This window comes from Rousettus aegyptiacus, unplaced genomic scaffold (genome assembly GCF_014176215.1).
Source record: "Rousettus aegyptiacus isolate mRouAeg1 unplaced genomic scaffold, mRouAeg1.p scaffold_m13_p_2, whole genome shotgun sequence".
Lineage (NCBI taxonomy): Eukaryota > Metazoa > Chordata > Mammalia > Chiroptera > Pteropodidae > Rousettus > Rousettus aegyptiacus.
In genome coordinates, this window is record NW_023416295.1 from 42,093,096 (window position 1) to 42,664,391 (window position 571,296).

The following is a 571,296-nucleotide window of genomic DNA, read 5'->3' on the forward strand; positions in this document are numbered from 1 at the left end:
AATGTAGTTTGTTCCTATTTTGTTCAAGAACACAGGTTTTGCTTTGTTTCGTTTTGTTTGTTGTTTTGTTTTTAAATGCAGATAAACAAGAGAACCATTTCTGACCACATGAGAATTGAAGCTAGGGGGAAACACTTTAGTGTCTGGCCTCAGATTTTGAGTCTAGAGAACACTTTGCTTGATCACTGAGGCAAATGTTCTTGACCTTTGTATCCAGGCTATGACTGGAACACATTGGAAAAACAAAAGTAAACCTTGTGACTTGGACCACGCTTGTTTTTAACATTCTTTTCTGCCTCACTAATAACTAGGACCTAGCCCCATATTGAAATACCATACAACCAAAACTAAAGAACTTTCTCTGTAAATTAACTAATACTTTTAAAATGAGACCTGAATATTTCATTACACAGGTTGAATTTGACAGTCAAGTGCTTTTACCTCTTCAACTTTGAATGAAATATTTTTAGATTAAAAATCTTTAAACTTAAAACACAAGTAATAAGTAAAAATGCTCTGATCAACCAAAATTGTATTTTCTACCATAACCATGAATAAATTTAAATATTTTTCTAAGCTAGGGTTTTAAAGGAGCACTAACAAATCAGAGAAAAAAGGTACTTGAGTATAGATTTTTAATATAAAATTATGAGTCTAGAAATAATTTAGATTAGAATTTTAATATTTGAGTGGATAAAATATTTCACAAAAATTGCCTTTCTAGTATGAGGTTTAGTTCTCTAAACATATCTTGCACATATCTTTCAGTGAGTATCAACTGTTTTTGTTGACCTAGTGTCCCTCTTTCCCCTTTTCCTGGTAATTCCCTAACTCCTTTGGAGGAAAAGTCTCATGATGGAAGCTTCTAGTTATGATATTCAACTCTCAACTGTCCCCCACCCACCCCAGGCCAGCCTTGTTCTACTGGCCTCAGTGATTGAACATTCGTGTATCCCCAACATGTCGGCCACCCCTAATATTTTTCTACATGAGCTCTCCATAAGCTGGAGCGTGTACACACCCACTGTTACCTATGGCTCCCCTTGTAGTGAAACACACTGGTTTGCTGCTATTGGACAGAGTGAAGATGAATCAGAAAGAAACAGGTTTGCAAGAAGGGACTGAGAAAGAAGCTTGGGTTTCTGATGTCTCCAGAAATGCAGTTCTTCCTTCAATGTGCTTCAACTACTTAAGTATTATTGCAGAAAATCCACAGCATTGTTCCAAAAAACCCATCATCCATTTACCCCAAACCAGTTCAGACTGGCTTTGGTACTTGTAACCAAAGAGTTCTGACTCAGGATCGTCTATTTAAGCATATACTGTATTGTCATTTAATAGTGCTTAGGGGAATAAAAATTGGCATAGCCAGTTTATTGTATTCTATTACGTAATGTATTGTATATTGCCAGATCATCTAAAATAATTTGCCTGAATAATTTGCTTTAACTTGACCTACTTTATTATTCTCTATCATAAAGCTTATATTAAGAGTGACAGTAAATTGATTGCTGAAGTTACAGCTCTTTCTTTAGTCTGAAATTTTACTTAGTTTTCTATTTTCTAGAATAATTTTAAGCACTATTCATGTTTAAGAGATAAGTTTGTGCTATGCCTAAATTTTGTACCATATCTATTTATACACATACAGATGATACTGCAAATATTCAAATACTTTCAGCTTATATCAACTAGTAGCCAGGAGACCTGGATTCTGGTCTTCGATGTTTTGTGAACTAAACAAAAACACCCTCTCGAGCTGGTTATGTCACTTAACTCCTCTGGGTCACAGGGAAATAAGGGTGTTGGAATAGATAGGGTGTGTTCCAGTATTAAAATCCTATGATTCACAACTATAAAAAAAAGTTAGTTTTGTTAGGGAAAAGCTTTGCTGGTTTTATTGGAAAAAAAAAAAAATCAAACACTGGTTTTTCACTCTTCCCTTTGGCCTGTTTACCAAAAACATTTTGTGAAAGTGTGATTGGGGAAAACAAACAAATAAAAAAAAAAAAAAAAAAAATCCAAACTACCTGACACATGTGAATGCAAACAATGTTGGCCTTGGAAAAGCTCTGTTATCTAAAGGACTCTAAATACATTGGCCTACACATTTAACTAATAAGTGATAAAAAACAACAGCAACAAAATAAAACCCAAAACCCCAAACAACAACAAAAACTGCAAAACAAACAAAAACCCTTAAAACTGTTATTTATGTAATTTCAGAACCATGAAAGTATATTTTTAAAAAATACCAGGTCTTTTTAACTGCTTCGGTGAAAGAGAAGATTTTCGACCTTGGAATTAAAATGTAAAATATAAAAACTGATAAACTGAGTACTGAAAGTAAATAAAATTATTAAGCATTTTTCTTAAAAATTCAATAATGTATTAAATGTACATTGCTAAAATAAATGCTCTACACCTTAAATTTTAAAGTATAGTACTTTGACAATCTTTCAGAAATTGATTTTGAAATGTTAAAGAAATAACTGCAAATTTCCATTTTTATTTTGCTCCTTAAGGTAAAAATGAAGAACACCAGCCCAGTGCTACAGTTTTGGCACCGCCATCTCACAGCTTTGTGAGTGTGGCATGTTAGGCAATTTTGGTTGCAGGATACAGAAACTCAAACATGTGACCTCAGGGAATAGGGTGTTTCCTGTTCCTTTGGTGTGTAAAGAATACATATGCAAATTAGAAAAACTGAAATCTCAGCTGTACTGTCAGGCTTCCCAGGAATAACAGAAATGTTGAATGATCAAGTGTCCTAGGAAGACAGGAATGCAAATTGAGTTTGGCTTTGTGAAACACAGAATTTGAAGAGTGTTCAGAACCTAAGTCATCAGCAGGAGTTGTGGATCTTTTCTTTAGAGCACAGATTCTCATCCTGTTGGAACATACCAATCGCCTGCGGAGTGTTTTAAAAATACAAATACTAAGACCCCATCGGCAAAGATTCTTGTTTCACATATCTGGGGAAGCACCTGGATCACTGTTTTTTCAAAATCTCTTAGCTAGATTCTGAATGCCCTGCTCTATGCATTGCCTGATTTTGCTATTTTCTCGGTATCTGTTTAGTGAGTAGCTCACTATCAGTTGGCTTCCTCGGTTTCTACTATATGTCTTTCTTGACCACAAATTCACTGCCTCATCTCCTTCAAGCTTCAAATGTCACCTTCGTAGTGAAGCCTTTGTGTTCCTATTATTATATATCATACCCCACACCCTGACACTTTCTAGTCTCCTTCCCTGCATGATATTTATCCAACACTTGTCACCTTCTAATATATTATTTGATTTATTTATTATTTATTGCCTGTCCCATCCACCAAAATACAGCACATATTTTTGTCCATACTGTATCCCCCCAGCACCTAAACCAGAGAAGATGCTTAATAGTTGTTGAATGAATGAGTGAATGAATGTGTGAATGGACGTTTTCTGCTTAGTTATTGGCTGAAATCAACATTTGCTCACTGGTGATCTGTCAGGGCCCTTCTTGCCAATGGCCACTTCCTTCTGTGCCTCCTTTTGGATTCAGCTTCCCCAATTAATTGTCTGATCGGACCAACTTTTTTGGACTAAGTTTTTTCCCCAGGTCATTTTTGAATGGGTATGACTTGGATGTTTATAGGTCAGGTGCCCACTCAGAGGTAATCAAAAGCGATTCTGAGATTATACAGCACAGAAGAGTACTGCCTGGGGCCACCTCTTCAGAAGGGGCTATGGGTAAGTAGTTTCTCCAAGAAGCCAATTTTGGTACGGAGTGTTCAGTAAATTACCTAACCCTGCAGAGCTTCAGTAAAATGGCATTACAATACCTGTCTGTCTTAGCTCAGCAAGTTCTTTAGAATTTTAGGGAAGAATGTATGGGAAACACATACATTGTATAAGGTGTTTTCAATATCAACTTATTATAAAAATAAAACAAGATGAATGTGAGAAGTTATATAATTGTAGATGACATTTAAACATGACATTTAATAAAAAGCCTAGGGAAAGTTGTAGGAGAGAAACTAGGAATTTAGGAACATGTTGCTTTAAGCACCTTTGGGATTCCTTCCCCCACCCTGAATGTTTTTTAAATGTTATTCTAATTTCTATTTGGCAGGGGCTCCTGGTACATAGCTTCCAAAATGCTATTTAAGAAGAGTAAATGCAAAGATTTGCATTCGGTCTCCACAACCAAACTATACAAATACAGGTTGAAGGAGGTAGGATTATATATATATATATATATATATATATATATATATATATATATATATATATATATATCTGTTATATATATCTTAAAAAAGATAAAAAGATTTGGGAGTATTTTTGTTTTTTAGGCAAAAACATGATGTTTATGAACAATGTGGGCTGATAGAAAAATATTAATGTGATATCGAACTGAATTTTGAAATTATCACCCTAGGAATGCAAAAAATTGTACTTCTCTACTCCTTTCTTTATACTTGGAATACTGGAGTCAGTTCCAGATGTCACATTTGAAGAGACACTAGGGTATGGTTAGATGAGAATGCGTGGAGGCAACAGATGGGGCATGTGAGTGAAGGGCGGTGCAAGAAGGCACGTGTTATGGTTGCTGACTTCAAATGTTTAAAAGGCTATTTATGGAAGGGCAATTAGTACTAGATTGAGAGTCACTGGGCACTTTAATGGACATTCTATTCATATTTATAATGATGATTTAAGGTCCTGTTATTATTATTATTTTCCTATTTTAGAGCTGAGCAAATTCATACTTGGAGCTGTTTTATAAACAGTCCAAGGTCATACAGCCAGGAAGTTATAGACCACATCACTGTGGAGTTTAAGTCCAGTGGTGTTTCTACCAATACCATAGTTGCCTACCAAATTTAAAGGGAGATACATTTTAGTTCAATGTACAGACTAGCAGGACTGTTCAATGATGATGAATACCATTGTGAGGTAGTGAATGGTTCCCTATCACTCACAGTGCAAGCATATGCTGGACAGCTATTTTGCCAGGATCTGGTTGTCCCCTCAATTTATACATATATAAAGATATGCTTACCCTATTAACAAAATTTTAAAAATGCATGCTAATCATAGAGCAAAGGAACACCAGAAATGAAGCCTAGTGAATTTAAATGATTGAACCATGTTCATTCCACAGTTATTGGAAAATTGAGCAACCAAACTATGATTTACAGTCTGTTTTTTTGCTAGAGCAGTTACCCTTATCTGATAACCGGGCAATACAGTGTGTAACTAGAGGGTGTGGAAAGAGGAAGGGCAGAGATGTTTTGTGAATTACTGTAACTATTTGGCATGCTCTTGCTTTATTAAAACAAACAAAGAATGTGAGAGGTAGTAGGAGAGGGTTTAAAATGATAAGTAGAGAATGTCACCTAGTAAAGGAGAACAGAATATTGTGGAAGGTTAGCGCAGGTAGGGACCATGGATTGTACTGCATTTCCCTCTTGCTGAATAGATGCTCAAAATCTATTTCTTGCAGTGCATCAATACTTCGACAAATATTTAAAGATAACTTTCTTAGTGCTGAGCAGTGTGCTCTGTCTGGGAGCCAAAAATGAAGACAAGAATCTCCATCTTTTTAAGGATTACAGTCTAGTAAGAAAAGACCATCAAGCAAAGCAATGAAAAAAAGGAAAGTGGAGATTATCATAGAGAACAGATAAAAGGTTCTATGAAAACAGAAAGGAAAGAGTAGTTAATTCAGCGTTAAGTGTGTAAGGTGAGAATATGGGTGTGGTGAAAGGAGGAGATGCTAGGGAAGATTCCAAAGAGCAAATGATGCATTATCTTTATTATCTTGAAGGATAGTAGGAGATCACCTGGTTAAATGAGGGGTGGATTTCAGATGGGGAAAGATACATAAAGGCACAGAGACAGAGCCTGTTGAATCTGTGCGTAACACGTGGTGGGAGTTGGACCCAGAGCTGAAGAGGTCTAGGAATCAGATCACAAATGGCCTTGTATATCATGGTAACTAACTTGATCCTGATTGTCCAGGTGGAGAATCTTTGAGGGATTTTAAAGAGGGAGTTTCTGTATTTTTGAAGCATTCTCTGGCAGTCATATTAGAAGCAAAAGTGAAATCAGAAAAGCTTGCCCTAAAGAGTGGCAAAAAGGTTGAAATAGTGGAAACAAATTACTAGTCACAGAATTAAGAGGAAGAATTCATCCGTAAGATTTTAAGTCAAGAGAGGACTTTAGTTGCTTGCCTAGTTGTTGGGATGGCAAGATTTTATCAATGGAATTAGCTGATATTAAGTGAGTGGCAGAGTGAGTAATAGGAAGGCCTCAAATTGGGACCACATGGCTGCCCTGTTTATGTGCATTAGCTGATGACTCTTTTGAACTGAATTTGGGAAATAACATAAAAATGATTTGGCAATAAAACTAGAAGAATGAAAACCTAAAGTCAGTACATTTGGAGAAAAATAACTAGGTCTGGAAGTAGGCATTGCCAGAGGGCCATTCGTGGGTAAATTTTGGACTGTCCAATGGCAGTATCCTCCAAGAAAATAAAATGACCTGACTCCAGCCCTTTCTCACTATAACCCATTCCCCTCGATCTGTCTTCATCCTTTAGCCACGCCACAGACTTGGGGAGACCCATCTTGGGGATTTTCTCGCGGTGGGTTCTTTGGGCAAAGGAATCCCAAAAAAGTGAGAATGACAGAATTTTGAAAAATTGAAGACCATATCCTCGAACCTAAATAATTCAGGACGAGAACAGAAAACAAATGCCAATGTTTAAAGTAGATGGGTCCTTCCTTAAGCCTACGCTCTCGACTCTAGGTCCAGTGCTCCTACCGTTACTACGCGCTGCCCGCCAGCTCAGTGTTTCGCAGCTCGGCGCGTGGTGCGGACCGCGTGGTCCGCTGGGGTGCATCGGGGGCCCCCTCCTCGCCCCGCCCCCGACCCCCAGCCCCGCAGGGACTCCCGCCCCGCCCTCTTCCCGTGCCGGTCGGGGTCTCTGCGCAGCCGCTACCCCGGCGCGTGCGGGGTCGCGGGGACGCGGGTCCGGCCGCGGGTACCCGGAGGTCGCCGGGCCGCCCGCGCCACCTCCCCCTTCTTGACGCACGCAGGGGCCGGGACGCGATTTGCCGCGAGTGACTGGAGCCGCTGCCGCCGCCTCCCGGGCCCGCTCCGCCCCCAGCCAGCCTTCTCCCGCCTCGCCCTCCGCCTCTGCCCGCGTCTCTCTGGCTTCCCCGCGTCCTCCCCACCTCCCCGGAGCAGCCGGTCGACAGCGCCAGCGCCAGTGCCAGCGGGGTGAGTGCGGCCACCCGGCGGCCTGGGCGGCCCGAGCGGGTGGAGCGCGCAGGCCCCGCGGCTGGGCGGCGAGCGCGCGCGGGCGCCGGGCCCGGCTTTCTTCCCCGGGCGGGGCGCGCGGCTTGCGGGAGTGGGGGGGCGTCCCCGCCCCGCCGACCCTGCCGCAGCCCCCGCTGTCTCCGCCGCAGACAAAGCGCCGGAGGTGGGAAGCCCCGCGGGCGGTCTCTCCTCCGCCCCGCCTGCCGGGTGCGGCCGCGGCCCGCACTGCCGGGGCCGCTCGTGTCTTCGCGTCTGAGTGCCCTTCTTCATTTCTGGGTGAAAGGGTCCTGAATTGTGCAACAGGTTTAGGCATTAATCCTTATTTTCCGGCGGATCTCGCCCTCCCAAGGCGTGCGGGGACCAGATGTGGCTCCCGGCTCCCGGGCGAGTGCCCGCGTCCAGCGCCCGCGGCTGGCTCCTTTGTGTGTGGCCAGTGACCAGCCCTGCGCAGTGGGTGGGGGACGCTGGCCCGAGGCCCCTGGGCTGCGCGGAGGCTCCTGGACACTCCCTCGCAGAGTGGGGCTTGGCTTCCGCCGGCCTGCAGCGTGTTAACATCCCTCCAACCTTTGGAGGAGTCACAAAGAGAATGGAGAGAGGGTTGGCTAGGATCTCTGGTTATATATTTATTTTTTATATGTTGGGTAGACTCATAGTAGAAAAGAGCCGCAGATTGGTCGGCTCTTGAGGGTGCGGGTGGGATTTCACCCTTGGATACACGGTTTGGACTTGGTGCTGTTGTGACAGCTCCCCTGCTTCTCATGGTGCTTTGACATCTTTCTTTCAACGCAGACATCCCCGGAGAAGTTGGAAGTGCTGTTAAGGGAGTAACTTGATAGCAGCTGTTTGACAGGTCACCCCTTTCGTCACATTTTGTCTGTGCCAGGTATACCCACCATGCATCCTAGCAGAGGTTGGCAAACATTCAAATTAAAATTGCCACTCAAAATACCCATTTATTTGAAAATATTAATCCATATGGTTTTCTTTGACTTGATAAACCTTTTTTCCTTAGGTGTGAGAAACTTTTTTTCTCCCCACAAGGAAGAATACATAATAAAGAACAGTTTATCTTTGTTTACATACTTTGGGTCATGCTTACCTAGCTGGTTTCTATTTTAGTATAACAATACTAAATAGAAGGAAAATATCTTCATTTCACTTTGAGCAATAAAATACTTCTTTGTTCTAGAACCAGGAAGCTTTTATACATGATACTTTGTGTGGACAAAAGTTGGTGACTGTCTTTACCCCATGACCAAATATGTGAAAACACTCCCTAAGGACTTAGCATTATACAGCTCTATAGATTGTTTTTGTATCCCAAATTCCATAAAATCATTTTGCTCTATATTCAGGTAATCTAGATTAAATATAACCTTAAAAATTGGGTTTACTCTATCAATTCTCCCACATTAGGGAATTAATTGATTGCATGTAAGGAGTTTACCTGGCATTTTAACCCTCACGAATAATGGAAGGAATCATTGATGGATGAGATTAGAACCTGGTGCTAGACCTAAGAGTCTGACAGCATAACAGCAGAATGCAGAACATGTAAAGTAGTAGAGGTTGCAAAATTCTTCTACTTGGGTTTTAGTTGTTTGACAGGCATATGTGAAAACTGAATGTCCGCTAATTTAAAAAGTAGAAAATATTACATTTGACCTATTTTTTTATGTACTTTATAAGACTCCTTGAAGCTCTTTCTACTCCCTAAAAACACACTTGATATTAATAAGGACTTTTCTTTTGAAGAAGTAAAATTATACAAATTAATATATTCTGTAGAAAGTTTCTCTGGCATAATTAGTAGTTTGACTTCATTCAGAATACCATTCATCATCTGTGTAGCATCTTACTTCAAAGAGTTCAAAGCTGTTAGAAGCAACAGGAACAACTTCTTGAGAAAAGTAGGATATTCACTGATAAAAAGTCACAGAAACTTAAATTTCTATTATAGTGTTTTTGTGTTGAGATATAACTCATGTACTATAGAACCCACTCTTTTAAGGTGTACGATTCCTTGGTTTTATCATATTCACAGGGTAGGGCACACATTATCTCTAATTCAAGAACATTTTCATTATCCTGAAAAGAAACCCCCAAACCTATTAGCTGTCATTCCCATTCCCCATTCCCTGCATGTGACAGCCACTAATCTGCTTTTTGCCTCTATGGATTTGCCTTTTCTGGACATTTCATATAAATGGAATCATATAATATGTGGTTCTTTGTGTCTTTCACTTAGCATGATATTGTCAGGATCCTTCCATATTATGCATGTATTAATACTTCATTCCTTTTTATGGCTGGATAATATTCCATTGTATGGATATACCACATTTTCACTTTTTGACTATTTTGAGTAATGCTGCCATGGACACTCTTTTACAAGTTTTTGAAGTTTGTGTGTGGACATGTTTTCAGTACTCTTGGGTGTATACTTAGATGTGGAATTGCTGGATCATATGGTAGCTGTTTAACTTCTTGAGGATCTGTCAAGCTGTTTTCCATAGCTGCTGAACCATTTTATATTTCCACCAGCACAGTATGGGGGTTCCATTTTATCCAAAACGTGTTAATGTTGCCTTTTAGATGATAACCATTCTAATGGGTGTGAAGTGATACCTCATTGTGGTTCATTTCTGTTTTCTGAATGGCTGATAATGTTGAGCATCTTTTCATGTTCTTATTGGCCATTTGTATATCTCGTTTGGAAAAATGTCTTTTTAATTTATAATAGTTTCTAAGTTTATGTTTTTACATGAATTTTTTTATTTAGTCTTTGAAATAATCTTGCAAGCTAGATTTATTCCTATTTTACTGTTAGGAAACTAAGGTGCCAAGAGGTTAAATAATTTGCTCATATTTTAACCTTACAGAGTTAGAGTCAGGGTCTGAATGTAAACTTAGGTCTTCTAACTCTCCTTCCTGCATTCTTTCTGTTTCATGAGGCATACAGAAGTTAAATTGTGTTTGCACTTTTGCTTGGCTAATTGTTGACAAAGTGGGTATGCAAAATTCTCAGCTTTTCAGAGGGTAGGTAGAGTTCATATGTTATTTATTCATTTTTGTGTGTCGATTGTCCAGCACAGTGCCTGACACGTAGCAGGGACTATAATCTTTGTAAATGAATAAAAACCAATATATTTTTTTAATTGCAAAAACAAACAAACAAACGAAAAACAATAAAAATTATCTGGTACTCTTTTTTAGGATAAAAGCAGTTCAGATTCCAGAAAAATATTTCTTATCTCTGGCATATGATGTAAAAAATAAAAAATGATAAAAGTAAGAACATAAAACTCAACACTATATCTTTCAGAAGGAAGTAAGTATTACTCCATCTTGGGTTTAGAACAAGTACCTGGTGGCATTAGTGCATATTGTACTCTCAGTGCCCACACATAGGAGTTGTAACTCAAGTGTTTGTTAAATAAATGAATGCCTAATAAATAAATAAAAGAATTAGTTTTTACTATAACAAGTAGAGGAGATACAGCAAATTAATATATAGGCCCTGCTTTTCATTTATTTGATGTATTGATTGTCAAGCATGATACGTTAATTGTAAAAATTCAAACAATATGTGGGTATGGAGAATCAAAGCTAAACATCTCTCTTTACTTCATGTCCCCTTTCTTTTACTCCAGGACCACCCCAATCCCAGGTAACCATTATTAACAGTTTGGGATTTATATATCCAAACCTGTATCTTACATTTATGTGTACATATGTACAAATATGCGTTTATATATCCAACCATACACAAGTGTGTAGTCACAATGGTTTTTCTTTTGCATATGGGATCATACTATACCTATCCCTTTGTTTTTTCTTATATGTTAAGACTCTTGCTTCTATAGTCAGAAAAGATAAACATAATATTCATGTTTCCTTTTTGTTTGCTTTTCTTGCCTGGTGTCTGTGTCAAGTTTAAGCCAGCCTCTAAAAATGAATTCGAAAACTCTACGTATTTTCTCTGTGTTCTGAAATAGTTAAAAATGTCTGTCCTATAAACATTTATTAGAAATCACCTGACAACCATGGGGGAAGGAAGAGATCTGAGACAACCTTTCTAATTTTTTTCCTGTTTTTATTGTTCTATCAAGTTTTAGCTCTTATTTTTTATTACATTTTGGCAAAGGAATCCTACGCACACATTTTTTTCTGCCCTGATGGGTAAGAAAACAAAAGCAAGTGATTAAATGAATCAATGAATGCAGGAATATATGCATTTTTCTCTTAGATCCAGGGTAAATTCCTACATTATCTAGTTGTATAACTTCAGCAAGTTACTTACCCTCTTCAAACTTCTGTTTTCTTATCTGTAATGGTAATCCCTACCTCACAGGAGGCTTGAAAATATTAAATAAGATGTGAGGCATTATATGAAAAAATCTCAGTAGTTGCATCTAATACAAATGAAAAAAATGATAATATTAAACTGTAACATGCCATTTAAATGTAAATTTGTCACCATAGTTACTACAAATTGTTTTAGCCTAACAACAAATTTAAGGAGAAAGGAGGGTAGTACTACAGGTATAATAAATTGGAAGGATCTATAAAAATTTCCAGGCCATTTAAAATTTAATTTCGGTAGACAGAGATCTCTAAATACTTGCATGCTTTCGAGGCAGGAAAGTAGGGAAGAGTACTGGAGTAAACAGATCTGGATTAATCTTACGTTGTCACTTATTAGCCTTATAACTTTGGACAAGTTAATTTCTCTCTGTAAAATGGGAGAAATATATCTACCTTATTGAGTAGTTATGGAAAAAGAGATTGGTATATAGTTGGTATATAGTGTGTGGCATCTAATAGGTGTTCAAATTCTTAGTTGTCCCCCCCCCCCCCCCCCGCCGCCCTTTACATGTAATGAGTGCCTAACAGTGATGAGCTTGAGGTGTTGGGTTCTGCTATTTTAAGGCTGTGTGGTGATTTGGAAAGAACATGAGACTCCAAGTCAGAGTTTTAGCCTGTGTATTAGCACTAGCTAGTGGCCTTGGACAAGTTACCCGCTCAGTTCCTTCTGTTTCCTATGAGCCAAAAAAAAGCAAGAGAACTAACACTTATTGAGGATCTATTTTATATGCATTTACTAGGCAATTTTACAAATCCTACCTCATTTAATACTCCCAATAATCCTGTTAGAGATGATTGTTATTTTCCATTTTAATAGATGAAGAAACAAAGGTGCCAGTCCTGTTCATGTTCTTTCATTCATTACAACTATCCACTCCCAGGTATGATAGGGGATACCAAAATGAGAATTCTGCAAACTGAAATGCTAGGTGTATTAAAAAACTAAACCAATGTTAGATGATTTACAGTAATAAAATACAAATAGAGGGTTATTAATTTGTCCTAATGCTTATGTAGTAATTTAAATTTTTTAATACTCATGTTGCTCATAACTGCTTTACTTAAATTTATTAAGCTTCCTTATATATTGGATTTGACCAGGTAAAGGTAAGGGGATAGGTGGTGGTCATCAAGGGAAATATAAGCTTGTTTGATGGGTAGGTGGGTGTGGGTGTGGGTGTGGGTGTGTAAGCAAGAGTTTCCATAGTTTGGCATTTACAGAAACTATAGACTCGGAAGGAAGTAGGCAAAATCTGCATTATAATTCATTATTTACTAGCCTACTTGCAGAGTTATTTAAAACATGAACCTGCCTTTGTCAGCTGGTTTGTAAAGGGATATTGATTATATTTTTGAAAGACAGTAATATTGTCTTTCTTTTAATAGAAGTTGCCTAAGATTTTGTTATGGGTTGGTTTATTTGATCAAATTTGGTGATATCTGGCATTTTTGAATACCTTGTGCTAGGGATGTGCAAAACCAAAAAATGTTTTGGGGACATCACAGATTAAGTTGTGATTCAGTAATAGTATAGAAGGTTTAGAAATTCTCTCTATTGAGGCTTCAATTATTTTTATTGTGTGTAGTGGGAGTTAGAATTCCTATGCTTAGGTTAGAGAATTTTTATCAGAGTGACTTGAATTTCACTATGTAAATTCTCACTGATATGGAATGCCTTTTTTTTTTTTCCTCCTCAGAATTTGAAACGTCATGAGCTATATGTAAGAGGTAGAAAACATGGTTCTTGTCTTCAAAGAGTTTATATTAAGGAGGCAGCAAAGGAAGAAACCAAGTAAAAGGACATAGAGGGTTCTTGAAGCTAATGTCTCTGCTCTTTGTAAAGTCAATTTAGCTGCTCTGGGCTTTGGTAAGATACCATCGGTGTCTCCTGATAGATACTGTTAGAAACAACCCAGTCCTTTGAGAACTGGCAGTTGTGTATGTTTTCTATCTTGTTCATTCTATAGTGTTCTCTTTGCTTTATATAAATTACTACTTGGTCTAAGTACCAAATATAGTTCCTCTTCTGAGTACTCTGCTCTTTATCTCTTGGATTGTGGACTGGGTTTTCTTTTTTTTGATGGCTACTAGAAAGCCAGAGGCAGATTTATGGCCCACCTCAGAGCAGACATTTTTTTAGGCACAATTTCTGGTGTCTTCTCTATTCCTTTGCTTTTATTTTTTAAATTTATTAACTTTTTATGGTTAATGTATTCTTAAAAGTCTCATTAGTCTTTTTCATAACAAAATAGGGGTATATGTAAATAAATACACATGTAATCTGTGGAGGAACATATCGAGGCAACCAGATTAATATAGTAGAGACTATAGTGGCATATTGGTTTATTTCATGGGCCAGCTTTGATAATGCTGGTGGTATGGAATATTGCAATACAAAGTAGTTGGAGGCATCACGTGAATTTAGTGGGAAAGGCTACTGTGATCACTGAGCAATGTTGTTGTTATGGATATAGGAGTCTTAATGGCCCATATTTGCCATCCTTGTTATACACAAAACATACAGGATGCTGAGTAGCACAATGGGTGTGCGGTGTTTTAAGTTTAGAGTTAGATTTTCTGGAGCGATGTGGATTTGGGAAACAAGCTGTAACTAACTTACTGGAGCTGACAGGTTGGTTCAGATAGAATAAAATGTCTGCAGTGCATTAAGGAGAAATGAAGCCGGTGGAAAAATTCAGGAAGTGGGTGTGGGAAGCCTTCTTCCATGATCCCATCCAGAACACCACATCGCATTTAGTTGTTTCCTTAATCTCCTCTGACAGTTTTTCAGTTTCATCTGATTTTTTATGATCTTGACAGTTTTGAGGAGTCCTGGTGAGACAGAATGTAGAATGTCTTTCAACTTGGGTTGTCTGATGTTTTCCTTATGATTAGTATGGGGCGATGGATTTTTAGAAAAAAATACACAAAGCCAAGTTGTTTTGTCATGTCATGTGAGGGAGTGCCTGATATTTACATGGCATCACTGGTGATATTAACTTTGATCACTTAGTTAAAGTAGTGTTTGCCATACTTCTCCACTGTAAAGTTACTATTTTCCCCTTTTCATATTTTATTTTTAAAAGTGATTTGCTAAATTCAGCTTGTCCTTAAAATGGGAGGAGAAATTATAAAAGCTTTTCTTTTTAAAAATATTTCTTTAGATGGATGTACCATATATTTTATTAAATGGTTTAGTGTATTGTAACAATTAAAGAAGCAGGCTCTGGAGCTGCACTGCCCAGGTTAAAATTTTGGCTGCACACTAGTTATGTGATCTCAGGATGCTTTTACTTGGCCTCTTAGTTCTCTACCTGTTCATGGTGGGTGTTAATAGTAACTACCTTATAGGATTTATTGTGTAAAGTACTTAGAACAGTGTATGACACTATGTAAGTGCTAGATCGGTGTTTGCTATTGTTGTTGTTGTTATTATGATTTTGTCCTTACGATAATGCTGCAGTGAATTTTTTTTTTTTTTTCACACACACTGGTGGGGTAGTGGGTATACAATAAGATAAATTCCTAGAAATGGGTACTTGCTTTTGCTGTTTTGACAGATATTGCCAAATTTTCCTCCCATTAGAATTTGTACCATATTGCTTATCCACCAGAGATATATAATATCTGTGTTCTTATATCCATGTTACCAAATTATTTGATCTTTGCCAGTTGATTGATGCATGTCTCTTATTATGAATTAACCTGAGCATCTTTTCATTGAGTCATTTAAGAGTTTAGATTTTGATTCTGCTTGTCGTGAAGCAATTGTTGCTTCATTAGCTGGGAAGTGGTACAGAATGTTTGGGGGAATAATTATGGTAACTAGATAAGGAATAATTTAGACCTGGGAAAGATGAAGTAGTACTATAGTTGCAAAATGGACAGTCTGAGAAGTGGCACACTAAGTCGCTGGCCTCTCGTCTGATGTGACAGTGTGGTATCTTGGTAATTTTTTTTTTTTTTTTAAGTTTGAAGAGGAATCATCATCCTACATTTGCAGCCAGCAATGAATGAAGCTGCAGGAGTAGAAGTTAGAAGGAAAGATTATAAAGTAAAACTGAAAATTAATCTGATCCATCTTTTATGATATGCATGTTTATTATGTTGTGTAATAATCAGGCAGAAATCAAAAGCAGTGCACATATATAAATGTAATTAACTTTAAATTCCAATTTTAGAAATTTTCTTTCCCATTGAATTTTCCAGTATGTACGATCGTTGCCAGTTGGTAGTTTTGTTCTGATAGCATTAAATTGCCCCTCTCCAACCCTCCCTTCCCAACTACACCGTAAATAAAAAACAAAAGTGCTGAATCTTACTTTATAGCAGCTGGATGGGGCTGTTAGTGGAGGTGATGTTCCTTTGCTCTTTCTGTTTCAGTTCCATTTTTGAGGGAGTTCATGAGTATAACCTCAGCACTCATAAATTATATATGCACCCTTCCTCCCAGGCATTCGTGATTCCTTTACACACCACAGGCAACAAGATCTCTGGGGCATGAGAACAGATTGTTGGGGGTTGGCGAGAAAGAGGAGATACAAAATGATCATTCTGAAAGAAGGAAAGAAATATAAAACCAGGAAAAGGAAGTAGACATCATGAAGATGGAATCTGGATCTTTGGAATTTGAGATTCTTAGCTTCCGAATAATTAAAAGAGTGAAGAAGAAGGCAAAGGAGAGCTCAAGCAACCTACCTGATAACTCTTGATCCAGCTTCCCCAGATTTGGTATCAGTAGTACTAAAGCAATTTTCCAAGTAGACTCAGCAAAATAAAAAGCAAAGCTCTTCCACCCTTAGTCAACCCAAAAGGTGAACATTTCTCCTAGCTGCCTTAAACTACAAGTAAAGTCTGTTAACAGACTAAGTGCAGTTCTTGTTTCCGTCCTTTTCTGGGTTTTGTTTTGTTTTTGTTTTGTTTTGTTTTGTTTTGGCCTACAGCACCTGGTCTTCCTAGGAGATCTCCCATCCAGGTATTAATCAGGCCTACCCTGCTTAGCTTCCAAGATCAGATGAGATCAGGCGTGTTTAGGGTGGCATGGCCGCAAATTGTACTTTTCTGTTTTGATAGGTAAAAATAGAAGGCAGTGGCTTCTTGAGGGCAGAAGGTACACAGGAGGCCCTGGAAGTGGTAGAGAACTTAGAAGGCAGGAAGAAGGGAAACTTAGAGGCAGCTGAGAAGACAAACATGGATTTTTACAATTTTCACCAAATCCTGATTGTCTTTACTCACAGACGAATAAAAGCTCTATTCCATATATTTACTTCTATAGGACAGGCGCAAACCAGGCATACATCTTGAGTCCTGGGGAGATGGAAGCTACTACTACAACTTTGTAATTTAGAATTTGTATCCAGTTTACTTCCAGAATACCTAAGCACTCCAAGATCAGAAATGGGTAGAGGACTCAAGGGCGGGCAAATTAAACAGATGACTTCACTTGGACTACAGTTTAAGTCTATCTTAAACATATAATCTCTGTTAAAATGCCATTTGAGTTAACCTTTTATACATTGTGAGAATATTTAAGCCTATCAGTTACTTGTCCCTTAGTGTGAACAGATAATTATTGCTTTTTTCCTTAATACTGCACTGAGATCAAATACTAAGGAAATAAGAATGTTGGTAGAAGAGGAGAGATAATTTTATAATTTACATCTTTTGTGCAGGATTATGCTGAACATTGGTTAACTTTGGGTAACATTTAAGAATTGAGTCTGGTTTGCAGAGAACGCAGCATTTTATGAAAATAATATTTCTTTAGGCAACTTAAAATTACTAAGTCCAAGAGTATTCTTTCAAAGATTTATTTTAATTATCTATTGATTTTTTACAAGGTAGTTGCAGGAACAGTGTAGATAATACAACATCCTGTTATATATAGTTCATTTAAACTAGTTTTTTTTAAATTAATAGTATTAATTTGACTATTTTTTGTCAAGTACTGAAATGCATACATAATAAGAATATAGTATATTAACTGCTTATGAGAAATAACTTTGCTATTGGAGAAGAGAAATAAGACATTGGTAGTGATTAGTAAATATGAAGCTCTTGAATGTTTTGTGCTAAAGTTGGTAGACATTTGGCATCTAAGTAGTGTGTTTAACTTAAGAGTTTGACAGGGTTCTTAGTTTCAATAATAAAAGTGGTTAGGGCTAAGGAAAGAGGGCAAGTTAGAGGAAGAGGAAGAAAAAAAAGATCAGTTAATAGAGAATGTAGAGAGAAAAAGGATCAAGGACAAGAATTCAATTAATGTTTGTGAGAACAAAGCCTTTCCTCTGAGGAAGAAGAAATAAGGTGCTCTAGTTCTTTCTCTATTTTAGGGACACTTTATTCAATTCGATTTGTTGCATATGACCTCTCTAAGCAAAATCAAAGAATTTTAGAATGACTCTGACTTTTTTCCTACAGTTAGACACCTAGTGATGTTTCTGGTTTCATATGGATACTGGCGTGACTGAGGGACATACTTCAAAAGAGCTAGTACTTTCTATTATAAATTTAATTTTAATGAATGATGGCGAGAACTTTATTGGATTATTGTCTAATTACTTGTCAGTTTTTTTTTTTATAAGTGCAGTGTGTACTGGAAGTATAATGCTTTATTTAATACATATTTTTATGGAATCTCAGAATTTTGAAGGAATTTAATTAACAGTCATCGGGTTTTAATGGATAACCAAGAGAAGGTGTTGGTTTTCATTTCACCAACAGTTTTCTCAGGACTTAGTATTATCATTATACTTATGGAATCATTTCAGAATTTGTGTACCGTAGCTATACTTCTGTCCTCTAGCAGGAGATAAAGGTGTCAGCTCCCACAGACTCTTGTCTCTGGTGAGCAGGGGTGGGAGAAGTCGCTGTGCTCCCAGACTTTGAGAGATTTGCAGTTACACTTCATGCTACTGAAAGTAGGCCTGTGGCTGTATTTGGCACACATGTTTGATAACTAGTGCTTACTCTGGAAAATAATCACTTTCCTTCTTCCTAAAGAAAATAAACTAAATCCTTGTAAAATCTACTACTTAAAATATCTTCAAACTAATTCAGTTGTACTTGGCACTTGTAGGGACAGGGCAGACATATAATACAAAATAAAATTGACATAGTCCCCAACTTTCTGGAGTGTATACTTTTAATAGATGCTGAAGATTATGCTTGGAAATATAGGCAAGTTTGGAAACGTGTGGGAAGAACCAGATAAGGATCGGAACGTGCTGAGGCCCCAAAAAAGTCTCTGAGACAGAATGATCATCAGAAAGCCATTAGAAAAACCAGGAGGGTGAGGTATCACAGACAACAACAGTGCTCATTTTTATAGTTAGGACTTTGCATATTTGTGTGTGATTGCATTTCTTCATGGAAGCTTTCACATGCCATTAATAATTTAAGGTTCTTTCTCTTAAGATTACAAAGTAATTTCATTATCCTTGTATATATTAGAAAGGAGGGCACATGTAACATTTGTAAATTTTCCTTTAAACTTCTTTCTGATAGAATATATGATTGGCTTCGTTTTAGATTAAGAAAATAAGATTGCACAATAATTAGATTTTTTTTATAGAATTTTGTTTAAATCAGAAATTACTGCTTTTAAAGCACTTTGACCAAAAAGATGGTTCTCTTCTTTAATTTTTATTTTTTATTGTTTTTTTAGTTACACTTGACATTCAATATTTTATATTAGTTTCAGTTGTACAGCATAATAATTAGACGCTTATATGATTTAAGAAGTAAATGCCCCGATTAATCTAGTACCTACCTGGCACCATACATAGTTATTACAGTATTATTGACTATATTCCCTATGCTGTGGTTTATATCCCTGTGACTATTTTCTAACTACCAATCGTCCTTTTTAATCACTTCACCTTTTTCACCCAATTCCTTCTACACGCCCCCTCTGCCCCCAAGCTGGCAACCCTCAGTTTGTTCTTTGTAGATATGAACCTGTTTCTGTTTTGTTTTTTGTTTATATCATTCTTCAGATTCCACATATAAGGGAAATCATATGGTATTTGTCTTTCTCTGATTTATTTTACTTAGCATAATACCCTTTAGGTCCATCTATGTTGTTGCAAATGGTAAGATTTCATTCTTTTTTATGGCTGAGTAATATTCTATTATATGTATGTATATATGTGTGCATGTGCGTTTTTGTGTATAATCTTTTTTCAGTTATCTATTGATGGACACTTAGGCTGCTTCTATATTTTGGCTATTGTAAATAATGCTGCAGTGAACATAGGGCCGCATATATCTTTTCGAATTAGTGTTTTGGATTTCTTTGAGTAAATACCCAGAGGTGAAATTGCTGGGTCACAAGTTAGTTCTATTTTTAATTTTTTGAGGAACCTCCAGAGTGTTTTCTATGGTGACTGCACCAATTTGTAATCCCACCAACAATATAGGAGGATTCCCTTTTCTTCACATCCTTGTCAACACTCATTTTTAGATTAATTGATAGCTGTTCTGACAAGTGTAAGGTGATATCTCACTGTTGTTTTAATTTGCATTTCTATGGTGATTAATAACATTGAGCATCTTTTCATATGTCTGTTTGCCATCTATATGTCCTCTTTGGAGAAATGTTTGTTTAGGTTCTTTGCCCATTTTTTAATTGGATTGGTTTTTTTTTTGGTGTTAAGTTGTATAAATTCTTTATAAATTTTTGATGTTAACGCCTTACTGTATGTATCATTGTGAATATCTTCTTCCAGTCAGTAGGTTGTCTTTTTGTTTTCTTGATGGTTTCCTTTGCTGTGCAAAAAACTTTTTAGTTTGATGTAGTCTCATTTGTTTATTTTTTCTTTTGTTTCCCTTGCCCAAGGTGATACATCAGCAAAAACATTACTAAGAGCAATGCCAGGGTTTTTAGGAGTTTTATGGTTTGGGTCTTACATTTAAGTCTTTAATACATTTCAAGTTTGTTCTTGTATATGGTGTAAAACGGTGGTCATTTCATTTTTTTTTTTTTTCATGTGTCTGTCCAGTTTTCCCACTACCATTTATTGAATAGACTGGCTTTCCTCTCTTGTATATTCTTGCCTCCTTTGTTATAGGTTAATCGTCCATATAGGTGTGGGTTTATTTCTGGGCTCTCTATTTTGTTCTATTGGCTTTGTGTCTTTTTATGTCACTACCATGCCCTTTTGATTGCTATAGCCTTATAGTATAGATTTATATCAGGTATTATGATACTTCCAACTTTGCTCTTCTTTCTCAAGATTGCTTTGGCTATTCGAGATCTTTTGTGGTCCCATATACATTTTAGGATTATTTGTTTTAGTTCCATGCAAAATGTCATTTGTATTTTAATAGGGATTGCATTGAATCTGTAGGTTGCTTTGGGTTGTATGGGCATTTTAACAATGTTAATTCTTCTTACTCACGAGCATGGTATATGTTTCCATTTATTTGTATTTTCTTCAGTTTCTTTAGTGCCTTTTAATTTTCCAAGTACAGGTCTTTTACCTCCTTGGTTAAATGTCTTCCTAGGTATTTTTTTTTTTTTTGATGCAATTGTAAATGGGATTGTCTTTTTATCTCTCTTTCCAATAGTTCATTATTGGTATGTAAATATGCAACCAATTTTTGAATTTTAATTTGTATCCTGCTACTTCACTGAGTTCATTCATTAATTTTAGTAGTTTTTTGGTGGAATCTTTAGGATTTTCTCTCTCTATATATTATGTCATCTACAAAAAATGACAGTTTTACTTTTCCTTTCCAATTTAGATGGCTTTTGTTTCTTTTTCTTGTTCGCTTGCTGAGCCTAGAACCTCTAGTACTATGTTGAATAAAAGTGGTGAAAGGTGGGCATCCTTATCTTGTTCCTGATCATAAGGAAAACGCTTTTAGCTTTTCCCCCTGAGTATGATGTTAGCAGCGGTTTAGTCATATATGGCCTTTCTTATTTTGTGGTATGTTCCCTTTATTCCCACTTTGCTCAGAGTTTTTTTTTTTTATTATCATAAATGGACACTAGATTTTGTCAAATGTTTATTCTGCATCTATTAATATGATCATATGATTTTTATCCTTCATTTTGTTTATGTTGTATGTCATGTTAATTGATTTGTGGATATCGACCAAACCTTGCGAAAAAAGATGATGCTTGTACTTATATATTATAGAGTAAAACTACTTTTAATTTTTTATTATTTCATTTACATAAATTTATCTTAGTTACTGTTCATGATTTTAAAAGCCTATAAACAAGGCGTTCTAAATGACCAAACTACAGAGAATGAAAATTAAAAAACTATATCAGATTATTCATTTTCCAAAGATGAGTGGGAAAACAAGTAAGTCCGGGGCTTGTTTTAACTTATATTAAGTATGTAAAAGTACATATCATCTCCCTGTGAAATGTTTATTAATTTAAAAATTACTTGCTTATTTTCTTAGGTTTTACTTTTTAACACATAGATGAAAACTTCATTAATGTGTTTTACCCTTGACTATATGCTCATATAGCCTTGTGTGTATATATGTGTAATTATTCAAGTTAATAAACATTATTTGAGGTTCTGTTACAGTAAACAAAATAATATTGGGTTCCTTCTGTCAACGAATCCTCATTCACCTTAGAATCAGAAATAGTTATACTATATGATAAGTATAGTAGAGATAAAATAGCCGAACTAAGGAGGGAGACAATGGTTGCTCATTCTAACATAGAGTGTTGTGTCAAGGAAGGTTCCACAGAGAAGACGAAGCTAAGATAAGGTTTAAAGAAAAAATAGGATTTTTTTTTTTTTGACTAGATAGATAAGCAGATGGCAGCATATGCCAGAGTACAAATAATGAAATAGCATTACAGGTTCAGAGAACTGCAGTTGATTTTTTGCTGATGAGAACATGAAGTGGAGAGAGAGGCAGAGGCATGATCAAGAAAAAACTTCAGTCGTTTAGAAGAGTCGGCATTGGAGGACTGTTCAAGATTTTTGAGTAGTGAGATGGTTAATTTTGCAAGAGCCCAATGTCAGGAAATCTTTCAGGGGTTATACAATAATTGAGGCAATAGTGCTGAAGAAGAGGAGAGTGTCAGCAGGTTCCTTGGCATTCGTATAGAGGGTATAGGAAGAGCATGACTTTAAACGTCTCTCCTAGGTTTTTGGCTTTGGTTTTTATAACGTGGGTGGGTGCATGCACATGTGTTGGGAAATAATGTAGGAAATCTTATTATCAAGTGCTACTGTAATTTTACCAGATTTCAAAATTTTGAAATAATTTCAGACTTACAGAAAAGTTATAAACATAATTCAGAGAATTCTCATACTCTTCACCCCAGACTTCCCAAATGTTAACTTTTGACCACATTTACTTTTCATAAAACAATAGATATTTTTTTCCTGAACCATTTGAGAATAATTTGCAGACATTATAGTCTTTTGTCCCTAAGTACTTAAGTGTGCATTTCCCTCCAAACAAGCATATTTTCTTATATAACTACAGTACAATCTTCAAAGTCAGAAAATTGACATTGCTATAATACTGTATTGTCTTAATTCAAATTTTGCTAAATTTCCTAATGTCCTTTTGAGTAAGTGATAAACTTTTTTTTCTTGGTATGGGATCTAATCTAGGATAATGTGTTACTTTTACTTGTCATACCTCTTTAGTCTTCTTTAATCTGGAGCACTTCCTTTTTCTTTGTGCCTTGTGATATGACATTTTGGGATAATACAGTTCACTTATTTTGTAGAAATATTGCACTATTTGGGTTTGACCGATGTTTCCTCCTGATTAGATTCAGGTTATGCATTTTTGGCTGGAATACTACAGAAATGTATCAGTGTATCATATCTGGAGGACCATGCTATTGACGTTCCATTACTGGTGATGTAAATATTATCACTTGGTTATGGTGATGTCCTCTAGGTTTTCCTTTTGTAAAATTACTTTTCTTTTTCTCTTTGTAATTAGTAAGTATCTTTTGGGAAAATACTTTGAGACTCTCTATCTAATTCCTTACAAAATTTTTACCACAATTACTAACATACTGTAATAATTCTTATATCATCCTATGTCCTTTTGACATGTACTCATAAATCATTATATTTTGGCAACAAGATGTTCAGGAATTATCGTTTATTTTCCCTGCCCAGCCTTGGAATCTGCCAGTTTTTCAACGAGCCTTGATTCTTTTTAGTGGGAATAGAAATCAAGATCTAGGCATGTATACTCATTGCTACTGAGAGGTCATTGAATTTAGGCCCTTTTATTAGTCAAGGTTCTCCAAAGACACAAAGCTGATAGAATTTATGTTTAAGGAGATTTAGCATAAGGAATTGGCTCATGTGGTTATGGAGGCTGGCAAGTCCAGTCCTTAGGGTGGGCTGGAGGCAGGAGACCCAGGGAAAATTGATGTTCCAGCTTGAAGGACATGAGGCTGGAATAGCTGATGCTTCAGATTAAGTTTGAAGGCAGTCTACTGGAGAACTCTTTTATTAGGGAAGAGTCATTCTTTTTGTTCTATTCAGGCCTTCAACTGATTAGATGAGGCCCACCTACAGTATACAGAACAATCTGCTTCACTCTAGTGATTAAAATGTTAATTTCATTCAAAAAACATTCTTGCAGAAACATTCAGAATAATGTTTAATCAAATATCTTGGCACTCTAGCCTAGTCAAGTTGACACAATTCACCATCGAATCCTTCTCAGTGGACAGAGCTAGGGTACACATACACACACATCTTATATGTATTAAAAGCTATGATTGAGTACATATTAATTTTTCTTATTCTAACCATCATTACGAGTTCATTGTGCTCTCCCTCTCCTCTTTCCATTTTTGTAACACCCTTCTTTAACAGTGAGAAGTTTGGCTCCTATTAGTCACAGTTTGCTTATTTCTTTGCTGAGTCCTAGAATACACAGAAAGTCCTAGAATACACAAAAAGTATAGTAATTCAGAATTGCAAATCCTTAACACTTAAAAAAAAACATTTATTGGAATTCAGTATTTATTTTGGATTTTTTTTTTTTTTTTTTTTTTGCTTATGGCCTGAATGTAATAAAAATACTGTGTTTAAAGGTTAGTTTTCCTCTCCTCCTGCACCCATTTAAAATGCCATTAGAGACACATTTTTCAGTTTGATTTCTATTTTAGGTTTTTTTAGGTTTTTCCCCCCTCTCGTAATTATTGATCTTGTTATAATCTTTGACTATGTGAAACATTAACATGATTCCAAAAGTCAGAACTACACAGAAAGCTCTACTCGGAGAAATGCTACTCATCCCTTCCATTTCTTTTATTCTTTTTCCAATCCCCCATATTTTCCACCCATTCCCGCTACTTCCTATAGGCAATTATTCTAGTTAGTTTCTCATTTATCTTTATTTTTCTGCACAAAATGAACAGGTAAATGTATATATTTTTATTTTCTCTCTTTATTACACACACAAAAATTCCTTTGCACTTTGCTTTTCCCATTTACTTCATAGATCATCTTCATTCATTTTTACAGCTGCATAGTACTCCATTGGGTGGCTATACCAATTCTTTATTCAACTATTCCCTTAGTATGGGCATACAAGTTATTTCCAATTGTATTTTCTCATTAAAGTTTTACTACAATTAATAATCATAGATTATTATATTGTTGAAAGTGTATCTTCCCCCTTTTCTATGTATTTCTTATTTTGTATATTTGTGCTTTCTTTTTTTTCTTTATCAACCTTGATCACTTTCTTAAGTAAAAAAATAAGATTTTTGGTTTATGAATTAGATACATATTAACATTCTCCATTAATTTTTTAATCTATTCTCTCTTGTGTTTTCTTAATTTGTTCTTAATTAGAAACTTATTTTTATTATTTATATAAATGTTCAAAGTTACAGATTTTTTTCTTTTTAGTGCATTAAATGTACCATTTTAATATTTTTTAGAGAATTACTTTTGATTTTTATTTTTTGTTTTACTCAAGTTGTTTAATATAAAAAGTTTTAAAATTTTGAGGTTGTATGCTGTTTTTTTTTAATTTTGTTTGTAATGTCTACTTTTATTAGAATTGTGATTGAGGTTTGTATTATTTCTACTTCATGAAATATGCTGTTGCTTTCTTTATGACTTATATGATCACTTTTTGAGGGGTCAGTATTCACGTCCACTTGAGAAGGAGGTTTAGTTTTATTATCAGTGTATAATGTTTGACTTATACCTGTAAGATCTACTTAATGTTATGTAAGTTGTTTATATTTATAGTTATTCTTATATTCAGTTAAGTTCGTGTGTGTTAGTCGTACATGTTATTACAGTTGTTTTCCTGTGTCTTTGTAGTTTCTGCTTTTTAAAAGTAGTTGTGTTACTTTATACCTAGATATTCTTAACTGTTATAACTTCATTGTATATTTTAGCCTTTAACATTAAACACTTTCTCTTTGTCACTTTCAGTGCTTTCTTGACTTTAATTCTGTAGTATTGGGATCACTGTTGTTGCTTGTATTGTTTCTTTTTACTTGATATGTATTTACCAATCCCTTTATTTTTAGCCTTTTTGATTTACTTTGTTTCAGGTTATCCCTTGCACACATTTGGTTAGGTTATTTTTATGAGCCATATTAAAAATCATTTTTAATGACTCAAATTTGATCTCAATTCTGTCATATTTATGTTGTAAATACTATGTGGATTAAGTTATATTTCTGTTTCTTTACGATGTTTTTATTTAAAAATTCTTTGAGTATTTTGAATTTCTTTTTGTTGTTTGTATAGCAGTTAGTTGTATACTTAGGCCTTTTCAAATGGCCTCATTCCTTGTTTTCTTATTTAACTTTCTAATTTATGTTCCCTTTTTAATGTTGTACTTTCATTCTTACCTATTGTTTTTTCAACTGTCAATGAGTTTATTCTGTGTTTTCTGTTTCACTCTCTTTTCCCGTTTTTTTAGTTGCGTCATATCTACTTTGTCTTCATGCTTTAACTACAACTTTGTCTTGGTTTTTTAGTTTGACAATTAAGTATGTTAAATCCTCACAATCAGTCCTTTGCTGAAGTTTCCCAGATCAATTTTTGGTACGGTTCTTAAGAAATGCTCATGGGTACAATTTTCCAAGTTCGTATATTTAGTTTTTCTATATCCTCTATACTGGAAGGACAGCTTGGCCGGAAATCTATCCTTTGTTCATGCTTTTTTTTCTTTTTTTTCCTTATTTACAATGTGACCTTACTTTATGTTTCTTTTCTTCTTTCTTCCTTTCTTCTTTCTTTCTTGCGTCCTTTCTTTGTTTCTTTTTTTTTTTGTTTCTTTGTTTCTTTCTTCCTTTCTTTTTTCCTGGCATCATCTGATGCCAGTGTTAATTTTCTTGTCTGTGTACGTTTTTTGATCATTTTGCTTTGAATTCCTGGTTTTATTTTCCCTTTTATCTTTAAAGTCTAGTAGTTTTACTGAGGTGTGTCTTAGAGTTTATCGTAGTAGGTCAATTTCCCCTACTACCTGGTGGATTCTTTGATGTATAGAATTGGGTCTTTTACTTCTGAAAAGTTTTCTTGGATTATAGTTTTAAATATTAGTTTAGTCTAATGTATTTTTTCAGGGACTCTATGCATAATTATGTCTCCTTTGTTTAGCTTTAAAATCTATTTTTACTTCATTATCTCAGTTTTATTCTCTTAGTTCTTTTACTGTTTCCTTCAATACCTCTTATTAAGTTCTTATTTGAATTTATTCTTGACCACCTTGAATTTTAGTTTTCAATTTTGATATGATTTTATCTTTTTCTTTTATTTTTTACCTGACTTAAGTCACTTCTTTCATTTCTCTTTACTTTTGTCCATTCTGTTTTTAGGTTTTAAATTTCTGATCCAGAGTGTTTTTTTTTTTCTTTTTTTATCCTAAATGCTTGTTTAAAGAGATAAAGTTCAGTTTGGAATTTTTATTAAGTTTTCTATTTTGTTGTTGTTTTGGGGAGTACTTTTGATCATCTTCATTTTTTATAGTAGTTTTATATAGATTGAGATTGTTTATGCCTCATCATTTTTGTGAGCAGCATTGATGTTTTAGGGGATCTTAGGAGAATTCTAATTCGAGTCCACTTCTCTCTTCCTGTAGCAAAGTATAATTTGTTGGATGTCTTTATTTCTTCTTATGGGAAAAAGGATTGTGTGTCTCAATTTGCTTCAATGGTTGATACATATCAAAGTAGCTTCCTGAGAGGTGGAGGGATCATAAGAAAGAGGTTCAGGAAGGGCGATTGCCTTAGGTCTAGTCTCTTAATTTTAAGCATTGAAACCAATATAATGAGCTTCAGCTAAAAGAGGGATTTAATGAAAGAATTCTGGCGGATCACCCTATACAGAATGACACCCTCTTAAAACTCTGAAACTAGGGCGAGAGGTGAAGCAATGTGTTTAAGGTTTCAGCGGCTTCACAAACAGTGCAGAAGTCATTAAAAGCAGGAAATGCTGCTGAGGTGCCTCCTACCTCACTGGTATGCTTTGTACAAGAGGCGGTGGTCGCTTCAGGAAAGCCCTTTTAAACTTATATTAGTTTTGTGTAGACAATCACCATAGTTTTTCATTAAAAAATTGATTTTTCATGTTACATATTCCTACAGAAAACTATTTTTTCTAACCACTCTTGCCACAGTCTCACTTCTAGAATATAGTATTAGTTGATGAAAAAAATGATATTGCCTCAATTATTAAAAATACTGGCTAGAAAAAACTTATTTTTGACTGTCCGAAGGAATCCTGGAATTACCTCTGTGGTTGTTTTGTGGATTCTGCAGATCAGATAATCTGTCAGTTGAGATGTGGGTGCTAAAGTGAGGAGAAATCTAAATATTGCAAGAAGCAACTAGTAGCTGAAAGTATTTATAGCTATTAAAGTAAGAAAGCAAGGTGGAGGATGGGGTCATGGTGAATATTATAATAAAAGTGAAGTAATTTCAAAAAATGAAAATGTTCATGTTAAATAGAAACTTTTTCCAATGAAAACTCAGTCTATAAAGGTAGTTAGGTTAAATAAATCATTTCTAAAAACCAAAAGTTAAGAGTTGTCTCAGCATAAGGAAGGCTTTATAAAGTGCCTCTCTTCATTCATGATCTTGATGGGCCAGGTCCCAAGATCTTTCAGTAAAGGTCCCTGCACTATGTAATTTAATATTCTTTTCAGAGTAATGCATGCTCTATTCATAGTGCTTTGTCAAGTTTAAAATTATCTATGCTTGTTTTTCTCTTACTTTTTCTCCTGATTCCTAAATATTCTGCCAGCGGCACCTAAATTAAAAGCTGGCCAGGATCATAAGAAGGGAATTTATTCAACAAATAATTTATTATGCATTCATCATGTGCCAATTGTTGTCCCAGGGAAACAAATAGATGTATTCAAGTGACTAAGCCAACACCTACTTTAATTTCAGAAATTAATTTTTTACCTCTATTGACTAGATAGGTAAAATAGTCATTAAATTTGGAACATGCTCTTAAGTGTTAAATGTGTTAAATGCAAAACCTTTGGATTCTCTTTTGTGGGTCAAACAATATGATAATTCATTCTTCTCCTAAGAGAGCTGCCTGGTCTTCTGACCAACCACTACTCTTCACACATCATAGTGAATGCATATTGCAGATATGAATTTTTGCTTGCCTTAGTTATCTAATCACTTAAAGAGTAGAATATGGTGATAGTGATACAGAGTGAGAGGAAGGCTGCTGAGAAAATGACTCCAGTCACAAAGTGAGAAAGACCTAATAGACAGGGAACAAAAGTCTCTAGTGCCAACAAAGCAGTAAAGACAGGCATTCTACTTGCCTGTCTCTTTTTATCTTCAATTATTGCATTTGTCAGAATTGGCCCCCACCTTCTTGTCCTCAGCAGTCTACATGGGGATCAATACTCAGTTCTCTTTCATAAAGAACTTTAGAATATGATGATGAATATGTGAATATTTTAAAATTATGTATAGTCTATTGTCTCTTTTTGATTTTGAAATAAAGAAACTATTGCTAAGTGCAAAAAAAAAACAAGGGTTGTAGCTTCCTCTTTTACAGTGTTAGTGTTTAAAGATTGCCTTAATTTTATCATGGATGTTTTCAAACATACGAAAGCAGAGAGAATAGTAAAATGAACCACTGTTTACCTATCATAAACTTTGAACAGTTATTAATACATGGCCATGTATATCTCCCATCCCTTTATTGATCAAGTCCCAGCCATATTTTGTTTGTAAATATTAAAGTATGTGTCATTAAAAGATAAGGGAATCTTTAACAAACAACTGTAATGTCATATCTAAAAAAATGAACAATTCTTTCTATTAGATTTTAAAGACCTTTATTATTTATATTATAATAAAAGCTACTACATAAACAAGAGCATGAGAAGTAGTATAAATTACATCTTGGACTCAGCCTTAGGTTTAAATGCCAGTTTTGCTGCCTATAAGCTGTATGACCTTGGACAGGTTAACGTCTCTTCATCTCACTATCCTGTTTCCTCAGCTGTTAAATGGTAACTATAATTCTAACCTCATGGGATTGTTGTGAATTATAAATGAAACAATGCACATGAAGAGGTTAGGATGCTGCTTTATGTACTTTATGCATAGAGCATTCTGAATAATGTTAGTTGTTATTTTTATTTGAAAGTGTAAGCAAATAGATACCTAGTTTGAAATTCCGCTTTAAGCAGATAACTAATTTCCACCTTTTACTGTAGTACAGGTGATGTTTCAGTGATTTGCATACAACAATCCTCCAAGGTTTTGAGTTTTAGGGAATTCACAACAGTCTTGGTATTGTTTTAATTCAAAGGCACATTAATAACTTTCTCAGAAGCAAATTTGATTTGTTTTAAATGATGTTTTTATGTGTGTTGGTGTGAAAACTGTGAGATACCCTACGAGATTTATTTATAAGTCTCCCTGCTGGTTGAAAATAAAGAGCAAATCTGAGTTGCCCTTGCAGTACCAGTTTATTTAGCATTTGGGTGTCTGTGAACATAAAAATTGTATCAACATTGTTGCTTATACTTGCCTGCCTTCCCCCTCCCTAATACATTTAATCTTTTTTTTTTTTTTTTTTTTTTTTTTTTTATCATTTTATCCCATCCTGGATGTACAATGTTGAAAGAAATTTGTCTTTGCAGCTGAAGTTCTTTCAAAGCAGCGTGTTCTAATTATAGTGTAAGTCAGGGGGATAAACTGCTCAGCATATGCAGTTCATTTTACAGACTTTCTGGAACATATTGCTTACATATTTTTAGTTTTTATTTTTTAATATTTAAAGTACACATCATTTTTATCCAGATTTTTCTGGTTCACAAAATGGCCAATTCTGTTGTTTCTATTTTAAATTATTTTTGACAGCTTTATTAAGGTAAAAATTACACGCCATAAGAGTCACCCATTTTAAGTGTACGATTTAGTGATTTTTAGTAGATTTACAGAACCATCACCACAGTTTCATTTTACATTTCCATCAGCCCAAAAAAGTTCCTTGTGCTCAATACTAGTCATTCCCTATACCTCTACCCCCAGCCCTAGACAACCACTAACTTACTCTCTGTTTCTATGAATTTGCCCATCCTGGATATTTCATATAAATGGAATTATATAATATGTGACTTTTGTATCTGGCTTCTTTATTTAGCATAATCTTTTAAGATTCATCTGTGTATCCGTACTTAATTTTTTTTAATTACCAAATAGTATTCCATTATATGAATATGTACCATGTTTTGTTTATCCATTCAGAATTGATGGACATTTGGTTGTTTTCATCTTGAGTGTTATGAATAATACTGTGAACATTTGTGTTTGTGGGGACATATTTTTAATTAAAAAATTACCAACATGTATGAAATAATGGTTTTCTGTTATTCATGTGTTTTTAATTTTGATTTGTTTGTATGACAATATAATATAGTAGAGAGAAGCATTGTGCAGGGTTTTAGGAGTCTGGGTTTCATGTTGTTACCTGCTGTGCCAACCTTAGGAGGGCCTCTAGATACCAGTTTCTGTTGTAGATTGAATGTTTGTGTCCCCCCAGAATTGTGTTGAAAACTCATCCACGACATGATGGTACTTGGAGGTGGGGCCTTGGGAGGAGATTAGTGTTATTATAATAGGGACCCCAGAGAGTTCCCTTGCCCCTTCCACATGTAGCAGATGGCCCTCCGTAAATCAGGAAGTGGGCTCTCGCCAGACACTGAATCTCCCTGTGCCTTGATCTTGGACTTCCCAGACTCCAGAACTGTGACAAATTTCTGTTACTTGTAAGCTACCCATTCTATGGTATTTTTGTTATAGCAGCCCAAACAGATGAAGATAGGTTCCTTATCAATAAAACGAAAAAGTAGGAGTAGATCAATGGTCTCCAACCTTTATGGCACCAGAGACTGGTGCTCTTTGAGAATATAATGCCTGACTATCTGAAGTGGAGCTGAGGCTATGATGCTAGCGCTGGGGAGTGGCTGCAAATCAGATGGAGCTTTGCTAGCTCGCCTGCCACTCACCTCCTGCTGTGCAGCCCAGTCCCTAGCAGACCAAGGACCAGTACCAGGCCGTGGCCCTGGGATTGGGGACCCCTGAAGAATATGCTCTCTGTGGTTCCAAGTCTGTGATTTATAAATCTGTTCATTTCTGTAGTAATTTCTATGTTAATTACTTAACTTCTCTGTCCTCAATTTTCTCATCAGAAAAAAATGAGGATATTAATAGAATTGTATGTTGTTCTGAAGTGAAATAATATTTTTGGATCATAAAACAACTGCCAGGATGTGCTAAGTTACTTTTAATAAGGTTGTAACCATTTTAGTGTGTTAGATCAAGAAGGCTTTATTTAGTGGGAATGCTTTGGCTGTGGCCTCAGTGGAGAATCAGTGGTAGTAAATCAGAAATTAATGGTGGAAGTAAATTTAGCTGCTAATAATAGATGCCATTTATTGAGTGCTTACCATCCAGGGACATACCAAACACTACATACATTAGCTCACGTAATCCTCAGTCCTATGAGTTAGTTTCAGTGATCATGCCCATAAAAGAAATAAAAAGAATTACCCAAACCGCCTAGCTAGTAAGCGGCTGCCTTGGGATCACACCTTGGCTCCAAGGCCATGATCTTTAGTGCTGCACTAAACTGCCTTTCAAGGAGAAGGACTCTTTGGAACAGAATCCTGTAGAGGTCTTCAGTGGGGGAGGTCTTTGCTTGGGAAGGATAGCTATTATTGTTAGCAGTCCTTATGAGGGATGACAGAGTTGATTATTCTGTAGTTTTCCATATGTATTTTATATTACTTTGTTCCATGTGAGAGTGAAGTGACATTTCACAGTAGAGTGGCATTTAAGTTACCGAATAAGTTAAAGGATTTCAGTATGTTCAGTATTGTTTTTGTGGTTTTACCTAAAAAAATGTTCACCGTACATTTTTTTTTTTTTTAACTGGACTTCTAGTCTGATGGAAAATAACTCTTTCACATGTTCCACTGGCTTCTTTCTGCCTGGGTAGTACTATAATCATTTCTGCTTCTTGAACAGTTTTCTATCTACTGAGTAACTTAAGTTTTTTTTTTTTTAACTTTTTTGTACTGTTTTCCACTTTTTCCAGTGTGTGTTTGGTATGTACAAATATTTACGTTATATAAAGAAAAACACTTCATAGTGCCAGAATTTCAATTCATGTTTTATATATATATTATTTCATTTGAACAAAAGTATTCTGTGAATGTGTGGTTTCCGACTTATAAACAGTTGAATTACTAATCAATTTGTGTGACAGTTATTTGGAATTAGGAACTCGATAATACAGTCTGAACCTATGTTAAATCCATTAGACTGTTATGTCTGGAATATTGGATTTAGTCTGTGATCAACTCAACAGAATGCATATATATGTCTTTGCCAAGGTGAGAGAAAGAACATTTCTTTCTGGGATAAAGGTCAGGAGAGAAAAGCTTTGGTGATGACTCAGAGAAGCTCTGGGATAACGAGGACAGGAGACACCTAAGGCAGGTAAAGAAGGACTGAGACAGAGAAATTAGAGCATGCTTTTACATAGTTGTTACGACTGGCCTTGCTTTCTCCTCTGTTAATGGAAGACCTACCCAGCCAGGTGAACTCAGTGGACACACTTGTTCCCTTGGAGAAAGAAGTAGTCCAGTCTTCTTGGAACTCAGTGCAAGACTCAAATGCCAAAGCCATGCAGGTAGAGAGCTCACAGATGAGGATACAGGTATCTTTGCCTTCCTGGAATTCCACAAGCCTGATTCCCTTTTCCTTTTTTGGTGAAGAATCTGCTAAACTCCTGAGGATTTATCAATAAAGCAACCCAGACAAGAAGAGCCAAAGATTTGAAAAATTCATATAGTTGAAGGATTTTTGAAGCTGGACCTTTGAAAATGGAGGTTTACAGCTGCTAAGGGTTTGGCAGAATAGCTAGAAGGGTGAGGAAGTCCTTAAAATGAACTGACTTCCCCCTGTTTCTGACTTGTAAACAACAGTGTCTGTGGCTCCTGCCGAGAAGGAGTATGGCAAGAGGGGTAGTTGATTATTTTGTAGTTTTTGAAAAGGATTTTTAAGTGGTTGTCTGTCATTACTATTAGCAGATGTTTGAAGTTTTGAATTTTAAATGCAATATTAGACTTTTAATGTCCTACTGGACTCCCTAATATAGATTTTTTTTTCAAGATTATTGATACTTTCATAGAAAACTCAAAATCTTTTTCTTTCCCTTTCCTTCTTCCCTTTCTTCTTTCCCTCCCTCACTGAGTAAACTAAGTCCCGATCCGTCCATAAAAATTGTATTATAAAGTGATACTTTAGCTTTTAATTTTATTTAGAGGAATTCAAATGTTTTGGATAGCTCTATATTCTAGTGAAAGTTAACCATTATTTTATCATTTTCATTTAAAATATGTCCACAAGTATTGTTAATCTTTCATTTAGAACTGTCGAATTGTAAAACCAGATTACTGGCACCTACCATAACAAAAAATTACACAAATTTTTAACTGTTGATCTGCTTTAGTAGTGTATTATCCTGAAGTTAGGTAGTGTTTTCTGTGTAATTTTATGTATGGATATATAGAGTGACGAACCCAGTTAGGAACTAATGAATCCTGTGTTTAATATGTATGCTCATTTGTTTTAATCTCAGAGATTGCTCTTCATAACAACAGTTGAAGCTATTTCTAATCTGAATTTTTAAAAATTAATTTTAATTCTTTAATTTCACCACATATTTGAGCCCTTTTACCCCATCTGCCTCTAATCTGAATTTAAGGACAGTATTTCTTCTGAAAATATAAGGCTAAGGAGCCCACATTCTGATTTTGTTCATTGTCATTATGTGTTTACATGATGTAGACTTTTTAGAAATGATTTAGTTAGTCCTAGGCTCTCCTAATGGATTTTCACTGATGGTTGTAAATGCTCTTTGAAGAACCTAACTAAATTTTCCAAATAAACTTGTTGATTTATACTTGCTGAGAGAGGACTTCCAGTGTACACACTCATATCATCAATTACAATCTCTTGTGAATTGTAATTTGCCCAGTCTTGATTAAAAGGCCTGCAATTCTCTTTTCTTGCTGCTCAACATATCCTCTGCTTCCCATTGATAGTACTCATTGCTGTTCATCTTACCACCAAAATGGACCTGCCTTTCTCTAGCATCCAGCTATTTATGTAGCTGCTCCATCTGTGTGAGGCTGTCCCACTACAAAGAAGAGGAGCTTTTTTAAAGGAAAAACATGCATATGTGGTCCTGTGATTGCATCTTAAGGCATGACATCCAGGCAGTTATGACAGTGTTAGGATTCCTAGGGTAAGTGTTTTGCTTTACTGTTGGTTTCACATGTTTGTTCATGTGTTCATTTAGCCATGTATTAGATAGTTTTTGAACACCACATACATCCACACCTACCCTTGCTTCGATCTAGTAGGTTCTTAATATAGATTTTATAAATGAGAAAATGAATGAATGAATAAATACAAAGATAAATAAGACTTGGTCTCTGCTTTTGGAGAGATAAGATAATTTAACTACTTGGTTGCTCCAAGTTTCCTCTTTTTAACTGCAAGATCTTGGGAAGGGTGTTAAAGGAGATGGGTACAAATACTACTGGAAACCTAGTCTCCCCATATTTTTAGTTCTCAATTCATCATCCCTAACTCTAAAAGGGGCCTGTTTTAGGTAGGATTTATTTTGCACCTAGGAATGATATTAATTTACTTTGGTGCTGCTTGTTTTTGGTTGGAGGTAACATGCAGTCATGGCTGCACATTTTTCTTTATAGTCACCAGTTTCCAAGGCACCTCATTTGCAATAAATTCTAGCTTTCTGCCTCTCTTATATTTAATAAATTGTGACTTAAAATAAGCCATTTTAAATGACCACATATGAAATATAACATGTTATTGTTAAGCATGTTATGAATTGTTTAATTCTTCCATTTCTTAGCCTGTGTCACTTGGCAATTTTTTAAAAAATGTCTTTTCCTTGCCAGTGTTCATTAATTCATATCAAGTAAATGTGTGTCATTGGCTTCATTCCTTGTTTGTGAATCTATTTCACTTAAATATATTTAAAGTTGAATAAGCTTGTGAAGAATAATGATCTATATCTATCTCATTGGAGCAGAGCATGAGCTGGTACCTTTGTGTAATTTAACATTTAATTGCAGTGATAGTAGTAGATAGTTATATCTTGCAAGATTTTTCCGTGTGTGTGTGTGTGTGTGTGTGTGTGTGTGTACATTATTTTAACTACTATTTATGGGATATATAAGATGACCAGAGATAGAGAAATATTTTTTTTTTGGTTGTGCTAATGTTTGAAAAATCTAAAACAACTTTTGAAAAACTGAATTTAATTGGAACTACGGGTACAGTAATCACTTTTCATTATCTGTCTCTTTTATAACAACAGTGAAAGAGATTGATGGAAAGGAGGTTTGAGAAGGGAGGGAGATATAAAGAGTAAACATTATAGCTTTCATGTTTTGACTGCTTCTCATTTTATCCATCAATTCATTTGATCTTGGCCCACACACCCCAAAACCTCTATTTCTGGTTGCTTTAAATTACATTTTCATCACTTTCAAGATATTCTTTAAAAAGCTGTTAGATCAAAAAAGAAAAAAAAGCAATTTCGTATTTTGCTGTATAATGCAGTTTAGTATGCTAAGGTGGTTCTGAAATGAAGTGTTTGAACAAAGCCTTTATTTCTCAGGAAGCAGAGATAAAATGTAAGATACCTTCTGGATATCATAGTTTGCCAGGATAAATCTAGACCAGAGACTGAAACCATCTCCCCTTTTTGCTTTAAGTATATGGAGAACACAGTATGAAAAATTTGGCATTTGGCATAAAATCAGGAACCTGACTTGCAAAGCTTAGATAACACAGGACTCCAGGGGTCCGCTGCAGCTATCATTTCGTATGCTTTTATATGGGGTCTTAGGATTCCAGATGTTCTTTTCTCTTGGGTGCTGGTTAGTTGGGTTTTATGTGGCAAGGCTTAAAACCTCAGTGTATTGATGACATTTTCATTCAGAATAAATGGCAACAGACTTTTAAAAAAGAAGTTTTAAAATGACCTCAGAGACTATCTACTAAATTCTCAATTGCGATTTTGCTTCCTTTACAAATCAAGTTTCTCCATTGACTAAAAGAAAACTCTGTCGTAACTAACTTAAGCAGAAAAGGGATTTATTGAAAGGATGATGTATAACTCACAGGACTGATGAGAAAGATAGAGAAATAAGCACAGAAAATAAGGAACCAAAGGCAGTTGAAATTTTGTCTGTGCTCATACCAAAAGAAAAGTCTGGTAAGGAAGCCAGTTCTGTTTTTGTGATTTAAGTTGTTCCTGATCTGCATTACTCCTTCAAGGTTGAAATTCCTTTGTGGGAGCATCTCATTGATAGCTTAGATCAGCGATTCTCTTGTTTCTCGCTTTCAGGGGTCTGCGAGGTCAAAACTACTTTTATAATGATGATTAGGTATTACTAGCCCTTTTCACTGTGTTGACATTTGCACTGATAATTCAGAAGAAATGGTGGATGGAAGTGCTGGTGCCTTAGCATGAATTAAGGCAATGGCATGTGTACACACACACACACGCACACGCACACACACACACACACGTATTCTCTAGATATTTTAATTTTGCATATAGTCTAGAGCTCTATCTTGTCATAAGATATCACTGGATATCTTCTGAGCTGTTTTTTTTTGGTAATCTGAGAGTGCAATGTGAGAACATTGTTACTGGACTCAGGTTGCTTGGGAAAAAACCCTAATTTTCCCACTTACTAGCTCTGAGATGTTGGGCAATGATTAACCTCTCTAAGTTACAGTTAACTCCTCTGTAAAAGGGGAATAAATAGTAGTGCTTAGGTTATAGGCACGTTGTAAGGATTAAATAAGTTAATACAAGTAAATCATTCAGAACAATGCATGGTTTGTAGTAAACAGTAATGTTTTCATAATCATTATCATTATAAAAGTTTCAAATTTGGCCTCTGATGAGCTGGTCACAGGAGAAGGGATCACAGATGTGAATCTGAGCTCTTTGGTTCTTATAGAGCTGATAACAAACTCATCAGGTCAAGATATTGATCTGGAAACTTGAAGTGCTGCTGATTTTAGATTAAAAATGTAAAATGTGAGCTTTTCCCTCATACTTCCTACTGAGTGTGAAGTATGTTCTATATTAGCCTGGGCTGATAGAGAACAAAAATGAATAATAAATTATAAACAGATATTCAAGGATAAAACTTTACGTGAATATATATATCGTATTTAGTTTGACATTGTGTGTTCTTTGTAAATAGGAACAAATAGTGGTCCTTTTTTTTTTTTTAGTTGTATACAGAAAAGTTGTAAAATAGTTTACTTCTTTAAGTAGTCTTACTTATTTAGTCATTATCTGACATATTAAGACTACATTTTTTTTTTTAAGTCTACTTTTTTTTCAGGGCAGAGATGTGACTTGATAGCACATGGCCTTAAATGGGATAGGTTTATAGTAGGAGTTTATTTAGAGTCATATTCTCTACTAGAGAATTATTTGCAAGAGCATATGCTTTCTTGTGACTGTAGTTAACATAGTTAAATTAACACCATTTTGCATATTTGCAGGTTGCTGAGAGAGTAGGTCTTAAAACTCATAACAAGGAAAAAAAAATTTTTGTAACTACGTAGGTGACAGATATTAATAAGACTTACTGTAGTGATCACTTTGAACTATATACAAATATCAAATAAATATATTGTACACCTGAAACTAATGTTATATGTCAGTTATATCTCAAAAAAAAAGAAAAAAAAAGAGGAAGTTGTTTTAAAAGAGAGTATGCTTTCAGTGAATGCAATGCAATTTCATGGTGGACTCCAAGGAACTGCCACTATATATTACGATGGTGGGTGGGTGTGAAGTGGGACGGGAATGAGGGATAAAATATCATGGAGAATACTTTCTCAGACATGAAACTACATATAGGTGGTTAATATAATTCAACGCTTGATTTTCTTTTGTTTTAAAGGTCCTGCTCTCCTCGAAATCCTGTTTTGACAGTATACAGGGCTTACCAAGGCTCCAGATGCCTGCCATGCTAAAGCTCCCTGTAATGGGAAACTGTCTTCCCCTTATCCTTTGCTGTATGGATAGGCCCATTTTGTATTTAGCCATAACTCCTGGCTATGGCAGAGTGGACACTAGAAAACTAAACGAAGAACATAGAATTATGGCTTGGTACAAAAAAGATCAACTGGTCTAATATTTTTTCCCTAGAGAATTAAAAAATACAAAATGTGGAGAGTTGGAGTCAGTTAACAGTGAGGGTAAAAACCTAAACAATCTTTTAAGAAATATCTTGAGGTCAGCAAGAGGAAAAGATGTGTTACCATGTATTGTGGAGAAGCAAAAATAAGAGGAATCAGAGAAAGCCATTTAATAGTGGAACTGAAAGAATCAGATATTTGGAATTAAGCTGTATAAGTAATGAGAGCAAAAGAGGAAAGATTTCCTGTTTGATTGATTCATTCCTTTATTTCACAAATAGTTTATTGAGTTACTGCTATGTACCAGGCACTGTTCTAGCCCTAAGAGTATTGCTCTGAAAAACAGTCAAGCCAGTGATTCTCAGCTGGCTGTGCTTTTGCCTGCCAGAGGATGTTTGACAATGTTTAGAGACATTTTGGTTGTCACAACTGGAAAGGAGGGAGGGCTCTTAGTATTTTAGTGGACAGAACCAGAGTTGCTTCTAGATAGTATACAGTGCATAGGACAGCTCCTTACGGAAAAGAATAATCCAACTCAAAATGTTTGTAATGCTGAGATTAAGCACTGGTATAAGTCATCATAAATTTGTATTTCATACACTAATTATCTTTGAGTTGACATTTAACATTTAATTTTCATTGTTTTCAGAAGTGAAAAAGTTGACTGGAGTGAAATGGAGGCCTCAGTAATATTACCCATTCTGAAGAAAAAACTAGCCTTCCTTTCAGGTATATTTTCTTCTTAACATTGGAAGCGTTTGATATATAAACTTGTTTAAACTTTTTTCTTTCATAAGTTTGAAAAAAATGCATTTTATCTTTCTTTGAAGGTTTTGTTTCAAAGATATTTCTGACACACCTTTAATCAGAATGGATAGCTATGTGAGCCAACTCAGTCACTATGTTTCTTGACAGGCCAATTTTTATTCTGTTCTATAATTTGATTAAATGACCTCTCCAAGGTAGTGTATTTCCAAAGTATTTTTCAAAATGCCTATTTGCCCACAATGTTGCCAAGAGTAAATATTATTCTTTTATAATCTTGATCACTGACATTTTTGCATCCTTATGACATCTCTGCAGCATTCGACACTGTTGACCATACCTATCTTGAAAGTCTTTTTCTTCTTGACTTGTGTTGTGTTCATACTGGTGATATTTTATTGTCTATTAGGGAAAGCTGAGGGAATGAGGATAAATGTGGTTCTGAATGTGAGAGCCTGTCCCCTGAATACAATTACAGTCCATCAGAATGCTGCAGTTCATATATGATAACCTTTTTTTCAGATTTTGTTGAATGCAGAGGTAAGGCATAGTGTTTTGTTTTGTTTTGTTTTGTTTTTTTATTTTTGAGGAATAAATGAAACATCTCTTAGGAATAAATCTTTGAGGAATAAATGAAACATCCACCCCACTTGACTTTCTATATAGACTGGTAATTATTTTAACCAATAATTTTCAAAATTTTTATTAATAGAAGAAAACTTTTCAAGTCAACAAAAGCATTCAGGGGATATAGAGTGAACAATATAGGTACAGTCGATTTTTAAAATATAAAACCTGTATTGGAAAAAAAATCATGCAGTCGAAGTCACTATTTATTAAGTTGAGTCATTTGAAATTGCCACTTACTGAGGTCAAAGTGGTCGAATATCAGTAATTTACATATTTAACCTAATAAAAGGAGATCATATGTGATTGATACATTACAAATTGCATTAATATCACTTACAGAAGTCATATTTTTCACTTCACCCCTTTTAGATCATATAGAATTGTTTTCTTTAGTATTTGCTGGTTTTTAAGCTTCTAAAATTGCCATCAATGTCACTTGGGTCAGAAGATGGGCTTCACTGTGTAGATTTACACAGTCATGTAGGGAACTTTCAAACAGGCTATGTGTGTATGAAATTATCAGTTACGTTTTAATGTGTATGGAAAATTGCAGAGGGCTTAAACATACGTGAAACGTGAGTGTGTTGCACTGCCTGGCTTTCAGACTTCTGTATACAGGTCCCATACTCTCTCCTCAGCTGGGCAGGGCTCTCATGAACAAAGAACGCTTATCTGACCTTTGTGAGTTAACTCAGATCCTTCCTTGAATGCCCTTTTTACTTGGTTTATAAGTTCTAGTCATTTTACTTATGTCTTAGCCTTTTTTAGGAAACATTAGACATATTTTTCATAGGTCTTATCATTTTCTCCATATTCTTAATCCCTTTTTATAATATTTTCTGTAATACAACTTAGCAAAAACCTAACATGTTTCATGTTATTTCTTATGGCTTAAAGCTATTCTTCTTAGGCTGATTGGAAATTTATTTAATTTTACTTATATATTTTTATTGTGGTAGGCATACAATAGGTATTTAATGAATTGATTACATTAAGAAGAAGACTTAATGGAAGAAAAGAAAATGATAATTGCTATGTTTAAGTGAAGATTTCATGGGTGAATTTTTTACTCTTTTTTTCTAAATATATAATTTTCCTATAGTACTGGAAACATTTACAGTATAGAAAATAAACAGCCATAGATAGTTTTTATTGACGTCTTAAACTTATAATTGTTTTAGTAACACTGGGTCCAAATATTTATTATTCATTTAGTGCTTTAATGTCTATTACATGTTAAATTTAGTAATTTTTTCTTAATAGGTGGAAAGGACAGACGAAGTGGCCTCATTCTGACAATTCCATTATGCTTGGAACAGACAAATATGGATGAGCTGAGTGTCACCTTAGACTACCTGCTCAGCATTCCAAGGTGACTCTAAAGGTGTCTTTTCTTAAATCTCAGTATGTTTTCATTCACTTACTAATGATTCCTGCTATTACTAAAGTATAATTTGCTATTTTATCTGCTTTTATTAGCAATGAAATTAACACCAGAATCAGTAATTTATGATACCACAGCAGATAAAATACTTATGTTATGCTCTTGATGCACTGAATGATATGATACATATTTCCAAAATGTATGTATTGTTAACTTTCAAGGAACACTGCATCTATATATCATGCAGCTTCAGAAAACTCAGAGAAGTGAATTCAGCAGAAAGCATTTTTTATTTAGTTAGCTATTTCACTATATAGATAAACAGTTGTACGTTTTAATGTATCGAGTGAAGGCTATTAGGAGTTTAAAACATTTTTATTTTAAAAAATGCAAAAAAAAGTTTTTTAATTCAGAGTTCCTTAGATTTTTAATTTTTCAGTTTTTTGGGTGAAAACAAAACTTTTCTATTTGCCCAAGCCTGCCCACCACTTCAACAACAACCACATCAAGCCCCCTCCCCAGCTTCCTCTCCCATATGTGATGTTTGGGGGCTGACGTCTAATGTGTACATCTTCCCAAAACAATTGGATCAGAATGTCTGGAGGCGGACCCCCAGGCATTAGAATTTTGGAAAAAAATCAGTTATTCTTTATTCTATAGAAATCTAACCTGTACAGACGTTACCTTTCCATTTTTCTCAAGTTTTGATTTTTTTTTTAATTTAAATTTGGATTTTAAGTCAGTTCTTAACTGTAGAAAAACTCATTTATGTTACAGAATAGATATCAGAATGTGGAGGGTTAATAACTTGCCAAAAATCACAGGGGCATTAAGGTTGTAAGTCTTTAGTCACTCAGTAAATAAGTGAGATTCTTCAGTGAACTTCTCATTGTTCTAGATGCTGAGAAAATACAGGAACAAAGCAGACTCAGTCCCTGCTCTTATGGGCCTTATTCCCTAATGAGCAAATGAATATTACAAGTAAATACACAGTATTTTAGATATTCTTGAGTGCTATGAAAATAGCATGAAAAGAGTTTAGAGAGGGATGAGTTGGGGAGGGGGTATGCGGTAATATTTTATAAAATAATAAGATAATACTTTACAGATATGATTGAAGTGAGGGGTAGGCCCTACAGATATTTGATGAAAGAGCATTTAAGAAAAAGCATTTAAGCCAAAGGGAACAGTGAGTGCAAAGGCCCTGAGGCGGGAGCACGCTCAGCGTGCTGTGGGATTAGCAAAGAGGCTGGTGTGGCTGGAGCAGTTTAAAAGAGGGACAGAGTGCTGGGAGAGTGATCAGAGAGAGAGGATGGAGTCAGATCATAGAGAACCTTGTAGGCCAAGGTAAGGGATTCAGTTCTGAATGAGAAGGAAAGCCGTTCTTGTACTCTGACTGTGGGAGTGATTCGATTATGTCATTGAACATTTTTAAAGGCCCTCTTGGCAGCTAGAAGCTGCCAAGATATTAGTAGAATGATATTATTGCTTAATGGAAACATCTTATTTAATGAAGATAAGTTGTAAACAAGTAATTATAATAAAAGCATAAGTGAAATTAGTGCCATTATGTAAGTGTAAGCAGAGCTCTGTGAGTGGAAGAGGAGGATCCCTTAGCTATAATCAAAGAAGTTAGTGAAGAGCTACAGAATAGTGAATCCAGGAAATCCACCTGCAGTCTCTTCCTAGTCAAAGGGAGTGAGTTTGTTAAGGAGCCTCTCTTCTTTTAATACCTGTTTTAACTCAGTCACCTTACCCTTGAAAGGCTCTTAACAGAGTAAGAACATGGAGGCAGGGTTTTAATAGATTTTTTTTTTATTATTCTTAAAATATAATTATACACATGTTAATAGTGTATAGGAATTTATTAATATAGCACTTCAGCTCCTCCAGCATGCCCTTTATAAAGGACGTAACATGTTTCCAAATTAAATATGTCATTAAAAAGCAGTTTAAACTTCACTTGTAGGAATGAAGTAAAAAAAAATAAAACTAATTCTTTCAAGTAGTTGAAAGATCACTTGGTCTTGCATTTTCAAATAGTATCTTTGGATTGTGTATATTTTCATTATCTATCTTAGTAAAATGTTAGAAAGTATGATTAAGGGTGTTTTTAAGTACCCAAAAAGATAAATTTACAGTATTTTATACCCTTAAGATCACTGCAGGTGGTATTTGCAAGCTTCATTACTTTCTTTGTCTTAATATATAGATTAATTTAGAGTGTGCTTTGAAATATAAATGGTTTGTGTAAAACTTATTGAACAAAATGGTGTGTAATTTGTACTTCAAACATGCAGATGCCAGTGACAAGAAAGTAACAAATATGGAGATGACACTCTTTTCTTTGCTCTAGTCCCAACCTAGAAGGCCCTCCACTGGCAGCTCAATGTCTTAGCTCTTCTGCCTGCAAATTCCCATAATGCCCTAAAGGCCCCTGAGTCTCTTCCACCTATTTGAAGACTACTCAGTAGCCAACTACTCTGTCTAGGCTGGTTTCTCTTGAGCTTTATCCCCTCTAAGTCATAGTGGTCTTCCTGGATGTCTTATTAGTGGGGAACTCCAGGAATTTCTTCCTTACCTGATCCCACAACCATCAATTAAATGTCAGATTTGCTTCCCACAGATCATTTCTGTTGCTAATCCAGAAATGATCATTATATTGCCTCATTTTTTTTTTCCCCTAAAGAATACTTAGTGGGTCTTTTGTTATGTAATACACACTTAGAACACATCAACATTTTTATCTTGATATAATTCACACACCATAAATATCACCTTTAAAGGTGTACAGTTCAGTGGTTTTTACTATATTCACGAGGTTGTGTGACCATCACACTCTCCAATTCCAGAACATTTTCATCAGTCCAGAAAGAAACCCTATACCCATTAGCAGTCACCTTTCCTTCTCCCTGACTTCCAGCCCATGGCAGCCACTAATCTGCTTTCTGTTTCTGTGCATTTGCTCATTCTGAACATTTCGTATAAGTGGAATCATATAATATGTGGGCTTTTGTGTCTGGCTTCTTTGACGTAGCATAATATTTTCAAGGTTTATTCATGTTATAGCATGTATCAGTACTTTATTTTTATGGTCGACTAATGTTCCATTGTATGGATTACCACATTTTGTTTTTCTATGTATTGGCTCATGACATTTGGGTTGTTTCTACTTTTGGCTATGGTGAATTATGCTGCTGAGAAAATTTGTGTGCACATTTTTTATATGGACATAGGGTTCAGTTTGCCTCACCTCGAACACTTCTCTCATTTTTTTCGGAAGCTCAGTTTTTGTCCCTGTCTGCAGAAGTGCTTGTTCATCCAGATCTTTAGCAATATCATTCTCATTCTTATTTCTCAATAGAATTGAACATCACTTCTCCAAGAACCCTCTTGAGAGGCTGATGTAGATTCTTGGAGGGCAAGGGAAAGTTAGTAGAATCCCCTAGGCTGTTGGATTTAAATCTCAGGACAGGGGCGGCTATTTACCTTTCGCATAATGTATGCATTGGGAGAACTTTGAATTGGGAGAGGTTTCATCACCAAATCCTTGCTCTGCTAAGCAGCGTTGTAGTTTCTTCTACTGTCTTGGAGCGATATTTGTAACAAGTTTATTTTATAAATAAACCAATAATAATAAAGCTATGTAATTTTGGTCTCCAGAATGGCGTTTTTTCATATAGTTGTTGTATTTTACTAAGGTAGGCTTCTGGGAACTCTTTAGTTGATATTTGAGTAATTGGATTTAATATATAGCAATAACACATTTTCCAACACTTGAGATAATATTTTGCTGGTAGAGTGACTGAGAATGTGAAAGTGAGAGCAGATGTGGGTCAGACAGGGTGTATTTAAGCTATGAATTATTATGTATACCAAATGCTACCTCTTTTCATTAAATTTCTCCAAAAGAGCACAAGCCCATTTCCAGTGGTTTAATAATGGCTTACTTTATTTTCTACTTGTTTTATTCTATTACTTTACAAACTTTAACCTTATACATCTGGCAGAAAGAAGAGACAAGAAGTACTCATGCACTTGGCAGTCATTAGTTACATACTTCACTGTGATCCCATTTTACAGGTGAAGACATTGAGAGACTAGTGGGACTATGTGAATGTTGCTTTGATATTTTCTTTTTTTAAGACATTGTCTTTCCATACATTTAGAGTAACTTTCTTGCCAGATTAACTTGTAAATTCTCAGTATTTCCTGAATTGAGAAAAGTAAATTGCTTGAGAACACTGAACAGATACTCTGCTGAATTTTATTTATTGACAATGTAAACCGGACTTAAGTAAGATTAATACTGCTCTGTGTATGATTAAGATATAAATTTTATTTAGGATTATAAAAAATAAAATATGAAGCTTGTTTTAATGTTTTGTAGTTTTGTTTCATTTCAGTGAAAAGTGTAAAGCTAGAGGATTTACCGTCATTGTGGATGGCAGAAAATCACAGTGGAACGTGGTGAAAACAGTAGTCTTAATGCTACAGGTAATTTTATTTTTTGCTATTAGGAAATGGCTTTATTTTACAGCAACAGATAAGATGATAATGGTAAATATATTTCATTTATTGGACTGTGCCCAAGTTTCTCAGCAGTGACTGAGCTCTGAAGTGCACAGCTCACTATTGGATTGATACATTAATTCAGTTCTTGTAGGTTTGACTTTGAGTAGTAAACTAAAATTCAGGCCTCTTTTAAAGGTTTGTAAATGATTGAAAATAATGTCATATTTAAATAATTTAAGCAAATAGGCCACCGTATCTAAAAGTGTGAGGGCAGACGTCATCAGGCTCACCTGGGAACTTTGGCAGGCTGTAGTATCTGCATCATCCCCGCTCTGCGGCATTCTGATGCAGCAGGTGGGGAGTAGGACCGGGTGAGTCTAGTCTGAAAACACTTCTCAAGCAGTTTTGATAGGTCTCTCCCTTTTGATCTCCTCTTTCCTCCCAAAAGCACCAGGATGTAGGATGGTCTTATTATTTATCTCTAACACAGAAGAAATTTCCCTAACAGCCATTTCCCTGAGGACTTTAGCAGTTCACAAATTAGCATTTAATAAACAGCTGGAATTACCTAGTCCCTTATCTGATTCTAGTCTTGTGTTTTACATTTCCTTGTGTTCCTTACAGAATATTTCTGTAATCCATTGGATATAATAGGTACTTAGTAAACATTTGTTAGTATAAAGGTATTGAGGATATTATGATCTGAAATGGAAAAATAAAACGTTTGAGCGATCGAAAGGGGATAGATTTCTCCCATCTACCTGGATTTCCTTAGAAGGGCTTCTAGAGAAGACAAAAGTTAAAATGAGTTAAATGAAAGAAATTATATAATTTAAATGAAAGAAAATGAAAAGGACATTCCTGGCAGGGACACCGGCTTAGCGGTAGCTCGTAATGAAGCAAATATGCTGAAGGGAGTTGATGACAGGCCAGTTTAGGGGATGTAAAAGTTTGCAGTTACATGGGATAGTGAACATTTAGTTAAGTAAATACCAGTGATCTTGAAAGAAAGATTAAGAATGGGGTGAACGATTAAAGAGGTACAAATCAGTAGTTGATAGATGGTCATGGGGATGGGGAGCCCAGCATAAGGAATGCAGTTAGCATTAATGTAATGGCTAGGTGGAGCCAGAGGAGAGAAAGAAAGAACAATTAGGGGGATTGTTTTATAAACCACATAAATGTCTAACCAATGTACCGTATACTTGAAACTAATAAAACTGAATAAAAAGAAAAGAAAATGGGTTATAGAATCAGAATGTCTGTTAAATTCCAGTCATGCCAATTAATATCAATAATTAATTTTTAAAAAGCCAAATAGGGAAAAATAAACGTGAGACATGTGAAATAGGCCTTCTTAAAAAGGAAAATGGCCAAGTTTTATTTATAAGCAAATTATAATCCTTGGTTGTGTGTGTGTGTGTGTGTGTGTGTGTGTGTGTGTATTTAGAACCCTACACATATCTTAAAACTCTTGTTCATCTTTGAATTCACCATACTGTAATTTTTTTGTCCATGGTAAAAATTCAGTAAATATTTGCTGAATTAAAAAAAAATTGAATTTTAAATGAATTTGAAAATAATTGGTAGCTGCTTTAGGGTTTTGTGGAAAGGAATATAATTAAAAATTTTTAATTATAAATAGGGAGAATGACTGAATGTTTTATCTTTTATTTGGGTAATTAGGAAAAGGAATTCAAGGGGTGGGAACTGGTAATTTATTATTTGTTTTAGTGCTTAATAGGGTTTGGGCACTATACTAAGCTTGCCGTATAAATTATCACATCTAATTTTATCATTACAACCTTGGGAAGCAGGTTCTGTTATTCCCAAAAGTCAACCGAGGCTCAAGGATTTTAAATAATGTAGGTTCTTCTAGGGAACCTGGGAAAGAGCCACAGTTGGAACTGTGCATGGCATAAGTCCCAGTCTTGGCTTTATTCTTTGTAAAGTATATAATTTACCAGTGGGATGTATCTGAGGTGGTCCTCGAATTACCTACCCATTACCTCATTCTTAACTGTTTGGCCTAAGCCTTCATCATTAGAAACACTTGTTTGGATTGAAAAGGACAGACATATCCTCCCAAGGAACATTTTTTAAGGGAGCACAGATTGGTGTCCCATAATAACTTTTTTCTGTCAAATATATTCCCAGCACTTTTATATTCCAAACCCTGAAGATTAACTCTTCTCTGTAAAAGTTGTTAAAATAACTATTAGGTAAGAAATCCATTAATTATGACCTTGTGTTCTTCCTTTCATCCTGTCATTCAACTGTGTCACAGATGAGCTGTTTGGGACTTGCTGTTTGAACTGGACTTTGATCAGTGGCAGTTTTGAAGAACAATCAATGGATGATTTAATCCCCTCTTGCGATTTCTTTTCTGATAGGTATTTTAACAACTTTTGGATTTATTAATAGTTAACATTTTCAGAAGTTGCAATGGCCTGTTGTTTACTCCTAGTCAAACAGTTTCTATATAAAAAGTCATTTATTGCTTTTATTTCAAAAGGTACTGGTACCAGTTGATTGGGAGCCCAGAGCTTAGTGTTGGCTCTGCATATAACTAATACTCTTTAAAATGGATGGCTTGGCTTCTCGTTTCTCGTAGCTTTAGTATTTAATGATTTTGAAAAGATAATCTTTCACAAGTCAATATATGTATAAACTTCAATCTACTCTAAACTTCCCAGCCCCTGTGATAAAGGTTTTGATACCATTGACTTTATTTTACTTAACTTATTCACAGTCCAGTCATTGCAGGGGAGTCTAGATGTGTGACATACCCAATGACATGTTTGAATAGAAAGGTTTTCTTTTTTTCCCTCACTAGTAATAATAATTATTATAATAATCATATAATTAGTTGTTATTAGGGTGGTCAGGGAAGGTCTCTGAAGAGGAAACATTTGAGTAGAATCCTAAATAAACTGAGGGCACGCTCTTAGTTTAGGGCAAAGAACATTCCAGACAGAAGAAACATCAGAGGCAAAGCCCTGAAGTGGAAACAGACTTGTTACATTCAAGGAACAGCAAGAAGGTCAGCAAAGCTGTGGAAGAGGAGTGAGCTAAGAGGGGACAGCGCTAATCTTTGACAAATACAACTTCACATTACTTGGCTTTCTAGTCCTTGGTTTGAATTTTATTCCGAGCATAAGAAAACATGAAGCAGTGAGACCTGTTAAGAGGGTATTTCGAAAGGTTGACCAGTTTGGGATATTAGCAGTGCAGGTAGTAGAACGAAACAGGTTTAAGATATTTTTTATTGTGTTTGTCAAAGGTTAGCTTTGTCCTCTTCTTCAAGTTAATAATCATGCAGGATCTTGGCTTCTTTGTATAATGGCCGTTAAGAAACTTGTTTTGTGAGAAGATTGACTTTGCATTATTTGAAGAATTTCTCCCAAATGATTGTGTTAGCAAATTTTTTTTTCATATGGAAAACCAAGTTTAATAATTTTTCAACTAAAAAGATGTCCAGTTTAATATACATATTGTATATTACATATATCTGTTAGTTTGAGTAAAACAAAAATAACTCACATGTGCTGTCTATATTACATTATTTATTTGAAATCTTTTCTGAATCAGCTTGTCTTTCAAGTATTTCTTTATTCATATATGTTTTGAAGTTTGGAATATTTCTTCTTTATTATTTTAATTATTTTCCAAAAGTCTATTAATTTTATTCAGCCTAATTACAAATATCTGGTAATTTATATCTTTAATAAATTGTTCATCTTACATGTATAATTTGTAATTATTTTTCTGTATTTTGTAGAATGTTGTTCCCGCTGAGGTGTCCCTTGTCTGTGTGGTGAAGCCAGATGAATTCTGGGATAAGAAAGTAACACATTTTTGTTTTTGGAAAGAAAAGGATAGACTTGGCTTTGAGGTAAATATACTCTATTAAACAAAAATAGGAGAAGTATGTTATATTTTTAAAGATAGAATTTTTCTGTTATTTTATTTGTTCAGCTTTGGATACTAAGCAATGTTTATGCAATGCTTAATCAGTGCCTAAGCAATGGTTAGTTTATAGTCGGCATTCAGATATTTAAGATATTTAATGTTATGATTCTTTGTTAACTCCTTTGAATAAATAGAAACTTTTTATTCAAAATATTCTGTTGCATTACCAAGATGACATTTCACTAATACTAAGAAATCCTAGACATTTTGAAATTGAAGCCAGAACGTATTTTATATGATATGTCATGATTAGTTTTTAGAGTCCGGTTTAGTTTTGATACATGAACACCATTATCCTTCTTTTCTATTGACATTATTCTCTCCCTCTGACACTTTTCTTATGCGAAAGTACATCTTATTGGGATCAAAAAGAAGGCCTAAAATGGAATATAAATTTAAACAATTCTGTCATATTTCCTCTTCCACAGTCAGTTAATACCAGCTTCCCAGTAGGAGAGTTGATAGATACTAAACTTTACACTTGTTAAATGAAACATGGGAGCATTGCAGGATACAAAGTCCAACACTTATCCTGTAGACTATAGAGCCTTGGAATACTTACAGGAGTCAGACAATTAAGGCTCATTTTGTACCTTTTTCAGTAAATGTGAGTGTGTTTTTTAGTCAGGAGGAAAGGTCTCCAAGACGTCTTAGCTAAAACAGTTTAAGAAAGCCTAGTTAATTCTTAAATGAAGTAGCTTGAAATGTCTTAAAAATGTGTGATTCCCCCCCCCCACTAAAAAAAAAGTTAAGCTGTAATTTACATGCAATAAAATTCATCCATTTTAGTGTAAAATTCTGACAAACACAAACAGGTGTATAACCACCATAACAATCTAGAAAACTAAGAAATATCTCATTGCTCCAAAAATTTTCTCATGCTCCTTTGTAGTCAACTCTTCCTTCCATCTTTAGGCCCTAACAACTGCTGATCTGTTTTTTTGTCCTTATAGTTTTGCCTTTTCTAGAATGTCATATAAGTGTAATGATATAGTATATAGCCTTTTTAATCTGTGTTTTTCATATGTGCATTTTCATTTGAGATTCATTCATGTTGTTGCATGGATTGGTAGTTCTTTCTTATTACAGTGTTCCATTATGTAGGTGTACCACAGTGTCTGGTTTAGTTTTGATACATGAATGAGTCATATAGTAAGTGTATATTTAACTTTATAAGACACTTCCAAAGTGGAATTTCAAAGCGGCTTTATAATATTGCATTCCCACCAGCAAAATATGAACGTTTCATCCTTGTCAGTGTTTAGTATTGTCAGTTTGTTTTGTTTGTTTCATTTTGTTTTAAATTGTAGTTACTCTTGTGGATGTATAGAAGTGTATCATTGTGGTTTTAACTTGCATTTCACTAAAGACTAATAATGTGAGTATATTTTCAAGTGTTTGCCAACCACGTTCCTTCTTTGGTGGTGTCTCTTTAACTTTTTTGCCCATTTTAAAAAAATAAATAAGACCTTTGTTTTCTCGATATTAAATTTTGAGAGGTCCTTTATGTATTTGGTTAGAAATCTTTCATGAGATGTAATTTGCAGGTATTACATTCTCAGTCTGTTTGCTTTTCATTATCTTAACAGCATTTTTTCAAGTTTTTAACTTTGATGAAATCTAACTTAATTTTTTTCTTTGTGAGTAAAGCTTTTTGTGTCATAGCTTAGAAATCTTTGCTAGCCCAATGTCACAAAGATTTCTCACATTTTTACATATTGCATTTAGAGTTCTGATCTGTTTGAGTTAATGGTTGTGTATAAAGTTATGGTCTGACAATATATACTTTATGACTTTGGTTATTTTTAATTTGTTAATTTTTTTTAAAATTTTTATTATTTAATTTTTAATTTTTATTATTAGTTTCAACTGTACAGTAATGGGTTAGACATTTATATAGTTTATGATATGATACCCCCGATTGCTCTTTCTTTCCTCGGGCTCTATGCCATTAGTAAAGATCTATGTACCCCTGTGTTCATGGCAGCACAGTTTACAATAGCCAAGATTTGGAAGCATCCTAAATGCCCATCAACAGATGATCGGATAAAGAATTTATTGTTCATATATACAATGGAATATTACTCAGCCATTAGACAAAATGAAATCTCCTACCATTTGCAATGACATGGGAGGACCTAGAAGTTATGCAGAATGATATGTCAGAGAAAGATAAATACCATATGATTTCACTTATATGCAGAATCTAAGGAACAACAACAACAACAACAAAAACAAACTAATCAAAAATAAACTGACAAATATAAAGGTTTGGATTTTGACTCAGTATCTGATCTGCCTAGTTGATTTCCTTGTGCATGTGAGAAGAACATTTGTCCTGCTATTGTGGATAGATTGATCTGTAACTGTCAAGATGGTTCATAGTGTTGTTCACATTGGTGTTTGGTTTTTTTCTGTGTGTGTATGTGTGGATGTGATTGTGTGTTTCAGTTTGGGTATTTTCAGTTGATCTCTTTTCAAGTTAACTGTTTCCTTGGCTGTGTTGAGTTTGTGGATGAGGCATAAACTCCCTTCATCTTTGTTAACAATGTTTTTCGTTTGTAGCATTTCTATTTGATTCTTTCTCTGCTGAATTTCCCCATCTCTTCTTGCATATTGTCTTGCACTTTTTCTATGAGAACCTTTAGCGTATGTTAAAATAATCTTAAATTCCCTACATGATAGTTCTGAATCTGGGTCTGCCTTATTTTGGTTATGTTGTTGGCTTTGTTTCTTGACAGTGGATTATCTCCTTCTTGCTTTTTATGTGCCTGGTTATTTTGATTTGGATGTTGGACATCTTGTTTAGGACAGTAAAGACTAAGATAAAACATTTTCTGCCTGCACATGGCCCTTGTCTTTTGCAAGGCTTTCAGTGGGGTAGGGGAAGGATTGCTTAGTCTAGCCAGGAATTGAGTTGACTTTCGCTTTGTTGCTGTTGAAGATGAAGCCTGGTTTGCCAGAAGGGTTTGTTTTTATAATAGGAGTCTCACCCTCAGCTATAGGTCTTTTCTTTGCACCCATGCCTCAGAGGTCTCTCTTGTGCTGTTGACTCTCTCTCAGCAGTAGACTGTTGTTACTTGTTATTCATTGTTTGTCAGAGGGACATTCTCTGTTGTTTTGATTAAGCCTCAGTCCTAGGCAGGCCCTGTAACTGTGATTCCGGGGGGTAAGGCCCTGTTAGGATGTTTTCCCTTCCCCAGCTTCAGGAAGTCTATGATAATCTGGGCCCATAATAAATTCCTGCCCACACTAGGAGAGAGGATTGTTCCTTTCCATTCCTCCAGCTGCAGTGAGCCTTTACTCGTACTCTAAGGTCATTAGAGTTTGCTATCTTTTCCTCAGCCCCTGGAGATTTTTGTTTTCTTGGCTGTATAGCACCTTCATGCCTTTCCAATAGTGACTTCTCTTCCCTTCCCTTAGGCCTATACCGTGAAAGAGGCTGTTTCTAAATTTCTTTTCCTACTTACTCCCACATCTTTCTCTTGAGTCCCTCAGAGGTCTAAGGAAAGAGCCTGCAAGTGAATTTTAATTCTTCTGTCTTCTCCTTCCAAGGGGTTCTATAACTTTCATATTAGCACACATTTGTCCTTTAGCAATTCATTAAAAACTTTAGCTGAATTCTTATCTGGCTTGTATCATGTCTGGCTTTCCCCTCCCAGGTTAAGCAAGTGCTCCAACTCCATCTGTTCGTAAAGGCACTGGTCTTTCCTTAGGTTTCAGGTTAATCATTTTTCCTGTGAACCTGACTTGGATAGATTCAAGAAAAGTTTTGATTTTTCAGATTAACTTGCGCTCTTTTGTTGTTCTTGTAATAGTTGGAGCAATGTGATGTCCATCTTTTTTACATGCTAAACAGAAGCCAGGTGTTTTGTTTTTCACTCTTATGTTGCAGCTTTGTCATTGGTTGACTTGCCTGTGATGTAGACAGAGTGGAAGGGAGTCTGTCAGCATGTAGGGTAAGGCAGCCCTGGATTGCATTAAGAAAGGTGTTATCCTGATAATTGAATGGGAAATGCCTCCTAGGGAAGAGAAGCAGAAGTGTAGCAAGGAAGGAAGGTAAAAGCTGAAAGCAGGAGGCCTGAGTGTTGCCATAGTGAGTACTTGGGACAGGGAGGTCAGTTATGCCTGCCAGGGACATGGAGGAGATGTTGCTACTAGAGAATGCAAAGTGGTTCAGAAACTAAAGCTGTGAGCACTGAGTAGGGGAGAGGATCCCTTTTGTGAGGAGTCTGTCATATCCTGCTTAAGCATAGTTGTCTGCTCAAAAGTGCTATGCCCAATTGGGTGTGATGCTGTATGACTTAACAGTGAGGTAATAGGTTCCATACTGGAGGATAAAATAGAAAATGGAATTTCTATCTGCCTTGACCTGATGTCATATATTGATGTTTTAAAATTCAAGTGTTAAAGCTTGTTCTATCAATATATTTTATTTTAGACATTGAAGAGATTCACCTAAGAATATTTTCCCAAGTAAATAAACACTAGATACTTACTAAAAGCCCAATGAGATAAAAGTAATATATACTGCCAAACACATCCAAATTTAAGGGGCAGTTCAGCAGCAGCCATTAAATGATACTTAGAGCCGTATATATAATTTAATTCAATACAGATTCTTGTTTAATTAATATTTTCTTTGGTATTATTTTCGATCATTTGGTCTGTTGTAATGAAGCCTGTGGTTTTATATATATTCTAAATATTTTTTACAAGTATAACTTTGTTGTGAGTACTGGTGTTTCCGTAAGCAAGAGTATGTGTTTTATTTTACAGAATTATCCATAACAAAGATCTGTTACCAGCTGTCCACATGGTCATTAAATAAACACCCAGTACTCTTTTTATTTATTTACTTTTTATATTGTTGACTATATTTTCTATCTTGTCATTTACATCCCTGTGACAATTTTGTAACTACCAATATGTACTTTTTACACCTGTCACCATTTTCACCTCCTTCTCCAGCCTCCCTCCCATCTGACAACCATGTTTGTTCTCCGTATCTGTAAGTCTGTGTCTGTTTTTTTTTTTGGTTTCTTTGTTTGGTTTTTTATTTTGTTCTATAGATTCCACATAAAGTGAAATCATATGATATTTATCTTTCTCTGACATTTCACTTAACATAGTACCCTCTAGATCCATCCAATTTGTCTCAAGTAGTAAGATTTCATTCGTTTTTATGGCTGAGTAATATTCCATTGTATATATGTACCACATCTTTATCCAGTCATCTATTGATGGGCACGTAGATTGCTTCCATATTTTGGCTATTGTTAATAATGCTGCAGTGAACATAGCGTCGCATGTATCCTTTTGAATTAGTGTTTTGGATTTTTTTGGATAAATACCCAGAAGTGGAATTCCTGGGTCATAAGGTAGTTCTATTTTTAATTTTTTAAGGAACTTCTAAACTGTTTTCCAAAGTGGCTGTACCAATTTGTAATCCCCACTTGTGCTTCATTCTTTCTTGGACAACACTCTGGGATCTGCGGGCCCCAGGCAGGCTGTGGCAGGCCTCAGTGAGCTCAGTGTGCTGAGTCTTTCGCTGAGTGGCCCCAGGCTTGATGCTTGCACCCAACCTGAATCTGCATTAACCTGGTGAACACCATTCCCCCTTCTCTGGTGACTTCCTGAGACTCGAGTAGTTGTTTTAGTGACTCTCTGTTCCTACAAGATTTCACTTTTTTTTTTCTCATCATCCTTCCTACATTTTTTCTTTTAGATGACGTTCTTCCTGCTCACTAATGTTTTTCACCAGCTATTGAATATTTATCTCTCATTAGCCACCTAAATATTTATTCATGTGTTCTTCCTGTCTCTGAAATGGATACCTACATGCTTAGTTTTTTGTTTTTTTTTTTTTTTTTTTTTTTGGCAATTCAGATATTCAAGTACTTTCTACCCTTTACAGCATTTACCTTGTGGTTTCAATAGATTTGCTGGTGAGGTGATAGCACCTACCTAATGACAAGATCAAAATTGAGCTTGTACTGGCAATGGTCTTTTCCTCAAATTGGGAGACTAATGATCAAAAGGATCTTCACTTTCTCGTTCTTATTGTCATTCACGAGAATGAAAGTGTTATTTACTAGTAATAATCAGCCACTGTTCTAAATTGTTTTATTCTCTTATTTCTTATTACTGCATCTGATCCTATTCATTTTTGAGACCACACTAATGTTAGGATCCAGGACCAAAAACTGCTTTCATGTTCCTCTGTCAGTAACACCTCTGGCTCCATCTATTCTTCTTTCCAGTTTCTGCAGAGTTTTTTCTCTTAGAAAAATATTCGCCAATAAACAGACACAAGCAGACATAAACACTGAAGTGGTATGTGTATGAACACATGTACATATGTGAATCTGTACTGTACTAAGCACACAAAGATATACACTGATATTTTAATTCCAAATCTTGCACATATTCTTAGCATAAGTAAAATAAAAAGAACATCTGAGTGCCTACAGAGTGAAAGGTCCACCATTAATGTCTTTGGGACTATTTTGTTAAAAATGGATAAATGTTCTAGTTACAGTTGGAAGAGTAGGAATAAAGGAGAAACAAGTTTTGAGTCTTTTCTGTATGATTCCAGATTAAAGTAAAGCTTCACAAATGTAATGATTAAAAACCACATGATAAGTATCTTGCTCTTTAAGTTTGTTGAAAAATGATGTGTGCTATTTAATAAAACATTTTGGTTAATTATTTAATTTGTCTCATCTTAAATCTCTAACATATATAAAATAAAAGAAAAAAACATTTATGGAGGGCTTACTATTAAGAAAATTTCATGATGTTTATTTTTTTTGAAAGACTTGGCAGAAGTGATCTTTTCTTCCTTTTTGTAATGTACTCTTAAATATATTTGGTGAGTGAATGTACCATTTACATTTAAGTTGGTTTTAAGAAAAAACTTTAAAGAGAAATATTCAAATACATATAAACTTTTGCCACATATAACTGAGAAACTGCCATTTTTCTCTTTGGCTTATTAAACTTGAAATCTGTCACCAATGGTTTTATGTATTTAAGAACTACAAAATGTAGAAAGGTGTGGTGTGGGGGGGTGCGTGTGTGTGTGCATGTGTGCATATAGTGAGATTAACCAGAGTGTGCAGAAAGTGACAAGTACTCTTCATTAGGCAAGACAGGTCATATATTAGAGAGACCGGCTCATATCATGTATTTATTTATTATTTATATTTGAATTTATTGAGGTAATATTGGTTAATAAAATTATATAGGTTTCAAGTGTATAATTCATTAGTACATCATCTGTATATAGTATTCTGTGTTCACTACCCAAAGTCACATCTCTTTCCACCGCCATATGTTCGACCCCATTTACCTTTATCTACTTTCCCTCCTTCCCTCTTTCCCTCTGGTAACCACTAAATTGTCTATGTCTATGAGATTTTGTCTATCTTATTCATTTGTTGCTTTCAGTTTTATATCCCACATATGAGTGAAACCATATGGTTCTCAACTTTTTCTGTCTGATTTATTTCGCTTAGCATGATAATCTCAGGATCAATCCATATTGTTGCAAATGACAGTATTTCATTTTTTCTTATGGCTGAATAATATTTCATCGTATATAGGTGCCATATCTTTATCCAGTCATCTACCAAAGGATACTTCGATTGTTTCCACGTCTTGGCCACCATGAATAATGCTGCAATGAACATTGGGGTGCACACATCTTTATGCATAATGTTTTTCAAATATTTGGGGTAGATACTCAGAAGAGGGATTGCTGGGTCGTACAGTAATTCTATTTTGAGGGACCACAATAGTGTTTTTCATGGTGGCTATACCAGTTTACATTCCCACCAGCAGAGTTTGAGGGTTCCTTTCTTCCCACAACCTCTCTAACACTTGTTGTCACTTATCTTGTCGGTAATAGCCAAGAATGGTCCATATTAAATGTATAGAATGACAGCTCATCAGAATTATTGTCCTCTTGGAGCTTAAAGTGGCATCATTGAAAATTTAATGGAGCCTCCTTCTTTGACAGATTGAGGAAATAAGCTAGGAGTGAATTCCTTTAGGAATTTTTAGAAATAAAATACTTTAGAAATAAAATACTTTAAAATTTTTTTAGAAATAAAATTCTTTGACGAGTATTTTATTTCTTCATAGAATAAATTCATAGTTCTTACTTTCACTGTTAGTATGCATCCAGTTAATAGATTGCTCAACATTTTTGTAGAAAGGAATAGTCCCTCCCTAGGATCTGATTGTGTTTAATCTGTCTAGTGTGGAAGTATTTGCCTCCATCCTGAAAGGAATAATGGCAGGTTAAATGGTTACTATGGCTTAACTCCACTTACTCTTTAATGTTTAACATCATGCCTCTTTCTAAGAACTAGTCTAAGGAAGTTGCTTTGGAGCGAGAGGATAAAATAAAGCCTTCTGTGACAAGTTTTTCACTGAGAGAAAATCATGTTTTTGTATTCTGTTTATTTTAAATTGACTTCCATTTTTGCCTTAACAGGAAAATAGTGAAATGGAGATATGCTAAACTCCTCATACTAAAGATAAGATTAAATTGCCATTTAAAATAGATAGGTATAATGTAGTTTGCTGCTGCTAAACTAACCAAAAATGTAATTTGATGTTGTATTTCTTATTTTTTTAAATGGAAAAAGGAGGCACGGAAGCCCTTAGCTTTCCTGTCATTACCACCTCCAGATTTTTTTTGTTCTTCCTCTAGCCTCCTTGCATGATGCCTCAAAAGAGGTACCCTTTCTTCAGTCTGAGATTGAGATCTCATGGTGCCCCTTTGTAAGTAGTTCTCTTCTTCTTATGATTCTTTTGTTTTTAGTTTTTTAAATATAGTGTTTAGTACATTAGACCTCCAGTTCTAACTCTGCACCTTACTAGCCCTGAGACCTCTAGCAAATCCTGAGAATAGTGTTTAGTAAAAATGTGTATGTGTTCCCGAAGGTTAATTACAAAGCAAATACTTGAGTACCCACCAACCAACCTAAGAACCCAAATATCTGTACCTTGAAATAAATTTGAGTACGCCTCTCTGATCCCATTCACCAGCCTTAACACCTAAATTATTTGTGTTTATCCATCCTCTGTTTATATTCTCATTCTGTAAGTGTATTAAAAACTTAAATGTGAAAGGCAAAATAGGAAGTGTTTATCTTTTATTCTTCTATCTGTAGACATCATTTAGGGATATTCTAAAATAATACATTTTCATTTATTTTCGAGTTTTATAAAAATGGTATAATAATTTTAGACTTCAATGATTTATTTTTTCCCTTTCATTATATGTCTAAGATTCATGCGTATTCTTTAGTAGGTATAGTTAATTTATTCTCACTGCTGAATATTATTCTGTTGTGTGAATAAAAACAATATACTTATTCTGTTGATAGACATTTGGGTTGTTTCCATTCTTTTACCATTATGAGTGATGCTCTGTATACATTCCTGTATATGTCTCCTGATAAACATGTATAAGATTTTCTCTGCATAATATACAGTCATAGGTTATAACAGTGTTCAAGATAATGCCAAACTGTTTTCCAGAGAGTCATTCTAATTTGTATATCTACATGCACTGTACGAGAATTTCCATTGCTCCACATCCTTGCTATGACTTGATATCAGCTAACCCTTGATATTTGCAAGTCATTATGATCTTTTCTTTTTTCAAATTGTCCTTGGTATCAGTATTATTCTAGTCTCATAAAATGAGCTAGGAGCGTCTACTACATTCTATTTTTTTTTTCTTTTTAAATGAAGTTTCTTAGACTGTCAAGCCCAGCAAGTAGCTTATTGATCAGCAGGACGAATGCAATGCTTTTATGAGAGGCCACCTAGGCTCTGAGGCGCTGTTCTCAGGATTTGCTAGAGGTCTCAGGGCTAGTAAGGTGCAGAGTTAGAACTGGAGGTCTAATGTACTTTGCACCATTACACATAAGCTTTCACAACATAATTAGTTAATAAAAAATTAACTAATGAAAATTTCTGAAAATTTCTTGTTTGATTTTTAAAACTCATTTGTAGACTGGCTGGACCTGGTATTTTTTTTCTGGGAAGATTTTTTTTTTTTAATTTATATTTATTTTGGTGTTTAAATATTTTTATTATAAAGAATTATGGACACATAAAAAAAGTAAACAGTATTATAATTAACTCTGGGTATCACTATACCCACTTTCAATAACCATTAACCCATGGTCTTACCTACATCATCCTTACCCCTGTCCACTTTCCTAAAGGAAGATTAGGGGTTTTATGGTGAAAGGAATTAAAGACATTTCAGTTTATCTGCAAATAAGTATTTTATTGTGTCTCTAAAAAATATAACCCAATACCAACATCATACCTTAAAAGGAACAGTTTATTAATATTTTAGCCAGTTGGTTCAAATTTATAATTATCTGGTAAATGCTGTTAAAGAATTCGGTTATATGTAAAAATATATATATAGAGATAGATAATATTTTAGAATTTCATAAATACATATATAAATTAATGCCCACTCACAGATTGATTGATTTATTTATATCAGGATTCAAATAATGGCCATACATTGTGATGGTTGAAATGCCTTTCTAAATGGGTAGGGTTTTAAAATATTAAGTTTTCAGATTTGATTAATAATTTCTAGTTTAATTTCATTTGGTGATAGAAAGTTATGTTTATCCCTTTGCAAGTTTATCCCTTTGCAATGTACCAAGACTTACTTTATGGCCTGATACACAGTCAAGTTTGTAAATACTTCATGATTGCTTGAAAAGAATATGGACTTCTCTTATTATTGGTTGTGGGATTCTGTATTAGTCCATTAAATGAAGCTTTTTAATCTTAATTTCTCTCTCTTTCTTACCCATTTTTCTTTTCTCGAAGAGACCAGGTTTCTTGTCCTGTGGAGTTTTTCATTATAGCGAGTATCTCTGTGGTATAGCTTAACATATTCTGCTTTCATGAATCTGTATTTTCATAAATTGATAGTAGGATTTAGACAATTGATTAGATTCCAATTTCATTTTCCTTTTCCAAGGCTGTTTATTAGTGACGATGTGTTGCTTGATCATGAGCCTCGTAATACTTGTCTTCTTTTTTATGATGTTAGTTTCACTTGATGTTCAATAACAAGGTCCCTTAGTTTATTAAAGATTTAAAATGATGATGATCAAGTTCTATTATTATTTCTTCATTTACTAGCTAGAATACTTCTATAATGAGAAACCTACCCTCATTCATTATTTATTTACCCAGTGATAGTTTGTGTATGAAAAGTTAAATAAATGTCTATTTCTCTTTATTTCCTATTTTGAATAAAGTAAATTTATTTCCCAGCATAGTCCAAAGGTGATCATTTCTTTTCTAAAATCAGTATGAGCTCATCAAATTGAATATATTTCATGTTTCAAAATACGGCATTCATTATTCTTATTGGTATGCAAATGGTTACATCTCTGGCCTGTGGAAGTCTTTTGGCACAGCTCTAGTAGTCTTTGATAGCTTTCTTGATACCTAGAGAAGATGTTCCAAGCTTATCTTGTATTCTACCCCAAGACCTGGAATTGGCCATTTCTCCAAAGAGCCTTGATTCCTTTTAGTGAGAAATGGTATTTGGAAATAAAAATGTGGATACTAGAAGTGTGCATTTCTACAGAATTGGTCTTTATTTCTAAACTTTTTAGTAGACAGAACGGGAAATTTTATGTTTGTGAGTGTGTTTTTATTTAAATGAAATATATTGTGAGTTTAAATTGATACTTCCAATTCAAATTGAAAACCATAAGGGTAACTTTTTTCCTCTCACATCTTTCTTCCCAAGAATTACATTTTCTCAAGGACATCAGTGATGGGAGAATTAAAATATCTCATATTAATCATTTGCTTTCTTCATCATCAAGTAAACTCAGAATAGTAATACTAAAACTACCAGTAGCAGTATGATTACTGAAAATGGAAATAATCTAGTAATTCATTTCACTTCATTACTTATAAGTGTTCTATTTTTTTCTGTTTTGATAAATTACTTTTTTATAGCAGTTCGTCTGTTCTAAATTTGCATAATTATTTGCACAAAATTGTCCTGTGTCCATATTATCTTTTAAATCACTGCAGTCAGTGTAACCATTTTCTTTACATACTTACTATTATTTATTTATACCTTTCTTCTTGCTTTATCTTATCAGAAATTTTTTGATTTCATTTTAGTCTTTTTAAGGAACTCTTTTAGTTTTATTAATAATTTCTTTTTTAAAAAAAATTTATTTTGTTTTCCCCCACTACTGACCCCCATCTGCTTAGGTAGGTCATGGAGCTCACTATTCACCAGGCTTTATTTTCTAATATAAACATCTAAGGCTCTTAATTTCCATTTAATGTATTATCAATTGCAGTTTGTTATAAACTCTATGATAGGATCGTTTTTCTCTGATAGTTTTCTGAACTTTTGATACCATGTTTTTACAACATTTTTCTCCTATTTTCTCATTTTAGCAAAGCAGTTTATAGTCTTGATAATTTGTTCTCATTGTTTACATTATAACTTTGTATGTACTAAGGAGGTGCCTAGTTTTACATTTTGGTTGTGTTTCTGAATTTTTTCTTCATTCTTTCCTTGGTAGTTCTTCCATAAGTCCTTCACATGTATATATCTTTTAAATTAGATGTTCTTCACAACAGTCGAGATACAGAAACATTTCATTATCCACCAAAATTTGCTCATGCCACTTTATAGTCACTCCTTCCATCATTTCTCTATGGTACTTGTCTTTTTTTTTCAAGTGAATTCGTTTCTCTGTGACCTCAGCCCTCTGAGGAATTCCAGAGAAGTTATAATTTTGTACATTATCTGGCCTTTCTTTTTAGGGTTTTGGGAATGGTACTCTTCAGTACTCTCTTAGGTGATTCTATAATTTTTATTTGAAGTCTTTTAAAGTTTAGAGTTAAAAGATCATCATGTTAATATGTAATTTTCAAGTTTATGAATTCTCTGACTTTCTCCCCACTTTTTAGTTCTAATTTTCAAATTAGATATTAGTAGTTGTTATCCTAAGTTTTACTCTACTATTACAGGACATATTTCGTTAATGTATAATCAAAGGAGTGTTAGAGAAACTTAAAAGTGTGTAATTATTTTTCATATTAATCAAGCTTGATTTTTATTTCTTTGGAGCTTTTAACAAATTACAATAAACGATAGACTTGTTAACACCTTATTACAGGGTGTAATACAAAGAACATAATAAAGTGTACTTTTTTTGATTGCCAGATTTATTATTCACTTGTACTTATCATTTTAGTGTACCTAGGTAATTTTAAGACCATATAAAAATTCTTTGTTGAATTCATCATTATATTAAAGGAACTGATTTTTATTACCAAGAAATTATTAATATTGTTAAAAACTTGAAAATATTTCAACTGAGCTGCTAGTGTCTCTCATTTTTTAATGAGTTATTATAAATAGTTTATGATAACATTTCTCAGCAGACATCCACAATTTATTGATTTTAAACATTAAATAAATGGTAATACAGCATCATGTTTGAAACAGTATTGAATAATTTAACCTAATTTTACCTCCTTGTTACTTTTATGGACATAAAAAATGGCTTCTGAATGATTCTTTTCTTTTTACCTTTATAGGTGATTTTAGTATCTGCCAATAAATTGACTCGTTATATAGAACCATGCCAATTAACAGAAGATTTTGGTGGAAGTCTCACCTATGATCACATGGACTGGTTAAATAAGAGACTGGTTGGTATATTACAATGAGATAACATATTATTCCATTCCAATGAGATATATTTTGATAACTTTATCATTTTAATCAAATGTAGATTTTTTTTAACCAAAATGAAGAAATATATTGTACAACACATGATAGCGTATTTGAAGGCAAATACTTGAGTCAGATTCACAAGGGTTACCTGTTATTGTTGTCGTTAGTAGCAGTATTACTAGTCAAGGTTGTAAATCTTTTAAGTAGAATAAAATGTATCTTCTTTGTCAGGCCAGACCAATGAAATCTGGGGATGAAAAGAACAAATTTTAGATTAACTGAGTTTATATTATGTGATTTCTATGGAAGAATACTGAACTTTTGGGTATTTCAAAATAGAAAACCAATTCTGTTTCCCCCATACTTGAACAATATCAGACAAATGAATGTCCACTTATTTTAAGTGGACTTGTCCAAATCCCTTTTTAGACATATCTTAAGAATTCATGTTAAAATTATGGATAATTTATTTTTATGCTACACGTTTGTTTGTAAAATGATTTAACCATTACATGCAACCGGTATAGACTGGTAATAGTATAACATGTTCTATAACTGGAATTAGAGGATTAAAGCTAGTCTAACTAATGTTAAAACTGTTATTGGTGCAGATGTTCTCAAGGAAACGGGAATAAAAATAAATGTGTTGATTGAGGAATAAAAATAATTTCTTAATATATGTAAATTTTAAAAATTTCTTATCCATTGAAACTATTCGTTGTTTTAGGGAGTAGTTTTGTCTTTTCTCTTGTATACGTTGTGCCCCGATGTTTGAATTGTACTAAATGACATCCAGAGAGGGAAAGGGAATATACCTGGCTAATTTAAATTTCTCTTAACTGAAACTCCTTTTTTGCAGTTTTAATTTTTAAGATTCTTTTTAATATGTTAATATTATCTCATAGGTTTTTGAGAAGTTTACAAAGGAATCTACGTCATTATTAGATGAACTTGCTTTGATTAACAATGGAAGTGATAAAGGAAATCAAGAGAAAGAAAGGTAGGTGGCCAGTGTCATGCAATGATTAATCTGGTAAAAGAGACCTCTATTGTTAATGTGCGCTAAAAGAACTAAGGTAAGCAAGTTTCCAGTCAATAAAAATTGACATACAAAATGTGAATTAAATTTATTTTTTTAATTTGCGAAAGTTTGATTTACGTGTAAAATTTATTGATTTGAGTCAGTTTTTTTTTTTTAACAAAAGACTTTTGATGAATAGTAAGTAATATACTTTTTTCTGACACTAAAAATGTATTTGCAAAGACGTGTTTTCAACGTGAAACAATTTTCTAACTTTTTAGAGTTCTGTTTATTTGTAAACGATATGAAAAAGGTCGCAGCTTAAAATGAAATTAATATAACCTATTTAAATACATTACACTTAAATGCCTAGCTGGTAGAACTCCTGTGTTCTGGTAATATGTGATATTCATGAGTTCGACTTGGGGAATATAGTATTTTATGACAATGGATGAAATACCTGCTCAGTTGTATTATCTAAACGTAATTAGCTGGATTAATCATTTTAACAGATCTTCTTAGAATTCCACAACCTTAACAGTTTTTATTTTCCTATCGGTAGGCCATGTTCCTCTCCCCAGGTAAAAAGCACTTTAGGATGCAGGTTAACTCTTTCTGGTTTCAATAGCAAAGTAGTCACTAGAACAGTAATTTTTCATTAGGAAATTTGAAAGAATCAACACTCATCCTTATCTATCTCTTTTGAATCTGACCTTAAAAATGCTATGGAACCTTGATAAAATTCATCTTGTAATTCCATGAATCCAAATAAAGTCACATACCAGTTGATTGAGGTAAGGTAAGAGGGATGTAAGACACCAAATCTTGATTAAAACAGAGTAAAAAAATGTGAAAACAAATGATTTGAATGTAAAGCCAGTTAAAATTACAACAAATGTGTAGGAACATTACTATTCTGTAGATGCATTATAAAAAGGTGAAATGTAAACATTTTACATCTATGTAAATATATGAGTGTGTGTATGTAGATATCACACACATTCTTATGCAATGGCTTAGGAATTAGAAGTGTCACATGAGTTACCTAACAAAAATTAGCTGAACTTCTCGCTTTTTGAGAAGTCCAGCAGAATAATTTTGATGGTTCTTAAAGTCCTTTTCCTCAGGAAAGACGTGCTAAGAGGGCGTCTGTGGAAAATGTGTTTATGGTCATAGCATTGAATGTTGTTTACTGTGTTTCCTCTCTGAGAATGACTATAGATGTTTATAGAGTACATGTTCTGATAAAGTATTTCAGTAAAGAAACTTGTTTCCTTAGAACTTCTTGTATTTACATCCCTTTTTCTCTGCCTAATACTACCTTATTTAGTGTTTTGGGAAACATTTTGGGAAATATTGGTTTGCCTGACTATATGGAGTGCTGAACAAAATCTTGTATTTGCCATTACCTCCCCAAGGAAATCAAATGACTTAGTCTCAAAAACCCAAAATTTTCATCACTGGCCTTATGTCAGCCCTCAGAAAGTATCTAAGGCTATACAAGAAGAGGTTAAGGCCTTGATCAGTTGACAAAAGTGTTAAGATACGTAGCAAGACTCTTAGTTACAGTTGCAAGGTCCTAGGCTTTGTTTTGCCATGTACTCTACCTTTTCTTCATCTTCTACTTCCCAAATGTGTTTAAGAAAATAAAGCCATAGTCCATCTCAAATGAAACATAATTAGGGCAAAACATGCAACTCTAGACACACATATACCAACTTACCAGAGAGAATATTTGCAGCTCAAGAGGGATAGCTGCATGCATTTTTATGGTAACATTTCTGTCTTATTATATAGTTATAAATTTTATTTTGAAACAAATATCCATTGAAAAATAACCAAAATGAATTCCTTTGATATATTTGAAATAATGTCATAATTAATAGCGAACTGATTTTTAAGTAATATATTTTTGGAATTATCGCATAGATATTTCTGTGGGTGCTAATACTTAATTATCTCTAATGTGTTTCCTAATATTTAAGAGAATTTAGCATGGTAGAACAGTATGCTTCAGATTTTCATACTTTTGTGCACCTATTTTAATATGTTTGTATAAAGGATTTTCTTAAGTTATATGGATAGAACTATAGCTTTTAAAGTTATTCTTTTGGTGTTCGCCAGGTCTGTGGATTTAAACTTTCTTCCATCTGTTGATCCTGAAACAGTTCTTCAGACAGGTAAGGTGGAAAAACATATTTATTATTAATTATCCAATAAATCAATCATATTTTGATTGATACACGAGGTAAACATTGGTTGAGCACGTACAGCAGGTCGTTGAATAACGTCATTTTGTTCAACATTGTTTTGATGTAACACTGATGAGATGCCATAGTAGCAACTAAACTCTTGTTTATATCAATTAGCTTGTGGTAAAATCGATGTGCATTGTATATCATTTTGCTTAAAGTCACAGAACCTATTGATGCATTAAATGAAGACCTATTGTATTATGTGGGAGAAACTAGGGGAAATTTTTCAGACTGCTTTTTGGTTTAACCTAAGTGTGTTAATATAGGCTACAATATTAAAAAATATTAATAATGATAAATAGTTAATAATGATAAATAGAAACACAAATTTCTATTTTATTGGGGTGCTATAAGGATTCTTGAATATTCATTATGTTCTAGTGTTATACTTTTATGTATTTTCATATCTCATTTTCCTAACAAGCCTTTGATATAATTAGTATTATTTTCTCTATTTTGTACTTCAGAAAGCCAAAGCTTAAAAATATTAAAAAATCTTACTGAAGATCAAGTAACTGTTAAGCTTTATCCTCATAGCACTAAAAACATATCTAAATCTAAAGCTCTAGCTGTACTGTTTTACAGTCATGTAAACACTTAGCACCTTGCAGTGGCCTTGCGCATAGTATGTGCTCAGTGCGCATGCTTTGTATGTTCCAACCTTAATGTCTCTAGTATTGGTTTCACACTTTATAGCAGAACTCAGTGAAATTCTTTTAAATGAAAATACCTAAATTTATTTCTTATATATTTTTCTAATAATAGCTCATAATTTTAATCCTACTATGTACCAGGCACACTATTCTAAGCACTTTATATATGGTAACTCATTTATCCTTGAACAACCCAGTGAAGTATAGGTACTATTATCATCCTAGTTTTAAGGTATAGAAATTGAGGCATGAAAAAGCGAAGTAACTTAGCAGGTTATACAACTAGTAAAGCTAGAGTTGGGACTTGAACTAAGACAGTTTGGTTTCAAGGCATGGTCTTTAAAATATGCGGTGCTGCTTCTCCAGTGGAAATGGTATCCACAAGGGAAACAAGTGTCAAAGCAGAAAAAAGTAAATGTATTCTGATCTTGATGGCTTTTATGAGTTTTTATATATATGTAAATATGTAAAAATGTGCTTATATGTATAAGTAGATAAGACTTTTCATAAGTTTTTAGAATAATTGTTCTTGCAATTATAAAATGTAAGAAGAGTAAAGAAATTCTGAATGTCTTCGTTGTATTTATTTACTTGTCCTAAATTTTTTAATATGCTATAGGTCTTATTTGGAGAACAAAGAAATAATTGTAATCTCTGAATGGTTAGAAGGTATAGTAGACTGTCAGTTAAAAATATTGCTCTAGATTTAAAACTTAATTCCATGTTTATATTTAACATTTTCAAAGGTTATTTAGCTATGGAATTAAGAAGCATTTATAATTTATATTTTAAAATTAACTTTATATGCCACTAAGTTCTTTTTGTATGCTATTGACTCTTAAAGTAGAGATCAAAAGAATTTAAAATGGAGGAATTTAGAACAATCTTGAATATTTTTTAAAAATTGGGAAATACTTCAAAATTATAATAAATTTCTATTTCTGAATATTAAAAGCCTTTTAAATGTAAAATACTTTTCAAAGTAAATATGAAGAGAATTTAAATATCCGCATATTTTTGGCCCCTAAATAATAATTAGAATAATATTATTCTTGAAAAAAACTGTAATTTATTTACTTTTAAAATAGTTAATATACTTACAGCTTTAGATATTCCACATTCTGCAATTTCAATTTTTCATTAATGAGTGAATTTTCTACATGAGTTTGTTGTAATAAAATAGCATTGGATGCAATTCTTTGGCCCCTCATTATTTATAATTAATATATTGTATAGATTCCTATAGAGATTATTTAAGTATTACTTTGTACAGTGACAAAGACTTTCTGCTAACACGTGTTACACGGCTCTTTTCTTTTTTAGGTGCTATAATTAAATGTATGGGTTAATACTGAAATCATAACATATTGCTTATATCATTGCCATCAGACAGAGCATACTGATTAATACCATCAAACAGAAATTCCAGAGTGTATTGTGTTCTACAGGGCAAGAGGTTGGGTTGGCACAGTATCCTGAGTGGTGACTCCACCAGTAAGAAGAATGTGATAGGTAGATAGATAGGTAAATAAATGAGTAGATAAATATACTATATATATTTACTGTATATTATAGCATTTAGTATATGTATTTATGATATATGATATGGCATATATACTGTATAGTATTTCTGTGTATGTGTATCTATATGGGCAGTTTTTAATTTATTTTCATATACATTTAAAAATTGCATTTCAATATTTATGACTTGGTGGGTAGGTAAATAGATTCTAAAACTAAGGGGCTAGAATTGAGAAGATTAAAAGTAAAAATGATATTTTTTAAGGCTATTAACTATTAATTATAAGTATTTTTCTTTTGTAAAGGGCATGAATTGTTATCCGAATTACAGCAGCGTCGATTTAATGGCTCGGATGGAGGGGTCTCATGGTCTCCTATGGATGATGAACTACTTGCACAGCCACAGGTTATGAAATTATTAGATTCACTGCGAGAGCAGTATACCCGTTACCAGGAAGTTTGTAGGCAACGTAGTAAGCGTACACAGTTAGAAGAGATTCAGCAGAAGGTGATGCAGGTAGGTGTCTTGTTTGAATATATTGAGCTTTTTTTAAATTACGAAAGTTGTTTTTTTTTTATTTATAGTTTCTATTCTGTGACTGATTTTATACTAAGCTTTATACTATATACTATATAGAGAACCTTAGACATGTTAAACTAGGCTCTAAAACTATTTTAATTATGTGTATTTTTACAGATAGCACTTGTATTAAGATATTTTTTCTGCAGTGATGACATTAAACTTTCAGCTCACTATCAGAACGAACTTCAAAAATAACTAGTAGTTAGAAACATATCTGTGGTCTATCTTTACAATAAATAACATTTTATTGTTGATATATGATTTATTTCTCATAATTTGATAGCTTTTTGTTAATTTAGGCATTATGAAGAACTTTTCTATCTTAGCAAAATGATAAAATAGAAGTAATAGATAAGTAGTTATAATATTAAATTGTATTTTATGAAACAAATAGGAAGCTTTAAATATATTTAGTACTTATGAATTTTAGTTCCTTTTACAATTGATCTTTTTTTAATTTTATTTCATTAGTTTGAAGTATACAGTGCATTGGTTTTATTAGTTTTAAGTATACAGACATTTCTATAGCTTATGAAACGATCCCCTGGATAACTCTTTCTCTCCTCTGGCTCTGCACCTAGTCATTACATTACCACTGACTGCATTCCCTATGCTGTGCTTCTCACAACCATGATCATCTTTCAACTACTAATTTGTACTTCTTTAACTCTTTAACTCTTTCTCCCACTCCCCCAGCCTTCTAGCCCCATTCCCCTCTGGCCATCACCAGATTGTCCTCTATATTTGTGAATGTGTTTCCATTCAGTTGATTTTTATAAGAAAAGTAGGCTAAAAATACTAAAAATCAATACAAAAGAAGACATTTCTGTTATTTAGACTGCATTCTCTATTTTCATCTATTGAATTAAGAAATAAATCTTAAAATATTTTACTTAAAAATCCACATTAGGAATGTTTTTATTATTCGTTAATTATATAAGTATTTTACTAAGTACTTATGTGTAGAAGACATTGTGCTAGGTTTTATATAGGACATAAAGGTAGACTTGGCTTTTGCCATCATTAAATTTAAGAGGAGAGAGTGTTACTGAAGGACATTACTGAAATGCTGTAGGCATTTATGGGAGGCATTATTCCTCTCGCTGCAGGTAATCTAGGAAGATTGAGTGGAGGAAGTAGCACTTCGGTTTATCCTCAAAGAATGTGTATGATTTCCCAAGCACGTTCTTTAGGTTTTGAAAGGAGAATGGGTATTTCGAGGAGAAGAAAGAACAGCTTGAAAAAATAATAGCAGCATGAAATCCCAAGCTTTGCTGAAGAAAAAGGGAGCAGGACCAGTAAGGCACCATGCAAAATTTTGGGCTTTTGAGTAATTAGCAGCATGGTCAGCGAGCATGATAATCTCAATTCCTCCACTTATTTGCAGTGTGATCATCTTCATGTTATTCACCTTCCTGAGCCTCAATCTGACTTCCTTTTTCTTTTTTCCCTTCTTCCCTTTCTTTCCCTCTACTTTTGAAAGGTTTGTTAAAAGAATCCAGCACTCAATTAATGGTAGCTATTATATTTATTTCCATTGAGCTAGACTAGTCTAGAAGTCTAGTTCAGTTGTTGGCATAATTTTTCTGTAAAGGGCCAAATAGTAAATGTTTAGGCCTTGTGGACCCTAGCGTTTTTCTTGCAGCTGTGGCTATTTAATCTGCTATTGTAATGCATAGACATTATGTAAATGAAGGTGTGCGGAGGTGCTCCAATAAAATTTAATTTACAAAAAAAAGTGGTGGTCCACAATTGGCATGCAGGCTATATAGTTTGCTGACTTCTGACCAGAGCATCAGGATGTCATGGGTAAAAAGGCTTGAAATGAAGGAAGGAGCTAGATTATGGAAGAATTTGAATTCCTGACAGAAGGATTTAAGCTTTACATATGATAACCATATGTAAGCTGGAGATTTCTGAGTGTACATTAATTATAAATAACTTTTCCTATGTATTATATTCATAAATTAAAGATAGCTTGTATTAAACCCAGGTAAGCTTTAGCTAAGTAGCTTGAGAGTGTAATAGTCCTCCCTTGTCCTTGAGGGGTGCATTCCAAGGCCCCCAGGGGATACCTGAAATTGCTAATAGTATTGAACCTTATATATACTATATCTTTTCTTATAAATACATACCTTTTCACTTAAAGGAAGCACTTTATAACTTCTCTTAGGTATATCCGAAAAGCCAGCATCACTACTCTTGTATACTTTGTGACCATTATTATGTAAAGTAAGAGTTACTTGATCACAAGCACTATGATACCATTACAGTCAGTCTCAAAACAGAGAAGGCTATTAAGTGATTAATGGGTGGCTAATGCATATAGCCTGAATAAGCTGGACAGAGGAATGATTCACATCCTGGGTGGGGCACGGAAGGATGGCATGAGATTTCATCACATTATATAGAATAGCACATATTTTAAAATTTATGACTTGTTTATTTCTGGAATTTTTTATTTGAAAGTTTTGGACTACTGTAGTTTCAGGTAACTGAAACTATGGATAAGTGGGGTGCTACTATATCTTTGAAAACCAAGGTTATGGAATAACAGTGGGATACAAGTCACCAGCTCATGTGGGTTTATCCTCTTCTGTCACTTGCAAGTTATTTAACCCTGGGAATGAACTGTAACTTCTCAGTGCCCTACCTTCCTCCTCAGTAAACTTAGGATGATGATGATGATGATGATGATGATGATGATGATGATATGTACTTAATAAGGTTATCGCAAGGATTAAAGAAAATTTTTATGAAATGTTTAGTGTTTGTCACATAATGAGTTTTTTATTGGTATCTGTTACTTGCTGCCATTCAAAAAATGAATGTTTACTTTAGTGTGACATTGTACTAGGTAGAATATAATGGTGAGTAAAACAGACAAATTTCCCACCTTGATGGTACATAGTTGACCTCACACGCTTCCAGATACTCTCTCATAGTCTTTAGAAATCTGCCAGGTCGAGAAAGAATGGTGGATAGTTACATGCATTTTTGGCCTCTGCAAATATTTATCATGGTAGATTTTAAGAGTATGTCTCCAAGGTTATACATAAAGATGTAACCATTTGAGGGGTCACACTGGTATGAGTTGGTCCTGGAACTGTTTTTGCAGTAAGTTAATATTGATATTGACTGAGGAAGATATCCTGATTGAAATTAAATTTTATAGCCTGGTTTGGCAAACCACTGTCATTAATGTGTTTAAATAAACTTGTGTACTGGAGCATCAACCTCAATTTGTATCACTTATTAGAAATAATCATATATTTACGCTGTCTATATTACTGATGTTTTATACTAAGAAATTACTTTCAGCACACATTAAAACTATGTGCACTTGACTATGCAGGGTTTTTATTTTATTTTTATTTTTTTGCACTGAGATGCCTTTGCTTTGTTTAAACATTATTTTTAAATTTATGTTTCTTTGAAAGTTCCATGTGAATAAATGGTTTCTTCTAGCTATCATGATTTATGGTAGCCTGCTACTTTTGTTTCTAGACTATTCTGAAAGCAAAGTTTAAATATTTAAATAATATTGTCATAGGTTTTTAAAAATAATATAAAACACAATTAAATATTTTTGAGATGCTTTCATTTCACCCTTATTTTAGAATTTAGATATTTTTTAGTAAATAATTATATTAATGGTTTAAAATACTTAAAAGCCATTTTACATGTTTTTATATCCATATTTGTAAAACATAGTAATAAATGAGAAGTGATTAAATCCCAAAAGAGGAAATGGAAAATTGTTTCAAAGTGTTTACATAAGCCTCCTTAAAACTTACTCTTTTTATTTCCATTTTTAAAAATGTTCAATAAAGCAGTTCAGGGACTTCTTTAAGAAATCCAGGAACTTCTTTAAGAAATCCTTGCTATAAAAGACAGATGGTGAGATAAACTTTATAAAGAGTGTATAGACAGAAGGAGCTAGGCATTTTCTTCAGAAAACGTGAAGAAAACAAAGAGGCTAACAATTACTGGTATTATCTACTGGCATAGTAATCCTGACAACATCCCGTACGGTAGGTAGCATTAACACCATTTTAAAAATGACAGGCTAAAGTCTTTCATCTAGTAGGAAAAGAACCAGAATGCAGACTTACTAGTGTGAGCAGAACCAGAATTCAGAATTCAGACTCATGCCTGGAGCTTTCTCCAGACCCAACTGCTCATCTGTCTCTTTCAAAAAGAGTGATACTTTTCACAGGCTAACAGAGAGAAACAGCATCCTAGTACCCTACCTCCAAAGATAGCTCATACAAAACATCAAAGCAGAAAAAGTAGAGACATTGAGGAACAAAGCATTGCATTCTAGAGAGCACCTGTCAAGAGGGGTTCGCAGATGAAATCAGGAATCTAAAAACATTTTAGCAAAGAAAGCTGTAGCACTGAAGCCTGTTCCAGCTCATTAAAAATACTACTTAGACTTTTTTGTTTTTGTTTTTAAGTTTTTACTCTCGAGTCTTAAACCTTATAAAGAGAAGGCAGAAGCTAAAAATATTTTAATACTTAATACTAGAATATAAATGAGCAAAGAACATGAAGAGATAAATCACAAAAGATCATACATTCTTAGTAAGCAAATATTTGCAATGTATTCAGTCTCACTGTATTTAAAAATATACCTGAAAGTATTTCTATTTTTTAATTGACAAATTTTTTAAAAGCTATAGTCATGTTAGTATATGTATACTAACAACCATTAACATTACATCATCATTGGACCCAAGATTGAAAGTCTTTCCTAGGAAAACAATACAAAATTAGAGAAAAAATGCTATATAATAACTTCTATATTTATATAAAGCACACATATTCATATTTGTGTATGTTCCTCATAGAATTCCTTAGAATTGATAGAAATTAGAACATTCTGCATGCTCAAAAATAGTCTTAAAAGCAGATATCATAGTTATTTGAGGTAGTACATTAGTTACTTACTTAGCTCTTAATCAGGGCAGTTGGTTTGGGTTGGTTGGTTGGACAGCTATGAGGGAGGGAGGGAGGCAAGGGCAGGCAAGGAGGTCGGCCTTCTTAAAATAGAGGTTTGCAATCATTACAAATTATAACTGTAGCCACACAGAAAATCATTATAGTATTATAATGTAATGTAAGTGAAAAACACAGGATGAAAATTACTTGTACTTCATAAGAATTAGCTGTAGTACTTAAATCTGAAGTAACACGTAAACAGTATACATGTGAAAAAAGAAATATGCATAATTTTTTCCTATGATGTGGTGTTTTATATAATTGTAAAAAATTACATGAGCTGTTAGATTTTAAAATGAATGTACTTTAGCCTGGTAGTAACAGAAATGTACTGTGGGTGTGTGATACTCTGTTATAAAGTTCTAAGGTAAGCCTAACTCTCTCCCGGGTCTGTATGTTGCAGAGACACCTTCATTCACTTTTTGGGAGCTATCTGAACATTTAGATTTAGGGCATAATTATGTCTCTGTTCTTGAATTCCTTTGTCTCATTTAGTAACATGTAAAGCTTGAGGATATTATTTTTTCTGTTAAAATTACTTCACTGTGTCTATGTAGTTTCAGAGTTTATATGCTTGTGGTTCAAGAGTTAACAAAACACTTTCTTCTTCTGCATGAGAATTGGATATTTAATTAACTGTCTAGCTCTGTTCCCTTGAAAACCTGATAAAAATTGGAATGGCCACTATATTTAGGCAGCATTGCTTATAATAAAACATTATTCTGGATCTGGATTGAGAAAACTATTAAGACTTGATGGAAGACTTAACTTTGGGCATCCTTGAGTTCAGTGACTTTTATAATGGGCATACCCCATGTTGGATATGAGGTTTCTATGCCAGTATGTCTCCTATATCTGTCCGATTTGGGTCTCATCTCCTTACACTTGAACTGTTGCACTTCTTCAGGAACTTGGCAGAAGAGAAGTACTTGTTGCTGTTCTGGCAAACTAGTCCCCACCCTACATCCTTCTGCATGGACTGGTGTCATTAGGATTTTAGATGATGTCACGGGTCTGAATATATAATTACTCTTGGGAGGATCCCCAGAAGGTATTGCAGTACTAGAATTCTACAGTCAGTTTTTAATTTTCTTTTCAAAGTGAGAAAATAGTTATTTAATTCATTCAGTTTTATCAGTGCTTTGGGAAGGATATTAGACAGGACACAATTTTTAGTTCCTGTTTTTCAGTAATGGATTATGTTACCTTGGGCAAGTCACCTAATCTCTCTGAAACTCAGTTTTCTTAAATGTTTGATAAGAAATTTGATCAATGACATTTCTGATGCCGCTTCCAACTCTAAATCCCATAGTTCTCTGATTTTCTTATCTTTCTAAGTAAATTTTTAATCCTCTTTTTTCATGGGAGCATTCCAGATTTCTTTTAGCCTGGCAGATGATCAGGTAGATGAATGCCTAAGGTCCTATAGTGTACATTACTTCAACTTTAGGTTTTGGAAAAGTTGCCATATTATAGATGCATAGTTTTAAAAGAAACATTTGTTGCCCATGCAATAGAATTTTAAGTTAAAAAAATCTTTTTTCAGTTACGTTTGACAGTCAATATTATATTAGTTTCACATGTACAGCATAGTGGTTAGACACATATAGTTTATGAAATGATCTTCCTAATAAGGCTAATACCCTCCTGACATCATGTTTAGTTATTACAGTATTATCGACTGTATTTTCTATTCTGTACTTTACTGTGACTATTTCTTAACTGCCAATTTGTACTTCTTAATCCCTGCACCTTTATTACCCAGCCGCCAACGCCCCTATCATCTGGCAACCATCAGTCTGTTCTCTGTATCTTTGAATCTGTTTTTGTTCCATTGGTTTATTTATTTCTAGGGTCCACACGTAAATGAAATCATACAGTATTTGTCTTTTTCTGTTTGACTTATTTCACTTAACATAATACCGTCTTTAGCAGTCCCCAACCTTTTTGGTACCAGGGACCGGTGCTCCTATAAGAATCTAATGCCTGATGCTCTGAGGTGGAGCTGAAGTAGTGCTAGCTCTGGAGAGCAGCTGCAAATATAGATGAAACTTTGCTTACTCACCACCCACCTCCTACTGTGAGGCTTGGTTCCTAACAGGCCAAAGATCACTATGATCATAGCCTGGGTGTTGGAGACCTCTGCTCTAGGTCCATCTATGTTGTCACAAATAATAAGATTTCATTATTTTTTATGGCTGAGTAATATTCAATGGTATATATGTATCACATCTTTATCCAGTTGTCTACCGATGGGCACTTAAGTTGCTTCCATATCTTGGCTATTGTAAATAACACTGCAGTGACCATAAGGTTGCATATATCTTTTAGAATTAGTGTTTCATTTTGTTTGGGTTTTGGATAAATACTCAGAAATGGAATTGCTGGGTTATAACGTTCTATTTTTAATTTTTTGAAGACTCTCCAAGCTGTTTTCCATAGTGGCTGCACCACTTTATAGTCCCACCAACAGTGCACAAGGGTTCTCTTTTCTCCACAGCTTTGCCCACACTTGTTCATGGATTTAGTGATGATAATCATTCTGAGAGGTGTGAGGTGATATCTCATTGTGGTTTTAATTTGCATTTCTCTGATGGTTAGTAATATTGAGCATCCTTTCATATGTCTGTTGGCCATCCATGTGTCCTCTTTGGAGAAATGCCTATTCAGACCTTCTGTCCGTTTTTTAACTGGATTGTTTGTTTTTTTTTTTTTTTTGGTGTTGAGTTGTATGAATTCTTTCTAAATTTGGATATTAACCCCTTACCAGATGTATCATTGGTAAATATCTCCCATTCAGTAGGTTTTCTTTTGGTTTTGTTGATGATTTCCTTTGCCACGCAAAACCTTTTTAGTTTGATATAGTCCAATTTGTTTATTTTTTTTCTTTTGTTCCCCTTACCCTAGGAGATATATCAGAAAAAATATTACCAAGAGCAATGTCAGAGAATTTAGTGCCTGTGTTTTCTTCTAGGAGTTTTATGGTTTGGGATCTTACACTTAAGTCTTTAATACATTTTTAGTTTATTCTTATATATGAATTTAATAAAGTTAAAATAAAAATATTCCACCTTCGAGAGGAGAAAACCAATTAGAATGAAAATTTGAAAAGCTTTGATTATTTTAGAATTTCATTTCAACTTCCACTTACAGGTCGTGAACTGGCTTGAAGGACCTGGATCAGAACAACTGAGAGCCCAGTGGGGGATTGGAGACTCCATCCGGGCTTCCCAGGCCCTGCAGCAAAAGCACGAGGAGATTGAGAGCCAACACAGTGTGAGAGGCTTTTTTCCCTCTGCAAGTTACAGTGCTCTTCTTCATGTGCATCGTTAGTAGCATATGTGGCGCTAAGTAGCTGTGAACTTTGATATAGGACATAGAATATAGTATGTTTAATATTTAGAGACCTTTATAAAGTACATTTTGACCACTTGGTACATTTTCATCAGAAGTTTGGTTTTGGTTTTGTCTCTAGTACAGTTTAATTACATATTTTTATAGAAACAAAATTTATGGGAAAATTTAAAAACTACAGTGACAGAAGAAAGAGTGATAGTACAAAAATAAAACCTTCATCTGTAATCCCTGAGACAGAAACGGCGTTTCTTAAGTCCTCAAAGGGAATCATCTCTGCTTTATTGGGAATGTATAATACAGTTAATTGCCTGAGAGTAATTCTGGAATCATTGTATTAAATACAGCTGATGGAGAGTGAGCGCAAAGAGTACAGGATATCTTTTCATTCTTTCTGCATTTAGAGGTTCACATTTGTAACTGCGAAGGGGATGTGAAATCACAGTTAACAAAATTTGGAAATTAATCTATAGGCAGGTTTTAGGTAATAATTGTTCAAAAGGATTTAATATTTAACATCTTGTTACGTGGAGGAGACTAATAGATATTAATATTAAGCTCTTGCTGTGTTATAGTTAACTCTTCATTATTGAGATGATGATCATCTAGTTTGTGGATCTTTTAGTTCACCCTTTTTCTCCCCCAAGTCATGTTACTTACTATGTTAATTTTAAATAGATAAACTAGGAAATTGGAAAAATAAAACTTGACTTCATTAATTTTTGTCTCCTTAGATTATATGTCTTAAAATTTTGATCAGTTTATACACACACATACAGTATTCAGCCTTACACATAAATAGGTAATAAATGGAGCCAGCCCCACTCCAAACGCAACTCTAAATGATCAGAGTATACTCTGATTGGATTTATGTATTAAGTGAAAAAAAAAAAACCCATGTGTCCAGGGGGGAATATAATAGACATCTTGACCTCTAGGATCTGAACGCACAACAATGGGGAACAGTATTTTAAAAAATTGATCATTAATAATGTTAAACTCTGGGCCCGGATGAGATTTAAAGATCATCTTAACATTATATTTCTGTAATTATTTTCTTTCTCGATTAGCTTTCCTAGTCGAAGTGGAAATTAAACATTAATAAATAAATAGATAAATAGGTGTTAAAAATAAAAACAAAACCCCCCCAAAAAATTAAAAGGTGGGTAGTATTAGTGAATATTATTTTAACTAAGTGCAATTAAGGAATAAATATCTACTATGGTTTTCTCAGTAAGAAATTTTATTTGTTGACCATGAATCATTTGCCCTTTATTAGAGATATGATTTAACAACACCTGACATAATAATGTTTAATATATACCTTTTTGTTTAGTTTCCTTATATTGTTTACAATATTCCCCAAGTCAGCTTTAATGATCAGCAAGATTGGAAGATAAAATACATACTGTACCCTAGAGGGATTATAATCTAGTTGAGGGAATAATACGTAAGCAAGAGGTATCACAAGATTTGGAATTTTCTAAAGATGGTATATAGATTGTCTTTGTAGTATTCCTAATTAGTACTTGTAAGAAGCTTAAAAATGAAATTCCATAATTGAAAAGCTATATTTTCTACTTTCCACAGGTTCTAACATAGTGGTATTTTTCTTTTCATGCTAAAATTATATTGCATAACTTGTATTTAACTTATTACCTCTGTTCATGAGGTTCTAATATTTTTATTATCTTGGTACTTTTTAAATAACAATGCTGTTGATAATTTTATAGATGATGATTTATTTGAACCCCGTGGTTTGTTTCTGGAGCATGTTACTATAGAATTACTATATTTTACAATTTGATCCTCCTTTTTAGTTCTTAAAAACAATATTTGCTGTAGAATATTCTAGACTTCATCTAGAGCAGGAGTCCCCAAACCCTGGGCCGTGGACCAGTATGGGTTTATGGCCTGTTAGGAACTGAGCTGCGCAGCAGGAGGTGAGCAGCAGGCAAGCAAGCGAAGCTTCATCTGTATTTGCGGCTGCTCCCCAGCGTTAGCATCACAGCCTCAGCTCCACTTCCCATCATCAGGCATTAGATTCTCATTGGATGGAGCACTGGTCCCTGGTGCCAAAAATTTGGGGACCGCTGAAGAGGATGAAGTTATGAAAGTATCCAAAACTACCTTAAATAAAGATACATGACACATGGGGATCCTAAAGACAGAATTTATCTGTATTATTTTTAAATAATTTGGGGACCACTGAAAAGGATGAAGTTATGAAAGTATCCAAAACTACCTTAAATAAAGACACATGAGGATCCTAAAGACAGAATTTATCTGTATTATTTTTAAAAGATATCAAGGAGAATAAATGTACTTAGAAGTTGGATTATATATATGTGTATATAGATATATATAATATATATATAAAATCTCACAAAATTTGATTGCATACACATTGTAAAGAAATTCACAAAAGAAGTATAACTACATATACAAAAAAATGTACATCGAAAAGTACATTTTGTATTGCATATAATATGGATGAAATTATGGATGGTATATATAGAGATTCCTGTGTTTAGATGTTTGTTTTTGTATTTTTACTATATAAGGTTTTAAAATTAACTAAAAGAAACGAATTGTTTATGGGTGATCTTTTCCATTTGCTTTAGTTTACTTACAATGTAAATCAGTATAAAATTCCAGAACTTTTGAATTGAAAAACATCTTATAGATTATTCTAATACTAATCACCTTATTTTATACATGAAGAAACTGGGAGATTACATGTTTTAATTAGTGGGTAGCTGGACAAAGGTTAAAATATTAATCTCTCGATATTCAAATGAGATTCTCTCTCACTCTATTTCTGTCTCGCCACTCTTCCTCCCTCTCCCCCTCTCTCCCTCTCTCCTTTTCTTTCCCCCTCTCTCTTAGAGAAAGTTACTAAATTTCATGGACTTCCTTAAGGTCTAGCATTTTTTAATTCTTATACTGTTAATACCTGAGGACTTTTGCACATACTTTGATGTCTGCATCCATAATCATGGTGCCCAAAGAAAAGAAATATTGATGGCTTATCATGGATCTCATTTTTCTGAATGACATAATATCTGGGATTTGTTTGAAAATTGGGAGGTAGGGCAGATTAGATGGAACAGATTGGCCATGAGATGATAATTATTGAAGATGGATGGTTCATAGGGATTCATTTTACAGTTCACCCTTGGGCAGTGAAGGGGTTAGGGGCACGGAACCGCTCCTATGCTTTGCAGTCTAAAATCTGCATATAACTTTTGACTCCTCTAGAATCGAACCACTAATAGCCAACTGTTGACTGGAAGCCTTACCAATGACATAGAGTCGTTTAAGTTATAATTTGAATATGCATTATATACTGTGTTCTTACCATAAAGTAAGCTAGAGAAAAGATGTTATTAAGAAAATCATAAAGAAGAGAAAATACATATACAATATTTATTGGGAAAAAGAGTGTATAGGCGGACCAACCCATGCATTTTAAACCTGTGTCATTCAAGCGTCCTTGGTACTGTTCTTTCCACTTTTGAACAGATTTAAAATTTTCCATTCTAAAAGGTTTAAAAAAAGAGAATTGCACCATTTTAACCAATAGGTGGCACTGCACTGTCACCTTGAAAATAGGTTGATGCCGTGTATTAGCTTATGATGTTTAAGATATTCTAATATTTTATTAAAAGCTTTCTTTTTGTAAATAAAAGTCAGTACTTTAAAAAGTGTTGGAATTGTTCTAGTCTCATGAAATTATGACAAATTTCTAGTGCATTACTTGCCTAATAATAGAATTTGAAGAAACTTTAAACATACCGTTTTATCTTAAAGCACTCTGTCAAGTATTACGTTTTAGATTCTTCATAAAAGCATAATTCAGAAATAAAGCTAAAATATATCCACATTTATTAGCCAAGAATTGATTTATATTTTTAAAAATCACTAGCTGTTACATGGAGAGTAGGGAGTAGGGACAAACAATGAAATAGGAAGACAGGAGGCTAGTAGAATGGAGGCAGTAGAAGTAATGAGAAGTTGTCAGATTCATGGATTAAGCCAGCAAGACTTGCTCTTGGGAGAAGATTCAGATGTTTGGTCTTGGTGACTAGTATTAAGATGGGAAGGACTGGAAGAGAAGCAGGTTGGGAGGCCAGAAAATCAGTATCTTTGGGGACACTTTAAATTTTAGATGTCGAAAAGTTATCTGAATGAAAATGGCTAGTAGGCAATTGGGTATTAGTAACTAAGGTTCAGGACAGGGGTCAGGGTTGAGGGTATTAATTAATTTGGGAATTATAATCCTATAGATAATTTCATCTAGTCATTTAAAGGCATTGCACCAGATGAAATTATCCAAGCGCAAGAAGTATTGATTTAGAAGCAAAAAGCCTTTGGAAAATTGAACCCTGGGTCACTCCTAAATTTAGAAGGCAAGAAGAGGAAGGAGAGCCAGCAGGGGAGGCCAAAGGGGAGCTGTCTCAGGAAATGAGAAAAAGACATTTCAAGGAGGAGGAATTGGTCATCTTTGTCACATGTGCCTGTGAGGTCCAGTAAGATAATGGCTGAGAATTTGACAAAAGTGGTTTTATATAAGTAGGAAGGGCAAAACCTAATCAGAATAGATTAAAAAGAGAATAGGAAATAAAGATAAAATGAGTGAAGAGAACTTCTTAAGGGAGGTTGGTTGGGTTTTTTACTGAGGTTTAATGTATATATAGTCAAATACACATATCTTAATTGTTTTGTTTTTTAATATAAAATACTATATATTTGTATGCTAATGGAAATAATCTAGTTGCAAAGGAAGAATTGATGATAGGAAAGAGGGAAAAAGTAATTGCAAGAGCAAAGCCTTGTACAGGTGACCAAGATTAGCACATAAGACGCAAGTTGCTGACTTTAGAAGCAGGGACAGTTTATCTAATATTATAATAGGGAGAGCGAAGCATAGCACTACAAAAGCAGGGAACTTAATAGATTTGTTGGTGAGATGCCAGAGCTCTCTTCTGGTTGCCTTCTAGTGAATTAAAGTTAGGTTTTTGAGAGTAAAGAGGTGAAAAGGAAGTTGGAGATTTAAGAAGTGGAAAAAAAAAAGGTAATCATGAGAATGGGAAAGTGAATTGACTAGAGAATTGTAATAGGAACAGTAAAGGCCCATTTGGGATTATTCAGTCATAACTTTTAAAAGACACCTATCCACATAGTTTTATTTATTTAGCCACATTCAACTACTCTGGTGTAGGTACAGTAGGCAAAGAAAGCAGGTCTGAGGTTGATAAATAAATCTGATGAAAGGAAGGAGAGAAGGATGTGGGCATGAGTTGTGCCCTGGGAGGTGATCATAGCCTCTGTTTGATTAAGGGTAGAAGTGAGGACTCCTTAGTGCTGGGCAGTAAAACATGCTGAGGTGAATGTATCGGGGGACCCCATGGGGTTGTAGGAGTAAGCATACTAAAGGATGTGAATTGGAGACTCAAGAATCACTGAGATTCTTGAAATTGAGATTTAGGGAGCTCTTTAGTAGTTTATAATAATGACAGGATTGTATGCCCATTGGAGTGGGTAGCTAAGATGAGGTGAGGACAGGATAGTTGGAAACGAGGAAGTCAAGGAACTGAGAGTTCGGTATTGGGTAGATGTCCACATGCTGGCTGTCAATAAGAAGATTGGCATCAAGAGGAAGCCAGTGACCTTGCTAACCTCCTTGGATGTGGGCATGCAAAAGGAAAGGTTGGAAAGATGGAATCTGACGGCATGCACTTCAAAGGAGATGTGGTTTTTGAGAGAATTAGGAGAAGGAATGATCTTGGAAATACTAATGAGGAATGGGCAGCCCTTCGCTTCTTCCCCCACCTCCAGGCTTGTGGTATGTCAGCTATGGAAACAAAAGCAGGAGGGCTGCAGGGCTAACTGCTTTCTCTGAGGGTGGACAGGTTTCACGTAAAGCACGAAAAGAGAAGGGAACATTTAGAGGCCGGGATGATGCTATAGGAGATTTTGCTATTGGCAGGAATGCGTTCCAGGGATTGCAGTGGAAAGATTTAAGAGTTGGGCTCTTTGTGTCCTCAATTTGAATAATTTTGCTTAAGAAAATTCTCATGTAACTCTGTGTTACTTATTATATCTGGAGAAATTATAAAATATAATGTAATTCTCCAGCAACTGATTTTATCCTGAATTTACTTTACAATGTCTCTATCATAGGAATGGTTTGCAGTATATGTGGAGCTTAATCAGCAAATTGCAGCACTTTTAAATGCCGGAGATGAGGAAGATCTTGTGGAACTGAAGTCGCTGCAGCAACAGCTCAGTGATGTTTGTTACCGACAGGCCAGTCAGCTGGAATTTAGGCAAAATCTCTTACAAGCGGCTCTTGAATTTCATGGTGTTGCTCAAGATGTAAGTGTGTGCTGTGTTTTTCTTTTCTTCAAATTATCTGAACACTTATCTGCACATAATTTTTGCAGGTTTGCATGTCTCCTAATTATTTTTCTGGAACAATAAAATAATGTACTGGTGGGGGAAATGAGATAAAATTCTTTGATTTTTAAAAATTTTTAAACAATCTGCATGCAACTAAACCTTTTTTTTTCTTTTGTCGAAATAGTGTCCAAAACTAATAGATATATTTTATTTTGATCGTTTCTCAACGTTTATGCTATATAACATACATCGAAATGGAAGTTTCAATACTTTTTTACATTCTGCTAACCTGGATATATTTGTCTTCCTGGTGCATGCGTTTGTGTGTTCTGTCTTTAAGATAACATGTATTCTAATGATTCGTTCTTGTCTTTTAACAGCATAGTCTTTTTCAAGTATAATTGTGATAACCTCATTAGATATAAACCTCATTAATCATTAAACACTTTAGATGCTGATTACATCAGGGTTATCTCTTTGGTGTCCCTCTGCTTTAGTTGTCTCAGCAGTTGGATGGCTTATTAGGGATGTTGTGCGTAGATGTAGCACCAGCTGATGGAGCATCGATTCAGCAGACTTTAAAACTGCTTGAAGAGAAGCTGAAAAGTGTTGGTAAGCAGATTTTAAAAATGCTGAAACATAAGGGTTCTTTTTAAAAATATATTACTGCCATGGTTAAACAAGTCAACTTATACCGAACTACTTATAATTATTAACAGGAAACACTGGAAAAATTAGTGTAAACATGGTTTTATTCCCCTGAAAGGCATAATTTATGATAAAATGTTTATTTTTCATTGTTGGCCAGTTATTCTTCCTTCACTGGGCAGTTAGCCTTTCTTGTTTACCCAGCTATATCTACAGGTGCTATGTCTTGCATATACTATGAACAGTTATTTATAGTGCATGCATAAACTGTAATTAGCTGTGAAGTGTTCTGTGATAAACCCTGTATGCCCAAAACTGTGTTTTATGCAATGATTTTTGTTGTTGCTATATCCTAACCTTGTGAAAAAATAGTTGGTTTGTTTCTGCGCATTTGTTTTTCCAAACTAGGAATATTGCCAAGATCAGTATTTTTTAAGGGGGAATGGAGCAATTTCATTAAGCTAGTTTTCTCACTTGACATCAAGACCTTTTAAAATTTAGTAAAGTAGGAAATACAGTGACTTTCCCTAAGTCACAACTAGAGAGGTAGTTGTAAAAATGGGAAGCGGGTGTGGATCAAGTGAGACAGGAGAGCAAAGGGGAATTGAGAAGAGGAAGCAGAAACCTAAGAGATTGAATAGGAAATGGTGATATGAACTTGAATAAAATTAATTATTGAAAAGAACTTGAAGAAATGGGTTTGAAAAATCATGTTTGTATTGGCATTTTACTTGCTTGCAGCCTTTGTTATTTTAGCACATGATACTCATAACACATTTAATATTTAACATGCCAAATGAAATTTATTTCAAAATGCCAGAAGTTTTTCTGAGCCACACTATTTCTTAAAAAAAGAAAAAATGTTACTGTATACTATTTAATTTGAAGTACTTAAACATATCCTCAGTGTTGCTTCACATTGGGTATAAGCTTGGGTAGTGTCTAAACCCAAATGTTCAGTGTTTCCTAACATTGCTTGTTATGAAGTCTTTCAACTCATACATTTTTTTGAACAAAATATTTGCCTCATTATGGACTACATAAAAGCAGAAAGGAAAAAAATTAGAAAAATCTTACTCATCAAAATAGAAATTCTCACACTTTCTTCCTGCTTTCAGTTTTGAAAAGTAATTATTACTTATGGAAATTCACCTTTTAGAAATTCTTTTTAAGGAGAATTTGGCATGAATGGGAACTCTAGTTAGAGCCACATGTAATGGGGTTTTATTGCTTGAAATGTCCAGAGGATTCCATTCCAAGGTAATTTAAGGCACAAAGCTGCTATTACTTGGAATCTGCTGAGAGGGCTTACTTGAGGGAGGGAAAGCACCTCCATTGTTTAAGAGGTTAAATCTAGTAACTTTTGTTTTAGATGTAGGATTGCAAGGTTTGCGTGAAAAAGGTCAAGGTCTTCTGGATCAGATCTCCAATCAGGCATCCTGGGCCTACGGAAAGGATGTAACCATTGAAAATAAAGAAAATGTGGACCACATACAAGGAGTGATGGAAGATATGCAGCTTAGGAAACAAAGGCAAAGTTTGACTGTTAATGTTAATTTTTGCTAAGACAACATAATGCTAATTAAAATGAAAAGTTATATAATGTATATTTTTCATTCAAACTCAGTTCTTATCTGTTATATAGTAGGCATGTAGTAAGTTTTTGGTGAATGTAATAATTATTGTATATAATTATACTAACAAATAATGACTGTTCAATTAATGGGTACCTTCTCCCTTTTTTGCACACTTAGAAATTTTAGGGTTATCAGCAAAATCTACAGAAACTCTCCTCCTGCATCACAGAGAAAATAGTCATCAGGCAGAAATTCCTTCTCCCCTCATATCTGCAAGTTTATCCATTTCATTCATTCTCATCACGAAGGACGATATAGCTCTGCTATCATCAAAGCCGATCCTTCCATGTGCCATCATGTCTCCTCACTCCATCCGCTCCTATTCCCTGTTCTGACCTCTGTCTCTCAGTTAAATGCTTAAATCGCTCCCATTTCTAAAAATTAAACAATTGCACACATACATAAACCTTCCTTTTCAGCTCTTTCTTTGTTTCTAGCCCTAGATCTCTCTTCCTTGACAGCTAAGTCATTTGAAGGTCTAATGTCTCATACTACTTCCTCACTACCTCTAATTTACTTTTCAACCCTCCTCAATCTGTCTCTTACTCTCACCATTATACTGAATTTGGTCTTACTGATGTCACCAGTGACTTTGTAATCGCCATATGTAATAAACACTTATCTTGCTCAAAATCCAGGAATACTTTTAGTCCTGACCTTGCTTGACCACTCTGAATAGCATTAGATACAGGTGAATTTTTGTTTATTCTTGATATTCCCTGACCACCTTCTCTTCTTTGAAGACACCTTCATGATACTCCTTCTAGCCCTCTGCTTCTTCTTCACTGTTTTCCTGTCCTCTAGCTATTGTCACTGCTTCCGGGGTTTGTTCTGTGAAGCCAAATTCTCTTCTCACTCTACGTGTTCTCCCTGGGCAGTCTCACTACTTTAATGACTTAAAAAAAAAAAAAAAATCATGATTGAGTAATTATGGCTCTGACACAAACCCCTCTCCTGTGCTCTAGGCACATAATTCCCCTTGCCTACTGAGTATTTCCACCTGGATGCCCTGTGCACTCCTTAAATCTAATATGTCCAGATTGGAACCATTCCCCCGCAAACTATTCCCTTTCTAAGTTAAAGTTACCACCAGCTACCAAACTTGGGATTTATCCTAAAGTCCTTATTCTTCCTAATCCCCACAGCCTAGTCAGATGTCCAGGTTCTGTTATGTTGGAATCCTGAGCATTTCTTTGTTCAGGATTTCATCTCTTATTTACCTCTGGTCTTACTCATCACTAGTCTGTTGTACAGGCGAGTAATCTTTGTAAAGTCCACACCTAATTATATAGTTTCCTTATATAAAACCCCTCTCAATGACTTCCTATTTTCTCAGATGATGTTCAGTCTCCTTGGAATAGTGTAGGAGACTGTAATCCGATTCTGCATAGTCTAAGTCTCATCTCTTATAACTTTCCCACGGAACCACACATTTGCTTTCATCTTCCTAAATGTGTCATGCCGTTTTGTGCAGCCATGACTTAGACTACTTCTTTCCTCATTATCTGCCTAGTGTATTCCTTCTTATTCTTCAAGACTCAGGGATAATTATCTTCGGAAGTCTTCTTAGATTTCTAAAGCAAATTAGTCACTTGTTCCTCCCACTCCCATAAATCCTTTACATAGCTTTACAATAACATCACATTGTTTATTTAACCATCCATCTTCCAAGTTGTGACCATCTTAATAGTGGAGACCATGTTCTATTTTTTCCAAGCACATTATTCAATACCTGACAATATGTGTTGAATACATGTATATTATCTTCATCATTAAGGTATCTTATATTGTTTTTGAGTTTCAGATTTTAAAAATAATTTTCATCATCACTTCCCTTCAGTCTCTTGTAGAATTACTTTAACCAATTGGCATTTTGACAGTATGCTATGGGCTTTTACTGAGGGCATCCTTATAAAAATAGCCTTGCGAGAGTGACGTCTGATTGTTATTAAGCTGCCTTTAAGAACATCAACTGTAGTGGAGTCCAGTGCCTCCTGGTTAACTCATTGTTGGTACTGGACTACACTGAGATTCCTCCTTCCCACTTAAAATACATGGAATTGCATGAGAATGAAGGGAATACATCAGAGCTGAGTTAGGTTGAGTCACTTTAAAAGTTTAATCTGTATATTATCCAGGCAGATAATAGTAGTATTAAAAAATACTCTCAATTGTGTTCCTCTACACCTAGAGATCAATAGCTTTTTTTCTTCTTAAGAATATAGATGGTGTTTTTATTTTTTTTGTTCGAAATTAGATATTACTTGAGTAATTTAACATAATGAGAAGTGTTCATCTTTTTAATTTCCTTGAATGTCATCCTCTAAATTAGTGTTTGAGAAACTGCATTGTTATCTTTGAAGCTTGTTTAATGATAATTAGCAGTGGAGATTTCTTTGGGTTTTAGTGTACTATTGCGTTTATGCTTTGCTTCAGTACTTTTCAGAATCCATGCTGTTCTCGAGAGGGTTTGTGATTCAGTATCATTCAGGTATTTTGAGGTTTAATGTGATATAGATGTAGATATCCTTAAAATTTTTACAAATCGATACAAAATAGTTAGTCTCCATAGTGTAGGACTAAGTATTTTAGCATGCTGTAAAATGGGTACCAGATGATGATGATATAGTAGTTATCCATAAAACCAAAATAACGTCCTAATTTGTTTGGGTTTATTAGATGTGAAGACATGGTAGATGTGCGGAGGTTAAAGATGCTTCAGATGGTACAGTTGTTTAAATGTGAAGAAGATGCTGCCCAGGTAAGGATCAATCAGTCAGGTACATTATAATAGTCATTTTTTCTTAGAACATTAATTTTACCTAACTGTAAGCAAAAGTGTACTTTTCATGGTCATAAGAAAGTAACATTAAGTCAGATTATAGTTTAGTGAAATAGTGAAGTTTTGTGTTCCCAGTTATCTTACTGGTCTCATTTGACTTCTCAATGAAATCATCTATTGAGCTAGCAATTGGGATTATTTATTATTTATTATTATTGACTTGTTTTCAGTATATATCCCAGGATAAAGATTGGATAGCACATTGCTTTTTAATGCACAAGAGGGGTTTTCAACTAAACAATTTGCTATCTCTGTGCAGTTATCATCAGAGAACATCATTTCAGCTCGACGTAGAAGAAATTTATGATCTTAAATTGTAACCTAGGTCCGTAATAAGATGCCAATACATGATATTCTATTAATGTAAATGTTGCGATATAACTTAGAGTGCATCTCTTTAATAGGTCTTATCTTTAAATTTTAAAGCTTTTGAGGGAGAAGAGAGGTCATTCATCATGTAGATCGACATTGAATGAAATAAGCTATTAGGAACTTAGGTTATAACTAATGGATTAATTAATCAAATAATGTCATCTTTTTATAAATATGATGTTTTGATAAATAAAGACCTATGAGTCACTGTTATTTGTTTTTATTTAGGCAGTAGAATGGCTAAGCGAACTTCTGGATGCTCTGCTTAAGACCCACATCAGATTGGGCGATGATGCTCAGGAAACGAAAGTTTTACTGGAAAAGCATAGAAAATTTGTTGATGTTGCACAGGTGCAGAACTGGTTATCTTCCTTTTCTACAAGCTCAGTGTTTGAATAGCTTTCTGCATGATTATAATGTAACTTAACCCTCCAAGTCCAAGAAGGTTAGTTATGCTATTCCAGAAGTATCACAGAACTAAGAAAATGTCAGCTGGTGCATCAAAACTAGCCTGCATACTCTTGAGAGAGTTTATGTTTCCCTGAATACAGGTTCTGTATGCTCCTTCTGATTTATGTTATATGTTGTGGCATATTTTTAAGGCAGTTCAACTATCCATCCACAAAAGTCAATATGAAATAAATGTTAATATTAGTAAATTAGAAACCCCAGTTCCTGTATCTCACAGAGATTTTTTTTGGTTGTGAAAAGTATCTTAATTGATTTCCTTAATAATTGAGTTTAGTGTAACAGTTGTGGTTTCCTGTCTGGAATATAAAGTGCCTGTTTTTACTCACTTGTCTTGATTAATGAGCGAACAGACTTCTTTTTTTTTTTTTTTTTTTTGCCCATGGAATTGAGCAGAGCGAGATGAGCAGGGGAGACAAGATTAAGAAACTTACTGAAAACTAAAAGTATTACTTCCCCTTCATTCTTTATGCATGCAGATAATTTGTAGTAATAAGTGCCAGTAGAGTCATTCAGTATTGGTTTCTAGTAGTGTCACTTATTTCCAACCACACTTCTCCACCCCTCTTTTCAGAGTTCCTTTATTATAATTTCATGTTCACTTTTCCTTTCAGAGCACTTACGACTATGGAAGACAGTTGCTGCAGGCCACAGTCGTGTTGTGCCAGTCTTTGCGCTGCACTTCTCGATCATCTGGGGATACACTTCCTCGACTGAACAGAGTATGGAAACAATTTACAATAGCATCTGAAGAGAGAGTGCATAGGCTGGAAATGGCTATTGCATTTCACTCAAATGCCGAAAAGGTTCGCTTTTTAAAAAGTGTAGTAACAATAGTATTTATTGCATGTGTTTAAAATGTGTTCATTTTAATAATATTATTATGTGGTTACTATGTTTTTTAAAAAAAATTATATTCCATTGTTCAAAGTTTGTGTGGATATATTATCTTAGTTCAAATCAAATTCTCTTAGTAATTTATGTCAGCGGTGGAATATTGTGATTGGAGGAATTCAAAACCATCCGGGAGCCTTCTCTCTGCAGTGTCTCTTCTCCAAAGCTGACACCCAGAATGTGCTGTCCATTCTTTAGGATGTTGCGACTCCCATCTCATTCATTGTGCTAGGAAAAGAAACTCTGCTTCGGTAACAACTTGCTAATTGTCATAAAATTTTTAAAAGAACACTTTTTAACTTTATAATGTTTAAAGTAGAGACTGTCCAACTGAAATGAGAATAAGGATAAAAATTAAAACCTTTTTCTATATGTTATCTTTTAAGATTAATTCTAGACTTTATGATTTAATGAATTAATTAGTCCCAGAAACCAAAAATGAAAGAACTGTGCAGTGTTTTGGGGCCAGTTTTCAATGGAACTTTTTTTCTTAATTCAGCACAGTGAAAATTTATAGCACCCAAACCTTACATTTTCTTTCTGAAGAAGAGCTCTATTATGTAGTTAACTTTGTTTTGATCTCTTACAATGAAAGTTTATATGTAGGGATGTTCAGTACAATTTAAGATATGAGAAACCTGAGTGGTAAATTTGATAGCTTTGTCTGTAGAACAGAAGAGACGTTGCCAGGAACCTCAGGAATTAAGCATTTTCTCTTTGTGTTAGGCAGTGCATCTGTTGGGGAATGTTCACAGTAAACTCTCTGAGCTAGTCACTGAAGTCCACTGATCAGTGTTTTATTTTAAAATTGGCCTAATGATTATGAATAAAAGTATGCAAAATGGCTTAACTTGTTTACTGATTATTTTAATGAAAAAACTTTTGAAATATAATATTAACATAGAGTACAGATTATAAATATTCTATTTTCTCAGTGAACGCACCTGTGTAATGAGTGCAATATTTAAACAACAGTGTTACCAGTACCTGAGACATTCTTCAAGTCCCTTTTAGTCACACAACTCCCTTCTATCCAGGGGTGACCACTGGCCCTATTTCTAACACCACTGAAAACTTAGGATATTGCTTTTTAAAGATATCTGCAAAGACATTTTAAAATCTAGACCCCTTTAAGAGATCATATAAGAAATTAATGTGATGATAGTTTTTTAATTGACAATTAACATTTCTATTTTTTCTACTACATGGCCCTTACCATGCTTATAATAAACTTCATTTAAGGTTATTTTGTTATGCAAACCTATGTAAAGCCTTCTTTTACCAGATATTATTTTCCACTTGACTATGTTCTGTTTTATACCAGTAAGCATAAATGTAACAACCATGATTGAGAAAATAAGTTGAATCTAGAATTTTAGAATATAATGATATTCTTTATAAGCAATGCTGAAATAAACATGATTGGATTAAGTAAAATGTAATACAAAAAAATTGTAAAAACAAGTATTTCTTTTCTACTCTTTCCCCCAGTTTTGTGGTTTTCTTCTTATAGTTAAATTTAAATGGTAATAGTTAAGGGAAAAAATATCAAGGGCAGTAGAACTTACTGTATTTCAATTATAAAACCCTCTCAGTTTACATCAGTTAGTTAGCAGATCAGTTTTTAAAATAACTATAAAAATTGTAACTAGGTCATCATATCAGTTATGTGCTTGTACTTCGATTATGTGTTATATATTTACATATGTTTTTTCATTTTTGAAGTCTGTAAGCTCCTGTAGGTCGAAATCTATCTATACTCATTCACATCCTGTAGCTGCTAAATAAACATGTAATAAATACTAAATAAATAGTTACTTAATGAATGAAAGAATACTTCATAAGCAGAGTTTGAACTTACTTTCCAAATAGTTGTCCAGTATTATTTTGTTCTTAGAAATCACTGTAGACCTTTTCATACTCAAATTATGTATTATTAGTAGGGATTATGTATTACATTTTGTTTGACTTTCTTGAGCCAATTTTGCTAATAATAGGTTAATTTTGTACGGTGGTATACATGAAGAGGCTAAGAACAAAATGAAAACACCTCCAATCTATTAACATTTGTGTGAGCTTGATTCCCTTTCTATGTCTTTTGATTGATGTTGCCCTTTTAATTGTTGCAGATTTTGCAAGACTGTCCAGAAGAGCCTGAAGCTATTAATGATGAGGAACAATTTGATGAAATTGAAGCAGTTGGGAAATCTCTTTTGGATAGATTAACTGTTCCTGTAGTTTATCCTGATGGGTATGGTGCATATTCTTATAATTTTGTCTTTTCATCTGTGAGGTCTTATAGTGAAATCGTCGAGAGGAAAATCTCTTTTTTTTAAAGCCAAGTCAGTTAGCTTTGGTCCACATTTTCAGTTACTACAGTAAATTGGTTTAAAATGAAAAGAAATCCATACTCGGCTGTTATCAAACTCGGTTGATACTTGCTGCCATCAAATGTGTTGCTTCTTGACTGCTTGTAGAAAAAAGATCATTGCATAAGCAGAGTTCCTGAGTTCTAGCCTTGGCTATGATGACAGAGAGTAGAGTGACTTTGGTCATGACTTTGGGTATCATTGAGGAGAAGGGTGGGGACTAATGTTTAGTGAGCTCAATATATGCCAAGCACCAGGTTGAACATTTTGCCTGCATTACTTTTGACTAAACAGCACCAGGCCAGTGTGATTATCTCTGATTTACAGATAAAGAAACTGAGGCTCAGAAGGATTAAGTGAGGAGCTCAGGATTTCACAGCTTCTAAGTGGAATTAGGATATAATCTCAGTTTTGTCTGTCTCTTTTCACTGGCCTACGTGGAGTTCTGATTCTTTAATTTGTAAAATTACGGGGTCTTGATTCCCATGTTTCTTTCCATTTTAAATAGTCAATGATAAAAATATGAAACAATTTAATGCGAATAAATGAGCCAGTAAATGAATCAAAACAAACTTTATCCCTTAGGATCTAGACCTTCTCAGTGGAAGCAATTTAGAGGTAATTCGGAGAATTTTTAATTCAAACGATAGAGAAACCAAAGCATTGACTACATCTATCCTTACATTTTAGGGTAGTATACTAGTAAGGATTGTGGATTCTAACTAGATATCGTGTGTTTAAATCTCAGCTCTATCACTTACTAGCTGTGACACCATGGGCAAGCTACTTAATATTTCCTGTACCTCAATTTCCTCATCTAAAAATAGGGATATACTTTTCATACCTCCTCAGGTCATAGGGCAGGGGAGTTATATCACCTAAATATACATAAACTACTTACAGCAAGTCTAACACATAGTAAGTGCTAGTACTACCGTGTCATGAACATCAAATGATTATTTGGAATTGACATTGAGAAGATAATTTTTATTCTCTTGGATATCATTCATAGTTTAATATAGAGATAATCTCTCATTGTCTAAACTTGAGTAATCGGAAGTAGCCTAAAATTATGTTATACTTCTGCAATGTATAAAAGAATCAGAATTTATAAATTCAACTAGTAACAGTGTTAGCGGGGTGCTTCTAATGGTCCATTCTAGAACCTCACCATTCAAACCCTTATTTCTGTGTCTCATAGTCAGTTGTCAAACAGTGAGTGTCCTGTTCTACTCAGGTCAGTCTGGGAACATCTGTTCCTGATGGGTTTTTTTTTTTCCCATGACGTTTTTGCTTGAACTTCTCCTCCTCCTTTTCCTAGTCCTTTTTAGATTAAAGAATAAGTTAGTGCAGTCTGTTCAAATTTCTCAACTACCACCTTTAATATTTGGAATTATTTTATGTGATATTCTATTTAGTCATGAAAAGTTTGTTTGACAGTAAGATTATTCAGATTTATATTTTGTAACATTCTAGAAAAATACAAAAAATGGATGGTCTTTCTGGATTCACTGCTTGAAGACCTAGGTTCAGTTTTTTTTTTTTTTTTATTGCATGAACTTAGTTAAGCTATTTAATTTTCTAGACTTAGTTTTCTGATCTAAAGAATGAAGAGCTTACCAGGTAATTTTCAAGAACTCTTCTACCACTAAAAGATTCTGTGACTCTGAACACAGTATCTTTGCAGGTATAATAAAATTAAATAATTATATCTATTAATGTCCCAAATGATGCCTTAACATTAAGTAGATATTTTACTTGCCAGATATATTAGAAAATTGGTGTACATAGTTCCCAGCAATGAAGCACATGCAGAGATTTTATATTTGTATGGACCCCAAGCTGAAAAACAGAGTATCTTCAATGTTTTATTGTTTCATTTATTGTCGCATAGCTTGACTGCATTCTTGGTTTATTGAGATTATTATCATAAGTACAAATGATATGACATTTATAACTGTAATGTTTTTCTCAACATGTCTTAATATATCTTATGCCATTTTAAAAATTGGTTTTCCCACTGAATTAGTACTCACAGATAAACAGTATGGCCTACAAATGAACTAGTGTCATCCCACAGAGATAAGTTTTATGATAATTTTGCATTTGCTATGGTCAATAGATTTATCTGATTGGGGTTTTTCTGTTTGTTTTGATTTTTAGAACTGAGCAATATTTTGGGAGTCCAAGTGACATGGCTTCTACTGCAGAACACATCAGAGACAGGATGAAACTAGTTAGTCTCAAAAGACAACAGCTGAGACATCCCGAAATGATGACCACAGAGAGCTAATAGCTACCAGCTTCCCTCAGATCTGCGTTCATAATAATTCCGCATGTCATCGGCATACTACCACATTAGCCACAATACATTAAGATACATTTCACAGCCAAGATAAGCCTCATTTCTTATTACACATTTCTCTCTACATGTTAACACCTTGCAACTACCAAGGCATAATTATTTAACATGCTTTGAGACCATAGACTCCAAGTATCTTAAAAGAAGGAACTGTAAACATTGCACTGAAACCTTGCTTTAAAGCTTTACCTGACCTGTCAGTTTGTAGATGAACAACTGATAATAAGTTTTGAATGGTGCTAATAAGAGTTTAGGAATTCTCTATATAAAAAATGGTTGCCCTTTCTCCCCAGGTGATGTAGTAAATTTAGACTGTAGTTAAATGGTTATTAGTAAATAGTGGTGTCCCTACAATTTTACTTTGTAATTCTTTTCAAATTTGATTATTTTTATTGTGTCAGTATAAAGAAAACTTCAGATCTTTATCATATTCATTGAAAGACATTTTCCTATTTGTATTGATAATGTATTAAAAGTTGTTTGTGCTTAATAAAAGGCTTTTAAATATTTAATTTGGTGATTATATCCTATTTCCAAACATGAGTGCCTTATTAAAAAGGGCATTCTTAGGATTGTAAAGATAGTTTAATATTTCTTTTTTCAACTTGGTTGCATGTGTTTTAGCCAGAAAATTCATATGTAAGCATGTGTATATAACAACAGCATGTTTTATCATGAAAAAAATAATTGTGAAGAACAATTTAGAACTTTAAGAACTTATGAATAATGGAGTACTATTTCTAATTTTTCTCTTCAACTTGAACAATATTATCCAAATTATAAACTACCCTAGAGATACTTTGTCTTTGGAGGAGAAGGGCTGGGAAAGAAGACATATGTATTTACTTAAGTATAATCCTTTATATCAGAGTAATTTTTCTAGAACTAAAGTAGCAATTGTTAATAAAATTTAATTTCTCCTGATAGACTAGAAGCAAAATTCTGACACAGTTTATTAACAACTGTACAACTCTTTTAGAAATAAAATTTATAAAGTGCTAATGCTTTTAAGTTTATATTAAGTTTAAATGGTAAAAATAACATAATTTAATTTTTGTGTTGATTTTTATTCCAGAAAATGTTTTTGAAAAGGATTAAAAATAACTTTTTAGTCTGTGATCAATATAAAATATGCAAATAATTGTATGCTGGTTCCTTTTCATCATCTTCAAAAATGCTCATGTATCCTCCCTCCAATGTAAAAAACTCCCTCTGTACCTGCTGGTTTTCAGGCCTTCATCACTGCCAGACTTACTGGAGAAACCGACATTCACTGCCCCTACATCCTCACTGCTCACTGCTCAGCACCTTGCAGTCTGGTTTTACATAGCCCTGCAGTGAAATTGTTCTGAGTGGACTCCCAGTTATTGAATTGGATGATTTTTTTTTCTCATTCTGCATTTTTTATCCTTCTCTGTCTCTAACATTTACACCATTTAGCAACATTTCCTAGACAGTGTCTCCTCCCTTGAAGATGTCATCCTCTGCCATAGCTGTGAGTGTAGTCACATCATTCTTATTTAAGATACATCTACAGGAATGTGCTCTCTCAGATTCTGTCTTCAGAATGCTTCAGACTCTCATCCTTATAGGGAGTTCTGTTTTATCTCAATGTCCTATTTGACGTATCTGGTCCAAAATTCTAGACTTACACTTTCAACTACTTATTCGATATTTCAAACTAGATGAAGTTATATTTTCACCTTTCTCCTCTTAGAGCAGGCTTTTTTCCTAGTCATACATGCCAGGAAATCCAAGAGCAGCGTTCTTGTTTTGTGCTCCCACCGCTTCTGAGAACATCCAGGAAGTTCTTTCTATATTTGATAATTCTCTCAGTCTTTTAGGGCTTAATTTCTATGAATATAAACTTTTGTGATTCTTCATTTCAGTCTTCATGATGGTGCTAACCACATGCCACAGTTGTTTATGTCATTACCTGATTATAAGCTCTTTCAAGGGAAAGCATCTTTTGAGGCTTCTATTCCCAGACCTTTGCTTATGCGCAATATTTGCTTAGTTCCTCTGTATGGGAATGGTCTTTCATAGGCATTAGTAATAATTCCTCTTATATTGCAGTCTGAGGTGGGTTTTAAATATATTTCCTAAAGTTAGGACTAACTGGTGAGCGAATCTACTCATAGGGAAGTCATTTGCTATTTTAGGTGTTTCGATATTAGCTAATTTAGATATTTAGTTAAATCTCTATTTCTTCTACTGAATTTCAGAGTACTTAGAATGTTTTTATTAAGACTTTGCTAGAAAGGGATGAATTCTAAGTAATGAGACACTTAGTTCTACCATCAACTCAGCTACTTACAAATAAGTTAATTTTTATATGCCTTAAGCTATCCTGCCTACAGCAAAAGTAAAATAAAGCAGCTTCTGAAAGTGATTATTTGTAATTGGAGTATTTCAGATGAAGCTGAATAAATATGGTTGCTTTTCATTTGAAAATTTGCTGCTACTTTCTATATGTATATCTGAATATACACATACAGTTATGAATGAAAATCCAACAATGCCCTAATATGATTTTTTATAGACTCATAGTTCATTTAGAGCAGATGTGAAGGAGATGACTGCAGTCTGTTTGAAATCATAGCTTTTTGCACGTGATAAGTTAATGTTGACCAGCAAATGGAGAAAGAACCATCATTTCTAATTGGTGTATACCACAACTTTCCATGTTACTTTAGCCTATCTCAGGGAATTACTGAAGTGTTAATTGGCCTAGTTTTGTTTTGGTTTTGGGTTGGGTTTTTTTTCCTTATTATGTATTTATTCCAGTGTAAATTCGGCATATGTTAGCAGTTTTGGCATCTCTTCACACATGTAGAGTTATGATGCAAACATGGTAACTTTATTTCAGATGGAACTGGCTTTATTTCCAGTCCTTGTTCTTGGTGACCTTACTCTGCTACTGTAACTCGTTGGCAATGTGGGCGAAACTGCACCGCCTGCCAGGTAGGACGTTGATGGAGGTCTATGCTTCATGGCTGTGTCAAGGATTGAATACCCCTCTCACTTTATAGGCATTTAAATTGGCCAGTGTTCTCAAATGGTACCTAGTATTAATGTGTTTGTTGTTAGTTTCATTGCCCCATCAGTTGACATATGGTGGGCCATTTAGTTTGTTATTTTTATTATAGTTGGTGGCATACTGCTTAATATGAACATGACCATTACATTTTTGATAGTGCTGAGGAAACCATATTCTCTGATCTAAGCCCATTGTAACCAAGTGTGTGGTTGTGAGGTTAGATGAACCTATCCATGTACAGTCTTAATTTTGGAGAAAGAATTCAGTTCTTTACTACACTGTTAGTTTGTTGCCAGAGAGATTGGATATTACTGTGTACTTTCTCCATCCTCACAGGACCATCGTGAAATAAAAACTCCTAAAAACTAAATATACTATGATTGCTAAAGTCTTCCATATCTTGTGGTACAGGAAACTAACATCAGTAAATATCGATAACAAGATTTGCATGATTGGGGATATATTTGCTTAAACCCCCAAAGGAAAATTTTTCTAGGATTAAAAAGATGGGCCGGAACATACCTGAACAGTTACTCTAATTAGTAGACTCACCTGTGTTAACTTTTAGTTCAGTTGGGAGTGGAAAATACTCTTCTGGTATGTAGGACAACAAACATACTTCATTTGATTAGGCAAAATGAAATACAGATTTAACATCTGACATTATTTGACTTCAGTATGTGCTACTGAAAAGTCTAGGTTTAGCTAAGAAGCGCAAATAATGGCAAGAATAGTAGAGAAAAGATCATAAAGGCTAAAATAATAACTAGTGAGTATAATGGCAAGAGTTTGGAATTCAAAAACCTGACTTCAAAATCTGGCTTTCCATTTACCGACCTTGGTTAAAAATCACTAAACTGCTGTAGGTCTGTAAAAAGAGAAATCATATCAAGAATAAAATATTACCATGTTTAAAGTTACATTGAAAACTAAAGTGTTAAACAAAATGGAAGATGTTATTACTGTAATTATCTTTTCAGACTATAAAATGAGCATTTTTAAATTTTGCTCACCTCATGACAAGCACAGGATTGTAGGGGAAATAGCACATAGTTATGCTCACCTCCCTAAGCTCCATTTCCTCTACATTCAGAATTAGGTACTGAAAATACTAAAGGTGGAGTCGGTGAGCTCATCAGTAAGTAAGAAGGCTTTTAAATCTGACAAATAAACTCTCTTTATGGCAGGGTGGTAGGTAGACCAGCAAGATGGAAGACAAGTGCAACGTGTCATCTACTTTGAGGCTGACAGGACATGACACAATTCCATTAATAAGTAAGTAAGAAAGTAAGTAAAAGTCATACTTAGAGTGGATCTTAGCACCAGCCTGTTAAGATATTTATAAAGTATCCCAATAATGAGGTTCAAAAAAAAAAAAAAAAAAAACGATGAGGCCACCCTTAGTGGTGTTATGATTAGAGAAGATCCGTCTTGGTAAACTTGGGCAATGATAATAACAAAAAGGCCGATCCTGAAATAAAGATTGATAGAACTAAGGATGTTCCACGAGATAGCATACAGGGGAATGTTTAAGACTGAAAAAGGTTTAGAGATAAGATGCTTAATAACATGATTGTGCTATTTTAAAGCAAGCATAGAAACTTGACCACCCTAGTCCAAGTACATCAAGAAAAAGCAGAGCCTGTACTAGAACACGAAGAATTTAGAGAGCAAAGCAAAGCCAGAATGATGACTAAATATTTTGATAGCAGTGAGGAAATTTTTTAAATAATCAAGATTAGTTTTGTTTAGAGAACTCTTAGGGTGCAGTATATATAATGATACAGGAATTCTTAACAGATAACTAAAAATAGTTACCAACTGCTAGGTAAGAGCAATGTTATTTATTTACTAATGGGTTTTTAGGCATGTGGAAAACTTATTTCTGACAATAAGCTATTGAAGTCTGAAGCCATTCTTAGTCTCAGTGAGTCACCTTAGTAGTATTTACAAGTGAAAGGCCATCTTTTTAGGGTGTCCCCAGATGTGTTCCTCATAGAGACAAGAGATTCAGATGTCCTTCCATTCAGAGCATCGGGGCTAGTTCGCCTCTCATCATGTTTTGGGTTGATACATCTTTGTTTTTATAGTTTACCCTGCTTTTTCAGTGTAGAAATAGGGGAAAAACTTGTGTGCTTCATGTTTTTCTTAAGAGTATTCCTTCATCTTAGTTTTCATGTTAGTCTGTCTATACAGGCAACAAATTTGCTCAGAATATACAATCGGTATATGTATTGCATTTTTTAAACGTGTGAGGGGATCGAAATATCACTTTGACCATTTTGGGCCAGCATAGATTTGAGAACTGATTGCTCACCTCACACTCAGGAATGTCCTTTCACAAGCTCTTAAGTTTTTAAATTAACACTGATTCAAAGAATTTAATGGTTATATTACCGTGGAATCAATAATGAAATTCTCAGCAGCATTATTTGGTAAGTGTTAACATCCTGGATTTTTTTCCCCCAACAGTTTATTATAAAAATTTTCAAACATTTAAAAAAGTTAAAATTTTACAGTGTACTCACCACTCAAAGCTATTTAGTGTTAACTATGCTTGCATTATCACATATTTATTCATCATTTCATCAATTCAGATTATTTTTGATGCATTTTAAGTTGCAGACATCTGTATACTTAGTATTGAATACTTCAGCACACATATCACTAACTAGAGTTCAAAGTTTGTTTATACTTTAGGTATAAAATTAGCATACAATGAAATGCATAAATCTGAAGTGTGCCTCCACTGAATTTGCAAATACATACAAATGCTATTGAATACAAAATGTCAGTAGAAAATTCCCACATGGCCCTTTCTAGTCTATCCTTTTCCCCACCCTACTCCCCCAAAGGCAACCACTGTTCTTTTTTCTACCATAAATCAAATTTGTCTGTCCTAGATCTCTGTAAATAGAATCATACAGCATATAATCTTTCTAGAAATACCATGTTTTAGAGATTTATTCATGTTGTTGTGGGTTTTAGTGGTTCATTCCTTTTCGTTGCAGAGTAGTAGTCCATTGTATGGCTATCGTGCCCTTTATTTATCCATTTTCCTATTTATGAATACCTAGGTTGTTCCCAGTATTGGTGATTATAAATAAAGCTGCTATGATTGTTGTTAATTTAAGTCTCATGTGAACATGGGCTTTCATTTCTCTTGGGTAAATATCTAAGGGTTAGAATTTCTGTGTCATAGGGTAGTTTTAAAAGAAACTGCCATACCTTTCCCAACGTGGTTGTACTGTGTCTTGGGTTTTTACTATATTTTAGATGTGTAGAAAGGTGTAAACTATTTTTATGATCCATATTTGAAATGTTAGAAGTGAGTTGGAATAGAAATGACATTGTTCATGGTTGGCAGTTGGTGTTATTTGAGGGAAGCAAATACCTGTCTGCCCAAAACAGCTCCCCAAGGATTTCCTGTACCAGGAATTTTAGCATTAGCTTCACTCTGAAAGATTAAAGCATTTATCCAAGCATTTTGATATATTAGCTAGAAGAAAAAGCACTGAGTTGTTTATCTTACTACCTTTTGCCACCCATTTTTAGTAGATAAAGTAAGACTGATACTTGAATAGAAAAGATTATTTCTGTTCAATGAGAGCAGAAAGGGTAGTTTAAAAAAAAAAAGAAAGAAAGAAGAAAAAATACATATACTACTAGTCAGTCCCAGGCACAGCAAAGTGAGAGAGTACCGTCTGGATGGGGAAGTCCCTCAAATAGTGGTCAAGAAACCAGAAAACTGGGAAGAATTCTACCTCACAGTTGCGCATAGGGGATAGCTATGTTTTTGCAGGACATTTTATCATTTACAAATCATATTTTCAATGTTTTCTTTTTATTCAGTACCACCCAGCTACAGTTATTTCACACCCTAGTTACTTTATTATCTACTGTGTTTTACTCTTCTCATCTGTTCTATTACATATAGCAGTTACCTGTATAAGCCTGTAAAATTATATTTATTTCCAGTGCACATGTTCAAAGGTATTTATGTATGGTTCATCTAATTTTTGGTATTCAACTTTTAAGGGCTGGGATATTTGGCTTCTACTGTAAATCCTTATAATGTTCTATACTTTGTAAATGCAATAAAAATGTTAAAAACTATAATGGCAGCAGATTTTGATATGTATTTATTTGATACGTTATCACTTTGGATAATAAGTTTGGTTTCCATTAATAAAGGTGGTTCATAAAGTCTAGGGAGAAATAAGTCATACTGGTCTCTAACATGCTCTAATGAATTCTGCATCTTTGAATCTTCAAATTATCTTTTGTAAAACTTTTGATTTTTACTAACAATATTTTCTAAAATCTTTGATTAAAACAAAAATGTAACTTCTTTATTCTGAAATGATCTGTAATCTTAGAAGATGGGTTAAATACCTTTTGCTTTGTGCTTCTCCTTCCTTCTCCGACAACTTCTCAATCCCACCTTCCTACAGACTTGGCACAGAAATTTAGGGCTCTAAGTCCTACATTGTCAGAAATTATTAGGTTCTCATCATAATAGGTAGTGGTTAAATTTCTTTTGTTCCTACCAAGAAGTCTTTTTTTGGGAGACTTAAAAGGTAAATGTGTGCTTGAGGCTGGAGGAAGCATATCGGAACAAAATTAATTATATTTAAAACAACAAGTAATTATATTATAAATAATAGCTCCAGAATGGCTACCGGGAATTTAGAATTTCTTAATTCGGAAATAGACAAGCTTTATACATTTGAACCTTTTAGGGGGCTTTTTCTTAAGGAATACAAGTCTGATAATACGAGAAAAATGGACAAGACTACAGGTTTGCTTTATGAGGGTCCATACTCTAAATATAAAAACACCATCTCTTGCCAAGACTCTCCTCTAAATGCAGATGTGTTTAGAAGGGACCATACTTTAAGTCAGTATCAACTAACACAGGTTAAGAGACAGCCCTCTAGTTGGGACTGCTTACCCAGGTAAGGGAAGGCGTTCATGGCACTGAGGCAAGGAGCCCATGGTAGGTTGTGTACATCTGGCAGAGGAGACCAGGAGGGAACAGAAGAGTGTGAGGGCACAAACACAGAACTCTACCTTGCAATTATTCCTGAACTGGTCTGTGTTTAATCTGCAAAATGTGCTAATCCAAATGTAGTTAGGAGATGGAATTCTGAGAAGAGGTTTTCAATAAAATGTGCACTTTTCATCTCTTGAGTGTGCTTTCTGAATTAAAGAGCTTCCTTCTAGTTCTTGATCTCAAAGTTTTGTTTTTAAAGAAGTGAATTTGATTCCATCCTTGGGTTTGATTGAAATGTCCCTTTGCTTCTGCCATGTTACTTAGTTAAGACTAACCCATCCGTGGATGCCAGTGGTGAGAAGGGATTATCACATTGCAGTAATAACTCAAATTTCTTGTTTAACCATATTTGTTTACAAGTTCTACCATCTATCTGACCTGGCTTGTTTGGTTCATACAACCAAATCTACCTGTGATCTATGAGTGATTGATGATACAGCCAAATCACTCTTCCGTCCTGTCCATGTACCTAACAACCAAGGTAGGCAAAAGTGGTTCTGAAAATAGGAAAAATCTCCTGAACAACCAATCAGTCAAAGAGGAAATCAAAGGGAAATAAAAAAAAAATCCTAAAACCAATGAAAATGGAAGCACGACATACCAAAATCTATAGGATATTACAAAAGCAGTTCTAACAAGGATGTTTATTACAGTAAATGCCTAGACTAAGAAAAAGAAAGATCTCAAAAAATCAACCTAATTTTATACTTTATGGGGCAAATAAAGAAAAAGTAAACTAAGCCCAAAGTTAAGAGGAGAAAGGAAATAGCAAAAATCAGAGCAGAAATAAATGAAAACTAGAAAAAAAAAAACAATAGAAAAGATTAACAAAACACAAATCTTCAGCTAGGCTAAGAAAATAAGAAAGAGGACTCAGTCAGAAACAAAAGAGGACATATCACCACTGATACCACATAAATAATATCATAGAGACTACTATGAACAATTTTTGCCAACAAAGTGAATAATCTAGAAGAAACGGATAAACTCTTAAGAGACATAGAACCTACCAAGACAATCATGAGGAAATAGAAAATCCGAATGGTCTAATAACAAATAAGGAGATTGGGTCGATAATTAAAAAACTTCCCAAAAGTAAACGTTCAGGACCAGATGCTGTCATTGATAAACACTACCAAACATTTAAAGAATTAACACCAATCCTCAAATTCTTCCAAAAGATTAAGGAGGGGGGGACATTTCCAAGCTCATTTTATAATTACTCTGATGCTACAGCTAGATAATGACACTGTAAGAAAACTAGTCTAATATTCCTGATGAATATAGAGGCAAAAATTCCCAACAAAATATTAGCCAACCAAATTCAACAGCACATTAAAAGGATCATACATTGTGATCAAGCATGATTTATTTCTGGGATGCAAGGATAATTTACATATGCAAATCAGCAAATGGCATACACCATATTAATAGAAGGAAAGGCAAAAATCATGATCTATCTCAACAGATAGTGAAAAATCATTTGACAAATATAACATCTTTAAAAGATAAAAAATCAACAAATTTGGTATAGAAGGAACATACCTCAACATAATAATGATCATGTATGACAGGCCCACAGCTAATATCATAATGGTAGAATGAGAGTTTTTACTCTAATAGGAACAAGACAACGGTGCCCACTCTCACCACATAGTATTGGAAGTCCTAGTCAGAGCAATCTCTTTATCCTTTCATGATAAAAAATAGTAAAGATATCCAAATCAGAAAAAAGTAAAATTGTCTTTGTAGATGATAGGATCTTATATAGAAGCACCCTAAAGACTCCAAAAAACTGTTAGAACTAATCAATAAATGCAAAAAAGTTGCAGGATATAAAATCAGCATGCAAAAATAAGTTGCGTTTCTATACAGCAACAAAATATTTGAAAAGGAAAATTTTATTCACAATATCAAAAACAACAAAACACAGGAATAAATTTAACCAAGGGGTGAAAGATCTGTACATTGAAAACTATAAGACTTTGATGAAAGAAATTGAAGACACAAACATATCCATTGTTTATGGATTGAAAGAATTGTTAAAATGTTCATACAACCCAAAGCCATCTATAGATTCCATGTAATCCCCATTCAAGGCGTTTTTCACAAAAATAGAAAAAAACTAAAAAAAATTGTATAACCCCAAAAGACCCCAAATAGTCAAAATAATCCTGGAGAAGGAACAAAGCTGAAAGCGTCACACTTCTTCATTGCAAAATGTACCATATAGCTATAGTAAACAAAACAATATGGTACTGTCATAGAACCAATGGAACAGAATTGAGAGCCCAGACATAAACGGCTGAATATGGTCAACTAAAACATGATAAGAAAGCTAAGAAGACTCATTGGGGTAAAGATAGTTTCTCCAACAAACAGTGCTGGGAAAATGATAACCACATGCAGAAAAATGAGATTGAATCGTTGTGTTATCCTACTCACAAAAATTAACTGATAATGGACTAAAGACCTGAAACCATAGAACTCCTAGAAGAAAATTTAGGGAAAAAGCCCCTTGACATTGGTCTTGGTGGTGATTTTTAGATATAGCACCAAAACAAGCAATGAAAGCAAAAATCAGTAAGTGGGATTACATCAAACTAAAAAGTTTCTGTATAGCAAAAGAAACAACAAAATCAAAATGCAACTTATGAAATGAAAGAAAACATTTGCAAAGCATATATCTGATAAGTAGTTAATATCTAAAGTTTATAAAGAACTTATACAAATAGCAAAAAAAAAAAAAAATTCAATTAAAAAATAGGCAGAGAACTGAATAAACATTTCTCCAAAGAAGACACAGGTGAACAACAGATACATGAAAAGATACTCAACATTACTGATCAGCAGGGAAATGCAAATCAAAACCACATTGAGATATAAGCTTACACCTGTTTGATTGGCTATCATCAAAGACAAAGATAACAAGTGTTGCAGAGGATGTGGCAAAAAAGGATTCTTTGTACACCACTGGTGGGAATGTAAGTTGATGTAGCCACCATGGAAAATGATATGGAGTTTCCTCAAATAATAAAAAATAGAACTAGCAAATGATGCGGCAATCACATTCTGGGTATATATCCAAAGGAAATGAAAACAGGATCTTGAAGAAATAACTGCATTCCCATATTTATTGCAGCATTATTCACAATTGCCAAGATATAGAAACAACCAAATGTCTGTCAATGGATGAGTGTATAAAAAAAAGAGGTGATATTTGCATGAAAAAGGATACAAATTATATAAATATGTGATATATGTACATATAAAGATGTATACACACAATGGAATATTATTCAGCCATGAGAAAAAAGGAAATCCATACGTGACAATATGGATGGACCTTGAGGGCAATATGCTAAATGAAATAAGTCATACAGAGAAAGACAAATACTACATGACATCACTTATATTTGGAATCTAAGAAGAGCCAAACTAGTAGAAATAGAGAATAAAATGGTGGTTACCAGGTGGTTACTGGGAGATGGGGGCAAGGGTACAAACTTCTAATTAGAAGATGAATAAGTTCTAGGGATCTAATGTGTAACATGGTAATTATAGTGAAGAATATTATATGCATGAAAGTTCTTAAGAGAGTAAATCTTAAGTATTCTCATTGCAAAAAAGTGGTAATTATGTGTTGTGATAGAGGTGCTAGTTAATGCTACAGCGATAATCATTTTGCAGTATATAAGTGGGTCAAATCAACACATCGTACACCTTAAACTTATACAATGTATATGTCAATTACATAACAATAAAGGTGGAAAACTAAATAAAGAAAATACCAATATTCTAAGTCTAAAAGTTTGTGATACTTCAAAGTATCTTCAGATATCTCTTTGGGAATTTCAATGTTTTTTTAAAACACCTACTTTAAAAGCCTACTTAATATTACAACACAATTCAGTCCCTGATATGCCATTAGCAATCCAGTGAAAAATGGCAAATAAAGATGGCTTGAGTGTTTACCATATTGATAAATTTCAAAATTAATGCTAAATATAGCTATTTTCTTTCCTCATTTTTTTTCTAAAATACCAGTGAGATATGTAGAAAAATGAAAATTCAAGGAAATCACATATCTTAATTATTTTTATTTATATTTATCTGTGTAAGGGATGGGGGAATTGGGAACATAGAATTAGGAACCTGAGAAATTAAAAGTACATAAAATAGAATTTAAACAGATGTTTCATGTTTATAGGAAAAATGAATATCGAAACATAATTCATACAAATGGCTCTACAAGTCACTAAACGGTCTTATAGTGAATGTTACTAGAAGAATCGATTTCCATTCTTTTATGTGATAACTTCAGAATAATGTGATTTTATTTTTTATTTGTTGAGGTAACATTGTTTAATAAAATCATGTTTCAAGTGTACAATTCAGAAATATGTCATATGTGTGTTGCATTGTGTGTTCACCACCCAAAGTTAAATTTCCTTCCATCACCATATATTTGACCCCCTCTACTCCTATCCACCTCCCCAATTCCCCCTTTCCTCTGTTAACCACTAAATTATTACCTGTGTCCATGAGTATCTGCTTGTTTTTTATGTTTGTTGCTTTCAGTTTTATATGCCATAAGTGAAATCATATGGTTCTCAACTTTTTCTATCTGACTTACTTCACTTAGCATGATAATCTCAAGATCCATCCATGTTGTTACAAATGGTAGTATTTCATCTTTTCTTATGGCTGAGTAAGATTACATTGTGTATACATATCATGTCTTCTTTAGCCAGTCATCTGCTGAAGGATACTTTAGTTGTTTTCATGTCTTGGCCACCTTGAATAATGCTGTTATGAACATCAGGGTGCATATATCTTTGCAGATAAATGTTTTCAGGGCTTATGGGGTAGATAGCCACAAGAAGGATTGCTGACTCATACGGTAATTCTATTCTTAATTTTCCGAGGAACTTCCATACTGTTTTCCATAGTGGCTATACCAATTTACATTCTCACCAGCAGTATATTAGGATTCCTTTTTCCCTACAACCTCTCCAATATTTGTTATAACTTGTCCTGTTGATGATAGCCAGGTGTGAGGTAGTATCTCATTGTGGTTTTGATTTGCATTTTCCTAATGGCTAGTGAAGTTGAGCATCTTTCATATGTCAGTTGGTCATTTGTATGTCTCCTTGGGAGAAATGTCTATTCAGGTCCTCTGCCCATTTTCTGATTGGACTGATTGTTTCTTCTTGTTTAGTTGTATGAGTTCTTTTATATTTTGGATATTAGGCCTCTCCTATTTAGATGGTTGCCTCTTTGTCTTGTTAATGGCTTCTTTTGCTATGCAGAAGCTTTTTAGTTTGATATAGTCCCATTCATTTATTTTTGCTTTTACATCCCTTGCCTTTGAGGTCAAATTTATAAAATCCTTTCTAAATCCAAGATCTATGAGTTTGGTACCTATGTTTTCTTCTATGTTATTTATTGTTTTGGGTCTTATATTCAGGTCTTTGATCCATTTTGAGTTATTTTCGGTGTATGGTTACAGATATCAGTCTAGTTTCATTCTTTTGCATGTGGCTTTCCAATTTTCCCAGCATCATTTATTAGAGAGGATTTTCTTACTCTGCTGTAAGTTTTTGGTTCCTTTCTCGAACATATGTGCCTATACTGATTTCATTTTAACCACAACAAGAAATGGGAAGAACGATGACACAAACCCAAAGCAGTTTTTTTTAAAATGTTAATTTACATCCATGTATAAAACTTTCGTATTTTCATTGCTCATATTGACTTGAGAAATTCTTTAGGAGGGTTCTTCTCATTTCCAGGACATTTTGGCTTGGTATATTTCCTACGTTATAAAGCTTTCTTGTCAGAACTCTTCATGTGTATTTTATCTTTAGTTTCTAGGTGGGGAAAACAGAACAGCTTTGCAGTGTTGGACTTCTGCTGTTGCTTTTTAAGGGTGCGTGGTATACTATTCTGACTTCAAGGACTCTGTCCAGGAAGTACTCAAACATGGACTAGCTGAGTGACAAGTATGTATAGATATCTGTATAATTTTTTATCTTACATTAGAGTAGAAGAGTTTAGTCCCTGTGGAATCGGAGCAGGAGACTAAGAGAGAAGTAGCTGGGTTCTTGATCCACTCTCTTTATGAACTTAAATAAGCCACTGAATTTCTCTTGCCTCAATTCTCCAACTCGTATGACAGAAATAACAGTCCTGCTCTGACTGGAGTTCAAAGTTGTCGAGAGGCCTAACCAGAATAAATGGTTACAAATTTTACAGCTCTAAGGGGATTTAATGAGGATGATTTTGATAAAGAAATTGGGGCCAGTGCACGGTGGGTGATCTGCAGACATTTGTTGTGAGGCTATCAGCTTACCCTGATAGCAGGATTGATGGCAGCGACATGCCTGAAGCAGAATCTAAACCTCAAGTAAATTGACTTTGCTTTTGAAGTCCTTGCTTTATGAGGAAGGAATTCGTGATAGGAAACCAGTCGGCTTATGGTGGTGTGAGTTGTGTAGGGTGGGGCACAAATGATCTGCTAGTTTTGTTTCCATTTTTGATTTCCAGGTTTCTGTGAGTTTCTCTCATCTTGTTTCCTGTTTTTCCTGAAAGCCTGAGTATATGAATATCTTTTTTCCTGCAGGTGTTAGTAACTTCTTTTATCCTTCCGGACATTCTCAGCAATCATTGCCTTTCATGTGGGTTCCATGATTTGGGTGAGTGATATATTAAGAAACGAAGTTTCCCAAAGCGAGGGACTTCTGTGTATGAACATTGATGTGAGGTGTTCTTATCTGGAACGATGATGCAGATATCTAAATCTATACAGAAAATTTTTAGAAACAGTTAAGCTTTAAAAAATATAATCTGTGGTTGAATTCTGTAAAACATGGTTTTGTCATTAAACTAATGCCAATAAACTGTCAGTAAATCATGAAACATCACTTGCAAACAACTGAGAAAACTATCATAACACTATTTAGGAGTCTTAAAACACATAATATATATCTGCACACATATGTTTATTATTATACAAATATATACATATGTATTAACTTTTTTATGTCTTAGTGTTTCTGAATAAAACCTTGTATGTATATATATTTTTTAACTTTTTTCAACTTTTTACATAATTTTTGCTTAGAATCCATGCATATTATCTTCCTGTTTAGGGTGTCTGATTTTTATGTCCTTGAGTTTCATATTATTTTTTCTTCTTTGACAAAAATTATAGCTGCTTAGAGAGGTGACCACTCAGCCTCAGTGTCACTGCTGGCCTCCCTAGCAACTGGAACTAAGGCTGCTCTGGAGGCCTCCCTGGGGAGTCCTCTGGGATGGAAGTTCTCAGCCTCAGCTGGAGTTTAGCAACAGTAAAGAAAAAGAAAGAAAATGTAATTTTCCAAAGTCAAGTTGACTAAGACTCCTGTCTTCTCATACGATCACCCTCCCTTCTGAAGGGTAACTCTCAGGACACTTCATTATGTTAAGAGGAATTATATCGGGATGAGAACTCTGCTATGTTGAGCCTAAGTGCACAGCTCAACACAAGTAGGAAAACTTATGAGTTAACATTTAAAAAATAAACTTTGCCCATGAAAGCTCTGCAGTGATTTTTAAAAAATATTTTCCAGCTTGAGGTATCATGTGTATTTCTCCCATTCAGAAAACTTTCCCAAATCAATAATTGCTACGTTTACTGTTTAACATCTACACATATAATTGGTAGTTTTTCAAATAATACATTGCTCTAGAGAATTTTCAAGAAAAGATGTACATAATAATTATGCAAGTGTTAATATCATTTCTTGCATCATTTTTGGTAAAAACATTGCTTAAAATTATAATAAATACAGCCACCTTTGATCTTTGACCAAGCTAAGTATTCTTTGAACTTGCCCACATTTTTTTTTATGTTGGTTTGTTTTGGTTTGTTTTGATTTGAACTGAAATTTTGCTGGATATAGAAGTCATTCGTTAATAATTATTCTTGCATGTCTTATGGAGAACCTAAGGGCTTATATGTCATTAAATGAGTTTAACTGTAAGGAAATCTATGGAACTCCACGGAGTTCTTTTAACAACGTTAGGTCAAATGATGTCATTCCTTGGATAACAACCCTCCCATAATGCCCCATCTTATTCAGAATAGAATTCAAGTCTTTACGTTGCCTTAAGAGGAGGATTACCACCTAATTTACTATCCAAAAGAGATGATTTTGAAAATGAAAGGGGCCTTAAAAGTAACTATGCCAGGGCTACAGGTGAAAATCATGCTTGTTCCAAGCAAACCAGACATAGATGCAACTACCTAGAAGACTTTACATGAACTAGCACCACTGCCTCACAGACTCTGAATATCTTGCTCTTTTCAACTTAATCCCCAAATCTCATCTATTCAGGAGAGCCTGACTCTTTCCTAAAATAATATCCTTCTCCTCCTTCACTTTGTCTTCCTTACTCTGCCTTATTTTTCTTCATAACATTTATTACATCCCAACATAATTACATATGTACTTTTTGTTTTTTTCCTAATTGATTATGTTTCCCCTACCAGAAGACAAGCTCCATCAGTGGATAGACTTTTTTTTTTTTTAATTGCTGTTTGCCTGGGATCTAGAAAAGTCCCTGACACTTAGTAGGCATTTAATCATACTTGGTGAATGAACAAATGAATACACGCATAGAAGAAGAAGTTGATAGCTAGAATGGAGACTGTTCTAAGAGGAAAGAGCAGTTTCCATTTACTTATGGATGACAATTAAGTGAGAATGCTCATAAAATAAGGGAGAATGCTTGTACTCTACAAGGTTAATAAACTTCATTGGCAAATGAATGTCTTCACTAAGATCAGAGAGGTGCCAGGAGGAATATCACATAATATAAAGAATGAGTTAAGGAAAATTTTAGCTACAGTATATGGTAAAGACAGTATTTTAGAAATGATGGCTCGCCGAAATGTTTTTACTATCTGATCATAATGAGATAATTTCCTCCCTGGTGATGCATATTTTATGTCTTTCTAACATATTTAATCCACTTGGGTGGCCTACTATGTGTTTTAATTCAACTTAATTTAAAAATTTTATTTCAAATTTTGTGGCAGTTACTAGATCTAGGAAATCCTTTAACAGATGTTGTTGTCTTAGAAATAATAATATATAACTGTTAGTATACCACCTATATGTCAAGTATTATTTTAAGTGTTTTACAAATTTTATTTTATTTAATCCTCAAAAAAAAAACCCTATATGATATTGATATTCCCATTATGCACAATTTGCAACCAGGAAACTGAGGCACAGATACATTAAGGCAATTTGGTTTCAGAGCCCCTAACCCATTGCCATTACCATATCGTGTGATTTATTTGTCGCTGTTATTTTATAATCATTTTCAGTTTATGATTTCTGTTAGTTCTGTATTCCACTAGAAAAACCCTAAAAGTATTTCCTGTTTTCTTTCGCAAATTCTAAATGTAACTTTTTGGATTCAATCTATTCTAACTACTTCTAGTTGTTTTTCCCTTAGCTTTTATTACAGTATTTTTTTCTTGGTTATTTATTTTATTGTTTATGATCTATCTTTTCTCACTGGAATGCCACCTTTTTAAGGATAGGGAATTCACTCACTTCTATAGCCCCAAACAATGTGTAAGTGCCTGGTTTGTAGCAAATGCTAAATAACTATTGGTTGCATAAATAAATAATGAATGAGTTGTATGAAAACTATCTTTTTTTCTATATAGCTAATGTAATTCAATTAGTCAGCCAATATTTATTAGCACCAGTTCTGTACTAATAAATGCCTAGTTCTGTGTCCCATGTACAGCATTCGCTAAATGCCAGGTCATCTTAAGCACTTTATGTGAAGCAACTCTTTTAGTCTCTACAATGACCCTATGAAGTGGTCTCCAAAGATCAAAAACAAAAACAAAAAAACAAACATTGAGACATGGCTCCTTTATATAAAGAGCTTAAATCTAGTTAAGAAATAATACTAATGGAAGTGAAATAATTAGGAAATAATATGAGCTTACGATACCAGAATATAATTAGTAAATTTTGAGTTACAATTAAATTTTGAAGAGATGTGTAAGTAGGTATTTCAACTTTTAAAAGGAGTTGATACTTTATCTTAAGCAAAGGAAGGAATTTAGATAAATAAAGGGAAGAAAGCAATGATATTCCTGAATAGAAATGAATTAAAGTAAAGAACAAGGATGATCATTGCAGCCTGGGAATAATGGTATCTGCCATTGAGCAGGTAGGAGGGGCCAGATCATAGATAGCTTTGAAACCAGGCAAAAAAAGTTGGGTCAGAGGTGACAGGAATCAGTGAATCACTGTGTGTGTGTGTGTGTGTGTGTGTGTGAGAGAGAGAGAGAGAGAGAGAGAGAGAGAGATTTATAAAGTCAGGAAAATAGGTCTTTCCAGTCTTATTATGTGGATTAAATGCAAAAAAGAATAAAAAGCACCTATTCCGGTTCCTGGCATGAAATTAGCTGTCACTAAATGGTAGCTATTATTATTATTGCTGGTAATTGCAGAGAAAGTTTTGCCTTGAATTTTTAATATGGATAAATAGGCTCATTTGGATTATTTATATCAGGTCTATCTTATTTTTTTTTATAAAGTTGAACACAGTTTAATCGATAATATTGAGTAGGTCAAACATGAGCAGACCACACATTTACTCCATTATGTTGTTTTAATGGCATAACTACAGACAGATCTAAAAAATAATCATATGATAAACTTTTCATACTACTCGTTACCTATATTTCATTAAAATGTACTACTTACCACTGTGGAAAACAGTGCATTATATCCTCATAAATGAAAAATAGAATTATATCATCCAGTGATTCCAATTCTGGGTATATACCTGAAGGAATTGAAGGCAGAATCTCAAAGAGATCATTTGTACACCCATGTTCAAAGCAGCATTATTAACAATAGCTACAACATGGAAGCAGCCCAAGTGTCCATCGATGGATAAATAAGTAAGCAAAATGTGTACACACACACACACACATACACACACACACACACACAATGGAATATTATTCACCTTTAAAAAGGCAGGAAATTCTGATGTATGTTACTACATGGATGAACCTTGAGGACATTATGTTAAGAGAAATAAGCCAGTCGCAAAAAGGCAAATACTCTATGATTCTATTTATGAGATACTTAGGGTAGCCAAAATCACAGAAACAGAAAGTAGAAGGGTCATTTCCAGGGGCTGGGGAAGGGGTGAATGAGGAGTTGTTTAATGGGTGTACCGTTTCAGTTTTACAAGAATAAAAGAGTTATGGAGATCGATGATAGTGATTGTTATGCAATATTATGAATGTATATAATATCATGAACTGCACATTTAAAATACTTAAGATGGTAATTTGTTTTGTTATGTGTATTCTATAATAATAAAAAAAAAATGAGAAGAAAAAGTGCTGTTTGCAACTCAACAGAATCTAGTTATAGCATTTTGATTCCCCATGGAGGATATTCAGCTGGTATAAAAACAGGCATTTCCCAGAGGATTAAACAGAGAAGACATAATAACCTCTGCAAGAGCCTCTATATGAGACTTTTGTAAGGTTTTCTGATTTGTTTTGTTCTGGGAGACTCTTTGTTATTGTTGTTAAGATAGGGAAGGCAGAGTTTAAACAAGCTGTAACTTAAAAAGCTTTAAAAAAAAATCCATTTGTTTACAGTATACTGATTTCTTTAGTCCTGTATATTTTATACCAACTATTCTCTAAACTGCTTATCAGAGTTAATAATTCAATTTGTAATTAAATATTATGCTAGATCCAGAACATAGACCAATGTCTAAATGAGTTTGATGTGGATAGAGAAGTCTGATCAACAGCTTCCGTAGGGGGAGGACTGAAAAGTTGAAAAGGAAAAAAAAAAAAAAACAGTAAGAGAAGGAGTGAAAAAGTGATTCAAGTCTTTCGAATATTTTAAAGCCATAAATTTGAATTAGAAAAAAAAAATTAGACGGAAAGTACTTAAATTCATGCTCTATCTAATTAACAGAACGAAAGGTCATCTATGCTCAAAAAAATACCATCTTTGCTGCTAAGGAGCTGGATTAATCTTCGAAGAAAATCTTAAAATATTTCTAATTCCCTTTGCCCTTCAACATTGGAACTAATCAGGTTTTCACCCATATATTCTCTCCTTTCCATCTCTCTTCTCTTTTTCCCTTTGTGTGAGCCTTCAGTCTCACAAATTCCACTCTGCCCTCCACACCCTTTACACAATCATCAGTCTTAAGTGGGGCTCTGTGGACATAGCCACTCTTTCCCTAGTCATGATCTTTGTAGCCAACTGCTAAAAGTTCCCTTTTCCTGAGGACCTTCATGCAATTTATGATAGGAACAGAGTTTCTAACAATAGGATTAACTTCGGGTGAAAGTACACTGTGTATTTTGGGTGTGGGTCACTGTTTGCTGTTCTGATTGGCAATGTACACAATAACTTAAGCAGTGCTCCTTTGAACATTTTAGTTTTGGGTGTGGATATCATGTGGCAAAGTTGTCAACTCTTGGCCTTTCTTGAGGGCAATTAGCTGAAAACTGGTTTCATTCAGTTTGTTTTGATTTGTTTGGACCAACTATTTGCTCAAGCAGAAAGAGCCTGCCTGCAAAATTGAGACACCCTCAACAAAGAAGTTGAGTTGGTTCTCAGCTCGCTCTTCATCCCTCCTGTAAAATGATACCATTTATAATACCTTCTATATCATGGTGTCTCTTGACATCTGCCCTTCTGAACTTGCTTCAAATCCTCCTTTCGTGGCATCAGGTAAAGTTTGTGGAGCCCAAGAACTGGGATCCAGGCACGGTTTCCTCTCGCTGGAACAGTAGACAGTTGCTGAGCGTGGGTACCTTGATCATGACTACGTAATTGCGGAGTAGCCATGACATGCTCTGGTGAACAAAAATAATTGCTGAACACCAAAGTACATGTAAAAGCACTTTTCTCCCTTGGCTCAAGAATGTTATCATGAACTTTAGCAAAACAAAGCAGTAGTGTTTAGTCTTCGAAATATTGGCCCTGAACCTAAAGGTGCTTTTAAATTGAGCTAAGGGTTTAAACAGCTAGTGGACTCATTTAACTCTGTTTATTGCTATTGCCTCCATTCTGGCTTTGTCTCAGAGATTTCTCATACTTTCAACAGCACTGGAGTCAGTATCTCTGATGTGTTTGCATCTGACCTCTGGCCTATACTTTAGTGTTATTTTCAGCTGTTCTTTGACAGGGAATCCAACAGCTGCTGTTTAATACCACAGACAACTTGTGACATACACTGAGTTTCTAGTAATAGGGTTAATCAGCCTGTATTAGGCACTGATTTGAAGCTGTCTATAATTTTCCTGCACAAAGCATCAGGGGAGAATAAAAACCAAACCTGAAATACGATATTACAGGGTTTTTTTGTTTGTTTGCTTTTTTACTTGTAGAAAAATATACATAGTGTTAATCTATAAACAAACAAACCAAAAAAAAAAAAATTTCTTGCTGCAATTAAAAGGTAACAGCAAACTATTACTTCTTAGTACTTGTGATAACTGAATTTAAAAATTCTGTTTAATGGAGTATAATAGTCATAAAGAAATCCTGAAATGGTAGATATTTATTTGATAAATGTTCACTGAAATATTTTTTAAATGTCCCTAAGAAATCTGAGGCTCTGAGAAAATGTGACCATTCCATATAAACTTCATTTGACAAAAGGCAGTAAGTTTTAGAAAAGCAAATGAGTCTAAAAATGTATTTCAAGGAATTTTGTGGCTTAGTCCCCAAATACCGAAACTTATTTTTAAAGTACATTTTAGAAGTTTTTCTTTGCATAAAAAAAAGACTTCAAAAATCTTGAAAAGATTTATATCTGGGTCAATGACTATCTGTTTTCAAAGTCCACCATAGCTGTATATATTCAATGGCAAAACTAATTTGAGTTGTCAGGTTGTAATTTTTTTTTTTTTCCTATCACACATCAGCTGATAGGCAGAGCGCTAGAAACTGCTCTTCACATTTAAGATAATGGCAAAAATAATAGGCTCTTAGTGTTACCATACTAGGGGTGTGGCGATTCTCTCCAGTTCTCTCCTCTCTCTCTCTCATGATAAACTCAATGGGGTTGTCTATTTTTAACCTCCTGTTCTTTCCTTTTGGCAGAGTAATCAGTGCGAGCTGAGCTCTTCCCCTGAATGAATCCAAGTAACCCCGGTGGTTGCCTTCTGAAATGACCAGCAGACACACATCTGTACGGAGGCTGCCCAAAGTATAAACTCTGATTCTAAAGCACCATGTCCAGCCAAGGAAGTCTGGGAGTGGAGTTTTCTACAACGACAGTCAGTTCAGTAGCCGTACAGGCTGGGGACTCTAAAATTGTTATAGCTGTCATAAAGGTAAGCTAACAACTTTCTCTTTTCTATGTGGCTGTGGGCTTCTTGCTGAGGGTAGGTAATTTTAAAGAACATTCCACATAATCAGTAGTACATGGCATGTAGAAGATAACACAGTGAGTACATCATATTACTTTCGTAAAGTGGCAGCTAAGAGAAACCTCTGTTAAGTTTCGACCACTTACTACAGTTTCTCTTTTATTTAGCAGAAAACATCTACGGCAGCTTTGTTTAAAAAAAAAAAAAGAAAAAAAATATCATATACTTTCAATTTGATTTTTAAAGGCAAGGCATTCAAGATTACAAGTTCATAATTGCCAGGCTGAAGAGTCAAGTGGACCTATGAAATATTTGTGATTTTTGAGAGTGAATGTGATGGAGGAGGGAAGAGGAAGATCTTAACAGATAAGGGGTGGTGTCGTTTTGAGCATGATGGAGCACAGAGAGCATCTTATTAGGTGCCCTCCTGAGCACTGGTTTTCATGATAAAAGCACTAGTTAATCCTTGTCACATTGTTGGAGGAACGAAGACCCTGCCAGGAAAGATACAAAGGGCATATGTCAATTTGCTCTTAACCGCAGGAAGTCGAAGCCACTTGGGGTTTATGTTTTACGATGTGTTTTATGTCAAATAGTTTGCCCATTTGCAAAGATGTTCACACGTCTTTAGATTGAAGAAGACATCCATGATTTTATTTCCCATGAAAGTATCCAACAAAACCCCCTGAAGCCTGTGCTTGGATTTAGACAATTCACTGCCTAAGGAATTCAGTGTTTAACGAAGGGAATCCAGCAAACAAGCTGGTACTCACCAGTCAGTTACTTCCAGGCTTAATTGAATGACTTTCCTGGCCTTTTGTTAGAACACGGGCAACTGGGCCTGCTTAATTTCACTTAATTCTGTCAATTTTATGTTAATGTGAAAATTATAACAGGAAAGCAGCACTTGACATTGAGCAAGACGATTTACTCTACAAGCACTGAATACAAAGTGTTCCTAGCGAGGCCATTTCCCAGAGCTGTTGAAACTTGGTCCCACATAAACAGGACCTCTGCTGATTCCCTCGCCCTCTCATTTTTTTCAAAGGCAGTGAGTGGACTTGGAAAAAAGCCTGAAGCAGAAGTAGCAAAAATTGAAAATTTGCGTGTGATTTTATGATGCTTTGAGTATCTGCAAATTTTGGCAGGGAGGGAAAAGAGGCAAGCTCACTGTTTTTAAAAAAAGTTAACTTTTTCCCCCCCTCAAACACGAAATATTTCTTAGAGCAGGATGAGGAGTAATACATATGGAATAAATTATAGGAGAATCAGGGGTGAATTGACAGTAAAAAGAAAAATCTCTAAAATTGCACTGGAAACTTATTTTAACTGAAGTGTGTTTCTAAGACTGTTCCCTCTGTTTCCCCTCCTCAACTTCTGAACTCACTGCCATCCCATATAAAATATTCAAAGCTCACAGTCCACTTTAAAGGAATAGAAGTGCCTCTTGTTTCCTAATGTTCTCGGGACACTAATTAGAATAGACATACTTGTTCTCATTTCTCTTCAGCAATTCATTTACCCACGTGCATGTGCCTGTTAGTGGTTCATCTTGTTTAATCAATTGTTGCTTCTTAGAAAAGCAGTTCTTCAGAAAATGCAGTGATCAGTTATGTTTTGGAGCAGTGGAGTCCTGAGTGTGGAAAATAAGTTGGCTGCTCTCAAATGGCAGTTATTACACACATCTAATTTGATTGACATTTGCCTACATACTTCATTGACTACTCAACAGCAAAAATCGGAAAATGTTATATTTTAACTTTAAAATGAGATACAAATCAATTGTTTCATCTGCTTTTTGTTCTTTCTGGTTGAGCCAGTGAGGTCAATGTAAAGACACTGTTCAGCCTAAAGTTTGTTTCCTACTTGCCTGAATGGAATTTCACTATTTTTATGAAATTCAGTATTGTAAGTGAAAGAATGTACAATTACTTGAATTACTTTGTAACTTTGTAATATTCAATAATACATAATCTATTGTGTGTGCTCCTCATTAGGGAATTTTAGATTTAAATCTAATATGCCAAGAAAAAATAATTTACCTCAAGAATTAAAAAAAGAAAAGGCAGATCATGGATTTATATTAGACCTAGATTTATTTTTCATTTTATTAAGATCCATCTCTATGGAAAAACTCAAGTGTTCGTAGTGTAACTGGAAACTAAAAAAAAAAAAAAAAGCAAGGGAAGAAAAATAAGGGTGAAGGGGAAGAAACAAGAGGACCTGAAAGTGCTTTTCATTTCATTTTTATTTTTAGTGTGGCAAGTGGATACAACTTCAGCTGGCTGAATCACAGCCCAATATTCTAGAAATTGGTAGCAGTCAAGATGAAACCAAAAAACTTCTTCATGATCATGAACTCCTTTTGGCAAAGCTCAAGGTAAGAAAGATATTAAGACATGACACAGATAGAAAACTAAAAAGAAAAAGCTATTTCTTATACTTGCTCTTGATTCCCCTGTTGTCACTGGGCTATGGCTATTTCAACATAGTTCCAGATAGATAATGGAAAAGCACTATAGTTATGTAGGAGCAAACATCAACATTGGAGAGAAATAACAAGATTTTTAAAAACTTTCTCTAATATGATAGAAAATAGAGTGATAATATTTTTACTGTGGAGAAATAAGTTTTTTGTTTTTTTTTTTCCTGGCTGCCTCAGTGGAAAAAAAATTTTATTTTTCCATTTTATGCATCATATTGTTAAGTCACAACAGGTCCAAACTTTCTATTGTTAATGATACCTTCTGGCAAGAATAATATAGAGGTTTTTTATTCCCTCTGTCAAGCTATTAATATCTGATTTTGTGTTTAATATTGAGTTCTTGAAACCAAATAATACTTTTATTAAAATCAGAGTTATTTTTCCATATATGTGTGGTTAGTTAAGAATCTAAAAATAACATTGGCTTATGATTACTAAGGTATCTAATCAGGGCCAACTACATAATTTATGGTGTCTAGTGCAAAATGAAAATGTGGGCTCTCTTTTCAAAAAGCAGGAAAAAGTTTTTTCTTGACCGGTCATGGTGTTTGTTTTTAATCTGCTATGATGTTTAACTCCTAGGCATGAGGATGTGTGTGAGGTGAATGCAGAACCTCAGGTCCTAGGCCTCAGCCATGGCTCTGTCCACAGGGTGTGGGCTTGAATTCAGCCCTTCCTGACCTGTGTCCTGACTCCTGCCAGTGCAGATGACAGAGGTTACTGAGTAGCGACAGGGAAGCAGAAAGGATCGCAAAGAGACTATCCCCAGGAGGCAGGACCACACACACAATGGGGCTCCAGTCCTCCAGTACTTCTTCTGTTGTCCCAATGGACTTCACTTGTAAAACACAAACTCAAAGATAAAATTATTAAGAATTTTAAGACAGTGACAGGTAAAACATTAAACCCCAAGTGGTTTCCCCTTCTGAGAATGGAGCCCTGTGATACAGCCAGCCCTGTGAGGATAACCCTCACAGGCAAATGAATGTCTCCACTAAAGTCAAAAAGGTTTAAATAGGGGCTGCCGTGGCTAGATGTTCCGTGTTTTCAGTACTTTAATATTTCTGGTTTCTTTGAACATCTTAGCTGGAATTCATACTTGCTTCCAAGATTTAGAGGCAGATCCGATTTGCATCTGATTTATACTAACAGTGGTTTTCTGATTGGACAATATTAAAAGTAATTGGGTAAATCAGACTGAGAAATTGAAAAAGAATTAGTACTGATGTACGGGGTCATTAGAATCCAAAATTTATTCCCTTGTTTAGACAGCTTGCTCTGGGCAAGGAGCTCTGGGCTGTCTTTCAAGGTAGAAATCCCTGGCCACCAGTAATTTCTTCATGCATCTAAAAAGAAAAAGAAAAACAAACAAACACATTATAATGTGAAAGAGCATTGAGCCAAGAATTAGAAGACCTATGTTTTAGCACTAATTATGCCATTTACTAGTGTAATTGAACTAACAACTCAAGGCCTTGCTGCTACACAAAAAGCTCAGTTCCATGAATTGTGGAAACCCACTGGGCTTCCTTGCAATTCTTGCCCATCCCCAGAGGTTTACTTTCTCATGATCTCCTGCATCTCTAGTTCCTTCACGTGCACCTGCCAAACTGTTTCTGAAGTTAATCTGGACTTCAAACTACATCCCATCCTTTCTCATGTTTCCACTAACAGTCGGTGCCCAGCCAGCATTTTTAGGTCCACTGATGAACCATGGGAGATGAGGAAGCTCACAGTAATTTGGGTCTCTCAAGCCACCTTTTTTCCCCCACCTATTTCCTGTCCAGGTCCAGCACTCCAGGGAGATTGATTTCTGAGGTAGTGCAATTCAGCTCTCCTTAAAAACTCTACTCAAATTTGCATACCTAAATCAACCCAGGAGCTCAACTGGAAAAGGATTTTTCAGTTAACAAGATCCATTTTCAAAAAGTATTTGTTGTTCTAGATTCTAAAGTCTTATTGTCCTTGGAGGCCAGTCTTCTGGCTATTGACTAGCCTTCTGGACTTCAGTCTTTTTATCTTTAAAATGAGGGAAGAGGATGAATCAAAGCTTCACATCTATTGTAGATCCTTCCATAATGTGCCATGGGATTGTGAGCCCATGAGGTCTCTTAGTAAAAAAGGCTTTTGGCTTCTCATAGGCTTCTACCCATGACCTACCTCTTAATGTCCAGCATCTCCCATACCCTCCCTCACACTACCTGCTTCTATGAACCCAGCCACCCCCTCGAGAAATTTTTAGTCCATCATCTTCCAATGTTATTGAATTTTTAAAAATCAAGGAGTCTGAAATCTGCTCCAGATTTGCTGACAAAAGACTTTTCAAAATAACAAAAATATGAACGTGAATTACATTTTGCAAGTGGATAGATTACTAATTCAACTAATTTACTAGTAATTGTGTTGTCAGGGAGGCACAACCTTAACCTGTGGCAGAAAATTGTTGAATCCAAGTTAGTTTTAGAATAAACTTTTCGAAAGACAGGGACATTCCAAGTCCAAAAAGCCAGTAATATTTAACATTTAATATTCATTCCAGTCCTTTTCTTATGTAGAGAGCCCTACGATTTGTTCTAATTATAATGAAAAATACAGTTAGGAGTGTTAAGAGGGTGTAGAAATTCAGTGCTGAGTCCACTCTGATTTGAGCAATGCAGTTAGCCTCTCTGGTCTCAGGTTCTGTATTTGAAAATTTATGATAATAACAGTTACCCTCAAACTCCTAAAAGGAAATTTGGGGGAGAAATGCAGTGATGTATAAAAGTGCCTGCTGCCTTTTTAAAAAAGTGGTATAATTGTTCTGTTAATAATTAATATAACAGAATAATTTGGATGTTTAATTTGATAGAAAAACTATTTTCTGCCTTCCATTGAAAATCATCTTAAATCCTAGTAACTTAAAGTAAAGGGGAAAATTCTGGAAGTACAGAATTATGAGTGTTTCTAGTGTTGGTGATGATTATACCCTGCAGATCTTATTTCCCTTTCAGTGGTATAATTAATTCCAGTGGAGTGTCCAGAGTAAACAATAATTCCCTATTTTCAGTGGGGAAAACATAATCCTGTGGAAAAAGCATTCACTCCCCAAAGGCACCTTAATTCCCAAACCATACTCGAATTATTTACAATGAGAAAGGAGACATTTACGGAAAGAGAAGAGGGAGATTAAGCCAAATGAAGATCTGACTGTGGCCACTATGAGTTTATGTCCTCAGGTGGTTCAGGAGGGAAAGAGGAGGAGTTGGAGACACTTTAGGGATGTTGCTGAGAATGTTCTTCCCTTCAGCATCTGACTTGCAACTAACTACATTGCTACTGTCCAGAGGAATGACAACTATAAGAACCAAGAAACACTTTGACCACTGGCTCCTATACTTGTAGATATAGGAATATGTACATATATAGGTATGTATTTGTAGATATTTATAGCATTCAGTGAAGAACGACCCTTTAGAGTATAAAATACTAAAATCTTTCACCTCTGACTTGACTCACAAAATTACTGGTTCTCTGATTCTGACTAAATCTCTGACCCAATTCAGTGAGTACTTCTTTTTGTCCTATTTCCATTAGCTAGAATTGAATAATCAAAATATATTGGCAGTAAAGCTAAAAGTCTTATTAAAATTTACCTTAAATAAGGAATATTGTGGTTTTCTGCTATGAACTGGATTATTTACTAAGAATGCATTTTTAATTTTTTTATTGTGCTAAAATACATATAAGATTTTACATTTCAACCATTTTTAAGTGTATGATTAATTATATTCACAATGTTGTGCAGCCATCATCACTATCTATTTACCAGACTTTTTCATCACCTCAAACAGAAACTCTGTACCTATTAAGCAATGACTCCTAGTCCTTTGTTCTCTGGTAACCTCTGAGGCACTTTCTACCTTTATGGATTTGTTTATCTTAAGTACCTCAGGTAAATGGAATCACATAATATTTGTCTTTTTGTGTCTGGCTTATTTCACTTAGCATATGACTTCAAGGTTCATGCATGTTATAGCATAGATCAGAACTTCATTTCTTTCTATGAATAAATAATATTCCCATGTATGGATGGATATACCACATTTGATTTATTCATTCATATGTCAATATCTATTGTAGATAATACTACGATAAACATTGGCATACAAAATATCTGTTTGAGTACCTGGTTTTTATTTTTATTTTTTGTATATATACCTAGGGATAGAATTGCTGGGTCATATGGCATTTCTATGCTTAACTTTTTGAGGAAACACCAAAATGTTTTTCAGAGCAGCTGTATCAAATTAAGTTCCCACCAGCAATATATAAGATACAAGTGGTCGAATTCCTCCACATCCATGCCAAAACTTGTTTTCTATTTTTTTTTATTATAACCATCCTACGAAGTATGAAGTAGTATCTCTTGGTGGTTTTGATTTGTATTTCCCTAATAACTAATGATGTTAGGCATATTTTTATGAACTTATTGGACAATCGTATATCTTCCTTGAAGAAATGTGTCTATTCAAGCCTTTTGCTCAGTTTTAAATTGGGTGTTTTTTTTTGTTGTTGTTGTAGAGTTATAGGAGTTCCTTATATATTCTGGATATTAATTTCTTATCAGATGTAGGATTAACAGATATTTTCTCCCATTCTGTAGGTTCTTTTTACTTTCTTAATAATGCCCCTTAAGAATATATTTTAATAAAGTACAGCAGTGTGACTTGAATTTACATGTTAGAGAAAATTTTATAGCATGCATATTGTGAATGAGATGGAACCCTTTAGGACAGTATTAGAAGACTACCCTATTTTACATTACCTGTGTCATAGGAGGTAATGAATCTGAATCTGAATTTCAGATTCAGATTCATTACCTGCTATTAATCTGAATTTCCATGTGATACAGTCATGAATCTTAGAAAAAAGATTTTAAAGAGGATAGGAGACCAGAAGTTCTTACACAAGTGATCAAGGAAAAGAAGAGTATAAGCCAGCTTTGAGATTCCCAATGGTTGCCATAGCATTGATGTTATTGTTATCCTGGGAGGAGAAGTCTGGGATGCTGACTGCATGCACCAGAGTTCTCAGTCTGATGACTTTTTCAAGGCCCAGAAAGCTAGGCAGTTAGGACACCAATGAGAGGAAATAATATGAAAATGAACAGTCTCCACTTGGAACAGTTAGATGAAGGAAGGCCTAAGGAGGTAGTTCTGATGCTGGCTGGCATAGGAATCACCTGGCTGCCTAAGAAGAAAACATGAGACTCCATATATCCAAGCCCTGAGCCTGAAGAGTCAAGGGAAGGCTTGGAGAACTGTATATCTAAAAAAAATTTTTTTTCTTTCAGTAATTCCGATCTAAATAAGGAATAAGAAGCTCTGGCCTAAATCAGAAAAAAAACAAAAACAAAACAAAACAAAAACAATTACTATTAAATAATTACATTAAAAAAGTTGAACAGAGGTACCATCATGGGATTGGAAGAGGGGCCAATGAAAGGTTAGGGGCAAAAATTTTTAAGGTTTCATCACAAAAGTTTAGGGAAAAGGAAATTTCAAGACAGAAGTATTAAATGGTCTTGGAAGCAGCAGTGTGTTTAAGGATCTGCCTTTAGATTTGACAGTGAGGAAGTTATTGCTCTTTGAAATCTTTCTGGAATGTGCTCTGTTATACTATTGACCACATCTTCTTCTGAGTCCCCACTGTAACTCATAGCCTATCTGCATTTCCTATAGTGTCTGTCTCAGGGAAACCCATGTATGTTTCATTTTTGTTGTCTTCATTAGAATGCAAACATGTTTCTATCCCTGGGGCTTAGCACTGTGCTTGGATTATATGTTCAAAAAACTTTTGTAGAACAAATGAATGAATGAATACATATATCCATTGCATAACTACAGGAATCTTTTTTTTTTTTTATCTCTATAGTAAAAAAAGAATCATATAAAAAAGGACTGTGGGTAAAGAAACAAAATAATGATGATTTAATGGTGTTAACATACCTCACTCTTCTTGCTCACAAAGGTTCTGAGGCTTTTAAGAAGACTTAATTATTAATGTACAGAACATTTGGGCTCCTAAAAGAACATGGTGGAACTGATAAGTTATGCACACTATTAGTCTTTCTGATTTGTGTCATTGTTCTTTTAACTGAGCCTGAGGATGAGTTTCTGAGTGAATTATTGATATCTTCATTTCGGAATGCTAAGTCCTCCTTCCCTGGGAAGTGTGCCCTGAGCTGCGTGGCCCCATCTCTCTCCATTTGGTTACACTAGACTTCTCAATCAGGACCTTATTTTATGAGTACAGTCTCACACTCTAATATGGTACTTATTCAAGTGCAGCCTATTTAATGTGTTTAAAATGTGACTTTTGAGTATTTACACCAGAATCATCTTAGGTACCTTTTAAAAGGAGCTCTCTAGAGCTCTACTAGATAATAAGACTGTGGATAAGGCAAGGACGATGCACACTTGTCAGCTGTAGCTCTAACGGGCTCTTCCACATCAGTTAGTGTTGCTTTTAACATTGGTTTGCTTAATTTTTTCACATATGTACCCATTTCTCCTAAGAATGTAAGCTTGGCTCTGGACAGAGCCATGTTGGCACATTTTAAGTCATTATCAGAATAATTTTTATCTAAATTAATTGTAAGAGTTTTTGAGTCTAAAACTCTAAACAGTGGACTTTTAATGAGTGCTTGCTATGTGTCAACCACTTTTTAAAACTTAATATTTAATATCAAATATTAAAAATAGTTAAACATTTTAAATGTATTAATTTATTTAATACATTAATACATTAAACTAACCATGTGAGGTAAATTTTATGAGAGACAATGCACCTTAGTAGTTGAGCCTATAAATTCTGCCTGCCTGGATATGAATCCCAGTGTGCTGCTTAGATATGTAGTTCTTGGAAAGTTACTCCTTCTCTCTGTCTCAGTTTCTTTACCTGTAAAATGGGGTAATAATAGTATGTACCTCATAAGGTGGATGTGAGAATTCAATGAGTTAAAACATTTAAAGAATTTAGAACAAAGCTTCATACAGAGTGTATTGAATGATCGTTCACTACTATTATTTTTAATACCCATTTTACAAATTAGGAAACAAATGTGCACATAAGTTATTTGCCAAACAGCTGGGAAGTCGTGGAGCTGGGACTCCACCTCCAGTGGTGTGCCTCTGCCGTACTGTGCTTAGTATGCTGCATGCCCTTTGACCAGTAAGTGCATTGTAAGATCCCACTCATGCAGGAGAGTTACCAGGATGGTAAAAGCCCCTTCTTAGCTGACTGAAAAGGACCACTCAACAATTTCTTATCACTGTTACAGCCATGAATCTTACAAGATTTTCAGGAACCAGGTCTCAGCAGCTTCAGGGGAGCGCTGCTCTACCAGGATAGATTCTATGTCTACTGTGTTCCTAGCTCTATGTTTGGCCCTGAGGGGTGGGGAGACACCAAAGAAATATGAGAGACATTTTTGGCCTCCAGAAATTTATAATGTATAATAACATAGAGAAAAATGACCCACAGAGCAATTAAATAACAATGAAATCACAGCATCAAGCCACTAGACGATTAATTAAGTCCACAGCTGAAAGACTGATAATGAAAGTACTAGAGGCAAGTTAAGGGGAAAAGAGAAATTAATTTAGCTGGAGTTGTTTCATGGAGAAGGTGGAATTTAAGGTCAACCTGGAAGTCAGAAGTAGTTGTCTCTTTCCTCTACTTTGGCTTCCCCCTGTGAACAAATGTTATTTTAATACACGTATTTGTTTACCTTTCTGTTTGGTACAAAAACTTCCCAATGTTTTAGCTTTCATCAAGTCTTAGGTAATATGTCATTCTCTTTATTGTTTTATTGTTTATTTTATTTTATTTCATTTTATTTTATTCAAGTATAGTTCTCCAGTAAAACACACAATGGCATTCTTGATAAGCCTCTAGGACCTGTTTTTTCAGTCGCATAAAAGATGACAGAACATTGAGGGAAAGGTAGTAAAATCTAAATAAATCCCAGGGTACAGACAACTCTCTCAAACAATAGAAAGCACAGTAAATAATATAACCCATGCACTCACAGATTATTTCTAATTACATTATTTATTTTATTTATATGCTCATTCACAGAGCAGACATGGAAATTATTTATATGTAAATACCTAAGAAGGGAAAAGTAAGAAAAGATTTATGAAAAATAATTTCATAGAGCTTTTTGAGTACATTTAATAAAAGTGTTTTTAAATACCATCATTCAGCAGGTCTATACAGAAGGAACCTTGTTTGAACAATTGTTTTGCAATAAAAGATTTTACTGATTTTACTACCATTTAATTATAAAGGGACTAAGTTGTAACTTTGAAAGGTAAAGGTCATTCTGGCATTTCCATTATGAAGGAATTTTATGGTCCATTAATAAATGGCTCTGGTTTGAAAAGTGACCAAAAAAAAAAAAGTTAATTTTTTAATCCAATTTGACTAATTTAATGCAAAGCCTGAATTTTTCAAGTTGGTTTTCTTAATTTTCTTTTTCTATCATTGCTTATGTTACTGGTATTTCCTAGCAACAACATAACCCATCTGATATTTTGCTAACTTGGTTTTAGCACGGGAATGCCTCAAAGTTAAAGAGTTGACACAAAAATTCTTAATTAGGTGTGGGCTGTGGTCTAGCTGTCAGTACAACTCTATTTCCACTCAGAACAGCTGTGGCCTTCAGGATTTCAGCAGCCTATTAGCTGTAGCTTCTTTTGCAAACTGGAAACCAACCAGAAATATAGTTCTGATATTTGTGTGCCAGTTTGGATTAAGGGCAGCTCATACAAACAGGGCAGGGTAATAACACTGTCCAACAGGCACGTGCAGTTAGGTTTTCATAGCCAGGATTAAGTGGTGGCGTGTTTCTCTTGCATCAGAAAATACTTTAAGCCAGAGAGCCATTTTGCTTTCATACTGTATGTCTAAACTAAAAATTAAATTAAGTATGATTTACAGAGGAGGGCATAACCTACACTGATAGTAATATAAAGTGTAAAATGCCCAAAAAAGTAATATGTAATTTCCAAAGTATTTATTGTTTTACAATTATGTTAACGTTTTGGTTACTTACCATTAGTAATGACGATGGTGCTAATAGCTATTTTTATGGAAGACTGAATAGTGGCTTGGCAGTGTGCTCAGCAGTTTACACACATCATCTCACTTTGTCCTTATGAAAATGTTATGAGGAAAACCTCCTTAATATGCCCATTTTCGAGATGTGAAAAATGAGATTCAGAGTAGTTTGTAAGGCCAGAGTCAGTAAGTGCAGAACTTGCTGATGATGTGATTTCGGATGATATTTAGATGGAACATTTGCCCTCACATAGCCATGACTTTCCCATCCAGGCAGTTGCTGATGCCCGGCATTCTCTTAAAGAATAATTCTTTCAAATAATCATTAAATTGTTCTTCTTTCAAATATAAATAGTGGTATAAGCCTCTTTCCATGCTGCTACATTTTGCTCATGGGACCCATTCTGCTCATACTCTACCTCCCTTGACCCTCAAAGCTTTCTTGTCCTTGGTTGATACCTAAGCTGGTTGCTCTTTAAATGTGTGGGATTGGAGATGACAATTTGAATATTTTTTACGGAAATAAAGCCTTAAGTTAAAATAGATATACTCTGCCAATAGAGTTATCAGTATTAGCTAACAAAATGTGGAAAATATTAATATTTATCATGAATATCAGGGTTTTCCTTACATTCCTGAAATCATACCATATATTAGCTTATTCCATCGACATTTATGGCTAACTCTAGCTGCCATCAGGAAACTTTGCAGCCTGTACAAATATAACAAGCATTGAATGTAACTGGGCTGTACTGGTGAAATATTTTCATAAAATATCTATATAACAACTAGGTTAGAATAATTACATAGCATGCCTATTTACTTTAGACACTGATTTCATATATACCATCTCATATTTGCTTGCATAGTAAGGACCAGTACAATATGGACTGTTCTTTGCAGGTGAGGAAACTGAATCTTAAAGAGTTCTGTTTTTTGTTTTTACATTCCCATGGTCTATTTATTTTACAACTGTAAATTTATAACTTTGACCTCCTTCACCCATTTCACCCACCCTCCAACCCTGCCTCTGGCAACCATCAGTCTATTCTCAGAGAGGTTCGATGACTCACTCAGAGCTGGTAACTGGCTGAACTGGGCCTCTCACTCTGATTAAAATTTAGTTCATCATGATTTTTTCACTATGCTGTATCCTGAGGCCTCCTGGCACAAGATGAGCACTAATGCTTCATCCTATCTAGAAGTATACACCTGATTCCATGAAAAGTGCTGTCACATCACAGCCAACAATGGGGATGCCTTGGTCCCCAATGGGGGAAGTGTAACTTAAGTCTAGTTTTGTGCCAGCATGGAGGATTCGGGTACGGAAAGCCTTAGGTCCTCTGGTGACAGTGCTGGATTGGCCCAGAGGAGCACTGTGGCACGTGGCAGGTGATGTCATATAACTCACATACAGGGCTAAGGAAGAAATTAGTTAAAATGATACTTTTAGATCTTAGCTCCAAAGCTCGTTATATGGGTTAGTGAGAGAACAATATATACCCTTGTATTGAAACATTCAAATGCTTTCTCTGAAAGTCTTTGGATTCTAAGTGATAGTAATAATAAGTCTTTATTGCTAATGAACACAAGGTTATTTTCTCACGTCTTATCTATTTAAATGATCTTCCCATCACTGTGAAAAAGACTAAGAGCTATACTGGTGTATTTGAACTATATTGTTTCAAATTTTAAAGTTGAAACAATATTAATTATCATTATTTTAAAATACAATAGAACTTTATATTTTTAAAATTATTTTTGTTTTACAGTGTCAAGTTACATACTTTAAAGCATTTTTTGTTTGCTTAGAACTTACAAAAGCAACAGTTAGAGTAACTGTGTGTCTGCCATTATTTGGGTAAATAAAATAAAAGATCAAATGGAAAGGAAGATCAAAATATGTCTTGGTATGATTCTTATAATTCTCATGATCATGATCAGAATTGAGACTATGAGTATAATATCACCTATTATCATAAATTATTACCTACATATAGTAAAGCAATGGATCTACTGTCTTGTCTCATTCACCAGATTTTTACTGAATACAATATGTACGTAAGCATTGATCTAAGTTCTTGGGATTCGACAGTGAGAAAAACAGACAAAAGTCAATGCCCTTTTTTTTGAAATTTACAGTCTAGGAGAGGAAGGCAGATAACATACAAGTAACAAGAAAAGTAACTATTGGGCAACAATATAGACTCAGATGCAAAGGAGAATCCCAATATATGCTCATTGTCATTGAGTTCCTTCCAGTTTAATGTAGTTACAAGATTTTATTTTTTAATTTTGAAACTATTTTTAGATCATAGGAGGTTGCAAATTTAGTTCAAAAAGACCTGTGTACCCTTTCACTCAGTTTCTTCCAATGATTACAACATATTCGATTATAGTGTGATATAAAAACCAAGAATATGATACTGGTGCAATGTATGCGCATAGCTCTATACCATTTTATTACACATGTAGATTAGTGCACCACCTCTGTAGTCAGTATACAGAAGACTCCCACGCTCACCACTAATAACTCCCTCTGTTACTGCTGTATGTTAAAATGTATTCCCCTCCCACGCAGTCCCTAATCCCTCACAACTGCAAATCCGTTTTTCATCACTGTAAATGGAAACACACAATTTTGACTTTTAAAGTTGACTTTTTTCTCTCAGCTGAATGTCGTTGAGAGCCATCTGAGTTGTTGTGTCAATAGTTAATTCCTCCATACTATAAATATACCACAGTTTGTTTAACCATTCACCCACTGAGGCGCATTTTATTTGTTTCCACATTTTTGCTCTTATAAATAAAGCTGCCATGAAGTTCATTTACAGACTTTTCTGTGGACATAAGTTTTCAATTCTCTGAGACAGATACAATTTACAATTGCTTAGTATTGTAGTAGCTCTATGTTTATTTTTATAAGAAAGTGCCGGACTGTTTTCCACAGTGGAAATATACCATTCCAAAGTGTAATGTACCATTATATTCCTATCAGCAATGTTGAGAGATTCAGTTTCTCTGCATCCTTACTAGCATTTGGTAGTATCATTTGTTTTTATTTTAGCTCTTCTCTTGAGTGTGTGCTACAATATTAATTATTAAAGTATAGTCTCCTGCTAGAGAATTAATTTTACTTTTAATCTGAAGTAGGGTATGAAGTAAAGAATAGAAAGAGAAAGAAAAGATGTGAGAGTTTATGAGTAGCTTTACCTGAACTCTATTAAAAGCTTCTCTGTATAAAATAAATTTTATATAGTTAAACTGGAATTATTGACATAAGAAAAAGGAATGTGTGATATTTAACAATATACATGTACAGTAGTGAGGCCCTGGTGTTAATGTCTTTATATTGAATAAGCCTTTCTCATTATTAATTATTATTTTTTTAAATATGAAGATGATTTGCTTACCAATAATCTAAACCATGAATAAATTGTATTGATTCCTGGAGTCTCTAGGGAGACCTATCAAAATGATAGAAATATTTGGGAAGTATATTAAATATTTGGATTTGTATTAAGTATTAGGATCCACAGAGACTTTTATTTTATAATGATAAGTAGACAGAAGCATATAAATTTGTAACATTGGCTTGGTGGACAGTTATATTTTTGAATCACTAATAATAACAATAGTAGTAGTAGTAGTAGTAGTAGTAGTAGTAGTTAACAATGACAAAGCGCAATGATCTGAACTTGGAACTGTGGGAGGCCAAAGGGAAAGGGAATTGTCTGACTCTTGGGAACTTATAATCTACTGGAAACTGGATCTTTATTTTTTAAAATTTAGTTTTAAGGAATTGTTATTTGAAAAAAAATTAATGACCCACTTCTCAGAATATAAATTTTAAAACACTGATTTGACTTTTTTTTGCAACTTACCCTTTAGAGTAACTTCATCTCAAACAAATTTAAAAAGAAAATATTACACTGTTCTAAAGGAATGCAAAATAGGATTTGATAGTCCTTGTTCCCACCTAATTGATAATCTACCTAATTTAAAACTTGCTAATTCATAATTGTATTATACCGTGAAATGTAACATCAAAGTTAGAAAGGTGGAACTAAATGACAAATGAGTCCAGAGGAAGGAGGAATTGTTTTTTGGCTGGAGAGCACAGAGGGTTTTATGGAGGAGGCAGTACTGGAACTGGAGTTGAAGGCTAACAGATTTTGGATAACAGAAACAAAAGTGTAAAGTATTCTAGTTAAAAAGAGCAGCGAAAGTCAAAACAAATTCATAATGTTATGTGGCAGAGACTGAACGTAATAGAACTTAACTATGTACTAGACTCAAAAGTTTCTAGAATTTTTATACTTTGCTTTCAAATATCCTAAGTTAATTGTCTTCAGTCTACTGGTAAAACTAAGATTATTTCTGTGAACTAGAGACTCTACCTGTATCCCACAGTCTGTGTTACAGACGGTCTCTGCAGTGGCAGGAAAACATATGCAGGATATACTACATATATTTGCTCTTTTAGAAAATTGCTATTTAGGGGACCATTTAATGCTCCACTGAAGAGAAAATCTATAATCCTTTTTGTGCTCCGCATGGCAGTTGAGGCAGTGTAATGTCCATAAAATATGCTATACTTAAAACCAGCAATTTAAAATCTACACTTAAAAAGACAGTGCATTTTTCAAGTACCACAGAATATCCTCGGTTTCCTATTCTGTTAGAACCCAAAGGGAAAGTAGTGCCTTTTAGCATCTCTTTAAATAACCAGCTTTATGATGTTTACCAGAGTGTCTTTTTCTCAGATCCAATTCCAAAATACTTTCCTGAGTTTAATGACTAACCAAGTGGGAGAGGAAAACTTAAATTAAACTGGCCTTGACTGAGTCCTGAGGCAAGCCATTTTTTATGGATGGCTCATCTTAGAAGCTCCATATCTCATTGTCAACATAAAGTCTGCTTACACTGTAAACTGGGCATTCCATTTTGTTCTGTTTAACAACTAGCTTAAGAAAAACATGTTATTACTGCTACTGTCAATTAATCTAAGTGTTTTATTTGGTGACTGCCCTGAGGCTTCTTCAATCTGAAAATGGATTTTTTAATTCTGAAAATGTCTTTTTACCCCCAAAGGACAAGAAATCAATTTTTTTCTTTAGACTTTGAAAATAGATTGAACTATTTTTTTTTTTTTTGTACCTCAGATAGTGTCTAATTTTTCTTTGTGATATTTTGTGTAACCCATTGCCACTTTCATCAAATTTAAAAATGGCACCAAGGCGAAGGGAGGGCTTTACTACACGCTAAAGCATGTGGCAAGGGTTGAGAGTCTAAAAAAGAGCTTAAGTCTATAGAAGACTTGAGAGGTGGGGGACCCAGTGTATTTAACTCCTCAGGGACAGAAAGGAGGGATTACCACCCACCTCACAACAAAAGCATTTTTCTCCCAAATTAAGCATAAGTAGGAAGTGGAAGCTCATTTGTAAAATGGGTTTTTTTTTTAATTTACAAAGGAATGATGTGCCTCTTTAGCACAGCTAACACTGTCAAAAGATAGAACTAGAGTTATTTTTTAAAAGGTCAACTATTATTCAAATACTAATCCAGAAAGTAAGATGTGGGGGAAAGTTGAAGCAATAGGCCACTGGTACACACTTACTTTTGTTATAATTATTAAAAATTTCAAAATATCTGGATAATATTGAAAGTTTAGTAATTATATGTATTTCTGCTGTGTGAAAATTGAAATTCCAAATGAACTGACACATTTTTATGCACATGTAAAATCTCCCCAAGGTCAAAAAGAACCTCCAAATTCTTGAAACATGGAGACTGACATGGGGAATATATTTTATACCCAAGGTTTGCCTGCGAGCCAAACTTCACCATTTGTAGTACCTTCCACCCTTTAGAAACACAGAGCATCAGCAAGTTATAAGTCCAGCGTGCTCAAGTCCTGACCTTCCGCTGTGATGTCAACCCCCACCCTCTAACCTCAGCCAGAATTTTACCTGTCTTCTACTAGATAAAAGTTAACTCATGCATTAACAGATATCCAGGTGTTAATGTGCCATTTCTTCCACTCACTGCTTTATTCAATAGTTAGTGAAAGCAGGTGCTGGATTACATAAGGGCAATACAAAGATGAGTAGGAGGACATGGTTCCTGTATTCAAGAAGCTTATATGAAGGGTAATTTATTTAACTTTGCATTTTGAAATTTTCAAAACTACAGAAATCCTCCACCTATTTACTAATTTACTAATTGTTAACATTGTTCTATATTGGCTTTCTCTTTCCCATTATATAGGGGTGTGTGTGTGTGTGTGTGTGTGTGCGTGTGTGTGTGTATCTCAGACATCTGAGGATGGATATTTAAACAAATCAGCCTAATATGTTTAGAGGGGCTTCAGCAAAAACACATAAAAATTTCGTCGTACTTTAAAAAATATGTAGTTATAGGGAAAAAGAAGAGTATAGGAAGGAATCAGGTAATTTTTTTTCTGAGATTATTTGCCAGATATATAAGAGTCATAGACAACTTGAGCAATAGGGAAACATATACCAAGGCCCTACGATCAACCCAATGTGGAGCATTCGGAGAGCAGAGAATAGTTTTGTATGGTTGGACCATGGGCTAGGGAGAAGGGGATTGAGAGAAGTGTCATAAGAAAGACGGGGTGGACAGGTGAGCAGTGACCAGATTGTGGAAGACCAGGTATACCACAGAAAGGAGGTTTCTCTTTATCTTATGGTTAATGAATAATCACTGACAAGTGTTAGGCAAGGAATGGCCTGATTTGTGCACTGTCATTGGAACTTTATGGAGGCATTGCCTAAGTTAAAAGAACTACTTTAAAGGAGCAATATTTAGATATCCTGACAAGCCTAGAAACAGAAATATTGTGGAAACTGATAGATTTTTATAAACCCTAATACTCATCTATGGATAGATGTTCTATTTTCCATCCCCCGAAGAATGGATGTGTGGAAAGGTACATCTAAAATATAGTTATGCATCAGACTCAAATGAGGAGTATTTTGGGAGGGGGACGCTGAGTTACTTTTTATGCACATAGGAAGCTTTTACATACCCCTTGGTTACATGTAAAAAATCAACCTGGAAGAAAGACAGAAGAGATGCTTGCCACTTTTTTAATGACCAAAAAAGACCACCTTTGAGAAGAGATCATCTAATGGTGTTACAAGCAACCCACTGAGCCCTACCATTGAAAGTGAATCTGGACGGACTAATTCTCAAACAACTCTATTTTGATTTTGTTTTTGTTTTTGTTTTATTGTATTTTATTATTAGTTTCAGGTATATAATACATTGTTTAGGCACTTATATAGTTTATAAAACGATCCTCCTAATTGCTCTGTCTCTCCTCTGGCTCAAGTGAGGAGTATTTTAAGAAACAGAGATTTCTGTTTCTTTTACTCTACATCTATTGAGTCAGAATCCTCTGAAGTGCTACTCAGAAACCTGCATTTTCCAAAATCTCCCCAACGTGGCCCTGGTGCAGTTAGTTTACTGCCTGAGGTTTGGGAGCACTGAGCTATAGAGGGAGGACAGGGAGGATTCAACTGCAGAGGTCTTTGCAAAGGGCTCAGAACCAGTCAGTGCACAGAACAGCTCTAATGAATGCTATGGGAATACATTTACCACATCGGTCTGCAATGTTCAAGTTGCCATGTCATGTGCCTTTTGTGTCTTTGGAAAGTGTCACAAAGTCAGGCACAAGGTCGGGGCTCCACAAATATCTGAAAAATGAATAAGCATTGCTTAACTCTAATATTAGCAAAGGAGATGACTAGCAATAAGGTTGTGTATCTTTGGATAAAATACTCTAAAAATACCGATTTATTAAAATAAATGTTATAGATAGCCTAAAGCACAGCTATTTACTCAGACTTTTCAGTAATTCTGTAATTTAAAAAAAAAATCAAGATAGGCATTTTGATAAAATATCTGCTTTAAAGAAGATAACGGAATATAGGACATGACATCAGTCACCTTGTGAACACTGCCGCATTGAGACTTTGTGGGCTAAACTAAGAAAATGTATTCCCTGTTCTTCTTCTGAATCCATTATCATCATTGTGTGATTGTGACAGATAATCCAAGTGATGACAGGTGGAGATAATAATGAGAGTTAATTCAGAGATATATTAAATAATGGAGACAGGAAAAATCATTTAAAACTAAACTTGACAGCCATCCATGATGTTTATTTCAAAAGTGTTTTGAAATAAATGTTATGAAACATTTTATCTTCTTACTTGGTAGAAGTTGAGATAATGTTAGTCATAATCATTAGTTGACATTTTATTATAGATGTCAAAACCAAGATTCTTGTTAGACATTAAAATGTTTTTTCTTTTATTTCTGACCCTTAAATACCTAAAGTAAAAGTCTTATTTAGACATTGTGAATATGAGGAGCAGCTGAATGGGCATTCAGAAAGTGGATGCTGAGGAAAAGAACTGATCTTCACTCTGTTCAAAACCCATACTCCAGAGTAGTATGCCTTTTAAAGTAGCTAAATAATGATGTTCACCAGAGGGTTGTTTTGCTAGCCCTCAACTAAAAAGTGGGTGATTTTAAGATTTTAATTTGTTTCATATACTTATTAAGTAAGTTCAGTTTGGGGAAGCCATGAAAATGTAAACTAAATCTCTGAACGTGTTTGTGTTTGTAAGTAGAAAAATTAGGCATGACTCCATCCTGGAACACAGTAAGTTATCTAGGCTCTGTCTCTCTGTCTCTTGGATAAGTTCTCTATACGTAGCTGGTAAGATGGCCAATTAGTTACATCAGGCTCACATCCTACCAACTTGGTAACACTGGTGAAAAGTCTTTACAGATAGCTCCAGCAGAAAAGACTCTGGGAGAATGAGATTTTCCAGGCTGGGATCTTTTCTGTCCCTGAATTAATCACATTTTTATCCTTGAACCAATCAACCAACCCATAAGTGAGATGAGTAACTCTTATAGGCTAATCCAATGGATGAGGAAACAGGCTGACTCTTCCCAAAGTCACAGGTCATGGATTTCTCATACTGAAGGAGGGTTCTGTTGACAGAGAAGAAAAGGACTGTTCTATTGGCGAAAAGAAAAGAAAAAAACCACCATAATGCCTTAAATTTCCCATTTAGCATTTGTATCTAGGAAAGGAAGAAAAAGCATAGTTTTCAATGGCAAAAACGAATTATATCCTATCGAAGAGAGAGAAAAAAATCATTTCTTCAACAATATAAACACTGGCTTTATTTCAGTAAAGACTTGGATAGGAAAAGCCTCTCACCAACTCCAATTTTAATCTTTAACCCTTATATGAAATGTAGTAGAAAATAAAGTTATTAAACATTTCACATACAAAGTTTCTAGATTTCAGCTACTCCTTGTGTCTGCAAGTGGTAGGTACTCAATAAGTGTTCAGTAAATTAATGATTATTGTAACATAGAACCACAGAATTCAATGAGATTTTAGAAATCATCCAGTTAATCTTTAAATGGAAGTGGACACCCCTTACAATATCCTCAGAGTGCTAATTGAACCATTATTTGAACACTTTCATATGGAAACCACCACTGTTTTCCTCTCAAAGGGTTTGTTTGCCATATACAAACATAAACCCATAAAAGCTGATAACATTGAACAAAGAAGCATTTATATTGTTGATTTAATTTCTTTTTCTTTTCTCTCCCCATACACTCCCATGATTGTAAGATGCAAATAACAAATTACTATTGAGTGATATCTCAAGTAATATTATATGCCAGTGAAACTCAAATGAATAAGCTGGCTTTCATTCAGAGAAATTTGGGGAGAATCTGGTCAAGGAATTTATTGAGGAGAGACAGAGAAGGAGCCCATGGGGTATTATGGCCCCTCGTGAGTGGACTTAGAGCTACCCAAGAGGAAGGCTGCAGTAATAGCTGTACTGGGTGGTTGATACCTGGGCTAATAGCTAGAGTGGCTGCCTTGTGGCTGCTAGAGGTATATCTTCACTGGGGTTACAAAGAAGAGAGAAATGAGGTGCTACCTCATCTGGAAGGTAGGAAGGTATGACAGAGAGGTAGCTTATATTAAGAAATACACACACTATTGAAGCAGGAGTAGAGATGTGAAGCACATGCCCCATACCTCTAGTTTGGGACTGGTATTTGTTACTTCTGGTAACAAAGTTTCTTTAGAATGCAATGAGTTTGTTCATTGCAATATTAATTTTTGTTATTTATTCATAGATAAATGACATCTTTGGATTAACTTAATCTTGTTCTATTTTTGGCATGAATAGGATACCTGAAAATAGTCTCCGAATTTTGGTAAATTTGGTAATTTCAAAACTTTCAAGTAGCCAAAAAGAAATTTTGCAGCTTTTGAGACTAAATTTATATCATTTATTTTATTATTTTTTTGACTTAGTATTTTTTTATTTTTTTTTTTTTACTTTGTATTTTAGATTACCTGAGATGAGGTGTCATGCCAAGAAAACTTCAGAAAATTGATATTCAGATCTTATCTGTAGAGTAGAAATTTCAGATGACATTTTCATTCTGAGTCTGGAATATAATAATTAAAAACAAAAATGCTTGGCAGTAGAATTAGACTCAGATAGACAGTAAACGAAAGTATTTATTGATTCAAAGATTATTATATTTATAGGAAAACACACAGTTCACCTATCAGTAAATGGCTCTAATTCTTTAAAGTTGGTCATAATTATGTATTGTACTATCAGTCTGAAACAAATTTATTAGGACAATTATTAGCATTAGAAGAAGATGACTATAAACATTGATTTAGAATTATTTTATATCAGCATTGGCAATGTTGTTGCAATAAGGGCAGAATATGTTTATTTTCATGGTTACTTTGTTTTAGTGAAAGATTCCTAGAGATACATAAGAAGGAATACGTGCCTATCTTCTTAGTCATTAATATGGTCCTCAGTCCAAGGAAACTGGAAATCCCAGAATTCCTTTCTTACTTAAGCATGGATTTCAGAAGCTAATGGACCATATTTAATAACAGCTTGATTTATCACAAAGCCCAAAATGCCATGTTGAACTTTATACAACATAGACTTTTGTCAAGTTTACTTTATTTCTGCATTCAGTTTTAAATAGTGAATGTTTATACCATCTCATCAGTATATATGATACAATTAATTCCTCACATATGAAAATTAGTTATTTTCAAGTAATAACGAGTGTTAGAGAGGATGTGGAGAAAAAGAAACCGTCCTACACTGCTGGAGGGGCTACAAATTGGTACAGTCACTATGAAAAACAGTATGGAAGTTTCTCAAAAAACTTAATATTGATCTACCATATGATCCAGTAATCCTTCTACTGGATATTTACCCCAAAGACTTAAAAAATCATATCCAAAAAGATATTTGCATACCAATGTTCATAGCAGCATTATTCACAGTGGCCAGGACATGGAAACAACCAAAGTGTCCTACGATAGATGATTGGTTAAAGAAACTGTGGTACATGTATATAATGGAATATTACTCAGCCATAAGAAGAGATGAAATACTGCCATTTGCAACAACGTGGATGAACCTCGAGATAATTATGCTAAGTGAAATAAACCAGGCAGAAAAAGTTGAAAATCACATGATATCACTTACATGTGGGATATAAACCTAAAAGCAACAAATGAGCATGACAAACAAACAGAGACTCATAGACATGGACTATAGACTAGTGGTTAACAGAGGACTATAGAGTAGTGGTTACTAGTGGGGTTGGGGAGGAGGGGGGAGGTAGACAGGGTAAAGAGGGTCAAATATAGGGGGATAGGGGAAGGGTGAAGTGGGTAAAGGAGATCTAATATATGATAGTTGAAGGAAACTAGACTTTGGATGGTAAACACACAATAGAATATGCAAATGTTAAATGATAATGTACATCTGAAAATTATATAATTGTATTAATGTTACCCCAATAAACTTAATTTAAAAAAATTAGTCATTTTATCAGTGTAAGATTAAGAACAAAATGAGTGATTGAGAATTTTTCTGAAAGAACAATTTTTAAAATATATGTATATATGTTCCTTAAAAGCGAACTGTTATTCAAACTCAGATTAAATTCTTTTTGAACTTCGATCATATCCAAAATTATTATTATAAACTATAGTGATTGGTATGTCACTTAATCACTTCAAATCAGAAATAGCTTTTTGTTTCCCTCTTAAGGGATGTGTCACTTAGTTTATTCCTACTAGGATCTTAATATGTTCTCCATCCAGTGGCTTTATGAATACAAAATAATAATACTAGCAAAAAAGTACACATAGTATAATTAAAATAATAACTAACATTTACTGAATGTTTACTGCATATCAAACACTGTACTATGAGTTTACATGGATTATTTCTCTTAATCTTCATGAAACCTTAAGAGGTAGGTATTATTACTTTCCTTTTATAATAGGCTGAGACTTAATGAGAAAATTAACTTGTAAAATGTGTGGAGTCAGAATATGGCCCCCAAATTCTGTGTCTAAATCACTATATTATATTGTATACTATATATCACAAAGGAAACATTATTATTATTTTGTAATGTGACCACAAGGCAAGTTTATTTCCACCATTGGAAAAATACCTCAATGTGCATGATTTTTTGAGGGCTAGAAAATATCATCTTTATACTTGAAAGACAGGACATTACTTCAAAATTTTCTTCATGTGCAAATTTTGTTTCCTCTCTATGAAAAGAAAAATTTTTAATTGTATCCAGATATGTTAAAATAGGTGAAAAATATCAATGTAATTTGGTCCATAAACAAGCACTGAGCAAAAGAAATATTAATTTAATTTTCCAGATTGGCTGAATGCATTTATCAAATTACCTGAGTGATTGCTCAACTGTTCCCTTATGTTTCCTGGCAGCACATGCTTTATTATGATTCCACAAGAAGAATATCAAATACTCTGTGTGTTTGTGAGATGTATCATTTTGATGTGTTTGTCACTCTTCCTGGGAGCTCCCCCTCATCAGTTGCACTGTGCTCTCCGATCTCAACCTTCTTCCATCCAACCCTGGAATGACCTGCATCTTACTGGCTCTTTAGTCCCACCATTTCTTCCTTTGTTTCTGAAGTTTCCAGATTTCCAGGGGTTTTGCTATGCAGCACACATCTCTCTTCTTTCTACTTCCTCCCCTGATCTTTTCAGTTCAACTCTGTGATTTTTTTCCTACCTGAAATGGCTACCCTCTTTCTAACTTCCACAAATGGTGCAACCACAAAGACGAAACGGTGTAAAGGGTTTCTTGTCTGTCAGAACGTATTGATCACACAGCTTGTTGGCATAGAGCATCTCTTGTTTGTTCTCTCTGAAGCTGCATGTCAGCAAGTTAGGCAACCCCAGTCCCCACTTACACCCCCATTTCCTCTATTAAATGTTTCTCAAACTGTGCTTTCCACATCCCTGGGACTTCAGAGATGTATTCTGAGATACATGAATACCTAAAATAATTTGAAATGTTTGACGATTATCTTAAAATATTTAGTGTAAGTTGCCAAATTTCAATGCTTACACTTGAGTTTCTTTCATTTCATTGGTGCCAGTAAAGTGGCAGTGTGACTTTTTTGGTGTTTTCTCAACCCAAGAGTACACAAACTTGTTCTTGAAATTACTGAGTTCTTAAGATTGAGAAATAATGCTCTACAATGTTGGCAATAGGCCTGGGCAAATGAGGAATCACTCAGGCCTGGCTTCTCACTCCTTAGATATGTATTATGCACAGCAAGGATCCCCAACCTCCCCTCCCCCATCCCTGGACTGTGGACCAGTACAGGTTAGTGGCATGTTAGGAACTGGACCACATAACAGAAGATGAGCAGCTGGTGAGCCAGCAAAGGTTCATCTGTATTTGCAACAACTCTCCAGCACTAGCATTACCACCCCAGCTCCACCTCAGATCATCAGGCATTAGATTCTCATAGGAGCTCTGGTCCCTCGTGCCAAAAGGTTGGGGACCTCTGGTGTTCAGTACTTCCTGTGAATCTCACACTCTGCTATGCTCTGGGAATTTGAAAAGTCCCTGTCCTCAGGAGCTAGTGGAGAAGTCAGATCTGTAAAAAGACTATTTTAATGCCACCCACAGTGCTCAAGGTCTCCATATTCTCCACATCCTTCCTTACACTTGTTACTTGTTGACTTTTGATGATAGCCATTCTGACATATGTGAGGTGATATCTCACTGTGTTTTACTTGCATTTGTTTAGTGATGCTGAGCATCTTTTTGTGTGTCTGTTGGCCATCTGTGTTGTAATTTACAACAACATGGGTGGACCTGGAAGGTATTCTGTGAAATAAGTCAGACAGAGAAAGACAAATACTGTATGATTTTACTTACATGTGGTATCTAAAAAATAGGGCCTAGAAAATGTGGGATGTTCAATCATTCTAATTTCAGGAATTTATTTTATGGAAATAAGAAAGATCCACAAAGATCTACATGCAAGGATAAAAGTCAAATGAAGTGAGAATTGTTAGAATTGACTCAACGTAATGTTAGTTATGATAGTTAAAAATGGAAACAAAATTTAACGGTATTTAACAATAGGGGAATTCTTAAATTATGATGTCTCATCAATGGGATATTAGCCAATAAAAATAATATTTCTACAAAATTATAAAAAAGATTTATAACATAGTGTTTATCAGAAAAATGACACATAACTTTCTATAACAGAGGTCAGCAAACTTTTTCTGGTAAATGGTCAGAAGGCAAATCTTAGGTTTTCTGGGTCATATTACTTTGTGAGTTGCAACTATTCAAACTCTGCTGTCGTCGTGTGAAAGCAGCCATGGACAGTACATATACAAATGGGCGTTTTCCCAATAAAAATTTATGAACACTGATTTTTGAATTTTGTATAACTTCCATGTGTTATGAAATAGTATTTGTAAAATTTTTGTTTTTAATAACTTAATGTTAACATATAATGTGAAAAAATGTAAAACCAATTCTTAGTTTGCAGACTATACAAAAATAGATGACAGGCTTTGGACAGTGGACTATAATTTGCTGACTCTGATCTAGATAATATCATTTTAAGTGTGTGAGTATCTAAAACCATATGAATATTAATGCGGTTATCTCTGGGCAGTGGGACTTTTTAGGTAATTTTTATTTTTTATAATTTTTAAAATTTTCTCAACTTTTAATATGAAATTACATTATTTTCATAATCAGAAAAATTTAAAAAACTCATTTTAATAATTGTTATGATAGTGAAAAGCACTTTAGAGGGCAAATACCCCAAACCCATGGAGGATGAGGGTGAAGGAAGGCTTACTAAAAACGTCAACTCCTGAACAGTGTATTGAAGGATGATGAAGAGTTATTCAGGCATAGGTGAGTCACAGGAGGGAGCGGGAAGAGTGGGAGACAAGAAAGGGGAGCATTTAGGCTAAAACATAAAAATTAGGTGGTAGGAGTGACAAGGAACCACAAGAATTTCAGAAGGCTGGAGAGCAATGTGAGGGAATGAGCAGAGAGAAGATTACAAAAGGAATAAACTACTGAGGGTCTTACTTGCTATGCTTGAACTTTGAATTTTATCTTAAAATCTATTAAAAGATTATTGAGTTGCTAAGTGACATGATCATATTTCTAATACTGAAAGATCTACATGGGAGCAGAGCTGAGAATGGAATGGGTAGGGGTGAACTTGGAGGTAGGAGAACTTCAGAGGCTGTTGTGGGAATTCAGGTAAGAAGTGATGAGAAACTAAACCAAGATAAAGGGAGGAAGGAGAAGGTTTGAATGATATGTCGGAAGTTGACTCAATAGACTTTTGTTACTAAGTGGATCTTGGAGTTGAAGGAGATGTGGAAGAGAGAAAAATAAAGATTGTCTTCCATGTTTCTGCTCCTGGAAGTCAAGTGAGTTGGAGATTCAGTGGAGAAGATGATGTGATCAGTTTTAGATGTTTTGAGTTTGAGGTAGTTGTTGGATGTTTGGATGAAGATTTTTCAGGAGAGTTAAAAAGTCAAGAGAAATGAATTCTATACATAGTAGTTGTAGTAGTTTCAGTAGTTATGAGCCTTTATGTATTCACTTGGAAAGAGTTATTGAACAATGATTCTTGCTCTGTCTTCTTCACCCTGCCCCCCACCCCCATGGATTAAATGGAGACAAAAATCTTATCAAAACTCATGGCTCATTGTGATCATCCATTTAAACTTTGGTGTCACTTACTCTTTGGCCTTAGGATCACATCAGAATTTCTGGAAGAAGTTGAGTAGAGTTTGAAAAAGTCACACAAATGATTTGGATATAGTAACCCAAGCCTCATCTCTGACATGTAATTGTTAAGAAGAAAAGAGCAAAGACCATGGTCTCTTGGAACACCTAGATGTTGAAAAATGGGCAGAGAAAGTAAACCCATAAAGGAAAGACAAAGCACAGAAGGAAAATCAGAGTGCACTAGTAGCCAATGAAAGAAAAAATTTAAAGAGCATAAAGAAGTGATGAAACGAGGATGGTGGGCATTGATAAGTGTTGAGGTCATCGTGGACCTATACAAAAATCTTTCAGTAGGATGATGGGGATGGAAGCTGTTCAGGCATGAGTTGGGAAGTGGATGAGTATGAAGAATAAGCTGAAGCTTCGAAGGAAGGAAAACAATACAATCATAACTAGGTGCCCCCCTAGCCAATCTTTCAGGTTTATGAGCATGATTCATACCATTTGATTAGAGATGATTAAAAAATTCTTGCTGAATGAGTGAGAGCATGGGTGAGTGAATACATTCTTGAATAACTTTAGGTTCCATTAGATGTTATCTTCTCTGAACCATAAGAGTCATTGAAAGTATTATTGTGTTGTATTCGAACAAGTGACAGTTCGGTTTTAGTTTTAATGGAGGACAAAGTACGTCCTTTCTATCGAAGCAAAATACTTTCCATGGATCCCTGTTGACTGAGAATGTTGTAAGTACTGTGGAGATCATATAAATTTTTTAACTATAAAGCACTATGCAAATATTATTTTACATCGCAGTATTATTTTTGCATTTATAAATAAGACATGCAAAAATGAGGTTTCTCCCCTTTTGGGTGTGTCTTCAGATACTAATTTTTCTTTTTACCTCATGGTTTTTGATAGTCTTCAAACTGGAAGAGCTTCTCTCCATTTAGATAAGAAGGCCATCTATAGCCAACAGCAACCGAGAGAGGCAATTTGTACAGATAGAGTGGAGCAGCAGGCTCACTTCAACTGTTCAAAATTATATCCTCAGGGTTGCCTGGTTTTAATTTCCATAGTACAAGTACTTTTAAAAGAATTTTTCAGGTCTAACTAAGTAGTGAGAGAGAAGACTTACAGGGTGTTGTCATGGCTTTTTCCACAGTTGGAAAGCTGGAGGTATAGCAGTCTGGGGAATGAGGAGGCACATTTTGGTCTGGTTCAAGGAAACTTTTTAAATAACTGTTGAAGAGTTTGCTCCATAAGTAATGGAGTACTACTACTCTTGAATGGGTGCTGTGTTGTAGTTATGTTAGAGAGGCTTCTAACATAACATAGCATAACATATAAGAGAAAGTGAAAGAAACTTCTTAGACCTCATCTACACATTCTCACACAAACATTTACTGAGCTCCTATTATGTGCAGAGCAGTCAATGTTTCTCAGTAGGGCCGCTGTTTGGTGGGACCATTCTTTGTCAGACCCCTCCCCTACAAACCACACAAACACACTGTGACAACGAAAAATGCCTCGACATGTTTTCAGACAATCCTTTGGGACTGTCTGAAAACCAGTGATAAGTGCTGGAGTTATAAATATAAATAAAACAGAACTTAGGTCTCTTCTGTCTCCTTTGTAGATTTGGAATCATTATTGATAGCATGCATGGGCCATTATGCCCTCTAGCTCTCTCCATTAGTATATTACTTGTGTTTGTGTTTCTGGCTACCTAACTGATACATCTTGCTCCTTGAGGGGAAGCAAGGAAAAAGAGGTAATCTCTTGAGGGCTTAGCAATGGGCATTAAAATAGAACACTATTTCCTCAGTGCTGGCAGCATATGAGTGAGCACCAGAATCAGGAGGGAAGGCCTGACCAATAGGGTGATATGATGCATGGGCAAACATAGCAAGTTGGAGAACCCTAAAAGAACTAAAAGCCTTCCTACTAACTTTACCAAAGCTGAAGGCATATCACAGAAACCTCAGTGTTATGCATCTAAACATCTTAATGGTGGATTTTGGCTTTGAGTTCAGATCATGCTCCATTTCAGGAATCTCACAGAAATGTACTCCGACTGGTCATTATTCTGAGATTTTGTATCACCTGATAAAAATATTCCCATTCTATGAATCCTGCCCAGTTCCCTCTGTTTGAGTGCCTCTGCCTTCCAGTATTTCAGATGGTGTTTGATAAGCCCTGGGGAACATTGGCCTATACTTGGCCCCTGATCCCAGCACCCCAGGAGTGATATAAAATTACAAGAGAATTTGGAGCAGATAGTTTTCTGCCGATCCTCAAAGCAGAATGTCTACTGGCTTTCTTGGAGAAAATCTCAAGTGCAACTTGTACCAAATTAAACCAGAGAGTTCTGCAAGAATGTTCTGGCCTTGGAATTCCAGTGACTAGAACATTTTGTAGTTCATACTGAAGGTTATGGGAGAATCCCAAGGAAATAGTGGGAACCATAATTGTAGTCCTTCAAGCTGCTTGCCCCTAAAACCTCTGCATCACTGATTTATAAAGTCACTTTCGTGGGAAAAGGACAGTATTAAGAGGAACTAAATTATATGTACATAATAAGGTTAGAAGAGTTCTATGTAAACAACACTTCCAAAAACAACCTTATTAGCTATAGAAATAGCCAACTTTCATATTTATCTTATCAAGTCTGAGAAATATCAGTAAAAATGTAAGTATTCAGTCGCTTTGCACCAGAGCGAGTTCATGGCCTGTTACTTCTTATTCTCTTCTGCGTCTCCACCATGGAGTTATGAAGTTCTCCTAGTTTCAGTTCTTACTACAGTCTTTGTCATACAAGTGAGATATTTTAAAATTTAAAACTCCTAATATAAATTTTTCTTCTCCTTACATATTCTTGAACTAACACCCATCATAAATAGAAATTGAGGTCAAATTATTCCATTTTAATGACAAAAAAGTATAATATGAAAAACATGCACAATAGTTAACCAGCCCTTAAAATAATCTAAAGCTCGTCACACAAGAAGGAAATGCCCAGATAGTATGTTCTCAAATAGCGAGATAAGAGAGTATATACATTTGATCTTACTTTCTTGTCAATTTAGACAGTGATTTGTCTTGTTTAGCCTAAATACCAAGAGAATAGAGCTGTCTCTGAAGGATTGGTTCATCGGCACATTAAACCCAATCTACCTGAGAGGTTTTTGGATTAGCTGTGAAATTATCAAGCTCTGGTATAGATATTTTGTTTTGTTGCATTAAGAATTATATTTTCCTTTCTTATTAAGCATGAGAGAAACATGGATGTATAATGAGGAACAAATGATTTTAAATTTGTGAATGTAATCAAATTTTATTTCTTACATTCCATGTGGGCTTCATGGTAATTACCATTCAGTTTTACATTTTAGGATCCAAGCTGAAGGAGCAGCCCTTTCTATGAAAAAGAGAAATGGTGGAATCATTCCTTGGTACTTAAAACTTTTGTTCAGTAGTGACACACAAAACTCCTGTTTACATAAGTTTAAGGAAGGAAAGAACTGTTCTAGGATTGTAATTGGAGATAACTCAGGTCCACTGTTCCAGTACAGCAATGGCACGTTTTTTGATGAAGATAGTTTTTGTTTGCTTTTTTGATGTTTTTAGATGGGTGGACCATTGAAGCTTTCTACTCTGCTATTTTTATTGACATCTATCAGATATTTTTATATTTCATTTGGCTTTTCAATGATCCAACTTGTAAAAAATCAATTCTTATGTTTTTTGCTAATTTCTTAATTTCGATTTGTACTTAATCAATTATTGCCCTTTAATTTTTGTTTTATTTTATTATTTTTGTATAATATTAGATTTAAATGTTTAATCTACTTTAAAAATAAAGTTGAGTAATGCTATGAATTTAATCAGAGCTTAAAGTTAGCTATATGTTAAGTTTTTAAACATGGTAGCCTTATTATTACTTTGTTCAAAACTGTCTATAATTATAGTTTTAATTCACCATTGGATCTAGGAATTATTTTTTTAAATGTTACCTTAAATTTTCTAAGAGATTTATTTTATTACCTAGAACTTTGTCATTTATTTCTACTTTTATTTCATTGTGATCTGACTGGGTATATACTGTAAATATTCTAATACCGTAAGTACAAAGGTTAATGAGTGTCTTATCTTTACTGTGGATTGCACTATTTCTCAGTATAAAATCATGTTGTTTTAATCTCAATGACTTTAGTTTTGATTTCTAATTTGTCTGAGATTAATATTGCTAGTCCTCCTTAGTTTTGTTTGTATTTGCCTAATATATTTCTTCTCTTCGTTTTCAAAAGTTATGCTTTTTCAGTTAAGGGATGACTCTAGCAAACAGAAAATAGTTGATTAGTTTACTTACTCTGATATTTGTCTTTTAATTGAAAAAAAAAACTCAGCCACTTTTTTTGGTATTAAATGATATTTAATCATATTTCTATTATTATGTTTTGTTCTTTTACGTTTATCCTGATATATGTGCTGCTACTTCTTTATCTGTTATATTTTGCTTAATATCATTTTAGTCCTATGTTTTGAAACTCATTCATATTTTTTTTGGTCTATTATGTTTTTAAAATTGTGCCTCTATTTTTGTGTCAACTTCTCCCTTCTATGCCCAAATCAGACAATTCTGTAATCACCCACATTTTGTTCAAACAATCTGTAATGTCGGTTACAGATACTCTCCTTTTTACATTATAAAAATTCTCTTTCAAGAACTTATCCTTAATATATACATTAAGCTTCACAAGTATATTAACAATAACAATTATTTAGAATAGTTAAGCTTTTATTAGGTTCATTTCTCTTTTTCTTTACCGCTCTCTTCTGGATGTGTTCAAATTAGTATTTTTCTTTTTTTGAAATGTGACGTTAACATGATATTCTATACCTCCCGGAATGTAGATGTGTACCTTTGATAAACCTCTAGCATTTGAACAATATTTAAATGTGAATGCCTTTGAGCCCAGCCATGCTCCCTAGTTTACCACAATCTCTGCTGCTCCCTCCTGCCTGTTGGATGTGCCTTCCTGCATAACAGTTTGTGTTTTTAAATTCTCTTCTAGACCTTTTAGACCACATACAGTTTCAAATTTCTAAGCATTTTAAGTGTGACCCTGTGCTCTTAACATCGAGCAACACTCTGTCTTACACCTTTTTTTTCCTTGGACTTAGGCCATGGAAGATCAGGTCTGGGAACTCTTGCAGGAAGCAGACAAGACAGCTGAAGAGAACAAGGATCAGAGTCAGGTCTATGACGCCATGGCCAATACCTTGGGCGAAGCATGGGCAGCCCTGGTCTCCATGCTTGAAAGAAGAAGGGAGCTCCTCAAGCTGACCTCTGAATTTTTTGAAAGCGCCTTGGAGGTTTGTGTTTAAAAAAAATTTCTCCCTTCTCCACATCAGAGCAAATGAATAGCACTCATGAAAATGTTTTATTTCTGCAAATAGATGTTGCAATTGGTTCAAAAAATGGCATAAAAATGAAGGTATATACAATACATTTAATTTTTGATTGTCAAAAACTAAAATTGTTAATATTTTTAATGTAGACTTTAAAAAAAACAAATACAGTTCATTAAAATTAAGTAAAATAGTAAGTAAAAATGGAAACTTTTACTCATAAGTCATTATGATATATTTCCCTCTGTAGAAGATAGTAATATAATTACTAAATCAAACAATTACTCCTGATTATAAGATTTCTAGGAAATGTTAGTCTAGAGTGTTCTTATTGCCTACAAGTTCTGCTGTTTATGAAAAGGCAATTGCAGGATTATCCATTAGAATGTTTCCATTTTACAAAGTATAGCATGGCATTTTATAAATTACTTTCCTAAGGCTGGTAGTTGAATTTCTATAGTTTGAACTCATTAACCTGTAAAAGAAGGAAAAAGTTCTGGTCTAAGAAGGTCATTTCCTTTTACGATTTTTCTTAAAATCTGCAATTTTTCGAGGTCCCCAATTTCAAAATGTGACACTCAAAGAACATTATCAAAAGAAGTGGTATATTTAGTATAAGACAGTTGTTGGAAATTTCACTTTTAACTTCTCTGTCAAGTGGAAATACATTCATTTTGACATGAAAGCACTGTTTCATTACGATAAAGCACTAGCTTTGAAAAATGTGACATTTCCAAACTGAAAATTTGGGACTTAAATTCAAGATAATGAAAGAAAGAAGACTAGTAATAGAACATAAAAATTGGGGTAGACGATCTCATGCATCCTGAGCTCGTTTGAAAGTAAAAGGGAGGAGCAAAAACCTTACTGCAATTTTCAAGGTTTGTTTTCCACAATTTGAACGCTGAAGTCCAACTCACAATTCATTTTACTATAACATTGGGAAAAAGTTCTACACATAGTTTTCTATCCTGAAAAGAAATAAACCAGGTGAAATACACCTATGGAGGTCAAATTATATATATGTTTGATTTATTATATCTTAGTCAGAGGGGTATAAGTATCAACTATCATTGAAATATAGCTCATCTGAGTATAGCAAATTATCTTTTTTCAAACATTAGGCTCAATGTTTGTTTCTCACTGTGTCACTGTATAGTAGCATTCGTGTGAGCCGATTTTTTCTATGAGTAATTAATTACTTCCAGATACTACATGAAATAAAAGGAAGTACTAAGTCAACCTATAAATCAACCCAAAGCTCTGATTCCTGGTGATATGACTGTTTCTTGTATTACTTTATTTCCAATTTTGTGGACCAGTTTATACTTAGCAAAGGCAAACTCCTACATGATCTTCCCTGTCCTTTATGTATGCCCAAACAATTTTCATTAGTGATTTTAAAAAAAGAGATGAGAGCAAAATTAAGAAGAGAGTATTTTATTTAATTTTATTATTAGTTTCAAGTATACAGTATGTTGGTTAGACATTTATATAGTTTATAAAATGATCTACCTAATTGCTCTTTCTCTCCTCTGGCTCTCTACCTAGCCATTACATTAGCTAATTGCAATTTGTACTTCTGTAACCCTTCACCTCATTCTCCCAGACACCAAATCCCCTCCCCTATGGCCGTCACCAAATTGTTCTTTATTTTTTTGACTCTGTATAGTGTTTTTGATTAGTTTTTTTGTTTGTTTCTTAGATTCAGCATATAAGTGAAATCATACGGTATTTATAAAGAATTAATACAACTCAACAACAAAAAAAAACAAACAATCCAATTAAAAAAGAGGATTTTTAAAAAAATATCTCCCATCACCATTTCTATCTTGTACAAACTACAGAAAGAAGAAAAGTGGAGAAAAGAAAATATCCATAAAAGTTAACAGTACTTTAGGGAAGCTTTTTCTCAGTAAAATTTTTTGTTTGTTGATTTATTATTTTTAAAATTTCAAATAAGCTGAAATATAGATATCCAGTGACTCCAAAAATTTTGTAATGTTATACAGGAAAAAAAAAGCCACCTACAGGATTTTATTATTTTCTTTTTCTTTGAAGGTTCTGCTTAAAGAATGTCTTTAATATCAGCTATTAGAAATGGAATGAATTAGAGGTGTAAATGATGTGTATCCCTTAGTGAACTGTGTTCATGCAGTAGTTTTTTGGAAATACAAAATCACTTCTTATTGCATAGTTGGGAATTATTACAGGACAGCTTCTGGCTCATAGACTTAGCCATCAGAAAGCTTTTTCTCTTCTTAAACACGATACATCAATTTAGAAATGCTGTCCCTTAGTGACAATGGTGGATGTCCACCAGGTTGTTCTAACAGGATGATGGAGGCCTTCTCTGCATTTCCAAGGAAGATATGCTCATCAGTCTCTCTTTCATCATTTCATGACATTTATACCTGTATTTTATATGGCTATAGTAATAATCATAACAGTTTAGTTTGTTAATCAAATAGTTATATAAAAATATTAAAAATCACTAAATTAAAAAAAATAATAGTATGGAACAATCTTGAAAAAGAAGACAAGCACTGTGATAAACTTTTGTCTTTCTCACTAATAATTTGCCTTTATGAGCTTATTCTATACTTGATCCAAAGGTGAATGTTTTGATTAAAATGTACTTATAAACTATAATAATTACCTTTGAATCAGTGTTAAAGCAAATCAGCTATTTGTCTACTACTGTGGATATACTGTACTAGCATAACCAAATATGGTTTGCCCTTTTCTAAAATTTGTTTCTAAGATTATTCCTCTGAGAATTTTAATGTCAATTTAATCACTTCTCTTTTATACCTTCTCCATGGAGAAACACAGAGAGACTCATAATATTTCTTACCATTTATGGTTTCAAATTGCTATTCTTTTTTTTTTTCATGAAACAGGAGTTTTCCATTTTTCATTCTTGCTGCATCAAATATGTTCATTTATATAAATAACATAAAATTATTGATAAAAATGAAAACAAAATTATAAATTTAAAAACTAAACTTTACCTTTATCCATATCTAATCCCATTTCTTCTCATAAATGTAACTCTTTGGTGTGTATCTTCTCAGACCACTTTCTGTATAAGTGCACACACACACACAAATATGTAGTAGAAGAAATGGGATTACACATTGCTTCTTAGCCTTTTGGCTATAATCAAGTGTAAAATGGGATTAGACTATGTATTATTCTGAACTTTCATTTTTAGTTCTAGGTCTAATCATAGAGGAAAAAAGCTATATTTTAACCTTGTCTCTAAATGAGTTCTTAAGTTAAATTTACTTATAATTACGTAGGTCACTGGTTAGTCAAATTTCTCATGGTTTCTCCTAGCAAACTTTCTGGTAATTCTTTGACAAACTGCCTTAGAATGTTAAAAATGTCTGTATTGATCACAATAGAACACAAAATTTTTAGTTGAAAATTTTAATAGACATCTGAACAGTAAACAAGTTGGTTCGTTTCAGTATACATGGTATATTTCCAGGTATGAAAGGAATGCAAAAGAATGAAAAGAAAATTTTTACCTTACTGCTTTGTAAATTGACTACATGCCAATACACCCCCTCATGCAAACGCCCTAAACCAGTACACAAACACACAAACACCTACAGAGTCAGCTAGGCCATTAATTCATGCAAAACATCTACAAATAACTAAAAGTGCATGTTGATTTTTATTTTTTAATTGTTTTTTTTTTCCTGTATTTCTGTTGTAGTTTGCTATTAAAATAGATCAAGCTGAAGATTTCCTCCAGAATACTCAGGAGTTTGAGAGTACTGAGTCCTTAAAATCACTTCTTCAGCTTCATGAACATCATACCAAAGGCAAGAAATTTATTTATTCATCGCATAAGTTTTTAAAAATTTTAAAGGATGGTAATGTGAGAATGTACGTGTATGACAGTATATTTTTAATTTCTTGGTTTATAGATACATTAACTTTTTTCAAGAAAGATTAAAGAAAACTTTTTTTTTTTTTTGGTCATCTTCTACAAGAAGTAGTTATAAATGGTTCTGAGGAGATGGTAGAGGAACAGCGTCTGGGAGATAACGATAACTCAGAGTTATTCAATCTGCTAGATTTTAGTTCCTGAGGACATGGGCCATTTCTGCCATGTTCATCCATGTAGCCTCAGCATCTCACAGGTGCTAGCACATAGTAGATTCCCAAGAAATACTTCTTGGTTGAATAAATGGTTGAAATCAGTGAATGTTTCTTAAGGTCAGAAAGAGAAGAGAAGGTCAGACTGTAAACAACAGCTCTGGATAAGGAAAATCTCTTTCACTATTGCAGTTTAAAAAAAAAAAAAAAAAGGAGTGAACTTTTTCCAAATAAAAAAAATCTAATAAAAAATCTATACAAAAAGATTTTCGACTCCTTATGAACAACTATAAAGGGTCTAATTGTTAACAATTTGTATGCTAGGCCTTTTCCACCAGAATTTGGGGCAAGCAGCACTAGAGTAGGGAAGGCATTTGTGAAGTTGTAACTATTTACTATAATCTTTTTATGTGGAAGCAGTTTAGATAAATAGATAGCAACAACACTTCTTTTCTTCCTAATGTGGTTTTCTAATTATTAATGCTAAATAGAACTGAGGATGAGTGGATGGTTTGCTGAATTCATTTGTCACAGTTCTAATTCAGCTTCTAGCTCTTCCAACCTGCTACTGCTAGACAAGGGCAAAAGATGTTTTTAAAGCCACAAAAAGATTTTGCATTTATAGCACCTTCCAAAGACCCTAGATAATAAATTATTGCTTTTCACAAACTCAAAGATTAAATGACTCAGTCTTTCCTGTGTAAATTTTTGAGATCCTACCCCATATATACATTAAGTTTAACTGATTGTTATTCTATAGGACCTATCACTAACAGGGATTATAAACGGCATTAAAAATACCAGCATTAAAGCAGCAGCCTGCCGATTTTTATACAACAGCAACAATCTAGCTGGATCCAAAGAGGGTAAACAAAATCATGTGACATTCCTCTTAGGATCCTGGATCTGCGGCACAGGAAGCCAGTTCACACAGGGCACATGCTGCCTTGCTTGGAGGCCTTAGACTGCAATGCCCCGGCATTTAGCGGACAGTGGGACCAATGTCCTGACTTTCATTGATACAGTCTTCTGGGGTCCACCAGGCCTCCTCTTAATCTGAAGAACTGGATATAAAAATGCTAGCCAAAGACAGGAAGCATACTTTTGTGATGACACAATATTATTCCATTCTAATGGCATATTTATCGTGACATTTTTGTGTCCCTCTATGTAACACTTGAATCACAGGGATTACAGGGACTCTGGCCAGGATATCTGCTTCCCAATTCATATGTCCAATAGTGGCTTAAAATGGGAGTTGGTAAAATTTATTAACCAACTAATTCAGTGGGACATGATTAAGATCAGCTGATTTTCAATTAAGGACTCATATCTGTCTTAGCCTGTTCAGACCATTATAAGAAAATACCACAGACTGGGTGACTTATACACAACACAAATTTATTTCTCACAGTTATGGAGGCTGGAAATCTGAGATCATGGTGCCAGCATGGTTGGGTGAGGGCCCTCTTCCAAGTCACAGACTTCTCATTGTGTCCTCACATGACAGAAAGGGCGAGGGAGGGCTGTGAGGTCTCTTTTATAAGAACACTAATTCTATTCATGAGGGCTCCACCCTCAGGACCTAGTCACCTCTCAAAGCCTCCACTTCCTAATACCATCTCATTGGGCATTATTAGAATTTCAACATATGAATTTTAGGAGGATGCAAACATTCAGACCACAGCAATATCTATTATCTTTAAATTTAAGGAAATAAAATACATCTATAACTTATTTATTTTGTTACTAGAAGTTTGTACCTCTAAATCTCCTTCGCCTATTTTTGCCATCCCTATCCCCTACCCCTGCTCTGGTACCACCAGTTTGTTTCCTGTATCTATGAAGTTGTTTTCATTTTGATTTTTAGATTTCACCTATAAGTATAATCAAATGGTATTTTTTTTCTTTATATAACTTATTTTACTTAACATAATACCTACTAGGTCAATCCATATTCTCTCGAATGGCAAAATTTCATTCTTTCTTATGGTTGAATAATATTTCATTGTGTATACACTACAACTTCTTTATCCATTCATCTGTAATGGACATTTAGGTCACTTCTACATCTTGGCTATTGTAAATGTACCACATAGGGAATATAGTCAATAATATTGTAGTAATTTCATATGGTGACAAATGATAACTAGACATTATGATGATCATTTTGTAATGTATATAAATACCAAATCACTATGATGTACACTCAAAACTAATAGGATATTGTACACCAATTATACTTAAATGAAAAGTGCAGCTAGCAATTCTAATACCATTCTCAGATGTTCATCAGTGAGTAGCACAAAATGCCAATGTTAGGATGGCAATGCTTCCAATAATGTTAACTGGAAAAATTGTAATCAAACTTATCCTAATATTCACTTTATTTCAATTAGCTTCACCTATGCTCGGTTCTTATTCAGTAATGCTAATGCTGCATTGTATGTAAGATACTTATTCTGTAATATGGTGCAAGTCAGAACCAGGATAAATGGATTGGATTTTCTGCCCTCTGGAATATTACAGAATAAGTTTGTTCTCTCAATCACATGATAGTTCTTCAAATAGTTGAAGACTAACATGTCTTCTCCAGTCTTCTCTCCTATGGATAAAAAATGCCTAGATAGGTAAGGTGCTTTCTAGAAAACATAGTTTTGAGACTATTTATCAGCCTGGTTGCCCTCGATTCAATAACCTGTAATTAAACAACATTTTCTGAACCAATGCCAGAGGAGAAACCCAGAGTCATGTATCAGGGAAGTAAAGGCCCTTGTCCTCAGGAAGCCTACAATTTGGTGAGACAATGTACACATTTACTAATGGGTTAGTTCCCTCTGTGCTTCTTGTAAGTCCTTCTGTTACAGCACCTAGCACACTAGGTAGTAATAATTTATTTTCTTATTTATCTCTATCATTAGATTATGAGACTCCGGAGGGCAAGGATTAGTACATCTCTAAATCTTCAAGACTTAGAATAGCATCCAACCCAAAGTATGTTTGTTGAGTGTTATTTGTATTTAATTCCAATGTAAGACATGATAGAATGATGCAAACTTGAACAATAAACAAAGTATCGCAGGAACATTAAGGAGGAAAAAATTCGCTTTAAGTTCTGGAGGATCACAGGTACTCACCCTTCAGTTTTCCAATGACCTTTTTAAAATAAATGTGATACCTAAGAAGCTTCCTTGCAGAAACAATTGTATTAACACTTTTTTGTTCTTAAATGTAATATATACTCTAAACATAGCTGAGATGTAGATTTATGGGGTCCATTATACTGTTCTCTCTACTTTTGTATGTATTTAAAAACGTCCATTGAAATTCAGAAACATCATCTCACTGAGAAACATTTGTAATGTTTAAAAATGTATTGGGAAGAAATATCACTTATGGTCTTAATGCCAAGACTGTGACTTTGATACTTTTTAGTTAACACTCATTTGTTTAACAAGATATAATTTCACTTAACTTGTGTACATCCCTCATTTATACAACTTGACTTTGTTATTTATACTTAATAATTATAACAAAACATAAAGTATTAGTATAAAACATACTTTAATACTTTTAGATATAATAATCAAAACAATTAAACAATGAAAATGTATTAAATATCTACAAGCCTCACATCACAAGTTATTATATCAGTAAGTACAGTTTTGCATATGTAAAAAATACAGTCTTTAACATAAATGCACTATAGAGATTTTGTATTTCTTGAAGGTTATGATATATTGAGATAGATTACCCTTATGGAAATATACATCGCTTTGTATGATGAACTGACAGACTAAATAGTTAGGAAACATAAACAGTGAAAAAGTAAGATATAAGAAAATGACAGAGAAGAAACAAAAGAACTGATGAAGGGAAGTGGGGGAAAATTTATCCATTTTAATACCCACTGTAGTAGCAGTAACAAACTGATTTTGACGTGGTTACATTTTACAAGCTAACTTTGGCTCCAGAGGCTGCATTCCGCTGTGTTAGTGGTTATACTATCTTGGCAGACGGCGACAAAAAAAAAACAAAAACAGAAAAAGATTGCAAGTGGAAATTTTGGCTAATTACACATATTTTGTAGGGAACAGAACAGGTTGGTCTGTTCACTGTCAGTCTGCAATACCCTCAGCACCTAAAGTTGTACTTCCTCTCTCGTTTGAAAAATCTAGGGTGTAAGAGCTAGTTGTGAAAAGGAAGAAAAAAGATACTATGTGGAAACTCTGCCACCTGCTCATACTTTCCATGCATGCCTGTGTGTGTGTGTGTGTGTAACTGTCCACAATATTATAACAAGTTTTTCAATGCAAAAGCTATATATGTATATGTATATATGTATATACAGTATATGCAAATATTTATTCTTATTATAAATATTTATACTTATGGAGAATTAGTCATAGTGATTATTACATTAAGTCTATACAAATTAAAACCCTTCAGTTTGATAGGCAAGGACTTCTGTAACTTGTTTTTTCTTTGTTTGTGCAGTTGCTTCTTTCACTTCCACAAAAGAACTTGTTCTAGGAAGACGGGCTTTTTTTCTGCCCTCACACTTTCCCATCTTGTTTACATTCACTCCCATTTCTTTGTTTAAGAGATTTACTCTAATTTTGATGTTCTCCCTGACTTTTTCTATTTTCTATTTGAATTATCCCATCCTCTGCCCTTGTTCAAATCTGTAGTTGTTTTTGTTGTTTATTTCTTGCATCATTGACATCCAATCAACTTGCCCAGTACACACAATCACATCTTCCTCACTCTGAGCAGATGACATCATTTAATACCTTAATTAGACAGATCTAGGGAATGTGGCATACACACTTCAAATTCTTTCCTTCTTACCTCAAAATGTCTCTTTACAGTATCTTCACGTATTTCATTCTCTCAGCACTCTAGTTGTCAGTTAAAAGAGACAACTGGTCCAACTACCACAGCTTAATCATTGCTGTCTAGTTTACTGCCAAATGTTAGAATGCTAAAGTAGTGTGCCATGGTATAGTGGATGTGGTTAGCCCATTTCTTGTAGTGTGATGTTTGGTAAGGAACTTACCCATAGATGTTCTTCACAGTTCTCATACTAAAAATAAAAAGCAGTATAGTCAACCCTATTGATAGCCTTATCTTTTTCTTTTCTAACAACAAATGTTTCAAAGATTGTCCTGTCTTGTTGACTTTACTTCATCACCACCTTCCCATTCTCATCCCGGTAACTTGGCTTCTGTTTCCAACACTTACCCTTCACAAAGCCCCAAATCTTTTCAACATCTCCTTTTTACATCTCTGGAGGACTGCTGTTCTCTATCATCAACAGTTCTCCTAATTCTTCCCCCTCTTTTGAGACATTTGTTCTCATCCGCAAAAATTATTGAACATCTCTCCTGGGCCAGTCACTATGCTAAGTCATTGTCCCTATCCTCATATTGCATTGGGGCCTAACAGTAAAGACATTAATCAACTAACCCAACCCAACACATAAATATAAAACTATAGCCATGATAAGAAAACTGTGAATGAGGGGAACACTGTGCTATGGGAACACTTAGGAGGATTTGATCCTGTCTGATTTATCTTTTGAGGAACTGACAGTTGTCTGAGTTCTGAAGTATGAGTAGAATAAAGGTGGACAATGGAAGAGTTGAGGAGAATGGTATCTTTGGCAGAGGGCACAGAGAAAAGTTCTGGGGCAGGGGGAGTATAGTATGTGTGAGGTTTTTTAAGAAAATGGGATGAAGGGGACAGAGAGTAAGACAATCTGAAAGGGAAGCTGGAGATCAGATCATGCCTGACCTGAAATCATGGTAAAAGGTCTGGTTCTAAAGCAATGGGAAGCCATTGTGTGTGTGTGTGTGTGTGTGTGTGTGTGTGTGTGTGTGTGTGTGTGTGTGATAGTATATTTAGAAAAGATCTCTCTGGCTAATATATGAAGAATGGATAAATGTATTAGAGAGGGGATACAGTTAAGAGGTGACAGTACAAGTTGAGGTAACAGATGATGCTTTCTGCAGTGGGGATGAGAAAAGTAGATGGATATAGGAGATAGAGGGTGAAGTTGATTGGTCTTGATAGTGGTAGGATTAGGGAGAAGGATGTGCTGCGGATGACTCCCGGGTTTCTGGCTTGTGGAGAGTGGATAGTTCTTCAACTGCTCCTTCAAATGATCCACAGGTGTGGTTGCTCCTCAACGTGCTGTTCTCAATTCTGCCTTTTATACTCTTTCCCTTGGTGATCCTTCAGCTCTCATGCTTAAACTCCCATTTCTACGTTAACCCAAACCACAATGCTATTTACTCCACAGAGCACAAGCTGGTAGCCCATTTGGCAGAAAGACATGTTTTGCTTATCCTTCAGTGTTTTTTAATTAAAAAAATACAAATGACAAACATTAAAAATCAGAAGTGTTCACATAAAAATTTAAATTTATAATTTTTTTAAAAATTGGAAGCTCCGTCAACTATAAACCCATATTCTCTCTTGTCAGCAGGTGGTCAGAACTGGCTGACAGCTATTCCTGTTAGACTGAACATGCATTTTCCACTTTGCTGTAGTCCCTGGCATCTGGGCCCCTGACTATCACATCTATTGAGTTTTTGTTTGGCCACTACAGGCATTAGCCTTTAAATTTCAGATTTAGTCAATCACCTCAGGATGTAGAACACTCCGAGGAGAGTAGGAACCTTAATCAGCATCACACGACTAAAAACAAACTGAACTAGTACTCAAATCTAACAGACTTTCTACTCCCTCTACTGAATTATGCTACCACTGAAATTCAGCATCCTGTAATTTGGCAGTTAGTGCTATAGCAATTGTTAGACTGAGGTATTTGACCTGTTGTGTTGTAGGCATTTTACATTTATATGTTTGAATTTCTTATTTTAGTGTGAAGGTTGTATATACTTTAAATTATATGAAGAGACAAAATATTGCTAAATAAAAGCTTGCTCATATAACTATTCATTTTTCTTTCTAATTTTCTTGTAGAACTCTTAGAACGATCTCTAGCCCTTTTAAACAAAAGTCAACAACTCACTGACTTCATAGAAAAATTCAAGTGTGATGGACCTAATGTAATTCCCAAGCTGATTCAGGGAGCTCATAATAGCTGTCTGAAGATCGACAGTCTTCTTGAACTTCTACAGGACAGGAGACGGCAGCTAGACAAGTATCTGAAGCAACAGCGACAAGAATTAAGTCAGGTTCTACAGATTTGTCAGTGGGACCAGCAAGAAAATCAGGTAACCCAAAGGGGCATTGATGATGTCCTAACTTCAGTTAATGAAGCTTGTTTATTAGGTGGACTAGCTATTTCCTGGAATGGTTTCTCAGTTGTCATGGTCAAATTCTTTGGTCTTTGGTTCAAACTACTGTATGGTTTTTTCCTAAGCAAGTAATATAAAAACAAAAATTTTTGTTTCCTCTCATTACAATATTGATTTTATAAATGGGAGAACACCCACTAACAGTTTTGAAAATGATTATTGTTCTGTTGTTGGATTCTCTCGCTTCCTACAGGTCACTACTTTTAGGAATGTTTCAATAAAATTATGAAATGTTAACTACAATTTTCTTGAAAGTTGGAGAGGCACGATGGTGCTAAATTTTACTAGATTGCTGCTAATGTCAGTGAAATAGTCTGTCGGCACAAAATGGAGATAAATGTTCTTAGATGAGTGGTCTGGTGCCAATGACCTTGGCCTGTGGCTGGATGCTCAGTGGGTAGAGGGCTTTGGGATGGGAGGATGGTGATGTGTTTGCAAGATTATTAGAGCTCATTACCCAGACTGCAGGCACAGCTCTGATCAGTTGTTGGTATGCTTGCCGTGTATTCCTTCTGTCCCAATCACTTGAAGGTAAGAGTGGGTAGAACTCTCTTTACAAATCCCCAACTCAAATAGATAGCATATTTATTGCAATATTTCTTACTTCCCCAATTCCATGCTTAAATCTATATGGATTAAGTGGTGGGAATATTTTCAGGGAGAAATGATGTAGAAGAATGTCTCCTAGTCTGGATACATAGGAAAAGGGTCTTTTATGTTTTAAATCATTGCTCTGATCCAAATTGGAAGTACAGATGTACAACAAGGAGCAAATATGTGCCCTGGAGAGATTAGCACTTATTTCAAGCTGAAAAAATTAGGACTTAAATGATGATTAACCTTGCAACTAATATTTACTGAGTAACTACTATGTACAGATCCTATTATAAGAGCTGGGAACATACAACATAAAAGACAAAGTCCTTTTCCTCTAGGAATTTTCCCTCTGGTGCAGTTTCTCAGCTATTGACATTTGGTGCTAGGTAATTCCTTTTAGAAGACTGTCCTTTGCATTCTAGGATGTTGAGCAACATCCCTGATGCCAATTGTGACAACCAAAAATGCCTACAGACATTGACAAATGTCCCCTGGAAAGTGGCAAAATTATTCTCAAATGAGAACCACTGTTGTAGTGTGATGAGAAAGACATATAATAAACAAATGAACAATGATACATGCTATAATGAAAATTAAATAGGGCAATGAAATTTGACTTGTTGGTCTACTTTTAATGAGAGAAGGAATTAGAGAAGGCTTCTCTGAGGAGGTGGCATAAAACAGACACCTTCATTTATATAGTCTGCTTGCATTTTGGTTGCCTCCCTCTCCGACTCACTATACATTTTCCAAGCCACCTCCACTTTAAGCTCTTTGCCTTGACTACTGCCAGCTAATATCCAGTTTCTGTTGTGCCGTGCCTCCCAACTCTCACCCCCTCCCTAATTCAGCTCTCCCCCGACTTCATTTTCACATGCTCATTACCCAGAGTACTATTAACCAATACTGATGATTCTGGCATAACAAAGGAGAATTAATGCTTAGGACAAGAGTCAACTGAAAATGATTTATCAATCAACGATTTCCAAAGTTACTTGTCCTCCATATCATATGTGGGTCCATTATGGCCCTGTCTCTCTTTGTCTTTCTCTTCTAATTCTCCCTGATCTGACACCATGTTCCCAGAGCTGCTATCTCCTTAAAGAAACCTTATCCTATATCTTTTCATTTAGTTCATAATCTCAAACACTTCCCTCTAGAGCTTCCAAAAACACACTAAAAACGCCTCACACTTTATCATACAGGATAGTTTATAGTGGCAAACTTATCTGTAGTTTCACATTCTACGGTTTCAGTTACCTGCAGTCAACTGCAGTCCAAAATTGTTAAATTAAAAATTCTAAAATTAATAATTCACAAGTATTAAATTGTGTGCTATTCTGAATAGCATGATGAAATCTCACACCATTCAACCCTGGACACGAATCATCCCTTTGTCCAGCATATCCACACTTTATTCACTATGCACCTGTTAGTTAGTGACCGTCTCAGTTATCAGATCAACTGTCACAATATGAAAGTGCTTATGTTCAGGTAACCCTTATTTTACTTAATAATGGCTCCAAAGCTCAAGGCTAGTGATGCCAGCAACTTGAATATACTGTAAAATGCTTCCTTTAAGTGAAAAGGTGAAAGATTTTGACTTAAGGCATTTTATCATCTCATATGTCTTCACGTATGAGAAGGGCGAATATAGTACAATGAGCCATTTTGAGAGAGACCACATTCACATAACTTTTATTACAAGATAGGAGGAAGGAAGGAGGGAAGATAGATCGATCACATAAAGATTCAAAATGCACATTACAACACAGTCACATACTTAAAGAAAAACTAGATATCTTGCCAACCCTGGAAACAGATGTCTTGATAATAATTAAAGTAAATTATTGCCGAAGGTTTCTGACATGGTGAGTTCTGTGACTTTTGGGGCATCATCTTTTTGCGGAGGTATGTGCCTTTTTTGGGGAGGTGATTTTTTAACATAGACTTTCCTTTTTAGAATAGTTTTGGATTCACAGCAAACTGAACAAAAAGTACAAACATGCATACCCTCCTGCACTATCGACATTCTGTACTAGAGTGGTACATTTATTATAATTGATAAACCTATATGGCACATCATTATCACCTAAAGTTTGTAGTTTACATTAGGCTTCACATTTGGTGTTGTACATTCTATGTGTTTAAAAAATGTGTAATGACATGTACCTACCATTGTAGTACATAGAATAATTTCACTTCTTTAAGAATCCTCTGTGCTCTGCCTAGTCATCTCTTTCTTCCCCTAATCCTTGGCAACCACTTATCTTTCACCATCTCCATAGTTTGAGTGTTCCAGAATATCATATAATTGAAATGATATAATATGCAGCATTTTCATATTGGCTTATTTTGCTTAATAATATGCATTTAAAATTACTTTGTGTTTTTTTATGGCTTGATTGCTCATTACTTTTGAGCACTGAATAGTATTCCATTTTTTTCGATATACCACAGTTTATTCATTCACCTACTGAAGGACATCTCAGTTCCTTCTAAGTTTTGGCAGTTATGGTTAGAAATGCTGTAAGCATCCATATGCAGGTTTTTGTGTAGATACAAGTTTTTAATTCATTTGAGTAAATGCCAAGGAACACAATTGCTATATTATATGTGGTACAAATATGTTTATAAGAAACTGACAAACTGTCTCCCTAAGTGGCTGTACCATTTTGCATTCCCACCAGCAATGAATGAGAGTTCCTGTTGCTCCTCATCCTCACCAGCATTTGGTGTTGTCAGTGTCTTGGACTTTGGTTGATAGGTGTGTAGTAGTATCTCATTGTTATGTTAATAAGTCTCATTTTTAAGTTGGGAATAATACCACTTAACCCAGAGAGTTGTTGGAAGGATTAAATGCAATAACATGTGTAAAGCATGTAGCACGATGCCTATCATTTTAAGAGGTACTTAATAAATATTAGTTTTCTTGTTAAGCCTTACAAATTAGAAATTCTTTCTTATCCAGCCCATATCCTTTCCCCTGGGTTTAGCATTACTGCTGTTGTGATATGTGTTATGGTCTCCTCATACTTTTTACTTGTCAGAGGCTGCTGTAGGTATAGTAAGGCTTTAAGAATGTACATCTGTGGTTAAAAGAACTAGGCTTTCATTTAGCCTTCATTCCTAATAGTTTTAAATCAAAATCAATTTAATAATAATAATGATAAGTATTAATTTTAATAAAATTGGTCAATTAATAAGTTAATCATTTATTTAAATTTAAATTTTAAGTTCTTAATTTTAAAGCACCCCATGTTACATTTTATCTTAATAAAACCAGTGACAGCAGCTAGAGTCACGAATAAAGTAACTATTGTCTCTGTGTGCTTGTAAGACCACAGATCTTGGAGAGAGAGACTCTTGGCTATGTTCAAATCCTGTTCCACCACTTACCAGCTGAGTATCTGATCAATTATTTAACCTCCTCGAGGCTCAATTTTCTGTAAAATGTATATGTTTACTTGATGTACTTACCTCAAAGTGTTAAGATTATCAAGTGAGTTGTTCTGTGTGAAGTGCTTAGAATGTTACCTGGCACATAGTAACTACTATATTATTATTAGCAATTTTTGTCATCATGTCTGAAAAGGACAGTGAAGGCCCAAAACATTGCATACTCCCCCATTTGTACCTCCTTTCACTATCATGCTCAAGTGAAGACAGGTCTTGCATTAAAGGCTTATTTATTATTTATTTATTTTGAGTTCATAAGGTATGGTCAAATAAAAGTCACTTTTGTAATCTTAGCCATACTTGTTCAATGGACACTCAATTAATAGTTCAAAACACAAAGATAGTTTTGTTTTTGTTTTTGTTTATGACTTAATAATGCTCGAATGAGCGTTTAAAAAGTAGGTGAGATCACTATCCATACAGATAATTGTTATTAGCATTTGGCATACTGTCACCTTTTAGACCTCTCTACAAGCATAAGCATAGTCATAGGCTCACACATTTATTAAGAAGCAACCAAACAAGCAAACAAAAACTAATGTAATTAATTTATGCATATTATTATATTACCTGATTTTTATTAAATTGAACAAATCATACACATATTTTTCTCACAAAAGTTCAGTAGATTATTTTAATGGGTATATGATCTTTCACCATTTGAATGTAGCACAATTTAAACAATATCGTATTGATAAGAAAGTAGAGTCTCTTCAGTTTCTTAATCTTATAAACAATTATTAATGCTTACCATGTTGATAATTATGTGAGCAAAGAGAAATTTAAAAATTCAGGTAGGTACAAGCATAATTATCTCGCCTAAGTTCTTAAATTTTTTCCGAATCATTTATTTTAAAGTTTTATTGATAATGCAATGGTGAAGAATAGCAGCAGGGACACAAAATTGGGTGTGGCTCTGTTAGAAATTTGGGTTCGGCAGCAATCATGTTCAAGGATGATCTACCTGATAAACCTAGAACGTTGTAGAACCATGAGTTGATACAAAGGCACATACTTATTGAAGGGCAAATATTTTTTTATCGGTTCTGCACTTATTTTAAGGGAATATAGGAGCTGTCAAACCTTACATTAATAGAATACTAGTTTTTTCAACCATTTTAACAACTTAAGAGTTAGAAAACTAAGTGGAGAATTAGAGCAAAAATTACTGATGAATAATAATGTGATTGAGTATCTGATACTTCAAATCTCAAAAGGGCCATTTAAACAATGTATTTAGTGCTTCTCTATTTCTAAGTTCTTATGGCCTAATGCTTTTGAATTATAATAGTTCAGCTAGTTCTACTTTGGAAAAAAAATTGTGTTACCAGAATAATGGCAATTTAAGATTTACATCAAACATAGGGGAAAAAAAAAGAAAACCTCATACTTTTCTATCTTAATGGAGATATGATAGTTTGATAAACATAATAAAAAACATATCCTTGCTTTTTAGATGTAAAAATGTGTACTTGTTTTACATTAAAAATAAGCAGCTGACCATTTTTCTTTCCAACTACAATGGCAGCATCTCATTTTGTAGATAATCTGCTGCTTCATTAATGAAAATCAGAAGCAGCTTGAAGTATTTTGTGCATAATTAATTATCTTGGCAAGAAGATTTATGAATGTAATTTTTCTCAATTGCTCCAATCAGGCCTAAGTGAGACAAACAGATAAGTTAAAACTAAGCTATTCATGGTCTCTCTGTACAAGACAGTGTCAAGGACATCGAGTAGTAGTAAGTAAGACATGAGGGTAGATAATCTCCTTTTAGTACCCACATCACATATACTTGTAAGGTATACATCACTGAGGGGGGAAAAGTGGTAATAGAATTCACATTTGGAAGGATTTATAATTTGAGTACTATGTATATCATAATCGTGTAACCATGTGTAATCATGTTCCTTGTTAATAGGCAATAAAAATGATGCTAGAGATGATGCATATAAGCACAACCTCAGAACAACTATCTTGTACCTGGCAGGCAGTGCTAAAATGTTGCCTGCACACATGTGCACTTGTATGTTCTCCTTTATAATGCTTCTTTCTAACTGGGATTTTGAGCTTGAATGGTTGACCAGCTTAAATTAATATGAAATAACATAAATGTGCTTAGCCTAGTGGCTAACACATAATAAGAGTTTTTTTTTTTTAATCTTACTTTAAATATAGCTTTTTAACATTGGCTGGAATAAGAACAAAATAAAAGTTGAATTATCTTAGCGATACTGGTATTCAATAATTCAGCCTAATAATAGACATGTATGTCTTTCTAACCACTCAGATTAAAATTTATCACATGATTTTATTTTAGCACATAATCTGTCTCTATAATTCACTCTAAGGCATGTCAGAATATATGCAAAGTATATTAAGGTGTTTGTAGAAGCATGTGATTTTTCAATAGAAACCCCTTCTAATTCGAATGTGTGCTAACCACCATTGCTTTCAATGACACTATATATTAGAGGTCATAAAAGAGGGACTCTGGTGCAGATGATGTAGGTATCAGTCCCAGCTTTTATGTTTACTACCTATGTGATTTGAGGCAAGTTACTTGACCTCTGTGTCTTAGTTATCTTTTCTGTATACTGGCGATAATAATAGTAGCTATCCATTTGTTGTGTAATAAACAACATTAGATATGTAAAACGACCTTATATGTAAAGCTTGGCATATGGTTAGTAAGTGCTCAGTAAATGTTCAAATGCTCACCATATTACTCCATATGTTGGTGGTCACTTTCTGAGCTTTACTAGATAATCATCAGCACATAAAATCCTACATATTTGCAAGATCCCACACCAATTCTCTAATTGATTAGATAATCATAGCTTTCTAAAATGTGATTTGGAGGATAAATAAATGCTATTTCATAGCTTGGTATCCAGCTGAGTTTATTCAAAATCGGTCAACTTTTTATTTAAGATAAAGTTAAAAATCAGTTTTTCTCTCCCTAACTTTCTCTGCTCTTTAGCTATTTTTAAAGCTCATTTATAGTTATTATAGTTTATTACATTTTTAAGTTGGATTGATGGGTGAACAGCACTTTACTTAGGCATAATTATCAAAGCCCCCACGTCAGTTGATAGGAGGGTTGGGGGACACACACTGTAACTAAATTACATTCTCATCAGTGATAGGACTGATGACAAAGCCGTTTGATACAGTGGTCTCTGGGAAAGGCTCTGCATCACTCCAACCTTCATACCTTTCCATTGTATCAGTCAGCTGTTGCTACTTGAGCTATCTGCTAAGCCCTGTGTATCTCTTTTCACTGCTCCAAGCTCTTTTCCTTGCCGGCCCCTGATGCTAGAGACTGTTGGCTTTCCTTTTCTCCTCAATACTGCTGCCAGCCCAAACTGCCCAGGGATAGGGAGTCATTCCCTCCTCTACTCCCATTCTCACAGTCCTCAGAGACAAGCGGAAGGGCCCTATTAATTTTAATGCTTTTTAACAGAGACTCATAGGCAAACAGTAAATGGCACACTTTGGAAATGTTAAAACATTCTTTAAAATTAAGCAGTTATTTATCTTCTCGATATGATTGTTTCTGAATCTCACTTTTTTCCAACAACCAAGTTTTAGACTAGAGCTTCAATGTAAAATCCATTAGGCTCCTTGACCTAGTATTTGGGATGGTAATGTGAAAATGTCAAACTTTGGTCCTACTCCTAAGTAGCCCTGTAATCTCAACCAATCAATGTCTGTTTGTCTGTCTGTCTGTCTCTCTCTCTCTCTCTCACTGTCCTCACACACATACACAATGAATATAACTGGCTCCAGATCACTTAGGGTAGATCCTTAAGTTATATTGGGAAAACCATGCCTTAGATATCTTTGGAGGAAATACACATTGTCACTGGTCTTTGTTTCTTGAAAAAAAAAAAAAAAGAAAAGAAAGAAAAATGTATCTCCTATTGCTGGGAGGATTCATTCGCAATGAGTCAGAGGTAATGCTAAAAATAAAATTTAGGTCCAGAGACATTCACTGTACTAATTTTATTCATTGGACTAAACAGCTTTCATTAAGAATGTGGAAATAAAGAGCCTACCTAACCACAAACAAGGCTTGAGAGCAATGTTGGGAAGGAAAGCAGTTCTTAGTGACATTTTTCTTATAATATAAATGTTGAAAGAGAAATATGTTAACAAGTCAGAATAATTAAAACACATAAAATTATGATTTCTGACAGGGAGCTGCTTATAAAGTAACAAATTTTGCCTCATGACAAACAACATATATTAGCTTTCCTATTATCCATAAAAGAGAATACTAGGATTCGGTAATTTATTGAGGAATATTAATATCTACCAGTCGACTTCAGTAATGCATGGAGGGCTTCCAATTTCCATGAAAGAAAATTTTCAACATTGTCCTCTTGGTATCTCTGAGATGGAGTCCAAATAATAAGCCACTAATTAGATCAGTTCCAAAACGTATGTAAAAACAAACAAAAAAATGAACAAACAATAAAAAACAAGAACAAAAAACCCCCAACCAATCCACATTTTGTTAGTAATTCTTCTTTTTCGTCCCCTACTCTAAGTCCTCAGGTATAAATATCAGAGACTTGGCTTTAGTGCCTCTTCTCCTAATATACAATATCATCTAGTGGAGAAAATGAATATTTGAAGTCTCATTATTGCCTCATTAAATGCAGGTACATTTAACTGCAGTGCCTGATGCAAAATAATGACAACTGCTTTCCCTACAGTAAAAAAGAAAAAGAAAAAATCTCATGGGAGCAAAAATGGTTGTTGTAATACTAACATACCTTCAAAATCAAAGTAGACATAAGAACTGTCACCTGTGGCCATCGATTATATTTGAAAACATCTCTGTATATGTGTGCGTTTTTGGTAACTGGAAGAGAGACTATCAAAAAGTCTTTGGTTAAAGAAGATCAATAACTCATGTTTTTCCTCCTTATCGAAGTTTTTTTGTTGTTGTTTTTTGTTTTTGTTTGTTTTTTAGTCTCTAGTAGTAGCTGGTCATTTGGCAAGAACTGTTCTACATATGAAAAAGAAAATGAAAATAATTTGAAGAGATTTTCATCTTCCCTTAAGTATTTCTGTTAAGGTGGCTTGAATTGCTCATTGATAGCTCACCTCCTCCAATATAGTTTTGAGAATTAAAAAGATAAGATCTCCGATGGTAAAACAAATTGCAGAAAAAAGACATGGTGGTTTATGGCCATCTGTTATATCACTTCGGGCTGCAGCAGAAGTTCACCTTCTTCCACCTGAGTCGTTTATCCTTGATCGTCAGAAAGCATTTTCTGTGTATTTCATATGTTTCCTATGTTTAGGTTCTGTCTTTGGCATGAATCATTTGGAACCTAGAATTCTCAGTCTGTGCTTGCTGTCGTCTCTGCCCACAGCAGGCCTCTCTCTTTGAGGCACACCTTCTGACAGGCTTAACCCACACATCTGTTCCCCTCTCTAACATCCATTGTGCCTCCCGTGGTTGTACACTAGGCCGATTTCCATGTTACAACTAATTTCTGTAACTATAATGTTGCATTTTAGGTTTTATCTGAGGACTGTTCCTAAACATACCCTAATAAGAACCTTTCATTTCTCTTTTCTGGAACCTTTTGTTCCACATGAATTCTGACTGGCATTTCTGCCTCCAATGGTGGGACTTTTTCCTACTGATTGTGTGACCTTAGGCTAGTTGCTTAACTTGTTTAGGTCTCAGTTTTCTCATCTATTGAAAAGTAAATCTCTCCATCATAGGGGGTGTGCAAATATTGGATGAGGTGACTTGTAACCTGCCTAGAGTAGTACCTGACACCTCTCTATGAAGGCTGAGTTTGTTCATTTTACTTTCTTTGTTCTTATCTCCCAGCGGGGGGTCTAAGTGAGGATGGGTTTTTCATTAAGCAAAAACTAGTCTTTCCTTGCCCAAAGCCAGTAGTGCTCTCTTCCAACCTTCCCACTCCAATACCTTCCTGCATCAACCCTCCTTTTTGCATCTTCAGTTCCTTGGGCCTGTAAAAAATGTTTGTCTCAATTAACCAAATGAAGAAAAGAAAAAGGTGAAGAGAAGCCACTTTGTTATCTCTGCTTTTCTTAAAGTTATCTGATTTCTCCTTTATTTAACCAATGAACTTCTTCAAAAGAGTCATTAGTTCTATTTTAGCATCCCACACCCAGTGGTCCACAGATGCTTACCAACCAATACTTCATCCCATCATTCTTTTGACTAAATTATTTTATACTGCTTTTAATTAAAACTCAGTCTTTAGAAATACAAATAAGGATATCCTTGAATTGAAGAACCATCCCATAAAAATATAATGCAAGCCACATATGTGATTTTAAATGTTCTAGTAGCCACATTAATAAAAGTGAAAAAGAAACATTAAAAAAATAAAAAGCCTCATAAAAAGCGAAAAGCAATAATATATTTTGTTTAATACAACATATCTAAAATAGTATTTCAATATTTAATCAATACTAACATTCTTAATGAGATATTTACATTGTTTTTTAATATTAAGTCTATGAAATCCGCTTTGTATTTTATACTTAGAGTACATCTCAATTTGGACTTGTCACATTCTAAGTACTCGGTAGCCATATGTTAGTGGCTATCGTATAAGACAGTGCAGGTCTATACTATTTGGCTGAGTTTTCCTGGCACCGCTGTTTATAACGTCCAAGACAGGTCTTGGTTTTCATTGAACACCCTTGATTGCTTCTTTGCATCTTTGCTGATTTTCCTTCTCTTTCTCTCTCTCTTCCTTTACCTTATGACAGCTATTCTCCCTCCCCTCCATAAAAAAATCAGCCCCATTTTTTCTCTACTTTAGTTCTATCTCCTCTGAGCACATAGAATATCATGTCAAACCAGTGGAATGACCATGAACACAATGCTTAGGTCAAGCTGAAAGGTAGGAACTGGGAGGAAAGGAAAAATATTATCATTTTCCTCTGAAACTATCATTGCTCAGACCCATTTCCAGCACATACTCTAAATGCTTTTTGTACTTCTTTACTTTCTATAGCCCACCCTTAATCCTTGGCTCATGTTTTCTTCCTTTTGCAGGGACCATGTTCTACAGAATGTCCTGATGTGTCATTTACTGTACTTATCACTTAGGCTTTTGGACAGCAGCTGATATAAATTAAATGCTTATAAAAAGTGCTCTTAGAATGCAGCTGTCTGCAGTAGCTACTCACAGGATGCAATGACTGATTTACTAGGTGGCAGAGTATTATGGTTGACATGTTCTCAGTTATTTAGGGTGTCTTGCTTTTACATCAGAAGAACTCAGAGCCTATTCTGTGTGCATCCATCCCGCAGCACACGCAGTAAATCAGATCTGAGAGGCTGCTCATGTGTGTGAATGTCTCATAATAAGATGTAACACCCCCATGACAAACTACTTTTGAGTTTTATGCCAACTTGTTTTTATGTTTCTTCCCACAGTGCATTTTGTAGTAAAAAGGTATAGACCTAGAGAGGGAACTTGCTTAACAGGCAGATACGTGATCAGGATAAATGGAATGCCACCATAGATCTTTAACTGCATTCTCTCATAGGGAATTGTACTACCATGCAGAAATAGTATCCTTTGGAGGTTGAAATAGTATTTGCCAAATCTAAGGATGAGGTCATTAGATACCTTTTAAAAATCAAAACAAGTCATTCTTTCCCTGCTTTCATCACCACTGGCATGTGCTAGATGACAAATCTTTGACTCAGGAAACTAAATAGTGTTATCTGAGAGTTCAGGCTTCTCACCTGTTTTTAGAGATTAGTGAACACCTGTTTGAACCCATTTTTTGTTCACTCAGATTCTATATTAGCTTTCTCTATTAAAACATTCTTGAGATTTCTGAGTTCTTCTCACTTTAGCTAAGAGTAAATAAAACCTACCCCCAGTACTCACAGTGCTCTCTTAAAGTTAGTTATTTATGATCCATTTTTCTTTGATGAAACCTTTAAATCATTCCTCCAGAGGTGTTTTTATATGGGCTTACTGTATCTTTTGTGAGAAATTATTTTTATAAAATTAAATAAATGAATAAATTTTATAGCTTTTGATAAAATACTCTCCTTGTGTTCTAACATGCACATTATGCATATCAAATAATTCTAATACCAGAAAACCATATCATCTTTAAGTAATTGTAAATATATGAACAGGATTCTTTAGATATGGGGACTCGCTAACAGATTGCCAAATATTCTGAAGATAAGGAGGGATACGTCACATGAAAACTGTGGCAGGGCCATCGTTACTCTTTTCTTGCACTGATGGCAGCTTAAAATGATGATTAACGGAGATTGCCAATTAGCAGAAAGCTGGAAAGGCCTCTTACACCAGAATACTATCTGTTTCATGCTAGAAAATTCTAAGCATTGGTCTTAAAATCAGTTTTGTGATATCAGCCCTATAATGGTAATGGAATGTCTTATTCCAGGTAACCCCTCATTCAAATTCTGCGTGGTGTGTGGATATGGTGGCAGTGTGTGGGGGGGGGGGGGCGGGGAGGGGGAGTGTACATTTGTTGTGTGGAGCTTCAGGACCAAACTAGCTTTCTCCTTGACCACCTGCTTCAAATATTTCTCCAAGTTATAGGAGTTCAAAGAAATCTCGGGACCGTTGTAGGCAAGACAACCTAGGTGAAAAAGACATAGTACATAGTGTTTGGGCAATGCCTACCATTTTGAATGGGCTGCTGGGGTTAATTTTTCAGGTTTGAAGTGACTCCCACTGATGACCAAGGCTGTAACACTTTAGGTTACCTAAGGATGGCAACAGGACACAGTGCAAAGATCATGGACTTTGAACTAATGTAGGTTTGGGGGCAAATCCTGGTTCTACCCCTTCTGTATGTGCCTGGATAAGCTGTTTAATCTCTCTTCATCTCTACAATGATAATACCATATTGCTGTAGAGCTGTTGAGAGAAATTGAGATGATGTCCAAAAAGCAACTAGCAAAGAGTCTAGCATGTAATGGGCTCTTAGGAATCAGTAGATATGATCTGATCATGAGGATAACACTGTATAGGATTTAAGAGTAAAAATCTAAGTCTCTTTCCTTAATTTGGATAAGGAATCTGCATCCAGGGACCCCATGTCGACTTATGTTATAATTTTAAAATGTGCTGTTTCTTTTGAGTCCTTTGCTATTTGTTTTAACACTATGTAAGGCACGTATTGTAAATCAAGTCTAAATGAATGTGAGTCATGCCCTTAGCCATTTACAATGTCAACAGAATTTTAATAACTTCTTCATTAATTTTATGAATATTGATTTTCAGCAATTGCAGCAAACTATTTTTGCATTGTCTTTTTATAGTAGAAATTCTACAGGTGCTCTTTAATATCTTCATGTGAGTCTCTGTAACTATACGATTCATAGTCTTATACAGGAAAGATTTGTATTCTAAATCCATGCATGATTTACAGACTGCATGGGAATCTATTTTGGTTCTTCTTTGTTGGGAGATTTTGAATTATTTTCTTCATGCCATGTAATCTGAACTGATATATTGCTTTCATGCTTTTCAGGGATTATTTTGTTTTTTCTCTTAAGCACGTAGAGGTTGAATGGAAAAAAAAAAAACCCAATCATAATTTTTTAATAAATGAGATGAGCTTATATGAAGAGAAATTGAAGTAGTTTAAGTTTTAAAAATTAAGAAAATATTTCTGAACTATTACTCATTTATTCTAATCATTTGAAATTTGATCTCTCTTTGTTGCTTTTTATCTAGGTTACTTGTTGGTTTCAGAAAACCATAAGAGATTTACGAGAGCAGAGTCTGGGTTCATCACTTTCAGACAATGAAGAACTAATTCGTAAGCATGAAGAACTAAAAATAAAAGCAAAGGTAAGAGATACATTAAACAATTGAAAAATGCGTGGACTGTCCTTAAATATGCATCTATATGTAATTTAGAGGCTTACTAAAAACTCTCTTTGAATAACCCACTATTTACATAGAAAAAATCTGATAGCATTAGCTAATACCAATGCCTATTGACTGTGCTTCTAGAATAATAAGGACCGAAACAACAGCTTCTACAAAAATAATAGCTATGTTTTTGAGTAGTTGCTGTGTATCAGACACTGCAGTAAGAAATGCATTATCTAAGTTATCACAAAACGCCTTAGGAGTAGGTATTATTTTCCTCATTTTATGGATCAAAACAAATAAACTAAAAACAGAAACTTGGAGATGCAAGGTAAGTTTACCACTGTAATATATCCTGTTAGTGGCAGAGTTGGAATTTGACTACAGGTCTTACCTAACTCCAAGGCCCAAGTTCTTAAGCACTATACTCTGCTAACTTTCTAAAAAAAAAAAATGTTTTTCTATACTGAGGTCTCATTATGCTATCACTTCTATGATTTCCAGGTATAGTTTACTGTTTCCATTTATATTTCCCTCGTTCCTTAACTTGCTTCACATTCCTTAGTTTTGCAAAACATAATGGCTACCAGCCAGGCAACCTCTTGTAGTTGTGTGACTGCGCAAAATGGAACCATGAGGTGCTGAAAGCAAGAGGAACAGAGCATCCGCGCAGCAGTACTCCCCTCTCCATGTGTCTTGTTATTTGGAAATTGACTCATTTGTGCATGTGGAGTTTATAATTACTGTCCAAAGTTCTTTAGAGATGCCTCATTTTGATTTGTCAGAAGACTAAAAGTCCATTTGTAGTAGATTGAGTGGAAACAATAAATACTTTAATCAATATCAAGGCTTTGAGAAACTTCTACTATTAATATCTTGGGTGGCTGATAGTTTTAGGTATAGCTAAGTCATGAAGTTCTGGAAAACAATGGGCCAACACCACTAGACAATGATTGGGAACACAGAAGACAAATCGTATAAATAATACATGTTTGGGAGGATAGGGTACGGGAGGCAGTAGATTGCATTTATCTAGACTGAAATCTCTTCATAGGGATCACAATACTTCTGTTTGTTTTTTGCTTCTCTTTGAACATTGCAGGACACATAGGTATTCAAAGTGTTTACTTTGAATATTTGCTTACCTGATAAAGATGCGGTTACACAGACTGTTGTGATTGATGATATTTTAAGTTCTTTAAAATTTTCAGCATTTGGTTTTTCTGTTTAGGAATTTTTTTAAATTGAAATTACACAATTTATTCTGGGTATGCCGAACTGAAATTTTATCAGTGAAAATTCTACCGAATCTCTAAATGCTAAGCACAAGAGATAATCTGAATTATGTAGGATGGTTGCTGCTTTTAAAGCAAACAAAAATGGTATATTTACATAATTTAGGCATATATTGGGGTTTTAGTCACTGTAACTGTAGACTTATGGTTTCTCATAGCCTCGAGGACTGTTTGGAGTAGAATATTTGTTAACATAACCTTTGTTTTAGTAGGACATAGTTTTCATCATAGTTTACAGTTTGCATTTGTAGCTCCAATGTGCAAAAGAAAAAACATAGATCTTCTGTCCATCATTATTCCTATGCTGCAGGCAAAAGAGGTTTAAGAAATAAATTTTTAATAATATATATTTTATTATGCAAAGTACATTATAAAAAACTGAACTATAAGAAAAATAAAAGGAAAATAAAAATGAATCCTTAAACACAATGATAACCATCATTAAGATAATCAATATTAATATTTTTGTGCGCTCTCGTTCACTTTCCATACATAACCCTAGAAAAACATAGCATTAGAGTTATGCTTTTTTCATTTATAACTTTATCAGAAATATTTTTCTGTTTAACATAATATCCTTTAGCTGTAAAATCCTTTATTATATGGATGAATTCTTATTATAATATTATACATTTTGATTATCTATAGAAGCTAAACAATATATATATCCAAGCAAATATTAAAAAGGGGTATAAATTCCTGATAAACACCATTATGTTCCAGACAAGTCAACTGCTTCCTTTCAGGGCCCTGAGCCACTCAGGAACCAGTTACAGATCTCATGAAGAACCTGTGTATTAAGGGTACTCAAATAAGTCATTTTTGAGCTGAACTGGTTTGGCAGCTAAGGCAGAGTAAATTATTTCTTTATGTCATCCCTGAGAACAAATTTATTTTCTTAAAAAAGGGTATTCATTTGCTTTGCTGGGAGTTCCTTGAAGCAGTCTTTATGGTGTAAGACTTTCCATCTAAACCATGGATTTGTCTATGGAACCCTAGTCACAATACTTTCTTTAAAGATTACCAAAATATTGAATAACTATTTAGATTGGGTCAACCAAAAAGAGATGGATACTCAAACACAACTTGTTGATAAAAAGGTTTTAAGATATTTGCCATCAATTCAGGACACTAAATACTCCATGGCAGGATAATTGGTTATTTAAGGCAGCAGGGGTCCCTGGATCATTTGGGTTGAGAGAGACCTCATCGGTGTAAATATTCTCTTCTGGGATGATCCAGGATGGCTTCTCAGAAGAATGAGGTTTGAGCAGACAGATAGGATATGAGCAATTGGTTAAAGGTCCTAGCAGTGTTTAACCAGAGAAAAGGGACTGATAGGAATTGCTTCAGAAGTAACACTTAATCCACAGCCACTCCATAAGAAAGAAATGCTAACAATGCACAATCATTATAGGGAAGGAAACTTCCACAGCTTGGGAAATATAAGAGATTCCTGAGGCTGTGGAAGGTGGGCCTAGGTGACCTCAAAACTCTCTTTAAGTTTCAGAATCTGTGAAGAAGACAGGATTTAGATTATAATATAAGTTGTGCTTGTTATATTTAAAGCAACATGAGTATAAAAAACATCTTTTTAGAGCTGACCAAACGAGTGGAACGAGACTGGGGACATAGCAACATTTCTTAAAAGTGGAGACGGCATCTCACTCGTCTTAGTATTCCCAGAACCTCGAACGGTGCCTAGTATAAAAAGGATGTTTGATTCATATCTGTTTATTAAGCTCTTTTAACTATAAAGAAGGAAAAAAACATTCCTGTAGTTTATTTCTGTGATTCTCTGGTGGCTTTAGATAACTTAGCTGTCTTTTACCTATCTATTCATTCATTATCTTTATTTACTTATTTAAAAAAAAAATGTGGCCCTCAGAGTAGAGTTACACAACCTCTTTAATTCATTATAAATCTTGATTTTTATTATGTCTCTTTTCATTCTCTATCTCCCTCACATTCCCATCCTCACAGGCATTCACTCTAATGGGTTTTATATATGTCTTTAGACATATTCCCATTCCTAAAATGTATACAGAGTTACATGTTTTCAATTTGCATAAATGGTATTAAGACATAGATCTCATTGTGTTTCTTCCTACGACACTACTTACATCTAGTTTATATAGTTCTTTCTTGTTCATTATGGTAATATCTAGATGCAGTATAACTTTGGAAAGTTCTACTATGTAGACATTGATATTCTACTTCTATACTTCATAATTTTAACTGCCTTCAATTTCTTGATCTCTTCCTAGTACCTGATCTTTTGGTTCACTGATTCTTCTATTGAACTTCTATTCAGCCCTCCTGTTGAGTTCTTTACTTTGACTATTACATGTTTCATGCCCAATCCCTCACATCGATTCTTTTTTATAACTGTTTTTCCCTCCGCCTTTCTAATGTCCTTCTTTATATCTTAAGGTATACTTTATTTCTATATTAAACTTTGTGTCTGTCTAGTATATTAATGCTACTTCCTCTAATTTAGATTATTTTAGTGTGAGATTTATGTTCATCAGATGTTATTTTTCCCTGTGATTAATATTCCCTTGGTATACCAGCAGTTGTGACTGGTAAATCATGGGAGGTATGAAAGCCAGTGCCCTAACTTTTCCCTTTCTGGATGAATTGGTGGGGGGATAGGGTGCTCCTGAATGCAGAGAGCATCTATTGTTACAATTATGGTTCAACCATTCCTGGTTTGCCTCTCTACCTCAGACACATACACAGCAAGGGAGAGAACCTCCCGCAGATTAGATTCTGAACCCTGACTTTGTTCCAAGATCCATTTTCCTGGGTTATATTTGATCAAGCTTACATGATAGAAAGTTTGAGAGGGCATACTAAGATACAGGGCAGATCGCTTACTTCTCATATATTAGCTCTCTACTGGTAAGATGCTAGGGTTATCCTGAAGTTGTTTCTCCCTCCCCTCTGGCTTGTACTGGACTGGGCTATTACTTTTTATTTTGAAAAGGTACATTGACAAATAATGATGACGCAAGTGGGGAGAGAAAGCATCACACCCAAAAAGGTCTTTCCTGGCTTATCTCCTGTCTACTGCATTTAACCTTATTCTATTCCAGATGGCCAGTGCCCCTGACACTGAGGCCCAACCACCTTTTTGCTCCTCAAGGAAGGTTCACTTATCTAGAAACTTTACTCTCGTTTTATTGTTCTTTATAGAAAGGAATGGGTACATAATTTGTGGAGCCCAGTGCAAAATGGAAATGTAGAGATTTTCTTTAAAAATTATTGAGATTTTAATATAGCAACAGCAGCACATTAAACTCAGCACAGGGCCCTTCCAAACAGAGGGTCCTAATGTGACGGCACGGGTCAGTGGCCCATGAAGCTGGTCCTATTTACATCATTGAGATTTCTAGAAGGACCTCCTTTTGCTGGTTAAACATTTTCTATAGCTACTTTTACTAATCTCTTTCCACCTAGCAAGTACTCTAAAATTAAAAATCATAATTCTATAATAAATTTCATCTATATGGGGGGGAAAAAACAGTTTGAAATTTTAGCTACGTTACTCACTATGAAGTCTTGGGTACACTTGACCCTCACCTGTATGGAGGAACCAGCCATGTTCCTCAATTAGAGTTTCCTCATTGAAAACCCAATTAGAAAATATTTGTGAAAACATACACATTTTAATAGTGACTCTAAAAAATACTGTTTCCTTTCCCATCCATGATGTAAATGTTCAAAGAGTTTTCATCTGTGGTTTTTCAAAAAATCTCATTTCTTGCTGTTTGAGAAGGGTTTTATTTTTATATGCCCTTATACAGTAAGCGGAATATTACATTTTGGATTTTTATTTGGGTATCGATATGAGGAGAATAAGGGGGAATGTTCCTTTCAAATGAGATTCGACATAGAAAGAAGGACTCAAGCTGGGGATTCATTAGTGAAACTCTTATAAATAATCTGGTAATGCAGGGAAAGTAGGTGTTTCTGCTTCCCGCAGCTAAATCAAATAGCAAGAACAGTTCTGTGTTGCCTGTTCATCTACTCAGTAAATTCTTTCTAAATAAACTTTGAAAATGCTTATATCATTTTTTACTGAAATGCATTCAAATAAGAAATATGGTAACTTAATAAATGTCTCTTAATAAATGTAATACCTTATTCAGAATGTGTTGAAATAATTGAACTAAAGTATTTTTAACATAACTTTTGACTATGAGTCATTGTATTAAATTTTACTTTTTTTACTAAATATGAAAAATTTATTTCCTTTTACATATGTAACAGATAAAGAAATAGCAGACATAGATGATTATAAACCACCCTTTGGTTAAGAACCTTAAATACTCTTAGATTTTATCATGTGTCAGTTTGATGCCCCAAGGCTTGAATTTAACCTTTGGAGCTCAGAGTCAACTGTAGAATATATTAAAGTAATATGTAAACAAATGGTTTCATATTATCTCATTTGAGGAGAAATAATCAATCCTTCTTCCACACATCAGAAATAAAGTTCATATAAGTGCCTTTAGGAATCAACTTTTACTTCTTTTGGGAGACGTACTTTTCCTCTTCTAATTGGAGTCCAGTGATTGGGGGCCTACAAATTAACTCACAATAAGCATTAACAGGAATAAAGACAAGCTTTATTTTCACATACATGGGAGCTCTCAGTAATGGAAAACTTGTGGAATAGCCCAAGATAAAGGTTTATATATATATATCAACTTAATGAAACGGGGAGTTTTAGGGCCTCAATGGGAGAATATGGAAGGTTCTGTCAGATGTTTTATTGCTAATGGAATGGGCACTCTATCTCTTTCCTGGCTGGAAGTTCCCCAGAGGGAGGGTTTATGAATGCTGACTTTTCACTTCCTGGTACTCAGGGTCAGTCTTCTTTCAATCAGGAAACTACCTGGGGAGTGGATAAATAGCAGCTGTATTTTCAGGAGATACTGCTTAAGTTTAGGTAATATTTCTTTCTGTGATAACTGATTGTTCAGATGTTTTCAGTTTAAATTAATTTTTTATACCATCATGGTGTGCTCTTAATCCCTTCACTTTCTTAGCTTCAGTCCTTGGTTAAGTTCAGGCCCTTTTTAGCTGGTGCACACTGGAATCATCTGGGGCTTTGTAAAAATACTGGAATCTGTATCTCATCTCATGTTCAGAGATTCTGTGTGGTTTCGGACATCAGGATTTTTTTTTTTTTTAATTCACTGACAATCTTAAACTGTTAACATTTTAATAAAACACACAAAAAATTCTGATTTCCTGCTCCTTCTAAAAAATACTAGAACATCTGTCAATATCAGGCTCACTTTTCCATGTAGACAAAGCAGCCCCTGGCTAGAGCTCAGTGACAGTGATTTCCTTTAGAAAAGGCATGTGCATTCCAGTTTGCCACAGTTCCCACCATTCTTTATCAACTACCTCCCCTCCTACCTCTGCTCTACTTATTTACAAATGTACTGGCCCCTGTAACCATTTGGATTTGAGATGTGATAAGCAATAAGGTATCATCCAAATGTAGTAGTATCTTAAACTGATTTGCATTTTAGAAGGTTACCTTGGAAGCAGTGTGAATGATAAGAAAAGGAGGGAGTGATATTAAAGGCAGGAAAGTCACTTAGAAAACTATTGCAGTTTGAATGAGAGTGACTTTAGGTGAGGCATGATGTCTTTTGAGATGGTGGTAATTAATCCCCCTTTTAATGGCTTAAAGGCAATTTATGGCCTTGTTATTCAGAGCTGGGTCCTAAAAGTCAGTAGCAGAAGCATCTGGGAGTCTAAAGAATGAAGAATCTCAGACTCTACCCACCAAACCTGTTGGGTCAGAATCTGAAGTTTAACCCAGAAAATTTAAATCGACACTACAGTTTAAGAGCCACTGACTTAGAGGTCTTTCCCATATTTTTCATGTATGTCCATATTCTTAATTTTATAGATGAATATATAAAGACTTTATAAGCTATATATACATAGTTTGAGTAATAATAATCTTTGAAGTTCTGGGACAGAAGCAAGTTGAAAATAGTGTATAGAAACGTCATCTCCAGTGTTTTAATATAGGAGGATTCACATTCCTCAGATTCAAGATTAAAACCATCATCCATGATTCATCATCTAATACGATTTTCCAAGTCATTGAAAATATTTTCCAGTTGTTGCTGAGTGGTTTCATAAATTGGATTTATGATCTTGGCTTCAAATTCCTTCAGATAATATTATTTAGAGATCTTAAAAAATACCAACACTTAGGTCCCATGGAATCTTTATTCTGAGGAATAAGTCATTTAAAGCTACAAAATATTTGTAACTGTGAGATAGAAAAGTAAAGCAGACTCTCTTACAAGTTTATTTGAATAATTTAAATGCATAATTATCGTCGGAACCACTACAAGAAAGTAGCTCTTTAAAAATGTTTATCATTTTATTTTTCTGATTATATAATACATCCCAATTTTGGAAAAATTAGAAAATACATAAAACTAAAGAAAATTAAAATCACTCATGGTACATGGGTGTGTAAGGTAATGGGAAGGAAATATAAAGCACGTAATATTGAGTGTTTTAAAATATATGTGTATATATACATTATATGTGTGTTTAAATATAAATTTGTGTATTTATTGTTTTGTAGTGTGATTATTCCAATCAGCATTATATCATAAGCATTTCTCCATTCAAATGCATATTTTAAATATTTTAAAAATGATACATATTATTAAACTCTGTAAATATATCAGACATTATTTGAGGCAGCAATTCATAGTATCTCAGGATATGGCAGTGGAGTGAATGGTTCACTCCCAGGACCTGGAGTTAAATCTCTGCATCTCTGCTTACTCCTGATGCACCTGTGGGCAAATTTATTATATATCTGAACCTGGATTCTCTCCTTTGTGAAAGAGGGTATTAATTGTATCTAATTCATACGGTTGTTAATAATTTATGTTATGGATTAATTGTGTTCTCATATCACATTACTTAACACAATGCCTTGCACAACATAATACGAAATTATTCTTTTAAATTGTGGTAAAACAAATATAACATAAAGTTTACCTTTAGTGACTTTTTAGTATATGTATAATGTTGTATAATTTCCACCATTATCTAATTCCAGAACATTTTCATGACCTGAAAAAGACCATAGCCGTTAAACAGTCAATCCATTCCTCTCTCAATCTCAGCCCCTGACAACCACTAATCCGTTTTTTGTTCTCTATGGATTTACCTATTCCAAATATGTCAATATGACTTTTTTCACTTAGCATGTTTTCAAGGTTCATCTATGTTGTAGCATATGTCAGTATATTATTCCTTTTTATGGCTGAAAATATATTCCATTGTGTGAATATACCACATTTTGTTTATCTAGTCATCAGTTAATGGGCATCTGGGTCATTTCCACCTTTGGGCTATTGTGAATATTGTTGGTTTGAACATTCACATTGAAATTTTTGTTTGAAAACATTTTTAATTTTTTTAAGTACATACCTAGGAATGAAATTGCTGGGTCATATGATATTTCTATGTTTAATTCATTAAGGAATTACTATACTGTTCTCTACAGCAGCTACACCATTTTATGCTTTCACCAGCAAGGTACAAGCATTCCAATTTATTCACATCCTTGACAAAAACTTATTTATAACCATTTTAGTGTGTGTGTGTGTGCTATATCACTGTGATTTTTCATTTGCATTTCCCAAATAACTAATAGCTAATAACTAATAATGTCAAAGATTTTTTTTCACGTGCTAGGTGGCCATTTGAATATCTTCCTTGAAAAAATATCTATTAAAGCTGTTTGCCTATAGTATCTTTTGATGAACAAGTCTTTAATTTTGATGAAGACCAGTTTACCAGTTTTTAATTTTGTTGCTTGTGCTTTTGCTGTCATATCTATGAAACCATTGTCAAATCCAAGGTAATGAAGATTTATTCGTATGTTTTTTTCTAAGAATCTTATTGCTTTAGCTCTTATATTTATATTTTTGCTCTATTAATGAAGTATAGGTCTAACTTCATTCTTTCACATATGGATATCTAATTGTCCCTGCACAATTTGTTGAAGAGTCTTTTCTTTTCCCATTGAATGGTCTTGGCACCCTTATTGAGAATAATCAACAACATACACAAGGATCTATTTCTGGACTCTCACTTCTATATCATTTATCTATTCTTATATTCTTATATATTCTATATATCTATTCTTATGCCTCTACTACATTGTTTTGATTACTGTACTTTTTGTAGTAAATTTTGAAATCTGAAAGTGTGCTTTCTCTAACTTTGTTCTTTTCCAAGATTGTTTGGCTATTTGGGTTCCCTTGCAATTTGACAAATTAGGATAAACTCCATTTCTTCAAAAAAAGGCCATTGAGATTCTAATAAGGGTTGAATTATGTCTGTAGATGACTTTGAGGAGTATCGTCATCTTAACAATATTAAATTTTTTATTCATAATCACAGGATGTCTTTCCATTTATTTAGGTCTTCTTTAATTTTTTCAATAATGTTTATAATTTTCAGTGCATGGGTTTTACACCTCTTTGATTAAATGTATTCCTAAGTATTTTACTATTTTTGATGTTATTGTAAATGAAATTGTTTTCTTAATTTCCTTTTCAGATTGCAAATCTATAGAAACACAACTGATTTTTGTTTATCGGCCTTGTACCCTGCAACTCTGCTAAATTGTTATTGGCTCAAATAGTTTTTTTTTTCCTGTTTTTGAGGAGTTCTTTAGCATTTTCTTTATATAATATCATATCTGAAAATTTCCCTGTCCATATTTATTTGTCTCTGGCTTGTCTGTCTAATTGTGAAAAGTTATTCTTTCAGTGAATTCTAGACAAGAGCTTTTTAACCTATGGTGCATTCATGAATTACTTGGGGATCTTAAAACGCAGATACTGAATCATCAGGTCTGAGGTAGGGCCTGAGTGTCTGCATTTTAACAAACTTTAATGTAATGTTTGTGCTGTTGGCTTTGGGACCATCGTTTGGGTAACAAAGGTTATAAAGGAAAAAAGTTCAGAAGAACGAAAGAAAGTTAAACGATGGAGTTGATATATTGAGTCTTTATAAGAACTTGGAAGATTTAAGTCTAAATAAAGCTTTGAGTCTCTTAAGGTGTGGACATGATTGTCTGAGTTTAGAACTTGATTTCTTTTAATTCTTTGCATTTATTCCTAGACCCATTACTCAGGTAATTGAAGATCAAAAAACAAGTATTAAATTTTTCTTATTTTTTCTTTTTAATAATAGAAATATTTCCTCAGAAATAGTTACACAAACTACTTAGTACAAAAGGAGCTACTTATAGATCTTTTGAGTGTTTCAGGGAGTGCATAGTAGTATCCAGAGTTCTTATAATAATTTTTGAGTTACCGAAATATTTTTTAAGTGCTTCACAAGTATTGTTGAGCTATTTTCTTATTGCAATACATATTAACCTGTATAAAGAAACCAGCTATTCTGCTACTTGAACTTCTATTACACTCTCAAATTTCTTCACTGAAGGTATGTCAAAAACGTCCACTTTAAAACATTACTACAGTAAATCAGCTCACATCATCTCTGATGTTTATAAAGAAAACCTATAAAATGAAGCACAGTTTGTTTCTTTGACAATGCTTCATCTAATTAAAAAAATAAAGTGGAATCTGAATCTGAAATATCTCAAGGCAGAAATTAAGTGAATCTCCAAACAGTAAAGACACCTACATTAGTTCATTTCAATTCCTGTCTTCATTTTAGTGAATCATTTGTTTTACTTGTCTGATTTTTTAATGAACTTCCCAATTAAAAACAGATGTAATTTTTCACAGAACATAAATTAGAAACAATTCCATTACTAACAGGCAAAATATGTATAAATAGTATTGAATTCTCCTGCAAGCATCAGGGAAAAGCTACAAAATAATGCCATTTTCCATTGGTAACCCTAATTTGTGGCTTAATCTAAAGGTTAGTAAACCATATGCTTTCACTTCCAAGAGAAATTTGATTTAAAAAGTCCTTCAGAAAAATTTATGCCCGTCTAAGAAAGTGATGAGTTAAGAAAGCAAATAAAGAATGTTGTACTTTATGATCACTAGGTTTAAAACTACCTGCTGTCACTTTGCGTACAGAATCTTCACCAGCTCATTAAGTTTTAATGCTTAGAAAAAAATTTCTCTGTTTTTTTAGTCATGATTTCACAAAAATTCTTCACACATAATCTCCTTCTCCTCCTCTCTTCCTTCTTCTCCTCCTCCTCCTCCTCCTGTCACTTGTCAGCCCTGAAATAAAAGCATGACACTTTATAGCTACTATTATTACAACTCAAGGTAATATTGCTATCATAATAGTCCTGGTGAAATTGAATCTACTTGAAGTGGGCACCTGAGAAGGCATTTTCTTATGGCTTTACATAGCCACCCCCTAAATCCCTACGACCTTCCTGTGCTACTTCTATACCTATTTAGTGACATTCTACGCTGTAGCCTTAGAGTCCCTTGATGTTTTCTACTCCGAAGGCCTTCACTTTAGCTTCCCACTCTTATGGCCACTCTTGGTCCATGGCATCACTCCACACTGCTGTCATCACACCTGCCTTTCCTTTCATCTTTTTTCTGTTCAGCATGGATCAAAGCTATTTGTGAGTAAACTGTCATTCATTTTCTCAGTTTTTTTTCTACTTCTAAAGAAGATTAAACAGTTAGAATAATTTTTCTGATTATATCTATTCAAAAAGTAATCAATCTATTATCAGTTAGCCTTACAAATTTCTTTCTCTATCATCTCTTAATTCTCTGTTCCATTCCCCATAACAACCAGTCCAAAATGTTCATGTTTTTTTTAGAAATTCTCAACCAGGCCTTAATCTCAGGGCCACTTACTCATACAAAGTGAAATGGCTTGACTCTTTTTTTTCTCTGCCTTTTTTTCATTCTTCTCACATTTACTTTCAATCCCCCCCACTTTTTTTTTTTTTTTTTACAAATTTAAGCCTTTATTCACTTTTCTAAATTTCACCCTTCCCATCTCTTTATTTTGTCGCTTTTCATTCTTCATATCTCACTTTTTTTAGTTACCCTCTCTTTTTCCTTCAATTACAGTTTAGTCTTTCACAAAATCGAAAACAAAAAGTTTTGCTGCTCAACCCTTAAGACACTATTCCATCCTTTTCTTGATTAGTATAATGGATTGAATTGTGTCCTCCAATGTTCATATGCTGAAGTCCTAACCTCTGAGAATGCGATCTTATTTGGAAATAGGGTTAATTGCAGGTGTAATTAGTTAACATGAGGTCATTAGGGTGGGCCCTAATTAAATATGACTTTTAAAAAGTGGAGATTTGAACCGAGGCAGACACACGTAAAGGGAAGATGATGCAAAAAAGACACAGAGAGAAGATGACCATCTGCAAAGCCAGAAGAGCGGCCTGGAGTTGGTCCTTCTCTCATAGCCCTCAGAACGAGCCACTTTGACACTTTGATTTCAAACTTCTAAACTCCAGACCGTGACAGAGTAAAAATTTCTGTTATGCAGGCTATCCAGTTGGTGATATTTTGTTAAAACAGCCCTAGGGAACTACTTCATTTTTTTTTTGCCTCTTTGGCTTCTCTCTGCTCACCCACCCCCAAGTCCTTTATTGCATTATAAGAAGCTGCTCTTTCTCAAGTAACTGATGACTTGAAGCCCTCTGTGCATTTGGGCTCTGAGACACCGCTTTCTCTAGTTCTCTCATCTTCGGAATGCCTCCTACACCTCTCTCAATGGCATCTCTTCCTCCGTTTTCTCTCTGTGTATAATGCTTGACCTTTGTCTCTTTTCTCATTTCATACATTCTTCAAATGGAGTTATCTGAACCCATGATGACAATATTACTTTTATTTCGATGATTTCTAGACTTTTTAAAAAATTTCCAACCATATATCTTTTCTCAACTCCAGCCTTTTTAGAAATTCTTATTGAAGATTTACTCATAGATTTTTTATGAGCACCTTTAACTCAACTAAAATCATTACTTTTCCCTCAAACCTTCCCCTGTTTTCTTTCTTGGCTAAAGACACTGCAGTCCTTCAGCCTCAGGTTAGAGATACTTCAAGTCTTCATTCTTTCTTACCCTCACTTTGATCACCTCTCAGTTTTAGTTCATTCTTACCTCTTTATCTCTTTCTCATCTTCTCTAGGACCACCACTTTAGCATGGGTTCTCAAAATCTTTGACCGAAGCTAGTACAATTACATTGTGTAGTCATATGAATCTGAGCCTCCAAACTATAATATTTACATAAAATATTGTTTGTTTGTTTTTCAAATATTTTTCCTTTTAATCAAAATAAGCCTTATTCTGAGCTTTCGTCCTCTAACTGGTGAGACATTTAATCTCCACTGTTATTTCAGTCCTCTTCCCCCAGTGTTTTGCGAGTGTTGCTTGGCCCATACAGCACCAGAGCACTGAGGAAGACACTCTGGTCATTAGTTCACTCTGGTTTCCTCTGAAACAATCTTTGTCTCCTCCTGTTTGGACACTGCAGTTTCAGCACCTCTGCTGCTTCCACGCCCGTTCGGGGTCCCAGGCTGGCCTTACTGCCAGTCTCCCTTGAAGGAACACAGAGCCATCTCCATAGACTACCACACTTAATACTACATACAACTTCCTTGCTGCATGGGACCCTACTCTGCTTGTCTTTATTCTACAGCTTTATCACCTTCTAGCAAACTAGATAATTTATTGATTTATCATGTCTACTACTGAAAAACAGAATAAAATACATGGTACGCCACCAGTATCACTAACACTGGAGCTCCCCTTAACCCACTAATATATTCACTGGCCTAAATACTTGTTTAGAATGCTTGGCATAGAATAGGGCTCCTCAATAAATACTTGTTGATTAAATGAACAAATGACTACCTAAAAGTTTTTGTTAGTCTTACAAATGGGATATTTGTTAGGAAATATAATTGATATTGTTGTTATATAGGAATGTTATCAATTTTTCTTATCCTGCAACTTTGATGAACTCTTTATTGATTTCAATTATTCTTCTAGATATTCTTGGTTTTTATATGTAGAAAATCATACATCTAAAAATAATGGCAATAATATTTCATCCTTTCTATTTCTAATACATTTATTTGTTTAGTCAAATTAGACCTTCAGTAACATGAAGACTAGTAGCACCAATAGTGGCCATCTTTGTGTTGTTCTTGACTTTAATAGAATACTTAAAATGCTTTATCATTAAGTATGATGTTTCTCTAGTTTTTTGTTTTGTTTTGTTTTTTACATCTATTTTTTGTCACATTTTTGATTTTTAAAAAATTATGAAAGAACATTGAATTTTATTAATCTTTTTTCTGTATCTACCGAGATTATCATGGTTTTTTCTCTTTTATTTTGTTTATTTGGCTAATTATATTTCTTTGTCAATATTTTATATTTACTTTTTCATGGTTTAAAAAATTTAAAGTGCATAGGCCTGTAATAAAAAAAAAAAAATTCTTTTTTGTCTCTATTGCCACCTACCTGATTCCCAGTCCATCAAGCCAAATATAATCACTGTTTATAGTTTCTTAGTACCTGCTTAGTGTATTTGTGTTATATGAACAAGTACAACTATTTATTCTTATTTCGTTTTTTTTTTTTTTACCTCATTGGTGGCCTACTAAGCTCACCATTCTGCATCTTGTATCTTTTACTTGGTTGTCTTTCCATATTACTATATAGGCAGTTTTCTCATTCTTTTGTAATTGCTGCTAAGTATTCCATTGTATGAATATATTTATTTAAACTTATTGACTTTTTCAATTGTTTTCAAATATTGAGTTTTTTATTTTCTCTGTTTAATAAGATTTTTTCTTAACTTTTTATAATTATTTATTATTAAGTTTATTAACTACTTTTCCTTAAATTCATATTTTAAAGCTCCACAGCAAATTTGAAAGAATAGTACATTGAATGTCCATATCCACTTCACCAATTGTTAAAATTTTTTAATATTTCCTTTCTATATCTCTTTGTGTATTTACACATATGTACTTTTTCCTGAATCATTTAAAAATAAGTGGTAAACATCATGTATTTCATCCTAAGAATTTCAACACATATCTTAATAATAAGGGTGTTTTCTTCCATTACTATAACCCAATTAATATACTCAGTAAATCTAACATTGACACAATAATATTTTCTGTTATATAGTTCATTTTCAAATGTCTTCAAGTTGTCTCAAATTGAGGATAATGCATTGCATGTGATTGTCATGTATGTTTTTTAGTAAGACTCTCCTGGGTTGGTTTGTGTAATAATTCATTTTTCTATATATTTCTCTTTTTCTTATGTGGGCTTTTCATTCTCCAGCTGTAAGTACAGGCTTGTCTCTCCATTTTGTCCTTAGTTCTCTTCTATTCTTGTTCACCACACTTCCCTTTAGTGAGCGGTGTTTTGTCTTCAAAAACTCTCTCTAAAGAAAGTTATTCACAAATCCGTCTTCAGTCCTGGCCATTCTTATCTGATTCTGACCAGCTTTCTTTTAAACATTTGCCCATGGACTGACCGTTCACTCTCCGCCCCAACTCTGCTCCTCTTTTGCCTAGGTTACTCCTATCCATTTGTTTTACGGTCAGCTCAGATATCACTTACAATAATAAACTTTTATTAATTTTTTCAAATTAGATAGTTCCTGCTCTCTTAAGATTCAGAATCAGCCTCCATGTCTCTCTCCTTATCTAGGTGCTCTGGCTCGGGCTGTCCCTTCTGCTTGGATCACCCCGTTGCCTTCTCCTCAGTCCCACACTATACTCACCAGTTGAAACTCCTACCCATACTTAAAATCCTAGAAGAGGGCTTCCTAGATGCCCCATTCAGAATGGGGCACTTGTTTTGTTTTTTATTTGAGCTTACAGTGGTCTCTTTTGTATTGCTTAGGTGTTCTTAAAAAGTGCTAAATGCTGCTTTTTAGATTGTATCACATTCAGTGTAGGAGAGTCATAAACTGCCAAATTATTGAGTATGGAATAAGAGCACTGTGTATATATATAGTGGTCAGCTAAAAACCAGCACCTGTAAAAAGGGAGATGAGTTGAAGAGTTCTAGCTTTACTGGATTTTAATAGAAGACAAGTAATTTTTTCCACATCATTATAAGTAAAGTTGTTTTCTATAATATAGTATGTAAGAATTATAAATATGGTTATAAAAAGTTTGGAAGGAAAATTAAAGATAACCATATAAGTATATGTTTGGGAAAGCAAAACCTAATCAGTTTTATATTTTCTTCCAGCTTAAAACAAAACAAAACAAAACAACCTCTTCGCTTCCTTTTTGAGAACGGTTCCTTTGTCTGACACAATAATGTGAAGAAAGTACAAAGTAGAAAGAAATGCTTTGGTTTCTTTATGAATTAAGACTAATAATATCCAATACTGCACCAGTGCTGTTTTAAATTCATGATGGATTGGTGTATTAATCATTTAAGAATATAAAGATTTTGTTTATTTGCCATTGTAAGAAAACAAGACCCTTATATATGCTGCCTACAAGAAACTCACTTTAGATCAAAAGATACACACAGAAGGAAAAACATTTTTCATGAAAAGGAAACAAACAAAAAAATTAAGGTAGCAATATTTATACCAGACAAAATAGAATTTAAAACAAAGATTGTAACAAGAGACAAAGAAGAACCCAGTAATCCCATTTCTGGGTATTTTTTTGAACACAATACTTCTTAAATGAAGTAATTTGTAAAACAAATTAAATTATAGATTTTGGAGTCATTAATACAATAATATAATTTTTACAGTCAAATTTGTTGAAAAATTTAAGGTTAAAATTAAACTTATATAATTACCCCTCCCCCCCCCCCCCCATTTATTGGTATGATTACGCAGAAACTTTTCTAGGTCTATTGTTACCTATTCATTAACTATTTTAGAATATTCTAGTCTTGTAGTTCTAAAATTTGACTGATCATAGGTATTATTATTTATTCCTAAATTCAAATAATATGCTTTAGACATTTAAAAATACATATTCTTCCACCCTACCAATAATAATTATGATTTGGTAGATATAAAGTAGATGTGTGAATATGTGTTTTAAAAAAATTCCCAGGAGATATGGATAGGCAGATTTAGGAGTCATTATCCTAGTCTGTATCCGATGTTCCTTGTCGTTAAATATATATGGATCTCCCCCACCTTCTCAGCTTAATCTATTTCATTTAGGGAAATCTTTACAATAAGTAAACATCAAAACCTAACAATTTTTTCACAGTTGATTTATATGTTGAGCTACTGAAGATATCTCTAACAGATTCTCTAAAAAATTAAAAAGTAAGTCCTCTGGGATCATGTAGTCAGCCAGTGGCACAATCTGACTGTAGACAGATTGTACTAGATGAAAATAATTTGGCCAGCTAGACTTCTATTAATTCTGATTAAAAATGGAAACAGCAAACTCCTCAAATATGGGTCTGCTTCTTACTTAATCAACTTGAAGAAAATGTGATTAACAGGAACAAGAAATCTAAGAAAAACAAGGACAAGATGCTAAATAAAAAATAATGGTTCTTGGAAAACACAAATCTTGAGAAAATTTCTCCCATGTGATTAAATTTTTATCTAAACTCTATGTTGAACTAAGGAAGAAAAAAGTAAATACATTGCTGCTCCTATCATTATTTTGAAGACTTGCTTATGAGTGTAGTTTGTTATCATTTTATTTGATTTTAAAAATTTATTCTGCCACACATTCATTTACATCAGTATTAGCAGCAAGCATTCTGATCTGTGTAGCTGCTACAAGCTCCACTTGTTGGCCAAGCACTGAACAAAGTAAGGGAAACAAGAAACTTCCAAGCCTTTTTATTTTCTGTGACTTAGAATATTTTAATGGACTGAGGAAAAAAAAATAAAAAACAGAAATTATTACTCAAAATTACTTTAGTGATATATGTCATTTTTACTACAGACCATCAGTCCCAATCTCAATAGGGTTAATTTATGGAAACTACAGCTATAAAAACCCAAATTTTGATAGGGCCTAAAATTCAGGAATTTGAAGTACAGCCAATTTACCATTGAATTTACAGATGATTCACTAGAGAAACAGAAGCATATGTAGAGTGGTAGTTGCTGTCATTGCACTGCAGGAAAGTAAGACTCAGAAAACCAAAATGCTCTGCTTGAGACCACTTAGGTAGTTTGCAATAAAAAGTGTACTTCTAGCTCCAGTTCTCTGCTCTCACTCACAAGCTGTCCCTGATTCAGTAGCTATGATTCTCTGACTTCTGGCTGGGAAGCAAAACACCTTGCTTCTTTCATCTCTAGGTGACACACAAAATCATAATTTTTCCTGTTTGCAATCTGTGCCTTTGCCAAAATGCATCACAGTGAGAGCAAAGTTCAGATGGCCCAAGGGCACTGAACTCTGCTCTCCTGCGAGAGTGGGATGAGACCCATCTTTCCAGTATGACCCTTGCTTTTGTATAAGTTGAGGTAGAAATGCTCAGGAAAGGAGCATTAGAGGAACTTGGCCTGGTTTGTAATCTAACTCAGGATAGTCAGTTTTAGCTATTCAAAGGGTCACTGCCACTCTTCAAAAGCGTAAACATTTCTACAAAAAGTTCCTGCTCAAAATATACTTTTAAACACTGTCTGATTAAAACTGTCAGGTAAATTTTGTTTGTACCATCTGTTCCTACAATCACATAAAATTTTATGGTTTTGTGTCGATGAGTTAATTCTCCTGGATGCTGAACTAAATAGGACTGTAAACTTAGAATATGAACAAGAAATTGGTTGTATCTTATGATATATCCCAGGAAATAGCCATGCCATGGGAACTATACATGAACTAGACACATGTTCTGCCTGATATGATTTTGGTCAATAATCTCTACCACTGGTATTTTCATAGTAGTTTACAAATATATTCATATGCTCCCATTTAAATGTCACATTCTGAAGTCAAGTTTATAATGGAAAAAATTTGCCACATGGTGTTGAATCATTAAATCTCATCTACAGAGAAATTCTCTTGGAAAAAAAACTTACCGAACATATTGTGATTCTATTGTTTCTTTTCTACTGTAGTACTAATATTTTTAGTTTTTGAATCTACTTGCTGGATAATTTTTATGCCAATCCATAAATCCATAACTTTATCTGAACCTGGGACTAAAAAAAAAAGAAAAGAAAAAATCATTTTCACTTTCTTGTCTATCAGGCCTAATCCTCTTGAAAGTAGCCTTTCAATCAAGGGATCCAAGAGAAGCTCAATTTCCTCAGCAAATGGAATACCGAAATGTACAGTTTAAAAAGGTTACTACTGTGAGTGAAAAAAGAAAATAATAGAGTGACCTGTAGAGACACCCCAAGCCCAGGAACACACAGTGCCACACGTCTTTATTGGGGCAGAGATATTCACATATCCCTGTCAAACTGAAAAGCCAAGGAAATGGCAAGCTTTGGCTTTCTGCTGATGGGGACAAGTACTGGAAATATTTTATTGCAAAGTGACTGAAACTCAGTCAGAGGTTTAACACTTAACAGGCAGGCAGCAATGGCTTAGAGAAAACCGATCAGGACTTTTACCATGGGGTTCCTCTGGCCTTGATGACAATGACGACGAAAATTTTTAAATGGTTTGATGGATTCAAAGGAGTCTGGAAAGTTTTATCTTAAAAATATAATAGTGGAAGTGTCCCCTAAAAACTGATGGGGGAAATACATCATCAGAATGATATAGAAATGCATCAGAAACTGCCTATAGATTGCCCAAAGAAAACAGAAACAATTTTTCTTAGAAGATTGAATAGAAATTTGGAATAGACTCAGCTTCATTTAATACTCACAGAGTTCATGTGAAATGTAATTAAGAAGACTGGGGATGGAAAATAAGAAAAGATAAGAGGCACAAAATGGTCCTTTATAGTTTTCTTGGAAGGTCACAGCTCACTTTTTATAGCACAATGTGAAGCACAAGGTTAAAGTGGGTTTGCAAAGACTTGGCTCTACTCCAGAAGTCACTCTTTAATGTTGTTTGCAAAATTCATACTAAAGGCAGATTTATGAACATTGTTAGAGGACAGATATTTCTCAACTTATTCATGGAAAAGAGCTTTATTATTTTAGTACAGTTGCTAAGCAAAATTAAACTTGAATTTGAGCTATAAATTTTCAATTATATCTTCATTAGCATTGTGTTTATTTAGAAACAATGAGGCTTCTGATTTTAAATCAGAAAATCCCAGGGTCACGTAAGACTTTTATCATTTCCAAGGCCTTATCCGGACCTCATGGAAGTTATACCTCTGGAATTTTAAGCTATTATGTTTAATGCTTTCTGAGGTTTAAAAAACACTATCACCTTTATAAAGAACTAAGGCTGGCATACTGGATGAGAGAGCATATTTTGAGGTCAAACTACCTGAGTTTGAATTCTGATTCTTTCACTTACTGGGGTTGAGACCTTGGGAAAGTTTCCCCTGAGCCTTAGTTACCTCATCTGTAAATGAGGATAATAATAAGTCTTACCTTACAGGGTGTGCGTGGTACAGATTAAATGAGACAATACATGTGAAGCATTTAGCACAGTGCTGGCATATAGAAAGAAAAGTCAATGCTTACTGTCTTGCAGAGTTAAGACCTCACTCTAGAACTTAGTATTGTCTAGGCTGAGCACATAGAGGGCAGTCATCTATTTCTCCATATCCTAATATTGTCTCCATTTTCCTTCACTCTAGCTTTCTAGGCCTTCCCCAGGTTCTCCATATTTCTTAAGTGGATTCCTCTATGAGCACAAAAGGTTCTGGTCAATGTCAAAGTTTTTGAAACAATTACCTGCTTTATTCTGCCATCACACATTCACCACCTCTTCACCTGAGTATGCTGAGGGTTAATACCCCACAAATTTGAACAGAGAGAAAACGAGAGAATGGACAGAAAAGAGAGGAAATGGACAGATTGAGGGATTGGAAGGACAGGGACACAATAAGAAAGGAAAGAAACAGAAAGACTTTGTGGGAGCTGGTGAACCAGCAGGTGATTCAGCTGCTCTCACTTCACAGCATTGGGAGCAGCCTTAGTTCTCTGAAACATTAGCAAACAAATGGTTTCTTGGTTAAAAAAAAAAGTGTTCAGAACATTTCACACTACATTTTCCCTCTAGAAGTCTCAATGCACATGAATATATTAAAGATTTAAGAAATACTGTGGTAAAAAACCTGCTTTATTTTGTTTATCCCAAAATACGGATTAATACATAATACTGATCAATACCATTTGGAGAATTCTTCCATTATTGTTATTTTAGAACTGGGAAACAAGAATACCCATAAATTAAGAATGAATTTGAGGGGTACTTATGAACCATGATAAAACTGATGGGAAGAAAAGTGGGACTAACATTTAGTAAGTGCCTATAATGTATACCAGAAGTGTGCTAACTGCTTTAAAAGTATTTACTCTTTCTCAGTAAGGTTAAGATAATGATTTTTAAATGAGAGGGATATTTACAGTGCTTTATGAAAGACATCATGGCACATACTAGCTGTCCTTAAGTGCAGACAAAATAACTCATTAATTAATGAAGGATCTCAAGAACTCACATGTTCATAATAATAATGCTTTTCACTCACTGAGAAATTTGGAGATTTTGAAATAATTCTACCCTCAGTTTCCTGGAACGTAGCATTATATACATACCTGTGTACTAGTCCTGATTCTGCTACTTGTTGTATAGGTAACCTTGAGTAACATAATCCTCTCAGTGTATGTAAATACTAGAAAAATTACAATATCTAACCTGAGTTTGTGAGGTTTTACTTAAAAGCCATAGGTTTGTAACAAGTACTAAAAAAAAAAATGCCAATCTTTTAATCCACTGTCCTTGCTCTTGCATCTATTGATAAAAAATATTTTTCTCTGGCACAAATACTAGAACAGGTTCTATGGAGTCTGTAAAGTAATATGTACAATTTCTACTTTAAATTTCCACTAATTAGTATTTAAATATTACCATATGGTGTATATGTGTTGGTAGCACTACCATATAATTAATAATACAAGTATATATGAAAATTATATAAAATAAGAGTATATGTATTTATTGTTAAAGGAAAGTACTAAATTTTATTCTTTATTTATATTCCCCAAGACATCTATTCTAGCCTAGTGCTAGGTACATAGTATTTAGTATGTCTTGTGAAATGAATAGAAATAGCAGCGGTAAATTACACTAAAATTATACTTATTTTATCCAATATAATATAACGAATGTAACCCAATAATAGGAGACAAGCCAGGATGGAGTTAGATTGCAATTTCTGAAATTCGGTGCTAAATTTCTGATGCTTTATAAACAATCTCTGCTACAGCTGAGAAAGGAGCCAGAAAATTCACTAATAAGTCTGTCATGTTAGAGATAAAAATTATTTTATGAAATTGAATCTGGCTTCAGTTCTTTTGCAAGAAATTTTGAATTTCCCTTCAAATAAATTGAATATTAATGTTTGGTTCACACCAACTCTTCTCTCTTCACTACCTACCATTTGTCATCCTCATGCAACAAAAAATAAAAAGCTACCTCTTTTCCTTTTTTGAAATGTTTGTTTAACTTTAAGAGTGAAGCATTTTGAGGTGAAACTGGGGTCAGGAAGGAGAGAATATGGCACAATAAGCTATTAATTTTGTGGAGAATAACAGCTCTTCAGTTTAATTTTAAGTGTAGGCAGATATAAAACAACAGCCATAAAATATCAGATTTCCTTTCCTTTCTTGTACACATTTGCCCACATTGGCAGTGTGACTGAATTGTGGGAGACAGTTTTATACTTACATGAGTAAAAATAAGCCAAAACGAGTTAGAGATTGCACACTGCCGTTGACTGTATTTTGGGTATGCTTATAGGTTGTGTTAATGAAAAAAGAAGTGACTTATATTAAAGGTAATGAGACACACATCAATCACACATCCCAACCAGTCTGCCCCTTTCTCCTGTCATCTCTCCCTTTTTAGCCTCTTTTCTGTTCTGTGTTTATCTCTTTTTTATCTACATCTTGGTACTCAAACCTGGAATGTAGCATTTACTCCTTCATGATTTGAAAATATAATGACAGATTTCTGATATACTTGACACATCTAAAAGTTCTCTGAATCTTATCAGAGATTACAAAAAGAGGAGGATATGTCGAATAAACTGAAGAGAGTGATCTCTTATAGGAATGGAATTCTGCTGTTGATACACTGAAGAGCGAGGCACTTGAGATTCTGCTATCCAAGGACTATGTGGAGAAAGGACATCTACAGCTCTCTAACCAGAAACTGAATCGGCTTCAAGAAGAATTGGGTCAGCTCCTCGTGGAAAGGAAAATCTGGTTGAAAAAGGCAAATGACTTTTTTAACAGTGCTAACAAGGTCAGTGTGAGATGAAGTTGGTAATTTTGAGTAAACAGGGAATACCGGTAAGAGACCTATTACTTAAAGAGGCTGAGCACGTAATAGAAATCGAGATTTCATGTGGAGTTTCAAAATTGATGGCAGCAAAGAAGAGGTTTTAAAATATATTTCTACTATGGCCATTGTTTGGTTCTCCAAACTAAGAGACTCGATACTTTGACATGTAAAGGGTCACTTAAAAAGAAATGAGGGTTTTATCTTAGAGCTGTCATCAGTCTCTTTGAGGAAGGAGCTCGTGCCTACCATTGTAGTGTTTCTCACAGAGGAAAGGAATTATTATAAAATATACCAAGGGTGGAGGGAGGAAACACCTTGAAACCTTTACCAAAAAGTCTTTCTCTTTTTTTAATCCTTTTTCATTTACTAGGTAAAAATCCATGAATATTGTAAACCTTCTGCATATGGACCATAAGGCTAGAAATAGAATATTAACCTGACTTCCCAGCCTTGGTCTTACCTTTTTAAGTCAACCAAAAGGAAATCTCACTTTAGGTCAGCTCCAGGTCTTTTTGAGTTGGAAAATTATTCTGCTTCTCCTGGTTGAGTCATTTAATATTGATTGTAGTAGGGTGCTCCTGCTGTATGCTCATGTCACTTGAGTGGGGCTTAGCATTTGAGGCTGGTGACTTTATCTGAAAGTTTTTTCCACCTTTTGCAATTTAATAATATCTTCAAACAGTTTTATTGGAATTGTTTAATACTTTAAGTCTCACTGATATTTTTAAAACTGAAAAATCTGGAAGAAAATGAATGAGGAACCCCCAGAAGATAGGTACAACATGATTTAAAGTCACGACTTCAATACTCTAAATACAATGTCTGGTATATATATCAATATAGTTACTTAATTTCGAACTTCTTTACTAGTAGGAATTTTTTTAAAGGATAAATAATAAAATTCCAAAATAGAGGAGCTAGAGTTATGGTAATATATATATATATATATATATATATATATATATATATATATATAATTTATCACTAAATTATTTGTTGCTTAGGATTTCTTTGTTTTAAGAGAAGGAACAAACATAGCATATTACTGGAGCCATTGACCTAGGTAGATGGTAGGTGCTAGTAAAGTTTCTCTCTGAAGAAGAGACTTTTTAAATTATATTACACCCTCATTCTACAAAATGAGTAGGCCATGCCCATCGATTAATGCTGTTTCTAAAGGAAATAGTTAAAGAAACTTGCTACAGTTTATAGTTTTGCACAATGTAGAGGTTTTGTGAGTGAGTGTGAGTGAGTGTGTGTGTGTGTGTGTGTGTGTGTGTGTGTCCCCTTCTCTCTCATTTTCACTCTCTGGCTCTCGCTTTTTCTGCTTTCATTATTTGTTACCTTGCCAGGGAGATTTTTCTTCTAATATTATTCCTGGGCTTGAAGGAGAAGGAATGATATCTTTTGCAGCAGTAATTTTTTAAAATGAAGAACAAAGTGATTTCTTTTTCAAACTTATATTCTAATTAAGATCTGATCCTGAAAACTCATGTTTCTTAACTCCAAAGACTTAATTTCTAGATCCCCCGTTTCATCATTTGTATGCAATTCAAATTATAAGAAGTTCACTTGGGATTTATGTATACTACAGCATTCTCTATAGCCAAGTGTACTTAGAAAGATATAGAATTCTTTCTCTCTTTTCTAAGTTTTAAGGAAATAATTTTCAAGTCCACATCTAAGAATTCAGTGTGAAAGATGATGGATATTTTACCACAACAAAAATAGAGTTTAGAGAGTGAACATTTAATCCTGACTCTTGAAATTAATTATTTACCATATTATTAAGAAGCAGTAAATGATGAAATAATATAGTGAGTAAATTCATTTAAATTAAAGAAGGAAACTTGGTGTTTTGTTTCTTTGTCTTTGACTTATATCGTGGAATCTTCAAATTCTCACTACTTAATCCAATTTTTGGCATAACACCAATAATAATCCTAGTTAAAATAAAGCACTAGATTTAAAACATTCATATAAATTCAAAATCTCTTAAAATATTTTTTTTCTAGCCTGAAAGTTCTGTTTACACTACTGAAGGATAATTCTCAGTTTACATCATCAGTTTATCTCCGAAGAACTGAATTGTCTTTTTGAAAATTCCCTTTGCTATGCCTTGAGTGCACGGGGTTCTTCTAATTGAAGAACCTTCTAGATGAAGTCATGCTAACTACAACCGTGAGGGGTCTGAGATCTTACCCAAATTAACTTGTCGCAGATTCGTGGATGCTCACAGAAGACACATGACTTCTGAATCAACTTTGAAAGGCTTTATGACTCACGGCAAAAGCAGTAACAAAAGTATCACATCAGTTCCCCAGTTTCCAGGGGGTGATACAGATAGGCCCATGTAGGTGACTGCACCCACTGAAAGTTGTGTTCGGGAGAAGAATCCTGAACTTGGGGAACTGGCTGTTTTAAAGCAAGCAGTAAGCAAGCCCACTCTGTCTCAGAGAAAGACATTTGTTCCTTAACCCTGAAGGTTGCTGACTGCAAACCCAACACTGGGAAATGACCCAGATACAGAGGCTCAGGGTCAGGCATTGTTGGAATGCCAGTGAGGGGTAGGAGCACTAAAAACTTTCTCAATATAAGCGCATCTGGATGTGAGCACTATAAAAGAAAGAGGAAGTATGTGCTTTTAAAAAAGATACTTACCCTGAAAACCAATTCCACTCTTGATAAGTGGAATTCTTTTTAGCAAACGACTTCTCATTACAAATTTATTAAAGCTAGGTCAATATTCTTCCTCAGTTTCTGTGTCAAATGCCAGTGTGGAAACTATGGGTAATATATAAATAACTGAATGCGGCTACTTGAGTGTTCAGTAAAAAGCAAAATACATGATTTTAAAAATAACCTTTTACTTGTTTTGAATTTTGTTAAAATAAAAAGAAATAAAAGTCATAATCTCATCTGCAGGATTGACTGTTGTTAGTAGGCTATCCATATCATATATATTTCTTTTTCATTCAGATTTTTTATCATATGTTTCTGGTATTTTTGTTGCAATCATCTGGAAGTCTCTCTTTTCTCCCTTTCCTTTTATTTTTATTTGTTCCTCTCTCTACCAATTCTAAATAGGTTTATTTTTACTTATTTACTCAAAAAAAGTCACAATAATTCATTTTGCTGAATAGTATGATGAATTCATGAAAAATACCCTTTTTCTTTATTGATTCATTTACTTAATAAATAACAATCAACTACTGTGTGTCAGGCACTGTTCTAAATGCTGGGGGCATAGTAGAGATCAAAACATATAAAAAATCTGTAAGCCATATTTCCAATTTATGAAATTTAATAAAATATAATTATCACTAATTGTTCACATTTATAACAGTGTCCACTGCCTTTGATTGACTTTTAATACTGCTCAGTGCTGCTGACTATCTGAGGCTCAAAACTCTATTTCTTACCCAGAGAGGGTCTATAACCTTTGGCTTGAAGTGTGGAGGTGTGTACCTGGAGTGAGCAGTAGCTGGCAATGTTAGCACACCGGACCTTGAGAGTATTACTTTTCATAAGTCAGCCAATAGATTCAAGTGAAGATTGCACCATATGACTCAATTTTAGTTATCTACTGTGTTTGGGGAACCCATTTGCTAAATCAGTTAGCAACAAATACAAGTGGGAGTTGATTGTCAACTTCGGATGACAGGTGATTGGAGAAGAGTTTCTCTAATTACCAGATGTTGCTAAGAGTTATGAGGACATGGCATAAAATATGAACATAGCGCCTCTCATAGTAACTCATATTGATTCTCCCCCATATTTTCATTTTTCATGATTATGTATTATCTTATTCATTATATTTTAAGCATGGTCACAAAAAAAAAGAAGCTCTGGTTAATATATGTTGGTTACCCAAAATTTATTTATTATGGTTTAGGAAATGTGGTTGGAATCAAACAGAGGTAAATATATATAACATATTTCAAGAGCAGATCAGTGTGAGCCTGTGTTTATATGACAACGATGATTGAACTTAAAACTATAAAACATGGCTGATGAGTCATGAAGTTTTATGTCCCATGCTTTCCATTCCCAGGCACATGATGTCATTGGGGAAATCAAGCAGAGGAGAGAATCCAAATCTATGTGGTCTGGTCCTTAGGTGGTCAGCCTAAAAGCAAAGGTGAAGCAAAAGCTAGGGCAGCCAGGGAAGCACACCAAAAGCAGTTTGAAATGTATGGCTGTCCATGGCTTCTACTGCTTCTGCCATCGCTTCTGAAAAGTTAATGTCTTTTTAAAAAGATAATGTTGCTTTTTCAAGAAGTTTACAGTGATGCAAAAAAGGTTATAATGCCTACAGCAATGTCATGGTTTCAGATAAAAACAAATTAATTAAGCATGGAGTTTGGTACATTTTTTTTCATTTATATATACATGATTCTACCTTTTTCAAAATAGATACATCTGCAGGATTGACTGTTGTTAGTAGGCTATCCATATCATATATATTCCCAGATGTGGGAAATAAATAATTTAAACAGTACAGTTGTATAGGTTGAAAGAAGAAACTTGTCCAAGTAGAAGACCTAAAAAATATTATCCGGAAGGAATTGGAGATGACATAAATGTATTAAAAATATTAAGCTAATTATCATTAAACATCAAGAAAGTATGATTACTTTCAGTTTCACAATTCTTAAGCAGCCTGTCTGAGATTTCTCATTTCCAGAACAACTTCTATTTCTCTTCAAAAAATGTAAAGCAACTTGCTTTCATTCCCTCCTGTGTTCCACATTTGTATTCAGCTAGTGTGTTGTATATCTGTTGTCATGCATCACATGATGGCTGAGCTAAAGTCATAAAAGATCCAACCTTTGCTTTCAAGACCCTGTCAGTTTAGTTTAGAGGAGAGACAAGGAAACAGAAATGTTGTGTGCTGGTCCAGGGAAGAAGTGTCAAGGAAGTCTTCTCTAGAGGATGTGACCACTGAGCTAAATTAAAATGGCTGAGGCGAGAAGGGATTGGGATAGAGCTAGATGGTACAAAGTCATGTCATATTTGAAGAACCTTGGGTAATTCATTTTACCAAGAGTGTAGGGTGTTAGCTCAGAGTGATAGGAGACAAAAGTGGTAAGAAGCAAGCAGGGGTCAGGAAGGGTCTTGAATGGCATGCTAAGAAGTTTGTGTTGAATGCTGAACATGCTAGACACTAAGAATTTGAAGAAGTTGTGATGAGGCAAACCTCATATAAAAGCAGATGATGTCTTAATTTACTCTCTACCTATACTCCCTCTGAGATAATGGTTTAGAAACCTTTGGTTTTAGAGCTCTAGGACAAGTTAAAAATTACAGCAAATAAAATATGGTTAAACTAGCAGTATCAAATAATTTAAAAATATTAATAGAAACAATTATCGAAATCAAGGGATACCTGAGCCCACAACTCAATCCATATTTATAATCCAGACACTCAGATTTTATTATCACTCACTCATGAGTTTCTTTCATAATAAAGCTATCAATTCACTTTTAAGTCTTGAGTGTATTAATTGGTTTCCCTTGCATGCATGATTTCAGGCTATTGTATCTCTCCATTGGCAGTAATCGTATTCTCCCTTGTATTATATGTATTTGGGGATATATTTATTTTCCTTTGCCAAATTAAAATTCCTGAGGGTATTCACTGGGACACCTAAAACAGTGCCTTATAGGTAGGAGATGCTCAAAGATTATTTGAATGATTAAAAGCAATGAAACCATGGGGTCTCAAGGCCAAGTACATTGCATTGATCATAAGAGATTATATTGATTGAAGGTAATTGGGATGAAATCATTTTGAAAAAGGAGAGCTTCATTTCTTTAATATATAAGGAACACAAATTTCAAGCTCAATCTCTCTGTCATATTTGAGGAGAGTAGTATTGTACTCTTGAGAGAGAGATTATGTCTTAATCATATTTGTATGCCACCTAGTGTTCAAAAAATTTGTTAAATGAATGAATAAATGCCTGGCCATGTGACAAATCAATTTACATTTTGAACTTGAGTTCTCTCTTTTCTAAAATAGGTCTAACAATACTTATCTACTTCAGGGCATATCATTCAATAATAAAAGTTCTTATGATTGATGAAAAATGTACTTAATCATTTCAGGGTAGAGTTGGCGTATTAATAAATAAATGGAATTGTAGCATATTAAGTGAAAACTTAGAAATGTTTGCTAGCATGACACTTTTCTGAAATAGCATAGTGGATTTTGGAGCCAGGCTGATTTTGAAGATTAGACATTTATTAGCTCTATGACCTTGGGCAGTTACTTACTTAACTTCCCTGTGCATCTGGCGTTTTCATCAGTAAAATAGGAATATATGTACCTCCAGAGTCATCACGCTATCTAAATGAATTAGTACAGGACTAGTGCATGGAACAGCTGAGCATTCACTAAGTTCTAGCCATTATTTTATCATTATGTATGTATTTAGCACTGGACTAGCTGCTCTAACATGACTTAAATGCTTTTATTCATTTTCATATCTCCAGCATGTAGCAGAATACATGCTCCATAGATTTCAATAAATATTTGTTGAATAAATGAAAAAAATAAATGCTTTGCTCATTGTAAATGGACATTTTCCAAGTTAATATTCCCACAATCATTCCAAAACCATTTAGGTCAGTTTAGATAAAAGAAATCAGAAATTATAAATGTGACTGGCTTATAAAATTCTACTCGTGGGCCAAATTTACCTTTTTCTGAGATGGACTTACCTTAGAGAAAGTAAGAGGTGGTTAATACATAAATTGCCGTTATTCCTTATCAACGAAATGCTTCAGATAATGCTATTTTCAATCGCAAACTCCTTCTTTTCCAATGTTTTTTTCAGCTTTTCAAATTGTGAAGCAAAAATCTGCTTTAAGTAGTCATGATTTTAAACACCTCCCATTAACGTCACGGATCTATCTTGTTACACACAACATAGAGTTCTGGGGCTCAGTAGCAACAACGTTGGAGAGGCAAGGAGTAAGCCAAAGCACCAATAGGGGGCAAATAAACAGGAGGCTGAAAAATGGCATTCCTCTCTTGCTCTTGGCCATGGCATTGAGGCAGGACCTGAATTAAAAATCATCTCGCCATACTGAGAGCCACCAGAAGTTATTCCAGGCGATGTTTAGGAAAGAACACTGAACCTTTCTGTCTTTACAAAATCAGAACCCAGAGGATATCTAAACCTCCCCAGATAGTGGAATCCGGTGTTCTAATTAAAAGCTGAGTTGGGTTTGTGTCCTCGGTAATTATAAGGGTTCCAACCCAACTCATTCTTTGGCCTTGGGACTCGTGGAAGAAAATTTTCAAGGTTCTGCAGTGTTTTTTTTTTGTTTCGTTTTGTTTTGTTTTAATGTTGATTGTCTTCAAATTAGTCAAGCAGCAAACAATATTACTTATTAAACATATTTATGAAACAGCATGATATAAAAATTATCCTGGATGACTTGTGGTTCTTTCTTAATTTACTAATCTCATAGATGTTTTAAAAAGAATAAAATGTGCCGTGTCTTGATACTATCTCTATTTGATCTGGTGCAGTCTGCTTTGGATCTTGTACTTAATAAAGGAAAAAAGATAGATTTTTATTACATCTGAAAAAATAAAACTCAAGCAACTCCTTAGTCTTTTCCAAACCAAGGCCAAAAAGAGCTTATTTATCTCGTTATGTGCCTAAGAACTGAGTGGTATTGTATAAAATACTTAGGAAAGAAGAGCTTGAAACTAGAGGGAGAAAATATACTTGCACCTGTATCCTTTTTTCCTAATCCAGTGATAAATCTCTTATTTGACCAGCACATACTTGAAGAAAGAGGAGTAAGTGAAGAGAAAAACTAAAGGTGAAATATTAATTCCAAAGGAGGTTATGTGGGGGTCACAGTGTTCTTGCCAGAAATAAGCTGTCCTGTACTGTGTGTGTGCAACAAAGAGATTCCTTGCACGCCGGATCTAGTCTATCAGGTTCCTTATAGATATGGTAAATAGAAAAACACTCAGTTCTATTTGGGGAGTAGATTAAGTGAGAGCAATGACACTTAGATCACCTCTGGAATTAGCACATGGATTCTTCATCAGCTTCTACATGGGAAAAGAGAAATGAGCTTTGCATGTGATGCAGATGATCACAGACAGTATAATCTTCTTGAAAGAGGCCTCCCCTTAAAATTAAGACATGTAACTATTTCTGTGTTTATAGATTATTCCCATTAGGTTTCGGTAGAATTAAGGATAAGGAATAAACTGTCTTACAGCATCCAGCCTATTTTACCTATAGTAGATATTTTGCAAATATATTTATTGAACTAAAGAAGGAATAAAAACACTCATCTCCATTCTACTGCCATCACTCCACTAAGTGTGATACACAGAGCAGTTCATAAGTAAATGCCTTCCGGACACTTGGAACTTTCTGAGAAAAAAACTCTGGAAGAAAATTTGGCTTTTTTCTAAATTGTGAATTATCTTGGCCCTTGATACAGTACTTTCTCCTTCTAGTGAATGTTTAGTCCTTCAGTTTAGTTCCAGACTATTAGGAAATAATACTTTTAGGATAACATTCAGGAATGGCATGAATCAGATCACCCATGCATTTAATGTACACACGGCTTTAGAATATAACTTCTATGAAGATGAGACCAAGGCTGCCTGAGAATGTGAGAGAGTAGCAGCTGTTCCACAGGACCACAAGAGGAAAAAGCCATGCGGGATGAATGACAGGCAGCAGGTGGCCATGCTTTTTAGTGATTTTTCAAAGAGGTGACCCATCCATCAAGATTTAGAGTAATAGCCAGCAAATATTTTCTAAGTATCACTACATGTGCACCATCATACCCTAGTTACGTTCATATTTTTTTTGTCTTTAATTCTCAAAGTAACAGCAAACATGATATGCATTAAGGCTATAATGGCTTAATATTAAAACAGAGTGGAGTTAAACTTGCAGGCAAGAAAAAGTGCTTTGGAATTCTCTGTCTTTCCCCCATTCACACTAAGGACTTAAGAATTATCTTAAAGGAAGAAAGAAGTGAATGCCCTGACATCTACTATCTCCTTATAGATTTTCCCTTTATTTCTTCCTTTTGTCTAGTTCAGTGGCTCTCAATCCTAAATGTGAATATGTATTACTATAAGCACTAATCTACATATATTAAACTTCAAGTGTGACTTAAGAGAGTTTATGATAACTTTGAATAAAACAGATTTTTGCTTTAGGCATTAACTTTACAACTAACCCTTAATTAACAAGAGACTCAACTTTATTCAAAATAAGCAATAAAAATTTAAAATATAAAATGAAATTCCAGAAACAGTGGTTATTGCCAAGTAACATTTCAATGTGTTATGGAAAGATCAAGAGAGTAATTCAAATCATCTTTCCTAACATCAGCATCTTGGCTCCGTTGCCAACAGCAGGGGGGAAAAAAAGGATTAGGTAAGAGAGATTTCTTCAGATTCAAAGTTTCTTTAATAATGCTATGTTTCTTTTAGAGTTGCATATAGCGTAAGAGTAATCACTCAAACTTTCTCTGTATTTCTTACCTGTACAAAAGAAAGGCAGACACTTATTTACCAAAAGTAAGTTTTAAAACCCCACCTTTTCCACCTATAATTAACAGGCTTTTTGAAAATGTCTCTTCTTTCTTAAGTCTTCCATAGTTATTCTCTGCCACATGGTGCCACAGCCAGTGGTTTAAGAGCAGGGCCCTCTAGGACAGACAAATAGAGTCAAATACTAAATCTGCCACATAGAAGTATCACTTTGTGTAATTTATTCAACCTCTAGTTTCCCCAGTCATGCGATAGGGATGATTTCTTGCCAGGACTGTGAAGAACAATATGCTTAAAACTCAGCAGACATTCAAAAATATTTATGGACTGATGAAAAGTAATCATGAAGCAGATAGTATAGAAGGAGCACATAGTCCTCATTAAACTGTAGTTGTTATTATTACTTCCTATCAGCTACTAGATAAATGGGAATGATTTTGTTTTAAACATTCTAAGTAAACAGAAAGAGCAGATTCAGGAGATATGAGGACATTCATGGGAGAATAGAATATCAACATAAAGGCAGTAAGACAATATTTGAGAGATTTCATTTGTAAATTTGAATTTTTCCAGTTCCAATTCTCCCACTAAAACTCACTCCCTAAGATGTGAGGTAAGATGTGTAAAAGCATAAGTGCTTTTACACAGCTCCACAGCCGTATCCTTTACATTTGGCTTAAACTGTATTCCTTCAACATAAACTCAGTCTTGCTCCTCTGGTCTCTCTCAGGCCTCAGTGGTCCTAGACTCACAAGACCACTTGTTCTCACTGCTCATGAATCTTCTGTGCGGTCTTCCTATTCTGTTTGGCCCCTGCCAGTCTCACCAGTTTCCAACTTAGCAACCCAGGAAGGGTGGACTTCAAGGCCCCATCTGACAATGGCACTGTCAAGCTCATTAGGACCGTTCTCCAGAATGGTATGGAGCATCCTATCCTGTAAGGTGGCTTCTTCCAATAGCACCAAAAGGCAATATGGCAAGAACTTCCTTGACATTCAGCTTTTCTTTAAACTTGCCTAACTCATCTCTTGCTCTCCAGACCCAAGTTCAGAGGGAGACCTATGGAGATCATTGTATTCTGCTTCCCCGCCCCTCCCCCCTCACATTACGAAAGTCTTCTATTACGGTCTTTTTATCATATACTCCTCCATCTTAAAGCCAGCTAAGCATTAAGGACAAAAAGGATAGCTCCTCTTTACTCTATGTTAATTCTGTAAATTTAATCCCTCATGCTTGATTGTTGATCTGCTAAAAAAGGAATAAAATAAATAATTCAAAAATCTCTCAAGACAATATCTTGATTTGTAATGATATGTTTTTGTGCATAATCTTATTTGCATGTTGGAAGCTAAATATTACCTTGGTCTTGGTCTTTGTACTGCTTCATAACTAAATTCTAATCTTCTCTGTAGAGAGATAGATGACTTGGGTAGAGTAGGCAGGAGGTCTTCTACTTGGAAAGGCAAGACCAAAAACATATTAGTAATTTCTTAAATATGCTCCTCCAGTGTTTTAGGTTGAAAGTGCAATTTATTTGGAAATTTCCTTTTAAGAATATTACAGAGACATGCAGGTTATGAAAGTCTGCAAAATATTTTTAAAATATCGCATCCATTATTTGCGTTCGGTAAAGAATATCCAAACAATAAACCTGGCCCTCCAAATTCTAAATAGTTATAACCTTTTGTATAGATACTTTCTCAATTTTAAGGATTTTAGTGATTTTATAGTGTTGATACTTAACTAGCTATGATCAGTTTTCCTAAATGGAACTTTAGAACTATACAGCTGTTTTTCAATACTAAATTTGTTGTTTTTGGTTTTGATTAAACTAATAAATCGAACAGGCTGGTTTAATCTCTAGTATTCTATGTACACATTGATGTAGATTTTAAACTAGAAAGCAGAAAATGAAAGTATGTTTTCTTTGGCAGGCATTTGATGTACTTGGAAGAGTTGAAGCTTACCTTAAGCTCCTTAAATCAGAGGGTTTAAGTCTGCCTGTCTTGGCTGCGAGGCATGAGGAATTACACAGAGAAATTAAAGACTGCACAGCTGATGCTTTGCAAAAGGGACAAGGCTTAATCAGCCAAGCAGACTCCTGCAGGTGAGTCAAGTCTATTTCTTCCTCAGTGTAACAAGCTTTTTCACAGTTTCCATAACCTGTTAAAAAATAAGTTGCATGATTTTTTTTCTGCTTCTGATGCTTTGCTACATTATGATATGGCTTAAAAGGATCTACTAAATTTTGGTCAACAGTGAGTCTGAACACAGTATTGCTCATTCAGAATGAGATCATATTCTGAGCCTGAGGACCTGAAGATGATAAAGCTTACTTTGTTTGAGTTTCTGAGGAGAGGGAAAGGACAAAGGAAGAAACAGAGCTTTAGTTCTCAATACTTTTCATATCCTAGCACCTCCATGGGTTTCTTTCCTTTTAATTCATGAGCTTGGAATGCACCCTGTTTCTTTTTTCTTTTCTGGGAAAAATAGTGTATCAGAATTCCCTTTCATTTATGACCTTGGTGGATCACCAAGCAAAAACTTCAAATAAAATATGAAATTTCCAATAATAATCATAATAATAGCTCATATTTATTGAGAGCCTACCATGCAGCAGGCCCTGTGCTAAGAGCTTTGGGAGCATCATCTTATTAATCCTCACAGCAACTCTACAAGGCATATGCTATTAATGCTCTCCTTGTATAAGTAACTGAAACACAGAGAGGTTAAGTAACTTGCAAAAGCTTACACAGCCAGTTGATGGCAGATCCAGAAACTGAATGCATGTGCACATCCTCTAAACCCCATGCTCTTCACCAGTATATTCAGGCCGGTCATCCTTATGAGTACATTTGGTGAGTGTATCAGTGTGAGCTTAAAGTTGGGTGGGAATGAAGAGAGAGAGGGACTTTGAGAACCAGAAAGAGAATGTAATGGGAAAGCATGAGAAAGAACGGGAATTGGAAGACAAAAGACAGAGCAGATGGTAGAACAGATATTGGCTAGGAAGAAATGAAGGCAGGGCTTACATTTGAACAGAAAAAGACAAAAAGATTTGTGTAAATGGATTAAGCCCAGTTTTTATCTTCTATGTCCACAATCTCCTTGAACTCAAAGACATTCAATTTGAGGAACAATGAAATAGGTGGAATGTGGTAAAATTATTTTATCTTTGTTTTTGTTCTGTTCTACCTTAGATGTAATTAAAAGTATAGATTTGGTAAGTTAGAGTTTAGGAAATTTTCCTTCCAGAAGACAGTCTGCATCTGGACAGAGATGTTTAACCAGGGTTTGTGATAGTTGCTACTGTACCAAGCAAAGCCAAGATCAGAAATAATCCAAGATCAGTAGACAAAAAGCTGAGGCTACGAGAAGGGAGAATGTATCTCCCCTTTGAAAAATGATCAATAACTACCGTAGCTACTATAGTAAAGTTTTACCACAGTATAGTTTCTTTACTTTAGCTCCAAGCTATGTATCAAGTAATGGCATGCCCATTTGGCTCCAGGAGCCCCCATGTGCCCATATCTGGCCCCAAAGTGTGGTACAAGAGCTCCTTCCTCTTTCCCCTGCTAAAGTGTAGTCTTCCAGAATGTATAAATGTCTTGGACAGTGCAAAGATATCCTATAGGGTGGCACGGACATTTTCGGTGCCTGGACTCAGGATATGTGTTGGATACTGATCTGAGTCATGTGATGACTGGATTTAGTAGTGAGGTCACCAGTTGTAACTGGGGAATGAACGGTCACATGTCAGTTTAGCGAATGGATCTCAAAGCACAGATAGATGTTATTTTTGTGTTCACGCTACCCTTGCTTGTAGTGCTTTTTCTGCCCTTAGGCAGTTTCCTGAGTGGTAGATCAGGAGGTCAGCCAAAGCCCCCTCCCTAGGTCTCTGAAGGTCTGTCTCTGGTACACTGCCCCAGAAATTCTAGGAATTTTGGCCTTCCCAGAATCTGATCTCTGTCCCTTCAATTCAATAAGACCTCCAGCCTCTATTTGGGTTCCACTTCCCTGAGCTTTGATCTAGGAATTCCTTTCCAGGCAATAAGCTGATGCATCTGCAGGCTCACTTTATTGTTTCCCTTCTCTCAGGTAGCACTGTCCTGTGCTGTCGTTCAATATCTAAGAACCATTGTTTCATACATTCAGTTGTTTAAGGCATGAGGGTAAACCCAGTTCCTGCTTCCTGGCCAGAAACTGAAATTCTCTATTCAGTTTTGATACTTAACCCCTAGAGTTGGGAAGCCGGTCACAATTTATTACTGTTAAATTTTATACTGTTTATTCTAAGCAATAATGCTTTATTTTCAATACTTAAACATAAGGGAAGTGCTTTAATTTTATAGTACATTCTGTCTTCTGGATATTAGTGACTATTTCTGGCCATCCACTTTATAATGGCTGGCATTTTTATTTACTTAGCTAGTTTCATTCTTTTTGCATCTTCGCTCTTTTTAGTCTTAATTTTCTCGTTCAATTTATATCTCTATCTATATGTTCTTTTTCAAAGAGGCACCTGCAGTTCTATTCTTTAGGCCGTAGACTAAGCCTTAATAGAAAAAGCAATAGTTAGGGACCATTTTAAGAAACTTTAATTAATGGTTAGGTAGCTGAATTTTAAAGAAAATTAGTAGTACGGTTTCTGTCAAAATCTTAGATATGAGCTTTTTTTAGTAAGCCCAAGATGTTTGGTTGTCCTGAGATTTCACAGTATTTTACATCAATGCTATTTCCATTTTTGTAGGAGGAACTGAAGGTGAGGAAAAGTTGTTACTTGGCAAAGGACATTTTTAATTCAGAAGGTAGATATAAAATAAAAATCCATTAAAACTGAATTGAGATGCATCAGAATCTCAGTTGCAAACTAACCACACATAGCTACTGACCTCAATCCCATGCATTGGTTTGAGACTTGCTTCTGTTCCTTGTCTAATTAACTATGTATCTGTTCGATGACCCAAGTCACCATCACAGGAAAGAAGCAGAACCTAAGAAATTTTCAAGCCAACTACTAGAGTAAAGTGGAGTTTAAAATGATGGCAAAGGAAATAAATGTAAATTTCAATAGAGAAAAATACACATTACTAAACATTGCAATGACTTCTTAGATTTCTGAATGATAGCCACAATACTAGGACATAAATCACTGAGGTTCCTAGAACCGGACATTTGAGAAATGGTGTGGATAAGAAACATAAGACTTAGTGTCAAAACAATGTCATGACATTTAAACTTAACTTCTGTGAACCTCAGTTTCCTTATCTGTAGAATGGAGATATATGTTTCACAAAGGTTTTGTTTTGTTTTGCTTTGTTTGTTTTGTTTTAATAAGATGAGATAATACTACTCGTGGCACAGAGTGCCCAATAAACAACTGGTTGACTTATGTTTTCTATCTTCTATACAAAGCGTTTTAAAAGGTACATACTGAGGCACGTCGTTGTTTCAAATGTTTACAGTAGAGTCAACTGCACCAAATCATACTCATTTTCACTAACTGGGGAAGGTTATGTTTGAAATAGGACATATAAACATTTATCTTAAGGTAATAAAAAGCTGAATTTAGTATTGAGACAGGTAGGAATTTCAGAGACACTTAGATCTGATTTTTTTTTTCTTTTAGTCAAAAAAATAGGACTTTGGTGGTTCACATTTATCTGAGATAAAGACGCCAAGTAAATCTGAGACCTTTGTCATTATTCTTCTATAATTACTACCTTATTACAAATAGGTCCACACTGTTTTCTTATCCTGGAATCAAATACCTTTGAAGTTGGAGCAGTCTCACAAAATAAATAGTTATTTAAATGTTTCCTTGCCTCTTCTATTTCCTCTCTATAACTGGGTGATAATTCTGAGTCTTTAAATAGTTTATTATCTTTTCAGAGTATCACTGTCAATCTAAATACACTTTAATTTAAAAGGCATTTTAGTACATTTATTTGCACTTAGCTACCATGCAAGTTACCTATAATAGTATGTGATAACAGTCAAATTTAGACTTACAGGGAACTTGAAAGCTCCTGGCTTTGGACCCTCTTCATCTCTCCCTAGCCCTTGCTTGGCATCACTTTTGAGCACAGAGTCTAAAGATAGAACAAAGGTGGTCTGCTATTTGGCAGAATTCTGCATTTATTAAGCCACAGGATGCTATCGGTGACTGGAAGTGCTGGATCAGAGACCTTGTGAGGGTGAAATTTTCATAATTGGATAAAAATGAGGGACCTCTTTTTTTTTTTCTTTTTTTTAGTCAGTGTAGCTACTAATTCAAAACTCAAAGACATGCAAACAGCCAGCAAAACCAAGCCACCTTGTGAAGTATTCATTTACCTTCTTATATTTACTAAAATTAACTTAAGATTTATAAGTAAATTTGCTTCAGTATTGACTCAATTTCTATTCCTGCATAAGAGACTACACTATTTTTCATCCTACATTGTTGCGGTGAATTTAAGCTGTCAACATAAGAAACATTCAGATCAGTAGAGAATTTTTATGAGTTAATTTGAGTCAAATTGATGACATATGCTGAGGACCAACATCTCAAATGCTCCTGGAGAGTAACAGTTTACAGGTCCTTTTATGCATTTGGAATTAAGGAAGGAACATAAAGAAGATTATATGAATATGGGAGAAAGCAAGGCAAGGATTGTATTGCAGATTGGTTAAGATTATGGGTTCTCCTTGAGGGTGTTTATGTCTAAGAACAAGGGATATGAAAGGGTGCTTACACTTTAGAAAGAGGGGTCTGAAAAGAGGCAGTTCAAAGGTGCGTTAACCTAGATGTACAGAAACAATGGACAGGGTTTGCTTAAGGCAAAGATAAACCTTTTACTTAGGAGTTAGTTAGGAGCCTGGAGCATGACTATCCACCATGACCTGCCCAGTTAGGAATTTATGATCAGCTCATCCTGTGAGGTTACTTTCCATAGAACCCCTTTTCTGTCCACAAAGTGTAAACGATACTTCATCCTGATTGAATATTTTGCTCTGGTATAACTTTAAGTGTTGTCTTTTGTGATCTAACACATTACTTTTTTTAATGTCAATTTTTCTCATTTTTATATTTTACAGAGAAATAAAAACAGAAGTTAATAGAGATTTTGCATTCTCTTCCCATAATTTTCATTTATGTTGGTTACCACTACTTCCCTCAGTTAATATTATGGATAATTATGAACTTAGACACAACATGGTCTATTTATTTATTTCAAAAAAATCTTATTGAGTATCTTTTATGAATAAGGTACTCCTTAAGCATAGTAGGATAGGCAAAGTGTCTGCCCTCATGTTGCTTATATTCTGATGAGAAGAAGCAGTCAAATAACAAATCAATAAATAAGATACTCTTAAATAGTAATGAGTTCTATGAAAAAATATAAACATGAAATGGAATAAAAAATGACTGTGGGGAGAAAACCATTTTAGATGTTGTAGTCAGGAAAAGATTTTTTTAGGAGAAGAAACTACTATGTGAATAGCTGGTAGATGAGTGGAACAGGCAGAGTAAAGGTGTAACAGCAAAAGTGTAACAGGAAGAAAGACAATGTGGTTTGAGGGAAAGATGACAGGCAGGTAGGTCATAGGACAGGATCAAAGAATTAGGTGAAGTTAGACTGTTCAAATGGTAATTACTACTTGTCACCTGGTATGAGGAGGTAGAATACTTGAATGCAGGTCTGAACTGCTGTGTTAGGTTGCTAATTCTCTGTCTACTCCTTTTATTCAACTTTAATCAATAACAAGCAGCCTGGCCACATAGTGAACATGGATTCTTTTTTAATTCTAATGTGCTTAAAATGTACTCCATCTATCCTCTAGTCTCACTTTACCTAAAAGTTTTTCTTTCTTTCACTTTACTTAAAAAATTATTAAATGTACATACAAACATTTTATATAACATACCAGCACCAAGCTTTAAAAACAGGCAAAGATATAGAAACCTGGCCTCAAATCTCCAAAACCTTACTAACAGTCAGTCAGGGAATGACATCAAGGGAGTGTGCTCTAGGTATGAGGAAGCCATGAAGACAGCGGATGTTTAGGCCACCTTTTCAGAGTAAAGAGTCACATTCCCAAGCTTCCGTGATCAGGATAGGACAAGTGAAGGAGTGAGATTTGAGAGGGCCATTGTTGAATCTGATAATCTAAGATGGCTGATGGGTCTATATCCTCTAGCCGGGATGAACAGAATCAACACATGCCACACAATACTTTTTGAATTCCTTTGTATTTGTGAGCTCTGTCCCATGGCTTCACTTTTTGTTCTGTGATATTCTGAATCATTCCTTAGTTGTATGATTTGTGACAATATCATCTCCTCATTGAGATGATGATACAGCCTTATAGGTCTGAAAGCATACAAGAAACCTCTTTTATGTTCCTCATCTTAGAATTTACATAGTAGGAGATTTGTTTTGAAATGTTAAGGGACATGGTGTGACATTAAAAGAAAGCTTCTATCATGGTAAAAATATTTTTAAAGATCTTAAGTGGAAAACACACAAAAACAATCCCCACCCTGCAACAAAACAAAACAAAACAAAGAAACAAAAAGTGAAAATTTTTTTGCCTAAAAGTCATCTACAGTTGCATTTTATAAGAATTCTACCAAGCATTTAAGGACTTAAAAATAGCTGTTTGGAAAAAAAAAAAAAAAAAAAAAAAGTCTGATGATGCATTTGGATGGTAAATGTCAGATACTGAAATTTAGGAAATTGCAAAGTTGAGTTCTTATGACAGTGTTAACTCAGCCACTTTCCAAATATTTTCATGTCTATATTAAGTTGTTCTTTTCAGAGGTTGAGTAAATGTCATAACTGCAATCTGGGCCTTTTAACATTGTCAAGGCTTTTGTAATTCTGAAACTCTTAGTATGGAAGGTACCCAAAGTTCACACTTTCCATTAAATCTGGGAATAACTAGCTTAGGTTCTTACAGAATATCTAGAAGTCCCTCATTACAATATGAATTCATTCATGTATAATGCTGATAATATAATGTGAAGTAGCAAGCATCTCAGAGTAAGAGGATCTGAACTGCAGAGTCTACAGAGGAAGCCTGACTAAAAGGGTAGAAGAGAAATCTGACTTGGGTGACTACCGAGGAGTTCCCCTAGATTAGAGGGTTTATTGAGGAAAGGACACAGAAAAAAAGAGAGAAAAAAATATTAGTGGACATATTCATAAATAAAATACTCATCACAGTTGTGTTTCTAATAGTGCAAATCTGAAAAATACCTAAATATTCCCAGAAAATAGGTAAATGTTTTAATATTTTAAGGACAAGCACGTAATGGAATATTCTAAGCCCATATCAAAAAAGTGTTTTTGAGGAATATTTAAAGACCGAGAATATCCTCACAATATAATGCAGAGTGAGTAAAAATCAGATCCAAGTTGCATATATGGCATCATACTAACTTGGAAGGGGAGAGGGAAGAAAGGACTGCAAAAATAAAAACTTTTTGGAAGGAAATTCATTAAAATGTATTTTTATATTTTCTGAATGATCTCAAATGAGAATGTTTTCCTGTTTAGTTCTTGCTGTGCTCTTTTTATCTGAGAATTTATATTATCAATCATGGAAAAGTTTTAGAATTTATCCCTTTAAATATTGATTTTCAGTTGTGTCTCCTCTTCTCCTATAATTCCCAGTAAAATGTTGGAGCCACTGAGTCTGTCTTTCGGGTCTCTGAACTGTCTTCCATATTTTTAATTCCTTTAGCTCTTCGTGTTATATTCTCAGCAAGTCCTTCGGACTAATTTCCTCTTTTGTTAATTTTTCTTTTGTTTTCGTTCATTGATTTTTTTTTAGTTTTCATAACTATACTTTTTCATTTCTAGAATTTCTAACTCATTATTTTATATTCAATTTTGTTTTAATTTCTGACTATTTTTGTCTCAGAGTATCTTGTTCTTTTATTATGGGCTTTGGATTTTCCCTTATCTCTGATTATCTCAGACATATTTATGATAGTCATTTTCAGATTGCTTTACTTAATTTCACTTCAGATAGAGTACATTTATGTCTTGATTTTTAGTATCTTAGGATTTATTTTCCTCATGTGTTTTGAAATTTTAGATTGTACTCTTATCTGGAATGGAAGATTTTTGGGGAGCAGGGGAGCTTTATTTTTCTTGTTTTGTTCTTTCCTCTTTGTTCTTTTGTCCTTAACAATCTTGCAATGACTTCTGCCTGAACTCAAAGGGTCTCCAGTCCAGAACCAGTCTCCTGTTGTTTGATCAGGTTCACATTAGCTCTCATGGAGATACAGTGACTTTCAGAGAGGCAGCCAGAAAATAAGGTAGGGGATGGGGTGTGGTTCCTGACCTCCCTGCTGTGTCTGATTCCTTGGCCCCAGCAGCACTTAGCTATAGTATTTTCAGCTTTCTTTTACAAGAAGGGAGAACCCCATCCCTGTTACTTATTTCAGGTAGACTTCAAGCTATGGTACCCTTCATATTATCTCTGCAGTTCCATAGAAATGAAACTTGTGGCTGTCTCTGCATGCATCTGCACCAGAATCCAGGCTCTGTAGCTTCAGCCTCACTAACTACTTTCTATGTCTTCATTGTTATGTATATATTAAAGACGTGCGTGTGTGTGTGTGCGTGCACGCTCTTTGTTTGGTAGGGTGCGTATATATTTGTTTGGTAGGGAGGGATTCTCGATGTGTATAATTTAAGTCAGAAAAATATTGTAACAGCATACATTTCACTTCTAAAGTACAAACGGTACTTTTTCATAGTAGAGATGAAAACTAGAAAATGACTATTGTTTTTTATAAAATAGAGAAGATCATAAACATGAAGGGACATTGTTTAGGTCCTGTCAAAAGAAGCAGCAAGCTAAAGATAAGATATATATATATTTTTCCATTTTCAAAGTATAAATTCCCCATGGACAAAAAGAAAAGTATGATCAGTTGATTCCTTCCAATGAGATAGAGTAAGCTGTCAAGTGCTTGCCATCTGGTTCAGCTCCTAATCCAGATGGGCTGCCAATAGTAATTTATGAAAGGTTTGAAAGCAACTTGCTGTTCTCCAGAAAGAACCATTAGAACACGTTAACATTGGGATTTGCTTCCCTCCCCCAGCCTCAATTTGTGACAGATGCAAAGATCGGGCAACCGCTTCTATATGGCAAATGGAGCACTCTGTTTTTGAGCCAGAAGTCAATATGTATCTGCACTTTGGGGGGGAAAATGAATCATTTTCTTCCCCCTTCCTTCCCCTCTACTGACTTGATGAACAAGGGAAAAAATGATCCCATGATGGAGTTTCTAACAAATGTCTGAAGAAACCTTCATAGTCTGTCATTTCTAAGTATCTGTGATGGTTGGAAAAGTCAAAGTCAACATCAAGGACAATATGGTGAACCTCACACTCACACTACAGACAGGTACCATCTAATCCATTCTTATAGAGAAAGCCCAAAGGTCAATAAGTATTTCCAATGAAATTACGGAGCCACAGATTCTTAGACCTAGATGTCTAGTCTACAGTGAGACTCTCTCCCACCTAATCAGGCAACATATGAGCAGTGTGGCTTCAGAATCAGAACAAAATGACAAGACATGTCTTTCAACAAGTCTTTGTTACTCATTCTTAGTTCTTGTCTCATCATTTATTTAATATGATTATGAAGTAATGGGACTCATTTCTGGATGACTGATGGAAATCTACTAATTTATTTTCAGTTCATGTAAAAATTGCTGACAGAGAGTGAGGTCATATTTTCCCTTTGATCAAACCATCTGTTTTACAGGCTCTGAGAAAATTGCCAATATGCATGTTATACATGTTTTAAAATGTTCTGGATTATTCAAAAGAAAAGTCTGGAATCAGCGTATAAAGTTTCTAACTGAAAATGATGGCATCGAGGAGGGTTGTAACCTGTAGGTTAGGTTTTCACTAAGAACGAATGGAGAGGAAGTGACATAGGGTTGGGAGTGTGACAGATATATTCCAGTTGGGAATCAGAGAGAGGAGAGAGAATGCCAGAGCAGACAGAGATGCTCTAGCTGAGGGCATAGAGGAAAATAGGAGCTAGCTAGAATAAGCAAGATCATAGAAAACTTCTCATTCTGAGGAAGGAGTCCAAGTGACGAGAGTGGAGAACACAGTGGACAGGCAACAACACACAGAGGAACAAAGCAATTTAGTCTTTCTCTCTAAGGCTAGGAGGGAAGTGTCAGCCCACCTAACTGTAAGTGTTAAAACATCAAAGAATAAATTGCGCAGTCTTTGGATGGCCTAAAACTTCTATAAATGGGCAAAGGGCAAAGTCATCATTTTTTGAAAACTGCTGCAAACTGTAACTAGTGCCATTTTATACTATAGCTGTGCATGTGTCCTTCTCGTTCCTTAAATGTCTCCCCCACCCCTTAAAATTGATCAAAGTGTATTTTATTTAATTTGAAAATAGTCATTAATTTCCTACTTACAAAGCTATTGTCTCAGAGCTGTAGAGATACGTGAATAAAAGAATGCTGTCCTTTCCTTTTAAAGAATTTATCATGTAATTGATATTCACAAGACACAAATCACCGCAACATGAGACTGACTCCCAGATCATTGAAAAATCAAAAATGAATAGCCCTTTCAAAGACAGAAAGAGAGATAGGACCTATTTGGTTGGTTGTGATTAATCTAAATTAAAATCATAAGTTGCCAAAGAGCGGTGTTTTTGTAGAAAGAATAATTGTTTTGGTTTTGTTTCCCTATTTCCTTTCTCTGGGCTGGTACTGTGCCCCTCTAGTGGCCACTTTGAAAACTACAGACAGATTGTATTACCTAGAAGCCAGCCAGTTTCAAAAGAGCATGCTAGCCAGGCTTATCCTGTTTCCATCAACTCCAGGGAAAGTGAAATTTTAGAGAAAGAATAGCCCCACCTCCTGTCATGTGTTACAGAACCGGGAAAGGTATTATGAGGTGATAAAGAGTATGGACTCTGAGATCAGATGAACAGGTACAAATCCCAGCTCTGCCTCTTAACTGTGCCCTGGGCAAGTTACTGAGCTTTTCTGTTCCTCAGTTTGCTCATCTAAAAAATGGAGATAACAATTGTACCCAGAACACAAGGTAGTTATGAAAATTAGAAAAGAGACAAGTTAAAACATTAAAAATGGTGACTTGTCATAGAAAGTGCTCAATAATTGTTCTTAGAAAATATTTACCCATTTACTTCTATAAACTGTTCTCTATGCTGTCTTTCCACAATGCTTATTCACTTTTTCTTTTTTGTCTTTCTCATGCCAGATTTGCATATTCTATAGAAAACTTGGAACCTATAAGACATAGGACAACTGGACTTTGAAGTACCTTTTTAGCATATAATATCTCAAAGTCTAAAACCTAGTTAAAATATGATGAGTATTACCAATATAATGCCTTTATAGAATTTGTACACTTAATCATCATAAGAATTATTTCTATAACTGTCCTGATTTCTTGATTTTACTCTTAATTGTCTTTGAGTTATTAAAATACAAAACTAATTGTTTTAAATATAATGTCTATAGAACAAACATAATGTGTCAGGAATAAGATTTTCCCCCAATTAAACTTCTCTGAGAATCCAGTGGTACCCACAGGACACACTTGAATCCCATGCTTATTTGACTAGATTTTCAAGCTGCCTGAGAACTCTCACCTCTGCAGCAGCCTCATTGTCATTCCTGTGAAGTTACTTTAACGCTCCATCCTTTGGGATCTTGCCCTCATTTCATTACTAATTAAATTCATTTTTACAGAGTCACAAATTAATTATTTGAGGTAAAACTACTGAATTTGTACCTCATTCCAACACTTTTTTTTGCTCTTGGTAATTAAATTTAAGAGTTATCGTGTTAGTCATTATTAGTATTAGAAGGAAATGACTGACAGGAAATTAAAGTCTTCAACTTCTTACATTGTAGGAGAAGCTCTGTCTTAGGAATAGTTTGAAAAATTTTGAAGTGCTCATTTCATCAGTAATGTTCTTTTATAGGCTTGCATTGCCAGTAGGCCTAAGTTGTAAATGGTTAGGAAACTTGCTAAATCTAGCTTTAAACTGGAGCAAATGGGATCCAACTCTAAGTTCATTTGTTGTTTTAAAAGCATTTTCCTTTTATGAGCTCTCTTGTCATTTTCCTTTTCACCATAAGGCCAGCACAGGTGAAAAATGACAGTATGAGTCTTGGTTTCTTTTTTATGAACAAGTAGTACGTTAGATTCCTAATTGTTGGTGACAACTTGGTTTTCATCTAATGAATGCAGCCTTGAGCATTCATAATTGTTGAGAACAAGGTTCTTAGCATTATACCAATATTTGACCCTATTGGGTTAGTAATGTTTCATTAATTGGCAGATCCACATTTCTATTCAAAGAGCATCTTTAGATAAATGAAGCTTTTAAATAACACCCCCAGGAAAACTCTTTTCAAACACACTGTGTTTTTTCCCATAAGGTTCTCAAAATAACTTAGAGAAATATTAAAAAGTAAACCTTTAGAAAAGAAGATTAGACATGGTTGCAAAACCCATAACTCATCTTTTCCCTCAGGACTGACTGACTTAAACAAAAGAACATAATTTGGTTTTTCTCTCTGCTGTACCATGACTATAGCTACTTAACTTCTATTATCCTAAAGCCTGAAGCATGATGACTTTTATCAACTCAGACCTCTCATGAAAGAGCAGATCCATTTACCTTGTTCCTGGGGCTTCTACGTGGAGGTGGACTGGACTAATATTTGGCTTATTTCATCCAGTTCTCAGGTGATCGGTATCCATGAGATGATGGGATGCATTCAGAGACGAGTGAATCATCTGACCCAACAGTGTTCAGCACACAAGGAATTTGCTCTTAAGAAACAACAACTAACGGCTTCAGTGGAAGGCTACTTACAGAAGGTAGTTTCATAAAATGCATCCTCCTTAAGCTACTATTTAATTGAACTCCTTATTTGGTGATAACCGTATGGGGCAACTGCAGCATGTGGGCCCGGGGGAGAACGAAGGCATGCTCCTGAGGCTTCTCTTACATTCGTGTTAGGTTTCATAATTGAACAGAACAGAATTGTAACTCACTATTGCTCATCATCATCCCTTCCCCAGGTTGCCAGCACTTGATATATAATCCTACCTGCCACTCAGCCCTGAACATGTATACGCAAAGGCATTCCTCGCTTTCTGTAGAACTGCATTATCTGAACCATGTGCATATTGTGACAGTGTCCTTGATTTGCATGGTTTTGTGTATCTTTTCAATATGCACAAATTTGTTAACATGGTGCCATACAATACAAGGACAGCAAATGTGTCAATACCAAAAAATGATGAGTTTTATTGAACTAGGCCAGTGCAAAGGACATGCTCATTCTGAATGCAAGCGCACATATAAAGGTCCTCTCAACAGAGTGAATACATGATATGGGAAAATTTTATCTCTTGTTTTCAAAGAGGAATAAATTCAGGCAGCTACCATTTTAATAAATAAAAAATTACTTACCTGTAGCAGGACAGATAGCAAAAACTAGTACTATCTCAAGGACATTAACGTCAATAAACCTTGTTACATAGGATGGGTCTTAGATTTTCATTTGATGCAACAGGTTTCTAAGCCTGATTTACACATGCAGAATTAGTAAACTTCACAGGAGAGATCGTTAAATAGCTATGTTCTATCTAAATAGCCTCTCTGCCTGTTATTGATACAGAAACGGGAATTTGAGCCTTGTTCTGATGCTTGTGTCCAGGGAGGCTCCAAATGTGGTGGCAGCTGTAGTGCCACGTTTCCTAGAGCTTGAGACTCAAGCTAACTTTCTGGTGGTGGTGAACACAGTGGGAACTCAGACAGCTGTTGCTATTGTCTTACCTCCAATTCAGAGACAATATGAGGCTGGGAAGTATGAACTATAGTTAGAGCCCCAGAATGAAGGCAGTAACTTGAATGGAATGGAACCTTTAAAGGTCACTTTATTCATTGATTCATGTGTACCAAAGATACACGTGTCTTCTATATTTATCAATTAAATTGCCTGGGTGTGTTTCTGTGTTTTATTACCACATGTACAAAATTTGGTGCTGCCCCAAGGTCCCCAGGCCTAAAAATAGCATCTCTTAAGTGATCTAGTGCCCATACTCTGCACTTCTACTTCAAAATGTGCCTGTAAATTTAGCCCCATTTAACTTACAGTGAATGATTATGATTTAAATAATCAGATAAATTAATCTCTGTTGATATGTTGGCAAGTACATTATCGTTTCTAGGTAACGTAGATAATAAGTTCTTAAAGAATGTGGATGATTGCTTATGTCTCGTTGCTGTTAAAAAAAAGAAATGTCTCTAAACACATACCCACTGTGAGTCAGTAGTATTACCTCATATAGAGAGCAGTGTTCGTAATTTAAATTTAAAATTCTGAAACATTTAAAACTATTTTTAGATTCAAATTGGTATATAAAATATAACGAGAATTAGAGAGTAATATTTATCTTCTCTATACATAGGCATACATATCTGCAAATACATATTACTAAGGCCACAATATATTCTTTATTCCTAAAGGTGGAAATGTCAATTCAGAAAATCAGTCCAGTACTTTCCAATGCAATGGATGTTGGTTCCAGCCTTTCTGATTCAGAGAAGATTTTAAGTAAATATTTGGAATTAGATATCCGAGCTAAGGTAAACAAAATAAGAATTGTTATTATAATTGTGATTTTGTAAAGATGATTTCTTTATATTTAGTAGCTGTAAAACTTAATCCTAGCTCTCTTGAGTGTTGCGATTCTAAATTAATATTGTGGCAAATAATAATTTAACAACTCCTACTTGTGTGTATCTAAATTATTTATATTTATATGTGCATTTATTAGGGGATTAGAGCTCACTGAAACTCAACATTCAAGCCTGGTATTTAACAGTCATTTGACTCCTTTTCTTGGCCTGGGAGATGTTAGCAACTTTTTTTGGGGGGGGGGCGGTGCCAGAGGAGACAGGGAGAGCGCTTCTCTAAAACTATTTGTGACTTTCTGCTAGAGTAAGTTACAGAAGAAAATTACCAGAAGAAACATGCATCGATGCAAGGTACTTGGAAGTAAATAAAAAAACAATGTTTGTACATCAAAACTTCAGAGACAAAATGCCCCTCTTCTGTCTGACACCTTCTCTAGGTCTCTTTTACCCCTTTCACATGGGACTTGGGTTCAAATATTCCTGCTAGCAACTCCAAACCTGCCTTGAGTCTCAGCCTGCTTCCGCAGGTGTTCAGTAAAATGAGTAGAGTGTCCTCTGGCTCTCCCAGGTCTGCAGGCAATGGCCTTGCCTTCGCATCAGTTCTCAGCAGAAGAGCCTCCTTTACAGATATGCCCTACCCCCAAACTCACAGATAAACAGATTTTTTTAATGGAGTGCTTTTTATTTACTATTTAAAATATTTAAAATAAAACAAATGTCTGAATTCAATTTCATTTTTTTTATTTTAAAAATTTGAGAAGGAGAAACTCCCTATTTTCCTTCTTCCCAGAGAACTGTCTGGAAGCAGCACTCTTAAATGAAAATTACTTTCATTCAGCGAGTACTTGGGAAGCATATTAAACAAATGTAGGGAAGCCATCCCTTTTTGCTGCAGATGAGAATGAAGCTCTTCTTTCGTTTTTGCTTGATTCCTAGCTTGATCTCACATGAAATTTTGTGCAGTTCTTTCATATGGCAGTCATGTATGTAATGACTACCATACCTACTCTTCCATTTAGTCAGTAGTTAGATTTCATGTGCCAGAAATTGCACTCAAAAGAAAATATAGGAGAACTACCTTATGCAAGTCAAATACACTGTCTCTTAGGCTATCTAGACTTAATATGCAACGTTTCCCTGGAACTTGTTTAAAAACCCTTCTACATAGAGATTTAAATAAGGCTGCATAATTTTATAACTTAAAAAATGAATAAACAGTTTCTATAAGCTTTCCACCTCATATATAGCAAAAAAAAATTAGTTTAAGAATTTGTGAGCGCTATTGTTAATCTTAAAAAGCAATTCTAATATATAATTATTTTATTTGTTGTTTAAAACATTTCTGCCATTTTGTTTAACCACCCTTCCTACCAAATTTTTTTCCATTTGTGACACAGAAAATAGTATGCTAAATAAAAAGTGTAGCTGATAAGAATGAAAGAATTTGAGATGGTTTTTACTTTGAGATCTTTTTTTAAAAAATTTTTAAAGTTGTGCCTTATTGAGGAGACTCGTGGTATAAGTTCAATTAATAATCATAATACATGGATGTACAGAAGGCAATGAAATGTGAATGTTCATGATTCCCCGTTAGCTTCTGACCCCTTGTGTTTTGCTTTTGTAGGAAATAGCACATGAATTAGAATTAGCTGCAAATCTTATGAAAGAGGAAAATGAACTTGAATCTGATGAAGTGGCATCGCTTTCTTCTAAAGCTAAATGGCTAGCAGAAAAATTAAGCATACTTGGCCAAAGGATCAGCTCCAGGTCACAAGTCCTTCAAACTTATGTGGCATTTCTAAAGCTATCGGAGGAGGTATGATACCTATGTGCTAGCCGCATCAGCAAAGTGGCCTCTGCCCATCTTCCTGCTTTCTATGGGGTTGGGAGCCCTGGCAGGTCATTCCATATCTTCTACCCCAGTGTATGTGCTCACTTATAGATCCTTTATTCACCAACATACTATACAAGGACTAAAAGAGTAAGTTGTTTTACTAAAACATAATGCAATTTTTGTGTGTAGATATATACACCAAAAAACCAAAGTGATTGTGTTTAAACACTTTTTACTATGGCCTATAAATATTTACGCTATTCTAAAAGTAGGACAAAATTATTTAAAATAAGTCATCTTCTAAGCCCTGGATCTCTTTGAATACCTAAGCAATTCAGGGATTCATTTAAAGTACACAGAATCAGAAATTAGGGCCTTTGGGGTCCATTCTCAAATCTGTATTGTTTGATGCCTTTTAAAAAATTACCTCAGAGAGCTTCTTCTGATGTGCTATTTTTATGAGGTTGTGTTAGACAACCTATAAAATTCTCTCTAGTAGACTAGGATTTCATCTCTCAAAGGTCCCAATGCCTTGAAGATGATGTCAGTTATTATAAAAGTGCTAGAGTCCCACTTCATTTAATTCTGGTCTCACCCAGATGCATGCAGCTCACGACACTCCTTTCAAGGAGGCAGGCACTGTTTAGTGGGAAGTAGAGCCAGCAAAGTCACTCAGGGGTAAAACCAACCAAATAAAGTTAGGTAGCATGCTAGATCTCCATTTTCTCACTCCCTTCCCACTCTCCCAACACTCTCAGCCTTACTCTCGCCACCATCATCTGACCTACCCCAATTGCCTCTGTCATCTCTCATTCTGTAATATTCTGAATTCTTGCCCCTCAGGAGGGAGGCCATGTCCAGTCCCTGGAAACCTCAGGGAACCACCACTGCCTCTTTTTCTACACCTTCACTTCACCTTTTCTCATTTCTGGCCCCAAACTCTCATGGTTTGGCAGAGGTATTACAACTGACAGAATTATCTTGTTGATGAACATTTTTATTCAGAACTTGAAATGGTGGATGGAAAAGGTACAAAGAAGGTACAAAGAGTGCTTGTTTTCTGTGTCTTCATTGCTAAAAATGTACCTCCTTAGCTTCTAGTTTAGTAACTACTTGTATGACCCACTTTAGCCTCTGGGACCAGGAGCTTTGGTTTAGGGCTGAAATTTTAGCTTTGTAAACCCTGTCTCAGAAGAACCTTATGTCCTTTCAACTTCCCAGCTTTCATTCTCTGGCAGAAACTTCTGTCCTTCGAACCTTGTCAGTGCTCTCAGTGTGTCACTTCCTACCCCCTTTTCCTTTTTTCCTCACCACCTCCTGGTTACTCATTTGCATTCCATTCTCCATGCCCTCAACTTCCTGCCTTCCACCCTGACTAACCCTGCCAATTCCCAATACTAGATCAATCCAACACTTTTGTTTACTCAGCTTTTCTTTCCAAGCTTCCAGATGCTCCTGCAGAAAATTATACAATTGTTCTGAGTGGCACTGTTACAAATTTATGGATTTCTGCCTCAGCTGGGTCTCCCATATGCTCCTTTGTTAGAGCCCATTCAGTAGTGATTCTCAAACATCTTGCCCCGGTTTCCTTTCTTTAAGCTCAGCTGATGCCCTTACTTCCAATGTGACTGAAAACAAACAAACAAAAAAATGAAGCCATTGAGGCTAACTTACTTGACTTCCAAACCAATTGACACCCGTCCTCCACTGTCACCAATAAAGTGAAGTCCCTACTCCTGTCCAGAACTAAGCAGAAATCAATCCTTCCCTGTATGCTCCCACATCCTTCAAAATCTAGCTCCAGCAACCTCCTCTAATTTTTCAGATTTGCTTTTTCCATTGCTTCCTCTCCTTTGATTATGCCCAAATAGTCTTGTCCTCTACATGCTCATCCTTCCTGGTGCTCATTCGTGGCAGTTTAAACCTTTTCAATATCACAGTCTGCTATCTCTTCACTCCACTGAAAATATTCTTATAAGCTATTTACTGTTTGACAAATGAAATGGTGTATTTTCAGTCTTCACCTTGCTTAATCTATCTGCCACATTCATTTAATCCAGTTATTCTTACTTCCTTTGGTTTAAAAATAATTATTGAGGTATAATTTATATAACATAGAATTCACCTATTTCAGAGTACGATAATTTTTAGTATACTTTTAAAGTTGTGCAACCACCATTGTACTCTAGTTTTAGTATATTTCCATCAACCCAAAAGGAACCCTTGTGCACATTTTTAGTCAATCCTGGTTTTTACTCCAACCTCAGGAAAGCTCTCTGCTTTCTATCTATAGATTTGCCTTATTTGGGCATTTCACATAAATGGAATCATTTTGTCTACTTCTTTATCTGTTCCTTCTCCCTTTCCCTAATTCATTTCTCTGTTTCTATGGTATGGTAAGTCCATAATCCTTGCCTCTACTCTTTCTTTTGTGCATTCTACACTCTTTTCCTACAAAAATTACACACATTCCCGCCTATGGTTTCAGTTCACCAATAACTCAGAAATGGTCCCTCAGACCCAACACCTTTAAGCTCTAGACCAGTGCTTTCAATTTTCAGTCATACTAATTACCTGTGTATCCTGTGGGCTCCTATAATGCAGCAAAATACAACTGGTTATCTTTCCTTCAAATGTTTTCCTTCTGTATTTTGGTGGTGGGTTATTAACCCCACCATCTTTCAGAAGTCCTGTGTAGAAGCTTCAAAGTCTTTTCCAAGCTCTCCCTCAATGTGCACTTATTTTGTACTTCTTATTAATGGAGTGCTTCTTATTCCTGATTTCATTTAATCCTTACAACACCTCTATGTTCGTTACTATTATCCCCCTTTTACAAACAAAGGAGAGTGAGGCTCTGAGAAGTTACGTATGCAAGATTAAGCAACTAATAAACATTAAAGCTGATGTTTAATCCTCAATCTCCTCCCTTTTGCTTTTTCCTTTTTGAAAGGCCATGATATTGTGTCCTTCTATAGAGACGACCTAGAAGATTTCTGAATTCCCCTTTCTCTTCATTTGCACCATCCTTTCCTCTGTTCAGGTCCTCGTCTCTTGTCAAGTTTAAAGAAGTCATCTAAGCCTGTTCTGTTTGCCTCCTTTAATTTTCTCCTTCACTCCTTCTTTCAAAAAATGGTCAATCTAAAGCAAATCTAATAATATTACCTCCTGAAACTCAATTAATTTGACAAATATAATTTGTGAAGGAAGGTACAAATAACTTTCACTAAAAATGGATAAAGTATTAAAGTTTATCATTAATTCACTTTAAAAATAAGTTAGTATAGATTCCAAGGAATTCCTACAATTATATCATTCTTATTTGCATTCAAGGAGGCTTTTTCGAACAGTTAGAAAAAGAGGATGAATTAAAGTTTATGTTTTGAGAATTGCACATAACTGACAGCCAATCATATTGATACCTCAACCTGTAGTACATAGTCCTGTTGAAGTACTCATGGTTGTCATGCTGGTTCTGAGTTACTGTGATAGCTATAAGTTGTTTCAAACTAATGGGAATCTGTCACATCATGTTGGTTACAGTAGAAAACAAGTTAAAACCTGCTGGTGGGTTTTATTCCAGCATAATTATCCTTCTCATCTCTTCCTCCTACTCAGCTTGTGCAACCTGAACTTCACCCACACAATCAGATCATTTATCATACTCTCAACCAGCCAGTGGTGTCACACTAGTGCCTTCACATATGCTATTCCTCCCACCTCACACTGGACAATTCTGAAAGACACAAATCAATGTCATCTCCTTTGGGAAGTCCTCTGTTTATTTGATGTAGATTTGGTGATCTCTTCCCAATGTGCCCAAAACATTGTGTGTACACTTGTCCTTGTGTTGCAATAATTTACTTTTAGTTATCTTTCTTCCAGAACTATTTTGGAAACCCAAGAAAATAAATACTTAATTCTTACCAGGGAATTTTAGAGGACTCCATGAAGGAGGTAGATTTTTAACTAGCTCATGAAGGATGAGTAGGAGAAAAGATTGAGAAAAGATCATTCTGGGCTAAGGAAACAAGTCTCAACAAAACAAGTCTATGAATAAATAGAAAATGAGAAATGAGGAAGGAGCTTCTATTTCTAAGCACTATTTGCATGCTCTCCTATTAAGTTCATTTAAATTAATAATGTTGTTAAAATATTTAAAACACAGTGACTAACCAGTGCCTGAAATGTCTCACTTTGTTTAGATTGCTTTTGGTAGTTATGAACTCTTTGAGTCTTGTCCTATTGGTTATTAAGTATTGTTCAAAATGCATAAAAACCTTGTGTCAAAATTTTTCTACTATTTCTACATCAGCCAATTACATGTTCATTTATACTATTATAGGCATATTTGATTTTATGTAAGCTCTGTTCGAAGAGGATGATTGAAAATAATTTAGTCCTGCTTACATTGGTTAGCAAATGAAAAAAATATAATTCTAAGGAGGTAAATTAATGTATCTCAGTAAGATTAGTTCATTGTACAGAAAATAGTAATTATTTGTATACTTGTTCTGGCTTATCACTGATTAGAAGCAAATTGTGATTTACTAATAATTTTACACTGACTTACATTTTTTTTCTGATTTATATTCCTTGATAGTGTATGTGTGTGTGTGTGTGTGTGTATACACATATATATATTTTTTTTTTTTTCTTCTGAATTATAAAACTCAGCTTTAAATGGAAACACACTGGCACTTGACATAAATTGCCCCCAATTGCAAAACATGCATATGTATAATACATAAATATGATTTTGGCTATAGTAGGTAGGTATTATAGATAATAAACGTGTCAGCTCAATTTACTACCCAGTGATCGTCCTGTCTGTCAACAACCAAATATATATTTACAACTTTTTGGTAAATTGACAATATTAAATAATCACTTAAAGAATTCTGAAACGTAGTTTCCACTTGATTTTTATATAGGCCTTTGGGGGAGAGGATTTAGTGTCGTTTTTAAGTGTCCTCGACTTTCATTTATACTTTTTATTTTTAGGTAAAGGAGCACTATCAGAGCCTAAAGGAGTTTTACCAAGATGAAAACCTGCATAAGGAAGAGGATCCTGCTGAAGCCAAGCATTGGTCTGACTCAGTTGAGAAGCAGTGGCAGCTCTTTTTAAAGAGAAGCTTTTTAACCCAAGACCTTGGGCTTGAGTTCCTTAATTTAATAAATATGGTGAGAATAACATTGAGTCATAACTTTTGCAATGATTACTTGTCAAAGTCAAAATTATAAATTCAAAAGTTCAACTATTAATCAATCAGCAGTGTAGATTTAGAAAGTTCTTTTTAGATTTATTTAACCTAGAAGAGTCCTGAAGCCCAGCATTTATATGTTTATTTAGTCCTAGACTTCTTGTCAGTTTAAAACACGGAGGTTATTTTGACTAGTAAGAAGAAAGGGGGACTACAATCCAAGTGCATTTTTATTATTACATGGAAGTTCACCCAAACATTCCAAGCTATGTTGACATAATGCAACAAGAGCCTTACAAAATGTCCAGGGGCTGAAGACAATGTCTAGAATGAATCTTCATTTTGAAGAATTTCTTACTATAGATCTTTTTATAGTAAAGTTCTGTTATATTTAGAAATTTTGTCCACTTAATTGTCCACTTATATCTGTAAAATAGTCTAGAATACTTATATCAACCTCTGACCCTTATAAAGTTCTCTATAGAATTCTTAAAAGATGGCTAATCTACCTCTCCATCAATATTTCAAGTGTCTTCCTAATGAAACTGCTCATTTCATTGTTAAAAACACCGGCTCTTAGGAAAAAAAAAAATTAATGTTAAGTCAAATATGTCCTCACTTCTGGTTCTAACGTTCTAGAACCAGAGCATTCTAACAAGGCAGGGAAAAGTATTCATATTTTATTCCTCTTACATGTGAAAGTTCTTCAAACATTGAAAATGGTTTCTATATCTAATCTGATTCATTTCTGCAGCTAACATATGAAAACTCTTTCTATTATTTATGAGATAGCTTCATTTCTCTCTCTCTAGCCCAATCCTCCCTCCCAGAATTTTCAGTGGTTTGTCAAAATCATTCATAAAATGTAACCAAAAAGCAAAGTGCAACTTTAACACAGAGAACAACAAAGTGGACATCATTCTTTACTAATGAGATCTAAGATTATATGCATTTTTAGCCATGACTTCACTCTGCTGATTCATATTAAGCTTTAATTGAAATGCTGATACATTTTTACTGTAATTTCTGCCAAGCTAGGTCTCTCTCATCTAATATCTGTGTCAACTATTTATCTTTTACATATAAATGTGGGTCTTTATATTCCTGCTTAATGTCATTTTGTTAACTTCACCCATAATTCTATTTTGTCAAACAAATTTTGGACCTGCTATCTACTGTATCGGCCCTCATTCCTGGGTTTAATTCTATACATTGATAAGGACATCTTCTATGGCTACAATTGGACAATTAATAAAAGTGTCTAAGAGGAATGTCAACATCCTAAGCCATTAAGCAATTAGTTAATTAACCAGTTTTTTCAACAATCATAAATGCTCCAAGTGGTACTTTAATTTAACCATGATTTCACAACTTTTTTTCTTAAGTCTATAATTGGAGACACTGCTCAAAGGGAGGTCTGTTTACCTAGTAACCTATGAATTACATACATATAATTTGACAGAAATCAGGTAGACTCCTAGTGATAAAGGAATTCTTTCCGAAGTGATCACAAATGCTTGATTAATGATGAACTTATTGCACCGGTTTTCATTGTAAAGCTTTCTCATCTGTAAATTATGTAGCCCATCCTTTCCCCCCTTTTGAAAGTCAAAGCATTTTTCTTTCTCTAATTTTCTGGCCCTTCTCCTATTTTCTGTAGATTTGCAAAGATAACTGACATCTGCAATTTTCTCAGTACTCTGAAATGTGATTAATCTCAGTCTGGAGCCTGAATTCATTTGGGAAAGTTAGGTTCTGTCTAACTACCCTGAGCTACTTTGAGCTGCAATCTTTTCTTTATCTGCTTTGTTTCAACCTTTGTTTTTTGAAAACCATTCTTATTAAATCTATGTGGAAACAAAATGTACATTAAATAGTTCTAATTTACTTAATACTACTTTTAAGCATATAAGGAAACTTGCTAAGCAATTTGCCCATGTATTTATGTTATACAGGAGCTTATTGTAAAAAATAATTAAGTTATTTTTCATTTGGAATATTTATAACTTGTATTATCTACATCTATGTATGTGTGTATCTATGTATCTAATTTATCTTTTACATTTTTACTTTATTCAGTATATATTATTCCATCTCTTGATTGTGTACTTCTCTAACTTACACTCGTAAGGAAATTCAAATATTTGCAAATTACATTTTTTGTCTATTTTTTATTACTAATTTCATTTCAGAATTTTTATTTTTCATTTCTGAAACTTCCAGTTGGCTCTTTTTTTTATTAGATTTCAGTTTCTGATGAAATTCTATTTCTCATCCTCTCTTTTTCCACTTTTGCTATACTTATTTGATCATATTAATCATCGGCATTTTAAAGCATGTGTCAGCTAATTCCTATATCTGGATCTGAAGTTATTTTAATTGTCTACTTTTTCTCTTAGTTTCCAGTCATGTAGTCAGTCCCGTCTTGGCAAGACTAATGAATATTTATCAAATGTCAGTCATTATGTATAAAAACTCCATACTTTACCCCAAGGTCTTTACCACTGTCATAGGATAAATTCCTCCTTGTTAATAAGAATTAAAGTCCACATAATAGTTAACTTTATTGGTTCAGCAGTATTTTGAAATAAGATATTATCAGTAAAGCAAGTAAAACACATTTTTTTATTCCCTTCATATCTTTTGGATCATTAGACTTTTAAACAAACATTAATGTTGAGGTGTGGTCACCAGTTTGGTTGTTAAGAAAGAAGTCCAGCTGGCATTTTCCACTAACTATTCTGCTCTTGATTGGGTTGCCACAGCTCATATTTTCAAGCGTGAAAATGAAATCTTTTAGTTCACCTAAAAATCATCAGGACTGGAGAAGCTGATTTAAGTGAGAAATCTGGCATATATCTTGATAAAAGCACTAATTTACTAATTTATAGTGATGAATACCAAGAATGATATCTGGGATACCGTCTTCCTATTATCAAGGTACCTATAAAGCAAAACATCAGAAGATCATTGTGATGGAATCTAAACAGAAAATGGAAAGTTTAATGCCATATTAGACCAGGTTATGGCAATTTTTTCAAGAGCTCACACAGAAGCAGAATGAATAGTGAGATTACCAACTAAACCTTGGGCAAATTATTTAATCTTCCCGAATGGTCAAAATACTTAAATCTGCCTAATACATAATCACTCTTTTTGGATCCTGCTAGCTAGACATCAACAAATCCTGCTATAGCTCTCCCTTTTCCAGACCTCACTCAGATCATCATACTCTCTCTGCTGATTGTAGTTGTCATTGGCATGCTGCAATTTCCATGTTTATGTTAAATTATATTTTACCTTTTGATTAATAGTTTCTTAATAATATGTGAAAGACACCCTAAATTTATTTACGGCAGAGATAAAAATTATGATTTAGGGTGGATCCTGATGAACTTTTCTAATACCTTTCAATATATATATAATCTTCTTAATCATAATTACAGAATATGTCATTTTATTCCTACATCCCCAAAGTCATGGGAGGAATCTCATTTAGAACCTGCAACTAATTGACATTTTATAATGTCAAAGTTAATATAAAATATAGATATACAATATTAATGTGATTTAAAATAATTTAAAAACAAGATAGCCTATTATTTAAAATATCCTATTACATATTTATGATATTGTCTTCAGACTACAATTTAAAAGGTCCCTTTTAGATACTTAGTTGTCATTGTCATTATAGAAATCTATATGTACATTTGCTCTTTAGAAATTCAAGAATTTATTGATAAAGGCTGGCCATCAAACTAGAAACTATTGTTTTGCCAGACAAATATTCTACATTTTTTGATGTTTACACATAAAATAGCACAAAGTCTTACTTTTTACCTCTCTTATCCTCCTACTTCCAACTGATTTTTTCTTTGTGTAAAACCATTGTTTAAAGGATTTCAAATTAGACATATAGAGGTTCAGAAAGGAAGTTTTGAATATAGATATTGTGCTTTTGGTGCATGATAGAAATACAAATATAAAGCTATATAGATGAACATTTTAGTTTCCACAAAGAGGAACTTGAGGAACTGCTCACCAAGGAAACTGGTTGTAATACATACAATGGGCTGGTTTAAAAAAAGGGGGGGGGGGGCGGCGCCCAGAACAATCTGCCCTGTCATAGTCCCTGATCCTGAGATTTTGACATCTGCTATTGCATGTGTTAAAAATGAAAGGTAGAATACACTTTAAAACTTATGCATTAAACTCTTGACTTAATATTTCTGGATCCCATTGCTCGTTCAATCACCCCCTCAAGCTGCAGGAAATAACCAGACAGTAGCAGGGGACTCAAATACCACTGGGGTCTTGAAGAACCCAGGACTGATGTTTGAGCATGGAACATGGGTTCTTAGAGCCTAGCTGTTCATCTGCACAGGCATTTCTGATTTATTTTCGTATCAGAACCATGCTCCGCTTTGGTTGTGATCTGTTTTGGTTTCCTCCTAGAATATTAAATGCAAAATGTTGTATTTCTTCGGAAAGAAAAGCCATTATATGGATTGTTAATTTAACAGGCAAAAGAGAATGAAATATTAAGTGTGAAAAATAAAGTCCACATTATGGAGAACACTATGGAAAGCCAAAAGGCAGAAAGGGAAGAACTCAGCCTCCTTCGGATGGCACGGCAACTTGAAGCCACTGCAAGCAAGCCTGTGAAACAGCAGTGGGGCGCATTCAAAGAGCAACTTAGAAAGGTGAGGGAATATGCAATGGGTATTATTCAGTCTCATAAAGAATGGGTCCCCAACCCCCGGGCCGCGGACCAGTACCTCTCCCTGGCCTATTAGGAACTGGGCCACACAGCAGGAAGTGAGTGGTGGGAGAGCGAGTGAAGCTTCATTTGTATTTGCAGCCCCTCCCCAGCACTAGCATTACCCCCTCAGCTCCACCTCAGATCATCAGGCATTAGATTCGCATAGGAGCACCAGGCCCTGGGGCCAAAACGGTTGGGGACCACTATTACTAAGGAATGAAATTCTAACACATGGTACAACATGAAAGATTCTCGAAAACATTATGCTGAGTGAAATAAGCCAGATACAAAAGAATAAATATTATGATTCCACTTACATGAAGTACTTGGAGTCGTCAAATTCATAGAGAAAGCAGAATAGAGGTTATCAGGGGCTGAGGGGAGAGGAAAATGGGAATTAGCATTTAATGGGTACAGAGTTACAGTTAGAGATGACAACAAAATTCTGGAGATGAATGATGATGATGGTTTCCCACCAATATGAATATACTGGCACCACTGAGCTGCACACTTAAACATGATTCAAATGCTAAAACTTATTATACTTATTTTACCACAAAAAACTGGAAAAGGTAAAGGAAGCTCAATGGACTTTTGTTCATTAGTGGTTTAGAACCATGAGGTCACTTGAGGTGATGAGTGTTTTTATGGGGATTGAAAAGTTTGATAACATACCATGTCATCACTGGAATGATTATAACATATTTACTAGTGGTGCAAGGAAAATATACACCTAACCATCCAATGTTTATTTCAGACTACTCACAACTTAAAACTTCTTCAGGAAGCACTTATGTCTGTGACTGCACTTGACCTTGGAGGGAGCCTCCAGACCATTTTAGGTCTACGGAAAAAATGGAATGCAATGAAGCCTCAGTTCCAGGTGAAGAAACAAACCGATGAACTTGGGTGAAAGGAAAAGCATTTTTAACTGCTTGGTTGCAATTTACCTAATTAATTTTAGCAGACTAGTGAATTACCATTTTTTAAACTAAAATATTGCTTGTCTAAAAATCCACTTATAAAAACACGGTTTTTACACTGTTTTTCTGCACCATTATGCATTAGATGATAAATATTAGGGCTGCAAAATGTTCTTAAAGTAGTCTTAGATTATTTTAATTTACATTAAATTATTGCCTTATCAATGTTTTCATCATATATATTCATTCTAATCACTTTCTTAAGGAGTATAGACATGCTTTTAGATCAAATCATCTCAGAATAAGGATGAGCACCCTCTGACACAAAGGCTCTGTTGCCCTCAGCCACCCCAGAAATGACCACCGTGATGTCACTGTTCCCACTGATTGGCACTCCAGGTTCATACCACCCTCCCAGGAATTTTGCTGTGTTCTCCTATTTTCCCTTTCAGAAAGCCCTCAGGATATGAAAGATAAAACTATGAGTCATGTTCCAAGTCCCCGACTGCTAATGCATCCCATACTCCCCACTTTTTGCTACTCCTAAATTTGACACCACTGACAAAAATGGTTGCTAGTCTTGTTATCCTCCTGCCCAGATTCTTGTTCTTTACAGGAAAGTTAAGGTATCTGTGTTTCTGTTTGTCACTACTTTGTAAGTGTTGGCTTTAAAGAATTCAGAATCAGAAAACTGAAGATTCTTTTATGGATTATTTAACTTAGGTTCCTTTGAGACAAACCAATATAATATATAATCACCCCACCCAGCCCCCAACACAAAGCACACAACATTATAGTCCCCAGTGAACTCTTTCCTCCAAACTCGTAGAAAATTTAATCAGCCTACATGTTAGGCTTATTGAGATACCCTATGCTTATTTGCATTTCATGTGTGCTCATGTGCGTGTTCCCATACAAATGTGTGAGTATGTGCATGTGTAAAATCCTCTAAATTAGGGACCGTATAGCTTCCTTTAGCCCTGTCACTGTGATGTGCATATATTTGATGCCCACATGCTTGGTTTTCAGTAGCTTCCTCTTTGAGTTGTCCACCCTTTGCAAGTTTTACCTTAGGATCTGGATTGCTATGAGGGGTTTCTGAGTAGTACTAGATAAAAGAGAAGACGGTTTATCCCTCCCTACATGTGGTAGCTATTTGTGGGTTCTGAGATGACCACTTTTAAATAAAAAATATAGCTACTGTTATGCTCAGCTGTGGTTCATTCTGATCATTCTTTTATCACAGAGGAAAAGCAATACGCTTGTCTTTTCTTGGTGTTCTTACCATACCACCTGATTCTAGTCTATATTAAATATCAGAGATGATCAAGGCTTTATAAAATATCTGAAATACCATTACTTAATAGATGACTAGAATATTTTGTGTGCTATACAAATATATGATTTTGCATTTTACCACCTAATTTTGAGGTACTTTTTTTGCATTGCTTATAATCAAAATTTTTTTTTTCTGAGAATATAGGAATGAACTAATGTATCCTTAGTATTAAGCAGAATGCCTGGATTTGCAGAGGTGGAGGCGAGGCTCCTAACAAGTTTTTGTTAAATGAGAGAATGATTGATTACTTACATCTTCACATAGTCAGTTGTAAAGTTGAAAGCTCTAAAAGCTGGAATTTTTTTTTACTGATTTCAACATTTTAGCAACTGAATGATGAGGTTCAGTACATTATAAAAGAATCAGAAGAGCTAAGTGGCAAAGGTGTCCCTGTGAAAGAGAAGTCTCAACAGCTGAAGGACCTCATTCATCTCCATCAAAAACAGAAAGAGAAAATCCGAGACTACGAGGACATCCTGTACAAGACAGTTCAGTTCCACCAAGTCAGGGAAGAGGTATGACTTGTCATAGATAACTGGAAGACACAAAGTTTTAAACTATGAAATTAAATATAAATTATTATATAATAAATAAAAGTCAAATTGCTTATTAGAAATTTTCCACAATCTGGCCTTAAAGTTTTCTCTCACTCTACCTCTATCCTCCCTTATATTTTAGCCAAACAGCTCTTTTTGGTCCCTCAAAGATGCCCCGTACATTCCTAACACCTTGACTCTCAGGCTGCCATTACCACAGGTCCTTTTCTCCATCCTCTGCAGTCTAGACCCTGTCCCTCCTTCCAACAATCCTACCTTCTTAATTTCTAGAACTCTCATTGTTTATTCCACACATCTGTTATTTTAGCAGATTGATTCTTAGTTACTCACCCCTTAACTTAACCATAAGCTCTTTGAGAGAAGAAAACAAATTCTTTTTTTTTTTTTTTTTTGTATCTCAAGTACCTAAAATCATAGAGTACTCAGTAAAAATTCAGATATTAGCTTCTATTAACAGAAAATGGAGATGTATTGATATCCCTTTAAAATGGCCTCTGAATTTACTCAGATCATAGACTTAGATCTCTCTTAAGTTTTAGATTATGACCAAAAAGTGTTTATTTATTTATTTAATAGAACTGACAACATTAGCCCTTCAATATTACCCTATTCATTTGTAGTATTACAACTCTTATTTGGCCATAACATTGATCATTATAGATGGGCTTGGTGGCATTTTGTCCAGCTAATAAAATATGTTAAAGGAAATAGGCTTCCAAAAAATCTGTCTTTATAAAAATATGAAACTCAGGTTAATTGTTAATGCCTTATATTCCAGCTGGAACATCTCTTCAAATCAAGAGGACTGGAGTTTCTGGAACAACCAAAGGAACTGGATCATGCTCACGATATCCAGGTTCATCTCAGTCACTCTCTGGAAAAGCAGGCACATATAGACCATCTGCACAGATTGGCCCTTTCCCTGGGAGTGAACATCATCTCATCAGTGCAGCGGCCTGTAAGCAACTTAGAACACCATCCTTCATACCTAATTATAGTGGGAGTTGGGCTATAATAGGGAAGAAACCAGGCAGATTGCCTAGTACATGTTAAATTAAAAGATACATTAAACCATTCCCTGTAACAAAAGAAAAACATTTTAAGGAAAAAAAACCAAACCCGAAAATCTGATTATAAAAGTCTTATTTGATACATCTATTCTCGTGCTAATTAAAAATTGTAGAGATGTGTTGTCTAATACAGCAGTGAATTTTTCACATTTCAAATGTGCCTGATGCAGCTAAGGAACTAAACTTTTAATTTTATATAATTTTAAATGAAAATTGACACTCAGCGTAGTTATTGGAAAACTTTTAAGTATGTTGAGAACAACTTGAATATGGAAATCTACATTTTAAACTATAAATTCTATGAAATTTAAATACGGTTAAAGTATTTCTGATAGAAATTTAGTAACAATTGAGATGCACTATAAACATAAAATACACGCCAGATTAGCATTAAAAAAAAAAACCTTGTTAATTTTTAAAATATTTTCTTACATGGTAAAAATTTGATATTTGGACATATTTGATTAAACTATATTATAAAAAATAATTTCACCTGTTTCTTTTTTAATTTTTAATGTGACTACTAGAAATTTTAGAATTATTAATGTGGCTCATGCTTTATATCTTGAAAAATACAGCTTAAGCATTTCAAATCTGCAAAGTATCCCAGAGATCATCTATCCCAAGACACTCATTTTACAGATGAAGAATTAGAGGCCCAGCAAAGCTGCTTTTTCCATAAAAAGCCAAAATGAAAGAACCTCTTGGTAGAGAACAAAGGCTCTTGGTACTGGTCATTGGATCTGCGTTATTCCACTGAAATGACCTTAACAAAGGAGTCTAAAACAGAAGGAAGTAATTCCAGATCAAATTTTCATAAATAACACATTTGGACTCTGATTTAAAATATATATATATCCTTCTCCAAATTCCTAATTTGAGGGGAGAAGTGATCCTGTTTATGCTATCCAATATGTATAACATTAATAAAATCATAATGGCCAATTTTATTTTAAAGTCTATTTAAAATATCCAGTAAACTATGTGGAATGCACTGAACCTAAAGTATTTTTCATTGAAAGACATAGAAATACAAAATACCTGTCACCATTAATAGAATATATTTTTTCTAAGAAGGAGCGTTCTTTTTAAAGAGCTTTATTTTATTAGTAAATTTAAATAGAAAAAAAAAACCTAAGACCTCTCGCTTTGCACAAGTAATGTAAATTGTTCTCCAATTGTGTCTGGGCTTGGCCTCAGCAGCACTCTTCTGAGCAGAGACTGGAGGACTTGCATAATGAACCTGAGGTTCAGACCAAGTTGACAGGAAAATTATAGTGAAGAAGCTGAATTTTTCTAATGCATATTTTATGCCTTTTGAAGTAAAAATTATACCTTATAATGAATGGTATCTCTGAGGAGTCGAATGTGATGAGCAGATCTTCAAAACTGAAGTTTCAAGATTGGAAATACAACAGTTTGCCTCTCCCATCATGTTGGGTGTCTGGCTTCTTTCCGAAATCATTATATTCAAATGTGCTTAAGGTAAAAAAAAAAAAAAAAAAAAAATCAGGAGCCTGTTGCTTTAAATGTCATTTATGAATTTCATAATGCGGGTAAATAGCATATTTGTCTCATTGCTGTTTCGCCTGTTTCCTTTGTCACTTTCACTTCTCTTTCATTTTTAGAACTGCTCTAATGTGTCTGCAAAGAGCCTGCAGCAACAGCTGGACATCCTTGATGGGGAGAGAATGAAGTGGCACACAAAAGCCAGGGAGTATGAGCGGACCCTGACGTGCAGTATGGAGTACTGTACCACGAGGGATGAGATAAACGAGGTTGGTGCCATGAATGACACATTGCCAAAAGCCTCTCTGAACCTAAATTGTGTGTCTAAATGTCTATGCATGTGCACATGCACACACATGCGAGACTCAGACTTATTTTTCACCCTTGACCTTTAGTCCACAGAGCAATGGCCTCAAGGATCAGAAAGTTTGAGTAAACTTCAAGCTCCCAAATTTGTTGAAGTCAGCGCATTGTCAATGCATCGAAAAACCTAGAGAGTAGTATTGCTGTTTATCATATGCTTTTTTTCTCCCCCCCACTCAAACCCTTATAGTAGTCATGTACTTGAGTGATTATAGCCTGTCAGGACAGAAAGGGTGACAGTGTCCCTTTGCAGCCAGCAACAGCCTGCTGAGATTCTATTTAAGTACCACTGACTCACAGTGAAGGGATGCTAAGGACCAGGCTTTTTGCCTTAGAGGCCTAGACACATACTGGGCTACAACCATTACCTTCCCATAGTCAAACTTTCCTTTCAAATGCATACCTGTTCAGGATAGCAAGGGTCCCAATTCTTGACTAGGAATTGACAGTAGCACACAAGGTACCATAATTCCAGATTCATCCTCACTTAGAGCACACTGTTTCTGAGTCCATCAGTCACAAATCTATTAGGAAAGAGGGTAGGAGGAGAAGGAAGTGGTAAACCTTCGTGAATGTTCTGTTAATAACCAATTCACACAATGCCCAACACATGCCAAATATTGTCAAACATTAGAGCATGCATTAAAGTTTGAGTAACTAAACTTAAACATGGTCTTGCTCTGAAGTGTCCTTTCCTGCAGGTCACACTTTCATAGACCACAGCCAAGAACAGGAGGGAAGAATGGCTAGGAGGAAGCAAGAGAAGAGAGCAGACGATGCCACTTGGATCCCATTCAATAGGAGGGAAGCACAAACTAACATCAGCAGCAATTTTTATTTTAGCAATGAGCTGCAGGACTGTAGAGTTTCTGCTCAGAGTCTGTGTTCCAGGGAATCATTCTGGGCTAGAGATTCATTAAGGGGTTAAATCCATAGCATAACGTGCTTTCTAGGTAGTAGAATGGCCTCTTCTGGTTCCTGTACTGCAGCTAACAACTCTTTAGTCATGTCTTGGTAAGGAAAACATCTTAAGAAGAACATTATTCTCTCCAATACTACAAAATGTAGATTCCCAGGCATGAAAACAATTCGTTTACTATCTTCCCCAGTGTTATATTCTTTCCTCCTCCTCCTTCTCCCTCTTCTTATTTTCTTCTTCTTATTTTGTAAACTTTTGTCTTGCTGAAAATCTCTCTGCTGGCCGTGCTGTTCAGCTGTTTCCTGAGACCACAAGTGGAGCAGGCTAAGGCTTATTCCCAGGCCCCTGTGGCTTGGTTTCCATCTCCCTGAAGTTCTATGGCATTTATGGAGTTGGGTCTCCCTGTTCAGGCCCTTCCCACAGTGGTTCTATTTACGGGGGCTGCCTCGTGATGAGCCTATGCTGGGAGCCAGCCTCAGTGACAACAGATGACCTTTCTAGTCATAGTAGGGATGCCCCAGGATTGTCTGTACCAAAACAGGAATGAGCAACCAGATATATAAGGATTTGATTTAGAAATCAGATCTCACTTTAACATGATCTTAAGTATTAAAAGCTATTCTTCCCATTTGCTTCTACTTCAACTAATCTTTGATGTAGGTTACAGTTTCATATTTAAAGGATCTTTGAACTCTTTGGTCTTTTTCCCCTTTCCCGTCTTGTAAAGATTACAGCAGGCATGTCACAGTGTAGATCTATGTCCTGGACTTTCCAACCATGAGCCTAAATGGGAAAATAATCAGAAGGAATATTTTCAGTGACCTTTAGTAAAATAAAGATATGTGTGTTCTAGTTTGTAATGTAAACATCAGATCACAAACAGGTGGCCAGATTCCAAGTGGTGATAATATTTGACACCTAGACATTTTTGTTATTTTTATCATCATTAATATTTGGTATAGATACTTAAAACATTATGTAAAATTAAAAGCAATATCTTATACTACTTTTTTTCTGGATAAAAATATAAAACCAGATGCCCATCAGGGATCTAGACAAAACATAGCATTTGTTTTTTTTTTTTTATCTTGATTTGAAAACACATTATTTTGTTTGTAATGTGCTAAGAGAGCATCCTAGAAGGTCACAGACTCTGAGTTGAAATATATTTTGGAGAATGTCTAGTTCAACATCTCCATTTTCAGATAAGAAAACTGAGGTGTATACGATTTTTATTTGAGCAATGTGAAACAGGACTGCAGAGTCTCTGCTCATAGTGTTTCAGAGATTCAGCTTTGGGCCAGAGGCTAATTAACTGGCCACAAACATACTTGTCACTTGCTAAACTCAGAGTTCACCATTCACTTGAATTTAGTCTGTTCACCCACTGCATGATCTGATGTTAAATGTGTCCTTTTTCTATGTTTTCCTCTTCTACCTTTATTTTCTAGCATATGTGTTATAAGCTGTTTACATGATCTGATATAAGAGCACAGTTTATTTGGTTATTTCGAAATTACTTTCTCGATGTTGGCATAACTAATTTACATGGTTTAAACTACACTAAAGGTCCTTAGAAAAGCACTCGGTACCTAAAGGCAAAACAAAGTGAGATATTCTAAGTATGACTTTTTTTTAATATGATGGGATAATTTCTTAACGACAAAGAACCATACTTTTTTTGCCCTGATTATTTTTAGGTAAAATATTATTTTTTCTAATTTTGTACACTATATAATATGGAGAACTGAGAAATCTTATTTTCTCCATGTTTATCTACTAGAAAACATGGCCTTTGGACTCCCATATTTTCTGGAGGTTTTTTTTTTTTTTTTTTCTCACCCATTTCACACAAAGATACATTTATATGTGTGAATGTTGAATTTCACTATGTATCTTCTTGCCTGGCAATATAAATAAGTTGTTAATACACAAAGCATTACGGACATTATCTGCCATATTGCATGACAGAACATCATTACTCATTCTTTACACATCTTCATTTAGAAATGTAATAAGTTAATATTGAGCACGTTTTCTTCTTGCAATCTGACAAAAAAAATTACCTTTGCATTTACATGATGTTAATGGAAATTTGTAACTTGAGTCTCATTATGGGTCACAATTACTTTGCTGAAAAGAATAATATGACAGAATTGGGTTGGTATCCATTTTCTCAAAATAAATTTGTAAACAGAAGCTTTCATATAATTATATTACTTTAGCCTGAAGTTTTTATACTATAGCAACATCTTACCCAGCAGGAAAGAAATATATATATATTCCACATATCAGAGTGTGTGTTCTAATCACACAAATTCTTTTGTGAATTTGGACAAGTCATTCATCTGAGTTCCAGAGATACAGGGCACATTAGAAGCAGTAAATTAGAATAGGGGAATGGTACAGCTATATACGCATATACGACTATTAAATTAAACCTCCTGACATTGTATGATGCTTTGCCATTAACAAAACGACCATGGACAGTCACCAACTAGCAAGAAAGGAAGCAGAGAAAGGGTACAGAGGTCAAAACACCTGATGGGGGAAGCACCATGGTATAGTACAGGTAATTATTATTATTTTCCAGATTGATAACCCTAAATTATCATTTTAAGAAAAGAACTAAATTATTGTCATTTAACATAAATCACTGTGGCTACTGTTGTGCTGAGCCATAGTATGTAAAAGTCCTCAGGAAACAGAGTCTTAGGCAAATTAAAGCCCATGGGATTTCAGTCACAGTCACTCATTATCAGGCCCCACTGTGGGTTCATTCAATAGTATATATAAGAGAATAGTAATGATTATAATTTGTTCTGAAAATGTCCATCCCATAGAGTTCAATTATGTTAAAAGTTTGGTGTTTTACATCTGCAAAATGACTCTTCTTCCTAAAACTATAGATAACTGAAGTGTACAATCATAGTTATCATGTTCAGAAAATAAAACTTAAATATATTATGAACAAGCAAAAATTGCAGAGTGGATAAAATAGGTACTACTGAGACAAGCTGCCACCTACAATTTAAAAAGGAGCAGTTGTCTTTTCCTTCCACGGTGCCCCACTTTCTGCTGCTACAAGACTGGCCTTAAGCACAGGAAGACAGCAGTGCAGTTGCCAAATGGAAGGAGGGCAAGAAAGTCTTGTCCTGAAATCTCTCCAGCACTGAGGCCTAATGTTCCACCATTAATCATTGTAACAAATCATTCCAGTTAAACTGAGTCTTTGGGTCCCTTCCTTTCAAATGTAAACATCCCTGGGAGGTGATAACATCACAACTTTCTCTTAGTGAAAATGAACATCAAACAGAGATCTTTTTATCTGGAGTGAACACAATGGTGGGCAAGAAATAAAGCTCGTGAAGTGAACATTAAGAGAAATGAACTACTCGTTTCATTTTTTGCTTCTGACCAAATACGTGCCGTAGTTCTAAAGAAAGCCTTTTGTTTTAAATGCATTTCTTTAATTTTAAAATGTCCCATGCCCTTCACATATTTAAATTGGCCTTGCCAGCAATAGACTCACAAATAATTCATTCTTGTGCCAAAGCTGCCTTAACCAGCTTCATCAAGGACTAAGAATAGCAAGCAAGCCTCCTGTCGCCAGCCTCTTTCCCTTTTGCTTATTCTCAAAGAAGTTTTGTTTATTCTTAACCCTGAGAGAGGCTACCACTTCCCGGAAAACTTGGTGAGGATGCTCATTCTGCTAGTTACAAAAGAACTACAGTATTAAAGTCTTAATGTTTTTTTTTTTCTAATTATAGCTATATTAACTTAGTCTGCTTATTCCATAACAAATATGGAGGAGCCGAGCAAGTGGAAAAATAGGAAAATCAAACTATTCACTGAGGGAAAAAAAAGCTTTCTCCTGATTTTTTTTTTAACGCTTTCAGAAGTTTTACGAATATGAATTATAACGACATTTAAAGATTTCTAATAGGATAAACTTTATCTTGCCCCAAGCTTTGGGTATTTTTTTGGCCTATGTGCCCCAGTGGAGCAGTTGGCTTAACCATCGTCAACATTCCCCATTGTTGACAAGCTAACTAAAGTTAGAAACAGCTGCATGAACAACGATACCACAGCTAAGCAACCATGGCACTCAGTTCTTTTAAAAATATGATCACAAGTTATGCGAGGATTAGATGGGAAGTTAAGTTTTCATATTGAAATGTGCAGGTAAGAAAATTAAGTGTGGCTAGATTTTTCTGAATATCTGGTTGCTAAAGGTAGTTCATGCATGCTGCCTTCCACTTGTGTCTGCAGCGGTCCCAAATTTGAGCTTGGGAAGGCATGGGATTTAAGATGGATTTCCAGTGGGACCAAAAGAGAAAAGTGCCAGCAACTTCCTCAGAGGATCTCATGTATCAGAAAGAAGCGGGTCCCTTTTTGTATACCCATAGCGCCATGAACATTCTTTGTCTTTATGAATCATCTTTTGTGAAAGTGCATACAGTTTGAAGCAAATAGAAATAAAAGTGCACTCACCACTTATCAGTCTTACATTTGTTAATCCAAAATAGACTTAAAATTTCATGATTTAGAAATAAGGGCTTAAGGTTCAACCTTTCTCCATTCATTACGTGGTTTTCAAATAGATGTTGATCTTTCGCATCTAAACAAGCAGATGTAACACAGTAGATGTTAGGCTGATGACTGAAGTTTATAATATATATCATGTTCTAGCAAGGGAAAAAATATGTAATATTTTATTTTTTTAATCAATAAATATAGGAAATGTTATGTCCCTCTTTGTTTCATTTTTAATTTTAATTTTATTATAAACAGAAATTTTATTTATTGTGGTAAAATACACATAACATAAATTTTACCATCTTAATCATTTTAAGGGTACAAATCAGTGATATTATGTACATTTACATTATTATACAATCATCACCACTATTCATTTTCAGAACTTTTTCATTATCTTAATCAGAAACTCTACTCATTAAACACTAACTTCCCGCTGAGAACATGTTTTTTAAAGATATGAGGGTCTATGATTTCCTTCAATGTAGTGATTATTATGCCCATAGTTACAGACTTTGACTTCATAGAAAACAGTTCCTTCCCAAGTTTTATATGAATAATACAGGATATAGTCTCTTTATAGAGTCTTTTTAATCTCATAAAGTTTACCTCATCTGGCTTTTCCCACTAAAATCAAGCACATGCATATTAAAACACCAAATATGAGAGAATTCAAATACTAATTATCTCATAAATATATTAACTGAATGTGATCTTTTAAACATTTTTCTGTTCTGATAGAGAAATAATTTCAAATATTGATGCTATAATTCTTTCTACTCTTTTAGAATGTAACTGATTTATCAATTTAAATGTTTAGCGTGATCTCTGTGCTTAGTTGGTAGCTTAAAACAAATGTTCAACACTTTATTTGCCACATAAAATAAACATCTCTGATTAAGTATTGGTGCATCAGGTGCAAAAATTGCATCAGTATAGTAATTTTTATGTATACAAGTCTGCTAGGGCTTTATGGATAATTGGCTCCAAGAAGTGTTAAAAATAAAGTTAAGATTTTGTTTTTACAATATGCAGAATTCAAAATAAACATTTTGAGAAAGAAAGCGTTTTCTAAGGTGGGCGTGTTTTCTGCATTACAAATTTAAAATCTAGCAGATGCACAGCCTTTATTCTCTCTCAAATAATTTATTTTCTGTCATTGAAAATAATTTTAATGTTTTTCTGACTTTTCTTACCATAGTTTATCAACCATGACATTGTTCATTCTTGATGTTAAATGCTCCCATATAATCTGAGAAGGTTTAAGTTTTCTCCGTCCTTCTTTTTGCTGGTAATATAAGGAGAGAATGGCCTGTCAATGTGTTATTCTTTTTGAATATAGAGAAGGGCACAGAAGTGGTGTGTTCAATGGAACAGGACTGCTTAAAAGTTTGGTTCACTGGTAAATCTGAACTATTTGTTCTTGAGACTCTCATAACTTAAGCCCTGTTCTCAATGTTTAGCCATGTACTTTGTTATACACACATTAGCTTCATATCATCGATAACAACTGTCATTTTACTTTTCCATTTTTGATGGACCTCTGAAGTTAATGGCGTATACCTAAGAATTAAAAACCTTCTGGAAACTGTTCACAAAAAATAATTTTTAGCTAGAATTGGGCAAAAAAGTTCTTTTCCTACTAAATCCCATAATGAGTTTCCTCTTCTACCCTACTAATATCCTAGGTAGTCTAAATGTCATAATTTCATTGACCTCTGCAGCATGAACAGCTTCTTGGAGCCTTAATAATGTATACGTGATGGCTGTTAGAGAACATTGGGAGTTGGGACAAATATTAGCACACGGGGAACAGAATAAATGGAAAAATTTATATTAAATAAGTAGAAATTAAAAAAATAAGAGTTGTTGAAAGTCTATGATATATTAAAAAAAAACTTTATTGAGTGGAAGCCAAAAAATATTCTATAACTGGAATCCTAATTATAAGTTACAATTCAAAAAGTACTAAGAACAATTTATAATTATGTATATTTTGGGTCTATGTTTAAATTCACATTATATGTTCATTTAGCAGACTTGTTTTCTATTGAAATCACTCTAGATACATTTTAAAGATTATGGATATTTTGAAATGTTTAAATATTTTGATTTATTACAAGTGAATATTTTTAAGGAAATCACCTTTCTTTTTATTGACCTGTAGCTCAAAGAATCATTCAAAGATACCAAAAAGAAATTCAACAACTTGAAGTTTAATTACAGTAAGAAAAATGAAAAGGCTCGGAATCTGAAGGCTCTTAAATATCAAATTCAACAAGTTGATATGTATGCTGAAAAAATACAGGTAACAAGAAAGAGAGAGAGAGAGACAGAGAGAGAAAGAGTGCATGTATATGTTTGCATATACTACAACAATTATTGCAAAATCATTTACATTTCAATTCTAGATGCCTAATCTTGGGCATTTTAATGCATTGGGACTGAAAAATGTGTTTTTCATTTTTAGAACAATTGGGTTCTTCATGTAACATATGTAATAAATTGATTTATCTCTTGAAGGCTGCTCCAGAATGGTTTGCCAAACCTATCTAGCTTCTTTGCTTCTATTCTTCCCATCAACACACACACACACAAGCACACACATATACACATTCATGCACACATACATACACCTTTTGCACGCTTCTCTTCCTTTCCTTGCACTCGCTTCTGTTGGGAGTTTTCTCCAATGTTGTTATAGCCCCTTTTACCTACCTCAATTATCACATGTGCTGGGCAGATTATTTAAATGCCTTTCCCAGGAAACATTGAACTTACTGAAGACAATAAAGTATATGATTTTATGATTATCGTCTTATTTTTTTAATCATAGTATCATTCTCAAAATCTGGAACAGACTCTGATGTAGAAAAAATTTTGTTTGTTTGCTAAATGCTGAATCAATATACTACCTGGAAGGAAACCCATTCTTTCCAAAATACATTTGTAATAATTATGATTTTAATACTTTAATGGAAGAAGCTACAAATTTTTTTCCAAGTTTTTCTCCAATATTGAATCATTTGCTAGCCTTTTAAATAAAAATTGAACTTTATTTTAAAAACTTTTTTTTGGCATAGGCTTTGAAGAGGAAAATGGAAAAAGTTGAGATTAAAGCTTCTGATTCTTTCTTAAATTATCCAAATAATAAAGTTAATGTGCTTTTGGAAGCCATGAAGGATTTGCAAAAACATGTGGATGAGTTTGACAAAGTTGTAACAGATTACAAGAAGAATTTGGACCTGACTGAGCATCTCCAGGAGATGATAGAAGAGGTATTCTCTTCTTGTGATGCTATCCATGTTATAATGTTGTTTAAGAAAATTATGCCGCTACTTTAAAACAATGCTGCATTGACTATTATTGTCATTAAATCCATGTACTGTGCTCCTTTTCATGATTAATTCCTTAGGATAATTTCTAAAGCATAATTGCCAGACCAAAGGGGATGAATGTTATAAGGTTTTGATTATATTGTCCAATTGTTCTTTGGAAAGATTTTACTAATTTACTCTTATCAGGAACATGTAAGAATTTCTCATTTCTTCATAACCTCATCAATTCAGGATATTTAACCATCATGGAATAGTGTTCACTACTTGATATTTGTTTAAAATACTGAAAATGACTTATTTACTTCACAGAATTTGGAAATGTTTAGAAAAAAATGGTGATACTAGGATTTTTCAGGTACAGAATTGTTATTGATATTCTTTTTGTTTTTTATCAAGAAGATAAATGATAGTGTACACTTAAAATATATGAAATTTGACAAGTTAAATTTATTATTTGCACACTGTGTGGAAGAAACTCTAACTAAAGTTTTTAGTGTTCTTTGTTGCCCATTATTCTGAGACACCAACAATCTCTCTTTACCACTAATGTAGTAAAGTTTTTAGATTTAACATATTAAGAAGAATTGAGATGATCACTCTTACATATATGATATATAGGTTTGCTGTTACTACGTGACATTTATTTAAAGCCAGCTTCTTACAGAGTCATGTGTTTCTATTTCTCACTCAGCGTTAAGTGTTTGTGGCCTTGGTCAGACATGTTCCCTCCATCACAGTTATTTATTTTTAGTGAGAAACTGTCTCAATTCTCCACAGTGCTTTGAAAATATAATTGAATGTCTTTTATTTTAAAAAGGTCAAATGCTGTTCTTCAGATGATAGTTCCTCAATCCATTGACTAAAACTCACTCTAAAAGAGAATTCATCTGAGTGTTAATCATGCAATACTTTATCCATGTATTGTGAATGATTTCAATTAATTTGGCTGGATTTTTGTATGTTTGGACTTTTTTCTTTCTTTTTAGCTGATATTTGGTGCATACCCTTTAGTGCATACCCTTTTTTAAAATACTACCTATTCTTAAAAGTATGCAACATTCTCCTTAGGAATTACGCTTCAGGCAAATCTAAGAAGAGAGGAAATGAAATGAATTTCCATATTTTTACTTTCTTATCTGACTCTAATATCCAGGTGCAAAGTATATGATCATATTTTGATATTTTCTATATAAAGGTTTAGAGATTTCAAACTAATATAAATGTAAAGTTTGAGGAAATTGAAATTTAATGCTTCATTGGCCAAAATGAAGAACTTTAGAAGGATGGTGTCTCTTTAACCTATGCTTTGTCCCATTTTAATTTAGTGCCATTTTTGGTGTGAAGATGCAAGTGCCACAGTTATAAGGGTTGGAAAATATTCCACAGAGTGCAAGACAAAGGAAGCTGTGGAAATTCTCCACCAGCAGTTCAATAAGTTTATTACGCCCTCAGTGCCTCAGCAAGAGGAAAGGATTCAGGAGATCAGTGACCTTGCTCAACGATTATACGGTAGGTCTCTTTTAAGATGTCCAATGATTCACCATTAAACAAACCTATACAGAACCTAATTCAGCAGAATGAAGAGCATGGCAAACCCTCAGAGCCCTCACTACATCTACTTAAATGCTCCAGATAAGAGCTCATAACCAGCAAAAGTAAACAATAGAGAACTGCGGAAGAACCTCTGTCTGCAAGAGATGAATTGAAGCCTGTGGATTTTTAACTACTATGTGTAAATCCTCCTTCTCTAACCTCTTTCTCCCCCATTCCTTTTAATCATTTTCAAGATATTAAAACTATAACAATACTCAGCTTATCAAGACCAAAAATCTAATTTTTACTAGAGTGATTTCTTGAAAAACATACAAAACTCCCATAATACTTTAAATAAGTATAGAACTAAGACCAAACTCTACAGCCCTCTCATTTCTATCAGGGTTATAGTTCATAGACATAAGAAGGAGCTAGAAAATTTTCCCTTGCCTTCTTTTTGTTTGTGGAATAAATAAGAGAGCTTGAATCATCATCTCATGAGCTCTGCTTTCTTCTTTATGACTGGAAAAAAATAACACACTTGTCAGCTGTATTATCTGAGAAGTTTTTCTATCTAAAAGAGGCTCCCATTTAAGAAGCCCCTGAGTGATAACAGTCCTTGAGGGCACTGAGGAATGAGTTTCTTGAATTCCCTGATATTGTTAACTATGAGACCAAGACTTATTCCCAGTGACCAGGTAAATACAGCCCAGAAAGAAGATAGCAACTAGTGGTACAAAAAGCTTCATTTGGCTGCCCAAATGAGTTTTTTCTCTTATAACATGAAGCGCTATCCACAGATAGCCATAACAATTTTGTAGAACAATATATACTGTGCTACCTAATATTAAATTGAGAATGAATTACTAATTATTGTCCAAAGGAAAGGTGTGGAAACATAGTAAAATATAGATTGAAAAATTAGTGAAAACTAATGTGATGCAGCATGCTTACCACGATCATTGTATAAATTTCACTAAAAAATTTTGGAGGGATTCTATTCTCATGAGATGGTATATGTTTTCCTCTATTATTATATTTTTCACACTGTAGCATAATTGCCTGTTTATTTGTCTGATATCTCTACTGACCAGAAGCTCCTTGAGGGCAAGGACAGTATTTTCATTACTGTATTAAAGTGTCTATTCAATTTCAGGACACAGTAAGTATTCACGAAGACCCCATAAAAATTTCATTTCCTCCCCATTCTGCACAATCTTGTGTCCTGCTTTGTTTTGTATTCCTTCCTGGCCTTTGCTACCAGCTGACAAATTGTATAGCTACTTGTTCATTTCTTGCCTTTCCTCACCAGAGTGTAAGCTCCATAAGAAAAGGGATTTTGCCTATTAGTTCGCTGCTTTGTGGTGCATACTAAGTACTTAACAAGCATTTGATGAATAAATGAATCATTGAATGAATAAATGAATGGCACAAGTCTATCTTTTCAGTATAGAATCTATGCATTTTTTAAATTTTTCATCAAGTAAGCTAATTTGAGAATATTATATCGACTCTTGCCGGCTACCCAAGCATTATTAAACTCAGAATTTTAATGAAAACAATTTATCTCAAACATTTTTTGAATACCTGTTAGGTACTAGGATCTGTGATTGACATAAAGACAAATAAGACTTAGTTCCTTTATTCTAGGATCTACAGTCTAGCCATAGAACACACGATATGGTAAAGGCAGTGAGAAATATATAAATGTATGTTTCAGTCTGCTTGGGCCACCATAACAAAATACTAGACAAGATGGCTGAAACAGCAGAAATTTATATCCTCCCAATTCTGGAAGCTAGACATCTAAGATCAAGGTGCCGACAGGTTTGGTTTCTCCCGAGGCCTCTATCCTTGGCTTACGGATGGCCACCATCTTGCTGTCTCATCACAGGGTTGTCCCTCTGTGCACAGGCACCACTGGTTTCTCTCTCTTCTTATAAGAGCACCAATCTTATTGGATTAGAGCCCCACCCTAACAACATTTTTTTAACTTAGTCTGCAGTTTGAAAATCTTATCTCCAAAAATGGTAACATTCTGAGATACTGGGATTAGGACTTCAGCATATGCATTTTGAGAGGGACACAATTCAGCCTAACACATAACAATGTGCTATACAGTTTAGCCTACATGGTGTATTTCAGTAGTCGAGGTTCACATCCCTGGTTCTCCAGTTATTGTCTGGGTTACTCGAAGGTCATTTGAGCCTTAGGTTCCTCATTTGTAAAACACAATGGAACCTTCCTGGGGAGGATTACATTAGATAATGTACATAAAATGTCTGTGCACTCACTACGTGATAAATATTTTTATTACTATTCCAGTAGGAGAAGATAAAATCCACTTGGGAAAGATTAAAAATTTTTTCACAAAGATACTATCATTTGAAGTAGATCTTAAAAGGAAGGTAAGATTTTAATAGCAGAAATAGGAAGTCAGGAAAGGGCATTCTTACTATGGCAAAGAATACTTGGTGGCTGTGGAGATTTTGAGGGAAGAATTGCTTGTCCAGTAAGGCCAGAGATTAAATATATGAGAGAATTAGGATGATATACATTTGACAGAGGCAAATTGAAACCGTATTAAAGAGGTTCTTTAATGTATAGTTTTCTAGGTAGAAAAGAACTACTGAATATTCTAAACTAGAGAAAACTGATTAGAATAAAGCTTTTAGAAAATTAATATAGCAACTTATTTAGGTTACATAAAAGTGACATGATGCAGCAAGTGTAATCTTTTTTCTAGAATACCTGGTTTAAAAAAAATGCTTTTATTTATTTATCTGTTCAGCAAGTATTTGTTAAGCACTTACTATCTACCAGCCCTTACACTGGACACTGGAGAGATAAATTAATGCCTGTTTTTTGTTTGTTTGTTTGTTTGTTTTGTTTTGTTTTTTGTTTTTTCCTGCCAGGGATTTGACTTTTAAAAATAGTTTTACTTGGTAATAACTATGTATAGCGCCAGGTGGTTACTAGACTAATCAGGGGGATCACTTCATAAATTATAGAAATGTCTAACCACTATCTTGTACACCTAAAACTAATATAAAATATTAAATATTAACCATAATTGAAAAAGAAAATACTAAAAAAAATTTCTTTTAAATGTCTTTAAAAGTAATTTTATTTATTCTTCTCCCAGGTTTTGAAGAAGGGCAGAAATATGCTGAGAAAACAGTAGCAAAACACAAAGAGGTTCTCGAATCTATTACTGAATTATGTGGCTCTCTCACAGAGCTTGAAGAAAAGCTGGAGGTAATGTTGGCTTCCCAGAATATATATTTTTATGTGATATAAATAAAAATGTGTTGATCAAGTATTTTCTGGTGCAAAAATGTTCCAAAGGACATTCTCAAGGGACATAATGTGAACATTTGTTTCACAGCTTTCTAACATAATTATCTGGGTGTTTCTGATAATTAATTCTGTTTCTTTTCCATCACTGCAGAGAAAAACATTGCTGAGAATGAAGGCTAGACACAATTAAGATGTCTCGTTTACATTTTCATGGATCATATTCTAAAGGATAAATGTGTGCCATTAAAATCAAAGGAAAGTCTGTATTAAGTAGCCTATGTTTTGGTTCATAGATAATGAATGTAAGGTTTTTATTCCTCCAAATTGTGACCCCAGAGAAAATAAATCTAATCTTCAGGTATTAGATTCATTGAACATTTAACTTCATGGAAATAGTAATGTAATCATTAACATCGTTCCTGGAATAAAAATTGATGCTAAAATATAGAGAAAATATATTTAAGTCATGTCTAGGCAAAATCCAATTGAAAGAGATATATATATAGTTTTGTCTATGTCATGTCAAAACCTGCATTCATAAGTGCTGTTTTTATAACCGGCTGAAAGAACTGGTTATTTTGAATGGAGAAAATGACAAAATAATTAAGAGCACAGGCTCTAGAGTAAGATGCAGCTGCTTAAAAATGCCGACTCTCTAGATTATTGGATTTGTGATTTGGGGTAAATTATTTAATCTCTGTGAGTCTCAGTTTCCTGATCTATAAAATAGAAGAACCTAGCTCCAGGGTGAAGACTTCTATGATTATTGTCATTGTTACTACTGAGACATAATGGTGCTCTTACAGTACAGAGCAGAATTATTATTTCCAGCAACCATTTTTTCTCTATGAATTTCCATTTCATAAACTTAAATACCCATTTCATTCAAAATAATTTGTTAACATTTTAATTCAACAAAATTATATTTTTTTCTTTGATTAAGAATCTAGACTTTTTCCATTTTTTTACCATTTAAATAACATTACAACAAACATTTTCATGCATACAGCTTTTTCTTTCTTTTATATTATTGCCTATGCATAAATTCTCCAAAGCAGATTCGGGTAAATAGGTATGAAATTGTTAATGTTTATCGATACCCACACATATATATTATATAAATTGTTAATGTTTCTAATGTATATTTTTATATTGCTTTTTATAAATCTTTATCATTATAATGCCACCAGTAATGTATGAATATGCCATATAGCTTATATCATCTTTTCAACATTTATCATTTCTTCCCCATCTCTACCCCACCTCCTGAGGATCTGTGTCTTCTGACTTTCGACACACAGTTTGCAAATCTCTGACTCTTTGCTGTCCAACATCTACAACAGCCCTCCCATTTATGAATCTTCAAGTAAGATTCACTTAATAAAATCTATTCTCTTAAAGTTATCTCTATTTCCAGCCTTTAACTTTCATGGCTGTTCTTCCTGGAAGTTGTTTCATTCCTCCTTCACACTTCCTCATTTCCCATTCCTTTTACACTTCCTGTAGTCAGTCTCCTTCTCATTCCCAACCCATCATTGGGATTCTCTTTTGCACTGGTCAGGGGCCTCCTAACTATACACTCTGGCTAGATTACATTTCCTAAATACAATTCTACTAGTGTCACTTTTACATTCAAAACGCTTCACTACAAACTCTTTATTGTTTACCAAATAAAGTTCAGATTCAAGCCGTTTCAATGTTCTGAGGCTTCTACAGTCATCATGGGTTTGTTCCTGTCTACTACCCCCATGTTCCCAGGTTTCCTGCTTCTAAACCTTTACTTCAAACACATGATCTTTTATCTCTGCTTATCTAAATCTTGCTCTCTCTCAAAGCCAAATTCTAATACTGCCTTCTCCACAACTCCTTCCTTAGGTGTTTCACCCCTTGTCTGATCTCCTAGAGCACTTGTGTTCTTTCCTATCATAGCATCATATATTACCATCTCACCCCGCCCACTTGATTATATTTGAGGAAATCCTATAGCTCTCTTCAGTTCAGCATCCCACATGTTCAACACAATACTTTGCCTAAAGCAGGTTCTCCTTTTGCAGTAAAAACTTATGGGATTGGTACAAAAAAGAATTATTCAGTAGCTCAAAAAAGTTTGATTTGGGTGGGTATAAAAATGAGGAAGGGCCTCTCTGGCAAGAAAAATAAGCATCAGCATTGTCCTTATGAGTTACAGCCTGAACAAAAGGTCATCAGAGAATGCTTACTAACACTTGACAGGGGTTTGCATAATAAGCATAAATGTCTAGCTCTTATGTTTTTAAGGCTGATGCCATGGCTCTCTTTTGCAGGGGTCATTAAAAATAATAGGCCCCGGATTCCCTGTCAACACTGAAATAGTGATAATGATCCTTTCTATTTATTATAGCAATTTGAGATTTACAAAGGATTTTCATAGATAGATAGATAGATAGATAGATAGATAGATAGATAGATAGATAGTTATTAGATACATATAATCGCCAACATGTATATATCAGTGATTTCCAAATAACCTTGTGGTGGGAACAAGGCAAACATTTTTTGTTTGTTTCAGAGGCAAAGTTCAAAGAGTATAAAAGTGCTTTGTTTAGGCTCCCACGGTTAGTAGTAGTGGATCTGGAATTCAGATTTAGATATATTCAAAATCTAATCTTCTTTCCACAGCAGCTGCCATTTTGGTATCAAGAGTGACTTATCCAGTGATACAAATCAGTTTAGTTTTAGAATTAAAACTAAAATCTGAATATCCCCAGAAATGAGTTCCCCAAATCCTCTGAGTCAGTGTAGAATGTGTACCTTGAGGAGCATGCCTGTTTTCTTAATGCTCACCTTATCTTCTAATGACCACATTCCGGGCGGAATAGAGAATCTTTTGTTGTAGCATAATCATCATCCTGAACTGGTCTCTTGTCACTTGGCATACCTGTGGCTTCTTTCACCTTCACAAAATCTTCTCTGCCCTCACACTAGCCCCCCAGTAGTTAGCAAACCCCCTCTACCTCCATGACCAAAATGGAGCCCCATGAAATGTTGGAACAAAATATCTTCACTCACATGAAGCATCCTTTATTTTCAATTGTGTGTGAGTGTGTGTGTGTGTGTGTGTGTGTGTGTGTTTTATCATAGTGATATTTCCTTCCTCTTTTCATGAGTCTCCCAAACATTTTGCTTGTGTAAATTCTCTGAATTTTCTACTTTGTTCTCCATCAAAGATCTTTAGTCATTTCTGCCTCATTGCTGCTTTCCCAGGTACTCCTATTGGTATAAGCTGCCATGCACAATGATTTCTTTCTCTAGAGACCACTCCTGTAGGTGGATCCTATTGTAACAATGTATTTTTTTCTGCTGGGCCTTTGAACAACCAAATTTTTTTTTAGTCAAAGGAGTGAAGTATGAAGGGAACCATGAGTGTGAAGGGATAATTTTATAAATCAATCACAGGAGTACATCAGTCTCTTGTGAATACATTTACTGAAAGGTTGCAAGTGGCCTATGTTTTCCTCCAAGTAGTTATTGTATGGCGCTGTTCCTCCAACTTTCCTGTCTTAAGCTCTCACTAACTATTACTTTGTACAGCAGGGAGACGTTTTGAAAATGAATCTGAATTCAGAAGACTTCCACAATGACTGCATTGACCTACTGAATGAACCGGTGAGAAATAAGCAGACGAAATCCAATGAAAAAATGAATAAGGTAAAGAAAACTATGAAACTCAACTATTCACTACTTTTGTTTTGAGGCTAGAATCATTGTGCATTGCAAAAGAAAAAAAAGATGAATTGAAGCCTTCTTATATATCTGTATCGAATCTCCCCATGTAAAGGCAATGTGAGTATCCTCATTCCTTTTCTACCACTTACTTAGTCCTTCTGCCATATGATATTTTCTTCTGAGCCCCTCCTACTAAATACTGGAACCATACCATGTCACAGTGACTTTGTGACAGCCGTTCAAACACCATACTGTCTCCCCAAACGGCTTCTATCTCTCCTATTTGTATCTGCCTTTCGCATAGTCTTTTTATAATCAGTTCCAACTTCAGATTTCACTTCTCCCTCTTTATCATACCACCGAGCTATGATTTGGTCGTTCCCATAGAATCTTTACTTTTAAGGTATTTCCATGCACTAAAATATAGAATCCAACAAAAATATAGATACTAAAGTATTTAGAAAAATGTTCAAATTACTTTAAAGCCTATGCATTACAGATAAATTAAGCATGCAGCAAAAACTTTAAATACTCAAAAATGCAAATGTGTTATGATATCAAAAGCATTATTTAAATCATTTCAATATGGATTTTTGGTATAAGTTACGCACTATTCAAAACTACTAGACTATACTTAGCTCTTGACTTCTTCCTTTGCCAGTTACCTTCCCCCTCTTTTTTTTCCTCTCCCAAGGAATCGAAAGAACAAGCAGAATCAACATTCTCAACTGACATAAATTAATAGAATATACTTTTTGTGACTTGAGACTTTAAAAAAAAAAAAAAAAAACCTCTTCCTTGTTTTATAGTTACCTCATGGAGAAATAGTTATCTTTTCTTAAAGTCAGTATAATTCGTAGAGCTTCATTTTAGGTCCTTTTTAGGTTAAATATATGCAAAGATCTAGTTCAATTATATAAGCACCTGGCAGCAAGAACAATTAAGCAAGCTGCCTTTTTGTGGGATGACCTTGATGACAGTGAGGTACTTAAACCCGGGTTCTTCCCTGAGGCAAAAGAAAGCTGCCACACCTCAGCATCTTGATGGACCTTCATCTCATATCATGTGGTCATTGGTGACTCTGACTGATCTAAATCAAAATTTTTCAACCTCAGCACTATTGGCATTTTGACCCAGAGAATTTTTTGTCGTGGGGGACTGTCCAGTGCAATGTGGGATGTTGAGCAGAATGTACGGCCTCTACTCACTAGATGCCAGTAGCAGCCACCCTGTCCAGTCATGACAACCAAAAAATGTCTATAAAATTGCTAAATACTCCCCGGGGAGCAAAGTCACCCTCTATTGAGACCGACTAGTTGAAATAATAAAGAATAACATTAAGTGGGTCACATCGTCTTGACTATGTTTCTAAGAGACACTAAACCCAAATTATTTTTTTAATTCTGCACATTTTTTACATTGTCATCCATGCACATTTACTAAGGTTAGAAGTTATTGCTACCAAAACAAACTGACTCATTTATACTTAGTAAAAAGGGGTTTTCCTACTTTTATTTATTTTTTTAATAGGTTATTTTATAGGTCAAATATAATGATTCCCACAAAAACCATGTGGGCAGATAATGAGAAACACCATGTAAAAAGCTTGTCTGGGAATTGCTTAGTTCAATTCTGACATCCTTAAATAAAGTTGATCTTCCTCGGAAAATGATTTAAATAAGCAAGAACAATTCCACAAAACTATTACAACAACGTATTAATCACAGAATTTTCTCCTGGAGATAACAAAGTGCTTCTCATTTTTCTAACCCAAAATTGCAGCAGGTAGAATTAGTCAATTCAGTAAATGCCATGCTCATTGCACTGCTAACAGATTAGTGATGATGTTTTATGCCCAAAGTGAGGTCCATAGCTAAATTCTCAGGAGTACGTGAACACTCCTAAGGTTAAATGGAGGCAGAGAGTATTAAGAGACTCACCAAATTCACTAACTATTCGGTAGAAGATGAAGGCTTGCGATGCCAGCTATTAGAGATACAGAATCTTATCACTAGAAGGGATTTAACAATCATCTGATCAAATCTCATTTTACAGTTGAGGAAATTGAAGCCAAAAGAGAATAAATATTATGCCCTCGAAAAATTACAGAAAGCACTGTCAGAACTGGGCAGGCAGCCCAGATCTCCTGAATTTCAGCTGTATAACTTGTTCTACAAGACCAAAGGGACTCTCCAAGGAACTGCTGCATATAAATAAGCTGTTTTGTAATGATACTGTAAATTCTCATGCCAAACCTTTCCCCTCTTTGCATTCATCTGTTTATGTGATGATTAACAAAACAATGGCGTGGAAGTATTTTTAAACCAAACAATTTTGTAGAGTGCTCTTATCAGACCAGGTGAAGACAGTCCCTGGGACCTTCTCCTCTAATCCTGATCACTTGGTAGGTCAGGGTGGGGGGTGGAAGGAAGGCAGGAGGAGATATTGCTTTGGAAAAAATTAGGGAAAAGACAAAGTATTCTGCTTCACCTTTCTGTTCTCTTTTACCTTGTCCACTCCATGTGACCAAAGGTACAAAGTAACTCCTAGTTTGCCCAAAGCCTCTTCCAAATTCCCAGAAATGCCTTTCATAGACCAAGACCTATGTTCAATATCTTCCTACTTACCTTCATTTAATTTTCTTTATCCCAAGATAAGACTATTTACTGAGATATTTTGGAAGGTAAAGTCTTGTGGCATTCCTTTAAATTTACCACATAGATGGCTCCTCACTCTGTGTACTTTGAGGATTGGTGCTATACACTTAGTTTGATGGCTGTAGAGCATTATTATGTTCTCTCTTCTAAACACTCTATTGTTTGCCTACAAGGTGATGATTATAAATCCAAGTGATTATCTTCATCAGTGGAAAGTTCAGAAATCTGGACCGAGATAAGATTTGAGGCTATAAATTTAGGGTTAATTAAAATTTAACTGATCGCTAGATATAAAAGTGGGTGAGATCTTTGCAAGGAGAAGCATATAGAGAAAATTATGGAACTTAAAGACAAGATCACACATTATTCATATATTTAGAAGGTGAGAAAAGAAAAAGGAATCAACAAAAAAGTCAAAGAGCAAACAAGGCTATAAGAGAAACACATTGAGAGTGAGTTGTGATTTTGTGAATTACAGTTAGATCATAGTTTCCCAGCCATTTTGCCAGAATCCATCAAATTGATGCCTTATCTGCACAGAGATATATAGATTTATCTACCTTTTTCTAGAAACACACACATACACATTTTTTTCTACTGATAGCAAAAATGGTTTCATGGTGGGGGAATGTGAAAAAATAGTTGTTATATGTGAATGTTAGTGAACCATTTTCATAAAGGACAACTAGTAGACCTAGTAAAGTATAGCTCAGTGGGCTTTAAAAGGAGTTTCTTATAACATTCTATAATGACTTAAAAACTGAAAGCTGATTTACATTTGAGAAGAAAAGCAGAAATGTCAAAAGCCAAAATGGATCTACGCAAAAAAAAACTTGTATTAAATTCACCTTACTTTGCTTTCTGAGATGATTATTTAATAGGTAATTCTAGGTTAGTGACATAGGCAAAATTTATTATTGTCATTAGGAAGTCATTTGATAACCATACTCCTGATATCTCTCTTAAGGTAAAGGGAGAAGTATGAACCGAATGAGAGTTTGGTCTGGTTATAATTGTACCTAAGAGTGTTAAGTAGTTCATCAATGTCAACCTAGAAGATAGTTTTCCTTTTGAGGGGAGACATCTGGCTTTGTCCTAAATTCTGCAGCGTTCAGCATTCTTAGTGGTATTAATGGACAGAGGAAATGAGAAATTTTGGTTGATTAAAACTCAGTATGAATCAACAGTCCCATGTGATTCTCATAAAAACAAAAAAACTAACACAATCACTTTAGTAAAAACATGGCATATATAGAACAAAGAGATGATGGTTCGACTAATTACTTCCCTTTTGGAAAGTAAACAAATCCTGAAAATAAACACGGTTATGGGAAAACATTAATAAGTTGAAAAGTATCTAAAAAATTTTTGAGAAAATTCTCTTCCTCTTACTGTTAGTAGAAGTCATCTGGCATTTTCTGTGGAAAATATTTTTCTACTTTAGAAATTATAGGGAGAATTATAGAGAATAAAAAGTAATATTCTCGAATTTTCTTTTTGAGTGTGATATCATCTGAAAATGAGACACAGGAGTCAGAAATTAATAACCAGTAAAAACCGTACTAGAGGATATGCCATAGATGTATCTAGTGGGTTTCTCAAAACTTCATCTCTGATTTAGATGGACTTGTCTACTCAGCAGCAAGGGTACATAGCTAGCTAACCACAGGCACCTCTGCACGGGTTTTTTACTTTATTGTCAGTATGAATGCACCTATTTGATAGAAGGAAGTCCAAAAGAAAGGGTATCAAAGAGACAGAACTGACCATGCTCAGTCTCTTCTTCCAAACCCATAATTAGATAAGTCAGTTTCACCTCAGGAAGGAGTGAATTGTGGAGAGACTAGCCTGGACTTTTATCCAAGTTTCTCTCCTAAGCTTTGTGACAAATTTCAGACAAGTTTAAAACACTATTATTCTTTAGAAAGGCATAGGTTACCCAAAGTCAGTAAGGAGCTGTCTGTCCCTGTACGACCCTTGGACCAACAAATGTCCTTGCTTTCCTGTGAAGCGGCTTGTAGCCCAGTAGGAGAAGGACCTCCCAGAAGGTGACCAGGATGATGAAAGATCCAGGAGACAATCCATGGAGAAGAGAGGGATTAGTACAAAGAAAGAGATTGAGAGGTTAGGACCAGTTCTCCAAATAGTCAAAGGGCCGCTGTAAGAGGGGAGCAGGTAGACACCTTCTCTGTTACTCCAGGAGGCCAGTTCAGATCATTGGTGGGTACCAAGGGGAGCAGACCTTTGCTAAATATAGGAAGATACTCTTAACACAAGTAAAGCATAAAAGTATTTTCAAAGAAAGCACCCTTTCAGAAAAAGTGTTCAAATAGAGGCTGCCAGAATGTCAGAGGAGATTTTTAAACTAAAAAGGAAGTTGGGTCAAAGTCCCTATGAAAAGGAAAATAAATATTCTACTTTCAAGAAGAGATCAAAAGTAAGGCAAAACTAAGCTGTAGCAGGGAAAACCAAATGATGGAGAGGGGCATTCCTACTACATATGTATTTATTTAATAATTTTTTTAAATGAGAGGTACTTTTAAAAACTCTGGCTTATAGAATGAGAATTTAAACTTCTATCAAATGGGTAAGTGAACCACTTTCTCTAAGCCGTGTTTATGCTTTCTCTGAAAATAAGTCATATCTGTGGGATAGTAGAAGGAGCATTGTTTTATTTTTACTTCTAATCCTCAACCTAAAAACACATTTATTTCTCAAAAATCACTTTTAAAGTATGTCAGGAGCCAGACTATGTGCTGAAACAAAGAACTCAAAGTCCAGGCAAAATATAGCTTTCTTATGTGGAATCAATAGCAATTGGACAAAGACCAGGGATTGTTAATTAAGCAAAAATGCAACCTAAATGCTGGGGAAAGGCAAGGAAATAAGTAAATGTAAAACAAGCAGGTCAGGATAGATGAGATCCCTTTCAGCCTCTATGCTCTTTTGAGTCTATGCCAGAGGGTATATTTGAGCCTCTTCTTAAACCAGAGATGGACATGGATTACTGGAGAGAAATACTAGAATAGTGTTAGCATGAGGCGATGTACTGCTATTCAGTCTCCTAGCAGGACCTACACTCCACATGGGACGGAAAGATAAGTGGCAGGCATTGTTCTATTATATCTTGGTGTGTTCTTTCGTGAAAGATCATAACGTCATTTTCCATTAATACCTCCATACCCCACTAGACTATCATCTTTGTGAGGGTAGAGACCGTATTTACTTTTACTCACCGTTTTCTCTCTCCAATGCCTAGTACCTGGTATGTAATAGGCGCCCAGAAGATATTTTTCAATGCAAGAATGAAATTAAGGGGTTTTAAGAAAATAAAACCAATGATTTAAAAATGGCTTCTCTATATGAAGTACCTAGAGTTGTCAAATTCATAGAGACAGGAAAGAGAATAGAGAATTCATGTTTAGAGGGTACAGAGTTTCACTTTAGAAAGATGAAAAAGTGTTGGAGATGATTAGTGGTGATAGGTGCACAACAATGTGAATGTACTTACTGCCACTTATCTGTACACTTAAAAATGGTTAAAATGGTAAATTTTATGCTATCTATATTTTACCACAATAAAACATAAAATAAAAAAGAATAACTTTCTGGAAAAGGAGAGGGGTAACTCTAGTAGATTCTGAGGGATCACCTAATGAGGGAACCTCTAATTTTTTTTATTTTTAGGTTTAAAATTTTTTAATTTCCTTAAATTTATTCAAGTGATATTGGTTAATAAAATTACATAGGTTTTGAATGTGCATTTAAGAACTGTGTTCACCTGAAGTATAGACAAATAAACCAAAGTAGAATTTGCTGGTGGAAGGAGACTCCTCACATAATGATTTGAAAAGACATTTATCCAATCCAACCCTTCATTAGAGGTGATAACTAGAACTGTCGCTCTTCCATTTTCACAAGGTCTATCACATTTCACTCAGAGACTGGAGGTCAGTTTACTGACTCCTTAGTCATGAGATGAGCCTGTGCCCAGGTTAAATAGACAAATGGTTTCAAGTTCTATAATTTTTGAGCCAGGGCCCCAAGCTTTAAATCATCGTAGCGCTTTTCTCAAGTTGTTTTTCAAGCTGAGTTTGAGACCTGGAAAAAGAAAACTCAGTGACTAACTCAAAGCTTTGGCTTTTTTGTTTGAAGAAGCAGGAGCATGTAGCAGATTATTTGGCCGTCAATGGAACAGGAAAGGGTCGGCTTCCACAGGACCTGAAGCAGCTGTCCTCTGGCAAAGTGGGTGGCGTCCAAGGCCTGCTCCAGCCTACAGACATGCTTTTACGAGAAGAACATGAGTGCATCTCACCTGATGACATCTCCTTGCCTCCACTCCCAGGAAGCCCTGATTCCCCCCTCATACTATCTGACATGGAGGTGGAAGAGCATGCCAGCCCCTCCCTCAGCCTTCACATAAGCAGCTACAGGATGCAGATGGGGGCCAGCCATCCAGGGGAGGCCCAGGAATGTGGCCTTCCACCACCTGCTGCTTTTGCTGATACCTGCGATGATAAGAGAGAAATGTTTTCAAGTCACTTTGAGAGGCCTTACCCTCAGTCCAAAGCTGAGCACCCATCGAGCTCCAGAGGGTTTCTGGAAAAGAGTACTGCCATCTGCGAAATCAGTGCTGAACATCCAGAGAGCATGTCGAGTGAAATGCATGAGAGAGCTTTACAGCAGCACCTGCAGGCTCAGGAAAGTTTGCTAGAAACACAGGAGAAAATGCATGTTGATAATAATGTCACTAAAACCCAAAATAGGCTGCATGTTTCCCAGGATGCATACTCGGGTCTCAGGTTTCAATCAGGCCCCAGCCTGGCCTATCAGAGGCAAATAGTTTCTCAAGAAGAGATTAAAAGTACATCAGCAGAAAACAGCATGGTCAGCCTAGCTGGCCAGGCACCTAATTTCTCCAGGCTCCTGTCTAATGTGACAGTTGTGGAAGGATCTCCAGTGACTTTGGAAGTTGAAGTAACAGGATTTCCAGAGCCTACACTGACATGGTGGGTAGCCTATAATGACAAGCCATAAAGAGAAACAAACTGAATACTGAGCAAATCATTCATGTGCCCTAACTTAAAAGTTTAGGCATAGCTGATTAATATTCTGCGACACTGCAACTCTGCATGACTCAACCTCACATCAAACCCCCAAATCTCATTTTAGTAGCAGCATGACTAATACCCTGAAGAAAAAAAAAGTAACCATATAAAAAAATAATTTAACAAACTCCAAAACACTGCAACTTAGTTGTGTTATTCTTTTTGTTTTCGTATCAGTTTAACATTCCACATTTCAAAAGATAGTGGGTTGAAATTCTTTTCTATTATTTATTTTTACATAAGCATGAAATTTTCTTGGTTTAGCATCCCTATTCAATTAAAAAAACATAAGAATTTGGGTGTTTCCCTTTTGTTTCATTTATCTATCTCTTTTCTCTTCCCAACATGCTACTTTTACAGTATTTGTTTATTTCGCTGACATTTCTTTTTATAAATTTCTTCAATGTGAGAGATGGAATAAAAATATTTCTTTCACAGTTACTCCCAGTGACAGGTAATAAACCCATTTTTGAAAGGTGGTATAGTAACTGAGCTGTGAACAATATGATTTCACTCTGGAAACATTATTTTTTAGCCTATTTGTTTTGATAAAATACACTGCAGAATATAGGTTTTGAATCACCTACTGTTGTTATAAAAGCAATTCTGACTTTCTTGGGTTACTTTTAAACATATAGAAAATTTTCATTTTAAGTAGATCTATTTGAGGACAGTTTTAAATTTGTGGAAATGGGTTTATACTTTTAAATTAAGATAAGTAAAATAGCATTATTTATCATAATGTTTTAGTAGATGTTAAAATAGCAGTTTAAATTATTGTGTATGCCCATTGATGATACACGCAGTGTGAATTGGTTAGCTAAAGAACCTGTGAGAAAACCTGTTTCTCAGATTATTAACAGAAACTTCATTTGTGCAAAGTGCTGCCATTTATGCTTTTTATTTTTTTGTTGTTGTTTTTACCATTGCATGTTTTTTATAGATCAGGAATTTTATATTTATGAATTTAAAAGATATTTAATTCATTATTAAATATCAGTTCACCCCAAAGAAAAATGTTGTCTGAAGTATTTTTTGTTTTTGTTCACATAGCCAATGACTTGGTTAGTAAATATTATTGAAAATCTATTATAACTATAATATTGAAGAACTATTGTGAAAAAAATATCTTGCCTTCAGATTTAAAATGTTGCTCAATTAACAACTGGCAAGCTATCAGGGAATCATACATTTGTAGGACGTTCATAAAAATGCAAAATTATCATTTGGGCAATGGGAACAGACAATGATTCAAGTCTGTCATCACTTGTGTAGTAGAATGTGGATATAAATAAATAAACTAGAATCTAGGATACATAAAATAAACAAATTATTTGCTTTATAAAAAGGTGCAGCTGAGTGTTCATGTTCATAGGAAACTTAGAAACATGTCATTAATGGTAATATTCCAATTGCATAAATGGTTTTTATAATTAGAAATCATTTTCTTCTAATGAAATTAATTCACAAAAATTAAATGAACTCATTTCTCCAGGAAATGCTGTATAACTATCTTCCTCTAAAACAGCAAATAAGTATTCTTGTGTGACTCTTACGGGATGACTATAATGGGGCAGATGAGTCTCACTCCAATACAAATTCCAGTAGTCACAAGCCGCTGTCCCATAGCAGCCGAAAGAATGATGCAGGCCAAATAGGAGGGTGCCATTTCATAGTCTAGATAATTGCTGTGAGCAATTGGAGGCCCTGTGTGACCAGATGGTCTGGTTTTTTTAAGAGTAGTTGGATATCTGAATTTTCATGTGCAATATTCCAATTGTTAAATGCTGTCAGAAAATTCAGTTTTTTAAAAAACATGGTCAGAGCCAATCCAGCACTTCTCCGTCCACCACCCGCCAACCTCTGCTTGGGGGATAAACAACCCCATTGGAATCTGTGGTGGCCGCAAAGTTCCTCACACTAGAGAATATTGTAGTGGTAATGGGCCTCTTTGTCATGGCTTTTACAAATTGGATATGATGTGAATAATATCCAATTATTGAAACACTGATCCTGATTTTAAAAACTGACTCTCTGCTTCAGGTACAAGAAGGGCCAGAAATTGTCTGCAGATGGACACTTACAGGTTTTACACAAGGAGACAAGACATTCAGTGTTCATTCCGAAGGTATGCGGGGCAGATGCAGGCCTCTATGTGGCTCGGGCCCAAAACTCTAGTGGCATTCTCTCTTCCAATGTCATCCTCCATGTGACAGGTAACTGCAGGCCGCCAATCACAAGAATAAACTGGATAACACTGTGTGTCGTTTATGTTAGTGTGTCCCTAATGTACTGGCTGCTCACACAGTAACTGTGGAATTGGCATTCATGGACATTATTCTCACAACCCTAAAGGACAATACAATTGTTTATTTTCCTGCATCTCCCATAAAGCATCCCTTACCAAGTGTACCTCCATCCCGGCCATATTGCTTGTAGGCTAATAGCACTGTTTGGTGAAATAACTCAGTTTTCTTTAGTACTTTAGTCTGTTTGAAGAGCTTGGTAAATTATATTATGCCACATTTTTGTATTCTAGAAAGAGATGTGTTTAACATAAAACAAGTAAAATTGTGCTATTTATTCCCTCCTAATTTAGGAGCATGCAGATTAAGGCTCACAGCATAGAGATGTGAGTCAAACTTCAAATCCAATTGTTTGAAAATTTATTTTTAATTGCAGTCATAAACATCTTTGTAGATAACTGTAGAAATATTGAACTGAAGTAGTAATTTTTATTATTGCATTAAGTGTCTTTAATTTTTGTGTCTCATGTCTTGTTTTCATTTACTGAAATACATTCTACATAGTTTCAACATGGCCTACATTCCTGAGTCTGAGGATGCCGCTGCAAATAATCACTCCTCGTGTTGCTCTCATGGGTTTGGCATTGGGGAGTAGATGTGTCCCTCAACTTTATATGGAGTTTTAAACTTCTATCAGCTATGTATGTCGTAGAGCAAGATGGAACACAGGCCATGAATATGGACTGACATTATTCCTGTCATTCTGTTGACATGTTTTGGGCAGCCATGCATATAAAACTTCAACCAATTTCTTCTGCTTCTAATCTTGACTCTGTTGCTAACCATTTTTGCAGCATATAGTAAGGCATCTCAGTGCCTCAATTTCCCATTTGAAAAATGATTCATCATCTACCTCGGGCAAGTGAGAGTTTTCATTTCGAGCCCTATAAAGCTCTGGAAAATGAAAAGCATGCTATAAAGGCTAAGGGTAATTATATTGTTTAATGTAACCTGTCATAACACTGCCTCCTGCCCCCATGTCTCTTTCAGATGTTGTTTCTTTAGAATATTAAAATTAAAGGAGTGGTGTTAGTATATAACCTCCAATTATTTCCATGTGAGAAAATGATGTTTTATGAATTAGAACTTAAATTTCTGATTTCTTAAGATGACATCCTTTTCAAAGACTTGAAATTAAACTCAGGAGGGTACATTTAGTATGATTTAGGAGGAAAAGTGTATCATAAAGCGATATAAGATGGATTCCATCCTTTTTTATAATTGTCACTGTAATAGTATAGATGTTTTATGCCTTTCTGAAATATATTATTCAGAAAAGATTATCTTTCTGACTCCTTTTTAAAATAAATATGAATAAAGAGAAGCATTTGTTCATTAGGTTTTAAGCATAGTCATGAATTGCTAGGGTAAAAGTCTTTAGTTGAAAGAATAATTTATTATAGTTGTTCTGATGAAGAGAAGGAATTAATTATGTTGCTGTAAGACCGTCTACAAATAATAAAAATATTTAAATGTAATATATTCAAGTTGATATTAAAAAATTACTGAATGTTATCTGAAGGCGTAAAATCTGGTTGCATAAAAATCTGGCATATTTTTTCATGTGCTACATATTTAATTTAATTAAAATATTAAATCTCTTATTTTGCTTTCATACTTTGACAGCTTACATATACAGCATCCTAGAGAATTGATACTTTCTTAACTGTCCTATCCTTTTTTTCCAGTTTCAAGTATTTTGCATATTTTGCCTAACTGCTATTCCCATGTTGAAGCTAAAGAGTGAGACTTATTCATGTCCAAAGAGAGCAGGCAGGGTGAGGACAAATTCTTATCCACCTTCTATCTCTTTCTTGTTGGTTTAGTGAGATCTCCTTTCCCATTTTCCCACCGGCTTGGTTGAATTTTCGGTATGGGGTTGTTAGGGCATGGGAATTGCTGGTTTGTTTTACCCGTTACATGCCAGTTAATGTTAATCCTTTAGGGAATAGGGTGGGATATACATATATTCACGGTATATGAATGAATAAGGCTTATAAAGCCCGTGATATATTTATGTATATATTAAATGTAAGAATATGAATATATATACAGAGATATATATGTACATACATACATAGATGTTTTTCTTGGTGGAAAACATTATGCTGATATTCAATATATCAGGTAGCTATCTGTGTATCTATCAGTGTCTATCTGTCTGTCTATCCATCCATCCATCCATCCATCCACCAACCTATCTACCTATCTACGTATTTTTTCTGGGCTATCAGTTGACAATCTAGTAATTCCCACAGCAGTGAAGAATAATTCACCAATCTCTTGTTCTTCTGGTCATATTTTATTTTCAAAGTATGGTTTTCCTTTTTGCTATGATTTCCATCTTGATCAAATAATTCCCCTTATGAAAGTATGAAGTAAAATTATTGGTTAAAAAGGAAAAAAAAAAAACCAGGAAATTCAGATGATGATTCTATTCTAAGGTATATGCATGGTTTACATCCACTTACTCATAGTGAAAATTATGTACAGTAATGTAAAAACACTTTAACAAGACAATGAAAATGAAAAGAAGGATTAAAGAGAGCGTATACTTGACACCTTAAGGAATGCAACACGAAATGTGTGTTGAGCTTTCTGTAAGGCAAAATCCCTGCATTTTCCAGTTCTGATTTTCTAATGAAAGGATGTATTAAACATTTGGTGGTAAAGTTTTTTCTCACACTGAATTCCAGGAGAAATTTGCTATATAAGCCCTTACATTTGAATTCTGCATATTTTATAATATCTAAAATGTCTGAAAAAAGAAGCAGGAAAAATTTAGCTACTTCAGTTAATAATGTTAAAATACTTCAGTACTTTACAATACTTAGAGCACTTCAGGAACCTTCTAATTGCATCACTTAAGTTTAAATTCTTTCAAGTAGTATACAAGGCTCTTTAGTACCTGCCTCCCCTTCCCAGCTTCTGTTCCATCCCATCCGATCACCCCATAGAGCAAGATTTAACTTTAGATTTTTCATGCTCTTTCTTGTCTCCAGTCCTTTCTTCCCAGAACTCCCTTACTATAGTCTCACTCTATCTGCATGCAGGTTAACTCTTGCTTTTTTTTTCACCAGTTCCATTTAAGACATGGTATCCTCCAAGGAAGGCTTCTGACCCATCAAGTTGAGTGTAGATGTCCCTGCTATATGTGCTGTGAGCAACAAAGCTGCCCATGTCATGTCTCTTGATACACAGCATCAAAATTACATGTTTGAGTGTCTGTCTCCTCTGGCTAAAGTGTGAGATCCTTATTGGCAGGATCTTGACAGCCCTGTTTGTCATTATACTCCCAGCAGTTAAGACGTAGTCACACTTAGTAGTATATTTCTTGAGTTATTGTCAGAGGTAAACAAAGATAAATTAGCTTGTTTTCTTCTTTTTCTTCTTCTTCTTTTTTTTTTTTTTTTTTGAGAGAGAGAGAGAGAGAGAGTAAGGGAGATGGGGGGATGTAAAAAGAGAAGGATGTATTTGTTACCTGATTATTCTTCTTACTATTAACATTAGCCAGTCAGATTCTATCTGTGAAGTACATATAAAACACTTTCACCTAATCTACAAAACTTAAGTGAGAACCTTCCAGATCCTCTGGCTTAGACTCTGATTGAAAATTTAAACTTAAAGACAGAGCTGGCTCTAGTGGTCAAAATAATATTGAGGAGACAAGAGGCAAAATCCAGGACTATTGTTCCAACATTTTAAAGCAGATGTAATTACGCATAAATCATCTTCAGGTGTAAGCGGAGAAGCGGGTGTCTCCACTCTCAGTGACTAACTGCCAAAACCAGAATTTATGTACTTCTTTTGAAAAATACACAAATTATCAATATTTTATTGTAGCTGGGGTTCAGTAATCTGTTTGCAAACAGATCTTATTTGAAACCAGCATTTTGTTCATACATGTAAATATTTTAAAAACCCAAATCCAAGAACTTAGATAATTTGAATTCCCAATGAAAGAAGGAAAGGATATTGCATCTGATTCCGCTTGTTTTTATTCATGACTGTTCCTTACTAAAAAATGCCATCTGAAGCTTTTTGACATTCCTGTCATACATACAATATTTTAAGAGTGTCCACGAAATGAGTTAGTTGAAACAAAATACCTCCTCCTAGGATACTCTGTTATTGTGCTTGTCAGTGCAAATACCAAAGCATGACAGACTGTTTTCCATTTATAATAAGCAGAATCTGGAGCTATATCAGAGAGCCAGCCAAAAGGTTTGCATTCACTAAGTGAAAGTGTCCTGCTTAAAGCAACAACAATTTCTTTTCTCTGCTCTAACCACACGAGATGAGATTTGAATGTTATCAACTGTGTAAAAATTCAACTTCAGAGGGAAAGCACAAAGCTACTAATCTGCCCTTTACTCGTGATTTCCCACGCCACTGTTTCTGGTAGTGAGAATGTGACATCGTGAACCATCTAAGCGGCAATGGTGACGTCTAGATGAACAGTTTCCTCCAGATGAACAGTTTTGGATTCTGGAGCTAGAGTGTTTGGCCAGGTGGCTCTTCCTTTCCTTCAACAGTGATTTCCTCCTTTTTACAAAATTACAGGATTTTTCTCTCCTCAAAGTAGGAGGATTTATGTTTTTTTTTTCCTTTTATCAAGGAAGGTGTGAAAATCCTTTTTATACCATAAAATTTATACCCTATCCTCCTTAAAGGACAAGGGAACAGAAAGACCTGTATGGACAAGAATGTTTGGATGCATATATTTTCATCTAGCACAATAAAAAATTTGGTGAAATTGAAACAGTTTAACTATAGAGTAGCTAGAAAACATTAATCCAGCCTGATTTTTCTTTAAACCAGAACAATAATAGTTATGTAATTTGAAGTTTTCAATTTGTATTCAAATGGCTCCTGCTATGGCTTTTTTTCCCATTTAGTATCCATTTAAATCAATACTTATGAAATAACAGCTCCAGAGCTAGCTAATGAAATAAACTTTTCCTTTTGTCATTCAACAGCTGTTCTCTTCCAAGCACTTTATTGATTCAAACAACTACAAAGTGGTATTTTTATCTTAACATTGACATTAAAAAGTATTTAATGAAATCCTTTGAAAATAAGAATTCAAAACAGGAGGTATAAAGAAACATGCTTGACTCACGACAGAGACTCTTATCCGTATTATTCTAATGATGCCAAAAAGCCCCCTTTCTGTATAAGTATTGTGCAAACCCACACACAAGCAAGCTATTGACAAACAGAAGAGTTGAAAATGCAGATGAAGCAGGAAACCAGTTACCTGGCAGAGTTAGAAAGGTTCAAATGCCTACCTGCTCCAAAGTGTCTTCTCTAGCCGTCATCACCATGACTTGCCTCAGTGGCTTGCTTTTGATTCAAGTTAATGCAGCTCCAGAAGATGTCTTTTTAAATGCATATTTATTCATTTCTGTTGTTCATAAGGGAGTGGTAGAATTACTTGTCAAGTCCTGGTCTGGGTTAAGGCGGTCTCTACTCCACACTGGGAAAAAAAAAAAAAAAAAGATTCATGTAAGTAAATGGGATATGTGGGAATCTAAAAGATTTGGATCATATACTGTGTTCCACTAAGTGTTGGGAAATGTAGGACAGGAAGGGAAAAAAAGCCAAACATCAAGGTAAGAAAACTGAGTGTTAGGTTTGGGTTTCATCCTTCCTCTCAGTGTGAATATTCTATAGATTCAGGAAATATATGTGTATGTGGGGAGTAAATATAAATGTATGTGGGGAGCCCTCTGAAAGGACGTTAGAGGCCACAATAATGTGTCTACATGACATTTTTTGTTACCCAATTAGAGGGCTGCCCTGGGTTTAACAGGGTGTCAGATTGTTCCTTAGATCCAGAGATGGTGTTCTAAAAGAAGGCCATGACAGATAAGGAGACACAGAAGACACATGAGAAAAGGCCATGTGACAAAGGAAGCAGAGACTGAGGTTAAACAGCTGCTGCTGGCCACAAAGCTCCAGTGACTGACTACAACCACCAGAAGCGAGAAGAGGCAATGAAGATTCTTCCCTAGAAACTTCAGAGACTCTCATTCAACATTGTACTGGAAGTCCTAGATCGTGAATAAGACAAGAAAAAGAAATGAAAGTTACATAAATTGGAAAAGAAGAAATAAAACTATATTTACACATCGCATGATTTTTCTATGTAGAAAATCCCAAAAAAATCTACCAAAAATTCTTGGAATTAGTAAGGGAATATAGCGAGTTCACCAAAAGCAGAATGCTTACAATGATTTCATCCAGGAGAAAGGCAGGGAGTTGGCAATTAATAAATCACAGTGAATCAGACATCTTCAGAAACCAAGGCAAAGGCAAGCAACATGAATTTGTCCCTTTTCTATAAATTGGTTATAGACATCATGAATATTTATAATCTAGTTGCAGTATCTCGTACTTGATTTTTCTTGCAGCTTCCTGTGATATATTGGGGGAGTTTTGAAAGAGGTAAATTATTTGAAGGCAACAGTGCTCATCAGAGCAAGGAAATAGTTGATGTGGAATATATTCGAATTTGGTCATTTGCCAACCGTTATCATCATCAACAGACCAAGAGAGAAAACATAGAAAGACGTTGTAATTATAGCACTGTAGAGCTGAGCTTCTCTAACAATAATATATTCATATTTGAAGAAAAAGAGTCCTTTTGGTCTCTTATGTCAAGTCCAGAGTGGTGATTTATCAGATGGTACTCTGCTACACTGCAAGAACTAATGTCTTGCTCAAGGATAAATACTTTCCTACCAGCAAGGATGAGTTCATGCTGCCCAGTATATTTCCCAGATTTTTTGGTAGAAACTAGAGCTGAAAAATGTCAGCTATTGTATTATATTTTTAAAAGTAATCAGTTTCATAAAGTCACCTCTTGGACTTTAGACAGAATTGAAAGACAGTCTAAAAATGATCGCTTTGACACTTTATTTGACTGGAAGCTTTTCAATGAAATTAATCATTTTGCATTTTCTAAATGTTAACTATAAGTGCTTCATTTCCATTTTCTTGAATGTAATTTTTGTTTGTATGTATGTCATTTGTTCAAAATAGAATGACATTGTACTTCGTCACTTAAGAGAAAACTAACTGATGTATTACAAAAGCCAAGTACTAAACTTATATTTAATCAAAGACTTTGTAAATATAATTTTATAAATAGTGGAGCACTGTTAAGACTCATAATAACTTATAAGTGGATATGTAAGCAAAGTATTCATTGTAGTTTTTGTTCAAATTTATGGAAGCATATTATATAATTGCACAAATATTCATTTTCTATTGCAATTAAAAATGGATCATGAACACCATAAAGAATGACTTCATACACATGTGTGACCAATGATCACACTCTAGGGTACAGAGGCTGGTTTTCTTGGCATGAGTCCCATTCTTCAACGCTATGACTTTAACCACCACAGGTCAAAATTCAGTCAGTTAAAGGGATGGTGCTATCTCACAGAGAACCTCAGAACTAGGAAAATCTATATGTTTTTTTTAAATATGAGAAATTGTTGGTTGGTTTAATCACAATTACGCAACACAGCATATCACATGTCATTAATATCATTACGAATTAATAAAAACTAGTTCAAGAGTTTTGAATCTTGGTGATACATGGGTGTATACCTGTTTCTCAGAATGAGTTCTTATCTGTATAAATTAGGTAATTTGTACAATGTCCAGGTGATGTATGATGTAATCGGGTTAGGAAAACACCTCAGGTTAATGGTACCAGCACCATGAGCAACTGATGGCAAAGAGTTAATAAAGAAGTAGATTTTTCTTATTTTAACAGTAGTATAATGCAGACATACAGTTATGTGTGCGCTATAAGATAAGATACTCAGCAAGAATCCAGTATTTAACCTATAATTAAAAACCAGTATATTTCAAACATGATTCTCAGACAGCTGATAAAAAGGGGGAAATACCATTTAGATATACATACACATATGTCAACTCCAAATATAAATCCATTTAAATCTCTCATAGATAGCAATCTGAAAAGAGTTATTTATAAATAGAATTTAGAGGTTACTTTTACTTAGAGTAGCAATATCATAAATCATGCTTGAGAAGCAGCTGTTGATTTTTAATCCATTGGCTATTTAAATTTTCTATATGAAATACTAAATGTGGGTCCTTGAAGACAAGCTTTTCTAAAAGCTTATTTTTCAGGATTATTAAAATATATCTGATTACAGCAAGAATAAATGTTTTATGTGTTCATTTAAAATGAGTACCTTGGTATTTAAATTATACAGCATTGACTATATACATTAAGGAAATAAATTATAAGAAAGATTCACTTTCATTTTAATTTTTTAACGATGAGTATGACTTTATATGTCTAACCTAGAATTGCCATTTGGAGATAAAATAGATGAGATAAAACTCAACTTCTCTACTGATGTTGTTCTGAGAAACCTAGAAGTATCCAAATCTGTTTTTAATTGGGTAAATAGGCTTTTTTGTTGAGGTTGTCAACAAAAAAAGTTGAATGAAATCTTTATAGAACATTCATTAAAATAGTGAGACACTGGTTTTATAAAATATATCATGCATTTGAGCCTGTTTTAATTTTGCATTCATATAGAAATAAGCATTTATTTTAAAGATGTGGGCTATTCTGTATTACTCCTCTTAAGTGTAACTATTTTGAGGAGTTGAAAACCTAAATTCTAATCCTAGCTCTTCTACGGAAGAGCTCTGAGGATTTAGGCAATTAAAATCTATGACCCCGTGTTCCTTGCCTATGAATGAAGGTACAAATTAAACTATCTCTAAAAGTGTTTCCAACTCTCTCTGATCTCTAAGGGATATTAAATACACAAGTGCATTCTTGGTTTCTCATTATAACAGGCAGATGATATTACCAAGCACTTAGTATTTGGGGGCCAAATGATCAAACAGCCTGCCAGGTTTTAGAATAAAATTTAAAGAAAATTTCCTGAGAAGCAGAAGGCAGATAAGAACTTTCTTCACTGGTGACAGTACACTCCTTGGCAGTCATAAAAATGTTCTCTTTATTCAACAGAGAAGAAAATATAACTATAGGACCCTAAATAGAGTCAGCTAACAACTTGGTATATCCAAACACAATTAGGCTCTTATCGAGCCCCAAAAGTCCCAGCCTCCAGTCCTTTAATGCAGAAGTGCTATCGGCAGTCTATGACTCAGTTAAATGATAAAATAACGGAGAATATAGCACATAGTAGTTGATGAAAAATCATTAGGAAAGAAATTCAACATAGATCTTGTCATTCTCTAGAGAAATGCAATCAAGTTGAACATTCTTTTGGTGTGGAATAGTGCAAAAATGCATATTGGCATGATAGAACATGAAAGTCATTTTGACAGGTATAGTCTGTAGAATCCTAAAGACTTTCATAGACATACGAACTTATAAGACTGTAGAACTCTAAACAGTAATATCAGTGTGTCCACCCACACATACTAGCCTTAAGGAAAAGCTCAATACCAGTTTCAGGCAACCGAAAAATTTTAGCCTTTATTATATTAAAATAAGTCAAATTATTTTTCTATTATAATCTTTTTTGAAATAAGCTTTTACATATGTCTAATACTTTCTGGATGATTAGTATAAATTAATGTTTTCTTTAAAAAATATTCTTTGATTTCACTTTGATCTACTTTAGCTCATTCTCACAGAGAAACAACAGTGCTTAAGTAACTTTTAAAAATGTCTTCTTATTGCAGCAGAGTAATTACAAATAGAACATAGTTCATAATTTCCTTCTAAGTTGAATTTGCCTGGATAAAAATATTTTTAGTGCCCAACATATTTAGATATCATTTTTTTTTGTATTTTAAATTTTCATAGGAAAAGATTGTATGTTTAGATAAGAATACGTATCTAAAAGAAAAATATGATTTTGCAAAACTAAATTCTGGTTTTCAGACTGAAGACATTCTTGAAAGAGAAATGATCTGAGCCTTGTCTGAGCAACCACAAACCTTCCCGACCCCTACCCCCAATTCTAAACACACACACACACACACACACACACACACACACACACACACACACACATACATCAATTCTCCACCAGCGTGACCAAACCAAGGAAAATGAGAGGCAGGAACAGTTATACAAGTCAGAGCTAAATAAGGAGAGTAAAAATAGTATCTTAAGCTTTTAGAATCACCAATTTTCAAAGTGAGCCAGAGGACAGGGGAACAGCTATATTTTCAAACAGAAATAACTACATCTTTCTAATCAGCTACCCTATGATAGAATTGTAGTAAACCATGATTTAATGTTCTATTATTTATCAGAAAACAAGGGAAAGTATCATTGGTGTGCTTTACTTGGTGAGTGTGCTTACTAAATGTCTGCAGTAAGTAAATTTCACTTTTGTCCTTTGATATAATAGAATGCTTTAAAAATTTTTCAACTTCTTTGTACATTGAGCTGTTTTATATAGAAACTGAATTTTGCTTGGGTTTTGGGAAGAGCATTCCATAGAATATCTATATAAAGTACTTAGTGAAGTTATTCAAAGATGAGGAAAATGTGGTTTTCATGGTATATTCCCCTGAGGCAGGATTTCTCAACCATGGCACTGTAACATTTGAGGCCAGATAAATCTTTGTTGTGGGGAGCTGACCTGTGCATTGTAGGATGTTCAGCAGCATTTGTGGTCTCAACCCACTCCCTCATTAGCACCCCTACCCTCAGTTGTGACAACCCAAAATGTCTACAGGTATTGCCAAACATCCACTGACAGAAAATCGTCGCTGGTTGGGAATCACTGCTCTGAAGACACAAGTTTGTACAGGATTGTTCAGGATCAAACACTGCTGTTTTGTTCGATAAAATTTAGAAAATAAAGTCCAGCAATTAATGGGATCTTCATAAGCAATTTTACTGTTGATTTATTATTTAACCTTTTCCTTTACCAGTTTTTTTTTTTTAATGGATTAGAACTATCCCGGGTAGATTACTAAGTAGTTTTAGTTGAACAAATTTGTTATAAGAACCAGATTCTCAACACACCACCCCCAGTGTAATAACAATGATGATGTTCAATCCAATATATTACATAGAAGCTCACAAAATTCATCATATTGGAGTGTACATTCTCCTGGATTTTGATAAGAAAAGATGTAAACGATATTATATTTTGGTAAAGAGGCTCTAGGTACATTTGCAGTCAAAGACTCCATGAGTAGTTCTAAATGTTATCCACTTCAAATCTGTTTAAATCCTAGCTATGATACAGTCTCTAAGTATTGGCTTTTAACTCCAGAAACCCTTACTCTGACAGATCCCCCATAGGGCATGGTGTGAACAAGTTCCTCCTCCTGTCATGTTAATTCTCTCCCCTTTATATATAAGGAAAGTAGAATCTAACATGATGAAGAGTCTTGAGATAAAGCCATCTTTTTAGATTTTGTTTTTATTTTTGTTTTCTTTTTTTCTTTTCAGTCAGGAAAAACTATTGGTGGTTGCTAGATGTTAGGGGATAGTGAAATTGCAATAAAAAGAAAATTGACATTGTTTATAAGTAATTCTGAAAATGAACACCTCTAAATATTCCATATCAGCAATCTCAAATATCTTTTTTATTCAGTGCCAGACAAAATTTCGACATTCCTAGAAACTGTTGGACCTGCTCGCAAACCAGAAGGAGATTTGATTCCATATGCATAGTGTTACTTGGTTCAAAGATGACTTCCAAGTGACACTTGGAGGTGCTGAAGTACGTCATGCAGTTTTGCCTTATTGTTTTTCCTCACTCGTATTTCCTGTCTTGTGGAGGTAACCATATTTTTAAGCGCAAACCTTTAAATGTAGAATTACCCACAGCCCATGTAAATATCATATACTTTATTGTTCTTTTAAGTTTTAGATCTACCACACCAAAATAATAACTACATTAGACATTTCTAATCCACATATATAACATTATGAGGAGCCGAAAGTTCTCATTTCAGATTTCTCTTAAGCCAGACTTTAATCACATCCAAGGAAGCTAGTATATGAAAACCATCCATTTATCTAGGGAATAAGCCTGATCTACCATCCAGGAGCCACATCCAAAGCTGTTTTTTTCCCCTCATTCTCTTATTGTGACATACACTCTAATTACCCCAAAGTATCTTTTTTATTATGGTCAAAAATGGCTAGGAATACACTCCTATTCGAATGATTAAAATTTAAAACACTGACAACACCAAATGCTGACAAAGATGTGGAACAACAGGAACTCTTAATCACTGCTGGTGGGAATGTAAAATGGTACAGCTACTTTGGATGATGGTTTGGCAGTTTCTTAAAAAACTGAATCTATAATCCAGTAATCAACACTCCTTACCTAAAATACCTTTGGATATGAAAACTTATATCCACACAAAAATTTGCACCCATTTATAATCATTAAAACTTAGAATCAACCAAAATGTACTTTAATAGGTAAATGGTTAAACAAACTGAGTTACATCCAGACAGTGGAATATTTTTCAGTAACAAAAAGAAATGAAGTACCAAGCCACAAAAAGGGACAGAGAAAACAAATGCATACTGTTAAGTGAACAAAGTCAATCTTTGTATAACTCTACTTATATGACATTCTGGAAAGATGAAAGTAAGGAAACAATAAGAAAAAAATCAATTATTAGCAGGAGTTTGAGAGAAGGGAGGGATGACTAGATGACAGAGGAATTTTAAGGTAGTGAATTAAACTATTGTGGGTATTGTAATGGTGGATATATGTCATTATACATCTGTCAAAATCCAAAGACTATACAACACTAAGGGTGAACCCTACTGTTAGATATGGACTTTAGTTAATAAACTATCAATATTGGCTTATTAATCATGACAAATGTACTACACTTATGCAAGATATTAATAATAGGGGAAACACGGTGCATAGGGGAAGACAATGTACAGAAATTCAATGCTTGGAGCTCAATATATCTACAAACCTAAAGTTACTTTAAAAAAATAAAGTCTGTTAATGTTTTTAAATATATCTGAAAAGGAAACCTCTAATTTCTGAAGTGATTAAAAAGTAAAATCTAATCAAAGTGTGGTGCTTAGCCACAAAATGGGGTAAGTAATTTTTTTAATATTTATTATTTTTCAGTTAACATACAATAGTATGTTAGTTTCCAGTGTACAACATTGTGATTGGACATTTATATAACTTACAAAGTGGTCATCTCGATAAATCTAGTACCCATCTGAAACTGTACATAGTTACTACAATATTATTGGCTATATTCCTTATGAATATTTTACATCCCCATGACTATTTTGTAACTACCAATTTATACTTCTTAATCCCTTCCCCTTTTTCATCTATCTACCAACCCCACTCCCATCTGGTAGCCTTCAAAATGATCTTTGTACCTGAGTTTGTTTTTGTTTTTATTTGTTTATTTGGTTCTTTAGATTCCACATGTAAGTGAAATCATGTCATTTGTCTTTCTCTCTGACATACTCCTCTTGGCAAAATAACCTTTATGTCCATTCATGTTGTTGCAGATGGCAAGATTTTATTCATTTATGCATTCATTCATTCATTTATATTTTTATGACTGAGTAATATTTTATTGTATATGTGTACCACTTCTTTTTCCATTCATCTATTGGTGGACACCAAAGATTGCTCCATATCTTGGCTATTGTCAATAATGCTACAATGGACATATGGATGCACATGTCTTTTCAAAGTAGTATTTTGAGTTTCTTCAAATAAATACCCAGAAGGGGGATTACTGGGACCTTCTTTGTCTTTTGTTTTAAAATCTGATGTAAGTATTTCTACACCAGATTTTTTTTTCATTTCTATTTTTGTGCAATACTTTTTTCCATCCCTTTACTTTCAGTCTGTGTGTGTCCTTTGATCTAAAGTGAGTCTCTTACAGTCAGCATATGTAAGGGTCTTGTTTTCTTATCCATTTAGCCCCCCTATCTTTTGATTAGAGAATTTAATTCTTTTTCACTTGAAGTACTTGTAGATAGATATGTAGTTGTTGCCATTTTATTATTCATATTTTTAATACATTTTTTTTTTTTCTTAAAGAACCCCCTCTAACATTTCCTATAATACTGGCTTGGCAGTGATGAACTCCTTTAGCTTTTTCTGTCCCGGAAGCTATTTATCTGTTCTTTGATTCTAAAAGATAGTTTTCTGGGTAGAGTAATTTTGGTTGTACGTCCTCCCTTTTCATCACTTTGAATATTTTGTGCCAATCGCTTCAGACTTGCAAAGTGTCTATTGAGAAATCAGCTGACAGCCTTATGGCCACTTCCTTGTAGGCAACTGTTTTTCTCTTGCTGCTTTTAAGATTTTCTCTTCATCTTTAATCTTTGGCATTTTAATAATGATGTGTCTTGGTGTGGGCCTCTTTGTATTCATCTTGTTTGGGGCATCCCAAGATTCCTGCAGTTGTATGTCTATTTCCTTCACCAGGATAGAGAAATTTTCTGTCATTTCTTCAAATAGGTTTTCAGTTTCTTGCTCTCTTTTCTCCTTCTGGTACCCCCATCATGCAACTGTTGTTACACCTGATGTTATTCCAGAGGCCCCTTAAATTATTCTTATTTTTTTGGATTATTTTTCTTGTTGCTGTTCTGATTGGGTATCCTTCACTACTCCATCTTCTAAATTGTTGATTCAATTCTTCACTTCATCCAATCTTTTGATTCTCTCTAATGTACTCTTCATCTCAAATATTGTATTCTTCATTTCTTTCTTGTTCCCTTTTATGTTTTTCATCTTCATTTTAATGTTTTCTGTCTCTTTGCTAAAGTTTTCACTAAGTTCATCTACTCTTTCCCTGATCACTAAGCATCCTTATAAACAGTGTTTTGAACTCTGCATCTGGTAGATTGCTTGTCTCCATTTTGTTGGTTCCTTTTTGGAGGCTTTGTTCTGTTCTTTCATGTAGCACATATTTCTTTGTTGCCTCATTTTGGCTGCTTCCTATGTTTGTTCCTATGTATTAGGTAGAATTCCTAAGTCTCACTGTCTTAGTAGAGTGGCTTCATGTAGTATGTGTTCTGTGGGGTCCAGTGACATAATCTTCCCTTGTCAGTTGAATCATGTGCTCAAAGTGTGTCCCTCATGTGGGTTGTGTGTCCTCTCCTGTTGCCAGGTTGCTGTTTACACATCAATGGATGGGATTGACCCTTGAGCTGTTTGGTTATGAGGACTGGACATTGAGGGGCTGACCCTACAGAGCAAGATTAACTTTAGCAGGGTTCTGATGTCTGCCCAGTCTGCTCTTTGGGTGTGTGAAGTAATTAAGTTTTAAGCATCCTTTAGGTAATAAAGAAATCTATTTTAAGAAAAAAATATTATTGCAGGTTCCAAGAATTTGGGTTGTATTATTTTTAATACTTTACTACTTAAATTCGTGCAAATATTAAACTAAATATAAATTCTTTATGTTTATGGAACTAGAAAACAAAAAAAACTACAAAATGAAAATAGAACAAAACCAATAAAATTATGTTTATTAGCATTCACTAATATGACAGATAAGTTGCTGAAACTAATCACTGCTTAAAATGTAAATATGGTTTTACAACAAGCTATAAGGGAAGCCAAATTATCATTCAAAATGTTGTTCATTGAGCTTGGAGTTAGAGGGATAAGTTTGAATTCATGATCATTAGGCTCAGATAGCCTAATGTGCTTAATTTTTACAATATGGCGGAGGTCCAGTAAACATGTGGGCCTTTCAGAGTGTGCTCTGCCTGCTGCCTTTCAGATGGTGCTCAAAAGAATTGGGAGAGCCAATACTTGTCTTGTTAGCTCCTTTTTATGCAGTGCTATCTGAACAGAATGTTCATAACTTATTTGAACAGTCTTTCCTTTCCTTGTATTCGACTCTAACCTGAAAGCCAATCTGTGTCATTAAAGTAACTGAAAATCTATGTACCGCCAGGAACAGTCTAATCTTTAGAGAACAAAACTTTTTCCCTTATTTTTGAGTGCTGATGTCTGCTTATGTGTTAACCCTTAAGCAGATTGTTAGCCCCACACCCACTCCACTCGGTGTGAATGGAGGTCTTTAGTCAGCCAGCACTTTTTCAACCATTTCTCACTTAGTATTAAAAGCCAAATTTCAATGTTAATTTCCTAGAATCAGTAGCAAGTATGAAGTTTCCTGTGAGGTAGTATGCCCCTGACATTTTTGACATCTAATATGGGATGTGAGCTAAATACCTGAAGTAAATATGAATATACTCAAAGTAAATGTAAATGGTGATTTTTTACTCTTCTCTGGGAAGAATTGGTAGATGTCTCCATTTTGAACTGAAAGAATCCTCCAACTACCATTCTATTTGTTTCCTCTCCTTTGTAAAAAAAAAAAAAAAAAAAAAAAAAAAAAAAAAAAAAAACATGTCAGGCCAGATAAGCATGTGTATTGTTATAGAATAAATATTAGGCTTTGCCCATGGTATGGTGATGATAGGAAATAGAGTTTCACCTTGTCTATTGACAATAGAAGAGAACCAACTCTACAGAGAAGAAATCTGGAGAGGACAAGACACAAAGCATAGCTATAGGGATAGAGTATTGGAATGGAAAAGAAGAAGTGAAGGTCATTGAGACCCGAAACACTTGAATGTGTGGCTAAGGTTTGGAAAAGACCATTCAAGTACCAAAAATAACCAGAACAGCTTCCACACTGCATACTATGCTATGAAACAAAAAGGCTAAATATTATGATAGTGTATCTAAAACCATTTGTAAAATTAGAAAATGAAATGAACACTTAGAAAAATCTCATTAATAAAGAACAAAATAAAGAAAAGGGAATACTTTCTATGAATAATTGAGTATTCCTATTTTACAGAGAAGAAACCAAGCTTCAGTGATTAATCCAAGGTCATTCTGCCAATAACAGTACATTTGAGATTTTCTCTAAAGTCTGTCTGATTCAGAAACTGTGTTGTCTGTCATTTCCCTCTACTGTTGTCACACATGGATATTGGAGTCCCTCAGGGTGACAGCAGGGCTTATAGAAGTGGTGCTGATACTGATGTCATCAGTGATTGTTGAAGAATGATCTCTGGAGGAGGACAGAAATTGGTAGTTAAGAACCTTAGCTTTAAAAGAAGAGCAGACTGTGTACATGAGAAGAAAAAAAAAGAGTAAATGTCTAGAAGTGGTAATGGGAAACCAGAGAAATTCGGCCCTTGGCTGCGTGGACATTATGCAGTTTGCAATAGGAGAGGCTGCAAGGGAAGCAGCTCCCTATAGAAAGACTGCATTTCAGCTAAGGCAAGGAGGCGACAGGAGCACTGAAAAGACCCATTATGTGGAATGTTTGTTCAAGGAAGAATGGCGGTTCCAGAGGGAAGGTAAAGTTCAAGGGAGCCAGACCAATAGCAAAGAAAAGTTTTTTCAGAAGGCTCATTACCTGCCCCAACTGTTTTATTTATGCAGATGATGTTCATAACTAGTTTCACTCAGTGTTTGAATTTTTTGGCTATTTATGAAAATAAATACATAAGTAACTACTTCAGCATACTAGGCCTCCTTCCGGTCATGTTTCTCCTGCATTTGTGTGATTTCCCTTGGTTAGATCTTTTCAGTCTTTGGTCACTTTCATCCACAGAATATCAGTTTAAGGAGGTATCTTTTATGAGGAAAGTTTTTCATTTGTTATTTGCTTTATTTTTTATTAACTAGTTTTATTTTATTTTTTTATTTTGTCACTGGTTTTGGATACATTACTGTAATAATTGATTAGCTTGTTTAAAAAAAATGAAACATATGTGCTCATGGTTAAAATTCAAACACTACAGACAGGTATATAAGGTAAAAATTATGTTTTTTATCCTTGCATTGAGACAGCTAAACCCGCCTATCTAAATAAAATCATTTTTAACAGTTTTTTTCTGTATTATTCTAAAGTTTACTATGAATTTGTATTAAATAAATATCTAAAGTGTGTCTTCTCTCTATTAGAGCACTATACCAGGAATCAGGGATTTAAAGGCCAATGAAACAGATTTTATTGCTATTACAGAATTTATAGCCTATTGGGAGAATCAGGCAATAATTAAGAAAACAGCAAAACATACAAACAGCAACAAGTAAATAATAACAATGACTGAAACAGCTGTGATCAAGAATAATAGGCACCATAAATCATTCTGCAATTTGCTTTTCACCGACTGTCATGGCCATCTTTCTGGGGCAATATATCAGTTTAACTCATTATCTTTAATTGCCAAATGCTATTCGTATCATGATTATACCATAAAATATTCAATATTCCTCTCTTGATTGACATTAGGGCTGTTTCCAAAATTTTCCCACTTCAAACAATGCTAAAATAAACAACTTTATACTTGTACCTCTGCTCAGAGGCCCCCAACCTTTTGGCACCAGAGACCAGTGCTCCTATGAGAATCTAATGCCTGATGATCTGAAGTGGAGCTGAGGCGATGATGCCAGCACTGGGGAGTGGCTGCTAGTACAGATGAAGCTTCATTTGCCCACCTGCCACTAACCTGCTGTGCAGCCTGGTTCCTAACAGGCCACAGACTGGTACCAGTCTGCAGCCCAGGCCTTGGGGACCCCTGTTTTAAGGCATTTGACCCTTTACTGACATATCCATGCAAATATTTCTCTCAGTCTTTTGAATTTGAATAGGGTAGATTGTGTCATCAAAAATTATTTACTTGGTGAATTGTTCAGTCTTATGGCATCTGAGTTTCCAGTGTTGCTTAAATTATTCTCTCCCACATGTGAGGTTCCACAAATATTTTCCTATATATTGTTATAATATTTTATTATGTTCTTTTTACTTTTAGATATTTAATCCATTTTGGATTTATTTTACAGGGTATGAGGTGCTTTCTTCTGAATAAATATCCAATTATACCAGCACCATTATAAATTAAATCATTATTGACTAATTCCTCAGATTTGCTTTAATCTCTTTCTGGACACTCTAGTCTATTTAATAATTTAATAATATTACTGCGCCAATAGCTTATAGTTATGATACTATAGTTTTCTGGTGAAGCAAGTTCCCTTTCACTATTATTATTTTTTAAGAGTTGCCTAATAGTCTATTGTAGTAACATAAATACTACCTATTGGAAGACGTATAAGTTGTTTCCAGTTTATATATCCTATTACATATTCCTAAAACAAGTGGTTTTTTCATTATTTAATGTAATTCTGTATTGCACAATTGGAGAACAAAAAACACACATTAATGTATCTCTGGTCTGCTATAGGCTCACTTATTAGTAGATGACACCAGCACCCAGCTATATTTATGATTTAAATTCACACCTCCCCAAAATTAACTGCCATGACTCTATAGAGTTATAATGTGCCAAACCCACAAATGTTACATCTCTCAATATCAAGGAACTACTATGTGAACAATTTACACCCTACTCTATTTATTTTATCAGTATGCTCAGCTTTCTAAACCTCAGAACTTTAAAGATCAAATTCTTAAACTGACTAATCCCTTGAATTTCTTTTTTCTAATGGTAATTCCTGCTCTTACCCACTGCCAAATATTATCCCCTAAAGTCTTAGAAACAGAGGTATGAGACAGTCAACTTGGCTAGACTGGTTCTAACAATGACACATGACATGGCTTCATCTTCAAGCCCATCTCTGTCATGAACTCATGAAAAATGATGCGTAGTTATTGCTTTTAGCCTTCTCATGTAGCAGTAAATTCTGACACTGAGGGGGATGGTTGCGTTTCATCCTGACCCTCCCCAGAGTGTTTGCCCTTTTTACAAAGAGAAGATCCATTCAATGTCTCTAAGGACTAACTTTCATTATTATTCTACAATCCAAGAGCACAATTATCGGACTGAAAGTGGATTTTCTTACAAAAATATAATTTTGCTGGTAAGTATAAAGTACCGATTGTTGTTAATGACAGTGAAAAAAGGTAAAAATCTTTATATTACAATAGGGAATGTAAACTTTGTTTCAGATTTTCAAAGATAATGTTAATCACCTCTCGATCAACTGCTTGGAACCCCAGGAGCTTTAGCCAGAGTGCTCTTTACTTTCAGTTTTAATTCCCATTAAAAGAATGCCTGAGAGAGGTGATAGTTATCAAAGATCATTTTAATGCTATAAATTCTCCCTGTGGATCAGGAACTAGAGCCCCCACTCCCATTCTATGTCTTCTTAAACTTGGACTATATTTCCTTAGCCCTTCACTGAGGTGCATATAGTGAGTTGCCTTTTATTTTTATGTGCTCAACTTTTGTTAAAAAGTTCTACCAAAAATATCAGCATATAAATTAGACCACTAATTCTTCTAAAGGTACATTTTTAAACTCTTTATGTTCTGTATATCATTGAGTTCCCCCCTTCTGTAAAGTTATACATGTTAGATAATTAAAATTCAGTGTTAGAAAAATTTTTCTTCAAGGAATTGGTATACTTCCCTGTCTATATTGAGAATAATGCCTCTCTCCAGAAAGCTTGCCATCACACTAAAAATCAACTGTAACAAATATAGTGGCCTTCTTGACTTGAGAACTTATGTTATTCTTTAACATGGTTTTAGTTTTCTACTTTGTCTGAAACTTTATATTTTCTCTGAAACTTTATTTTCATATTTTATGTACTTTCGCCGAAATATCTCAATTCTTTTTTTTTTCATACTTGGAGGAATTTTATTAGCATTAAAAAGAAATTAAAAACAAATACCTAATAACTAACGTGTACAAGGTCAAGAAAATATCCCCCATAATGGTTTCCATTGAAATATTTCCACAGTATTAAAAACACCCAACTCAGGAAGGGGCACAGCTTAAAAGATGCAGCTCCCATTAACTCGATTTTTCCATAGAATGAAATGAAAACAGACAGCCCAAGTTATCCTCTCCATGATGAGATTTGCTTTTGCTTCACTTTCTACTGCTCTCCTCCATCTCTGAATTTCTTAGCAGTTAGTGCTTCTGTCCATCATTTTGGCTCTTACCTTTCATTATCTCTCCTTGCTTTGTTACATAGCTCTCTTGCCTTTGCATCTAATATCTAAGTGAAGTTACATTTTCTGTATTCTCCATAGTTCTTGGTACATAGAAGTCACTCAAAAATTACCTGAAAAGGAAATCAAGGAGAGAAGAAAAGGGGTGGAAGGAGAAGGAAAGCAAAAGAAGTCTGAACTTAGTGTTAAAAATACATGTCACTTATAGGGGAGAAGGGGTAAAGAAGAAGTCTATTGGAGATACTGGAGATTGAAAAAATTACCTAACAATGAAGGTAAATTGTTTGCCTTGGTTTAGCTTGAGAGAGAATGCTATTATGATCTTCATACAAATAGGTCAATCATAGTTGGGGCAGAAAGCACATGCAACTCAAAAGCATAACTGAAGAGAGTTTAGTGAAGAGACTACTACAAGGTGTGAGCAGGTTCATGAAAACTAACAGGAGACGGTGTAAAGCCCTGAGAATAGCAACAGTACAAAGTTCTAGTTAAAAATGTAGAAAAGGAGCAGTTACCAAAACCCAAAGAGAGTACCTGTAGGAAAGGGGTCCTTAACAGGAACGTGGCTATAAGTAGAAGAAAAACAATGCTAAACTAGAGCCAGGCAAGGAGGGAGCCAAAGGAATAAATATCCCAAACTCTTTCCCACCAGCACTCCCCACTGGCTGAGCCTTATCAGAAGCCAGAGGACAAAGGAGGACCCCTCTATGGATCGGCCTCCCAGGGGCACAGAATATAATGGAAGGGAGTGAATAGTGAGCAGAGGGCAACCAGAGAATCTCCAGTACGGTCCTACACTTTGCTTTCACAGTAAGGGCTTCCTTCAAAAGAATTTTATATTTATAGTTAGGTGAGGGGATACAGAGGATGAGGGACAATATTTGGCTAGAAATTTGAAATACATAGGATAAAACACAGATTAAAAGGCCTAAATTTCTTCAACAGACACATAATATATTCAGAATTCCATATAGACATAAACAATCATTTAAGGCTCAAAGAGTCTTTCGAATATTTCAAAGCTTACCTTTGTTTTTTGAGACTGGTCATTTTTAGGTTTTTGTCCTACACTGGCTTTCTTACTTTTGGAGGATTCATTCCTTAACATATCAACCATATTAAAATATACCCATCGAAAATGCAATCGACTAATTGACATGTCTTATTTTGTGGGCATTTGATTAGCATCTATTATTTTTCGTTTTTGTAGATTTCTTTTGTATTTCAGAGCAAATTATTTTTCAGCCCCAAACACATTTTTGACCCTGGAAGAGTCTTTAATCCCTAGGCTCTGTGCCTGCAGTGATTACCAGATAAAATCAGCTCGACTGGCTCCCCTCAGTGTGTGCAACGCTGATTATTTGACGACATCACCTCCAGGGAACTCTCCTAGTGGTTGGATTTGATCTGGTTCATGTTTTCCTGTCCCAAGATTCCATAAACCCAGATTATTCCTTCTTTGAGACTGCAGTAATTCTTGGACTTCACTGTAATTCCATGTATAAACATCATGTCACCTTCAGAGGTCCTTCAAGGAAGGACATGACATGTGTTCCTATGAACTCGCTTTCAGACTTTTCAGAGATTTCTTAGAAAACACTACCCCAAATATTCAGCAGAGTAGTTAGATAATTAATCAAATCAATATTACTAAGCATAGAAATGATTTTCTTTTGCATCACACTTGGCAGCAGCAAACAAACTAAATGTCCACCATATGTCAGATTCTCACTGTCCTGGGCACTGTTATGTTTATTGTGTCATTTAATCATCCCAACAACCCTTCGATGTGGATATTATAATCCCTAATTTACAACTGACAAATCTGGGACTCAGATACAAGGGTCTGTCTAAGCCCATGAGAGGTAGAAGCAAAGTTCCATGTGTCCTTGGAGTCTGTGCTACCAAGAAATTTGACTTTAACTTTTTGATCTTTTTTCTCTTGGTAAACATCATACATGTCTAAAATAGTTTTTTTTTCTATTAATGTAGAATTAAATGTGCTAGTGACGATTAGTACACCTGTAAATTATTGCAGAAACAATTAATTTGATCTTACTACCAAAGCAATTGCAACAGAAAGAAGTAAAAATAGGACAAAGGGACTTCTTAAATTTTAAGCAGCACTTTCTTGCCTCCCATGTCCCCAGTGAAGCTATGCTTGCCTTTATAATTTAGGGAACACAGATGATTATCCATTAGAATGGATTGTTTGGGTCAGCACATTCTTCCCTGTGTATTTCATGAATTCATTGTTCTTCTCTGTATAAAAAATAGCTCAGTGATAAGCCTATATTTCATTTTGAAATATTTTATTAGTGGATGGGACTTTGCAGATATTATATTACTAGATATTACTGTATTACTGTGCTTACTAAAATGCAAACTCCTTAAGGGCCAAGGTTTCTGTCTTTTGTGTGCATTACTATAAACTCAGTGCCTGAACTAAGTTTAACACAGTAAGAATGCATAAAAAATTTTTTAATAAATTGTAAGACACATAAATTTTACTCTTCTTTCTCAGAAAGGACTCTTGCATTAGCCTTAAAAACTGTACCCATTTCTAAAATAGCTCCAGTATGTCCTTCCCTTTGGTAAATGGTTTGTGTAGTATAAACAAAATCTAACAACAACAACTGTGCGGATGGAGTTACTGCCTGAGTTTTACATATATTCTAGTGTAGGTCTCAGTCATAGATTACTGAGAATTTACTAGAAGTTTATGTGGACCACATTTCTAAAAGTGAAAGAACCATATTGGCCACCACTTTGGCCACCACTGTCTAGCCATCTTCTAGCACAATCCCATGTCAATAGGTGATAACACAATCTAGAATCATAATTTAGCACAGTGTTCAACACTGAGCATATGCTTAATGCTGAAAAGGAGAATCACACCATGGATTCCAAAACTAAGCAGGCCTTATATTTGAATTATCAGCTGTTTTGGATTATCTATGGGACTCCTCCCACTGTTAGGATGGTAAATTAAGATCTTACTGCATCAGCAAACTTCCCAAATCTTGGTAATATTTGGTTTCCACTGGGCTAGATTACCATTTCCAATGATGGCACACTCATTTTAAAACTAATTCTTTACCATGTTATCCTATATTGTCCATTATTATTTACTAATCCAATAATACAGCCTATTTCCAAAGTAGTATATTAGTTACTTACTAACTCCTTCCTTCCTTTCTTCCTTCCTTCCTTCCTTCCTGCCTGCCTGTCTCCTTTCTTCTCTCCTTCTTTTTTTCTTCCTGTCTTAACTCTGAATGCCATATAAGGATATAAATGCCAAAAGACAAGGATCTTAACAATACTACAACGTCTAGAAATGTCCAAGAACAGTACCTAGACAAGCAACTTAGGAAGACAGATATTTGACCTTATCACGTCCATTAAAATGGTCCATTGCCCTGGCTCTCGTGTTGTACCAGGTCACGATGATACTAGTTCAAGAGTCTATTCACTCATTCCCTCTAGTTCCCATAAGATTAAAGTGGTTTGACCTTGGTTCCAACAAATGCAACAAGGCATTAATTTATTTCACATTTGGCCAAATGAATCTAAACACACACACACACACACACACACACACACACACACACACACACCATACATCACATGTACACACACGCACAAATACACACACGAACACATCTTAAATAAATAGCCAATTGGTAACACTTCGAATCAGAATGATCATACAAAATTTGTCATATGATATGACTGGCAGGTTGCTTATAACAGGAGTCTCTAATTGGGAATAATTTTTAAGATATATACCATGAAACTAGTTATGTTCGAATAAAGGAGATCACATGGGATGTGGCAGATAGAGTCTACGGGTAGAAAAATGATGTTACCAATACAGATATCACTGCTTAAGTAAAGGAAACAAGTGTTCAAATAAATACATGGCATCATCTTGTCTATATAACTGAACTACATCAGTCATCTAGTATATTTTAGCTCTGTTAAATGTTAATTAATTAATCGTTATACAAATAATTGCAAATTATAAAATACTCAGGAAGTTGAAAAGTCTAATGCATGACCAAGTTCTTCCACAACAGGGAGCATTTTTATTACAGGCATAAATAAATTTAACTTAAATTTAAAATTTTTAGGCTGTTTTATTAAGAAAAGTTTCTTTTCATTATCAACAAGACAAGTTTCTTCCCTCTAAGTGAAGTCTTACAAATCTCTCAGTTGAACTGTTATAAAGATCTTTTAGTATGTTCTTTTGTATTTGAAATATCTCTTGCTTGAAATTAAATTCAGTCCTAAAATAGCAACTATATCATCTTCTAACCACTTCCTATTAGTAACAGCAAATTCCAGAGATTAGCAAAGCAGCCTTCATGTGCCTGGATAAAGAATCCTATAGATAGTTTAAGTGCAAGACTTGGCTACTCATCAGTGCATGTATATTTGTAAATATTTATGCCACACACACAAAAAAATGAAATCTGACAAAAGTGAAATCATTATATTGTATAGAGTAAATCTAAGCAGAGATTTTATCTGGCCTTTCAACAGTATTTTTTGCAGGGCTGCATTAACACTTAGCTCATTAACAGTAGCATAACTCTTCCCAAAGTAAGAGTGGATTCTGGAGAATGTTGATAGTACAAAAGAGCTCTCTGCAATGCTAAGGTTTACAGCCACTGATTCTTCAAAGAAGGTGAGGTCTTATGTATGTATGAGATAAACTCCCTCATCTGCTGTCATGATTGACAGGTCCATTTGGTTGGTTTTATGGGAGAAGGGGACAGAAATGGGGCCTGACTCATAGGACAGAGACCTAAGATTTGGGGCTATTTTATGACTGCCCACAAGTCTTCTATTGTCACAAATTCTCCTCAGACCTGTGTTTTCAGATTTTAACATGAGAAACAAATGCTCTTCTGTAAGCCTCAAAGCGGTTATTCTTTAAATACAGTTCTATTTCCTTGGTAAAGCCTCTTTTGAAGTGCTAAATTTAGCACTGCCAATCAGAAGAACAGGTGGTATGTGACACGACCAAATAGGTCCCTCTTCCATCATGCTTTCCTAAGAGAACCAATCACCCAGGGCTCTGCCCTAAGGATGTGGGACTGTCAGCAGATCTGGCAAATATAAGGGCAGGGCCAGACCCTGGTTCTTGAGCAGTCGCGCATTCCCAGCCTCGCCTCGGGTGTAGGGATTGCACAGAAAAGCAAAACTACACAGTCCTGACTGTGTAGTTTTGTTTTTAAGTTTAGAGGCTCACCAATTCATGTCAGAGATGGTCGAACAAACCAACTCTAGATAGGACGTCGTTTCAGCAAGCAACCTTGGGCTTAGTCCCACCCTTTTTGGGCACTCTTGAGAAATCAGGTGAGCAGCATTTTTTTTTTTTTTTTAACAGTCGAATCCCTTGCAGATCGATTTCTAGTTCCTGCTTATCTTTATGCTACTGTCTATGTGGAGGTGTTTGCATAACTACACGTTGCTGGTGCCAATCTATTATTTAAATTTGCTTGTTAAATTCTGTTTTAAAGTATATGGCTATTTTTCTTTATGAAGTGTAATGCTTTAACAGGTCAGCACAGTTAATGATTCACACTGCTTAAATGTACCTAATATTCTAAAAGTGTTAAAGTGAGGTCCAAAATGGTGATTGAAATGTTTGCTTCTTTTATAGACTCTTTTTGCCTGTCCAAAATGTTCAAGGTTATACTACTCAGTGATAAGTGAGACACACCAGGAATAGCTCTGATAAATGCATGTGGTATCAGCTACACCCTGATGACTTTTTAAGGGAATCAACTGCTGAGCTATCAGTTGCAGGACAGTGACAGAACACTTGCTTGCTGTCAGTCAATGCTGGAGAGTTTATTTTGGGAGCATGACATTTTAGATGCATACTTTCTGTCCTAATTAGACAAAGGCCTCTGAAGAGCAAGTGCTAAAGCAACAAATTTTACCTAGACAATAAAAGACTAAGTTAAGCCAACTAATTGCAATATATTTTTTAGAAATTTGGGGGACAAATCTGTACGATTATTTTCTAGAATACTCAGAATTTCATTATGTATTTCAGTTTAACTGACAATCAAATTATGTGATTTGAGATAAATGTTGATGCTAAGAAGAGTAAGAAATAATGTCTTATAGACTTTCTATTTCTAAGTACACTTCGATTTCCCATCTGGCTGGAATTAGGCTACTGATTGCCAATGATCATAAATGCATAGATCTGTAATACATACATGGTGTAAAAGGATACATCTTTTAGAAGATGCATTAGTTTGTAAACGGAAAAAATTAGACACAAAAAGTCATTTGTCCTGAAGGTATGCTACGATAAAGAGTTTTTGACAAAAGTTTCACAAAAAAAACTTTTGTATATTATTTGAATTTTCCAAATATAAATTTTATTGTCTCAGAATTCTGGTTTCATTTTCTTTCAACTAAGTTACAATAAGGTACAGAATTAGCACTAGAAAGATTATCGCTCCAAAACCTTTTAATGAACAGAGAATTTTATGAAAAGTAGTAGTGAAGATATTGACAATTGAGAATCTGCTTTTATATCAGGATAGTGGAATAGTCACATTAAATAATAAGGTACTTATGCATCAGAATATTCTTCACACAATCTCTCTGAAACTGATAGACAAAGTACTAACTGCAAATTTCATATTTATTTTTTTGATTTTGAATATTTATGTAATGAAAACATAGATCTTTTCACTTTATCTACATTTCATGCTAGCCTTCCATTTTTAAGAGTTCATACATTGTTCCTTATTAAGAACTCGAGTCAGCATTATTTTTCAGATCTACAATAAATTTTGACCTACTTACTTAAATTTAAATTTTCCTGAATATTTGCTTCAGCAGTAGCAACATTTATTGAGCAGTTACATTATGAAAAAATATTAAGAAATAGAAAGCACTGAATGCTTTCTATAAAAGGTTTGCGTATTTGACAAGACTTGCCAGAACTTTTCAAGTTAGGAAAAAAGGAATTGTGAAATTCAAATTTTTAGTTTCAGTGACTTTTTAAGGAATCACCCAGATTACTTAGAGTAAAAATACCTGAATCTATGTTGACTTTATAAATATAGATATGGTGAGTGAAAAATATTGGGAGGAAAGAAATATTTTTTAATAATTGTATCTCAAACATTGAATTGATGCAAAGATTCATTTTACACTTCCACACATCTCTTTTATTACTCTTATCCCCCCACCTCAGCTACCCACCTTACTCCGGCTTGCCTTTTCTCCAACTCTAACCCAGATACCAACTTTGACAAACCTGAATTTCCTTCTTTGACCACTAGTGTGCATTCTTTGTTCTGCTTACTTAAGTTGTTTTTCCTTTTGCCTTACACTTGCTACTCCGTTAGCCTTCAAGTAAACTCAGAGGCCAACTGTTCAAAATCAATCTACAAAGGAGAAGGCCTGCCCATCACGCTAGGCCCACAGATGATCTATGGAGCCAATCTGTTTGGAAGATGTGTTTCTTTGTCATTACAAAGTAGCTCCAGCGTAGCCCTTAGCTGTAGCATTCTAATTTATTTTTTCTTCTTTTTCAGAGTGCCTGAAAAGATGACCACTCAAGCGCCGACGTTTAAGCAGCCGTTACAAAGCGTTGTGGTACTGGAGGGTAGTGCCGCAACCTTTGAGGCTCACGTTAGTGGTAAGCGCACACAAGACCACTCTGCTTCTTTGCCTCCTCCCCAATAAACTAACTTTGCTGTAGGACTTAATGTCACGTTTAAGCCCTACTTTCACTTTGTAAAAGTGGTCGAACTCTATGGAAGGGTCATTATAAGGATATACTATTCCACGGTGTACTGACACAATCTGACAATATAATGGCTGGAAAATGTTTTATTCATATTTATAATTCCAAAATGCAAAATAATTAGCATTGGATTAAAATTACTGTCAGAATCGGCTGTTAAGTAGAACGAGATTTGGTCATTCTATTTTTGGGTTCAGCTGCAGAGCCAGACTAGAAGCCAAGAATTTAAGCTTAATAGGGGCCAGCACAGAACTGCTGAGCAGGTAGCCTGGGGCTGACCCTCCTCTATGCCTAAGCCTCTATTGTTTATATGGAAAATAACAATAGAACTGACTTTTCTCAGAAGTAGAACTTTCATTAATGAGCTAGCTTCCAGTGATTTTATTCTTTTATTTTCAGTCATTATTAAGTGAATCTAGTGAATAAAAGATTTTCAAACCGTTTTGAAATGATAACAAAAAATATATGCCACTCTGGTCTATATATTAAAGAGAAACAAATTATGACCCTATAATTTTATTTAAAAGGACATTCTTCTGTTTCTTTTTATCCTTCTTTTTCTTCATAGCTCGGTTTAGAAATGGTTCCATAAAATGCATAACTTCTGGGGCCTATCATCTTGTAAAAAAAATGGGGTTAATCTACAAACTATATTGTGTAAATAATCTCAAAATTATTGGATCAGTATTGTCTCTTTCTGCAGTATCATAACTGGTCATATAAAATTATATGGATTAACTGAAAATTATGCTTGATCTACCTCTATAAGCACATTGTCCATCTTTTTTCATTTTATGACTTACAATAAAGATATAAAGTAAGTTTTCCATTTTTCTTCTCTTTTCTTTGGTTTTCTATTTTATGTACCAATCTTACACATAACTGGATAACATTTTATTTTATATTGCACAAGTATATAATCATTCGTCATTTTCTATTGTATATGTATATAGACACCAGTTTAATTCTTCTCGTGCATGATATACTCTGACAGATCCAAATAATTCACTGATTTATCTTGTAAGGCTCAGTAACTTCCGAACTGAGCAGAACACATATGGATTTAGTGGGAATTTTGCGTGCTTGTGGAGCAGTGAAATCTGACTTCTTTATAGCTTCTTGTTCCTTCACACTATGTGCTAGTAAATTCTTAGAAAAACACTACTGAACATACTTAATACCCATGAATTAATCAAATAAACTATTCCCTTGGCCACAGTAGGAGATTGGCTAATGTAAGGACAACAAAATAAACTTTCTTTTGGTTACCTTCACCTCTTGAGTTGAAGAGTAGATCACCAGTTTTCATCCCAGTGCGAAATAAACCATGCTCTGAATTTACCTCATGTTTTCTGACTGCACAGAGTTTTAACATACTTAAAACATCAAACCACGTACATGTAGTTCTTAGCTCCACAGTTGATCATGGGAGAAGAGAACTCGGCTTTTCTACCAGCAAAACCATGGTGTTCTAAAAGACTAGATTTGGCTTTGTCTCTTATTATGTGAGAACCTATCTCTCCATGGTATGGCATTTCTATTGATTGCACATTTGAAAGGCAAGCAAGTACAAGAAGACAGTATCCCTGAAAGCACAGAGGGAGAGAGAGATGAACGTGTCCTCTTGTGCTTGTTAGGCGGAACTTTTAGGTACCTTCACTGCTTTTGCTATTCACTTCTTTTTGAAGAGGACAACAGTCACTTTTTTATTTCAAAGTTTCCTTGGCTCTTCACTTCTGTAAATCCCTTTCATAATTTGAATGATGCCTATTAAATTGCTCTTAGCAGGAGGGCAAGAGATGGAAATTCTAGTCCTCTGTGTGCCCCTGATAGCCAAGGGATGTTGGAAAAATCATTGAGCCTCTTTGGGCCCGTTTCCTCCCATGCAAAATGAAGGTGCTGGCCTTTACATGAACCCACAAACCTTCCTAATGGTCTGAAAATTTATACTTTTATTGTGGGACTGTCAAGTTTTCACTGTAATTAAGTAGCCTTACACTCTGGATAGCTTTTGCAGGTTAGGACAAGGCAGTGAACATAATAGGACAGTGCCGAGGACTTTGCCATGCCCCATTCTAACATAGAGATGAATTGTCTTTGTGCTCCAGGTTTCCCAGTTCCTGAGGTGAGCTGGTTTAGGGATGGCCAGGTGATTTCCACTTCCACTCTGCCCGGCGTGCAGATCTCCTTTAGCGATGGCCGCGCTAGACTGACGATCCCCGCCGTGACTAAAGCCAACAGTGGAAGATACTCCCTGAGAGCCACCAATGGATCTGGACAAGCGACTAGTACTGCTGAGCTTCTCGTGACAGGTAGGCTGGAAGGGATCTGCCTGTCTTCTGACCCCCACACACCAGAGGGTATCTCCAGGACATGGAGAAGGGGATCCACAAAAAGCTATGAGCACAAGCAGATGCCCCTGGAGTCTAGAGACAGGCACACTGGAGGCCAAATTGATAGCAAAGTTGTTTGCCTTTAGAATTTAATTTTTCTTTCAAAATACAACCCAAGAGTAGTTAAGAATAAGTTCCTCTACACACATATAAAACACACAAAAGTGTATTAGGGTAATATTAAAAATTATTTTTCTGAGCAAGTATAACTGCTTGGAGCTTTGTTTATAAACCTATTAAAGAAATATGTATATCTCTAGGAATTCACACTTTTAACAAACACCTAAGTGATTCTGCCACAAATGATCCACAAACAACCCATTTCAGAAACATTAGTCGAGGCCATAAAGTTTAATAATCTTCATTTACTTTAAATTTCTAAAAGTATTTCACAGTAAGTATGCACAGAAAAAGGCAAATACTTCTTTATGATTCAAATGGAAGAATCCTTAGAAAACTTTTCCCTGGAAAAGTTATCACCAATCTTCATGGCTTTTGTCATTTTCTCCATCCTTTACTTTCTGGTAAGACACTGATACACACAAAATTGTATTTCTTTACTCATTACGTAACAATATCTTTCAAAACTATATAATGTTATATATACTTATCCAATAGACTATGCCTTTAGCATTGTTCAAGTACATGGCTATAATTGACCTAAACAGAAGGCACATCAGGTAACATCGGGTACAAATATTAACATATATTCAACAAGGTTGACAGCATCTGGTGTTGTTTATTATTCAAAAACATGTCAAACTTAATCCCATTCACCCTTCACATTTATCTCATAAAAAATTTCTTTCAACATAATTAACCATAAAAATCCCCTTTCCACAGCATAACGAACATTAAATCATGTCATTGTTTGGATTCACATTTTAAATGCAAGTAAATATTTGGGTTATTTGAATAGTGATCAAGTTGGAAAGATTTAGGGTTTTTTGTAATTAAATTAAAATTTAATGATTCTGTAAGTCACAGGAGCACCCATCACACCAAGTATTGAAATTCATTTAATGCAACTTACTGAAATATGAAAAGTTATCTTAACATATTAATACAGTGTTAGATGTGAGGTTGGGAGAAAGTGCCAGACAGATTCTCTAGAAATGTTATAACAAGACCCAGGCTTTCTCTTTAATTTTTTTTTTTTTTAATATGGTGGTCTAGAAATGCTAAACAAAACAATGCAAGTAAAATAAAATATGGCGACAGGATTCCCTTCTGTCATCTCCTGGCTCCATTCTTGCTGTCATCTGCTGGATGAGCTGGGTTCAAGGACAGTCAAGGATGTTAGGTTCAGGGAGTCAGCGTCTGGTTTTTAGAATCAGAGCTGTGATTGTTTAAAAATAACCTGTTGGGAGCGCCCTGGCTGACAGTCCTGATTTTCTCCTCCGCCTACAGCGGAGACAGCACCACCTAACTTCGCTCAACGACTGCAGAGCATGACCGTGAGACAAGGAAGCCAAGTGCGACTCCAAGTGAGAGTGACTGGAATCCCTACACCTGTGGTGAAGTTCTACCGGGATGGAGCTGAAATCCAGAGCTCCCTTGATTTTCAAATTTCACAAGAAGGCGACCTCTACAGCTTACTGATTGCAGAAGCATACCCCGAAGACTCCGGAACCTATTCAGTAAATGCCACTAATAGCGTTGGAAGAGCTACTTCAACTGCTGAATTGCTGGTTCAAGGTACATGCCAGGGGTTTAGGAACAGGGAGAGGGAAGGGCTTATTTAGGACAAAGTGAGTCCCGGGTACACTTGCCTTTCCTCTGAGGACTGGTGATGCTATGAGCTGAAATCAAAGCTGGCTTTTTAAAACCCTGAAAAAGAAAAGTCTCTGGGATTCTAGGCAGAAGGTCACAATCATTTAAGCAATCTGTGGTTATCCGCCCGATTAGAAATTAGAAAGTATTTTAATTGCCAACTACGTTTTCAAGTTATTGACAAATAATGGACTTTCTGGGGAAAAAAAATGGTTCTAAATAAATTTTTATCTAGTAATGATAAATTTTCTATTTTTAAACCTAATTTACATTCATACAAAATCCAAAACTTTCTGCATTTTCCTCTATTGGGACCTAAAAGATTTTATTGACTTTGCAATCAGAATTAACATAATTCCTTTAAAAATGAGACATTATATCCACTCCTAAATGCTTATCTTTCCCTTCCTACAGGTGAAGAAGTAGTGCCCGCTAAAAAGACAAAGACAATTGTTTCGACTGCTCAGATATCAGAAACAAGACAAACCCGAATTGAAAAGGTATTTTTTTATACTGTCAGTTTTCAAGTCTTTCAGATTATTGCCTCACCAACTTCTTCCTCAACACGGGCTTTGTTTTTATTTTTTACAGAAGATAGAAGCCCACTTTGATGCCAGATCAATTGCAACAGTTGAGATGGTCATAGATGGTGCCGCTGGGCAACAGCTGCCGCATAAAACACCTCCCAGGATACCTCCTAAGCCAAAGTCGAGGTCTCCCACACCACCATCCATTACTGCCAAAGCACAGTTGGCTCGACAGCAGTCCCCATCGCCAATAAGACACTCCCCTTCCCCGGTCAGACACGTCCGCGCACCCACCCCATCTCCCGTCAGGTAAAGCCTTATAAAAGAGATTTGGTCATCATATATATTTGAATTGGGTTTCATCCAACAAGAAGAGCAATAGATTAACCAATAAAAAATGTAGCATGTGATCAAGGAGGTAAATCAAAAAGGTACTGAATATGATTTTCACGATTTCTCACTGTCCACAGGTAAATTTGAGAACTTTACTAACTCTAATTCTGAATTTTTATTTGTATATCATTTAATAAACATTGGCTTTAGGGGCCAAGAAAATGCACAGTGAAATGAGAACACCACAGAATTGGTTGGAAGCTCTACATTCAATCAACTTGATCACTTGCTACCAATATGATTTAGAAAAACAATTAAAATAATTAGTCACTAGCATATAATGACCACCTTATTTTAGACATTTAATTGGCACTCTATTTACATTGTTTTATTAAATTTTCACAAAAACTTCTAAGAATTATTATTCCTAATTTTATATATAGGTGACTGAAGCAAAAGAAGTTAAATAATTTGCTTAAGGTCTTAGTTGTGTCATTTGTAAATTAAGGAGAATCACAATAAGAATGATCTCAAGGTGTGTTGTGAGAATTTAATGAGATAATTAGTTGAAAGTACCTTGTAATAGAAAATAATCATACATATTTTTATATTCTGATAAAAAGTAAAATCTTCTAAATATTTTGCATATACTTGTGTTATTTTATCTAAAAATAAAATGGATTTCCATGCTTGGTTAATATAGAGATATTTAGAAAATAAGCATATATCATCAGGGCTCAGAAATTATAAAATCAAGTGTAAATAATCCATAGCAGATTTAAAACTTTGGGATTTGGCTTAACATATTGAAGTTTTTAATATGGTGAGCTAAAAAATGTGCAAACTTTGGAGCAAACAAAAAAGTGTTTCTTGATCAATTTAAATCAATTTTTAAAATATAGAGAAAGTTCCCCTACTAAGAAAAATTTTAAAAGAAGAATGTTAAGTGGACAGTTGATCTAAAAAATATTCAAACTTATTGTGAAGTTACTATAATTAAAACAATATGGTATCGGTAAATGGATAAAAAAATACATCAGGGGAACAGAACAGAGTCCAGAAGTAAATTCAAGTACCCAGGAAATTTAATTTTTAATCAAAATGAACTTTAAGTTCAGTGAGGATAGGATATTTTACTCAATAAAGAATGCTGGCCCAATTAGCTATCAATTTGGAAGAAAATAAATATTAACCATTTACAAAATAAATCTCAGCTTGACTAAAGAACTAACTTAAAAAATAAAAACCAAAACAATGAAAAAAAAAATTGGGGCAGAATTTATGGAGGAGAGCCCTTCAAAATAGATCTACAGATTCAACTCTATAAAAATAAAAAGCTTATGTATGACAAAAGCAAGGTCATGGCTAAACTAAACAGGCATCTGTGAAAACATTTTAAAGGTGTCTCTTTCTCAAGATATATCATTGCCTCTGTCATAAAAGTGTTATAACAAATATACAATGACTACAATGTGGACACTACAAACCTAGACACAGTGCATAATCTACACAACTCTATAAATTGATGCTGGGTAAAATCCCATAAAAAAGCAGAATGCAATCAGTAGATCTGGGGGAAATGTTTGTAACATTATAACAAAGAATAAACCAAATGTTTCGAAAAGCTTCCACAAATTAATTTTAAAGGAAAAAACAAGCAACACACACACAAATGGCAGAAGACAAACATTTCACACAAGAGGCAATGCAAATGTCCAATAAATATATGAAAAAAAAAAAAGCCATTTTCCAATCTTTATTATATCGTTCACTTAATTAAAAATTAAACACGTATTGGCAAACACTAAAATGAAGTCTTGAACAAAATCCTCAGTTTTAAAAATATATTTAGCTAACAAATATAAAAAATACTCTGAGTCAGGCTAACCCCACGTCTGCACACCATGAAATCACAAGACAGGCCAAATGTGATTTCTGGGGGAGATAACTACCCCACCATATTTTAAATTTAAGTCTAAGAGTCATTTAGAATTACAGAGGTTCCCTAATTCCATGGACCATGTTGACTGTCTTAACAGTTCTGAGAGTTCATTAATAATAATCCTAATTACATAGCCCCCAAGTTTGCTTTAAAATAATTAAGAAATAAAAATACCAATTTGTAGAGAAAATAAAAGTTATCCAAGATAGGTTACTTCCTAAAATGTCTCATGGTTTAACCTTGATTTTTGTTGTAGAGTAAGGCAAACATATTTCATTGAATAAGGTGCATTGTATCTAGCTGTGACCAGGTGATTATTTTTTATTGTAAGAGCAGAAATAAGCACTTTCCCTAAATGACTCAAATTACATTGATTTTCACAGTTATGGGCCTATCTGCAACCTGCTGCTAAAAACTCAAGTCATGCTAATCATGTCTTTAACTCTTTTTGAATTAAACCTGCTTTACTAGGTACAACAAGAAAAAGGCACAGGTTGAAACTTGAAAGTACATGTCACTTTGCTTTTTTTCAATTGGTGTAGACCTTATATTATTCTAAGCTGGTCTTTATTATATTTCCAAGGCAGTCACTTTCAAAATATAGACATGTTCCCCTAGTCTCTGCTTAGTTTACTAGAACTTCATTTAAAAAATGTAAATTAATTTTTGCCAGAAAAAAAAACCCTTTGTCAAGAAAATGATTAATGAAATATCATTTCTTCAGGAAACTGGTTAATATTATAATATACCATTAAGTTACTCTGTAATTTAAAGCAGATTATCAACCGTACCTTGAGAATTAATTAGAATAATTGGTTCACTTATGATCAGCATAAGTTAAATACCCTACGTAGTACCAGAATACTATTATAAACATTTTCCTATAAGCAGTAAATACAATGATAAAGCAATACTGCCACCTAGAGGGAAAAATGTAATACACCTATTGATTAAGAATTAAATTATGTAAAACCATCTTAAAATTTTGACCAAACTCTAGAATTATTGCTATGGATCAAGAAGTCTTCTTGTCTATAAATGCCAAGATTTAGCAGCCAGATTCTTCGGCTATGCTATTGAGCTTTGAACATACATAAAAAGCAAGAAAACTATTTTGGAGGAAGCCACTTTATCAATTTAATTAAAAAATCAAGAGTCCTTAGATTTCAAATTAACCAGTTACCAGTGTAACTACAAGGGTACAATAAGGGTGAGGGTAAACAAATATTGAGAAAGTTTAAAAGAGCAATCCACAACACGTTGACAGTTACAGCAGTTTCCAAAGTGCATTGCACAGCCCACACCCAAAAAAGTTCTGCCAAAACATCCTCCTAGCCTGGAGATTCACAAGGCATTGTGAGGTCCCACAGGATAATTAAAAAGATTTAATTTGTTTCGCCTAGAGTTGCACAAACATTTTGATTGCAGAAACCTTTCTTCATTCAACACCCATTTGATACCTCCTCTCCCCCTAGAATTGGAAGTACAGAGAAATGTAAAGTTATGATTACTATTTTTGCTGTGGCCTTTCTTGAGCCGTATTTCAAGGAAACACTTGTTGCTGCCTTCACTTTTTAAAATGTGAGATGGTGAGGCAGGGCACAAAATTCTCTAGATTAGAATTAAGTCCGATTCTCGAGTTACAGAAGGTGAGAATAAGTCTTACTGAAATTTAAAACAAATTACTTTCAAGAACATTCTTTGCCTTCGAATAGGTTATCGGGGCACACATTTTAAAACTGTGCATTAAATTAAACACTTCCGGATTTTCCTTCCATTGTTCAAATCTGATGGCCCGGAGATAAGTTCCTTGTCTTGGGTTCGTGACCTCTGCCGTTTGGTTTTCAGGTCTGTGTCTCCAGCGGGCAGGATCTCCACGTCCACGTCCCCCATCAGATCTGTTAAGTCTCCACTGCTCACGCGTAAGACTCAGACAGCCGCCATGGTCTCAGGCCCGGAAGTGCCTCCCCCTTGGAAGCAAGAGGGCTATGTGGCCTCATCTGAGGCTGAGATGAGAGAAACTACGGTGACAAGCGCTACTCAGATCAGAACAGAAGAAAGATGGGAAGGGAGATATGGGGTCCAGGAGCAAATGACCATCAGCGGAGCTGCAGGCGCTGCCGCCAGCAAGTCGGCGAGCGCTACCTTCGCTGCAGGAGCTGTCGCTACTGGTGCTACAGAGGTACTGCCAGAGCTGTTTTGTTTCATTTTCCTTCCTTTCACGTTCTGGTTTTTCCCACCAGAATCCTATGATAAAACTCAGGGTGTATAGGTTGTACATATAGACATAAGAATATAACAGAAACTGAAAACCAAATTTGTTTCCTGCTTTGTTAAAACATTTTTAATTAGGACAAAGGCTCTTATCTGTGAGGTTTTTATAAAATATAGGTTTTAACGATCCATACCATATCTCTTTCAGCAATGACGAATGGTTACACACATGTATATTTTATTCTAGGTAAATAAGTGCTGTGTTTTTGTATTTTCTACTGGATATGCCATTTTTAAAAGTTATGTACTTGGTCACTTCTAATCCAGGTGAAACAAGAAACTGACAAAAGTGCAGCTGTTGCGACCGTTGTTGCTGCCGTTGATATGGCCAGAGTGAGAGAACCAGTTATCAGCGCTGTAGAGCAGACTGCTCAGAGGACAACCACGACTGCTACGCACATCCAACCTGCTCAAGAACAGGTATGCGTTAGTCCCACCAGGTTGGGCTTTGTGCGCAGAGACCTCGCAATGATCCAATGCTCAATTTGTTTTGAGGACAGTCCTGAGCCTGACATGGCCCAGACTTTTAGGACTTTCTGAGCAAAAGGTGGTCTGAGACACCAAAGGCTTTCAAGATATAAAAACCATCAGTGTACCTAGGCTACGTCAAGTAGGTGGGCAGGCGAGTTAACTATCAGAAAGTCAATATAGGAGCTCAGACAAGGTATTCAAAGTACTAAGTGCCCCTGGGTCCACACAGCATAGGGCAGCAGAGGAAGTTAGCTACACAAGGCAGGTGTGTGTGTGTGCGTGTGTGTTCAGCACTGTAGTTCTAGACCAGTCCATCCAAACAGAGCTCAGGCACTCCAAGAGCCAGACATAGAAACCATTATTTCAGGGCAGACATTGCTTTTCTCTAAGCTTCCCCTAAAGACCTTTGCTTTTACTTTCCTCAAAATAAATCTGACACTTGATCCATGGCTGAAATGTGTTATAAATCCAGGATAATTTCCCACCTCATATTTGAGTAGATTTTCTGTTATGGTTTAAAATCACTCTAAGCTTTCCTCCTTACTCTCTCTTGAGTGACATTTACGTCTTTATCCTGATTTATTATTGTAACTTTTTATGTAAGGTGCATTAAAGTATTTCCTCCCTTTCTTGTATGAAAATCAGATGAGAAAAGAGGCAGAGAAGACTGCTATAACTAAGGTAGTAGTGGCTGCCGATAAAGCCAAGGAACAAGAATTGAAATCAAGAACCAGAGAAGTAATTACAACAAAACAAGAGCAGGTGCACGTAACTCACGAACAGGTAAAATAGTTTTCGATGTAAAATTATTGTTGTTGTTACCTATGTCAACACATATAATAATGTTTACTGTGAAGGGTATTGTTTCTTGGGCAACACAACTGTTATCACACTAATAAAATCCCTTTATATCTGTATTCCTGGGTTCTGGATACTAAAGTCCCTTAGAGTTGACAAATTCTTCCCTTGTGTAGACGAAGATATATCTGTAGACAAAGGTATGTCTGTGAACACACACTGGGTGTAGAAACGGGTCTCATCTACATTGACCTAGGGACGCACTACCTAAATATGTGACTGCAAGGGAGGTAAAACCGGAATGAGAAATTGATGCTAAGGTAGGAATAGGGAAGAGTGGAAAAGAACACTGGGCACACGTTGCTTTGAAAATAGCTTAATAACTGATTCCTGACTCTTTGGGAGAACACTCAGATATAGATCTGAGTGGGATGTACAGCACAACCTTCTTAGGTCAGATGATTAGAAAAAGTAAAAAGGGCAGCCCATAATTGTAGGAATTCAGGGACAGATTAGATAAGGCCAGTAGGTAGGGCTGTTGGCCAGTGGAAACAATTGTCAGCTGAGTGGTTTGAGAGGATGAACTTCCAAGTTTCTTTCAACCCTGAGATGCTTAATTTTAGTGATGATGCCTGAGAATAGCAGAGAGGCAAACGGGGAGATCTTCGCCCCAGCCCCCACCCCAACACATACCCCTTTGACATCCAGATCCAATGCAGTATTCTTCAGGGAGTTAAGGAACTGGAAAACATTTTGTCTGGGATATATACAAAACTTTTCTCCCCATGTCTTAACTTTAGAAAAGTAAGTCTCGATATTTCCAAACAATTATAATATTTAGGAAATTTTTCAAAGCAAAAATATTGTATAAATGCAGATTTTTAATTGTTCATACTTGATTTCTCATATAAAAAAAGGATAAGGCCAATTTCTCCTAAGGCCTTCCATTTTAATATCCTATGCTCTAAGATCACCTTTAGATGACAAAGGTAGCATGGGGTAATATTGCCGTATATCTATTTATAAAAATTGGATGTCTTTTCCAGGGAAGATGGCAACCGTCTGATTCAAAGCAAATACTGTTGAATCCCACTTTTTTCACCCTAAGCAGCTTAAGTTATGGTTTAGACAGAAAAAAATAGCATGGTCATGTTAATGAAAATGAGATGCTTTATTTTATTTAGTGATATCTTCAGAAAAAGGATTTTACTTCTTCAAATTCCTATTTGTTGCATTTAATAAAGATTATGTCACTTCCATTAGAGAGCAGGTGACAATAAGGTTTTGTTTTTATCATTGATTTCAGATAAGAAAAGAAACTGAAAAAGCATATGTACCAAAAGTAGTAATTTCCACAACGAAAGCCAAAGAGCAAGAAACTAGAATTTCTGGAGAAGTTACTACAAAGCAAGAACAAAAACAAGTAACTCAAGAAACAGTAAGTCCAATTTTGTAAATACCTTGTAGTTCATTGGCAGCTGCATGTATCCTATAATCAAAACCTTAAAATGGAAGAGTCTTTCGTGTATGTTCTTTTGTCATTTCTCTGTGTCTAGTATTGAAACTCTTCCATGTTCTCATTGCACAATTTTCTACTCAATCGATCAGTTTGGGGGAGATTTTCTTTTAGAACAGTTTGGGACACATCTATGACATTTCTAGAACATACTTAAATAGAAGGTAGCTCTCACGCCAGTCCAGTTACCCACTGGTACAGTTTTTTCATGCATAGCCTGAGCCCTCAGTCACTTAGGTTGCAACACACAAACTACGTAGTTGTAAGACACGTGCGTGCGTGCACATACACACCAGTCATGAACACTCCAACTAAATATCAAGAGAAAGTGAGGAAATGCTGGGTATCAGGGGAGACCAGTACTTCTTCAGGAAAGTACCCTAATTAGTGATAAACAGTGGCCTAGAAGTGTTTTCTGTGTTTGTGCCTTAGAGAGATGTGAGAACATCCTTCAGTGTCACTAAAATCCCCTTCTTGCCCATATGTGAAATCAAACCTTAAAGTGCCAAAAAAGAGGCATATATTTTGAATTCTTTCATATCAGGGGAATGAAGGGGGGTGGGAGAGGCACCGTGTTCACTTTCCTGATCTCAAGCTCTTTGCTAATCCCAGATCTACTTTTTTTAAAAAAGTCCACCTAAGAAAACTGTATACTTGAAAGGCTAGTCAGTGGCTGTTGGATGAATTTCCCTCTCCTTATAGTGAGAGACTTTGAATGCACAAGAATTCTACTTGGCATAATCAAGGACATAGAAATCCCTCTTGCCATTGCAGTACTGGTGACTATAGTTTTCCAGCCATTTGCCCTTGGCCACTCACTGGATTCCATAACATGTCACCATGTCTCAAAGATTAGACTTTTTCAGTCCTAGGACAGTTCACTAAGGAGCAAATGGGCCATAAAGAAGCCCATTCCTCAGGAAAACCAAAGTCTTGATCTTAAATACAAGTGTAGGCCCTTAAAATGGAAATGTGATATTTTCTCTTCACCACTAAGCTTTCTGTATTCTCCTGAGTGTTACAAGGATATCTTGACATTTCTTTTGTGCCTTTTGAAACTCAAATCTTTATTTTACTCTGAAAATCAGATGAGACAGGAAGCTGAGACAACTGCTGCATCCATGGTGGTAGTTGCCACTGCAAAGCCCACAAAACAAGAAACAATTTGGGGAGCTCAAGAAGAAATTACCATACAAGATCAAATGCACATAACTCATGAAAAGGTGACGACTTACTGCCAGTGTGAAATTCACTTTTGTATCATTTCATTTGCGAGCCACCTACATTTTCATCATGGGTTTTAATCATCACTTTTTCACTTCTTCTTATAACTCAAATAGAAGAACTTCAAAACCTCTCGAGAGCTTTTTGCCACCTATCTAGCTTTCACTGCCACTTTTCATTCCTAACCTTCAGATTTTCTTTGGATTGATACTAATATAATATTATAATTCACCATAATACCTTCCTATTGAAGCAGACTCCAGTGTACAAATATTATGTGAGAAAGAGAAATGCATCCTTTATTCTTTTATTGCTAATCACACTTTTTTTATTCTAGACTGAGCTTTTTACTGATATTTTCATTTATGAAGCAGTATGGATTATCACAACGACTCAAATGATATATTTAAGTGTGATTATAATGTCTTGACCAGAAAGAAATTGTGCTTCCTTTCTCAGTTTTGTCTTAAGTTTCTTCTATTAGAGGCTGTATGGAATTTAATGACTGTTTTCTCATTTTTTTTACCATATGACCAGATAATGAAAGAAACTAGGAAAACAGTAGTACCTAGAGTCATAGTGGCCACACCCAAAGTCAAAGAACAAGATTTAGTGTCAAGAAGTAGAGAAGGCATCACTACCAAAAGAGAGCAAGTTCAAATAACTCAGGAAAAGGTGAATACTGATATGTGAGATGAGAAAAGTTCACCTTTAAACTGACTTCTAGTAAATCATTAACTATGATGTGGTATGAATTATTAATCTGTATTTTCCTTTCTGAATCCCAAACTAAAAGAAAATGGTAAACGTGTGACTGCTTACCCTCCACTTTATCTGCATATTTGATTTTCATCCATCTGTAACATTTATAATTCACTTTATTCATCATTGTTTTTTGCATGAAGATTAGCATTTTTTAGCCTGATTTAAAAAAAAACATAAATGGAAGCATCTAGAGTTTTTCTTTTATAGCTAACATTTTTAAGTTTTGTGATTCCTCGTCAGTGTGTGCAAACATTGTCAAGTGAAAGTTAACTTCTCTTGTGTATTTAACCCTGAATAACTTCATCTTGCATCTCCACTGGCAGTGGGGGGGAACGGGTCATACCATGTGTGTCTGAAGTCCTGTGAAATTTAAACCTTCATTTTACTGTAATAATCAGATGAGAAAGGAAGCTGAGAAAACTGCCTTGTCTACAATAGCAGTTGCTACTGCTAAAGCCAAAGAACAAGAAACAATACTGAGAACTAGAGAAGGAATGGCTGCTAGACAAGAACAAGTCCAAGTTACTCATGGAAAGGTGACTATTGCAAGTGTGAAATCCTAATTATAACACCTTCATGACAAATTTTAGAATTTCTTATGTATGAGACACTATTAACCTATTTATATTTTAAATGATTAAACAATTAGAAAGTAAAAAGTCAAATTATTTATTATTGTTAATATTATTATGTAATCCTTTCCCCACTGATCTTTTCACCATTGTTTTCCATTTTTTATTATTAACATCTAGAAATTCTCCAGAAGTTGATGATTAAAAATGCATGCAGGCTAATTTTAATATACTCCATGAACATTAAATATACAAATGTAAACAATAAACCAAACTGACAAGAAAGTGTCTGTTTTGAGGGGGGCATTAAACTCAGTATATTATGTTAAAGATTATAGGCTTATTTCAGGAAATTACCTATAATTTTCTTCATGTGTAACATTATCTTTTTCCCCCTGTAAATATGAGATGAGAAAAGAAGCTGAGAAAATTAGTGCCTGCTGTAATAGTTCCCACTAAAGCTAACCAAGATACAATATTAAAATCTATAAAAGGAATTATCCAACCAGAATAAATACACATATGCCATGAAAAGGTTATTCGTAGCTATGAAATTTCCATATTTCATATTATCTTATTTCCTGTGACTTTATCATCTACCCCAAATGAGCTATTTACCTAATTTTATTCTTAATTACTTATACAGTGTTTGGAAATTAGCAACGAAAGTTTTTCAATTTTTTTAGCACCATGGTTGAGCCCTGTCTGTATTTCTCTGTGTTGTTTCTCTCTCTACCTTTCTAGTTTTTCTTTTTTCTAAGACATGATTTAAGATCAACTTTTTAAACACTTACCCAAGTCTAGTACTGAATGGCATATCAGCCTTTCAGAAGTCTTATCAATGAGAGTAATTCATACTTCATGAATGATTATATTTGAATTTTTATTTGTTCTGAATCACATACATAAATTTGATTATCTTATTTTTGTTGTTAAAAATTAGCTAAGAATGGAAACTGAAAAAATGCCTATACCCAAAGTAATAGTTACTACTGCAAAACCTACTGAACCAGCCACCCTGCCAAGGACTAGAGAAGGATTTGCTATTAAGCAAGAACAAATACATCTTATTCGTGAGGAGTTGAAAACTGATGCTGTGGAGGTGAAAACCATTGTTTCATCCCATTTCATCATCTGTCATAGCTTTTCATTTGTCATGAGTCATTGTGCTCCTGATGTTCCATTTAATTGTTTAACTGATCAACAAAACATTAAAGAGACTGTTAAATTCAGTCCAGTTCCTCCAGTGGAAGTTAGCAATTCTAGTTGTGAAAAGCGAGATTAAATAATACTTTTCTTTGTGTCTCCTAAATTAATTATCAGCATTTAACTGTATGAGTTTGGGTCTCCTTGTCCAGCTTTTATTCTTGGCTTGCCTAGGTTCCAGAAACATGAGGAATGTTAGAGTTCACTAAGAAATAAAAGCAGCTACCAGTACAGAGTATGCATTTTTAGTCATCCATCAAACAGTATAAGTATATGAATTTGATATATACATTAATGCAGGAAAAAAGTATACAAATGCTTCCCCGATTTAAAATATTCTACTGTAATTAAGACTCTTTCTTGTGTAAGTTTTAAATTAAGAGCAAGGTCTGTGTATTTCAGTTGGCAAATGACAATATCTTTGAACCTGAGTGTCTCATTGTTAAAATAAAACTAAAACTTAACCTTACTACCTCATAGATTGGTTGAAAGTTTTGAATGAGATATAATGTAAATGCAAACACTCTACAAGAAAACTTCTATATATAGAGATATATAAAATATATGAGATAATGCATAGTATACGATATTAATAAGGTAATTTATACATTATGTAATATATATAATCTGTGAAGATGTTAACATGTTTTTAAAATCTGTAAAATTAAAGTCAACTAATAGCCTATATGGTTTAAAAAACAAAGAAACAAATAAACAGATGAACATACTTAACTCACCTAAGCCTCACATATATTTTACAGTTTCTTCTCAAATGCAATCTGAAGATGGCATTTGGAATTCTTCAAGGCAGATTAATTAGGTGGTGGCTTCTTAGAAGGAAGCACTGGATAAAGTGCATGATCACTAAAAGCTCAATTCCATCTCAAAAAACCCTTCATTTTTATCTTAAATAGTTCAGATAATAATTTTAACAGATATACAGGTAGAATTCTTGAAAAATATTTCAGATGCAATCTAGATCCTATTATCAGAAGAAAAGCAAACTGGACATAAATAAAATATTCCAGCATTACTTTTAAAGAGCACTGATGGATATGGCAATTAGATTTTTTCAATATACTCTTTCCAAGTATTAAATAGAATCATAATTTGTAAGCCACATCAGCTGATTTGCTTTCTTTAAAAGAAAACTCCTTTGCAAAATATGTTCCCATTTATGTTAACCGGATTCATGGAAATGAGAAAACATTTCTGTTTTCTTCTTCCTTTTAACTCCCAGTAATCATGACAGTAAATTGAACTTCACTGTGAAAGTTTGTTCTCTTGAATCCAAATATAATAACGCTTTTTCACTTTAATCACAGCATCTTCGTTTATGTTTCAAGAGCAACATTTTCTAATAGATTATGAAATTCTTATCCCTAGGGAATCACAAGTAAATTAATCTGCCTCATTGTATGTTCATGAGCTTTCATGTCGTCTCGGATTTGCATGTAACTATACAACTTAGTAGCAACTGATTCTTCTTAATGGGTTTACGATGGTGTTTTAGTAGATTTTTATCATCGTTGTCATTGTGTCAACATAAGACTAAATGATCAAGAAGATAATAAAAATAATCAATGAGGATAACCACCTTCAAAGTTCTGATTTCCCAAGTGCTAATTGACTGCCCCATACATAATCTTAGAAAAACTCAAAATCTTCTTAGTATTTTATATACATGGTGTGCTGTCCTATGTTGTATGTTTGTGATTTGATGTCTAGTTTAAATAAACAAATGTATATAGAGTGTATCTAACTAGATACACTAACTAGATGTCCACACATCATAATAATCAATGAAACATTAAGGTCCTAAATGCATCCACGAGTTATATTTCTGGAGACATTAATATGGCTATATAATATGGGTGCCATCTGACTATCATGCCTTTAGGCATTTGTCTGTTCTTGATGACTATCTTAGGAGATGCCCCAACCTGACTTTGATATTGCTATGTATTAATTCTGGAAATCTTGTCTCCAGGTGGACGTTGGGAAAAAGGCGGAAGCTGTAGCAACAGTTGTTGCTGCAGTAGACCAGGCCCGAGTCAGGGAGCCCAGAGAACCCGGGCATCTTGAAGAATCATATGCTCAGCAGGCCACGTTAGAATATGGATATAAGGAGCATGTTTCCGCCACAAAGGTAGTTGAGCATCCCCAGCGTCCAGCCTCAGAACCCCAGGTTGTCCCTAAAGCGGTCAAGCCTAGAGTGATCCAAGCTCCTTCCGAGACTCATATCACAACTACTGATCAAATGGGAATGCATGTATCATCACAGGTGAGTCTGCACCTACTGATATTTCACCCTTTTCATGGGAAAGCAAGTTTAACTGCTGTAGTCATCTGGTGAACAGTGGTATCACTGAGTTTCATTTCAATGCAGATTCAGAAAACTACAGATCTAACAACTGAAAGATTAGTCCATGTGGATAAACGCCCCCGTACAGCAAGCCCTCATTTTACTGTTTCAAAAATTTCTGTTCCTAAGACAGAACATGGATATGAGGTAAGAAGTTATAGAGCATGACAAAGAAATGTTTAGCTCAAAAAAATAAGTAAGGTGTGATGTGGAGTATCTTGGCACAAACCAGTGTAGACTTTTTTTTAGTAATGTCTATAGGTATTCATGGTGGACTCAGAGCCCCTCAAATTTGGTTTCCCTGCAGGGTGAGCCTAGAGTAGCAGGTAGTTATCTTACCCCTCTGCAGAGACACAAATTCATGCATCCTTCTCTTTGTTCCACATTTTGTAAAAGGTAATATATTACACAGTTTACTTTCCCTTGTGCTATGAGACATTTCAGAGTAACTTAATCAAGGATGTATATCAATACTAAAGACAGACACTGAGAAATTCTATATTTATATACTCAATATAGCAAGATGGAGAAGTGTTGTTCTGTGGAGGTCAGGTTGGACTGTGGAGTCAAACAGCCCTGAATTAGTGTCCTAGCTCTGCCTTTATTAGCTCTGTCATCAGGGGCAAGTTAATGCTTATAAAAACCTTAGCAAGTTGGCAGCACATAATAACCCTCAATATTCATCACTATTATTTTGATTATGCACATCCAAGACATAGAATCCAAACCTTGTATGCCTTCAAAGAACTGTAGATTACATTTAATACCTTTATTTGGGATAGTCCTAATTTACTATTGAAACCAAATAATCATAGACAACAACAGAAAGAAAAAAACAGAAAGGAATCCTTTAAATTATTTTTCTGAATGTCTCCATTTTCGCATTTCAAACAGATTTGTGGCTGAAACCTAAATGTGCTATTTTAAAGTAGTTCTTGGAATTTTTCAAGTATTTTAGTAATTTCTCAATTTTGAATTTCTCACTGTAATATTTTCAAGTGCAGTATTCATTGGGATGGTTAAATAAAATTCATGACTGAGCTTTCGGAGACCCTCAGTCCCTTTATGATGAGAGTATAAAATAAGGAGTTCTTAATACAACTCTTTAAAAAATATATTTTCAACATATTTTACAAAGTGGCAGGAATGACAATGAGCTTTAGAACTGGCTTATCTCTGACATTTCACTAACTCTAAGAGTAATAATGAAACATTTACAAAAAAAACAGACCACATAGAAAATAGACTCAGACTCACCATGGGAATGCTAGTGGCGATGCACTTCTAAATGATGACTCAAACGACAGTTAAGTGACTTTATTTTCTAACTTTGTTTCCATTTAGGCATCAATAGCCGGTAGTGCTATTGCTACATTACAAAAAGAGTTGTCAGCCACATCCTCTGCTCAGAAGATCACCAAATCAGTGAAGGCACCTACTGTGAAGCCTGCTGAGACGAGAGTGAGAGCAGAGCCCACCCCCTCACCCCAATTCCCCTTCACTGACACAACAGAGACTTACAGGAGTCAAGCTGGCATTGAAGTGAAAAAGGAAGTAGGGGTGAGCATCACTGGTAGCACGGTCCGTGAAGAGCGCTTCGAAGTACTTCATGGGCGAGAGACCAAGGTTGGTCACTGGATTGTACTCCATTGTTTGATCCCTCCCTATCAATCAGGTCCAGGTGTTCCACAGTTTGTACTACAGAAGTAGTCATCCAAGCATCTTGCCCTTCTCTTTTACTATACTCAAACTTAATTTTAGCTTGTCAGAGCTCTTTTTCTCAAATTATTTTCTAATTTTGCATGTGTGAAAAGTTTATGAAATTTCCCCTAATTTCATGGGTATTTTGTAACATCCTTTGTAAAATTCGTAGGTAACAGAAACAGCAAGAGTACCTGCACCTGTTGAAGTCCCTGTTACTCCACCAACTTTGGTCTCGGTGAGTGAAAAGGTTGATTGTGTTGGACCATATGCATATCTGGTACAAATAGTTTTAATATGCGCAAAGATCAGTTTCTTAAACTGGAAAATGGCATTAGGAGTTTACAAATGCTAATTTTAAAACCATGTACTATTTGGCAAAGAAAACAGGAATTCTATGTGACAACCGTCAGTCATATAGTCAACAGATTTAGTGAGTTTCTATTATGTCTAAGGCCTTATTGAAAAGAATATGGAGATACATAAAGACAAATTCAGCTCTCTGAAGTCTTTGCCTTATTATCAGAAATTATACATAAAAAAGAAAGGTAAAAATATAGAAAGTGATAAGCACCTCAACAGAGGGAGAATCCAGAGAAAGCATAGATTACTTCCAATTGGTGATAGCATGGAAAGCTTTGTTGAAGAGGTAGCGTTTGCTACTGAGCCTTCAAGCTTTGTTAAGTTTTGAATATGTGAGCATCACGAGGGTACAGAGTTGCCCCATTATATCTTATTAAAAGAGTTCCACCTTACCAACTAGAAAACGCCTTGCATTTATCTCAACTTTGGGATATTCCAAATTCCAAAGAAGTCTTGATACGAGTATTTCCAGAGTACTAATTTGAAGAAAAAAAAAATTTATGGAAATTAAAATATACAAGTTCAAACCACCACATTTGCTATAACATATGGAGATGATAAATAAATACGCACATATACCATTACTATATTCTTTTTCTTCTCTCTTCAGGGCTTAAAAAATGTGACTGTTATAGAAGGTGAATCCGTCACCTTGGAGTGCCACATTTCTGGCTACCCATCACCAAAAGTGACTTGGTACAGGGAAGACTACCAAATAGAAAGTTCCATTGATTTCCAGATAACTTTCCAGAGTGGAATCGCTCGTCTTATGATTCGCGAAGCCTTTGCAGAAGACAGCGGGCGATTTACTTGCAGTGCTGTGAACGAGGCTGGGACCGTCAGCACATCCTGCTACCTAGCTGTGCAGGGTCAGTGCCGCACACCCCACCACCCTTCTACACATGCCAGCACTCTCATTCCTCCCTCTGAGCTGACACTTCTTCCCACAATACAATTTCTCCATACCTCATAATGGTGGGCCCTTCTAGAGGGGTAGATTATGCTAAGCAGAAGTCACTAACAAAGTGGACTAAATGCCTAACTTAAATGAGAAATTTCTATATTCTTCCAGCGTCAGAAGAGTTTGAAAAGGAAACCACAGCCGCGACTGAGAAATTTACACAAGAAGAAAAACGGTAAAACATTCTTTTGCTAATTAGCTTTTGTTCTAGTTGGCCCTTGAACAACATGGTTTTGAACCACATGAGTCCACTTTTTTTTTTTTTTTAAATAAATACAGTCAGACTTTCATTTCCACGGATTTCATGTCTGTGGATTCAATCAACTAGGGAACAAAAACAGTATTTTCATATTCCCAACAGCAGATTCCCAACTGTGGATTGAAAATACTGTTTTCAATCTGAGGTTGGTTGAATCTGCAGCTGCGAATCCTGAACAGACTTTCTAGTCAAAGTTAAACGTGGATTTTCAGCTGCATGAGGTCAGTGCCCTTAACCCCCTGCTTTGCTCAAAAGTCAAATGTACAGTTTTTATTTTTCAGTCTCTTTAGTACTGGAAAATTGCAATTTTGAAGCCAATATGATAGAAATTCTCTTTCCAGCTTCGTGGAGTCAAGAGATGTGGTAATGACCGATACTAGCATCACAGAGGAACGAGCAGAGCCAGGAGAACCTGCTGCTCCTTTCTTCATTACAAAACCAGTGGTCCAGAAACTGGTGGAAGGTGGAAGAATTGTGTTTGAATGTCAGGTTGGCGGCAACCCAAAGCCCCATGTCTACTGGAAAAAATCCGGTGTTCCTCTAACCAGTGGATACAGGTATTTTGATGGCTGAATGATAGAGTTCTTAGTGATTCGTTTGATATTTATTTATATGAAGACTAGAGGGGAATAGAATACACTTGCCTCCAAATGTAGATTCTTCCATTATGGAGGCTCCATAGTGTATTTTCATATTTTTGTACAAAGTCTTACTGAGAAACAAAGCTATTTCACAAGTGAATGGAAGATATATTTATTTATAGTTCAGTTTGATTCAGTTATAGTGTCAGTAAAATAGAGAAAATGGTGTAAATTTGTATACACATACATACTTTTTCAGAAAAAAATTCCGAGATAATTTTCAATAAAAATAAATAATAAGTACTAAAAGATAAAAGAATAAGGGTCATATAATAAGAAGTTACATATGAATATTCATGCTAATATATTTACTGTAATTGAATATAAAATTTAAGTTTGAATTTCCTTCCATTTAAGACAAAAAGGTAACCTGATAATCTAAAAATGTAGCTAACATATCATAATAAGAAATATTAGTATATTATGCTAAAGGCTTAATACTGAAATAGTTAAAGAGATTTAATGTTTTGAATATTAATTTGATCTTCAAATGAAAAAATGAACAAAATAATGAACAAAGAGAAAGTACCTAAGTTTTGTAACAACTATTTACTAATGTAAACACTGCAACTCCATATTTCCATATGTCCTATTCTACTAGTATTACACTCTATTATTTATTTTAAAGACTATCTGAATAATCTTGACAATGAAACCTTTAACTTGTTTGTCCCTTTAACTTGTTTGTTATTCGTGTCCATGTGCTATCCTCAAGTTTCAGCAATTTTGCAGTTATAGTCTATAATAGAGCTTAGTCATGTGTTCAGGAACATTGAATTTTACACTACAGATCCACATAAGGGTTATTTTACTCATGTAAGGATTATTAATGATGAAATTTTTTGTTTGTCCATTTCCATAAAGATACAAAGTGAGTTACAACAAACAAACTGGTGAGTGCAAACTGGTGATTTCAATGACTTTTGCCGATGATGCTGGAGAATACACTATTGTTATTCGTAATAAGCATGGAGAAATTTCTGCATCTGCCTCCTTGCTTGAAGAAGGTAAGTGCAACTCAAACAAGTTTCTATGTGCATGGCAAAAACAAAATGCATGGAGGTAGCAGTGTCATGTGTTTGTTGAAAGGCTTATTGCAGTACCCTGGTTCTGATACTGGTTCTGTCCCCGTCACCACCACCATCCCTTGGCCTAAGGCATAATAGGAAATGTTTTAGACCACATGGCCTCAAAAGCTGTACTGGAACTACACATCCAAGTTGCTAGCAATCGTTTCTGTTTTCTGTATTCATTTGGTGCATATCATGCCTTAAAAGATACAGGGAATATAAATCCGGTTGCCTTCCAGATCCAGGCAGATAATACCAGTGAATCCAATGAATACAATGGCAAACTAGAGAGTATATGCCCCACCTCAAGAGCACAGTAGTGCCCCATCTCCAGTGGGTTGTTGCCAAGCACTCACGTACCAGGTTCAATGTTAGTAGAGCTTCTGATATTTTAAGGAAAAGCAAGAAATCAGGATTTTCAAAATTCATAAGTAATTTGAAAAAAATATATAATAGCATTCAGGCCAAACAAAATTTATCTGAGTCACTATTTTCTTTGCTTAGCTGTTCGCATTTACAGTGGACCACTCTCTGTCTCATTTGATCTGCACAACACTCCTTAGAAAGAGTTAAGATATTATCTCCATTTAGCAGGCAAAACTCTCAAGACCCAGGAAGGTAAATGAATTGCCAAAAGCCACACGACAAATCAGGAAGACCTCTAAGACAAATCCCAAAGGACTGATTGCTAATATAAAATTCTTTCCATAGGAGGAGTGGCTGATTTGACTTGTTAGTATAACTTTGGATTTGAAATTCAATCTAATAAATATTTATTGAGCACTTTGATAGTAAAATTTGGAAAACCAGGCTTTTGCTTATCAACTTTTCCTAGTGTGGGGCTTTCTTGAATGAATAGTGGCATGAAGGCTTTTACATAATAACATTAAAAATTAACTTATGTTCTTACCTCCTAGCTGAGTATGACTCACTGATGAAGTCTCAGCAAGAAATGCTTTATCAGACACAAATGACTGCATTCGTGCAAGAACCTAAAGTTGGAGAAATAGCACCTGGATATATATACTCTGATTACGAAAAAGAATATGAAAAAGAACAAGCCTTAATTAGGAAGAAAATGGCCAAAGACACTATACTGGTCAGAACTTTTGTAGAAGACCAGGTGAGTATAACAATAAAGAACAAATAAACTTTCATAAATTATACTTTCCTCCCATAATACTCCTCTTTTTTGTTTGATATTTTCATTTTCAAATAATGGAGTTAAGTTAGACTACTATTAGTAGGTTCAGGTTCACTGCTGATGAGTTTCCTTAATCTTCATGGCATGTTGCACATATGACTTTAGAAATAGGAATTACATATATGCAACGAAATACGACTTTAGAATTACGTATTATATATATATGCAGAAAAAGAAAAATATTACCATGACCAAGTCCAAGATCCCTTCATATCTATAATGAACAACCCATATATATAACTCATATTTTCAGAATATCATTTACCCAAGATGCTACAGCATAAACTGACAAAGATGACTGTAGTGCAGATGAAAAAGAAAACAAAAAAGCTTTCTAAATTTTTCTTACCTCTGAAACTAAATATCTTTAAAGGATTTTTTATCCGTGAGGGTATACCTTTTTAACAAACTGTCACCCATTTTACTACCATAGGAATTCCATATTTCTTCATTTGAAGAGAGGCTCATTAAAGAAATTGAATACAGAATAATAAAGACTACACTAGAAGAACTTCTTGAAGAAGATAGAGAAGAAAGGATGGCAGTAGACATTTCTGAATCTGAAGCTGTTGAAGCAGGATTTGATTTAAGACTCAAGAATTATAGAATTCTTGAGGGGATGGGTGTTACTTTTCATTGCAAGATGTCTGGATATCCATTACCCAAGGTGAAATATAGACATTTATCCTTTCTCCGTGCCACAGTAAAGATAGAAATAGATTACACTATAACTGTTTTATCTAAATTTTATTCACATATGCATTTTATTTGCAGATTGCATGGTACAAAGATGGCAAGCGCATCAAACATGGAGAGAGGTACCAAATGGACTTTCTACAAGATGGCAGAGCTAGCTTGCGCATACCCGTTGTTCTTCCAGAAGATGAAGGAATCTATACTGCGTTTGCCAGCAATTTTAAAGGAAATGCAATTTGCTCTGGGAAATTGTATGTGGAACCTGCTGCTCCTCTTGGTGCTCCAACTTTCATACCCACACCAGAGCCAGTGAGCAGAATCCGGTAAGACTCATAGTAATAATTTGGGTCGATTAGTATTTAAACTGTTTATAATACTAAATATCCCAGTAGCAAATTGCTTTTGGTGGGGGGAGATTGAAGCTGAGATAGCACAGATACCTGCCGTTAGCAATACCAATGATTGCCAAGAGTTTTTATTTTTCACCCCATGAAGGACAAGCAAAGCATTTTCATTACTATAGCTTGCTGTTCATTTTGCCAGTGTTATAACTAACATAATGAAGGCTATGAGGTTTATCTAAAATCTGATTTTACATGTGTTATCCATAATTTACACATAAGCCATGCAAAGTAGGAATTATTATTCCTATTTTGTAAGCAAGATCACTGAGTCTCTGCAATCCTATGAAAACTACCTTCATTTAACCATCTTGTAACTGGTGGCGCCAGCACTTGAAATCCAATCTAAGGCATTCCTGCTACAAGGTGTAATAGATAGGGTTTTGTTTTGTTTTCAAATATAATTTCTATGTTTTTCCTCCTGTTATGTAAAGAAGTATGTTTTTATTTTTCCATAAGTTTATTCATTGGTTTATTTAACCAACCAACATTTATCGAGATATTTTGGTAGTGGAATCAAAAAGGTTTGGTGACTAAATAATTACAGGTGGTGAGAGAAAGACAGTATTAAGAATCATTCCAAGATTCTGAGTAACGGATACCTGGCTGTATTAAATGACTAATGATTAGATTGAGGATATATAATTTAAAGAGTTTTGGGAGCAGTAAAAATGTATTCCATTTTAAAGTGCTTTTTATGACATAAAAATTCTAAAATAACATTAATGAATAAAACAGAAAAAAGTTTGTGTGTTTTGCTGAGTTTTCTCTATGCCTCATGAAAATATTTCGTTTTCCTTTATTTTTTTCAGATCTATCTCTCCACGTTCAGTGAGCAGGTCTCCTATACGCATGTCTCCTGCAAGGATGTCACCTGCACGAATGTCTCCTGCAAGAATGTCCCCTGGGCGTAGGCTGGAGGAAACAGATGAGTCACAACTTGAGAGACTGTATAAGCCAGTATTTGTGTTAAAACCTGCTTCTTTCAAATGTTTAGAAGGACAAACTGCCAGATTTGACTTAAAGGTTGTGGGTAGACCCATGCCAGAGACTTTCTGGTTTCATGATGGTAAGTATGATCAATTTTTGCTCACAAATTATTAAAATCAACAATAAGCTTATATGTGTGTTCAACAAATTTTTAAAAATTATTTTAACAATCTGTTTTCTATTTATTTTTTTGACAGGCCAGCAAGTTATCAATGACTATACCCACAAAGTAGTCATTAAAGAAGACGGCACCCAATCACTGATTATTGTCCCTGCAGCACCCAGTGATTCTGGGGAATGGACTGTGGTTGCCCAAAACAGGGCAGGCAAATCTTCAATTTCAGTGATTTTAACTGTGGAAGGTATTTGCTTTTAAAATAAAATAAAACAATTACCTTACATTTGGATTATTATACACAGATATTTCAGCCCCATTCACTCTAAATCATGACCTCTCCCTTTCAGCTGTGGAACATCAGGTTAAACCACTATTTGTGGAAAAACTGAAAAATGTCAATGTAAAAGAAGGTTCCCGACTTGAAATGAAAGTCAGAGCTACGGGTAACCCTAATCCTGACATTGTATGGTTGAAAAACAGTGAAATCATTGTACCTCATAAATATCCAAAAATCAGGTAAATTTGCTTGAGAATAATAAAACTAAGTTTATTCTGTGAGCCCAATAACCAAGGAAGCAACAACTAGTTCTGTATTGATAATTTCTTTTAACTTTTTTTTTTAGAATTGAAGGAACCAAGGGAGAAGCTGCCCTTAAAATTGATTCCACTGTCAGCCAAGATTCTGCCTGGTATACTGCAACAGCTATTAATAAGGCTGGCCGAGACACGACCAGATGCAAAGTAAATGTTGAAGTTGAGTTTGCAGAGCCTGAACCAGAGAGAAGATTAATCATTCCACGAGGGACATATAGAGCAAAGGAGATTGCGGCCCCAGAACTGGAGCCTCTTCATTTGCGATATGGTCAAGAGCAATGGGAAGAGGGTGACCTCTACGACAAAGAGAAACAGCAGAAACCATTTTTCAAGAAAAAACTCACTTCCTTAAGACTCAAGCGCTTTGGGCCGGCCCACTTTGAATGCAGACTAACACCAATTGGCGACCCAACGATGGTGGTGGAATGGCTCCATGATGGAAAGCCACTTGAAGCAGCCAATAGGCTTCGTATGATCAATGAATTTGGGTATTGCAGCCTTGATTACGGAGTTGCATATTCTAGAGATAGTGGCATCATTACTTGCAGGGCCACTAACAAATATGGAACAGATCACACATCTGCTACTCTTATTGTTAAAGATGAGAAAAGTCTTGTGGAAGAATCTCAATTGCCTGAAGGGAGGAAAGGCTTACAGAGAATTGAGGAATTAGAGAGGATGGCTCATGAAGGTGCACTTACAGGTGTAACAACAGATCAAAAAGAGAAGCAAAAGCCAGACATCGTCTTGTTCCCAGAGCCAGTAAGAGTACTTGAAGGGGAGACTGCTAGATTCCGTTGCCGAGTGACAGGTTACCCTCAGCCCAAAGTCAACTGGTACCTCAATGGACAGCTCATCCGCAAAAGCAAAAGGTTCAGAGTTCGCTATGATGGCATTCATTATCTGGACATTGTGGACTGCAAATCATATGATACAGGTGAAGTCAAGGTCACTGCAGAAAATCCTGAAGGTGTGACAGAGCATAAAGTGAAACTTGAGATCCAACAGAGAGAAGATTTTAGGTCTGTCCTGAGGCGAGCCCCTGAACCAAAGCCTGAGTTTCACATACATGAAGCTGGAAAACTTCAGTTTGAAGTACAAAAAGTAGATAGACCTGTTGACACTACCGAAGCCAAGGAAATTGTGAAGCTTAAAAGGGCTGAGAGAATTACTCATGAAAAGGTGTCTGAAGAGTCAGAAGAGCTGCGTAGTAAATTCAAGCGCAGAACAGAAGAGGGATATTATGAAGCCATTACTGCTGTGGAGCTCAAATCTCGTAAAAAGGATGAATCCTATGAAGAACTCCTGAAGAAGACCAAAGATGAACTTCTCCACTGGACCAAAGAGCTAACCGAAGAGGAGAAGAAAGCCCTTGCTGAAGAAGGCAAAATCACTATTCCAACTTTTAAACCTGATAAAATTGAATTAAGTCCTAGTATGGAGGCCCCCAAAATCTTTGAAAGAATCCAAAGCCAAACAGTAGGCCAAGGATCTGATGCACACTTCCGTGTCAGAGTCGTGGGAAGACCAGATCCTGAGTGTGAGTGGTACAAAAATGGTGTCAAGATCGAACGCTCCGATCGAATCTACTGGTACTGGCCTGAAGACAATGTTTGCGAACTGGTCATAAGAGATGTGACTGCTGAGGACTCTGCCAGCATTATGGTAAAAGCCATCAACATAGCTGGGGAAACCTCGAGCCACGCATTTTTACTCGTCCAAGGTAATTTAAATTTCTTTCATTCGATGGATCTATATATCCATGCATTTCTAGTAGTGTATTTCTTTTTATTTTTGGTTCCCATTATTCAAACTGAATTTAAAATAACGTGCTTTTTTTTTTTTTCTTGTAGCCAAGCAATTGATCACTTTCACACAGGAGTTACAAGATGTTGTTGCCAAGGAAAAAGACACCATGGCAACCTTTGAATGTGAAACTTCAGAGCCATTTGTTAAAGTGAAATGGTATAAAGACGGTGTGGAAATTCATACAGGAGATAAATATAGAACACACTCTGACAGAAAGGTTCACTTCCTCTCCATATTGACAATCAACATGGCCGATGCTGATGACTACAGCTGTGTACTAGTGGAAGATGAAAATGTAAAAACGACAGCTAAACTAATTGTTGAAGGTAGTAAATAATCCTTTCAATGTTTCTTTAAGTTTTAAAGTCACCCTTAATATCTGATAAAATTAGCTATGCAATATTTTCCTTCATAAAAAGAACTATTTGGGATTTGGATATTAGCCACATAGCAAGAATCATAAATTTATACTGCTGATTAAGAATACTGACATTTGGGAGTTTTATAAAGCAAGTTATTTTTTTGGCTTATTTTTAAATGTTTTTATTGAAATGTAACTTTAAAAATAATTTAAAAATTAAAATAACTCTTTTCTTGAAAATTTATGTCTCAGTTTATCAGCAGGCAGACATTAAGAATGTCCCTGATAGTATGGAAGACATAAGAGATATATAAGGAATTATCCCTATCTTAAGTCTAGATGCATAACTCTTCAAAGAAATTAACTTCTCCGTATTTTATGCCTCAGGTGCAGTTATTGAATTTCTTAAAGAACTTCAGGACATAGAAGTTCCAGAATCATTTTCAGGAGAGCTAGAGTGTGTTGTATCCCCAGAAAATATAGAAGGCAAATGGTATCACAATGACGTGGAGCTTAAATCCAATGGCAAATACACAATTACATCTCGCCGTGGACGTCAAAACCTCACAGTTAAGGATGTGACCAAAGAGGACCAGGGAGAATACAGCTTTGTGGTTGATGGGAAAAAGACAACTTGTAAACTAAAGATGAAACGTGAGTTTTCCCACTCCTGTTGGCCTTCAGTAAGCATCATTGTGGTCATTAATAGAAAATAATCATGTTGTTTTTCCTCCATATATTTCACAGCCCGCCCCATTGCTATCCTACAAGGACTTAGTGATCAAAAAGTCTGTGAAGGTGACATCGTCCAGCTCGAAGTTAAAGTCTCCTTAGAAAATGTGGAAGGTGTCTGGATGAAAGATGGCCAAGAAGTTCAGCCCAGTGACAGGGTTCATATTGTGATAGACAAACAGTCACACATGCTGCTCATTGAAGACATGACTAAAGAAGATGCTGGAAATTACTCCTTCACTATTCCAGCCCTTGGATTGTCAACCAGTGGGCGTGTCTCTGTCTATAGTGAGTGCAACTTACATAGTTTTATGTGTACATTGTCAAGTGAAGTAGGGAACTCTAATGAAGAGATATTTAAAACATTTTATAATCATAAATTTTTCATTTGTGTGTGTGTGTGTGTGTGTGGTTTTGTAGGTGTTGAGGTAATAACACCTCTAAAGGACGTCAATGTGATTGAGGGTACCAAGGCTGTGCTCGAATGCAAAGTCTCTGTCCCTGATGTGACATCCGTTAAATGGTATTTAAATGATGAACAAATCAAGCCTGATGATCGCGTACAAGCCATTGTCAAAGGCACAAAGCAGCGACTAGTGATTAACCGGACTCATGCTTCAGATGAAGGACGGTACAAGCTGTTGGTTGGAAGAGTTGAAACCAGCTGTAATCTCTCTGTAGAAAGTAAAGATTCTTCCATTTAACTTATCATTATTTTAAGAATTCTATGTTCTCAATGCAATAATAACCAAGTGATTATTTTATTTTTTTCCCCAGAAATTAAAATTATCAGAGGTCTTCATGACCTTACCTGTACAGAAACCCAAAATGTGGTCTTTGAAGTTGAGCTGTCCCACTCAGGAATTGATGTCTTGTGGAATTTCAAGGACAAGGAAATCAAGCCCAGTTCTAAATATAAAATTGAAGCTCATGGAAAAATATATAAGTTGACAGTTCTAAATATGATGAAAGATGATGAAGGAGAATATACATTTTATGCTGGAGAAAATATGACATCTGGAAAACTTACTGTGGCAGGTTGGTACATTTGTCATTTAACCTAAGTTCTCATGTGGGACAATTGTTTTAATTTTAAAAATTATTACCAATTTTCTTTCAAATTTTCATCAGTTTCTTGCTTTCATGCCTCTGCTTGTTCTGTTCTCGAAGGCAGTAGTACTCTTAACACTGTCCCCACCAGTCTACATTCCAAATGTCCTTCCAGACAGATCTACCTGGAATGCCTGCTCCTCTGTGAACCATCTCTTATTCTACCCGTCTGTATAAGATCCTATTCCCTCAATCTCAGGATCACTTTACATGTGCTTCTTTCATGGTCCTTATTATATATTTGTCTTAGTCCTCATTTTTTCTTTGTGCACCATAGTATAAGCTCCCAAAATCTGGAAATGCTTCTTTTTCTTCTTTGTGTACTCTACTATGTTGCATATGAGAGATGATCAATAAATGTTTGTTGAATTGAGCTTTATTTAAACTTTCTACTTTAAAAGTTTACTTGTTTTTTAATCACTCTTGCTTCTTTAAGTTTTATTTCTTTTGTTCCCTTCATACATTTTTATAAACCAAATTAACATTTTAAAAATATAAATCAATGTATCAGTATATCTCTCTTATGACATGAAGTAGAACATTTTCATTCAGTAGAAATCCCTAGCTTTAAAATGAAGCGTCATATCTATAAACCAGTTGTCAAGAAGAAACCAGAGTCATCATTAATTTGTTTGAGCCATTATAATTTTTAAGCATTGAGGAGTTGGGATAGTATACTGAGATTAAATTGTGCTGTCCATGACATCTGGTTTATAAATAAGTCATATAGGAATAGTGTTTCTTATTTGGTATGAAAGTTTTATGGTTTATACTTCATTACATTATAAAATTTCCCCAGAGATTTGACTATGAAAACTTCTGAAACAATATTTTAGATCCTGAAATTTGATATATTTAATATATACTACATGTTTATAAATGTGTAGAAAAAACAAACAAACAAACTATGAGCTCCTTTGTGATTTTACTCAATATTCTTTTTAACTTTCTACCATATCCAGACATTGCTCTGAACTCAGGACACAAAAAGGAATAAGGCATGATATTTTTTCTCAAGGAATTCACAATTTAGAGAGGGGAAGATACATCAGCAACTAAGTTGCTAGAGAAGTAATTATTTCTGCCAGTGATGATGACACTGGAGGCAATGGGGAGAAACCTTCATAGGACAGATGAATTCATTTGTCAAAACAGTGATTTTTATTGTAAAAATCTCTACTCTTATAGAAACATTGATGACTTAGACATTTTGTTTAGCAATTTTTTTGCAATCAAATATAAGACCTATTCCTAATAACTAATCCTTAGAAGACTGAGTAGAGTGCTTTTGAAGAAAAAGGAATTGTGTTAGATGTCATCCAGGTGGTATGCTGCACGTGATGGGTCTCAGAACTCCATATTAACTTGACAGTTGCTTTTCATTTGCAAAACCTTCCTGATTCCAATTTTTTCCCTGGTTAGCAGTCATACATACTTAGAATAAGGTGTTTCTGTGATACCTTCTCAATATGGGTTAAAATAGTCTTATTAGACATTTTGTGATGTTCAAATTCATGTTTTAAATTTTGATATTTTAAATTTGATAAATTCAAAGATTTATTTTACAAATATTTTTAAAGGACTCACACTTGTACTTCTCTTGTTCCAAAGGGGGGGCCATCTCTAAGCCACTCACAGACCAGACTGTAGCTGAATCCCAGGAAGCTGTGTTTGAATGTGAAGTTGCCAACCCTGATTCTGAAGGCGAATGGCTGAAGGATGGCAAACACCTACCGCTGAGTAATGACATCAGAAGTGAAGCGGATGGCCACAAAAGGAGACTTATCATTGCTGCCACCAAATTGGATGACATTGGAGAATACACCTACAAGGTGGCCACCTCTAAAACATCTGCCAAACTCAAAGTTGAAGGTCGGTGATATAATAACAGATTTATCCATTTCCAATCATATTGCATTCTTGACAGTTACATTTTATAAGCCAGATGGTATAAACATTTTGGATGCCATAAATCTTAATTTTATAAAATCATTATAAATTCTTTAAGATTTCTTTCTGAGTCATAGACCACAGGTGTGAAGTTGTTTACAAGATGTGTTTATGTGAAGAAGCCATCTCTTAGGTTCTAGCTCTGTGAAACAGCTAAATTAGATATTCTCATTCTCCATTCCTCTTTCACTCTTTTCAATCAATTAAGCTATATTATATGGTTTTGCAAACTTCCTCCCATTCAAGTATAGAAAAAAATTAATGCACAATGTATATTTCAAACTAGATCCCCGGTTTTCCTAAATAATCTCAAAGTGTCTTTTAAAACAGAGGTGCTGTGTAACTGCAAAATTTTTAGTAACCATTCATTTACAAGATGATCAGGTAATGATCTCATTCAGGACTTCTTTTATTTGCTGAACCATCTTTATTGTCTAAACCAATCATAAATTTGTCTTCAGCTGTCAAAATTAAGAAGACTCTGAAGAACCTCACAGTGACGGAGACACAGGAGGCTGTTTTCACCGTCGAGCTAACACACCCTAATGTAAAAGGTGTCCAGTGGATCAAAAATGGGGTCGTGCTGAAACCCAGTGACAAGTATGATATCTCAGTGAAAGGAACGGTTTACTCTTTGAGAATTAAAAACTGTGCCATTGTGGATGAGTCTGTTTATGGCTACAAGCTTGGAAGGCTAGGAGCCAGTGCCAGGCTACACGTTGAGAGTAAGTTGACTTGGAAACATTTTATTATAAGCTGCCAGTTCATGGTCACCATTAAGTTAACTATGTAATTCAATTGCCTCAACTTTCCTTATTAGCCGTCAAGATCATTAAAAAGCCTAAGGATGTGACCGCTTTAGAAAATGCCACCGTTGCCTTTGAAGTTAGTGTTTCCCATGACACAGTTCCAGTAAAATGGTTCCACAAGAATGTGGAGATTAAGCCAAGCGACAAACACAGACTAGTCTCAGAGAGGAAGGTCCACAAACTGATGCTGCAGCATATTGCCCCCTCGGATGCTGGGGAATATACAGCTGTGGTGGGACAACTGGAATGCAAAGCTAAACTGTTTGTGGAGAGTAAGTATCAGGCAGCTCCTACTGCATTTCCCAGGATGATTCCCAGGTAGTCATTTGTTTGTTTCATCTATTTATCTAAATAAAATATATTAACTCAAGTACTCTCTGATTTTCCCAAGCATTGCATATTACAAAAACCATGAAAAACATTGAGGTACCTGAGACAAAATCTGCCTCCTTTGAGTGTGAGGTGTCTCACTTCAATATCCCTTCTATGTGGCTGAAGAATGGTGTGGAAATTGAGATGAGTGAAAAGTTCAAGATAGTTGTACAGGGAAAACTCCACCAACTGATCATCATGAACACCAGCACAGAGGATTCAGCAGAATACACGTTTGTCTGTGGCAATGACCAAGTCAGTGCCACCCTGAAAGTGACCCGTAAGTAAAAAAATAAATGAATAAATTATATATAGATATATAGGTACATATATAGATATACCTATATATGTAAATATAACCTAGTAGACTCATTGTTATTCCATATGCTACACATTTCCTTCCTAACCAATTAGTCCACTGAAAAATCCTTGATTGAAATGTCTACTGAGAGTTCACACTGAGTTAGGCACCATCATCTCCACCTAGATAAATTTTTCCAATTAGAAGAACATTACAAGGCTACCTATAAAGATGCTCCGGTGTCACACTTGCTCTTTCTGTTCTTTTGTCGTTTGGCATTATCCTGTAGAGAGAGGGGTACCTGGAAGATGTCATAGCTCCTATCTCTAAACTGTAATCACCTTAACAAACATATTAAACAAATTATAGGTTTTCATTCTACTCCTTTTATGACTCACATATTGACATAAAGTCTCCTGGGGTCTCTTTCCTTTCCCTTTTGCAGCAATCATGATCACATCCATGCTAAAGGACATCAATGCTGAAGAAAAAGACACCATTACATTTGAAGTGACAGTGAACCATGAAGGCATCTCTTACAAATGGTTAAAGAATGGTGTGGAAATAAAATCAACTGATAGATGCCAGATGAGAACTAAAAAGCTCACACACTCACTGAACATCAGGAATGTTCACTTTGGAGATGCTGCTGACTACACCTTTGTGGCTGGAAAAGCTACCTCAACAGCCACACTTTATGTGGAAGGTAAGGCTTCATAAATGTCATATCCGTAAAAATAATGTCAGACACACATTATAAAATGTTAATTGGTGCATCAATTGATGAACGGTAAATAAAATGTGGTATATTCATGCAATGGACTATTATTCAGCAATAAAAAAGAAGTACTGATATGTGCTACAGCATGGATGAAACCTAAAACCTTTATGCTGAGTGAAAGAAGCCAATCACAGAAGACTACATATTGTATGATTCCATTTATATAGCATCTCCAGAATACGCATATCTATAGAGACAGAGCTTGGCCTAAGTCTAAGGAGAAACAAGAGGGGTTTGGGAAGTGATGGCTAAGGGATATATAGTTTCTTTCTGGGATAACAAGAATGTTTTAAAATTGATTGTAGTGATGGTTGCACAACTCTATATACTAAAAGCCACTGAATTGTATACTTTAAGTGGGTGAACTATACAGTATGTGGATTACATCTTAATAAAGCTGTTAAAAGGTTAATTTTTTTGCATGCTGTTTTTCAGCTCGTCACATAGAATTTAGGAAACACATTAAGGACATTAAGGTTCTAGAGAAGAAGCGAGCCGTGTTTGAATGTGAAGTTTCTGAACCTGACATCACTGTACAGTGGATGAAAGATGGCCAGGAACTGCAGATTGTGGACAGGTCAGTTGTTTTGTCTTGCTACATTCCATTAATTCCCAATTTCTTTTTAGGTATCATACATTAAACTTAAATTTCCATTTCATCCACAGAATAACAATACAGAAGGAGAAATATGTCCACCGCCTTCTGATCCCATCCACCCGGATGTCCGATGCTGGGCAGTACACAGTGGTGGCAGGAGGCAACATGTCCACTGCTAACCTCTTTGTAGAGGGCAGAGATGTTCGCATCCGAAGCATTAAAAAGGAGGTTCAGGTATTATATATTTGCCAAATTTTTGGAAAAATCATCAATAGTCTATAATCCATAATGTTATATTTTAATTATTGACTTTTAAATTGTCTAACCGCAGGGGTCACAGCTGATTCTTACTTGTTTAGATTCTCATTCCGATATCAATTTAGTTAGTTTCCCCTTACTTAGGGAATAAATGTGTCTTTAGTAGCTGTCAAATTCTTTAATTAAAGCAATGGAAACTTCATTGTCTAATAGATGGCTACTTTCCAAACAGCACCAACCAAAAAAGAACTAAAATTTAAACTGTGGTGTTTGTACATCAACTAAAATTAAGGGGCTTTAGAGCAAGGTAGCATCTTCTCATAAGCTGCCTGTTATGGAGAGACAGGTATGTAGAGACTCAGCTGGGAACACTTACTTTGAGGCCCAAGAGGAAGACTAGTTTGAGCAAAGCTAGACGGCTAGCAAAGATGCTGAGCAGCCATTTTTGTTCTTTACAGAGCTTGTCCTCATGGGTAACAGTCTTTCCACATGATATAATGGAGGTAACACGTTAAGAAAAATATCATTTGAGTTTAGCTTCATCATATTGCTCATCTAAGAACCAGGCATTACAGGCCTTGGGCCATGGCGAAAACGCCTTCAGTGAGGACACAAACAAACTGGATATGTCCTCCATTTTTTATTGTCCAATTCTGAACCTTTATTTCCTCACTTTTAAAATTGTTCCTTCCAGTCTACAAGGTTGTTGTTCATATCACATAAAATCAAATTGAATAGTAACTTAAGAGTTTTATAAGTAAAAGCCCACATATATAGTGTCACTGTTTATGTTATTATTAATTAAAAAGCAAACATTTAAAGATAAAATCATTTCCTCTTTAGGGCAACCTCTCTCCTCAGTGCTGGTATAAGCATGATTCTCTACAATAGAAGTTTGGGTACCATTTGCCTGAGGACAGGAAAAATTATAATGTGCTATAATCAGTCATCTTATTATATCATAAAGTATAGGTTTTGCATGTTCTTCAAATGAACAGTTTTAGGAACAAGTTAACTGAAAGGAAACCATGGCTTCAATTTTCTTTTTATATTGCTTCATCAAAGGTTATTGAGAAACAACGAGCTGTTGTTGAGTTTGAGGTCAATGAAGATGACGTTGATGCCCACTGGTATAAAGATGGCATTGAAATCAATTTCCAAATACAAGAACGACACCAATATGTTGTAGAAAGAAGAATTCACCGGATGTTTATCTCTGAGACCAGGCATAGTGATGCCGGTGAATACACCTTTGTGGCAGGAAGGAACAGGAGTTCCGTTACTCTCTATGTCAATGGTAGGTAGAGTTATTAATATCTTTTGTGGCTCCATCTGGAATAATCCTCCCCCTTAGGTTACTAAAGTTCTGGTAGTTCTGGATAATTTCTAAAGAACTCATGGTACCATGTGTTTACATCTATATGCATTTTCACATTATACCTATGGGAAAGGGTTAGCAGCTGTTAAAGTGACTGGTAAGATGCCACTTCCAAAAAGCACCTAATGGCTAGATCTTTATTTGTTGGTCAACACTATTAAACATCCACTGTATGTCAATTATAAGAAAAGCCCCAAATAGGTTTCTAGACACAGTATTCAGCTCTTCTACTTGGGCCTAACTATTTAAGTACTAGTGGCATTTCCAGATAAGAGGCATTTCCAGCCTCTCATCTGCAGCACCTGAGAGAACCTAGTAGTCCCCTATAAGACCACAGAGGGCCTAGAGAGCCACAGGCAATGCGGAACAGGTTCTCTCTGCCCCAAGAACTCTTATTTGGAGGGGAATTTCCACATGCTACCGGGTCCTTGGAGGAGTGCCATTAAACTATGCACTTTCCTCATTAGAAACCTACGAGCTGAAAGGTTGGCCTAGATCTGAGCCTAACCTAATATGCAGAGAAAATGGAACCTCCATTTCTATCCTTATCTTGGGCCAGATCCTTCTGAACAGATATCCCTGAGGCAGATAAAGGAACACTAAGAGTAATCTCAAGGATCACAAAAATGAACCATATTGCCAACATTTCCTCAGTCCCTAAGAATCAAATGGTCATGGTATCCAGTTATTATTATTCCTGTATTAGCAGTAGTGATACTCAAGCTCAGAGAAGTAAAAGTCTTTTTTATGTGTCAGAAACCAGCCTCACAGAAGTCATTTCTCCTCCATTTCTGGGTCCTGTGAGTTACCTAGTTCCCCTCACTCATCAAAACATTAAGTATATACTTTCATTAGCATAACAAGAAAGGTGATTAAAAAAAAAAAATCTACCTAACTACATTTAACTAGATCTGAAATAACATTCATTTATTCTTTCATACTTACTAATACAGTTCACTAGCACCTGTATATAAATAAATGGCTAAAACATATACACAAATACTTGCAAAACAAACATGCTTGAATGGGATGAGCCACCTCACCATGTGATTTGCCCAAATGACTTTTTAAAATAGATAGCATGTGGAAGTCATTCTAGAATTCTTTAGGGTACTGCCCATTGCTACGCCCACACCCAGACCCAGACCAAGAACAAGAGTAACGATGTTATGTTGAGAAACTCAACACCTTCAGCACCCCACTCCCCATGTAGAATATCCAAAGTATCTTTCTAAAGTCCTTATCTCTACTTAAGAACAGAATTCTAAATGTTTTCTTCATTCTGCCACAAAGAATGTCCTATTCTGAGGCAACTAAAGATGTCACAACTCCAGAGTTTTGTTTCCAGGCATGTGACCATCTGGCAACAAATTAATGTAGAGTTTCATGGGCTCTCCCATGGTCTTGTGCTTCTTCACGAGCTCTTTGTTTTAATTTACTCTCAGCTCCAGAACCACCCCAAGTTCTGCAGGAACTCCAACCTGTTACTGTGCAGTCCGGCAAGCCTGCCCGCTTCTGCGCTGTAATATCCGGCAGACCACAGCCCAAAATTTCCTGGTACAAGGAAGAGCAGCTGCTTTCCATTGGATTCAAGTGCAAATTTCTTCACGATGGGCAGGAGTACACGCTTTTGCTGATCGAAGCCTTCCCAGAGGATGCAGCTGTCTACACCTGTGAAGCCAAGAATGACTACGGAGTTGCCACAACCTCAGCTTCACTCTCAGTAGAAGGTAGAAATGCCTTGCTACTTCTCAGCTTTAAATAAAACCTAAAAAAAGACAGCTTTTGTGTTCTCCCAGTGCATTTAAACATACAATTTGGAACTCATAAAAGTAGATTACTACCCAACCTTGAAAATCTGAAAATGCTCCACTGCGACATAAATTAAGATAAATCGGAATGCTCCCTTCTGTAGGGTGTATATGGTGACTCAATCACTATAAATCTTGAATCTCTTTTCTTTAGTTCCGGAGGTTGTGTCTCCTGATCAGGAAATGCCAGTTTATCCTCCTGCCATCATTACCCCACTTCAGGACACTGTCACCTCTGAGGGACGACCAGCCCGTTTTCAGTGCAGAGTTTCTGGGACAGGTAGGTTTACAAGCAAAGGTATCATTGCTAACATTTGCAAAAAAATGATGTGGGAGGAAAGTGTTCTCAACTTTTACTCCATTGCAAATATTTCTTATGTATAACTTGAAGTTTAATAGGACTTCTCCAGAAGACTTACTTTAATTATTATTGAATTAAAAATTAGGTTAGTGTTTTTCAATGGTGGACTATATACCTAAAAATGATTAAAGTGGTAAATCTTGTTATTTTTTTTACCACAATAAAAAAATAATTCAGTCAGTGTTTTTTAATGTTTTGAACTCTAGAAAATGTTATATTGCCTTTATAATTATAGTTGTACTTTTTTATTTTTTGAAAAAAAATTACAGAAACTGCAATTATTATTAGTTTAAATATAAAGCATCTACCAAGATTTCCAAAGAAGAGTCTATTTATATGTAAGACATTATTCAATCCGTGGACAGTGTTTGTGTGAAAAAGTGTATTTCTTTGGAAGGCAGTATCCTGCAATGGTCAAAAATAAAGGTTTTATGGTCAGAGGGGTTAGATTTGAATCTTTGCTCCACTTTATGACCTTAGGCAAATATATGATTTCTCTGGTTCTTCTTCCCTCATGAATAAAATGAAAATGCTATGGCATTCAGTCTTAGAATGTCCATTTCATGAGGGCATGGATTCTGTCTCAGTACCCAGAATCCGATACCTGCAAAGCGATAGCTACTCAAACGGAAACTCCATGAGCACAGGGTGTATCTTTGTCTTAGAATCGCTCTGTATATAGTAGATACTCAATAAATAATTGTTAATCAGACAAATTAAGGATTGTTAAATAACTAATACTGGTCACTTAAGATTATTATCGGGATTACATTAGATAACCCAAGTCAGCACTTAGTACAGTACCCATCATAGTAATCCCTCAATCAGTTAGTGTTAGGATTTTTAATCAGGGTGTGCTACCCAAATACCATCCTCCCCTGCCCTCACCCCAGGATTCTGACCTTGGTAGAATGAGACAAGATGTTTGGAGCCATTTCAAGCCAATTATGATTATAGGCTGACCTCAGATAAGGGCGAGCTAAATCAGCTTCATCCCCAATGAAAACCACACTGTCATTTACTTGGCTATTTTATACCACCTCCAAAGGGAAATTCTCAAAGCTTGGGCGTCTCATAGCACTGCTTAATAAGTTTTATTGTTTTGTTTTGTTTATTATGCTTCTCCCATTAGTTTATGACCTGGTCTCAACATTGCCAAAAGCCATTTTCCTTAACAAGTTAGTATTTCAGTCGGACTTCTATGACTTAATGATTTCCTCCTCTGGGAGGGAGGTGCTGATCTAGAAACCCAATGGACCTGTTTGATTTTATGAGCATAATTAAAGGATATAATGTATGCAAAGCACCCATAGGCATGGCTAGCAAGTGACTGTTGCTCAATACTTTAATTTTATTGTAGCCATAGAGAGGAATTATGTAAACATAAAATTCTAGTATTGTGTGACCAACGTGGAGAAATACCATAGTTTGTCACTTTAAAGCATAGTATTTGAGAAATACTAAACATCAAGAAATGAAAACTGATTTGATAATATTTTACTAACACAATAAAGAAAAATGCAATTTAATATCAAATTCACTAAAGCCACATTAAATAATTCATCTACTCATTGAACTTTTAGAGGAAATTTTTCAAATAATAATATATGGATTGTCCAAAGTAGTGAGTCTTAACAATATTTGTATAGTACCTTTTTTTTTTGTAAATCATATTATAGTTTTGCCTTTCAGGTGTTGCAAAAATACATTTGAAGCCTTCTATAAGACTTCAATTGGGGTAGAAAGAGAAAGAGAAAAATCTCTATCATTTCTGTGTGATTGATGTCTTTAAATGTTTGAATGGAATTTATCAATTCATGAAATTATCAACTCTCATGTGTGGTAATTACACATATATAGGTTTTAGCACCCTCTTGTAAACATATTCTAGATGACAAAAATAAATTCATTCAATAAAATGCCCTTTTAAAAGCATAGTTTTATGCCCCCAGGATTGAAAATATTTACACAACTTCCTCTGACCAGGTATTGCCTTAAGAAAGTAAGTGCAGCCCTGCCTTCTACGGATTGGGGGAGAGGGAGGGATTGTGAGTAACTTGCTGAACCATGGAAGGTGGGGCCCAGAGCAGTCTGGTGGTGCTTTCCTAATAGTAAAAGTGTTGCCTACGGAAGGTCTCTGGTGCCACCTACTGGTAGAAGAGCAGTTCGGAGAAATAGAATTTTAAAACTTGTAATAGCATTTTTTCTAGTGTTTATTCTACAGGTAATGAGTCATTATCATTTGGAGGCTTACTTAGTGACAGCTAGCTAAGAGAAGTGTTAAATAATTCATCTAGCAATGATGGATGCCCATTGTTCATTTAAGCATCTATTCAGTTTCATTCTACCAACATTTGTGTTCTTGCTGTGGAGACATTACACTAAATAAATGCTAGGAATGCCAAGACCAGGCCCTTGCCTTCATGGAGCTCAGTGTGTAAGTGAGGAGGTGCACAAGTAGTTGCCAAGGTTGTATCTGCTGTAATATCCCACATACTCAGTGCTCTTTGTCTGGGAGACAGTTGGAGAAAGACACATGGACGGAGTGTTGAAGCATCAATAGTATCATTGAAGACAATGGTGTTCCAGGCAGAGAACAACATTCACAAAGTCATAAAGCTTGCAAGAACCCTTCATGTGCTGGAAATGACAAGCGGTTTAAGTATGGTTGAAAAGCAATGTAATGGGTGGGCAAGGAGGGCCAGATGCTAAAGTGTTTGGTCTATGCTTGGGATTTTAGATTTTGTCTTGTTTACACTGAGGAGCCAATGAAGAATTTTTAAGCCACTGAGTAACATGATCAGGTTTGCTATTTAGAAACGATACTGTGATAGTGAAAGGAGGAATGAACAGATGTGAGAGGTGAGATTGTAGGTAAGGGCCCAGGGGAGAGGCTATCACCATAGGCTTGGAGAGTGTTGGCAAGGCTTCATCTAGAGGAATCAGGAGAAAGAAGCGAGTAAATTGTAGAATTCAGGAGGTAGAATGAACAAGATGTAGAGAGCAAATACTGTGGAGTTCTGGGGGTAAGGAGCAGGGCCAGTGAGGTGGGTGGCCTCACAGAAGTTACAAGAAACCAATGGCCATCACAGATGAAGGCAGCCCAGCTCAGAAGCTGTTACCGAGTCTGTTACCGAGAGAGAGAAAGGTCTCACCTTTTAGCTCATTTATCATTGGCAATTCATGCCTTTCCTCGTGCTTCATTCAGTTCACCAAGAGAAGAAGTTATCAGTAGGAATAAGCAGAAAACCTCGTAAAGGGCCACACCAAACTCTTCATCCTTCCATTTCCATTGACTATTAAACAAAGAAACTAACTACCTAGCTCTAGGATGACTTCTAAATTCTATGTGATGGCATTACCTATTGTATCACAGGGCCCTGTCTTTTGGCATGTTATCGAAGGCACTGCTGATCCCGTCCATGATGTTAGACATTCTTGCTTTATTGACTGACTTGTGCCAGTGGTTTATAAAGTCTTTTCATAGCTATATTTACACATCAATTTGAAGCAATGAATAGCCCATGAATTATATATCTCATCTTACAAATGAGGAGACTGGTCCAGAGGGATCGAATGACATGTCTAAGGCCACACAGCTGGAAAGTTGTAGTGTCAGGATTACATTTTCTACCTTTTCTTTTTCTCCAGGAAAATGAAAAGATTTGTTTCTTTAAAAGGAGAATCTATAGTTAATAAACAACTTAATACTATCATGGGAAGGAGGGGAACATTCATAAACCAATAATTATACTAAATGCGAACACATGCTAGATGATTAGACTTTTAGAAGACCCCACTGATGGTGCTGAGATAAGGAAGCAATATAGTGATCATCCTCCAGAAACAAGATGGCTTTGATTTCGGGTTTTAAAACAAGTACCTGATTTAAATCCATTTGACTTACAGGTTGTTGTTTTAATGAAATATAATATTTTTACAAGTGCCCATTAGCTTAAACTATAACAACATAATAATGTTATTTTACCTTTTGTTTGTGTTTTTATTTTTTATCATTTTAAGATGATTCAATTCCTTGCATAGAAATAGCTAGTCTGATTATTATTTACTATTACTGTGAAAAAAGCCAAATTTATCTAAGATGTCTAAGTTCCATGACTATTTCTTTCAATTTATAAAGTATTTTCCATTATAAAAATTATTTTTTTCAGTGCTGGGAACTTTCCTTGCTTGCTTATTGGTAATAAAAAAAATAGGGTTTTTTTTTCCTTAGCCTGCAGGGTGTCTATTTTAGACTTGTGAGATGTTGACCTTCTCAGATCTCTTTTTGATTGATCTTTCTGCACACCGGAGTGCAGATTTTCTTTACTTCCTGTCCCAGTAGGCAACCACAATTTCAGATCAAACTCTTCATAGTGACTGTTTTTCAGGACTATCTTTTTCAAGGTCACTGAATATGTCAAAAATCTTTGCTGTTTCCACTGCATGACACGCAAATGCTTAAAAATAATGTAACTTAAGTGGTAAAATTTTAAACATTGCCACCAGTCTATAAGTTGTTTTTTTAAAAAATTGTATTTCCTTCTTAAAGATGAAAAGAAATCATATATAAGAGCAGATATGGCATGCCTACAATATAATGTTATTAAGATAAATATGAAATGGAATCACTTATAATCAATATCGTGTTTCCAGGTAAATTTAAAATATCCACTTGTTTTTGTGATTAAAATATCCTTTTTCTTTTGTGGTGCAGATCTAAAGGTGTCTTGGTACAGCAAGGACAAGAAAATAAAGCCGTCTCGGTTCTTTAGAATGACTCAATTTGAAGACACTTACCAACTGGAAATTGCTGAAGCTTACCCAGAAGATGAGGGAACTTATACTTTTGTTGCTAATAATGCCATGGGTCAAGTATCCAGCACAGCCAACTTGAGACTGGAAGGTAGAGTAAAACAACCTTAAGAACCACATTTTAATATAGATCTAATCTTACAATGTCAGTAACGATCACTAAAAATTTCATGTAAATCATCATTGGTCCTATTATTCTATTTTAATGCAACTAATTCTTTCATGTTATATGCTGTGTTCTCACTTTTCATTTACCTGTTCTCATTATGAATCACAAAACATCATTTTTTTTATTTTGCCCTGCTTTGTTTCTATAACATTTTGTAATGTATTGTTCTCATCACCCGCTTTCATGCTTCCTGATCAGCATGTATCAGAATAGGGAGAAATATGCTTAAAGAAACAGGTAGATAAGTTTTCTCACTTAGTTAGAATAAAACAAATATTTTAAATTTTTTAAATGTAAAAAGTGTTACTGTCCCCCCATTGTATTGACACAATTCTGATTTCACAGAAGTGACACTGGATGGTTTCAGGTCTGTACATCTGCTAGATATATTGACAGTCATTCAAAGAATACCTGAGAGTTGTAGAGCATAGTTCTATGATGGTTTAAAATTTCTGTTACCTCGGACTCTTAAATTATAATCAGAAACACTTCCTTGGTGGGACACTCTGATTCAAAATGAGATAACTATTTTTGTACAGTCAGACTATTTTTCCTGAGCTAATTAAGTCTGTGTAGTTTTAAGTATATACAAATACATAAAAATTTAGAGCAACTGTTGAGTTCTTAAAATTTTTTAAACACTTATTAAATAACCAGATGTTTAAAGAGGTTTGTAAAATAGAAAAGCTGGTTTTACAGCCAGAGAGAAAAAGGTGAAAACAGAAAACAAGAATACCTAAACCTAATTGCATATCCCACCACTGCCTTTATGAAGAATATAGTGACGTTCATTAGACTAGTGATGTCTCACCCTGTTTGTCTGAGAAATGGAAATGAACTTCTGTGACTTCGAATCAGTAGTGGCATACATTGACAAAGCAGTAGTTTTGGACTAGATTCTAGTCTACCACTGGAATTTGAGACAGATCTGTAGACAACTCCAAATGAGTTTGGGTTTCAATACAGGTTACAACATTAAAGGTTGGCATGCTTCTTTTCAGGATTTAGCAAACTTGAAGAAGTTACATCAAACTCCCAATGGCATGTCTCTTCATCAGTTTCATTTAAGGAGGAGTCCCTTGGCCAAAAGCCCATCTTCATCCAGCCTCTGTCAAGCCTCAGGGTGCACAGCGGGGAGACAGTCAGATTTCATGCAAGGGTTTCTGGCATTCCCAAGCCAGAAATCCAGTGGTTTCATAACCAGCAGTCAATTCCACCAACAAAAGATGTAGTTTTCCATTTCGAGGAGTCCACAGGCATGGCTTTAATGCTTATAGTTGATGCTTACTCAGAGCATGCTGGGCAGTATTCTTGCAAAGCAGCCAATAGCGCTGGGGAAGCCACTTGTGCAGCTACACTCACAGTGACTCCAGAAGGTAAAGCCCATCTTGCTTCAAAGACTTTGATTTGTGGCCTACCCCTTACTCCCACTGTTACTAATGAGAGTCTTGGCTGTTTGTCTCATTGCATAGTGTGATCGATCCTTAATTTACTAATAAAGTAACACCCAACAAGTCCCCCTATGGTCTGAATTACAGGTTAATCTATGTACTTTAGATCTCACTGAAGTATGTGTTCTAAGCATTACATCAGCAATTATTTTGTTAGACATCGACTATGCTTGATATTTTTACCTTTCTAAACAACATCTCATTGCATCATTAGTGATCTATTTTCTGTACATTGTTTATAAGTATAAGGTGGAGGGAGGACAAATCGTATTCCTAATATATTCATCAAAAGAGAGAGGTAGATTAGTGGGGAGACTGACTCTATCACTCTGGATACCTACAATGACAACAGAAGGAAGAAACAAGATACTGTATGGCATCTGCATGAGCCTTCATCATCCATTCATCACTGGATCACTGGGAATGAATTTTTTTGTATGTAACGCTGACATCCTAGAGCATACTTCATCTGGCATGCTGCTTCCAAGCTACAATGATGTCTTTCATTTTCATCTTCCATGCCATTTTATGTTACTAACCTAGCCAAGTGACAAACCTTAAATGTTAATATTCTTTTCTTTTTCTTGTCACTTGATTATACAGTGCAAGCCCTAGCTAGGCAAAGTTCTGGGAAAGAGGTAAGAAAGTCCACCAAGTCCCAGGCAGTGGCAGATTCCTCTTTCACAAAGCAGGAGAGCAAAATATCCCCAAACGAAATTAAGTCATTTCAAGGATCATCATATGAATATGAAGTGCAGGTTTTTGAAAGTGTGTCTCAAAGTTCCACCCACACAGCTGCATCTGTTCGAGATGTAGGGTTGCACCATACTGCATCCCTTTCACAAATTGCAGAAAGCACTGAGTCATCTGAAAAATGTGCCGAAGAGACCACGGGTGAGGCTCCAACGATTCTCCTGCAACTTCAGGACCTCTCTGTAAAGTGTGGCGACACTGCTCAATTCCTCTGTGTTTTAGAAGATGACTCTTCCGTTGATGTAACCTGGACTCATGAAGGTGTAAAGATAGAGGAATCTGAGAGAGTGAGGCAGTCACAAAGCGGAAATATTCAGTTTCTTATTATATGTAATGTTCAGCTGGTAGACCAAGGATTGTACAGCTGCATTGTACACAACGAGTATGGAGAGAAGACAACGACAGCAGTACTCAGTGTCGAAGGTGGTTATTTGATTTTTAGCTATGACTCGCTTCATTTCATCTTCATTGCTTTCCGCAGCTTTTCTGTCATGCAAATTAAATCAATGAATATATTAATTAGAATATCTCTCAATTAGCACTCTAGTCATAAATGACCTATGAAAGTCAGCCAAGTTATTGGCCAAACTTTTTAAGAACATTTAACTTTCCAGTCTAGATTCGGGAAGTTGAACTTTCAAATCCAGGTTCAGGAAGTTAAGGTTCATTTCATGTGCACTGCTTTTTCTAATACTTACCAAGTGGGCCACCTAGGAAGTATACCAAAGAAGGTTAAGATGTTATAGTTCAAGTATTTGTTGAGTATTATTACTGTGCCTGACACCGTGTTAAATTTAAATTTAATTGTTCCAGTTTTAGGAGACTCAAAAATTCTCATTTGCCCTTTGTATTTAGATCTGAGGTCCTAGCTGTTTATAAGGAGGCCATGAAAATTAAAAATTGGGCACTGACAATAATAGGGCTCTATCTGCACCAAAATTAATAGTCTCTAGATATTTCACAATAAATTATGATGCTTTTACAGCTTCTGATCTTCTGGGAATTATAGAATTATCTCGTGGCAAGATCATTATTTTTGTTGTTACTGTGCTTGATTCTCTACTATGTTTGAAAAGATGTGAATAAATTTGTCTGAGCAAGGGTTAGCTTCTTCCTCTCATCCATGGACTTTCTTTTTGGATATTAATGAAATAATAAAATTATTCTTCAGGTGCTAGAAGCTCATGCTCTGTATCTGTAAGCAAAGGAGCTTCACGAAATGCCACGGAAGGGAGCTGATAGAAGTTCGGGAATCTCCAGGGGTATATCTAGACCTATGACCTCAAGTTTTTCCCTGCTCTGATCATACTATTATTGAGTTGTTAGACATGAGGAGGGGGCAATACAGTGCTATGTGCACAGCCATCTCTACAGTGGATTTTGAAATAAGTCCATAAATTAACTTTAATGTATCTATAACACTCACTGAAAGGAGGTTGTTTTGTTCCTTAATCTGACATTTTGCTCTATAGTTATTTCTGGTTATATTCCCAAAGCTTACAAAAGGAATACTCAAGAACTAAGACCTAGTTAAGCAGGTGAGATGGAAAATTCCACCATCCAGAGAGTTGACCCTGAATTTAACTGCAGCTGCTAGCTAGTGCAGTAATCACACGGTTACTATTTATCTGGAGTTGTCATCTACAGATCTTATAGATGACAACTGTGGCAGTTTCTGCAGCAGTATTATTGGGAATTAGCTGCGCTGTGGAAGTGGGAGAAATATAGGTGTTTCAACCTGTTTCCTAAAGAACCTAGTGCCATCATACAGTACTTGAGCACCAAGTTCCCAGAGGGGATTTGAGTTGGACATTTTCACCCCAGGATTTCTAGTTCACTAGTTCCAACTGAATATTATTAAAGCATTCTTGGATCATGAGCACTTTTTTCCTGGAAAGTCCAGATTGCCTTACTTGTACTTATGAAAATTAAAAGATAAAATACTTTTAAGTGTTTGAAAAGTGAAGAATCAAGCAGTTATCTAGGACTAATTTTTATATGCTCCTCTTTTATTGTGGCCCAATATCTTTACATAGGCTACATAGTTATCCACGAAGATCAAGTAAGAATGTAAAACACCGTAAGTTAGCTTGAATAGAATCTTTATGCGCACAGTAAGCATAGCTATATTATATATTAGTTTTGGGACTAACATGCTGCTTTTCTTCTCATCCTAATGACATTCCAACTTCTCTAAATTCAGCACGTATTTTACTTTTACAAACACAGCTAATTTATTCCTTTTCCTAACTTTATTCTTACCTAGCCAAAGAATCACAAACCAGAGCAGTTACAAATATTTCCCTTGGTTCAGACACTAAAAGTATTAAAACACTCAAAGAGTCGCAAATTAAAACAACCTGTGAAGTAAAGAGAGCATCGTCAAAGAAAACATCAAGTTTGTCATTAACTTCATGCCAAAGACCATAAGGAACTGAGAAGCCAAGGAGTCGAGCATATTGACACAATGTCACACGAACTGTGGGGTGAGAGTGGTACCAGGGCACCCGCCTTTCTGGAGAAACAATCCCTGAGACAACTGTGTCTAAAGAATGTACCTTTTCCTATGTAATAAAAGCAATTTTGAGTTGATGACTCTTGGTTTTGCTTCTTAGTATGTAATTGGACTTTATGTAATTTAAAATTTAAAAGGTGGTTCAAGTCAAAGGAATATTTACTGGCTGAAAATGCTTAATTTCACAGAAAAAAAAAAAAACCTGAGAATAACCCTCAACGAAAGGTGGCAAGTTAGAAAATGCATGTTCCTTCTAAAAATGACTTCATCTCTTAGCAGGTGTTCAGTCAATAGACATTAAACAAAAAAAAAGAATATTCCTTTAGCTTGTGGATTGCTTTTTTGAATGCATGTAAAGGCATGCGAAATTATGGAACTAAATGTGGAAATTTCATAAAGAACCTAAAATAAAAACGTTTTAAAATCTTTCTGCCAACGTTGTCATGTACTTTATTAGCTCATCGATTTTTCTGGCATGAATTTTTTTTGATGCATTTCAGAGATGTAGTTTTCTATTATAATAAATAGAAAGTTTAATTGTATAAATCATAAAATGAGGCAGAAAGTATATGGAATTAATCATTAAAAATTTTTATATGTTTTTCCATTTTAGCCCATGAATCAATTTTGCATGAGAGGATCGAACAGCAGATTGAGGTGGAGATGAAAGGTATTGTTATATTAAATGTGAGATTTAAATAGAAACTTCGAAGGATTAATAGAATCCTTGATCTGCCTTCTTTTTTAAGTATTATTGAGAAAAGTGACATAGATATACAAATATATCTCCTAGAGTATATATTACTATGTCGCATGCCTGGTTTAGTATGCTGATGGTTACATGCATTTCACAGTAATTTGTTTTATGGTAATTTAAAATCTTATATTTAAATTTTATCATCCATATTCAACTTCATGTTTGTAGCCATTTTCAAAAGTGTGTATTAGAAAAAGTTGGTATCTTAATGCATGAAATCATGAAGTAGAAGTTTGTTTTCAAAATTACAGTGAATTAAATGGAACAATAGACAATAACCTGTCATACTCAGAATGCAACGTCATGAATGAATTATGATTAAAATGCTACTTTGTTTAGGGTGTGTGAAAATGTTACATTCCCATTCTGATGTACACTTCATGCACATATATCATTTTAACATTGATACGTCTCTTACACTGGCTTGCAGATAGCTGCCTTATGGGATCCTTATTGCCTGCTTTTCTTTGCATAACATTGTGACTTTATGGCTGTATTGGTTCGAATAAACGCCTTCTCATATTACTTTAGCTAATTATTTATGGTTATAGTTCTTGGATATATTTTTAAATAGTTAATTCTCAAAAATATAATTATTTAATCTACAATCAAAAGGATCAGAAAGGGCGTTTATTCCACTCTCTGCAAGTCAGGTAAGATTCTCCTCTTAGCCATCAAAGGAACAAAGTTTTCCTGTTCTCAAAACAAATATGCACAGAACATGTTATTTTGAAATGCATTTTTGCTTGTTCAAGAAGAAATTTCAACAGTTTGAAGAAAAGACCAGACAACGAACGATTTTCGTGTCAGAATCTTTTAAACAGAGCATGGTGTTGCGTTTATTCGAACAAATATGGTGAGTGAATTTTTTCTATGGATTTGTGAGAATCTGTAGCATGCATTTTATTTCATTTCTTATTTTGCAATTTCATTTATTTTCAACTTTTTCAAATGCTATGGAAAATAGTAAAATGCTTTATAATTTTATTTTTTTTCAGAATTATTCTCTGAGGGGGAATCTGAATGTCCAGAGAGAGATGCACGTGATGCCTTTTCAGATTCTGAAGACTTAGATCACAGCTCCACGGCTGCTAGAAGATATGCAAATAGAATATTATCTACAAGCTCTTGGCCTGACTATTTCAAGCCTTCTTTTACCCAAAAACTTACATTTAAATATGTTTTAGAGGGTGAATCTGCTGTTTTTACGTGTAGATTAATTGCCTGTCCAACTCCAGAAATGACTTGGTTTCATAACAATCGGCCTCTCCCAACAGGTCTTCGACGGGTCATAAAAACTGAGAGTGATTTACATGATCACTCTTCCAGCCTGGAGATTAAAAGGGTCCAAGATAGAGATTCTGGAAGTTATAGATTATTAGCAATTAATAGTGAAGGGTCAGCTGAATCAACTGCATCATTGCTCGTTATTCAAAAAGGCCAAGATGAGAAATATTTAGAATTTCTGAAAAGGGCAGAACAGACACATGAAAATATGGAGACTTTAGTTGAAAGGAGAGAAGACAGAATGAAGGTTGACCTGAGGTTTACTGGCTCTCCCTTTAACAAAAAACAAGATGTTGAACAAAAGGGAATGATGCGAACTATACATTTTAAGACAGTAAGTCCTGGCAAGAAAACAGATCTTATGTATGATGAAGAATATTTAGAAAGTAAATCTGAATTAAGAGAATGGCTTAATGTAGGTGAAAATTTCCTGGATGAGGAGACCAAAATTAAGTTGTACCGTTTACGAGAGGCTAGAAAAATGTTAATGGAGAAAAAGAAATTATCTCTTTTAGAAATGTCATCTGAACTAAGCTCAAGAACTTTGCAAAGTGAAGCTAGTGATAAAGGTATTTTGTTCTCCAGAGAAGAAATAAAAAGCAGGTCTGTATCTGATCTAGCTGAAAATAGAAATAAGGCAGATAATTTAACTGAGGGTATGGTCCAAAATATACATGCCCTTCCTAATCGAATGGATCAGTATGTAGAATCTAAAGAATCTGCCACAAGCTTTCAAACTACTGTTAATGAAGAAGTTCTCCAGACTGAACTAAGAATGAGCCAAGAGGCATTTCTAAGAGAAAGTCTACGAAAAGATCATTTATATGGCAGTATTCTAGTAAATGAGAATACCCAAGCAAGAGGACAACTTGAAGAAATTATGAACAAAACGGAAATCGAAGAGTCATCTAACTACCTCACTAATGTAAGGAAGAACAAGGAAACATATGAGACTCCTGAAAAGATGTCTCAAGTTATTATACCACATGCCAGTGGATCTTTTGGAACACTTAAAAATATTAAGGAAGGTGAAGAAATAGATAGTGAAAGAATAAGAAAGGATGATTTGAGAGAATCACTATACTCCACTTCCACAAGAGCCGATGAATTCAAAACTGAACAAGAAGAAAACACAGCATTTTTTGAAAATTCTTTCCAAAAACGTCCACAACGTTGCCCACCTTCATTTCTTCAAGAAATTGAATCTCAAGAAGTTTATGAAGGTGACAGTTGTACATTTGTGTGTCATTTTCAAGGATATCCTCAACCCATAGTGACGTGGTATAATAATGATATACCTATCCCACGTAATCAAGGCTTTATCATTCATACCTTGGAAAACTATTCAACATTAACTTTTTCTTCCGTTTTTCCTCAAAATGAAGGTTCTATTAACTGTGTGCTGTTCAACCAATATGGGACAGTGAAAACAACTGGTGTACTAAAAGTGAAAGCAAAACAAAGGCATGGTGTCAAAGCACATAAAGTCCCAACGTTGCATGACTACACTGATGAGGAAGAAGAGCTGTCATTGGTGTTTGACCAAGCAGAAGGCATTCATCCATCTTTGAGACAAGAGGGCCAAATGAATCTTTGTATGTTACAGAGTAACCCACCTATTCCTCCCACTGCAGACATAGAATTGCTTTCCTTTCCTGTAGAAATTCAGATAACAGCAGCAACTCCTACCCCAGAACAGGATAAAGACTCAAGAGAATTGTTTCAGTTTGAAGAGTTGGAACCTAAAGCTGTACCTCGAGATGAAGCTACTCAGTCACCGAAATACAAATTTATATTTTCATCTGATATTACTAATGAGCCGCCAAAAATATTACAAGAAATGCCAACACATGCCAGGTGTAGAGAAGGGGATTTTATAGTACTTGAATGTTTACTATCTGGTGAGCCTAAGCCAATTGTAACATGGTTTCTAAATGGAGCCCCTTTGAAGCAGAACCAAAAGTTTCAGTTTGAAGAAGTTAATTGTAGCCACAGATTATATATTAATGATGTTAATCCTCAAGATTCTGGGAAATATAAATGTGTTGCTGAAAACAATTCTGGAACAGTTGAGAGTGTTTCAGATCTAACAGTGGAACCTGTCTCTCACAGGGAATATAGTCAATTAGAAAATATTGGTAGAATTTATGAAAAATATTCTAAAGATCAAATTCAGGGAGAATCTGTAAAGGCACATTTTTATGATTATCCATCTGGTCCTTTAACTTCCCAATCTTATGTAAAAGAATATTACATAACGGAATATTTTCAAAGCCCTGAGACAACAGAGGAGATAAACCCGAAAGGCTATGTTTATTGCACATCTTCTAGGGAAAAACCACCCAGATTTATGCAGTGTGCTTCTAGGTCTATAAAAACCAACAGGCCTATCAGGGCTGAACTCATACAATGTCAGGATGAAGGAAAAGAGGGACATTTAAGTAAAAAATCAAAGCTACACCAAGCAGAGGGTACTTTTTATCCATATGTTGATGATTTCAGTGAAGATAAAATTAGGAAAGAGGTAAGAAATGATTTTGGAAAACATAGTGAATCAGAAAGGATAAATGTGCAAGAATATGCCCAAAGTGACTGTTTCTCAAATATCCGCTCTGAGAAAACTTCTGATAGTTTCAATACAAAAGACTCATCTAGCATCGCATACGAAGAACCCCTTGGTGAAGAAAGATATTACCCAAGAAGAAAGGTGAAGCACAGAATTATTGCTTTTGAAAAGTTACAACATGTAGAAAAGGGACTTCTCGAAAAAAGACCTACCAGGAAATCATTCGTTAATCCTCCTCAAAAGAAGTCTGACAATACTGACTTTCCATTAAATCAAAGAGAATCAAGATCAAGTGACCTAAAGGCAAATATGCATCAGGCAGAGAAAATGTCAAACACTGAACCAGATTCATCTAACATCATAATGAATTTAAAGCTGCTTTCTGCTCAAACTCATGAGGAATTCAAAGCACAAGAGCGGGAACAACAGAAGGAAATAGGTTTTATAGAGCAATGTGCAGTTTCTAACAGGGCTGAACATGAAGCACCTATTACATTTGACCTTAAGCAGTTTCACTCTCAAGTAGAAAATCCAGATTTAAAATCCCAAGAATTAGATAGTGGTCAACCAGAAGAAGCTTATTTAAAAATCCAGCTTCCTACTTCTGAAATAGCTGAGAATGCTGAGAACATTGTATTTGATCTAAAACAAATGTATTCTCATATAGGATATCCAGCTGAGGAGTTCCAAGGGCAAGAGACTAGGCAATGGCAGGAAACGCCTTATAAAGAAGAAATTCCTAGCCCTGAAATATTACAATTTGATACACAGAATACCTCTAAAAGCATGCAAAATAATATATTTACCAATCAAGAAATTTCTTCCGGTCAGGAGTTTTCAAACAGGACCGTGATGGAGAAGAGTTGTATTGATGAAAACACCTTTTATTTGGAAAAAGGAGTCCAACAGATACAGGAACAAAATTTAGAAATTTTAAATACTGATAGTTCTCTTAAATTTTTTCCTGAAGAAATCCATAGTGAATCATGTGCCCTACTTCAAACCTCATCTGTAGATGAAGGAGAAACTGATCTTTCTGAGAAAAAACATTCTTCGGAAAATGGAGATCAAAGTTTCATTTCACTTTTGAAAAAAGTAGCAATTGAGGGAAAGCTTTTAGAGGTTTGTAAAACAGAGGAGGAACACACACTGGAACCAGAGTTGGCCTCATTTCAAAAGCAGAATGGAGGGACTCAGGGACATGCCACTGGAATTTTAGGAGACCCCAAAGGTGATGGTCCGGAAGCAGACACACACTACAGAAAACCTTCACTGAGCCAGTGCTTTTCATTCTTGATGACCGAGGAACAACAGAATCCAAATGAACAAATAAGTGAAAAAACTGATGTCTCTGAAGAAGAAAGATGTTATGAAGAACTTCAAGTTCAAAATGAAACTTCTTTCCTCATTCCTGAAGGAGAAAAAATAGAAACTTGTTTTTCTGAAAATTTCCCCAAATTAGATGAGGCATGTACAGCAGAAGTAATGGGATCTGAATTCTCCCTAACACAATATTTACTTACTGCTGGAAAGCATGAAGTTCCTGAAACTAAAGACAGCAAGGACAAGGCAAAACTTGTCCAGAGTGAATCGGCCACATCCATGGAGGTTGAAGAAGTAACTTTCAACACTGTGTATGAATATTACAACCAACAACAGGAATCACTAGGTCGCCCATTTTCTCCTGAATCGGATATTTCAATTGATGTGGGAAGTATAACCAGTGAAGAAATCTCTGAGTTAGATCAATTTTATACCCCACCAACCTCTGTTGAACATTTTGAAACTCCAAAGTCTCCCGATTTATATTTTACTCCATTAGATACAACTAAACAATCCTCAACACATTCGGGAGATGAAACTGTTCAAAGAACTACACCTTTAGAGGAAGCTGCTGAAAGGTACTCAACGCCTTCTGAAGGTGAGATAACAGAACGATATTCCACACCCCCGGGGGAGGCTCTGGAGAGATACTCCACACCCCCGGGGGAGGCTCTGGAGAGATATTCCACACCCCCGGGGGAGGCTCTGGAGAGATATTCCACACCCCCGGGGGAGGCTCTGGAGAGATATTCCACACCCCCGGGGGAGGCTCTGGAGAGATATTCCACACCCCCGGGGGAGGCTCTAGAGAGATATTCCACACCTTTAGGAGGAGAAACAGTTGACAAATGTTCTATCTCTATTGGAGGACCAAACCCCACTGGAAACGTCAAAAGGTACCCATCAAAAATAGAAAGAGAGGACAGTACACCAAATGAACATTTTCATACTCCTACTGGAGAGAGAAGTTCAGCTTATGAAATGTGGCGTTCTGATTCATTTGGTACACCAAATGAAGCCATCGAACCAAAAGACAATGAAATGCCTCCGTCTTTTATTGAACCTCTGACCAAAAGGAAGATATATGAAAATACAACATTAGGCTTCATCGTTGAAGTTGAGGGCATTCCAGTTCCTGGTGTGCAATGGTATAGAAACAAATCTTTGCTAGAGCCAGATGAAAGAATTAAAATAGAAAGGGTGGGGAATGTGTGTTCTTTGGAAATTTCTAACATTCAAAAAAGTGAGAGAGGAGAGTACATGTGTCATGCTGTAAACATCATAGGGGAAGCAAAGAGCTTTGCAAATGTAGACATAGTACCCCAAAAAGAAGGAGTAGTGGCACTCCCACCTCCAGTAACACATCAGCATGTCATGGAATTTGATTTGGAAAATACTGCATCATCAAGAACACCTTCTCCTCAAGAAATTGTCTTGGAAGTTGAATTAAGTGAAAAAGATGTTAAAGAATTTGAGAAGCAAGTGAAAATAGTCACAGTTCCTGAATTTACTCCAGATCATAAAAGCATGATCGTGAGTCTAGATGTTCTTCCATTGAATTTAGCAGATCCAAATATGGCTTCAAGAGGGGAAGAAGACAAAGATCTAAAAATTGACTTCGAAGTATTTGAAATGCCTCCTCGTTTTATAATGCCTATTTGTGATTTTAAAGTTCCTGAAAATTCAGACGCTGTGTTCAAATGCTCAGTCATAGGCATCCCTAATCCGGAAGTTAAATGGTATAAAGAATACATGTGTATAGAGCCAGATAATGTTAAGTATGTGATTAGTGAAGAGAACGGAAATCACACCCTTAAAATTCGAAACGTTTGTCTTTCCGATAGCGCAACATACAGGTGCAGAGCTGTGAATTGTGTAGGAGAGGCTCTCTGTCGGGGATTTCTCACCATGGGAGATTCTGAAATATTTGCTATGATCACAAAGAAAAGTAAAGTAACTTTAAGCAGTTTGAAGGAAGAATTAGTCTTAAAACACAAATATTCAGACAGCTTTTTTGAATTTCAGGTTGTGGAAGGGCCTCCTAGGTTTATCAAAGGTATATCTAACTGTTATGCACCATTAGGCACAGTGGCTTATTTTCAATGTTTAGTTCGTGGTTCTCCAAGACCCACAGTTTACTGGTACAAAGATGGGAAACTGATGCAAGGAGCAAGGTTCAGTGCTGAAGAAAGTGGTATAGGGTTTCACAATTTATTCATAACGAGCTTAGTAAAAGATGATGAAGGTGAATACAGGTGTGTAGCTACCAACAAATCAGGAATGGCTGAGACCTGTGCAGCACTCACCCTAATTTAAAGTTTCTTGTACGATGTTTTAATGCCTCAGTAATTATTACCATCAATTCGAGTGCTTTCATATTTTTAAATTATATAGATTTAATAAATTTCAAAATATGTCAACTCTATTTGAATGCATTACTTTGAAGTCCCCTGGGAAAACATGCTCTCCATGTAAACATCTCTTGTTTGTAAAACATGTAAATATTCTGTTATCTAAACTGTGGAATCATCACTTGTGTCAATTATGCTGTGAAAAATCAAGCACAATTAAATATTTTTTTGGCTACCTAATTGTTTGTATTTCTACTTTACTCTCATTCTACCCCACCTCCCACCCCCAAAGTGTTTCAGCAGAATGCATTCTCTTTTAGCAGCTAAACTATATGTAAAGTAAAATGTAAAATGGGAGATCTTGTCAGATGACCATGCAATGACATTGGTAAGTGAAAATCTCTCCACTCTGAGTATTTTATTTTTGAAATTATAACCCTTTTGCAACTAAATCCATGCTTATTTACTTGGACTTAGATAAATGACAGAAACAAGTAACTAACTCTATAATCAGTTTTACGTTGCAATCTGAATATATTTTTTATCTCTTTAAAAATATTTTTGTTATTAATATTTCTCTTCTTAAGTGTCTTAACTCTTGCTGGTTTTGAAGGGACACATGGTACTGATTGGATAGAGTTCATCTGGGTATTTGCAGAATGTGCAAATAAAGAGCTTCCACTTTTGGAAAACATCTCATTTTCTCAATTTTCTAGATGGCATCAAGTGTAAAATGCAGTATTAATATTTGCCTGAGGAAAAAGTAAACTACTGTATAACATTTATATAGATTTCGAACTGCAGTCCAATTTCAGAATCTTTAAAATTAGGAAAAAGGAGGTGGAATGCTTTTTGAATCGAGGCAATATGGTGATTTGTGTTTCAGATTATATACAACTAACAAGATAGTAAGCTTTCCTGTCACTTTCCAGTTTTAAAACTGGAAATTAATAAGCATTCAAGATTCAAGATTTACATATGTTTCTAAGTGACATTTTTTTTTCAAATTTAGAATTTTAATATATTCACAAAATCCTTGGTATTGTATCTATGTACCAATGTGAACATAAATCTCATTAAGTTGTAATTCAATTTTTGTTATCTGAAAATGAGGGTTTGGAGCAGAAGTCCTCAGAGTTAATTGTTCAATTCTATGTGTTATCCCAGTTGCAATTTTTCTTAATATAATTTAGAATAAATTTTAATTTTGTAACAGATGATGAGAGAAACAATAGAATATAGTAATAAAATTATCTTCCCTCCCCCACTCTTAAATTATTCACTGTTATTTAATGACTATATTCATCGCCTGCTTTGAGCAATTTTTGAGTACCATAATTGTATTAAACATATTAATTCTAATTTAATTCTAAAAAAATTAAACATTTAATTTAAATTTAATTTTTAAAAGAATTCAAATACACTTACTTTCCAATTATGCTTACTATGTTTATTTCATCTATTTATTACCTTTTTATTCTCTCAATGGGAGTTCCCTAAAAGCCTTCCAACTTACATAAGCAATTTGGAGTATGTACAGAATATAGACAGAGCAGTCAGACTTATACTCCCACCCCACCCCTAACCTCCGTATCCCTCCCTCCCCCAAAAAAATCTTGTTTTACTTGTTTTGAGTCACCAAAACTCATCAAGATAGATACACTATTGTGGAACAATCATTTCTGTTTCAACCAGCGAGTATACAATATCTGTGATAATAATTATAGATATAATATGACACACCCTAAATCTCCAAAATAAAATTAATTCTATAGTTTAGGGACTTAAGGATTTATTCTACTTTTAGTCACATAATGAAGGTTTAAATAAATTAGAAATTCAGGTCATGATAAACATGACAAGCACACTTTACCCAAATATTATAGAGCATAGCAACGGTTCGAACCTGTTTCTTAAAAGGAAGGAAAGGAAAGGAGAGGAGAGGAGAGGAAAGAGGAGAGAAGAGGGAAGAGGAAAGGAAAGCAAAAAGAGTAAGAAAAGAAAAAAGTTTTAATGCCTTATTGGATTTTCATGAAAGACTGAAAAATATACTTTTATTCACGTAAGAAGGAAAGCCTTATTTGACTTTGCTCATTAGAATTCTGTTATTCTCAAATGCATTATACTTGATATGCAGAATAATAATGAATAAAGAAAAGTAAGCCTTGCCCACACTTGGCTTGTTTATTAATTGTTATAGATAATTAAATGGAATTTTTTAATTTTCTGACTCAATGGCACATAACTTAAAAGCCTGAAATATTAATTTCTCTGATGTTGGATAAAGAATTCATTGTATTACACATAGTAGTGTTTAGACATAATTCTTAACTGCTCCTACAACATGTATTTTTAACTACACTTTTCATGTTTCAGCATATTTGTATTCCTTTTCCTATCTTTTTTATGGTTAATATACCATGTTTAAAGGTAAGGGAAAATATTTCAAGATTTGCCTTTATAGATGTTTTCGCAGTTCAAGTAAAGGTGTGTGTTGGGGGGGGAGGTGACACGAGTAACATATTATAGATTAAACGTAAAGTTAAGTGGTCACCATTGGTATGTGAAATAAATTAATGATTTTATGACTACTAATTGAAGTAATAAAAGTATATGTATTCTACATGCTGTAAAGAAGTTTTACCAATACATTTACAACTAACAGACACTAGAGTCCTTCCTCATGCTTATACATTAGAACAAAAAGAATCAAGGCATAAGACTATTCCATATGATGCAGATGTAGTGAACAAATAAAATAATAATACTGCTTTTTAGTAAAGCAGTAAAACTAGTATTAATAGAGCTGTTCTATATATTTAAAGATCTAATGAAAACCTAATTCTTTGTTATCGCATTGCAAATCTTTCATCTTGTCATCCAATACACTGTTTAAAGAGTATCTGTTATTCACTGCTTTGTTTTTCTGTTCAATAATGATGTATAGGTATTTCTTGCTAAATAAAATATAACCAAGTTTTCTTTCAAGCTAAAGTTTTATTTAAAATGTAAAAGAAATGGTTCTTGAAAATGCTGATAAGTAAAGCAAAAGGGTACGGTGTTCTCTTCCTACTTCCAACTAGCCAGCCAGCCTGTCCAAGGACAGAGTAATATACCGTAGTGAAGTGCTAGAGGAAATTCACAGTAGTTTAGTTTTAGATTATCTGTGTCTAGATTATGTAGAGATTCTCCGTGTGTGATCTCAGTTTTAGGTTCACGCCTTTACTGAGTATGAACAAGGACTCTTGCTCCTTGGTCATAGCCAAATCCTTTGGGCCCAAAGTTCTTTGGGTAGCATCCTGTGCAGTAGATTTCACCTTCTTTCTCACTCAGAGCTGTTGGTTCTTCCCACACTTGGCGCATTGGAAACAGTTTTTGTGCCAGAGCTTTCTAGCTCCAATTATCGTCTCAGCAGCACTTACAGAATTTCCACATCTGGACCACTTCTCAGCACCTCCGTTCTTCTGAGCAAATTTATAAGTGTTTGGATTTGTTGCAAGCCGGTAAGGTTAAACATTCTCTGGCTTGATACCCAATTTCTTGCCATATCCATGTTGAGCATGCCAACATCTTTGGCTCATACTTCTTTTCATAGCAGGAATTGCACTTGATCTCTTTATCATGAATTGTCACTTTTATACTATCTAAATTTTATCTGCAAACCATGCAGAGAAAGCAGCAGCCATGGAAGCTTCTCCCATCACACTGTACCTTTTTCTCATTGCACTGGGTCCTCCCACCTCCCCAGAGGGGCATTTTAAGTCTAGAAGTAGGACCAAGCACCACGGGCGGAGTTAAGGGAGGCAGGGGGAGGAGTACAAGGGGAGTCAGGGAGCCACGATCTAGTTTTTAATGTCAGAGTTTTCTCTCATTTCTGATTCTCCCATTAAGTTAATAACTTAAGTCTTATTATAAAAGCTTTGTTGACGTACTGAGGCAATTTACACAGGCAAAAGAAGGCCTTCATTTCTAGTAACTGAAAACAGTAGTTCTCTTACAAATTCAAGTTAAACATTTCCTATATAGCCCCTTATTTTTAATAATGGCTTTTATTTATAAGCAGTAACTGGGACACAGATGTTTTATTTTGGAAATAATCGATCTCCATTTTGATAATGAGGATATTTTTAAATGCAAGAAAATTCTAAATATAAATAATAATTCTGAATCTTTTTTAGAAAGTGATTTAAATAATGCTGGATTCCTTTATTATAAATATTTAGCCAGCAGTTTTTCAGACTTTAGAATTGGGATTATATCACAAAGGGAAATGTGTAAGAACATCTTTAAAATTTATAAACTCTAATACGAATGAAGCTGACTGAAAGTTGCATTACTACAGTATGTATAAGCACATAGTGTGATACAGTAAATTAAGATTAAACAATTAGAAATGTTCTTTTTGATAGATTAATCTCAGGATAATCTAATGATTTCAGGAATAAAGCAGAAGAAGGCCACCAGTTGGTACATAATTCTTTGACTTTTATTTTTGTTGTTTTTACATGAAATTGATAGTAAAATAATCATCATTTTTCCCCATACAGAGTTTTCTAGTTGTCTTCTGTCTGCTGAGGAAGAAGGACTCCAGACCTATAGCTCTGACCTTCAGCTATCTAATAGAAATGAAACACTTGAACTTTTGTCTGAACCTCCAGTTCATTCAACTAAATTTGATTCCAAAAAAGAAGGCAGTGTCCCAATTTTTATCAAAGAAATGTCAAATGCTGAAATAAGCATAGGAGATGTGGCTAAACTGTCTGTTACTGTCACTGGTATTCCCAAGCCTAAAATTCAGTGGTTCTTTAATGGAGTAATGTTAACGCCTTCTGCTGACTACAAATTTGTTTTCGATAGTAATGATCATAGCTTGATCATTCTGTTCACAAAACTTGAGGACGAGGGAGAGTATACATGTATTGCCAGTAATGAATATGGACAGACAATATGCAGTGCCTATCTAAAAATAAATTCCAAAGGACAGAGGCACAAAGAAACTGAACCAGGATCAGCAGTGGAGAAACCTCTGGGAAATCTTGAAGGTCCTTGTCCTCCTTACTTCCTTAAAGAGTTAAAACCAATTCACTGTACTCAGGGGGTCCCTGCCATCTTTGAGTACATGGTGATTGGAGAGCCTGCGCCCACCGTTTTGTGGTTCAAAGAAAACAAACAGCTTTGCACCAATGTATATTACACTATCATTCATAATCCTGAGGGTTCTGGGACGTTTATCGTCAACGACCCTCAGAAGGAAGACAGTGGCCTCTATGTTTGTAAAGCAGAGAATATGTGGGGTGAGTCCACCTGTGCCGCAGAGTTGCTTGTGCTTTTGGAAGACACAGACATGACTGATGCCCCCTGCAAAGCCAAGTCCACACCAGAGGCTCCTAAAGATTTTCCCCAGGTGTTGTTAAAGGGCCCTGCAATTGAGGCATTTGACTCAGAGCCAGGAATTGCAGCTTTCGTAAAGGACACCATTTGGAAGGCTGCACCCCAGGCAGTTCTGTCAGATACTGAAAAAATATCCCCCGGTGCCACATCCAAAGAAGAAATTAGTTCATTAACAGTCAAGCCTCTGAAAACTTTATTAGCTGAACCTGAAGGGAGTTATCTACAATCTTTAACAGAAGAACCTCCAGCTCATTCATATCCAACTTCTGGGGTTGAGGAAGCACTTTTACCAAAACAAAAGACAGTATCTTCAGTGGACAAAGAGCAAATAGGAACTCTTCAAAAGCAAGAGGCACAAAGTGCTCTCATCATGAGTCAGAACTTAGCTGAGGGACATGTGGAAAGTTTCAAGAGTCCTGACATCGAGGTCTCTAACATAAGCTATGAGCCCCAGGTTCCTTCAGAACACACGTGCACAGAAGAAAGTGAAATTTTGATGGAAAGTGTGTATCAACTGGAAAGTACAGGGCTAGATTTGGTGGCCAGGACTGAGGAAGGCAAGTCCTTAAGTTTTCCACTAGCATGTGAAGAAAAGCAGGTACTGCTCAAGGAAAAACATTCTGACAACTTGGTGATGCCCCCTAACCAAACCATTGAGTGTAAGAAAGAGCCCATGGCAATACAGGTCGTGCAGGAGGTTAGAGGAAGTGACAATCTTTCTAAGGAAAGTTTGCTTTCTGGTATTCCAGAAGAGCAAAGGTTAAACCTGAAAACTCAGATCCGCAGGGCTTTGCAAGCAGCAGTGGCCATTGAGCAAACGAGCCTTTTCTCTGAGTGGTTAAGAAACATTAAAAATGTGGAGGTCAAGGCCATAAACTTTAGCCAAGAGCCCAAACGCATTATGTGTACCTACCTTATTACCTCAGGGGAGTCTCTAACAGAAGAATTAACCATCGCTATTGAAGGCATCGATCCTCAAATGGCTAACTTGAAAACTGAATTTAAGGATGCCTTGTGCTCTATTATATGTGAGGAAATAAACATCTTAACAGCCGAGGATCCTAGAATTCAGAAAGGAACCAAAACAGGCTTGCAAGAAGAAATGGATTCTTTTTCAGATTCACAGACTGTTGAAGCAATCACTGAACCAGAAATTGAATCTAAATATTTGGTCTCAATGGAAGAGGTCAGTCACGTTAATGTGGAAAGTCAGGTCAAAGTTGTGGATACCACAACTGTCCCTGATGGGATTGCTACAGCTACTCTCTCTGATGAAAAACAGGATGAGTTACCAAGACCATCTGAGGGTAGCTTAATCGAAGAGGCTGGTCCTATAATACATAAGCCCTTGGTGGACACTGTTGCTGAGGAAGGTGACATCGTAAACCTCACGTCATCCATAACAAACGCCAAAGAGGTGAACTGGTATTTTGAGAGTAAACTGGTGCCTTCAGATGAAAAGTTCAAGTGTTTACAAGATCAAAATACATACACACTAGTAATCGACAAAGTAAATACAGAAGAACATCAGGGAGAGTACACCTGTGAGGCCCTGAATGACAACGGAAAAACAGAAACTTCGGCAAAACTCACTGTAGTCAAAAGAGGTTGGATTTTAAGGATTAAATGGATAAAGCTCTAACATTCACTGAATTGTACTGTTCAGGTTGCATCACTGAATTTTCACTGATCTGCCACTGCCAGAATGCAGTTGATTTAGAGTAAGAATACTCAGAGACATAATCATGGTTATTAACTCTTCTTTCCCTTTACTGCTTTACTGGGTAATATGTTATATCTACATTACTACTTATTTTTTAAATAAAATGTGTTTTCATATATTTCATAATACCAATACATATGCTTTTTAGTTTATTTTTATGTGGAAATACTTTAATACCATGTAATAAAAAGCTGTCAGCGAACACTTAGCCACTCTAAAATTTCCAGTCTCACCCATAAATTCAAAATAACCATGATTAATTGTCCATTTATGTGTTTTGTATCTATTTCTTTTTTGCTGTTGTTTCACTTATCACTTTATATAGGATATCATGTTTTTTCACATTCTCAATGTTCCTAGTCAGCATGGTATATTTAAAGAGTTATCATGTTGTTATGCACGTAAGCCAATAGCATCACATTTTAATTTTTTTCACAATTCACTGCAAAGTGCTGATTGAATATGTTGAAAGCTGCTTATTGTCTCCTTTTGCCTTCAATGATCTTTCTCATTTTCCAGTCACTTGTCTTAAACTGCTGCAATCCTTCTCACCAATTTCAACTGTCTTACTTCATTAACAGAAACAAAAGTTAGAAGGAAAAGAAAAATGTGGTATGCCTGATACGGAGGTGTGCTAAAGGACTCTGCTTCCCTTTGCAGCTGCCCCAGTGATCAAGAGGAGAATCGAGCCCCTCGAAGTAGCCCTGGGCCACCTTGCCAAATTCACCTGTGAGATCCAAAGTGCCCCCAATGTCCGATTCCAGTGGTTTAAAGCTGGCCGAGAAATTTACGAGAGTGACAAGTGTTCTATTCGATCTTCAAATTACGTCTCCAGCCTGGAAATTTTGAGAACCCAGGTGGTTGACTGCGGCGAGTACACCTGCAAAGCTTCCAATGAGTATGGCAGTGTCAGCTGTACAGCCACACTAACTGTGACAGGTAAATGCCGTACATCGAATCGGGTGTTATCATCTCATTTCATATTGTTGCCTAATTTGCTTTTCATACAGGGTCATGATGTGCTTGTCCTACCAACTGGAGAGACCAACAGCCCAGATGGTAATGTAGTGACTAGGTGCTGCAGAACCTATGTCAGACAAGAAATTATTTACAGTCGTATTTCTAACAATGGCTAAGGAAAAAATAAAAAATAACTTAGTATTTTGAGACGAATGTTAAGGAATCAAATGAGAAGTGGCTCCTGAAAGTTTGGTTTTCAGGGAATTTGTTTTTACTAGGTTTTTTTTTTTTTTAATGACTAGCTTGGAAGAAATTCTTGGATAACTACTGACAGCTTGGCCCTTAATATAAAAAATTTCAGGACAGTTTAGTGCTACTACAAAATAAATAATATCCCAATGAATTTAATAATTTGGAACCAGTTAAGAACAGAATTCACAGTGAGGAAAGCCAGAGCATAAAACTAAAGTTAAACAAATCCTAATGTGAGACAAGGAGCCAGCACAGGACTGTAAACTAGGATTTTCACCCTAAGCTTTATTACTAATTTAAAAATAAGAGTAACTACACACATATTCTGTTCCCAATATTTAGGTTCCCTGGATGACTTTCGATTAGTTAATATTCATCAAGTGTTTGTATTCCCTCATTTCCTTCTCTCTCTTTTCCTCTTTGTTGCTTTATTCCCAAGGGAAAGCGTGAGTATGAACTATGATTTAGGGTCAGGGGTAGCTACAACCCGCATTGTTGAGAGAAGCCATGCACTAATGTCAGACCAGGACTGTTCCTTAATCTTCATTTTCAATGAGAATCTGAAAGGGAAAGGCAAATGTAGCACATCGGTTTGACCTGAATACGTTAGGGTTCTGTGTAGCTTTCTCTACTCTGCAGACCTTTTACATATCAGAAAAAATAAAATCTAGGTCTGTGGCAACCTGACCTGTGGTTTTCACTTTGTGATCAAAGAGTCTCCATGAAATCATATGTATGGCTTTATTCTTCATGACACTCTTGGAAATTTCTTTACCCACATTAGGCCAATTCAGTAATGGGACTGATACCCTTCAAACAATAAGAAAGAGGAAGGAGGATGATTTTTTAAAGCTCAGAAAGAGAGATTCCTAAAGGCTTGTTTCAAAATGCAGTATAGAAGTGGGAAATTACTGCTATAAATATTTTGACAAGCTTGAAATGACTTGAGGGCTTTCATTCAAAGTTAAGCCATTTAAGGCTTCGTCAGTTATTGGCATGAGGGTTGGAGAGACTTTACAAAACTGCTAAAACTTTTTATCACTTAATATTTCTATTCTTCAGGTACATTTTATTTATCTTCCTTATACAGTCTTCTAATTAGGCAGAATAAAAGTATCAGCTGCATTGCTTATCAAATAATTCAAATAATTAATCAGCTCTAAAATGCACAAATTGTTAACAATAATAAGTTAATGTTGCTAAATAAAGGAGTATCTGTTCTTTCCTTTGATAGAAACATTGAATGTGCTGTCTCTTCTATAAAGAACACTCTCATCCCTTTCTTTTAACAAATCTTTTCATTTTATTAATACATTACCCTATTTTAAATACCAGCTCAAATCTGTCTAAAGATATAACTCATTTTTCTCTTTCTTGAAATATAGCAATACAGCAAGAGCTTTGGTAGGGACAAAACATAATGCTGGAAAAATTTCTTTTGCAGAGGCATATCCACCAACCTTTCTCTCCAGACCTAAGTCCATTACAACTTTTGTGGGTAAGGCAGCCAAGTTCCTCTGCACAGTGACAGGGACTCCTGTGATTGAAACCATTTGGCAGAAAGATGGGGCTGCTCTATCACCTTCCCCTAACCGCAAGATTTCGGATTCAGAAAACAAACACATTTTAGAACTCTCAAATCTTACAATTCAAGATAGAGGAGTTTACTCTTGTAAGGCTTCTAACAAGTTTGGAGCCGATATCTGCCAAGCTGAGCTGATCATAATCGACAAACCACATTTCATTAAAGAATTAGAGCCTGTGCAATCGGCTATCAATAAGAAAATCCACCTTGAATGCCAAGTAGATGAAGACAGAAAAGTCACCATTACATGGAATAAAGATGGACAAAAACTCCCACCTGGGAAAGATTACAAGATCTATTTTGAAGATAAAGTAGCATCACTTGAGATTCCACTAGCCAAACTAAAAGATTCGGGCACCTATGTTTGCACAGCTTCAAATGAGGCTGGAAGCAGCTCATCTACAGCAACAGTAACTATCAGAGGTAAGAAATGTGTGAATGTTATTTTTCACTTTCTTCTCTGAAAGGATGCCTCAGTAGAAGCACCGATGTAGTTGGTACATTTTGTTATTAAAATAATTTCATCCAAGCAAAACTTTTGGTTTGGGGAAAATTCTGTCATTTGTTTGATTTTAGTTTTTCAATCTTCTTCACAATTCACTTAACTTTTGTTCTTTTAAAACATTCTGCCATTAACAAAGATTGCTTTAAAAAGTTCAAGTGTCTAGGAAATCCTTAACAATTCTTCTTTCATAAAATTGTTCTTTGTATAAGTGGAATTTGCTCACTTTTGTTTTTGTTTGTTCTTTTTTTTAAATCAAGAAACTGAGAAAGTGTTTTAGAATCATTGAAATTTGGAAAGTTATTAAGAACACCACAACCTTTTCAGAAATTTCATGCAGATATTTTATGTGTGTTGTGTCTTTTTGTTGTATATGTCTACTTATCTTTTGTGGAATTTATGCTTCAGCTATCTTTTCCTTTTTCTTTTCTTGTTAACTTGATGTAGAGCCACCATCCTTTGTGAAGAAGGTGGATCCCTCTTATTTAATGCTCCCAGGTGAATCAGCACGCCTCCATTGCAAGTTGAAAGGCTCACCTGTGATCCAGGTTACCTGGTTTAAAAATAACAAAGAACTTAATGAGAGTAACACAGTCCGCATGTCTTTTGTCAATTCTGAGGCTGTGCTTGATATTACTGATGTAAAAGTTGAAGACAGTGGGAGTTACTCATGTGAAGCAATAAATGACGTTGGCAGTGACAGCTGCAGTGCTGAAATAGTTATCAAAGGTTTGTTTACAGTCCATCGTTTCGTCCATTATAGTCCATTGTTTTTCTGTGAAAAGATTCTTTTTACTCGTTGGTAACATGTGACTTATTCAATGCTTTCATGCTTTTTAGAACCTCCTTCTTTCATCAAAACTCTTGAGCCTGCAGACATAGTGAGAGGAACAAATGCCTTCCTTCAATGTGAAATCTCAGGCACTGGACCATTTGAAATTAGCTGGTTCAAAGATAAGAAGCAAATTCGAAGTAGTAAAAAATACAGATTAGCTTCCCAGAGATCTCTTGTGTCTCTGGAGATCTTTTCTTTTAATAGTGCAGACGTCGGTGAATATGAATGTGTTGTTGCTAATGAAGTTGGGAAGTGTGGCTGCAGTGCAACACACTTATTAAAAGGTTAGTGCTTGAAAAACTGATGCCTCTTTAATAAATTGTCAAAATAGTTTTCTTAACCCATTGAAGGAAAACTGGTACTTTCCCTTTCAAAATATATTTTGCTTTTGATTTGACCTGGGACCTTGGAGACAAAGTCAGTGACCTTCATCTAGTCTTGTTTTGAGACCAGTGTAAATATTTAGTCTCTGAAAAAAAAAGTGAAACTACATACAAGGCCATTTCGTCAGCTGATAACCATGTATCTTCTCTGCTTCTTTCTCTTGGATAGAACTGTAATTCCTCTTAAATTTTATTTCTTCTTCTTCTAATTAACCAATACTATGGGATAACAGTTGGACAAGATAAATGTAATCTGGATAAAACACTTAAATATATATGGTGTTGAAACTGTTTGAAAAGTGATAAGTTTTGTATGCTTTCTTCCTTTAACTAGAACCACCAACCTTTGTAAAGAAAGTAGACGATTTTACTGCACTAGCAGGACAAACTGTTACCTTACAAGCTGCTGTGAGAGGGTCAGAACCCATCTCTGTCACGTGGATGAAAGGACAAGAGATCATTAAAGAAGACGGAAAAATCAAAATGAGTTTTTCCAATGGTGTTGCAGTCTTGATAATCCCTGATGTTCAGATTAGTTTGGGCGGCAAATATACATGCCTGGCCGAAAATGAAGCTGGAAGCCAAACGTCTGTTGGGGAATTAATAGTTAAAGGTTCGTGTAGGAACATTTTAACTTTGAACCAATATTTCCACTTATACATGAAACCCTAGATACATATTTTGGAATTCTAACTGTTTAATACCATTATAGAACCTGCCAAAATTGTCGAGAGAGCAGAACTGATCCAAGTGACAGCAGGAGACCCAGCCACACTGGAGTATACAGTCACAGGCACCCCAGAACTCAAGCCCAAATGGTACAAAGATGGCAGACCTCTCGTTGCCAGTAAAAAGTATCGAATAAGTTTTAAAAACAATGTTGCCCAACTCAAATTTTATTCAGCTGAACTACATGATAGTGGCCAATACACGTTTGAAATTTCCAATGAAGTGGGCAGCAGCTCCTGTGAGACAACTTTCACTGTACTAGGTCAGTATCTCTAGAACCTATGCTACACAGTCCTTCAAAAACCAACAGATGACCAAAAATAAAATCACTGAGCAGTCTTCCATATTGACCTTTCTTCCTTTCTTGTGCCATGAACAGATCGAGACATTGCTCCATTTTTTACCAAACCCCTACGCAATGTGGACAGTGTGGTTAGCGGAAACTGCAGGCTCGACTGCAAAATCGCTGGCTCTCTCCCAATGAGGGTATCTTGGTTTAAGGATGGTAAAGAAATAGCTTCTTCTGACAGATACAGAATAGCATTTGTGGAAGGCACAGCCTCTTTGGAGATAAGCAGAGTAGACATGAACGACGCAGGGAATTTCACTTGTCGAGCCACAAATTCCGTGGGAAGCAAGGACAGCAGCGGAGCCCTGGTCGTGCAAGGTTGGCTGGAGACTTGCGTTTCATTCTTGCTATAGACGATGTTCGAATTAAGCCTTCTTCCCTTCGATCGCGCCGCTTAACTCTTTGAAATTCTGTCTTATTACCCCTTCTTTAGAACCACCCAGTTTTGTAACTAAACCTGCATCAAAGGATGTTCTGCCCGGCTCTGCAGTCTGCCTGAAGAGCACCTTCCAAGGGTCTGTTCCTCTTACAATCAGATGGTTTAAGGGTGACAAAGAGCTGGTTTCCGGTGGAAGCTGCTATATTACTAAAGATGCTTTAGAAAGTTCCCTGGAACTCTATGCTGTAAAAACTTCCGATTCAGGCACATACACCTGTAAAGTCAGCAACGTCGCCGGAAGTGTGGAGTGCAGTGCAAACTTATTTGTAAAAGGTTTGCAGTGTTTTCTTGACATCATCATGCTACCATTGTTCTAAGTTCTTTCCCCTTTCTTAAGTCTCTTAATAACGTCTTTCCTTCCACAGAACCTGCCACATTTATTGAAAAATTAGAGCCATCACAGCTCTTGAAGAAGGGAGATGCCACCCAGCTAGCCTGCCAAGTAACTGGCACCCCTCCAATTAAAATAACATGGTTTGCAAATGATAGAGAAATCAAGGAGAGCAGCAAACACAAAATGTCTTTTGTGGGGTCCACTGCAGTTCTAAGACTTACAGATGTTGCCATCGAAGACAGTGGCGAATATATGTGTGAGGCCCAAAATGAGGCTGGCAGTGACCACTGTGGTAGCATTTTAATAGTCAAAGGTTTGTGTTCACATTGCCCCTTGTGTTACCAAAGTTTTAATCCATGCCACAAATTCCTCCCCCATTAACTCAAAATGATTCCTTTTTTACTGTAGAGTCACCTTACTTTACCAAAGAATTTAAGCCAATCGAAGTGTTGAAGGAGTATGATGTCATGTTGCTGGCCGAGGTGGCAGGCACGCCTCCCTTTGAGATCACCTGGTTCAAAGACAACACAACGTTGCGGAGTGGTAGAAAGTATAAAACCTTTATTCAGGATCAGCTGGTTAGCCTGCAGATCCTCAAGTTTGTAGCTGCAGATGCTGGTGAATACCAGTGTCGGGTGACCAACGAGGTGGGCAGCAGCACCTGCAGTGCCAGGGTGACCTTAAGAGGTTAGTGTTGGTTCACATGATGGACTAGCTCTTCTGCAGTCAACTTTTTTTTTTAATGCCAGTTTTCCTATAGAGCTGGTATTGATTAAGAATTCATTTTTCTGTTAGAACCCCCCACCTTTGTAAAGAAGATCGAGAGCACCAGCTCCCTTCGAGGAGGCACAGCTGCCTTCCAGGCCTCTCTGAAGGGTTCCTTGCCAATCACAGTGACTTGGTTAAAAGACAACGATGAAATCACAGAAGACAATAATATAAGAATGACCTTTGAGAACAATGTGGCCAGTCTGTACCTCAGTGGCATCGAAGTCAAGCATGATGGGAAATATGTCTGTCAGGCCAAAAATGATGCAGGAATACAAAGATGTTCTGCATTACTCTCAGTGAAAGGTTGGTTTAGAAAGTCTGCTGTGGGTTTTAGGGAAAAAAAAAATTCAGATGTAGGCCTTTCAGCAGAGCAGTTCACAACCCACACTTATCCCTTTGTTTTTTACAGAACCTGCAACAATCACCGAGGAGGCTGTGTCTATAGATGTCACCCAAGGAGACCCAGCCACTTTGCAGGTTAAATTTTCAGGGACTAAGGAGATTACGGCTAAATGGTTTAAAGATGGCCAAGAACTGACCCTGGGCCAAAAATATAAAATCAGCGTCACTGACACAGTCTCTATACTGAAGATTATTTCTACAGAAAAGAAAGATAGTGGAGAATATTCTTTTGAGGTCCAAAACGATGTTGGGAGAAGCAGCTGCAAGGCTAGCATTAATGTACTAGGTTGGTATTGCTTTTCTGTGGAGAGGAACTGGGCATTTCTATGCTCCTTCATCTTATAATTTTAGAGAAAATACAAATTAGTGAATTAATCTAACTTTTTTTTTTGCTTTTTCATTGCATAGATCTTATCATACCTCCTTCATTCACTAAAAAACTGAAGAAAATGGATAGCATTAAGGGTTCTTTTATTGACTTAGAATGTATAGTGGCTGGGTCACATCCCATAAGCATCCAGTGGTTCAAAGACGACCAGGAAATATCAGCTAGTGAAAAATACAAATTCTCTTTTTATGACAATACTGCCTTCTTGGAAATCAGTCATCTGGAAAGTACCGACAGTGGGACATACACTTGTTCAGCCACTAATAAGGCAGGACACAACCAGTGCAGTGGCCACCTGACAGTCAAAGGTTGGCAATTTTTATCTCCACCTATCAAGAACTTGTGACTGTCTCATTTCTTATTTCTTCATTGCTCAGTTCTAAATTGGACCTCTCTTCTTTTTCTTTCACCTCAGAACCCCCTTACTTCGTGGAAAAGCCACAGTCACAAGATGTCAATCCCAATACAAGGGTTCAATTAAAGGCTCTTGTGGGTGGCACAGCACCCATGACAATAAAGTGGTTTAAAGATAACAAAGAGTTGCACTCAGGAGCAGCTCGCTCAGTTTGGAAGGATGACACCTCCACTGTTCTGGAGCTCTTTTCAGCCAAAGCTGCTCATTCTGGGACGTACATTTGCCAGCTAAGCAATGATGTTGGCCTAGCAACCAGTAAAGCCACTCTCTTTGTGAAAGGTCTGGTTTCTGCAACTCCTCTCTTGCTTGCTTGTCTAGATTTTCTTGGAGGGGGTGGGAAGAGGCTTTAGAAAACAATTTTGCTCTTTGGCCTTTGTTTTTTAAAATGTTCAACATCAGACTTTCTTTCTTCCATCTTCAGAACCTCCTCAATTCATTAAGAAGCCCAGCCCAGTATTGGTGCTGAGGAATGGACAATCTACAACATTTGAATGCCAAATAACAGGCACTCCTGAAATCAAAGTTTCTTGGTATCTGGACGGAAATGAAATAACAGCCATTCAGAAATATGGCATTTCCTTCACTGATGGTTTAGCCACTTTGCAAATTTCCGGTGCCAGGGTAGAAAATAGTGGGACTTATGTCTGTGAAGCTCGTAATGACGCAGGCACGGCAAGCTGTAGCATTGAATTAAAAGTCAAAGGTTTGTTACTGGATCTACTTTCCATTTTAGCTGTGCTACTGGCTAGGCCTGGGGCTTCCCTTGAGTAAGCTAGTCTCTGTCTTCCTTTTGAACCTTTAGAACCTCCCACCTTTGTCAGGGAGTTGAAGCCCGCGGAAGTAGTGAAAGATAGTGACGTGGAGCTGGAGTGCGAAGTTATGGGAACATCTCCATTTAAAGTCACTTGGCTGAAGAATAACAAGGAAATTCGAAGCGGCAAAAAATATACCCTGACTGACAGAGTTTCAGTGTTTAATCTCCATATAACCAAATGTGACCCTTCAGACACTGGTGAATACCAGTGCATTGTAGCCAACGAAGGTGGCAGCTGCCTTTGCAGCACCAGAGTCTCTCTGAAAGGTCAGTTACACACAAAGCAGCCGGCTGCCCAAGAACAATTCTGTTGTGCTCCTTAATTTTATGATTGTGGGTGGGAGCTCAAATATACCTCTTCTTTTCACACTGTCTAATTTAATCACAGAACCACCATCGTTCATTAAGAAGATAGAAAACATCACCACTGTTTTGAAAAGTTCTGCCACCTTTCAGAGTACTGTGGCGGGCTCTCCTCCCATTTCTGTAACCTGGCTAAAAGATGATCAGATTCTTGATGAAGATGATAATGTTCACATTTCATTTGTGAACAATGTGGCCACACTTCAGATCAGAGCTGTGGATAATGGACACAGCGGGAGATACACGTGTCAAGCAAAGAATGAGTCAGGAGTCGAGAGATGTTATGCTTTCCTTTTGGTACAAGGTTTGTAAGCTATTCCCTCTCAGAGTTAGTCTGTGGAGACAATTTCATAAGCACTCCTTATTTCTAGTGGAATTATCAACATGACTCATCCACATTTTTAATTCTTACTACAGAACCTGCTCAAATCCTAGAGAAAGCTAAATCCATTGATGTTACTGAGAAAGACCCAGTGACCTTGGAGTGTGTTGTGGCCGGAACACCAGAACTCAAAGTAAAATGGCTTAAAGATGGGAAACAAATTGTGCCCAGTAGATATTTTTCGATGAGTTTTGAAAATAATGTGGCCAGTTTTAGGATTCAGTCAGTAATGAAGCAAGATAGTGGTCAGTATACCTTCAAGGTGGACAATGACTTTGGAAGCAGTAGCTGTGATGCCTACCTGAGAGTGCTAGGTTTGTATCCTGGCCCCAGTCAGCTTTCATTATTTGTATTACATCCTTTGTAAACAAATGGCAACATATTAATGGATGTGTTTTGCTGTTTGCATTGGACAGATGAAAATATTCCTCCATCATTCACCAAAAAATTAACCAAAATGGATAAAGTCCTGGGCTCTTCTATTCATATGGAGTGCAAGGTTTCTGGCTCACTTCCTATTAGTGCTCAGTGGTTTAAGGATGGAAAAGAAATATCTACAAGTGCAAAATACAGACTTGTCTGTCATGAGAACACTATGGCACTGGAAGTTAATAATCTGGAATTAGAAGATACTGCGAATTATACATGCAAAGTCTCAAATGTAGCGGGGGATGATGCATGCAGTGGCATCCTAACTGTGAAAGGTTGGAATTTCTTTACCTCTTCTTGATTCTTCTTTGTGATCGCTTTTCAAATGTATGACTCTTACCTTGTATCCTTTAAAGTTAAAAGTCTCAATAGTCCCGTTTCTTTAGATATACATTTACCAAGTTCAAGAAATATTCGGTCATTACCTCTTTTCAATAATGTTTTCTTATATGCCCATAAAACCATCAAAGTAATTCAACTACAGGAATTTAATTAAATATATTTCTCTTAAAATCTATAGAACCACCAAGCTTCCTAGTAAAACCTGAGCGACAACAAGCCATACCTGATTCTACAGTGGAATTTAAAGCAGTACTAAAAGGAACACCACCATTTAAAATAAAGTGGTTTAAGGATGATGTGGAACTTGTCTCAGGACCCAAGTGTTTCATTGGCTTGGAAGGGTCAACTAGCTTCTTAAACCTCTACTCAGTGGACGCTTCCAAGACTGGACAATATACTTGCCAAGTTACCAATGATGTTGGTAGCGACTCTTGTACTACAATGTTGCTTGTGACAGGTGTGCACATTTGATTGTTTTATGTTTCTGTCTAACCTGTGGTTCTGGTCCTTTCTGTGATCTGTTACAGTGCATTTATCCAATTAAGAATGTACTCTTCTCTCTAACACAATGCTATATCTGCCAGGCATTGTTCATGTTTTTATCTTTCTACATACTTCCTGATTTAACTTTTATTATTCATATCCGTTTCCTCATAATCTCTTCTTTCCTTCACTCTCTAGAGCCACCAAAGTTTGTAAAGAAATTAGAAGCATCCAAAATAGTGAAAGCAGGTGACTCAGCACGACTTGAATGCAAGATAACTGGATCCCCAGAAATCAAAGTTGTGTGGTACAGAAATGAACATGAACTCTCAGCCAGTGATAAATTCAGAATGACTTTCATTGACTCAGTGGCTGTCATACAGATGAACAGTCTTGGTACTGAGGATGGTGGGGATTTCATTTGTGAGGCTCAGAATCCTGCTGGCAGCACAAGCTGCAGTACCAAGGTTATAGTAAAAGGTAGAGATTTCTTTTTCTGTTCCTCTTTGCCTGAAACCCACCTTCTTCTCCCCTGGGTATCATAGCTCTTTATTCTTTTACTGTCATTTTAGCTTCCATTTAAGATCATAGAATATTTTCCCAAACTCATATTTTTATTCCTTTTTAAATGTTATTTCTTCGTAAGATTTGCTTACATGTGACCAATCATTCTGATATATTTTTCTTATTATTCCCTTGTCATAATTCTGATCACCTTAACAGATTAGTCAAGCATTTCAAATTTTATGTTACCAAAACATACACACAAAAAAATAGCATTTTTAAATTTTCACCTTCAATCAACTTATAAATACACCATCATCTTCACTATAATCTTTTTCATTAATAGCAAGGAATACTTGCTACTTATAAACAAGGTTCAAACAATTTAGATTTTAACCTTACATTTAAAATAGGACAATTTTATATTTTTTTCTCTTTCAAAAATTTATTTCTGTTTTTTAAAAAATTATATCACTATTCTTTGGTGCACATAGTACTTGTTTTTTTATGCTGCCATTTTCCAGTATTTTTGTCACAAAGTCCAAGTTTGTCATGTTGTGAGACAATTATTACAATAACCATTTGTCAAAGTGAAAGGCTTAGATCACAGATGTTATGATGACTCCCAAGTATCTAATTTATAGAATATATACAAAACATTTCAGTCCCAAAGTCAGGATTTCATCATACCTCATGCAAATCATATTAATTAATATACTTAGGTTTTTGGTTTTGTTTGGTTGGTTTTTTGGTTTTGTTTTGTTTTGTTACAATCTTCACATCAATATTTATAGTCCAAGATAAGTTAGTAAGTAGACAGAATGTTGAACTGCTCAGTAAAGACATCTAGCGTCTAGCCTGGGTTCTCTGCCAATGAAGTTGAGTGATTTCGTACAGACTAATGGCTTCTCTGAAGCTGTTATCCCTCAACACTCAAGTGATAGTGCTTGACACTACTTGTCCATAATAGTCATTATCTTGACTCTTTCTTCCCATTTAAAACAAAGAAATAAAAATATTCTATGACATTAAATAGCCCAATTCATGAGAAACTCTTGTCTTTTACAGAACCACCTGTTTTTAGCAGCTTCCCTCCCGTAGTAGAAACCCTAAAAAATACCGAAGTTAGTCTTGAATGTGAACTTTCGGGAACACCACCATTTGAGGTGGTATGGTACAAAGACAAACGGCAACTCCGAAGTAGCAAGAAATACAAGATTGCATCCAAAAACTTCCATGCAAGTATTCATATTCTCAATCTGGAAACTTCAGATATTGGTGAATACCACTGCAAAGCACAGAATGAAGTGGGAAGTGATACTTGCATTTGTACTGTAAAATTAAAAGGTAAGCATATTTCCTGCATGTGGCAGAAATGGCAGGAATATGCAAAATGCCTATTTTTTTCTCTGTTCCATTATCTGGACAATCTTTTCAACAATCTCCATTCATTTCTCCTTGTTCAGAACCACCAAGATTTGCCTCCAAACTGAACAGCCTCACCGTAGTAGCTGGTGAGCCCGCTGAGTTGCAAGCATCCATAGAAGGCGCCCAGCCTATTTCTGTCCAGTGGCTTAAAGAGAAGGAAGAAGTGATTAGAGAAAGTGAAAACATCAGAATTACATTTGTGGAAAATATTGCAACTCTACAGTTTGCAAAAGCAGAACCAGCTAATGCTGGGAAGTATATCTGCCAAATCAAGAATGATGGTGGAATGAGGGAGAACATGGCCACACTGACAGTCTTAGGTTGGTACAATACTGTACAATAGTCCCCTAATGGACAGTGATGACAAATGCTGAGATTAGTTACTAAGAGTTACTGGTAGAATCTTATTTTCCAAATTTCTTCTATAACTACATCAATCCTCATCTAATTTAAAGGTTTAGGCCTTTAGGAACTCTACTAGATCTTACAAAACACTTTTCTGTTGCTGAGATTCCAACAAAAATAACGCATCTGCTTGACTGTTTACTTACTATTTTTCTTTATGGATTAGCAGATATAATCATAACTATCTTTCATTTAAGCATGAAAAACATGGGAGCCCAGCATATAGTACATTGACATTTATTTCCAAAGTACTAGTTGTTAAAGCTAACAATAACTGCAAAGATCAACATTTTATATGAAAGACTCGCATTTTCATCTTTGGGCATATTAAACGTCAACTTTTAATGGTTTGGATAACAGCTTTCAAAAAATTGTCTTTAGTGCTTGAAAGTAGAGCAAAAATATCAAATAATTAATAATAACAAGTAGCCTTTGCTCTAAAGAGGGTCAAGAGCAAATTAATATACATTGTCAAATGTACATTTTTGAAAGTCAACTATTATACAAACATACTTCTTAATCATAACTCCTATAATTTCATGACAGCATGTAATTATGGAATCACATTTTAAAATCTAAAGAAAGAGCCCTAACGTAAGCATATCACTGGAATAAAGTCAAAGTGAATTTGATAGAAGAGATAGAGTAAAGGTAGATAGTAGAGATAAAGATAGTAGTGATACAGTGAAGGTAACGGACTTTGACAGATGGCTATCACATTTTATTTCAGAGCCTGCAGTCATTGTCGAGAAGGCAGGACCAATGACAGTGACTGTAGGAGAAACATGTACTCTGGAGTGTAAGGTGGCTGGCACTCCCGAACTCTCAGTTGAATGGTACAAGGATGGAAAGCTGTTGACCAGCAGCCAAAAACACAAATTTAGTTTCTACAACAAAATCTCTTCCTTAAAGATTCTCTCCGTTGAAAAGCAAGATGCAGGCACATACACTTTCCAGGTTCAAAATAATGTTGGAAAAAGCAGCTGCACAGCTGTGGTTGATGTTTCAGGTTAGTTCCAATACGTTCCTTCCATTGCTTATACAAATTCCTTTCAAAAGTTTTCTTCTCTCAAGTCTCTTCTATTCTTTCAAATCATGATGAATCTTGCTTTTCCTCACACAGACCGAATGGTTCCTCCTTCTTTCACACGAAGACTGAAAGATACTGCTGGGGTGCTGGGTACTTCTTGCATCTTGGAGTGCAAAGTAGCTGGATCATCACCTATCTCTATTGCCTGGTTTCATGAGAAAACTAAGATTGTCAGTGGAGCAAAGTACCAAACTACGTTTTCAGATAATGTCTGCGCATTGCAGCTAAATTTTCTAGACTCATCAGATATGGGCAACTACACATGTGTGGCTGCTAATGTTGCTGGGTCTGATGAATGTCGTGCAAAGTTGACTGTACAAGGTCAGTGTTAGATACCCAAACCCTTTCTTACAAATTCCTCCTTGAGTGCACATATAAGATGACACATATTCAGAAGTGCTCTTCTTTTTTGATTCACAATTGCAACTAAAATAGAAGCTTACAGGATCTTTTCATTGTCCTCCATGTCCATGTAGAACCACCCTCTTTTGTGAAGGAACCTGAACCTTTGGAAGTACTACCAGGCAAAAATGTCACTTTCACAAGTGTCATTAGAGGAACCCCTCCATTCAAGGTTCGCTGGTTCAGAGGTGCCAGAGAACTGGTGAAAGGAGATAGGTGCAACATCTATTTTGAAGACACTGTGGCAGAACTGGAATTATTTAACGTCGACGTGTCCCAGAGTGGAGAATACACCTGTGTGGTTTCTAACGGTGCTGGCCAAACATCCTGCACCACTCGTCTCTTTGTTAAAGGTTTGCTTAAGTGCATTTTTGCTCTTCCTATTTTTTGCACACTGACATTTCTGTTTGTATTTTTATTGTGTTTAACTGTTGTGCTTTGTCACTCACCAGAACCAGCTACGTTTGTGAAGAAATTGAGCGATCATTCCGTAGAACCAGGGAAGTCTATAATTCTGGAGAGCACCTACACTGGAACACTTCCAATTTCAGTTACCTGGAAAAAGGATGGTTTTAACATAACTCCATCTGAAAAATGCAACATAGTCACAACAGAGAAAACTTGCATCCTGGAAATTCTGAATAGCACAAAAAGAGATACAGGACAGTATTCCTGTGAGATTGAAAATGAGGCAGGAAGGGATGTTTGTGAAGCTCTGGTATCTACATTAGGTGTGTTGTCTTATTCCATCTTGAACGGTTGGCATTCCTCTAACAGGAAGCATGGTTGGTTTGGGTTTTTTTTTTAAATGCAGCTGCTAATTATGAGTCTTTCTTATTTAGAACCACCTTACTTTGTTATGGAATTGGAGCCTCTGGAGGCTTCAGTTGGAGATTCGGTTTCTTTACAATGCCAAGTTGCTGGGACACCAGAAATTACAGTGTCTTGGTACAAAGGAGATACCAAGTTGCGGCCAACTCCTGAATATAGGACCTACTTTACAAACAATGTAGCCACACTTGTTTTTAATAAAGTGAGCATTAATGACAGTGGAGAGTACACCTGTAAAGCCGAAAATAATATAGGAACTGCTTCTTCTAAGACTGTCTTCAGAATTCAAGGTGATATTATTTTAGAAATTCAGAAATTTCTTTTTTTCTTATCCTCTTTTATCTTTATGGGAGATATTTTCATTTCATCTACTAGTGTCTCAATTATTACTTATCTTCCTACAGAACGTCAGCTCCCACCTTCCTTTGCAAGACAATTAAAGGACATTGAACAAACTGTTGGGTTGCCAGTTACACTCACCTGCCGATTAAATGGCTCTGCACCCATTCAAGTGTGCTGGTATAGAGATGGGGTACTTTTGAGAGATGATGAAAATTTACAGACATCATTTGTAGATAATGTGGCAACTTTAAAAATTTTGCAGACTGACTTGAGTCACTCTGGCCAGTATTCTTGCTCAGCTTCCAATCCACTTGGAACAGCGTCTTCGAGTGCTAGACTGACAGCAAGAGGTTTGTTCCCACGTTAATCTTTCTTTATGCAAACCGTGGCTTCTTGCTCATTTTCAAAGTCGAAATGACCAATGACAAGAGAGAAAAAAAATACATTGCCTTTTCTTCTCATCTTCTAGAACCTAAGAAATCTCCCTTCTTTGACATCAAGCCTGTATCTATAGATGTTATTGCTGGGGAAAGTGCTGACTTTGAGTGTCATGTTACTGGTGCTCAACCAATGAGAATCACCTGGTCAAAAGATAACAAGGAGATTCGTCCTGGAGGAAACTATACCATCACATGTGTGGGAAACACTCCCCATTTGAGAATTCTTAAAGTAGGCAAAGGAGACTCAGGTCAATATACTTGCCAAGCAACCAATGATGTTGGCAAAGACATGTGCTCTGCTCAACTCAGTGTGAAAGGTATCATTATGTGACAAATATTTGTTCTTCCCCACCTTCGTGTAATTGTCTTCTAAAAGTTTATTTGGTTTTTAAATCTGGGGAATAAACTAACTGGATCATTTTAGAATTTGTCTTAAGTGTAATCCTACCAAAAAGTGTTGTTTAATTGAAATTTGTTAAATGTTGTTTCAACTATCCATTCTTTTTCCATTCTTTTCTGTTCTGTTCTGTGGCATTCTGATTTATCATTACAAAAATTGTAATCGAGTACTTTTATAATATATTAACTTACATCTTTTAGCTTATATAGTTAAACTACAAAAATAAACATCAACTAAATTCTCTATTAAAAATATTAAAAGCTTATTTAATAGAAAGACAACCTTATTTTACCACAAAATTCTCAGAAATTCTTACTAATAAACCGGTTTAAATAAGCACTTACAGGATCTTCAACTACAAACATAAGTTATTTTTTCCTTTGATTTACTAGAACCTCCAAAGTTTGTTAAGAAATTGGAAGCTTCGAAGGTTGCAAAGCAGGGGGAATCCATCCAACTGGAATGTAAAATAAGCGGTTCCCCAGAAATCAAAGTTTTGTGGTTCCGAAATGACAGTGAACTTCACGAAAGTTGGAAATATAACATGTCATTCATTAATTCTGTGGCCCTCCTCACCATCAATGAAGCCAGCGCTGAGGACAGTGGGGACTACATATGTGAAGCTCATAACGGCGTTGGCGATGCCAGCTGCAGCACAGCACTGACTGTCAAAGGTTAGACACACTCGCTTTCTTTCTTCGTTCTCCTCTGGTTTACATCCGTTTTCAGCAGTGTTATGAACTGCAAAGTAAAAGGTCTAGTTAAGGGCATTTACTTGTAATTCTTTACCTACTTTTTATGAATTATCATTTCTTATGTTACCATACTCTCATATGTCACACCAGTCACTCTTAATAATTCTAGATTCTAATTTTGTTTTCCTTTTTAGTAAGCAAATGTTCTCATCATTTATCTTTTTTTTTTTCTGGTAGCACCTCCTGTTTTCACCCAGAAGCCTTCTCCAGTAGGAGCCCTTAAAGGTTCTGATGTTATCTTACAATGTGAAATTTCGGGAACCCCTCCATTTGAAGTGGTGTGGGTCAAAGATCGAAAGCAAGTTCGAAGCAGCAAGAAATTTAAAATGACTTCGAAAAATTTTGATGCAAGTCTTCATATCCTTAATCTTGAAGCCTCCGATATAGGAGAATATCACTGCAAAGCTACCAATGAGGTGGGAAGTGACACGTGTACTTGCATTGTCAAGTTCAAAGGTTTGTATACATGGGCAGAAACATACATGCCTCTTCTTTTCATTTTTTTTTCTCATTTGACTAATAACTTATGTAGCTGTGATTCTCATTTTTTTCTAACCACGAATTTCTTTCATTAGAACCTCCACGATTTGTGAAAAAGCTAAGTGATACCTCAACCCTCGTTGGGGATGCTGTTGAGTTACGGGCTGTAGTGGAAGGCTTCCAGCCAATTTCTGTTGTCTGGCTGAAAGATAAAGGTGAAGTCATCAGAGAGAGTGAAAGCACAAGGATTTCATTCATTGATAACATTGCGACCCTCCAACTTAGTAGCCCAGAAGCTTCTAATTCTGGAAAATACGTGTGTCAAATCAAAAATGATGCCGGAATGAGAGAATGTTCAGCAGTCTTAACTGTACTAGGTTAGTAACAAAGTACAGCCTGAGGGAAAAAAAAGTCGAGTTGATTGACCCATCATTATTTTCTGCAAATATTAGCCTTACCCAATATTGATTACACTCTAATCGATATTGATTAGAAGTAATCAATATTGATTTGGAAGGCAATTTCGTTTTCAATGCACAATACCTCTTTTTTTAGAACCAGCCAGAATCACAGAGAAGCCAGAACCCATGACCATCACTACCGGAAATCCTTTTGCATTAGAATGTGTAGTGGCCGGAACACCAGAACTTTCAACCAGGTGGTTCAAAGATGGGAGAGAATTATCTGCAGACAGCAAACATCATATCACATTTGTCAACAAAGTAGCTTCACTTAAGATCCCTTGTGCAGAAATGAGTGACAAGGGGTTATATAGCTTCGAAGTGAAAAACAGTGTTGGTAAAAGTAACTGCACTGTATCTGTCCATGTTTCGGGTGAGTACTATGAGGTTTTTATGAATATATACTTTTTCTTGGAAAATAAAAAAGAGAGCTTCTCTTTAAGTGAAAAACTACCCTTCTCCACATAGATCGAGTTGTGCCTCCTTCCTTCATCCGCAAACTGAAAGACACAAACGCCGTCCTGGGGGCCTCAGTGGTTTTGGAGTGCCGAGTCTCCGGCTCGGCGCCGATCTCAGTTGGCTGGTTTCAGGATGGAAATGAGATCGTTAGTGGGCCTAAATGTCAGTCCAGCTTTTCGGAAAATGTCTGTACTTTGAATCTGAACTTATTGGAGCCTTCCGACACAGGCATATACACGTGTGTGGCTGCCAACGTGGCTGGTTCTGATGAGTGCTCAGCAGTGCTGACTGTGCAAGGTCAGTGTGCAAGGATCAGACCCTGCTTCTCTACATCTCATCCACATGCTTGGGCATCTGCCTTGCATGGAATTTCCTTATTAAGCTTTCATTTTTAGTCTTAGCCCTTTTTCTTCAAGTAGCAAAAGCGCTTCTCAATTGAATTTCTTTTTTTCTCTTGATCTTCCCCTCCCTCCGGGATATCTAGAACCACCATCTTTTGAACAAACGCCTGATTCTGTGGAAATTTTACCTGGAATGAGCCTCACATTCACCAGTGTCATTAGAGGCACCCCTCCTTTCAAGGTCAAATGGTTTAAAGGCAGCAAGGAGCTGGTGCCAGGGGAATCATGCACCATCTCTCTGGAAGATTCTATCACAGAACTAGAGCTGTTTGAGGTGGAGCCATTGCAGAGTGGAGACTATTCTTGCCTTGTTACTAATGATGCTGGCAGCGCTTCCTGTACCACACATCTTTTTGTGAAAGGTTTGCTCTTCTTTCCAATTTGTTTATCTTTTAAATTTTTCTGTCTTCACTTGAAGATGTCCATTTTACCCTCCTATTTTCTCCTTATAGAACCAGCCACCTTTGTGAAAAGACTGGCTGATCTCAGTGTTGAGTCAGGAAGCCCCATAGTTCTTGAGGCCACGTATACTGGCACACCTCCCATCTCAGTAAGCTGGATGAAGAATGAGTTCCCTCTTTCACAGTCTCCGAACTGCAGTATTACTATGACAGAAAAATCTACGATATTAGAAATTCTTGACAGCACGGTAGAAGATTATGCACAGTACAGCTGCCTGATAGAAAATGAGGCTGGTCAAGATATTTGTGATGCTCTGGTGTCTGTCTTAGGTGTGTGAATAGTTATCTCTTTATGTTGCTTTCTTTTCTTTAATTTAAAACGTCCTCTTTTAATTAGCATGATTGATTGACTACCATTCCTTGTACCTTAGAACCACCCTATTTTATCGAACCTCTGGAACATGTGGAAGCAGCCATTGGAGAACCTACAACTTTACAGTGTAAAGTGGATGGAACCCCAGAAATTAGAATTTCATGGTATAAAGAGCACACAAAGCTACGATCAGCTCCTGCATATAAAATGCAATTCAAAAATAATGTTGCCTCTTTAGTAATCAACAAAGTGGATCATAGCGATGTGGGAGAGTATACATGCAAAGCAGAAAACAGTGTGGGGGCAGTCGCTTCTTCAGCTGTGCTTGTTATCAAAGGTGATGATGGTTTTGCTTAACAAATCTTGCTGAATGTTGACAGATCTATTTTCTTAAAAACACCAAAATTTTAATGGATTTAAATATGTTGTGGATGTTTTCCCTCTTGTAAATAAGAATTATTTGTCACTTCATTGCAGAGCGCAAACTTCCACCTACCTTTGCGAGAAAACTGAAGGATGTTCATGAGACTCTTGGCTTCCCGGTTGCATTTGAATGTCGCATCAATGGCTCAGAACCTCTTCAAGTGTCTTGGTACAAAGATGGGGTACTTTTGAAAGATGATTCTAATTTGCAGACATCTTTTGTTCATAATGTAGCAACTCTTCAGATTTTGCGAACTGACCAGAGTCATGTTGGTCAGTACAACTGCTCAGCTTCTAATCCTCTTGGGACTGCTTCATCCAGCGCTAAGCTCATTCTTACAGGTGAGTAGCTTATCACATGACCCTCTTTATCATAAAGCAGCTTCACTGCTCTGGGCCACCAAAGACTGGTGCCACCTTCTTTCTGCTCCATGTTTGGGAACATGAATACTGAAGTCACCGTGTTGGTCTTCATTCTTTTCAGAGCATGAAGTGCCTCCTTTCTTTGATCTAAAGCCTGTATCAGTAGATCTTGCTCTCGGAGAAAGTGGTTCTTTTAAATGTCATGTAACTGGAACTGCACCAATCAAAATCACTTGGGCTAAAGACAACCGAGAGATTCGCCCTGGAGGCAACTACAAGATGACTTTGGTCGAAAATACTGCCACTCTGACAGTTCTCAAAGTAGGCAAAGGCGATGCTGGGCAGTATACCTGCTATGCAAGCAACGTTGCTGGAAAAGACTCTTGTTCTGCTCATCTGGGGGTACAAGGTACTTGTCTGAGTAAAGTAGCAAGGTCTCTTTTATGTTTTCAATATCTTAAAATATGGGAGGAAGGGTGTGCTTGAAAGTTATGTTTAGGACCATGTCTAGTAATTAGAAGTGATCATATGGATTCAAGTCCTTCCACATAGGGTCAAGTTTTAAATTTTTTATTAAAAAAAAATATACAACTAATAAAACATGAACTGAAAGTCCATTTCCAAAGGCTAAAAAATAGAGACTAGACATAGAGTGAATAAAAATCTTTACAGAATTGCAAGGAATCCAAGTTTGAAGGAAGTTATCTTAGGGTAAAAAAAAAAAAAAAAGAAAAGTTATCTCAAGTGACTTATTTTCCACAGTACTTAGTAGTATAAATTGATTTTTTTTTCCCCTCGAAGGGATAGCAGAGCCTAAGGCCGTCAAAAAGAATCCAAATTAATTATGTTAACACCTTTTCCTCCACTAACCCCACTTACATAATATTGGAAGCTGTGGGCTGATGAGTACATTAATATCTGACCATTTTTTTCTACAGCATGTTCATGGCTACTGTTCTTAGAAGTTAAATAGTTAACTCAGTGGGCTGCTGGCCCATTAGAGAATTTTTAAGGATTTTTGTGATGATATTTTATAAATATCTTGAAATTAAAATAGAATTCGATTTAGCAGCCCACTTGCTCTATGGCATATAGCTAACTATCTTTATCTCCCTAAGCTTGAATTTTTTGCTTCAGTTAATGAAGAAAGCATTGCTCTCCCCACTTCAAAGGGAAATTATGAAAGATGAGGAAATATCTAAAGCCTGTATGAGAAAGTAGCACTTTAAAAATGTTAAGATATCTGACTCAATTTTGCTATTCTGACTCGTCATGGTACATAATTGTTCTTTTCAGCCATAAAAAGTAGACAGTTCTCCACCAATTCACATGCAGGAAAGTAATCAAACTGCCTTATTCCCCATGAGCCTCAGAGCGCCTCCACCAACAGATACACACTCTGCCTCTGATCTTGCACTAGAAAAGTAATTCTTTTGCTGGAACAAGGATTATACAACAAGAACGAATGTCTTTTCCTCCTTTCTCTTGCAATAATATTTGATGTGGGTGCTGACAAATTAAATGTATTTTGCTTTGGGAATTTCATGTTTCTGTTTCAGTTACTATTTTCTTCCTTTAATGGCATTAAAAAATTATTTTCTAGAGCTAAAGGACTTCTGTATTTGACAGAGATTCTTTTTATCACGTCACCTTGAATTATAAGTATCTTTTCCATCTTTTACATTGTGTTTTCCCTTTTGGTTCTGTAGAACCACCCAGGTTCATTAAGAAGCTAGAGCCTTCAAGAATTGTGAAACAGGATGACTACACGAGATATGAATGTAAAATAGGAGGGTCTCCAGAAATCAAAGTTTTATGGTACAAAGATGAGACCGAAATTCAAGAGAGCAGTAAATTCAGAATGTCATTCCTTGACTCGGTGGCAGTGTTGGAAATGTACAACCTCAGTGTCGAGGACAGCGGAGACTACACATGCGAGGCCCGCAACGCAGCAGGCAGTGCGAGCAGCAGCACTTCCTTAAAAGTCAAAGGTCAGGTCTTACTCTTTCTTTGTGGTTTTCAAATCAGCCTCTTCTCTAGTTGTCCTTTCAGTACCTATTTGACTTTTTGTCAATGTCTTAACATTTCTGAAGGATACAATAGAAAATTGAAAGTGGTTTTTCTCTATGATGTAATGGAAAACTGATTCTTACAATTATCTGCTTACAGAATACATTTCAATGTTCCTTTTTTTTTCTAACTTAATTACCTTCCAATTTTAGAGCCACCCGTTTTCCGCAAAAAGCCTCATCCCATTGAGACACTGAAAGGAACTGATATTCATCTTGAGTGTGAACTTCAGGGTACTCCCCCATTTCAAGTTTCTTGGCACAAAGACAAGAGAGAACTTAGGAGCGGCAAGAAGTACAAAATAATGTCTGAGAACTTCCTTACGAGTATTCACATCTTGAATGTTGACACTGCAGACATTGGGGAATATCACTGTAAAGCCACAAATGATGTCGGGAGTGACACTTGTGTCGGTTCTATCACTCTGAAAGGTTAGAGTGACTTCCTTCTCTTCTGCTTGTTATTTTTCTTCTAATTTTAATACTCTCTCGACCCCTTAGCTATTGCCCAGTCCTTCATCACTAGCTCTCTTCTACTCTTCCCTCTGTTTCCTTTCCAAGCCTTTTTGTTTAGTGTACATCCCAGTTCTAATTCCTACTGAGTATCCTTGTAGACATTTTTTTCCAATAGGTTTTGAATGGATTTAGAAAGCTGAAAAGAACAAGATGTTCAACTCTCCACTTAATACACACACTAATATGTCTCTGCACCCACTCGCCAAAAATGCATCTTATTTACGATAATGCATTACCACATGTTTTAACCCTAGCATCTATGACTTGAGAAAAATACTATTAACCCCACACATTTCAAGTCCACTATTTGCCTCTTCTTTATCAGCACCACCGAGATTCGTGAAGAAACTCAGTGACATTTCTGCCATCGTTGGTGAAGAGGTTCAGCTGCAGACTGCTATTGAAGGCGCTGAGCCGATTTCCGTGGTGTGGTTCAAAGATAAGGGAGAAATTGTTAGAGAGAGTGACAACATATGGATTTCTTATTCAGAAAATATTGCCACCCTGCAGTTTTCAAGAACAGAAACAGCCAATGCTGGGAAGTACACCTGTCAAATCAAAAACGATGCTGGAATGCAAGAGTGCTTCGCCACACTCTCCATTCTCGGTTAGTACGAATAGGTGTTATTACAAATATAAGGCATACACTTACCAGTGGCTGTATTTTCTTTAGTTTTTCTTTCAATTTTATTTTAAAATTTGCTTACAATTGACATCTCATTTCAGAACCTGCAGCAATTGTGGAAAAGCCAGAATCCATAAAAGTTACCACAGGAGACACCTGTACCTTGGAGTGCACGGTCACCGGCACACCCGAGCTCAGTACTAGGTGGTTTAAGGATGGAAAAGAGCTGGCAAGTGACAACAAATACAAAATAAGCTTCTTTAACAAAGTATCTGGCCTTAAGATTATCAACGTGGCACCCAGTGACAGTGGAGTATACAGTTTTGAGGTGCAAAATCCTGTTGGCAAAGACAGCTGCACAGCCTCGGTTCAAGTTTCAGGTTGGTTGGTTGGTTGGTTGGGCTTTTGCTTCAATGTTAGTATAATTCCTGATTTACATTTACGTGTATGAGTGTGGCATGGGTCTGATATCCTCCGAATCAGCAAAATCAGAGGTAATATACGTATAGAGGTAGAAGAAAACCAACTTCAAAAGTTAAATCCCTTTGTCCTGGAGGAATTTCCACGATTGAGGGTGGCGGGAGTAAAACTTAATCCCTAGATAAGAATAAAGTGGTATTCTACTATCACTTATGCTGAAATAATTCACCATATAATGAGTCACAGCAAAGAGAGACCAAAATCCCTAGCAAGTCAACCAGCACATCTTGCACATTGATTTTCAAAGTTTCCAGTCTTGTGAATCTATAGGGAATTCTTTGATACCATCGCAAAAGAGCCAAATGGATCTAAGAATATTCCATTCAAAAGACAATAACTCTGTTTTCAAATCATTTTATAACTGATGTCGCTTGTTTGTTTGATTTTTATCACATTCAGACCGAATCGTGCCTCCTTCATTCACAAGAAAACTGAAAGAGGCGAATGGCCTGTCTGGGTCCTCGGTTGTAATGGAGTGCAAAGTCTATGGATCCCCTCCAATCTCTGTCTCTTGGTTCCATGAGGGAAATGAAATCAGCAGTGGAAGGAAGTACCAGACCACTCTGACAGATAACACTTGTGCTTTAACTGTGAACATGCTGGAAGAATCAGACGCCGGTGACTACACATGTGTAGCTACTAACGTGGCTGGTTCTGATGAATGCAGTGCTCCTTTGACTGTGAGAGGTCAGTCAAAAGTGTAGTAGTATAGAATTGCATTTCATAATTGATTAAGCATTTTTATCATCACAGATCAAAAATATTAAATTTTTTCTTGTATATGCTTTTTTGTTTGTTTGTTTAGAACCACCGTCTTTTGTTCAGAAACCTGACGCCATGGATGTTTTAACTGGAACCAATGTAACTTTCACAAGTATCATAAAAGGAACACCTCCTTTCAGTGTCAGCTGGTTCAAGGGTAGCAGCGAACTAGTACCAGGGGACAGATGTAATGTGTCTTTGGAGGATTCAGTGGCTGAACTGGAGTTGTTTGATGTAGATACATCACAAAGTGGAGAATATACCTGCATAGTTAGTAATGAAGCGGGCAAAGCATCTTGTACAACACATCTCTATGTCAAAGGTTTGTTTGGGTGCTATTCCACATTTTTACAATTAACATACATGAAATAATAGACATATCTATATCCTTGTGTATATATGTTTGATTTCATATTTTCAATTCGTTTTCAGCTCCAGCTAAATTTGTGAAGAGGCTCAATGATTACAGCATAGAGAAAGGAAAAGCACTGATCCTAGAAGGTGCATACATTGGGACCCCTCCCATTTCAGTCACATGGAAGAAAAATGGCATAAATATAACTCCTTCTCAGAAGTGTAATATAACCACGACTGAAAAATCTTCAATCCTGGAAATTCCAAGTACTGTAGTAGAGGACGCAGGGCAATACAACTGCTACATTGAAAATGCTTCTGGAAAAGATTCCTGTTCAGCACAAATACTGATCCTAGGTTTGTTGTGACTGTATATTCACCTTTAGACACAAATAATCATTCTGGCATGTCTCCTTCATGATGATTGTCTCTCTTGTCTGCAGAACCACCATATTTTGTCAAACAGTTGGAGCCTGTTAAAGTGACTGTTGGAGATTCTGCCTCTTTGCAATGCCAGCTTGCTGGGACCCCTGAAATCGGGGTATCCTGGTATAAAGGAGATACAAAATTGAGACCCACTTCCACCTGCAAAATGCATTTTAGGAACAATGTTGCTACACTGGTTTTCAACCAGGTTGATAGTAATGACAGCGGAGAATACATCTGCAGAGCTGAAAACAGTGTGGGAGAAGTTTCTTCATCAACTTTCCTTACTGTTCAAGGTGATTGCAATATTTCAAAAGTGAATGAATTTGCATATCTTTTGAACAAAATTTAAAGTAATCTGGTGAGGGCTGTCTTTTTTAGGTATGTTTTTTCAAATGTAAAATTTTCTTCCTAAATAATGCCATCTACAGTTAGTGGCTTATCTTTTCTATCACCTTCCTATCTCTATCTGGAGGAAAGATGACTAAATCTTTAGCGGGAAGGATCATGAAATCTTTTTTCTCTATAAATAAATCATTAAGAAAAAGAGTGACCATATTTTTAAAATTTCACTCCCTGAGTGTCTCATTCAGATTGCTAGAAGGCAGTCTTAAAAAGTAGGAGAATCTGCTGCCTACCTGGAGATGTACCTCACACAGATCAGTTTCTCTCCTGACATACATATCTTTATACCTTCTGTGCGTTAGGCCAGCCACAGAGTGAAACTTTTGCTCCAAAAGTTTACATGTTTTCCCCTGTGTCCAAGTTAATTCAAGAGATGTGAATGCCTCCTGACATTTTTATAGAAATACCATTACCTATGTAATACTAACTATAAAAGAATATGCAGTAAATTTAAAACATCCAGAAGTATTTATTACTTTAATTCTGTTCCTACAGAACAAAAACTTCCACCATCATTTTCTCGACAATTGAGAGATGTTCAAGAAACAGTTGGACTGCCAGTTGTTTTTGAATGTGCCATAAATGGATCAGAACCTATCTCAGTGTCTTGGTATAAAGATGGCAAGCCATTGAAAGATGGCCCAAATGTGCAAACATCATTTTTAGATAACGTAGCCACTCTCAATATTTTTAAAACAGATCGGAGCCTTGCAGGCCAGTATTCTTGCACAGCTACAAATCCTATAGGGTCTGCTTCTTCTAGTGCCAAACTCATTCTCACAGGTGTGTGGATTCTTGAACTTCTTTTTATTTCTGTAAATTAAATTTTTATAATGAGATACAAAATTAGGGAGAAAACATCATGATTTCTATAAACTGGGATGGTCCAGACACGGAGTCTGAAAACTCATCCTTCCTTTCTCTTTCTAGAGGGTAAAAACCCACCCTTTTTTGACATTCGCATTGCCCCTGTGGATGCCGTTGTGGGAGAAAGTGCGGACTTTGAGTGCCACGTCACAGGGACACAACCGATAAAGGTCAGCTGGGCCAAAGACGGCAAAGAGATACGAAGCGGTGGCAACTACCAGATTAGTTATCTGGAAAACAGTGCCCATCTGACAATTCTGAAAGTAGACAAGGGAGACTCTGGACAATATACCTGCTATGCTGTGAATGAAGTGGGAAAGGACTCTTGTGCAGCTCAACTTAATATAAAAGGTAAAGTTTATTTTGCATGTGGTCCGACAAAATGTAAACATCTTATATTCAGTACTAAAGGTGAAGTTTTTATCAAGACAAGTGAAATTTAGGACAACATTTTTAAGCAAATGGCATAAGAATATAGGAGAAATGTTTCTTTAGAGAACAGATGATCTTTTAAAATCTGTATTTCTGTAAAATTTTATAAATAACTCTAAAATAACCTACCTGACCTATTTTACATACTATCTAATTCTATAAGTGGCCATAAGTTATTGTTATCATTGAATTCATAAATCGGATTAGAGAATATTTTAAAATAAACTTTGGAAGGAGGCTGCAATGTTTAGAAACATACTGATATGCTGTATTTAGTTGGTCAGCATTGACTTTCAACAAGAAAATGACTTATTTTCCTTGAAAAGCCTCGTATTAATATCCCACTTCTGGATTCCGCTTCATATATCCTTGCAATTTCTTACAGAGAGGCTAATCCCACCAAGTTTCACTAAAAAACTCTCAGAGACAGTAGAAGAAACAGAAGGGAATTCTTTCAAACTTGAGGGCCGTGTTGCTGGTTCCCAGCCTATAACTGTTGCTTGGTACAAGAATAATATAGAAATACATCCAACTTCTAACTGTGAAATCACATTCAAGAACAACGCACTGCTGCTGCAAGTCAAGAAGGCGGGCATGGGCGATGCTGGTTTGTACACGTGCAAACTGTCGAATGACGCAGGCTCCGTTCTGTGTACCTCTTCAGTTGTCATCAAAGGTTAGTTATGTTCACAACCTCCAGGCTGTTGTGTTTTTTTCACTGCCTGTAAGATAACCATGTACATTTCTTCTGACATGTCTGTTTCTTCTTCAACTCTGTTGATCGAGTAAATTATAATGGATATAAATATACATTATCTGATTGGCTTTACATAATTCCATACATGTTTACTTAAAATATATGTAATTTGTAACTTAATTTCCTGGCCCAGCAAAGTAGGTGTCATATAATAAATAGATGGAGTGAAAATCTTAGCCGGTAAATTATAATCCCAAAATTCTCTCAGACAATTAGTGATCTATGTTTACTTTGAAATTCATATATAAGTGATATTTAAATTTTTATGAAGCTTATGTATTTTGATATATTCTAAGATTTCCATCTTTGAATATTGCATTAGCTTTACTTATTATACCTTATATCACATTTGAAACATCCTCTTTTCTAATTGTATTTTTAAAGGATTATTGTTTAACATATATTGCCCAAAGCTTTTAGGCTATGAATGAATATTAATCCCAATTAAAAGAGTAAATTTGCTTAAAAAGAAAAGAAGATGAGTGGAATGATGTTGCATGTTATTATGGAAGATGTATTTAAATGAGTAGTCATAGATGAGGCACCAAAATAGACTGCATTGTTTAAGGGGATCTTCTCTATCTGATCTGATCCTCTGACCATAATGGCTTCACCCAGATGATTAGGATGTAGATTCATCAAAATCATCTTACAAACTAACCTCCTAAAACAGCTTGAAACTGATTACCAACTCTGGTGAAGACTGTTGGCCATTTCAGGCTGCATAGATAATAGATTAATATCACTAATAGGCTAATATCACTGAGGTGTCTTAAAATTCAAATTTCATCACTCATTTAATAGGATTTAAGTGCGCTTAGTTTTAAAATATGATTTATGTTCCTGATGCTTTTGCCATTGAGTAGATAAAACTTTCTATAGCATTCTGAGGTTATTAAAGTTAAAAAAGAAGAGTAGCCATCAGAAGTTTTAGTCTTTACAATCATGAATTTTGCCTTATCTTATTTAGTGGTCTCAGAACCACTAAATAAAATCATACATGGCACTGAGTTTCACATGGCCTTCTTAACATGTTACTTGCATCTCTTCATTGGCTTTTTTTTTACACACTGAGCTTTAACTCCTAATTCCTTTAGGCAAAGATTGGAATTTAAATGCCACTGTAACTGCATTTAATAGCTAGAGATGAACATCAGAGAAAATCACATATTAAGATGTGGGCTCATGGACTACTCAAATGTTGACTTTCTTTCCCAGAGAGTAGCAAGAATTGTGGCTCTAAATGAGCTGAATTCCCCAATAAGCCCTTAGATTTTAGAGTTCAGAGAAAATGCAGCTTACGCAGGTTTGAAAGAATCAATAGTATGCACAGGAGTCAATAACTGCCGGTGCAGTGTTTGCAGTGCTTAATCAGGACAGGTGCTCGGGTGGTCTGTGGGCAGCATGGCATCTGTTCTGGCTTGTTTTTAAACCTCTATCTTTTTTTTTTTTTAATCCAACAATGTAACTATTGACTTTGTAGAGGAATCAATCAGGCACAGTGACTCAGTTCTACTACAGCAACTAGTGTTACCTTTTAGAAGCAAAAGGGATTCTTTTCTGAAATGTAATACTTATTTGCCTTTCTGTTGTTCTTTATTTTGTGTTTAAAAATGCTTTTTCATTCCAGAACCTAAGAAGCCACCTGTGTTTGATCGGCACCTTACTCCAGTAACCGTGAGTGAAGGAGAATTCGTGCAGCTCAGCTGCCACGTCCAGGGTTCAGAGCCGATCAGGATCCAGTGGTTGAAGGCTGGCAGAGAAATAAAGCCTTCAGACAGATGCAGCTTCAGCTTTGCTAACGGTACTGCTGTGCTGGAGCTCAAGGATGTGGCTAAAGCAGATTCGGGAGATTATGTGTGTAAAGCTTCAAATGTGGCTGGAAGCGACACTTCCAAATCAAAAGTGACCATTAAAGGTACAGACACTTCAAAAATGTTATTCAGATTAAGTCAGCGACTGCTCACATATGTCTTTTACAATTTAAATAAGAATAGAATTAGGTGTTTAGAAACATCAGTTATTGCTCATTTGTAATTCATAGCCTCATTATAATTGAAATATTAGATAATTTAATGGAAATAATGTCAATACAAATTGTCAGAAATTACCCCAAGTTCACTATCACATTTCTATTTCTTGAACCTTTCTCACCATGTACAAGAGGGTGCAATTAGATGAAGTTCTAAAATGATGCTGTAATAATGTGGCATAAGGTAGCCTGATGGAAATCACAACCTGGGTAGAAATCTGTATAATAAAGCGAAGTCTAGAAAAATAAGGTTTGATACTGCTAATATGACTGCAGTTCAACCTGCATATGATAACTACAACTAGTTATAAATACATGTGATGAAACTGCTTTATCTTCTGTGATCCACCCTCATATAGAATTGCATGATATTTTAGACTCTGTCAAAGTCCTAAAACTTACATTACAAAGAGAATTATTTATTGCAGTCTTAAGATAATTGTGACAGCAAAACATGTAAATGTGTTTTTTAGACAAACCAGCCGCCGCCCCAGCAGCTAAGAAAGCAGCAGTGGACGGGAAGCTCTTCTTTGTGTCAGAGCCTCAGAGTATCAGAGTGGTAGAAAGTAAGTACTCCATGAAGCACACCTCCATCTATCCTCTCCTCTACGTGTTACTACCAATTTAACTTTGGAGGAACTCATTTTAGAAAATTAAGCCTTTGCATTTGTTTTTTTTTTATTCCTTCAGAAACCACTGCGACATTTATCGCAAAAGTTGGCGGTGATCCGATCCCCAGTGTTAAGTGGACGAAAGGGAAATGGAGGCAACTGAACCAAGGAGGTCGTGTGTTTATCCACCAGAAAGACGACGAAGCGAAGTTGGAGATCAGAGACACCACAAAAACTGATTCCGGGTTATACCGATGTGTCGCATTCAATAAACACGGAGAAATTGAGAGTAATGTTAACCTCCAGGTGGATGAAAGGAAGAAACAAGAGAAAATTGAAGGAGATCTTAGAGCAATGCTGAAAAAGTAAGTTCAATAAAAAACTGTAAATTTCCACTCACAAAAGAGATCTCTCAAGAGGTATGGATCATCCCCTCCAAGATTCAGATTGACAAAGATATAAGCATAGAGACATTATTACAGGAACAAATAAACAGTTACACAATATTTGAGTGGAAGTTACTAATTCATTAAGAACAATTTCTGAATAATTATGAGACAGTTTTGAAAAAAAGGTAAACTTTTATTAAAATTTTAAACAAAGAAAGGGTCCCATATGGAAAATTGGGTGTGTCTAAATATAAGGTTTTTGTTTCCATGTATGATTTCTCCTGCCCTGAATCATTTTCTAGACCAGCTATTTCAAACATTTGTTATTACCAATAATTTCAACAAGATTTATATTTTGACATAGTAATTGGATTATTAAATTAATCAACACTTAATTTCCACACGTCTTTCCCATGACATATGATATTTATCTCTTATTAATACTTTCTATGGCTGTTATTATTTTTGCTTGTAATTCTTTCATGAGACTCTGCAGTTGTAAAGTTTACATGTTTCTGCTATTTTTTCCTTTCTTAAACTCTTTGATCAAATTTTTGTACTTTAGAACAATGGTCCAAAATTAATCCACTCCATCTCCAAACCCACATTTTTTTTTATTGTTTCACGGTTAACCTGGTAAAATCAATATTCTTTGAATAAAGGACACAGCTATTTCTTAGAAAAAAAAAATTGTAATGACATTCATAATCTTTGAATGATAATTGACAATTCAAAATAAATACAAGACAAATGGTATATATTTATTTTCTGTTTTATTTAGGACTCCAGCCTTAAAGAGAGGCTCTGGAGAAGAAGAAGAAATTGATATCATGGAACTTCTCAAAAACGTTGATCCTAAAGAATATGAAAAATATGCCCGCATGTACGGAATCACTGACTTCCGCGGTCTTCTTCAAGCATTTGAACTGTTAAAGCAAAGTCAAGAAGAAGAGACACATAGATTGGTATGACCTTTTGTATATAGCATCATCTTTAAAAATTCACGTTTGAAACATCTACTGTATGCCCATTGAATTTCCAGACCCTGCAGTTGTATGAGATCATTTAATATAATCTAAGCAGCATCAAGAATGGAAACTGAATGTAGCCATTGAGTCCTGTGTAATGCTTATCTTTTTTTTTTTTCCTCTCCTCAGGAAATTGAGGAGATAGAGAAGTCAGAGAAGGAAGAAAAGGAATTTGAAGAACTGGTATCATTTATTCAACAAAGGCTATCGCAGACAGAGGTAAAATGAAGTATGCTGATAATAAAGTAAACAAATTATTATGAGGAATTAGCAGAAGTAACTAATGTATTTTAATTTTTTATTCTCATAGCCTGTCACTCTAATCAAGGATATTGAAAATCAGACAGTTTTGAAAGATAATGATGCTGTGTTTGAAATTGACATTAAGATTAATTATCCAGAAATCAAGCTTTCATGGTACAAAGGGACTGTAAAACTGGAACCCAGTGATAAATTTGAAATAAGCATTGATGGTGATCGACATACACTCAGAGTCAAAAACTGTCAACTTAAAGATCAGGGAAATTACAGATTGGTGTGTGGCCCACACATTGCTAGTGCTAAACTGACTGTAATTGGTAAGTAAAAGGAGTTTTATTTTTTAAAAGTTGTGAGATTAACTTACTACTAAACATGTCTGCATGTGATATTGAATAAAATATGTATCGTATCATACCAACAGAACCTGCTTGGGAACGGCATCTGCAGGACGTTACTTTGAAAGAAGGCCAGACGTGCACCATGACGTGCCAATTTTCTGTGCCAAATGTAAAATCTGAATGGTTCAGAAATGGCAGAATCCTTAAACCCCAAGGTAGACATAAAACTGAAGTGGAACACAAAGTCCATAAGCTGACCATTGCAGATGTTCGAGCAGAAGATCAGGGACAATACACCTGCAAATACGGAGACCTTGAAACTTCAGCAGAGCTCAGGATTGAAGGTGACAGAAAGACTGTGGCTAGAGTTATTCCAGCATAGGTCAATGGCAAATGGTGTGCAGGACCCCTGCAGCTCTGCCACCAAATATATTCCAGAGTTATGTGTGTTCTCAATTTCCAAGACACATACCAACAGCAGTCACTCACATATCAAAATTCATAGAAAATCAAAAGGGAAATGTTCACATAAGTGCCAATTCTTTTGCATAGTTCTTTTGAATCAGAAGCAGACTTCGATCTAAACTAGGACATGACTTTTCTAACAGTCATTTCTGTTAAATTCCATAATTCTGCTAAATTCAATAATTTTTTACAATTTTACTAAATTCTACAATTCTAACATCTATAATTCTGAATCTTAGAAGGAATTCTTGGAAAAGGCCAGTATTGTGGCTATGTATCTAGAAGATCTTAGCTAGGAATTGATGTTTTGTTTATAGGAATTAATTTGACTCTATCTGTATGAAGCTTTATAAATAAAATTAACAAAATATGTGATGTACATTTTAGAGCTATTTTTTTTAAATAGTTATTTCAGATGAGGATCATATTTCAGTCTTCTGAATCTCTGAAATCTAGTGAAATCTTGATATTTAAGAGCAAACATATTCATTTCCTAATCCAGACTGTATGCATTATCTGAAAGCATCCTTGGACTCTATTGAGCAATATTTTGGTTATAGTGATAGTATCTACTTCCAGTTTTCTGTGCCCATTTATAAGTATCAAAATATAACAATATGATTTCTCATATACATTAGTATTTCAACTTCTCTGACTTGCTTTACAATGGATACCAGGGCCTGATTTTTCTTTAAAGTTTAAAAACTTTAAACAGTTTTTGATTTAAAGGATCCAATTGAAACCACTTATTTTTTAAACAATGCATATTTTTTTATAAGATCCTTTCAAAAAAAAAGCTCACCAGGGTACATTTGACATCTAAGGTGTTTATGATGCTATTATACATTGACTTCTGGACTTCCCAGATAAAATTTTGCAGAAGGACCCTCCATTCCGGCCCATTCTCCTATAGTACTCATCGGTTTCACTCCTTTGTGCATTCACACAGATATTTACAAAGCAGGTTTCAGAACTCTTAGAAATGAATCTTCTGAAATTTAGAAGTGCAGATTTCCTCTTGAGTTTGACATGATTGCACAGGGAAAGCGATTTATGTCAAATAAACAATTCTAGGTCCTGAAGAGTAAAATTATTTTACAGAAGAAAGAATTTCAAAGGGGAATAAATTATAAAGTAAAATTAGGTTTACATTCCCTTTATTTCGAACCTCCCATTTTACTAACATTTTTAAGTTTAATTTGACTTTGGGGTTATAAGCACCCTTGACTATTGCCTTCATGTTAATATTTTAAGGACTTTCAGGGACTTCTTTCTACCCTCTATCTTGATACTACAGGAATACATTTAAGTATTGGGATAATTTTTTGTTACCGATGCAAAGAATTGCATTTTCCTCTTGTTTTATATTTTCAGCACTTTTTTTTTACTATTTTCTAGCTAGATACAAAAATGGAGACTTTAAATATCTGAGGAGAACGCAGTGAAAGAAATTCCTTCCTATATAGTCTAACTTTGAACTCTTTGTACTTAAACAGCTGAACCAATTCAGTTTACGAAACGTATACAGAACATTGTGGTGAGCGAGCATCAATCTGCCACCTTCGAGTGCGAAGTATCCTTCGATGATGCCATTGTAACATGGTACAAAGGGCCAACAGAACTGACTGAGAGCCAGAAATACAACTTTAGGAATGATGGTCGCTGCCATTATATGACCATCCATAATGTGACCCCAGACGATGAAGGTAATTGACAGCAACGCTGTGAATATATATAATTTAAAGCTTGTCTGTTTTACGTATTTCTACCCTAGTTTACGCTTGCACTCTGTAATTCTATATAGAATGCTTTTTTTTTAGGAAAGAGAAGTATAAATAAAAACATACTATATTTAAATGAAGAAGAGTTATTTACAAACATACAGCAAACAAATGTTTGATGATTCTTTTCCTTAGGTGTCTATTCAGTGATTGCTCGACTGGAGCCAAGAGGTGAAGCAAGAAGCACAGCAGAGCTGTACTTAACAACTAAAGGTCAGAAAACACCCCGTTAAAACACTCAGGGACCTTGGAAACAAAGTAGCCTGCCAATTCTAAATACAAAAATGTTATTTATTTATTTACTTTTTTTTTTTTTTCTGCAGAAATCAAACTTGAGATGAAGCCTCCTGGTAAGTTAAAAAAAAAAATCAATCCTCGCTTACAATACATTTCAATGTAATTTTGTAAATGATAGAAGCCAAACTAAAATCTCTTCTTTTTTTTTTCAGTAAAATATTGTTCAGGAAAATTATTTTCAGGAAAATAATACAAATGTTAGGCTTTGTGAGTGTTGGAAATTAGAGATAATAAGGTCTCATTCAACTGATGTTTAAGATCATGCCAAATGGTATAGCCATAGAACAAAAATTTTCACAGGGCATAAACATGCCTAATGTGGTTGCATATAAAATTTACCTATGGAGTTTGTGTCTATATGTTAAATTCTACTCTTGGAAATAAATGCCTGACAATCAGACACGTCTTAGTTGTCTAATAAACACCTGTGTTTTCTGTCCTTCTATGCTTATAATTAAATGTCTCTTTTCAGATATTCCTGACTCCAGAGTTCCAATCCCTACCATGCCTATCAGAGCAGTACCACCAGAAGGTACTATCCAGCACCCAAACATCTGGGCTTAGAGCAACAATATCCTACCACTAGGAAATTACTGATGCCAAACCATAGCCGAGAGCCAGAACAGAACCTTTTGTGTTCTATTCTTCCCTGTGTAATTAGAAATCAAAATGAAAGATTAGTGACTGTTATATGCTATTTTTATTTTCTCTGATGATTAGTATTATAACAACTTTGAGGCCCTAGAAGAAATTCATGAGACTTTTTGTTATGCTTCACACAAAATGGGTAACCAAACTGACATAACTGGTATGGCATTTATTTTTTTCAGAAATCCCTTCTATGGTTATTCCTCCTATACCTCTGTTGCTACCATCACCTGAAGAAAAGAAACCACCAGCAAAACGTATTGAAGGTATTATATGTTATCTACCTAAATGTCAAAACAGAATTTAACTACTGTATACATGGAAATTTTGTTTCATGCAGCATGTTTGCCCTCTAGTGGTCAATGGGTTGAATTGCCTTTTAAAACGTAAATTATTTGCTTCAAGTATTACCTAAATGCATAAGACATGTGCCCACAAGTCTGAAAATCACCAGACAAACCAGACACTATGTTTAACATTGAAATATTTTATTTCAATAGAATTACTTAAACATTAATGGAAAACTGGTTTCATGCCTTATGTTTTTTCTACTACACAAACCAATAAAACAATTTCTAGTGAAATCTGTGGAAATAAACCGTATTAGTTGATAGTCAAGTTAAAATTCTAGTTTGTGTTTTTTCTCAATTACAATATTAATTACTCTTTAAAATTTACTATCTTGTTATAAAAATTTGATTTAGAACATATTTGATACATTTGATTTTTTTTTTCTTTAAGCTAAGGAATGAGCTCACCAATAAGGAGCTCTTGAGTTTGTCAAGGAATTATCCCCCTCAGATATTTCAATACACAAATTGTAATAATTGTGCCCCAAAATGATTGAACAAAATCAGTCAACAGACTGCTTGGGAATTTCTAGTGTTCTTGGAAGTCAGAATTGCTGTCAAAATTCTCCCATCATCATCAGGGGGAAAAAATCTGCATGTCAAAATCACATTTTTCCATAGCTTAGCCACCATTACTATAGCACTTTCCATGCTAGTCTCATAATATTCACTACAATTGGTGTTAAAAGGTTGAGCTATTCTTCAACTAGCCTCAGGAGAAATTCAGTTAAAAAAAAAAACTTAGTTTTTTGAATAATACAATCTCAATAACAAAGAAAATTATTTTTATAATTTATATGAACATACTTTAGTATAGTCCATCTACTTCTGATAGCAGAAACAAAAATCAAAAATCATAAATTAGATTTCCATTTATATTTATTGTCACAAATAATGATTTATCTTAATGAATGATTTATTCTTTTAGTGTTGCTGTCAACATGGCTATGATTGAGTACCCACTGGAAAATTTGAGACATTAAATCATATTTTAAAAATTGAAAACAGTGCTATTTATCCACGAATACTAGGATCCATAATCAAGTTATAATCAGGGTCCTTATTAAGCTAAAACATTCACAATAACAAAAGAAAACTTCTACAGTATGTCATAGATAGGACTTTAATTTTACTAATTCACATATTATTATTATTCTGATAAATTTAAAGTATTTTTGCCTAAGTGAAACAAAGATGAAAATCTGTATTTTTTTCTATTTATGATATTGTTAGGTTCATTCTCGATGTTTTGAAAACTTTAAGCAAGCAAACAGTCAGTGAAGATCACCCTACATACTCTATCTCCCTCCAAAAAAAATTTTTGCATTGTAGTCTGAAATAGGTATCTTTCAATAATGTGCAAAGTCTCTTGTTGCCATCAATACATATTTAAAAATATCTCAATAGACCTAATTTCCTGAAAACATTTTGGTTATTCACATCTGACATCATCTATTTTAGTGACCAAAAAAGCTGTGAAGAAAGATACGAAAAAAGTTGTCACAAAGCCCAAAGAAGAGGCACCACCACCTAAAGGTATTATAATTAACTAATCAAAACTGTCTTACTGCTTTTCTCTTGATTATACAAATAGTGGAAGGTGGAAGAAGGTAAGAGTTTGAATTCACAAAATGATACTTATTCCTTCCCTTACTCACCCTCTTCTTTGACTCAGTCCTCACTTTCTCTTTCTCAACTTTCTTTTTTCTCCCCTGTCCTCCTGGGCTTATGCCTTCGCATGGCACCCAAAGTAAACACCAGCGGATTCTTGTTATTTCCGGACTGTGATTTAGAGAAGGCACTGCCCTCTAGTACAATAGATGATCTTGATCAAGCCACACCAATAAAAGGTTAAGGACTGGTGCTAATTTCAGGTGGCTGCTCTAACCAAACTCACCATCCTTCCTGGTTTACCTGAGTAAATGTCAATGTCAGTATATTGAAGGAGAATCAGTATCAATTCCTCCAATTATTTTTATATCCTGAAATACTTTTAGAAAGAAGATAGGGGAACTAAATTTAAGCAAATAAACCATTTTTTTACCCATTTGGGTAAATTTATTTACCTATTTGACTAAGACTCGAGTACAGCAACCTCCTAAAACAAGGAGAACCCAGTCACTGAGGACCATTCACTGACACTCTCTGCTGAGTGGTCATTTGTGAAATGTCGTAGAATGAAAGGAAGCTCAAAAAGCATGACTATTTCCTGAACCTTACAGTTAATCATTGAAAAAATGAACATGCATTATTTTTTAGCATTAGACATATTGAATATTTTCTTTATGTTTCATGTTAATTTAAGTCATTTTAAATCAACCTAAAAGAGAATAAAACTTCAGTTTTTCTACATTTTTATTAATATGACATTGCATAGCATTTCTGATTAGCTAAATTTGAAAATTATGAAAGCATTTGGTATATTAGTAATAGTCACAAATGACTAAGGACTAATAAGTATGCAGAGGATGTAAGCATTAAAAATGCATAATCTAAAAATAAACATGTATTTTATGTTTTTAAAGTCCCAGAGGCTGTCAAGAAGCCCCCACCTCCTACTGCTTTAATTCCAGCAAAAGGTAAATAAAAACAAATTATTAAATATCTTTATTCTATTTACTTCTGAAATTTGCATCTCTGCTATGTATTCTTATCTTTACATATGAGGCTTCCAGCTTATTGTAAAGTTATAGAGTCTGCTATATTAAAACTAGCATTAGAAACAATGGCTACTTCGTATTGCTGCAATCTCAGGAAAGGAAACCGGGCAGATATTTATGCCACTTGAGTGCAATGGGCACAGGGAATGGACTAGAAAGAGGAGGGTCATCTCTTATTTCAACTGTAGCCAACACAAATGTTAAGGATCATGTAAATAATACTAGTCTTAAAGATTTTTCAAAAGTTGTTATATAAAAGGAACTAATTGATTTGGTTATGTAATTTTAAATATTTTTATTAAACTGGCTAAAGGGTCACATATGATAGTCAAAAATGCAGCTTTAAAATGAGAAATGTGAATGAGAAATGTTTTTGAAAAATAGAAATCTAAATAGAGGTTAACTACACTAACATTAAATACAAATTCCATAAAATGATTAAATATTTAAATATTCCATAGGAAGAAACTAAGGGTTTTATAAACTGGAACTCCCATAAAACAATGGAAGAGGTGTCCATTTAATAATATTTACTGAATGACATTTTGTTTGCACTGGAAAAATCTTGAAATTAAGAGTATAGTGTATTGCAATACTCCTGATAATATTCCACAGTTAACAAAAATTTAAGTGAAACCAACACAAAGAAACAATAAGTTATCAGTATAATACTTGGCTTTCAATTAAGGAAGGAATCGTATGGATATAATTAATATGCTAATAATATCATTCATTCATTCATTCATTCATTCATTTATTTTAGCTCCTGAAATTATTGATGTATCCTCAAAGGCTGAAGAAGTGAAAATAACGACCATAACCAGAAAGAAAGAGGTTCAGAAAGAAAAAGAAGCTGTGTATGAGAAAAAGCAAGCAGTCTACGAGGAGAAGAAAGTTTACATAGAACCTCTGGAAGAACCTTATGATGAACTGGAGGTGGAGCCATATACAGAGCCATTTGAAGAACCTTATTACGAAGAACCAGATGAGGACTATGAAGAAACCAAGGTAGAAGCTAGGAGGGAAGTTCACGAGGAATGGGAAGAAGATTTTGAAGAAGGGCAGGAATACTATGAAAGGGAAGAAGGTTATGACGAAGGGGAAGAAGAGTGGGAGGAGACTTATGGAGAAAGAGAAGTAATTCAAGTTCAAAAAGAGGTTTATGAAGGTATGTATTAATTGGGTGACTTTTTTCTTTTCCTCGTTTTTGCTCAGTTCATTATATTTTCATTGTTCTTAACATAATCTGCAATGGATATAGAGAAAATGATCATGTCTGTTTTTTAAGATTAGAAATCCTCAGAAACAATCTTTAAAAGAATCATTTTCTTCAGTTACTTCGACATTGTAAATTGAATCATTTAGTCCTATTACTAAGACTAAATTCCGAGTGCTGTTTTCTAAAACAGACCTTCGAGCTTTACTTCCACTGCCTTGTGGAATCTCTGCTTGATCTTGCTTCTAAATACAGCATGAGGAATCATGTCTTATTTTGTTTGCGATTTATACAACCTACTAGACCTTACCTGTTTAAGTACCCCCTTCTTATTCCTGTGTTTTTGTTAAAGAATCACATGAGAGAAAAATTCCAGCAAAAGTACCTGAAAAGAAAAAAGCACCACCTCCTAAAGGTATGTAATTGGAATTATTTAAATAGATCAGAGCATCAACATCATTATCATGACTTGTTTGGCAAAGATGTATAAATCACCAGTTCAATCCAATAGGCACAACTTCTTCTTTAAGCTTTACTGTATCACTGAATTTTTTCTAAGATTATCCTTCTAATTTATTTAATGCAAACATTTAGAGATGATAAAAAGATTATTATAGTAAATATAAAATAAAATATAATCAAAATACTCAAAATATAGAAATTGTACTCAAAGTTATTGCTTTCTAAAAAAATTACACACACACACACACACATACACACACACACACACACACACACACACACAGAGAGTGTGTGTGTGAAAGAGAGAGAGAGAGACTATTTTAATAGAAATTCTAAAAGTACTGCAATTTCTTTAAAATACTTGCAGTTGTAAAGAAACCAGTAGTTGAAAAAATTGAAAAGACTTCACGAAGAATGGAAGAAGAAACAGTTCAAGTCACTAAAGGTATTATTTAAAACATTTCTAGTACCATGTACAGAAATAACCTGTTTACTGATATATATTCACGTTAGTTATTGATATAGTCATCTAAACTAAAGTATTTGAAAATTTGTGCAACACAATATTCTTCACAATACAAATATATTTGTACATATTTTTTAAGTACCTGAAGTTTCCAAGAAGATTGTTCCACAAAAACCTTCTCGGATTCCAGTGCAGGAAGAAGTTGTTGAAGTAAAAGGTATACATCTTTGTCTTTCAGCTACAAGTTTTAATCATTTTTAATGTATATGGATATGTGTACATATATTACTAAACAATTCACAAATCTGAAGCCAAAGACATTCTTATATAATATACATTTTATGTTGAGTTGCACATATGTATAATTTAAGTAAATAACATTTTATAGCTTTGTTTCTAATTTTGCTTTAAAATTATAGGGTTTTCTTTTAGTTAAGGAAGGTTTTATGTTTAATGACTAGTCTTCTAACTTTACTATGCAATGCATTCTATTGCAGAGAATATTCCCCATCCTTTCATTTATTTGACTAGACCCTAACAAATTTGGAGAAGTACCGCATTACGTGTGAAGAAGTTGTGTCTATTTGATTCCCTTTTAATAATGTTTCATAAAGGCTGTCTTAGTTATTTGTCCCCAGTACTGAATTTTTTTTTCAAGCTATCATATTAACCCACTCATTCTGTGTCTAAAGGCTTAACTGTAATGTGTATGATCTATATGTTTAATCTGATGTCTTGTCCTAGAAAAGGCAAAACTAATGTGAATTACTCTTTACAGTACCAGCGGTGCATACAAAAAAGATGGTTATTTCAGAAGAAAAGATGTTCTTTGCTTCTCATACAGAGGAGGAGGTGTCAGTCACAGGTATAAGGCAAATTTGAATTTGGGGGCTCAAGTAGAAAGGCGTTCAATGGATTTTTATCCTTCTTATCTAATTTGTGATTACCTAGGCATCTCTGTCTTCTAATTCTTTGTCATCTTTTCATTTCACATTTGTCTCTGCTTTAATTTGTATTTCAATATTGCTTGCAAATTACAATTGCCACCCACAATATGGCATAACAGTAATTAAATGTACATATTTTTTTTCAAGTTCCAGAGGTACAAAAGAAAACTGTTACAGAAGAGAAAATTCATGTTGCTGTTTCCAAAAAGATTGAACCTCCACCCAAAGGTATTAATGATTCATTCTAAGTTTAAAATCTTTTAGAAGTTACATAGTAAACTTCTGAATGTTAATATTAAATAATAGGCTTAGTCATACAACCAGTAGACCGATAGCCGCTTGTACAAAGGATGTTATAAGGACGAGGGGAGACCATGAGGAGGATACAGGAGAGAGGAATGAACATTACAAGAGGTTCTGTTTGCTGCTTCGGGAGCTTACAATCAAGTGACCAGCTATTTGAAAATAGACGTACAGTGGGCCAGAGCCAGTTCACACCGATTCAGTAGAATCGATGGTTAAATTTTAAGGATTTTGCTACCCAGTGTTTAACACCTCCATGACTAAAAGTTAAATTACATAAACTTACAATTAAATAAACTATGCTAATAAATCCTTAAAACTCATTACTTCTTATTTTACTGTCCTTAACTCTTATCTAAACTACTGAAGTTGTTTACATAGATTGTATCCGTATGATATAACTACTAGATGATGGTGTGCTCCTGCCCTGCACAGCCCCAGTTGGTTTGTTAAACATTTAGAATACTAAAAATATTTAAGATTATCCAATGTGATTGTTCTAATGCAGCTGCTTTATAAAAATAATAAGTTCCTATGGGGAAGGAGGTGTGGGGTGGGGAAGGAGTGTAACAGGCAGGAGAGAAGCATACGCCAAAGCCCGAGGCAGGAGTGGGTCTGACATGTTCTAGACACAGAGAAGACGTGTGTGGCACAAATACTGGAGGAAGGGAAGGGCTGAGAGAGCGTGCGGCTGGGAGGGTGGGCAGGGCCATTTAGGTCGTCTGAAATGTTTAGGACTTTAGGCTAAAAACATTCAGGGGAGCCCTTCGTGTAATACAAAAGTTCTCTAAGTAATATCATGTTAGTTATACTTGGTTAAAATAAATAAAAACTAACTATTGGAGCAATTTTAAATAATTAATATTAAGTTCCTAAAGCTGGCGCCTGAGGAACAGGCACCGACACTTGGGAGGAAAGGATGCTCTCACCTGTTCCTAGGGAGTGGAGGCTCAGAGTTAAGGATGAATGTCTGTCACCATGTTCCCTAGTTAGCCATTTGTCCCTTTCCCTTTATCCTTGTTTCTCACACATAATTTTCCTGCATTCATTTGGTATAAGAGGGTAGTGTCTACTCTTTATTTTAATTCTAAGTCTTGCAACAACATATGTCTTGTTGTCACAATTTCTCAAAAATGATACATTTATTTTTGAAGTCTCCGAGCCACCCAAGAAAACAGTCCCAGAAGAAATGATTCCTGTCCCCATTCCTAAAAAGGTGGAGCCTCCACCGGCCAAAGGTAGAATAATATTTTTGAAAAAAATTTTTTTAAGTCTATTATTCTTATAGCTTTCTCTGTGAGATCTGTGTGTTTACAAAACATCATCTGTAAACCCTTTGTAATATATTTAATTTTGTATGTGTTGATCTCATTAATTTGTGGTAATGCGTTATATACAAGTATCAGTAACATTTTTAGACTCCAGACCATGCTGATTGGGTCTTTGTCGGCTTCATGTAATATATGTAATGTCTCATCGGTATTGACATATTTGGCATACATTTCCATCACAAGTAGAGCATACTAAATTACTTCCTAAATTCTTACACTCTTACTGAGGTTTTATGCTTTCATGTAATCTTAACTGTCTCAGAAGGAGACTAGAATTTTCAACATTGTTTCAACTCTGGTATGTTTAGTTCCTGAAGTTCCCAAGAAACCTGTGCCAGAGGAGAAAAAGCCTGTCCCTGTACCCAAGAAGGAACCTGCTGCTCCCCCAAAAGGTACACCAGACTTATCACGGGTGACCCTTTGCCTTAAGTGCCAAGGGCCAGTCCTTTGCTTTATATGGTCTTCGTACAGACTATGCTGTCTTTCTACTTTATGTCTTTGCACACCCTCATGTTTTTCATTTGTTTGTCAGCCTCAGGGGCCATACTCTTGACATAGATTATTTATGATACTGAACATTCCAAAGGTAGTTATGTTATTAAATATGTTATTAAAAGAAGTAACTGTGTCACACTATCTTAAAGTTTAATATCTCCCCTCTTTTAAAGAAAGAAGAAATATTTGTGAAACTTACTTCCTACAGGCATGTTTCCAGAAAAAATTCTTTTACCCTTCATATCTGTGACTTTTTCTTAATAAAAACACTTTCACAAGTTTTGACAAGGTACAAAGACTGACAACTGGAGAACGTTTGACAGAACTAAATGTTAATTAAAAATGTACACAGTGCTGCTAGTTACTGCTACTGTTCAGAAAAGTCAATGATGCCAAATCTTGAATAATTGGAATCATTAATTTTTTTAAATGTAAACTTTATTTTTTTTACTTTTTTATTTTTTTTTACTTCTTTTAATTTTATTTTTTAATCGAAGAAATGATTTAAATTTTTCCCCCTGTCTACCTTCCCCCCTTATTACTAATTTTTGACTTTTACTTTCACCGTGTTTCTTGAGACATTAATTCAACATCAGTATTTGCCATAAATGTTACAATTATTTAATTAGCTACCAAGGGGACATTTCTTATAAGTATGTTTGGATTCAAATGTGCTAATCTCTTGCTTTGGTTTTCTGGATTTGTTGGGGGGGGGGGTGGTTTTGTTTGTTTGTTTGTTTTTGGTGATAAAAGATATTACTTTATGGAGGCAATGAAGCTACAAAGTGCACACAGCTGGTCAGTTATAGAGAGATTCAGCAAGAATTCAACATTATACAATTTAGAAGCCAGACTTCCTGAAATTACATGTTTTTTTTTTTAATTAAATGTATTGGGGTAACATTGGTTAATAAAATTATATAGATTTCAAGAGTATGAATCACTAATACGCCATATGTATATTGCATTGTGTGTTCACCACACAAAGTCAAATCTCCTTCAGTCACCATATATTTGACCCCCTTTACCTTTACCTACCTTGCCCCCCACTCACCCTTTCCCTTCTGGTAACCACTAAACTGTTGTCTGTGTCTATGAGTTTTTGTTTATCTGTTTTGTTTATTGCTTTCAGTTATATATCTCACATATGAGTAAAAACATATGGTTCTCAACTTTTCTATCTGGCTGATTTCATTTAACATGACTATCTCAAAATCTATCCAAGTCACAAATGGCAGTATTTGATCTTTTCTTATGGTGGAGTAAATCATACATTTTAAATAGTTTTCCCTTTTGCCTAACTTCCCAGTGCTTCCATTTTCTTCCTAAATCAAATCTCCTTCTCTCTCAAATGTTTGGCTCTTTCAGAATTCTGGGTCTTTTTTGAAATCAAATAATTTTTAAAGAACGATTTCTTATTGTCTAATCATTAAACTATAATGAGCATATGAAAATAAAATATGAAAGTTATAATGGAAAGGTCACATTACTAAGAGCAATGTCAATACCAAAGCCACTTGACCACTCTTGAAGGAGATACAGAGACATGTCTGTGTCTAAATAAATAAGTAAACACAGTGACATAGATATATGTAAACATATCATGTATGTAATAGAATATATACATACATAAATATATATCTGTATAATTACATTCATGTATTATAAGTGTAAGTGTAAAGATGCAGGGGTTCACAAAAATTGCCAATATCTTATTTAAAATGCAAACAGTTATTGCCAATAATGCATGCTGTTAAAATACATATGCCAAATAAAAATTCAACATTATCAACACTTAGAATAGATAAATTAAACCTATCATAAGCCTTCGTTTGGGTCGGAGACCTTGTTGCAAGCTATGGAACCTCTTAGAGAAAAGAATATATGCACATACCCACAAAATTTTGCACTCAGAACCTCCTAAAGCCATTGACACATGGGATATCAGATTGAGGGGCCTACTCTAGAATAATAGTTTCTTGAGTTTTGAGTACACTACAGGGACACCAGATAAAAAAAAAAAATCAGAGGAAAAATGGGGGAAAATAGTAGCATATAGATACAACTATTCCAAAGACTTTTTAGTCACAGTCTGAGATAGTTTCAGTAAATTAAATCCATTGTCATGTGGATTCCATTCCTCAACATAAAACATAAAGAGATTTTTCTATGTACTATATCCATACTTGATATTGTTTATATAATTGCTGACTAATTTTTTTCATCGAAAGCGTACCAATATCTAAAGAAAGAATGAATTCTGTACACGTCCTTCTGTGTGTTTAACTTATTTTTAATTTGCTTAAATGCCTCTCTGATATCACTTGGGACATTTATCACATTATGGCGTTTGCATCACTATAGTTTAATTTTATGCTTTATTTTGCCAAAGCATAGAAAATCTTTCACAACATTAATGAACTACATAAAGATTTATGCATGTGCCTGTGTTCATTCATAAAAATGATATATCTAAACTAACATTCTATCTTAAAAACTTTAAGTCCCAGAGGTGCCTAAGAAACCTGTCCCTGAAGAAAAGATGCCTGTTCCTATTGCAAAGAAAAAGGAAGTTCCACCAGCTGAAGGTACAGTGACTTACTTAGTAAAGAAGTAAGAAAAAAAAAAAAAAAAAGCCCTATTTATTTGTCTTGAGTACAAAACTTTTCTGTGTTTAATTATCTGTCAATTAGTTCAAAATGAATGTTTTATGGTGTGAGTAAAATTTCAACAAAAGTTTCTGTCCACTTACCTACTTTCTTAAAAAATAACTGTACGTTATCTGCTTTGAAAATATAAAGTTAATTCTAAAAGGTAATGTCTTTTCAAGTTCCTGAAGTGCAGAAGAGGGTTTTCACTGAAGAAAAAATAACCATTATTACTCAAAGAGAGGAATCTCCACCACCAGCAGGTACTTAATCCTCTCTCCATGAAAAAACTTGTCTTTCCTTCAAGCTTCTTTAATTGCACGTCTTCTTTAATGGGCCTGCCAGTCTATGTTGCTCATTTATTTTGCCATTCTGAGAATTTTAAAACCAAATACTATCCTTTAAGTGCCAGAAATACCAAAGAAGAAAGTTCCCGAAGAAAAACGGCCTATTCCTCGGAAAAAAGAGGAAATTCCACCACCACAAGGTATTATGTCTCCCTGTCTTTCCAAGAACCATCTTTATAGTATTATGTGCTAGGGCAAACAACGATTTTATAAGTTTTGTAATATGAGTGCATTGTGGCTATATATCTGTGTTTTTTGCTGGACTTCAGTGAGATAACATTGAAGTTCTAAAAGTATATAATGTTTTAAAAGTGCCAGCTCTGCCTAAGAAACCTGTCCCAGAGGAGAAAGTTTCCGTACCAGTTCCTGTCACTAAGAAAGCTCCTCCTCCCCGAGGTAGGATTAGCCTCTGACAAAAAATTTGTTACCCTGTGAATTCTCGCTTCTTCCCATTTATTGTCTGTTTGTACTGACGATTTGTCTCTCTGATAGAATTTTTGTATGTATACATTCGTGATGTGTCATGTCACTTGTTTTCCCATTTCGTTGTATTGTGAAAAATCTTCCCCAAACTCTTGGAAGAAGAGAGGATGGTTAAATTTCTTGATTTTTAAATTTCAACTTTAATGCTTTTTTAAAGCTGAAGTTTCTAAGAAAACTGTCGTAGAAGAGAAGAGATTTGTTGCCGAAGAAAAACTATCTGTTGCAGTTCCTCAAAGAGCAGAAGTCACACGGCATGAAGGTACATGCTCAGAAGTGAGGGGAGAAATGAGTTTGCTTGTATTTTCTCGAAGTCTTCTCTTCGTCTTTGGTATAGTTGTTTACTGTGGAAGTTGTCCTTTTCAGTGTCTACTTGTGGCAGCCTTCTAAGACTGTGTCTTTTGTGTCTACATTGGTCCTGAATTGTTCTAAGAAAGTGAATGGGGTGCTGAAAATGCCATAATTTTGAAAGTAGCCACACTTGGGCATAATCTGAGTATTCTTCTGTCTTGGGCTATCCAGTCCCCTCACCTTAAGTCACCTCTGTCCTTGTACTGACAAAGTACCATGAGGCCACATCCTAAGCAGATGGAAGAACACTTATCCATCTGTAGGGAACACATGGCTACTATCAGCATTTCAGGAGGCTGAATGTAAATTAGATCTTATTTTTTTAAAGTATCCACAGAGGAGGCATGGAGTTACGAAGAAGAAGAAGAAGAAGAGAGAGTATCCATTTCAGTTTATAGAGAAGAAGAAAGAGAAGAGGAGGAGGAAGAAGTAGAGGTTACAGAATATGAAGGTAAACGATTCGAATAAGATAGAGATGATCTGGAATCTTGATGAGTTTTTTTCACAGATTGCTTATCAATTAATGAAAAGTGACACAAACTTTGAATATCTACTGGCCTCATTAGATGTATCTTTTGATCAAAACATGAGATTTAAGAGCATTATTTAAGCATCCAATGTATTTCCTGTCCATTCCCTCTTACTCAACTATATAGGAAGTAGGGGAAGGCTTTATATTTATAGGTAACTAATAGGGCAGGTATCTCCATATACATTTATTCTTTTATGAAACAAGTCTCGGTTTCGGTATGGTGGGCTGGTGTGATCTTCACCTTGGTCATCTAATGTTTGAAACAAGAGTAACACAAAAGCAGTATTGATAGCACAGCTCACTAATGTGTCCTGACTCACAGTTTTCAAATGAACAGGGGATTATATTACCTAATTATATTCCAGAAGTCAAGACCATGTTGAGAGTGGAGCACCGAACGCTTTAGATGTTAAATAACTACTTAACATCTTTGATTAGATTAACTCATTATTCAAATGTTCCCATACCTGTAATATGAGTTCTTTATAGTTTATTAAGGCTTGAACAACAAGCTTTATTTTAGTGTTGGGATACCTTTTCAAAAAATTAAGATATCACTGGGTTTACTGTTAAAGTCCGATAATCTGGCTAAAGCTGTATATCTGAAAGAACTTTCCTAAGAAAGCTCTAATATAGTAGCTCTGCTTTAAAAAGAAATCAGTAAGTTCCTTAACAAACTTCTTCTCAATGAAAAGATGGATAGAACTGTATATTTAGATGTCCTCTCATGTATCTCTGGCTTCTCCATTTAGAAGGAAAGTCCATGTCAAACCCAGTTGTGTGGTATTATGGAATGGCTTGCAAGAGCAAGATAGGACATAACTCCTGAGAGGAAGCCTACCAGTTCTGTTACGCCTCCTGGGACAGGCCAAGATGTTGGGCATAAGTCAGGAATCAGATGGATTCAAACAGGGCCCCGTCCCTTCTAAAAATGTTTAGAAAACCAAATGCAACATTTACACAAGAAAAGTTCTCATGGCGTGAATCTGATTTCAGTTTTTGACAGTATACATTATACATTTCTTTCAATAAAACAGACTCTAGTTAAAAGAAGAAACGTTCTATGATATTATGATGCTTTCATTAAACTCAAAAGATTTAAGAAAAAGATGGGTAGCCTGTTAAGTTTACTTCTAGTGTAAAGATTTGTGTTTGTAACTAGGTTTTTCTATTGTGTAATTAACTTCATCCACATAGGCTCAAATATCATGTGAAGATACCTGATTCTTCTACCATACCTGCCCTTACAAAACTGGGAGGGGTATATTAAAAACTTGTTACCAAGTCCTCAGTAGGTTTTTCATATGTAAAACAAATCTTTTCTCTTTTATTAACCTATTTCTCAAGTATATGTTTCTGCCCTGAAGCTTTCCAATCTAGAGTGTTCTGTTATTTTTGAAGCTTATCTTCGAATTCTTGTGCTGTTGTTAATTTAGCCACTAGAATTGTTTTTATGTCTTGTACTTGTCCTGTTCTTCTTGTGACTACAAGCATTGTTATCTTCATGACACATTGAAAATTAAGTTAACGAAACTTATTTCCCATATTCTTTATTAAGACATATGCTTTGATTTAAATGTTCTTCTTTGGATATTCTAAGTGGAAATGATTGGGGATTTGGCAAGCAAGTGTTAAACTTTTGCTACTTCAATCATTCCTTGAGTAATAAATTACAGCTAAAGTTAAACCTGAAAAACACTACAATTTATCTTTAAAATTGATGTCTTTAAAGAGATGGAAGAGCCTGAGGAATGTGTTGTGGAAGAAATGCTGCACTTTATTTCTAAGAGGTTAGAAGCTGAACCAGCCAAAGGTACACAGACTCTTCAATTAATTCTAGCCCTGTGTGTGTTTGGTTTGTCCCATTCTTTATGTTCTCTCGTAGTTAATTTATTGTCTGTATTGCAAATGTCGATGAATATCATGTCTAAATAAAAAGATTCCTTACCTTTTTATTAAAAAGAGATCTGGATATTTCTACAAATGTATTTTATAATCTTTTCAAGTGCTTGAGAAACATGAGAAGAAAATTGTACCAAAACCAAAAATTCCTGCTAAAATAGAGGAGCGTCCACCAACAAAAGGTACAGTTTTCTCTCAAAGTGATACTATTTGGCTTAATAGCTATAATAACACCTTTAGGTTGAGTAACTGGCCGAGTTTTTATTAGCACAGATGTATAAACATTTTTACTGAATATAGTCATTAATGTTTGTGTAAATGTGTGATCTTTTCAAAAAGTGAGTTCTTTGCCCCAAAGTGGTGTCTCTTCTTCTATAACGCAAACTGATATTCTTAAACCTAATCTTTCTAAAGTTTCCGAAGCACCCAAGAAAACTGTGCTGGAAAAGAAAATTCTTGTTGCACTTCCTAAAAAAGAAAAGATGCCACCAGCTGAAGGTATATGGGGGTTCCCTTTGTTCTCGAATAATGCCTGTCTTTTTAAACCTTAAATTGATACATTCTTCAAGTTTTTATAACACTAACAAGAAAATAAGTGTGCCGATGTTTAGTGTTTTTCATGCTGTGTGTTTGACCGTGTTGCCTGATGTCTTTTCAATGCCAGAAGAGCCAAAGAAACCAGTTCCAGAAAAAAGGGCTCTCCCAAAAGTGACTAAGATAGAAGAACTTCCCGCTGCCAAAGGTAAATGAAGTTCCAGCACAAAAGCTAGAAACGTGTCTTGTCTTGTGTTGTCTCGCTGCTGTCTCTGGGTCACACCTTTTATATGGAGGTTATTGGTGTATGTTGGTGGCAGTGGTGTGTTATTGCCTTGTCTGTGGGTGGAGTATTTCTCACTTGATGTGAAGCTTATTTGTGTGTACCTCGTAAATTGTTTTATTCTAAAATCACAATACTTTCTGGCTAATACATTTTTTTTAATTCCATCTTAAGTAATATAACTCCCTAATCCTAAAATTATCTTTCAAGTGACTGAGAGACACATGCAAATTACCCAGGAAGAAAAAGTTCATGTTGCCGTAACTAAAAAAGAGGAGCCTCCACGAGCAAGAGGTACATGGGGCCTTTCTGTGCACAGAATGTCGTACTTCCCCATTCATTCTCTTTACGAAATACACCGGTGATGGGGATTGGTCATTGTCATTATTAGAGGTGTTGTTTTATGTTTGAAATGATGAGACTGTCAAGTCTTTTACATTTGAGTAACTACTATATGACTAGCTTTTGTGTTTTGAATGGGGGAAACAATTCCTTAAAGTGAAATCTGTCTTTAAAGTGCCTGCGGAACCCAAGAGAGCCATTCCGGAAGAAAAAGTTCTAAAACTCAAACCTAAAAAAGAGGAGGTGCCACCAGCACAAGGTACACCAACTTTTTCAGAAATCGAAATAAGTATATAGGTATTGAAACTAATCTAGTGGAACTGAGATTCTTAGAGACAATGATTTGAATATATATTATAAAGTAAGTAATATGCATACGCTATTTCATATCACTTCAAAACTAAACATTTCTGATACCAGAAAGTACTCTCTCTTCTTTCTTTTCTGAAAAATGTGAAGCTCTTCTTAACATGTACTCTCCCTTAAAATGTACTTGTTTTCTATTATGTCTTTATTTGTCTGTATATTAAACTCATCTGCCAAAATGCTTGTTTTGTGTGGCAATCTTTGACGAAATTAAAATTTTTAAATCCTGAACTTTTTACATTGCATCGGTAGAGTTTACGAAAATACTTTAGAATTCAGGTGAAGAAACTGTTCATGTAACATGAGTTTCTGTCTCATGTTTGCTTCATAGTCATTGTTTATGCTGTCTAGTTGTCTTTTTTAAATCTCTTATAAACACTACTGATCTTCCTTAAGTTATTTAATGTCTTCGAATCATTCAGTAACTTAGAAAAGAGCAGATACATGTTTATTAAACCATGTTTATTTCCATCTATTGGTTTTTCTTGCCATTTGAACAAGCACAGAAAGTTATGGTCATCTTTGTCCTTGGATTATTTATACAGTGTCTCTTAACACACACATATATATATATTCAGAGTCTTGCAATTTACTTTTTAAATTACTCTTTTTAAAGTGACTGAATTCAGGAAAAGAGCTGTTAAAGAAGAAAAGATAGCCATCGAAGTTCCAAAAAGAGAACCTCGTCCCACAAAAGGTATATTGCACTTTGACTGAACAATAAAATGAAGCATGAAATACACAGCTCTGCCTGCTAATTTGACTTTCATCCCTTATTGGCTTATTGTTGACTAAAGGCAGGGACTCTAACAGTTGAAATCATAAATAGCAAATGTACACTCTGTAATACTTTGACTTGCAAAGGACAGTCAGGGTTTCCCATAACCAATGCATGAGACCGTCACAAAGGAATGAAATCAAAGCACATTGTCATTCTCATACCTAAATGGGCTTCAAGTAAAATGCAGCCTGTTGTCAATATTATTCTAGAACTAACTGTAACAGAAGAGAAAGAGTGGTCTTACACCCGAGAAGAAGAAACTGTTTCAGTGCAACGGGAAGAAGAATATGAAGAATATGAAGAATATGATTATAAAGAATACGAGGAATATGAACCAACAGAAGAATATGACCAATATGAAGACTATGAAGAACGGGAATTTGAACATTATGAAGAGTATAAAGAACAAGAAGAATACATCACAGGTATGAGCAAAACTGCACACCTGGAACCACAATAAATCCATGTGAATTCCACTAGAACAGAACAAAATTTTGAATGTCCAAGGAATTTGGAAAGAGCTTTGTTTCCTTTGGCAAATGCAAATTTTTTTTCTTGTAAAACCTCTAGAAAAAAAATCTCTATAAATCTTAAAGTTACTTTTAGATTCAGTTTTTGGAATAATCTATTTCCCCTCCTTTTTTGCTTACACATAGCATAGCAAATGTTATTACTTTTCTTTCTCAAAAAGATTAGAAATTGATCTTCCAGTGTCCATATGATCATTATACGTGACGAAAATTTCTGACTGTCTCTCTTTCTGAAGCTAGTTATCAAGCATTATAGGCTATTAAGAAAAATACACTAACTTCAGGGTTCCCATCATCAAAACTTAACAAAGACTCCTTTACGAAGGTAAAGACAGAGAAGACAGCTAACACAAACAGTTGAGTTTTATGTAATGAAGATCATATTTGTAAGCGTGTAATTTCAGTTCCAAAAAAAAGTCATTTATTTTACTCAAAGAGTAAGTTCCTACTGGAATTTTGAAATGAATCAATATTATGTCACTTAATTTCTGATGTTTCATAGCCTGTCTGTGAAAATATTCTATGTCGTTTTACAGACAGCATTTAAAAAATATATTATGTAGACAGGAGTTTTAACACCATTTTTGTCTACCTGAAGTGAAATGAGCACTTAATATATAAGAGAGAGTTACAATTACCTAATTGAAATAAATAGCAAGACGGAAAAGACGCTGCAAGCTTGTTTACATTTTTTAGACCTTATTCTTCTTAGACCTCTGATTCGCTCTCACCTCTAGAGGGTATGATTACACTGTGGATAAAAGATAATACTATTTTAATTCTTTAAGTCCATTTTAAAAATATCAGTTTTTAATATATGTTCTAAAGTCTAACATTAAATACCCTATATGTACTTTTAAAGAACCAGAGAAGCCTGTCCCGGTAAAGCCTGTCCAAGAAGAACCAGTTCCCACAAAACCAAAGGCACCAACCGCTAAAGGTAGAGTGAGAAAAACCTTATCAGTACTAGGAGACCTGTGTTTCTTACATGTCTGTCACACTGTAAATCCATGTCGAAGTGGCAGTGTACAAACTGTGTGTGTGTTTAGGAATGTTATGTTGTACATTGTATTTCTTAACTTTTTGTTCTTACTACTCTTGATATATCTGATTCAGGTTTTTAAATCTGTTAATATTGATATTTTAAAGTTCTGAAGAAAGCAGTCCCTGAAGAAAAAGTACCAGTGCCCATCCCTAAGAAACTCAGACCTCCGCCACCCAAAGGTACTTGCAGAGTAACAAACACCAAACACATCTTGGTTACTACTGTCCTGTAAGCATGTCTTACTAGCTTGTCTGCTGTTCTTTGTCTTTGCTAAATGTATTTTTCTAGTCCTGATTGTTACATTCCAATTTTTTGTGTATTTTTATTTACATGGTATTTGTGTGGTTGGTTTAATCCTCTTTAATAATTAATATCTTTAAAGTGCCTGAAGAATCAAAGAAAGTTGTTGAGGAAAAAATACGTATTTCAATTACCAAACGCGAGAAAGAGCAGGTGACTGAACCAGCTGCTAAAGGTATAACAATTTCTTTCCTCAACTGGATCTTTTATAATGTCTCTTATAAAATTAAAGTAGCTGTGTTTTGCTTTATTTCATTGTCACGTGTCTTTGAAATTAATCATGAGGAGAATATTAGATGAAAAATCTTTGAATACAGGATAAAAAAGTGTTACCTTTAAAAGAAAAGTTATTTCAAAATTCATCCACAGCCTCTCATACGGTGGTTGTGTCCTGCCATATGGCTACTATATATATAAAATAAAATGTTCAAATTTAAAGTCAGTGATCATTTTGTACATTCCTGATTTATCTAAATTGATATAGTGATATGACAGTATTCACCACAGTTTGTTAACTGTATATTCATTCCAAAATAATTTTGAAGATTAAAAAAAGAGCTAACTTGGTGGTATCCGGTCATTTTCCCCTGCTTTTTACTAAGTGTAAAGTAATTTTTCTGTACTTCCAGAAAATATACTCACCTAGAAGTAAAGTTAGCTTTTCAATAAAGGATATTTCCTACAAGCAGAGTAACTTGAACACAAAACATGATTTTGCATTTGTTCTCTGCTACCTCAAACTTACTTGAGTACTTCTGTGTTTTTATCCCAATGAGGTTCAGAATTGTTTCCATGGAACATATAAAGTTTCTTATAGATGAACAATTGCACACCTATCACATGAGGCACCTGCAAACTTATTCTATCTGCTTAAAGTACAACAAAGCAAAAACCAGCTGGGTGGCCTGTTTCTTACAATAAAATTTCTTACACTTAATATTTCAAGTGCCCATGAAGTCCAAGAGGGTTGTCATAGAAGAAAAAGCACTCATTCCTAAAAAAGAAGTAGCAGCACCTATTAAAGGTACTTAATACCACTCTTCTTAATGTGTTGTTTGTCTTCTTCGTTATGAAGTTCATGCTCAGTTCTATGTGTAAGTTTCTTCTGCGTGAAAGTTAAAGCCTGTTCTTTCTTCTGTTACAAATGTCTATGTTCATAACGTGTCTTGATTTTGTTGGGTAAGTACAAAATGTCCAACCTAAAGATAATATCTTTAAAGTGCCAGAACTACCTAAAAGACCTGAACCAGAAGAGATTGCCTTTGAAGAGGAAGTTATAACCCAAGTAGAAGAATATCTTGAAGAAGAGTACCTTCATGAAAAAGAAGAGTACCTTTATGAAGAAGAAGAGTACCTTCATGAAGAAGAGCAACTTGTTACTGAAGAAGTGGTACCAGTGATACCAGTTAAAGGTAGCTTACATCTCCTACAAAGGGATTTGCAGCAGCATATTTGAAGCCTGAGTGACTAATTTGGTCAGATTCTGGGGTTTATTAGCACCGATGACCAAACTTGGCTTATTTTTGAAACAGACACTTTTAAATGCTGAAGTATGATTTTTACAGTTGCTTTTCATATTTTATATCTTTTTGCAACATTTCCAAACTTCTTAATACTATCTTTAAAGTGCCGGAAGTACCAAAGAAACCTATTCCAGTCCAGAAGAAACCTGTTCCTGTTCCCAAAAAGAAGGAAACCCCACCAGCAAAAGGTACAACATCATTCATATCATGGACATCTAAAAGCCTTAATTTGCATATAAATAGTTAACTCTCTTTGGAGTTCAAGACCTTATGTGTGTTGTTATTTATCTGTTGTTAGAAACTTGAACCGTACTTTGTGTGCATGTGTTGTTGCTAGTAGTTAGAACTTAACAATAAACAATGTCTTTAAAGTGCCTGAGGTTCCTAAGAAGCCAGAGGAGAAAGTTCCTGTGCCCATTCCTGAAAAAGAGAAGGCTCCACCAGCTAGAGGTACATTTCTTTGTAGTCTATCAGTGGGGTAATGTACTCGTTTACTCATGCAGTATAACTTGGTGAGCCATACCAGTTCTTTCCCCATGCCACTATTAACAATGTTAATGACAAGGCAAGGACCACCCAACTGGCTACAATAGCGGTTTACCGTGTATTCATCTTTGAATTTTGCCACTAAATCATGCTAATGTTTAATGCTTGACTCTTCCTCTTTAGTGGAAAGTTCTTAGTATAAGATAGATTCTTATTATAATATATACCAAAATGGACAAAATCACCGTTTAGCAAACACTGCGTGTTGTCTTTATCACCAGTCTGTGTTTTTTTTTTTGGTGTTTTTTTTTTTTATTATTTTTTATTTTTATATTGTGTGTTCCTGGCCTTTGTTTTGTGGGTGTTGTTATTACTTTCGATCTTAAAGTGAAATTGTTAGAATATCTATGATGCTTCAGTTAAGTCCTGAAATCACTGGATTCTTATCTATTGGTGGAAAGTGTGACATTAACTGTATCTGATATCTTTAAAGTTCCTGAAGTACCCAAGAAACCTGTACAGGAGGAGAAAATACCAGTACCAGTTCCTAAAAAGGTGGAAGCTCCACCTGCCAAAGGTATATGAACTTGTGATGTCACAAAATTATTTTATTCACATTTGCATGTGAGTAAAAAATTAATTGGTTCAATTCCATGCTCTTTGAGGAAGCAACACTACTATTCCTTTATGGAAAAGAAAAGATTTTATTTTAAAGATAAAAGACTTCTTGAAGTACTTTGGTTATACTTTTATTGTCTTAACTTAATCTTTTTGAGACTATGCTGGGACTCAAAATTTTATGTTACATAAAATTTTCTCCAAATTATTTCTTTAAAGTGCCTGAAGTGCCCAAGAAGCCTGTGCCCGAGAAGAAGGTACCGGTTCCTGTTCCTAAGAAAGTAGAGGCTCCACCTGCAAAAGGTACATCACTTCGTTATTTAAAGTACATGGTAAAAAACTTTGTGTATAGTCACATACAAATTCCCCTATAACATTCATTACATGTTTCTAAAAACAACAACAAAAAAATGTCTGTCTTATTAGAAATATAAAAGTCCAGTGTTTTGTGATTTTTTTCATATCTATTACATGTAATATAATATGTAAAATAACATATTTTTAATGACAAATAATATCTTTAAAGTGCCAGAAGTTCCCAAGAAGCTCATCCCAGAAGAAAAGAAGCCAACACCTATTTCGAAAAAAGTGGAAGTTCCACCACCCAAAGGTACATTAATCTCTAACAGAATCAGGGCAAAAGGAAAACTAACTGGTATTATACAGCCTCCCTAATTATAATTAATGCTTAATGACATTTACTGTGATGACAATTGATGCTCTATGATCACAGAATATTTGCTTTTCATGTTGTCTCATTGTTATGAATATTGTACATAAAAGTGATGCTTGCATGGTTAAATAAATATCTTTAAAGTGCCAAAGAAACCGGAGCCAGTTCTAGTCCCTGTAACTCTACCTCGGGAAGAGGAAATTCCATTTGAAGAAGAAATTACCCCTGAAGAGGAAATTTTACCTGAGGAAGAAGAAGTTCCTCCTGAGGAAGAAGAATTTGTACCTGAGGAAGAGGAAGTTCCTCCTGAGGAGGAAGAATTTGTGCCTGAGGAGGAACTTGTACCTGAAGAAGAGGAAGTTCTTCCAGAAGTTAAACCAAAAGCACCAACACCTGCATTAGGTATAGCAGCTCTTCTTGGAGTCATCAAGATCTCTTTTGTGTTGAATTCCATCTTTTTGTTCTCCAATTTTGTCTGTAATGCTTCACTCTCTCTGTTATCTACCATCTAAATATTAGAAAACATTCTAGATATGTGTGTTCTTATTAGTGTGTGTCTGTCTTGTGTGTATGTCTATTGTAGATTATCTGAATGCTTTTTCAAATTTCATGATGTGAAATTCTATTAGTTGCTTGTGGTCTTTTTTTCATTTGTCTTTTTTATATATATACAATACTGTACATGTGATTTTTAATGTCTTAAAATGAATGTTTTTAAGTGCCTGAAGTACCAAAGAAACCTATACCAGAGAAGAAAGTCCCAGTTCCCGCTCCTAAAAAAGTGGAACCTCCACCACCCAAAGGTACATCTTTCCAAAATGAATACAAAGTCTTTATTCAGAACTTCACCCAAAAAATTATGGTGGAACTGGGTTTAAGAAAAATTACATTTATAAGGTAGACAGTCATATTTTTACTTCTAGAAATATTTAGGAACACTGATATCCACTTTTCATTGGAAGCTAAACAGTATCAAGAACAAAGAAATGTTGTCTCAAAATTGCCACAAAAGTTTTATCCAATTTCCTATAATTTTATTAAGCATCATAATTTTTATATAGATATTTTTCAATGATAAATTGACACACAAAAAAACTTGAAAAATATAGTGAATAAACCTTCCCAAATTTCATCCTTCAGCCATCTATTTTAAATGCCTTTATAACACTAGGATGAAAAGAAAAGAGAAAGATTATGTATTTGTCATAATACTGTGTAATAACTTAAGTCTTCTGACATATACATCCAAACAGTAGCCTAGTAGGAGTTGCTATTAGCCTTGACTTTTGGCTTTGTACTTTGCTTTGTTACCCTGAGCAAGCCCTTCGACCATTCTGGTCCTCAGATTCCTCTCCTATGAAATGAGGTTCTAATGCCAGTCCTCATGGGCTCAGATATTATTGTGAGGATAAAATAAAGCTATGTAGAAGTACTCTATCACTGAATGAATAGTACCCAGATTTAACATATTCAATCAGCTCATAATAGACAAAATGAAATATTTTTACGCCTTAAAGTTCAATAATATTTTCTGCAAAAGGTCATGGTACCACTACTTGAAATAAGCATGACCCCTTTACCAGGCCAAACAGTCATATAATCAATGAAATGGTAAAGGTGATGCTTTATTAAATTTCAAAGATTTGGAAATACTTTACAGATAATGATTTAATAAATTATTATTGAAATGGATGAAATGACAGCATCTGTCCTCTGATATTCCAATCAGGTACTAATCTCTCATTCTACACAACCTAGTTATATCTAACATTTGGCTCCCAACTTGCATTATGTCTCCATCATGAGTGACTGTTGCGTGTTGGTCTTTCTGTGTATGAACTTCTTGAGTACTCTCTTCTTTGTCTCTCACAATAAATTCTTATCATGAAATGGTATCTTTAAAGTGCCTGAGATGAAGAAGAAAGTGCCAGAGAAGAAAGTGATCATTCCCAAGAAAGAGGAGGCTCCTCCTGCGACAGGTATTGCTGTTCCCAAGCAAATTAGGCATTGCCATTTCTTTCCATCATCTGTAAAAGTCAGAATGTCCTGTTTCAATATTCAATAACGTAACTTGTATGATTGCTGTGTCCTTTGTGTTGGTGTTTGTGAAACTGAAATTATAAAATAAAATAATATCTTTTAAGTGCCTGTGGTGCCTAAGAAACCTGAACCAGAAAAGAAGGTGCCTCCTCCCAGTCTTAAGAAAGCAGTGGCTCCTCCTGCCAAAGGTATACCTCCCAACAGAGGGATGTGTTTACTGCACTGATGTTGAACTGTGCTGCTATCCACACAAGATGTGCAGCATAAATGTCTGCATTGTGTGGTTGGTCGTTTACTTTCATCATTTGTGACTCTGTTGCACCCACGTTTGTTCTGTCAGTTTTTCCACTTGTGTTTGTATATTTTATGTTGATTCTCTATGTGTGTGTTTTTTAAAAATAAAAATACTAAACTCATCTCTCTTTAAAGAGCCATAGGTAACTAAGAAACCAATTCCTAAAATAATCATTGCTCTTTTTAAAAAAGTAAAGGCTCCGGCAGTAAAAGACAGAATATACCTCTTTAATAGACCCTTAATCTTGAACCATAAACCTCTTCATTTTCATCTCATTAACCGATTCTGTGAAATGTCAATGTTTTGTCATATACATGTATAATCTGATATTACTCTTTTGTGTTGAAAAGCGGGAAACTTGGTCTTTATGTACTCTTCGTTGACTCTTGCATTTTAAGTGCTTAAAACAATCAATGTCTTTTAAGTTCCTGAGGTACCTAAGAAAGTGGAGGAAAGACGAATCATTCTCCCTAAAGAAGAGGAAGTTCCCCCAGTTGAAGGTAGATGACTTTCTAAGAAAATTGGATTTTCAAATTCATTATTGTCTTATTATTGTCAAATAGTTGAAGGAGGTAAATGCACATTTCACTCCATAAAAGTAATTATTACATAATAGAAATTGGGCAGGCAAGCTAAAGCCTATTGAATCTCCTTTCTTACATACTTAGCCTGCTTGTTTGTTTGTTGTTTGTTCTATTTTCATGGGAATCTTTGAAGGGAAACTGTATTTGCTATGGTAAATTTGTCATCAAATGATTTGGTTGGCAATCATGGGATAAATTTGTCCAAGATAAATTCTAGTTAAGCTTGAGTAACAAGTGCCGAAAACCTGACTTCTACCCCATAATGAATGTTTGACTTCAAACAAGCCCACTTCTATTAAAGGTAAATGCTCTCTGAGGTCCTTTCCAATTCTAAAATACTAGAAAGGGCCTAACATATTTTGAAGACCCAGTAGATTCTTTTCAAGGAGTAGTGAGTTTTTGCACACATTTGGAAGGCTGAACTATGAGCTATCAGTTTTCAGATGTATCATGTTAGTCTAATATTCAAGGGAATTATAAAAATAATTTACAAAAAAAAAAAATTGATTTTTTAAAAGTGTATGAGGAGCCTGAGGAGCCTCTTCCAGAAGAGATTGCAGAAGAACCACCTATCCGAGAGGAGGTTGAGGAGGTGGCGCCACCTAGAGGTACAGCTGCTTTTATGCATTGGATGTTTGAAAGAGGTGGTGTTTTAAACCTTTCTCAGACTTCATCTTTATCTAATGTTCACCAGTATACTCTTCTTGAATCATATAAATGATAACTTAAGATTAATTATTACTGGCACCTGAACCTTTGTGTCTCTTTTCTCCACCTCCACCCCCCAACTTTTCCTATTGCAATTGTAATACAATTAGAGCAAGAGATCACTTTTATGTTATTGGCACTTTAATTTTTCTGGCCAGCCCCTATCATAATACTTTCTCATAGTTTTCAATCCTTAATTTTTTTTTCAATATTAAGATGGAGGGAATGTATTTCTGTGGTGTTCATTTTTAGAATAATTCTTAGCCAGTTCTTAGTGAACACTACGACGATCTTTTGCATAATTGATGTTATGTTTGTTTGTAGGATTTCCAAGTAATGTCCTTCTCACCTTAAGAGTCACTACTTCGTATCCATAATTACCATTTAAGTTACTAATATCTTTTTTTAAATAAGTCAATGTTTTGTGTTTTTTTGCTTGTTTGTTTGTTTCGGTATATGGGCATTGGTTTGTTTATTACATGTCATTTTTTAATATCCATAAAATATCTTTTAAGTGCCTGAAGTGGTTAAGAAAGCGGTACCTGAAGCGCCTACTCTTGTTCCTAAAAAGGTGGCGGCACCACCAGCTAAAGGTATAGCAAATCTCAGTTAATAATAGCTTTAGACTTCTATTAGTTTTCTTTTTAAAACAAATATGTCTCTTTTTGCTGTTTTATTAGAGTCATTTAAGAAGCAAACATGAAATTTAGTAAGAACTAGTAAGAATATCTCATTCTATTTCTCTAACCTTTTTCAGGATGTTAATAAATGATTGTGTGTATATGTATGTGTCTGTATGTATGAATTATTTTAGGATTATCTTATTTTAAATAACCAAGAATTTTAATGTTAGCAGTACATTTCTCTACTTACATACGAAACAATGGATCCTTCTTCCTCACAATCCATTCACAGATTTCATTCCATTACATAAAAAGAGTTTTCTCATGTAATTATTATAATAATTATGTCTATTGTATTATTTTATAGGGGAAAAGTGTATTCTAAATGCTTGGATAATAACTATTTTAATAAGCCTCATGTTCCTTTTGTAATATTTGGCCTAAGCATTCAAGTTTATTACAGAATGTCTACTTATCATTACTTTCTAATTAAGTTGATGCTTCAGTAGTGCTCTTAGTGGATAAAATTATGTTGTCCCTATCACAGTAGACATCCTCCTCACATAATAGTGCCCAACAGAATCCGATGCCTATGTCAAGGCTTAAAAGTCAAAAAAAAAAAAAAAAAAAAGAAAAGAAAAGAAAAAAGAAAAGAAAAGCAAGAAAGAAATATCTTAATAAATTAAGAAAATAGAAATAATCCCAAAATGAATAATGACTACTATTTTAAAAAAATAGAACTAGCAGAGGTTTTTTGTTGACATAACTTCTTCTAAGGGTGTGGTTAGCACAAATGAGTGATTTGGGAAAATATCTTTATTGCACGTAAATTAGTTGATGTCTAATAGTATAGAGTGACTTCTTAGACTTTGATCATTGTTGGTGTTGTTTCTGATGTTTTTATTTTATGTTTATTATTGAGTATTGTCAGCTAACTGAAACACCTAATATCTTTAAAGTGCCAAAGAAGGTTCCTGAGGAAAAAGTACCTGTTTCTGTTCAGAAAAAAGAGGCACCTCCAGCCAAAGGTACATCTTCTCTTTTAAATCCAAACTTCCTTTAAATCTTTTTTCATTAAGACTTTTATATTTTATATCTGTATGTCTTGATTGTTTTTGATGTCTTTGTCTATGAAAGTTTGTTCTTAACAGTCTTCATTGTTAAAACTATATCTTTAAAGTGCCAGAAGTACAAAAGAAAATCCCTGAAAAGAAGGTCCCTGTACCTAAAAAGGAAGCCGTACCCCCAGCTAAAGGTATTTGGAGATAATCCTTGATTTTCACATATTGTTGCATAAAAGCTCTTTTTTCTGTTGTTTTTGTTTTATTATTTGAATTATATCTTAATTTCTTCTGTGTTTAAAAAAAAAGTCTCTTAAAAATGATGCTCTTTCAGGGAGGACTGTCCTAGAAGAAAAAATATCAGTTGCCTTCCACAAAGAGGAAGTAGTGAAACGAAGAGCAGAGTTAGAAGCGGTGGAAGCACAAGTGGAGGAAGCTCTTGAAGAAGAGTTCCATGAGGTTGAAGAATACTTTGAAGAAGAAGAGTTCCATGAAGTAGAAGAATTTCTCAAAGTAGAGGAACGTAGATTTGAAGAAGTACACAAAGTTGAAGAAGTTCATAGGGTAGTAAAAGTGTTAGAAGCCGAAGAAGTGGAAGTGTATGAAAAACCCAAAGCTCCACCTAAAGGTATAGGGAAATTCTCCAGATATTGCAAATTGTTATATCTTTCTCTAACTAACTATTTGAAAAGTACATTTCATGTTCAGTTTTAAACACTAGAAACTCACTTATTTTCCAAGTTAAAATTATGAAGTGCTTTAAGGATGAGTTTAAACTATTTGATACCATATTAATATACGGTAGCTATTAACCACACAAAGTATAATTTTAACAGACAAGATAATAATATTTGATACCTACTTATCTAAGAAGGTATGAATTTTTGGATTCGTTTTTAAATCCATCTAAGAATGTTGCATGATTGTTACAGATATCAAAATGACGGACTAGTGTCATCAGCTGAATGAAAAAGCATCTTCTCAGTTCACAGAGAAATATATGTGTCCAGGCAAAACAGCTATCGTTTTGTTAACATTTCAGTCAACTATTCACAAAGTGATAATTATTTATCAAAGATTTCCATTATTTTATTATATTTTCATTAGAAAAATGACATTACAGAAGTAAACGAAGTGTTGGTAACCGCACCTTTATTCTGGTATATTCTGAGATATAAACCATAATACAAATAATTCTTTGCAGTACCACTCCAAATCTTGCACAGATTAATCACTTTTATGTAATATGAAAGAATGTATGTGTGCTCTTAGTATACAAAACAAATATACAATACAGGCGGAATTTAACAAAATCAAGTCTACTTAGAAGTAGGTGTGGTATAAATTCAAAAAATATAAATAGCTAAAACATTTTATTAGCCCTCATTGGACTAACTTTAATAGTAATGTTCCATAATACTTCAAGAGTTCATTCTAAACCATAACACTAATATCTTTGAAGGGCCCGAGATATCTAAGAAAATCATCCCTCCAAAAAAACCACCCGCTAAAGTTGTTCCTCAAAAAGAGCCACCAGCTAAAGGTATTTTGTTGGCAAAAAAAATTACTTACCTAACTGTATGTACAGTAGCACCTTGGTTGTTCTACAAGTTTGCATTCTACTTGATGTTTTTCTTCTGTGTTTTGTGTGCTTGGAATTGTTAAAGCAAACTAATACCTTTAAAGTAGCTGAGAGTCCTAAGGAAGTTCTACCAAAAAGGATATTCACTGTCATCGTACCTAAAATACCCAAAGCAAATGTCTCTATGAACCAAACAGTGAGCCCGCAATTCCTTATTTGATAGTGTTTGATTATGTATTCACTAAAATGCTTATTGATAAATCCATATTTTCCTATTTTTAATTTTAACAATCTAGTAAACATCAATATATATGTAACCATGTGTTTAATGTCCCTGCCTTGTCCATTTTTGTAAGCCTCTTGAATTTTGAAATAGAAGTAAAAAATAATATCTAATGAATAATATATACTAACATCTTTAAAATCAGTGAAGCATTTAAGAATATTATCACCAAAGAGAAAGTACCAATTATTCTACCAAATCAAGCAGAAACTGTACCAGCAGAAGGTGACTTATTAATTTTTCTTCTCAAGCTCTAACACGGGAAATTCGCCTGGATTTCTTTTGTCATATTTGTTATAATTCAACTCTCATTAGGTACTCTAATGTATTTGTAAAGTGTTGTCTGTATTTTGTATTGTTACATTCTGTGTCTAAATTTCTCTTATGCTCTGCATGTTAAAAATCTTTATGAATGTTTAAAAGTAAAAGTTATTACTACTATCTTTAAAGTACCTGAAGCCCCCAAGAAAATTGTGATCGAAGAAAAAGTACGTGTTCCTGAAGAGCCCAAATTTCCACCAGCTAAAGGTATACACTGATGCTAATCACAACATGATATAACTCTTTGTTTCATTATTCATGATTTGAAATGAATGCGTGTAAGGTTCAATTCGTGTATTTTGTTTCTTTATATTCTTAATATCTTACATTATAATATATAATAATTAATACACTAATATCTTTAAAGTTCCTGAGGTGCCTAAGAAAAGTATTCAAGAAGAAAAGTCATTTACAGTTCTTTCTGCAGACACAACAATGTACAGTAAGTGTAGAAAAATTGGTGGTGTAATTTCATTTGTGTTTGTCTTCATACCTTTTAAAAGTAAGCATACTAACATAAAAACCTAACACACCAAATTTTTTGGCTAAAATTAAATAATTTGAATGGCTATTATTCTTAAAGTATATTTCTTCACTAGTTTAAAAATTAAATAGTCCTATTCTTATAACATTGCTTGATTTTAGAAGTCTTTTGTCTTGTTGAATGTGTTGTCTTTTCTTATTAATGTGTTATATCTTCTCTTTGAAGCAATTTATTTTCTCAGACTATAAGGTAACTAACTTTATAATAATATTTTAATTGGATTTAATAGAATCAAAATGCTCCACAATTATTATTTTTTTACTCTTCAAAACAATCTTTGGAAACATTTTGGCCATGCTGCTGAAATGACGATAGATTTACAAGGTCATTAGAACCCCCAAAGAATTCTCAAGCCTTTTTTCTTTGTTTTTCATGCAAAATTATGATTAAATATTTTAAAGAGTAAAATAATCTGAATAATAAAATATTTTGAATAGAATACTATTCAATAATCTTAGTAGTAAAAATGCCAGTTGTCAAGATATTTTTCCATTAATTTTAACCTAAAAAATTCCCTTTCTGAATCTTTTTTTTTTTTTTTTTTTTTTGTCACTCTAATTCTAGGTTGGGATAAAAATATATGAGGACTCTCTACTTTGAATACCCTTTCTAGATTTGAATTTGGTTATTGTTGTCATCCAGCCTTCCTTTCTAAAAGCGGGAGAAATCCTTATTTTTATCACTTGCCTTATTTTTCCAATTATTTAGTAATTTTTATTTTTACTTTCTGCTTCCAATCTCTAAATGGTTTTCACATCCATATTAAACTATGATGTGGTTCAAAATATAGATAACTAGGTTCTTGGAAAAGGAAAGAGCTTATATGAATTTCCAGCAGGTCGAATATAGGAGAATTCTTGATGTATAACTCAACATTGACCTTATTCTTTATAAATAAATTCTTTAAAACTAAGAGCAATGGGACAAGTTTACCAGTAAATATCTGTGGAAAAAGTAAAGGAGTCGTATAATCCCTAGCCAGTGAATTTCTCAATTTTATCATTGTGATCATAAAGAAATGCTTAGAGTCTTATATCATAAAACTAGGAATGAGGCTTTTTCTGAGCCAATGTATTATTGTCACTAATTTTTGTCTATGTACTACTGGTACTTTGAGTGTTTAATTTGTATTATATTCTGTTTTTCTTAATACTATTCTTCATCCACTTTGAAATTCTTCTAATCGAATAAATACTAATATCTTTAAAGTTCATGAAGTATCTGAAGAATCAGCCCCAGAAGAAAAAGTACTTGTGACTCATCTTCAAAAGACAAAAATTAAACTTGCAAAAGGTAGATAACGACAATGGCCCAGTCTGAAGAAAATTTATTTTTGGCTTATTTTAAAAGTTCAACATTTTCTTTACCATTTATAAATATAACTATACTCATATCTTTTAAGTGCCTGAACCACCCAAGAAAGTTGTTCCAGAGGATAAAATACATGTGACTATTCCTAAAAAGAGAGAAACACCAGCGACTAAAGGTATATTTCAACAACATCAAACTTGGATGAATATCTTTGTCTTCAAGACTGAAAAACTGCATGTTATATAATTTACTGTTTTTACAAGTTCTAAGTGTAAACCTACTAATATCTTTAAAGAGCCTGATACAACAAGGGACGTTTTTCCAGAGGTGATGTTACCTGAGGCTGTTGCCAAAACTTCAGAACATCCTCCAGCTGAAGGTATAATTCTTAGTTATAAAAATCTAAATAAGAAAATCTTTCTTCTTCAATCTACAAAATAAGTTTAGTGTTTGATGTAGATTCTAACAACATTCAATGCCAAAATGCTAATATCTTCAGAGTACCTAAATGTATCCAAGACAAAGAACTATCCACAAGTTGCCCCCACAATAAGTCCCACTCGTACAATTGTACAAAGATAAACTATTAGAACAAAAATTAAAATTTGAATTTAAAATTATAATCTCTGTCGATATACCTAACTTTCTTAATTTGTCGTGTTTCATGTCTTTCCCTTTTCAACTAAAACCTACTAATATCTTTAAAGAGGTGGAAGTCTTCAAAGAAGATGTGCCAGAGATACCAGCTTCTGTTAGTAGAAGAAAAACACCATCACCAAAAGGTACAAGCCAGAAGGAAGTTGACTTTCTTATTTCATGATTGTAGTTGTACCTAACACATGTAAAAATATTAAAAGCCCCAGAGGCTACCAAGGAAGTCATTTCAGAGAAGCAGGTCTGCCAAAGCAGAAGTTTGACTGAGTATATACATGTCTCCATGAGTCATTCAAGAGAATACAAGTGAAAAAAAAAATTGTTAACATATATATGGACGATGATCAGGCTATAAAGTTTGTCTGGGAGGGCTCCAGGAAAACTATGTATACATATAATGTGCAGATGTGACCCAGATAGATTCTTCAATAGAAAATAGCTATTACTGGTATCCATAAAAAATAAAAATCAAACTAGTTAGAAAAATACCTAAACGAGACCACTTATAACATTTATATCTCCAAAATTAGATAGAATTGGATCAACACACCTTTGATGTAGAAATCAGTCCCATTAAATGACATAAACGTTTGACTGTAGACTATCAGTCAGTAATTCAATTCTCCATGAAGTCGAAATTCCGGAATATAATATAACCGCCTATTGGAATTGCCTTTTTATTAAAATAAACTTACTACCAATAACAAGCAAATGAATTTCCCATAAGATGTAAACATCACAGAAATATTTTGCATAAAATTTAAATATCATAGAAATGTTTTCAGAAAACCATGACTTAGAGAAAAAAACATCAAATTTAACATAAAGCTATTCTATCTATTATATCATCTCTACCTGAGAGCCTTCTAAAACTGAAGCAGTGAAAACAAAAACCAAAGTTAGAATTCTTCCCTGAATATTTAGTAGCTCCTGTCATATTTTTATTTTTTAAAAAGCCCTACATTTTTTCATTTTGAATATTTTTAGATAAAGCAAGAGATGAGAAAGTTGTAAAACATCCAGAATAATAATTTGTTCACAATTCCCATGATATTCTGTAATTTAAAGAATATCTGAACATTTTGACATTGTTTTCTCAGTCTAGAATCTTCTGATTATTCTCCTCTCTCCTCTACTTGAAAATTAAACACCTTTTTAAAGTACCTAAAGTAGGGTACAAAATGAAGCAAGTTTAGCTAAGAATGCTGTTTTGCTCCCTTCAAACCAAAAGCTAAAGGTACACTATTAATTATTTTAAAAATTAATTTTTTCACCTGAAGCTAGTCTTCCACAATTTAATTTTTTAAATATCTACCATTCCAAGAAATAAAATTGCCAATATTAATAGTGCCTGAGGTGACTGAGAAAATAGTTCCCGATAATCAAATATTCATACTATCACCCAAGAATCAGTCTGGAGCATTCCCATAGTTGAAGTTATGACTAAAATTGCTCATTACTCTTCATCACTCTGAAGTACAATGAATTAATATCTTTAAAGTGCCTGAATCACCTCAAGAAGTTGTCTCTGTAAAGGAAGCACCCATGGCTGCTCCCTCTGAAATTGAAACACCTTCCACTAAAGGTATCATTCCTTTTTTCATTTATTTGATAAGTGCCTATTATGTGCATGGTGCTAGTGAGCTGGGGAATAATAAAGACACATAAGACTTGAGTCCTTTCCTTAAGACTTTATGCCTCATCTAGTTCTTGAAGGAAACACTCCTGAAGCCATAAAAACCACTTTGATTCAGTTAATGTGATAAATGTCCCCATTGATCCCTTAACCTCCATGTATGACACTAATATCTTCAAAGCACCAGAAGTCATGAGAGAAGTTGCTCCTGATATGCAAGTGTCTGAGACTATTCCTGGAGAGCCAGAACCTCTGCCTATGAAGAAAGGTATATGTCATCTCTGAACAGATACCGAAGAAGAAATTATCTGTCCTCTGCTCTATAAACTGTTTTTCTAATGTTCTTTATAAATCTTAAACATACTAATTGCTATAAAGCCCCTGAAATTCCACAAAAAGTACCCTCTCAAAAGAAAATATCTGTGGCTTTTTCCTCCTATTAAAAGCATTCATTCAACAAATCCTTAGTAAGGAGGATCTATAAGGTCCTAGGAACCCTGCCAGGTGCTGGAGAAGAGTGAATCCTCTTTTCGGGGATCCTATTAACCCATTAGACTTAGTCAATTGGTGGGGCAAGCAGAGACTAGAAGGAGAAGAGATTTCTAGCAAACCACATTTGCTAATTTGTTGTGGTTAGTGTTTTCATTAATCATTTTAACTCTTAAATGTGAAATACTAATATCTTTAAAGTGACTGAAGCTCCTCAAGAAGTTGCTCCAGCAAAGAGAGTTCCTTCCAAAAAAAGAGAACCCCCATCAATAAAAGGTACAAGTTACCATGTCCTCAAGCTCTGTAAGAAATAGCTCTTGTAGTCTTGAAAATATTTGGCTGTGCCTGACGATCTTCATACACTAAATGTTAAAAAAACTAATTTCTTAAAGTGCCCAAAGAGCCTGAAGAAATTCTCCCTGAAAAGAAAACATATGTGATTCCTCACAAAAAGCCTGAAGGCCCTCGTGATGAAGGTATATGTCGCTGGAAGCTTAGAGATTCGGGAAAATGTCTTTTCTTGCATAAATGTGTTTCCTGTTTGTACCGATTCCTGTAACGCCTAAATGTGAAAATATTAATATCTTTAAAGTGCTTGAGGCTCCCAAAGAAGTTGTCCCAGAAAAGAAAGTTCATCCTCCACAAAAGCCCGCACTTTTACCTGTCACAATAAAAGGTACTTTCCTGACCTGCCTTCATTTGGGATAGGGAGGGCAAAGGAAAGAACTACCTTGCTAGCTTTGAAAGTTCTTTTGATGTGTAAATGTATTCCTGTTATGTGTTGATCTTTGTGATTCAAATGTAAATTTACTAATATCTTCAAAGTGCCTGAAGCTCCCAAAGAGGTTGTCCCTGAACAGAAAGTGCCTGTGGCACCTCCTAAAAAGCCAGAAGTCCCACCTGTTACAGGTATTTGTCCCCGATCTTAGATTTTAACAAGGCATGACTCTTCTGTTCTTGAAAACATTTTGTTCCATTTGTTTCATGACTCCTAAATGTAATTTTACTAATATCTTTTAAGTGCCTGAGGCTCCCAAAGAGGTTGTTCCTGAAAAGAAAGTGTCTGTGGCACCTCCTAAAAAGCCAGAAGTTCCACCTGTTACAGGTATTTGTCATGGATCTTAGGTTTAAGAAGCTATAACTCATCTGCTCCTGAAAATATTTTGTTCCAGTGGTCTTGCAACTCCTGATTGTAATTTCACTAATATCTTTTAAGTGCCTGAGGCTCCCAAAGAGGTCGTTCCTGAAAAGAAAGTGTCTGTGGCACCTCCTAAAAAGCCAGAAGTTCCACCTGTTACAGGTATTTGTCATGGATCTTAGGTTTAAGAAGCTATAACTCATCTGCTCCTGAAAATATTTTGTTCCAGTGGTCTTGCAACTCTGATTGTAATTTCACTAATATCTTTTAAGTGCCTGAGGCTCCCAAAGAGGTTGTTCCTGAAAAGAAAGTGTCTGTGGTGCCTCCTAAAAAGCCAGAAGTTCCACCTGTTACAGGTATTTGTCATGGATCTTAGATTTAAGAAGCTATAACTCATCTGCTCCTGAAAATATCTTGTTCCCGTGGTCTTGCAACTCTGATTGTAATTTCACTAATATCTTTTAAGTGCCTGAGGCTCCCAAAGAGGTTGTTCCTGAAAAGAAAGTGTCTGTGGTGCCTCCTAAAAAGCCAGAAGTCCCACCAGCCAAAGGTAGTTGCCCTCATGTCACTGTTTGATACTGTTTGTTTGTCTTTACTCTGTCTTATCATCAAAATACTAATATCTTTTAAGTACCTGTGGTGCCAAAAGCAGCTGCCCCAGAAAAGAAGGTGCCTGAAGCTATTCCTCCCAAACCGGAAAGTCCTCCCCCTGAAGGTAATGTCAAATCTACATATGAGGGAGAAAAATAACTACTATTTTAGCTAGAAAATGATATGTATATAAATTCCACTACATAAAGGTGATATAATTCTAAAGGAAAAAAAATCATGTTATCAAAAATATCTTGGTGTATGATTTATGATGTAGTCATCAATTATCTTCAACTTTCTAAATACAAATTACCAATATCTTTTAAGTGCCTGAGGTGACGAAGGAAGCCATCCCTGAAAAGAAAGTGCCTGTGGTTCCTCCTAAAAAGCCAGAAGTTCCACCTGCTAAAGGTATTTATCCTTCTGTGTTGTTGGTCACCAGTTAGTTAAAGGGGGCTGGGGAAAGCATGTAAAGAGAAGTGTCCTCCGGTCTCACCAATTGCATTGCTCGGGTAAATGTGTTGTCAATATTCCTCTTTATAGTTTCTAACTATAACATACTAATATCTTTAAAGTCCCGAAAGAAGCCCCTAAAGAAGCTGTACCTGAAAAGAAAGTGTCTGTGGCTGTGCCCAAAAAACCAGAAGCCCCACCCGCTAAAGGTATTTATTCCCACTGCTCTGTTAGGAAGAAAAAATATTGTCTGTACTCTTCACAGTTATTATAGTATATGCCTTGACTATTCATAAATTCTAAAAATACTAATATCTTTCAAGTGCCTGAAGCTGCTCAAGAAGTTATCCCAGAAAAGATAATTCCCAAGGCATGGTTCGAAAAACCAGAAGACCTACCTGTCACAGGTACATGTTAGCTCTGATCTCATTTCGAAGAAGAAATATATATCTCTTCCATTCTTGAGAATAATTTTAGTCCATTGCTCTTTATTAACATAACTGTAAAATACTAATATCTTTCAAGTGCCTGAAGTTCCTCAAGAAGTGGTCCCAGAAAAGAAGGTTCCCAAGGCACCACCTAAAAAACCAGAAGCCCCACCACCTGTCACAGGTACATGTTAGCCCTGAGCTCATTCTACAAAAGAACGATCTCTCCTATTATTTGAAGACAGTTTTAGTCCATTGCTCTTTACTAATTTAAGTGTAAAACTACTAATATCTTTCAAGTACCTGAAGCTCCTCAAGAACTTGTCCCAGAAAAGAAAGTTCCCAGGGCACCGCCCAAAAAACCAGAAGCTCCAGCAGTGGCAGGTATTTTTCACTCCTGACCTTATTCTACAGAAAAACAAACAAACAAACAGAAAACTTCTTTGCCCTGGAAATGTTTTTAGTTCATTGATCTCATTAACCTAAGTGTAAAACTACTAATATCTTTTAAGTGCCTGAAGTTCCTCAAGAAATTGTCCCTGAAAAGAAAGCACCAGTGGTGCCACCTAAAAGGCCAGAAGTCTCACCTGTTCCAGGTATTTGTCACTGATCTTAGGCTTGACAAGACGTAATTCTCCTGTTCTTGAAAATATTGTTTCAATAGTCTCATAACTTTTAAAGGTAATTTTACTAATATCTTTCAAGTGCCTGAAGCTCCTCAAGAACTTGTCCCAGAAAAGAAAGTTCCCAGGGCACCGCCCAAAAAACCAGAAGCTCCAACAGTGTCAGGTATTTTTCACCCCTGACCTTATTCTACAGAAAAAAATACCTCTTTGCCCTGGAAATGCTTCTAGTTCACTGATCTCATTAACCTAAGTGTAAAACTACTAATATCTTTTAAGTGCCTGAAGTTCCTCAAGAAATTGTCCCTGAAAAGAAAGCACCAGTGGTGCCACCTAAAAGGCCAGAAGTCTCACCTGTTCCAGGTATTTGTCACTGATCTTAGGCTTGACGAGATGTAATTCTTCTGTTCTTGAAAATATTCTGTTAGTGGTCTTGTAACTTTTAAAGACAATTTTACTAATATCTTTTAAGTGCCTGAGACTCCCAAAGAAGTTGTCCCTGAAAAGAAAGTACCTGTGGTGCCTCTTAAAAAGCCAGAAGCCCCGCCTATTACAGGTACTTGTCGATCCCCTTAGATTTAAGAAGATATGACTCTTCTGCTCTTGAAAATATTTTGCTCCAGTGGTCTCATAACTCCTAAAGGTAACTTTACTAATATCTTTTAAGTGCCTGAAGCTCCTAAAGTTGTCCCTGAAAAGAAAGTGTCTGTGGTGCCACCTAAAAAGCCAGCAGTCCAACCTGTTACAGGTATTTGTCTCTGATCTTAGGCTTAAAAATTTATCTCCTCCATTCTGAAAACATTTTGTTCCAGTGGTCTCATAACTCCTAAATGTAATTTTACTAATATCTTTTAAGCGCCTGAAGCTCCCAAAGAACTCATCCCCGAAAAAGAAATTACTGAGGCACTTCCTAAAAAGCCCGAAGTCCCACCGACCAAAGGTAGCCATCCCAATGTCCCTGTGCTTGATACTGTCCACTTGCCTTTGCTCTGTCTAATCATGGAAAAAACTAATATCTTTAAAGTACCTGAAGTGCCAAAGGCAGCTGTCCCAGAAAAGAAGATGCCAGAAGCTATTCCTCTCAAACCAGAAAGCCCTCCCCCTGAAGGTAATAATGAAAGTATCCAAACTAGTATTTTTAAAAAGAGAAACTCTCTTTTTGTGTGTTGTAAACATCTTTTTGCAAAATATTTTATATACTTTAGTCAAATCTAGTGTTAAAGTGAGTTTGTGTCTTTAAAGTGCATGAGGAGCTTGAAGAAACTGTCCCAGAAGAGCCTCCAGTCGAAGTTCTGCAAGAGCCAGAGCCTGAGGTTCTTCCAGAAGGTACTCAGCCAGCTCAGTTGCCTGAGCCAATAGTCCATTCTTCTGGCCCTGAAAACTCTGGGCATTATGAGCTTATGTCTTGTTTCTCACTCATCCTCACTGATTCTGAAACATAAATTCTAATATCTTTAGTGACGATGCCACCAAAGAAACCTGTCCCAGAAAAGAAACCACCAGCTGTCATTGCCAAAAAACCTGAACCACCACCAGTGAAAGGTATTTTTCACTGCCACTAACTTCCTACAGAAAAATGTCTGTCTTTAAAATGTTATGTTCTACTGTTCTACTTAATGATTTCTGTATGTCATTGAAACTATATGCTAAAAACTACTAATATCTTTTAAAGTACCTAAGGTGCCCAAAGAAGTTGTTCCTGAAAAGAAAGTGCCTCTAGTGGTTCCCAAGAAACCAGAAGTCCCACCTGCTAAAGGTACACATAGCTGTCTACCATGTGATGGAGGTGGACAGGGCCTCCAATGCTTAAAAATTGTTTTATTCTGTATGAATGTGATGAATGTTTGCTAGTTATTCTTCATAATTTTGAAATACTAATATCTTTAAAGTGCCTGAAGTTCCAAAAGAGGTTGTTCCAGAAAAGAAAGTAGCCGTTCCCAAAAAACCAGAAGTCCCACCAGCTAAAGGTACATGTCACTAATGAGATTCTACAGAAAAATACTCAATCTTGGTCTCAAAAGTCACTTATTATAGGAAACCCTTTTGTTTGTCATATTTCTTATATTCACAACACAGAACCCGATGTTCTGGATGTTTAAGGTTTAAATGCTTTAAATAACATTATTGGGTTAAAAATAAAAATTAATGTGTCTATTATAACATAGCATTGGAAGATTTTACTAATGTGGTTTTGTTATGTTAATATGCCACCTTTTCCTCCCTGTATGTGGATTCAAGAACAGTCATTGGCCTTACTGTGAATTTTGTTCTTGGATCTGTCCCTGGGTTATTTGAACTAGATATGAAGTAGATGTAGGATAAATTTCATGTCTTTTCAACTACCCAGAAGTAAAACTAACTAATATCTTTAAAGTACCAGAAGTGCCAAAGAAACCTGTCTTAGAAGAGAAACCAGCCATTCCTGTTCCCAAGAAAGTGGAGTCTCCTCCTCCAGAAGGTACCTGTAAGACCATAAATGAGCTCGCCACTTCTGACTATTTCTAATTTAAGATCTGTTCCTCCTTTTTTCTAATTCAGTATCTCTTGGTCATTTTCTGTCCTTCAATTGCTTATCTTCATCATTCTTAATTAACCACAGTCTCAAATCTTTTTTGAGTTATCAGTCAATGACATCTATGTAGGGCATTATAAGCTGTATTAAACAAAGCTCTCTACTGTACGCAGAGTAAAATGGGGAACTAATGACTATGAAAGACATTAAACAATCAAAGCTTTTCAAGCATGCAAATCAATAGAAACAAAAGTCCGTGCAAATATGAAAGTTTTCATCTTAACAAAAATAAAACAAGATATTAATTGAAACAAGGGAAGAAATCAAGATTACCATTTATTGTGTTCAGTGTTTTACCTACTTTAGAATATTGTTCTACACACTGAATTAAAATTAACTATATTTTTAAAGCATATGAAGAACCCGAAGAAATTGCTCCTGAAGAGGAAGCACCAGTTCCTGTTGTGGAAGAGGAGGAACCAGAAGCCCCACCACCGGCAGGTACAAGGCAGGAGCCACTGTGTGGAAAAATACATCATTTGATTATTGTATCTATTATTTATCTTCTTTAAAGTAAAATGTCAGTCTTTTATAACCTTACTTGAAATTTGACTTCATTGCCAAGAACAGAAGTCATGTGCACACATAAAACTTTGGTCCTACAGAATGTTACAACGTGCATAACAAAGAAATAGATGTAATCTTTTTCTGTTTATTCATTGGTATTAAACTTTTTAATGTAATCATCTCACTCTAAAAGAAATTCCTATCTTTCAAGTGCCTGAAGAACCTAAGAAGATTGTTCCAGAGAAGAAAGTTCCTATCATCAAAAAACCAGAAGCTCCACCTCCTAAAGGTACTTATAGTAAAATAAATCAATATTTGCTTCATTTTTGTGTGCTGTCTAAAATTCGACACCTTATCCGTATTATGTTATATTATGTGTTGAACTGTCATCTATGTTATAGTGTTGAACAGATTTGTCAAATTAATGTGCGCATATTTCATCTTGCAATTTTATATTATTAAATGCTACTAATATCTTTAAAGTACCTGAGATGGCAAAGAAAGTTGTTCCACCGAAGAAAGCCCCAACTATTAAGAAGCCAGAAACACCAGCACCTAAAGGTATTCACGTCATCATTGAATCATATTTTAAAAAAATATTCTGGTATACTAAAGTGGAATTCAGTGTTATCTTAATTATTGCATAACTAGGGACAAAAGTATCTTTATTTTGTTTCCATTAATTTTAATGCTGCTCCATTAATAATCAATTCTTTATTCTTAACACTTTTAAATATTCTTAAATACTTTTTTAAAATAAAACTAATATCTTTAAAGTGCCTGAGATGCCCAAGAAACTTGTTCCAGTAAAGAAAGAACCTGTGCCCGTTACCAAAAAACCAGAAGTCCTGCCAGAAAAAGGTACCTACTATGAAGAAAAAATATGTTTCTCTGAACACTATCTGAGCATTTTATTTTTAGTTCTTAGGAAAAAAACTGAAATATAAGTTTATGCAGAATCACATTTCACAGTAAAAAAAAAAAGACAAAAGGAAAATAATAAGAGCAAAGAAAGAAAATGAGACAGACAAATAGGAGGAAAAACATGAATGAGATTCAGTTGTGCTATGACATGGTTACATGTGGTAGAAAAAGGACCCCCTCTCACTCAGTGTTTAAAACAGCTCAATTCAGCATATTTTGCAAATGTTTACCATTAATTAATAAGACACTATTAGAAAAGATACAATCTGAGTCTGTCTTCAAGCAATTTAAGTCTAATGAGAAGAAAGTACAGCACAACTCTGATATAGACAAGAAGTGATCACACCTACAAATTGAGTATAAAGGGCTACAGAAACACAGCCAAGAAAGCTTAATTTCAGGCAGAGGCATCAGGGAAAGGCATGTGAAAGAAGTATAATTTTAAATTTTGATGGATTTTTACATGCAGCAATTAAGGAAATGGTATTCTAGGGAAAGGAAATATTATATCGAAAGGCACAGAGGTAGAAAAGTCCACAAAGTTCAAAGACTATCAATTAAGCATGTGTAATTTGAGTATGAATTGGTTGTGGGGTATCTTGAAAGGTAAACCTGGATATTAAGAGGAGAGTCATAGTTCAGAGTTTTTGGATGCAGGCATAAGGCATGTACATTATTCTTAGGCAATAGGAAGCATCAACGTTTTTGAAGCAAGTATATAAATTAATAGGAGTTGGGCTTCAGAAAGATAACTGGCAGCAGTTCAAGCTATTAGATGGTGATGATAGTGAAGAGTCATTGCAGTAATTTAAGATTATTAAGAGTTGAACAAGATCAGTGATGGTAGAAATGGAAAAAGGAGATAGGATTTGAGGGAGATGGAGATTAAGTTGGTAACTATTATCAAAGCAATTAGGGAAATAGAGCCTAAGATTGTTGTAAGAATTGAAGCTAAATGGCCATGAGGATGGTTCATTGGGTCCCTGAACTGATATTTGAAAGAAGATAGTGAACATATTTTTCACTTTTCAAATATTGAGGTTGGGAATGTGTATCTAGAGCTTAGGAAAGAGATCAGGGTTAAAGGTGGAGATCTGGAAGTCATCCATATGGAAATCAGAGTTGAGAGTGCAGGAGCGATTGTTCAAAGGATGTAGAACCAGTTTTTAAAAGCATCGAAGTTAGAACGATGGAGAACACCTACATTTAAGGAGACACAGAAGAAGAGAAGCAAATGAAGAAGGCTGAGAAGATTAATTTATCAAATTAGGATATCCGATAAGGTGCCTGCTCCAAAACCATTTTCCCCAAGAAATCTTGTAAGATGAAGTTCTTTCCCCTGTATTCTTTGCCTGCTCTTTACAAAATCTTGCACATCTTCTAAATTCTTAATAGTAAACAATATCAATATCTTTAAAGTGCCTGAAGTACCCAAGGAAATCATCCTAGAAAAGAAAGTGTCTGTACCTGTTCCTGAAGAGCCAGAAGCTCCACCTGTCCAAGGTACATGGTTGCTCTTTAAATCTTGGAAAATAACAATTGTCCCAATCATCTTGCTTTTATTGTAAATGGGTCTTATGTATTTATCTGTTGTTTGTCTTAAGTAGTGAAGTTATTGATATTTTGGAGTCATTTGAAGAATATAGAGTGTAACTAAGGTGATATGTTACAACTTAGCAGTTGTAGTATTCTATTCTGAATGTAGTCTAAAATAAAATACTATGTTTTTTAAGTTGAAGAGTCTCCTGAAGAAATAATATATGAAGAAAAAGCATCCATAACCATTGGTAGAAAAGTGACTCCCCCCGTTGAAGGTATATCTATTAAAATATAGATTTTCTTAAATCTCTTGAAAGTTCCTATTACAGATACAAAAGTATTTACAGGGAAACATTCCTTCTTGATAATATAGTCAAAAGAATGTATTTGGCTTCTTCAGTTTTAGAATAGTTATATTTCCTTTGAAGTAGAATTTGAGTCGTTAATCTGATTATTCTTAATGGTAATTACAAATTCCAAAAGATACAGTTTGCAGAGGCAAAACTGGGAGAATTGCATTTGGATTCTCAAACGGTGACCCAATATTAAATTTTAAAAATCATCTCATTTACCATCAACATATGCCAAAAATTAGCTAATAAAAAGTTCAAGTATAATAAAATAGAAATATTATCTCTTTTTCTATGCAAGTGAATTTGTATGAATTGTAATTTTTTATCTTTGTAACTGTAATCTTTACACCTATGTGAAATTCTTATGGGTCTTTGTGAAGAACCTTACATTACAGTCTCACATCCTTTGTCAACATTCTTTAAAGAACGTGAAATCGAAAAGTATGTTGAGCCTGAAGAACCTGTCCCAGAACCACAGCCAGAAGAAATACCAGTACAAGGTATTCAATTAATTGGACTGAAATCTTCATCATCATATTCTTCATTTATATATATGTTTTATGTTGTTCTACATGTAGAGTAGGTCTCTGCATCTGTATGTAAGAGATTCTGTTTTAAATGTACATCTGATTCTTGTGCATCCCTGTAATTTGTGCTATTTATCTCATGTCAATGTGGCTTACATGGATGTTGCATTTGTTTTTATTAGTGCCTTTGCTGTATTTCTCATCATTTGTGTACCACGTTGGTATTTTTATGTTTTATGTTGGACACTTTTATGTTTTATGTTTTATGTTGGACAATAATGTATATCAAAACAGCAAACTTTTTACTTTGTATATATTTTTAAATTTCTACTGAATATACTGTATATCCACATACTAAATAATATGTACATATACTAATGCTCCTGAAATACTCTTTCAAGAACCTGAACCTGAAAAGAAGGTTATTGAGAAACCAAAATTCAAACCAAAGCCCCCAGCTCCTTCTCCTGCTCCACCTAAGGAAGATGTGAAGGAGAAAATGTTCCAACTCAAAGGTATAAAATGCCACTTCCAGCGTTTTATTAACTGGCTGCCTGGTCGTCTGAAAATGGTGCTTGCAAGAAATGTATTACTTCTAAAAGCGTGTACTTTCAGACATGATTGGGCTGTGGGAATTGTATAGAGAGACCTGTGCTGCTTGGAATGCCTTGCCAGGCCATGCCTGCTGTCCCAAATGTGCATCAGATAGTGCATCATCATTAGCTTCAGCCTAGATATCTACCCAACTAACTTTCTTATGCAGAGTGAGGAGAAAGAGTTTTCTGATTTTAAAGCCTGATTGCTTTGGGATCTTATGCATGTGGAATGTAAAACTTTGCAAGGTATTTTTAATATTGCAGTAACAAATTTATACAAAACCCAAAACTTTGTTCTTAAGGAATTTCATGGCTGATATGTGCACGTAAACCAACAAAGGAAAGCATATTAATGACCTGTCATTGCTCCCCTACTTTTTTTTTCTTCTACAACTTAATAAAAGCCCAGTTGTGTTCTGTGGTTGTCCTCAATATAGCCAGAGTAATTATGCATACATTTGATATCCAGCATCTCTTCCCATTGTTAAACTTCCCTTCATTACTTTTGCATTTAGATTTTTTTTGAAATGATGCAACATTACTTACTTTTCAATAACATCTTTAAAAGCTAAAACAACCTGGCAAAAGCATATTCTTCTTTTTTTTTTTTTTAGTAAAGTTTTGTCTTATTTGTGGTGTCATGAGATTTCCCAATCTGAAATTATCTAGATATACTCTTAAATGAGCACATGTATGCCAGAATCTGCCAGAGAAAGACTGCTTCTAGGGCTTCTTGATCCTCTACGGCACTGCTAGCCGCTCGAGAGAACTTCAGAATTTTTAGTCAGACATGGAAAAAGTGGGCATTTGTTACAAGGCTACCAATGTGTCGATTGATGATGCTTCATGAGAACACACACTAAAATACATTTCCCTTAATGTTAAATTTATACCCAAAGGAAATTTTCTTTTTCCTGCAAATAAACAAAAATTATCTTTCTTCTCAGCCAAACTTCAATTTACTATTCAACTTTGGAGTAAAACCGCAGTCTGTTTTCCTGGTTTGAACACTTCTTATATATTCTTTGGTGGCTGTTCTTGGCTGTCATTAATGCTTTGGGGCTATAAGCAAAGCTTGGTTTTCATTCTTGATGCAGGTATGAAATAATTTGCTTTAGTCTAGTCTAAATATACAAATAATAAAAGCAAGATCATATTCTTTAAAGCTGTTCCGAAGAAGAAAGTTCCAGAAAAACCTGAGGTTCCAGAAAAAGTGGAGCTTACACCTCTGAAAGGTATTTTAGTCTAGAAAATGCATTCATGTGCAGTATCCCTTCATCTGACTCTCTTTGCTCAGTCCTGCCTTCCAGACTGTACTCTTTTTTTAAGTAATCACAGTAGTCTCATTCATTTCTTGTATTTTTGTAGCTTCGTGGCCCTGGCTAATGAGTGTTGCTTGTTTTGTCTTCCATCAATTTCATACAGTGTATGGACAGATATTGTTTATCTTTGTCTCATCTACATGTCTTCTTGCATTTTCCTATCAAATTTTGATGGTTAGCTGACATTACTATCAGGATACATCTTAGATTAAAATGCTAAGAGCCAGTAACCAAAGCTTTGGAATTTCACCTTTTGGGACAACAGTATTTTAGCCAGTGTTATAAGCACTAAAAACAAGTCATGTCCTCTTTCTATCTATGAAGATAAGTCATGGGGATTTTCTAGTGGCTTTACTGTCACTCTCTTTTCATCAACTCCAAGACATTTTTTCAGGTGGACAGATCTTACATTTTAGAGAAATTTGATTATCACTATGGGTCATTTTTCAAACTTTATTTCTTTTTGAATAATATTTTTTCTTATCTAAACTTAGACCCAAAAGAAAAATAAATTAATCATTAAAGTCTAGAAAACATTTATTTAAAATAAAATTGGTAAGTTTTTTAGTAAGTTTAGTGAGTAGCAGAGTTTTCTGTTTAAGTAATCAACACATCCACACCCAGAAATTGAATCTCCTCTTGATTCACTCTAGGATTTTGGAAAATCACCCACTTGAATATGCATTTTCTGATTTATGAAATGGGGATTACAAAATAATGTTACTGTGGATATTAACTAGGAAAGAATTTTTGCAAAGCCACTTATAAACATTAAAATGACATGAAATAACATATATTGACTTTTAAGATAATAGTTATAATTGTGTTCTGCACCTGAGTCTCAAATGTCAATAAGATCTTAAAAATAATGTGGAGAAACAAATGCACAGATATATTTTCACTATGTCCATTGTACAAATAGAAGATATTATGCCATTCCAACTTATGTTAATTAGAGGCATGGTCGTCTCTCCAGTTTTGATCAATGAAAATAATTATTACACATTGAGAGTATTGGTAATTCTAAAATATTATTGAAGGCCAACATGATTTATAATATATTTAAAAAATTAATGTTTGTGAAATTCTACTTAAAATACTTAACAGAAAAAAAATTTTTAATGAAATATTTATATATTTGCCTTTTGTATTTTAAATTTTGAAGTAAGAAGCAAGGTTATCTTTATCACATTAAATAAAACTATCTAATGAATTACAAATGTTTAAAGCACCAAATGGGAAATTTTATAGAAATATTTAAGGAATTATGATAGCATATGAGTGAGTGAATGTAACATTACATGATACAAATAATGTTTTAAATTGGATTTTAATTGATATCAATAGAGAGATAAAGAGGTTCAATGATCACTGTTTTTCTTTTTTTCCATTTAAATCTATGAAGCCTATAGTAGTAATAGGAGGCTGCTCTGCATAATAACAGTATGCACTATGCCTGATATTCACTAAAGATGCAAGAGGGGATTAATTTTAAATTCTTTGGGTCTATTTTACTCTAAATTCAAGAGAATTCTCATATTCATTAAAAATAAGCTCCAACACCAGCTTTCAAATTCTATAGGTTCATAATTTTAAGTGAGTATTATTTCGATAGCAGACGTTAAGGATACTTCTCTTCTGTTAAGAAAATGAGATATGGCCCTTTCCCAACATCAAGGTCATAAACCAGATCTCTTAACTTTCTTCTCTCATCAGTGGAGAAGATTTAATAATGACGGTAACACCTACCAATATCTTTTTAACATAATTAACGGTCGGGGAGATACCAGTGTAGATTGGGCAATCTACAATTGTAAATTGAGGTGAAGACACTGTCAAGAACTCTGTATTTGATGAAATATTTATAAAGTTATTATAGAACAACATTTTCTGTATACTCATTTAAGATGAATATATTTGCCTGCCCTTGATGTAATCGAATTTCATCACAAGGTTATATGAACTTCTGCAGAGGAAATAACTTGAAGTGTAATATTTGCTTTTAAGTTCTGTGATATTTGTGTATGACAAAAATTATTGCTTATGCATTGTAGTTAACTAGTTGTAAAAGAGACACTTTTGTTGTTGAAATTTAGTTTTTGTATGAATTCACTTAAAATTTGAAATCATATTCTTTTAAGTGCCTGGAGGTGAAAAGAAAGTTCGCAAATTACTTCCTGAACCTAAACCTCAGCCAAAGGAAGAAGTTGTTCTCAAAAGTGGTATAGTATTTTTCAACCATTATGTCAGCTTTAAACACACAAAAAATAGACTTGAAATCTTACAAAATGTTTCTGTCCCTTGCTTTTCTTTTAATTAGATTCCCTTTTTATCAAAATTCATTTGTAGTGGCATTGAAAAATAAGGTTATCATTTTCCTATATTTTTTAAAAGAAGACAGAAATTTTGTAAGTGTTCACAGAATGCAAATTAATAGACAGAACTAAATTGATACTATTCTAAACTAAAAACAATGGCCATAGGTGTCATTTTCATGATTGAATTATGCAGTAAAATGCACTAAACCTATTAAATACTCTAAATTACACCAAGCTACTGAAACCTAAATTCACTATTCAGTTTTAAAGTATGACACAGGATCACCACAACTAACATATAACGTTTTTTTAAAAAACTGAGCATTTTTCTAGTATGTTACCGACATAAGACCTTACCTTTCTACTAATAAGATGTTAAAGAATTAGAAGCAAGATACTCAAATGAAGAATCAAGTTCTAGCTTTGTCTTCACATAGACTTACTGATCTCCAGGCTACATTTCTTTAGATATCTCCATTTCAGTAAACTTTATACCTTTTTAAATATTCTTTGTTAAATTACAACATGAATTATGATTAGAATTTGGTATTATTCAAATTATTCATCTTGTATTTGGGCCATTACTGCCATAGACTTGTCTCTGAATAGACTATGTAGATATAAAGTGACTTTGCATTCTATTCTAAATCAACATAATAACCTTTGATGTAAAAAATAAAAAAACATTTTTAGTACAAATGCTAATTTTCCAGTGCAGGTTGCATGTCTTTCATTCTCCTTGCTTTGTACATTATTTGTGTTTGTCAAGCATGTTCAACATCTTCATTCGTTTGTCTTCGTTTACGTATAAACCTTTTTGTCTTTTAAGTTCTAAGAAAGAGATCTGAAGAAGAAGAACCTAAAGTAGAACCTAAAAAAGTAGAAAAAATTAAAAAACCTGCAGGTAGGAATCTCAGTAACAATTTGTGGAACTATTTTTTAATAAAATGGACATTTAACAAAAGGTTTATCTTGTAAACTAAGTGGAGTCAAACATAAACATAGCTTCATATTTCATCTGTGTTTTTCATTGTCTGTGTTCTGTTGAAATATTTTTGGAGTAATTCTCAAATATATTCATGTATTTCCCTGCACTTCATTACTATTATTACTTTGTTACTTAAGTTCTTCCAGTAGAAATGATTATCAGCAAATATTTCATAAAATTTTGGGGTTTTTAAGTGGGTTGATTTTTGTCATTAGCCTGTTATCAAAGTGTGTATTTATTGGGAACATTTATGAAAGTGACTTAGAAAGGGAGTTCTATTGGAGTTAGGGAAGAAGTGGATGGAATAAGGAAGAGAAAAATAAATTAAGATAGAGTCAAGAAGCAAAATAGAAATTAATCGATAGAATATAGGATTTTTTTAAAGACTATCAATTGGTCTTTTGAGAAATAAGTTTTCAGTTTAATTATGTCATATCAGTTGATTTCTAAATATTCAAATCTTAAAATAACACTAGAAAATAATCTTATTATCTTAAAGTGCCAGAACCACCTCCAAAAGCTGTTGAAGAGGTTGAAGCACCTCCAGCTACGGTTTCAAAATGGGAAAAGAAAGTTCCTGAACCAGCAAAAGGTACAAATTTAACTGGCACTTTCTTAGTTGTCTCAAAAAAAGCAAATATGCATCATTTAAAATGTCATTACACTGGCCTTAAGATTTGTACACATGAGTTTAATCTGGTCAGCTTAATTTTTTTTACCATTTCACTCTCATGTTCAATTGGCTAATGATCACCACTTTGTTAAACAAATGACTAAGTTTTAAACACTTGGAAAAAACATATTTATGGGCAGTAAGACGAATAACAACATAGAACCAATAAAATTGCTTTACTGTATTTCCTAGATATTTTGCTTAAAATGCAAATAAACGTAGATCAAATTCTTGACCTGGTGACTAGATGTGTGTACATTCTAATAACTTCCAAGACATGTTAAATCTGAACAATTTGAGTTTGACTTTGTGATGACCTGCTTATTTCTGTGAATTATTTTAGTGCCTGAAATAAAGCCAGCAATACCTCTCCCTGGACCTGAGCCAAAAGTAAAGCCTGAACCAGGTAAGCTGGCTTATCCTCAATGTCAACAGCATATTCCTTTCATGTTTTACACAAATTTTATGTAGTTCTTAAGAAAAAGTCAGTATGCAGTAAATGACCTCTACTGTACCAATATATTATAGCATATTAAATATATTTGAATATGTAGAACATTATATGGAGATTATATTATAGTTTGAATATATTATTATCTGAAGAACTAGTTATTTGAAGATTTTAAAGTTACATGGCAAATAGGCCACCAAAATAGGTTGTAGGAAGTGACCAATACCTACATTAATGCAATGGACATCTATCTACAGAAGTGAAAACAGTCAAACCACCTCCCGTGGAGCCTGCTCCAACCCCCATCACTGCACCGGTAACAGTACCAGTAGTTGGAAAGAAAGCAGGTAATTTATTCTGTAGTCTTTTTGTTGCTTGTTTGTGTTGATGGCTCAATAAAAGTATTTATACTTGAATAATATTCAAGCTCTCACTATCTTGAAACTAAGCATCATTTCAAATGTGGGGAGTTTATAAATTCTTGATTAAATTTTCTTCATCTGCTATTCTTTACCAGTGTAATCTCTCACCCAATGAGTGCATGTTGTGTTTTGTTCAAATGGAACACTCCTGTAATACATCATTTCTTTATATGCTTTTGATATTAAGTAAGGAATATGTTCAAAGCTGATGGAAACTGAAGAGACAGACACTCTCTAAGAACATGCATACAAGATTCCCATGGAGTTTCAGATTTCCCATGTGCCCTGTAGGAATTATTTCTCAATTTTTAAAAAAGACTGCACATTGGGATAATGAAAAAGTTCTGGCAATGTAAAACGCTGATTGTTGCATAACATTGTGAATGTACTTAATACAACCAAATCATACACTTAAAAATGGTTAAGATTTTACATTTTATGTTAGATATATTTTACCACAATAAAAAGAAAGACTGCATAGTTCAGCCTTTAAATCTGTATAAGAATTTAGATCAATAATCATTTTAAATATACTGAGTGGTATAACTATCTCAAGTACAAACTTAAGATACTATTAGTAGTTCACCACTTAAGTGATAATCTCAAAACCAAAATGATTTAATGTATATTGATCATTGATAAATACACATCCTAACTAATTTGATCCTTGGCTATTTACTTAATCTCTTTATTTTAATTCCTAGTCTATAAAATCAGAATAATAATTCTATCTTCCCTGTAGGATTATTGTGAGGATTAGATGTATGCAAAATGCTTAGCACAGCACCTGGTACATAATAAGCCCTAGAGAAGTATTTGGGATTTTACTGCATTTAATAACATGAGTCAATATATTATGTTTTATGGTTATAATGTAATTTTAATATTTATGTTATTACAGTTTATCACTGATATTTATGATTTGGCATTATTCTTTTAAACTTTTATAATTCAATGTGATTTTTTTTATTTTAGTTCAGAAAAAGATGGTAACTGCCATTGAGCTAATTAAGTATGTGTAAAAATTAAAAGCTTTTCTTGCATCTCCAGGGGTTGCTTCTACAGTTTATACTGCTCCTGAATTTATAGTTAAATTAAACTCTAAATGTAGGAACTGCCTTGCTTCTGCCTTAGTTCATTGTCGAATTAAGAGAAAATTTCAAAGGAATCATACATATGTACATCTAGGCCCTATTTTTTTTTTAGTGTTGTTGCCTACACTGATTTCTTATTGATGAAAGCTTTTTTCCTTGGTTCACAGAACCCACACACACATAAACATATAAAATACTTTGCATATTTAGACAAGAGTAAAACTCTTCCTCACAAGGCAAGAGCATGCCTTCCAGAAAGAATAAAAGCACTTATTGAAAATAATTTTTTAATCCTAAGAACGTTGGCAATTTAGCTTCATCACATCATTCTCTGAATGTGCCTTCTTGGAAATATCAAAAATATCTACTACAAATATCTTTTCTCCATAGAATCCATATAAATAAAGCCAGTTCTTTTTATGTGTTATACTTATAATAAAGAGCATGGCTCACCTCACATAGCTTATGAAGCATGAAATAAATGTAAACGTTGCTTAAATGTTGAGTTTTATCTTTATTTCAGAAGCTAAAACACCTAAAGAGGAGGCTGCCAAACCTAAAGGTCCCATCAAAGGTAAGATTCATTTTCTGTGCCTGAATCATAACCTACTGTATCACTATACCTTAGTGAATGTTTAGGGATACATTTAGGGAATGAATAGAATGTAAAGAGAAACTTTATATTCAAAGGTAACTTTATATTCAAGAGGAGAAATTCAAAATTTATAACACTTTACTATTCCTAATTGATTCTGCTAAAACTAGTATGTCTTCTGATATTTTTAGTAGTACACCTCTAATGTTATTCAAGTATATATAACCAATTATATTTTAACATAATGAACTCTATAATGAATGAAGTTCTTAGCTTCATTCTTCATATACATGATATTTATACGTGACAAGTAAAATAATTAGTCATTAATCAAGACATTTTATACTTGGGTTTAAAAATGTGAGAAAATGAAGAACATTTATTATTCATGCCATCTCATATTCCTGTCTGGAAGAAGGCAGTATAAATTCAATTGACCTTTCAATTGCCTAGTCTTTAATTTTCTGTTCTTGTCTTGTAGTTGTTCTATCACTGGTTTTATCCAGCAGACAGCTAAATATGCACTTTCTGACCCTTACGGAAATGCCAAATCAAATTTTAATTTTATTTTGAATTAGGTGTAGCCAAAAAGACACCTTCACCAATAGAAGCTGAAAGGAAAAAGTTGAGACCAGGAAGTGGTGGGGAGAAACCTCCTGATGAAGCTCCATTCACCTACCAGCTAAAGGCTGTGCCACTAAAGTTTGTGAAAGAAATCAAAGACATCGTCTTAACTGAAGCAGAGTCGGTTGGCTCTTCTGCAATCTTTGAATGTTTAGTCTCCCCTTCCACTGCAATTACAAGCTGGATGAAAGATGGTAGCAACATTCGTGAGAGCCCAAAGCACAGATTCATTGCAGATGGTAAAGACAGAAAGCTGCATATTATTGATGTTCAACTTTCTGACGCTGGCGAATACACCTGTGTTTTACGTTTGGGAAATAAAGAAAAAACTTCCACAGCTAAACTGATTGTAGAAGGTAATTTCTGGTCTCCTGAATATGGTCCATATTCAACATTAATACAATAAACCTGAGTAGTAACTTTTATTGTAATTTGAGAAAAAAACCTCGTATTTCCAAGTTTTATTTCATTGAAAATATTGTATGTATTGAAAAGTCTTAGATTTTTAACACTGAAATTCTCCACAGAACTTCCTGTGCGTTTTGTAAAAACACTTGAAGAGGAAGTCACAGTAGTCAAAGGGCAGCCGTTGTACTTAAGCTGCGAGTTAAACAAAGAGCGTGATGTGGTCTGGAGGAAGGATGGGAAGATTGTGACGGAAAAACCTGGCAAAATTATACCTGGGGTCATTGGCTTGATGCGGGCCCTGACCATCAATGATGCAGATGACTATGACGCTGGCACATATACAGTTACTGTGGAAAACGCCAACAACCTGGAATGTTCATCCTGTGTAAAAGTAGTAGGTTAGTACTTTGCGGGGAAATTTTGTTCTGCTTAATATTATGCTAAGAAAGTGGAAGAAAGCATTTTATTTCCCAGTATCAGAATGTCAGCAGTCTTGTACCTTATCTAAGAGGGTGAATATCAATAACTCAGCAAATTAATCATGTCTGGTTTTGAAAATTTTTTCCATTTCTGAAATTGACCAAAGAAGTTACTTATATTGCTTGTTCAGATCATAATTATTTTTCTGACCTCGTTTTTATACAGAAGTCATAAGAGACTGGCTGGTGAAACCCATACGAGATCAACATGTGAAACCCAAGGGGACGGCTGTTTTCACCTGTCATATAGCAAGGGATACTCCAAACATTAAGTGGTTCAAAGGATATGATGAAATCCCCTGGGAACCAAATGACAAGACTGAGATAGTGAAAGAGGGAAACCATGTATACCTCAAAATTAAGAATGCTGTTCCAGAAGACATCGATGAATATGCAGTGGAAATCGAAGGGAAAAGATACCCTGCAAAGCTGACACTTGGAGGTATAAAAATCTTACCTTTTATTCTAAAAAATAGATTTTGTGTGTGCATATGGGGGGGGGGGGAACACCATGAAAGCAAAGCATTGTTAAACTATTTAAAGCATTATCATATTTCATTCTTGACCAATACAGATCGTGAGGTCGAATTGCTTAAACCAATAGAGGACGTTACCATTTATGAAAAAGAAAGTGCAAGCTTTGATGCAGAAATCTCAGAAGAAGACATTCCTGGACAATGGAAACTGAAGGGAGAACTTCTAAGGCCCTCACCTGTGAGTAATTCTCATTTTAAGTTGTCAGTCATATAAAATAACCTTCTGTGTCCAGGTGTGACATTCAGATTTGGTTCCAAAATGACAGAGTTACTTAAGTCTCAAAGGGGAAGAAATTTGATGCGCTATTTGTGGACTGCTTGGTCATTTAGAAGAAAATTTATGACAAAGTGTTTTTACTTTTATCAGTAGTAATTTTTTAAACTTTATAGAAATCTGTATCTGAAACATTTCTCCTCTAACAAATTTATCTCATTTAAATGCCTAATAAAACTATTGTTTTTCAGACTTGTGAAATCAAAGCAGAAGGTGGAAAACGTTTCTTAACTTTGCACAAAGTCAAACTGGACCAAGCTGGTGAAGTCCTTTACCAGGCACTTAATGCAGTTACAACTGCCATTTTGACAGTAAAAGGTATGGGCTTTTAGAACTCAAGGAGTGGCCTCAACTTCATTTCATGTCTCTCTGCATTCTGAAAAATCTCATTCTTACTTTTCAATTTTCAGAAATCGAACTTGACTTTGCCGTGCCACTGAAGGATGTCACTGTTCCAGAAAGGCGACAGGCTCGATTTGAATGTGTACTCACTCGAGAGGCAAATGTCATATGGTCTAAAGGACCTGATATAATCAAGTCATCTGACAAGTTTGACATCATTGCTGACGGAAAGAAACATATTCTTGTAATCAATGATTCTCATTTTGATGACGAAGGTGTCTATACTGCGGAAGTGGATGGCAAGAAGACCTCAGCACGATTATTTGTTACAGGTTAGAGCTGATGAGATCTGACTATAACATCCCATATTTAGGCACACAATTATATTACTTTAGAGATAGAACACTGTGTTCTAATAGCTGCAAGTGACGACTGGCACTGTGACTTTACTTTTACATTGCCACCATAACAACCCCATTTTTCTTAATGGAGAGTAGCTCCATTTGAAAAGATGGATAAATAAGTGCCATGTGAAATCCTTTTAATTAGAGTGGAATATTTCTGAAAGTAAATTGTTTTTCTGAGCATATTATCCATGCTTGCATTGTAGGTGTCAGACTGAAATTCATATCACCTCTTGAAGATCAAACAGTGAAAGAAGGTGAAACGGCAACTTTTGTTTGTGAACTTTCCCATGAAAAAATGCATGTAGTCTGGTTCAAAAATGATGCCAAACTCCACACGAGCAGAACTGTGCTCATCTCATCTGAGGGCAAGACTCACAAATTGGAAATGAGAGAAGTGACACTGGATGATATATCCCAGATAAGAGCTCAAGTTAAAGACCTGAGCTCCACAGCCCACCTGAAAGTCTTAGGTAAATGTGACTGACTATAACTAGATAGCCAGTTTTTAGATGGTGGGAGTGGGTAGTAGCTTAATATTTTGCAACCTGTACCTCTTTAATAGACTTTCATTTTCACATTAGTCTGATTATCTGCTGAATATCTTTCACAGAGGCTGATCCCTACTTCACTGTGAAATTACATGACAAAACTGGCGTTGAAAAGGATGAGATTATTCTGAAGTGTGAAGTGAGCAAAGATGTACCAGTGAAATGGTTCAAAGACGGCGAAGAGATTGTTCCTTCACTCAAACACTCTATCAAGTCGGATGGCCTGCACCGCGTCTTAAAAATCAAAAAGGCAGAACTTAAAGATAAAGGCGAATATGTATGTGACTGTGGCACAGACAAGACAAAAGCGAATCTTAATGTTGAGGGTGAGTTGCTCAAAACTTTTAAATTTGCCCTATCTGAACCTGCAGTTTATTTGTTCAATCATTCTAACAATGCTTGGTATAATTTCAGCTCGACTAATAAAAGTGGAAAAACCTCTGTATGGAGTAGAATTGTTCGTTGGTGAAACAGCTCGCTTTGAAATTGAACTTTCTGAGCCAGATGTTCACGGCGAGTGGAAGTTAAAAGGAGAGCCTTTAACTGCATCCCCTGTAAGTCAAGATTACCTGATCATACATGTGGAGGCTTGTTTGACTGTTGAAGATGAAAAAGATACGCTCTGCTATGAAATCTTTTGAAGATTTTTAGGAATAACCAGTTATGAAAATGATGTTTTTCTTTCTCTTTCTTCTAACCTTCACTCCAAACAGGACTGTGAAATCATCGAGGATGGGAAAAAGCATACTCTGGTCCTTTATAACTGTCAGCTAGATATGACAGGAGAGGTGTCCTTCCAGGCTGCCAATGCTAAATCTGCAGCCAATCTGAAAGTGAAAGGTATGTTCTGCCGGTCGGCCACCCTTTTGTATTTCCTTTGCAAGATTTTCTACAAGACCCTGAACTGAATGGAAGCTTATTCTGGCTTCATCCACACCCTCTTTTCCTTTCAGAATTGCCACTTATCTTCATCACACCTCTCAGTGATGTTAAAGTCTTCGAGAAAGATGAAGCTAAGTTTGAGTGTGAAGTATCCAGGGAGCCCAAAACCTACCGTTGGCTGAAAGGAACCCAGGAAATCACAGGGGACGACAGATTTGAGCTTATAAAGGATGGTACTAAGCATTCAATGGTGATCAAATCAGTTGCTTTTGAAGATGAAGCCAAATACATGTTCGAAGCTGAAGATAAGCACACAAGTGGCAAACTGATCATTGAAGGTGAATATTTTAATCAGATAAACCACCTTTAAAATTTTTTTTTTACTTTTTTTTTTAAATTTCCTCCTTAAAGCACTAGAATTAATGAGCTTGCCTTTTTTTTCTTAATAGGAATCCGGCTTAAATTCCTTACTCCCCTTAAGGATGTAACAGCCAAAGAGAGGGAAAGTGCTGTGTTCACTGTGGAGCTGTCCCACGACAACATCCCAGTGAAATGGTTCAAGAATGACCAGCGCCTGCATACCAGCAAGGTGGTCTCAATGCACAATGAGGGGAAAACTCATTCGATTACATTCAAAGACCTCACCCTTGATGATACCTCTCAAATTAAAGTAGAAGCTATGGAGTTAAGTTCAGAAGCTAAACTCACGGTGCTTGGTAGGTGCTTTTTTCAATTTAATTTATTGCACTAGATTCAGCAGAAATCTGTGGAGTACCTAGTATTTAAAATAGTCTTCCAAGTATTCTATTGCATAAAAGTAGCCCCTGTCCTTAAGAAACTATCACGTGTTATCAGGTTTATTTTTAAAATATTTTTCCTAAAAATATGAAGATTTAAAGTAATGAAGTCTCGGGCTTACAAAAGAGACAGATAAAATCATAAGTAAAACCCTGAATTACTGAGCCCTGTCATGTTTAAAATAAGAATATGAAAACTTTCTATCTTCTCACTTTATCAAAATTATTTCAGAAAAATGTTTTTTTAAGTTTTTAATATAAGAGGAAACACAGAACATACATTAATAAACCTCACTGTTCCCCTTAATGCCTTAATATCAAGATTACATATGAAGTTTAACATATATAGGAACTATTACAGGCAAACCATTCGTTGATATTAAGAAAAACTAATGATGTGAATCTAAAAACATAAAGGTAAATAAAACATAATAGATTTGCTAAGAAATTTGAAATTTAGCCAAATAATGAAGGAGCACATAATTATATTTGAAGGTAAATTTTATAGTATCTTTCAAACTACTGCTAATAATACTTCAAAATATAATACAGATGGATTGGATCTTGATAAATCCCATGCATTTCTTCCCTTTCTAACATTTAGAGAACTTTTGAACATAATAAATGAGTGAGCTTTTGGTACAGTTTTAACACATGCCCAGAACTCTGTGAGCTGCCTCTTGAACTCTTCAAGAGGTTGTCATTTCCCTAAGTGGTTAATGAAATTTTTTCACTTACATTTTTCTTGCAGAGGGAGATCCATACTTTACAGGAAAGCTTCAAGATTATACTGCCGTAGAGAAAGATGAAGTGATTCTACAGTGCGAAATTAGCAAACCGGATGCCCCAGTGAAGTGGTTTAAGGGTGGAGAGGAAATAAAGCCATCTAAAAATGTTATCATTAAGGCAGATGGCAAGAAGCGCATGCTAATCCTAAAGAAAGCCTTAAAATCAGATATTGGACAGTACACCTGTGACTGTGGGACAGATAAGACCTCAGGAAAGCTTGACATTGAAGGTGAGAAAATTTCCATGAGTTACACTTTTGAAGCTATTGGGATTAATTCTGGCACGGGCTAATAATACATACTGACCCTTCACTTTTCTAGATCGGGAAATTAAAATGGTGCGACCCCTGTACAGTGTGGAGGTGATGGAGACTGAGACGGCCCGTTTTGAAACTGAAATCTCTGAAGATGATATCCATGCCAACTGGAAGCTCAAGGGAGAGGCACTACTCCAAACACCTGTAAGGCTATTTCTGAACTTGTCAACACCTAGAGGAGCTGTGTGAAATAGAAAAGGACAGGCAATAAGCCAGAGTGCAAACATGAGATCATATTCTCTGTCAGACCTTCAGGCACAGAGAGATGTTAGGGTCTCTGAATGGGCTCAGACAGCAACACTTGCATTATTTTTGTTCCAGCATAGTGGGTAGAAGGTTGTAGGTATTTGGTGATGCTGCTAATTGGTTCAGAATTATATAACTAAAATAAACATTGTTTTCATAGTGGTACATGTAGGCCTTAGTTCACACAGAAAAAGTTCAGAGTTTATATATGAAGTCTCACCAGTTATTATTAGCACTCCTTTAAGATATTTCATCCTCATAAAAAAAAAATCCCAGTGAAAATTATTTCCTACGAAACCTTTTCTCTCTTTTGGTGCAGGATTGTGAGATTAAGGAAGAAGGCAAAGTGCACGTGCTTATTTTGCACAACTGCCGCCTGGATCAGACTGGTGGGGTGGATTTCCAAGCTGCCAATGTTAAATCTAGTGCCCACCTCCGAGTGAAACGTAAGTATTGCATGCTTCTGCTGAATTTCCAGTATACACTTTTGCAGAATATGAATGTGAGTGAAATTAATTGGAATTATTAATTAAGAAAAATATTATGAAAGTACAGAAACTGGCTTTCTTGTATTTACTTCTTTGACATCTTCATACATATATGTCATTGACCTTTCCATCTGAACAAAGGAAATTTAAACAAGTCCAGTTTTCCTATTTTGTAATCCTTTCGTTCAGAGTAGATATACACACTATAAGGATCTAGCTAAGAAATTTAACCCTAATAGACCACATTCTTCAAGTGGCTGCTCAGCTGTAGCACTATAAAGAAAAACTTTGCTGTGTGGGCATATCAGTCTCAAGAAGGGAGGCTGAGAGCATTTGGCTAACATTTTTTGGAAAGTGCAAAGTGTTTGATGGCTAAGGACAGGCTATGTGATTGAGAGGCCCTTGTCCTCTCCCAATCAGAGTCTTAGTTATTTTGGAAGTCACATACCTTATGTAGCAAGAGGAACTTGACGCCTGGCAGAGAGACAAATGCAGCACAAATTTCCCACTGACCTTGTAGATCAGAACGAATGGGCCCCTACGAATACCCACTCTCTGGCCACCGGTTCTCCCCTTCTCAGCACCAGCGGCCATGTGCACATGGGAGCTAAAATAGTGGCCAGTTCTGTGGCTCCTTTCTTCTTGAAGAAAGCAACCATAAGGATTAATTACTGAGTCTGTATGTATTCTTTTGGAATTACAAAATGAGTAATTCCGAGCTGTTTCCTTCCTCTCGCAAAGCACGAGTAATTGGTCTTCTGAGGCCTCTGAAGGATGTCACAGTAACTGCAGGGGAAACAGCCACATTCGACTGTGAACTCTCTTACGAGGATATCCCAGTGGAATGGTATCTCAAAGGGAAGAAACTGGAGCCCAGCGATAAGGTAAAAAGCGGACATATGGTTGTTTTGTCTTCCTCTTTTTCTCCCAAGTTCCGTCTTTACTTGTATGTTCCCTATTCTTTGTTCCTTCTCATATCCTTTCCACTCCCTTCGCCTTTCTCTTTCCTACTCTAGTCTGATTTCTGCTGAAACTGTAAAGCAGGTTCTTCACATTTTTGTTGGGTTTAACCTGATGATGTTTTTATTGAAATGGAAATAAAAAATTAAATTACAATCAGTTGTTAGTTTTTTGAAGACAAGGCAAACGTTCATTAGCTATCAGTGATAGTTTGATTAACTGGAAGACAGGAAGAATCAGAAAGACTTGGATGCGCTGTAACAACGAAGCATGAAAAAGTTTTGTGACTAATTCTCCCCATGCTATCCAGTGTTCTGCATAGAAGGGGATTAAGAGGAGAGGATTGAAATTCCATTTCAGGCAGTTGATCGAGTAGCTGAGATAACTTCTAGGCAGATTTGCACTTTAAGCATTTTCCTAAGCTATTTTTAACCCTGAAGGACTTTGAGCTGTGCAAATTCTGGAATGCAAGTGGACTATTTAAAGTGCAACCAATGGTACTGACAAGAAAGAGGGCGCTGTGGTTATCTATATATATAATCAAAAATACTTTAAGAAGTTTTAGGAAATAACAAGCTCCTGGTGTTAGCTTTTCTATGCCCAAGATTTACCCATAAGTAAAAACCAAGGTAATTTTTTTTGGTAAGCCTAAAATATAATTTATCTAAATGGAGTTATGAATTTTGCACCCAAAACGCTGTGTGTGTTTAAATTATCTTGATAATTCATCATTAATTTTGATTTTTTGAAATACAATATATAGAAAATGTCCAACATGGGTTGAAAATAAAGCACAGGACAGTTCATTATTCTCTAGCATTTTTTCCCCAGTATTTTAGAAATAATATTGAATGTGCCATCAACAAACACTTCAATACAAATCAAACTTTAAGACTTACAGGAATATAATTAACAAGGGAATCAGTTCAACAAAGAGCCACAAAGTTGATTGCGATATTAGAAGGCAAATGCCTTTGAACAACTGTTCTAAAACAAACAAAAACTAGTACTCTACCTAAGAAATTAAAGAGTAAATACAGTAACAGCCATCTAGGAGATAAAAGTCTGCCTGTTACACAGACAAGAATCACCAATCGGTCTCCTTTTTTACCAAGAATAGAAAAAGCAACCATATGTTCACATTGTAGCATGAAAGTTAACTTCCATATGTGAAAACATCCCTTACAGTGAGATCTAAATATTGAACTGGGTAATGAAAGAATCTCTACCTTCAAGTTTGCTTTCTTGAAATGTACATTCATCCCATAAAGTATGGTTTAATTGCTTTGATGTCTAAAGGCAGAGATTCAGTTGACTTTTTAAGATCCTTTCTTGATCTATAAATTTGTAATTCGAAAATAGAAACATTGCTTAAGGACAAATGATATTATTCTTTTGCTACTAAATATCTTTTGGTAAAATGAGAGCTCTTTATTAAAGGATCAGTCTCATTAGTTTTAATCTAAAAATTGTTTTAATTTAAAATGTAGACTCATAAAATCTTATCTACATTTCTTTTACTCAGAAAAGATATGTATATTTCTCATTGTCAGCAAACTATTTTTTGAGTTAAAAGGGATCACCTTACTATAATTCTAAATAGGGCTTCTTTGTGTCTCTTGGCACAGGAATTTTAATCCTTTAGTTTAGCCACCCAAAATACTTCAGCCTTTTATCACTTTCCTCTTCTATTATTTAAATGTCCCTTTTTAAAACGAATTTAAACATAAACCAAGAAGTAATAAGGTCATTTTATTACATTTTCAAGTTTTGTTTGAATTAAACCCATCAGAACAAATCTGCTAGTATCAATTTAATTCAAGACTTTCATCTTTACTCTGTGAAATGTTTAGCCTCCTAAATTATACCAACCAAACAAAAACAAGTTGTTGGAATAAGAAATTAACAGAGAAAATTTTAGAAATGGATGTTTTCTTTTTTTTTTTTTTTTCCTTTGGCCATCAATCCAAGAAAGAATTACTAAGTCCTAAAGGGCCTTTGACAATTTTGTATGGAAACTTTAATAGCTTGGTCACAGTCATAATGTCTATTATAGCAATACGCTTCCCTTATAAGTTAACAATATTTTAAAAGGATAATAGCTAACATTATTCTTATATAATCCGCCACAGAATCTTCAGCATTCATTTTATTGGTTTATTTTTACAAGGTGCTTGTTTATTTATTTATTTTATTTTTTTAACATAATCAAGGTACATTGTGTTTGGGCAATTTATTGAGAACCACTGTGTTCTGAGCCAAGTTCTTGGTAATAGAAATTTCTAGAGTATCCTCAGAGGAATTCAGATGATAAGCTGTGTTAATTTATAATATATATCTATGGGTGGGATAGAATCTGAGATACTTTTTTAAGTAGCCATAAATCACAGTCCAAAATTACTTTCAAAATTTATATTGAAATGTCATTATAAAAACATTTTTCCCATTTGAGCACCACATCCTTGAATAAATAGCCGTGTTCCTAGGATATATCTTAATTAATTTTTCCTACCCGTTTATTTTCCCTTATTATGTTTTTGGCCTTTCTCAGTTATTAAGGTAGTTATATTAATAACAATGCCCAGCTCTTAACTGAGGAAAAACTTTTATATGAAACTTTATTCCTGACTCCTTCCTTTTTATCAGCATAGTAAATAGTCCTACTTATAAAAATGTTTACATTATTCTTAACTCTAAATGAACTCTTAAGCAGTGTAAAATCAGTCGATGACAGACAGAACACAGCATCTTATGGAATTTTAGATGGTAGAACTAGAAGAACCTCCAATTGACTTCTCCTTCCTGTCAAAATGGACCTGTCCTGATTTTCAGTTGTGCAAACCACAATTATGGAACTTAATGACAGCCCATATCAAGGCGGTGTATTCTTTTTGACAATTCATTTTGCTACAGACTACACCTTCACATAACCTAAGGTTACATTTACAAGCAGAATTTATCATTCCTATATTAACAGTAATGGTAGCATTTGCTTTGTTATTCTAATATCCCAATGGTCTCCTGCTTTAACTATTTCTAAAGTTATTTTATCCATTTGTTCATCGCTATGTGAATAATGGCAGCCCTGTCTGATACCAGATTTTCCCAGTCCTGAGGTACAAATACATGAAAGAGAAGAAGAGTCAGTATCTTCATTTGCATTTTTTAACAAAATTAAGAAATTGTACAAATTATTTTAAACACACGTTTAATAGGTTTGCAAGATCATTTTAATTGCTGAAATAAATGAGTTCTAGCTTGTTGCATGGCAAACACCTTGCATTTAGAACATAAGGTTTACTTCCAGCTTACCATATACAATCATTTCACAATTCAGCTTTTCTAAGTCCTTCCTTTATATATATATATAAACCCAGTGGCATAATATAGGCAAATATAATACACACATACACACACTCTTAAATGCACACACACAAATTTGCATAGGCATTTCAACATAAGAAGTCACCTAGTAATTATGTAAGGGTAACTATGAAAGCCTAAAATTTTCTTAAAAGGTTCTAAACTATTAATTAAAATCATTTTGAAATACATATTGTTATGTATATGATTACAAAACAACTTGTAAAGTGCTATTTCGAACTGTTTACCTAAATGAATTAAATACACCTATATATATTATATGCACATTATATATATATATATATTTGATTATGTTTCAAATATTCTTAAACTGCATATTTTTTCAAAAAACTAGGTGGTCACACGTTCAGAAGGAAAAGTTCATACACTTACTCTGAGGGATGTAAAGTTAGAAGATGCTGGAGAAGTCCGACTAACAGCAAAAGATTTTAAAACTGAAGCCAACCTCTTTGTGAAAGGTAATTACAAGGCTTATTTTTAAAAACATGTGTAATGCAGAGGTTCACAAATAATGCCAACTCTCAATTATCTTTATATATTGAATACCGTAGATCATTAAAATCCACCAAATAGTCAATTTTTACTTTTTGACCTAACAAAATAGTTCACAGACTATTAAAAAAAAGTTGAAATTGACTAAAATAAGTTTCACTTCCTCTTTCTGTCCCCACTGTTTTTATTGCTTCAATGAACAGCTGGAAGAGTAAGAACTATTTTCGAATTCAGTATCTAGCATTTTGGTTATAAATAATAACCAAAAAGTTGGCTATTATTTCCTTGATGTTTCATATTTTTAAAACATGCTTTTCCTCTGTATGTACAAATAATGATGAAACATTATTATTAGAGAAAAACATTCACACAGAATCAAATCTTACAAATGAAACTTAAAAATAGAAAAAGCCCTGGAGGTACTAGAGGAAAGTTGAAGAGGTACTGAAACTCTTCGAGAAGCAAAGGAGAGATGCCTTGGCTAATTAGTATGATTCTTTCAGAACCCCCAGTTGAATTCACTAAGCCTCTTGAGGACCAGACGGTCGAAGAGGAAGCCACTGCAGTATTGGAATGTGAAGTATCCAGAGAAAATGCTAAGGTGAAATGGTTCAAAAATGGTACAGAAATTCTCAAAAGCAAGAAGTATGAAATTGTCGCTGATGGCAGGGTCAGAAAACTTATCATACATGGCTGTACCCCAGAGGATATTAAAACATACACTTGCGATGCTAAGGATTTTAAGACCTCCTGTAACCTGAATGTCGTGCGTAAGTATTCTTCTTACACGGGACTTTTCATTTGCAACTCTTTGATAACCAAAAATAAAACAAAATAAAGAAAGAATGAAAGAAAGAAAAACACCTTTTGCATGCCCTTCTTGGCCTAACCGCATTCTTGGCCACTTATAGTATTGGTACTGACATAACCTGATCCTTTATGTATTCAGGAAAAAAGGAAAGTTCTTCTACTACATCTGGTCTGATAAGGACAGATTGATCTCCTTTCCCTGTTTCTCAGGGAGCCATGATACTTAAAAAAAAAGAAAGAAAGAAAAGGAAAGAAAAAGAAAGAAAGAAAAGAACAGAAAGAAAATTTTATTTGAATGAAAAATGAATCATCGGGTATAGGAAACAATTAAAAAAGGAGCATGAAATTTTAGTTTGAATAGGAGCATGGCTAGAAGTCTGCTGAAATATGATAAAGCCCATTCACATATGCTTTCTCTGAGAATAAGAATGGGTAAGAAGATGGAGAGAAGCCTGGATTCTTTGAGTCCTGAGAATGATGAGAGTTCTAATGGTTTATAGCATTACCTCTTCCTCTGGAGAAAAATGTAACATCTTTTTTCAAAATACTGCATGCTAGCTCATTTTTTTCATTCATTTATTTGTCTAGGAATAATATTTTTCAGTGTGCATTTTTGTGCAATATTTGCTGTTTAGTTTAGTTGCTCCCTATCTGTCAACAGCTACAAAATAATGGCTTTGATTGTGCTTCCATGGATCTTGTACTGTTTTATTCTTTCCAATTTGTGGTTGTTCTGCGTTAGTCTATGACAGAGTAGCTTCTTGGGTCTCCTTCTTCCTTTTGTCATCTACTTTTTCTCTACTCCAAGAAGGCTCAGCTATAATGAGCATATATCTTCAAGCCTATTAGCCAGCATTTGTGTCCCAGAATCTCATTGATCAAAAACAACCATCTTGGGAAGAACTCACAAAGAGCCCTGAAAGAAGGAAAGGCAAGGGGTCAGCTCTACAATCCTAGACATCTGCTGACTTAATTCTAGAGATAAATGAAACACGAGATGTAAAAAAAAACAATTCACTCTTCTATACAGACACATTGCTTTGTCACACTAATGGATGTTACAGCTAACGTATAGGTGACGTCTTTGAAGCTGACTTTTAAAAAAAAAAATGAATTATGTGATTTCAGTTGCAGACTCATGCCTCTCTGCTGTAGACAAGACTGGTCCTAGTGCTTCAAGCTACATTATCATTGAATTCTGCTAACTTCTCAGAGATTATGCTAGCTGCGTTAAATAAGATAATGTTTATTGGCTACTGGTATTTCCTTTGACAGTATTGACTTTCAACTCTGGAGCAGTAGCAATAGAGATATTCCTTTTAGCCAGCATTCAGAAGAATTGAGTTAGTTATGATGATAGATAGATTGATAGATAGATGATAGAGAGATAGACAGACATAATTATCTGGACATATAATTTTATGAAAACTACAAAGATGTAAGTAGCAAAGTATCATACCTGAATGGCAGCTCCAAGTGATTTCAAAATCAGTTGTAGACTATTAAGATGGAAACCCCCCCAATAGACTCACTTTTTCGTAATATGTACCACAGTAATGTTAGAGTAAATTTCTAGAAACCTCATTTTGAAATATGATGACCCTCTTTTACAGCTCCTCATGTGGAATTCCTAAGACCACTTACAGATCTTCAAGTTAAAGAAAAAGAAATGGCTCGGTTTGAGTGCGAAATTTCCCGAGAAAATGCAAAGGTCTGTGATTATATAGTTGTGATCTTCTCTTGTCAGATAACTTTATGTTTACTTTTGGTTTAGCCAAAATAGGGCGGGGGGGGGTAGTTAATCTCACCTGTCTCTGGTCATCGCACTTTTAGCTTAGAGATTATTACTTTAGTATGAAGTAGCTTTTGACAACCAGGTTTTATACAGAATTGATAAATATAAGCACTCCAAGTATTAAAGACTGTGGCTTCCCAGATGAGGGTGAACACATTGTCACTGCTAGACAAGATAAATCTGTTGCTGATTTAATTGTTCTCTTTTTAGAATTATTCATTTATTATTACTTGAAAAACACTGGATTCACAATCAGGAAATTTAGATATTATTAGTTTGAAACATATGAAATTGCTGTTTTTGAGGTTAAAATAATCAAATATCATCAATTTCATATGTCTCAACTAAATACTCCTGTTTGTCATTAACTACCATTAGCAGGTCAACTTTGAGTACCAGTTTATACATCCAGAAAATGAAGGCATTTGGTCTGCATGATATCTAAAGTCTGAAGGAACAAAACAGATAAAGGTATTTATTTATCTTAAATATAGGTTCAATGGTTTAAAGATGGTGCTGAAATTAAAAAGGGCAAAAAATATGACATCATATCTAAGGGAGCAGTGCGCATTCTTGTCATCAATAAATGTCTGCTGGATGATGAAGCAGAATATTCTTGTGAAGTAAGGACAGCAAGAACTTCCGGCATGCTGACAGTACTGGGTAAGAATAAAGTCTTTCTTTGCAGAAGTTTATGAGTTGGAAAAAATTATAACTTTTTGTTTAACTCATTTTTTTATTCTTCTTGCAGAAGAAGAAGCTGTCTTTACAAAAAATCTTAACAACATCGAAGTTAGTGAAACAGACACTATAAAACTCGTTTGTGAAGTCTCTAAACCTGGAGCAGAAGTGATTTGGTACAAAGGAGATGAAGAGATCATTGAAACAGGAAGATATGAAATACTTACTGATGGACGAAAGAGAATTCTGATCATTCAGAATGCCCATCTTGAGGATGCTGGCAGCTACAACTGCCGACTCCCAAGTTCTCGAACTGATGGCAAAGTCAAAGTACATGGTATGAAAATTTCTATGAATAATATTTTATTTTAAAAATGTGTGTTTGTTGCATATGCTTAAGGCACAAATGCTTAAGTTTTGAATATTTGCAACTTTTTCTTTTAAGAACTTGCTGCTGAATTTATCTCGAAGCCTCAAAACCTTGAAATACTTGAAGGAGAAAAGGCTGAATTTGTCTGCTCTATATCAAAGGAGAGCTTTGAAGTACAGTGGAAGAGGGATGATAAGACACTTGAATCTGGAGACAAATATGACATTATTTCTGATGGCAAAAAGAGGATCCTGGTTGTGAAAGATGCCACGTTACAAGATATGGGTACTTATGTGGTCATGGTTGGGGCTGCCAGAGCAGCAGCTCACCTGACAGTAATTGGTAAGTTTGTTTTTGCTTATTGGGTTTACTCAAATTTATATCTGTGACTTGGTTCTTCTTTGTAATATAGAGTCTTATTGGTTGCTTTCAGAAAAACTCAAGATCATAGTTCCTCTTAAGGACACTCGTGTAAAAGAACAACAAGAAGTTGTCTTTAACTGTGAAGTCAATACCGAAGGTGCCAAAGCCAAATGGTTCAGAAATGAAGAAGCCATATTTGATAGTTCAAAATACATTATTCTTCAAAAAGATTTGGTCTACACCCTCAGAATTAGAGATGCACGATTGGATGATCAAGCCAACTACAATGTGTCTCTGACCAATCATAGAGGTGAAAATGTTAAGAGTGCAGCCAATCTAATAGTAGAAGGTAAGTCACTTGTATGGCATTAGAGGTCTTTAAAATCAATTTTTGTTATGCAAACAATTAAAATCAACATTCTCCTTCTTTTTTACAACAGAGGAAGACCTTAGGATTATTGAGCCTCTTAAAGATATTGAAACAATGGAGAAGAAATCTGTCACATTCTGGTGCAAGGTGAATCGTCTCAATGTAACACTGAAATGGACCAAAAATGGAGAAGAGGTGGCTTTTGACAACCGTGTTTCATACAGAATTGATAAATATAAGCACTCTTTAACCATTAAAGACTGTGGCTTCCCAGATGAGGGTGAATACATTGTAACTGCTGGGCAAGATAAATCTGTTGCTGAGCTTCTCATCATCGAAGCTCCTACAGAATTTGTGGAACACTTAGAAGACCAGACAGTCACTGAATTTGATGATGCTGTCTTCTCCTGTCAGCTCTCCAGAGAGAAAGCAAATGTAAAATGGTACAGAAATGGGAGAGAAATCAAAGAAGGCAAAAAGTAAGCAAAAGATTCTTGACCTCTATTTCTGTAGCTATATATACATTATTGACAATTTAGTGGTCATTATGCAAGCTAACTGATAATTCGACCTCTTCTTTCAGATACAAATTTGAAAAAGATGGAAGTACACATAGGCTCATTATAAAAGATTGCAGGCTGGATGATGAATGTGAATATGCTTGTGGAGTAGAAGACAGGAGGTCTCGGGCTAGACTTTTTGTGGAAGGTACATTTTAACTGAAAAGACAATTTTAATATTAGAACCAGTTTTAAAGGGTGGTTAATCCAAATACAAACATATTTGTATTTATTTCACATTTTCTTTTCAGAAATCCCTGTCGAGATCATCAGGCCTCCACAAGATATTCTCGAAGCCCCTGGTACTGATGTTGTCTTTTGGGCTGAGCTCAACAAAGATAAGGTGGAAGTCCAGTGGCTAAGAAATAACATGATTATTGTCCAAGGTGACAAACACCAGATGATGAGTGAGGGAAAGATACACAGGTTACAGATTTGTGATATTAGGCCCCGTGACCAGGGCGAATACAGATTTATTGCCAAAGACAAAGAAGCCAGAGCTAAGCTTGAACTGGCAGGTAAGTCCCTTTCTATTATTTTCACATGTCCTTGCAATGGCACAGAAACTGTGAAAGTTTCAGGTTTCACAGTTAATTAATGAGATAATGCTTGCGAAAGCCCTGTTAAATCCTATCCACCTGTTAACAGTTCTAATTTCTCTTACAATAAAGTGTCTTGAATAAAAGGAAATTGATAGCATTCCTCCTTACCTGCCAGAACCTCGAACAGTTCCTAGTACATGGCGGCTGTTCAAATAACTCCTAGAATTAACCCAGCACCCTGAGAGTCTTCCCAGCAAACCCACACCTAAAAATATTTATATTCTCCTACTTTCCCAAACCTCGTGGTGCCTCATAGATCTCTTCTCATCTTGACCAAAGCTTTGAGATATCTTTATAGGTTGTCATTATGAAAAAGCCGTTAGTTAACCTCTTGTAAATAAGAAACAGTTTGTCTGGTTTATCTTGAAGTAAGTGTGAGGTGACTACTTTATTTAAAAAAACAAACAAAAAACAAACAAACAAACAAAACACTGTATTTAGTTCTTTGTTTTTTGGGTTTTTTTTTTTTTTTTTGACAAAATGGAGACTTCATGGTTGAATATCATTCTTAATTCTCTACTTTCTAGTCTGATAATTTGCAGTATGAGAACTCTAAAATCAGTTAGTATTCTCTGCCATAAAGTTACTGCGATATACTTCCAAGGTTATGTAACCAATATTTGCTAACAAAAGCATAGTAAAGAAGCTGTAGTGTAGCTGGACTACAAGAAATAACTCAAACACATTCACATGTTATTTTTCTCACTAGCTGCACCTAAAATCAAGACAGCTGATCAAGACCTTGTGGTTGATGTCGGCCAGCCTTTGACAATGGTGGTGCCCTATGATGCCTACCCTAAAGCAGAAGCTGAGTGGTTTAAAGAAAATGAAGCTCTGTCTTCAAAAACTGTTGATACTACAGCTGAACAAACTTCTTTCAGAATTTTAGAAGCCCAGAAAGGTGACAAAGGAAGGTATAAAATTGTGCTTCAGAACAAACACGGGAAAGCAGAAGCATTTATCAATTTACAAGTTATTGGTAAGTCCTTGAGTTACTTGGACTTGATTGACAAAGCACAAGTAAAAGCATGATAGCACACTAAAAAAGAAAAATTTATGTGAATTTCAGATGTTCCTGGGCCAGTGCGTAACTTAGAAGTAACAGAAACTTTTGATGGTGAAGTGGGCCTTGCTTGGGAAGAACCATTAACTGATGGTGGAAGCAAAATCATAGGTTATGTTGTTGAAAGACGTGACATCAAGAGAAAGACCTGGGTTCTGGCCACTGACCGTGCAGACAGTTGTGAGTTTACTGTCACTGGACTACAAAAAGGAGGAGTTGAGTATCTATTCCGTGTGAGTGCAAGAAACAGAGTTGGCACTGGTGAACCAGTGGAAACTGACAATCCTGTAGAAGCAAGGAGTAAATATGGTAAGAACTTTTTAAGTAAATGAAAAACTAGCTTATCTTTGCTTTTATTTTTGATATAACCCAAAGCCCATGTTTTCTTCTGTGATGAAATCCAGATGTTCCAGGCCCTCCTTTGAATGTAACCATCACTGATGTGAATAGATTTGGTGTCTCATTGACATGGGAACCACCAGAGTATGATGGTGGTGCTGAGATCACAAACTACGTCATTGAATTAAGGGACAAGACTTCTATCAGATGGGACACAGCCATGACAGTAAGAGCTGAAGACCTGTCTGCAACTGTCACCGATGTGGTGGAAGGACAGGAGTATAGTTTCCGAGTCAGAGCCCAAAACAGAGTTGGAGTTGGAAAACCAAGTTCAGCCACACCTTTCGTCAAAGTCGCTGATCCAATTGGTAAGCCCACCAAAAAAGTAAATAACTCCTTCATGAAACCCAGAAACCAAGCCTATCGATTAAAATAAGTAAAATTAAATAGAAGTTAATGAAAATGTAGAACATCAGAAAAATTTGAAAATCATAAAAGTATAGGCCTTGCCTACTACTTTTATTTAGTGAGCACAGTAAACCTGATATTTTAAAGAGAAGAATAGAAATGATTACAGCATTGTCTTAATAAATTGTCACTGAATTAAACAGTCTACTCCAACTCTTTCTTCCACTTCAGAGAGACCAAGTCCTCCTGTGAACCTAAATTCCTCAGATCAGACTCAGTCATCAGTTCAGCTTACATGGGAACCTCCCCTGAAAGATGGAGGAAGCCCAATCTTGGGCTATATAATAGAGCGATGTGAAGAGGGAAAAGATAACTGGATTCGTTGCAATATGAAACTGGTCCCTGAACTGACTTACAAGGTAGGACATATGCATCTAAAAACAATATTCAGTGTATGATCATGGACTTAAATGTATATTTTTTTTACCAAATATCAATTCATAATTTTAGGTTACTGGATTACAAAAAGGAAATAAATATTTATATCGAGTATCTGCAGAAAATGAAGCTGGTGTTTCAGATCCATCTGAAATTCTTGGTCCTCTAACTGCTGATGATACTTTTGGTAAATGAATATTTTGTTTTTAGATTTGGGAATGGCACATGGCTGCTTTGGGGTAACAGGGACTTAAATACAGTATTGAAAACTCATTAATTTTTCTTCTTGGTAGTTGAACCAACAATGGACTTAAGTGCCTTTAAAGATGGTCTGGAAATTATTGTTCCAAATCCTATCAAGATCCTGGTTCCAAGTACAGGCTATCCAAGGCCAACTGCAACCTGGTCTTTTGGAGATCAAGTTCTAGAAGCAGGGGACCGTGTGAAAATGAAAACTTTATCTGCATATGCCGAACTTGTCATTTCTCCAAGTGAACGTCCAGACAAGGGCATTTATACACTGTATCTTGAAAATCCGGTGAAAGCAATTTCTGGGGAAATTAATGTCAATGTAATTGGTAAGGAACTAAACTTTTGTTATCTAAAGTGATTTGACAGTAGTAACGAACATTAGTTCAAGCTATTTGCTATATTGACTTCTGACTATATTTATTCAGCTCGCCCAAGTGCACCCAAAGAACTGAAATTTGATGACATAACCAAGGACTCAGTACATTTGACTTGGGAACCACCAGATGATGACGGGGGAAGTCCATTAACTGGATATCTTGTTGAAAAGCGAGAAGTCAGCCGGAAAACATGGACTAAAGTGAGTTTTTAGCAATGATGCACCAACTTCAGAAAAAAAAAAAAAAAAGAGGAGAAATCCCAGAATTCTGCAAAGTTTATGTTTTTACCTTTCTCTACTAAAAAAGTACCAAAAACTTTTTTGAATGCATTGATGCTAATACTTCCTCGGGTAATTCAACCAAGCCTTACCAAATTTTCAATTAAGATTATTTAAAAGAAAAAAACCTTAACTACTTACTTGGTATCTGATAAGTACCCAATATGCCCCTATTAAGTATCAGCAATTCTAAGGACATTAAGTACTTAACTTCTGGTGATCAGACATCTCACGCCACTAGATTGCCTTAGTTGGCCTAATCTGCCTTTTTTTTCTCCTTAGTTTATAGTCATTATTACTTTTACCTTGATTGGAAATCATATTTTTAATAACCAAGCTGGTGTTATTTACTGGCTTTTTTTTTACCACTTTTTAATGTGTACAAACTGTGAAACAGTTTTACTTTATGTTAAGGGTCAAATAGTATGTCTTACTTTGCAATTTTTCCCCTAATATGAAATAAATAATCCTTAGCATTCAAAACAACTTCCATGTCTATCCCTGCTCATGGTAAAAATCTTTTGACTTGGGCAAAGGGTTTTGGGAAACAACTAATTAACTGTATCACTTTGTCCCAGGTTATGGACTTCGTGACTGACTTAGAATTCACAGTCCCCGATCTTGTTCAAGGAAAGGAGTATTTATTTAAAGTCTGTGCTCGTAACAAGTGTGGCCCTGGGGAACCTGCATATGTTGATGAGCCTGTGAATATGTCAGCTCCTGCAAGTGAGTGTATTATTTACGATTTCTAAACTAGCCTCTTGGTACTTGTTTTTGCTTTTAAACCTAGTGTTAAAGGGCACTAGGGAAAGGCACAGGTTGGCAATATGATGGCATATCTAAGACTGACTCTCTTTTTCAAATGTTATAGCGGTACCTGATCCACCAGAGAATGTTAAATGGAGAGATCGAACAGCCAAGAGCATCTTCCTAACATGGGATCCACCTAAATATGATGGTGGTTCACGCATCAAAGGATATTTAGTTGAAAAATGTCCACGTGGTTCTGATCGATGGGTTGCCTGTGGAGAACCAGTTGCAGAGACAAAGTATGTTTTTAATTATTTGGCACAAGAGCAGATGTTTACTCTTACTCACTAAAATGAGCTTTCTTTTGGAAAATCTAAATGTTAGGTTTTTTCATTCAGAATTCCCCTGTCGTGCCTGTCTGTTTTTAGAAAGTACTGTTGAACTCATCCCCTACTCAGGATTTTCGTTAGTTACAATATTGAAGCAATCCAGAATTAATTTAAAGAATACTATAATATCAAGGGCATGGATTTTGGAAATACTATGAATACTACACAATTCTATGCATTATAGTAAAATAACTTATTTTGTTTTCTGACAGAATGGAAGTAACAGGTCTTGAAGAAGGCAAATGGTATTCCTACCGTGTTAAGGCCTTGAACAGGCAAGGTGCTAGCAAACCAAGCAAACCCACAGATGAAATCCAGGCTGTGGACACACAGGGTATTTATTTCTGGTTTTCGTTTATCACCAGGCCTCTGACTTTCTGCTTGAACTTGCTAACATTGTAAATAATCTTTTTCTAATTCAGAGGCTCCAGAAATTTTCCTTGATGTGAAGCTCCTTGCTGGTCTCACTGTAAAAGCAGGAACTAAGATTGAACTTCCTGCCACTGTAACTGGAAAACCTGAACCTAAAATAACTTGGACGAAGGCTGATATGCTTCTGAAGCAGGACAAAAGAATCACCATTGAAAATGTTCCTAAAAAATCCACAGTGACTATTGTCGATAGTAAGAGGAGTGACACTGGCACATACATCATCGAGGCTGTGAACGTCTGTGGTCGAGCCACTGCTGTAGTAGAAGTAAATGTCTTAGGTAAGGAAGGCTCTCATTTTCAAAATAAGGAAACTCATTTCAGCTACTTTTTAAAATTAAATGTTTTCTAAATGTTTTTTTCTACATGTGTAATGTCATCCACAGATAAACCAGGACCACCTGCTGCTTTTGACATCACAGAAGTGACCAATGAGTCATGTCTTTTGACATGGAACCCACCACGAGATGATGGTGGATCTAAAGTCACAAACTATGTTGTGGAGAGAAAAGCAACAGACAGTGAAGTGTGGCACAAGCTCTCATCCACTGTCAAGGATACAAACTACAAGGCAACCAAATTAACACCCAATAAAGAATACCTCTTCAGAGTTGCTGCAGAAAACATGTATGGTGTTGGCGAGCCAGTTCAGGCCGCTCCTATAACAGCCAAATATCAGTTTGGTAAGTTTCTCATAAATCACTTGGCAACAACAGCAACAAAAAGAACACTTGCGTCAAACTTGGATTTAAGTGTCTTATTTATATATAGGACATATAACACATGTCCTTATCTTGTCTATAGATCCACCTGGACCTCCAACTCGCCTAGAACCTTCTGATATCACTAAAGATGCAGTGACTCTTACATGGTGTGAGCCAGACGATGATGGTGGCAGCCCAATCACTGGATACTGGGTTGAAAGATTAGATCCTGATACAGATAAATGGGTTAGATGCAATAAGATGCCAATAAAGGACACAACATACAGGTATGCCCAAAATCTCCATCAAGATGTTAAAAGAATAGTGTATAAAATTTTCATTTTTTAGTATGCCTTTTGATTATACATGATTATATATCACTATAAAAATTATAATCATTTTACTTATATTTCCTATTAACACATAATTTCAAAAATGATATGTTGCATCCAAGGATACTTTTCTTAAAATGCTACAAAATATTAACTTTCCGGAAGTTTCAAAGTGTTTGGTCTTCCAATATATTATAATAATGGTCATTATTATAGTATTATAATTAGGTTGGTACATTTAGCCAAACCTAAAATGTGTGATAGTTAAAAGGTAATTTCAAATTTATGTTGAAATATTTTCAATTAAATTTGCAAATAAATTTTTCATAATTCAACTAAATCAGCCTCTTCTATGTAAGCAGAGATTTCTGCTTCTTATTATGGTATTCAACTGGTACTTTGTTTCTGATTCAGAGTAAAAGGTCTCACCAATAAGAAGAAATACAGATTCCGTGTGCTGGCTGAAAATCTTGCTGGACCTGGGAAACCAAGTAGATCAACTGAACCAATCTTAATAAAAGACCCCATAGGTATTATTCATATATTTTATGTGATTATTTTGAAGTTCATATTAACCCCTTTTTGACAGACCTGAATAATGATTCCATTTTGTTGGTTTGCAGATCCTCCATGGCCCCCTGGAAAACCAACTGTGAAAGATGTAGGCAAAACATCATTAGTATTGAATTGGACAAAGCCAGAACATGATGGAGGAGCAAAGATTGAGTCTTATGTCATTGAAATGCTAAAGACTGGGACAGACGAGTGGGTCCGAGTGGCTGAAGGAGTTCCCACCACTCAGCATCTGCTCCCAGGGCTCATGGAAGGGCAGGAGTACTCATTCCGAGTTAGAGCTGTGAACAAGGCTGGGGAAAGTGAACCCAGCGAACCCAGCGACCCTGTGCTTTGCCGGGAGAAACTATGTAAGTCACTCTTGATGTTTAAGGTATATAAATTCTTCTAAAATATATCTGAGAAATGCGATATGAAAAAACATGAAAGATTTATTACTAGATAATTTCATCCTTGCTATGTGATTCCCTAGTGATTACTAGAGAATTTAGTGAAAACTGAACATTAGACAATAAAAAATTGAATTTGTTTTTCTTTTATTCTTCAGATCCTCCATCACCACCTCGCTGGCTTGAAGTTATTAATATCACAAAAAATACAGCAGACCTAAAATGGACAGTTCCTGAGAAAGATGGAGGATCCCCCATCACCAACTACATTGTGGAAAAGAGAGATGTGAGACGAAAAGGCTGGCAAACAGTGGACACAACTGTCAAGGACACCAAGTGTACTGTAACCCCACTGACAGAGGGCGCTTTATATGTGTTCCGAGTAGCTGCAGAAAATGCCATAGGACAAAGTGACTACTGTGAAATTGAAGACTCTGTCTTGGCCAAAGACACCTTTAGTATGCTAACTTAATCTTTGTGACATCATTTGTAATGGATTATCACTGTTCCCTCTGGTTTTTCTAACCATTGGATATTTTGCTTTCAGCCACCCCTGGACCACCCTATGCTCTGACAGTTGTTGATGTGACAAAGCGACATGTTGACCTGAAGTGGGAACCACCTAAGAATGATGGTGGAAGACCAATACAGAGGTAGGATTTAAATTACTGCGTAAAGAATAATTTACACATAGCTGAAAATTCTTAACTTTGTTTTTTTCTATTAATGTAATAAAATGCTTTGCTATTTCAATAGATATATCATTGAAAAGAAAGAAAAATTAGGTACCCGTTGGGTGAAAGCTGGAAAGACATCAGGACCCGACTGTAACTTCAGAGTAACTGATGTCATTGAAGGCACAGAGGTCCAGTTTCAGGTTCGGGCAGAAAATGAAGCTGGAGTTGGTCACCCAAGTGAACCCACAGAAATCCTGTCAATTGAAGATCCAACAAGTAAGTAGTGCTGACTATACAAAGGATCTTGTCTAGAGCTTAATGATGAGATTGTGGATATGAATATTTCACTCTTTTTTCAGGTCCTCCTTCACCTCCTCTTGACCTACACGTGACTGATGCTGGGAGAAAGCACATTGCCATTGCTTGGAAGCCTCCAGAGAAAAATGGCGGAAGTCCTATTATAGGATACCATGTTGAAATGTGCCCAGTGGGCACTGAGAAATGGATGCGGGTTAATTCTCGCCCAATAAAAGACTTGAAATTCAAGGTTGAAGAAGGTGTTGTTCCTGACAAGGAATATGTTTTGAGAGTGAGAGCTGTCAATGCTGTTGGTGTCAGCGAGCCATCTGAAATCTCCGAAAATGTGGTTGCCAAAGACCCAGACTGTAAGAACACGGTTTATTTTATAATTAACAAAACAGGCTTTACTTATGCATTTCATTTTGACATACTCTTCTTCCTCTTTTGATTATATCTGACAGGCAAGCCAACAATTGATCTGGAGACTCATGACATTGTTGTTATTGAAGGTGAAAAACTAAGCATCCCTGTTCCCTTCAGAGCTGTCCCAGTTCCAACTGTTAGTTGGCACAAAGATGGAAAAGAAGTTAAAGCAAGTGATAGATTAACAATGAAAAGTGACCACATCTCAGCACACCTCGAAGTTCCCAAGAGTGTCCATGCAGATGCTGGAGTTTATACCATTACACTGGAGAACAAGCTCGGTTCAGCAACTGCCTCAATCAATGTCAAAGTCATAGGTAATCATTCTGTGATGAAACATTAGATATTCCTTACTTGTTGGAAAATTAGTTAACTTTGCAGGGTTAGTATAAATGGCTTCATGATTTAGCCTTTTGTAAACTAAATGTTCTTTCAGATTATTTCTTCCAAAGCAATTGTAAAGATATGAAATTGGTAGTTAAACCCTGATTATACTGAATTACTTTTGTTGTAATTATTTGCATGTGAGGTATTAATTTAAATAAAAGATTCAATATACCCAAAGAATATTAAAATGACCAATATTCCTTTATTAATTATATTTACATTTTTCCATAGTGTTCTCAACCAGAGGTAGTAATATTTTCTGCCCCCTCCTCCCACACACATGAATGGTGTTTGGAAATTTGGAAGGCCATTTTTTCTCAGAACAAAGATTCAGGGGAAGCCACTGACATTTAGTAGTTGAGGGCCAAATATACTCGACAGCCTCCAGTGTAAGGGACACTTTTGAATATCAAAGATTGTCCTACCTAAAATGTAAATTGTCCCATTTAGAGAAAGATTGTACTACTAATATGCTGACATTTCAGACCACAATAATAATTATCACTTTTATTTCTAATAGGCCTGCCTGGACCATGCAAAGATATTAAAGCAAGTGATGTCACCAAGAGTTCTTGTAAATTAACCTGGGAACCTCCAGAATATGATGGTGGAAGCCCAATTCTTCATTATGTCCTGGAACGCAGAGAAGCTGGGAGGAGGACATATATACCGGTCATGTCCGGTGAGAATAAACTATCTTGGACTGTAAAAGATCTCATACCAAATGGTGAATATTTCTTCCGCGTTAAAGCTGTCAACAAGATTGGTGGAGGCGAATATATAGAACTGAAAAATCCAGTCATTGCTCAAGATCCAAAGCGTAAGTTTGGGCATGAATGTAATATAGCTAGGAATAAATATGGAATTTATTTTTAAAAGATAGGCTTCCCTGTACTAACAATGTTTCTTTGCTCTTCAGAGCCCCCTGATCCACCTATAGATGTCGAGGTTCATAATCCTACAGCTGAAGCAATGACTATTACATGGAAGCCACCTTTATATGATGGAGGGAGCAAGATAATGGGTTATATCATAGAGAAGATTGCTAAAGGTGAAGACAGATGGAAGAGATGCAATGAACACCTGGTACCAATCCTGACCTATACAGCAAAAGGACTTCAAGAAGGAAAGGAATACCAATTCCGTGTGCGAGCAGAAAATGCTGCTGGTATTGGTGAGCCTTCTCGGGCCACTCCTCCAACCAAAGCTGTAGATCCTATTGGTAAGTTTTGTTTAACGGTGTTAGCATTTTCCCATTATAAAATAAATGAGAATAATGTTTTGTCAGATATTTTAATTAGAATTAATTGAAATAATTGAAAACTACTATTGTTTTTAATCATTACAGATGCTCCAAAAATCATTATGAGAACAAGCCTAGAAGTGAAACGAGGTGATGAAATTGCACTTGATGCAACTATTTCTGGGTCCCCTTACCCAACTATTACATGGCTAAAGGATGAAAATGTTATTACACCAGAGGAAATCAAGAAGCGAGTAGCACCCACAGTTAGAAGGAAGAAGGGTGAAGTTCAGGAAGAAGAACCATTTGTCCTGCCTCTGACGGAGCGTTTGAGTATTGACAATAGTAAAAAAGGAGAATCTCAGCTACGTGTCCGAGATTCTCTCCGACCAGACCATGGCCTGTATATGATCAAAGCTGAGAATGACCATGGTGTCGCAAAAGCTCCTTGTACTGTCAGCGTGCTTGGTAAGTTGTTAAAACTACTCTTACCAATGGAAAACAGTCTATTTAAGAGTTTTAGTACAACAAAAATAAAAATTTGGTCGGGGTGGGGGAGGAGTTAAAGGAAGTAGGAAATAACTTCAGCAAGGTATCCTCAAGGTATCCTCAGTCCCATTTTTTTGTCCTAGCTATGTAAAAGAAAACAACTGACCTTATTATTTGTTAGTAAATGTGATAAAAATATAGACAGATATAAGAAAACCAGAAATTTTTATCAAAGCAACATAATAACATTTACATTTTCTGCTACAACAATTTCTACACAAGTTTTAATCACTGCTCTCTCTTGAAATATTAGATACACCAGGACCACCAATCAACTTTGTATTTGAAGATATTAGAAAGAACTCAGTCCTCTGCAAATGGGAACCACCCCTTGATGATGGTGGCAGTGAAATTATAAACTACACTTTAGAAAAGAAAGATAAGACAAAACCTGACTCAGACTGGATTGTTGTCACCTCAACACTTAGACACTGCAAATATTCAGTGACGAAACTGATTGAAGGAAAAGAGTACCTCTTCCGTGTAAGAGCTGAAAATAGGTTCGGGCCTGGACCACCATGTATTTCAAAGCCACTTACAGCTAAAGATCCATTTGGTAAGGTTTCTTTAGCATCTAAAATTTCCCTTTTTATCATGTATGTTGGTATGTGCATTATCACAGCTTGTGAACTTGAATTTTATGTCATACTAGGAAATTAATTCAAATATGCTAATTTTTTTATCAGAACCACCTGATGCACCTGATAAACCCATTGTGGAAGATGTTACTAGCAACAGTATGCTAGTGAAATGGAATGAACCAAAGGATAATGGAAGCCCCATCTTGGGTTACTGGCTCGAAAAACGTGAAGTTAATAGTACACATTGGTCTCGTGTCAACAGAAGCCTTCTGAATTCTCTGAAGACCAATGTAGAAGGCCTATTAGAAGGACTAACCTATGTCTTCAGAGTATGTGCTGAAAATGCAGCTGGACCTGGAAAATTCAGTCCCCCTTCAGATCCCAAAACCGCACGTGATCCAATCTGTAAGTAATTCCTTAAGAAGAAAGCAGGGTACAGTATGGTGATTATAATTAACACTATATTACATAGTTGAAAGTGGTTAGGAGAGTAAATCTTGAATGTTATCACTATAAAAAAGTGGTAATCATGTAAGGGAATGGAGGTATTAACTAACCTTTTGTGATAATCATTTCACATATATACATGAATCAAATCATCATGTTATACACCCTAAATCTACATATATTATATGTCAATAATATCTCAATAGAGCTAGAAAAAAAGAAACAAAATACTAACAATGACTATGGATTCATATGTTGAAGTTAGAAGGTAAAGTTTTAAACACATGTATGTATAACTTAAAAGTTTCACAAAATAGTGCTCTATGAAAAAAAAAGAAAGTGGGATAGATAAGCTACTGTACATTCTAAAACTATCAGTGGGTTTTGATTTGTATTCTGCATTTATTCTAGCTCCACCAGGGCCACCTATCCCAAGAGTCACTGACACAAGCTCTACAACTATTGAATTAGAATGGGAACCCCCAGCTTTCAATGGTGGTGGAGAAATTATTGGCTATTTTGTCGATAAGCAGCTGGTTGGCACAAATGAATGGTCACGCTGCACAGAGAAGATGATCAAGGTCCGTCAGTACACTGTCAAAGAAATCCGAGAGGGTGCTGATTACAAACTTCGAGTGAGTGCTGTCAATGCTGCAGGAGAAGGACCACCTGGAGAAACAGAACCTGTTACTGTGGCTGAACCACAAGGTACTCAACAGTTATATGATACAGATTATAGATATTTTCCAAGTAGGGGATTTTTTTTTTTTTTTTTTTTTTTTATCTTTCTTGAGCTGATAACTGTTCTCTTTCAACAGAGCCTCCGACTGTGGAACTAGATGTTTCTGTCAAGGCTGGAATACAAATAATGGCTGGGAAAACTCTAAGAATTCCAGCTATAGTAACTGGCCGTCCAGTGCCTACGAAAGTATGGACTATTGAAGAGGGAGAGCTGGATAAAGACCGTGTTGTAATAGAAAATGTTGGAACAAAATCTGAACTAATTATCAAGGAAGCATTGAGAAAAGATCATGGCAGATATGTGATTACAGCCACCAATAGCTGTGGTTCTAAATTTGCAGCAGCCAGGGTAGAAGTTTTTGGTAAGGAATGTTACATGGCTTTTTATATCATAGGATTTTCCTAAGTGATACTATCATATTACGTTAATTTTTTTTTTTTTGGTGTTTTTATTTTTCAGATGTCCCTGGTCCAGTTCTTGACTTAAAACCTGTTGTAACAAACAGAAAGATGTGTCTACTTAACTGGTCTGATCCAGCAGATGATGGAGGAAGTGAAATCACAGGGTTTATTATTGAAAGAAAAGATGCCAAGATGCATACTTGGAGACAACCAATAGAGACTGAGAGATCTAAATGTGACATCACAGGTCTCCTTGAGGGACAAGAATATAAGTTCCGTGTGATTGCCAAGAACAAGTTTGGCTGTGGCCCTCCTGTTGAAACAGGACCAATTCTTGCAGTTGATCCACTAGGTAAAAAAGGTTTTCATTGTGTTTATAAAGTAAATATATATTTTTTGCTTCTAATTGTGACAGTTATTTATTGAGCCTTATGGCTTCAAACTTTCAACAGTCTCAAGATTTAAAGCTAGAGAGTATTTAGAAAGGTAAATTAAAAACTACTAGCAGCTTTAAGAATACCATATTGCTATAATTTTAATATAATTTTTGGCTCACTGTAATTTCTGTACAAAACCAAGCATAGTTTTACGTACTGAAAAACCTGAATCTACTGAAACTTAGCAACAACCAAAAAACAATTTAGAAATATTACATCTTAGCAATAGAATACACTGGAGTAATTAATTTAATAGCCTAGTGGTTAAAGCGAGTTCATTGATTTTTAAAGATTACGGGACAGATATTGCCTTAGAACAAATGCCTTAGTCTTGCTATAGCCGTCAAGTAGTCCCCACACTGGAAAGATATGGAGACCTCAAACCAGAAAGAGCAACCAAAAAATAAAAAGCAACCAAAGGAAATCTCCTTGACCAACATGAACAAATATGAAACCCTAAAACTGCACACATTTAGTAATGTAGACTGACATCCCATCTAAGAAAGCCAAGTCTTTGACAATGACCCATTGCCCAAGAGACAGACAAAAATGAAATTACATCCTATAGTACCATAACAGATCATCTCAGAATTTCCTCTATAGCTCTACTTGTCAGAGGACCAAAACAAAGCTGTGCTTCCACTACAAAGCACAGCTTCTGGTTGCAATAGTAGTCAATAAGAGTGGATTGGGTCTAGTTTCACCATGTAGAGCTTATTCTTTTGGTTTTGTGAAGGATACCAAACGACAGCAGCATCACAAGAATTATATTTCCACTCTATTTTAAACCCACACTTGAGGCAACATGACTCAAAGCATGTTCAGTAGACATATCCATTGTCTGTTAATAAAAGAGGAAACTCTTTCCTCTCAGCCAGTCATACAAAGAAAAACTTCACAACCTGCTCTCCTAGTTCATTAGCACTGGAAGCTTCCCCAGTGACAAAGGCAAAATATCTGAAATGCTAAATATAAAAAAGCATACATGCCCCTTGATTTATGTTTAATCAATAATCTTGACTCTAAAGTTTAGTAAGAAAAATTCTGCTGACATGAACGCCTATGATTGATAAATGAGGTGTTTTGAAAAGGGTTTTAAAGAAGGATATAATGTTATGCCAAATAGAAACCTATTTTTCACATGATTAATTCGAAGTGAAATATTTCTTATGTAAATATTTATTTCATGCTTGTCACTTCATCTTGCCTCTGGTTAAAGGTCCTCCAACAGCTCCTGAGAGGCTCACATATACAGAAAGGACAAAGTCTACCATCACCCTTGACTGGAAAGAGCCCCGCAGTGATGGTGGCAGCCCTATCCAAGGCTATATCATTGAAAAACGGCGTCATGACAAACCTGACTTTGAAAGAGTTAACAAGCGACTCTGCCCAACCACATCTTTCCTGGTTGAAAATCTTGATGAGCACCAGATGTATGAGTTCCGGGTCAAAGCTGTCAATGCAATTGGTGAAAGTGAACCATCCCTGCCTCTTAATGTGGTCATACAAGATGATGAAGGTGGGGAATCTAAACATAATAATAATTATAATGCACTTTACAGTGTTGCCTTTATCTCATAGGTTGAGCAAACATCCTTATGACTTTGCTGTTTTTTCTTCTTTCCTACTGTTTGCAGTGCCTCCAACTATTAAACTGCGCCTGGCTGTTCGAGGAGATACTATCAAAGTAAAGGCAGGAGAACCTGTTAACATCCCTGCAGATGTGACAGGCCTTCCAATGCCTAAGATCGAGTGGTCCAAGAATGAAACTGTGATTGAAAAACCCACTGACGCACTGAAGATAACCAAAGAAGAAGTATCCCGAAGTGAGGCAAAGACTGAGCTCAGCATTCCCAAAGCCGTCCGGGAGGACAAAGGCACTTACACAGTGACTGCCTCCAATCGTCTTGGCTCAGTCTTCCGAAATGTTCATGTTGAAGTATATGGTAAGTGACATGCTTTTTTATATCAAAATAAAATCCAGTGTCTGTTTAAGAACTGACTTCTCAGTTTCCTCTGCTGGCTCCTTTCCAGATCGTCCATCCCCACCAAGAAATCTTGCGGTTACTGACATTAAAGCTGAATCTTGCTACTTGACATGGGATGCCCCTCTAGACAATGGCGGCAGTGAAATCACCCATTATATCATTGACAAACGTGATGCAAGTAGGAAGAAAAGTGAATGGGAGGAAGTCACCAACACTGCTGTAGAGAAGAGATATGGGGTAAACTCTTTTAAATATTGTCTTATACACATTAAAATAACATGTCCCTGAATTAACACCATTCTAGTATAACTTTGGAATTTAATGAGTAAAGGCAAAACCACACAAAAAGCTTTATTGTAGTTTTTAGCACCATACACATAAGCCCCCTTAGTATATACAATTATTTGATATATAGTCTCTTTTACTTGAGAGATCTACTATTAGTTATAATAGATTTACATATTCTCATTTTAAAAGGCTTTCTCCATGTTTGAGTCTGCATATTTTGAAACTATATATTTATTTGAGTTTATAGATTTATTTCTTTATATATTCTTTCCTACCAACATAACTAATTTAAAAATAAGTAAAAATCAACCTGAGTATATTTTTGTTAAGAAGTTATTATTTATATAATTTCTAGATCTGGAAACTTATCCCCAATGGTCAATATGAATTCCGAGTGAGGGCAGTGAATAAATATGGAACCAGTGATGAGTGCAAATCAGATAAAGTGGTCATTCAAGATCCTTACCGCCTTCCTGGACCTCCGGGAAAACCAAAAGTTTTGGAGCGCACCAAAGGGTCAATGCTAGTGAGCTGGACTCCTCCTTTAGACAATGGTGGCTCTCCAATTACTGGCTACTGGCTGGAGAAGAGAGAAGAGGGAAGTACCTACTGGTCACGTGTTAGCCGAGCACCAATAACCAAAGTGGGATTGAAAGGAGTGGAATTTAATGTTCCCCGTTTGATTGAAGGCGTTAAGTACCAGTTCAGAGCAATGGCAATAAATGCTGCAGGAATCGGCCCTCCCAGTGAACCATCAGATCCAGCTATTGCAGGAGATCCCATATGTAAGTATGCTTCCATTTCTGAAACGTATAGAGGGCAATGCCACTAAATAATTCATACTGCTCTTAAATTTCTTATATTTTTCAATTCCAATTTATTTTGTTAAAGTTAAGCTTCACACTTACATAAACTATCAGAAGTACATGTGTGTGTATGTGTGTATGTGTATGTGTGTGTGTATGCATAGTACATACTCATCTATATATATGTATACATACAGACATATGTGTATACATACACACATACATAAAATTATAAAGTTTTTAAACTCTTTGATTAAGCCTAGTGTTTTACAAGGAATCACAATAATAATGACCCTGGACTGTAAGCTCCTCTCTACTCCCATACCTTAATAAATCTCTACATCATTAGATACTGTGGAAATTTATCTCCCTCACTAAAGAGTTAGACCCTTCAGTTGGAGTTCAACAAAAAAAGAAAAATGTTGCTAATTTTCCAGTAATAGTTATTAAACAAATATATAAGATTCTCAAGCACAGTCTGCTAAAAGACTTTCGGTAATTGTAAAGTCCTGTTCAAATTGTAAAGGATTGTCATGTGATTGTTGTTGCAAATGACAGTGCAGGACTTTAAGATTAGTTTGCATTCAAAGGTTTACCGACTAATGATGAAATCATTAGTTTTAATTTTAATTTCATGGTATATTAAATTAAAATAAGTTTTAGTAGAGAATATTGCAGAATCTCTCCAAAAAGATATCAAAAGTAGAATAGCTTTTCACCATTCATGTGTAAAGAGAATATAGATCAATGTAGAGATAGTGGGTAGTCTTTCTAATCTCAGTTAGTTGTTTGCTTTCTTTGTTTTTGCATTGATGCTAAGTGAATATAGACTATTGTATTTCTCTTCTCTAGAAGGTAATTTATTATTTTGGTATTTCTATTTTAATATTTTAATAGATAAAAATATGATCATGTATAGTAAAATATTATTATGGTGTGTGTATATATATATATATATACATATATATCTAGCATTCAATTAGCTTCAAAATTTCGTGTTTTTATTTTTCTTATTAGATCCACCTGGGCCACCATCTTGCCCAGAGGTCAAAGACAAAACAAAGTCAAGCATCTCACTAGCATGGAAACCTCCTGCCAAAGATGGTGGCAGTCCGATCAAAGGATACATTGTAGAAATGCAAGAAGAAGGTACTACTGACTGGAAAAGGGTAAATGAACCAGATAAACTTCTAACTAGTTGTGAATGTGTGGTGCCAAATTTGAAAGAACTCAGGAAGTATAGATTCAGAGTGAAAGCTGTCAATGAAGCTGGTGAATCAGAACCAAGCGATGCAACTGGAGAGATCCCTGCCACTGATATTCAAGGTACTAGTCCTCATTTCATTTATGTATTCATCTTTTCCTTCTTTTTGTTTTTCTTTTTATTTTCATTGTTTTTTTCTTTTATGTATTCATCTTTTGATCTAATGAAATTAATTAATTTACTAAAGATATATCAATTACTTTTTTGAAAACGATGAGCTGAATCCTGTTATGTTATCCGTGTTATTACAGAGGCACCAGAAGTTTTCATTGACATTGGAGCACAAGACTCTCTGATATGTCAAGCTGGTTCACAGATTAGGATTCCTGCTGTCATCAAGGGACGCCCCACACCAAAATCATCTTGGGAATTTGATGGAAAGGCAAAGAAGGCGATGAAGGTAAGAAAATTGTAATTCTCTCTCTCTCATTGAATTACTCTAAGGAATATTTATACTACAACTGACTATATTCTTTCCTAACAGGATGGAGTTCATGATATACCTGAAGATGCACAGGTAAAATAAATTGAAATGATTCAGAACCTAGTTGGCTTCACTACTGCTATTGTTTTATTTAGTGTATGACTACTATTTTGTTTGTGCAGCTGGAGACTGCAGAAAACTCATCAGTGATTATTATCCCAGAGTGTAAACGATCTCATTCAGGGAAATATAGCATCACAGCCAAGAATAAAGCAGGACAAAAAACTGCAAGTTGCAGAGTTAAAGTCATGGGTAAGAAAGACTTTAAAAGTTACTCTAAAGTAAATATATATATATATATATATATATGTATTTTTAAAAAGCAATATTGTTTATATTGTGATATGCACCCAACAGATGTACCAGGGCCACCGAAAGATCTGAAAGTCAGTGACATCACAAGAGGTAGTTGCAGACTTACATGGAAGATGCCAGATGATGATGGAGGAGACAGGATCAAAGGCTATGTTATTGAGAAGAAGACTATTGATGGAAAAGCCTGGACTAAAGTCAATCCAAACTGTGGAAGCACCACATTTTTAGTTCCTGATCTCATCTCTGAACAGCAATATTTCTTCCGTGTACGTGCAGAAAACCGTTTTGGTATTGGCCCACCTGTGGAAACCATTCAGAGGACCACTGCCAGAGATCCCATATGTAAGTTTTTAAATCTATGATTAAGTTAATATCTCAAACTTGAAAAATATATTGTTATAGACAATGTTTAATACTTATTTAACTATCTTTAAAGATCCTCCTGATCCCCCTATTAAACTCAAGATTGGCCTGATAACAAAGAATACAGTACACCTGTCATGGAAACCCCCAAAGAATGATGGGGGCTCCCCTGTCACCCACTATATTGTTGAGTGCCTTGCCTGGGACCCTACTGGGAAAAAGAAAGAAGCATGGAAACAGTGCAATAGGCGTGATGTGGAAGAACTGGAATTTACTGTTGAAGACCTCATAGAGGGTGGAGAATATGAATTCAGAGTCAAAGCTGTCAATGCTGCAGGAGTCAGCAAACCTTCAGCCACTGTTGGCCCTGTGATTGTCAAAGACCAGACATGTGAGTACCAACAAATTAGCAGAAAGTTAATTTTGTGAATGCCTTTCTAGATATTTAATAATAGTCCAAAATAAAAAGAGATTTGTCTGCACATCGGGAAGATACCATGAATTGAGTGTGGACATGTGCACTAACTTAATCATTCATTCCCTCAATTTTTATAGAATTATTATATTTTTTATATATTATCTTTGTTATTTAAAGGAAATGATGTTTGGAAATTCTTTACCATAATTTTTTTCCATAGCAGGCTATTTTACTTATCAGAAATTAAAGCACTTCCTCTGCATGCTCTTCAAAAGGGGAAGGAAGTAACCAGTTATTTGCTAAGCTACTGCCAGACCCATTTATCTTCACATTTATTTTCAATTTGAGAAAAAGATGTGTCCATTTTAATAGATAAAATATACATACAAATACAGTAATAATTCTTTCTCTATTTTTACAATCACTGCTGCTGTCTACTTGTTCAATTCTCTTTTCTAAATTTAGAAGGGCTATATTCACACCCCTCTTTGCACATTCTTATATTAAATTAATGGAAAATGGAAATGTACTTTGCCTCTACTAGCAGTTATATTTCCTCAAAGGGGGATTCTTCTCAGAATGAACATAGTAGGTCCCCTCATAACTCTGCATAAATACTAAAGGAAACTTCATGAAAGAATTCCTAAGCCTAAGCCTAAGCTACTACAATTTTCACTTCTCTCTGCCCTTTTCAACATCTGCATGTATAATAATGCCAGGTAAGAGACAATAGCTACATGTAGATAAAGGATGATGATAACAGATACCTGTTCTAATACTGGTATAAATTAATTAAAGATATATTTGTTTTCTATATTGGGCCAGGCTATAAAACCTGCCTATAGTAGATCCAAGTAGCTTTATAGTCACTGTGAATTCTACTTTCTATTCTTTAGTGTTTTATATTCCTAATTACGACTTTTTTAAATAACTAGGTCCGCCATCAATTGATCTAAAAGAATTCATGGAGGTTGAAGAAGGAACTGATGTTAGCATCGTGGCCAAAATTAAAGGTGTTCCATTCCCAACACTAACTTGGTTTAAAGCTCCTCCAAAGAAGCCTGCAAATAAAGAACCTGTTCTCTATGACACCCATGTCAACAAACTGGTGGTGGATGATACTTGCACCTTAGTTATTCCACAGTCTCGCAGGAGTGACACTGCCTTATATACCATTACAGCCGTGAATAATCTGGGAACAGCATCAAAGGAGATGAGATTGAATGTCCTTGGTAAAGATTGCATGGTTTTATTAAAATTACATGTTTTTCTGTTCATGAATATAATGTTTGGCTTTAAAAATTATTCTACTAATTAAGTTTTCCTTTTTTAAACCATTTTAGGTCGTCCTGGCCCTCCAGTGGGACCAATAAAGTTTGAATCTATTTCAGCAGACCAAATGACATTATCCTGGCTTCCACCTTTAGATGATGGTGGGTCTAAGATTACGAACTATGTAATAGAGAAAAGAGAAGCTAATAGGAAGACATGGGTGCGTGTCTCTGATGAACCTAAAGAGTGCACGTACACAATTCCCAAATTGCTAGAAGGCCATGAATACGTATTCAGAATCATGGCCCAGAATAAATATGGCATTGGGGAGCCTCTTGACAGTGAGCCTGAAACAGCAAGAAACCTCTTCTGTAAGTATGACATGTTTCACATACAAAGTAATTTTTATTTGTGTTTTGCATAGTTTCTTATAAATCAATGTGATTTTTTTCACAGCTGTCCCTGGAGCACCAGATAAACCAACAGTTAGCAGTGTGACTCGTAACTCTATGACTGTCAACTGGGAAGAGCCAGAATATGATGGAGGCTCTCCTGTGACAGGATACTGGCTAGAAATGAAAGACACCACTTCAAAGAGATGGAAGAGAGTTAACCGAGATCCTATCAAAGCCATGACTTTGGGTGTTTCTTATAAAGTGACTGGTCTTATTGAAGGTTCTGATTATCAGTTCCGAGTATATGCAATCAATGCTGCTGGTGTGGGACCGGCAAGCCTGCCATCGGATCCAGTGACTGCTAGGGATCCAGTTGGTAAGCCTTGAAACATTCCTTTTTTCTTCCAAGGTGCCTTGGAAAAATCAAGAATAGTAATGTGTACTTGTTCTTTCTAGCCCCTCCTGGTCCTCCATTTCCCAAAGTCACAGACTGGACTAAGTCATCCGCAGACTTGGAGTGGTCTCCCCCACTAAAGGATGGCGGATCCAAAGTAACTGGATACATCGTTGAATATAAAGAAGAAGGAAAAGAAGAATGGGAAAAGGTAACAAATACTTAGCATTATGAATATGTACTATTAATAAACTAAAAATGTAGTAGTTATTCACAATCCAATTCTATCTGTATTCTTTGGATCAAGAAATCAGAAAAATTATATAATTATAACTTATAACTCAAATTTGTTATCTCAGAAATCTAATCAAAAGTTATGTTATTTTTAACTTTTTAAAAATATTTTCTATACTTTATATTTTTGGTTATAAATCCTGAAAAGGTAAAATAAATGAACAGTAATTCCTGGCAAGATATTTCACTCAGCATTTACCTATCATATCTGATTACTAAAATCTAAATTAGCAACAATTTCCCAAAGACAATACTTAAATATATTGTTGGTTATGCTTTTAGAAAGCTATTAAAACAAGTAGCTACCAAGAACCATTCTAATTTAAAACTACTTGTGATTTTTCCCTAGGGTAAAGATAAAGAAGTGAGAGGAACAAAACTTGTCGTGACTGGATTAAAGGAAGGAGCATTCTACAGATTTAGAGTTCGAGCAGTCAATATTGCTGGCATTGGAGAACCTGGAGAAGTCACAGATGCCATTGAAATGAAGGACAGAATTGGTGATTAATTCTTCTATTATTTGTATCTATTTTTATATTTTGGATTGAAAATGAAAATCACATTTGTAATTTTCAATTGTTTTCTAGTATCACCTGACCTTCAGCTAGATGCCAGCGTCAAAGACAGAATTGTGGTCCATGCTGGAGGGGTGATCCGGATCATTGCCTATGTATCTGGAAAGCCTCCTCCAACTGTTACCTGGAGCATGAATGAAAGAGCATTACCTCAAGAAGCCACCATTGAGACTACAGCCATTAGCTCATCCATGGTCATCAAGAATTGCCAGAGGAGCCACCAAGGCATCTATTCTCTTCTTGCCAAAAATGCAGGGGGAGAAAGGAAGAAAACAATTATTGTTGATGTTTTAGGTAAATACTTTGTCCATGCAACTTAAAAATAACATTTTTGCTTCATCTATAACAAAACTAAGTTATAATAAAACTATGTTACAAATACTTTGGAAAATAAGAAAAATCACCCACAATCCCATTGACCACTATTAGCATTTTTTGATTTCCCCATTGCTTCTTTATTCTATACATATTTTATATGGTCATACTCCTACTATAAAGTTTTCTATGTTACGTTTTTTATATAACTTGCTACCATATGCATTCATTGTGCCTTTATATAGTTTTCATAAAAGCCACTTTCTTGCAAATATACATGAATGTTTCACAGTTTGCTAAAGCTGACTATTTCTATATCATGGGATTGTATCTTTATTTGCTAATTGTTATAATACTGCAAAAATCCCTTTGAAATATTTCAGTATTCTATTTGGTTATCTGGTTATCACAGTTGCATTTCTAGTCACTGAATATAAAGTTGAACTTTACAAAGCTTTTTCACACCTCTTGCTGGCTGCTTTATTCCAGTGATTTGCTCAGAAAGTAAAGCCTTCCCACTCAGATTTCTCTCTCAGCATGTCTCTAGGCACAGTCAAATTCCAAGCAGCCAGTTTTTATGTGAAAATTCCGGTTCTCTATTGAACGTAATTGATATTATAAAAACATGTTATGGTTTCATTAATGAAAATGACATAAAGAAAAAGATCTTATTGAGCAATAGTCCTACAAAATCTTAGGTTAGTTTTACATTCCTAAATACCTTTTTGCTCAATAGCTATAATTTTGATTCGACAACTTTAAACTTCCAGGTTAAATTTCAACAGTCTTAAAGGTCAGTCTGAAATTTGGGACCTCTTCTGCTGCTTATTGATTTACTGGTTACCCCCAAAAAAACTTTCTCCCCCTTTCCCCTCTGGAGAGTAAATTGGACACAAAAAATAGCCAGGCTACTCCTCACCCTCTACTATCTCCCTCTAGACATCCTCCTCCCAGCAGCTCCTTCCTATCTGACTTTCAAATTACAAAAAAAAAAAAAAAATTACTGTTCTTTTAGCTTCTACTAAAATAGTAGCAACCAGTAACAGTTGCAAACCTATTTTATTTAAAAATATGGTTGAAAATAGATACCACACAGAGGAAAAACAGCTTAATTAATAGATATGAAAACTTATTTTCTTTATAACAATACTTTTGTCTCCTTTTTAAAAACAGAGAGTAACAAATATTGAACTCTATAGTTCACTGAAGACAAACAACCAGAAATCTTTTCCTTTTATTCCCAGATGTGCCAGGTCCTGTTGGAACACCATTCCTGTCCGACAATCTAACTAATGACTCCTGCAAACTGACATGGTTTTCTCCAGAAGATGATGGAGGCTCTCCAATCACCAATTATGTCATTCAAAAGCGGGAAGCTGACCGCAAAGCATGGACCCCAGTGACATATACAGTTACCCGACAAAACGCTACTGTCCAGGGTCTCATTCAAGGAAAAGCCTACTTTTTCCGAATTGCAGCTGAAAATAGCATTGGCATAGGCCCGTTCATTGAGACACCAAATGAACTTGTCATCAGGGATCCAATAAGTAAGTACAATTTAAAACAATTTCATCTTTAATAACTTCCTCCCTCAATTAACAAAAACCTATGGTATCAAAATATGCAAATAAATGCCAGACATTTTACTCATTTGACAAGTGTACATTAGGCACTTATCTAATGTACTCAATATCTGATGTTGGTAGTATTTGAATGTGCTTGTGAAAGAGATTATGGGAATATATCTGATTCTTCAAATTCCTTTATGTAAACTCCACTGATTTTTTTTTTAATTTTCCACTTAATGGTGTAAATATGAAGTCTTTTCCAAATTCTAAAACTACCAGTTCTGGAGAACTTCCCTAAATTATTTGGCCTCAGTGAACCTCTATTTCCTCATTGGTCAGAGGAAATTAGATTGTATAGGGTCTTTTTAACTCTATAGTTCTGTGATGAGATCTCTTTTGTTACTTTTCAAAGTAGATATTTTAATGTTTAAATACAATCCTCAAAAGGTATTATTTACTACATTTTACCATTTTGCATTTTTTCACTGTAATTCCATACTTATACCTGCAGCTGTACCAGAGCGTCCTGAAGACCTGGAAGTCAAAGAAATTACTAAAGATTCTGTTACTTTGACTTGGAATCCTCCAAAGTATGATGGCGGATCAGAAATTATTAACTATGTCCTAGAAAGCCGTCTCATTGGAACTGAGAAGTTCCACAAGGTTACAAATGACAACTTGCTTAGCAGAAAATACACTGTTAAAGGCTTAAAAGAAGGTGATACCTATGAGTATCGTGTCAGTGCCGTCAATATTGTTGGACAAGGCAAGCCCTCATTTTGCACCAAGCCAATCACTTGCAAGGATGAGCTGGGTATGTGTCTAATGCAGGTTATACCGTCAAATTTATATATTTATGGATTTATCATAAAACATTAGTAAAACTGACTTGCCTTTATAATTATAAATTTTAGCTCCTCCAACACTTGACCTTGACTTCAGAGATAAGCTCACAGTTCGAGTTGGTGAAGCTTTTGCCCTCACGGGCCGTTACTCAGGCAAACCAAAGCCTAAGGTTACTTGGTTCAAAGATGAAGCTGATGTACTAGAAGATGATCGCACCCATATAAAGACCACTCCGACAACACTTACTCTAGAGAAGATCAAAGCCAAACGTTCAGACTCTGGCAAATACTCTGTGGTTGTGGAGAATAGCACAGGCTCTAGGAAAGGTTTCTGTCAAGTTAATGTTGTTGGTAAGTATTATTTAACAAGAAGAATAACTATTCTATTCTTTCCAAAACAGAAGTGGCAGTAACTTTTTTTGTTATGATTTTTTTTCTACAGATCGTCCTGGACCACCAGTAGGACCAGTTAATTTTGATGAAGTGACCAAAGATCACATGGTTATCTCTTGGAAGCCACCTTTAGATGATGGAGGCAGTGAAATTACCAATTATATTATTGAGAAGAAGGAGGTGGGCAAAGACGTTTGGATGCCTGTGACATCTGCAAGTGCGAAAACAACATGCAAAGTTACTAAACTGCTTGAAGGAAAGGATTATATTTTCCGGATCCATGCTGAAAATCTGTATGGAATAAGTGATCCTCTGGTGTCTGATTCTATGAAAGCCAGAGATCGTTTTAGTATGTATTACATTTCATTTTAGTGAGTCAAGGTTTGATATCATTAATATAAAAAATTAAATTTCTGACACATTTTGCTAATGTTTGTTATAGGGGTTCCTGATGCACCTGAGCAGCCAATTGTTACAGAAGTTACCAAAGACTCTGCATTAGTAACCTGGAATAAGCCAAATGATGGAGGAAAGCCCATCACAAACTACATCCTAGAAAAGAGGGAAACTATGTCTAAACGATGGGCTAGAGTGACCAAAGATCCAATCCATCCATACACTAAATTTAGGGTTCCTGATCTTCTAGAAGGATGTCAGTATGAATTCCGGGTATCTGCAGAAAATGAAATTGGTATTGGAGATCCAAGCCCACCATCAAAACCAGTCTTCGCTAAAGATCCAATTGGTATAGTATTGAAGCATTCATTTAGTTTTCATATTATCCAACTTTTGGAGGGGTATAGTCTAACTCCTTTTTTTCCCTCTTTTATTATGTAGCTAAACCAAGTCCACCTGTTAATCCCGAAGCAATAGATACAACATGTAATTCAGTGGACCTAACTTGGCAGCCACCACGGCACGATGGTGGGAGCAAGATCCTGGGTTATATTGTTGAGTACCAGAAAGTCGGAGATGAAGAGTGGAGAAGAGCCAATCACACTCCTGAGTCATGTCCTGAAACTAAATATAAAGTTACTGGTCTTCGGGATGGTCAAACCTATAAATTCAGAGTAATAGCAGTCAATGAAGCTGGTGAATCAGATCCAGCTCATGTTCCTGAGCCAGTGCTAGTAAAAGACAGACTTGGTGAGTAAAATGTTCTCAGCTACATTTGCAAGGAAGATAGCCATTTCATTATATATACTTATTTGTAAAACACGTTAGCAAGTCAAATCCGAAAGTATTGTTCTCTTTATTCTAGAACCCCCTGAGTTGATTCTTGATGCCAACATGGCAAGAGAACAGCACATAAAGGTTGGTGATACTCTAAGACTTAGCGCCATCATCAAAGGAGTGCCATTCCCAAAAGTAACTTGGAAAAAAGAAGACAGAGAGGCTCCAACTAAAGCAAGAATTGATGTTACTCCAGTTGGTAGCAAGCTTGAAATTCGTAATGCTGCCCATGAAGATGGTGGAATTTATTCCTTAACAGTGGAGAATCCAGCTGGTTCAAAAACTGTCTCAGTAAAAGTGCTTGTATTAGGTAAGAATTTTAACATGTTTTGAATGTAATAACAAATTAAAAGTAAATTATGATACATTTGAGCTCTTACCGAAATTAATTCACCTACATAACTGCATTGTATAACACTTTTCAGATAAGCCTGGGCCACCTCGAGATCTGGAAGTCAGTGAAATTAGGAAAGATTCTTGTTACCTTACTTGGAAGGAACCACTGGATGATGGTGGTTCTGTTGTTACAAATTATGTAGTTGAGAGGAGAGATGTTGCCAGTGCCCAGTGGTCGCCTCTTTCAACTACATCAAAGAAAAAGAGCCACTGGGCTAAACATCTTAATGAAGGTAATCAGTATCTCTTCCGAGTAGCTGCTGAGAACCAGTATGGACGTGGTCCTTTTGTTGAAACACCTAAACCCATCAAGGCTGTGGATCCTCTACGTAAGTTGCCTTTTCTGGATATAAAAGTATTGTTTGACTGTCTTTGAGAATAGTATTTATTGACCATAACTTCTTTTTTAAAAAAGATCCCCCCGGGCCACCCAAGGATCTACACCATGTAGATGTTGACAAGACTGAAGTCTCCCTTGTTTGGAATAAGCCAGATCGTGATGGTGGCTCTCCAATTACTGGATATTTGGTGGAATATAAAGAAGAAGGCACTGAAGACTGGATTAAATTCAAGACTGTGACAGACTTAGAGTGTACTGTTACTGGACTACAACAAGGAAAGACCTATATATTCCGTGTAAGAGCCGAAAATATTGTGGGTCTTGGTCTCCCTGACACAACAATCCCAATAGAGTGTCAAGAAAAACTAGGTAATTTTTAGATTGTCATTATCATGTTATTTCTTTTTTAAATTATTCATATCATTAAAAAAAATCTAATTTCCTAATGTTTACTTCTAGTGCCTCCATCTGTGGAGCTGGATGTGAAGTTAATTGAAGGCCTTGTGGTAAAAGCTGGAACTACAGTCAGATTCCCTGCCATTATAAGAGGTGTACCTGTTCCTACTGCAAAGTGGACAACCGATGGGAGTGAGATTAAAACAGATGAACACTACACAGTTGAAACTGACAACTTCTCATCAGTACTTACTATTAAGAACTGCTTAAGGAGAGACACTGGGGAATATCAGATCACAGTTTCCAATGCAGCTGGCAGCAGAACAGTAGCTGTACATCTTACTGTTCTTGATGTTCCCGGTCCACCAACAGGTCCTATTGATATTCTGGATGTTACCCCTGAACATATGACTATCTCATGGAAGCCACCTAAAGACGATGGAGGAAGCCCTGTGATAAATTATATTGTTGAGAAACAAGATACAAGGAAAGATACATGGGGTGTTGTCTCTTCAGGAAGCATTAAGATGAAGCTGAAGGTCCCACATCTGCAAAAGGGTTGTGAATATGTTTTCCGAGTAAGAGCAGAGAATAAGATGGGTGTTGGCCCTCCCCTTGACTCCATACCTACTGTTGCTAAGCATAAATTTAATCCTCCGTCTCCTCCTGGTAAACCAGTGGTAACTGACATCACTGAAAATGCCGCAACAGTGTCCTGGACTCTGCCAAAATCTGATGGTGGCAGTCCAATAACTGGTTACTATGTAGAACGTCGAGAAATAACTGGCAAATGGGTGAGGGTCAACAAAACACCTATAGCTGACCTGAAGTTTAGAGTGACTGGACTCTATGAAGGAAATACATATGAGTTTAGAGTTTTTGCTGAAAATCTTGCAGGACTAAGCAATCCATCCCCAAGTTCTGACCCAATAAAAGCATGCCGGCCCATCAAGCCACCTGGACCACCTATTAATCCTAAACTGAAAGACAAGACCAAAGAATCAGCTGACTTGGTGTGGACAAAGCCTCTCAGTGATGGTGGTAGCCCCATTCTAGGCTATGTAGTGGAATGTCAGAAAGCTGGTACAGCCCAGTGGAACAGGATTAACAAAGATGAACTCATTAGGCAATGTGCTTTCAGGGTACCTGGACTAATTGAAGGAAATGAGTACAGATTCCGTATAAAGGCAGCTAATATTGTGGGAGAGGGAGAGCCAAGAGAGCTAGCAGAATCTGTGATTGCAAAAGACATACTTCATCCTCCAGAAGTAGAACTTGATGTTACTTGTCGTGATGTTATTACCGTTAGAGTGGGGCAAACTATCCGCATTCTTGCCCGAGTCAAAGGCAGACCCGAACCAGACATAACTTGGTCTAAAGAAGGCAAAGTATTGGTCCAAGAAAAGCGAGTTGACATAATTCGTGATCTACCTCGTGTGGAGTTACAAATTAAAGAAGCAATTAGAGCTGATCATGGCAAGTATATCATCTCAGCTAAGAACAGCTGTGGACATGCCCAAGGTTCCGCTATAGTTAACGTCCTTGACAGACCTGGGCCTTGCCAGAACTTAAAGGTTAGCAATGTAACCAAAGAGAATTGTACAATTGCTTGGGAAAACCCACTAGATAACGGTGGCTCAGAGATAACAAATTTCATAGTGGAATATCGCAAACCAAACCAGAAAGGCTGGTCGATTGTTGCTTCAAATGTCACTAGGCGATTAATCAAGGCCAACCTGTTAGCCAATGATGAATACTATTTCCGAGTCTGTGCAGAGAATAAAGTAGGTGTTGGGCCAACCATTGAAACAAAAACTCCAATTCTGGCTATTAACCCTATTGATAGACCAGGTGAGCCTGAAAACCTCCATATTGCAGATAAAGGAAAGACATTTGTCTACCTAAAATGGCGGCGGCCTGATTATGATGGTGGCAGCCCAAATCTATCATATCATGTTGAAAGGAGGCTGAAGGGTTCTGCTGACTGGGAAAGAGTACATAAAGGAAGCATTAAGGAAACACACTACATGGTTGACAAATGTGTTGAAAACCAGATTTATGAGTTCAGAGTACAAACAAAGAATGAAGGTGGAGAAAGTGACTGGGTAAAGACAGAGGAAGTTGTTGTGAAAGAAGATTTACAGAAACCAGTACTTGATCTGAAATTAAGTGGTGTGCTAACTGTCAAGGCAGGGGAGACCATTAGACTTGAGGCAGGTGTTAGAGGCAAACCATTTCCAGAAGTTTCATGGACCAAGGACAAAGACGCTACAGATTTAACAAGATCACCAAGGGTCAAGATTGATACCAGTGCTGATTCATCTAAATTTTCTCTTACTAAAGCAAAGCGAAGTGATGGTGGTAAATATGTAATTACAGCAACTAATACAGCTGGCAGTTTTGTGGCCTATGCCACTGTCAATGTTTTAGATAAGCCTGGCCCTGTAAGAAATCTGAAAATTTCTGATGTGTCCAGTGATAGGTGTACTATTCGCTGGGATCCACCAGAAGATGATGGCGGCTGTGAAATCCAAAATTATATTCTAGAAAAATGTGAGAGCAAGCGAATGGTTTGGTCTACCTATTCTGCTAATGTCTTAACGCCTGGTACCACAGTAACACGTCTCATAGAAGGAAATGAATATATTTTCAGAGTCCGTGCAGAAAATAAAATAGGCACAGGGCCTCCCACAGAAAGCAAACCAGTCATTGCAAAAACCAAATTTGATAGACCTGGTCGCCCTGACCCCCCAGATGTCACTAAAGTAAGCAAAGAAGAGATGACTGTGGTTTGGAATCCACCTGAATATGATGGTGGAAAGTCCATCACAGGATACTTTTTGGAGAAGAAGGAAAAACATTCAATACGATGGGTCCCTGTTAACAAGAGTGCAATCCCTGAGAGACGTTTGAAAGTACAGAACCTCTTCCCAGGACATGAATATCAGTTCCGTGTCAAGGCAGAAAATGAAGTTGGAATTGGAGAACCATCTTTGCCATCAAGACCAGTGGTGGCAAAAGACCCCATAGGTATGATGTTTTTACTTTTTCTGATATTACACCAGGTCTTAATCTCAAGCACAGAGTTGTTAGATGAGTTAAATCCGTAACATCAAATCTTTAGCCAATATTTTACAAAGTAGATCTTTTAACCGATCACCTAAAATGTATAAACAATGGTAGATCCTAATTTTATGAGAGAAAATAAGGAAGACTCAGTAATTGAAAGTTGAACACTATATCTTTGATTGAGAATGGACCATATAAAATTACACATTAGCGTATCACTAGAAGTTATTAACCATGTGTAAATTTATTCTTACATAACTTATTTTTAGAACCACCTGGTCCACCAACCAATCTCAAAGTGGTTGATACAACCAAAAGTTCTATAACTCTTGGATGGGGAAAACCAGTGTATGATGGTGGTTCACCAATAATTGGATATGTTGTGGAAATGAGACCAAAGAAACCAGATACATCACCTGATGAAGGCTGGAAAAGGTGCAATGCTGCAGCACAACTTGTTCGCATGGAATTCACTGTGACCAGCTTGGACGAAAACCAGGAATATGAGTTCAGGGTGTGTGCCCAAAACCAAGTTGGCATCGGGCGCCCTGCAGAACTAAAGGATGCTATTAAACCTAAAGAAATCCTAGGTGAGGACTTATTTTATCATTTCATTCATTCATTCATACTTCTCATATGATTTCCCCACATTCTAAAATGTCAGCTAATGGTTTTCATGCATTTACAGAGCCTCCGGAGATTGATTTAGATGCCAGCATGAGAAAACTGGTCACAGTGAGAGCAGGATGCCCCATTCGACTATTTGCCATAGTGAGAGGGCGACCAGCCCCTAAAGTCACCTGGCGAAGAGTGGGTATTGATAATGTGGTCAGAAAAGGACAAGTCGATCTGGTTGATACTATGGCCTTCCTTGTCATCCCCAATTCTACTCGTGATGACTCAGGAAAATATTCTTTGACACTTGTGAACCCAGCTGGAGAGAAAGCCGTGTTTGTGAATGTCAGAGTTTTAGGTGGGTTACTAACAAGCTTCTTCCTCCCCTTCAAAAATGTGTTAATTAATAAGGAGGCTGAGGAGATGTGTATCTGATTTTGTGGTACTTTACAGACACTCCTGGACCTGTATCTGATTTAAAAGCTTCGGATGTCACTAAAACATCATGCCACATTTCCTGGGCCCCTCCTGAGAATGATGGTGGGAGTCAAGTGACACATTATATTGTGGAGAAACGTGAGGCAGAGAGAAAGACGTGGTCAACAGTTAACCCAGAAGTTAAGAAAACGAGCTTCCAAGTCACCAATCTTGTCCCTGGGAATGAGTATTATTTCAGAGTAACTGCTGTCAATGAGTATGGTCCCGGCGTTCCAACAGATGTCCCCAAACCAGTGCTTGCATCAGATCCTCTGAGTAAGTAACAGCCTTTCTTCCTCCTTTTAATTCCAGCCCTCTGTTTTCGCAAGGTCAAGATACCAAAACATTTTAATCCACTACTGAAAGGGCTTTTATTTGTAGAAACCCAAACAGTGCAAATAAATATCTATCTCACTCCTTAAAGACTTTTTTTGATCAGCCTTATCTTGTACTTTTTACTTGCAACATATCGAATGGCAGTTTCCATATACTTTGAAGCAAGTGGCATACTAAAACACTTAAGTATATTAACAAATGGGTTTGATTAGGTTACCTGGACAGTTTTCTAAATCGTGTTTTTCTTCTAGGTGAGCCAGATCCCCCAAGGAAACTAGAAGTTACTGAAATGACAAAGAACAGTGCTACACTAGCCTGGTTACCTCCCCTGCGTGACGGAGGTGCTAAAATTGATGGCTACATCATTAGTTACAGAGAGGAAGAGCAGCCTGCAGATCGCTGGACAGAGTACTCAGTGGTAAAAGATCTCAGCCTTATTGTCACTGGCCTAAAGGAAGGAAAGAAATACAAATTTAGAGTAGCGGCCAGAAATGCTGTTGGAGTCAGTTTGCCAAGAGAAGCCGAAGGAGTGTATGAGGCCAAAGAACAGCTCTGTAAGTCATCATTGTCTCATTTTTATCATGTGATAAGCTTTTATAGAATTTGCTTTCAACGTGTAGACATTTCTTTCTGAGAAATCTATTTCCAGAAATACTTGAATAATGTAGAGAGCAGTAGTTTTGAAACATTTGGACCCACAACACAGAGTAAATAAACATTAACTCATGACACAGTATATATATATACATAACATAGTACACATAATTATATATTTTTATATAACTAAAAAACGTTTCTTGAAGCAACATCTATCTTTATTCTGTATGCTGGACTTATATTTTCTATTTCATTCAATCTCATTCTTTTATTTTAAAAAATACTAGTTGTAATGCAAATGTTAATTTGAACTCACCAATGGGTTGCAACTCACGATTTGAAAAACATTGGTATTGTTCCCTACCAGAGGAAATCACACTCCCCACAAAATTAATGTATTTTCATTTTCCTTTTAGTGCCACCAAAGATCCTTATGCCAGAGCAAATTACTATTAAAGCTGGCAAGAAACTACGAATCGAAGCCCATGTGTATGGAAAGCCTCACCCAATCTGTAAATGGAAAAAAGGAGAAGATGAAGTTGTCACATCTAGCCACCTGGCAGTGCACAAAGCAGACAGTTCTTCAATTCTGATCATAAAAGATGTTACTAGGAAAGATAGTGGTTACTATAGCCTCACTGCGGAAAACAGTTCTGGGACAGATACTCAGAAAATCAAAGTTATCGTCATGGGTAGGTTACACATTAGACAAATCGCCATCTAATTATAAAGATCAGAAATATTTTTTCCCATCAAATCCCTCTTCTTATGTTTCTTTCCTGTTGGTTCGTGCAGATGCTCCTGGACCCCCTCAGCCTCCGTTTGACATTTCTGACATAGACGCCGATGCTTGCTCCCTGTCATGGCACATCCCTCTGGAGGATGGAGGCAGTAACATCACCAATTACATAGTGGAGAAGTGTGATGTAAGCCGAGGTGATTGGGTGACAGCTCTAGCTTCAGTGACAAAAACTTCCTGCAGAATTGGAAAACTGATTCCAGGCCAGGAATATATCTTCCGGGTCCGTGCTGAAAATCGATTTGGCATTTCAGAGCCTCTCACATCTCCAAAGATGCTGGCTAAGTTCCCATTTGGTATGTTTCTTTCAGAAAGAAAAAAATATGTATATGTTTTCTTTCTAGTCTGTTGCTTAAGGTAGAAACAGACATTTGTCTTGTCTTTATCTCCAGATGTTCCTAGTGAACCAAAGAATGCACGAGTCACTAAAGTCAACAAAGACTGCATATTTGTGGCATGGGACAGACCAGACAGCGATGGAGGGAGCCCCATTACTGGATACCTGATCGAACGCAAAGAAAGAAACAGTTTGCTTTGGGTGAAAGCTAATGATACTCCTGTCCGATCAACTGAATATCCTTGTGCTGGCCTTGTAGAAGGTCTTGAGTATTCATTCAGAATCTATGCCTTAAACAAAGCTGGATCCAGCCCACCCAGCAAACCAACAGAATATGTAACTGCAAGAACACCAGTTGGTGAGTTTTTTTATTTTTGTGTTTTTTGGGAGGTTTCGTTTGTTTGTTTTTAATATTAGGAGGGCACATTTAAGTCTTGGAGTCTCTGAAGATTACTACTTCCATTTAAGAATATGTTCTGGGTAATAATGTAAAGTACAGAAATTTAAAACTTCTGCTATTAAGATAAATACTGAGCCTATGTCTTTTGGTTTTAGATCCTCCTGGAAAGCCTGAAGTTATTGATGTTTCCAAGAGTACTGTATCCCTTATTTGGGCTCGTCCAAAGCATGATGGAGGCAGCAAAATTATTGGCTATTTTGTAGAAGCTTGCAAACTTCCTGGTGATAAATGGGTACGGTGCAATACTACCCCTCACCAGATTCCCCAGGAAGAGTATACAGCTACTGGCTTAGAAGAGAATGCTCAATATCAATTTAGAGCAATTGCCAAGACCGCGATAAACATTAGCCAGCCTTCTGAACCTTCTGATCCAGTGACCATTATCGCAGAAAATGGTAAGATTCCATTGAATAATATAAGCAAAGGTGGATGGCACTCATATTTCTCCTAATAAAAAGGCAAACCTAAATCTATGGAGTAAAGGACAAGTAAAATGATAGGTACTTTGTATACAGACACTAAAAATTATGGTTATGGAGAATCTTCATAACATGTTAATCTTAAAAGGATACAAAACTGTGAGGACCATACAATTTCAACCATACACTTGCACAGAAAGATGACAAAGAAATGCACCACAATGATAACAGTGAAAATTTGAGTGCATTGGAATTATAGGTGATATTTACTTTTTTACTTAATATTTTGATTATCAGAATTCTACATTAAACCTGTATTTCTTTTATAATGAATACGTTACTTTAAAAAATACCATCTTGAAAGAGACAGAGCATGTGAACTTCCCATTTTCATTAATAATAGTTATATAATATAGCTTTGCCTATATTAAATCCTTTTTTATTTTTTTTCCAGTTCCACCCAGAATAGACCTGAGCTTGGCTATGAAATCTTTACTTACCGTGAAAGCTGGAACAAATGTTTGCTTGGATGCTACTGTTTTTGGTAAACCAACACCAACAATCTCTTGGAAGAAAGATGGCACACTGCTAAAACCAGCAGAAGGCATAAAAATGGCCATGAAACGGAACCTGTGCACCCTGGAGCTGTTCAGCGTGAAGCGAAATGACTCAGGAGACTATACCATTACTGCCGAAAACTCAAGTGGTTCCAAATCAGCCACCATTAAACTTAAAGTACTAGGTAACTAAAGTGCTTAATTATGATCTCATTTTGTTTTGGTTAATGGGATGTAATAGAATTTACAAAATAACATGTGAGAAAGATACATATCCTGATGTATATTTTGTAATCACGAAATTATTCTCATCACAAAACAATAGCATTTTAGAGCTGAAAAGATCATTCAAGAGGACATAATTCAGTTACATAATTTTACATGTGAGGAAATTAAGCTTCTGAAAAATTAAGTGACTGCCAAGGAAGTTAATGACAACATAAAGACTGCATCCTAGGTTTCCAGACCTCCACTCTACTTATCTCCCATTTCACATGTGTTAGTCAGTTACTTCACTTTTCTTTCTTGTTCTTTCAGATAAACCAGGTCCTCCAGCATCTGTTAAAATTAACAAAATGTATTCAGATCGTGCAATGCTTTCTTGGGAACCTCCTCTTGAAGATGGAGGCTCAGAAATCACCAATTATATTGTTGACAAACGTGAAACGAGCAGACCCAACTGGGCGCAAGTCTCTGCTACTGTGCCCATCACCAGCTGCAGTGTAGAGAAACTTATAGAGGGCCACGAGTATCAGTTCCGAATTTGTGCTGAAAATAAATACGGAGTGGGTGATCCAATCTTTACTGAACCAGCAATTGCTAAAAACCCATATGGTAGGAGTATTTTCTTGTGGTTTTTCATTGTATTTTTTTAAATATTACCTTTTAGATTAAGATATAAACTTTTCAATCAATCTCTGCAGACCCACCGGGACGCTGTGATCCTCCTGTTATTAGCAACATAACCAGAGATCATATGACAGTAAGCTGGAAACCACCAGCAGATGATGGTGGTTCACCCATCACTGGCTATTTGGTTGAAAAGCGGGAAACCCAGGCAGTTAACTGGACTAAGGTCAACAGAAAACCTGTTATAGAAAGAACTATAAAAGCCACAGGTCTCCAAGAAGGCACTGAATATGAGTTTCGGGTTACAGCTATAAATAAGGCCGGACCGGGCAAACCCAGTGATGCATCCAAAGCTGCTTATGCCCGGGACCCTCAGTGTAAGTTCGCATGAAAGAGTCCCATGTCCTGTGTTATAATCAACATTGAACAACCAGGAATGTGGTTTTAATGAAAATTTTCTTGTATTATTTATCCTCAGATCCTCCTGGCCCACCAGCTTTTCCTAAAGTATATGATACAACCCGTAGCTCCGTGAGTATATCTTGGGGCAAGCCAGCCTATGATGGTGGTAGTCCTATCATCGGTTACCTTGTTGAAGTAAAACGAGCTGACTCTGTTAACTGGGTGAGGTGCAATTTACCAGAGAAGCTACAGAAAACCCGCTTTGAAGTTACTGGCCTGATGGAAAACACAGAATATCAGTTCCGTGTGTATGCCGTTAATAAGATCGGATACAGTGACCCCAGTGATGTGCCAGACAACCACTGTCCCAAGGACATCTTAAGTAAGTATCACCATATTGTAAAAGGGCATGGGGAAACTCCCTTACGTAGATTTATTTATTTATTTATTTATTTATTTATGTACAAACTTTAGAGTTGGTAACTCTAAGAGAACATTTTTAGAGAGCTAGGTTGGTACTTTATGGTATTATATAACAGGCCAAGTGGAATGCAAAGTGCTTTGTGGTTTCGAAAAGCTTTTTATATCATCTCTTCATGTCTTCATGTCTTCAAAAGAATGTAGAATCTAGGAAGTTTATTCTGAGAACAAAGAGATTTTTTTAACTAAGTAGTGAGCTATTTATCGTTCTTATGGTTTTTATTTTCTCTTCTAAGGCACCCTGTTCATAAGTATGGAACTGGGAGCTCATCATCTTACTTTCCCTTTTCACCATTTCTTCTGTATGGCTTCCCCAGGAAAAACTTGGTTCAGCCTATAAGATATTGGAAAATAGAAAGGTCAACAGTTGCTACAGAATATCAAAATAGTTGACAAAAATTTTGAGGATTATATTATGGATTTTTTTAAAGAATAAGAAATTGGTTATGGAAAAGAAACATATTTTAGGAGTGTTAAGTTCAGACCTTGGAGATATGTTTGACCATTAAATTATTACTTTCACTTTCCTTACTCCAAAACTAAACAGTTCCACCTGAGGGAGAACTTGATGCTGATTTGAGGAAGACACTCATATTACGTGCTGGAGTTACACTGAGACTATATGTACCAGTAAAAGGACGTCCACCTCCAAAGATAACTTGGTCTAAGCCAAATGTCAATCTGAGAGAAAGGATTGGACTGGACATAAAGTCAACTGACTTTGACACTTTCTTGCGCTGTGAAAACGTGAACAAATATGATGCAGGAAAATATATCTTGACTCTGGAGAACAGCTGTGGTAAAAAGGAATATACCATCGTAGTGAAAGTGCTGGGTAAGTCTATCTGAAGAAAATATGTACAGATGTTAAAAATGGAGTCCTATGTATTTTTTACATATTTATTTCTTATTTACCATTTATCCAGATACCCCTGGGCCACCTGTCAATGTAACTGTTAAGGAAATATCCAAAGATTCTGCTTATATTACCTGGGATCCTCCCATTATTGATGGTGGAAGCCCTGTCATAAATTATGTGGTAGAAAAACGTGATGCAGAGAGAAAGTCCTGGTCTACAGTGGCAACTGAATGTCCAAAAACAAGCTTTAGAGTATCTAACTTGGAGGAGGGAAAATCCTACTTCTTCAGGGTGTTTGCTGAAAATGAGTACGGCATTGGAGATCCTGGTGAGACACGTGATGCCGTCAAAGCTTCCGGTGAGCAAACAAGCTACTACCCCATGACTTTGAGTGGCATCTTATCTTGGTTATCTGAGGCTTAGACTTATTATTTCTCCTTTGCTTTTAGAAACCCCTGGACCAGTTGTAGACCTGAAAGTGTTGTCTGTAACTAAGTCATCTTGTAGCATAGGCTGGAAAAAGCCACGCAGCGATGGCGGAAGTCGAATTACCGGATATGTAGTTGATTTCTTGACGGAAGAAAACAAGTGGCAACGAGTTATGAAATCATTAAACTTACAGTACTCCACAAAAGACCTGACTGAAGGGAAGGAATATACCTTCAGAGTGAGTGCTGAGAATGAAAATGGAGAGGGAACCCCAAGCGAAATCACTGTTGTGGCAAAGGATGATGTTGGTAAGCCTTTAGCCATGCATCTTTGTTTTCCCTTTATTTTCATCAAAAGTACACTCTTGAACCCTACTCACTGGTTTATATAAAAAATATTTTAAAACTATCACAATATGAAAAAGTTAATTGCCTTGTCTTAAAAATAACAGTAATTTATCTCTGCTGTTTTACAGTGGCTCCTGACCTCGACTTAAAGGATCTACCTGATTTGTGCTACTTGGCCAAAGAAAACAGCAACTTCCGTCTTAAGATCCCCATAAAAGGCAAGCCAGCTCCATCAGTATCCTGGAAGAAAGGGGAAGATCCTCTAGTGACAGACAGAAGAATCAGTGTTGAGTCATCTGCAGTTAACACAACTCTTGCAGTATATGATTGCCAAAAATCGGATGCTGGAAAATACACAATCACACTAAAGAACGTTGCTGGCACTAAAGAAGGAACTCTCTCTATAAAAGTTGTTGGCAAGCCTGGCATCCCCACTGGACCAATCAAATTTGATGAAGTCACAGCAGAAGCCATAACCTTAAAGTGGGGTCCTCCAAAGGATGACGGAGGTTCTGAAATCACCAATTATATCCTAGAGAAGAGAGATTCTGTAAACAACAAGTGGGTGACATGTGCCTCAGCTGTCCAGAAAACCACCTTTAGAGTAACTAGACTTCATGAGGGTATGGAGTACACCTTCAGGGTCAGTGCTGAAAATAAATATGGCGTAGGAGAGGGCTTGAAATCAGAGCCAATTGTTGCTAAGCATCCATTTGGTAAGTGTCTCAAAGTCAGAAAATATAAAGCAAAATGTGGTTTTGAACAAGTTCACTATTATAAATTTTTCATTATGTATTTTCCTAGATGTGCCTGATGCTCCCCCACCTCCTAACATTGTGGATGTCAGACATGATTCAGTATCCCTAACTTGGACTGACCCCAGGAAAACAGGTGGCTCTCCAATTACAGGTATTTATTTTGCTTTTACCCTACAGCTTTTCAGCTAATGTTTCTTCTAGATCTTTACCACTGAAAACAAGTTGAATGCGTGTTCCTGATTTAAAGCACTATCTACACAAATCCAATAATGTATTTCCTTTCAGTACATTAGCATTCAGTACGTTAAGCATTAATTAAGCTAATCAAATAAACCAATGCTTAATTTCATTGAAAACATCCTATGTAACAGTTAATAAAGAAAGGCTTTCTTAGTGATATCTATTTTTGTTACTTAAAACTGTTCAACAGAAGGTACTATAAATATGCATATTCCAAGAGAAAAAGTGGCACTATGCCTAGGTAATAAAAGTGTAGATACTAGCAAGAATGACTATTTGCTCCATATATAAATTATTTGAGCAAAAACATACATATATTTAAAAGTCAGGCTACATTTGTGCTTTCTATCTGAACTGACAAATCACTGGGTCTCTTATAGGGTATCATATCGAGTTCAAGGAAAGAAATAGCCTTATGTGGAAGAGAGCTAACAAGACTCCTATTAGGATGAAAGAGTTCAGAGTGACAGGATTAACTGAAGGTCTTGAATATGAATTCCGAGTTATGGCAATCAATTTAGCAGGAGTAGGCAAGCCAAGCCTGCCATCAGAGCCAGTTGTGGCACTTGATCCAATAGGTAAGTAATTATATAAAGGAAAACTTTGGTGCATTTTGTGCATGAAAAAACATTGGTATTCATTTGACTGTTCCCCTCCTATGTACATTGGTATTCATTTGACTGTTTCCCTCCTATGTTTTAGATCCTCCTGGCAAACCTGAGGTTATTAATGTAACAAGGAATTCAGTGACTCTCATTTGGACTGAACCCAAATATGATGGTGGTCATAAGTTGACTGGATACATAGTGGAGAAGCGAGATCTACCCTCTAAATCTTGGATGAAAGCCAACCATGTTAATGTCCCAGATTGTGCCTTTACTGTAACTGACCTTATTGAAGGTGGAAAATATGAATTCAGAATTAGAGCAAAGAACACAGCAGGTGCTATCAGTGCTCCATCTGAAAGTACAGGAACCATTATTTGCAAGGATGAATACGGTAGGTCTATTTTTATGTTTATGCACATAAAAAGAACAAATTAAGCCACCTGCCTTTTCTGATTAAAATGTATTTTTTTTCTTTGCAGAGGCACCAACCATCGTCCTTGATCCCACAATAAAAGATGGGCTAACAGTCAAAGCAGAAGATACCATTGTTTTGAGTGCCATTAGCATTCTTGGCAAACCCCTTCCAAAATCAAGTTGGTCCAAGGCAGGAAAAGACATTAGACCATCAGATGTCGTTCAGATAACTTCCACCCCAACATCTTCCATGCTTACTATCAAGTATGCCACTAGAAAAGATGCTGGTGAATACACCATCACTGCTACCAATCCTTTTGGCACGAAGGAGGAACATGTGAAGGTAACAGTTCTCGATGTACCTGGTCCCCCAGGTCCCATTGAAATCAGTAATGTTTCTGCTGAAAAAGCAACACTTACATGGACACCTCCCTTGGAAGATGGTGGCTCACCAATTAAGTCCTATGTTCTTGAGAAGAGAGAAACTAGTCGACTCTTGTGGACAGTGGTTGCTGAAGATATTCAGTCTTGTAGGCATGTGGCAACCAAACTTATCCAAGGAAATGAGTACCTCTTCCGGGTCTCAGCTGTCAATCAATATGGCAAAGGAGAACCTGTACAGTCTGCACCTGTCAAAATGGTAGACAGATTTGGTATGTAGAGCACGTAAGGAAATTGATATGCAAATATTTACAGCAGAGCTTAGGAAATATGGATTTCTCATAAATTTGCTTCCTTTTCAGGTCCCCCTGGCCCTCCTGGAAAACCAGAAGTATCAAATGTCACTAAGAACACTGCCACTGTCAGTTGGAAAAGGCCAACCGATGATGGTGGCAGTGAGATCACAGGATATCATGTAGAAAGGAGAGAAAAGAAAGGCTTGAGATGGGTGAGAGCAACAAAGATGCCTGTTTCTGACCTCAGATGCAAAGTAACAGGACTGCAAGAAGGAAACTCTTATGAATTCCGTGTCAGTGCAGAAAACAGAGCAGGAATTGGCCCACCTAGTGATGCTTCGAATCTTGTTCTAATGAAAGATGTGGCATGTTAGTATTTATCTTTTTCAACACAGCTCATTTAGAGGCATCAATATTTATATAATTTATCCAAAAGTCAAACTCTTAATATACACTTTGGTGTCTTGTTTTTTTTTTTTTTTTTCAGATCCTCCAGGACCACCTTCAAATGCACGAGTCACTGATACTACCAAGAAATCTGCGTCTTTAGCATGGGGCAAGCCTCATTATGATGGTGGACTTGAAATCACTGGCTATGTCGTAGAGCATCAAAAAGTAGGAGATGAGGACTGGATAAAAGATACAACAGGAACCGCCCTCAGAATCACTGAGTTTGTTGTCCCTGATCTTCAGACTAAAGAAAAATACAATTTTAGAATCAGTGCCATCAATGATGCAGGTGTTGGGGAGCCAGCAGTGATTCCAAATGTTGAAATCGTAGAAAGGGAAATGGCTCCTGATTTTGAACTAGATGCTGAGCTTCAAAGAACACTTGTTGTTAGAGCAGGACTCAGTATTAGAATATTTGTGCCAATTAAAGGTCGTCCTGCTCCTGAAGTTACATGGACCAAAGATGATATCAACCTTAAAAACAGAGCTAACATCGAAAATACAGAATCATTTACACTTCTTATTATCCCAGAATGTAACAGATATGACACAGGTAAATTTGTGATGACTATTGAAAACCCTGCTGGGAAGAAAAGTGGCTTTGTCAATGTCAGAGTCTTGGATACACCAGGACCCGTCCTTAACCTGAGGCCTACTGACGTCACAAAGGACAGTGTCACCCTGCACTGGGACCTCCCTCTGATAGATGGGGGCTCACGTATAACAAACTATATTGTGGAGAAACGAGAAGCAACACGGAAATCTTACACCACAGCCACCACTAAGTGCCATAAATGCACATATAAAGTCACTGGCTTGACTGAAGGATGTGAATATTTCTTCAGAGTAATGGCAGAAAATGAATATGGAATCGGTGAGCCAACAGAAACAACAGAACCTGTAAAAGCCTCTGAAGCACCATTACCACCAGACAGTCTGAACATTATGGATATAACTAAGAGCACAGTCAGCCTGGCATGGCCTAAACCGAAACACGATGGTGGCAGTAAGATCACCGGCTATGTGATTGAAGCCCAAAGGAAAGGCTCTGACCAGTGGACCCACATCACAACCGTGAAGGGCTTAGAATGTGTTGTGAAGAATCTAACTGAAGGGGAAGAATACACCTTCCAAGTGATGGCAGTGAACAGTGCAGGGAGAAGTGCCCCTAGAGAAAGCAGACCCGTCGTTGTCAAGGAGCAGACCATGCTACCAGAATTGGATCTCCGTGGCATTTATCAGAAATTAGTCATTGCCAGAGCTGGTGACAACATCAAAGTTGAAATTCCAGTGCTTGGTCGACCAAAGCCCACAGTTACATGGAAAAAAGGAGAACAAATTCTTAAACAGACACAGAGAGTTAATTTTGAAAATACAGCAACTTCGACCATCTTAAATATCAATGAATGTGTAAGAAGTGATAGTGGGCCATATCCATTAACAGCAAGGAACATTGTAGGAGAGGTCGGTGATGTCATCACTGTTCAAGTCCATGATATCCCAGGACCACCTACTGGACCAATCAAATTTGATGAAGTGTCATCCGATTTTGTAACCTTCTCTTGGGAGCCACCCGAGAATGATGGAGGTGTACCAATTAGCAACTATGTAGTAGAAATGCGACAGACCGACAGTACTACATGGGTGGAGTTGGCAACCACTGTTATACGCACTACCTATAAAGCCACTCGCCTTACCACCGGAATGGAGTATCAATTCCGGGTAAAAGCTCAAAATAGATATGGAGTTGGACCAGGCATCACATCAGCATCTGTAGTTGCCAACTATCCATTTAAGGTTCCTGGGCCTCCTGGTACCCCTCAGGTAACCGCAGTTACCAAGGATTCAATGACAATTAGCTGGCATGAACCTCTTTCTGATGGTGGAAGCCCCATTTTAGGATATCATATTGAAAGGAAAGAACGAAATGGTATTCTCTGGCAGACTGTGAGCAAAGCATTAGTACCAGGCAACATTTTCAAATCAAGTGGACTTACAGATGGTATTGCTTATGAATTCCGAGTAATTGCAGAAAACATGGCAGGCAAAAGCAAGCCGAGCAAACCTTCTGAACCTGTGTTTGCTTTGGATCCCATTGACCCACCTGGGAAACCAATTCCTCTAAATATTACTAGACACACAGTTACACTTAAATGGGCTAAGCCTGAATATACTGGAGGCTTTAAAATTACTAGTTATATAGTTGAAAAGAGAGACCTTCCTAATGGACGGTGGCTGAAGGCCAACTTCAGCAACATTTTGGAGAATGAATTTACAGTCAGTGGCCTAACAGAAGATGCTGCATATGAATTTCGTGTGATTGCCAAAAATGCTGCTGGTGCTCTTAGTCCACCATCTGAGCCATCAGATGCTATCACATGCCGAGATGACATTGAAGCACCAAGGATAATGGTGGATGTTAAATTTAAGGACACAGTTATACTAAAAGCAGGTGAAACATTCAAGCTGGAAGCTGATGTTTCAGGTCGCCCACCTCCCACAATGGAATGGGCCAAAGATGGAAAAGAGCTTGAAGGCACAGGAAAATTAGAAATAAAAATTGCAGATTTCTCTACTAACCTGGTAAACAAGGATTCATCAAGAAGGGATAGTGGTGCCTATACCCTTACAGCAACTAATCCTGGTGGTTTTGCCAAACACATTTTCAATGTCAAGGTTCTGGATAGACCAGGTCCACCCGAAGGACCTTTAGCTGTATCAGAAGTGACTTCAGAAAAATGTGTACTGTCGTGGTTGCCTCCACTGGACGATGGAGGTGCTAAAATTGACCATTATATAGTTCAGAAACGTGAAACCAGCAGATTGGCATGGACAAATGTAGCCTCAGAAGTCCAAGTAACAAAACTAAAGGTCACTAAACTTTTGAAAGGCAATGAATACATATTCCGTGTCATGGCAGTAAATAAATATGGAGTTGGAGAGCCACTAGAATCAGAGCCTGTGCTTGCAGTAAACCCTTATGGGCCCCCTGATCCACCCAAAAACCCTGAAGTTACAACTATTACTAAAGATTCAATGGTTGTCTGCTGGGGGCATCCTGACTCTGATGGTGGAAGTGAAATCATCAATTATATTGTGGAACGGCGTGATAAAGCTGGGCAACGCTGGGTGAAATGCAACAAAAAAACTGTTACTGATTTAAGATTTAAAGTGTCTGGACTGACGGAAGGACATGAATATGAGTTCAGGATTATGGCTGAAAACGCTGCTGGAATTAGTGCACCAAGTCCTACCAGTCCATTTTATAAGGCTTGTGATGCTGTGTTTAAACCCGGCCCTCCAGGTAACCCACGCGTTCTGGATACAAGCAGATCATCCATTTCAATTGCTTGGAATAAACCTATCTATGATGGTGGTTCAGAAATCACTGGGTATATGGTTGAGATTGCCCTTCCAGAGGAAGATGAATGGCAGATTGTCACTCCACCAGCTGGGCTCAAGGCAACTTCTTACACCATCACCAATCTCATAGAGAATCAAGAATATAAAATCCGCATCTATGCCATGAATTCTGAAGGAATTGGGGAACCTGCACTTGTTCCTGGAACTCCAAAGGCTGAAGACAGGATGCTGCCTCCAGAGATTGAACTGGATGCTGACCTGCGCAAAGTTGTTACTATAAGAGCTTGTTGTACCCTGAGACTTTTTGTTCCAATCAAAGGAAGGCCTGCACCTGAGGTGAAGTGGACCCGGGAACATGGAGAATCTTTAGATAAAGCTAGCATTGAATCTACGAGCTCTTATACCCTGCTTATTGTTGGAAATGTAAACAGATTTGACAGTGGTAAATACATACTAACTGTAGAAAACAGCTCAGGCAGCAAATCTGCATTCGTCAACGTCAGAGTACTAGATACACCAGGCCCTCCACAGGATCTGAAGGTAAAGGAAGTCACTAAGACTTCCGTCACATTGACATGGGAGCCTCCTCTCCTTGATGGAGGTTCAAAAATAAAGAACTATATTGTTGAAAAGCGGGAATCAACAAGAAAAGCATATTCAACTGTTGCAACAAATTGCCACAAGACTTCCTGGAAGGTAGACCAGCTTCAAGAAGGCTGTAGTTACTATTTCAGGGTTCTTGCTGAAAATGAATATGGCATCGGGCTGCCTGCTGAAACTGCAGAATCTGTGAAAGCATCAGAACGACCTCTTCCTCCAGGAAAAATAACTTTGGTGGATGTCACGAGAAATAGCGTGTCACTTTCTTGGGAGAAACCTGAGCATGATGGAGGCAGCCGAATTCTAGGCTACATTGTAGAGATGCAGAGCAAAGGCAGTGACAAATGGGCCACGTGTGCCACAGTCAAAGTCACTGAAGCCACTATAACTGGATTAATTCAGGGTGAAGAATACTCTTTTCGTGTCTCGGCTCAGAACGAAAAGGGCATCAGTGATCCTAGACAACTGAGTGTGCCTGTAATTGCCAAAGATCTTGTCATTCCACCAGCCTTCAAACTCCTATTCAATACTTTCACTGTGCTGGCAGGTGAAGACCTAAAAGTTGATGTTCCATTCATTGGACGCCCTACACCAGCTGTAACCTGGCATAAAGATGATGTACCACTGAAGCAGACAACTAGAGTAAATGCAGAGAGCACGGAAAGTAATTCAATATTGACAATAAAGGAAGCCTGCCGAGAAGATGTGGGACATTACACAGTTAAACTGACTAACTCAGCTGGTGAAGCTACTGAAACCCTTAATGTTATTGTTCTTGACAAACCCGGGCCTCCAACTGGACCAGTTAAAGTGGATGAAGTGACAGCTGATAGTATTACTCTTTCCTGGGGCCCACCTAAGTATGATGGTGGAAGTTCTATCAATAATTACATTGTAGAAAAACGGGACACTTCCACAACCACTTGGCAAATTGTGTCAGCTACTGTTGCAAGGACAACAATAAAAGCTTGCAGATTAAAGACTGGGTGTGAATATCAGTTTAGGATTGCAGCGGAAAACAGATATGGAAAGAGTACCTACCTCAATTCAGAGCCTATTGTAGCCCAGTATCCATTCAAAGTTCCTGGTCCTCCTGGAACACCATTTGTAACACTCTCCACCAAGGACAGCATGGAAGTACGATGGAATGAGCCAGTTAGTGATGGAGGTAGCAAAATCATTGGCTATCATCTAGAACGCAAGGAAAGAAATAACATCCTCTGGCTTAAGTTGAATAAAACACCTATTCCTCAAACCAAGTTTAAAACAACTGGCCTTGATGAAGGCATTGAATATGAATTTAGAGTCTCTGCAGAGAACATTGTAGGCATTGGCAAGCCAAGTAAAGTGTCAGAATGCTATGTAGCTCGTGACCCATGTGATCCACCAGGGCGGCCAGAGGCAATCATTGTCACACGGAATTCTGTGACTCTTCAGTGGAAGAAACCCACTTATGATGGTGGAAGCAAGATCACTGGTTATATTGTTGAGAAAAAAGAATTGCCCGAGGGCCGTTGGATGAAAGCCAGTTTTACAAATGTCATTGACACTCAGTTTGAAGTAACTGGCCTAGTGGAAGATCATAGATACGAGTTCCGGGTTATAGCTCGAAATGCTGCAGGAGTGTTGAGTGAGCCTTCAGAAAGCACAGGAGCAATAACAGCAAGAGACGAGGTAGATCCACCACGAATAAGTATGGATCCCAAGTACAAAGACACAATTGTGGTTCATGCTGGTGAATCTTTCAAGATTGATGCAGATATTTACGGCAAACCAATACCAACCATTGAATGGTTAAAAGGTGATAAAGAGCTTTCAAATACAGCTAGATTAGAAATAAAGAGCACTGACTTTGCCACCAGTCTCAGTGTAAAGGATGCAGTACGCGTTGACAGTGGAAATTACATATTGAAAGCCAAAAATGTTGCAGGAGAGAGATCAGTCACTGTAAATGTCAAAGTTCTCGATAAACCAGGCCCACCTGAAGGACCTGTTGTTATAACAGGAGTTACAGCAGAGAAATGCACACTAGCTTGGAAACCCCCACTACAGGACGGTGGGAGTGATATCATAAATTATATTGTCGAAAGGAGAGAAACCAGCCGCTTAGTTTGGACCGTGGTTGATGCCAATGTGCAGACTCTCAGCTGCAAGGTTACTAAGCTTCTTGAAGGCAATGAATATATTTTCCGTATAATGGCCGTAAACAAATATGGTGTTGGCGAACCTCTTGAATCTGAACCAGTAATTGCCAAGAATCCATTCGTAGTACCAGATGCACCAAAGGCTCCAGAAATCACAACAGTGACCAAGGACTCAATGATTGTTGTCTGGGAAAGGCCAGCGTCTGATGGTGGCAGTGAAATTCTTGGATATGTTCTTGAAAAACGGGACAAAGAGGGTATTAGATGGACAAGATGCCACAAACGTCTGATTGGGGAATTGCGCTTGAGAGTAACTGGACTCATAGAAAATCACAATTATGAATTCAGAGTCTCTGCTGAGAATGCTGCTGGACTTAGTGAACCAAGCCCCCCTTCTGCTTACCAAAAGGCTTGTGATCCTATTTATAAACCAGGACCTCCAAACAATCCCAAAGTCATGGATATTACCAGATCTTCTGTCTTCCTTTCTTGGAGCAAACCAATATATGATGGTGGCTGTGAAATCCAAGGATACATTGTTGAAAAATGTGATGTGAGTGTTGGTGAATGGACAATGTGCACTCCACCGACTGGAATCAATAAAACAAATATTGAGGTAGAGAAGCTGTTAGAAAAGCACGAATACAACTTCCGTATCTGTGCTATTAATAAAGCTGGAGTTGGAGAACATGCTGATGTCCCTGGACCTATTATAGTAGAAGAAAAATTGGAAGCACCAGACATTGATCTTGACCTAGAACTAAGGAAAATTATAAATATAAGGGCAGGTGGCTCCTTAAGGTTGTTCGTTCCTATTAAAGGTCGTCCTACCCCAGAAGTTAAATGGGGGAAGATGGACGGTGAAATCCGAGATGCAGCTATAATCGATGTCACTAGCAGTTTCACCTCTCTTGTTCTTGATAATGTCAACCGATATGACAGTGGAAAATATACTCTCACATTAGAAAACAGCAGTGGAACAAAGTCTGCCTTTGTTACTGTCCGAGTCCTGGATACACCAAGTCCGCCTGTTAACCTGAAAGTCACAGAAATCACTAAAGAGTCAGTATCAATCACATGGGAACCTCCTTTGTTGGATGGGGGATCCAAAATCAAAAATTACATTGTTGAGAAACGTGAAGCCACAAGAAAAGCATATGCTGCAGTTGTGACAAATTGCCATAAGAATTCTTGGAAAATCGATCAACTCCAAGAAGGTTGCAGTTATTACTTTAGAGTTACAGCTGAAAATGAGTATGGTATTGGCCTTCCTGCCCGCACTGCTGATCCAATTAAGGTTGCAGAAGTCCCACAACCTCCAGGAAAAATAACTGTGGATGACGTCACCAGAAACAGTGTCTCCTTGAGTTGGACAAAGCCTGAACATGACGGTGGCAGTAAAATCATTCAGTATATTGTGGAAATGCAAGCTAAAAACAGTGAGAAATGGTCAGAGTGTGCTCGAGTCAAGTCCCTTGAAGCAGTAATTACCAACCTAACTCAGGGAGAAGAATATCTTTTTAGAGTTATTGCTGTAAATGAAAAGGGGAGAAGTGATCCTAGGTCCCTTGCAGTTCCAATAGTTGCCAAAGATCTGGTCATTGAGCCAGATGTAAGACCTGCGTTCAACAATTATAGTGTACAGGTTGGACAAGACTTGAAAATAGAAGTGCCAATTTCTGGACGTCCTAAGCCAACCATTACCTGGACTAAGGATGGTCTTCCACTGAAGCAGACTACAAGAATCAATGTTACCGATTCACCTGACCTCACTGTACTCACTATTAAAGAAGCTCATAAGGATGATGGTGGACATTATGGAATCACAGTTGCTAATGTTGTTGGTCAGAAAACAGCATCCATTGAAATTATAACTCTAGATAAACCTGATCCTCCCCAAGGACCTGTTAAATTTGATGAAGTCAGTGCTGAAAGTATTACATTATCATGGAACCCTCCGTTATATACTGGGGGCTGCCAGATCACCAACTACATTGTTCAGAAAAGAGATACAACCACTACCATATGGGATATTGTTTCTGCTACTGTTGCCAGAACTACACTCAAAGTGACCAAACTGAAAACTGGTACAGAATACCAATTCAGAATATTTGCTGAAAACAGATATGGACAAAGCTTTGCCTTGGAGTCCAATCCGATTGTAGCTCAATATCCCTACAAAGTGCCAGGCCCTCCAGGCACACCATTTGTCACAGCCATTTCCAAGGACTCCATGGTGGTTCAGTGGCATGAACCAATCAATAACGGTGGAAGCCCAGTTATAGGTTACCACCTTGAAAGAAAGGAAAGAAATAGTATTTTGTGGACGAAAGTCAACAAAACTATTATTCATGACACCCAGTTTAAAGTAGTCAATCTTGAAGAAGGCATTGAGTATGAATTCAAAGTTTATGCTGAAAATATTGTTGGTGTAGGCAAAGCAAGCAAGAATTCTGAATGCTATATAGCCAGAGATCCCTGTGACCCACCAGGAACCCCAGAAGCAATAATAGTTAAAAGAAATGAAATCACTTTACAATGGACCAAACCTGCCTACGATGGTGGAAGTATGATTACAGGTTACATTGTAGAGAAACGTGATTTGCCTGAGGGTCGTTGGATGAAAGCCAGTTTCACAAATGTCATTGAAACTCAGTTTACTGTGTCAGGTCTTACTGAAGATCAAAGATATGAATTCAGAGTCATTGCAAAGAATGCAGCTGGTACAATAAGTAAACCCTCTGACAGTACTGGACCAATAACTGCCAAGGATGAGGTTGAACTCCCAAGAATTTCAATGGATCCAAAATTCAGAGACACAATTGTGGTAAATGCAGGCGAAACATTCAGACTTGAGGCTGATGTCCATGGAAAGCCCCTACCTACCATTGAATGGTTAAGAGGAGATAAAGAAGTTGAGGAATCTGCTAGATGTGAAATAAAGAACACGGATTTCAAGGCTTTACTTATTGTAAAGGATGCCATTAGAATTGATGGTGGACAGTATATTTTGAGAGCTTCCAATGTTGCAGGTTCTAAGTCATTCCCAGTAAATGTAAAAGTATTGGACAGACCAGGACCGCCAGAAGGGCCAGTCCAGGTTACCGGAGTCACTTCTGAAAAATGCACTTTAACATGGTCTCCACCACTACAAGATGGTGGCAGTGATATTTCTCACTATGTTGTTGAAAAGAGAGAAACAAGTCGACTTGCCTGGACTGTTGTTGCTTCAGAAGTTGTGACCAATTCTCTGAAAGTTACCAAACTCTTAGAAGGAAATGAATATATTTTCCGTATAATGGCTGTCAACAAATACGGTGTTGGAGAACCTTTGGAATCTGCACCAGTGTTAATGAAAAATCCCTTTGTGCTTCCTGGACCACCAAAAAGCTTGGAAGTCACAAACATTGCCAAGGACTCCATGACTGTCTGTTGGAACCGTCCAGATAGTGATGGCGGAAGTGAGATTATTGGCTACATTGTAGAAAAAAGAGACAGAAGTGGCATTAGGTGGATAAAATGTAATAAACGCCGCATTACAGATTTGCGGCTAAGAGTAACAGGATTGACAGAAGATCATGAGTATGAATTTAGAGTCTCTGCAGAAAATGCTGCTGGAGTTGGAGAACCAAGTCCAGCTACAGTTTATTATAAGGCTTGCGATCCTGTGTTCAAACCTGGCCCACCCACCAATGCGCACATTATAGACACCACTAAAAATTCAATTACACTTGCCTGGGGTAAACCCATCTATGATGGTGGCAGTGAGATTCTTGGATATGTAATAGAAATCTGTAAAGCAGATGAAGAAGAATGGCAAATAGTTACTCCACCAACTGGCCTTAAAGTCACTCGCTTTGAAATTTCAAAACTAATTGAACACCAAGAGTATAAAATACGAGTCTGTGCCCTCAATAAAGTTGGTTTAGGTGAGGCTACATCCGTTCCTGGTACTGTGAAACCAGAAGATAAACTCGAAGCACCCGAACTTGACCTTGATTCTGAATTAAGGAAAGGAATTGTTGTAAGAGCTGGTGGATCTGCCAGAATTCACATTCCGTTCAAAGGCCGTCCAACACCTGAGATTACTTGGTCTCGAGAGGAAGGTGAATTCACAGATAAGGTCCAAATTGAAAAGGGAGTAAACTATACCCAACTATCAATAGATAACTGTGATAGAAATGATGCTGGAAAATATATTCTGAAGCTGGAAAACAGCAGTGGTTCTAAATCTGCTTTTGTAACAGTGAAAGTACTTGACACCCCAGGACCACCACAGAACTTGGCAGTCAAAGAAGTGAAAAAGGATTCTGTCATTCTGGTATGGGAACCGCCCATCATCGATGGGGGTGCAAAGATCAAGAACTATGTTATCGACAAACGTGAGTCAACCAGAAAAGCATATGCTAATGTGAGTAATAAATGCAACAAAACAAGCTTTAAAGTTGAGAATCTTACAGAAGGAGCTATTTATTATTTTAGAGTTATGGCTGAAAATGAATTTGGAGTTGGCGTTCCAGTGGAAACTGTTGATGCTGTGAAAGCTGCTGAACCTCCTTCTCCGCCAGGAAAGGTTACACTCACTGATGTGTCCCAGACCAGTGCATCGCTTATGTGGGAGAAACCTGAACATGATGGTGGTAGCAGAGTCCTGGGGTATGTTGTGGAAATGCAGCCAAAAGGAACGGAAAAATGGAGTGTTGTGGCTGAATCTAAAGTCTGTAATGCAGTTGTAACTGGCTTGAGTTCTGGACAAGAGTATCAGTTCCGTGTCAAAGCTTACAACGAGAAAGGAAAAAGCGATCCAAGAGTGCTTGGTGTTCCTGTCATAGCCAAGGACTTGACTATACAGCCTAGTCTTAAGTTGCCATTTAACACATATAGTGTCCAAGCTGGAGAAGATCTTAAAATTGAAATTCTAGTTATTGGAAGACCGAGACCCAAAATTTCATGGGTCAAAGATGGTGAGCCTTTTAAACAGACAACAAGAGTAAATATTGAGGAAACAGCTACTTCAGCTATTTTGCACATTAAAGAAAGTAACAAAGATGACTTTGGAAAATACACCATAACAGCAACAAATAGTGCAGGTACAGCAACAGAAAGTCTTAGTATTATTGTTTTAGAAAAGCCTGGACCTCCAGTTGGACCAGTTCGGTTTGATGAAGTTAGTGCGGACTTTGTGGTCATATCTTGGGAACCTCCAGCCTATACTGGTGGTTGCCAGATAAGTAACTACATTGTAGAGAAGCGAGATACAACCACCACCACTTGGCAGATGGTATCAGCAACAGTTGCAAGGACAACAATTAAAATAACCAAACTGAAAACAGGCGCAGAGTACCAGTTTAGAATTTTTGCAGAAAACAGATATGGAAAAAGTGCCCCCCTGGATTCTAAATCAGTTATTGTACAATATCCATTTAAAGTACCTGGACCACCTGGGACTCCTTTTGTGACATCGATCTCAAAAGATCAAATGCTTGTTCAATGGCATGAGCCAGTTAATGATGGAGGTAGCAGAGTTATTGGCTACCATCTTGAACAGAAAGAAAAGAACAGCATTTTATGGATCAAATTAAACAAGACTCCCATTCAAGATACTAAATTCAAAACAACTGGGCTTGATGAAGGCCTTGAGTATGAATTCAAAGTTTCTGCTGAAAATATTGTTGGCATCGGCAAGCCTAGCAAAGTGTCGGAATGTTTTGTTGCTCGTGATCCATGTGACCCACCTGGTCGTCCAGAAGCCATTGTTATTACAAGAAACAGTGTCACTCTGAAATGGAAGAAACCTGCCTATGATGGTGGTAGCAAAATAACAGGTTATATTGTGGAAAAGAAAGATCTACCTGATGGTCGTTGGATGAAAGCCAGCTTTACCAATGTGTTAGATACTGAATTTACAGTGAGTGGACTTGTAGAAGACCAAAGATATGAATTTAGAGTAATTGCAAGAAATGCAGCTGGCAACTTTAGTGAACCATCTGAAAGCACTGGTGCCATTACTGCAAGAGATGAAATTGATGCACCAAACGCCTCACTGGATCCAAAATATAAAGATGTCATCGTTGTTCACGCAGGAGAGACTTTTGTCCTTGAAGCTGATATCCGTGGCAAACCTATACCAGATGTTGTTTGGTCAAAAGATGGAAAAGAGCTTGAAGAAACAGCTGCTAGGATGGAAATCAAATCCACTATTCAGAAAACAACTCTTGTCGTCAAAGACTGTGTACGTACTGATGGAGGACAATATATTCTGAAACTAAGCAATGTTGGTGGTACAAAGTCTATACCAATCACTGTGAAGGTACTTGACAGGCCAGGGCCTCCTGAAGGGCCTCTGAAAGTGTCTGGGGTTACCGCCGAAAAATGTTACTTGGCGTGGAACCCACCTTTACAAGATGGTGGTGCTAATATTTCACATTACATCATTGAAAAGAGAGAGACAAGCAGACTCTCCTGGACCCAGGTTTCAACTGAGGTACAGGCCCTGAACTACAAAGTCACTAAACTTCTTCCTGGTAATGAATACATTTTCCGTGTCATGGCTGTGAATAAATATGGCATTGGAGAGCCCTTAGAATCTGAGCCTGTTATAGCCTGTAATCCTTATAAACCCCCAGGTCCTCCTTCACCACCTGAAGCCTCAGCAATCTCCAAAGATTCTATGGTAGTAACATGGGCACGCCCAGTGGATGATGGAGGTGCTGAAATTGAGGGTTACATTCTTGAAAAACGAGACAAAGAAGGCGTTAGATGGACCAAGTGCAACAAGAAAACACTAACAGATCTCCGATTCAGGGTAACTGGGCTTACTGAAGGTCATTCCTATGAATTTAGAGTTTCTGCTGAAAATGCAGCTGGCGTGGGTGAACCCAGTGAGCCATCCGTTTTCTATCGGGCATGTGATGCTTTGTATCCACCAGGTCCACCAAGTAATCCAAAAGTGACAGACACTTCCAGATCTTCTGTCTCCCTGGCATGGAATAAGCCAATTTACGATGGGGGTGCCCCTGTTAAGGGCTATGTCGTTGAAGTCAAAGAAGCCACTGATGATGAATGGACAACTTGCACTCCACCAACAGGATTACAAGGAAAGCAGTTCACAGTAACCAAGCTTAAAGAAAATACTGAATATAATTTCCGTATTTGCGCCATCAATTCTGAAGGTGTAGGTGAACCTGCAACTATACCTGGCTCCGTTGTTGCTAAAGAAAGGCTAGAGCCACCAGAAATAGAACTTGATGCTGATCTCAGAAAGGTGGTCATTCTGCGTGCAAGCGCTACTTTGCGTTTATTTGTCACCATTAAAGGTCGACCAGAACCTGAAGTTAAATGGGAAAAGGCTGAAGGCATTCTCACTGAAAGGGCCCAGATTGAGGTGACCAGCTCATATACAATGTTGGTAATTGATAATGTGACCAGATTTGACAGTGGTCGGTATAATCTGACTCTAGAAAATAACAGTGGCTCCAAAACAGCTTTCGTTAATGTCAGAGTTCTTGACTCGCCAAGCGCCCCTGTGAATTTGACTGTAACGGAAGTGAAGAAAGACTCAGTGACATTGTCTTGGGAACCACCGCTTATCGATGGCGGAGCTAAAATTACAAACTACATCGTTGAAAAACGAGAAGCTACAAGAAAAGCATATGCTACTGTTACGAACAATTGTACTAAGAATACTTTTAAAATTGAAAATCTACAAGAAGGATGTTCTTACTACTTCCGAGTCTTGGCTTCCAATGAATACGGGATTGGTTTGCCAGCCGAAACAACTGAACCCGTTAAAGTTTCTGAACCACCCCTCCCACCTGGAAGAGTAACTCTCGTTGACGTGACTCGTAGCACAGCTACAATTAAGTGGGAAAAACCAGAAAGTGATGGTGGCAGCAAAATTACTGGTTATGTAGTTGAAATGCAGACTAAAGGGAGTGAAAAATGGAGCACTTGCACACAAGTTAAGACTCTAGAAGCAACTATATCTGGCCTAACTACAGGAGAAGAGTATATCTTCAGGGTAGCTGCAGTTAATGAAAAAGGAAGAAGTGATCCAAGACAACTTGGAGTGCCAGTAATTGCAAGGGATATTGAAATAAAGCCTTCTGTTGAGCTTCCTTTCAATACTTTCAATGTAAAGGCTACAGACCAACTTAAGATTGATGTTCCATTTAAAGGAAGACCTCAAGCTACTGTAAGCTGGAAAAAAGATGGTCAGACTCTTAAAGAAACAACTAGAGTCAATGTTTCTTCTTCGAAGACTGTAACATCACTATCTATTAAGGAAGCTTCAAGGGAAGATGTTGGAACGTATGAATTATGTGTTTCAAACAGTGCTGGATCCATAACAGTTCCTATTACGGTAATTGTCCTTGACAAACCAGGACCTCCAGGACCTATACAGATTGATGAGGTTAGTTGTGACAATATAACCATTTCTTGGAATCCTCCAGAATACGATGGTGGCTGCCAAATTAGCAATTACATTGTCGAAAAGAGAGAAACCACTTCTACAACATGGCACGTAGTTTCACAAGCAGTTGCGAGAACATCCATTAAAATAGTTCGTCTGACAACAGGAAGTGAGTATCAGTTCCGTGTTTGTGCAGAAAACCGCTATGGAAAGAGCTCCTACAGTAACTCTTCAGCTGTTGTTGCAGAGTATCCATTCAGCCCCCCAGGTCCTCCTGGTACTCCTAAAGTTGTGCATGCTACAAAATCTACCATGATTGTAAGCTGGCAAGTGCCAGTTAATGATGGAGGAAGTCAAGTAATTGGTTATCACCTCGAATATAAAGAAAGAAGCAGCATTCTTTGGTCAAAAGCAAATAAAGTCCTCATCCCCAATACTCAAATGAAAGTCTCCGGCCTAGATGAAGGACTGATGTATGAGTATCGTGTATATGCTGAGAATATTGCTGGAATTGGTAAATGCAGTAAATCTTGTGACCCAGTCCCTGCACGAGATCCTTGTGACCCTCCTGGACAACCCGAAGTCACAAATATCACGAGAAAATCTGTGTCCCTTAAATGGTCTGCACCTCGTTATGATGGTGGAGCTAGGATCACAGGGTACATTATCGAACGTAGAGAACTACCAGATGGCCGGTGGCTGAAGTGCAATTTTACTAACATACAAGAAACATACTTTGAAGTAACTGAACTTACTGAAGATCAGCGTTATGAATTCCGAGTCTTTGCAAGGAATGCTGCTGACTCAGTTAGTGAACCATCTGAATCCACTGGACCTATTACAGTTAAAGATGATGTTGAGGCTCCAAGAATTATGATGGATGTCAAGTTCCGAGATGTTATTGTTGTCAAAGCTGGAGAGGTCCTTAAGATAAATGCAGACATTGCAGGGCGACCTCTGCCAGTAGTTTCCTGGGCCAAGGATGGTGTAGAAATTGAAGAAAGAGCAAGAACAGAAATTGTCTCGACAGACTATACTACTTTGTTAACAGTGAAAGACTGTGTCAGACGAGACACTGGGCAGTATGTACTCACACTGAAGAATGTTGCTGGAACTCGGTCTATGGCAGTTAATTGCAAGGTACTTGATAAGCCTGGCCCACCAGCAGGACCACTTGAAATAAATGGCCTCACTGCTGAAAAATGCTCTCTTTCCTGGGGCCCGCCCCAAGAAGATGGTGGCGCAAGTATCGACTATTACATTGTAGAAAAACGTGAAACAAGCCGCCTTGCATGGACAATATGTGAAGGAGAGTTAAGGACAACATCCTGTAAAGTAACCAAGTTGCTCAAAGGTAATGAATACATCTTTAGAGTAACCGCCGTTAATAAATATGGTGTTGGCGAGCCCCTGGAGAGTGTGGCTGTAAAGGCACTAGATCCGTTTACAGTTCCAAGTCCACCAACATCTTTGGAAATTACGTCTGTGACCAAAGAGTCTATGACACTTTGCTGGTCAAGACCTGAGAGCGATGGTGGCAGTGAGATCTCTGGATATATCATTGAAAGGCGAGAGAAAAACAGCCTACGATGGGTGCGTGTAAACAAAAAACCAGTTTATGATTTGAGAGTGAAATCAACTGGACTTCGAGAAGGATGTGAATATGAGTATCAAGTTTACGCAGAAAATGCTGCTGGCCTAAGCCTTCCAAGTGAAACCTCTCCCCTAATTCGGGCAGAAGATCCAGTGTTCTTACCATCTCCTCCATCCAAACCACAAATTGTGGACTCAGGCAAGACAAATATAACCATTAGCTGGGTTAAGCCCTTATTTGATGGTGGTGCCCCAATAACTGGATACAGTGTCGAATACAAGAAATCTGATGAAACTGACTGGGAAACTGCCATTCAGAGCTTAAGAGGCACGGAATATACAATAAGTGGACTAACAACTGGAGCCGAATATGTTTTCAGAGTAAGATCTGTCAATAAGGTAGGTGCTAGTGATCCCAGTGATAGTTCCGATCCCCAGATAGCAAAAGAAAGAGAAGAAGAACCTGTGTTTGATCTTGACAGTGAAATGAAGAAAACCTTGATTGTCAAAGCCGGTGCCTCATTTACCATGACTGTACCTTTCAGAGGAAGACCAGTACCCAGTGTCTCATGGAGTAAGCCAGACACTGACCTCCGCACTAGAGCTTATATTGATTCCACAGACTCTCGAACATCACTTACTATTGAAAATGCCAACAGAAATGATTCTGGAAAATACACATTAACAATTCAGAATAGTCTGAATGCTGCTTCACTGACCTTAGTTGTCAAAGTTTTAGATTCTCCTGGTCCTCCAGCCAATATTACTGTACATGATGTCACCAAAGAGTCTGCTGTGTTATCCTGGGATGTTCCTGAAAATGATGGTGGCGCACCAGTGAAGAACTACCACATAGAAAAACGTGAAGCCAGTAAGAAAGCGTGGGTCTCTGTGACCAACAACTGCAACCGCCTCTCCTACAAAGTTACCAACTTACAAGAAGGGGCAATTTACTACTTCAGAGTCTCTGGAGAAAATGAGTTTGGCGTTGGTGTGCCAGCTGAAACAAAGGAAGGAGTAAAAATAACAGGTACGTTTTAAGAACAAGGAAAATCTACATATTCTTATTAATTTTCCTAGGATAATGTGAATCATTCCAATTATTATTTAATCTGAAATATTTTTGATTCACACCTCAAACAATTCATACTATAGCACAAAATGAAATCTTTAACAGAGAAGGTTTTTGTTGATAAAAATAAATGTAGACATTTTCATAGGTGGGACTGGATAATATATGTTTAAGTATAATTGAATTTGACTGCATATGTGTATGTGTGCACAAATTGTATGATGAACTTTCTGACAAGATTGTTCATCTAAGTACTCATTTTCTATACCCATAATTTGGGATAAATTTTATCATTTAATCTGGTCATTTGACACTTAATTTGAATTTGAATGCTACAACATGCTATGACATGTAAAAAATAACAGAAGTTGGAGAAGCTTTGGTTGGCTCAGAGGCCAAACAGGTCATATAAAAAGTAAGAAACACTCAGATCAGAGTAAATATGTGGCTTTCACTTAAAATTTTTCTTTTAACAATGCAGGAAGAACGTACATGGATAAAAATGTTGTAATAATCTTATCTTTCTTTTGTTGTTTTACTTTCTTAGAAAAACCAAGCCCACCTGAAAAACTTGGAGTAACAAGTATATCCAAAGACAGTGTTTCCCTGACTTGGCTGAAGCCAGAACACGATGGTGGAAGCAGAATTGTTCACTATGTCATTGAAACACTAGAAAAAGGGCAGAAAAACTGGGTTAAATGCGCCGTGGTAAAGTCAACCCATCATGTTGTTTCTGGTCTGAGGGAGAATTCTGAATACTTTTTCCGGGTATTTGCTGAAAATCAAGCTGGTCTGAGTGACCCAAGAGAGCTTCTGCTTCCTGTTCTTATTAAGGAGCAGTTAGGTATGTCTAATTTTATGTAGAAGCAGAATTTGAAATAATTTGCACTGATTTAACTTTTAGAAATTCTTTTTCACCTTCATCTGCCATATTCTTCTTTTTCAGAACCACCTGAAATTGATATGAAGAATTTCCCAAGTCATACCGTATATGTTAGAGCTGGTTCAAACCTTAAAGTTGACATTCCAATTTCTGGAAAACCACTGCCCAAAGTGACCTTATCAAGAGATGATGTTCCTGTGAAAGCAACCATGAGATTTAATATTGAAGTTACTGCAGAGAACCTGACCATTAATCTCAAAGAAAGTGTTGCCGCTGATTCTGGAAAATATGAGATCACTGCTGCCAACTCCAGTGGAACAACCAAAGCATTTATTAACATCATTGTACTGGACAGGCCTGGTCCCCCGACTGGCCCTGTTGTTATTAGTGATATAACTGAAGAAAGTGTGACTCTCAAATGGGAGCCGCCAAAGTATGATGGAGGAAGTCAGGTTACCAATTACATTGTACTAAAGAGAGAGACAAATACTGCAGTATGGGCTGAAGTGTCTGCAACAGTTGCAAGAACTGTGATTAAAGTCATGAAACTGACCAAAGGAGAAGAATACCAATTCCGCATCAAGGCAGAAAACCGCTTTGGTATCAGCGATCACATAGATTCAGCTTATGTGGTTGTCAAACTACCATACAGTAAGTTGTCAAACTTTTCAAAGATCCTGGGTTTTCATTTACATAAATGTTTTAAACATTTATATTAACCCATGGGATTTCTCTCTTTCGTAGCAACACCTGGTCCACCATCTACACCATGGGTCACTAATGTTACTCGAGAAAGCATCACCGTGAGCTGGCATGAACCAGTATCCAATGGAGGCAGTGCAGTTACAGGCTATCACCTGGAAATGAAAGATAGAAATAGTATATTATGGCAAAAAGTCAACAAAATGGTCATCCGCACAACTCACTTCAAAGTCACAACAATCAGTGCTGGACTTATTTATGAATTCAGAGTATATGCAGAAAATGCTGCTGGTGTTGGAAAACCCAGCCATCCTTCTGAGCCAGTCCTAGCCATAGATGCCTGTGGTATGTATTTCATGAGAAGGACAGTTCTGACTATTTATAAATGCAAATCTTATTTCTACAAAAGAAAATAATGTTGATATAAGTGCCACTAATCTGCTTTCCCTTATTACCACAGAACCACCAAGAAATGTTCGTATCACTGATATTTCAAAGAATTCTGTCAATCTTTCATGGCAACAACCAGCTTTCGATGGAGGAAGCAGGATTACAGGCTATATCGTTGAGAGACGAGACCTTCCAGATGGCAGATGGACCAAAGCCAGCTTCACCAATGTTATTGAGACTGAATTCACTGTCTCTGGCTTGACTCAGAATTCCCAGTATGAATTCCGTGTCTTTGCTAGAAATGCTGTTGGTTCCATTAGTAATCCATCTGAGGTTGTAGGCCCCATTACGTGCATCGATTCTTATGGTAAGCATTTTTAGCACTTTGAATCCCAACAGCAGTTTAACTCAATACCTTTCTTATTTTTCTCGGCTCTAACTCATAAAATAACTTTTGTTATGCACCTTAGTTAGATTTTTAGAATTTTAGATTTCTAATCCATAAAATAACTTTTATTATGCACCTTAGTTAGAAATTATGACCTAGCTGAGCATCTTAAGAAAATTCCTTAACCTCTCCAGGCCTCTTAACTGTAAAACGTGAGGTTTGGACTACAGAATATCTGAAGGTCTTTCCAGCGTCAATGTTTTATGATTCTTTGGTTGTACAAGTTGGTGCTTTTGCTCTTTTATTTTAAATTATCAGAGTCAATAATTAAAAACCACGGTTGAGTGCCAGAGGTGTTAATGATGATATTAGCAACAGCTAATATATACTGAGTGCTTGCCTTGAATTCTCTCCCTTAGTTCTAATGCCCCTAAGATTAGCCCATTTTACAAAAGAGAAACTGAGATTTGGAGCACTTATAAAACTTCCCCAACTTCAAATAGCTCATTAGTGATAGACTGAGAATTCAAACGGATAGATGCCAGAACTCTCTATACATTGCTCTGTCCAAAATATACATACATGAACATTTTGGAAATTAGGTGGCATATGCAACTGAACAGTGGTTTAAAAATTAAAGTTTCATGAGCGTTAGGTACCCAGTGACAGTTTTGTTCTAAAAGTTCTCCATTTTCAAGGAGGAGTCTCTGTGATGTCTGGTCAAAAGTATCCACTCCCACCCTCATGCTGAGAATTTCAGGGCTGCTCTTCATGAATCAGTCTTTGTAGACCCCGCATCAGTATTTGTGAGACTATGAGGCAAATCAAATTAATTTTTGTTCTTCAAAAATTCTAAGCAGCCTGGCAGAAAATCTGTTCAGTAAAGTATGTAGCCCTTGGAGTAGAGAATTCAGATTTCAAGGGTCTGACCTGAACTGCCCACACCTGGCTACCAGTGAACTGGGAAGGGAAAATAAAAAGAATCAGAAATAGAGGACGAGGATAGAGAACCTAGAATGAAAAAAAAAATGTATAATGCAAGTTCTTCAGTGATGTTCTTACTATATCCCATTTCGTCACTGGACCCAAACACCTAATAGACTTTAAAGTACATTTTAAATGAATTTAAGTCCCTGTGCAATTAATGCAGTGTCATTGGCGCTTGCCCATATCTTTCTTTCCCATCTGGGATAGAAGAGAGGCTTGTAAAATTTAAATGTTTAATATAATAGGTAAATAGGATTAGAACTATTGTGTGTGTATCTATATCTATAACTATATCTATATCTATCTATATCATTTAATAAAGGCCAATGACCTTCTTTTGAGGTTCACAATTTTTTTTTTCCTCTTGATTTTTTAAATATGTCTCATCTGTTTTTCTTGCAGGTGGACCTGTAATTGATTTACCTCTAGAATATACAGAAGTTGTCAAATACAAAGCAGGCACATCTGTGAAGCTCAGAGCTGGCATCTCAGGCAAACCTGAGCCTACAATTGAGTGGTATAAAGATGATAAAGAGTTACAAACCAATGCACTGTTGTCTATCGAAAATACCACTGACCTTGCATCTATACTCATCAAAGATGCAAATCGCCTTAATAGTGGAAGCTATGAATTAAAACTGAGGAATGCCATGGGCTCAGCCTCAGCCACCATCAGAGTGCAGATCCTTGGTAGGTACTGAATACAGGCCAACATTGTATTTTGTTGGTCTAAAATTCAGTAATTTTAAATAATGGTCTTTTCGAAAGCACTAACATATTGTTTTGTTCTTTCACTGACAGACAAACCAGGACCTCCAGGCGGACCAATTGAATTTAAGACCGTCACTGCTGAAAAGATAACTTTTCTCTGGCGGCCTCCAGCAGATGATGGTGGTGCAAAAATCACTCACTACATCGTGGAAAAGCGTGAGACAAGCCGTGTTGTGTGGTCTATGGTGTCTGAAAATTTGGAAGAGTGCATCATTAAAACTACCAAGATTATAAAAGGAAACGAATACATCTTCCGGGTTCGAGCTGTGAACAAATACGGAATTGGCGATTCACTGGAATCTGATCCAGTGGTAGCAAAGAATGCATTTGGTGAGACATTATTTCATTACAAAATTGAAAGCAAACACTTAAATATTTTAAAAATAAATGTAAACTCTTCTAACTTGTTAATATGTTTCCTTAGAATGACTTTTACTTTCTTTTGTATGGTATCTCCTCTCATCATCTTTTTCACAAGGTGGAAAGTATAATAAATGAAATTAATGTTCTTGGATAAGACAAAAGATTAAAAGATAGAATATATCAGTAATATTGACCTTTTGAATTCATTTTCCTTTTCCTTTCTAAATAGTTACACCAGGGCCTCCAAGCATACCAGAGGTGACAAAGATTACCAAGAATTCAATGACTGTTGTCTGGAACAGACCAGTTGCAGATGGTGGTAGTGAAATAAGTGGCTATTTCCTTGAGAAACGAGACAAGAAGAGTCTGGGATGGTTTAAAGTCCTAAAGGAGACTATCCGTGACACCAGAGAGAAAGTGACGGGGCTCACGGAAAACAGTGACTATCAATACCGAGTTTGTGCTGTTAATGCTGCTGGACAGGGTCCATATTCTGAACCATCTGACTTCTACAAAGCTGCAGATCCTATTGGTAAGGGCTCATAAATGCAGCATCTTCACCTATGTCTTTTTTCATGTCACTAAATTGTGTATGGTTATGTAATTACTATATTGTAAATGGCCATTCCAGATCCTCCAGGCCCACCGGCTAAGATAAGAATTGCAGATTCAACTAAATCATCCATCACTCTTGGCTGGAGTAAACCTGTCTATGATGGGGGCAGTGCTGTTACTGGATATGTTGTTGAGATGAGACAAGGAGAAGAAGAGGAATGGACTATTGTCTCTACCCAAGGAGAAGTCAGAACCACAGAATATGTAGTATCTAACCTGACACCTGGAGTCAATTACTACTTCCAGGTGTCTGCTGTAAACTGTGCTGGTCAAGGAGAACCTATAGCAATGACTGAACCTGTACAAGCTAAAGATATACTTGGTATGTACCTACTGTTATGATTATGTTTTTATTTTTTTTATCAGAGTACTTCCAGGAAGTCATTCATTTTCTTGCTTTAAAATTCATTGTATTTGTTCATTTTATGTCTACAGAGGAACCAGAGATCGACCTAGATGTGGCTCTCAGAACATCTATTATAGCTAAAGCCGGCGAAGATGTACAAATATTGATTCCCTTTAAAGGCAGACCTCCACCTACTGTCACATGGAGAAAAGATGAGAAGAATCTTGGCAGTGATGCCAGATACAGCATTCAAAGCACTGATTCATCTTCATTACTCATTATTCCTCAAGTAACTCGTAATGATACAGGAAAATATATTCTCACAATAGAAAATGGAGTTGGCGAACCAAAGTCTTCAACTGTGAATGTTAAAGTGCTCGATACGCCAGCTGCCTGCCAGAAACTACAGATTAAACATGTTTCTCAAGGCACAGTCACTTTGTTCTGGGATCCTCCTCTCATTGATGGAGGATCTCCCATAATTAATTATGTCATTCAAAAGAGAGATGCCACCAAGAGAACATGGTCTGCAGTGTCACACAAATGCTCTAACACATCCTTTAAGGTAACAGATTTGTCAGAGAAAATTCCGTTCTTCTTTAGAGTTCTTGCAGAAAATGAAATTGGAATTGGGGAACCGTGTGAAACCACAGAGCCTGTGAAGGCTGCCGAAGTACCAGCTCCTATACGGGACCTCTCAGTGAAAGATTCAACAAAGACATCTGTTATCCTGAGCTGGACCAAGCCTGACTTTGATGGTGGTAGTATCATCACAGAATATGTTGTAGAAAGGAAAGGTAAAGGAGAACAAACGTGGTCACATGCGGGCATAAGTAAGACATGTGAAATTGAGGTTAGCCAACTTAAAGAACAGTCAGAACTGGAATTCAGAGTGTCCGCCAAAAATGAGAAAGGACTGAGTGATGCTGTCACTATTGGGCCAATTACAGTAAAAGAACTTGTAATTACACCTGACGTTGACCTATCAGAAATCCCTGGGGCACAAGTCACTGTGAGAATTGGGCATAATGTGCACCTCGAATTACCTTATAAAGGAAAACCCAAACCATCTATCAGTTGGCTGAAAGATGGTTTGCCATTGAAAGAAAGTGAATATGTTCGTTTCAGTAAAACTGAAAACAAAATTATTTTGGATATTAAGAACGTCAAGAAGGAGAATGGAGGAAAATACACCATTATTCTTGATAATGCAGTTTGTAGAAACTCATTTCCCATTACAATCATCACACTTGGCCCGCCATCAAAGCCCAAAGGTCCCATCCGATTTGATGAAATCAAAGCTGACAGTGTCATAATGTCATGGGATGTGCCTGAAGATGATGGAGGAGGAGAGATTACCTGTTACAGCATCGAGAAGCGGGAAGCTTCACAAACTAATTGGAAGATGGTGTGTTCAAGTGTTGCCAGGACAACTTTCAAAGTTCCTAATCTAGTCAAAGACTCCGAATACCAATTTAGAGTAAGGGCAGAAAACAGATATGGAGTCAGCCAGCCACTTGTCTCAAACATTATTGTGGCAAAACACCAGTTCAGGATTCCTGGCCCCCCAGGGAAGCCAGTTATATACAATGTGACTTCTGATGGCATGTCACTAACTTGGGATGCTCCAGTTTATAATGGTGGTTCAGAAGTCACTGGATTCCATGTTGAAAAGAAAGAAAGAAATAGCATCCTCTGGCAAAAAGTTAATACATCACCAATATCTGGGAGAGAATATAGAGCTACTGGACTAATAGAAGGCCTGGACTACCAGTTCCGTGTGTATGCTGAAAATTCTGCCGGCCTAAGCTCGCCTAGTGACCCAAGCAAATTTACCTTGGCTGTTTCCCCAGTAGGTAAGTGATCGAGCATTATTCACATATATTTAATTCATCAACTGAATGTGTTAGTAACACATAAATCAAATACTTCTTTTCTTCCACAAATCAACTTCTCACATATCTTCTTATCACTAGAGAGGTGATTAGGTAAAGCAAGGGGGATGACTTTAAATCAGTCTAATAAAGTAATTTCAAGTTATTTTTGAAGACAATGATATAAAACATTGAAATCGATGACTAAAATGAGCTTGTGGAATTTGTTAGTTTCATTTTTCTTCCATTGATGATTAAAAGTTGATTACAGAAATAATGATGCAGTTAACTTCCATATAATTTTTTAGATCCACCTGGCACTCCTGACTACATTGATGTCACCCGAGAAACCATCACACTTAAATGGAACCCACCGTTGCGTGATGGAGGCAGTAAGATTGTGGCGTACAGCATTGAGAAACGCCAAGGGAGTGATCGTTGGCTTCGATGCAACTTTACTGATGTCAGTGAATGTCAGTACACAGTTACAGGACTTAGTCCTGGGGATCGATACGAGTTCAGAATAATTGCAAGAAATGCTGTTGGAACTATAAGCCCACCCTCACAGTCTTCTGGTATTATTATGACAAGAGACGAAAATGGTAAGCATTTACAACTGATTTCCAATAAGGCTAAGAACACTCACATTTAAAAAAATACTTTTAGCCCATGGTCTATACAATGAGAACAAGAACATCATTTCATACAGATTACCTGAAGTTGTTATGTGCATGATTTAGATTGTCTACCTTTAAGATGAAAAGAAGAAAAAAAATGTAATTGGCCATGTCTGTTATTTCTCTCCATTCCCATATAAATAGTATGCAACTAGGAATGAGTTTTTGGCTTTGTAATTTCAGTCATTTATAATAAGTAAAGAAAAAGGCTCTGAAGAATAACTGTCCATCTTTACTGAAGTTATTAAAATACAACGTACATCCAACAGTACAATTATCACCTTGCTTGAGTGCAGCTGATAGCCTTATACAGGAGCTTATTTAAATATGCAGCAGTATTTGGAAGTAAATAGTCCATAAAAGTTTTGTTTCTCTTTTTATAAGTGGCAATGCAAGCTAAATAACATGACAAACAATAACAAAGGAGATAACCTAATGCAAATGTTTAACCCCATAATCTAAATTTTCAATTAGCAATCCTGCTTTCAGAATAGCCTTTGATAAAACAGAATGAGCATTGCCCTTCCAGGCATTATGATACAGTGCTAATAAAAAACATGTTTATTCATATTTTTATCGGGACAAATTAATACATATTATTTCTATTTCTTTTACAGTTCCACCAATAGTAGAGTTTGGCCCTGAGTACTTCGATGGCCTCATTATTAAGGCTGGAGAGAGCCTCAGAATTAAAGCTTTGGTACAAGGACGACCAGTACCTCGAGTAACTTGGTTCAAAGATGAAGTAGAAATTGAAAAGAGGATGAATATGGAAATAACTGATGTCCTTGGATCCACCAGCCTCTTTGTTAGACATGCTACTCGGGACCATCGCGGTGTATATAAAGTGGAAGCCAAAAATGTATCTGGCTCTGCCAAAGCTGAAATTACAGTGAAAGTGCAAGGTACTTCTCAAATACCTTCTTAACCTTACATTTATGGGACTTAGATTAGAGGCAGGCCTGACTGCATTGCAATGGACAAGAGAAAAGAAAATAACTCTGGAACTTCTCTCTCATAGATACCCCAGGAAAAGTAGTTGGGCCAATAAGATTCACAAACATTACTGGCGAGAAGATGACCCTGTGGTGGGACGCTCCGCTCAATGACGGCTGTGCTCCTGTAACCCACTACCTCATTGAAAAACGGGAAACCAGCAGACTTGCTTGGGCGCTCATTGAGGATAACTGTGAAGCCCACAGCTATACCGCCACTAAACTGATAACTGGCAATGAATACCAATTCCGTGTTTCTGCAGTTAACAAGTTTGGCGTTGGCAGACCACTTGATTCTGACCCAGTGGTTGCTCAAATACAATACAGTAAGTGTCCATTTTTACGAAGTGGTACTGTCATAAGATTAACTTCCAAGCAAACGTGTCTAATTGATTTTCTTTCTTTCTTTCTTCCGTTTTACAGCTATACCTGATGCCCCTGGCACTCCAGAACCTAGTAATGTAACAGGGAATAGCATTACCCTAACATGGACAAGACCAGAATCAGATGGTGGCAATGAAATTCAACATTATATCCTTGAAAGAAGAGAAAAGAAAAGCACACGATGGGTGAAAGTGATCAGCAAACGACCAATCTCAGAGACAAGATTCAAAGTCACTGGTTTGATAGAGGGCAATGAGTATGAATTCCGTGTCATGGCTGAAAATGCTGCAGGAGTAGGACCTGCCAGTGGTATCTCGAGATTAATCAAATGTAGAGAGCCAGTCAGCCCACCAAGTGCTCCCACTGTGGTCAAAGTGACAGACACATCAAAGACAACTGTGAGCTTAGAATGGTCTAAGCCAGTGTTTGATGGAGGCATGGAAATAATTGGGTATATTATTGAAATGTGCAAAGCTGACTTGGGAGACTGGCACAAGGTGAATACAGAGGCATGTGTGAAAACAAGATATACAGTCACAGATCTACAAGCAGGTGAAGAATACAAATTCCGGGTTAGTGCTATCAATGGTGCTGGGAAAGGAGACAGCTGTGAAGTGACTGGAACAATTAAAGCAGTTGACCGATTAACAGCTCCTGAGCTAGACATCGATGCAAACTTCAAGCAGACTCATGTCGTTAGAGCTGGGGCCAGTATTCGCCTTTTCATTGCCTACCAAGGTAGACCTACTCCTACAGCTGTGTGGAGCAAACCTGACTCTAACCTTAGCATTCGGGCTGATATCCATACCACAGACTCCTTCAGCACCCTCACTGTGGAAAACTGCAACAGAAATGATGCAGGGAAATATACCCTTACCGTAGAAAACAACAGTGGTAGTAAGTCAATCACATTCACCGTAAAGGTGCTAGACACTCCAGGCCCACCTGGTCCGATTACCTTCAAAGATGTGACACGGGGATCTGTCACACTGATGTGGGATGCCCCTCTCCTTGACGGGGGTGCCAGAATCCATCACTATGTGGTAGAGAAACGAGAAGCAAGTCGCCGTAGCTGGCAGGTTGTCAGTGAAAAATGCACTCGTCAGATCCTCAAAGTCAATGACCTGGCAGAAGGCGTTCCATACTATTTCCGCGTTTTTGCAGAAAATGAGTATGGTGTTGGTGAACCCTATGAAATGCCAGAACCATTGGTAGCTACAGAACAGCCTGCTCCACCTAGGAGACTTGATGTCGTTGATACAAGCAAATCCTCTGCAGTCTTAGCTTGGCTTAAACCTGACCATGATGGAGGCAGCCGAATCACTGGCTACCTGCTCGAAATGAGACAAAAGGGATCTGACTTCTGGGTTGAAGCTGGTCACACCAAACTGCTTACTCTCACAGTGGAACGCCTGGTTGAGAACACGGAATACGAATTCCGGGTGAAGGCCAAGAATGATGCTGGTTATAGTGAACCCAGGGAAGCCTTCTCTTCTGTCATCATCAAGGAACCTCAAATTGAGCCCACTGCTGATCTCACCGGAATTACTAATCAGCTCATAACTTGCAAAGCAGGAAGTACATTCACCATTGATGTGCCAATCAGTGGCCGTCCTGCCCCCAAAGTAACATGGAAGCTGGAAGAAATGAGACTAAAGGAGACAGATCGAATGCGTATCACAACAACAAAAGACAGAACCACTTTGTCTGTAAAGGACAGCATGAGAGGTGATTCTGGAAGATACTTCCTGACCTTAGAAAATACAGCTGGTGTTAAAACATTTACCATCACAGTTGTAGTCATTGGAAGGCCAGGTCCAGTAACTGGCCCCATCGAGGTCTCATCTGTCTCGGCTGAATCATGTGTCCTTTCATGGGCTGAACCTAAAGACGATGGAGGCACCGACATTACTAATTACATAGTTGAAAAGCGTGAGTCGGGAACAACAGCCTGGCAGCTTGTCAACTCCAGTGTCAAGCGCACTCAAATTAAAGTCACTCATCTTACAAAATACATGGAATATTCTTTCCGTGTCAGTTCAGAGAACAGATTTGGCGTCAGCAAGCCTCTAGAATCAGCACCAATAATTGCTGAGCATCCATTTGGTAAGAAAAATAAAAATCATATTTCAAAGTCTCTATTATTAAATGTTTCCCCTGAATTTTATAAAATTTAATTTCTATTTGATGCCTTTGTTTATATTTAGTCCCACCAAGCGCTCCTACCAGACCTGAAATCTACCACGTGTCTGCCAACACCATGTCTATTCGTTGGGAAGAACCCTATCATGATGGTGGCAGTAAAATCATTGGCTACTGGGTTGAGAAGAAAGAACGTAACACCATTCTTTGGGTGAAAGAAAACAAGGTGCCGTGCTTAGAGTGCAACTACAAAGTGACTGGTTTGGTAGAAGGACTGGAATATCAGTTCAGAACATATGCACTCAATGCCGCAGGTGTTAGCAAAGCCAGTGAAGCTTCGAGACCTATGATGGCTCAAAACCCAGTTGGTATGTATCAAAATTTAAGCATATATTTGTTTCACAGCAGGAGTAGTAGCAATAGCAGTAGCAGTAGTAGTAGTAGTAGTAGTAGTAGTAGTAGTAGAATTCAGATTTGTATTTTTTAACCTTATTTTTGCACCCTTTCCAGATGCACCAGGAAGACCAGAGGTGACAGATGTCACAAGATCAACAGTGTCACTGATTTGGTCTGCGCCCGTGTATGATGGAGGCAGCAAGGTTGTGGGCTACATCATAGAGCGTAAGCCAGTCAGTGAAGTTGGAGACGGTCGCTGGCTGAAGTGCAACTATACCATCGTATCTGACAATTTCTTCACTGTGACCGCTCTCAGTGAAGGAGACACTTATGAATTCCGTGTATTGGCTAAAAATGCAGCAGGTGTAATTAGCAAAGGATCAGAATCTACAGGGCCCGTCACTTGCCGAGATGAATATGGTAAAAAAAAAAAAAAACTCAATGTTCTCCCTTTAAATTATCACAATTTGTACGAAAATAAACTGTCATGTATTCATTCACATTTGTTTTGTCTGTGACAGCTCCACCCAAAGCCGAACTGGATGCCAGATTGCAGGGTGAACTGGTTACCATCAGAGCAGGCTCAGATCTTGTTCTTGATGCTGCAGTTGGTGGCAAACCTGAACCCAAAATTATCTGGACCAAAGGGGACAAGGAACTAGATCTCTGTGAAAAAGTCTCTTTGCAATATACGGGCAAACGAGCAACTGCTGTGATTAAGTTCTGTGACAGAAGTGACAGTGGAAAATATACTTTAACAGTGAAAAATGCCAGTGGGACCAAGGCTGTGTCTGTCGTGGTCAAAGTTCTTGGTAAGTATGTCAAATGTTCTTTTATTTTTATAGCATTTTCAAGGGGTGACAGAAAGAAAGATCTTTATCATTGCTTGTCATTACACACATTTCAGATTCCCCTGGCCCTTGTGGAAATCTCACTGTCAGCAGAATAACAGAAGAGAAGTGCACTTTAGCCTGGAGCCTTCCTCAGGAAGATGGAGGAGCAGAAATGACTCACTACATTGTGGAGAGACGTGAGACTAGCAGGCTCAACTGGGTGATTGTTGAAGGCGAATGCCCAACACTATCCTATGTAGTTACCAAACTCATTAAGAACAATGAATACATATTCCGAGTGCGAGCAGTAAACAAATATGGCCCTGGTGTGCCCGTTGAATCACAGCCAATTATAGCCAGAAACTCATTCAGTGAGTATTGACACTTTTAAACAACTTGGTAATTGAAATGTAATGGAATCAGCGGGGGTGGGGGGCGGCGAAGAGTGCAGTTATATCCATAGCAATTCTGACCCTTATTTTCATAAACTATAAACAGCTATTCCATCACAACCTGGCATACCTGAAGAAGTTGGGGCTGGCAAAGAGCACATCATCATTCAGTGGTTAAAACCTGAATCTGATGGTGGCAATGAGATCAGCAACTACCTAGTGGACAAACGTGAGAAGAAGAGCTTGCGCTGGACACGTGTCAACAAAGACTATGTAGTGTATGATACCAGGCTGAAGGTGACAGGCCTGATGGAAGGTTGTGATTACCAGTTCCGGGTGACTGCAGTAAATGCTGCTGGTAACAGTGAACCCAGTGAAGCTTCCAACTTTATCTCATGCAGAGAACCATCATGTGAGTTCCAAGAATCATACATAAACTCATACCCATTAAAACTTTATTACAAATAATTTTCCAAAATGCCACTTCCAAGAACTTGTAGAATGTATAAATGGTCTAGAAAGGCATATGCCTATTAGAGAGATCTCAAATATAATCTAAGTCAGAGAACATTTTAATTACTACTTCTGTTGATAAGTTAGTAATTACATTGCTAAAAATTGTTGCATTATTTTCTAATCTCTGAAAAAAAGTAACTATTCTACTACCAATATGAGAGAGAGATATTTTACAAATCTTCCAAAGAATAGAGAAAAATGCATTGTAGTGATGATAATTACTGAAAAGAAAAAGACAAAGTCTCTTTTAAGAAGAGGCTTAGCACAGCATAGTTTCTAGTATTTTAATAAGTATCTAACAAAAGAACTGTCACAAGAGCTTCAAAAATAAGTGGCAAATCCTCGTACAGAGTTTGAGCCCAAGAACTAAGGAATAAATCATTGGGACTGAATAGGGAAGAAGAAACTGATTTTTGTACTCAGTAGAAATGTAGAGGTGACAAGTGACATTAATGCTGTGAAAGCTTAGCAACTAAAGTCCCTGAGAAAGGTCACTTTAAACAATGAGCTTAGCTAGAATACAGTATAGTTAGCCAAAGTAACAGAAAAAAAATCTACACTTCTAAAGAAGTTTAATTCTTAAAATAGCAATAATACTACACTATACTATATATAGCATACAGTATTGTCCTGTAATATCAGAAGAACTTAGTTACAAAGAATATCTTGGTGAATGTGGACGAAGTACAATAATGCCTCTGTGACTCTTGAAAACCAAAAATACAAATCTCAAAACTTCTTTATTTGTGTAATTTCTGCATCCCTCTTTTAAAATTCCATAGATACCCCTGGACCACCTTCTGCTCCAAGAGTTGTGGATACCACCAAGCACAGCATTAGTTTGGCATGGACCAAGCCCACGTATGATGGTGGTGCTGACATCATAGGATATGTTCTTGAGATGCAAGAGAAGGACACTGATCAATGGTACCGAGTACATACCAATGCCACAATAAGAAATACTGAATTCACTGTGCCAGACCTTAAAATGGGCCAGAAATACTCCTTCAGAGTTGCTGCTGTGAACGTGAAGGGTATGAGTGAATATAGTGAGGCTGTCGCTGAAATTGAGCCCGTGGAAAGACTAGGTATTTATAATATAAGATTTTAGGTGAATTATTTTCTCATCATACCTGTTCGTGAATTAATTTTTGACATTTACTTTCCAGAAATACCAGATCTTGAGCTTGCAGATGATTTAAAGAAGACTGTGACCATCAGAGCTGGGGCTTCATTACGCCTAATGGTGTCTGTATCGGGAAGACCACCTCCCGTCATTACATGGAGCAAGAAGGGCATTGACCTTGCAAATCGGGCAATTATTGACACCACTGACAGCTACTCTTTACTTATTGTGGACAAAGTTAACCGATATGATGCTGGAAAATACACCATTGAAGCTGAAAATCAATCTGGCAAGAAATCAGCAACAGTTCTTGTGAAAGTATACGGTATGTATTTGTCTGAAAATTGATTCTGTGAGTACATTCTCTAAAAAGATGCACATTGACCTATGATTGGTCACGTCTTTAGAGAGGAACTATGTTGAGTAAAAATAAAAAATCTATCAACCAATTAGACAAATAAGAAGTATGGCTCTTTCAATCTACTTTTTAGATACTCCTGGTCCCTGTCCTTCAGTGAAAGTTAAGGAAGTATCAAGAGATTCTGTGACCATCACTTGGGAAATCCCCACAATTGATGGCGGAGCGCCAGTCAACAATTACATTATTGAGAAACGTGAAGCTGCCATGAGAGCATTCAAAACAGTAACTACTAAATGCAGCAAGACACTTTACCGAATTTCTGGACTTGTAGAAGGAACCATGTACTATTTCAGAGTGTTGCCAGAAAATATTTATGGCATTGGAGAGCCTTGTGAAACATCTGATGCAGTTCTGGTCTCAGAAGTGCCTTTGGTGCCTACAAAACTAGAAGTGACTGATGTCACCAAATCAACGGTTACCCTTGCCTGGGAAAAACCACTCTATGATGGTGGTAGCCGACTCACTGGATATGTTCTTGAGGCCTGCAAAGCTGGCACCGAGAGATGGATGAAGGTCGTCACCTTAAAACCCACAGTCTTAGAGCACACTGTTATTTCCTTAAATGAAGGTGAACAGTACTTATTTAGAGTAAGGGCACAAAATGAGAAAGGTGTGTCAGAACCAAGAGAGATCGTCACAGCTGTGACTGTACAAGACCTCAGAGGTATGTACTAAATTGCCAAAAAATAACAGTAGTAGTAAAGTAAAATAAACATTCAGAATTCATGACACTGTGTCATGAGAAATAACGCTGAAGAATAAATGCCTAATTTCTTTTTCATAGTGTTGCCAACAATTGATATCTCTACAATGCCTCAAAAGACCATCCACATCCCAGCTGGCAGACCAGTAGAGCTAGTGATACCAATCGCTGGTCGTCCACCTCCTGCTGCTTCCTGGTTCTTTGCTGGTTCTAAACTAAAAGAATCAGAGCGTGTCACTGTTGAAACTCATACAAAAGTAGTTAAATTAACCATCCGTGAAACCACTATCAGAGATACTGGAGAATATACACTTGAATTGAAAAATGTAACTGGAACTACTTCAGAGACCATTAAAGTTATCATTCTCGGTAAGCACATATGACAAAGACATAAGCAAGTCATTGCATGTTCAGTCATCCAATTTTGATTTGAAGTGAAAATTAATTTCCTGGATTTCTTCTTTTTTCGTAGACAAGCCTGGTCCACCAACTGGGCCTATCAAGATTAATGAAATTGATGCTACTTCAGTTACCATTTCCTGGGAACCACCTGAATTGGATGGTGGTGCTCCGTTGAGTGGTTACGTGGTAGAACAACGTGATGCCCATCGTCCAGGATGGCTGCCAGTGTCTGAATCAGTGACTAGAACAACATTTAAGTTTACCAGACTCACTGAAGGAAACGAGTATGTGTTCCGTGTGGCTGCAACAAACCGCTTTGGGATTGGCTCTTACCTGCAGTCCGAGGTCATAGAATGTCGCAGCAGCATCAGTAAGTCCTTGGGCCCTTCCACCATTCTCCCCATATCTGATTCTGAATGTTAACAAAAAGAGATTTGTTTTGAATGTGTCCTAATGTAAGTAAAGATAGGTCACAAAATTAACCCAGGGTCTTTCTAAGATTTCTAAATCTACTTTTCTTGGAGGTTTTCAACATAGTTAGATTTTTTTTTTCTAATGAAAGAAAGAGGAGGAGGGCATTAGAAAATGAATTGATGGAAGGGAGGGAGGGAAAGAAGAAAGAATTGAGGGACAGACTGGCTATGTTATAGTGAGAAAAAATACAGAATGCATGCTTAATAAATGTTTACAAAATTAAATAAAATGAGGAACAGCAAGAAAAGTAAAAAAATGAATAACTGGAAAAATAATCACAAGAGTCTTATATACCATTTAAAATGGTAAGACACATTTGTACAAATATATGAGTCTTTATTTTAATTTATTCATATTGCCATATTGTGTTTACCTCTGTCCTGCTACAGATATTCCAGGACCTCCAGAAACATTACAGATATTTGATGTGTCCCGTGATGGCATGACACTTACTTGGTATCCACCAGAAGACGATGGTGGCTCCCAAGTGACTGGATATATTGTGGAGCGCAAAGAAGTGAGAGCAGATCGATGGGTCCGTGTAAATAAAGTACCAGTGACAATGACACGGTACCGTTCCACTGGCCTTATTGAAGGCTTAGAATATGAACACCGTGTCACAGCCATTAATATGAGAGGGACTGGAAAACCAAGTCGTCCTTCTAAACCTGTTGTTGCCATGGATCCAATAGGTAATACATTTTGAATGTCGAGTTTATTTAGGTATAATTTAATGTAGTAAAATTTACCTTTCTGAAATGCATAATTCTATAAGTTTTGAAAAATGTGCTATTGTGTGCCCACCACCACAAACAAAATATAGAATATTTCCATCAGCCCAAAAATTTGCTTATATCCCTTGGTCATCAATCCAATCCTCCCTACTCCAGCCCCTAGCAGCTTTTAGCAAATAACTTTTTATTCATCTCTTGAACCTATTTCCCCCTCTTTAAAACGGAACTCCTGATATATGTCACATCACAGTTAAAATTTTCAAACAAGTTAATATTTCCAAACACACTTTAAAAACTGATGATAAATGTAAGTTAGTAGTGGTAATCATAAATAAAGCACTTTTAAGACAAAAGAAAAAGCAAGAACTTTAAATATTTTTAACCAATTAAACAAATGAAATTTTTATAAAACAAAAAATATTCTAATACTAACAGGCCATGTTTTCACAACTCACTGGATTTGTTAGGTGGCACAGTTGATTTTCAACTTTGCAGCAACTGTAACAATTATGTTGTTGTCTAATTCTTATTCCCAGCTCCCCCAGGAAAGCCACAAAATCCAAGAGTTACTGATACAACAAGAACATCAGTCTCCCTGGCCTGGAGTGTTCCAGAAGATGAAGGAGGCTCTAAAGTCACAGGCTACTTGATTGAAATGCAAAAAGTAGATCAACATGAATGGACCAAGTGTAACACGACCCCAACCAAGATTCGGGAGTATACGCTAACACATCTACCTCAGGGCGCTGAATACAGATTCCGTGTTCTAGCTTGTAACGCCGGTGGACCTGGAGAGCCTGCTGAGGTACCAGGAACAGTCAAAGTCACTGAAATGCTTGGTAAGACATACGATCATTTATTTTTTGCTATAATTGCCTTAAGACTTATTTCTTTCCCCCAAACAAGTACTAATTGTAACTGTACCGTTTTCCCCCAGAATATCCTGATTATGAACTTGATGAAAGATACCAGGAAGGTATCTTTGTAAGACAAGGTGGAGTCATCAGACTTACCATTCCAATCAAAGGAAAACCATACCCAATATGTAAATGGACCAAGGAAGGCCAAGATATTAGTAAGCGTGCTATGATTGCAACCTCTGAAACACACACTGAGCTTGTAATCAAAGAAGCTGTCAGGGATGATTCTGGCACTTATGACCTAGTTCTGGAAAACAAATGTGGCAAGAAGGCTGTTTACATCAAGGTCAGGGTGATAGGAAGTCCCAATACTCCAGAAGGGCCACTTGAATATGACGACATACAAGCTCGCTCTGTAAGGGTCAGTTGGAGACCCCCTGCCGATGATGGTGGTGCCGACATCTTAGGCTACATCCTTGAGAGACGAGAAGTGCCTAAAGCCGCCTGGTATACCATTGATTCCAGAGTTCGAGGTACATCTCTGGTGGTAAAAGGCCTCAAAGAAAATGTGGAATACCACTTCCGTGTTTCAGCAGAAAACCAGTTTGGCATAAGCAAACCCTTGAAATCTGAAGAACCTGTCATACCAAAAACACCACTGAGTAAGTACTCTTCCAACCACAACACTGTGAAAATTCTTTCAGTACTCCTTTGTTTTGAAATAAAAGCCATCAGCTTACAAGATTTGGGACTGTGCTCTAACACTTGTTTGTTTTCCACTTGTATCTCTAGATCCTCCAGAGCCTCCAAGCAATCCTCCAGAAATCCTTGATGTAACCAAGAGTTCTGTCAGCTTGTCCTGGTCCCGACCCAAAGACGATGGCGGGTCTCGAGTTACCGGCTACTACATCGAACGCAAGGAGACATCTACCGACAAGTGGGTCAGGCACAACAAGACTCATATAACGACCACCATGTACACTGTCACAGGGCTTGTTCCTGATGCTGAGTATCAGTTCCGCATCATTGCACAGAATGATGTTGGCCTAAGCGAGACCAGCCCTGCTTCTGAGCCAGTTGTTTGCAAAGATCCATTTGGTAAGCAGAGAGTTTCTGAGGAGGTTAAAATCAGAGAGGCAAGCCATCTTTGGTCTTTTTCTTTTATTTCACCAGTAAAGCTGATTTCCTTTTCAATTGTTTAAAATATTTCAGATAAGCCAAGCCAACCCGGAGAACTTGAAATTCTTTCAATATCCAAAGATAGTGTTACTCTACAGTGGGAGAAACCTGAATGTGATGGTGGCAAAGACATCCTGGGATACTGGATTGAATACAGACAATCTGGAGACAGTGCCTGGAAGAAGAGCAATAAAGACCGCATCAAGGACAGGCAATTCACAATAGGAGGTTTGCTAGAAGCTACTGAATACGAATTCAGGGTTTTTGCTGAGAATGAGACTGGGCTTAGCAGACCTCGAAGAACTGCTATGTCTGTAAAGACAAAACTAACATGTAAGTAGCCATTAGTCCTTTGTTTATGATTTACAAACCAAGTAACATGTTAAAGCTAATTCCTCCTCGGTACTAAGTAGAGCTCCAGAAAGCTTTATTGGTGAGCAAGTGTTTGGAAAGAATCACTCACCTTGGGAAAAGTCGATACATTCTGTAGGAAGCCATTCTAAGCACATAACTTCGGTAGATGTTAGGCACAGTGAACTGAGCACATTCCTAGAGCAATATCTCCCTCGAATGCAATGTGTTCTTTTTTTAATAGTTCCTAACAAGACCTAAAGGGTCAACAAATGTACCCTACGTCAGTGAACTTAAGTAAGGGCAAAGATACTACAGATTTGTACAGAATTTCTGTTTCCCCAAAACCCTATACATAGTTAATACCTACCAATCCTAAAGAGAAAAGTTACTCTACATAATAATATGCTCACTGAATCCTGATTTTCCATAGGACCTCAAGAAAATCACTGCAAAGATTTTTGAGAATTAGACTCATGTAAATCATGGTATCTGATAAAGTGTTAGTCGATGAGATAAATCATTCCTGATATACAAGGAATAGAGGATTATAGATTCAGTAGTAACAACAATGCATTAATATTATCTTTCCTATCCTTCAGCTGGAGAGGCCCCAGGAGTACGCAAAGAAATGACGGATGTTACCACCAAATTGGGCGAAGCTGCTCAACTCTCATGCCAGATTGTTGGAAGGCCTCTTCCTGACATTAAATGGTACCGATTTGGTAAGGAGCTCATACAAAGCCGGAAGTACAAAATGTCTTCAGATGGACGTACACATACTCTGACAGTAATGACAGAGGAACAAGAAGATGAAGGTGTTTATACCTGCATAGCTACTAATGAGGTTGGAGAAGTAGAAACCAGTAGTAAACTTCTCCTGCAAGCATCACCGCAGTTCCATCCTGGTTACCCACTGAAGGAAAAATATTATGGGGCTGTGGGTTCAACGCTTCGACTTCACGTTATGTACATCGGTCGTCCAGTACCTGCCATCACTTGGTTCCGTGGCCAGAAACTTTTGCAAAACTCAGAACATACTGCTATTGAAAACACTGAGCACTATACTCATCTCGTCATGAAGAACGTCCAGCGTAAGACTCATGCTGGGAAATACAAAGTTCAGCTCAGCAATGTTTTCGGAACGGTTGATGCCATTCTTGATGTAGAAATACAAGGTATTTTATTTTCATTTTCAGTATTTTTTATGTTTAAAGGAAAAAAAATATCTTGGAACACATGCTACAAAAACCACTATTGTATTTGTCCCAACAGATAAACCAGACAAACCCACAGGACCGATTGTGATTGAAGCTCTGTTGAAGAATTCTGTGGTGATCAGCTGGAAACCACCGGCAGATGATGGAGGCTCCTGGATCACCAATTATGTGGTGGAGAAATGTGAGGCCAAGGAAGGGGCTGAATGGCAATTGGTGTCTTCAGCCATCTCAGTGACATCCTGTAGAATTGTGAACCTCACAGAAAATGCTGGCTATTACTTCCGGGTTTCAGCTCAGAACACTTTCGGCATCAGTGACCCCCTAGAAGTCTCCTCAGTTGTGATCATTAAGAGTCCATTTGGTGAGTACAGCCTCTACAATCTCCATATGGCAGAATTCCATCTTTACATAAAACTCTTTGTAACAGATATAAATTTTGGAAGGAAACAGCAAGATTCAAGTAAAGCACGCATGCCTTTTATCTCACTTAAACTGAACTTTTGTATATCTAAAAGGGCTAATATATACCCTATCCCTTCTTCCTTAAAAAGGAACTTTGTATTTTGATAGGTTTCTTAACATAAGGTAACCCATTTCTTTTTTCTGGAATAGCTATTCTTAATACAACTTTAAGTTGACAATATTTTTTTTAAAGCTTTTAATCAAGCTGCTTGTTTCACCTCATGACTTAAATCTTTTTTGTTTTTGTTTTAAATAGAAAAGCCAAGTGCTCCTGGCAAACCAACTATTACTGCTATCACAAAAGATTCTTGTGTTGTGTCTTGGAAGCCACCTGCCAGCGATGGAGGTGCAAAGATTAGAAATTACTACCTTGAGAAGCGTGAAAAGAAGCAGAATAAGTGGATTGCTGTGACAACAGAAGAAATTCGAGAAACTGTCTTTTCAGTGCAAAACCTTATTGAAGGTCTCGAATATGAGTTCCGTGTGAAATGCGAAAACTTAGGTGGGGAAAGTGAGTGGAGTGAAATATCAGAACCTGTCACTCCCCAATCTGATGTCCCAATTCAGGCACCACACTTTAAAGAGGAACTGAGAAATCTAAATGTCAGATACCAGAGCAATGCTACTTTGGTCTGCAAAGTGACTGGTCATCCAAAACCTATTGTGAAATGGTACAGACAAGGCAAAGAAATCATTGCAGATGGATTAAAGTACAGGATTCAAGAGTTTAAGGGTGGCTATCACCAGCTCATCATTGCAAGTGTCACGGATGATGATGCCACAGTTTACCAAGTCAGAGCTACCAACCAAGGGGGATCTGTGTCTGGCACTGCCTCCTTGGAAGTGGAAGGTAAAAATAAATCAGCGTACATAAGTTTGGTGCTAGATGACATATTATTAATTAGGTATTGCTAAATTATATTCTTTTTTCCTTTTGTTCTGATATAGTTCCAGCTAAGATACACTTGCCAAAAACTCTTGAAGGCATGGGAGCAGTTCACGCTCTCCGAGGTGAGGTAATCAGCATCAAGATCCCTTTCAGTGGCAAACCAGACCCCGTGATCACCTGGCAGAAAGGACAAGACCTCATCGACAATAATGGTCACTATCAAGTTATCGTCACAAGATCTTTCACATCACTTGTTTTCCTCAATGGAGTGGAGAGAAAAGATGCTGGTTTCTATGTGGTCTGTGCTAAAAACAGATTTGGAATTGATCAGAAGACAGTTGAACTGGATGTGGCTGATGTTCCTGACCCACCCAGAGGAGTCAAAGTTAGTGACGTCTCACGAGATTCTGTCAACTTAACCTGGACTGAGCCTGCTTCTGATGGTGGCAGCAAAATCACCAACTACATTGTTGAAAAATGTGCAACTACTGCAGAAAGATGGCTCCGTGTAGGACAGGCCCGAGAAACACGTTATACCGTGATCAACTTATTTGGAAAAACAAGTTATCAGTTCCGTGTAATAGCTGAAAATAAATTTGGCCTGAGCAAGCCTTCTGAGCCTTCAGAACCAACCATAACCAAAGAAGATAAGACCAGAGCTATGAACTATGATGAAGAGGTAGATGAAACCAGGGAAGTTTCCATGACTAAAGCATCTCACTCTTCAACCAAGGAACTCTATGAGAAATATATGATTGCCGAAGATCTTGGGCGTGGTCAGTTTGGAATAGTTCACCGTTGTGTTGAAACATCCTCAAAGAAGACATACATGGCCAAATTTGTTAAAGTCAAAGGGACTGATCAGGTTTTGGTGAAGAAAGAAATTTCCATTCTAAACATTGCTAGGCACAGAAACATCTTATACCTCCATGAATCATTTGAAAGCATGGAAGAATTAATTATGATCTTTGAGTTCATATCAGGACTTGACATATTTGAACGCATTAACACAAGTGCTTTTGAACTTAATGAAAGAGAAATTGTAAGTTATGTTCGCCAAGTTTGCGAAGCTCTTGAGTTCTTACATAGTCAAAGTATTGGACACTTTGACATTAGACCAGAAAATATCATTTACCAAACCAGAAGGAGCTCTACCATTAAAATCATAGAATTTGGTCAAGCCCGTCAGCTGAAGCCAGGGGACAACTTTAGGCTTCTGTTCACTGCTCCTGAATACTATGCACCTGAAGTCCATCAGCATGATGTTGTCAGCACAGCCACAGATATGTGGTCACTTGGAACACTGGTGTATGTGCTGTTGAGTGGTATCAATCCATTCCTGGCTGAAACTAACCAACAGATCATTGAGAACATCATGAACGCTGAATATACTTTTGATGAAGAAGCATTCAAAGAGATTAGCCTTGAAGCCATGGATTTTGTTGACCGACTGTTAGTGAAAGAGAGAAAATCTCGCATGACAGCATCTGAGGCACTCCAGCACCCGTGGCTGAAGCAGAAGATAGAAAGAGTCAGTACTAAAGTTATCAGAACATTAAAACACCGGCGTTACTATCACACTTTGATCAAGAAAGACCTCAACATGGTTGTGTCAGCAGCCCGGATCTCCTGTGGTGGCGCAATTCGATCTCAGAAGGGAGTGAGTGTTGCTAAAGTTAAAGTAGCATCCATTGAAATTGGCCCAATTTCTGGGCAGATAATGCATGCAGTTGGCGAAGAAGGAGGATATGTCAAATACATCTGCAAAATTGAAAATTATGATCAGTCTACCCAAGTGACTTGGTACTTTGGTGTCAGACAGCTTGAGAACAGTGAGAAATATGAAATCACCTATGAAGATGGAGTGGCCACCATGTATATCAAAGACATCACTAAATTTGATGATGGTACCTACAGATGCAAAGTCGTCAATGACTATGGTGAAGACAGTTCTTACGCAGAGCTATTTGTTAAAGGAGTGAGAGAAGTTTATGACTATTACTGCCGTAGAATCATGAAGAAAATTAAGCGCAGAACAGATACCATGAGGCTCCTGGAAAGGCCACCAGAATTCACCCTGCCTCTCTATAATAAGACAGCCTACGTGGGTGAAAATGTCCGGTTTGGAGTAACTATCACTGTCCACCCAGAACCTCGTGTAACATGGTATAAATCAGGTCAGAAAATCAAACCAGGTGATGATGATAAGAAGTACACATTTGAGTCCGACAAAGGTCTTTACCAATTAACGATCAACAGTGTAACTACCGATGATGATGCTGAATATACTGTTGTGGCAAAGAACAAATATGGTGAGGACAGCTGTAAAGCAAAGTTGACAGTAACCCCACATCCACCTCCAACAGACACAACATTAAGACCCATGTTCAAACGGCTACTGGCAAACGCAGAATGCCAGGAAGGACAAAGTGTCTGCTTTGAGATCAGAGTGTCTGGCATCCCCCCGCCAACATTAAAATGGGAGAAAGATGGTAAGCCACTGTCCCTTGGGCCTAACATTGAAATTATCCACGAAGGCTTGGATTATTATGCTTTGCACATCCGGGATACTTTGCCTGAAGACACTGGTTATTATAGGGTCACAGCCACAAACACAGCAGGATCCACCAGCTGCCAGGCTCACCTACAAGTGGAACGCTTGAGGTACGTCAAACAAGAATTCAAGAGTCAAGAGGAGCGCGAACGGCACGTACAAAAGCAGATTGACAAGACATTAAGAATGGCTGAAATTCTTTCTGGAACTGAAACCGTGCCACTGACACAGGTAGCCCAAGAGGCTCTGAGAGAAGCTGCAATTCTTTACAAGCCAGCTGTAAGCACCAAGACCGTGAAGGGGGAATTCCGACTTGAGACAGAAGAAAAGAAGGAAGAGAGGAAACTTCGTATGCCCTATGAAGTACCAGAGCCACGGAAGTACAAACAGACCATCATAGAAGAAGACCAACGCATTAAGCAGTTTGTGCCCATGTCTGACATGAAATGGTACAAAAAAATACGTGATCAATTTGAAATGCCTGGGAAAATTGACAGAGTTGTACAGAAAAGACCCAAGCGCATCCGCCTTTCAAGATGGGAACAGTTCTATGTGACGCCTCTTCCTCGCTTTACAGATCAATACAGACCTAAGTGGCGTATTCCCAAACTGACCCAAGACGATCTTGAAATGGTGAGACCAGCTCGCCGGCGTACGCCTTCTCCGGATTATACTTTCTATTACAGACCTAGAAGACGCTCTCTTGGTGACATTTCAGATGAAGAATTACTCCTTCCCATTGATGACTACCTGGCAATGAAAAGAACCGAGGAAGAGAGGCTGCGTCTTGAAGAAGAGCTTGAGTTAGGTTTTTCAGCTTCGCCCCCAAGCCGAAGCCCTCCACGTTTTGAGCTTTCTAGTCTGCGTTACTCTTCACCACAAGCTCACGTCAAGGTGGAGGAAACAAGGAAAGACTTCAGATATTCAACCTATCACATCCCAGCAAAGGCTGAGACTAGTACAAGTTACGCAGAGCTGCGGGAACGGCATGCCCAGGCCTCATACAGACAACCGAAACAACGGCAAAGGATCATGGCTGAGAAAGAGGATGAAGAGTTGCTTCGTCCAGTTACAACCACCCAGCGTCTCTCAGAATACAAAAGCGAGCTTGACCACATGTCGAAGGAAGAAAAGTCTAGAAAGAAATCAAGACGACAAAGAGAGGTAACAGAAATAACAGAAATTGAGGAAGAATATGAGATCACAAAACGTGCTCAGAGAGAGTCCTCCTCATCTGTGTCTAGACTACTGAGACGACGGCGGTCCCTGTCTCCAACTTACATCGAATTAATGCGGCCGGTGTCGGAACTGATCCGGTCACGTCCACAACCAGCTGAGGAATATGAAGATGACACAGAAAGAAGGTCTCCTACTCCAGAGAGGACGCGCCCACGTTCCCCCAGCCCTGTGTCTAGTGAGAGGTCACTCTCAAGATTTGAGAGGTCAGCAAGATTCGATATTTTTTCCAGGTATGAGTCCATGAAAGCTGCTTTGAAGACTCAGAAGACATCAGAAAGAAAGTATGAAGTTTTGAGTCAGCAGCCTTTTACACTGGACCATGCCCCTCGAATCACACTGAGAATGCGCTCCCACAGGGTACCATGTGGCCAAAATACACGTTTTATCTTAAACGTTCAGTCTAAGCCAACTGCCGAGGTTAAATGGTACCACAATGGTGTAGAGCTGCAAGAGAGCAGTAAGATTCATTACACCAACACGAGTGGGGTCCTGACTCTGGAAATTTTGGACTGTCACATTGATGACAGTGGAACATACCGTGCTGTGTGCACCAACTACAAAGGGGAAGCTTCTGACTACGCGACCCTGGACGTAACAGGAGGCGACTACACCACCTACGCTTCCCGGCGCAGAGACGAGGATGTCCCCCGATCTGTTTTTCCTGAGCTGACGAAGACAGAGGCATATGCGGTTTCATCGTTCAAGAAAACATCTGAGATGGAAGCTTCCTCTTCGGTCAGGGAAATGAAATCACAGATGACTGAGACAAGGGAAAGTCTCTCATCATATGAACACCATGCATCTGCAGAAATGAGAAGGGCTGCAGTAGAAGAAAAGTCTCTGGAGGAAAAATCCACACAGAGAAAGATCAAGTCAACTTTGGCAGCGAGAATTCTAACCAAGCCAAGGTCCTTAACCGTCTATGAAGGCGAGTCGGCGAGGTTTTCTTGCGACACAGATGGTGAGCCAGTGCCAACCGTGACCTGGCTGCGTGGAGGACAAGTGATCAGTACGTCCACCCACCGCCAAGTGACCACCACGAAGTACAAATCAACCTTTGAGATCTCTTCAGTCCAGGCCTCCGATGAGGGCAGCTACAGTGTGGTGGTAGAAAACAGTGAAGGGAGGCAAGAAGCACAGTTTACTCTGTCTATTCAAAAGTCCAGGGTTACTGAAAAGGCTGTGACGTCGCCACCAAGGGTGAAATCCCCAGAGCCCCGGGTGAAATCCCCAGAAGGAGGTAAGCCTCCAAAACGAGTGAAATCCCCAGAACCAGTGACTTCTCAGCCAAAAGTCGTATCACCCACAGAGACAAAACCCACGCCAACAGAGAAAGTTCAGCAGCTGCCAGTCTCTGCCCCACCGAAGATAACTCAGTCCCTGAAAGCAGAAGCTGTTAAAGATATTGCAAAGCTGACCTGTGCAGTTGAAAGTAGTGCATTATGTGCAAAAGAAGTCAGCTGGTATAAAGATGGCAAGAAACTGAAGGAAAATGGGCATTATCAGTTTCATTATTCTGCAGATGGTACCTATGAGCTCAAAATCCAGAACCTCACTGAATCTGATTGCGGAGAATATGTTTGTGAGGTTTCTGGTGAAGGTGGAACTTCTAAAACTAATTTCCAGTTTATGGGACAAGCTTTCAAGAGTATCCATGAGCAGGTGTCAAGCATATCAGAAACCAAGAAATCAGCTCAGAAAACTGCTGAGTCAACAGAAACCAAGAAATCAGCTCAGAAAACTGCTGAGTCAACAGAAACCAAGAAATCAGCTCAGAAAACTGCTGAGTCAACAGAAACCAAGAAATCAGCTCAGAAAACTGCTGAGTCAACAGAAACCAAGAAATCAGCTCAGAAAACTGCTGAGTCAACAGAAGCCAAGAAAACTGAACCAAAAGCTCCTGAACCAATTTCCTCAAAACCAGTAATTGTTACTGGGCTACAGGATACAACTGTTTCCTCAGACAGCATTGCTAAGTTTACAGTTAAAGTTACTGGAGAACCCCAGCCAACTGTCATCTGGACAAAGGATGGAAAGGTAACCAGTTCTTAAATGTTCTTTAAGTTTATCTTCTAAAGAGCTAACCTCTTCCCTCATCCCCATTTCCCAAATGAAGTTAAAAATTAAATCACTGTTAAAAACTCAAATCACTTACATTCTACAGGCTATTGCACAAGGAGGTAAATATAAACTCTCTGAAGACAAAGAAGGATTCTTCTTAGAAATTCATAAGACTGATACTTCTGACAGTGGGCTTTATACTTGCACAGTAACAAATTCAGCTGGATCTGTGTCCTCCAGCTGCAGATTAACCATAAAAGGTAGGTTGGCTTTCGTTCTTACCAACATTTTTCAGAAAACAATATTAAGGAAACATTTCTATACACTCTCCCTCACACACATACACACACACACACACACACACACACACACACACACACACGAGAAAGTATTAGAACTATTTTCCATGTCTACGGCCATGCCACCCTGAACGTGCTTGATCTTGGAAGCTAAGGAGGGTCAATCCTGGTTAGCACTTGGATGGGAGACCACCTAGGGATACTAGGTGCTGTAGGCATTTAAAAAATTAAATAAGTAAAAATTAAAAAATAAAAATAAAACTGTTTTCCAACTTCCAGAATACTATTTGTCTACAAATGTGGAAATACACATATTTGAAGTTAGCATGTACTTTTAGATTTACATAAAAAGCAGGCATTAGGGGCCTACTTGTATGTGGTGTTATATAAGATTCCATAAGTCCAGCCCCTGCTCCCAAGAATGTTTAAGAATAAAGTCAGGTGAATATATAAAATGATATTTCTTCCCTAAACCTTCACTCTTGCTAAGTTAATAAAAGAGCTATATGTTTTACCAATTAAAATTAGTTTGCTTTCATCTCAATCTTCTAAAACATAATTCATTTTTTTATTAATCAAAATACACACATCTCCTAAATCCTTTGACTATTCTTTTCAAGACTTTTTCTTTCTTAAGTCATAAGAATGATCTTCAATTTAGTTTAGCTTAAAGAATCGATACACTGATCCCAAAAGTAATACAGGACAATTTTCCAAGATTGATACTGAGAAAAATTAGATATTACCTACACTGCATATAGAAGTCAACATTTTTTTTCCTTTGTATATTATTCACTCGCAGAATCTACAAAAGTAAAGGGTGGGGCCTCTTTCCAATTAAGTTTGCCTTACAGTGATTTTTTTTTTAGCTGTAAAAGACGCAGAGACACAGAAAGTATCTACACAGAAGACCTCTGAAATTACATCTCAAAAGAAGGCAGTTGTCCAAGAGGAAATTTCCCAAAAAGCCTTAATTTCTGAACAAATCAAGATGTCAGAGGTAAAATCTCAAGAAAAATTATCCCTCGAAGAAGAAGCTTCAAAAGTTATGATTTCTGAAAAAGTCAAGAAATCAGAAGCAGCCTCTATGGAGAAATCCATTGTCCATGAGGAAATCACTAAAACATCACAGGCATCAGAAGAAATCAGAACTCAAGCTGAAATTAAAGCATTTTCTACTCAGATGAACATAACTGATGGTCAGAAAGTGACTTTAAAAGCCAACATTGCTGGCGCCACTGATGTGAAATGGGTACTGAATGGAGTGGAACTCGCTAACTCCGAGGAGTACAGATACGGTATCTCGGGCAGTGATCAGACCCTAACCATCAAGCAGGCCAGTCACAAAGATGAAGGAATACTCACCTGCATTGGCAAAACCAGTCAAGGAATCATCAAGTGTCAGTACGACTTGACCTTGAGCAAAGAACTCTCAAATGCTCCAGCCTTCATCTCACAGCCCAGATCTCAAAATATTAACGAAGGACAAAATGTTCTATTTTCTTGTGAAATCAGTGGTGAGCCCTCCCCTGAAATTGAATGGTTTAAAAACAACCTGCCGGTAAGTTTAATTATTAATTTATTATTGAAGAAAATTTTAAATACTACATCTATTCCCGACGAACTCAAAGAAACACTTTTTCTCCTTTTTAGATTTCTGTTTCTTCAAATATCAGCGTAAGTCGCTCCAGAAATGTATATTCTCTTGAAATCCAAAACGCATCAGTAAGTGACAGTGGAAAGTACACAATTAAAGCCAAAAATTTCCGTGGCCAATGTTCAGCTACTGCTTCCTTAACGGTCCTTCGTAAGTATATCTTTGCCATTTTCCTTATCTGCTAAAGGCCTTTATGCGTTTTTTTGTTTTTGTTTTTCTTTTTTTCTTTTCCTTTTTTTTTTTTGCCTTTGTTTTCTAAGCACAGCAAACTCTCGAGAGCTTCATGGAATTCTATGTGAAAGGCCTCCTGTGTGAAATCAAATTTACAGTCAAAGTTTCTTTGCAGCTAAACAGAAACTTGGATAAGTTAACTTTCAAAGCAAAGCTACCAACTTCCCTGTTACATTTATTTTCAGAATGCACAATATGCTATTTTCAATATGACTAATCATTTTTCTCCTGGTGATTCTAGCACCTGCATGTAATGTGATGATAGAAATATAAGGATTCGTTTCTTGGAGACATTGAGCTAGCTCTTGACAAATGTATGTATGTATGTATTTGCTTATGCTTCCACAGCCAATTGTTTGGGTTACGTTCTTCCATGTTTAAGTTTTTCTATTTCTGTAAGTCGGTGTCAAATGTCACCAATTAACCAGATGTCATTGATGTTCACTGTGTATCTGCTATGCTCCACAGCTCTAGTTGAAGAGCCTCCCAGAGAGGTAGTATTGAGGACAAGTGGTGACACAAGCTTGCAAGGAAGCTTCTCGTCTCAGTCAGTCCAAATGTCTGCCTCTAAGCAGGAGGCCTCCTTCAGCAGTTTCAGCAGCAGCAGTGCTAGCAGCATGACTGAAATGAAATTTGCAAGCATGTCTGCCCAAAGCATGTCCTCCATGCAACAGTCCTTTGTAGAAATGAGTTCCAGCAGTTTTATGGGAAAATCTAGTATGACACAACTGGAAAGTTCAACTAGTAGAATGCTTAAAGCAGGCATAAGAGGTGAGCAATAAAATTACTGGTAGAGGTAAACAAGCATTGTAGCATAATGGTATAGTCTTTAGTACATAATTCAGTAGAAAGCAAATCATTCTTTTTTCAATGATCCTAAAACTTCTTTGTTGTTGCTGTTCCACAAAGGAATTCCACCTAAAATTGAAGCTCTTCCCTCTGACATCAGCATTGAGGAGGGCAAAGTTTTAACAGTAGCCTGTGCTTTTACGGGTGAGCCTACCCCAGAAATAACATGGTCCTGTGGTGGAAGAAAAATCCAAAATCAAGAACAACAAGGGAGATTCCATATTGAAAACACAGATGACCTGACAACTCTGATCATCATGGACGTACAGAAACAGGATGGTGGACTTTATACCCTGAGCTTAGGGAATGAATTTGGATCTGACTCTGCTACTGTGAATATAAATATTCGATCCATTTAAGAGGGCCTGTGCTCTCATACTCACTCATACTTAACCTTTCACAAACAATTCACATGGACTAATCTTTCTGATCTGTATATATTAAGGGGGAAGAAAAGTAGTTTTGTATCAACCTCAATGAGTCGAAGTTCAAAATTATGCATTTCAATCTTTTCGTAATTGTTGACCTAAGAATATTACACATTTTCTAATGACATGTACATACTGTATATAGCCGCATTAACGGTTATAAAGTTTTGTACCATTTATTTTATGACATTTTACAATGTAACTTTTGAAACTGTTAGGAGGAGAAAGTTTCTTATGGAACGAATACCCTGCTCAACACTTAATCAATCTTTGTGCCTCAACATAATGTTGATGTCTAAGTATGCCTCAATGGGTTGAGAAATTCCCCATTGAAGAGATATCTTACCCACCTAAAAGATAATGCTGTGCACGTCACCTGATAAGTGCACCAATACCTGCCGAATCAGAAATGTAAGGCATTGGTGATGTTTGCATTTACCCTCCTGTAAGCAACACTTGAACGTCTTACATTTTCTCTGATGATGTCACGCTCAAAAATTATCATGACTTAAATATTACCAGAGCAAAGTGAAACGGCCAACACTTTGTTCGCTCATTCTACACTGTCTCTGACCATAGAGAGTGCCTGGGTAGCTTGGAAAAGTAACATCGCCTGGCCATCCCCTCATTAACCAAGCTATTCAAGTATTCCTATGTCGGAGAAGTGCCAACTCTTGGAGGTCTCTGGGTGCAGCCAACGCTTTCGTGTGGTAGCTCTAAATTTAAATTATACCTGAGAAACTGGGGCAACTAAGCAATGAGCCACAGCAAAATATAATAACAACAAGAGGACAAAAAAAAGCTGTCGTTAAATTTAAAACAACAACAATATTACTAACTGCCCGAAATATCAATTTGATGTAGTTCTTCTAATGCAAATATAAATTCAATTGTTAGTTATAATTGCTGGACCTCTTTGAGATAGTAACAACAAAATAAAGCAAGCTATCTGCACCTCAAAATGTGTGGTTGATTGTTTTCTTTGAAATTCTGGGGTTGGGAAGGTACACGCCTTCACAAATCACAAAAATGCTCATAGGATCAAGCAACTCAAATTCAAAATAGACCATGTTCATAAGTCATTAAAGCAAATGTTTAAATTACTGTGTTGAATGTATTCAACAATTTTTAAAAACATAGATAGGATTCTCATGTATAAATTTACTAAAAGTTAACAAAACAATCCCCCAAAATAATCAATTAAACTTCTAAACTTATCAAGAAAAATATTTGATGGGAGCTGATTCAACTAAATCCATCGAAGATATTAAATATCTACAGTATTTTGTGCTAGACACAAGGATCAACTCAAACATGTAAAAGATGATATGGACCTTGTCGTTCAAGGATGGACAAGTTCAAGGAAGATGATTAGTTGTGCAGGTGACATTGACTATGGCTGCTCCAAACTGATGTAGAACAAATAAAGGTCCTCAAAACTAAAGAATTTATTTTAAATGGCATAGTTCTATGCTTTTTAAAACAACTGATATATACTTGGTAATAAAATATCTAGTGCCAGAAAAATCTGTTATTTATCTACTTCGATTAGATAATCATAATTGTAGACCTATAAAGTTGATTCTTTGCCTAAATTACCTCTTTAATGGAAGCATTAATTGTAAATGTAAATACAATTATTCCTAAATGTAAGTCCAAGTGGCCAAAACCAAAACAAATGAACTGTCAATTTTTATTCTCCAAAAGAAGACCTTGGGTCTTTATTAATTTATTCAGCAAATATTCTGTCTTAAGTCAGATTCCCCAAAAGCAGAGCCTAAGACAAGGACTCCTGAAGAAGGAGAAGGAGAGTGATGAAGGAAGGGAAGAGGAAGAAAGCCAGAGAAAGCACAAATGTGGGCTGAGCGGGAGCTTCAGCCTGACCCCCCACAGGGAGCATAAGTTGTACCAGAGCTGGTTCTATTTTGGAGCAAGGGGGCTTCCCTGTGGGCCACCTTATCTACCAATCAGAGACTACAGGCTGTGAGCTGGGGGATGGGGGTAGGAGGGGTGGGGGGACGGGAATAACCAGGCGAGGGGACCTTTAGGCCAGAGCAATCTCCGCAGTCTAGGGCAGTTAAACAGCCAGTACTTAAGAAGCCAGGTCGGGTTCACAAAACCTGGGGAATCTGAGCGGCACCAACAGCACCCACTACACCATCAAACAACTTGAAATATCTATTTTCACCTTAAAATGAGAGAGACGGGACTTACTGAGTAATTCCTGTGGGTGATTCCCAGTCCAGACATACTAATATTCTAACATGTCCTATCCCTGGCCGGGAGATACAGGCCCTGCTGATGAAAATTCTAAAGCTGATAGAATTTCGAGCTTCCTGTAGTCACAGCTCTCAGGCCCTGAGATCCAGGCTGGGCCTGAGAGAGAGGGAGGCGCAGGTATCTATCCAGCGAAGGAGATCTAGGCTAACGGCAAGGCCTGACTTGTTACGCATTAGCAGAAGGCCGTAGCCTCTGAAAGTCCCAAGGCGTGGCCACATGGGCGCATGTGAGTGGATTGCATAGGGAGAATCCCGGAAGTTCATCAGAGACGCTCCAGCAACACCTTCCTGGGTTCACAAGCCAGCCTCCTTCCCCTATCTCCTTCATTAACAGCGCTCCCTGGCAGAGAGGGTGGGGGTGGAGGTATTCCTGCTCCAGACCGCCTTACCTTCAGCAGTTCCAGTGGTTTCTCAGCATCATTGCATTTCCGATTCAGAACACGTTTTCTCGCTTTCTGTCGGCAGAGGGCGCCAGAGAGCAGCAAACTGGGCTCCCTAATTCCAGCCCATCTAATCCACAAAACCTATGAGATATCTTCACTATCATCCTGCTCCTTTTTAATGAATCTTTTCCGTCCATTTTATAAACCCCACACCCTGGCTACATGAAAAGCAGCATAAAGTAGTATTTACACATTTGCATTAAAACTCAGAGTGCCAAGCTCAAGTCTAGGACACACTAACTTGTGTGACCAGGGGCAGATTAGTAAATTTCTCCATTCCTGATGTTCTCACCCGTAAAATGGAATAACAACAGCATCAACATCACAGGTTGTTGTGAGAATTCAACAGATCACTACATATGAAACTTTTAGAGCAGTGCCTGGCACAGCACCCTGTTAAGTGCCAGCAATCATTATTAGGGACCGCCGTGCAAAATATCACAGTTAGGGACCAGACGGAGTAGCAGCATTTTAGAGGGGACCAATCACAGGTCTCACTTGCGATCACTAGATGTATTAGCTTACTTGGGCTGCTGGAACAAAGTACCACAAACTGTGACTTTTACACAGAAAGGTTACAAAATGGAAGTGTCAGCACGGTTGGTTCCTTCTGAAAGCTATTAGGGAAGAATCTGTCCCAGGCCCCTCTGTTTGACTTGTAGGTGGCCACTTTAATGTTCCCATGGCATTCTCCCTGTACGCATGTGTGGGTCCCAATTTCCCCTGTTTAGAAGGACACCAGCATATCAGATCAAGGTCCACCCTAATTTTACCTCATTCTAACTTTATTATCTATGTAAAGACTCTATCTCCAAATAAGATCACATCCTGAAGTACTGGGAACTCCTACATATCTTTTGTAGGAGGACATAATTCAACCCAACACTAGATCTGATGACCATGGGACAGCACATTTTTATAACTATTTTGATGGAATTTCTCAAAAGATGAATTTACTATCTCTATCCAATAATAGCTGGTTATATAGATCAGGGGTCCCCAATCCCCAGGTCATGGACTGGTACCAGTCCATGACCTGTTAGGAACCGGTCTGCATAGCAGGTAAGTGGCAGGTGAGCCAACGAAGCTTCATCTGTATTTGCAGCCACTCCCAGCACTGGCATCACTGCCTCAGCTCCACCTCAGATTATCAGGCATTAGATTCTCATAGGAGCACCAGTCCCTGGTGCCAAAAAGGTTGAGGACCTCTGAAATAGATGAACCATGTAGAGAGAGGGAAGTAGGTAAATCAGAAACAGCCAGTAAAATAACAAGTTAAATTTACAGTCTCTCTGGTAACCAATTCAAAATTAATGTTTTATGATTGTGCTCCAGGAAGAGAAATTTGTTTACACACCTGCTCCAAATCTAATTTTGAGAAATTCAGGCAGAAAAAGTCATTTTCTTGTAATAGGAGAAAATACTATCTGCTAGATAGATAGACTTTTAAAAATGGATTGGCCTATCAATTTTTATTCTAAGTTTATAAAAAGTAAAAGCTTAGTTTTATGTCTTTTGGTATGTCTGGGTCAGTAATTCCCGAACTCTTCCTCAGGATGTTGGTAGGATGTTGTGAGGATGTTGGTAAGATGTAGGAGGCTGTGTTCCACAGCTGAATAAACTTAGAACTTGGATAATTGTACTTCCTTATTTAGGACTTCTTAGAGCTTTTGATGAGCTAGTATGTGTTGTGATTCTTCAGTTGGTGATGCACTGCTCCCCACACTTCTTTGATGATGGAAACGTTTTTCACTGGTGCTGCACATGTACAGGCTGAGATAGGAGATAGTAGGTGGAAATATGGAAAGTGAGAAGAGGGCTAGATTTTGATAGAAGGAAGAACTGGATATCACCTAAGAAATGAAATTAAGTGCTATGATTAAAAAAAAAAAATCCAAGGCGTTTGAGAGCACATGGCTGGAGCATCTGATCCAGTCAGAGAAATGGAGAACAGTTAGGTTAGAGGAAGGTCCATGTAAAAGCTGTGAGCTGGAGAGTGGGGTAAGGGTGAGAGGGCTGGGCTTTCCAGTCAGAGGTCCTTTGTACCTGCAGAGGTCTGGGGACAAGGGAGAGCACAACGCATTTGGAATGGCAAAAAAATGAAAAAGGTTAGTAAGATTGGTTCAAGAATCTCGGAAGGGTCGGGGCCAAGAGGCTGGACAATGTTGCAAAAGGCCTAATATACCAGATTATAGAGTTTGGGCTTTTCCCCAAGAGGTAGGGGGAACCATGAAGAGATTTAAGCAAACAAGTTATTTGATCAGATATTAATTTTACAAATTTTTTGGATAGCTGAGAAAGCTATGACATTTATTTGTCATTCTACATCAAAGCGTTTATTTCCTCCTAGGGGAGTCCACTAACAGGAAGACCTTTACCTACCACCAAATTTCTAACCCACAGTGGTCCCGTAATTATAACTTGGGGCTTTATAAACATCTGTGGAAAGGTCTTTAGCTTGTCTGGGGAACTCAGGATACTTGTGATCAAGCCAGGCTGGTAGACTCTCCGGGCACAGGAAGAGGCATGGGAGAGGAGGAGGGAGTGGCTTGTGGAGATGGGAAGGCACCCTACTGCTCAAGGCCTTCAGTGACAATGACCACGGCTGTAGAACTGACAGTGGATGAGTAGAAGAGTCTATGTTCTCCTGAGGACGCCATGTCAGGAATGTGGCTCTTGGGGATGCTATCCATTCACTGCTGCTCCATCTTAAGAAATGGTCAGAAACAGGTAAGAGGAGTAGGCAGAAATGCCAGTGCTTCCCAGCCTGTTAGGAATTTCCTGAAAAAGAGAGCATGTCCTAAAAGTGAGTATTGCAGACCTAAAATACTGTCTATCCTAGGATCTTAGGTGCCTAGAAGCTCCCTGAGTTATACATATGTATATTTTTAAGGATATAATTCCTAGTTTTCATTTTATTTGTAAAGATGCCAATGATTCAAAAAGTTTAAGTAATAGTGTCCTATGTGTTTCAGAGAGGGAGCAGGCAGATAGATGTCCAAGCCGTCTGAGAAATACCTACACAGGGCTCCCCATACAAAGAGGCACTGATAAGCCCCACATTGGAAACTCTTCTGTTACCGGAGAGTGGGGTCCTCTTCCGACATGTTATCCAGGTTCTTGATGTCTCGAACAAAGAATTGAGTAAGACACCGAAATACAGCAGAAAAGAAAAGTTTTATTAGAAGGGAAAGTACTCTTCCAGACATAGAAGCAGGCCTGAGCAAGAGAAGTGCGGCTCACAATGCCTGGTAACAAAGCTTTTGGGGTTTTTATACCTTTTTGCTATGGGTGGTTACTTTTCTTAGAGAAGCAGTCTTCCTTGACTGACAACTTAGATTGACAGGACTCAGTGATTCATCATTTTGCTTTCTGCGCATGTTTGTTCCCAGAATTCAGTCTGTTACAATGATATTAATGAACTTCCGGGCATATGCATCATATTATAATGGTGATATAATAAGACTCAGATGAGTTGAAAGTCTCTGGGGGTCTTCATTGCTTAGGTGCGAGTGACTGGCTTAAACTGGTACCTAAATCTCTGCTTACTGATTTCTTTGTGAGAGTTAAAAAAAAAATGCCTTCTGGCTTGCTTAATTGTGGGCAGATTAGGGCAGATCCTTTCTAAGATAGGATGACCTCAGTGTCTTTGCAGGCAGACCCTAACTAACTTATTTTCCTGCCTACCTCTTTTCTAAGGGCCATAAACCCCCTTATTATTAGTATGGATGTTGAGGGACAGAAGGTCTCTTCTTCCATATCTGCTTCCTGATGAAAATGGCCATAGTCCTGCCTACAGGGGTTTCATGGAGCTCTTTCCTTTTCTGCCTCAGTCAGGGTAGGTAGGGTCTTGGGTTTCCTGCTGAAATGCTACCTCAGTCCCTTGACAAGGAAAAGAAGATACAAAATCATTTAAATCATACATCTATTAATTTCTATTATTGATTTGCCTATTAAGTGAGTAAAGGGAAGCAGGCTTGGTTAATACGTTTCTTTGGCTTAAAGTCCCCTCCCCCATCAGACTCAATGGGCCCTGTCTGACTTAAAACCATTTCTGCTTAGCAATGGGCTGATGACCCTTATCAATAGCCAGAGGATCTGAGTCACCAGGGCAATTATCAAGATTTAAGGGAGAAGGCCTTTTTCTAAAGAAAGGAGGCAAGAAAACTTAACTACGTTTACTAAAAAGATGAACTGTGCAAGAGATGTCTCATTTCATTTCCTGCTAAAAGATTAAGAATTTTACAGGTGATGTCCTATCTCACCTCTGGAGTGCAGGATTCCTTTCCTTCCGCAGCCAGGAGGGTCCGTTCTTAATGAGCCTCATGTAGGTATGTGCTCATCTAAAGGCCCTCCCAGACCAGGATCTCCTGAACTCAAGGACAAATGCTTCTTGCAAAAGATGTAATAGGTACAAATTCCTTGTAATAGAGAAAGTCTCTAGGGATGTTGAGGGGACCCTGTCTGACACGAGTCTCAGTCTTAGAGAGAAACATGGGGACAGAATTCCTCTCTGCAATTGCAACATGTGGATGAAGTCAGTTTCTTGTGGACAGCTGCCAGCTCTGTCTGAGATCACTGTACTATTTTTAGCTTTAAGTCAGGTGAGGCACACAGGTACTCCTCGCTCCCCAACCTGCTGAGAACTCTCCCACATCCATAGGGGAGGCTGGCTGTCCCATTTCTACTCTCACTTCCCAGCCTAGAACAACCCAAAAAACATGGAGAGAAGGGACACGATCAGGTCTATCAAGCCAAGACCAGATGAGAATGCCTGTCCTAAAAAGTGGAAGGAACACTAAGGGGAAGAGAATGAGGCCTCTCATGGAGAAATCCACCAGAAGGAAAGCTGAAAAGCAGAGAGCATTTAGATCCCAGCTCTTTTAAATAACATACCCAAAGTCACACAATTAGTAACAGAGCTAGAACTAGAAGCTAGGCTTCCATGTACCAATGTGGTCTTGCCACCCCTTCACAACACCCAGAATAAAACCTGCTGGAGAATGAGGGGACAAGGGAGAGGCAGTGTAGGGGCAAGAGGACTCTATTCCAAGTTCCAGGTGATGGTAGTTCCAGGGCAGAGTAGACAGCAAAATCCCTTCAGGTCACTCCTCATAAAAAGGCTCCTCAGTACCCGTGCAGTCAGTCC

The 571,296-nt window shown here is 35.8% G+C and overlaps 3 protein-coding genes and 2 pseudogenes across 17 annotated transcripts; 3 read left to right on the forward strand and 2 right to left on the reverse strand.

The window, feature by feature from the left end:
* Positions 1–7,161: 7,161 nt before the first annotated feature.
* Positions 7,162–104,017, forward strand: SESTD1 (SEC14 and spectrin domain containing 1). 2 transcript variants are annotated; one of them, XM_016152559.2, is made up of 18 exons: positions 7,162–7,275; positions 40,077–40,156; positions 42,086–42,194; positions 46,613–46,703; positions 50,503–50,616; positions 64,335–64,448; positions 65,379–65,473; positions 67,619–67,674; positions 70,229–70,440; positions 78,664–78,786; positions 85,051–85,245; positions 85,767–85,881; positions 87,290–87,449; positions 90,234–90,315; positions 90,997–91,119; positions 91,851–92,042; positions 94,260–94,381; positions 96,663–104,017. In XM_016152559.2, exons 2-18 carry the CDS (start codon positions 40,102–40,104, stop codon positions 96,790–96,792), a joined length of 2,088 nt encoding a protein of 695 aa, XP_016008045.1. In that variant the 5' UTR covers positions 7,162–7,275; positions 40,077–40,101; the 3' UTR covers positions 96,793–104,017. The 2 variants fall into 2 exon arrangements, with proteins under 2 accessions (XP_016008045.1, XP_036093590.1); XM_036237697.1 differs by lacking the exons at positions 7,162–7,275; positions 94,260–94,381; positions 96,663–104,017 and having other exon boundaries at positions 90,997–91,213; positions 91,851–91,959.
* On the reverse strand, positions 16,617–16,734 carry LOC118613975 (annotated as a pseudogene).
* Positions 104,018–111,625: 7,608 nt separating the features above from the next.
* CCDC141 (coiled-coil domain containing 141) lies at positions 111,626–276,330 on the forward strand. Of its 5 annotated transcripts, XM_016152554.2 has the most exons (25): positions 111,626–111,655; positions 119,132–119,364; positions 121,658–121,780; positions 152,366–152,557; positions 156,321–156,429; positions 163,697–163,950; positions 177,837–177,953; positions 201,493–201,687; positions 213,211–213,383; positions 226,038–226,179; positions 227,837–227,956; positions 229,632–229,823; positions 234,843–235,022; positions 239,566–239,745; positions 240,562–240,687; positions 242,393–242,581; positions 243,402–243,581; positions 245,322–245,471; positions 253,191–253,331; positions 254,107–254,301; positions 255,687–255,870; positions 259,040–259,152; positions 262,765–262,881; positions 269,712–270,565; positions 272,708–276,329. In XM_016152554.2, the coding sequence occupies exons 2-25, from the start codon at positions 119,263–119,265 to the stop codon at positions 272,973–272,975; spliced, it is 4,596 nt and encodes a 1,531-aa protein (XP_016008040.2). In that variant the 5' UTR covers positions 111,626–111,655; positions 119,132–119,262; the 3' UTR covers positions 272,976–276,329. The 5 variants fall into 5 exon arrangements, with proteins under 5 accessions (XP_016008040.2, XP_016008042.2, XP_016008041.2 ...); XM_016152556.2 differs by lacking the exon at positions 111,626–111,655 and having other exon boundaries at positions 118,740–119,364; positions 269,715–270,565; positions 272,708–276,330; XM_016152555.2 differs by lacking the exon at positions 111,626–111,655 and having other exon boundaries at positions 118,740–119,364; positions 262,768–262,881; positions 272,708–276,330.
* Positions 276,331–299,083: 22,753 nt separating this feature from the next.
* Positions 299,084–564,387, forward strand: TTN (titin). Of its 10 annotated transcripts, XM_016152571.2 has the most exons (314): positions 299,088–299,310; positions 301,521–301,624; positions 303,841–304,044; positions 305,536–305,823; positions 306,313–306,398; positions 306,490–306,734; positions 310,549–310,882; positions 311,242–311,394; positions 312,091–312,228; positions 313,550–313,681; positions 314,848–314,982; positions 315,521–315,658; positions 316,147–316,284; positions 319,517–319,810; positions 319,916–320,038; positions 321,236–321,517; positions 321,765–321,830; positions 322,566–322,824; positions 323,028–323,091; positions 323,517–323,732; positions 324,681–324,823; positions 325,804–326,009; positions 326,524–326,757; positions 326,865–327,109; positions 328,000–328,256; positions 328,375–328,539; positions 328,643–328,811; positions 328,919–330,612; positions 330,743–331,024; positions 331,447–331,713; positions 331,807–332,079; positions 332,212–332,475; positions 332,569–332,829; positions 334,513–334,773; positions 335,313–335,576; positions 335,672–335,932; positions 336,052–336,312; positions 336,779–337,039; positions 337,550–337,691; positions 337,781–337,946; positions 339,036–339,267; positions 340,794–341,078; positions 341,314–341,439; positions 346,238–346,426; positions 351,837–351,893; positions 364,055–366,505; positions 367,282–367,560; positions 369,278–369,841; positions 370,368–370,649; positions 370,761–371,039; positions 371,473–371,751; positions 371,851–372,129; positions 372,247–372,534; positions 372,650–372,928; positions 373,021–373,302; positions 373,398–373,676; positions 373,785–374,063; positions 374,170–374,448; positions 374,571–374,858; positions 374,966–375,244; positions 375,387–375,668; positions 375,768–376,046; positions 376,168–376,446; positions 376,560–376,838; positions 376,941–377,228; positions 377,474–377,752; positions 377,977–378,258; positions 379,351–379,629; positions 379,749–380,030; positions 380,846–381,124; positions 381,239–381,526; positions 381,682–381,960; positions 382,060–382,338; positions 382,450–382,728; positions 382,843–383,130; positions 383,250–383,537; positions 384,013–384,294; positions 384,553–384,831; positions 384,951–385,232; positions 385,411–385,689; positions 385,785–386,072; positions 386,260–386,538; positions 386,629–386,907; positions 387,009–387,287; positions 387,428–387,715; positions 387,858–388,145; positions 389,446–389,727; positions 389,959–390,237; positions 390,647–390,928; positions 391,048–391,326; positions 391,826–392,113; positions 392,232–392,510; positions 392,621–392,899; positions 392,986–393,264; positions 393,869–394,156; positions 394,304–394,591; positions 395,058–395,348; positions 397,060–397,347; positions 397,935–398,027; positions 398,152–398,437; positions 399,243–399,426; positions 399,619–399,708; positions 399,800–400,067; positions 400,172–400,432; positions 402,050–402,259; positions 402,470–402,547; positions 402,658–402,684; positions 403,104–403,163; positions 403,462–403,545; positions 405,091–405,165; positions 406,155–406,208; positions 407,053–407,457; positions 407,858–407,920; positions 408,335–408,412; positions 408,573–408,650; positions 409,212–409,298; positions 409,528–409,608; positions 410,838–410,921; positions 411,323–411,406; positions 414,014–414,097; positions 414,340–414,420; positions 414,564–414,644; positions 414,817–414,900; positions 415,145–415,246; positions 415,664–415,786; positions 417,600–417,680; positions 417,874–417,951; positions 418,184–418,267; positions 418,428–418,511; positions 418,797–418,880; positions 419,104–419,187; positions 419,911–419,991; positions 420,285–420,500; positions 421,468–421,545; positions 421,755–421,829; positions 422,033–422,125; positions 422,897–422,974; positions 423,171–423,362; positions 423,578–423,661; positions 423,846–423,923; positions 424,453–424,536; positions 424,797–424,880; positions 425,104–425,187; positions 425,395–425,652; positions 427,155–427,229; positions 428,011–428,085; positions 428,688–428,777; positions 429,393–429,470; positions 430,460–430,528; positions 430,681–430,755; positions 430,896–431,189; positions 432,024–432,104; positions 432,877–432,954; positions 438,207–438,290; positions 438,986–439,069; positions 439,151–439,234; positions 440,504–440,587; positions 441,087–441,133; positions 441,518–441,554; positions 441,639–441,722; positions 441,857–441,940; positions 442,073–442,156; positions 442,287–442,370; positions 442,504–442,581; positions 442,989–443,072; positions 443,538–443,627; positions 443,905–443,982; positions 447,438–447,551; positions 448,799–448,867; positions 451,096–451,176; positions 452,102–452,176; positions 452,760–452,852; positions 453,277–453,339; positions 453,642–453,731; positions 455,424–455,474; positions 456,074–456,475; positions 456,647–456,925; positions 457,173–457,448; positions 457,581–457,720; positions 458,008–458,134; positions 458,227–458,490; positions 458,769–459,035; positions 459,176–459,439; positions 459,528–459,667; positions 459,827–459,953; positions 460,067–460,333; positions 460,445–460,711; positions 461,544–461,810; positions 461,902–462,041; positions 462,463–462,589; positions 463,373–463,515; positions 467,310–467,433; positions 467,971–468,237; positions 469,891–469,988; positions 470,567–470,735; positions 470,824–471,090; positions 471,199–471,465; positions 471,557–471,835; positions 471,927–472,335; positions 472,440–472,564; positions 472,668–472,934; positions 473,728–473,997; positions 474,088–474,390; positions 474,486–474,788; positions 475,060–475,247; positions 475,339–475,453; positions 475,560–475,844; positions 475,944–476,095; positions 476,752–476,899; positions 477,045–477,222; positions 477,525–477,646; positions 477,735–478,022; positions 478,128–478,424; positions 478,546–478,732; positions 479,192–479,307; positions 479,401–479,700; positions 479,898–480,197; positions 480,287–480,392; positions 480,496–480,692; positions 480,776–481,081; positions 481,178–481,456; positions 482,047–482,346; positions 482,446–482,748; positions 482,875–483,237; positions 483,572–483,874; positions 484,005–484,304; positions 484,758–485,054; positions 485,165–485,449; positions 485,548–485,841; positions 487,146–487,445; positions 487,564–487,872; positions 487,961–488,151; positions 488,558–488,987; positions 490,026–490,334; positions 490,524–490,672; positions 490,757–490,789; positions 490,879–491,008; positions 491,114–491,413; positions 491,508–491,825; positions 492,788–493,084; positions 493,196–493,495; positions 493,581–493,895; positions 493,976–494,124; positions 494,557–494,707; positions 494,795–495,076; positions 496,342–496,644; positions 497,177–497,479; positions 497,580–497,861; positions 497,953–498,252; positions 498,346–498,648; positions 498,741–499,049; positions 499,165–499,446; positions 499,562–499,861; positions 499,948–500,241; positions 500,332–503,298; positions 503,607–503,927; positions 504,026–504,310; positions 504,406–504,705; positions 505,017–505,319; positions 505,779–506,054; positions 506,158–506,457; positions 506,554–506,856; positions 507,054–507,353; positions 507,832–508,119; positions 508,472–508,768; positions 508,858–509,160; positions 509,262–509,567; positions 510,213–510,500; positions 510,592–510,882; positions 510,974–511,261; positions 511,429–512,016; positions 512,105–512,209; positions 512,679–512,876; positions 513,001–513,297; positions 513,386–513,973; positions 514,064–514,366; positions 514,485–531,590; positions 532,180–532,476; positions 532,579–533,166; positions 533,260–533,562; positions 533,678–533,974; positions 535,385–535,672; positions 535,784–536,083; positions 536,346–536,648; positions 536,748–537,053; positions 537,167–538,933; positions 539,260–539,553; positions 540,246–540,533; positions 540,650–540,949; positions 541,047–543,113; positions 543,215–543,517; positions 543,660–543,965; positions 544,067–544,357; positions 544,453–544,749; positions 544,877–545,182; positions 546,069–546,374; positions 546,456–546,737; positions 546,904–547,497; positions 547,618–547,905; positions 548,009–548,308; positions 548,802–549,104; positions 549,683–549,985; positions 550,084–550,668; positions 550,799–551,104; positions 551,219–551,518; positions 552,139–552,714; positions 552,812–553,117; positions 553,475–554,068; positions 554,167–559,937; positions 560,065–560,221; positions 561,130–561,821; positions 561,914–562,067; positions 562,617–562,919; positions 563,058–564,387. In XM_016152571.2, exons 2-314 carry the CDS (start codon positions 301,534–301,536, stop codon positions 563,354–563,356), a joined length of 102,867 nt encoding a protein of 34,288 aa, XP_016008057.2. In that variant the 5' UTR covers positions 299,088–299,310; positions 301,521–301,533; the 3' UTR covers positions 563,357–564,387. The 10 variants fall into 10 exon arrangements, with proteins under 10 accessions (XP_016008056.2, XP_016008057.2, XP_036091650.1 ...); XM_036235757.1 differs by lacking the exons at positions 370,368–370,649; positions 370,761–371,039; positions 371,473–371,751; ... (37 more) ...; positions 442,287–442,370; positions 442,504–442,581 and adding an exon at positions 439,438–439,521 and having other exon boundaries at positions 299,089–299,310; positions 381,682–382,338; positions 382,450–383,130; positions 386,260–386,907; positions 418,434–418,511; XM_036235758.1 differs by lacking the exons at positions 370,368–370,649; positions 370,761–371,039; positions 371,473–371,751; ... (41 more) ...; positions 442,287–442,370; positions 442,504–442,581 and adding an exon at positions 439,438–439,521 and having other exon boundaries at positions 299,090–299,310; positions 381,682–382,338; positions 382,450–383,130; positions 386,260–386,907; positions 418,434–418,511.
* Positions 362,730–363,263, reverse strand: LOC107514657 (annotated as a pseudogene).
* Positions 564,388–571,296: the final 6,909 nt, after the last annotated feature.

What these genes read in the sequence shown, in the direction of transcription:
- SESTD1 (XM_016152559.2), top strand. Translation starts at nt 40,102, where the DNA reads ATGGAGGCCTCAGTAATATTACCCATTCTGAAGAAAAAACTAGCCTTC. An exon ending in ACTGGTTAAATAAGAGACTG is followed by an intron (nt 64,449 to 65,378) that starts GTTGGTATATTA and finishes ATTATCTCATAG; the next exon opens with GTTTTTGAGAAGTTTACAAA. An exon ending in AGAGAAGCTGAAAAGTGTTG is followed by an intron (nt 85,882 to 87,289) that starts GTAAGCAGATTT and finishes CTTTTGTTTTAG; the next exon opens with ATGTAGGATTGCAAGGTTTG.
- CCDC141 (XM_016152554.2), top strand. Translation starts at nt 119,263, where the DNA reads ATGTCCAGCCAAGGAAGTCTGGGAGTGGAGTTTTCTACAACGACAGTC. An exon ending in CAATGAAGCCTCAGTTCCAG is followed by an intron (nt 240,688 to 242,392) that starts GTGAAGAAACAA and finishes TCAACATTTTAG; the next exon opens with CAACTGAATGATGAGGTTCA. An exon ending in CCTTGCTCAACGATTATACG is followed by an intron (nt 255,871 to 259,039) that starts GTAGGTCTCTTT and finishes TTCTTCTCCCAG; the next exon opens with GTTTTGAAGAAGGGCAGAAA.
- TTN (XM_016152571.2), top strand. Translation starts at nt 301,534, where the DNA reads ATGACCACTCAAGCGCCGACGTTTAAGCAGCCGTTACAAAGCGTTGTG. An exon ending in GGAGCTTACACCTCTGAAAG is followed by an intron (nt 448,868 to 451,095) that starts GTATTTTAGTCT and finishes TATTCTTTTAAG; the next exon opens with TGCCTGGAGGTGAAAAGAAA. An exon ending in AAAAATTAAAAAACCTGCAG is followed by an intron (nt 452,177 to 452,759) that starts GTAGGAATCTCA and finishes ATTATCTTAAAG; the next exon opens with TGCCAGAACCACCTCCAAAA.